The 541,794-nt window shown below is 49.3% G+C and overlaps 42 protein-coding genes, 7 long non-coding RNA genes, 10 other non-coding genes and 8 pseudogenes across 222 annotated transcripts in view; 41 read left to right on the forward strand and 26 right to left on the reverse strand.

Moving 5' to 3' along the window:
• Positions 1-10,331: 10,331 nt before the first annotated feature.
• On the forward strand, positions 10,332-12,640 carry Zbtb12 (zinc finger and BTB domain containing 12). Of its 2 annotated transcripts, none has more exons than NM_198886.3 (2): positions 10,332-10,542; positions 10,994-12,617. In NM_198886.3, the coding sequence occupies exon 2, from the start codon at positions 11,014-11,016 to the stop codon at positions 12,391-12,393; it is 1,380 nt and encodes a 459-aa protein (NP_942589.3). In that variant the 5' UTR covers positions 10,332-10,542; positions 10,994-11,013; the 3' UTR covers positions 12,394-12,617. The 2 variants fall into 2 exon arrangements, with proteins under 2 accessions (NP_942589.3, XP_006523953.1); XM_006523890.4 differs by lacking the exon at positions 10,332-10,542 and adding an exon at positions 10,611-10,697 and having other exon boundaries at positions 10,994-12,640.
• Positions 12,641-14,235: 1,595 nt separating this feature from the next.
• On the forward strand, positions 14,236-29,846 carry Ehmt2 (euchromatic histone lysine N-methyltransferase 2). 11 transcript variants are annotated; one of them, XM_006523482.4, is made up of 28 exons: positions 14,236-14,313; positions 14,960-15,026; positions 15,133-15,339; positions 15,433-15,689; positions 18,787-18,868; positions 18,955-18,992; positions 19,096-19,251; positions 20,902-21,039; positions 21,115-21,229; positions 21,383-21,484; positions 21,683-21,831; positions 21,924-22,067; positions 22,150-22,385; positions 22,468-22,650; positions 22,726-22,838; positions 23,104-23,210; positions 23,295-23,417; positions 23,516-23,617; positions 23,947-24,051; positions 24,177-24,331; positions 24,411-24,578; positions 26,464-26,608; positions 26,751-26,828; positions 27,136-27,251; positions 27,352-27,438; positions 28,162-28,240; positions 28,407-28,582; positions 29,413-29,824. In XM_006523482.4, exons 1-28 carry the CDS (start codon positions 14,272-14,274, stop codon positions 29,591-29,593), a joined length of 3,651 nt encoding a protein of 1,216 aa, XP_006523545.1. In that variant the 5' UTR covers positions 14,236-14,271; the 3' UTR covers positions 29,594-29,824. The 11 variants fall into 11 exon arrangements, 8 of the variants coding, with proteins under 8 accessions (XP_006523545.1, XP_030105308.1, NP_001273504.1 ...); NM_001286575.2 differs by having other exon boundaries at positions 14,247-14,313; positions 22,756-22,838; positions 29,413-29,846; XM_030249448.1 differs by lacking the exon at positions 21,383-21,484.
• Positions 29,847-29,996: 150 nt separating this feature from the next.
• Positions 29,997-46,209, forward strand: Slc44a4 (solute carrier family 44, member 4). Of its 2 annotated transcripts, none has more exons than XM_006524885.2 (21): positions 29,997-30,072; positions 32,420-32,468; positions 33,091-33,164; positions 33,290-33,368; positions 34,012-34,111; positions 34,193-34,315; positions 34,618-34,678; positions 36,838-36,928; positions 37,005-37,088; positions 37,301-37,536; positions 37,635-37,734; positions 39,201-39,293; positions 39,521-39,623; positions 43,447-43,697; positions 43,791-43,885; positions 43,979-44,082; positions 44,193-44,266; positions 44,408-44,478; positions 44,581-44,675; positions 44,752-44,836; positions 45,888-46,132. In XM_006524885.2, exons 1-21 carry the CDS (start codon positions 30,012-30,014, stop codon positions 46,007-46,009), a joined length of 2,151 nt encoding a protein of 716 aa, XP_006524948.1. In that variant the 5' UTR covers positions 29,997-30,011; the 3' UTR covers positions 46,010-46,132. The 2 variants fall into 2 exon arrangements, with proteins under 2 accessions (XP_006524948.1, NP_076046.1); NM_023557.3 differs by lacking the exon at positions 29,997-30,072 and adding an exon at positions 30,239-30,293 and having other exon boundaries at positions 45,888-46,209.
• Positions 46,210-47,025: 816 nt separating this feature from the next.
• On the forward strand, positions 47,026-53,070 carry Neu1 (neuraminidase 1). The gene is made up of 6 exons (NM_010893.3): positions 47,026-47,320; positions 47,689-47,881; positions 48,339-48,601; positions 49,776-49,958; positions 50,056-50,278; positions 50,378-53,070. Exons 1-6 carry the CDS (start codon positions 47,180-47,182, stop codon positions 50,602-50,604), a joined length of 1,230 nt encoding a protein of 409 aa, NP_035023.3. The 5' UTR covers positions 47,026-47,179; the 3' UTR covers positions 50,605-53,070.
• A 12,937-nt stretch (positions 53,071-66,007) lies between these two features.
• 1110038B12Rik (RIKEN cDNA 1110038B12 gene) lies at positions 66,008-68,244 on the reverse strand. 2 transcript variants are annotated; one of them, NR_027943.1, is made up of 5 exons: positions 68,125-68,241; positions 67,909-67,946; positions 67,658-67,698; positions 66,471-66,620; positions 66,008-66,248 (listed from the first exon to the last, which is right to left on the reverse strand). It is a non-coding gene; the product is annotated as an RIKEN cDNA 1110038B12 gene (long non-coding RNA). The 2 variants fall into 2 exon arrangements; NR_015536.1 differs by lacking the exon at positions 66,471-66,620 and having other exon boundaries at positions 68,125-68,244.
• Snord52 (small nucleolar RNA, C/D box 52) lies at positions 66,723-66,781 on the reverse strand. The gene has a single exon (NR_028527.1). It is a non-coding gene; the product is annotated as a small nucleolar RNA, C/D box 52 (small nucleolar RNA).
• Positions 67,786-67,848, reverse strand: LOC115488834. Its single transcript, XR_003952429.1, has one exon. It is a non-coding gene; the product is annotated as a small nucleolar RNA SNORD48 (small nucleolar RNA).
• Gm8696 (predicted gene 8696) lies at positions 69,986-70,545 on the reverse strand (annotated as a pseudogene).
• Hspa1b (heat shock protein 1B) lies at positions 72,202-75,011 on the reverse strand. Its single transcript, NM_010478.2, has one exon. The coding sequence runs from the start codon at positions 74,778-74,780 to the stop codon at positions 72,852-72,854; it is 1,929 nt and encodes a 642-aa protein (NP_034608.2). The 5' UTR covers positions 74,781-75,011; the 3' UTR covers positions 72,202-72,851.
• Positions 75,012-85,131: 10,120 nt separating this feature from the next.
• Hspa1a (heat shock protein 1A) lies at positions 85,132-87,929 on the reverse strand. Its single transcript, NM_010479.2, has one exon. It carries the CDS (start codon positions 87,696-87,698, stop codon positions 85,773-85,775), a length of 1,926 nt encoding a protein of 641 aa, NP_034609.2. The 5' UTR covers positions 87,699-87,929; the 3' UTR covers positions 85,132-85,772.
• A 546-nt stretch (positions 87,930-88,475) lies between these two features.
• Positions 88,476-95,001, forward strand: Hspa1l (heat shock protein 1-like). The gene is made up of 2 exons (NM_013558.2): positions 88,476-88,635; positions 92,747-95,001. The coding sequence occupies exon 2, from the start codon at positions 92,760-92,762 to the stop codon at positions 94,683-94,685; it is 1,926 nt and encodes a 641-aa protein (NP_038586.2). The 5' UTR covers positions 88,476-88,635; positions 92,747-92,759; the 3' UTR covers positions 94,686-95,001.
• A 2,625-nt stretch (positions 95,002-97,626) lies between these two features.
• Positions 97,627-101,664, forward strand: Lsm2 (LSM2 homolog, U6 small nuclear RNA and mRNA degradation associated). 4 transcript variants are annotated; one of them, NM_001204273.1, is made up of 6 exons: positions 97,903-98,140; positions 98,393-98,460; positions 100,753-100,781; positions 100,882-100,912; positions 101,022-101,081; positions 101,190-101,664. In NM_001204273.1, the coding sequence occupies exons 1-5, from the start codon at positions 98,030-98,032 to the stop codon at positions 101,038-101,040; spliced, it is 258 nt and encodes an 85-aa protein (NP_001191202.1). In that variant the 5' UTR covers positions 97,903-98,029; the 3' UTR covers positions 101,041-101,081; positions 101,190-101,664. The 4 variants fall into 4 exon arrangements, with proteins under 4 accessions (NP_001103571.1, NP_001191203.1, NP_001191202.1 ...); NM_001110101.2 differs by lacking the exons at positions 97,903-98,140; positions 100,753-100,781 and adding an exon at positions 97,627-97,858; NM_001204274.1 differs by lacking the exons at positions 97,903-98,140; positions 100,753-100,781 and adding an exon at positions 97,627-97,858 and having other exon boundaries at positions 101,022-101,078; positions 101,340-101,664.
• Positions 101,665-112,450: 10,786 nt separating this feature from the next.
• Positions 112,451-116,547, reverse strand: D17H6S56E-5 (DNA segment, Chr 17, human D6S56E 5). 3 transcript variants are annotated; one of them, XM_017317209.2, is made up of 2 exons: positions 116,148-116,547; positions 112,451-115,242 (listed from the first exon to the last, which is right to left on the reverse strand). In XM_017317209.2, the coding sequence occupies exon 2, from the start codon at positions 115,211-115,213 to the stop codon at positions 113,459-113,461; it is 1,755 nt and encodes a 584-aa protein (XP_017172698.1). In that variant the 5' UTR covers positions 115,214-115,242; positions 116,148-116,547; the 3' UTR covers positions 112,451-113,458. The 3 variants fall into 3 exon arrangements, with proteins under 3 accessions (XP_017172698.1, XP_017172697.1, NP_149066.2); XM_017317208.1 differs by lacking the exon at positions 116,148-116,547 and adding an exon at positions 115,772-115,933; NM_033075.3 differs by having other exon boundaries at positions 112,497-115,242; positions 115,940-116,519.
• Positions 116,548-116,679: 132 nt separating this feature from the next.
• Positions 116,680-132,102, forward strand: Vars (valyl-tRNA synthetase). Of its 3 annotated transcripts, NM_011690.3 has the most exons (30): positions 116,680-117,005; positions 117,185-117,603; positions 119,978-120,112; positions 120,210-120,348; positions 120,545-120,666; positions 120,750-120,834; positions 121,023-121,123; positions 121,248-121,375; positions 126,279-126,443; positions 126,611-126,692; positions 126,978-127,097; positions 127,180-127,288; positions 127,373-127,467; positions 127,581-127,671; positions 127,862-127,986; positions 128,070-128,173; positions 128,263-128,421; positions 128,503-128,593; positions 128,703-128,808; positions 128,895-128,965; positions 129,038-129,163; positions 129,416-129,520; positions 129,601-129,669; positions 129,799-129,877; positions 130,007-130,134; positions 130,395-130,550; positions 130,710-130,916; positions 131,138-131,249; positions 131,367-131,692; positions 131,960-132,102. In NM_011690.3, exons 2-30 carry the CDS (start codon positions 117,217-117,219, stop codon positions 132,026-132,028), a joined length of 3,792 nt encoding a protein of 1,263 aa, NP_035820.3. In that variant the 5' UTR covers positions 116,680-117,005; positions 117,185-117,216; the 3' UTR covers positions 132,029-132,102. The 3 variants fall into 3 exon arrangements, with proteins under 3 accessions (NP_035820.3, XP_017172884.1, XP_017172885.1); XM_017317395.2 differs by lacking the exon at positions 116,680-117,005 and having other exon boundaries at positions 117,036-117,603; positions 131,960-132,101; XM_017317396.2 differs by lacking the exons at positions 116,680-117,005; positions 117,185-117,603; positions 119,978-120,112; ... (3 more) ...; positions 121,023-121,123; positions 121,248-121,375 and adding an exon at positions 121,935-125,767 and having other exon boundaries at positions 131,960-132,101.
• A 30-nt stretch (positions 132,103-132,132) lies between these two features.
• Vwa7 (von Willebrand factor A domain containing 7) lies at positions 132,133-142,514 on the forward strand. Of its 3 annotated transcripts, none has more exons than XM_017317497.2 (17): positions 132,133-132,540; positions 132,813-133,078; positions 133,466-133,747; positions 134,161-134,257; positions 134,811-134,921; positions 135,435-135,630; positions 135,744-135,913; positions 136,921-137,033; positions 137,284-137,400; positions 138,421-138,606; positions 139,138-139,270; positions 139,385-139,537; positions 139,623-139,715; positions 139,943-140,244; positions 140,316-140,455; positions 140,629-140,803; positions 140,908-142,479. In XM_017317497.2, exons 2-17 carry the CDS (start codon positions 132,845-132,847, stop codon positions 141,079-141,081), a joined length of 2,676 nt encoding a protein of 891 aa, XP_017172986.1. In that variant the 5' UTR covers positions 132,133-132,540; positions 132,813-132,844; the 3' UTR covers positions 141,082-142,479. The 3 variants fall into 3 exon arrangements, with proteins under 3 accessions (XP_017172986.1, NP_613048.1, NP_001334276.1); NM_138582.1 differs by having other exon boundaries at positions 132,352-132,540; positions 132,830-133,078; positions 140,908-142,514; NM_001347347.1 differs by having other exon boundaries at positions 132,352-132,540; positions 132,830-133,078; positions 137,347-137,400; positions 140,908-142,514.
• Positions 141,732-144,330, reverse strand: Sapcd1 (suppressor APC domain containing 1). Of its 3 annotated transcripts, none has more exons than NR_028258.1 (5): positions 143,570-143,789; positions 143,217-143,361; positions 142,467-142,559; positions 142,111-142,230; positions 141,732-141,920 (listed from the first exon to the last, which is right to left on the reverse strand). NR_028258.1 is itself a non-coding variant. In XM_030250145.1 (5 exons), exons 1-4 carry the CDS (start codon positions 143,681-143,683, stop codon positions 142,138-142,140), a joined length of 441 nt encoding a protein of 146 aa, XP_030106005.1. In that variant the 5' UTR covers positions 143,684-144,330; the 3' UTR covers positions 141,732-141,920; positions 142,111-142,137. The 3 variants fall into 3 exon arrangements, 2 of the variants coding, with proteins under 2 accessions (XP_030106005.1, NP_076382.3); XM_030250145.1 differs by having other exon boundaries at positions 143,217-143,357; positions 143,570-144,330; NM_023893.4 differs by having other exon boundaries at positions 141,732-142,230; positions 143,217-143,357.
• Positions 143,321-146,142, forward strand: Gm52318. Of its 2 annotated transcripts, none has more exons than XR_003952415.1 (2): positions 143,321-143,409; positions 145,572-146,142. It is a non-coding gene; the product is annotated as a predicted gene, 52318 (long non-coding RNA). The 2 variants fall into 2 exon arrangements; XR_003952416.1 differs by having other exon boundaries at positions 143,323-143,409; positions 145,666-146,142.
• Msh5 (mutS homolog 5) lies at positions 144,378-162,770 on the reverse strand. Of its 29 annotated transcripts, NM_001146215.2 has the most exons (25): positions 162,473-162,518; positions 162,004-162,160; positions 161,703-161,826; positions 161,067-161,147; positions 160,887-160,949; positions 160,090-160,211; positions 159,798-159,907; positions 159,502-159,537; positions 157,871-157,953; positions 157,243-157,288; positions 154,974-155,112; positions 154,179-154,241; positions 149,363-149,491; positions 148,996-149,068; positions 148,533-148,642; positions 148,114-148,194; positions 147,452-147,539; positions 147,127-147,316; positions 146,921-147,047; positions 146,382-146,531; positions 145,974-146,048; positions 145,651-145,794; positions 145,426-145,563; positions 144,969-145,042; positions 144,378-144,625 (listed from the first exon to the last, which is right to left on the reverse strand). In NM_001146215.2, the coding sequence occupies exons 2-25, from the start codon at positions 162,145-162,147 to the stop codon at positions 144,514-144,516; spliced, it is 2,502 nt and encodes an 833-aa protein (NP_001139687.1). In that variant the 5' UTR covers positions 162,148-162,160; positions 162,473-162,518; the 3' UTR covers positions 144,378-144,513. The 29 variants fall into 29 exon arrangements, 22 of the variants coding, with proteins under 22 accessions (NP_001139687.1, XP_030105392.1, XP_030105391.1 ...); XR_003952095.1 differs by lacking the exon at positions 161,703-161,826 and having other exon boundaries at positions 146,382-146,527; positions 147,452-147,675; positions 148,412-148,642; positions 162,473-162,770; NR_130640.1 differs by lacking the exon at positions 162,473-162,518 and having other exon boundaries at positions 147,452-147,529; positions 162,004-162,395.
• Positions 162,771-164,990: 2,220 nt separating this feature from the next.
• On the forward strand, positions 164,991-165,094 carry Gm23421. Its single transcript, XR_003952471.1, has one exon. It is a non-coding gene; the product is annotated as a U6 spliceosomal RNA (small nuclear RNA).
• Positions 165,095-166,015: 921 nt separating this feature from the next.
• Clic1 (chloride intracellular channel 1) lies at positions 166,016-174,492 on the forward strand. Its single transcript, NM_033444.2, has 6 exons — positions 166,016-166,259; positions 168,208-168,317; positions 168,554-168,679; positions 168,806-168,912; positions 171,000-171,181; positions 174,103-174,492. The coding sequence occupies exons 1-6, from the start codon at positions 166,221-166,223 to the stop codon at positions 174,262-174,264; spliced, it is 726 nt and encodes a 241-aa protein (NP_254279.1). The 5' UTR covers positions 166,016-166,220; the 3' UTR covers positions 174,265-174,492.
• A 315-nt stretch (positions 174,493-174,807) lies between these two features.
• Positions 174,808-177,872, forward strand: Ddah2 (dimethylarginine dimethylaminohydrolase 2). 4 transcript variants are annotated; one of them, NM_001190449.1, is made up of 7 exons: positions 174,808-175,045; positions 175,876-176,234; positions 176,376-176,475; positions 176,606-176,679; positions 176,778-176,897; positions 177,249-177,398; positions 177,564-177,872. In NM_001190449.1, exons 2-7 carry the CDS (start codon positions 175,938-175,940, stop codon positions 177,678-177,680), a joined length of 858 nt encoding a protein of 285 aa, NP_001177378.1. In that variant the 5' UTR covers positions 174,808-175,045; positions 175,876-175,937; the 3' UTR covers positions 177,681-177,872. The 4 variants fall into 4 exon arrangements, with proteins under 4 accessions (NP_001177378.1, NP_058045.1, XP_030105756.1 ...); NM_016765.3 differs by having other exon boundaries at positions 177,249-177,372; XM_030249896.1 differs by lacking the exon at positions 174,808-175,045 and adding an exon at positions 175,075-175,737 and having other exon boundaries at positions 177,249-177,372; positions 177,564-177,868.
• Positions 177,873-178,465: 593 nt separating this feature from the next.
• On the reverse strand, positions 178,466-182,621 carry Mpig6b (megakaryocyte and platelet inhibitory receptor G6b). Of its 7 annotated transcripts, NM_001191012.1 has the most exons (6): positions 181,883-181,957; positions 181,336-181,677; positions 181,092-181,182; positions 180,677-180,729; positions 180,459-180,535; positions 178,466-180,209 (listed from the first exon to the last, which is right to left on the reverse strand). In NM_001191012.1, exons 1-6 carry the CDS (start codon positions 181,941-181,943, stop codon positions 180,105-180,107), a joined length of 729 nt encoding a protein of 242 aa, NP_001177941.1. In that variant the 5' UTR covers positions 181,944-181,957; the 3' UTR covers positions 178,466-180,104. The 7 variants fall into 7 exon arrangements, 5 of the variants coding, with proteins under 5 accessions (NP_001177941.1, NP_001028393.1, XP_006523482.1 ...); XM_006523419.4 differs by having other exon boundaries at positions 178,772-180,209; positions 180,459-180,729; positions 181,883-182,621; XR_876452.3 differs by lacking the exon at positions 180,677-180,729 and having other exon boundaries at positions 180,117-180,209; positions 181,883-182,621.
• Positions 180,210-181,369, forward strand: G6bos (G6b opposite strand). The gene has a single exon (NR_001462.1). It is a non-coding gene; the product is annotated as a G6b opposite strand (long non-coding RNA).
• Positions 182,622-183,097: 476 nt separating the features above from the next.
• Ly6g6c (lymphocyte antigen 6 complex, locus G6C) lies at positions 183,098-185,821 on the forward strand. The gene is made up of 3 exons (NM_023463.3): positions 183,098-183,217; positions 184,640-184,750; positions 185,093-185,821. The coding sequence occupies exons 1-3, from the start codon at positions 183,163-183,165 to the stop codon at positions 185,305-185,307; spliced, it is 381 nt and encodes a 126-aa protein (NP_075952.1). The 5' UTR covers positions 183,098-183,162; the 3' UTR covers positions 185,308-185,821.
• A 1,293-nt stretch (positions 185,822-187,114) lies between these two features.
• Ly6g6d (lymphocyte antigen 6 complex, locus G6D) lies at positions 187,115-197,012 on the reverse strand. 7 transcript variants are annotated; one of them, NR_163840.1, is made up of 5 exons: positions 196,833-197,012; positions 196,620-196,686; positions 196,252-196,479; positions 189,948-190,129; positions 187,115-187,532 (listed from the first exon to the last, which is right to left on the reverse strand). NR_163840.1 is itself a non-coding variant. In NM_001371028.1 (5 exons), exons 3-5 carry the CDS (start codon positions 196,268-196,270, stop codon positions 187,318-187,320), a joined length of 372 nt encoding a protein of 123 aa, NP_001357957.1. In that variant the 5' UTR covers positions 196,271-196,479; positions 196,620-196,686; positions 196,833-197,012; the 3' UTR covers positions 187,115-187,317. The 7 variants fall into 7 exon arrangements, 3 of the variants coding, with proteins under 3 accessions (NP_001357957.1, NP_001357956.1, NP_258439.1); NM_001371028.1 differs by having other exon boundaries at positions 189,948-190,085; NR_163839.1 differs by lacking the exon at positions 196,252-196,479.
• On the forward strand, positions 192,641-194,577 carry Ly6g6e (lymphocyte antigen 6 complex, locus G6E). 5 transcript variants are annotated; one of them, XM_030250044.1, is made up of 4 exons: positions 192,665-192,763; positions 192,908-192,979; positions 193,610-193,735; positions 193,832-194,575. In XM_030250044.1, exons 2-4 carry the CDS (start codon positions 192,928-192,930, stop codon positions 194,056-194,058), a joined length of 405 nt encoding a protein of 134 aa, XP_030105904.1. In that variant the 5' UTR covers positions 192,665-192,763; positions 192,908-192,927; the 3' UTR covers positions 194,059-194,575. The 5 variants fall into 5 exon arrangements, with proteins under 5 accessions (XP_006524950.1, XP_006524949.1, XP_030105904.1 ...); XM_006524887.4 differs by having other exon boundaries at positions 192,641-192,732; positions 193,610-194,575; XM_006524886.4 differs by having other exon boundaries at positions 192,656-192,763; positions 193,610-194,575.
• On the reverse strand, positions 196,311-201,368 carry Ly6g6f (lymphocyte antigen 6 complex, locus G6F). The gene is made up of 6 exons (NM_001163192.1): positions 201,293-201,368; positions 198,948-199,277; positions 198,601-198,864; positions 196,833-196,994; positions 196,620-196,686; positions 196,311-196,479 (listed from the first exon to the last, which is right to left on the reverse strand). The coding sequence occupies exons 1-6, from the start codon at positions 201,345-201,347 to the stop codon at positions 196,455-196,457; spliced, it is 903 nt and encodes a 300-aa protein (NP_001156664.1). The 5' UTR covers positions 201,348-201,368; the 3' UTR covers positions 196,311-196,454.
• Positions 201,369-205,006: 3,638 nt separating this feature from the next.
• Positions 205,007-218,760, forward strand: Abhd16a (abhydrolase domain containing 16A). 4 transcript variants are annotated; one of them, XM_030249600.1, is made up of 21 exons: positions 205,018-205,229; positions 206,142-206,198; positions 206,795-206,861; positions 207,344-207,430; positions 207,592-207,780; positions 210,024-210,109; positions 212,077-212,150; positions 212,255-212,377; positions 214,467-214,581; positions 214,672-214,773; positions 216,108-216,171; positions 216,412-216,461; positions 216,735-216,858; positions 217,015-217,119; positions 217,315-217,378; positions 217,601-217,657; positions 217,743-217,805; positions 217,919-217,995; positions 218,071-218,169; positions 218,248-218,294; positions 218,443-218,760. In XM_030249600.1, the coding sequence occupies exons 5-21, from the start codon at positions 207,756-207,758 to the stop codon at positions 218,524-218,526; spliced, it is 1,359 nt and encodes a 452-aa protein (XP_030105460.1). In that variant the 5' UTR covers positions 205,018-205,229; positions 206,142-206,198; positions 206,795-206,861; positions 207,344-207,430; positions 207,592-207,755; the 3' UTR covers positions 218,527-218,760. The 4 variants fall into 4 exon arrangements, 2 of the variants coding, with proteins under 2 accessions (XP_030105460.1, NP_848707.1); XR_001782059.2 differs by lacking the exon at positions 207,592-207,780 and having other exon boundaries at positions 205,007-205,229; positions 217,552-217,657; XR_385303.4 differs by lacking the exon at positions 207,592-207,780 and having other exon boundaries at positions 205,007-205,229; positions 216,658-216,858; positions 218,443-218,734.
• A 5,306-nt stretch (positions 218,761-224,066) lies between these two features.
• On the forward strand, positions 224,067-227,946 carry Ly6g5c (lymphocyte antigen 6 complex, locus G5C). The gene is made up of 3 exons (NM_148947.2): positions 224,067-224,193; positions 226,440-226,604; positions 227,563-227,946. Exons 1-3 carry the CDS (start codon positions 224,073-224,075, stop codon positions 227,724-227,726), a joined length of 450 nt encoding a protein of 149 aa, NP_683749.1. The 5' UTR covers positions 224,067-224,072; the 3' UTR covers positions 227,727-227,946.
• Positions 227,947-229,716: 1,770 nt separating this feature from the next.
• On the reverse strand, positions 229,717-234,331 carry Ly6g5b (lymphocyte antigen 6 complex, locus G5B). Of its 2 annotated transcripts, NM_148939.3 has the most exons (3): positions 231,116-231,282; positions 230,891-231,019; positions 229,717-230,585 (listed from the first exon to the last, which is right to left on the reverse strand). In NM_148939.3, the coding sequence occupies exons 1-3, from the start codon at positions 231,171-231,173 to the stop codon at positions 230,188-230,190; spliced, it is 585 nt and encodes a 194-aa protein (NP_683741.1). In that variant the 5' UTR covers positions 231,174-231,282; the 3' UTR covers positions 229,717-230,187. The 2 variants fall into 2 exon arrangements, with proteins under 2 accessions (NP_683741.1, NP_001357964.1); NM_001371035.1 differs by having other exon boundaries at positions 230,891-234,331.
• Csnk2b (casein kinase 2, beta polypeptide) lies at positions 231,968-237,826 on the reverse strand. Of its 4 annotated transcripts, none has more exons than NM_001303446.1 (7): positions 237,567-237,826; positions 236,218-236,300; positions 235,527-235,629; positions 234,232-234,347; positions 233,769-233,844; positions 233,469-233,658; positions 231,968-232,198 (listed from the first exon to the last, which is right to left on the reverse strand). In NM_001303446.1, the coding sequence occupies exons 1-7, from the start codon at positions 237,616-237,618 to the stop codon at positions 232,108-232,110; spliced, it is 711 nt and encodes a 236-aa protein (NP_001290375.1). In that variant the 5' UTR covers positions 237,619-237,826; the 3' UTR covers positions 231,968-232,107. The 4 variants fall into 4 exon arrangements, with proteins under 4 accessions (NP_001290375.1, NP_001290374.1, NP_034105.1 ...); NM_001303445.1 differs by lacking the exon at positions 237,567-237,826 and adding an exon at positions 237,084-237,202; NM_009975.3 differs by lacking the exon at positions 237,567-237,826 and adding an exon at positions 236,895-237,065.
• On the forward strand, positions 237,221-240,588 carry Gpank1 (G patch domain and ankyrin repeats 1). 8 transcript variants are annotated; one of them, XM_030250158.1, is made up of 4 exons: positions 237,228-237,323; positions 238,002-238,233; positions 238,826-239,432; positions 239,993-240,588. In XM_030250158.1, exons 3-4 carry the CDS (start codon positions 238,828-238,830, stop codon positions 240,435-240,437), a joined length of 1,050 nt encoding a protein of 349 aa, XP_030106018.1. In that variant the 5' UTR covers positions 237,228-237,323; positions 238,002-238,233; positions 238,826-238,827; the 3' UTR covers positions 240,438-240,588. The 8 variants fall into 8 exon arrangements, with proteins under 8 accessions (XP_006525246.1, XP_030106018.1, XP_006525245.1 ...); XM_006525182.3 differs by having other exon boundaries at positions 237,261-237,571; XM_006525181.3 differs by having other exon boundaries at positions 237,261-237,571; positions 238,002-238,064.
• On the reverse strand, positions 238,508-242,116 carry Gm20522 (predicted gene 20522). 2 transcript variants are annotated; one of them, NR_168268.1, is made up of 3 exons: positions 241,931-242,116; positions 241,006-241,088; positions 238,508-239,011 (listed from the first exon to the last, which is right to left on the reverse strand). It is a non-coding gene; the product is annotated as a predicted gene 20522 (long non-coding RNA). The 2 variants fall into 2 exon arrangements; NR_168267.1 differs by lacking the exon at positions 241,006-241,088.
• A 58-nt stretch (positions 242,117-242,174) lies between these two features.
• On the forward strand, positions 242,175-244,628 carry D17H6S53E (DNA segment, Chr 17, human D6S53E). The gene is made up of 3 exons (NM_033477.2): positions 242,175-242,223; positions 242,416-242,558; positions 242,695-244,628. The coding sequence occupies exon 3, from the start codon at positions 242,888-242,890 to the stop codon at positions 243,767-243,769; it is 882 nt and encodes a 293-aa protein (NP_258438.1). The 5' UTR covers positions 242,175-242,223; positions 242,416-242,558; positions 242,695-242,887; the 3' UTR covers positions 243,770-244,628.
• Positions 244,629-244,769: 141 nt separating this feature from the next.
• Apom (apolipoprotein M) lies at positions 244,770-247,574 on the reverse strand. Its single transcript, NM_018816.2, has 6 exons — positions 247,383-247,574; positions 246,968-247,122; positions 246,612-246,691; positions 246,181-246,279; positions 245,853-245,951; positions 244,770-244,908 (listed from the first exon to the last, which is right to left on the reverse strand). Exons 1-6 carry the CDS (start codon positions 247,494-247,496, stop codon positions 244,883-244,885), a joined length of 573 nt encoding a protein of 190 aa, NP_061286.1. The 5' UTR covers positions 247,497-247,574; the 3' UTR covers positions 244,770-244,882.
• Positions 247,575-250,928: 3,354 nt separating this feature from the next.
• Bag6 (BCL2-associated athanogene 6) lies at positions 250,929-263,094 on the forward strand. 47 transcript variants are annotated; one of them, XM_030249708.1, is made up of 26 exons: positions 250,974-251,244; positions 251,888-252,008; positions 254,145-254,262; positions 254,359-254,555; positions 254,796-254,849; positions 255,008-255,082; positions 256,006-256,262; positions 256,595-256,724; positions 257,199-257,396; positions 257,603-257,855; positions 258,080-258,157; positions 258,271-258,378; positions 258,500-258,612; positions 258,699-258,783; positions 259,106-259,455; positions 259,924-260,215; positions 260,372-260,541; positions 260,719-260,772; positions 260,910-261,012; positions 261,102-261,226; positions 261,379-261,525; positions 261,635-261,694; positions 261,799-261,942; positions 262,019-262,126; positions 262,530-262,676; positions 262,914-263,082. In XM_030249708.1, exons 2-26 carry the CDS (start codon positions 251,901-251,903, stop codon positions 263,007-263,009), a joined length of 3,570 nt encoding a protein of 1,189 aa, XP_030105568.1. In that variant the 5' UTR covers positions 250,974-251,244; positions 251,888-251,900; the 3' UTR covers positions 263,010-263,082. The 47 variants fall into 47 exon arrangements, with proteins under 47 accessions (XP_006524180.1, XP_030105573.1, XP_030105568.1 ...); NM_001372260.1 differs by having other exon boundaries at positions 250,986-251,244; positions 258,696-258,783; positions 262,914-263,094; XM_006524118.4 differs by having other exon boundaries at positions 251,137-251,401; positions 258,696-258,783.
• Positions 263,095-264,848: 1,754 nt separating this feature from the next.
• Positions 264,849-281,094, reverse strand: Prrc2a (proline-rich coiled-coil 2A). 6 transcript variants are annotated; one of them, XM_030249899.1, is made up of 31 exons: positions 280,847-281,094; positions 278,645-278,819; positions 277,975-278,152; positions 277,583-277,682; positions 277,415-277,487; positions 277,107-277,250; positions 276,801-276,952; positions 276,526-276,605; positions 276,225-276,367; positions 275,870-275,960; positions 275,553-275,763; positions 274,709-275,186; positions 274,166-274,356; positions 273,652-273,952; positions 273,121-273,331; positions 271,139-272,980; positions 270,565-270,833; positions 270,239-270,369; positions 269,881-270,010; positions 269,695-269,780; positions 269,280-269,513; positions 268,998-269,138; positions 268,825-268,896; positions 268,391-268,558; positions 266,590-266,675; positions 266,271-266,481; positions 266,001-266,099; positions 265,682-265,894; positions 265,473-265,567; positions 265,283-265,373; positions 264,849-265,174 (listed from the first exon to the last, which is right to left on the reverse strand). In XM_030249899.1, the coding sequence occupies exons 2-31, from the start codon at positions 278,754-278,756 to the stop codon at positions 265,034-265,036; spliced, it is 6,474 nt and encodes a 2,157-aa protein (XP_030105759.1). In that variant the 5' UTR covers positions 278,757-278,819; positions 280,847-281,094; the 3' UTR covers positions 264,849-265,033. The 6 variants fall into 6 exon arrangements, with proteins under 6 accessions (XP_030105759.1, XP_006524683.1, XP_030105760.1 ...); XM_006524620.4 differs by having other exon boundaries at positions 266,590-266,678; XM_030249900.1 differs by having other exon boundaries at positions 266,590-266,678; positions 278,675-278,819; positions 280,847-280,935.
• On the reverse strand, positions 278,336-278,469 carry Gm23442. Its single transcript, XR_003952434.1, has one exon. It is a non-coding gene; the product is annotated as a small nucleolar RNA SNORA38 (small nucleolar RNA).
• A 5,664-nt stretch (positions 281,095-286,758) lies between the features above and the next one.
• On the reverse strand, positions 286,759-291,856 carry Aif1 (allograft inflammatory factor 1). 4 transcript variants are annotated; one of them, NM_019467.3, is made up of 8 exons: positions 291,746-291,825; positions 288,914-289,048; positions 288,288-288,462; positions 288,058-288,119; positions 287,901-287,967; positions 287,536-287,577; positions 287,187-287,349; positions 286,759-286,966 (listed from the first exon to the last, which is right to left on the reverse strand). In NM_019467.3, the coding sequence occupies exons 3-8, from the start codon at positions 288,310-288,312 to the stop codon at positions 286,882-286,884; spliced, it is 444 nt and encodes a 147-aa protein (NP_062340.1). In that variant the 5' UTR covers positions 288,313-288,462; positions 288,914-289,048; positions 291,746-291,825; the 3' UTR covers positions 286,759-286,881. The 4 variants fall into 4 exon arrangements, with proteins under 4 accessions (NP_062340.1, NP_001348430.1, NP_001348431.1 ...); NM_001361501.1 differs by having other exon boundaries at positions 288,288-288,465; XM_006523503.4 differs by having other exon boundaries at positions 286,764-286,966; positions 288,843-289,048; positions 291,746-291,856.
• Ncr3-ps (natural cytotoxicity triggering receptor 3, pseudogene) lies at positions 296,309-300,582 on the forward strand (annotated as a pseudogene).
• Positions 300,868-304,213, reverse strand: Lst1 (leukocyte specific transcript 1). Its single transcript, NM_010734.2, has 4 exons — positions 304,130-304,213; positions 302,719-302,814; positions 302,358-302,377; positions 300,868-301,083 (listed from the first exon to the last, which is right to left on the reverse strand). Exons 1-4 carry the CDS (start codon positions 304,161-304,163, stop codon positions 300,952-300,954), a joined length of 282 nt encoding a protein of 93 aa, NP_034864.2. The 5' UTR covers positions 304,164-304,213; the 3' UTR covers positions 300,868-300,951.
• A 6,066-nt stretch (positions 304,214-310,279) lies between these two features.
• Ltb (lymphotoxin B) lies at positions 310,280-312,078 on the forward strand. Its single transcript, NM_008518.2, has 3 exons — positions 310,280-310,456; positions 310,823-311,138; positions 311,477-312,078. Exons 1-3 carry the CDS (start codon positions 310,295-310,297, stop codon positions 311,917-311,919), a joined length of 921 nt encoding a protein of 306 aa, NP_032544.1. The 5' UTR covers positions 310,280-310,294; the 3' UTR covers positions 311,920-312,078.
• On the forward strand, positions 310,745-310,822 carry Mir6973a (microRNA 6973a). The gene has a single exon (NR_105939.1). It is a non-coding gene; the product is annotated as a microRNA 6973a (primary transcript).
• A 3,061-nt stretch (positions 312,079-315,139) lies between the features above and the next one.
• On the reverse strand, positions 315,140-317,780 carry Tnf (tumor necrosis factor). 2 transcript variants are annotated; one of them, NM_013693.3, is made up of 4 exons: positions 317,428-317,780; positions 316,857-316,911; positions 316,631-316,678; positions 315,140-316,336 (listed from the first exon to the last, which is right to left on the reverse strand). In NM_013693.3, the coding sequence occupies exons 1-4, from the start codon at positions 317,611-317,613 to the stop codon at positions 315,918-315,920; spliced, it is 708 nt and encodes a 235-aa protein (NP_038721.1). In that variant the 5' UTR covers positions 317,614-317,780; the 3' UTR covers positions 315,140-315,917. The 2 variants fall into 2 exon arrangements, with proteins under 2 accessions (NP_038721.1, NP_001265530.1); NM_001278601.1 differs by lacking the exon at positions 316,631-316,678.
• Positions 317,781-318,937: 1,157 nt separating this feature from the next.
• Positions 318,938-321,351, reverse strand: Lta (lymphotoxin A). Of its 2 annotated transcripts, none has more exons than NM_010735.2 (4): positions 320,932-321,124; positions 320,331-320,435; positions 320,148-320,247; positions 318,938-319,922 (listed from the first exon to the last, which is right to left on the reverse strand). In NM_010735.2, the coding sequence occupies exons 2-4, from the start codon at positions 320,424-320,426 to the stop codon at positions 319,510-319,512; spliced, it is 609 nt and encodes a 202-aa protein (NP_034865.1). In that variant the 5' UTR covers positions 320,427-320,435; positions 320,932-321,124; the 3' UTR covers positions 318,938-319,509. The 2 variants fall into 2 exon arrangements, with proteins under 2 accessions (NP_034865.1, XP_006523794.1); XM_006523731.4 differs by having other exon boundaries at positions 319,175-319,922; positions 320,331-320,438; positions 320,932-321,351.
• Positions 320,248-320,330, reverse strand: Mir6974 (microRNA 6974). The gene has a single exon (NR_105940.1). It is a non-coding gene; the product is annotated as a microRNA 6974 (primary transcript).
• A 14,596-nt stretch (positions 321,352-335,947) lies between the features above and the next one.
• On the reverse strand, positions 335,948-352,254 carry Nfkbil1 (nuclear factor of kappa light polypeptide gene enhancer in B cells inhibitor like 1). 2 transcript variants are annotated; one of them, NM_001364909.1, is made up of 4 exons: positions 352,133-352,254; positions 350,725-351,004; positions 336,910-337,131; positions 335,948-336,749 (listed from the first exon to the last, which is right to left on the reverse strand). In NM_001364909.1, the coding sequence occupies exons 2-4, from the start codon at positions 350,987-350,989 to the stop codon at positions 336,163-336,165; spliced, it is 1,074 nt and encodes a 357-aa protein (NP_001351838.1). In that variant the 5' UTR covers positions 350,990-351,004; positions 352,133-352,254; the 3' UTR covers positions 335,948-336,162. The 2 variants fall into 2 exon arrangements, with proteins under 2 accessions (NP_001351838.1, NP_035039.1); NM_010909.5 differs by lacking the exon at positions 352,133-352,254 and adding an exon at positions 351,423-351,559.
• Atp6v1g2 (ATPase, H+ transporting, lysosomal V1 subunit G2) lies at positions 350,704-354,540 on the forward strand. Of its 3 annotated transcripts, NM_001347351.1 has the most exons (4): positions 350,783-351,031; positions 351,261-351,331; positions 352,890-352,990; positions 353,398-354,540. In NM_001347351.1, exons 3-4 carry the CDS (start codon positions 352,931-352,933, stop codon positions 353,569-353,571), a joined length of 234 nt encoding a protein of 77 aa, NP_001334280.1. In that variant the 5' UTR covers positions 350,783-351,031; positions 351,261-351,331; positions 352,890-352,930; the 3' UTR covers positions 353,572-354,540. The 3 variants fall into 3 exon arrangements, with proteins under 3 accessions (XP_006524858.1, NP_001334280.1, NP_075668.1); XM_006524795.3 differs by lacking the exon at positions 351,261-351,331 and having other exon boundaries at positions 350,704-351,031; NM_023179.3 differs by lacking the exons at positions 350,783-351,031; positions 351,261-351,331 and adding an exon at positions 352,369-352,618.
• A 2,978-nt stretch (positions 354,541-357,518) lies between these two features.
• Positions 357,519-369,480, forward strand: Ddx39b (DEAD box helicase 39b). 2 transcript variants are annotated; one of them, NM_019693.3, is made up of 11 exons: positions 357,519-357,625; positions 358,886-359,223; positions 359,909-360,036; positions 360,229-360,321; positions 362,710-362,893; positions 364,724-364,842; positions 367,020-367,151; positions 368,520-368,629; positions 368,737-368,881; positions 368,980-369,127; positions 369,246-369,480. In NM_019693.3, the coding sequence occupies exons 2-11, from the start codon at positions 359,013-359,015 to the stop codon at positions 369,260-369,262; spliced, it is 1,287 nt and encodes a 428-aa protein (NP_062667.1). In that variant the 5' UTR covers positions 357,519-357,625; positions 358,886-359,012; the 3' UTR covers positions 369,263-369,480. The 2 variants fall into 2 exon arrangements, with proteins under 2 accessions (NP_062667.1, NP_001239386.1); NM_001252457.1 differs by lacking the exon at positions 357,519-357,625 and adding an exon at positions 358,590-358,608.
• On the forward strand, positions 358,451-358,527 carry LOC115488830. Its single transcript, XR_003952424.1, has one exon. It is a non-coding gene; the product is annotated as a small nucleolar RNA SNORD83 (small nucleolar RNA).
• Positions 359,848-359,908, forward strand: Mir6975 (microRNA 6975). Its single transcript, NR_105941.1, has one exon. It is a non-coding gene; the product is annotated as a microRNA 6975 (primary transcript).
• Positions 362,948-363,023, forward strand: Gm25128. The gene has a single exon (XR_003952425.1). It is a non-coding gene; the product is annotated as a small nucleolar RNA SNORD83 (small nucleolar RNA).
• On the forward strand, positions 367,062-367,178 carry Mir8094 (microRNA 8094). The gene has a single exon (NR_106169.1). It is a non-coding gene; the product is annotated as a microRNA 8094 (primary transcript).
• A 9,386-nt stretch (positions 369,481-378,866) lies between the features above and the next one.
• On the forward strand, positions 378,867-383,270 carry H2-D1 (histocompatibility 2, D region locus 1). The gene is made up of 8 exons (NM_010380.3): positions 378,867-378,959; positions 379,152-379,421; positions 379,612-379,887; positions 381,557-381,832; positions 381,960-382,076; positions 382,255-382,287; positions 382,461-382,499; positions 382,639-383,270. The coding sequence occupies exons 1-8, from the start codon at positions 378,887-378,889 to the stop codon at positions 382,641-382,643; spliced, it is 1,089 nt and encodes a 362-aa protein (NP_034510.3). The 5' UTR covers positions 378,867-378,886; the 3' UTR covers positions 382,644-383,270.
• Gm18733 (predicted gene, 18733) lies at positions 393,927-395,004 on the reverse strand (annotated as a pseudogene).
• On the reverse strand, positions 419,779-422,091 carry Gm18734 (predicted gene, 18734; annotated as a pseudogene).
• Positions 436,298-443,915, forward strand: H2-Q1 (histocompatibility 2, Q region locus 1). Of its 13 annotated transcripts, NM_010390.4 has the most exons (8): positions 436,320-436,398; positions 436,594-436,863; positions 437,048-437,323; positions 438,837-439,112; positions 439,240-439,374; positions 439,553-439,585; positions 439,774-439,821; positions 439,955-440,872. In NM_010390.4, the coding sequence occupies exons 1-8, from the start codon at positions 436,335-436,337 to the stop codon at positions 439,957-439,959; spliced, it is 1,107 nt and encodes a 368-aa protein (NP_034520.2). In that variant the 5' UTR covers positions 436,320-436,334; the 3' UTR covers positions 439,960-440,872. The 13 variants fall into 13 exon arrangements, with proteins under 13 accessions (XP_006523750.1, XP_011244602.1, XP_006523751.1 ...); XM_006523688.4 differs by lacking the exon at positions 439,553-439,585 and having other exon boundaries at positions 436,299-436,863; positions 439,955-440,874; XM_030249510.1 differs by lacking the exons at positions 439,553-439,585; positions 439,774-439,821; positions 439,955-440,872 and adding an exon at positions 443,420-443,915 and having other exon boundaries at positions 436,300-436,398.
• On the forward strand, positions 451,626-452,826 carry Gm8741 (predicted gene 8741; annotated as a pseudogene).
• On the forward strand, positions 458,080-462,537 carry H2-Q2 (histocompatibility 2, Q region locus 2). Of its 2 annotated transcripts, NM_010392.3 has the most exons (8): positions 458,080-458,169; positions 458,373-458,642; positions 458,886-459,161; positions 460,528-460,803; positions 460,931-461,047; positions 461,227-461,259; positions 461,433-461,481; positions 461,617-462,537. In NM_010392.3, the coding sequence occupies exons 1-7, from the start codon at positions 458,106-458,108 to the stop codon at positions 461,477-461,479; spliced, it is 1,083 nt and encodes a 360-aa protein (NP_034522.2). In that variant the 5' UTR covers positions 458,080-458,105; the 3' UTR covers positions 461,480-461,481; positions 461,617-462,537. The 2 variants fall into 2 exon arrangements, with proteins under 2 accessions (NP_034522.2, NP_001355669.1); NM_001368740.1 differs by lacking the exon at positions 461,433-461,481.
• A 10,067-nt stretch (positions 462,538-472,604) lies between these two features.
• Positions 472,605-473,664, forward strand: Gm52319. Its single transcript, XR_003952417.1, has 3 exons — positions 472,605-472,681; positions 472,773-472,847; positions 473,294-473,664. It is a non-coding gene; the product is annotated as a predicted gene, 52319 (long non-coding RNA).
• Positions 474,742-475,755, forward strand: H2-Q3 (histocompatibility 2, Q region locus 3; annotated as a pseudogene).
• Positions 495,390-500,447, forward strand: H2-Q4 (histocompatibility 2, Q region locus 4). The gene is made up of 6 exons (NM_001143689.1): positions 495,390-495,480; positions 495,593-495,946; positions 496,134-496,409; positions 498,631-498,906; positions 499,034-499,149; positions 499,768-500,447. The coding sequence occupies exons 1-5, from the start codon at positions 495,417-495,419 to the stop codon at positions 499,126-499,128; spliced, it is 1,065 nt and encodes a 354-aa protein (NP_001137161.1). The 5' UTR covers positions 495,390-495,416; the 3' UTR covers positions 499,129-499,149; positions 499,768-500,447.
• Positions 500,448-505,319: 4,872 nt separating this feature from the next.
• On the forward strand, positions 505,320-505,858 carry Gm41576. Its single transcript, XR_876775.1, has 3 exons — positions 505,320-505,467; positions 505,568-505,614; positions 505,765-505,858. It is a non-coding gene; the product is annotated as a predicted gene, 41576 (long non-coding RNA).
• A 4,013-nt stretch (positions 505,859-509,871) lies between these two features.
• H2-Q5 (histocompatibility 2, Q region locus 5) lies at positions 509,872-511,403 on the forward strand (annotated as a pseudogene). The gene is made up of 3 exons (NR_051981.1): positions 509,872-509,962; positions 510,130-510,399; positions 510,584-511,403. The product of NR_051981.1 is annotated as a histocompatibility 2, Q region locus 5 (transcript).
• On the forward strand, positions 516,440-521,294 carry Gm8750 (predicted pseudogene 8750; annotated as a pseudogene).
• Positions 536,088-537,638, forward strand: Gm32252. Its single transcript, XR_385562.3, has 3 exons — positions 536,088-536,293; positions 536,444-536,491; positions 536,949-537,638. It is a non-coding gene; the product is annotated as a predicted gene, 32252 (long non-coding RNA).
• Positions 537,639-540,622: 2,984 nt separating this feature from the next.
• H2-Q6 (histocompatibility 2, Q region locus 6) overlaps positions 540,623-541,794 on the forward strand; it is a 5,206-nt gene continuing 4,034 nt past the window's right edge. For all 3 annotated transcript variants that reach the window (NM_001368741.1, NM_207648.2, NM_001368742.1), the window contains exons 1-3: positions 540,623-540,713; positions 540,881-541,150; positions 541,344-541,619. In NM_001368741.1, the coding sequence (NP_001355670.1) occupies positions 540,650-540,713; positions 540,881-541,150; positions 541,344-541,619 (610 nt within the window). In that variant the 5' untranslated portion in view covers positions 540,623-540,649. The remainder of the gene's footprint in view (positions 540,714-540,880; positions 541,151-541,343; positions 541,620-541,794) is intronic.

The raw sequence follows: 541,794 nt of genomic DNA on the forward strand, positions 1-541,794 counted from the left end.
ACATTCATGCTTGCTTTCTTTTGGGACAGAAATGAGAGATTATACCCCAGCAGATCTTGCCCCACCCCTAGCCCCAGATCCAGTGTGGTGGAAGGAATTCAGTTTTTGGCTTACAATGGCCAGGTGTGGCTCAGACACGTTCAGGCTCAGCTCTGCACTTTAGTTAGCTAGTTCGTCACTGTCACACATGGGCCAGTGAGAAAAAAACCCAAGGCTAAAATATCACCCAAAGTGGGAGGATCAGCCTGCTATGGGGGTACACACCTATAATCCCAGCACTCAGGAAACCGAAGCAAAAGAATTGCAAGTTTGAGGTCAGCTTGAGCTACGTAACCCTCCAGCGCAGAAAGGGAGAAGACCTACGTATCATCCTATGGATACGAAAGGGCAATGCGCGGAGTTTGAGAAGAGCCACTCACGGAGGACCAGCATATGAGCACGGTACACTCAGACAGTGGACTACCACGCGGCTTCTCAATCCTAAGGTTCATCTATATAGAGTAGGACACCTCGAGACTGGAAAATACAGGCTATTGACGACATACACAGTATGTATGGGACGCCGTCTTCTGTGGAGAAAAAAAAAAGCAAACAAAAATGAAAACAAAACTGGCATGGGAGATATAACTGTACCTGCTCTCCCCTTCTCCCACCCCTTTGGTTTGTTGTGGTTTCTTCTGTGTGTGCTAGGCAAGGCCTTATCTCTACCCCCAGCCCCACAACTCTGCATACATACAGAATTTTTCAGAAAACTGACCAGGAGAGTCACCTTGGGGAGAGCTGGGGCCGAAAGATGGGCCCAAGACAGAGCGTTACAGAGCCCAAATCTGTATTTTTGCCTGTGATGCTTGTTTGCTGGAGACAAGGTCTCTCACAGCCCAAATCCTCTCTGTAGCCCTGCATGCTGGGATTATAGACATGTGCCACCACACCTGACATATATAACACTGGGACTTCCTGAATGCTAGGCCAGCACTCTACCCACTGAGCTTCACTCTCAATCTATGGAAACTTTTTGTTGATTTGTTTTTGTTTTTAAGATGAGATTTCACTTATGTAGGGCTAGCTGGCCTGGAATTTGCTGTGTAGACCAAGCTGGCCTCTAACTCACAGAGAGCTGTCTTCTGAATACTAGGATGAAAGGCATTAGCCACTGTGCCCAGCTGGTGTTTTGTCTTGGCTTTGAGATTTACTCTTATTGAGTGGGCCTAGTGGCACACACCTTTGATCCCAGCATCCAGGAGGCAGAAGCAGGTAGATCTCTGAGTTCAATGCCAGCCTGGTCTTCATAGTGCGGTGCAGGCCAGCCAGTCTTACATATGCATAGGGAAACCTTGTCTCAAAAGTAAATAAATAAATAAAATTGGGAATGAATAAATAACTTTGTAAAAAAAAAAAAAAAAACCCCAACTGAGCAAAGGATGAAGTTGTGGGATACACTGAAGCTGTGGGATACGCTGAAGCTGTGGGATACACTGAATCATCCTGAAGTTATATCTGCAGGGACCATAAGCTGTTTCCTGACTTCAGTTACCATGAGTCAGTTCCTTGGAGCCAAATCATATTCTAAATTTCTAAAATTCCAACTGCTGAGATCAAAAAGCTTGGAGTGGTGGCTCATGGCTGTAACTCTAGCACTGAGTCGGGAGGATCAGGAGCGCAAGGTCATCCTTCAGTTCTGAACAAATTCCAGGACAGGCTCAGCTAGCAGAGACCCTGTCTCAACCCCACCCCACCCCACCCCCCAAAAACAGTTGTGTGGAAGAAGGGAGTCAGAGAGGCTGAAGCAATGGCTCAGTGGGAATCAGGAGTTGCTGATAAGCCTGCAGACAAGCCTGCATTCAACTTTCTAGATTCATATAGTGGGAGGAGAGAGCCGACTTCTCAATAGTTATACACACACACACACACACACACACACACACACACACACACACACGCTTGTACATATGCATGCATACACACACATCACATGTGTATCCCACACATACATTCATGTGAATGCACACACATGCATGCACAAGCACACATACATGTATACACACATGTGCACAGGCCTGCACACACATACGCACACCAAATTGGAAACTTCTAGTTCTTTGGAAAGTTAGTTATGTCAAATGGTGTTTTGCTGGGGCACACAGGCGAAAGGATGTCTTGCTTAAGCAAACATGTGAAAGACTGTTTTCCTGAAGCAGACAAAGGTGAAAGGATGTTTTGACATAGCAAACACGTGAAAGAATGCGTGATGAAGTATAAATATGACCCCACAGACATGGGGAGCATGAGAATTGGTTTGGTTTGCTCCACTTTGCTATTCTTTGCTAAAGACACACATGTATTGGTTCACTTTACATGGTGTTGTGAGCTCCACTGTGATAACGCTGCCAGTGAGAGAAACTCACCTAAGATCTGCTCAGGAGGTTCCTGGCAGTTTCATCAGGATTGAACCACAGCTACCCAGTGTCTGCTTGCTGAACGGACTGGACTGTAGCTGCCTTGTGTCTACCTGCCTAGAGGGCTGGTCTGCAGCTGCTAAACTGTATTTGGTGTTTGCTACAGGACTGAACTACTGCCAAAGAAGATCAACTCGCCCGCAAAGAACTATTGCTGAACAGGACCGCTTCCCCCATATCCTAACAACTTTTCTCTTCTACTACCTCTGCTGGGTGGTGGGCTAGAGGAGAGGTTGAGCCCTTATTAAAAGTAGGTCGCAAAAAGTTTATGCTTACACACATACACACACAAGTAATTTTTTAGGGGATGGGTGGGGCCTGGTGACACATAGTTCTAGTCACTGATCGGCAGATCTCCCCGAGTTCAAATTCATAGACAGTAGAAACAAGGAGTTGAAGTGACTTTGAACTTGCTGTCAGGCAGGGGTTGATGTGCATGGTAAAGGGGATGTGTGTGTGTGGGGGGTCTGTGTGTGTGGGTCTATGTGTGTCTGTGTGTGTGTATCTCTGTGGGGGGGGTCTGTGTGTGTCTGTATCTGTGTGTGTGTGTCTGTGTGTGTGTGTGTGTTTGTGTCTGTGTGGGGAGGGAGGTCTGTGTGTATGTGTGTCTGTGTGTGTGTACTGGTTCTCACAGAACCCAGCTGTGGGAACCATGCAGGTTACTTATCAATACTCCCAGTTTCTGCCTCCCAGCCACAGGACAGAACCAAATGTCTGAGTCTTGCTGAAGTTACAGCTGAAAGACCCCCGAAGATGGGAGGCCCTCACTTAATTGTAGGGATGATGCGACCCCCCCCCCCAAGAACTCACGAGAGACTGTCCTTGCTGCAATTGCACAAGGTTTATTGACAGGAACCAGTGCACTGGGGCCGACTCGTATCCCATGCAGGGGTAGAGGAGTTCAACCTCGAGCAGCTGGGAAAGGGGGTATTTAAAGGAAAAACCATAACCCAAGGGGGTAGGGAGGGTGTTATTGGAAAATACTGAAAATACCAGTGAAGAATCACAAGGGGGAACTAAAAATCACAAGGGGAAACTCCCTGCTTCTCAAGATTGTTCTCAAGATTTTAATCTTTGTGGTCGGCCAGGTCCTGGAACAAGGTCACTGAACCGGCTTGTATAATTATATGTTCTGTGGTCAGCCAGTTCTCAGAACAGGCTGCTTCAGAGACCAACTATTTTTCTTTCTTGGCTCTAACTTGGTCTAGGGGGTCAAACTTAATTTTTCTACCTTACACAGCCAAGTGGCATTAGACAATGACTGTGAGCAGGGGTCCTACACATCAGAAGTCCTTAGTTAGCTGACAGAGCCTCAGAATGCACTCAAGAGACAGAAGCAGGAGGATTGCATAAATTCCATGCTTCTCTAACCTACATTTACCAGGCCAGTCAGGGGTACATAGTGAGACTCTGCCTCAGACGAGCGAACAGATGTGGTGAGTTTCCAATGTAATACTGCCAGGGGTCTCTTCTCCTTCCTTCTGAATCACTAAGTCAGGAAACGAACCCAGGGCTTCTTGTGTAATACTTGGCCAGGCACCGCTGAGCCACCCCGGTCAACTACCAATTTGTGTTTGCTTACATACTGCTCAGTTTTGGCTTTTTGAGACAGGGTTTCTATGTATAGTCCTGGCTGTCCTGGAATTTGCTTTGTAGACCAGACTGGCCTTGAACTCGGAGATCTGCCTGTCTCTGCCTCCCGAGTGTTGGGATTAAAAGCCTTTGCCATCAGACCTGGCTGCATATTGGCTGTTTGACACCGGGTCTCAAGAGATCTGGCAGCAGGATAGGAGCCAAAGACAGCCTTGAGGTGAGTCTCCTCATCCCCCTGCCTGAGCCTTGAGGTGAGTCTCCTCATCCCCCTGCCTGAGTCTTGAGGTGAGCCTCCCACATGCTGGGATGGCAGGCATGTCTATTAGGCCAAGTTGTGTAAATTTTTTAATTATTTAATTATTTCTTTTAGTTTTGAGATTATAATTTAATTACATAATTTCTCTCCTTCCCACTTCTCACTCTAACTTCACCGGTCTCTTTCAAGTTCATGGTCTCTTTTTCCATTAGTTGTCATTACATACATCCAACATATATGTGTGTCGTATATATTCATACATACATGCATGTACATATACCATATATGTGTGTATGTATATATATATATATATATATATATACATACATCTATGTATATATACCACATGTATATATGTATATATACACACACACATACATATGGCATATACATACCTAAATACATAAGTATGTGCTCAGTCTGTATAATGTTACTTATATGTATGTTTTCCTGGCTGACAATTTGGTATTGAGTGACCAACTGCTGTGCTCTTCCCTGGGGAAAGCTCCGTCTGCTCTCAGCTTTCCTTAGTTGCCTGCAGTCCTTTGTGTAGGGCTGAGGCGTCATGGGCTTCCCCATCTGCTCTGGCATGTCCATCTGTCCATCCGTGCCATCCTTGTCCAGTTCCTGTTTGGTGGTCATGTTGGTGAGACTTTAATGGACGGAGTTTCTGATGTTCCTAGAAAACACAGTCTCATAAAAAAAACTCACTGATTCTCAGGCTTTGACAGTCTTTCCATCCCTCTTCCTCAATGATCCCTGAGCCTTAGGTCCAAGGGTCATATTGTCATATCCATTGGGAGTGGGCTCCACAAGTCCACATGTTGATGGGTTGTGGCTTTCTGTAACTGTATGTCTGATGCCAAGAGAACTTTCTTTGAAGGGGGAGGGGTGTGGACTACCCTTGTCTGTGGTATAAAGACAATCTTTAGGATATGGTTAGGGGAAACGTTGTAAAGTGCTGGTTGGTTATAGGTTCTCCTCCAAGAGCCATGACTTCAGTAGCTGTGTGTGGTTGGCTAGGCATGATTGCCCTCCTGCTAAGTGAGTACCAGGTCTGATTTTATTTATTTTTATTTATTTTTTATTTTTTATTTTATTTATTTATTTATTGGTTTTTCGACAGGGTTTCTCTGTGTAGCCCTGGCTATCCTGGAACTCACTTTGTAGACCAGGCTGGCCTCAAACTCAGAAATCCGCCTGCCTCTGCCTCCCCAGCGCTGGGATTAAAGGCGTGTGCCATCACGCCCAGCTAGGTCTGATTTTAATATCACCTTTTCCTTACATTTCCTTATTCTATGTTTTTTTGTTTGTTTGTTTTTTTTTTTTTTTTTTTTTTTTTTTTTTTTTTTTTTTTTTTTTTTTTTTATGGGGAGCATTCTCCACGATGCACTGTGGAGGTCGTAGGCCGTAGGACTTACGGGCATCTGTTCTCTCTTTCCCCTGTGTGGACCCCAGGGTTTGAACTCAGGCTGGAGGGAAAGTGCCTTTACCCACTAGCCCTAGTAACTTTAATGATTTTTTAAATGTTAAACTTTTGCTTTACAAACAAATTTAAAAGGACTCTTATCATTTTTATGCTGCGTGTATGAGTGTTTTGCCTGTGAGTAGGTAATGTGCCCCATGTGTATGTCTGGTGCCCTTGGAGGCCAGCAGAAAATGCCAGATTCCCCTGGGACCAGAGTTAGAGACCCTTGTAAGCTGTCACGTGAGTGCTGGGAACAGAACCTGCAACCTTGGCCAGGGAGTACAGCTGGGCATGTTGGTGCACGCCTTTGATCCCGCACAGGGGAGGCAGAGGCAGGCGGATATTCGAGTGGTGGTGACTGTGTTTTAACCCAATCCCAATTGCTCGATATTACAATGAAAACTTGGGCCCAGATGCTGTGCTGAAAGCCTGCTGGCTCAGACAGGCAGAGAAAGCACCCAGGTGACCTTCCTCCTCAGTCAACATCCCAAAAGCAATGTCCCTCTCAAAAAACTTCCTTCTCACTCAATATCCCTCCCTTCTACTTCCTGACGGCCTCTCTAGCCCTCCTCCTTGACTCCTTCTTACTCTCTATGGTTTTTTCTTAATAATCCTATGTTTGATTCCTGAAAACCAGTTGGTTGCTTGTGCCCCGTCCTGACTTCATTTAATGCTGTTTACAGAAAGCTCTTGGATTAAAGGTGTGAGCCGCACGACCACTAAAAACGGTGGCTTTTCCAGCAAATAACACAATCTCAGGGTTCACAGTGTGATCAACTGTCCTGCAACAGTAGTGGGGTCTGTGGGGGTTGTGTCTGGGAGGTATATCTACCCTGGCAGGAGTGTAGAGGTCAACTTTCAGGAGATTGGTTCTCCCCTCCCACCCATGGCTCTTCCACACCAAGCCTTCTCCTAGTACTCCCTTTGAAGCCTTTTGGCACCGGATCCCCCGACTGACAGTGATGATCAATGGTCACTCACCATTGACTCAATGAGGGTATCAGTGAACACAGCTGCGGTGGGAAGGCCCTGAGACCAGCTCCACTGCTCCTGTTACTTAGGCATTCCTCTGTAGCCATGCTGCCTGGTCCAGGCAGAGTAGGCATCAGATCTCTTTAGAAGTCTGAAAAGGTTTCAGCACCTGTCCCTCTGCCTGATAAGGAAGAGAGGGGGGCCTAGGCCATGCAGTGCCTGTGAGCAGGGGGTGACACCCTGGAGCACCAACTGTGAAGAGGTGGAGACAGGATATTTGATCACACTGTGAGCCCTGAGATTATGTTATTTACTGGAAAAAAAAAAAAAAAACATCTGTTTTTACTGGTGGTAGAGCTCACACTTTTAATCCAAGAGTTTTCTGTAAACAGAATCTCTGAGCCTGAACTATATAGCTTGTTCTAGGACATCCAGGATAACATGGAGAAAAACCTGTGTCAAATAAATAAATTAAATAAATAGACAAAACTTTACAAACTCTCAGTTTTAAAAACATTTTATTTTAAATTACCGATATATGTGTTTAAGAGGGGAGGTGATGTACCTGTGAGTGCAGGTACGGGCAGAGGCCAGAAGAGGGCACTGGATCCCCTGGAGCTGAAGTTACAAGCTGTTAGGAGACTCCCCACAAGGGTGCTAAGAAAGGGAGCAGAAGGGGCTGGAGGGATGGCTCAGTGGTTAAGAGCACTGACTGCTCTTCCAAAGGAAGAAAGGAAGGAAGAAAGGAAGAAAGAAAGAAAGGGAGCAGGAGTCCTTCTCACCATGCTCCAAACTCTGTTGGTTTTGAGATAGGGTCTCTATTTAGCCCTGGCTGACCAGAAACTATGTAGGACAGGCTGGCCTCAAACTCACAGAGCTCCATCCACCTGGCTCTGCCTCCTGAGTGCTGGGATTAAAAGCCTGGACCACCCCTCCCAGCTCCAACTCCCCTCCCCCTCTCTCTTTTGATGGGGTGCGATTTTAAGACAGGGTTTCTCTGTGTAACCCTGGCTCTCCTGGAACTCACTCTGGTCTTGAACTCAGAGAATCTGTCTGCCTCTGCCTCCCAAGTGCTGGGATTAAAGGCGTGCACCACCGAAGTCACCTGGCCAAACTCATTCCTTTTAACTTGACAGTTTTTCCTATTTCCCAGTGAAATATGCATTCTTCCTTTTTAATTTCTTAAGGATTTATTTTATGTGTGTATGTATGTTGTGCTGTGTGTGTGCATTCATGTGTCTGTGTGTGTTTAGGATGTGTGTGCCTGGAGCTTGCAGATATCAGGAGAGGGTGTCATATCCTCTGGAGCTGCAGTTATGAGTGGTTGTGGGCCACAGGGTGAATTCTGGGTATTCCACTGGGGTCCTCTACAAAAAGAAGTGCTCTTAACAGCTGGGCCATCTCTCCAGCCCCATAGATAATTCTTTTGAAAAGTTTGGTAGGCGGTGGTGGCACATTCCTTTAATCCCAGCACTGGGGAGGCAGAGGCAGGCGGATTTCTGAGTTCAAGGCCAGCCTGATCTACAAAGTGAGTTCCAGGACAGCCAGGGCTATACAGAGAAACCCTGTCTCAAAAAAAAAACAACAAAAAACAAAAACAAAAAACAAATCAACAACAAAAAAGTTTGGTAAGGAGAAAAAGAAAAAAATGAGATAAGAGAACAGAATTTTTAAAGGAAAATTCTTTTGAAACTGTCATAGTGGTGATGAGGCATGACTATTCCAGGACTTGAGAGAGGCAGTGGGGAAGGCAGGCAGATGTCTGAGTTCAAGGCCAGGCTGGTCTATAGAGTGAATTTCAGTATAGCCAGGGCTAAAAAAAAAAAAAAAAAAAAGGAAAGAAAGGATGAAAGAAAGAAGAAAACAAAGAAACTGCCAGAGTCTATTTCTCATAAAAGCAAAGACACTAAAAATAAATGAATAAATAAATTAAAAACCAGTGTTACCACAGATCCAGTGTGTGTTTGTTTGTTCAGTGTATAAGAGGCTCCCTAGAACCCTCTATCAGCCTGGTAAGCATTCAGAACCTTGAGTTCAAAGATAAAGACATCTTGATTCAGAGAACTGATTTGCCCAAGGCTTCACTCTAGTGCAGTAGGCAGTGAATGTGGCTTTAAACAAGGTGTACCAGACACAATGGCCTACACTCCCCCTAAAATCCACGACCTGACCACAAAGTGAGCTGGGTGAGGGTACAAGTCAGAGAATTCTAAAAGGAACATGAAAGACCACAGCCAAGGTACTGCCTCGCGGCTGTCTGCGCCTTCTCCGGGAACAGCATCTCTTGGGTGTGAGAATTCGGTTCAATCAGGAATGAACTTTGTATGGGCGGATGCAGGTCCAGCTGAAAGCCAATGATGTCAACACCCAGCCATTTATTGTCTGACTTTTATTTGCAAAACACAGCCCATACATAACTTAATTCCTGTATTCAAGATGTCTTGGGGGGGGGGGGGGCATCGGGTTGCAAGCAGTTGAGCATCCTCAGGATTGAGAAGCTTCCTGGAGGGTGTAATAAAAAAAATATAACCTGCAGGCAACAGCGGCCACCCCCTGAGGACTTTATTCTTTAAAGCCAGTGTGGGTATTTGGGGTGCACAGAAGCGCTGGTGGGCTAGCCTTCAAGACAGGTACTCACATTGAAGTTGTGTTGAAGGTAGTTTTGGAGTGGCAAAGAAAGCCAGTCCGGAGTAGAGTGGGTATCTAGGGTCAGGGAGCATCTCCTCTTCTGGGACAGGACAGAGTGGGTGCAGAGAAAATTATAGATGGCACATTAGTACCAATATAAATAATTGCACAATTTGCAAGATTAGTCCCAGGGTTAATTACACAGTGAAGGTGAAACGCACTAATCTTTCACAGTATGAGTGGGGTTCTTGACCTTGGCAAGAAGTCAGAGTGGATAAAATAGAAGGGAGAATGAGTGTGATTGACGTAACCGTGTGCTCTAAGCCGGACAAGCTGAGGGCAAGCGCTGGCTCATCAGGCTTTGTGGAAAGTGAAATTCTCTTTTAGATCAGGACTACAGTGGGCACCAGCTTCAGAAGACTTGGAAAAGTCTGGAAATGTGGCCTGAGGAACTGTGCACACATTCAGCGGAGGATGCACCCGAGGGCAGCAGTGATCCTAAGATTGGTAGGCCACCGGCAGGTCCAAGGCTCTGGGAGGTGGCCTGACTCGCACAGCTGGGCGGGAGTGACGCCTTGCTGGAGAGCAGGTGGCCGCGCAGATTGCGCAGTTCCCGGGGAGCGCGCGCGCTGGGGGGCGCGGGGCAGGCGGGGCTAGCGGGGACGCGCTGGGGCGCGGGAGGGGGGCTCTAGGAGCCGGGGGCGGGGCCGAGTGCGCGGGCCTTGGCACGCACGCGCAGACGGGCCGCGGGCCCCAGAGGCAGAGAGGAGGGGGAGCGTGAAATAGGGGGCGGTGTGGAGCGTATTTCCGCTCTGGCGGACAAATAATCCTGGCCAAAGGGGAGGCCCGACTGTCCAGCCCTTTAACCGCGTGGGGGTGCCGGGGGAGAAAAGGGGGGTCGGGGAGGGGGAATCCTGCTCCTTTAATTCCCTCCCCTCTTCCTCCGCCCCGAGTCCGCGAGGACGCTGCGCTGCGCGGGGCCTTGGAACACTCGGCACGAGCTGCCCCCGCCCCTCCCCCTCCCGCCCACGCGGAGCCGGCCCGCGCGCGCACCCCGTGCACCCCCGCGCCTGCGCGCTGCCCCGGCCCTGCCCGTGTGTGGGGGGCGTCGCTGGCCCCGGGGGGGTGGGGGACCAGGGGGGAAAAATCAGCACGCGGAACCGGGCCAGGTGAGAGGCGCGTGCACCCAGGGTCGTGAGTCTGGGTGGGGGGGCGTGCCACGGAGATCTGCGCGTGGGAGGGGGGCGTGCACGACCTGTCCGGGCGGTGGGAGGACGTGAAAAGGGGGACTCACAGCAGCGCGGCCCAGGCTAGAGCGAGGCGGGTGAGGAGTACCTGCAACCGGGGGCCACCCCAGAGTTGCAATCCTCTGGTTTTTTCCCCCCATCCACCCCTTTATCCATTCTCCCGTGGGCGCGCGGGCTGCGGGACTGGGGGGTGTGGACGCCGCTGCCCCGCCCCCGGGAACCACGCCTCCCTCCTCGGAGGGACCGCGCCTCCTTGGAATTGGGGAAACTGAGGGAGGCGCGCCAAGACTAGGGAGGTAGGGATGAGGGGTCTGGAGCCTTGGCCTCCGACAGCCAGAGACCTTTGTCTCTGACTCGTTTCCTTCCCACCCAGGGCAGTCCACTCCCGCCACAATGGCCTCTGGGGTGGAAGTCCTGCGCTTCCAGCTGCCTGGCCACGAGGCCGCAACGTTGCGGAACATGAACCAGCTCCGTGCAGAGGAGCGGTTCTGTGATGTGACCATCGTGGCCGACAGCCTCAAATTCCGTGGCCACAAGGTCATCCTGGCCGCCTGCTCACCGTTCCTCCGGGACCAGTTCTTGCTGAACCCCAGTTCTGAGCTGCAGGTCTCACTGATGCACAGCGCGCGTATTGTGGCGGACTTGCTCCTCTCTTGCTACACAGGCGCCCTGGAGTTCGCAGTCAGGGACATCGTGAACTACCTGACAGCAGCCTCCTACCTGCAAATGGAGCATGTAGTGGAGAAATGCCGGAACGCCCTTAGCCAGTTCATTGAGCCCAAAATAGGCCTTAAAGAAGATGGGGTCAGCGAGGCTAGCCTCCTAAGCAGTGTCAGTGCCACCAAGTCCCTCCTCCCTCCAGCCAGGACCCCAAAGCCAGCTCCAAAACCCCCACCACCACCTCCTCTACCCCCTCCGCTCCTGCGACCGGTGAAGCTGGAGTTTCCGCTGGATGAGGACCTAGAGCTGAAGGCGGAAGAGGAGGATGAGGATGAAGATGAAGATGTTTCTGACATCTGCATCGTCAAAGTGGAGTCGGCTCTAGAAGTGGCACACCGGCTCAAACCCCCTGGAAGCCTAGCCGGGGGTCTGGGTATCGGGGCCTCTGTGAGCAGCCACCTGGGAGAGCTGGCCCAGAGTAGTGTGGCCCCCAACACTGTTACCCCACCGCAAGGGGTGGTGAAGGCATGCTACAGCCTGTCAGAGGACGCGGAAGGGGAAGGCCTGTTGTTGATCCCAGGAGGCCGGGCCAGTGTGGGGGCCACCTCGGGCCTAGTGGAAGCAGCAGCGGTGGCCATGGCTGCCCGGGGGGCGGGGGGCAGTCTGGGGGCAGGGGGTAGCCGGGGACCTCTGCCTGGGGGCTTCTCAAGTGGAAACCCCTTAAAGAACATCAAATGCACCAAATGCCCTGAAGTGTTCCAGGGTGTGGAGAAGCTGGTCTTCCACATGCGTGCGCAACACTTCATCTTCATGTGCCCACGCTGCGGCAAGCAGTTCAACCACAGCAGCAACCTCAACCGCCACATGAACGTCCACCGTGGTGTCAAGTCCCATTCATGTGGCATCTGCGGCAAGTGCTTTACTCAGAAGTCCACACTGCACGATCACCTCAACCTGCACTCAGGAGCCCGGCCCTACCGGTGCTCCTACTGTGACGTGCGCTTTGCCCACAAGCCCGCCATTAGGCGGCACCTCAAGGAGCAGCATGGCAAAACCACAGCTGAGAACGTGCTGGAAGCTGGTGTGGCTGAGATCAATGTCCTCATCCGCTGAAAGGCCAAGAGGCTGGGGGCGGTCCTGGGCCCGGCAGAATTGGGGAGGGGCGGGGTTTGAGGGCAGGCAAACATTTTGAGGGAGGAAGACTGGAGAGAGAGAGAGACCATGCCTCAAAGAGCAGAAGAAAAAGATGGAGCCGGAGACAGGGTTGATAAGGCTGAGGGAATGTGGGATCCCAAAGAAAGATTTCTTTTTTGAAGAGGTGCATAAACGATGTGGAGGAAGAGAGGGAAAAAAAAAAAAAGGCAAAGTTGAAAGTTTTGGAGAACAGCTCTTTCCTGGCTAAAGCTGGCTGGGGGGGGGGGGGATTCTAGCGTTTCTTGAGATGGGGTGGGGGTGGGAATTGTAGGGGGATTGCCAGGAAGCAGCTTACTTGCCCCTGGTTAGAATAGATGACAGGGAGAAGGGAGCGGAGGGCGACACATGTATGAAGTACCAGAAGGAAGGGAGGAGATTTTTGCATGCTGGGGAAGTGGGAAAGTAGATACAAGGCTCACCGGAAATGAAATGATATGTGCCAGGTAAGAGAACACGGTGGGCAACCTGGGTAGGTAATGAGACATTAGGCTACAGTAGCGAGAACAGTGAGTAGCGGAGGGGTGGGGGGGCAGGGCACTTAGAAAAAAAGGACACAAGGAGGGCTGTTGGGGGGAGGGAGAGGAGTAGAGACATACAGTATTTTTAAAGAAAACTATTTTTTAGGATTTTTTCTGGAGTTTGGGGTTTTAGTTTTTGTTTTCCATAAAAATAAACAAAAAAAACAAACAAAAACATTTTTTCTTTATATTCTGGCAATTGCATGTGTGTGACTACCCACCATAGATTCTCCCAGCGCTAACAATTGTAGTCCCATGCCAAAAGGAGCCTCAAGCAGAGACTCGGAACACGCCCTAAACACTTAGGCAGAAACCTTATCACACAGTGATTGGCAACCCTGGTGCTGGCATAAACCATGCGGGGTTTGGTGGCAGTGCAAGCCATGGGCCACAGGTGACCAGTGAACCCACAGAGATGGCAAAAGGGCATCTGTTGCATATTTTTGCTCAAGTTTTAAGGAAAGTTGAAATACCAGCTAAACTTATAGTTGATTACCTAGAAGACTACAATTCCCAGAAAGCTCTGAAAAGTTTTTAATCCAAAGAGGACTACAGTTCCCATAAGATGCCGAATTGGCCTTGGGCCCAGTAACATAAGTACCTGTCTGTCCAATATTGTGTGAGCAACCATACAGGCATTTTCAAGCTTTGGCTAGGACTTAATGCCTGGAGGGGGATGGTGCCCTCGATAGTGTTCAGGGTTGTATACTTGCTGTGTCTACCATCATACTTAAGCTGTCTGCTGGACCATGACCCCCCCCCTCCATGGAGAAGTATTTGGGCAGAAATAGTTACTGTCAATAGATTGAGGTCTCCGCTGCATTCAGTTGACATATCTAGTGCAACCGAAGACACTTCCCCCAGATTTCCAAAAGCACACTGACCCAGAAGTAAAGGTGTCTTCCGTGAGTCTCTGTCGCCCCTTCTTGTGCACTAAAGTTCAAAACTGATATAGTCCCAGCCTTCTATCTGGCGGCTCAGAACGGGAAAGGCACACGCGGCAGCTGCAAAGGCTCAGGCTACACGTGTTCCCAAAACCGGGCGGGGACAGGGAAGCCACAGCCCAGTCGAGCCTCACCCTTGCTCCCGGCGGAGCCCAGGCTAGGAGCGAACGCCCTCTCCCCTACAGGCCCCAGTTCTGGACCTCCAGGGCCATTCTGGGGGGCAAAAATGGCCAAGAGGCCCGCAGCGGCTCCTTTAAGGCGTCTTCTCGCCCTCCCTCCTTGTCCACGTGACCCGGGGCGGCCGCGCGCCGGCTCGGCCCCCCGCGCAAGCGGCGATGGCGGCGGCGGCGGGAGCTGCTGCGGCGGCGGCCGCCGAGGTGCGGAAGGGGAGGGGGAGAGGCGGGTGCATGCCCGCGCGCGCGCCCGGGGGAAGCGCGCGCTCGTGCAATGCTCCGGGGGTGCAACGGGGCCGGGGGGCCCGAGCCGAACTTACAGCAAACCAGGGGGCCAACACCGGGGGCGGATGAGGGGACCAGGGGGTGGGAGGTGGGGGGAGTGGGCGCCGAGTCGCACGTGCCGCCGCCCGCTGCCCCTGCGTGGGCGGTGGGCACCGCGACCCCGGGAGCCCGCGCGAGGGGCGCGAGGGGCCGTCCGCCGGGCTGGGGCGCAGCGGGCGTTGCAGGGGTTGGTGGCCGGGGTCCCCGCGGCCTGGGGGACAAAGGGGGAGCGGCGCGTGCAGCCGGGAGGAGGGGGCGGGGCCGGGGCGCGGAGGCCCCGCCCCCTCCCCCTCCTCTGCTCCCGGCCCCAGAGATGCGGGGTCTGCCGAGAGGGAGGGGGCTGATGCGGGCCCGGGGGCGGGGGCGTGCGGCCCCCACGGGCGGCCGCGGCCGCGGTCGGGGGGGCGCCCACCGAGGGCGAGGTAGGCCCCGAAGCCTGCTCTCGCTGCCCAGGGCCCAGGCGTCTTGGGCCCCCCAGCTGCCTGCCGGGCTGACCGGCCCCCCGGTTCCTTGTCTCCCCTCCCAGGGGGAGGCCCCCGCTGAGATGGGGGCGCTGCTGCTGGAGAAGGAGCCCCGAGGAGCCGCCGAGAGAGGTGAGTGCAGCAGGAGCAGGCCCGACCGGACCTCCACCCTCCCCACCCCCAACACGGGATCCCGGGAGCTTTCAGCCCTGAACTTTTTCTTTTCCCCTCCCGACAGTTCATAGCTCTTTGGGGGACACCCCTCAGAGTGAGGAGACCCTTCCCAAGGCCAACCCCGACTCCTTGGAGCCTGCCGGCCCCTCCTCTCCGGCCTCTGTCACTGTCACCGTCGGCGATGAGGGGGCTGACACCCCTGTCGGGGCCGCATCACTCATCGGGGACGAACCCGAGAGCCTGGAGGGAGATGGGGGTCGCATCGTGCTGGGTGAGAGACTGGGGAGTGAGGGAGACGGGGCGCAGAGGGGCTTTCTGCATGCCTGCTCACCCTGCACCCCCTTTCTGCCTGCCTCTTTTCTAGGCCATGCCACAAAGTCGTTCCCCTCTTCCCCCAGCAAGGGGGGTGCCTGTCCCAGTCGGGCCAAAATGTCAATGACAGGGGCAGGAAAGTCGCCCCCCTCGGTCCAGAGTTTGGCCATGAGGCTGTTGAGCATGCCCGGGGCCCAGGGAGCTGCAACTGCTGGGCCTGAACCCTCTCCGGCAACAACTGCCGCCCAGGAGGGGCAGCCCAAAGTGCACCGAGCCCGGAAAACCATGTCCAAACCTAGCAACGGACAGGTGAGAGTGTGGAAGTTGGGGTGGAGAGACTTGGGGAGTCTCTGGGTCGGATTTTTTGTTTTGTTTTGTTTTTGTTGGTGGTTTGTTCTTTTGGGTTTTTTTTTTTTTTTTTTTCCTTCTTCCGGGATTTAGCCTTAGACCTCTTGTATTCAGATTTTTTTTTTCGAATTTACCAATAGGCTACCAAGTGTCAGCTGTTGGGCTGGGCCTCTGTGAGCAGAGTAATTGTCGGCTTCCTGGAGTTTGTGTTCTTTGGGGAGGGGTGGTCAGCAGAGGAGACTGACAGATGTAGAATTAATTATATAGTTATTGTCCTAATTACACAAATGACTGGGCAGGATCAGCCTTCCCAAGTTTGTGTTTTTTTTGTTTTGTTTTTTGCCTCTGAACAAATGCTTAGGGAGGTTGGTTTGTTCGTTTGTTTGTTTGTTTGTTTGTTTGTTTTTCAAATCCCTACTTTGAGACCAGTCTCAAACCAGATAAAGTTTTTACTGGGAACTCTTCCCTGGGAAGGCCACATAATGACAGAATGTGGGCGGAGGCGTGTGTGTGTGTGTGTGTGTGTGTGTGTGTGACAAGAACCTGGAAATCAAAATTATGTCAAGGTTTTAAGGGCTCTTGATTCAGCTTAAGTATGGCTTGTGTAGCCTTCCTCTGGGTCTTGTTTCGTTTATTTTGTTGTTTGTTTTGAGCTTTATTTTGTTTTGAGAGAGTAGTTTTTGTTTTTTGTTGTTTTGTGTGTGTGTGTGTGTGTAACAGGGTCTCACTGTGTAGCCCTGGCTGGCTGGCTGTGTAGACCAGGCTGGCCTTTAACTCACAGAGATCTACCTTTTTCTGTCTCCTACATCCTGGGGCTGAAGGTGTACACACATGCCTTTTATTTATAATCTTTTTTTTAAAAAAGATTTATTTATTTATTTTATGTATATGAATATACTGTAACTGTCTTCAGACACACCAGAAGAGGGAATCAGATCCCATTACAGATGGTTGTGAGCCACACCATGTGGTTGCTGGGATTTGAACTCAAGACCTCTGGAAGAGCAGTCAGTGCTCTTAACTGCTGAGCCATATCTCTGGCCCTTGTTTTATTTCCTCTTTTTGAGATGGTCTCATGTAGACTGAACTTGCTATGATCCACCCCACCCAGCTTCTACATTTAATTTTTTTCTTTCTTTTTTTTTTTCTTTACTCTTTCTTTTTTTAAAAACTTTTAAGCTTCTGGGTGTTTTACCTGCACATATGTCTGTGTACCACCTTGTGTGTCTGGTGCCCTTCAAGTCAAGGGGGCAGTAGACCTTGAGTTTGAAGGGGTTGTGAGCATCTTGTCAGTGCTGGGCAATTGGACCTGGGTCTTCCACAAGAGCAGCAACCGGCTCTTAACCACTGCACTACCTCTCCGACAATGCTTGTTTTCTTTTTCTGGGAAAGTGATTACCTCACCATGGTGTGGCTGTTCTTCTCTGGTACAGAAGTTCGTGTTTGCTCGGGCTCCTCATATAAAATTATGAGAGCCAGGTGGATCTCTTAAGGTCTGGGTCAGCTAAGAATCAACATTTGCATATGCCTTACACGTATCTGTCTTCCTTGTAGATACCTTATAGATGATTAGCTAATGCCTGTATTAGTAGTTTAAAGACTCCTATATGGGCACAACTTTTAAAATTTTATCTGTTGCTGGGTGGTGCTGGCTCACGCCTCTAATCCCAGTTCTTGGGAGACTGAGGCAGGCAGATCTCTGAGTTCAAGGCCAGCCTAGTTAGAGTATACACAATTCCTTAGACAGCCAAGTCTATATAGTGAGTTCCAGGGCAGCCAAGGCTACACAGGGAAATCCTGTCTTGAAAGAAAAATATTGATTATAAGTGTGTATGTGTAATGGGGGAGGTTGAGGGGATGGACGCAGTAGAGGACATATCTGTGGAGCCTGGTCTCTTCCACCTTTTCATGCCATCTAGGAGTCAGACTCAAGTTTTAGGGTTTGCGCAGCAAGCACCCCTGCCCACTGAGCCATCTTGCTGGCCACTGTTCTCTTTTTAATTTTTTTTTTTTTTTTTTTTTTGGTTTTTCGAGACAGGGTTTCTCTGTATAGTCCTGGCTGTCCTGGAACTCACTCTGTAGACCAGGCTGGCCTCGAACTCAGAAATCCGCCTATCTCTGCCTCCCAAGTGCTGGGATTAAAGGCGTGCACCACCACGCCCGGCTTTCGGGTAGCATTTTTTTAAAAACTCATTTCTTTTTTTTTTTTTTTTTAAGATTTATGGGAGTTCCCTGTCGCTGTCTTCAGACACACCAGAAGAGGGCATCAGATCTCATTACACATGGTCGTGAGCCACCATGTAGTTGCTGGGATTTGAACTCAGGACCTCTGGAAGAGCAGTCAGTGCTCTTAACCCTGAGCCATCCCTCCAGCCCTTCGGATAGCTTTGTTTGTTTGTTTTTTTTTTGTTTGTTTGTTTTTTAATGTATGTGAATACACTGTACAGATGGTTGTGAGCCTTCATGTGGTTGTTGGGAATCGAACTCTTAGGACCTCTGCTCCCTCTGGTCAACCCTACTCACTTCAGTCAGCCCCACTAGCTCTGGCCCAAAGCTTTACTTACTTTTATATGTAAGTACACTGTAGCTGTCTTCAGACGAACCAGAAGAAGGCATCAGATCCCATTACACATGGTCATGAGCCACCATGTGGTTGCTGGGATTTGAACTCAGGACCTTCAGAAGGGCAGTCAGTGCTCTTAACCACTAAGCCATCTTGCCAGTCCCCCAGATAGCATTTTTGAGGTACAGCCAGCCACAATACTCCCACCTGGGCCCCAGGCTGAGGGAACAGACCCATAACTTTAATTTGGTGGCTCACTTATTTCACTTAGCACAGTGCCTTCAAGTTTCCTCTATGTTGTATATTTCCAGGCTCCCTTTTTGTCCTTGGGTGTTCTGTTTGTTTTTGAGATAGGGTCTCACTCACTCTATAGCCCTAGCTGGCCTGGGTCTCGGATCCGCCTGCCTCCCGGAGTGCTGGAATGAAAGGTGTAGCCCACCACACCTAGCCTGGGTGAGTAACCTTCTGACTGAAACGTGTTCCTTCCTGCTTCAGCCTCCAATCCCTGAGAAGCGGCCCCCTGAAGTCCAGCATTTCCGCATGAGTGATGACATGCATCTGGGGAAGGTGACTTCAGGTCAGTCACCTCTGCTCCTCCCACACACTCCAGGTGGCCTGCGTAGTCTATCCCAGGATTGAGAGTTCACTTTTCTGTCTTTCCAGATGTGGCCAAAAGGAGGAAGCTGAACTCTGGTAGCCTGGTGAGCTGGAGAGGAAGACCTACCTGGTGGGGGTGGGAGCGGAGGGGAGGGGCGGATTGGTGGGCTGGAGCCAGGAACCTCAGACTCTGTCATCTTTTTCTAGTCCGAGGACTTGGGCTCTGCCGGGGGCTCAGGAGATATAATCCTGGAGAAGGGAGAGCCCAGGCCCCTGGAGGAGTGGGAGACGGTGGTGGGCGATGACTTCAGCCTGTACTATGATGCGTACTCTGTGGATGAGCGGGTGGACTCTGACAGCAAGGTGTGCTGGTGTGCTCTTCTCAAGCTTCCCTACCCAGTCTGTTCTTTCCCTTTAATAGCTCTAGTTCACCGCCCTGTGTTGTCTGCAACTGTTTCTTATATCCCTTATCTCATCTCTGGTCCTCTCATTCCAACCCAGCCTCCTCCCTGCCTTGTTTGCTCCCTTTGTGTTGTTTGCTCCGTTGGCTTTTGGCTAGTTTTGTTTGTTTGACAGGGTCTCACTAGTAGACCAAGCTGGCCTCAAATTCCTAGAAATCTGCCTGCCTTTGCCTCTTTAGTGTTGGGTTGAAAGGCACATACTGCCACACTGTGTGTGCGCTCATCCTGGGGTTAGAGGACAGCATCTCGGGCTTGGTTCTCTTTCGATGTAGCTCTGGGGATCTTAATCTCTTACAGTTTGTGGGTTTGAGCTTTCAGAATTTTCCCCCGTGTTTGAGGTTGAGCCTGGCGCTCTGCAAGTGCATTGTAACAGGCCTGTGCTTTATTTTTGCTGATTGAGGGATTAAACTCAAGGCCTCGCAGGGCGAGCAAGCACTGAGCTGCTACTTAAATATTTGATTTCAGGCCTCATTCTCTACCAACTTGCCTGGGAATGGCCCGGCCTTAACCCACTCCTGTAGTCTGTCTGCCTCAGCCTCCCGAGTGGCTGGGGTTAAAGGCATGCTTTTTCTAAATGGGGATGGGGCTTGAGACAGAGTCTCACTTTATTTTTTTAAAGATTTATTTATTTTATGTATATGAGTATACTGTAGCTGTACAGCTGGTTGTGAGCCTTCATGTGGTTGTTAGGAATTGAATTTTAGGACCTCTGCTTGCTCCGGTCAACCCCGCTCACTCAGTCACTGATCATTCTGGCCCAAAGATTTATTTATTATTATACATAAGTACACTGTAGCTAACTTCAGACACACCAGAAGAGGGTGTCAGATCTCATTACATGATGGTTGTGAGCCACCATGTGGTTGCTGGGATTTGAACTTAGGACCTGCAGAAGAGCAGTCAGTACTCTTACCCACTGAGCCATCTCGCCAGCCCCAGCTCCTGAGCTGATCCTCTTGCTTCTGTCTCCACGTTTGGACTACAGGCATGTGCCGCCATGTCTGCTGCTGCTTCTGCTTTTTGTTTTTGATTTTTTGGGGGGAAGAAAATGTGGCAGTGGTTGCAGGTGCCTCCTTCCTATTGCCTGTCTTTGGAAGCTGTGTAGGGTGTTTGGTCAGTTCTTGTGCTGGTCAGTGTTGACATGCTCCAGAGGCAGAGGCGTAGGATCTCTGTGAGTTCCAGGTAGTGGCCAGGACTACCTAGTGAGGCCCTGTCTCCAAACAATCAATCAAAAAGAAAACTTTGACATTGGGCCTGTGGTTTCCGGTGATGGCAGCCTGACCCCTTCGTTAGAGAGCACCTCCTTAGCTTTTCGTGGAGTGTGGTTGGTTTTGTTGCCATGGGTAGTCTTGTCAGAGTGTTTCCTAAGACCGGCCCTTGTCACTGCTGTGTGGCATTCTGTGCCTCTGTCCCTATCCACCCTTTCCTGCCTCCTGCCCACATCCCCCACCGGGAGCTTTCCTTGGGGGGGGGGGGGGTGATGATATGGGGCCTCAGCAGTCACCGAGAGAGCTGCCTTTGCTGGTTTCCCAGCCTGATTTTTCTTTTTCAGTCTGAAGTCGAAGCTCTAGCTGAACAGTTGAGTGAGGAGGAGGAGGAGGAAGAGGAGGAAGAAGAAGAAGAGGAGGAGGAGGAGGAAGAGGAGGAGGAGGAAGAAGAGGACGAGGAGTCGGGCAATCAGTCAGACAGGGTAAGAGCAGAGACCGGCCTACCTGGAGGAGTGGGGGAGCTGGGAGCAGAGCTCTTGAGTCTTCCTCTTCCACAGAGCGGTTCTAGTGGCCGGCGCAAGGCCAAGAAGAAATGGCGGAAAGACAGCCCGTGGGTGAAGCCATCTAGAAAACGGCGGAAACGAGAGCCTCCGAGGGCCAAGGAGCCAAGAGGTAAGACGGCTCCTCTGCTCTCAGGTCCCCTCCTCCGGCCCCAGAGAGCAGCACACACTCGGATGCTCGTGCATGTTCACTGTGTAGACCGCATGTGCGCACGCGCCCAGGACCTGTGAGCCCCCACTCTCACTCTCTCTGTCTCTGTGTCAGGAGTGAATGGTGTGGGTTCCTCAGGGCCCAGTGAGTACATGGAGGTTCCTCTGGGGTCCCTGGAGCTGCCCAGCGAGGGGACCCTCTCCCCCAACCACGCTGGTAATTAATTGCCAACTGCCGGGACAGGGAGCCACCAGGGGGTGCCCATGGGGGTGGAGGGAAACCCTGCCACAGCTGGGGTGTCCATGCCAGGCTTTGGGGTTCTAGAACATGGTGGGGTGGCTGGGCGGAAAGGAGGGGACCCTCCCAGTGGGTGAGGGGCAAGGCCTCCATCATCTCTGTCTCTTCCTGTCTAAGGGGTCTCCAATGACACGTCTTCACTGGAGACAGAACGCGGGTTTGAGGAGCTGCCCCTCTGCAGCTGCCGCATGGAGGCTCCCAAGATTGACCGCATCAGCGAGAGAGCAGGGCACAAGTGCATGGCCACAGAGAGTGTGGATGGAGAGGTGGGTCTGGGTACGGTTGGCTTAGGGGGCCCAGGGTGAGCTAGCCTGGGCCCTGGCCTCACCCACATGCCCCCACCTTCCTTCATCCCTAGCTCCTGGGCTGCAATGCTGCCATCCTTAAGCGGGAGACCATGCGGCCGTCTAGCCGCGTGGCGCTGATGGTGCTCTGTGAGGCCCATCGAGCCCGCATGGTCAAGCACCATTGCTGCCCGGGCTGCGGCTACTTCTGCACAGCGGTGAGTGACCATTGGGGTGGATGGGCGGTCTGGCCAGCACCGGAGAGCTCCGGGGCTGACTGCTGCCTCTTCCCTTCCCCAGGGCACCTTCCTGGAATGCCACCCCGACTTTCGTGTAGCTCACCGCTTCCATAAGGCCTGCGTATCCCAGCTCAATGGGATGGTCTTCTGTCCCCACTGTGGAGAGGATGCCTCAGAGGCCCAGGAGGTGACCATTCCTCGGGGCGATGGGGGAACACCCCCAATTGGCACCGCAGCTCCTGCTCTGCCACCCCTGGCACATGATGCCCCAGGGCGAGCGGATACCTCCCAGCCTAGGTATTGGCCTCTCCACCACCACCACCACCCGGTTATCCATCTTATCTCCCTTGCCCCCAGACCTCAAAACCTTTTTCCACAGCGCCCGAATGCGAGGGCATGGAGAGCCGCGGCGCCCGCCCTGTGATCCCCTGGCTGACACCATCGACAGCTCAGGGCCTTCACTGACTCTGCCTAATGGGGGCTGCCTCTCCGCTGTGGGTCTGCCCCCAGGGCCGGGCAGGGAAGCCCTGGAAAAAGCCTTGGTCATCCAGGAGTCTGAGAGGTGAGTTTGTGCTGTTTTCAGGGTGTGACTGGGCCAGAAACGCAGGTGTTGCTGTCGGTACTTAAATCTGAGCAGCCCACCTTCTCCCCCTCCATCCCCTGACAGGCGGAAGAAGCTGCGATTCCACCCACGGCAGCTGTACCTGTCGGTGAAGCAGGGGGAGCTGCAGAAGGTGATCCTTATGCTGTGTGAGTGTCTGACCCCACCCCGAGGGCTGTGCGTGAAAGGGAAGGACCCTCGGTGGCGGCAGCAGTGGTAACCTGTTGGTAATGGGCACTGATCCAGTGCACAACTTATAAGCTTTCCCGGCCTGGAGGCTGAGTGTTCCTCTAGTGCGGGGCAGTACTGAGGGGCTGGCACGGCTTGCCTAGTGGGGAATCCTGGGAAGTCTCTCTTGGTACAGGGCTGTCCCACCCCCAGCTCTCTTACCTCTTGTCTCATCTCTGCCTGCAGTAGACAACCTGGACCCCAACTTCCAGAGCGACCAGCAGAGCAAGCGCACGCCCCTGCACGCGGCCGCCCAGAAGGGGTCGGTAGAGATCTGTCATGTGCTGCTGCAGGTCAGTCCTCATGACCCTTCCCACTGTCCAACCCCTCCCCAGCATCCCCTCTCCCTGGTGCCAGCCTTCACACTGTCCTCACAGGCAGGAGCCAACATCAATGCCGTAGATAAGCAACAACGCACGCCACTAATGGAGGCCGTGGTGAACAACCACCTGGAGGTGGCACGCTACATGGTGCAGTTAGGTGGCTGTGTCTACAGCAAGGTGCGGGATGGCGCTGGAGAGCTGGGTGGTGGGAGGAAGAAGGGATACCTGGGCACGGGGTGCTAGCTGAAGGGTTCACTGGCTCGTGTTTCCCTCAGGAAGAGGATGGCTCCACCTGTCTACATCATGCAGCCAAAATTGGGAACTTGGAAATGGTCAGCCTGCTACTGAGCACAGGACAGGTGGACGTCAATGCCCAGGTTAGCAACCTGGCTGCCCCTCCTGTACACAGATTCTTTGGCTATCTGTCCCTTGGGCATCAGTCCCGCTTCTTCCTCAGCTGACCTGACCCTCCCCCACTACCTCCCACTGCCCACGTTGATTCCCTCATTTTTTTGGTTCATGGAACTCGACTCCCATCTCTTATCTCTGAGTGCGTCCAGTGAGGTTCCCTGTGAGCATTGGGGGGCGGGGGTGCATCTGTGGATACCCATTCTCTGGCTGTGGTTGTTTCCAGAGGTGCCCCTGAGCTCCTATTTTCTGGCCAGCAAGTCTGGGCCCTCATTCCCTTCCTCCTTCCTTCCCTCAGGACAGTGGGGGCTGGACGCCCATCATCTGGGCAGCCGAGCACAAGCACATCGATGTGATTCGTATGCTGCTGACCCGGGGTGCCGATGTCACCCTGACTGACAATGTGAGGGACACTCAAGGGGGCTCAGAGAACTTGGGGTGGGTAGCAGCGGGACCCCTATGCAGAGTGGGGGCTCAGTTCAAGGATTGTGTCACCTGCAACCAAGTCTCTGCCTCTCACCTCCACAGGAGGAAAACATCTGCCTGCACTGGGCCTCCTTCACGGGTAGTGCCGCCATCGCTGAGGTCCTTCTGAATGCCCAGTGTGATCTCCATGCTGTCAACTACCATGGGGACACGCCCCTGCACATAGCCGCCAGGGAGAGCTACCATGACTGTGTTCTGTAAGCCCTAGCTTCCCCAACCCCTGGCACCCACACCCCACTGTCCAATCTCTGACCTAGGCCTTATGTTCCTCTTCAGGTTGTTCCTGTCTCGTGGAGCCAACCCTGAGCTTCGGAACAAAGAAGGAGACACGGCATGGGATCTGACCCCAGAGCGCTCTGATGTGTGGTTTGCACTGCAGCTCAATCGAAAGCTTAGGCTTGGGGTAGGGAACCGGGCTGTCCGCACCGAGAAGATCATCTGCCGGTGAGTGCAGTCCAGACATCCATGCCCACTGCCACGGCCCACGTTGGCCAGTCCCAGGCCCCTTCCCAGGCACAGGACATCCCGAGAATTGCTAGAATCATCTTGCCACTAGGGGAGGTGGAAATAAGGGACTCAGCCAGTGAGACCCTCAGTGGACAAGGGAGCCTGTGGCCAAGCCTAACAGAGGTCAGTCCCTGGACTCACATGGAGAAAGTCAACTCCTCCAAATTGTCCTCTGGCTTACAAACACACCTCATGACACTCTCACACACAGTTGAAAAAAGCTGAGGGCAGGGTGTGGTGACCCACACCTGTAATCTCAGCATGAAGGAGGCAGACAGCTGATTGTTTTGAACTTGAGGCCAGCCTGCTTTGTATCTATGTAATAAGTTCCAGGCCAACAAGGGCCACATAATGAGACCTTAATCTTTAAACAAAAGAAAGAGGAGACGGGCATTGGTGGTGCACACCTTTAATCCCAGCACTTGGGACGCAGGGGCAGGTGGATTTCTGAGTTTGAGGACCCCTGGTCTACAAAGTGAGTTCCAGGACAGCCAGGGCTGCACAGAGAAACCCTGTCTCAGAAAACAAACAAAAAAGGACAAGAGAACAAAAAGGACATGTTTTCCAAGCCTTCGAGGTGGTGGAGGCTGGAGGATTTCAAGTTTGAGGCAGACACCCAGATAGATAAGAATTTCAGAGAGGAGCTAGGTGTTACTTGTGATCCCTTCTATTCTGAAGGCCAAGGAGGAAGACTACCTCTTGAGCCTGCATATTGGAGGCTCAATGAGACTCAAAACTTAAAAAAGGAAAAACAAACAAAACAAAAACAACCACAAAGCTAGTGTGAGGCGGCCCAACTGCTGAAAGTGCGTGTGGAGTTTAAGCCATGAACCCACCAGAAGGAGAGAGCTGCCTCCCGAGGACTGCCCTCTGAGCTTTCCATCTCATTGTATCCTGTGCACACCACACTCAGACATGAGGCTGCTCGGGCCAGGCGGAGAGTGGTGTAGACCTTTAATCTCGCTCTGGAGGCAGAGGCAGAGGCAGAGGCAGGCTGATTTCTGGGTTCCAGGGCTGTACAGTGAGATGCTGTCTCAAAGAAGGAGGTGGGTTGCCGGGCGTGGTGGTGCACTCCTTTAATCCCAGCACTCAGGAGGCAGATGCAGGGGGATTTCTGAGTTTGAGGCCAGCCTGGTCTACAAAGTGAGTTCCAGGACAGCCAGGGCTATACAGAGAAACCCTGTCTCAAAAAAACCAACCACAAAAACCAACAAAACAAAAAGATATGTAAGTTTGTAATCCAGATGTGTTCTGTGCAAGCTGAGTACTTTGGTGTTTGTCTGTCCTTATAGCATCTGAGGAGGCAGAGGCGGGAAAATCATAACTTCACGTTTAAGGCCAGCTGGGGCATTGTAGCAAGACTCAGTCTCCAGCTAAAATTTAAAAGTCCAGAGTCCATTGGGGTGGTGACATATGCCTCTGACCCTAGCACTCGGGAGCCAGGGCAGGAGAATAGACTGTCGAAGTCATTCTCTGCTATCTTTCAGTCTGGGGCCAGCCGGGGCTATAGGATGCTGTATCTCACCAAGGAATGAGAAAAGGTCGGGGCTGGGAACATCGGTCAGTGGGCGAGCATTTATTGGCCTAGTATGCACCGTGCTGTTGGGCTCAGTCTGCATTCTCACCAAGAAACAGAAATAACCCAGTCACTACTTGGGACATAACTATTTCTTAGCCGAGATTGTTCTCCGTGGTGTCTTTGTTTGTTTTCAAGAACGTCTCCCTGCATGTGCTGAGATAAAAGTGCCAGCACCCTTAGATCAAGGAATCCTCCCCTCAGAACTACTCTGCCCCACTTTGACCTTATCTGCCCCTTCTGTAGGGACGTAGCCCGAGGCTATGAGAATGTACCCATCCCCTGTGTCAATGGTGTGGATGGGGAGCCGTGCCCGGAGGACTACAAGTACATCTCTGAGAACTGCGAGACATCGACCATGAACATCGACCGCAACATCACCCATCTGCAGGTAAGGCACAGCCCCGCTCACCATGCTGTGGGAGCACCTCCACACCAGGATGGGGGGCATGAAGACTCCCCCTCACACTGGGACCACCACCACTCACTGTCCTGGAACATGAACCCCACTCACTCCTACTTTTCTCCCACAGCACTGCACGTGTGTGGATGACTGCTCCAGCTCCAATTGCCTATGTGGTCAGCTCAGTATCCGATGCTGGTATGACAAGGTACGTGACCCTCACCTGGCAGGTCTGCCAAGGAGCCAGGACCCTGCTGTGTTGGGGAAGAGACACAGGGTGTGGCAGGAAGCCCTGCCAGGAATGCAATGGGCCTCTCTGCTGGAGTATATGCAAATGCGCGCTCTAGTGCCTGCGCGCACACTTCCTGGTCTCTGACCTCAGCCTGCAGACTCTGCACCTTGCTCTTCTGCTCTTGGCTGGGGTCAGAGTGGAGTTTCCTGTGGAGTCCTCTGGGTCCAGGGCAGCTGAAATGGGCCCCACAGAGAAACCACTATCCCCTCCCTCCGCACCCCAGGACGGGCGGCTGCTCCAGGAGTTTAACAAGATCGAGCCCCCCCTGATCTTTGAGTGTAACCAGGCATGCTCCTGCTGGAGAAGCTGCAAGAACCGCGTGGTGCAGAGCGGCATCAAGTGAGGCGCGCGCCCCGGCACCCTGCCTCGCCTCCGCCTCCCCTCCCCTGGGGCCCTCCCAGGTGTCCCACACTCAGTGTGACTCCCTCTCCACCTCTAGGGTACGGCTGCAGCTCTACCGGACTGCCAAGATGGGCTGGGGGGTCCGAGCCTTGCAGACCATCCCCCAGGGCACGTTCATCTGCGAGTAAGTTCACTGTGAGGCCGTGGTGCATGAGGGCTCTGCTGACCCTAGAGCTCCATGTCAGGATACATGTCTCTGCTCGCCCACCGAGTGTATTTCCAAACATCATGTCCCCCCTTTACCTGCACGCTGCCTAGATGGAGCATGCCTGTGGCAGACAGATCTGTAAAGTGGAGAATAGCTTTTTCCTGTGCACTTCCTCCCCTCTGCCGTCAGACTCACCTAGGTTCTCTGTGGCCTTTAGAGCAGAGAAGCCCCTTCACCTGCTCCGAGGACCTCCCAGTTTCTCTGTTCCCTCAACTTCTCAGACACCCACTTCTCTTGGGCAATTCCTCTTCCAGCCACATGGGGCGACCTCATGACTGATGTAGCTGCGCAGAGCCTACCACCTGTTTGATAGTTCCTGGTGCACACACCTCCTAATGTCTAAGCCTGGCAACTTTCCACCCAGCCAGCCACCAGGGATGCTAATCCCCAGAACACAGGCTCACACACACACACACACACACACACACACACACACACGTCATCTCCCACCATGCCTGCTCAGGTCTTGCAGGCTCCACCTGTACAGAGCCTCCCACCTGCCTGTCTACAGCTGCACAGCGACCCCTAGTGGCTGGACCATGTCCTGCATCTCTCCCCTGGGCTCTGAGAACTGAGTGGGAAGGTGGGGCCGGGAGCCCTGCTCACTGTTCATGCAGAACTGAAGTTTCCGTCCAACAGGTATGTAGGAGAGCTGATCTCTGATGCCGAGGCTGATGTGAGAGAGGATGATTCTTACCTCTTCGATTTAGATAACAAGGTGGGATGCAGCACCTCTGCCCTCAACTACCAAAGGCTGCTTTGTGCAGCCACCTGTAACATCTGGGACTGGAAGCCTGGGTGGAGGGACTGGGTGTCACTGCAGGAACACTAGCCAGGCAAGTGGATAGAAGTGGATATTAAGAACACTGTGTCTCCACCCCCAGGATGGCGAGGTTTACTGCATTGATGCCCGTTACTATGGCAACATCAGCCGATTCATTAACCACCTGTGTGACCCCAACATCATCCCTGTCCGGGTTTTCATGCTGCACCAAGATCTACGGTTCCCACGCATTGCCTTCTTCAGCTCCAGGGACATCCGGACTGGGGAGGAGCTGGGGTGAGGAGCCAGCCTGAGGGCACTGACCAGCCTTTGGTGTTCTTTTTTTTTTTTTTTTTTTTTTCCCGGTTTTTCGGGACAGGGTTTCTCTGTGTAGTCCTGGCTGTCCTGGAACTCACTCTGTAGACCAGGCTGGCCTCGAACTCAGAAATCTGCCTGCCTCTGCCTCCCAAGTGCTGGGATTAAAGGTGTGTGCTACCATACCCGGCTTCCTTTGGTGTTCTTAGGTGTCCCTTGGAAGGCTTGTTAAAACTGTGTAAGGCAGGAGTAGGAACATACATTCATGATCACAGCACTCAGGAGGCTGAGGCAGGAGGATCACAAAGAGTCTGGGCTACAGAGTGAGACCCTGTGTCAAAACAAAACAAGAGAAGTCCAGGTTGCCCTGGTATCACATGCCTGTCATGCTAGTGTTTGAAAGAGCTTGAAGCAGAAGTACCTACAAATTCAAGGCCAGCCTGGGCTAACTACAGAGTTCAGGACAGCCAGGCCTATGTAGAGAGACCCTATCTTAAGCAAAAAACAAGAAGGGGGATGGGGGCTAGTGTGGGTTGGCTGGATGGTTGAGTATACTAGGCCCTGGGCAGGCTGCATCCCACTTCCCGCAGAGCCTCGGGAGAGTCTGGTCACAAGGCAGGAAGGCTAGAAGCCTGCATTTATGACAGTTCTCTGGGAGTGTGAGTCAACAGAGCCAACAAGGACCTGGAGTCCATCTGCAGGAGTGGTTGGGTGGAAGAAGGTGGATCCCTCAAGAGGGCTCCTGGGCTCTATGAGATGGGTTTGAAGTGTCTAGATCCAAGGGCCAAGAGCTCCTGTGTTTCCTCTGCCAGCTTTGACTACGGTGACCGATTCTGGGACATCAAGAGCAAGTATTTCACCTGCCAGTGTGGCTCTGAGAAGTGCAAGCATTCAGCGGAGGCCATCGCCCTGGAGCAGAGCCGCCTGGCCCGGCTGGACCCCCACCCGGAGCTGCTCCCTGACCTCAGCTCCCTGCCCCCCATCAACACCTGAGGACTCTTAAAATCCAGGCCGGGCACTGCCCTTCAGACATTTCTCCATCAGAGACCCCAGTAAGGCCTGGAAGGTCGATGGCCCCTCTCCCAGAGCTGGTTTCTCACTGGGAGTGCAAGTGACTTCAGGGCTGGCCTTCCCCACTGAGCCTGGCCTCAGTTAGCTGATTGAAGTTGGGCCTCTGCCAGCTGATTTTCTGTGTTCTCAATAAATGTTGGGTTTGGTAATAAACTGTCTGGTGATTGTTTCAGGACGATGAGGACTATGGGGCTGAGGGGACAGTTGGGTAGGAAGCAAGCTGTGGCTGTGGGGTGGAAGAGAACAGCTGTGGGGCACCCACTGGCCACAGGGGTTTAAGGAAAAGCAAATCACAACCTAGAGGTTTGGGTGTGCCACAGTTGAAGTACTCTAAACAATTATGCAGTGTTTCCTTATCAAAGTGCTCCGGTTTCTTCCTGCTGCGGTCCGTAGCAGACCCGGTAAGCAGCTCCTGGGACCCAGTTCTGAGCCCTGGTACCCCTGGGCTGGTCAAGAGTTGAGATCTGAAAAAGGAACTGTAGAGGACCACAGGCAGGGGCGGGGCTGTGACGTCTGGGAGGGAGGGCGGGGCGGGCGGCAGGTGAGCGGCTAGGTCTCCGTGGCTCCAATCACTCCGGAGACTGAGCCATGGGGAGAAAGCAGAATGAGAACGAGGCTCACGGTAAGGCTAGGGGCAGAGGCCCGGGCTCTGGAGAGAGGTGGCCGGGCTCTGCAGCCATGGCAGCTGAGGTTGGATCCTGACAGAGGAACTGGAGTCCTGGGTCTCTGAGGAGCGGCTACAGGAAAACAGGAGTCAAGGAAAAGAGACAGAATCAGGTCCTGGAAGGATGGTCTGAGCCGCCAGAAAGATCTTGCATACTAAATGGAACCTGGATGAGCAGGAGTTGGGGCTGGCGTCCCTGTGTGGCCAGCGGAGTGGGGAGGTCAGGCCTGGGCTGTAGGTCCCTGAGGGCAGAGCCCTAGCAAACAAAGCCTGTGTGGTTAGGAGGCAGGTTAGGGTCCCGATGCTCTGGACTTAGAGTCCAGCAGTGTCCTGCGCTGTGGTTGCTGGGGGGGGGGGTGTCTGTCAACCCACACCCTGTGAAGAGGCAGGAGCTGAGACTCCTGTTGGGATCTGTGTGAAGAGTTGGGGAGATGGGCCTCTGAACTAATAAAGTCCTTTGAGGAGTAGGGGGCTGGAACCCCAAACTTCTGCAGTCAGCCTGCTAGGATTCCTGTGAAATGGAGGGCCTGGGACCCTGAGCTGCTGGGGTCTGCATGCTAGAGTCCCAGAGGGGGGGGGGCAGGTACCGTGGACTAAAGGAATTCTTGTGAGAATTTGGGGTGGGACCCCGAGATGCTAGGGTCTGCCTGCAAGGACCCCTGTGAGGAGTGGGGCCTAAGGTGGAGAGACAACTGACACCTGCCTTCAGGTTTCAGTTGGGAAGAAGTGTGTATGTTGGTGTATCTAGAGCACTTTAAGTAATCGGGGCCAGGGCTGTGTGGAAGGGGAGGTCTGAGGGGAAACAGGGGAGGCCTGTTTCCAGAACTGCTGAAGTAAAGGGCTGGAAATCTTTCCCCCAGATCCTGAGACTGGACGGGGAAGAGAGAGGGCTGAGGGTTGGGCCTCCTCTAGGTGGGGCTGGTGTCCCCTAGAAGACCGAGTAATAGCCAGAGCACAGAAAACTTCCTGGAACAGCCTTGGGTCAATCATTGACCCTGTGTCTGTGAGCCCGGGTGGGACAGAGTCCAAAATGCCCACAAAAGAAGATACCTGCCCCAGGCTAGCCCACCCCTCAGCTGTCCCTCAGTGCCCACCAGGACCCTGGCAGCCTGGCCCCGCCCTGCCCCGCCCCCTCCCCTGTGTACTCAAGGAGGACCAGGAACAGGACGTGGCCACAAGGCCACAACCACAGCAGCCGGCTCAGGTGTCAATCTGGCTGGCCACCCAGAGCCGTGCGGTAGCCGGAGTGGGGTGGTGGTGGTGGGGCGGTCTTCGGAGCTCCCATTGCCCTGCAGGGTTTCATAGCTTTACTATCCTTTCTTTGTCATATCCTTGGGCCAGAGGGCTGAGATAAGTGATGATGGTCCCCTGAGGGGCTCCCAGACTGGATAGTCCAGAGATGACTTGGAACAGGCTGGAGGACAGAGATAGGACTGGGGTCTGCGAGCCACTAAGAGGGAGTCCCAGAACCTGGGTTACACACTACTCAGAAGCCTTGAGTCCCTTTAAGAACCACTTTCAGAAGCTTATTCTAAAAACCAGTCAGGAGGCTGAAGCAAGTTTAAGTCCAGCTTGGAGAACTCAGCAAGATCTTGTCTGAAATACAAAGTAAAATTTAAAACAAATGGCTGCGGCCTGGAGACACATGCCTTTAATCCCAACACCTGGGAGACAGAGCCAGGCAGATCTCTGTGAGTTCAAGGCCAGCCTGGGCTACAGAGATAGTTCCAAGAAGCTAAAACTTTACAAAGAAACCCTGTCTCCAAAAAAAAAAAAAAAAAGTAAATAAATAAATAAAATAGTTGGCTGTGGTTACAGTTTAGTGGCAGAGCACTTGCCTCCCATGTAAGAAACCATAGATTTGATATCTAAGATTGCCAAAAATAAAGGCCCCACCTCCCAGCTGTTGCCCAGTAGCAGTCACAAGCTGGCAACCATGGGGCTGCTCTCTGACCAGGATACTGCTAATCCAGGTCCAGTCCTGTTAGTGAGCTAGACAGGCGCCTGGGACCATTGAGTGTCTGAGAGCGACTGGATGTGGGGGAAGAGACCCTCAATGCCTTATTCTCTACTCCCCCCTCCAGGGAATTCGGCCAAATATGACCCCTCCTTTCGAGGCCCCATCAAAAACAGGTGAGCTACGGGCAGTGGCCCCGAGAGATGTGGGGAGGATTTGGTTTAATGCAAGAACCTGGTCCCCTGAGGCATCTGTGTTGTCTAGAAGGACTTGAGGGGACTCGGGGTACTGGGTCACTCTACTTCTGGACTTGGGTGCTAGCTACTCAGGTGTGTGTATATGTGAGGAAAAGAAGCAACTGCACATGATCTCTCTCTCTCTCTCTCTCTATGTATGTATGTATGTTTGTTATTATCTGTGCAATATTTCAGCAGAAGAATTCTCATCCTAAAAAGAGGTTTCTTAAAGTAGATAAAGAATGTCTATCTTGCCAGACAGTAGTGGTGGGCATCTTCAATCCCAGCACTTTAATTCCAGGCAAAGGCAGATGGATCTGAGTTCAAGGCCAGAGTGAGTTCTGGTCTATAGAGTGAGTTCCAGGACAGCCAGGGTTACACAGAGAAACCTTATCTGGAAAAACAAAAATCTGAACTAAACTAAACAACAACAACAAAAAGAATGCCGATCTTTCTAGCATTCTCCAATCCTCTAAACACTAACCCACCCCTCAAACCACACCTCCCAACTCCCCACTCCATGATTACACATGCCGTAGCTCAGACGTGCGTCTCTCCCCAGGGGCTGCACAGACATCATCTGCTGTGTCCTCTTCCTGATCTTCATTTTGGGTTACATCATAGTGGGGCTTGTGGGTAAGTTTCTAGCTACCCAGAGCTGGGACCGAGGGTGAGGACAGAAACCCAAGGAGGGATTACCCCATAGCTGCCAGCCCCCAAGTCTCTGCCTTCCTGTGATCCTGTTGTGCCCCTGTCTCCAGCCTGGGTGTATGGAGACCCTCGGCAAGTGCTCTACCCCAGAAACTCCACGGGGGCCTACTGCGGCGTGGGCGACAACAAGTGAGTAGCAGATAGCAGGATGGGGGGTGGGACAGCCTCTGTCTCTCTGAACTCAAGCATTTCCGGGTCACACCAAGACCCTTCCTTGTCCAGCCTTCCCAGGACTGGGGACGGTGCGGAGCCAGTTGAAGTGCTTAAGTTTAGAGTTCAGACTTCACTGTGAGTCTCCACCTGAGATAAGTTTGGATTGTGTGACCTTGAGCAACTTACTCAGCCTCTCTGAGCTTAAACTTCCTCAACTGAACATCTGAGTCCTTCCAGAGGCATGCAGGAAATGCGGGGTAAATAATAAGGCGCTAACAGTTACAATGCTCTAGGAAGGCGGGGTGCCTCACACCCAAACTGCTAAGCCTCCTGAGGTAGATACTGTCATTCATAAGAGACAGATGTAAGGCCTTGTTAAAGGCCATAAAGCTACCTTGCTAGAGGGTTGTGTTCCAGAACCAATACTGTCAGCCGCACATTGGCGTTGTATCGTGAGTACCCCAGGGGTTCTGGGTCTTCCTTATCTTCCCGGAGAAGCTGGGCCAGGAACTGGATGTACCTAATCTGGCCCAAGTGCTATCTCTATGCTAAGAGAATGACACCCTGTACCTGCCCCGGCCCTCGGGCCCTCAGGCACACACATCCTCTCTTCCTACAGGGATAAACCCTACGTTCTATACTTCGACATCTTAAGCTGTGCGGCAGCTATCAACATCATCTCCATCGCTGAGAATGGCCTACAGTGCCCCACACCCCAGGTCAGAAGCCAGGACCTGCCTGAGCCCTACCCATCCCCAAGGCCCTGGGTACTAGGCCCTTAGCATGTTCTCTACCCACAGGTGTGCGTCTCTTCCTGCCCACTGGCCCCATGGGCTGTGGAGGTGTTCCAGTTCTCAAAGACAGTCGGTGAAGTTTATGGTGAAAGGAGAAACTTTTGTCTTCCAGCGGTGTCCCCAGATATGGTAAATGCTGGTACCCGTGCCATCACTGTTGCGGGAGAGGACCCATAGTGGTAGGAGAGGTGGAGGTTTGGCTCCAAGGAAGGATGGACCAGTCTGAGCCTTGATGTGGTAGAAGTTGTGGAAGGTGAGGTAGTGGTAGTGATGGTAGTGATGATGGTGGAGGTGATGGTGATGGTGGTGGTAGGAGATAGTGGTAATGATGATGGTGGTGATAATGGTCTTAGTTATGATGCTGGGAGCCACAGCTTCCTCGTTCTGTTCTATATCTGTGCCTCTGTCTGTTCTTCTCTCTCCATCCCCAGATAGTGGAGGAGAGCCTGCAGAAGGGACTCTGTCCCCGTTTCCTTCTTCCTTCTACTCCAGGTAAGGACCATGTACACTCCCCCACCTCGGGCATCAACCCAGCCAATATTTTCATTTCTCAAACAAAGGAAGCAGGCCCAGAAAAAGAGAAGCCACTCAGCATGTCAGTGGGTACTCAGAAGTGAACAGCAGGTCTTCATCCCCCTGCCTCAGGACCCTAGAGTCAGACTCTTGGTGTCCGCTGTGAGGCTGTGCACCAGGTGCTGGGGACAGATGCAGGGACCACTCCCTGCTCCAGCTACACTCTAGGTGTAGAGTTCAGAGATACAAGAGGTTGAATGAGCAGACTAGATGGTGCAGTCCTATAATTCCAGCTGATAGGGCAGCTGAGGCAGGAGGATAGATGTAGAAGGACAGCCTGGGTCACTTATCGAGATCCTATCTCAGTACAATAATAAAACAGGGCTGATGCAGTTGTGTCACGTAAAGGTGTTTACCGCCAAGTCTTACAGCCTGAGTTCGAATCCCAGGTATGGTAGGAGAGACTGCAATCCTAAAACAAGCTCTCTAACGACCACAAGCATTGCACAACCCACACACATTCACACCCCATAAATAGATGTCATAGTGTTTTGTTTCTTAAGGAAGGTGAGTGAGTGGCAGGCATGCAGAGCTTGTGCAATGCTCTGCGTTCCATTGTCAGCAAAGACAGATCATAACAAAAGTAACAGAAAACATCCACGGATATCAGGAAAGTGTGGAGCCGGAGAGGCCCTCCGCAGTCAGGAGTTACTGCTTGCTCTTATATGGATTCCCAGAACCCACAGAGCAGCTCAAAACTACCTGTAAACCATGCAGGCGCTTTGACACGCTCTTCTGGCCTCCACAGGCACAAGTTACGCTGATGCTCATACGCACTGGTGGGCAAAGCATTCACACACATAGAATAAAAGCCTTTAGTTTCAGCTCTCAGGAAGCAGTGTCAGGAGGATGGATCTCTATGAATTCAAGGCCAGCCTGATTCACATAGTGAGTTCCAGGCCAGCCAAGGCTCTACATAGTAAACCCTAAACCCTGCCTCAAAAATAAAACAGAATAGATAAATCTTTTAATTTTTTTAAAACAATATGAATGAATGAATCTGAGGGTAATATAGCAAGCAGAGATATCTTTCCAAATGTGTACGTGGCTGCGTAAGCCAATCACGATCAACCTTTCTGTGGCATACACTTCTTCCCAACTACGGATGTAACCGGTTTGGTTTATTTAAAGATAGAATCTTACTCAGTAGCCCAGCTGGCTCCAGACTAGTGATCTTCCAGCCTCAGCCTGACCCCGTGCTGAAATGACAGATAGAGACCGCCATTCACCTGCCTTTATCTCTCCTATTTTGTTTTTTTGGCAGAAAATATGTTTATATTTTGGCATGAGAAAGGACAAGTTTTCAAGGCAAGTAGGATAGAAAAGGCACCCGGGGGTGGCTCCAAAGCAGACAGATGTGGGTTTAAACTCGAGCACTTTACAGCGGACGGGTCTCAGGCCAGCTACTCGGCCTTTCTGGGTTTGTTTTCTCAACACTGGGATGTCAGTGATAAAAACAAACCAGCCTGGCCGCATGTGGTTCCAAAGCCCCATAACAGGCCCAGCTAGAGATGCAGAGATGTTAAGATGGCTCAGTGGGTAAGAGCACTGACTGCTCTTCCAAAGGTCCTGAGTTCAAATCCCAACAACTGCATGGTGGCTCACAACCATCTGTAATGGGGTCTGACGTCCTCTTCTGGTGTGTCTGAAGACAGCTACAGTGTACTTATTTATAATAATATCTCTTTTTTAAAAATGAGAGAGATGGAGAGATAGATGGGGCAAGGGCTGGGCTGAGGCTGAGAGCAGCCTCTGAAAGAGAGCAAGAGCAGAGGTGTAGAAAGTGCATAGAATCCAGGGCCTGGAAGCATGGCCCAGGGACAGGACAGAGCCGAGGGACTGAGGACGGGAGCAGTGGAATGAGGAGACCATAGCTGTCCTGATCTTAGCGAGGTCAGGGCTGGAGGTATTGCAGGAATCCAGGTAATGAGGTGCGAAGATGTTTGGCCAGTGCTAGGGAGAGAATACAGGCTGAGAAAGAGCAGAGCCCATCCACAGTTACCCCCATACATCCTGGCAGCGTTCTCAGACAGGAGGGTCAGATAGACTCCCACCCAGCAGCCTGTTCTCCCTTCCAGCTCTGGGACGTTGTTTCCCACTCCCCAACATCAACTTCACGTTACCTGAAGACTTACGGATCAATAACACCACCGTCTCTAATGGCATCAGGTAGATGTCACCCTCTGTATCATCCTCGTGTCCCTGTGTCCCTTCTTACCCATCTGACTCCACCCCTCCCCGACAGTGGCCTCCTGGACAGCATCAATGCCCGGGATGTCTCTGTGAAGATCTTTGAAGATTTTGCCCAGTCCTGGTACTGGATTCTCGTGTGAGTCCATGGCTTCCCCAGGATCAGCCACCACCCTCTGTCCTTCCTGATATCTTTCCCCAAGTCTACATGTGAACTGATCAGAGGGCAGGGCTAGCTCAGAGTGGATCCTCAGCCTCTTAGAAGATGAGTCGAATCTACGAATACCTGTGGGTGCAAGGAAAGAAACCTAGGGCACGAGGGGACCCCTCATGTATGTTCCTTACATGCAGAGCGCTGGGTGTGGCCCTGGCACTAAGTCTGCTGTTCATCCTCCTCCTGCGCCTGGTGGCGGCACCCCTGGTGCTGCTGCTGATTGTCGGGGTGCTCGCTGTGCTCGCCTATGGCATCTACCACTGCTGGCAACAGTACCAAGTGTTTCGGGACAAGGGCGCCTCCATCACCCAACTGGGCTTCACTACCAACTTCAGTGCCTACCAGAGTGTGAAGGAGACTTGGCTGGCTGCTTGTGAGTCCCCTGCCCAGCTCCTCTGTCCACTGGTCCCCTAGGGTTGGGTGACCCTGGCCCTTACCCGGGACTGCCTGCCACCTGCTGTCTCCATGCAGTGATTGTCCTGGCTGTCCTGGAGGGCATCTTGTTGCTTATGCTCATTTTCCTGCGCCAGAGGATCCGGATCGCCATCGCTCTGCTGAAGGAAGCCAGCAGGTCAGGGCCTGCCTGTGAGGGGGAGGGGACCTTGGCCAGGGGTGCTGGCCTGGGTGGGGTAATAGGAACCTAAGAGGAGAAAGGTAGAAATGGCCAATGGGTAACACTGCTAAATTCCAGCCTTGTTTATTTGTTTGTTTGTTTGTTTGTTTATGTAGTGTGGGGGAAGTGGGTGTGTTGAGACAGCCTTTGTCTGTGCAGCCCTGGCTGCCCTTGGAACTCATTGTGTAGACCAGACTGGCCTCCAGCTCATAGAAACCCATCTGCCTCTGCCTCCCAAGTGCTAGGATTAAAGGTGCGTGTTACCACTATCAAGAGAGTTCTAGCCTCTTAGGCCCTCAGTTTCCCTGTCTGGTTTGTTTCATTGTCCTTGGGAGGAGGTGAGATTTATTTATTTGTGTTCTATGTATGGGTGTTTGGCCAGAATGCATGTCTGCGCACACGCCTGGTCCCTGTGGAGGTCAGGAGGAGAGGAACTGGAGTTACAGACAGTTGTGTGCCTCCACGTGGATTCTGGGAACTGAGCTCAAGTCCTGTGGGAGAACAGCCAGTGCTCTTCTTAACTGTGGAGCCATCTCTCCAGCCCCAAGGGGTTTTGTTTTGTTTTGTTTTTGAGACAGGAACTTATATAGCCTAAACGAATATCATGGAGCAGCTATGTAACTGAGGCTGACCTCCAACTCTGGGTCTTCCTGCCCCACAAGATGGTGATGATACAGGGTCTCAGGAAGCACAGGCTGACCTCACTGTACAGTTGAAGATGACCTTAAACATATCCTTCTACACCTACCTCCAGAATGCTAGGGATATGGGCATGTACCACCAGGCTTCTTTTATGCTGGGGTGGGGGATCTAGCTCAGGGTCTCCTGTGTTAGGCACACCCTCCTCTGTCATCATACCCAACTCCTGTCACTCTTGCAACATAACCCAGACTGGTCTCAGACTGGTGACAACCCTACTTTCTCAGCCTCTCGGGTACTGGAATTGAAGTATGTTCACCACCCTCAGACTCCCTATCACAGCAGTCTAAACCTTGCAATGGCACGGTGAGGACTGCATGCGTGGGTGTGGACTAAGCACAGGACTCTGGAAGCACTGGGAGCTGAGGTGCTCGCTGGGTCAAGGGGTGGGAATTGAGATAGGAGGAGCAGAGATTTCCAAAGCCACCAGGGGGCACACCTTTCGGGGGTTCTCTTCCCTTACACTCCCTGAGTGTCCCAGGTGTCTTCTGTGACTCCAGTCTCCCCTATGGGTCCCTTGAGCCTTACTCGGTTCACCCAGCAAGAGCCTATAGTGTATCCCTCCTGGAATCAGGCGCTGGGTTTATTGATATGGAAGAGGAAAGCTGTAGTTCTGTTTGTGGTCTGGAAAACAAACAGGCCCGAGGAAGGGTCCAGCCATGGTCAGACCTGGGAGCGGATGCACAGCTCTGGGGTCCCAGATGACTACTCTTGTCTTCATACAGGGCTGTGGGGCAGATGATGTCAACTATGTTCTACCCTCTGGTCACCTTCGTCCTCCTGGTCATTTGCATTGGTTACTGGGCCGTGACAGCTCTGTATCCTTTATACAGCTCCCACTAGAGAGCTCTCAGGGGACAGGGTGTGGGTAGGGACATGGGACAGGCCCCATGAGGGGATGTGACAGAACTGTATTGCAAGAGTGAGTTTGGGTTGAATGCCAACCCTCTGTGGGAGTGAACAATCTGCATGAGTCCCAGGGGCAGCATTTAGGGGTGTCCTGTAGTGGACGGCTGGCATTGTGCTTTTCTTGACTCATCTCTGGATACCTGGCCACATCCGGGCAACCCCAGTACATCTACTGGGCGTCCAACACCAGTACACCGGGCTGTGAGAACGTTCCTGTGAACATGACTTGTGACCCGATGGTGAGAGGGAATAGGGTGGGTGCTGAGGGGGTCTTGGGGGTCAGTTAGCACAGATTTTCGCTAGTGCACAAATACCCGAGAGGGCCAGGACTCTCACATGGGTGAGGCCTCCCTTAGTTCGATAGTCTAGTTACCCAATTTGTGGAAAGTGAGGTGGAGACTGGAAACGCAAAGTAAAGCTGGGGAGGTTGAATATCAAGTAGAACCTCTCTCTGCCTCCAAGGCCATTACTAGCTCCTCCTCCTTGTCCTGTGGCTCCTCCCACTGCTCTATAAATCGGAGCTGATCCTAATCCTGTCTCAGAGGTCCTTTAGGAGTTTTTATGGCATTAGGTACATCTAGCGCTGAGCAGAATGCCCGTCCACTGATAGAGAGCCAAGCTGGCTGGACTTTTCCTTTTCATTCACGTCCTGGGAACGGAGCCCCAGACAGTGGCCCTGGGAAGTCCACAGGAGGGCCTCCTGGAGGAACTGGGAGGCCTGTTGGTACTTCCCAGCACTTGAGAGGTGGAGGATCAGGCTTCAACACCAGTCTCTGTCACGCAGCTAGTTTGAGGCCAGCCTGAGCTACGTGACGCCATCTCTAAGAAGCATAGCCAAAAAAAAAAAAAAAAAAAAAAAAAAAAAAGCCGCTAATTTCAGCATCCTGAAGGTTAAGAGTGGTGATTTTAAATTCAAGGCCACCCTGGGTTACATAAGGAAACTGTACCTCAAAAAACCCTACATACAAAAAAGAGAAGGAACCACTGCCTGGCTTTATTTCAAACATCCTCATACATTCAGAAACCATGAAGCTTTTAAAGTCATATTTTCTGCATTTATTTAGTTTTTAATTGCTCATTTTCTGTGTGTTGTTATGGAGAATTCCAAACATATGCAGAAGTAACGGTAGGTCTTGATTTCCTGAAGCCCTCAGCTTCCTGTAAGAACGTTCCTCCTCCTTTCCCTCTTCCTCTTTGCAAAGTTAGAATTTGAGCCCAAGGCCTCAGGCATGAGCTACATCCCTAACCATCCCCGGGGCTTAAACTTTACCTTCCTGCCTTCATCTGTAACTTTTTTTCTAGAGTTCTGGTGAATCCTAGATAAATTCTCCATTACTGAGCTACATCCCCAGCTTCTAGAAGTTAAAAAGGGTTTTCTTGGGGCTGGAGAGATGGCTCAGCGGTTAAGAGCACTGACTGCTCTTGTGAAGGTTCTGAGTTCAAATCCCAGCAACCACATGGTGGCTCACAGCCATCTGTAATGAGATCTGACGCCCTCTTCAGGTGTGTCTGAAGACAGCTACGGTGTACTTACATATAATAATAAATAAATCTTTAAAAGAAAAAAAAAAGCTTTAAAAAAAAGGTTTTCAGCCGGGCGGATTTCTGAGTTCCAGGACAACCTGGTCTACAGAGTGAGTTCCAGGACAGCCAGGGCGATACAGAGAAACCCTGTCTTGAAAAAGCCAAAGGGAAAAAAAAAGGTTTTTCTTCCCCACCTCTTTTAAAATTTTTATATCTTTTATTATTTCATTATTTCATGCACTTTATTATTATTTTATTTTGTGCATACAGGTGTCTGGCCTACATGTATGTCTATGCTTAGCATTGTATTTGCTATCTAAAGAGGCCAGAAGAGGGCATCATATCTCCTGGAACTAGAGTTATAGATAGTGGTGAGCCATCACGTGGGTGCTGGGAACGGACCTCTGGTTCTCTTACAAGAGCAGCCAGAGGCATGCCATAGCTGGCTTGCTTTTCTTTTTCTTTCTTCCTCTTCTCCTCTTTCTTTCTTTCTTTCTTTCTTTCTTTCTTTCTTTCTTTCCAGGCTGACCTGAAATGTATTCTGTAGCCCATACTGGCTTCAAATTCATGGTGATCTCTCTGCCTCAGTTTCCTTAAGTATCGGGATCACAAGGATGTCTTAGTTAAGGTTTTACTGCTGTGAAGAGACAGCATGACCAAGGCAACTCTTACAAGAACAACATTTAATTGGGGCTGGCTTACAGGTTCAGAGGTTCAGTTCATTATCATCAAGGCAGGAGCATGGCAGCATCCAGGCAGGCATGGTCCAGGAAGAGCTGAGAGTTCTCCATCTTCATCTGAAGGCTGCTAGCAGAATACTGACTCCCAGGCAGCTAGGATGAGAGTCCATACCCACAGTGATACAAGTACTCCAACAAGACCACACCTTCTGATAGTGTCACTCCCTGGGCCAGGCATATTCAGACCATCCTAAGAAGTAAAGTACCACATAGCACATAGGTAGTCTAAATACAAACTGCACCATACCACTTAACATGTAAATAAGGGAGGTCTTTTTGTTTTGTTTTAAAGATTGTATGTGAGTACACTGTTGCTGTCTTCAGACACACCAGAAGAGGGCTTCAGATCCCATTACCGATGGTTGTGAGCCACCACGTAGTTGCTGGGAATTGAACTCAGGACCTCTGGAAGAGCAGTCAGTGCTCTTAACCGCTGAGCCATCTCTTCAGTCTAATAAGGTGGATCTCAGACAGCATTTTCTTGCTTGCTTGTTTGTTTATCTATTCATAGACAGGGTCTGATGTAGCCCAGGCTGGCTTGAAACTTGCTGTGTGGCCAAGAATGATCTTGAACTTCTGATCCTCCTGTCTCTCCCTTCCATGTGCTGTGACGACAGGTGTGCCCCAAAGTGCAGTTTTTCAAAAGTGACCTGTGTACATTGGTGTTGTGACTGTGTGTATGTCAATGTGAGGTTGTCAGATGCCCGGGGATTGGAATTACAGACCTACCATGTGGGTGCTGGGAATTGAACCTGGTTCACTTTGGAAGAATAGCCAGTGCTCTTAACCGCTGAGTCATCTCTCCAGTCCCCACTCAGGGTTTGATGTGGTGGCTTTGTGCATGGTAGGCAAGTACTCTATCAGCTGATATCCTTCCCCAGCCCCTCAACAGATCGCTCAGAAAGCAGGACAGTGATAAAAAGTTGTCTTTTGTTCCTGAAGCCCCGAGTTCTACACTAGAAATGGGGAGGAAAGGCGGCTGCAGGGGTGGAGGTGGGCATAAGGATAATGAAAGCAGGGCATGAGGCTCAATTTTGTGTGTGAGTTTTGTAGGATGTGTGAGATTTGGTGTTCGGTCCCAGCAAAGCAAATGCATACACACACATACCACACACACACATATAACACAAACTCTCACACACAAACACAAATATGTACCACACACTCATACCCACACATACCACACCCACATACATGTACCACACATACATACACACATACAACACACTCACACATGTACCACACATAGATATTCACATACAACACATGCACACATATACCACACACATACATGTACCACACACACATACACACACACACATACATGCACTGCACACACACACACACATTCCACAGACATGTACACACATACAGACAAGCACATACATACAGATACACACATGCATACACTTACACATGCATGCATCACATGCGTGTGCACACACACATCACAGACACATGCACACAGACACACACACATGCATGCTATAACTGTGTCATTGTTAGAGCCCACAAAGTCAGTTTAATATCAATAAATACCCACAGTGTGTTCAGTGCACACAAGGCTTTTCCAGAAGCAGGCTGCTGGGAAAGTAAGAGGGAGAGGGGGTGGAAAACATCCACGCACGCACCTCGCTTGCCTTCTGGATAGCTTGTGCCAGTCTGGAAACCAGGAAGCTGCTTAGTCACACTACAGCAGCACTGAGGTGGTCTGAGTCTGGAGGCCACTAGGAACAGAGAAGGTCAAGGATTTGCCTGCAACTCCGGGCATGAACCTGCTATGTCCTGTCACCCCCAGGCCCCGTTGAATTCCTCGTGCCCAAACCTCAAGTGCGTCTTCAAGGGCTACTCGACCACGGGCCTAGCTCAGCGTTCTCTCTTCAACCTGCAAATCTACGGAGTCCTGGGGCTCTTCTGGACTGTTAACTGGGTACTGGCCCTGGGCCAGTGTGTCCTTGCCGGGGCCTTCGCCTCTTTCTACTGGGCCTTTCACAAGCCTCGAGACATCCCTACCTTCCCTTTGAGCTCAGCCTTCATCCGCACACTCCGGTAAGCCAGGGGCAGCCGCCTAGGGAAGTGTTAGTCCTAGAGATACCAGGGGTCCTGGGGTGCCTCATCTCACCTAACTAACTGCCTCTGCAGTTACCACACTGGCTCACTGGCGTTTGGAGCCCTCATCCTGTCCCTTGTGCAGATAGCCCGGGTTATCCTGGAGTATATCGACCACAAGCTAAGAGGTGAGCAGGTGGTGGGCTGAGCAGCCAGAGCCTTGGAAGGGCAGGCAGACAGGCAGAAGCTGGCGGCTAAGCGTGAGCTTCCTTTGTCCCCAGGATCCCAGAACCCTGTGGCCCGCTGCATCATCTGCTGCTTCAAGTGTTGCCTCTGGTGTCTGGAGAAGTTTATTAAGTTCCTCAACCGCAATGCCTACATCATGGTGAGCAAAACCTCCATCCGTCCCTGGCTCTGTGTCCCTCAGCCCGGGCTCCACCATCACTCGGGCAAGCTCACCAGAGGTGTGGCTCAGACCTTCCCTGCTCCTCACAGATCGCCATCTATGGAAAGAATTTTTGTGTCTCGGCCAAAAATGCCTTCATGCTGCTCATGAGGAATGTTCTCAGGTCAGACCGCCATGCCCCAGTGGGGTCTCCCACCCACTTCTCCCATCCCAAAGCTGGTCTCAGAAATGTCCTGTGCTTGGTCCAGTACCATGCCATCACCTGCCAGCACCCTCACCCCAGTCTGTCCTGACTTCTATGTAGGGTCGTCGTCCTGGATAAAGTCACTGATCTGCTGCTGTTCTTTGGGAAGCTGCTGGTGGTTGGAGGTGTCGGTAAGGGTCAAGACCAGGGTTTACGGGGTCAGGTGCCCCCTGGGGTGCACGAAGGGGGGGTCCTCAGAAGAACAGCACTGACCGCAGGACTCTTTCCCACAGGCGTTCTGTCCTTCTTCTTTTTCTCCGGTCGTATCAAGGGGCTGGGGAAAGACTTTGAGAACCCCAACCTCAACTATTATTGGCTGCCCATCATGGTGAGTGACACCTCTCTCTGCCCCACCCACATCCCCAGAGGAGCCTAGGGCTCCCAATCAGTCTTGTCTCTTGCAGACCTCCATCATGGGAGCCTACGTCATTGCCAGTGGCTTCTTCAGCGTCTTTGGAATGTGTGTAGATACGCTCTTCCTCTGCTTCCGTGAGTGCCCCCCTCCCCCAACCCTCCACCCACCCTCAAGCTCTTAGGCCTCCAGGCTTCTTTTAGAGACTGGTTGCTTGTAGCTTTGTGAGCTAAAGGAGCCAGAGGGAATGTCTTCAGACATTCTAAGGCTAGAGGTTTAGGAAGGAAAGAAGGGAATACACCCTGGGCATTCTCAGACAGGGGAAACTTCTCAGACGGAGGCCTGAGTTTAACACTTCCTAGGAGGTAGTCAGAGTGTGTGGTTTTTACTTAGGTTTTTTTTTTTGGGGGGGGGGGTCATGCATAGGGGTGAGACAGGAACAGACTATAGTACAGACTGACCCGGAACTAAGTCTATAGCTAAGGCTGACTCAAAGTCATGATCTTCCTACCTCAGCCCCCAAGTGCTGGAATTCTTGTGTTTTTTGACCTGGTGACAATGGTGACCATGATATAGAAGCCAGAGCCTTGGGCCTGAGAAGCAGGAATGGCCCTACCTCGGTAGCAGTCCCCCAGCCATGCACTAAGCAGTGGACATGAATATTTTATTGTTTTATGGGTTTTGCTTGTTGCTTCAATTTTATTTATTTACATCAGGCCTCTCTATGTATTCTTGGCTAGCTCCTACTATATAGACTAGGCTAGATCTAACTCAAACCAATCTCCTGGCCTTTGCCTCCCAAGCAATAGAATCATGGATATGCGCAACCATTCTCAAGACAGAGTTGTGCTGTGGAGACCTCAGGGGCCTTTGTAGTCTAAGTCCTCCCATGTCCACATTCTAAATGTCGGGATTACAGAGAAAGCCACCATGATGGTCTGGCATGTGATTTTTTTTTTTTTTTGTCTTGTTATCACCCTATGACATATACAGTTATTTATCCCACTTTGTGTGAGAAAAACAGGTTATACAGCCTGGTCTACAGCCAGCCAGGGAAGTTGTATCAAACTGCCTGAAGTGGCCCGGACAGGAAACCAGGATGTTTGGTTTATACACCCCAGATTATTTTGGGGTACAGTGGGGTGCCATTATCAGGATCCACCCTGACGGATCTACTTTGCCTCTCAGTCGAGGACCTGGAGAGAAATGATGGTTCCCAGGAGCGGCCTTACTACATGCCCAAGGCACTCCTGAAGATTCTGGGCAAGAAGAATGAGGCACCTACAGGGGGAAAGACCAGGAAGAAGTGAGAGACTCATCGTGACCTGGAAATGCAGCCCTCCTGTACAGAAGCCCTGCCGTCAATGCCTTGAGAATCACGATTTTGTAGAAAACAGATTTTATTAAAGACTAATATTTTATATTCTTGATAAGTTTATGGCTTTATTTTCAGTGAAAACTTGCTTCCTTTTTTTTTTTTTTTAATTAAAATCCAAATTGCTATCACACGATTCAATACCCAGTAAGAAAAACTTGTTCGGTGACTGAGGCCAGGAGACTGGGGTGTAACTCAGCTGGTAGAGTTTGCCTAGCATGGAAGGGTCCCCGGATTCTGTCTATAGCATAAGCAGGGCTGGGACACATGCCTGTAATCGGTACTTGGGAGGTACAGGCAGGAGCACTGGAATTTCCAAGTTATCTGTGTCTGTTTAGAGACAGAATTTTTCTGTGTAGCCCTGGCTATCCTAGAACTCACTCTGTAGACCAGGCTGGCTTAGAACTCAGGAAGGAGGGTGGCTCTTTTTTCATTCATTCGTCGCTTTTTTTTTTTTTTTTTTTTTTTAGCTTTTCAAGACAGGGTTTCTCTGTGTAGCCCAGGCTGGCCTCGAACTCAGAAATTTGCCTGCCTCTACCTCTGCCTCCCAAGTGCTGGGATTAAAGGCGTGCGCCACCACGCCCAGCTGCTTATTATTTTTAACCTAGTGATTCTAATCAGTGTTAGTCATGTGCTTAAGGGCATTGGGGTCATCCACTGGGACGTGGGGTACCATGGGCACACTCCTAAAGAAAAGTGCCTTTCTCTCCCCTAGCAGCCATCAACTGCCAAGATCTCCTCAGCTAGGAGTGGGGCTTCCCAACCCTAGGGACTCATACAAACTAGGAAGGTACTCTACCAACTGAGTCATATGCCATCCCTAACCTGTCTCTTCCACAAGGGGTCAGTGCCTTTCATAGCCGCCGGTTGCTTTAAAACACGCCCCGCCCCTTTCGTCACGTTCTGGCGTTAGAGCCAGTCAAAAGGCTCACACAGACTGGGGCCGCCTCTGGGTCACATGCTGATGGACTAATTGGAGTCGCGGCAGCGCGGGCTGCGGCCCCCAAGGGGAGGGGTCGGAGTGACGTGCGCGCTTTTAAAGGGCCGAGGTCAGCTGACGGCTTGCCACCGGTGACCAGTTCCTGGACAGGGATCGCCGGGAGCTATGGTGGGGGCAGACCCGACCAGACCCCGGGGACCGCTGAGCTATTGGGCGGGCCGTCGGGGTCAGGGGCTCGCAGCGATCTTCCTGCTCCTGGTGTCCGCGGCGGAATCCGAGGCCAGGGCAGAGGATGACTTCAGCCTGGTGAGCCTTGCTGCACCTGCAGAGGTGGCCACTGCCCAGCTCGGCCATCCCTCCGCGTGACACTCCTGCCCCTCCATCCCCTCCCAACACCTTTGCTTCCTTGGGCCCCTGGCTCAACTGTTATGGGGTCCTGCCCCTCATCCCTGAAGGTTCCTTCTCCCCTCGCAGCCTCTCCTTGCTCAGGAGCCTCCAGGTTCGGCCCATACTATCCTCTGGGCTCCCACCTCTTGTTCTAGGACACCCTTCACCCCTACTCAGGCTCCCCATTACCCTCTCTCATGGGAACCCTGGCTGGAGCCAGTACCTATCGGTCTTAGGTACCTTAAACCTCGTGAAGCTTGTCTGCATTGAGGTGTCCTTCTGCGCAGGTGCAGCCGCTGGTGACCATGGAGCAGCTGCTGTGGGTGAGCGGGAAGCAGATCGGCTCTGTAGACACTTTCCGCATCCCGCTCATCACAGCCACCCCTCGGGGCACGCTCCTGGCCTTCGCTGAGGCCAGGAAAAAATCTGCATCCGATGAGGGGGCCAAGTTCATCGCCATGAGGAGGTCCACGGACCAGGGTAACAAAGGCTCCCGGGTGGAAAGAGCGGGTGCTGGGTTGTATGGGTGATCGGGGTAGGGAGTTGGGGGTTCCCTTCATCAATGGAGCAGAGCCGAGCAGACCCCGGGGACCACTGAGCTGCTGGGCTGGTTGGGGTCAGGGGCTCACAGCGATCTTCCTGCTCCTGGCATCCGAGGCCAGGGCAGAGGATGACTTCAGCCCAGAGATAGAACTTTGGGGCTTGAGTCCCTAATGAGTTAGGGAAACCAGAGGATGAATTTTGTCCATAGTTTCTGTAACTAAGAACCAAGGTACTGAAAATGAGAATTATGTCTCAGGGGAATTAGCAGGAAATAATGTCAGAGAAAGAAGAAACATGGTTCTGGTGCCACATTGAGGTCCCCGGGGAGAGGCAGGAAGTAAACAACAACCCGTACAATTTTCTCTCTGCTCTTTTTTTTTTCTTCTTCTTCTAGGTAGCACGTGGTCCTCTACAGCCTTCATCGTAGACGATGGGGAGGCCTCCGATGGCCTGAACCTGGGCGCTGTGGTGAACGATGTAGACACAGGGATAGTGTTCCTTATCTATACCCTCTGTGCTCACAAGGTCAACTGCCAGGTGGCCTCTACCATGTTGGTTTGGAGTAAGGACGACGGCATTTCCTGGAGCCCACCCCGGAATCTCTCTGTGGATATTGGCACAGAGATGTTTGCCCCTGGACCTGGCTCAGGCATTCAGGTTTCACCCTGTGGATAGGAGGAGGGCAAGATCCCATGAATCAGATTTTTTTTCCTGAGTGGGGGCACCTTAGAAGGATGGCGTTCTGGAAGTTTCCATCTCGATTGTGGAGATGGAACTACCATTGACGTCTCACATGGAGACTGTCAACAGATCTGTCCTTAGCCTGTGCAGGGAAGAATTGGGTGCCATTGGGCAGACACGTACCTATATCACAATGCCCGGTGCCCAGCAGGGTCCATGAGCTCAGGTTAGAGAGACGTTCCCAAGGCTGGGTGGACACCTGCACTTGTCCAGTGGTGCATTCCACATGCATGTCCTAAGGGACTTCCAGGAAAGGGCAGTGGAGAGGGTGTAAGAACCAAGCATGATCTGTTTATATGTTTGGACATGCCATGGTGAAGCCCATTTCTTTGTATGCTAGCCAAAAATTTATTTGAGAACAAAAAAACTAAGGCAAGAAAATCACTGTGAGTTAAAGGCTAGCCTGGGCTACATTGTAAGTTCAAAGACAGGCTACCTAGAGAGATAATCTCAAAATGGGGAGGAGGACTGAAAAGATAGTATTGAAATTGGGGACATTTGCAGCCCTCAGGAGGCCAGGGCAGGCAGATCTCTGAGTTCAAGGCTAGCCTAGTCTACAGAGAGCATTCAGGCTACTCACAAGTAACCCTGTGTAGCATGCCTACAGTTCCAGCATCAGGCAATAGAATGAGGAGGACTGGGAGCCAAATAGTCAGCCTTGGCTACATAGAGCATTGGAGGCCATTGTTATTCAAATAAATATTTCGAATTTAGAGAGAGATTTTTTTCTTTTCTATTTTTTAAGATTTTTGAGGAGTGTCATTCAATGAGGGCCTTGTGCACAGGCAGCAAGAACTCTACCACCAAGCTGAGCTATACCTCAGCCTTTTTATATACTTTTAATTTTGAGACAGAGTCTCACTATGTCCCCAGGTTAGCCTTGAAGTGACTCTGTAGCCCAGGCAAACCATCTTCTGTGCTCAGCCTCCTGAGTAGCTGGGATTACAGGCCTGCCATGAAAAAGCTTCTTAATTTGGGCAGTGTCTGTGGGAGAACAAAAGGGTTCCAGTGTGTCGCACTGGGAGCTGCCAGCGCTCTGCCTGAGCTCCATGGCAGCACCTTTGCGACACCCACTTCCTCTTCTTAACAGAAACAGCGGGAGCCTGGGAAGGGCCGGCTCATTGTGTGTGGACACGGGACGCTGGAGCGAGATGGGGTCTTCTGTCTCCTCAGTGATGACCACGGTGCCTCCTGGCACTACGGCACTGGAGTGAGCGGCATTCCCTTTGGCCAGCCCAAACACGATCACGATTTCAACCCCGACGAGTGCCAGGTCAGGAGTCCATGGACTGTACCCGCCCACACCACCGCCTTCCCCAGCTCTGGCTTCCTCAGCCTCCCCAGCTTCTCCTGTTCTCTCCCCCACGCAGCCCTACGAGCTTCCAGATGGCTCGGTCATCATCAACGCCCGGAACCAGAATAACTACCATTGCCGCTGCAGGATCGTCCTCCGCAGCTATGACGCCTGTGACACCCTCAGGCCCCGGGATGTGACCTTCGACCCTGAGCTCGTGGACCCTGTGGTAGCTGCAGGAGCACTAGCCACCAGCTCCGGCATTGTCTTCTTCTCCAATCCAGCCCACCCTGAGTTCCGTGAGTGCCTGAGGGTGGAGTGGGGGTTGGGGGGCGCCCCGTCTGAACAAGTCCTGGACAGAGCAGAGACCCTCCTCCCTCTGACTATTGCTCTCCTAGGAGTGAACCTGACCCTGCGCTGGAGTTTCAGCAATGGTACATCCTGGCAGAAGGAGAGGGTCCAGGTGTGGCCGGGACCCAGCGGCTACTCGTCCCTGACAGCCCTGGAAAACAGCACGGATGGAAAGAAGCAGCCCCCGCAGCTGTTCGTTCTGTACGAGAAAGGCCTGAACCGGTACACCGAGAGCATCTCCATGGTCAAAATCAGCGTCTACGGCACGCTCTGAGCCCCGTGCCCAAAGGACACCAAGTCCTGGTCGCTGACTTCACAGCTCTCTGGACCATCTGCAGAGGGTGCCTGAAACACAGCTCTTCCTCTGAACTCTGACCTTTTGCAACTTCTCATCAACAGGGAAGTCTCTTCGTTATGACTTAACACCCAGCTTCCTCTCGGGGCAGGAAGTCCCTCCGTCACCAAGAGCACTTTTTTCCAGTATGCTGGGGATGGCCCCTGTCCATTCTCTTCCAGGACAACGGAGCTGTGCCTTTCTGGGACAGGATGGGGGAGGGGCTCCCCCTGGAGAGATGAACAGATACGAACTCAGGGAACTGAGAAGGCCCGGTGTCCTAGGGTACAAAGGCAGGTACTAGATGTGATTGCTGAAAGTCCCCAGGGCAGAGTGTCCTTTCAGAGCAAGGATAAGCACACCTACGTGTGCACCTTTGATTATTTATGAATCGAAATATTTGTAACTTAAAATTTTTGATGCAGAAAAAGCGTTTGTGGAGTCTGTGGTTCTGTCTGCTCACGCCTTCCCAATTGCCTCCTGGAGAGACAGGAAGGCAGCTGGAAGAGGAGCCGATGTACTTACTGGGAAGCAGAAACCCCTAGATTCCATCCTGGCTGCTGCTGTTTGCAAGTGTCAAAGATGGGGGGGCGTGTTTATATTTTATATTTCTAAGATGGGGTGGCATAGGAAATAGGGAACAGATGTGTAAAACCAGATGGGAAGGACAGTCTGTGAGAAAGGAGCAAGCAGTTGCTGCAGGTGTGGGAGAGCAAAGCCCTTCTCCACGTGGAAAGAGCCCAGATGGACGCTAAGCATGTTGGGCACCTGTAACCCCGCACTCGCTGGACTGACGGTGTAGCTCAGTGGTGGAGCTAGTACTTGGAACGCCTAAGACTCTGGGTTCAGTCCTTGGGGGGGGGGGTATGTGTTTATTGAGAGGAAGGTGTACGTACTGTAGGTCAGAGGACAGCTTACTGGAGTTGTCTCTCTCCTTCACGCTGTGAGTCCTGTGGAATGACCTCAGGTGTCAGAGTTGGGGGCAGGTGCCTTTGCCAGCTGAGCCATCTTGCTGTCTCTGCTTTAATTTAAAAAAAAAAAAAAAAAAGAATATTAAGGTCTGAGGGATTCGGGCTGCGTTCATTTCAATTAGAGGGTCATATTTCTTTTGACATTTCTTCTCTAAGAAATGTTAAGATCATTTGTTCTGTGTGATAGAGGTATAGCTCCATTGTATGTCAGCAGTGAGGGATCCTGTGCATTTTATCCAGAGTTTGTACGGTGTTCTAGGGGCTGCTAGTGCAGCCCAGTGCTAAACACTTCAGCATGCACAAGGCCTCAATCAGTGCATGCATGTGCACACACACACAGACACACACGTACACACTGACACAGGTACACAAATACACACTGGCCCACATGTACACATCGACTCACAGGTACACAGACCCACTTTGACACACATATACACAGACACAAACGCACTGGCACACACATATACACAGGCACACATGGATAGATGGACACACGTGTACACATACACACACACACAGAAATACAAATGTTCAGGTTTTCTAAAAAAAAAAAAATTAGAGACGTGTTGACTTCATTTTTAGCAAAAATCCTGTCATGTATCTTAAAGTGGATTGAACCCACTATGTAGCCCAGGCTGGCCTCCAAATGGGCATCCTTCTGCCTCAGTCTCCCGAGGGCTAGGATAACAGGAGTATGCCATCACACCTGGCTAATAGAAATTTTCAAAATTGTTTGTTTGAAGGTGACTCTTACTATATTGCCTAACTGATCTCCAGTTCGTGAAATCCTCCTGCCTCAGAACCAGGACTGTCAATATAACCCACCAAGACAGGCCAACATTCACAATTGATTGTTAGTTTGTGGTCTGAATCAAGGTCTTATACTGTAGCCCAGGCTAGCCCGGAATACACGATATCTCCAGTGCTTCAGATCCTCAGTTCTAACTAAGCATGGCCACATCCATGTTTAACTGCAAATTTGATGTTACCATGGTTTGGTTTGGTTTGGTTTGGTTTGGTTTGGTTTGGTTTGGTTTTTTGGCCATTTTTTTTTTCTCATGCTGAGGCCTTGTGCTCTCAAGTTGGGGAGACAGCATGGAGGGTAGCTGCAACTGTAACCCCAGTTCCAGGGGACCTGACACCCTCTGGCCTCCACAAGTATTAGGCACATCTGTGGTGCACAGACATACAATCAGGCAAAATATTCATACACATAAAATAAAATAATTTAAAACAAAAGCAAAAATCAGGACCTAAGAAAAAAATCTATTCCTGATTCTTTTATGTTTTGTTTGTATTTTATCAAGACAGGGTTGTTTCTCTGTATAGCCCTGGCTGTCTTGGAATTCACTCTGTAGACCAGGCTGGCCTCAAACTCAGAAATCCTCCTGCCTTTGCCTTCCAAGTGCTGGAATTAAAGGCATGCGCCACCACGCTGGCTTTGATTGCTGATTTTGCCACTCTTTTAATCTGTCGCAGCCTAACCTTTCTGTTTGTTCAGTAGGTTGCTTGATTTTTGTGCCATCCAGACAAAACAGCAGGTTGTCCCGTGGGATGGCCCTTGAAGGAGTCACCTAACATCTCCCTCCACCTCTGAAGGTTTGGCTGCATTCAGACACCTCTTTGGGAGAATAGGGGTGCCTCATGTTTTCCATGTGCTGCCCACTGCTCCCCCACGCTCGCACAGCCTGCCCTCCTTCCGTGTAGAGACTGAGCACAGGGCTGAGGTGGTACAGCAATCTTTGTAAGGTTTGCTGGTAACCCTCCCAAAGCAGCAATCCCATCCTGCATGCGTTGTCTGCTACCATATTTCATGGAGTTGCAAATGAGTGGTTTTTACTTTTATTTCTTCCTGAAATAATTTATAACCTGAAATCCTTCAGTTCAAAGAAACACACACACACACACACACACACACACACACACACACACAGAGAGAGAGAGAGAGAGAGAGATGCAAAGAATCTGGATTTGACTCCTAGCACCCACAACCATGTGTGACTTTAGGACTTCAGTTCCAGAGGATCTGATATCCTCTTCTGACCTCTGTGGGCACCAGGCACATACATATATACATACATACATACACGCAGGTAAAACATTTATACACATAAAACTAAAGTAAATCTAAAGCAAAAATGAAGACTTCAAGAAAAAGAGAGAGAGCCTTCTCTCCTCTGGGCTGTCTGTTAGCTGGTGCACGGTCTGTACAGGAACCACAGCCTGTGTGGGCTCGCTCTCCCTTAATTGAGCAGTTCTGAGTCAGTTGATGTAACTCATTGCCCTAGTCAGTAAACCACAGTGTTGCCCAATGGGATACATAGAAAGGCCCTTCCCTGGCCTGCAGAGGCAGACAGAGGGAGTGAGGGAAGATGCTTGACAGTAAGACACCTAGCAGGCTGATGGGTTAGCTCAGTACAGTGCTTGCTTAGCATGCGTGAGGCTCAGGTACAATGTCCAGTCCCTGGGCTGGTGGTAATTCATGCAGATCACTAAACAGATCACTGAACGAGGAAGAATGGAGGTCATGACCACAGCAATTGGGACACCAGTCCCATGACTATCGCCACCCAAAATTGCATACCTACCTGCCAGTCTTTTGCTTTTTATATGTTGACCCAGGCCTCGTTCCATAGCCTGGGACTCATGCAATCTTCCTGCTCAGCTTCTTGAGCTGAGATCACAGGCCCAGCCCCAATAGTAGAATTGGTGATAGCAAGATTGGCCCAGTGGTTACTTGCTATCAAGGCTGATGACCTGAGTTCAAAGCTCTGAGCCCACAGGGTGGAAGGAGAAAACTGGCTCTAGCAAGGTGTTCTATGACCACCAAACATGCCACAGCATACCTGCACCCACCACCCCTACAAAACAAATAAACAAATAAATGTGAAACTAAACAAAAAGAGGTAGTGGAAGAGAGTGAGACTAGGTTGTGCCTGCCTGAAACCCCAGCTCGCAGAAGATGGCAGAGGCAGGAAGATCATGAAAACTTGAAGCCAGCCTTGTGTCTGTAGCAAGTTCCAGGCTAGTCAGAGCTACACAGCAATACCCTGTTAATAGAAAGACAGACAGTGGGGCTGGAGAGATGGCTTGGAGGTTAAGAGCACTGACTGCTCTTCCAAAGGTCCTGAGTTCAAATCCCAGCAACCACATGGTGGTTCACAACCACCTGTAATGAGATCTGATGTCCTCTTCTGGTGCATCTGAAGACAGCTACAGTGTACTTACATATAATAACTAAATAAATCTTTAAAAAAAAATTAAAAAAAAAAAGAAAGACAGAATGGTCAAAATTAAAACACACACTCACACATGCATGCATGCAAGCATGTACACACTCATATGTGTACTTACATACACTCATGCAGGCTCACTGTACACTCAGGAGGCATGCACACACACACACATAGTGGAGATTGGAAACGATACTCACCGTGCCTGCCTGTGAGCCTAGTGAAGCAGAAGCAGCAGGCAGCCACAGAGAATGACCCATCATCACCTGCCTTCTTCAGGCCAACAACCCTGATTTCCAGTACATGGTGCTTAAAGACCTCCTCCTTCCTGGGACAGGCTCTGGAGCCCATGGTAAACTAGACCCCTTCATCATCACACTAGAAGTTCAGGAGATCTAGCCTTGGGGCCCAGAGTTTGCCTCCTCCCACTCCTCCCACCAGTGCTAGGAATGGAGTCTGGGGTCTCACTCAGGCATGCTGTGCAAGTGCTGAACCACTGAGCCACATACCTATCCCTGGGTGCTTTTATTCTATTTTGGTTAGGGGACAGTGTCACCTACTGGGTTACTGGCTATGCCACATCCAGGGGATAATGTGTATCATGGACAGATGGTTCCGCAGTCCATCTTAAGAGCACTTGTTCTTGCAGAGCACCAGCGAGTGTGGTTCCTGGCATCTTCTTGGTGGTTCACAACTGGCTGTAACTCCAGTTCCAGGAGCTCTAATGCCCTCTTCTGACCCCTTCAGGCACACATGTGTGGCACACATGTCAGCAAGCCAGTCACATGAATGAATAAGTAAATCTAAAAACATTTTGAATACATTTCTGAGCTGAGATGGTGTCTCTGTAAGTAAAGTGCTTATCATACAAGCCTGAAAACCTGAATTCTGCTCCAGCACTCATGTAAAAGCCAGTCATGACGAGCTGGAAAATGGTGGCACACGCCTTTAATCCCAGCACTTGGGAGGTAGCACAAAGCAGATTTCTGAGTTCGAGGCCAGCCTGTTCTACAGAGTGAGTTCCAGGACAGCCAGGGCTGCACAGAGAAACCCTGTGTCTTAGTCAGGGTTTCTATTCCTGCACCAAACATCATGACCAAGATGCAAGTTGGGAGGAAAGGGTTTATTCAGCTTCCACTTCCACATTGCTGTTCATCACCACAAGAAGTCAGGACTGGAACTCAAGCAGGTCAGGAAGCAGGAGCTGATGCAGAGGCCATGGAGGGATGTTTCTTACTGACTTGCTTAGCTTGCTTTCTTATAGAACTCAAGACTACCAGCCCAGAGATGGTACCATCCACAAGGGGCCTCCCCCATTGATCACTAATCGAGAAAATGCCTTACAGCTAGATCTCATGGAGGCATTTCCTCAACTGAAGCTCCTTTCTCTATAACTCCAGCCTGTGTCAGGTTGACACAAAACCAACCAGTATGCCCTGTATAGTCAAAAAACCAAAACCAAACAAAACCAAAACAGAACAAAGACACCAGGCCTGTCATGAGAGCAACACATAGGTACTGGGAACTAAATTCTGGTCCTGTGGAAGAGCAGCCAGTGCCTATAAACCTCCAGCCCCAAGATGGTGTTTTAATGCAATGGTTTCAAAGGGCCTAGAGAGATGACTCAGTGGTTAAGAGCACTTGTTACTGTTGTGATCATAAAAAGAGAAAGCGCTATAAGAATATGTTCTGGCACGGTGTGGGGGAAGGGGATGCGTCTGTGGGCCTATGACAAGGCATCCCTTCCCCCTGAGGGACCAGACACACACCGGTATAGTATAGAATAGAGTTTATTTAGGGCATGGAGAGGGGAGTTAAGAGGGTAGCAGAGAGGAGAAGTAGGGGCCGGCCATGGCCTGGTGGAGAGAAGGAGGAAGGGAATGGGGAGCAAGAGGTAAGAGAGAGAGAGGAGGGGCCAAGCAGCCTCTTTTATAGGGCCATGCCTACCTGGCTGTTGCCAGGTAACTGTGGGGCTGGAATTTAGACAGAATTCCAACAGTTAATTTGCCAGAGGACTTGGGTTTTGGTTTCCAGCACCCACATGATGTCCCTCAACTATCTGCAACTCCAGTTTTAGAGGAACCAACTCCATCTTCTGGTCTCTATGGGCACCAGGCACTCAGGTGGTACATTTAGATACAAGCAGACAAAACATTCATAGACTCAACAGAGTTTAAAAAACAAGAAGTAAAAACAAAACAAACAAACAAAAAAAAACCCAAAACAAACAAACAAACAAAAAAAAAACCCCACAAGCACCTGTGCTGGGTAAACATCTTGTTTTTTTTTTTTTTTTTTTTTATTTCCTTGTCTTTGATTTCCTGGGAAAGGAAGCAGAGGCCACAGGCATGCTAGTTAATTGCTGCACCACTGATCACTGGGTAAGCTGCTCTTTATCTCGGTTCTGGGTGTAACGGAAAAGGCTAACTATCTAAAAATTCACACTTGTATGAGTTGGAGGCTAGAAGTCTCATTTCCTGTGACCCCGAATCTTTAAGCAAAGAGCCTAGCGGTGTGACAGAGCTTCAGACTTAGTTTGAAATCTGTTGGATCAGAGCCCATAAAAGTTACGGAGTAGCAGTATGGCCTCCAGCAAGCCGGCAGGATGATGCTCCCTGGAGAATCTAAGCTGCCCCAGCAATCGGAGGCAGGGTGGAAAGCGCCACAGCGAGCAGCAGGAACTGTCCAAGCATGGGTCTCTGAGGATGTGGTCCCAAGGTTAGCACCGTCCCCCTCCACTGCTGAATCAAGAGCGGGAGGCCAGCACTTCAGCCCACCTGGGTTTCAGCAAGGCATTTGTCCAATAAGATTAGGAGAAATGTCCTGGGCCATGTACTGGGGCGGGGGCGGAGTGGGAGAGCGAGCGAGGGCAGGAGTGGAGGAGGGGGATGGGGGGAGAGGCAGGTCAATGGAGGCTGTGTGAATGGCTCAGTAGTGAGCAGTATAAATGGGAGAGGTTTGGTCTCGAATTCTCCAGAGAGGGAGTAAAATTAAGCAAGTGCTGTCTTCATTTTGATTTGAGATAAGTTGTTTACATTTCCTCATTCTCTCTTTCTTTCTTTCTTTCCTCCTTTCTTCTTGGGAAAGAGTTTAGATAAGCTCTAAACCTAAATATTAACCTCAGGGGCTGGAGAGATGGCTCAGAAGTTAAAAGCACTGGCTGCTCTTCCAGAGGTCCTGAATTCAAATCCCAGCAACCACATGGTGGCTCACAACGATCCGTAATGAGATCTGACACCTTCTTTTGGTGTGTCTGAAGACAGTTACAGTATACTTACATATAAATCATATATTTATCATATATATATATATATATATGTATATATATATATATATATATATATGAAATCATATATATACCATATATGTATCTCAAAACTGAAATTCCCTATATAGCAGAGGCTGGCCTTAAACTCCTGATCTGATCCTTTTTTTTTGGGGGGGGGGGTATTGAGACAGGGTTTCTCTATGTAGCCCTGGCTGTCCTAGAACTCACTTTGTAAACCAAGCTGGCCTCGAACTCAGAAATCCGCCTGCCTCTGCCTCCCGAGTGCTGGGATTAAAGGCGTGCTCCACCACACCCAGCCTGATCTGATCTTCCTACCTACAGGGAATACCCCACCCCCACCCGAACAGTGTTCTGAAGATTAGCTAGGGCCCACACTATATCACTGAGCTATATACCTCAAGTCCCTTTGTATATATTTTTGAGACAGGGTGTAGGTAAGTTTCCCAAGCTTTGACCACACTATGTAGCCCAGGCTAGCCTTTTGTTTGCAATACCCACAGGCCTCTTAGATAGCTGGGCATAGTTCCATGCCTTCAGGCCTGGCTCTTCATACTATTTACTGTTCATCATCATCATCATAAAAAAAAAAAAAAGGCTAGGCAGGGGCATATGGTCAGGTGGCACACCTATGCTCAAGGCCCTGGATTATTCAACCTCAGCACGCAAAAAATGTTTCGAGTCTTCTTTTTATAGTTGTTCAGTCCTCTCAGAAAAAAAAAATCAAGCCAGCTGAGCGAGGGTTCTCTGAGTGGTCCTGATGGAAAATGCCCACCCGACCCAGCATCCACCGTCACAAGGCCCTTTGGAGCTCCCTCACCACTGTGCTTGCCCCTGAAGTTTAACTGGGGAGTGCTGGCAAACATCTCCATCTCAGGCATATTTTTAGATTTTAATGGTTTAATGATGGGCAATAGGCATTCCAGAATAGGCATTTCCACTTGAGGGTCACCTGACCAGGGACAATGACATCTAACATTTTCAGAGTCAGCATGTACTTTGGACTAACTGGCAATAATCTGTTTCCTTGTTCTTTGGGAAATTAACAACAATCAAAAGACAGCCCTGTGGGAGACAGCCGGACACCAGCACCAGCTACCTAAGACCTTTCCTCAAAACGGAAAAGCACAACAATAGTTAAAGATAACTATGGGGGGCTCCAGAGATGGCTCACTGGTTAAGAGCACTGATTGCTCTCCCAGAGGCCCTGAGTCAGTTCCCAACAACCACATGGTGGGTGGCTCACAGCCATCTGTAATAGGATCTGATCCCCTCTTCTGGTGTGTCTGAAGACAGCTACAGTTTGGTCATAGAAATAAATAAATTTAAAGAAAAGATAATTACAGGTCTGGCCTGCTTAGAGACACTGTCCACCTCCTTGGGCAGAGCTAAGGACCCTGCCTGTGCCTGTTGGGGTGGCAGCATTGTGATAAACCTGCATGGCCAGAAAAGCTCCCAACAAACTGTGGCTGGCACAACTGCAGAACTTGACACTTCTCTTAATGTTTTTAAGGATAATTTCCTTTCCAAGTCATTAATGTGGCATTCAGTCAGGCTTCCAGTTAATCTCTTCATTATGCACTTTTTAAATATAATATTTCCATTTATTCTCTGAGAATTCCATACATGCATACAATATAGTTTGATTCTATCTACATCCTGATCCAACTCAGCCCAGATCCCCACATGTGCCTGCCTCCCGCTTCTCCTTTTTTTTTTTTTTTTTTTTTTTTTTTGGTTTTTTGAGACAGGGTTTCTCTGTGTAGCCCTGGCTGTCCTGGAACTCACTCTGTAGACGTCAAATCCTCAAACTCAGAAATCCGCTGCCTCTGCCTCCAGAGTGCTGGGATTAAAGGTGTGTACCACCACTGCCCGGCTTGGGCAGCACCTTTTTAAGAGCAACACCTTTTGGGTAGGTAAAATGGCTCAGCTAGTAAAGGCATTTGCCTCCACACCTGAGACTTTAGTTCAATCCCTAAGACCCTCATGGTGGGAGAAGAGATCTGATTGCTAATTTGTCCTCTGACTTACACAAGTGCCCATATGAACACACACACACATTTGTAGGCTGATTCTCTATACCCTACCAGCCTTCTGTTACCAATAGCTCCTCAGCTAGGTGTGGAGTCTTGTGAGTCACTTCCCTGTGTACTTATTTATATTCTGGAATTTCTAGTCACATTTTTATTCCTCCCAACCCCCACTGCTGGGAATTGAGCCCAAGACCTCCCATATAAGCCACACCCCTGTCTCCTGATAGCAATTTTAAAAGTCATTTTATTTTTTAGATTGTGTGTGTGTGTGGTATGTGCAATGGGTGTGTGCAGGTGAATTCAGGTGTCCATGGTGGCCAGAGACATCAGATCATCCTTTAAGAAAAGGTCTTTTATAACACAGGGTGGCATAGAACTTCCCATATAGCCCAGGCTAGCCTCGAATAAAGACAATCCTCCTGCCTCAGTCTCCCAAGTGCAGGGGTTACAGGTTGGGGGCCACCATACCTGGCTGTAGTGTGAGTTTCTTAACTGTAAAATCATCTTTTATTGTGCCTGCTGGCCAGCACCCCTGAGAAAGGAGTCTCCAGTGTGTTTTACTCTGGCTCGGCTCAAAACAGTTGTCTTCCAAGAGAGCAGCCCTTTGAGAATCACCAGCCAAAGCTATGTTTTTAGGCAGGGCATGGTGGCAAATGCCTGAAGTCCCAGTACTCTGAAAGTAGAGGCAGAAGGATCAGGAGTTTGTGGACACTGTACCTCACATAGTGAGGGGCTGGAGAGCAGTTCAGTGGGCCACAGCTGCTCTTGCAGAGAACCTGGGTTCCCTTCCCACTGCCACATCAATATACCCACAACCACCTGTAAGTCCAGTTCCGGAGGATCCGACTCCCCCTTCTGGCCTCAATGGGCACTATACTTGTGTGGTGACACAATCACACACACACACACACACACACATGTAAAAATAAATGTATAAAGACAAACACAAGTCAGACATACAGAACATAAAGATGTGTGTGAAGCCCACCCACACCCCTCAGTCTGTCATCCCTCCTCCCACCCCCTCATCACATTGCCATCAGTCTATCAGCAGCTCAACTTTGCCTGGAGCACATCACAAGCAGCTTGCTCAAAAATGTCTCCCAAAGAGCAGGAGCAAGAGCTGGAGAGATGACTCAGTGGTTAAGAGCACTGACTGTTCTTCCGGAGGTCCGAAGTTCAATTCCCAGCAACCACATGGTAGCTCACAACCATCTGTAGTGAGATGTGGTGCCCTCTTCTGGTGTGTCTGAAAAACAGCTACAGTGTACTCATATATATGAAATGAATAAATAATTCTTTTTTAAAAATGTCTACCAACAGACTGTGCAGAGCCACAGTCCCACAAACAACCTCCAAGTCAGCTTTATTGTCTTGGCTCCAGGCTTTCTTCACAACCTGAATGAAATGACTCAAAGACCACAGTCATAGGCTCGATGGTGCCCTCAGACCAGGGCATGCTGCCATGTCCTCAGCCCCAAATCATAAACTTTTCTCAACACTGACAGAAAAGCCCTGACTGGCTTCCTGCTCGGTGCCTGGAACAGCCTGGCAGGTAAGAGTCAGGTGAGAAAGCCCGCCCAGCCTTCCTGGCGTCGGAATGAGCCATGGAAGATATATATGCAGTAACACAGAACAATGGTCTAACCAGGAACCGGGGAGGTAGAACCAGCCAAATGGAGATCTGCTAAGAGTGAAAGGTAAACAGGTAATAGCCAGCCAACTGAAGGGAGAGAGCAAAGATGCCCAGAGCCACAGGGAAAGGCAGTGGGTTTACGATGCCTGTCGTGCTCACATAGAGTAATTTGTCCTGCAGTCTGGAAGGGCTGTTAGAAGATCTTGTCATAGAACGTGCCTCCTGACCTGGCTGAAGGACACCAATTACTACATAACCACTGCTATTTATATTTTTCTTTTAGTTGTTCGATTCTTAAAAGGGAGCTTGGGAAGAAAGCAAGCGCCACGTCACCCAGGCTAGCCCTTAAAAATCAGTATGCAGCTGGGCGTGGTGGTGCATGCCTTTAATCCCAGCACTCAGGAGGCAGAGGCAGGTGGATTTCTGAGTTCAAGGCCAGCCTGGTCTACAAAGTGAGTTCCAGGATAGCCAGGGCTACACAGAGAAACCCTGTCTCAAAAAACCAAAAAAACAAAAAAAAACAAAAAAAACAAAAAAAAAAACCAACAGTATGCAGCCAATGATCTTGAACTTCTGGTCCTACAGGTTCCAACTGTGAGTACAAGGGTCACAGGCTTGTGTGACTGCTCCTGGTTTTGTGCAGGGCTGGGGATCAAACCTAGGACTTTGTGCATACTAGACAAGCAGTCTACCAATTGAGCTACATTCCTGTAGTAGTTGGGTTCTCTAGAGGAACAGAACTTATAGAATTATAAAGAGAGCATGTATGTATGTATGTATGTATGTATGTATGTACATATATATTACATGGCTCAGAACTAGCTTATGCCTTGAACCTGGACCAGCACCAGAAAGAAGGTCTGACCACCCCGGGGTGGGGGCAGTTTGGACCATGGAAGCAAGGAATGAAAACAAGACCTTTGGATAAATGAATAGTTGACCATTTACAGGAATGATTGACCGATTAGGAGGAGACGCCGATGGTTAGGGAAGGGCAGATGAGGTACTGAATAGGCTTTGCCACTCATACTAAATACAGTCTACGTGCTCAGCCTTTTGAAGATGTGTGTGTGTGTGTGTGTGTGTGTGTGAATATTACCTATCATATTTTACTCTCTCTGGGAGTAAGAAGTATGCTTATTTGCCTATTCTTGAGGGGAGTGTAACAGAGTGACCAGGTCGGTCAGAGTTAAGTATTCTGTATGCCTTTAGAAACTTTTTCTACTGCTTCAACTTTATTTTATTCATGTAAGTGTTTTGCCTGCATGTGTGTCTGTGCACCACATGTATTTCTGGTGCCACAGAGGCCAGAAGGGGTCGGATCCTCTGCAACTGGAGTTGTCATAGCCAGCAGATGGGAGCTGGGAACCAAATCTTCTGTAAGAGCAGCCAGTGCTCTTAATCACTGAGCCATCTCTCTAGCCCCTCTCCAGAATCTTTTTGTTTTTTTTGTTTTGTTTTGTTTTGTTTTGTTTTGTTTTTCAAGATAGAGTTCCTCTGTGTAGCCCTGGCTGTCCTGGAACTCATTCTGTAGACCAGGCTGGCCTCAAACTCAGAGATCTGCCAGCCTTTTCTTCCTGAGTGTTGGGATTGAAGGCGTGTGCCGCCACCACCTGGCACTTCTAGTCAAGTATTCTAAGTGACTATATACAGTATACACACCCATCAGAGTAAGAAGTTTACATGCGTGCACTGGCTCTTCTTCCAGAAGACCCAGGTTTAATCGGTACTACTACGGATATAAATCCAGTTCCAGGGGACCTGACGCCCTCTTCTGGCCTCTATGGGATTTCCACCCGTGTCCACATTGCAGACAAATCCTCCATAGACATAAAAACATTTTTTTTTCTGTTTTGTTTGTTTTGCTTTTTCCTTATTGTTTTGAGACAGGGTCTCACTATGCCGCTCTGTGTGTGCCTCCTTACCCAGCTAAAACATTCTCTCCCCCCTACCCCCCCACTCCTCACCCCCAGACTGGCTTTCCCTGTGTAGCCCTGACTGCCCCAGAACTCACTCTGTAGACCAGGCTGGCCTGAAAGGAACTGTTTAACAAGACTGGCCTTTCAGAAATTCAGAAATCCGTCTGCCTCTGCCTCCCAAGTGCTGGGATTAAAGGCGTTGCGCCACCACTGCCTGGCTAAAACGTTCTTTTATAGTTGAAAGATTTTAAGTTGTTTGTCCTTAATCACCTGCATCTAAATAATCCAGCCTAAAACTTAACAATTTGTTTATTTTATTCTTATGAGCATTTGAGCATTTTGCCTACATGTGCACCACGTGCATGCCTGGTGCCCAGACAAACATGGCAGCAAAACACCCATACACATAAAATCGAAGCTTATTTAAAATTTTAAAAAAAGACGATGTCAGCGTAGTGTCCCCAGCGACCATGAATTGCCAGCAGTCCTTCAGGGAAGAATAGTCTCCTGAGCGCTCTCACTCCAGGCCAGGACAACTAATTCTTGTGCTACCAACCACAGCATCTGTGAATTCATGTGTGCAGCGGCTCTGTTGTGCCCAGAAAAAATTAAATGTAATTTTTTTTTTTTTTTAGTTAGGCTATCTTGTGTCCCATGCTGGCCTCAAACTGTGTAACTGAGGATAACCCTGATCACCGGATGTCCTTCATAATGCTGAGTTACAGGCATACATTGCCTGTTACCTGGTGCTGGGCACTGAGCCAGACACAAACATATTTTTGAGACAAGAGTTCACAGTTGAGGCTGTCTTCAAACTCATCTCCCTGCTGGAGTGCGGGGAATTACAGGTGTACACCACTAATGTCATTAGCTCTCTGAAATACTTCCTGTATGTTCTTGTAGGCCAGAGACCTACAGCTGGTTACCTTCCTCATCTGCACACCATCTTTTCTCCCCTTGTAGCCCTGGCTGTCTTGAAACTTATTGAGTAGGCTCCTCTCAAACTTAAGAGATCCATCTGCCTGTCTCCCAGGTGCTGGGATTAAAGGTATATGCCACCACAGCTGGGCCTACTGCACACTATCTTTAGAAAAAAGATCAAAACTCTACTCCTCCAAGTCTTTTTTTCACTTTCCTTTGTTTTCTAACTCAATGGTTTTGTGTGGCCATTGAAATAACTACCCGGGCTGGTGAGATGGCTCAGTGGGTAAGAGCACCCGACTGCTCTTCCGAAGGTCCGAAGTTCAAATCCCAGCAACCACATGGTGGCTCACAACCATCCGTAATGAGATCTGACTCCCTCTTCTGGAGGTCTGAAGACAGCTACAGTGTACTTACATGTAATAAATAAATAAATCTTTAAAAAAAAAAAAAAAAAGAAATAACTACCCACTAGAGCTTTTTTTTTTTTTTTTTTTTGGTTTTTCGAGACAGGGTTTCTCTATGTAGCCTTGGCTGTCCTGGGACTCACTTTGTAGACCAGGCTGGCCTGGTCAGAAATCTGCCTGCCTCTGCCTCCCAAGTGCTGGGATTAAAGGCATGCGCCACCACATCCGGCCCACTAGAGCTTTTAAATTTATTTACTGTATGTAAGTACATGGTAACTGCCTTCAGACATCGCAGAAGAGGGCATCGGTGTGGTCACGGGAGATTCAAACTCAGGATCAGTCAGTGTTCTCAACCACTGAGCCCCCTTAAATCTACTTTTCTACCCCCAAGTCAAGTGCTCTTACCCCCAAGTCAAGTGCTCTCACGTGGCTGGGAACCCTCTATGCAGTAGTGATCTCTGATCCTTCTGACTCCACCTCCAAGTGCTAGGTTGCAGGTACACCTAACCCATGAGAGCTTATGGCTTGCTAAGCAGGCACCAGGAGTCTCTGGCCAAGTTCATTCACCAGGCAAGCACACCTGGAGTCTACTGGTGGGGTCTCCAGAAGGCTGGGGTGCTTGATGCTGTCCTTTACCCTCTGCAGTGGGAGCTTAGGGGAGGGGAGGCCGACTTGTTCCTAGCAGGTAGATCTGACCGATTCAGATGCTAATCTGCTAAAACTATGGTCAGCCTTACAGGTCTGTATAGAATTTTCATCTGTACTTCCAGAACAGATGCTGTTAAGGGACCAGGAACCAGACACATGAAATGACTAGCTCCTTCCTGGGCATTTGATGTAGGCAGTCAGGTGGTGACACCTGTGTGGTAAGGTTAAAACCTTATTCCCATATATCTTCTCACACCTCCCCACAAAGTGACACAGAAAAAGTCTATTTAAGTACTTTTAAAAGTATTTTATTGAGATCGTTCAGGAAACTATGCATTTCCAAGCCATTATATAGTCTGGGCAAGATAAGTTCTTATTTCATTTGTCTAATACTCATGTTCAAGGGAGGCCCTGGTTCAGTCTGGGCGCAGGGCTCGCAGATTACACCTTACAGCCTCTCATGTTCAGATAACTGGCAACAAAGCAATAAAAAGCCGTCCAACTTGTCAGTGCGTAGCAGCAAAGCCCTGAAAATTCAGAAGAACATTTTCAGCAGGGGAACAGCAAACACAAAGCTGATTTATGTGTTTCTAAAACCAGGATATTCCAACAAGGTCAGCTTTACAATCTGCACAGCGGGTTCATTGTGCTAACTTTACAGGCCCTAGTGACATCATACAAAGCCTTCAACAACCCCTCCACCCCGCCTTTACTGCTTTATTACCCTGAAAAGTGAGCTAACCACCCACCTTCATGTGGGCAGGACAAAGGGCTGGCTCTCATTAGATGATTAGCTCATTCAGGTCACATCTAGGTCACTTCCACCTTTGTCTGGATTCCAAGGTTAGCCCTCATCTAGGTGAGGGGATGGGGCCCCTGTGAAGTCCTCAGAGCTCACCCTGGAGAGTTAAGATGGGCACAATGAGAAACAGGAGAGCAGGGTATGTTCCTCACCAGAGCCAGTGTTGGCACACTGGGCTCAATCTCAAGAGGTTCCCCAAATGAGTCAGATTTATAGCTGACATCAAGGACAGCGTCAGAGACTCTAGTCTGTGAAATCATCACTCTCAATTGAGGGAGACCAGAACCTAGGGTACCACCCAGGGAATGTCAATCCGATAGACACAGGATGCGGTAGCCAGTGTGTGTAGTTAGGCTTCGGACTGTTGCAGAGCTATATAAAGCCAAAACTCCTGGGGACTGAAATTTAACTGCTAAAACCTTTAACGAAAAAAGGTGGCATGGGCCGGAGAGATGGCTCATAACCATGTGTAATGGGATCTGACGCCCTCTTCTGGTGTGTCTGAAGACAGCAATAGTGTACTCACAAACATCTAAATCTTAAAAAAAAAAAAAAAAAGGTGGTTGGAGCCAGGACTAAGGCCATCCTGAATTGAGAGCCCGTCTAAATACCCAAAAGCATAGTCTAAAACAGTGGCTCTCAACCTGTGTCACCAAGGAACCCTTACATAGGGGTCCCAGACAGGACAGCCTGTGTTATCACAATAGCAAACTTTAGTTATGAAGATACAAGGAAAATAAAACCGATGGTTAGGAACATCACAGCCCGAGGAACTGCATTAAAGGCCCTCAGGAAGGCTGAGACCCACTGCCGTGGACTAGCATACAGAACTTAAAGGCACAAGAAATAATCAAGGCAGCTCCTGGATCCACCATAGATTTAGAGTTAGGGAGATTAGTTAAGATCTAAAAACAAAAAGATGGCTGGGTGGTAGCTTGCTTGGAGACTGGCTAATGCAGGCAGGATATTAAGAACAAAACAAGGGCCAGTCGGTGGTGCTGTATGCATTTAATTCCAGAGAGTAGAGGCAGGCGGATCTGAGATCAGGGCTACATGGAGAAACCCTGTCTCGAATCCACCCCTTCCAAAAAGTCAAGCCAAGAGACAAGCATGCCAGTGAAACCTAAGACTAACCTTTCTTCAGGTGTAGGCAGCTGGCGTGTGTCCTCAAATCCCTACCAGAAAGCAAGACACAGAGGTAAATTACTCAGAACTCTAGGCCACTCAAAACCCACGCCACTGCCGATTTTGGACCCGGGGACGGTCAGCGCGCTGCGGTGATGGCGTCAGCGAGACACTCAGAATCACCAGAAATCATCATTACTGTCCTCTCCCCGAAACCAGCCCCTCCTCACACCGCCTACCTCTCGCCAGCATGCGCTTACCATTGTGCTACTGGGTACGGCTGGCGTGGGCCAGGAACCTGGAAGAGATCATTGAATGAGCACAGGTCGTAGAGACCCCGGCCTGCAGCCCCCACCCCGGCCTGGGTCAGTTACAAGGAGTGGCGTCACGTGGACATCAGAAACTCTAGTCTGTAAATGTGGGTCATCATACCCGGCCCCACACCGCAGAGCCCTCCCCACAGGACCCCAGGATACCTGCGGCACGAGGCGGACCCATGCCTTGCTCTCCGGAGTCCTCAGACCCTGCCCAGACCGGTGGAGAACAAAGAAGGGTGAAAACACGGCAAACCGTGTGGGCGGGTGCACAAAGAGACCCGTGTGCCGCCCGCCTCGGCCATTTATACCCACGCCTGGCCCGGGGGTCCTGACGGACATAGTCGTCTTCTCATATGCCTGACTTGATCGCGCTGACAAATGCGAAGGGAACAAAGAGGAATCATGTTTCTTACTGTCCTAAGTAGAGAATCATGTATATGACGACAATTTGATAAACTACCAATCCAAAGGAAAGAAAAAAAAAAAAGAAAGAAAGAAACAGGCAGCCTAATCGGCCAAGATTGGGTAAAGACCCTGGAGCTCCTACAGGATAGGTCAGCTCTTTGGTCTCCTTTAGGCTTATGGCTTTGCGGATTCTGTACTCATGTTTGGATCCAGTCTACCCAGGAGGACTCATATTGCCTACACCTAGCAGAAAAATCTGAATTTGCACCTCAGCTTCTGCTCTCCGTTAAAAAGAAAAAAAAAAGAAAAAAAAAAGATTACTGAGTGCTCTGCTGCATGTACACGTGCGTGCCAGAAGAGGGCATCAGATTCCCTTATACATGGTCACGAGCATTTGGTTGCTGGGAATTGAACTCAGGACTTCAGGAAAAGCAACCAGTGCTCTTAACTGGTGAGCCATCTCACCAGCCCCAACATTTTTATTTAAAGGGGGATAAAAGCCACACACACACAAACACACATCTGGCTCATAGTCTAAGATGGGTTCCAACCATGCCTACAATTACAGGCGTGACACACTACTATGTTGAGAGAGAGAGAGAGAGAGAGAGAGAGAGAGGGGGGGGGGGTCGGTTTCAAGACCGGGTTTCTCTGTGTAACCCTGACTGTCCTGGAACTTGCTCTGTAGACTAGGCTGGCCTCGAACTCACAGATATCTACTTGCCTCTGCCCTGAGTGCTGGGATTAAAGGCATACAACACCACTGGCCAGCTTTTAAGAAATATTTTTAGATTGATTGTATTTGTGTCTATGTGTGTTAGAGGAAGTTGTAAGCCACCTGGTGATAGGTGCTGGGAACTGAAGCCAGGTCCTTAGAAAGATCAGTAAGTGCTCCTGACCACTGAGCCACTGCTCCAGCCCCTTTGTCTTTTTTTTTTTTTTTGAGACAGCAATTCTGTACCATGACGGTCAACATTCCTACTTCCTTTTCCTAAATGCTGAAATTACATGTGCAAGGCACTATACGCTTCTCTATCTTCATTTTAAAATACATTTTAGCCAGAAGCAGTGGTGCACAACTTTAATCCTAGCACTTGAGAGGCAGGGGCAGGTAGATCTCTTTGAGTTCAAGGCCAGCCTGGGCTACGCAGTGATGAGATAGTGCCTCAGAACATAACTAAAATTTAAAATCTAAGAATCCTATAGTAGCCGGGCAGTGGTGGCACATGCCTTTAATCCCAGTACTTGGGAGGCAGAGGCAGGCAGATTTCTGAGTTCAAGGCCAGCCTGGTCTACAGAGTTAGTTCCAGGACAGCCAGGGCTACACAGAGAAACCCTGTCTCAAAAAACAAAACAAAACAAAAAACAAACAAAAACAAAAACAAATAAAAGAATCCTATAGTAATTATGTGTTCGATAAGTCTCTCAGTTCCTAGGCCCAAGTTCCACCTGGGAGGGTTATAGGAAGAGACTCTTCAGTTCCAAACTGAGTGCACGTTAGCCAGAAATGACCTCTAACAGTGTAAAATGGCTTACGAATTAACTGCTTCTCTAATGAGCATAATTGCCTTGGCCTCTATTAAACTATTACTGAAGACTTCTTTTTTTTTTTTTTAAACGCAGATGTAGTACAATATAATAGTAACTGGTTGAAAGTAGTACATGCTAACAGACAATATGATACACAAACAGGGTGGCAGTAGACAGGAAAGGGCAGAGGCCACGGCCTACACCAAGAGCCTTTCAATAGACTGCTGAATGGACTGGATCTGCTGCTTTAGTTGAGAGCCTTCTTTGATGGTAACAGAACAGGCGATGACTGGCCTGGAGATGCCACACGCCCCGTCCTAAAGCCTGCTTGGAGCGCACAAATACATAGGGGACATTCTTGTCTTCTCACAGCAGAGGGAGGTGCAGGATGATCCCCAAGGGCTCAGCGTCTGCTGCCATCACAGTGAACTCAGAGATGCCTCTGTTGGGGGTTTTGGTGGCTTCATTGGCTCCTTTCCGAAGCTGCTTGTAGTTACATGACTGTTGAACAAGGCCCAGCAGCTTCTTGGTGAGGTGGGCATCTGCGAGGGGATAGGCCTTCGGAGTCACATCAGTCTCTGTCATGGCTGCGGTGTGCCGGCCTCGCCGCGACTCGACGACAGCCCACCTCAAGAGGGACTGAAAAACTACTGAAGACATCTTTACCCTAGGGTGGCCTTAAAGTTTCTGTTTGGACATGTTAGAATTGCATGCAGTTTACACCTTGCCCAGCAAATCGATTGATTCTCCATGGAGCTGGAGATTGAATTGAGTGCCTCATGCATATACTAGGCAAGCAGTCTCCCCTGACCTACCCTCCCCAGCTCTCAAAGGCTGGCATTGCCCCACTAAAACCCTGGAAGAGCCAGGGGTCAAAAGGTTTCTGAGGAAAGCAGCTCTGTGCCCTAGGTTCTGCCTGCTTAAAAAGCCTTGGACAAGGTAAGGGCTCTGCTACGTCACCAGGCCTGGAAAGAGAGATGGGGATGGTGGGGATAAAGTGGATGGGTCAGGTAGCACAGTGCCCATAATCCCACCATTCAAGAGGCAGAGACAGGAGTCGGAGAGCAGCGTGGTCTAGATAATCACTTCCAGCCCAGCTAAGGCTACACTGAAAGACTCCGTCTCTCTGACTCTCTGTCTCTGTCTCTGTCTCTCACACACACACACACACATACGCACACAAACCCTGCCCCTCCCCCCAAAAGAAAAAAGATAGCCAGACATGGTGCCTGGTCACAACTTTATAATTTCAGCTAGCAGGTTCAGGGGTATGGTCTGGAAAGGGCAAGTTCAAAGCCAGGCTGAGCTACAGAGAAAGTGTAAATATAGTTTGGGCAACCCTGTAAGAGGTCTCAAAAAAGTAATAAAGAAGCCAGGTTGGGAAAGGCATATGGGTCAGAGGTTGAGGCCAGCCAGGACTGCATGGGGAGATGCTGTCTCAGAAAATAAAGCTAAAAAGGAGGGCTCAGTGGCTGGGGGATGAAGCTCACTGTCTAGAGCAGTGGTTCTCAAACTTCCTAATGTTGCTATTCTTAAGTTCCACATGTTCTGGTGACACCCAACCATGAGAAATAGTTGGTGTTGATACTTTATAACTATAATTTTAGCCTGGTAGTAGTGGCACAGGCCTTTAATCCCAGCACTTGGGAGCCAGAGGAAGGCAAATTTCTTAGTTTATAGGCCAGCCTGGTCTATAAGGTCGTTCCAAAGCAGCCAGGGCTACAGAGAAATCTGTCTTGAAAAACAAAAAACAAAACAAAAACCAAAAACAAACAACCCCTGTAATTTTCAATGTCTTATGCAACCCTTGTGAAAGAGTCACTTGACTCCAATAGGGGTTCAAACACTGTTTAGGATTCAGGCCCTGGAGGGTAAGGGAGAGCTGAGCTCTCATAGCCCCTTGAGTCCCTCTTCCACTGACCCCAAACAACAGCACCACCCTACTTTTTCCCATGAATGAGCCCGACCCTCAAAGTAAATACCTGTACTCCCTGCATAACTGCACTGAAAATCCACCAAAAAAAAATCCCTTTTCCAGTTATCACAAAACTAAGAAATCCGGGGGCTGGAGAGACAGCTCAGCAGTTAAGAGCACTGACTACTCTTCCGAAGGTCCTGAGTTCAAATCCCAGGAACCACATGGTGGCTCACACCCATCTGTAATGAGATCTGATGCCCTTTTCTGGTGTGTCTGAAGATAGCTACAATGTGTTCACATATAATAATAAATCTTAAAAAAAACTTAAGAAATCCACAGAAGCCCAGAATCCATTAGCCCTTCCAACATACAAACAGACAAAATATACTTGTAACCTTTTATTTTGAATATTTAAGTCATAAAAGTTTTTTTCATTAGTTTGTAGTGATGCAAAGAAAAAAATGTACACAGGGTGGCAGTGTAGACATGTATGCAGGAAGGATACACCATCTTTAACCTACTTAGATTAAATGCAAAGAACATACTGGTTATACCACAAAACCTTAACATGGACAAGCAGATAAAGTTTTAAGTACAAAAGAGTAAAGTTATGTAGTACACAGTGCCAAGACGTTTGTTTAAGACACTTTGTCTTAGAGATGACCATCTCCAGGGAACTGGGCAGCTAGACTATATGTCTTCCCAGGCTACTGGAACACTGATATAAAAATTACAAAAAAATCTTTAGACTTTACACATCATTAGCTATAAAACATAATCCCCTGGTACAGTGCACAGTGCTGCTCCCAACATTACTTTGAATATATTTGAATATATATATATATATATATATATATATATATATATGCATACAAAATTTAACAGTCAACGCAATTACCTTAAGAAAGACTGTAACTTTAAACTGAACCATGAAGAAGACTTTAAATAACCTTGACAGTAATCGGTGCCCAAGCAGCTATCAAGTGCAAAGAGTCTGTTTTCTAGACCACACCGGGAGAGCCAGCAGAGGCCTCTAATCCACCTCCTCGATGGTGGGTCCTGAGCCAGAGGCTCCTTTCGGCGGCGCCTGGGCCCCGAAGCCCCCAGCCCCAGGAGCACCCGCACCCTGGTACAGCCCACTGATGATGGGGCTGCACACCCGCTCCAGCTCCTCCCGCTTGTGCACGAACTCCTCCTTGTCGGCCAGCGTGTTGGAGTCCAGCCAGGAGATGACCTCCTGGCACTTGTCCAGCACCTTCTTCTTGTCAGCCTCGCTGAGCTTGCCCTTGAGACCCTCGTCCTCCACGGCGCTCTTCATGTTGAAGGCATAGGACTCGAGCGCGTTCTTGGCGGCCACCCTGTCGCGCTGCACCTCGTCCTCGGCCTTGTAGCGCTCGGCCTCCTGCACCATGCGCTCGATCTCCTCCTTGCTCAGGCGGCCCTTGTCGTTGGTGATGGTGATCTTGTTGGCCTTGCCGGTGCTCTTGTCGGTGGCCGTGACGTTCAGGATGCCGTTGGCGTCGATGTCGAAGGTCACCTCGATCTGCGGCACGCCCCTGGGCGCCGGCGGGATGCCGCTCAGCTCGAAGCGCCCCAGCAGGTTGTTGTCGCGCGTCATGGCCCTCTCGCCCTCGTACACCTGGATCAGCACCCCGGGCTGGTTGTCCGAGTAGGTGGTGAAGGTCTGCGTCTGCTTGGTGGGGATGGTGGAGTTGCGCTTGATGAGCGCCGTCATCACGCCGCCCGCAGTCTCCAGGCCCAGCGACAGCGGCGCCACGTCCAGCAGCAGCAGGTCCTGCACGTTCTCCGACTTGTCCCCCATCAGGATGGCCGCCTGCACCGCCGCCCCGTAGGCCACCGCCTCGTCCGGGTTGATGCTCTTGTTCAGGTCGCGCCCGTTGAAGAAGTCCTGCAGCAGCTTCTGCACCTTGGGGATGCGCGTCGAGCCGCCCACCAGCACCAGGTCGTGGATCTGCGCCTTGTCCATCTTGGCGTCGCGCAGGGCCTTCTCCACGGGCTCCAGCGTGCCGCGGAACAGGTCCGAGCACAGCTCTTCGAACCGCGCCCGCGTGATGGATGTGTAGAAGTCGATGCCCTCGAACAGAGAGTCGATCTCCAGGCTGGCCTGGGTGCTGGACGACAGCGTCCTCTTGGCCCTCTCACACGCCGTGCGCAGCCGCCGCACCGCGCGCTTGTTCTGGCTGATGTCCTTCTTGTGCTTCCTCTTGAACTCCTCCACGAAGTGGCTCACCAGCCGGTTGTCGAAGTCCTCCCCTCCCAGGTGCGTGTCGCCCGCCGTGGCCTTCACCTCGAAGATGCCGTCGTCGATCGTCAGGATGGACACGTCGAACGTGCCGCCCCCCAGGTCGAAGATGAGCACGTTGCGCTCGCCCTTGCCGGTCCGGTCCAGCCCGTAGGCGATGGCGGCCGCCGTGGGCTCGTTGATGATCCGCAGCACGTTTAGACCGGCGATCACGCCCGCGTCCTTGGTGGCCTGCCGCTGAGAGTCGTTGAAGTAGGCGGGCACCGTGATCACCGCGTTGGTCACCGGGTGGCCCAGGTACGCCTCAGCGATCTCCTTCATCTTCGTCAGCACCATGGACGAGATCTCCTCCGGGAAGAACGACCGGCTCTCGCCCTTGTAGTTCACCTGCACCTTGGGCTTGTCGCCGTCGTTCACCACCTGGAAGGGCCAGTGCTTCATGTCGGACTGCACCACCGCATCGCCGAACTTGCGGCCGATCAGCCGCTTCGCGTCGAACACGGTGTTCTGCGGGTTCAGCGCCACCTGGTTCTTGGCGGCGTCCCCGATGAGGCGCTCGGTGTCGGTGAAGGCCACGTAGCTGGGGGTCGTGCGGTTGCCCTGGTCGTTGGCGATGATCTCCACCTTGCCGTGCTGGAACACGCCCACGCACGAGTAGGTGGTGCCCAGGTCGATGCCGATCGCCGTGTTCTTGGCCATGGCGCCGCGCTCTGCTTCTGGAAGGCTGCGCTCCGCGGCGTGGATGCTCCGGGGAAAGTTGCGCTCCGCGGCAGGGATGCTCCTGGGAAGGTTGCGCTCCGCGGCGTGGATGCTCTGGGGAAGGCTGGTCCTGGCCGAGGATCGGGAACGCGCCGCTCGCTCTGCTTCTCTTGTCTTCGCTTGTCTCTGGATGGAACCAGATTTGATTCTGAGTAGCTGTCAGCGTCTGGTGCCCTGCTCGCCGCCCTGCGCCTTTAAGGAGTCTTCACCGGCCCCGCCCACTCTCCGCTGGGCCAATCAGCGAGCCGGAGGAGGCCTTGGGGCCAGGAATCTTCCAGCAGTTTCGCGTCTGGTGGAGCTTCCCCGCCTCCCTTGAGTAATCGGAGTTGTGGGTTCCGCCCTTGTCCAGAACTCTCCAGAGGTTTCTGGGGTTCGCTAGAGAGTACGGATTCCTGAGGGGGAGGGTGTGGGGAAGTGCTGGTGCTGCTATTGACACTGTTGCGGAGGCGACGCAACTTCGGGGTCCCTGTGGGTGAAGCTGTTAAGGGTCAGCTCCTGAAGGTGCTGGGTGGTGAGAGTGTGGGACTCAGACCAGGGAGGGAGTTTAAAGTGTACAAATCCTTCCTACAGGATGGCGGACGCAGAAAGTTTCTCAAGAGAGGCGGGATAAGGCTTGGCTAAAAAGTCTGTGATTGGGTCCTGGTTTGAGTGACAGCGTTGGGCAGGGGCGCCTGTGGAATGCTTGCTTGTCCATGTCTCCCCCTCCCTCTTCATTTTAGGTTTGAATAGGGAAATAGAAGAGATCTTGCAGTATAGTTCATTTGTTTTGCTGTCTTTACATCACGGTTAAGGTAGGAGTAGGCGGTACATCGCCTATGGAGTTCTCACAATTTTATAAGGAAATCAGCGTGAAAATACTTGATTCTCATGTTAGGAGGACCTGTGACTCAAAAGAGGAAAAAGGAAAGTGTCCCAGGACCCGGAGAGCAGGGCTTAATCGACCGTGCCAGGCTGTAGCCACTCCCTTTGCCTCAGGCTGCAGCCTGACATTAGTAAGAAAAAACTTTCCATAGACGGTGAGGCAGAAGGACTGTAGAGAGTCCAAGACCAGCCTCCGTTATAGAGGAACCCTATCTCAAAAGATTAAATAAAAATTGCTCTTTGCCAAGCACCACTGTAGGGTCTGTGCTCTGCTGTAGTAAGGTCAGGTTAATCAACAGTTCGTTGGTTCTTCTGTCTGTGTCTGCCGTCTCTGTCTGTTCACCTCTTTTAGAAGAGATGGCGTGCCCTATCCTCTGATAGCATCTTGCCTCACAGTGCCCTGCGAACTTTCCGGTGAGATCCTAAGCCTGGGTGTTGGGGCCCGCCTACTAATTCACCCTATTAGCTTTTTGTCCTAAACATCACTTTCTATGCCTGGTCTACCCTCTCCCTTTTAATTATAAGTACATTTAGCTGTCAGTGATGTCCCCTTTTCTCCTTCTCTGCCCCTCCTTTCTCCTCCTGTGTAGGAATTAAAGACCCCCTAGTCAGATGCCTTGAAACCACAGTATGAGGTTACTGGGTATGGTGGCCCACCTCTGTAATCCTCATGCTTTGGAGGGGCGGGCAGGAGGATGAAGAGTTTGAGGCTAGCCTTAGCTACATTAGAGCCTCTCTTTCAGAAAAAAAAAAAAAAAAAAAAAAAACAACGTAGATAACACCCATAGCAGAGAGAGACTGTTAATTGTCACATACACACATCTTTTTCATATTAAACTTTTTTTTCTTTTATTTTGAAATAGGGTCTTACATAGCCCAGGCTGGCCTTGAACTTACTGTGTAGCCAAAGCTGATCTTAAACTCTTGCTCCTCTAGCCTTGACTCCTAAGTGCTGGAATTCCAGACAAGCACTACAAACTACACACACAGGTCTCTGAGTGTGAATTGGAGGAGGCAGTTTCTGGAGGGAGCCCTGCTTTTAAATACAACTCCATTGGCCTGCCTCTCTCTCTCTCTCTCTCTCTCCCTCTCTCTCTCTCTCTCTCTCTCTTTCTCTCTCTCTCTCTCTCTGTGTGTGTGTGTGTGTGTGTGTGTGTGTGTGTGTGTGTGTGTACATAAGTCCATATCAGAATATCTCTTCTGGGAATCCAAGGGCATTTAGTTGTCTGTGCTGTAGTTTGCTGATCTCAGCCAGTGTTTGGAAGATGCTGCTTCATAGATCCTCTGTTTGTGTGGGAAGAATTGGCCAGCAGCAACTTGTTCCATAGTTAGACCTGATGAATTCAGTTCTAATGAGTCACCACCCTGATCTAGTCAAACTGGTTAAACTTCAAAAAATTTTCCATTACTCTGTGCACCTCTGGCTGGGGATTCCTCCAGGAGTCCATGTTAGTTAGCTACCTAGTCACTTCTGGAGACTTGCAGACTCCCTTCCCTTAGAGGCCTCTCACCACCACCTGTGACCACTTGGGTTTACTCTTACCCTGTCAATCAGCAATACATAGAACTCTCTTTTAAAAGAAAATTTGAGTCAGGGTCTCATTCTGTAGCACAGGATATCTGGGACTGTGTGCCTGGAAGCTGGCCTTGAACTCAGCTCCATCCTCTTGTCTCCCCACACAAGTGCTAGGATTAACGGAAACAGCTGCTGTACTCAGCCCATGTCCATTTCTCCACAAGAAGGTATTTGAAATTTTGTCTGTTCTCTTAGCCTGGGTACTTCTGAGGCAGAAGCACAGTGGTAGGTTTTGTTGTTGTTGTTATTATTTTAAGATTTATTTATTATATGTAAGTACACTGTAGCTGACTTCAGACACTCCAGAAAAGGGCATCAGATCTCGTTACGGATGGTTGTGAGCCACCACATGGTTGCTGGGATTTGAACTCATGACCTTCGGAAGGGCAGTCAGTGCTCTTACCCCCTGAGCCATCTCACCAGCCCCCACAGTGGTAGATTTAACTGCTGAAGACTGGAGGGTCTGAAAAATCCCCCAAACTGCCAGGGCTGTTGCTCATTTGTAGAAAACATGCTAAGCATCCAAGAGGCCCTGAATTTAATTCCCAGTACCAGTCCTCTCACTCCCAACACACACACACACACATACACACACACAAAAGAGAAACTTTGTTTCATTCGGGAATTAGGCTTTTATTGAGTTCCATATTTGGAGACAACAGAGTTCAGGGTTCTGAGGCTGGGAGGACTGTGGAGGACTTTTAAGGGGTGGGAAGCATCAGGGGCAGAAGAGGAAGCCAAGAACACTTGAGGAGAGAGAGAGCCTCAGCCAGAAGCTCCAGCATCTCCTCCCCCATCCCGCCCCCACCTTATAATGCTTCTCTAAACAGCCGTTTTCTCCTCAGTCTTCTTGGTTTTTTAAAGATGACATAATTTTAAGCATACCCAGGGGAAACCAAAGGAAATGCGTTGTGACCCCTGGAGGCCAGCTTTCTGGTTGTGTGTGTGTGTGTGTGTGTGTGTGTGTGTGTGTGTGTGTGTGTGTGAGAGAGAGAGAGAGAGAGAGAGAGAGAGAGAGAGAGAGAGAGAGAGAGGGAGAGAGAGAGGGAGAGAGAGAGAGAGAGACTTATAGTTCAAGCTGGCTCTTGGTTCTGCCTCAGCTCCTCAAATGCAGGTTTAACTGGTGTAAGCACCACACCGTGCTGAGACAGGCATTCTTAAGCAAATTTCAAAGGTTTCGGTGACAAGAGAACTCTGGAGATTTCCAGTGATTTGGAAAAACACCCTTGGTTGGGGAAGACCTGTATTTGTGTCTGGAATCTACCCCTTGGTCAAGGATGGGTTGTTTTGGTTTTTACTTTTTAACAATGAAGTACATGTGTGCTCCTAAACTGCCTAAGTTTCTATCTGATCATCTCTAAAATAGAATTAAGGATAACTACTTCAGGCAGGTGTGATGGTGTGCTCTTGTAATTCTAGAATGGGAGAGGGAGAGGTTGAGGCTCGAGGATGCTGTGAGACTTTGAACAACCTGGGCCATAAGAAGAAACCATGCCTCAAATCCACTGGTGTAGCTGAGCTGGTGCCTTGCCTGCCTAGTATGCACAATGCCCAGGGTCAGGTCCCTGGCACCACAGAAACCAGGTCTGGTATCACACACTTGTAATACCATCAATGGGGTAGAGGCAGGGGATCAGAAGTCTAAGGTTTTCCTTGGCTACCCAATGAGCTTGTAGCCAGCCTGGAATGCATAAGATCATGTCTCAGGAAACAAACACCTCCCCAAACTCAGACAAAACAAACCAAAAAACAATTTCATCGCATGGTGGCACAAGTGATTAACTGACTGGCACTTCAGTACCTGTTAGTGTGTGCTCAGGCAGTTTCCTCTCCTCTCATGGCTGTCCCACACACTCAGGTCTGGCTGATGAGGTGCTTACAAGCTGGGAACATTCACAGACCTATGGAATTACTTTGACACTAACACAAAAATGGTGGTAAAGTCAGGGTGCTGGTTTCTATCTGTAACCCCAGCCCTTGAGAGGAAGCAACAGAGGGATTGTCACAAGTTTGAAACAGCCTGGTCTCTACAGCCAGTTTAGGCCAGCCAGAGCTATATTGTAAGACCCTGCTCCAAAACCAAACCAAACCAGCAGACCTTAGCTCTATGTTGTACCAGTCTACCAGGAGAGAGGCTTCAGTATTAGCTTCCTTATACCACAAAACAGTGACAGAAGACAGGTGTCGCTTTTATATGCAAAGCTGGAGAGGTGTGGCTGTCTTCAGACACACCAGAAGAGGGCATCAGATCTCATTTCAGATGGTTGTGAGCCACCATGTGGTTGTTGGGATTTGAACTCAGGACCTTTGGAAGAGCAGTCAGTGCTCTTAACCGCTGAACCATCTCACCGGCCCTGGAGAGTTTTGTGGGTTTTTTTGTTGTTATTTTAAAGATTTATTTTTAATAATGTGTATGTGTACAGAAGTGCAGGTGCCTACAGAGGACAGGAAAGGGCATTGAGTCCACTGGGACTGGAATGACAGATGTTTGTAAGTTCCAAACCATGGCGCCTGGGAACCAAATGCAAATCCTCTAGAAGAGTAGGAGAAAAAAATATATAAACAATACATAAAAATATATAAATTATATATATATATATATACATAAAAGTAGGAGCAGCTCTTCACCATGGACCCATCATCTCTCCAACCCTGAGTTAGAGGTTATTTATTTATTCATTTTGGTTTTTCCAGACAGGGTTTCTCTGTGTACACCTGGCCCGGCTGTTCTGGGAACCATAGACCAGGCTGACCTTGAACTCAGGATCCATCTGCCTCAGCCTCCCGAGTGTGCCAACAGTGCTGGGCTGAGTTGGGGTTTATTAAGACATTTTAAAGCATAGATCTTGAGTACAAGAGTTAAGACAGAGAGGCACCTGAGAGCAGGGGTGTGGGCTTTTGAAAGAAGAACGGCAGACACAAATAGATTTAGTCCATAACACAAACCCGGACAAGCCATGGTCCCTGACCTGCACAACAAAGAGCAGACACATACGGCTTACATTGCACGAGAGCTTCATAGTACTGGGTAAGCCAGCACCAGCCTGTCTGGGACCCACAGAGCTTCCCACTTTTTCTTAGAACCCCATGAAAGATCGGGGTGAGGGAGAAGGCAAGAAGGCAGTAGCTGAAAGGCCAGAGCACAGATCGTCCATCCTCTGCCTTGGAGCCTTTTCAAAGCTTTGCCTTGAGTCTGCCTCTCCTTTCACTGACAGTATAGACTCAGAAGGGCAGCAGAGTGAAGGTCAGGGCTCTGTAAGCTTTAAATCCAGGTGGATTAAGTGACCACCCAGCAATTCCCCTCCTCCTGCCCCTCCCTCTCAAGGCCCTGCCCCTAAGCTCCTGTCCAACCAAGCTTCCAGCTTCTCCTTGTCTGCCAGAAACTGGGAAAGGAAGGCAGGCCCCAAGGCATGGCTGGCACACAGATCATAGGATCTTGGGATGTTAAATTCAGAGCCTGACTAAACTTGCTGTTCAAGAGCAGAGTGGAGGAAAGGGGAGAGAGCCAGGATAATAGTTTGTTTGTTAAGCAGTGTTCCTGAGAATAATGACAGGGCAATTCCTTCCAGGACAAACAATTCCTCCAGGGCAAAGCCAGCAAAAAATGCAAATATGCAGAAGTCTGACAGACTCAGAGAGGCAGGAAAGAGTGGACCACATCCCCAACTCCCAACTCCCCCTGTCCTCCCCCCCTCGTGATTTTTCAAGACAGGGTTTCCTCTGTGTAGCCCTGGCTGTCCTGAGACTTGCTTTGTAAACCAAGCTCCACTCGAACTCAGAGATGCACCTGCCTCTGCCTCCCAAGTGCTGGGATTAAAGGCGTGTGCAACCCCCAGCCCCTGGCCCTTGATGTTTTTTTTTTTTTTTAATTTTCTTTAAAATTTTTGTGTGTTTGAGTGCTTTGCATGTGTGTCTTTGCACAACCTGTGTGCCTGGTACCTGCAGAGGCCAGATGGTAGTGAGCCAGCATTTGGGTGCTGGGAATTGAACTTGAGTCCTCTGGGGAAGCGCCCAGTGCTGAGCCATCTCTTCCTAGACCCTTCCCACGATGTTTAAAGTTGCTTCTGGTTTTGTTTGTTTGCTTGGTAGACACGGTCTTAATCTGCAAACCACACGAGCCTTAAACTCCCAGCAATCCTCCTGCCTTAGCCCTGCAAGAGCTGGGATTACAAGTTTGTGTCACCTCTGTGGTCCCCCTGAAGCTTCCTCTCCTCCTCTCCTTCCTCTTCCTCCTCCTCCCTCCATCATCGAGGAAGGCAGTATATCTATTAGCCCAGACTTCCACTCTAAAAGTGCAAGTTCAGGCGTGTACCACACCCAGCTCTGATTCACCAGATGGAAACAATGGAAATTTTCATGACTCTTACGATACTGAGATAAACAAATTGGACTGCAGGAGGTGGGAAAACAGTCCTCAGAAATGAAAATAGCCAAGCTTCTGGGTAGCTGCCCCTCCCACCTGACCCCAGCTCTGCACCCAGCTCACGTTCTCCATCAGAGAAAATGCAGGCGTGCAGAGATGGTAGCTGTCCTGCTGTAATGTAACTATAATGAAATACCATGATAAAAAAACAGGCCGGTAGTGGTGGCGCACGCTGGTAGGATTTGCTGAAGGAGGCAGAGGCAGGAGGATCACGAGTTCGGGGCCAGCTTGGGCTACACATTTGCCAGGCGTGGTGGCGCACGCCTTTGATCCCAGCTCTAGGGAGGCAGAGGCAGGCAGATTTCTGAGTTCAAGGCCAGCCTGTTCTACAAAGTGAGTTCCAGGACAGCCAGAGCTATACCGAGAAACCCTGTCTCGAAAAACAAAACACACAAACAAACAAAAAACAACAGGTGAGAGGAGAGAATTCATTTGGCTTACACTTCCACATTGTAGTCCATCATCGAAGGAAGTCAGGACAGGAACTCAGGGGAGGAAACCTAGAGGTAGAAGCCAATGCAGAGGCCATGGAAGGATGCTGTTACTGGCTTGCTTGGCCTACTTTCTTATAGAACCCACCACCAGCCCAAGAATAGTCTCATCCACAATGGGCTGGTCCCTTCCCTATCAATCTAATTAAGAAAATGCTTTACAGCAAATCCCATGGAAGAACTCACTCAGTTGAGGTTCCCTCCTTTCAGATCACTCTAGCTTGTGTCAAAGTTGCCATAAAATTATCCGGCTCAAGCCGGACGGTGGTGGTGCACACCTTTAATCCCAGCACTTGGGAGGCAGAGGCAGGCGGATTTTTGAGTTCGAGGCCAGCCTGGTCTACAGAGTGAGTTCCAGGACAGCCAGGGCTATACAGAGAAACCCTGTCTCGAAAAAACCAACAAAACAAAACAAAACAAAAAAAACAAAAAAACCCTATCCAGCTCAGTAAGGATTAATAAAGCAACATACAAGAGGTCCCGAAAAAGTGTCTACTCTGTTACACCACACCGATGTTGAGATCAGAGGAGTGTTCACTGGAATACTTAAAACATGGGCAACAAAAACTGTGAAGTGGCCCAGCAAGATGACTCAGTAGGTACAAGTGTTTGTACACAAACCTGACTTCCTGAGTTCAATACTCCAGAGCCCAGTGAAAGAAAACTGACTCCCCAAGTTATCCTCTAACCTGTACATGTACCAAACCCACCCTCCCCCCCCACTCTCTCTCTCTCTCTCTCTCTCTCTCTCTCTCTCTCTCACACACACACACACACACACACACACACACACACACACACACACACACTGTCTTAGTCTGGGTTTCTATTCCTGAACAAGCATCATGAGGACTGGGACTCAAGCAGGGCAGGAAGCAGGAGCTGATGCAGCGGCCATGGAGGGATGTTACTTGCTGGCTTGCTTCCCCTGCCTTGCTCAACTTGCTCTCTTATAGAACCCAAGACTATCAGCCCAGGGATGGCACCACCCAAAATAGACTCCCCCACCCCCACCCCCTTGATCTAAATGAGAAAATGCCTTACAGCTGGATCTCATGGCGGCATTTCCTCAAGGGGGCTCCTTTCTCTGATAACTCCAGCTTGTGTCAAGTTGACACACAAAACCAGCCAGTACGCATATACACACACAGTTTTAAAAACCAAAAGTATGATTTCTGTTCCAGCCTCATTCCAGAAATAACTGTTAACTGAAGCATTAGCCCAACCGTTGCATTCTTCCCCATCTGGAGCTAAGGACTGAACCCAGAGCTAGTTGGTGACGACATAGCTTTCACCACAGGGCCCGGTTGGTGAGCATGAAGCTCTCACCACAGAGCTATATCTCCTTAAACTTTAAAGGAATTCAGAGGAGGGGCAGTGAGGTGGCCCAGCCTGGGATGTGAAAGAACCCATCTCAAAAAGCTCAGCAAGCCCCCCGGAACCTGGGCTTAGGGTGGACATCAGTAAAACAGTCACCTAGCATCTGCAAGCTCTAAGTCCGATTCCTAGCCAATAAGTGAAGTAAAATAAAATTGCTGGGCTCAGTGGTAGAGCTGGCCTCAAGCTCAACCTCAAACCCTCACAAGTAGATCCTAAGGGCCAGTGGCATGCTTCAGTAGGTAAAGGTGCTTGCTGGCAAGCCTTCAGATTTCAGTGTCTCCCCTGGGACCAACCCAGAGGGTGAGGAGAGAAAACTTACTTTTATAGAGGTCCTCTGACCTCTGAGTGTGTGCTCTGGCATGTACAGGCTCCACGAAATGGTCCTGATCCTGCATGTGTGCCCTGATGTGTGCCTGTTCCACTTCACCAGTGGCTCTTTGTCCCGAGTGTGTGCCCACCCACAATGGTCCTGTCCTCTGAATGTGTGCCCTGAGAAGGGCATGCCCATAAAAGATTCTCTGCCCCCTGTGTGTGCCTTGGAATGTGCACACCCCACACAGTGGTCCCCTGATCCCTGCATGCATGCCCTGGCATGTGCACACCCCACACAATGGCCCCAATCCTGCATGTGTGCCTTGCTATGTGCATGCTCCACACCACCAGTGGTCCTTTGTCCCCTGAGTGTGTGCCTTGGTATGTATGTGCCCCACATAGTGGTCCTCTGACTGCTCTGTGTGTGCCTTGGCATGTAAACACCCCACACAGTGGTCCTGTGATCACTGAATGTGTGTCTTGGCATGTGTGTGCAGCACACCTTTGATTGCTCTGTGTGCCAAGGCATGTAAACACCCCACACAGTGGTCCCCTGATCCCTGCATGTGTGTCCTGGCATGTGCATGCCCCATACATAACTGCAGTAACGATGACAAGTAGGGTGGTACCCTTAATCTGTGTTGTCAGTTCTCACCTTGTAAAGAACATCACCTGCAGCCTCCTTTCTGACTTTATTTCACTGACGCCACCTGGTTTTGCTACAGTAGTGTGTACACTAAGTGAGCTCTCTACCTTTTTGTTTGTTTGTTTGTTTTTTGTTTTTCGAGACAGGGTTTCTCTGTATAGCCCTGGCTGTCCTGGAACTCACTTTGTAGAACAGGCTGACCTTGAACTCAGAAATCTGCCTGCCTCTGCCTCCCGAGTGCTGGGATCAAAGGCATGCGCCACCATGCCTGGCTCCCTACCGCCTTTTCTGAAGTCAGTTTTAAGTCACTTGCATCCCTGCCACCCTGCCAGGGGCCTGATTCTCTGGACCCCCATGCTCAAGCTCTCCCCCACTTCCACGAGAATTTACTCCAGACCCTCTTCACTAAGCTGGACCTCAGCCCCGGGCAGGGTTTTTATTTGCTCTGACTTTAATTTTTCTCACACAAGCAGATCACAATGCAATGTCCCTGTGAGTGCTCCACACCCGTGTCTGTGTCTTCAGATAAAATGTTAGTCAAGCGTAGCCGAAACTGTCATACACAGCAACTCCTGACCTCCAAACACAACAGGCACAAGACCTGGCAAGTGATTTTGAAGTTTATTTTCAAATGACCGGTAAAAATTGACCCGAGTTCAGGATGGTTGTGTAAAAACTGAACACATGCTGGTGCTGTCACTTCACCTCCAAGTTCACCAACCTGGAAACAAGTCCTACAGTGCAACCACCATGCAAGATTATAAACGCAAGGAGAAGCAGCAGAGTCTCCGCTGTCAGTAATCCAGCCCTGGCCTCTGAAGGACCCGACACAAGCATGTATCAACAATGTGGCCCAGGGGAGAGTCCAAACACAAAGAACTCAACAGTCTCCTGATGTTTTCATAACATATCTCTGTCTCTTTGTGTATTCTGATACAGAATATCTCTCTACATAGCTTTGGCTGTCCTGCAAAACAAATCACATCAGCGGGGCAGTGCTGAATTGAAGAATATATATACTTATTTATTTATATTTACAAAGACACACTTGCAGTGTTAATTAACAGGGAAGATAAAGCCCACGTGCAATACACAAAGTAACTGAAAGACAGTTTAGTTTCCCTAAGTCTAGGACTTGATTGCAGGACAAACTAAGGAGTGAAGTACTAAACTTGAAATAATGACAGTCCTCAAGGCCACATATCTGTCTCCTAGCCAGCACCGGGAGAGCCAGCAGAGGCCTCTAATCCACCTCCTCGATGGTGGGTCCTGAGCCAGAGGCTCCCTTGGGCGCCTGGGCCCCGAAGCCCCCAGCCCCAGGAGCACCCGCACCCTGGTACAGCCCACTGATGATGGGGCTGCACACCCGCTCCAGCTCCTCCCGCTTGTGCACGAACTCCTCCTTGTCGGCCAGCGTGTTGGAGTCCAGCCAGGAGATGACCTCCTGGCACTTGTCCAGCACCTTCTTCTTGTCAGCCTCGCTGAGCTTGCCCTTGAGACCCTCGTCCTCCACGGCGCTCTTCATGTTGAAGGCATAGGATTCGAGCGCGTTCTTGGCGGCCACCCTGTCGCGCTGCACCTCGTCCTCGGCCTTGTAGCGCTCGGCCTCCTGCACCATGCGCTCGATCTCCTCCTTGCTCAGGCGGCCCTTGTCGTTGGTGATGGTGATCTTGTTGGCCTTGCCGGTGCTCTTGTCGGTGGCCGTGACGTTCAGGATGCCGTTGGCGTCGATGTCGAAGGTCACCTCGATCTGTGGCACGCCCCTGGGCGCCGGCGGGATGCCGCTCAGTTCGAAGCGCCCCAGCAGGTTGTTGTCGCGCGTCATGGCCCTCTCGCCCTCGTACACCTGGATCAGCACCCCGGGCTGGTTGTCCGAGTAGGTGGTGAAGGTCTGCGTCTGCTTGGTGGGGATGGTGGAGTTGCGCTTGATGAGCGCCGTCATCACGCCGCCCGCAGTCTCCAGGCCCAGCGACAGCGGCGCCACGTCCAGCAGCAGCAGGTCCTGCACGTTCTCCGACTTGTCCCCCATCAGGATGGCCGCCTGCACCGCCGCCCCGTAGGCCACCGCCTCGTCCGGGTTGATGCTCTTGTTCAGGTCGCGCCCGTTGAAGAAGTCCTGCAGCAGCTTCTGCACCTTGGGGATGCGCGTCGAGCCGCCCACCAGCACCAGGTCGTGGATCTGCGCCTTGTCCATCTTGGCGTCGCGCAGGGCCTTCTCCACGGGCTCCAGCGTGCCGCGGAACAGGTCTGAGCACAGCTCTTCGAACCGCGCCCGCGTGATGGATGTGTAGAAGTCGATGCCCTCGAACAGAGAGTCGATCTCCAGGCTGGCCTGGGTGCTGGACGACAGCGTCCTCTTGGCCCTCTCACACGCAGTGCGCAGCCGCCGCACCGCGCGCTTGTTCTGGCTGATGTCCTTCTTGTGCTTCCTCTTGAACTCCTCCACGAAGTGGCTCACCAGCCGGTTGTCGAAGTCCTCCCCTCCCAGGTGCGTGTCGCCCGCCGTGGCCTTCACCTCGAAGATGCCGTCGTCGATCGTCAGGATGGACACGTCGAACGTGCCGCCCCCCAGGTCGAAGATGAGCACGTTGCGCTCGCCCTTGCCGGTCCGGTCCAGCCCGTAGGCGATGGCGGCCGCCGTGGGCTCGTTGATGATCCGCAGCACGTTTAGACCGGCGATCACGCCCGCGTCCTTGGTGGCCTGCCGCTGAGAGTCGTTGAAGTAGGCGGGCACCGTGATCACCGCGTTGGTCACCGGGTGGCCCAGGTACGCCTCAGCGATCTCCTTCATCTTCGTCAGCACCATGGACGAGATCTCCTCCGGGAAGAACGACCGGCTCTCGCCCTTGTAGTTCACCTGCACCTTGGGCTTGTCGCCGTCGTTCACCACCTGGAAGGGCCAGTGCTTCATGTCGGACTGCACCACCGCATCGCCGAACTTGCGGCCGATCAGCCGCTTCGCGTCGAACACGGTGTTCTGCGGGTTCAGCGCCACCTGGTTCTTGGCGGCGTCTCCGATGAGGCGCTCGGTGTCGGTGAAGGCCACGTAGCTGGGGGTCGTGCGGTTGCCCTGGTCGTTGGCGATGATCTCCACCTTGCCGTGCTGGAACACGCCCACGCACGAGTAGGTGGTGCCCAGGTCGATGCCGATCGCCGTGTTCTTGGCCATGGCGCCGCGCTCTGCTTCTGGAAGGCTGCGCTCCGCGGCGTGGATGCTCCGGGGAAAGTTGCGCTCCGCGGCAGGGATGCTCCTGGGAAGGTTGCGCTCCGCGGCAGGGATGCTCTGGGGAAGGCTGGTCCTGGCCGAGGATCGGGAACGCGCCGCTCGCTCTGCTTCTCTTGTCTTCGCTTGTCTCTGGATGGAACCAGATTTGGTTCTGAGTAGCTGTCAGCGTCTGGTGACCTGCTCGCCGCCCTGCGCCTTTAAGGAGTCTTCACCGGCCCCGCCCACTCTCCGCTGGGCCAATCAGCGAGCCGGAGGAGGCCTTGGGGCCAGGAATCTTCCAGCAGTTTCGCGTCTGGTGGAGCTTCCCCGCCTCCCTTGAGTAATCGGAGTTGTGGGTTCCGCCCTTGTCCAGAACTCTCCAGAGGTTTCTGGGGTTCACTGGAGAGTACGGATTCCTGAGGGGGAGGGTGTGGGGAAGTGCTGGTGCTACTAGTGACACTGTTGCTATGGCGACGCATTACTAAGGCCTGTGTGGAATGGACAAGAAAGATCACCTCTAGCTCGGTGTTGTGTACAGTTTGTTGTGATTTGTGGGGTTTCGCCAACTCGCACAGTTCTGAATATGGGGGTTAAAGGCTAAAACTTAAGGGCTAAAACTTCTCCCCGCCAAGTTTAGGAGACCCAGGGAGATGCCTGGGGGCGTGTCCGGTGACGTGATCCTCTCCAATCGCGTTACAATGGCAGTGCTGCCTCTGACCTCATGGACTAATTTAGGAACTAGAGGCTCTGTCCCAGCACAGGCTCAAAGTTGCCGGGAGGGGCGGGGTGGGGGGTGGGGGGGACCCCGGCTGCTCAGTTTGGATGTTCCTGGAGCTCCCTGCTCGTAGGGGCTCAGCGACTTCAAATTTTCCAAACTGGATCGAAGGCGTAGAGATCCCAGGTGAGCTGGGAAGGCTCTGATTGGAGTGGGGCAGAAGCCTCTGTGTCCCAGTTGGTCCTCGTTTGATGGGTTGAGAATTTTCTTAGGTTTGACTGATTTACAGTCATGGTCTATTGGAAGCCACCATCCTTAGGCCTCATCGTCTTTAAGTGTTGGGATTACTATGTGGCTCTTCACACACAGATCCCCAGTTGTATTAATTTTGGGGTTGGTGGTTGGCAATCAAGAAGAAATGGGGCTGGACGCTTGAGGGACACAAGTGGCTGGAATTAGTCTGAGCTCAAATCGGAGGCAGACATCTTAAGACCTTTTTGAATATGGTATTGACCCTGAAGACAGGAGTTACAATCAAGAGAGGGACCGAAGCCTAGGATTCCAGCACTCCGGATTTTCAGACAGGATGGCTGCGGAGATGGGGCTGGTGTGGGAACAGGGTCGAAGATGAGACTTTGAGCCCTACTTCTATGAAAAGCTAGAAAAGTTGCTGGGAGCCGCCTGGAGGCTCAAGCCTTTAATCCCAACTGTTAGGAATGGAGGCAGAGTATTGCCTGAGCTACATAGTTGGACCCTGACTCTTCTTTTCTTTTTTTTTTTTTTTAAGCTTGGAGGGTGCGGGGATCCTAACAGCCATCCTTAGAGTGAGCTAAATTACTCCACCATAGGTTGCTAAGGAAGGCAACCTGATCTGAGGAAAGCCTAGTGCATGTCTTTAATGGTTTGTCTGTCTCTGTGTGTGTGTGTGTGTCTGTGTATCTGTCTGTCTGTCTGTCTGTGTGTGAGAAGAGGCTGTCTCACCCCCTGAATGAGACAGTTATGAGCTGCCCGCTATGTGTGTGTCTGTGTGTGAGAAGAGGCTGTTTTATCCCTGGATGAGACAATTATGAGCTGCCTGCTGTCTCTCTCTCTCTCTCTCTCTCTCTCTCTCTCTCTCTCTCTCTCTCTCTCTGAGAGAGAGAGAGAGAGAGAGAGAAGAGGCTGTGTCACCCCCTGGGGTAGGCCAGTTATGAGCTGCCCGCTGAGGGTTTGGGAACTGGGCTCAGGTTCTCTAGAAGAGCAGGAGGCCCCTGTCACTGCCACCTCTTAGGTGCCCCCAATATGTCTTAAGGAGTTCAGAACACAGTCTTAGGAGGCAGGTAGACAAGTGTGGTCCCACAGTAAAATATATCACTGACATAGGAAGAGTAGAGTTGATTTCGGTCCTGTAGGAAATGGAGGATACAGACCCACCCTTGGGGTAGCTGAGAACACTGTTGTCTACCATCTATGTAAGTCCTTTCCCATGAAAGCCAGGTCTGGATGTGGGTGTGTGAACCTATGCTAACAGCAGCATCATTCACAATAGCCAAGAAGTGGAAGCAACCTGGTGTCTATGGAGAGATGAACATGTAAGGAAAGCAAGGGAGATGTGTACATGAACAGTGTTTAGTTTTGGAATTACCAAAATAGACAAGCTCACGCGTAAGAATTAAGGACCATTATCTTGAGTGAAATAAGGCCAGCCACAAATAGACAAACACAGTATAATTCCAATTGTATGAGTTACTAAGCGTAGACAAATCCAGAGACAAGAATCCAGCAAACAGGCAACTCATGGTGAAGAAGCCCAGCCATGGTTAGCACAGGCTGTACTCCCAGCTACTTGGCAGACTGTGATGAGAGACTGCCAGGGCCCATGGCCTAGAAAATATGATGAGACCCATTTTGAAAAGAATTCCTATTACAATGAGTCTCTTTCAAAATGAATAGAGGTGCCTGGCAGTGATGGTACACACCATTAATTCCAGCACTTGGGAGGCAGAGGCAGGTGAATTTCTGAGTTCGAGGCCAGCCTGGTCTACAGAGTGAGTTCCAGGACAGCCAGGGCTACACAGAGAAACCTTGTCTTGAAACTCTCCCCCACCCCCAAAGAAAAAATGAAAACCACCAAAGGAAAAATAAAACAAAATGAATAGAGGCAAAGTTCATTATTGACTTAAAGATTTTAATCAAGTCTATTGGGATGAGGTTCAGACTAAATAGGAAGTGAGTTTGGCAGTGGAAAGAGGCCTATGGATGCCCCCTATGCCATGTTGATGTTTGACCAGCCTGTCTGTTTTTTGGTTTTTCAAAACAGGGTTTCTCTGTGTGGCCCTGGCTGTCCTGGAACTCACTCTGTAAACCAGGCTGGCCTGTCTTAATGTATGACATCTGGTAGACAAGAAACACTGTAGAAGCCAGAGATGATCCCAAAACAGATACTTGGGAGACTCAGGGGCTGCTGGAGGGTCTGTGCTCTGAGTCAAGAGTCCAGTGAAAGCACAACCATGCTGTGGTAATGTGAGCTCAGTGGTACAGCCCTGGCTTAGAATCCCCAAAGTCCTAGCTTCTGCCCCAGCACACAAAGACACAGATTCCAGAGCCAATCCCAAAGAATAAAGACAGTGAGAGGTGAACAGAGAGGGATTTGGACAAGGTTTGATATTCTTCAGAGACTCCAACTCAAAACGTATACAGTTGTTAGCCCTGGACAACTCAAAACGTATACACTGTTGTTAGCCCTGGACAACTCAAAACCTATACACTGTTGTTAGCCCTGGACACCTCTGGGGTTGAGACTTTGTAGCACTTTTCCCTCGTTGGTTTCATGTTTCTCACAAAAGAAGAGAAAGTGTGGAATTGTAGGGTGTATCAGACAGCTCAGACAGTTGTTAAGAAAAACAGCCTGGCTATATAGAGAAACCCTGTCTTGAAAAAAACAAAAACAAACAAACAAAAAACAAAAACAAAAAGAAAAAAAAAGGAAAAGAAAAAGAAAAAGAAAAAGGAAAAACAGCCTGGTTTGGTGACTCACGCCTGTGACCTTGCCAGACCTTGGGAAGGCTAAGAAAGGAGAATAGCAGCACTTTTGAAGCTAGCCTGGTATACATGGTGAGTTACAGGCCGAGTTGCAGGCCAACCTCCAGGCATACAGAGAGACACTGTCTAAAAAAAAAAAAGCAACCCAAAACAACCTTTGAGAAGCCATGGAGATTGCTCAGTGGGTACAGTGTTTGTTGTGCAAGCATGCAGATCTGAGTTCAGAACAACAATCTGATCATGCTTGCATTCAGCTGTGATCACAGGCCAAGCTGGATGGATCACTGGGTTCACTGGCAAGCCAGTATAACCTACTTGACCAGGGTTTCAGGCCAGTGAGTGGCCCTATTTCAACAAGGTGATTGGCAGGAGAATGAGACCCAGGGTTGACCCCTGAAGGCCACATGTTCATGCACACACACACACACACACACACACACACACACACACACACACTCTGACACACACGAAAACAGCCACAGAGACATTTTCAAGCTCTCTGTGTAGGACTTCCTTCTGTCCAGAAGAAGGTAGAGAGTCTGGGCTGTGTTTATCTTTACATTTGTGGCTTTAAGACTGATGGATGGAACTGGAGAGCTGACTCAGCAATTAAAAGCACTTTCTGGCACCTATATGGTGACTTATGACTGTAACCCCAGTCTCAGGGGGGTCTGACAACCTCCCCTGACCTCCTAGGGCACATATATATATGAAGACAAAATGTTCAGACACAAAATACTTTTTAAAGTTTTTTTTTTTTTTTTTAATAAGAAGGCTAGAGAGGGGCTGGTGAGATGGCTCAGTGGGTAAGAGCACCCGACTGCTCTTCCGAAGGTCCAGAGTTCAAATCCCAGCAACCACATGGTGGCTCACAACCATCCGTAAGAAGATCTGACTCCCTCTTCTGGTGTGTCTGAAGACAGCTACAGTGTACTTACATATAATAAATAAATAAATCTTAAAAAAAAAAAAAAAAAAGAAGGCTAGAGAGGGTTCAGCCATTAAGAACAAAGATAGGAAGCCCGGATTTTGTTCCTGGCCCCGACCCATGTTGTGCGGTTCCCAAGTGTAACTCCAGCTCCAAGGGCATCCCATAACTCTGACCTCCACAGGTACCTGCACTCGTGTGCATATACCCATTCAGACATACATGCATACACACATGAAATATTAAAAATGCATCTTGAAGAGAAAAACTGATCAATAAATAGCTTAAGTTTTATTTAAAAAGAAAACACTAGCCTAAATATGATTTTCAAGTCTCCTTTCTCCATAGGCCTCGGAAAACCATGGCTGCTAATAAAGGAATGGCGATCGGCATCGACTTGGGCACCACCTACTCGTGCGTGGGCGTGTTCCAGCACGGCAAGGTGGAGATCATCGCCAACGACCAGGGCAACCGCACGACCCCTAGCTACGTGGCCTTCACCGACACCGAGCGCCTCATCGGAGACGCTGCCAAGAACCAGGTGGCCATGAATCCCCAGAACACTGTTTTTGATGCCAAACGTCTAATTGGCAGGAAGTTTAATGATCCTGTTGTGCAGTCAGATATGAAGCTTTGGCCATTTCAAGTGATCAATGAAGCCGGCAAACCCAAGGTGATGGTGTCCTATAAAGGAGAGAAGAAAGCCTTCTACCCAGAGGAGATCTCATCCATGGTACTGACGAAGATGAAGGAGACTGCAGAGGCTTTTTTGGGCCACAATGTCACCAACGCTGTGATCACGGTGCCAGCCTATTTCAATGACTCTCAGCGGCAAGCCACCAAGGATGCAGGTGTCATCGCAGGACTCAATGTGCTGAGAATAATCAATGAGCCCACGGCGGCCGCCATCGCCTACGGCTTGGATAAAGGAAGTCACGGAGAGCGGCACGTGCTCATCTTCGACCTGGGGGGTGGCACGTTCGACGTGTCCATCCTGACGATCGACGACGGCATCTTCGAGGTGAAGGCCACGGCGGGCGACACGCACCTGGGAGGGGAGGACTTCGACAACCGGCTGGTGAGCCACTTCGTGGAGGAGTTCAAGAGGAAGCACAAGAAGGACATCAGCCAGAACAAGCGCGCGGTGCGGCGGCTGCGCACTGCGTGTGAGAGGGCCAAGAGGACGCTGTCGTCCAGCACCCAGGCAAACCTGGAGATCGACTCTTTATATGAGGGCATCGACTTCTACACGTCCATCACTAGAGCACGGTTTGAAGAGCTGTGTGCAGACCTATTTAGAGGCACACTTGAGCCCGTGGAAAAGTCTCTTCGGGATGCCAAGATGGATAAGGCTAAAATCCATGACATTGTTCTAGTAGGGGGCTCCACCCGCATCCCAAAGGTGCAAAAACTGCTTCAGGACTACTTTAATGGACGGGATCTCAACAAGAGTATCAATCCCGATGAGGCAGTCGCCTACGGAGCTGCAGTCCAGGCAGCTATTTTAATGGGCGACAAATCTGAAAAAGTACAGGATTTGCTTTTGTTGGACGTAGCTCCCCTGTCTCTAGGATTGGAGACAGCTGGGGGTGTGATGACTGTACTGATCAAGCGCAACTCCACCATCCCCACCAAGCAGACGCAGATCTTCACCACCTACTCGGACAACCAGCCCGGGGTGCTGATCCAGGTGTACGAGGGCGAGAGAGCCATGACGCGCGACAACAACCTGCTGGGGCGCTTTGACTTGACTGGAATACCTCCTGCACCTAGGGGCGTGCCACAGATCGAGGTGACCTTCGACATCGACGCCAACGGTATCCTGAACGTCACGGCCATGGACAAGAGCACCGGCAAGGCCAACAAGATCACCATCACCAACGACAAGGGTCGCCTGAGCAAGGAGGAGATTGAGCGCATGGTGCAGGAGGCCGAGCGCTACAAAGCGGAGGATGAGGGCCAGAGGGAGAAAATCGCTGCCAAAAATGCCTTAGAATCGTACGCCTTTAATATGAAGAGCGCTGTGGGTGATGAGGGTCTGAAGGACAAGATCAGCGAGTCCGATAAAAAGAAAATACTGGATAAATGCAATGAGGTCCTTTCCTGGCTGGAGGCCAACCAGCTGGCTGAGAAAGATGAGTTTGATCATAAAAGAAAAGAACTGGAAAATATGTGTAATCCGATCATCACAAAACTGTACCAGAGCGGATGCACCGGGCCCACCTGTACGCCAGGGTATACTCCCGGCAGGGCTGCCACAGGCCCTACCATCGAGGAAGTAGATTAGCCTTTTCCAGAATTGCAGGGTGCTAGGGTGCCTCTAGGCGAATTTTATTCATCTTCAAACATCAATATGATTCTTGAACTGACTGGACTCAAGCCTACGTCACCATCCTTTGGGATCCCGATGGAGAAGCCTCGAACTCGACCTTTTCACACCCCCACCCTCTCATCTATGATCCTGAACTGGACCTTTAGGAAAACCAGGCCCCTCTTTGAGCCATTTGAAGAATTTGGATGTCTGTTATTTATTATCCACACCCCACCTTTCTCCTTCCTGTGTGGATGGTTATTTGTCTCTCAGTAAATTTGTTCCCAAAGGAAACAACTTCTGTCATCTTTTATTTTTTTTAGTCAGGGCCTTACTGTATATGTCTAGCTGACTTGACACTTACTATGTAGGCCAACTTGGTCCCTAACTTGCAGCAATTCCCCTGTTCTGCACCTGAGTCCCGAGATCACAGGTATGCACCATCATGACCAGCTTTTGATTTTTCAGATGGATGCAGAGTTTCTTTTTCTTTTTTTTTTGGGGGGGGGGGTTCGAGACAGGAGTTCTCTGTGTAGCCCTGGCTGTCCTGGAACTCAGAGATCCCCCTGCCTCTGGCTCCCAAGTGCTGGGATTAAAGGCGTGTGCCACCACTGCCCCACACGGCAGAGTTTCTTGGAGCCCAGGCTAGCCTAAAACATTCTATACACCATTTTATTTCCTGGTATCTGTAAGCTGTCAATGGTCCTTGAAAATTAAGAAAGGAAGATATGCATTTTTCCATTCGTGGGTCCCTTGTGAATGTTTAACTTGATAAGGGCAAAGTACTTGAATTTGTGTAAGTTCATTTCCAACAAAACCATTTTGCTTTTTGTTTTGTTTTGTGGTTTTGAGACAGGGTCTAATATAGCCTAGGTCTGCCTTGAACTCTGATCACGATACCTCCACCTGCCAAGACAAACATTTCCTAATTCTCAGGCACCCTGGGCCCAAAGGACGCAGTTGCTAAATGTACTGACTGCTTCTATCCAGTGACAGCTTGTTTTCGATTCAAATCTTAAGGATTCTGCTGAACTTGGGAACAAATCCTGCTTGGTACCATGCTGGATCCAGCTCTGAACACAGTGATGTGCACCGGTAATGCCAGCACTGGGGGAGTGGGTAGGTAGGGCAGACAGAAGAAGCATCTTAGGGTCTTGCTGGCAAGTCAGTCTAGCTGAATGAACCTGTCAGCTCCAGGATCTATGGTAGATCCTATCTCAGAAAATGAGAGAAATGACTAAGTGGTTAAGAACACGTGTTGCTCTTCCACAGGACCAGGGTTTGATTCCCAGCACCTATGTGGTGGCTAACAACTGTAACTCTAGAGGATCCAACACTCTCTTCTAGTGTCTGGGAGCACTGCCCATGTGTACACAGATGGACATGCAAGGAAAAACGCTCACACATATACAATTTTAAAATATTAAATAAGGTGGAAAGAACAGGCAGTATCTATCTCTGGCCTACACAGTCATGCATGCTCCAGCCCTCACTCCCACCCCCAGGAAACCCTGGCTACAATCTATTTAGATTATTACACTAGAGAATTCCACCCTGCAATCAGCAGGTTTAGACTCTCAGAATTTTCACCTGTGTCCCGTGACTGCCTTGCACCTACAGCCAGCCTCAAGAAGAGAAGACAGAATAGAAAGTGTTTCCCTATTTATCCAGACATGATATCCACAGAAGATACAACCTAGCAACTTCCCACTTAATGTAATTATTTAAAAAAAAAAAAACAATAGGGCTGGAGAGATGGCTCAGCAGTTAAGAGCACTGACTGCTCTTCCAGAGGTCCTAAGTTCAATTTCCAGCAAGCACAGAGTGGCTCACAATCATCTGTAGTGGGATCTGATGCCCTCTTCTGGATGTCTGAAGAAAGCCACAGCATACTTACATAAAACAAGTCAATCGAAATAACAACAAAGCCCTTTCATCTCAGACCATCTCTTTCTTCTCTGGAACTTGCCTACTGAGGCTTTTCTAGTTTTTTGTTTTTTTTTTAAATCAGTCAGCTCTTGTGAACTCCTTCACAACCAGCATGTTACAAGCCTGGTAATGCTGTTCCCAGAACATCCAAAGTAGTATCTGTCGGTGATCTAGTTGAAAATATTTCAGTAATGCAGGGATGGATCAGCAGTTACAAGCATCTGTTGCTCTTCCAGAACACCCAGATTTGATTGCCAGCACCCACAAGGAGGCTCACCATTGTAACTCCAGGCCCAGGGCATTTGAAGCCCTCTCTTCTACCAGGAACTCATGTAGTACAGACATAACATACAGGCAAAAACTGTCAAACACACACAAAAAAAGCTAAGATAAAGTAAAATATTTCTGTCACTGAGTTCCAGTCAGTTTAGTCCTTTACAGACGAGTCCTATGCCAAATTATATATATATATATAACATTAGAGCTGGGATGTTGTTCATTTGCTTTGCTTAGAATGTGTCCGCTCTGGGTCAACTTTGCACCCCAAAAGACTGAAATTGAGAGAAACTTACTTACTGGGAACCTTTGATAAGAATCAGGATTTGTGTTCCGGTTTCTCTCTCACACTCACACACACCATAACCAGTGTGTATTGGTGTATATTTTATTCTCTGACACAGGGTCTTGCTATAATAGCTTTAGTTGACCTCTAAACCAGAATCCTCCCGTCTCAACTCCAGGATTCCAGTTGGGCACGAACGCTGTCCAGCTCTTAGCAACATTTTAAATTTTACTAAAGAATACGCAAGTCATAATTTTCTCAATCTTCCCAATAATTCCCCATAGAAAACGTAGACTACGAGCTAATCACGCGGCAGAGAGAAAAGTCTCAACAACCATCAGAAAAAGAGACGAACTACGTCCAACGCGCAGCTGCCACGGCCCACGCATGCGCTTGTGAGAAAGCGGCTGCTCGGGAGGAAGTGGGGGGGACAGGAAGTTCCGCCCCTCTACCGGTTTGGCGGTCCTCTCGGCTCTGCCCTACCCCGCTCCCTTTGAGCCTGAATTCAGCCGAGGTTTTCGCGGCTCCCCGTGCGCCTGCGTGATCCAGTCTTGCTTCACGCGCGGGCTCGCGCTCCGGCTCCCGCCCTGCCTCCGGCTCGCAGTCCCCGGCGCCTTCCTTCGCGGTCCAGGCCGCCCCGCGTGGCGCCAGCACCATGGTGGGTACCGTGACGTCAAAAGGGAGCGCCGCCGCTCGCGGCGGGCGGTTCGAACCGTGCGGGCGTGGGTGCGGGCACTCGTGTCGGTCGCTTGGGGCGGCAGCCAGGCCCCAGGGTTTTCCGTACAGCCTTACTGCCCACACCCCAGTGTGAGGAGGCTGCTCGGAGCCGATGGTGTTTTGGGGGAAACCTTTAGCAAGTCCAAGAGAAAGCCCACGGGCGCCGGGGGAGAACGGGAAGCGAGCCTTGCACTTCTGTGCTGTTGACGAGGACTTTGTGAGGGTGCGGTTGGGAAGCGGTCTCAGCTGGGAGGTGGTCGACTCAGAGAGTGGGTTCTAGCGTCGAGGGGTGCAACGCAGGTCCTGTCACTCCGTGGCTCCGTGAACTGCAGAGTCCCGTTTAACGGATTGTTGTTGGTTATGAAGTTTTGAGAACTACTAGGAGGGGCTACAAAGACTAGTATTTCAAAATACTGTCACGGGCTCCTCCTCCCCGTCCCTTTTCATGTGATAGTTCCTCCCTCTTTTCCAATAGCTCTTCTACTCCTTTTTCAAGTCTCTTGTGGGCAAGGATGTAGTCGTGGAACTCAAGAATGACCTGAGGTAGGTCCTTATTTTAGCGAGTTGGTGGAAGGTGGGGGTGCCGGGTGTCCTGATCCTTTTTGTCGTTGTTGTTGACAAAGTTACTTCAGAGTAGGTAGGCAAAACACAGAAGAAATACCTTTCGTCTTAAGTGTAAAAGATTAGTTTAAGAGTGAGCCTGGTATTGTGACACATGCTTGTAATCCCAACACTGAACGCAGAGGTGTGAGTTCAAGGACAGCTTGGTCTACATATGTCCAGGGCCATCCGGAGTTACACAGTGAGATACAGTTAAGTAACATGTATGTGTAGTCCTGGCTGTCCTGGAACACACAGATCCACATGCCTCTGTCTCCTGAGTGCTAGGATTTGCCTGGCTGTATCATTTGCTCTTAACGATTCAGGAGTTGGGGTAAATGCTTAAATGCTGTACCACTGGAAATATGTTTATGGGTTCTTGTCACATCCGTTAAGGTCTACTTGGTTCCTAATAGTGCTTCGAAAATTATAGTTTCATTGAAGCCGGGTTTTGTTTGCTTTTGTTTTCTTTCATGTACTGGGCATGCTCAACAAGTGAACTTCATATGCAGCCCTCATGTTTCTCTTTAAAATAACTTTTTTTTTTTTTTCCAGACAGGGTTTTTCTGTATAGCCCTGGCTGTCTTGGAACTCACTCTGTAGACCAGGCTGGCCTCGAACTCAGAAATCCGCCTGCCTCTGTCTCCCGAGTGCTGGGATTAAAGGCGTGTGCCACCACCGCCCAGCAAAATAACTTTATTTGTAGACTCTTGAAACCTTTGAACACACATCAGTGGTTGACCAGCAGGATGGTTCTGACCAGTGTGGCCAAGTTAGAAGCTGGCCCAGACTGAGGTGCAGACTAAGACCTTTCATAGTCTAAAAGTCAAATCACACGAATGGTCTACAGAGCTGTGGGGATTCATAGGATGTAGAGAGTGAGGAAGTAAAACTCAGGATCTGAGGTGGTTAAAGTTGGTTACACAGAGGGTAAATATAATATAAGGTGGGGCATGTAAGGTGGTATGGGAGCACTGGCCTTGATAACCTTGCTTAGGGGCTAGAGGGCTGGAGAACTGAGAAGACTTGACTTGTATCTTCATTATTAAAGATAAGTTGGGGGGGATAACATTTGAAATGTAAATAAAGAAAATATCCAATTTTTTAAAAAAGAAGAAGAAGCCGGGTGTGGTGGCGCAGGCCATTAATCCCAGCACTCGGGCTACACAGAGAAACCCTGTCTCGAAAAAAAACAAAAACAAAAAAAAACCAAACAAACAAACAAAAAACTCATACGAGAAAAAAAAGAGTGTAGCAAAAATAATAAAGAGTAATTCCAGCTACCAGTATGTGTACATAGGTCTGTGACTCCAAAGCAGTAAATGTTTACAAATAACAGTTAGGGAAGCTGCAGAGATTGCTCAGTGCTTTAAAAAGAGCTTGCTGGGGGCTGGAGAAATGGCTCAGAGATTTTAAGAGCACTGACTGCTCTTCCGAAGGTCCTGAGTTCAAATCCCAGCAACCACATGGTAGCTCACAACCATCTGTAAAGAGAGCGGACATCAGACGCCCTCTTCTGTAGTGTCTGAAGACAGCTACAGTGTACTTAGATATAATAATAAATAAATCTTTAAAACAAAACAAAACTTGTTGCTCTCCCTGAAAAATAAGAGTTCAGTTTCCAGCAACTACATTAGGTGATTCACACCTACCTAGAACTCTGGCTGCAAGTGATCTGATGCCCTCTTCTGGTCTCTGTGGGTAACTACATGCACATACACACAAATAATAAAAATCAATATTTTAAAAATAATAGTTGATGCTTCTGGGAGTCATGCAGATCTGGGCTGACCTTCAGTTTATTGGTTGTAAGTTTTGTTACCTTCCATGACCTCTCTCATATCCTGGAGGATGATAATACTTTGAAAGATGATTAGCTAAGTGGTGTTGATAGCAGTGCATCCCTTAAACCTTTAATCCAGCACTCAGGAGGTAGAGGCAGAAACAGGTGTGAGTTTGAGGCCAGCCTTATCTACATAGCTAGTTCTAGGTCCTCACAGAGAAACCCAGTGGGGAATGATCATGAATAGTGGGTCCCAGCTGTAGTTCCACAAGTGGAGGTAGGAGGATTGCCATAGTTTGAGGCCAGCCTGGGCGCAGTGAGATCCTGTCTTTAAAGGGAAATACAAGTAGTAAATGGAATGCAAGCCTGGCCTGCAGTAGTTAAATATTAGCTTCTGATGCATTGGTGTGAGCAAAGACTGAGTCTGGGATGCATTTTCGTTTCTACCTCAGAACTCACAGATGCTGCCTGCAGGCCTCAGGTCCTTAAGTTCCTCCCCGACTTGTCGTTCTAGTTTTGATTTTTCCCTCCACGCTGATTTCAGCATAAACCAATGCTTCTTCCCTCTTTGCCCTTGACAGCATCTGTGGAACCCTCCACTCTGTGGACCAGGTGAGATATACAATAAGGGTCAGTTTGTTCTTGGGGAAGGAAAGCAGCCAGTGAGGGTGGGTTGTTGTATCTTGTCTCTAGGGTTAATGACGATGTTCCTCTTTCTTAGTACCTCAATATCAAACTAACCGACATCAGTGTCACAGACCCTGAGAAATACCCTCACATGGTAAGTTGGGGCTGGGGAGGGGGAGGAGGAGGAAACCTTTAAAGCAAAAGGCCCCTGGGTGGCCGGAGGACACACTTTTAATGGAGGTGCTTTCATATTTGTCTCCAGTTATCAGTCAAGAACTGCTTCATCAGGGGCTCAGTCGTCCGCTATGTGCAGCTGCCAGCAGATGAGGTGGACACACAACTGCTACAGGATGCAGCAAGGAAGGAAGCCCTTCAGCAGAAGCAGTGATGGCACCTCCCCCCTCCCCCTCACTTCCCCATTGGTGACCCAGAACTTGACGTCCTACTGAGGACAAGAACACCCCTGCCCAATACTTAAGGTGTGTTTTGTTTTGTTAATGATTTTTTTTTTTTCTTTTTAACTGAATGGATGAGAGATAATTCCTCTGCTGAGAAGGGAGGGTAAGAGAGCCAGGAACTGCAGAATGGTCCTGGACTGGCTCCCAGTCTGTACCTTTTTCTCATCTTTCCTGGAGATGGGAGCAGCATCCTAAGCCCTTCCGTGGCGACATGTAATACATTTGAGGGATGGAAAGATCTGTCCCGCATCGGGAATAAAACTTATGATGCAAGCTGAATTCCTGGTTTGTCGTCTGCTTTGGGCAGGGAGTTGAGAAAGGATGTTGAATTCACTGACACTCCAGCACCCTACATTCCTCCTCCTCCCATCTCCAACCAAGATTCCAACCTGATTTACCAGCATGATGTACTTCTGCCCTAAAGCTTGTAGTCGGGTAAATTAAGGTGCCAGTGCCAACTCTTAAACATCCAGCCTTTCCTCCAGCCCACCACCCACCAAAGGTAATGGAAGAGAAAGCTCTTAGGATGTGGGGGAAGTAGATTGGTTTAGCAATAGGTGAGCTCAATCTTTATCAGCAGTTCAGTCCTGTAGCAAATACCAAATATGAAACTGCAGCTGCAGATGGTTCTTTCGGACAGGCAGACCCCACACATAAACCAGCAGCTGTAGTCCAGTCCTCTTAGCTAGCATGAACTAGCAGTTGTAGTTCAATCCTGAAGAAGCCACCCGGCTTGCCAGAAGACGTTGAGCCACTGAAGCAGCAAAAAGCTACAGGAACCTCACGAGCAGTTCTTGGGTGAGTTTCTCTCAATGGCAGCATTACTGCAAGTGGAGCTCAACAACGCTATGCAAGGTGAACCAGGTCACAGGTGTCATTAGCAAAGAATAGCAAGGCAGAGCAAACCAAACCAGTTCTCATGCTCCCCGTTTGTAGGGTAATATTTACACTCGTTTATCATGCGCTCTTTTATGTGTCTGCTATAGCAAGACATTCTTTCACCTGTGTGCCCCAGGAAAACATCATTTGACATAATCGACTTTCCAAAGAAACTAGAAGTTTCTACTTCAGCCACTTTAGAAGCAAACTCCCAATTAGAGGTTCTTCAGTGTCCACCATCTTCTTAAACTTTTTTTTTTTTAAGATTATTATATGTGAGTACACTAGCTGTCTTCTTGCTGGAATTTGAACTCAGGACCTTCAGAAGAGCAGTCAGTGCTCTTAACCGCTGAGCCATCTCTCTAGCCCCAACCACCATCTTCTTAGAGGTAGTATTGGGGTGCTGGCAGGAGCTCTGGCATGAAAAGCCTTATGTTATTAAAACATCTTAAGAGCGGGGCGTGGTGGCACACGCCTTTAATCCCAGCACTCAGGAGGCAGAGGCAGGCAGATTTCTGAGTTCGAGGCCAGCCTGGTCTACAAAGTGAGTTCCAGGACAGCCAGGGCTATACAGAAAAACCCTGTCTCGAAACGCCCCCCCCCCCCAAAATCTTAAATACCATAATCTAGATCTCAAGACTATATATAGCATATCTGAATAGGCAAACATTGCTTGTTTCTAGCTATTTACTATCTACTTAACTTTGAAAACATCTACAGAAGGCTAAATAACTCTTATTTCTGTAATTAGCTAAACTAATATCTGCCATGACCACAATTTGATTAATTACTAACTTGCATTTCTTAATTATCCTAAACAGTTTGTAATATAGTATCATTTAAGGATTTTAGAACTTTAGATTTTTAAATGAGTTGCTGTGGTGCAATACTCTAAACTAGTTGAAACATATACAATATGATAAAACAAAAATATAATCTTGAATGCATATCAGTATACAAAAATATACTCATGGGAAAATATTTGGCTTATTGATGTTCATTAATATAAAAGTAGATTTGGGTTGGAGAGATGGCTCAGTGGTTAAGAGCACTGAGTACTCTTCCAGAGGTTCTGAGTTCAAATCCCAGCAACCACATGGTGGCTCACAACCATCTGTAATGAGATCTAATGACCTCTTCTGGTGTGTTTGAAGACAGCTACAGTGTACTTACATATTATAATAAATCTTAAAAAAAAAAAAAAGAGAAGTAGATTCAATAATCTACCCTTTTATCCTATCATCTCTATATTCCCCTTTTTCTTTTCACCACCTCTCCTCTCCCTTCCCACTAATACTAGATAGGAGAGAAAGGAGGAAAGAAAGAGATCCCTGAATCTAATTTTACTGGGTTTCCTGGTTGACTAAGACCATTAACAGCGTGTGACCCATCCCCCTTAAACAATGACAAATATCCATCACCCAGCAAATGAGCAAAACCCACCCATCCCACCTCTTAGGAATGGCGGCATTGTTCTCTTAAAATACTTCCTGAGGGCAACAGCATTTTTTGAGGACCTTAAGAAAATTGAGATATTGGTCAAGTCCTGGGAGAGCTAGCTAGTTGTATCATTTGTGGTCCAGTCCTTGTGATGGGAAAGAGCAAGGCTTAATTGAAGTCCTGGCTGGAACAGCCTGTGGGACTGGAGCATCTTAGCAAGGCATGTTGAAGTTGTCCTGGATACAGATTTTTGAGGAAATAATTCCTGAGGCTGTGAAGCTGGATCACCAGGGCTACTTGTCTGGTCTTTTTGATCTGAAAACACACAAAGTGTGTATAACTACAGAATCAGCCTTTTTAGACTTAAAGCAATCACCTATTGAAATCCCGAATATGTGTCTATGGTCTGGAACATATACTCTAATTTTTTAAACTCTGGAAAAATGAAACATACTCATTTGCCAAATTTCTTTGGGGGGGGGGTTCCCTTTGGAATTTGGAGTTTGGTTTTCCAAGAACAAATGGGACATTGTATCATTTTCTTGGCTTGTTGCCAAGTGATAGAAGCCTCTTTCTTTAAACCTTTGCTGTTAGCATGGAGATTATTTTTGTTTTTTGAGACAGTGTTTCTCTGTATAGCCTTGGCTGTCCTGGAACTCACGTTGTAGACCAGGCTGGCCTTGAACTCAGAAATCCACCTGCCTCTGCCTCCCAAGTGCTCGGATTAAAGGCATGCGCCACCACCTCTCGGCCACAATGGACGATTTCTATTTCTGCTTATTTGTTGTAGTTGAATAAATAGTGACGTTTTAATTCTCAATCATTTGGAATAAGTTGAGCAGTTTCAATATGTAAAACAATTCTTTCTGCATAGAGAAACTATATTAAGAGATGCAGGAATATCGAATATTATACAGGAATGGCATACATCTCTGATTTTTAAATTGAATCATAAGGGCTCTGAGCCACTTTATTTTTCCTGATTTATAACTTGCCCTTCCTGACTTATTTACATAAGTGTAGAATGTGGGGGCTCCAGAAATCGGTTTCCCTTTAACTATATGAGGGAGAATCTGATTAGTACTTTTCAAAAACTGAAGTTGCTTTGGGGATATTTATTGTTAATTTCTCTAGAAAATTACCAGAAACTCTTTGCCAATGTTCATTTTCTGCCCATAATGAGGCAATTTCAGCATTAGTAAAAGGTACCACAATTTCTGCTGGGTCTATTCCTGCTAATTGACAAAATATCAATTTTCCTTTCAAAATCAATCCAGAAACCTTTTCCACATAGGCCTTTTTTTTCAGTTTTTTATCCTAAGAATATCCATCCTAAGATAGTATCTCTCTCTGCCTGAGGGTGCCTGTGGGACAATGAGTAATAGGAAAATAGGAACCAACAGTCCATATGTGCATCCGGTAATTGCTTTGCTTTCCTGGAACTCACTCTGTAGACGAGGCTGGCCTCAAACTCAGAAATCCGCCTGCCTCTGCCTGGCCTGTAACTTCTTTTCTATCAGAGCCAATACCTTTTCAGCTTTAGCTGATTTTTAAATTTTATTTATTATATGTAAGTACACAATAGCTGTCTTCAGACACTCCAGAAGAGGGAGTCAGATCTCATTATGGATGGCTGTGAGCTACTATGTGGTTGCTGGGATTTGAACTCAGGACCTTTGGGAGAGTAGTCAGTGCTCTTAACCACTGAGCCATCTCTCCAGCCCACCTGATAACTTTCATGAACTGTTTAAGTCTTAATCACCTTGTAAGCTTTGAAATAAATTACTTAGCTCTTGAGTAGTTAATTCAACTGTGGAATTTAGCCAATTAATATCTCCCAACAATTTTTGAAATTCCTTAAGTTTATAATTGTCTCCTGATTTGTACTTACTGTGGTTGAATTTTCTATAAGCTATCTTATATCTTAGGTGATTAATACAATCTCCTTTGGATTTTTTCCAGAAGCAAATTGTTATCACCAACAAGGCAAAATTCTCTTTACTGCATCAATTTTTTAAAAAGGATTTATTGGACTGGTGAGATGGCTCAGTGGGTAAGAGCACCCGACTGCTCTTCCGAAGGTCAGGAGTTCAAATCCCAGCAACCACATGGTGGCTCACAACCATCCATAACGAGATCTGACTCCCTCTTCTGGAGTGTCTGAGGACAGCTACAGTGTACTTACATATAATAAATAAATAAATCTTTTTTTTTTTAAAAAGGGATTTATTTATTGGTATGTTGAGTACCCAGTTGCTTCCTTCAGACACACCAGAAGAGGCATTGGATCCCATTACAGAAGGTTGTAAGCCACCATGTGGCTGCTGGGAATTGAACTCAGGACCTCTAGAACAGTCAGTGCTCTTAACCTCTGAGCCATCTCTCCAGCCCCTATTTTGTCAAGTTTTTAAAGGTATCTCCATCCAAATTAGCCAGCCACATATCATCCAGATGATAAATTTTAGATTGAACTGTTATGAATTATTTCCCACAGCTCTTGTACAAAATATTGGCATGAGGTATGACTGTTTAACATTCTTTGTGGTAAGACTTTGCAATTATATCTCTTTATTGGACAACTATTATAAGTAGCAAACCTTTTTCTATCCTGCTCATGCAAAGGGAAGTCTCCACCCAGTTGGTGAAGTCTGGATGCCAGCAGCTGTCACGGCTCCAGCAGATCCAAGGGGGGTGTTAAGTCCTGTTCCTACTTCATAAAGGGATGAATATCTCATCTCTGACTGTAGCAGAGTTTGTAGCACCAGTTTTGTCTTCTCTTCCTCCTAGAGTTAAACTGGGGGAATAGTCACAACCAGGCTACAAAACCCTGGCCTGGGGGGGGGGGGCAGGGGGGGAGCGGGCAGTGTCTATGCAGGGAGTTTTCTTTCCTTTACATCAAAGGAAGAAGGGGGGCAATGTACAAGTCAAGGCAGTAACAGTCTGACATTGGCAGTCTGTTGGGCCCAGGAGAAACGCAGAGGTAGGATAGATATTTGACCAAAAAGGGGAATGAATGTCCAGAAGGTCCGGACAGGTGTCATTTCTTTTGGCTGGTGTTATCACAGAAGTATTTGTGGGCTCTGAAGCAAGGAGGGCGGTAAGTGCTGGAGGTGGAAAAGAAACAGTGGGCAACATTTAGGTATGTGGTGAATGGGAAGGAGCTGGATGTGTTGGGTCCAGGATGCTGTTGATCACATTTGTTCCACTGTTTCATTTTCCTGTAGAACAATGTTATGATGAGTTAACACAGGCTTAACTGTGGTGGGTACAAGGAGATATGCAAGACAGCAGCAGGATACCTAGCAAGGAACTGATAGAACTTGTCCAACACCCCTGTACACCAGCAATCATGCTAGGCGTCTTCATAATGGATTATGGAATACTCCGCATCACTGTCCCGAAGGTAGATGGATTTCCCCTTTTTGCGATTAGTGGGACCTTTAGTAAAGCCCTCTTCTAGCCTGCAGGTGTACAATCAGCACACTCTAAGTATCAGCATCCTTGAGATGTGATGGCTCTGTTTGTCGGAAAGGAAAACACAGTCATTCAGGACATTGCTGCTATACCACAATCTGTGGACTCCTGGCATTCCTGCTAGTGAGTAGTCTACTGTCCTGACAGATTCCTCCTCTGACATAAAACCACCAGACCATACCAGGAAGAGAACAGGGCTAGCCATAGCACTCGTGTTAAGCAGGGTAAAAAGAGCCATCAGAATGAAAGAGAAGGATCCTCTGTGTGGACATGTGTCATTGGCCCTGAGGGCTGCAAGGGAAACCAGAATGGTGGACAGTTTTCCAAGTCTTGTAAAAATTTTGGAATAGATGTCTCCTGAAAGCCGGTCTATTATCAGTTTTGATATGGAGAGGGACCCCCATAGTAGAAAAAGTGAAGAACACGAGACTGGTTAGTTTTTTAAAATGGGAATAGGTATCAATGGTAACAAATACAAATTTTTGCATACCAAATGATGAGATGTGGGTGACATCAGTCTGCTAGAAGGCACTGGCCTTAGGACATCGGGGGTTGGTGCCCAATTGTTGTATAGCAGGGGTGTGAAGTTTATGGAGGCACAAGAGGAGAAGGCACAAGAGGAGGAAGTTTTGAGAATGTGTTTAAGGTGTTCTAAGGGGGTATTGGGAAATTTAAACTGTAGCCCATCAGGTTATTTGCTGATGTTTCTTTTGTGGTGAGGGATGAAACAGTCAAGGGCTCAGTTGTGGCACTCTTACTGGCTAAGGAGTGACCATGAGAGAGCGGGCTGGTCTGGGAAGGATGAATGTAACCGTACTTAGCAGAAGAAGATGGGAAGATGTTTTTGTTTGAAGTATTTTTGGAATTTATTATTAACATCGGAGAAAGAGGGTTACCACCAAGTCTCACATAGGAGCAGGCTAGCTAGGGGAAAGGGGAGAGTAGGGTGACCACAATTACTATCAGGTAGTAAAGAAGGCAATTAAGATTCCAAGCTATAAAGAGCCCATTAGCGGGGGTCGGGGGGGCATGCCTTTAATCCCAGCACTTGGGAGGCAGAGGCAGGCGGATTTCTGAGTTCGAGGCCAGCCTGGTCTACAGAGTGAGTTCCAGGACAGACAGGGCTACACAGACAAACCCTGTCTTGAAGAAGAGAAAAACAACAACAACAACAACAAAAAAGAGCCCATTGGCTGAATCATCTGATTTATCTGTTAATATCCTCCATTTTCCCGATTCCTTTCTTTAAAATAATAAACATAGAGGAACTCCATGGCCTGGTGGATTCTTCATTGTGTTGAGCATTTAGCTGCTTCTGTACCATCTGTTTTAGTACCTGTAGTTTATTCTAATACCACAGGCCTTTGTCCTCCCATATAGGTTTGCCAGCTATTTTAAAGGTAGGGCAGACGGTACCTTTGAAAGGCCAATACCGGGCTGGAGAGATGGCTCAGTGGTTAAGAGCAGCGCCTGCTCTTCAGAAGGTCCTGAATTCAAATCCCAGCAACCACATGGTGGCTCACAACCATCCGTAACGAGATCAGACTCCCTCTTCTGGAGTGTCTGAAGACAGCTACAGTGTACTTACATATAATAATAAATAAATCTTTGAAAAAAAAAAAAGGCCAATACTTGTTGTGTCCAGCCTATGGACAACCTGGACAGTCTGGGACTGTTCTTGATAATACCTTTTTTTTTTTCCAGAAGCCCTCTTCCCTTTTTTAAAGATTTACTTACTTTATGTATGAGCGTACATTATTGCTCTTTTCAGGCACACCAGAAGAGGGCATCAGATCCCATTACAGATGGTTGTGAGCCACCATGTGGTTGCTGGGATTTGAACTCAGGACTCTGGAAGAACAGTCGGTGCTCTTAACCGCTGAGCCATCTCTCCAGCCCTCAGAAGCATCTTTTATTCTATGGACTATTTCTGAGATTGAGAGAATGCTAATCTGTCTTCTATTGCTGCAACATATCATACCCCCATAAATCATGGCTATCTTGGCCACATAGCTTTAATTTTTCTATGTGACCTTCTGATCCTTAAGTAAGCATCTCACACTTTGTTTTTTTCCTAGGATAATGTCCCAACCCCTAGAAACCTCCCAAATAGGCCACAATTCTGGTAAAATCATTGTTACATCTGCTTTTGTGTCTATCAAGCCTTTAATTTCAGTATCATTTACAATAAACCCTTTAATTTTGGCCTCTGATCATCAGCTTGTCAAAATTCCTGGGTTTTTTTTTTTTTTTTTTTTTTTTTTTTTTTGTCTCTTCCAACTACTGAAGCCAGTCTGACGTTGATATCTGGGCTGTTGATGGCTGTCTCCAGAACAGTGCTGTTTATACACTCTACAGATGAGTTTCTCTGGCCTGAAATGGTTGACTTGAATTCAATACAGGGGCCAGCAAAAGGTTCCCTAGGGTCTGTCCCTTGCTGGTGGGCATTCATTAGTCCAATGCCAGCCTTTGCCACATCTTCTGTGTACTCTAGAAGGCTCAGGCCTTCCTTTGGAATTAGCTTGGCTTTGCCTACAATTCCTTTGAAATGACCTTGCTTGTCACAGTGAAGACATTTGAGTTTGGGTTTTGTTTGTTTGTTTGCTTGTTTTTCGAGACAGGGTTTCTCTGTATAGCCCAGGCTGCTGTCCCGGAACTCACTTTGTAGACCAGGCTGGCCTCGAACTCAGAAATCAGCCTGCCTCTGCCTCCTGAGTGCTGGGATTAAAGGCATGCACCACCATGCCCAGTGAGTTTGGGTTTACTTAAAACCTTTGGAGGTTACATCTATTACAGTTACATAATTAGTACGAGATCCAATATCAGCTATATTTTTAATCCATCTATTTATTAGTGCTGATCTTGCCTTTGAGGACTAGTCACCCTTCTGCACATAGAACTAGCTTTTTTTTTTTTTTAAGATTTATTTATTGATTATATATAAGTACAGTGTAGCTGTCTTCAGACACACCAGAAGAGGGTGTCAGATCTCATTGCGGATGGTTGCTGGGAATTGAACTCAGGACCTTTTGAAGAGCAGTCATTTCCCTTACCAGCTGAGCCATCTCACCAGCCCCCTGGAACTAGCTTTTTTTTAAAGTAAAAGATTTGATTAATACTTGCCTAGCTTCTGAATCAGATACTTTAATTTACATTTGAAGTCAATCTTTGTAAAATATCAGTGAATGCTTCCTTTGGACCTTGTATAATTTTAGTAAACACATCAGACCATTTTTTCTGTTTCTTCACCCTTGTTCCAAGCACTTAAAAGCTGTGGTGTTGCCAGATTCAACCTGCATGTGTACCTCAGCATGCTGACCTTCAGCTAGCAGTTCATTTTGGGAACTGCTGATACCTGAGCCCCATTTCTGTCCTATCCTCTTAGCCTCTCCTATCACAATCACCACTGAGACTGAGGGCCTGCCTCTAATACTGCTGTTGTCTTAGTTCCAGTCTTGGAGGATTACTCTATTTTGAACTGCCCAAGAATTTAGTATCTGCTTCACATATGGCAGATACATGCCATATGAAATGATGGCTTCTTTAAATTCTATATCTAGCATTTCTACAGCATGCCATCCAAGTTCTTCATAACCTTGAAGGTACCTATCATCTGCTGCTATTTGTCATATAGTAGCCAGATAAGCTAAGCTTGATTGTCTAACAACTTTTGGCTGACCTTCAGTTTCATTATATGGTGGCAAGTAGGCTCTAGTCTCAATTCCTCTGTCTGTAAATATCTTTCTCACTCTTTCTAGTTTTTTTTTTAAGATTTATTTATTTATTATATGTAAGTACACTGTAGTTGTCTTCAGATACACCAGAAGAGGGCATCAGATCTCATTACGGGTGGTTGTAAGCCACCATGTGGTTGTTGGATTTGAACTTTGGACCTTCGGAAGAGCAGTCGGGTGCTCTTACCCACTGAGCCATCTCACTAGCCCCTCTTTCTAGTTTTTTGTGTAAGGCTTATGTCTTATCAATCTGCTTTTCACAATTTTACTTTTCTCTGTATTTCTAAAGTCTTTCTTTTCGAGGGCACAGAAAGCTACTCTGGCTATTAAGACTCAAATATGAGCCATATTGAGCCAATATCAATAAAATCATCTATTCTTTTTTTCTTTCTCTAAAGCCATCATGATATTTCCCATTCTTATGCAGCTTATTCTTTTTTGGTTTTTTGGTTGGTTGGTTTGGTTTTTCGAGACAGGGTTTCTCTGTGTAGCCCTGGCTGTCCTGGAACTCAGAGATCTGCTTGCCTCTGCCTCCCAAGTGCTGGGATTAAAGGCATGCCCCACCACGCCCGGCTTATTCTTTTTTTAAAGATGTATTTATTTGGGCTAGAAAGATGGCTCATTGGTTAAGAGCACTGACTGCTCTTCTGAAGGTCCTGAGTTCGAATCCCAGCAACCACATGGTGGCTCAAAACCATCCTAATGAGATTTGATACCCTCCTCTGGTGTATCTTTAGACAGCTACAGTGCACTCACATACATAAAAAATATATATAAAAAAAAGATTTATGCACTCTTTCCACCATGAATAGTCTAGACAAGCAAAGGCTGTCTCCTTCCTGAAAGATGGTCATGGGGGAAGTCCTTGGTCACACAGAATTGTACAAGTCTCCCGCAGAAGGCCTTTCCACGCTTCTAGAGCTAAACCAGCCTCCCACCACCCTCCAGGGCTCATCTCAGGCCCTCCACTCCAGTTTTCAACTCTTCGCAGTTCCCAGCAGCATCTGTGCACCCAGGGGTCTGAGAGCCACAGGCTAGGGCCTGTGGGAAGCCGTTGCAGAGTGGCAGTTACAGAGTGACAGTTACAGAGTGGCAGTTGCAGAGTGGCAGTTGGCTATAGCTGGCCACCACACATACATAGCCAGTAAAGGTTCTTTTGCCAAGGTGAGGTTTTGAGAATTGACAAAAGTTAACCAATCAGATGAGAGACAAGTTAACCAATCAGATGAGAGAGAACGCCTGTCCTAGGCCTATAAAAGCAGCACCAGTTCTGGGCTCGAGGTCTTTTCGCCTCTACAATCAAGCTCTCCCAATAAACATGTGCAGAAGGATCCTGTTGCAGCGTCGTTCTTCCTGGCCAGTCGAGCGCGCGCAAGAAGGGCCCATATCTTAGGCTGTGTGGGTGATATGTCAGAGGCATCACATGAACCCGGCATCCCAGTGGGGAGAGAGAGATGCAGCCTGGTGCCCCTGCGTTTCACCTCCCCAAGCAGCAGTCCAACCCCCCAGCAGAGAAACCAAATGCAGAACCACAGGGGTTTCTACCTTGGACCATTTACTTCCCTGATAAAAGAAACAGACAACCTTTTTATTTATAACAAGCCTTAATCAGCACAAGAGCTGGGCAGATATCTATCCTCTACACTAGTATGCCTACTCCCCAGCCAGTAAGCCATCATCTAATTCCTCATGTTTCCATCTGGGCTGCTCTTAACTCCAATTAGCCAACCCACATAGCCATCATTCCACAACTCACCCAATCCACGCCCGCTTCCTCCTCCCTTCACCTTCTCGCCCTCCTGGTGCTTCTCTTACAACCCCAAGCTCAGGAACCCTAAACCCCACCCTGGTCTCTCCTGCCCAGCTATCGACTGCAGGCATCTTTATTCACCAACCAGAAGTAACTTAGGGTCAAGGTCACATAACATCACTTGGGTCTCTGGGGCAACCAGGGCTTGCACTAAGCATTCCAAAGCATAACAGACCAAAGCTCAATATATATCATCTATATAAAATGGCAACCACAAAGAGACGGCAGGCTCTCTTTTCCTTTTAAAGCCAGTTAGATTTCCAACTGTAGTTAGGTAATTTACACCAGGATTGTTTGTGTTCATAGTGAGGGGTGTCTGTACATTTTGGACTGGTCTGTACCTTGAAGGAAAAAGCGCCCTTTCATAGGGGCTTTCTTCAAATTGGCTTTAGCTACCCCACCCCCACCCCCCGTTGTCAGGGTGGCTGTGGATTGGCAGCCCATTCTTTTTTTTTTCCGAGACAGGGTTTCTCTGTGTAGCCTTGGCTGTCCTGGAACTCACTGTAGACCAGGCTGGCCTCGAACTCAGAAATCCGTCTGCCTCTGCCTCCCAAGTGCTGGGATTAAAAGTGTGTGCCACCACGCCTGGCTTGGCTGCCCATTCTTTATGGCTTTTCTGAGACTAAACTTAAGGCCTGACCTAGCAGCCTGTCTTAAAATGGAGTAAGTTAGGATCACTCTCTCTCACCTTAAGAGTCCATCTCAAACCCTTGAGCAGAATCCAAGGGTTAGCATTTTAATACGTGTCGGATGGTGGAGACCTGGTCCTTGATGAATCCATCAGGGGGTTAACAACATAGAGCTTGCATATCACAATGAGTATGACCAGGCCCAAGAATCCAGACAGAGTTGCAATAACTGTAATCCAAACAGGCTGACCCTGTTCCATTTCCCTTTTCCTGTCTTCTAGACGTTTCCTCACCTTAGCCAATAACTCCCTCGCATGCTTTAAGTTATCCACAAAGGTGCAGCACCTTTTCTCCAGAGGTTTACACAGTCCATCCTGTTGCAGAGATTGGAAGTCTTGTTCCCGCTGATTTCGAAGGGTGGCCTCCCTTAGAGAAGTTAATGAGGTTTTGGACTTGGATAAGGATTTCCCTAGTTCCATTAAATCTGCATCTATGGCAGAGCTTAACACTTTATAATTCTCATCTTGGAAGTCGAAGGCTGATGCACCCAGGATCTCGGCAACAGTAGCCCGCTTCGCTCGAGCAGCTGGGAATGGAGATAGTCTGGTCCCCATCTCATCAGAGTAACGAAGAATTCTAGGGGCAAGCTGGACCAGTACACAAAATCCATTTGTGAGGTTAAGAGCCTGGGTGTGGATGCAAGATGTCAGCCCAGTAGTGCATGCCCACCATGTATTGATGGGGGGTATAATGTAAGCATCCCTGTCTGGGGCTTCCTGGATGCTATTACATAAATGTCTATGGGTGTGGGGTATTGTCCCAAAGCAGAGTCCTTTTCCCTGAATTAGCTCTAAGGTTAGTCTCCCTTTACCTGGATACTGCCAACGACAGTCCTTGTTGTCAGTAGAGGTGGTATAATTTCCAGGAACGGCTATTCCTTCATAATAGGGTGGCTGGGCATCCAAGCAGAGCCAACATTTACTTGTAAGCTCTGGTTTAGAATTATTCAATACCAGGTAAGTGGCCTTAAGCAAGTCCCATGGCCCAGACCTGGGTCTAAGTTCCTGAGAAATGGGGACTGTGATTTGTGATTGAGTCACCGTGAGTCCAACAGGGGGCAGGGCTGGATTGGGGCCTAAAGGCATGCCCTGTCGGGCAGAGAGTTGGATCGTAAACATTACTCCATAGTCATATCCAGACACATACAGTCTTAGTCCCCATGTCTTTCCCTTTTCCCATCCTACGCTTTCTTTTCCCTTGGGGGTGAACTGAACTGTAATGGGGTTACAGTTGGAGGAACATGGCCCACCAAGATCATTTGCATCCAGCTTGGGCTGCAATCCATACCCCCATCCTTGGGATTCCGATCCAGGGCTCCTTTGGACCTTGATGAGGTCATCTTTTATCGGTGGCGTCCAGGAGATGGACCCAGTCGACTCACAACCCCAATATGCACAGAAGTATGACTCTGGTCCTCCACAGGTAGCCGTCTGCTGTGGAGACCTCCCCTCTCCAGGGCAGACATAGAAGGGGGTTCTCCGAAGTTCACTGTGTTGAGCTGGATGTTGACACCCCCATACAAGGCCCAGGGGATCCCAGGTCCCATCCGCTAGTGCACACAAATCAAAAACAAGATCAGGAAACCAAGTTCCAATGGGGGCGAGGTGGGAGGTCGAGTTAATTACAGTCCCCGTAGCAGTGTTAGTTATAACCCAAGTAAGGTTATGGGGTTCATGGGGCATAGGACTAGTTTGGACCACACCTATAGAAATCAGCAGAGTCAAGATCTGCAGTGTCTTAGCTTTAGGGAATCTTATGGTTGTCATTGGAGTCTTGATCCCGTCTGGGGCACTTGGCAGCATCTCCCGTCTAGTGATCGAGACTTCATCACCTGGTTGGAAACAATGGTGGTTAGGTGTTGCATAGATCTGCCATGTTTGGCCCAATCCATTTCTGTACCTTGTAAAGGACCTGTAAGCACTCTTGTCTACAGCTGGCATGAAGTTTTTCTGCCTGATTTCTCTCTCCGTGTACTTTTGAATAATACAAAGACAACTTTACACAGTACACAAGAGATTATCCCAACAGGCCTTTCTCCCCCAACCCCCCTTTCTTTTCTTCTTCTTTTTTTCTTGGTTTTTCGAGACAGGGTTTCTCTGTGTAGCTCTGGCTGTCCTCGAACTCAAGAAATCCGCCTGCCTCTGCCTCACACTCATAAGTGCTGGGATTAAAGGCATGCGCCACCACTGCCAGGCTAGCAGTGGCCTCTCAAAAGCACTGCGAACTTATGTTTTCCCTCTAGGTTTGAGCTTTAGTAGACCAGCTGGAGTGCTTCTGCCTTTGGGTCCCCTGCCCTTCCTTCACGTGACTCCATGTCAGGCAGTGAGCGCTCAGCACCTAGAGCCCCTTTCCTGTTTTACCTGGGTTAGATCCGAGGATCTTCCGCGAACTGGCGGTGCACTCCGTTACCAAAAGCCTGACATGGCCTTGAGCACACCCCATCAGTACGCTTTCTAAAAGCATAAGATAAATACAAGCAAGAGACGCGGAACGCACGGTGCATTTACCAACGCCAGGGAATTACCAACCTTTCATTCCCTACAGCAACAGCTCCCAGCAGCCAGGCACTGCTTGTGAAAGACCCCCAAGCTGGGTAGTCAATCACTCTGAGGAGACCCTCCCAAGGATCAGCGAGGCCACGATTCGGATGCAACAGCAAAAGGCTTTATTGGGAACACGGGTACCCGGGCGACTCAGTCTATCGGATGACTGGCGCGCCGAGTGTGGAGTACTTACCCTTCTTATAGGGCTAGGGCTGGGGGGCAAAAAGCGCGGGTACAGAAGCGAGAAGCGAGCTGATTGGTTAGTTTAAATAAGGCTTGGGGTATTTCCCGGTCATTTGGGGAACCTGAAACTGAGGTGGGACTTTCCAGAAACTGTTGCTGGTTTCGCTTTATCTGAGTACCATCTGTTCTTGGCCCTGAGCCGGGGCCCAGGTGCTTGACCACAGATATCCTGTTTGGCCCCTGTCCCGGTATTATTCAGCCTTATTCTTTAACTAAACTTCCTTGTAACTTTTGAGAACTCAGCTCTGGTACTTTATCATGCCTTGCAAAATGGCGTTACTGCAGCTAACTTGCTAAGCCTTATGGTGGGGTCTTTCACTTGGAGCAGCCCGAGATTCTGCAGCTCGCCCTGCAAAAGGCGGAAACCTGGGACCAAGCACGCACTCCAGACACTAGGGCTTTCGTTTTCCCGCGCTCTAGACACGAAGACCCCGGGCTGCCCGCGGCGGCGCCTGACCCGAGGGCCACGGGCTGCCCGCGGCGGCGCCTGACCCAGACCCAGGCTCGTCCCGGCACGCGGGTTCCCGTCTCCGTGCTGCACGAGCCACTCTGGCCCCTGCTTGACCCGTCCGGCAGCGGTGGGCCGCGCACGGACCCTCGGGATCGCGCACGCACAGGCGGGGCCCGGCAGCCCTGCGAGGACCCGAGTCCGGAAACGTGCGCTGTCACAAAGGGGGGGACACGTGGGTGCCGCTGTCCCGGCCGCGTTCTCCCGCAGCGGGAGAGCTGCCTCCGCTGCCCGCCACCTCCACCCCGGCCGCCCTGTGGGGCCGCGGCCGTAGCCGGCCGAGTGTGATCGCCGCCTTCAGTACGTACACGCGGCGCGGCCTCCCCTCTCCAACCCGAGGGGGCGGGCGATCGGGGTCCCGCCTCCTCCTCTAGGCGCTGCTGGCGGCTGCTCGGCCAGGCCTAGGGTCCGGCCGGGCGCCTGCGTACCTTGCAGCACGTGCTCAGGTCCCCTCCTCAATCTGCCGGGTCTCTCCTCAGGTCACTGCACCGCGTTCGGACCCTGCACAGCCATGTCCATCCTCTACGTCTCTCCTCACCCCGACGCCTTCCCCAGCCTCCGAGCCCTCATCGCTGCCCGATACGGGGAAGCTGGTGACGGTCCCGGGTGGGGAGGCCCTCACCCCCGCATCTGCTTGCAGCCTCCCCCGAGCAGCCGGACTCCATTCCCTCCGCCTCGCCTGCCCGCCCTGGAGCAGGGACCTGGCGGCCTGTGGGTGTGGGGGGCCCCGGCTGTAGCTCAGCTGTTGTGGCCTGCAGGCCTGGGGGGACCCGGGGGCAGCCGGGCAGCTGTCCTGGTCCAGCAGTGGGTCAGTTATGCTGACACGGAGCTCATACCCGCTGCCTGCGGGGCGACCCTGCCTGCCCTGGGACTTCGAGGTCCTGGTCAGGATCCCCAGGTGAGAGGGAAGAAAAAGGGAGAAATTCTGACTACACAAACAGGATTGGGAAGAATCCCACGAAAAAAGTCGGTTGTCAGGCGGTCGCATCTCTGCCTGCCACCTGGTGTAGTAACTTTGGGAACACTTTTTCTCGAGCCTTGGTCTTCTATGTCTGAGAATGCAAGATGATGAAATCTCTTCCTTCCTCCGGGGGTGTGATACATGAGCGCCCGGGAGTGGAGCGTGGTTTTGCTGTTTTCACTACGTTTGGAGTGTGTGTGTGTGTGTGTGTGTGTGTGTGTGTGTGTCTTTAAATTAGGTCTCGCTCTAACTGAATGGCTCGGAACGAACGCACTGGTGTGCCAAGCATTCCCAAGTCTGTCTTTGGGTTTCTGTTGCCATGTTTAAAACAACATGACCAAAAGCGCCTTGGGAAAGAAAGGAATTGTTTCAGGTTACAGCTCTCCATCACTGAAGGAAGTCAGACCAGTGACTGGAAGCAGAAACAAAAAGAGGCCGTGCAGGACCGATACTTTCTGGCTCACTTTCCACAGCTTGTTCAGCCTGCTCTTTTATACCGTCCAGGGCTGCTTTGCCAGGGGTGGTATCCCCTACAATGGACTGGCCCTCCACATAATCATTAGTTAAGAAAACGTCCCCACACGCTTACCCACAGGCCAGTCTGGTGGGGACATTTTCCCAATTGAGTTTCCCACTTCGCACGGGCCACTGGCTTAGGTGAGGTTGACAAGGCCCTGGTTGGCAAGTGTGACAGGGATGCAGGATGTGAGCGGTTTTATGTTGAACTGTAGGGAAGACTGGGGAGAGATGACAGTTGCTGGGAGGAGTCAGAGGAGGCTTGAAGTTGAAGGAGAGGCAGGGAGAGGACAGATGACACACCAGATTGTTTCTGTGAGTCCTTCCAGGGTAGACCTGTGTCTGCCTTAACTGAAAGCTCTGCCCCTGCAGGGTAGGGAGTGCATGGTGGCTGCCTAGTGTCACTTCAGTGGGGGAATGAAGGAACAGTGCAGATGGTGACTGGCTTCTTCATATCTGGATGGACTAACAGAGAGCCTCATTCCTGCGGGGTAGTACTTCAGACCTGCGCTCATTTGTGGTTTTCCTGGGTGAAATCTATTGATGCCCAGACCTGGCAGTCTTGTTTCATATAATCCTTTAACTTTAGAGCCTGATATGTTTCCTTGGACTCATAAACTTAAGTGTTTAGTGATAACTTGTTGGATAAATCACACACACAAAATACTTGTGTGTATTCGATTTTTATTTTATGTGTATAAGTGTTTTGCTTGTGTGTGTGTGTGTGTGTGTGTGTGTACACTTGTGTGCCTAGTGGCCAAGGAATCTGGGGACATGTAACGAGGTGTTGTCATAACTTGGTTTACGGACTGTTGTGCACCACCATGTGGGCTCCTGGAACCAAACTCTCTAAGAGCAGCCAGTGTTACAAACGCTGATCTGTGTCATTCACCTCTCCAGTCCTATAATGTATATAATCCAGGGGCCTCCTGCATGCTATGCTAAGTACTCTTCCTTGAACTTTCAGCCAGACTAGAGTTTTGTTGTTGCTTTAAGACAGGGTCTTAACTATGTAGCCTTACCTGAAGTGGGACTGGTTGTGAAGACTAGCAAGCTTTAAAGGCAGATCCCTCTGCCTTGCCTTCGGAGACCTAGGGTTAAGGGCATGGTACCACACCCAGGAGAACTATTTATAGTGACCTTGTGAATGAGGAAGGAAGGAGCCTGAGACCTGGTGGTCAGTGGCTTGAGTCTGGGAAGGTCGTGGACAGGTGGAGTAGTGGCTCTTAACCTTGCCCAGGTCAGGACCCTTCTGAGGGGATGGAAATGACCCTTTCACGGGGGTCACCAAGAAAAACATTGAAAGACAGATATTAAGATTCATTACCATAGCAATGCCACAGTTATGAAGTAGCAACAAACGTAATGGGGGGTCATGACCCTTTCACAGGGGTCGCCTAAGAAAAACATTAAAAGACAGATAATGGGCTGGAGAGATGGCTCAGCAGGTAAGAGCATTGACTGCTCTTCCAGAGGTCCTGAGTTCAATTCCCAGCAACCACATGGTGGCTCACAACCATCTATCTGTAATGAGATCTGACACCCTCTTCTGGTGTGTCTGAAGGCAGCTACAGTGTACTTAAATACAATAAATAAATCTTTTAAAAAAACAGACAGATATTATATTACAACTCATTACCACAGCAATGCTACAGTTATGAAGTAGCAACAAAAGTAATTTTATGGTGTGGGAGGGTCACCACAACATGGGGAGCTGTAGTAAAGGGTCTCCGCATTGGGAAGGACCACTGAGATAAGGGTGTAAGCCTGTCATAACACTATCCTTTCCTGTTAGGCTGCCCTTGGGGCCCTGGGCAAGGCCTTGAACCCCTTGGAGGACTGGCTGCGGCTGCACACCTACCTGGCTGGAGATGCCCCCACTCTGGCTGACTTAGCTGCTGTGACAGCCTTACTGCTGCCTTTCCGATACGTGAGTCACTGAGCTTGGGGAGGGACAAATGCGTGCCCGTTAGACCTCCTTACACGGTGACTACGATAATTTTTTGGTTCGGTTTGGTTTCTCGCAGGTTCTGGACCCTTCTGCCCGCCGGATCTGGGGCAATGTGACTCGCTGGTTTAACACTTGTGTCCGGCAACCGGAATTCCGGGCTGTGCTGGGAGAAGTGGCCCTGTACTCGGGGGCCAGGTCTGTCACTCAACAGCCAGGTGAGGAGGATGGGAGACAGCAGAGGGCACAAGGGCCCCTTTTATCTTGAAATCCTGGGGCCACCATCTGGTGTGGAGGCTTTGTAGGGTGAGGGTCAAAGATGATCATCAAGCCTGAGGCAAGAGCTTTAGACTCAGCACTCTTCACAGAGAGTCCCCAGCAACCTTGAGTCTGAATTTCTGTGCTTCTCTCCAGGCTCTGAGGTCATCGCACCCCAAAAAACACCCGCGCAGCTCAAAAAAGAGGCAAAGAAACGGGAGAAACTAGAGAAATTCCAGCAGAAGCAGAAGACCCAGCAGCAGCCCCCGCACGGAGAGGTGGGGGGGCCAAAGGCTGAGCGGGAGTGGGTGGAGCCTTGTTGGGGAGGCTCATGTTTGGGTCTGTGTCTTCTTCTGAACAGAAGAAACCAAAACCAGAGAAGAAGGAGAAACGGGACCCTGGGGTCATTACCTATGACCTCCCTACCCCACCGGGGGAGAAGAAAGGTACTGGCTGGGGAAGGGCCCAGCTCCGGCCGCTGCTGTCTCGGTTCCTCTGTGCTGTGTGTGTCCTGGCTTCCACCCTGCTTAGTGAGGGATGGCTAGCCTCAGGCTGGCCTGTGGGGAGAATGGCAAACGGCCTGTTGCTTCTGGCCTAACTCAGAGTCTTTACTGAGCCCTCTCCTTCCTCCCAGATGTAAGTGGCGCCATGCCCGACTCCTACAGCCCTCAGTATGTGGAGGCTGCCTGGTATCCATGGTGGGAGCGGCAGGGCTTCTTCAAGCCAGAGTACGGGGTGAGTGGTTACTGCTGCCCGGACCCAGAGGGGGCTGGAGGTGGAGAAGGGTGGGACTTCAGGAGCCGTGCCTGGGAAGGGATGCCATAGGCTTTAGCATCTGCCCCTCCTTCTCCACCACCAGCGTCCTAGTGTGTCAGCACCAAATCCCCGGGGTGTCTTCATGATGTGCATCCCACCCCCCAACGTGACAGGCTCCCTGCACCTGGGCCACGCACTCACCAACGCCATCCAGGACTCCCTGACTCGATGGTGAGCTCCTGTTTGCGCCTCCAGCCGGTGCCTTCTGCCCTGCTTGGCTCCATTCTCTCTGCTGACTAGGCTCCCTCTGCCACGGTGGCCTTGTCTGGCCCTCAGGGGTGACTTTCCTGCTTGCTCCCCTCTGAGCGTTCAGTAGTCTTTCCTGTTCAAGTAATCTGTCAGCGAGGCTGACTTCCACAGGTTCCTTCTCCCTCCCGTCTGTCTCCTGAGAAGGATGTTATAGCCCCACTGTCGAAGCACTGGGGACCGGGCCTGTGGCCTGTAGACACCAAGTGCTCAGTCTACCTTAGACCCGCACCATTGGTCTGCAGCAACGTTCCTTTGGATTTTAACGGCATGAGCAGACTCATGTTGAAACGTACATCTCCTTGACCTTCCTACTCAGACCTCCTCCCTTCCAGAGTGGAGTCCTTGCTTATTAGCAGTCAAAGTACATCTTCCCAGGTCTGTCCTAGCTGTCTCTGTGTATCTACATAGAAGTATCATTCAGTGTTCTTTCCAGGATACACTGGTCCTTAGATGCTGAGGGGGAAGTAGTAGTTTTTCTTTCTTTTTTTTTTTTTTTTTTTTTTTTTTAAAGATTTATTTATTTATTATATGTAAGTACACTGTAGCTGTCTTCAGACACTCCAGAAGAGGGCGTCAGATCTTGTTATAGATGGTTATGAGCCACCATGTGGTTGCTGGGATTTGAACTCCGGACCTTCGGAAGAGCAGTCAGGTGCTCTTACCTGCTGAGCCATCTCACCAGCCCCTTTCTTTCTTTTTTTAAAAAGATTTATTTATTTTGTGTATGTGAGTACACTATAGCTGTACAGATGGTTGTGAGTCTTCATGTGGTTGTTGGAAATTGAATTTTTAGGACCTCTGCTCGCTCCAGTTCAACTCTGCTCACTCAGTCCCTGCTTGCTCCAGCCCATAGATTTATTTATTATTATATCTAAGTACACTGAAGCTGTCTTCAGACACACTAGAAGAGGGCATCATATCTCATTACAGATGGTTGTGGCCAACCTGTGGTTGCTGGGATTTGAACCCAGGACCTTCGGAAGAGCAGTCAGTGCTCTTACCCACTGAGCCATCTCGCCAGCCCTTTTGTTTTTTTCAAGACATGGTCTTACTATGTAGGTTTATCTGTGCTGTCCTGGAAATGACTCTGTAGACCAGGCTGACTTTGAACTCACAGAGATCTGTCTTCCTTGGCTTCTCAGGTCCTGGAGGGAAGGTAGTTGTTATTCTAGACCAATCTTCCCTTCTATTTTACTTTCAAAGTTTGACTTAAGTTATATGTGTTTATGTGGGTCCGTGCACATGAGAGCAGATGCTGGCAGCAGCCAAGGGTGTTGGATGCTCCTGGAGTTAGGGGTGGATGTGAGCCACGATGTGGCGCTGGAAATTGCACTCTGGTCCTTTGGAAGAGCAACACATGTTCTTGATAATCACTGAGCCATCTCCACAACCCCTCTTCCTTCCCTTCCCTTCCCTTCCCTTCCCTTCCCTTCCCTTCCCTTCCCTTCCCTTTCCTTTCCTTTCTTTTAGTAGAAAAGATTTAAATCTAACCAGCAAAAGTTGTAACTCCGAGTTGGAGAAGTGGTTCGGCAGTAGGTTTGGTTCCTAAAACACCAATATGGTGACTTGTCAAGCGTCCTTAACCCCATTTCCGGATCCATGTTTGTGTAGGCAAAACAATCATTTATAAAGTTAAAAAAAGTTTTATAGCCAGGTGTAATGGCAATGCTGGCAGGAGTGTGGCCAGTTCAAGGCTAGCCTGGGCTATGTAGTGAGACTATAGCTCAAAGCAAATATACAGAGAGTTGTTCCTTAGCTTTTTCCCAATGTTCAACGGTTTCTCTTGGGCGTGTTTACTTGTTCTTGTATACAGGCTGACTTTGTTTTTATTCTTTTTTTAATTTAAAAATCATCTTAAAAGAATTAATTGTATGTATGAGTATACTGTTGCTGTCTTCAGATACACCAGAAGAGGGCATCTGATCTCATTACAGATGGTTGTGAGCCACCATGTAAATGCTGGGAGTTGAACTCAGGACCTCTGGAAGAGCAGTCAGTGCTCTTACCCGCTGAGCCATCTCTCCAGCCCCTAATTTAAATTTTTATTAAATGTGTGAATAGTATTTTACTGTATAATGTACCACATGAGTGCTTTGTGCCTGCAGAGGCCAGAAGAGGAAGTTGGATCCCTCGGAACTACAGTTAGAGACATTTGTGAGTCACTATGTGGGTGCTGGGCTTTGAACCTAGGTCCTTTGGACAGGCAGCCAGTGTTCTCTTTACTGTTCCTTGAGTTGAGGTCTCATGTTGGCTAGGCTAGCCTGCAGCTCCTGGTGACCCTCGCTGTTGATCTCAGTAGCTGCGACTACGGGTACATGCTCTGGAGTCCAGCTCCTGATTTATTTATCTGTGCATTCTGTTTTCTGTTCTTTGTGTACTAGTGTTTTGCCTGCGTTTATGTCTGGGTGCCGCTTGTGTACAGTCACAGCAATCCCTTGGGACTGGAGTTAGATAGTCGTGAGCAGCCCTGTGAAGCTGGGAGAGAGCCTGAGTCCTTGAGATCCTCAGCCCATGCTCCTGACCGCTGCAAATGTAAATGAGCAAACCTTCCCCAGGCCACCCTACCCCCATTTTGGTTTTTGTTTTGTTGTGTGGCTTTTAAATTTCCTGTCTTAGAGGTTAGTAGCCCAGAATGGCATCAGGCTAAGTGAGTTAGGTGACCAAGGCAGACCTTGAACTCCCGACAATCCTGCCTTCTAACAAATATAGGGAGTGCACACATGAGCTGTTCTACCCTGATTCTTTGGTTTGGTTTGGTTTTTGGTTTTTCGAGACAGGGTTGCTCTGTGTAGCCCTGGCTGTCCTGGATCTCACTCTGTAAACCAGGCCTTGAACTCAGAAATCTGCCTGCCTCTGCCTCCCGAGTGCGGGGATTAAAGGCATGTGTCCGGTACCCAGAATCATTTTTAACAGTAATGATACCAAAAGGTGCTGTTTTTCTTTTTTTGAGTTGGATCTATTGTAGAACTTGCTTTGTAGACCAGGCTGGCCTCAGACTCGCAGTTTGCCTCTGCCTCCTGGGCAGTGAGATTAAGTATGTGCACCACCACCGCCTCGTTTCTTAAAGCGTATTAAATGCTTTTAATACGTTCCTAGCGTATGTTAATGCTCTCCAAGGCGTTTGTAAAGACGACTTCTTGCCATCTATAAGAGGATGGACTTTCTACAATCTCTTTCCACAGAAAATCTGAGTGTAGTGTGATAAGCAGGCTTGAATATATTACTCACTTTATTATGTATTGGTCATGGTCCACAAACATGCGGGAGGGAGCTGTGAAGATGGCTCAGTGGATAAAGCACTTACTGCAAAAATATGCAAACCTGAGTTTGAATCCACAGGACCTATGCAAAGCTGAGTGAACATCTGTAATCTCAGAAGCCCCAGAGGTCACTGGAAGCCAGCTAAGCTTGTTACAGTGGGGAATCTGACCCCAGCTCACGGTGGAAGACGGGGACCGAGGCCTCGGTTCACCCTCTGGCTTTCACGTGCACTCTTCAGTCCCTTCCTGTCCTTCCCTTAATCATCTCTCACTTTGCTTAGAAGTACTGATTTGGCTTCTTGGTACTTTGTGTCTGCCGTTTTTGGCAAATGGACTCGTTGAGACAGGCTTTCCTGAGTATGTAGTCCTCAGTGGCCTACAGCTTGCTGTTTAGATCAGGCTGGCCTGGAACTCACAGAAATCCACCTGCCTCTGCCTCGGGGGCTGGGATTACGAGGCCACCACCCTGGCACCTAGCACGGTTTCTTTTTTGTTGTTGTTGTTGTTGTTTGTTTTTGTTTTTCAAGACAGGGTTTCTCTGTGTAGCCCTGGCTATCCTGGAACTCACTCTATAGACCAGGCTGGCCTCGAACTCAGAAATCTGCCTGCCTCTGCCTCCCAAGTGCTGGGATTAAAGACATGCGCCACTACTGCCCAGACTCACCTAACACTTTCTTGCCAGCGTATGACATAATCTATCATTTGCCCTCCCTTACCATCTGTGTGCCTCATCCTCCTGCTGATCTCCCGTTTGTTGTTGCGAACCAGTGAACCGAGTGAAGGCTTGCTCATTTACAGGGCCACAGGCATCATGCCGACTCCACTGAGGAACACTTGTCTCTCCTCCCTCTGCAGTCACTGCCTGGGGATCCACAGAGCCATGTACCTCTCCCTGTCCTGTCTTCTCTGTCGGCACTTGGATGTGTGACAGCTCTTAGGACATGGGGGTTAGAGCAAGCCCTCTTGCGTAATCTGCCTGGGTCCCTGTGGATAAAGTTTGCATCTTTCTGTGGCTTTGTTCCTAGGACCACCTTGTGCTTGGCTCTCTGGCTGGGTGAGACCTCCTGTTCCTTTTACAGATTGTTCTGCTGGGCTTCCAACTCCTTTCTCACTACCTGACTTTAGAATGAGAAGGTTTCAACCCATCTCTTTCTTTTTTTTCTTTTTTTTTAAGATTTATTTATTTATTTTATGTATGTGAGTACACTATAGCTGTACAGATAGATGGGTTGTGAGCCTTCATGTGGTTGTTGGGAATTGAATTTTTGGGACCTCTATTCGCTCTGGTAAACCCCTCCCACTCCAGCCCAAAGATTTATTATTATAATCTTCAGACACACCAGAAGAGGGCTCATTATGGGTGGTTATAAGCCACCATGTGGTTGCTGGGATTTGAACCCGGGACCTTCGGAAGAGCAGTGAGTGCTCTTACCCACTGAGCCATCTCACCAGCCCCAACCCATCCCTTTCTTAAGCATCCATGAACCCCTCTGGCAGAAACCTGAGACCGCTGGTGTCAGAATCTGCCAGCCTGGCTTACCCTCTGGTTTTCATGCCTCCCACAGGCACCGCATGCGTGGGGAGACCACCCTATGGAACCCAGGCTGTGACCATGCAGGCATTGCCACCCAGGTGGTGGTGGAAAAGAAGCTCTGGAAAGAGCGGGGTCTGAACCGGCACCAGCTGGGCCGCGAGGCCTTTCTTGAGGAGGTCTGGAAGTGGAAAGCCGAGTGAGTACAGTAACCCCATGGATGCTGCAACCCTGGCCGCAGGCTCAGGCGTCCCACGGGGCTGGCCAAAGGGAGAAACTTGTCACCTTCAGAGGGGCAAGTGGGTCCCTCACTACCCACCAGCCACGGGTGGCAGAAGGCTTATCCTGGACTCTGTCCACTTCCAGGAAGGGTGACAGGATTTACCACCAATTAAAGAAACTTGGCAGCTCCTTGGACTGGGATCGAGCCTGCTTCACCATGGATCCTGTATGCAGGCAGAACCTTGGGGCAGGGCAGGGATGCTCCATGGGTGGGCTCCCCTCTACCAGGAGGTCAGAACATAGCCAAGGACTCAGCCACCAGCACCCAGACCCTAGCTCAAGTTCCCTGCTGACCCAGCATCACCAGGCTCATGGCCTGCCCTGGGCGTTCTGTGCTGGGTGCAGGACTCTAGGATAGGCCTGGTGGACTCCCTTGCCTCCTGCTGCCTTGGGTAAATTCCTTGGCCTCCAGGGATCAAGGTGTCTCTAACTTCCATTATCTTTACCCTAGAAATTGTCAGCAACTGTGACAGAGGCCTTTGTTAGGCTCCACGAAGAAGGGGTCATCTACCGTAGCACCCGCCTGGTCAACTGGTCCTGCACCCTCAACTCAGCCATTTCTGACATTGAGGTGTGTCTCTGCCCACAGCCCGTCTCCCTCTAGTCTTCCCCAGCCCAGGCCTGGCCCACTTCTCTAAACACCCATCTCACAGGTGGATAAGAAGGAGCTGACAGGCCGCACCCTGCTTCCTGTGCCTGGCTACAAGGAGAAGGTGGAGTTTGGGGTCCTTGTGTCCTTTGCCTACAAGGTCCAAGGCTCAGGTGGGAGCTGAGGACACCAGGATGTGGGTTGGGAGAGGTGGGGAGGAGGAGAGAGCTCAGACACAGAGCCTTCTGTCACCTCAGACAGCGACGAGGAGGTGGTGGTGGCAACAACCCGGATTGAGACCATGCTGGGAGACGTGGCTGTAGCTGTGCACCCCAAGGATCCCAGATACCAGGTGGGACGGGGACATTCGTGCCTGTGTCCTGGGATGGCTGCTGGCTCAGGATAGGCTCTCCCCGGGTGAGGGCCCAGCCCTGTGTCAACCCCACTGTTTCCCTCCCTGTTAAGCACTTAAAGGGAAAGTGTGTCGTCCACCCATTCTTGTCCCGGAGCCTTCCCATCGTCTTCGATGACTTTGTAGACATGGAGTTTGGCACAGGTGAGCAACGGCCGTGGCCTGTTGGGAGAAAAGACTGAAAAATTGTCTTCAGTCCCGTAGGCAGGACTGGGGCTGGATATGAGAACTGTTCGGACAGCAGAGTGGTCTGAGAGCTGTGCCCTTCGGCACAAGAGGTGTGGAAGGGAACCCCAGCATGCAGTAGAACCCTGGCACGCCCCGTGTCCTCCAGGTGCCGTGAAGATCACCCCGGCACATGACCAAAATGACTATGAGGTTGGGCAGCGACACAGGCTCGAGGCCATTAGCATCATGGACTCAAAGGGGGCCCTCATCAATGTGCCTCCACCTTTCCTGGTGAGGTGTCGGGACTGTGGGGACCTGCGTGGGAGGTGGAGAGCTAACGTGGGCATTGCCATGATGAAGCCTTTTCCATCCAGGGCCTGCCCAGGTTTGAGGCCAGGAAGGCTGTGCTGGCGGCACTGAAGGAGCGGGGCCTGTTCCGTGGAGTCAAGGACAACCCCATGGTGGTGCCGCTTTGCAAGTGAGACTGGGGCAGGCGCACATGGGGAAGGGTGGGGTTCCTCTGGGTGCTCAGCACATGACCTCTCGATGGCCGTCTTCCTACTACAGCCGCTCCAAGGATGTGGTGGAGCCTCTGTTAAGGCCACAATGGTACGTGCGCTGTGGGGAGATGGCTCAGGCTGCCAGTGCTGCTGTGACCCGGGGTGACCTCCGTATACTGCCTGAGGCCCATCAACGGACGTGGCATTCTTGGATGGACAACATCAGGTGTGTATGGCCCCTGGGTGGGGAGGCTGGCCAGCTGAGGGGCCCAGCCTGAGCCCCCTGACTGACCCTTGCTGTTTGTAGAGACTGGTGCATCTCTCGGCAGCTGTGGTGGGGCCACCGAATCCCTGCCTACTTTATCACCGTCCATGACCCGGCAGTACCCCCTGGGGAGGTGAGAAAGGCTATAGCTAGCTGTTTCCTGGCTGTGGTTTGTTGGGCCCTTGGTTGGCAGAGGGGCTTGGCAAAGTAAAGGAAGCCTTTTTGATAACCCTCTCTGTTAGGACCCTGATGGGCGGTACTGGGTAAGCGGACGCACTGAAGCAGAGGCCCGAGAGAAGGCAGCACGGGAGTTTGGAGTGTCCCCTGACAAGATCAGCCTTCAGCAAGGCAGGGATGGGCACGGAGGATGGGGACAGTCGGGATTCTTCTTTTCTGTTCCTGTCCCTCTAATGTCTGACCCTGGCTTTCCCCAGATGAGGATGTGTTGGACACCTGGTTCTCCTCCGGTCTCTTTCCCTTCTCCATCTTTGGCTGGCCCAATCAGGTATGCTAGAGTGAGGGGAGGGGCACTGAAGGGGAATGCTTGGCTCATCTCCTTGCCCTCGTCCTCCCGCAGTCAGAAGACCTCAGTGTGTTCTACCCTGGGACCCTGTTGGAGACAGGCCATGATATCCTCTTCTTCTGGGTGGCCCGGATGGTCATGCTCGGCCTGAAGCTCACTGGGAAGCTGCCCTTCAGAGAGGTGTGACTATGGCTAAGCCCCGCCCCTGCCCCGTGTCTCCTTACCTGCCTTCTTGGGTGGCTGTTGGCTAAGATTAGCTTGATGGGTCTGCCTCAGGGCTTCCTCTTCCCAGAGGAGGGGGCACTTGTCAGATACACTATGACCAGCCAGTAGGGCCACTAGGAACCTATGATTCCAAGTGGGCAGACTGGGGAGGGCCTTCAAGACTGGGAGGAGCATGGCCTCACAGTTCATCACGCCTCGTGCCCTCAGGTCTATCTCCATGCAATCGTGCGTGATGCTCATGGCAGGAAGATGAGCAAGTCTCTTGGCAATGTCATCGACCCCCTGGATGTCATCCATGGAGTTTCCTTGCAGGTGGGGTACTCAGTGGGTCAGCTAGAAACAACTTTGCAGCTGTGGCTAGAACGATCTGACACCTCCCATCTCCTCCCTAGGGCCTCTATGACCAACTACTGAACAGCAACCTGGATCCCAGTGAGGTGGAGAAAGCCAAAGAAGGACAGGTAAGGGGTGTGCTCCGGGGGTGGGCTGCAGCAGGTGGGCAGGAGTGGGTGTACCCCAGGGGTGGGCTGCAGCAGGTGGGCAACCTGACCACCCTGCTCAACCGCCCTGTTCCTCTGCATCCTCTGTAGAAGGCCGACTTTCCAGCAGGGATTCCCGAGTGTGGCACTGATGCCCTACGCTTTGGACTCTGTGCCTACACATCCCAAGGTATGGTCTCCCGACCTCCCTCAGTTGCCTGTTTTCTTCCCTGCAACCCGTGATCTCCTCTACCTTGGGCCTTCAGAGGACCTCTCTGAGAGGGCAACTGGGGTGGAATCACAGACATCCCTCCTCTAGGTCGAGACATCAACCTGGATGTGAACAGGATCCTGGGGTACCGTCACTTCTGCAACAAACTCTGGAATGCTACCAAGTTTGCCCTGCGCGGCCTTGGGAAGGGCTTTGTGCCCTCAGCAACCTCCAAGGTGAGGATCTTGTCGGTGGCCATCGGTGACAGTGCCTGTGCCCACACAGTCTGTGGCTCCCTCCACTCAAGTGTCAAGACTAAAGCTGCTGTCCCCTGAGATCCTCCTTTTAGTCAGGGACAGACAGGTGGAAGTTGATGATTGATGGGGAAGTCTCTGCAGCTTGGGGCCCATGAGGAATGCAGATTCTCCTGTGTCCCACTCTACTCCCTGCCCTGGTAGTGTGATGGCCTACTGCCTGACGTTTCTCTTCCCCCAAGCCTGAAGGGCACGAGAGCCTGGTGGACCGCTGGATCCGCAGCCGCCTAACTGAGGCCGTGAGGCTCAGCAATGAAGGCTTCCAGGCTTACGATTTCCCGGCCATCACCACCGCCCAGTACAGCTTTTGGCTCTATGAGCTCTGTGATGTCTATTTGGTGAGCAGCTGGGGCGGGGCCTGGGCACGTGTAGCTCTGACCTCAGCTTGGCCCTGAAACTTGAGGTCACCTTTTGGTTTTTCCAGTCCTAATGGGGGCAGCAGGGGAGGGGGCTCCAGGTGGGACCTGGCCCTGAGCCTTCTGCCTCCCCATCTCTAGGAGTGTCTAAAACCTGTGCTGAATGGAGTGGACCAGGTGGCGGCAGAGTGTGCTCGGCAGACCCTCTACACCTGCCTGGATGTTGGCCTGCGGCTGCTCTCGCCCTTCATGCCCTTTGTCACAGAGGAGCTATTCCAGAGACTGCCCCGGCGGACACCAAAAGCGCCTGCTAGCCTCTGTGTCACCCCGTACCCAGAGCCCTCAGAGGTATGAGGTGTGGCCTGGAGGGCATGCTGCTGCCCTCCTGAGCAGTCCTTTTCTCCCACTCTGCCCCACAGTGCTCCCCCTTTCCCCACTCTGCCCCACAGTGCTCCCCTTTTCCCCCCGTCTGACTCACAGTGCTCCCCCTCCCCCCACTCTGCCCTAGTGCTCCCCTTTTCCCCCAGTCTGACTCACAGTGCTCCCCCTTCCCCCACTCTGCCCCACAGTGCTCCTGGAAGGACCCTGAAGCTGAAGCTGCTCTTGAACTAGCTCTGAGCATCACTCGAGCTGTGCGCTCCCTGCGTGCTGACTACAACCTGACCCGCACCAGGCCCGACTGTAAGCCTCAGTCCCTCGCATCCACCTATCCCCTGACCTCCACGGCCCCTTGGGGAGCCCAGGGTCTGGCTGTACCTCGGCTTCCCTTTCCTCTTTTTCCCCCTCTTCGCTCTACAGGTTTCTTGGAAGTAGCCGATGAGGCCACAGGTGCCTTGGCCTCGGCAGTGTCGGGCTACGTGCAGGCTCTGGCCAGTGCGGGCGTGGTGGCTGTCCTCGCCCTGGGTGCTCCTGCACCGCAGGGCTGCGCTGTAGCTGTGGCTTCTGACCGCTGCTCCATCCACCTGCAGCTGCAGGGGCTAGTGGACCCAGCCCGGGAGTTGGGCAAGCTGCAGGCCAAGCGAAGTGAGGCACAGCGGCAGGCTCAGCGGCTGCAGGAGCGCCGTGCTGCCTCCAGCTACTCAGCAAAGGTGCCCCTTGAGGTCCAGGAGGCAGATGAAGCGAAGGTGTGTGGAGGGGATGGGGTATGCCAGTGGGTCGTGTGTGGCCAGGCAGCCTGTGGACTCCTGCACAGGTGGGGTTGTGTGTGCTCTGGGGCCCTTTGTCACTGTACTCTCAAGAAAAGAAGCGCTCTAGAGGAAGAGGGACTTGGAAGCCTGCTGCCCTGACTTCCTGGTCATCCTCACCCATCTCATCACCCTGGGCTCCTCTGCTCTCTGGGTGTTTAGGCTCCTTGGGTATGGGGTCACCACATACCTCTTTTGCACCCCCAGTTGCAACAGACAGAGGCGGAGCTCAGGAAGGTGGATGAGGCCATCGCCCTGTTCCAGAAGATGCTGTGACCCCCCATTCCAACCCTCAGCCCCCAGTGTTCCATCAACAGGGATGGCAGCAATAAAATATTTTCCCAACATTCGCTCTTGTCTGTGTGGTGTGGGCAGGGGGCGTACAGAGGCCTGACCTAGGGCTTCCCAGGAGCAGCAGGAGAACTGCCGGCTCCTGCCTGGCCCTGGTCCTGGTGGGCAGCAGGATGCGTCTGCCTGGGTCTGTCTCTGGCACAGTGCCAGGCCTGAGTCACGGTGCTCTGCTGCCAGCTCCCCGCCTCCCCAGTTCACCTCACTGCACTGCACTGCGCTGTGCCTGCGGAGGCCTGCCCTGGGCCCGCCCCGGCTTTCGCTACATCTTGTGGCTCTGGGTTGGCACGAATGGAAGATGGCCAGGGGCTGCCTGTCCTCAATCCCCTTGCTAAGAGCCTCCCTCTCACTCTACTGAGGCCCAGTTAATTATAACTCTGACCTAAGTGCCCTGTGACGCCACACCCAGGCCAGCGCTGCCCAGGAGACCCAGCTTCCAGGTAGGAGAGGCCTGAGGAGACTTCTATCCGTGGGGCAGGGCCAGGGCTCAGTCTGGTGTAGGAAGAGAATCTTGAGAGGGTCCTCCGGGGCCTCCGATGGCAGCTGTGGGCTCCACTGGCCTGACAGGCCCTTAGTTTGTATGGGTTGCAGGCACAGGGAGGGGAGCCACCCTGGAGTATATGGGGCACCTGAAGCAAAGCAGGAAGTGGGCAATAGGTGCCATGGTGACAGCAGGCCTGCCCTGCAATTGGTGGCTTTTTTTTCCCTTGAGGTGCTTCTGTTCCCTAGGTCCATGCTTCAGCCATGCTCCCTGTGGAGGTACCCCTGTCCCACCTGGGCCCCCCAATACTGCTTCTGCTTCAGCTGCTGTTGCCCCCAACATCTGCCTTCTTTCCCAACATCTGGAGCCTTCTGGCTGCCCCTGGCTCTGTCACTCACCAAGACCTGACTGAGGAGGCTGCACTCAATGTCACCCTTGTGCTCTTTCTGGAGCAGCCACACCCAGGCCGACCACGCCTCCATGTAGAGGACTACAGGGTGAGCACCTTAGATTCACCTGGGGTTTCTCAGAGGATCCTTGTCACAAGGAGGCTCCACCTTTGACTTGCTCACTTCCACACTTGTCCCTCCTCAATTCTGGTCCTGAAATCCTGAGTCGCCAGTCTTGGGAAAGTCTGTACCAAAAGAGATGTGATGGCACACACCTGTAATCCCAGCACTTAAGGAGAATGGAAGTTAAAGGCCAGCATGGGCTGCATAGTGAGCGCCAGGCTAGCCGGGTCAGCCAGTCCAAATCTGCTGCTCCCCTGTGGGTCTCTTGGCCCACCATTCTATTCAGCCTTGAGTGCCAGTTGCTAGGGTACTTCAGGCAGTGGTAGCATCCAAACGACTTCTGGAGTTTCTTTCCCTAACCACTCTTGCTAGGGCCGGACCCTCCTCGCCGATGACATCTTTGCTGCCTACTTTGGACCTGGGTTTTCTTCCCGGCGGTTCAGGGCAGCTTTAGGAGAGGTGTCTCGTGCCAATGCAGCCCAAGACTTCCTGCCAGCTTTCAAGAGCAACCCCGACCTGCACTTCGATGCTGAACGGCTGGTCCAGGGGCGCACTCGCCTGGTGGGGGCCCTTCGGGAAACCCTGGTGGCTGCCAGAGCCCTCGAATATACATTGGCCCGCCAGCGCCTAGGGGCTGCACTTCATGCCCTGCAGGTGACTCTCAGGGCTTTTAACCTGCCTCCTCTTGCTTTGGGAGGAGGGTACACACCCCTCCTGAGCTGGCAGCACTTCCTCTGTCTGGCCAGGAGTAGCTACAAAGAAGGGAAGGAGAGAGGAAGACCTGGAGGTGGGGGTGTTAATTTATCCTAGAAAGCCTGTGGCTTAGACTCCAAGAAGGGCTGGGGTGTGTCCATTTGGGCAAAGCTCTTTCCTGGGCAATGAGAACAGAAGAAACAGGGGTACAGAAACAGGAGCAGCAGGGTGGAATTCTTTGTTTGGTGGGAACACCAAGTCAGGGCATATGGGCTGCACGACTGGGTGTTGGGCTCTGGGTGGCATATCAAGGTGTTGACCCTGACTAGATCAAATCAGTGCCTGTTGCCCCTTCCTTCTCTCCTGGGGACCAGGATTTCTATAGCCACAGCAACTGGGTGGAGCTGGGGGAGCGGCAGCCACACCCTCACCTCCTCTGGCCAAGGCAGGAGCTCTGGAGCCTGGCACAAGGTATGGCCATGATGCAGTTTGGAGGTAGGAAGGGACTCAGGGAGCTTCCTGTCCCCCGTGTCACCTTCTGCAGTCCCAGGATGGGACGATGCTTTATCCCTGCAGGGACTCTGAGGTCCTTGAGTAGCTAATGGCTACAAGAGTTCAGTGGCTTTCTCAGCCTTACACAGGAAAGCATCCAGGATCAGCTCAGACCTCACGCCAGTCTTGCCCGTGGCTTGTTCTATCCACCTGTGACAGCCCTGTGGCCTTCTCTTGAAGCCCCCCTCATGCTCCCAACTCACTGGGAGCTACGTCGTCCCATAGCAACTCACTATGGGATGGTAGCCTGCCTGTGGTTCACAGAGAGCAGAATCCCCAAAGAATTGGTACCCACACTTGTGGGTTGTGCACATCAGACATCCAAATGGTGACCCTGAGGTTTAGTGCAAAAAGCCTGGCCAAGGTGTCTGTGGCCTTTCCTATCTTTCCAGCTGAGAGGAGGATGTTAGGTAACCAGGGGTAAACCCAGCAGGTTGAGGCTTGGATTCCAGCCCCTGCCCTCTGTTCCCAGTGGGCGATCCTACATGCTCTGACTGTGAGGGGCTGAGCTGCCCTGGGAATATGCTGGACTCGACACTGCTCACCTCTGGCTACTTCGGAATGCATCCCCCCAAACCTCCAGGTACCAGATGCGAAGGCTCCCAGAAGGGACAGGAGAAAGTCACTTTCTTTGACTTTTTTTTTTAAGATTTATTTTATTTATATGAGTACACTGTAGCTGTCTTCAGACACACCAGAAGAGGGCATCAGATCCCATTACAGATGGTTGTGAACCACCATATGGTTGCTAGGAATTGAACTCAGGACCTCTGGAAGAGCATCTCTCCAGCCCCACTTTCTTTGACTTTAACACAAGATCCTGGTTGCATCTCCTTAGGAGAGGGTGGTGGGATAGAACCAGAATGGGTGGATGAAGGCTGAGGAGACATTGTCATTCTCTGTTGCCTGGGCAGTGTTGGGGAATGGATACAGAGAAAGACTCTGACCACTCTAGATGCACACAGAATGTCACTAAGTGCTGATGCTATCGTGCTGAGGGGTGGAAAAATCAAACCAGGTCAGAAAGGGTCCCCACAGTCTTTAGTAGGCACCGAGCCTTTGACTCTTACGTGCCAGATCTCTTCCCTTAATCTAGGGAAATGTAGCCATGGGGGCCATTTTGACCAGAGCAGCTCCCAGCCACCCCGGGGAGGCATCAACAAGGACAGCACATCCCCAAGTTTCTCCCCGCACCATAAGCTGCACCTCCAGGCTGCAGAAGTGGCACTCCTGGCCTCCATCGAGGCCTTCAGCCTCCTGCGAAGCCGCCTGGGCGACAAGGCTTTCTCCAGGTGGGTGGCCTCGTGGAGTCAGGTTCCCTGATGGGTCGGTGCTCCTGCCTGCGGGAACTGAGGCATTGGGGACGAATGCGGAAACTTCACTGCTCCTCTGACTTGAACCACAGGCTGCTGGACATCACCCCAGCTTCCAGCCTGAGCTTTGTCCTGGACACCACAGGCAGTATGGGCGAGGAAATCAACGCAGCCAAGATCCAGGCTCGCCGCATTGTGGAGCAGCGTCAAGGCAGCCCCATGGAGCCTGTTTTCTATATCCTAGTGCCCTTCCACGACCCAGGTAGCGGTGGTCTACAGGGATGATGGTGGGAAGGAGGGCCCAGGACAGAGGCTGGAGACCTCCCTCTGGTGAGGAGGTGGGCCTCAGGGCCATTCTACCTGTTGTCCTGAGTGAGCCTCTACTGGGTACCTGTGTCCATGTAGACAATAAGCTGCTTCTGCTATCTCTAAAATGGTAGGGGGCGGTTTCACAAGTCCAGTGCCTGCTTAGGCACCTGCCTCTGGCTTCCTTAGACTTCTGTGCTAATAGAATATGCCTTTTGGGTTCATTTTGTTTTAAACCATGGGTGGCTGTTTCGCTTTCATGTTGGTCTGCGTATGCACACGTATGAAGGACAGGAAAGGGTGTCAGATCCCCAGGAACCGGAGTTGGTGGTCCCGAGTCACCCAATATGGAGTGGAACTCAGGTCCTTGCCCCAGGGCAGCGACACTCTTACCTGCTGAGCCGGCTCCCCAGGCTGCTGCTGAGGTCAGAGATAAGATGAAGGTGTATGGGGAGGTTAGAGAGTACCACTCCTACATCTTCCCACTGAGCCCAAAGTCAGCTTACCTGGCCTGGCTCTACTGGTCTTACTGCACCCTTGGGCTGGCCATCTAATCCTTCTGTGCTATAGCCTCTATAAAACGGCCAGTGCGTGCATGCCTGGTTTAATCCTCCTGGATGGAGAACTCCTGCAGGGGGTAGTGTCTGATATTAAGTAGGGACTTAGTGTGTGCTTGTGGACACATGCGTCAATAACCTCATAGTACCGTGTCCGGGCGTTTACAAATGCAGGGCTCATTCAGTTCTCCCAAGGAGCCTCTCAGGTGAGTTCTATCCTTTTCTCTCATTACATTTTAAAGGTGAGGACTGGAGAAATGGTTCAGCAGCTAAGAGTACTTGCTACTCATGCAGAGGACCTGGGTTTTGGTGTTCCGTATTGGTATCCACCTCGGGGTAGAGGCTCACAGCTCCCTCATGGCCTCTATTCTCCTCATCCACCTGACCTTCCTTTCCTCTTGCCCAGGGTTTGGCCCCGTCTTTACAACCAGCGACCCGGACAGCTTTTGGCAGAAACTCAACGAGATCCATGCCTTGGGGGGTGGAGATGAGCCAGAGATGTGCCTGTCTGCCCTGGAGGTCTTGACTCTCCTTCCCTCTCCCGCCTCTCCCTTTCCCTCTTATCCTGCCCTTCCAGGCCCCGCCACCAGGGGGAGCCAAGAGCTAGCAAGGCTCCCTTCTCTTCCCCCAACCCCCTCACCATCCTCCCATCCTCTATCCTCGGTTCCATCAGCTTCCTTCCAGGGTCATGCTCCCTTGCGCTCTGCCCTCCCTGGCTCTACCCTGCTGCCCACCATTTTAAACATGAGCCTTTTTTTCTCCTGGCCAGCTAGCCCTGTTGCACACCCCTCCCCTCTCTGACATCTTTGTCTTCACTGATGCCTCACCCAAGGATGCTCTTCTTACCAACCGGGTGGAATCCCTGACTCGGGAGAGGCGCTGCAGGGTGAGCGCAGTGCTAGCAACCTGAGTATGGGAAAGAGAGCGGCCTCATGGGAGGTCACCCCCCTCCCCCGCCCCGCATCTTTAACAGAGTGGGAGGCCGTGCCCTTATTAAACGGATCCAATAAGCCATTCAGAGAACCCGTTGTGAGGGTCTCTGCAGTCACCAGGGTAGACAGAAACAAGTGAAGCAAGAAGGTTCAACATCTAGAATCTGACCCTGGGTGGTTTATTTTAGGCATTTTAAATATCCAGTGCAACTCTGGGGAAAGGTTTCCTGGTAACACTTGTCACAGTAAAGCTTTGCAAAGGACATGTGACTTCCTACTTAAGACTGGGAAACAATGCTCAAGATAAGGAAGGCCTAGGGAGGAAGAGTCTGAGATAAACCCCGAAGTCTGGAAGACTCGGTGAGGCCTGGCCCTACAGATAGCACAGAGCACAAGCTCTTAACTCCCACTTCCCCAGAGGATAGACATCTCTTCCGTTGAGGAGACAACCATTCATTCCCGGTATCTGCAGAGCTTATCTGTGAGCACAAGGACCTTTTCCCTCTGCATCAGGCAAACAAGGGCGGGCCTAGCTCTGTGGTGTCTAAATCTGATGCACTGGGTCTAATCCTTAGTACAACACACAAGAAGTAAATGCCAGTATGTATAAAGACAGAATTAAAACAAAGCCAGGAAATGAATCTCTGGGAAACTCCTTCCGAGGTGTGGTTAGAGCTCTCCCAAGGGCTGTTTCACTGGGAGGTCCCACCCACCACATCAGCATCAGCCAGGGGGCAGACAGCTCTAGAAAAAGTGGGGCAGAAGGACCTTCATTAACAATGCAGGCTGATTGGGAGGCAGAGGCAGTCAGATTTCTGAGTTCGAGGCCAGCCTGGTCTACAGAGTGAGTTCCAGGACAACCAGGGCTATACAGAGAAACCCTGTCTCGAAAAATCAAAAAAACAAAAAACAAAAAAACAATGCAGGCTGAGCTTCCTGGATACACCAAGCATTGGGTTGTCATTTGGCCACAGGTGACATTTCTAGTAACTGAAGACCCATCGAGGACTGGGGGTCGACGACGGCGAGAGGCCTTGTCTCCTCTGCGTTTTGAACCATATGAAGCAATAGCCCGGGCATCAGGGGGAGAGGTGATCTTCACCAAAGACCAGTACATCCAGGATGTGGCTGCCATTGTTGGGGAGAGCATGGCTGGTCTGGTGAGTGAGGGGAAGCTAGAGGGGGCCATGCCCTTAGCCAGAGCTGAGGTCTGAGGTGCTGTGTGCTTCTTCTCAAAGGAGGAGTTCTGACAGAAGTCAGGAAGGGACTCTTCTCTTCCCAGACATCCCTGGTTTCTTACCTTCCACCCTCTTTTCATGTCAATAACTGCACCCTGGCCTCTAGGGCTGCCATAGGAAATCAGTTGTTTGTTTGTTTGGTTGGTTTTTTAGTTTTGTTTTTGAGGCAGGGTCTCACTATGTAGTCCTGGCTAGCTTGGAATTCACTGTGTAGACCAGGCTGGCCTTGAACTCACAGAGATCTATCTATTCATCATCTTTGGAGGGGGAACAAGAAATGATGACGTCATTCTAAACCCCTCACCTCCAAGCACAGTCCCTGGTCCATGCAGGGCCCGCTGACATCCATCCTCCCTGTGGGAGGCAGTCTTCCCATGTCCCTCCTCTGCCTTTGCTTCCACCTCCCTCCATGCTTTCCCTCTTTCTCTCCTTTGGACCTGATCGTATCTCCAGGTGACTCTTCCCCTGGATCCCCCTGTCTTCACCCCTGGGGAGCCGTGTGTGTTTTCTGTGGACAGTCTGCTCTGGCAGGTCACAGTCCGGATGCACGGGGACATCAGTAGCTTCTGGATCAAGAGCCCTGCAGGTATTCTAATGTGGGGCTCAAGGCAGACAGAAGATTCAAGAGTGGAGAACAGGAGAAGGACTGTGCAGAGAGAAAAGAATTACTTCATGTGACAGTGTCTTGTTCCCATCCAAGGGGTGTCCCAGGGCCCAGAGGAGGGCATAGGTCCTCTGGGTCACACTCGTCGCTTTGGGCAATTCTGGACGGTGACCATGACTGACCCTCCTCGGACAGGGACTTGGGAGATCCAGGTAGCAGCTGCGGGAACCCCCCGGGTGAGAGTACAAGGTAAGGAGAAGGGTTCCTAGGCACAGCAGTGGTGAGCCGTGGTGGCCGTGGTCCTCACAAAGTCTAAGACTGCTTCCCCTCCCAGCCCAGACCTCTCTGGACTTCCTCTTTCATTTCGGTATCTCTGTGGAGGATGGACCCCACCCTGGCCTCTACCCCCTGACTCAGCCAGTTGCAGGTAGTACTATTCCCTGACCTCTGCCCCCTTGGTCTGCTGCAGTGTAACTGTGTGTAAATGAACACATGTGTGCCTTGTTTGATGAGTAAAGCATGCTAGGGAGAGTCCAGCTTCATGGGCCTCACGTGGTGCACTCCTATGACCCTGCCCAGCTGAGACCAGACATTCCTTTTACCCTGCACCTCCAACAGTTTCATGCAGACCAACTCCTTTCCCTCTCACCTCAGGTCTCCAGACCCAGCTGCTGGTAGAAGTGACAGGGCTCACCTCTAGACAGAAGCTTGTGGGTGGCCAGCCACAGTTTTCCCATGTTGTCCTTCGAAGGGTCCCAGAGGGCACTCAGCTGGGCCGGGTGTCCTTGGAGCCCGTGGGACCCCCCGTTCGAGGCCTCCTTGCTGCCTCTCTACCACCCACACTGCTGTCAGTCTCTTCTCCCTTCTCCCTGGAGCTGGTCGGCCAGGGTGGAGGGGGAGAGAGCCTGCGGAGGACTGCGCCCCAGCCTTGCAGTGTGGCCCCCGTGCTTCTGGAGGTGAGGAGAAGTGTGGCCAGGGCTGGGGAGGTTAGAACCAGCTGTTCTGACCCGCCCTTCCTTCCCTGCAGCTGAGTGGCCCTCCAGATTTCTTGACTCCGGGCAGCAAGGCCCCTCTCAGCCTCCACATCGTCAGCTTCTCTGGCCCCCAGGATCTTGATCTTAGGACATCGGTGAACCCTAGCTTCTCCCTCACCTCCAACCTCTCCAGGTGAGTCTTTTGTGAACCTCTGCTTGGGTTCTGGCTCTACCCAGTCAGTTCTACAGGGGCTGGGGCTCAAGGACTTGACCCTTAGCCCTCAATCCTGTCCTATGATTGGCTTCACCCCTTGGCTGGGACCTACCAGGGACCTTCTGTCTGATCTGAGGTTGTCCACTCTTCAGGGCTCGCCTGGGACTGAATGAGTCTGCCTGGGGACGCCTGTGGCTAGAGGTCCCAGATTCAGCAGCCCCTGACAGTGTGGTGATGGTGACTGTGACTGCAGCAGGTCAGGGAGCCAGCCAGGTGCCCCCAACCCATGCCTTCCTCCGGCTGCTGGTGCTGGCCCAGTCCTCGAAGGTAAGGTGCTTCCTCACCCCCTCGGCAGCGGGGGGGGGGGGGGGGGCGGGGATGTGGGGGGAGTGGAGGCTCAGCACTCTTCACCTTCTCCCTCCTCTCCACAGGACCAGCTGGACGGCCCTGCCCACTCTGCTGCCCCTGTGCTGCCCCCGGTCAGCCCTGCCTTGCTTCCTTCCACTTTGGTGACTCAGGGCAGAGCTGGGGGAGGGATGGCAGGCAAAGCCTGGTGGGGAACAGTTGGAGGGGTGCTGTTCCTGCTAGGCTGCACTTCCTGGTAACACAGGAACAGGACATCAAGCCCCATTTTCAGTCTGCCCTATGGGTGGGATGGTCACGTGGATTCAGGGCCCTGCCCTGCCTACCTGGTTTGGGGATTTTTCTTCCATCACATTTGTCCCTCCTCTTTCTTTCTTTCTTTCTTTCTTTCTTTCTTTCTTTCTTTCTTTCTTTCTTTCTTTCTAGATTTATTTATTTATTATATGTAAGTGCACTGTGGCTGTCTTCAGACACACCAGAAGAGGGGGGCATCAGATCTCATTACAGATGGTTATGAGCAACCATGTGGTTGCTGGGAATTGAACTCATGACCTTTGGAAGAGCAGTCAGGTCCCTTTATCTTTCTTTAGACCAGGCTGGCCTCACAGAGATCTACTTGCCTCTGTGTGTCTTCCTACTGCTGGAATCAAAGGCATGCACCACCGCTGCCCGGCTCCCTTATCTTTCTAAAATGAGTAGATTGGCATAACCAGGTGGTACCTACCTGTCGCCCCTGTAACAGGGAGGACTGCTGCTGTGAGTTCAAGGCCAGCCTGAGCTATGAGACCCTAGCTCAAAATCCACATCAACCAAAACCAGAAGATTGGGATGGAGGGTGATGGGTTTCCCTTGGGGTGCTTTTCCTAACCCCAACAGGAGCCAAACCAAAGGCTTTTTTTTTTTTTTTTTTAATAAGGAAGCTGCTGTTTATTCCAGAAGCAGAGCAGGACACAGGGCACAGAGCAGCACACAGGGCACCAGATGGTGCAGTTTTCACTCTAAGTTCCAGGGCAGCTGCTTTAGCTTAGTTTTGCTTCAGCTGAAGGCGAGTCTCAGTGATCACGCCTTCTCACCGGATACACTGGGGAAAGACGGTTGTTGTGCACGATGAAGGGGAGAGCGAGGGCAAGGGGCATGGAGAAGGAGCTGTGGACACTTTGTACCAAGCTGTCTGAATTTCTCAGCCTGGAGCCCCCTGGCTGCTGAGTTAAGATGAAATCGGGGTGGGGAGGGGCAGGAGTATTCTGACTCCAACCCCACCCCTTACTCACCAGTGCAGGGAGGGGAGGGTCTCCTGTCTACACAAGGGTAGGCCCCTTTGGCCCTGGGGGAGCCTGGCTGACCACCTCTCCCGTGGACTGGGTGACTCCTTTCCGATGCTTTGACAACTCCTAAAAGAGAGAGAATCCGCCCTGCCCTGCACCGTCCCCCACCCTGTGGGTTTGTCAGCCAGGGCTCAACCCCTGTCAGTTCACCCATTGCCACCAGAAGTTCTCTTGCCCTGACATTCCCTCCTGGTCCTGGACTGTGTGGGAGTCAGCCAGTGCATATGGACGAGGCTAAATCAGTACGACTCCAAAAGCCCCGTCCGTCCCCGAAGTCTAGAAATTAAAACTAATAAACTCACCTTGTGAATCAGACTGTGCAGACAAGCATTCACCTTTTGAATCCGGGTTAGCAGAGGGGCATCAGTCTCTGAATGCAAGTCCATCAGAAAGTCCTAGGCAGGGTTGGAGGGTGACCGAGTGCTGGAGACAGGTCCTCCTGCCACTTCCTCACCACGGGCCACTCTTCTCATCAGATTCCCTTCTCCCAGAACCCTTCCAGACAGATGGAAAGGCCAGCCCTCTCTCTCCACCTCCATCTTTTTTTTTTTTTGGTTTTTGGAGACAGGGTTTCTCTGTAGCCCTGGCTGTCCTGGAACTCACTCTGTAGACCAGGCTGGCCTCGAACTCAGAAATCTGCCTGCCTCTGCCTCCCAAGTGCCGGGATTAAAGGCGTGGGCCACCACTCCACCTCCATCTCTTAAAATTGCAGTCAGTTCCTTTCAAACTACCTGGAACCCCACCCCCACCCTGGAACCCCACCCCCACTCCTGTTCCTTATGGGTCTTCTCCCCCCCCCCCCCCCCCCGCCCAGTGAGAGACACCCAGGCCACTCTCTGATTCTCTGTGGGGTGCTCAGATGGAGTCCCTCTGAATGGAATGCAGACCACTTCTTCCAGCACAATGAACACTGGTGGCTGTCCTGTCATTTCCAATGCTATTCCAGTTCATGTGCCCTGCCCGTTAACCCTCCCCTTCCCAGAGCAGCCTTTGAGGTCCACGTGCTCCCTGCTTCTCCCTCCCCAGCCCGTGCACAGATGGCTGCCCCCTACCTCGCCAAGGGCCCCCAGCTGCAGCTGCCGTTGCTGGGTCTCCCTCAGCCGGTCTGCGAACCAGGCCTGGCCATGCTCCAGCAGCTCCAGGCCCTGCCACAGAGCATCTTGTTCCCTCTCCAGAGCCTGCATCATCTGCAGCTGGCTTAGAGGAGACACAGGCCAAAACGACTCACTCCCAGCAGGACCCTAGGTATGGCAATCTCCTCTAAAGGGCTCACTATCTGATCACTAAGGATTTGAATAACAAAGGAATACAGAGGGAAAGTCTGTGGGTCCTCAGTTGAGAGGAAATATATGCAGGGTACATCATGGGAGGGGATGTCCCAAGACTGAGTTGGTCTCGCACTCACCCAGAGGAAGAAGTTCTGGGCTCCTGGGTCTTGGCGGCTTGTCCCCAGTGGTAGCAGCAGAACAGTGTAGGGCGCTTGCACCAGGGGTGGCCCACCAGGACCTGGGCTCTCCATGGCTCTAAAGTAGGAAGGGCGGAGCCGGGGCTGGTCCCTCCCCAACCCATCTTCTACCCATCCTGCCTTGTCTTTCAGCCTGTGAGGCCAGGATAATTCTTAAGGCAACAGATAGCTTCCCTTAAACTGTGTGTCAACCTTCATTTTTGTTTTTGTGGTTTTTGTTTTGTATAGTCTGTTGGAAGTAGCTTGTCCTCATTGAGTCCCAAGGACAGAATCTAAATTTATTTAAAGTTTTATTTAGAGTCAGGGTCTCCCTGTGTAGCCTAGCTAGCCTGGAACTCACTATATAGACCAGGCTGGCCTCAAACTCAGAGCTCCACCTGCCTTTGTCTTCCCAGTGGTAGAATTAAAGGTCTGCACCATCGTACCTGCATTTATTTATTTATACCACCATTCCTGACTAAATGTAATTATCTACTTGTTAGTTTATGTGTATGTGTGTGTCCATGAGCTTATGTGTATTCCATGTGTCCCAGAGCCCCTGAGACTAGAAGAGGGTGTAAGATCCCTTGGAACTGGAGTGACACACAGATGTGACCCACCATGTGGTTCTTGGAACCAAAGCCACTTTCTCTGCAAGAGCAGTCAGTGCCTCTAATCACTGAGCATCTGCCCAGCCCAACTGTCACTATATTTGAGTGACTTCCCCCTGTCCCAGCTGATGTCCTGTTGGGTGACCTAAGGAAACACCTTGATCTAAAATAAGCTTTATTCCTAGCACAAGACACAATGTGCAAACTGAGAACTCTGCAGTAAGGGAAAAAAAAAAACCCGAAAAGGCATGGTAGGCCCCGGGGCTCAGGTAGCTGGGAGGCGAGGGAGGACTCTCAGAGGATGGTGGGAGCAGCGGGCAGCACTTCCTGACTAATGAAAATGTCCAGGTCCAGGGTGGGATCCTCCAAGTCCAGTTTTAGAAACGTATCCACCAGTGCCTGGCAGCTGCAGGAGAGACAGAACAGTGTGGCTGCTGGGTCGCCAACTCCCTATGCAGACAGAGGGGAGGGTCTGTGCGGGAAACTGCAGCCTTGGAGAGCCAAGCGTTTCAAAAGCAGCCATGGATACTGAGTTGGTTTTGTTTGTCGTTTTCTGACAAGGTCTTGCTATGTAGCTCAGGCTGGCCTTGAACACCAGGCTTACAGGCACGTGCCCGTGCCACACCTGACTTGGTGAGGAGAAGGAGGAGGAGGAGGAGGAGGAAGAGAGCACGGGGCTGCAGAAAGATGGCTGGGGCCAGGTGAGGGAGAACACAGGAGCTGTGGGGAGCATGGCAGGCCCCACTCACTTTTCCATTTGGTTCCTCCTCAGAAGCTCATTCGTGGCCTTGATGGGTTTCCCACTGCGGATCAAGTCTGAGACCTAGCACAGAGGCACAGGGAGGATGGGGTGAGGACGTTAGGGAAGAGGGGAAATGAGGGTCAGAAGTCCTGTGGGCCTACAAGTCCAGAGTTTCAAGAGGAACAGGAAAGAGGGTGCAGAGATGCCTCAGCAGCTAAGAGCACTGACTGCTCTCTCAGAGAACCTGGGTTCAATTCCCAGCACCCACTGGCAGCTCACAAACCATCTGTAACTCCAGTGTCCTGAGATTGATGTCATTTTCTGACCTCCACAGACACCAGGCACATGTGGTGTATTTATATAAATTCAAGGAAAACACTCATATGCATAAGATAAGTCAATCTTAAACTTAGCAAGAGGAGCAGTGTACTTGAGGGGGCCCGAGGTGGGGTGGTGCTCATTACCTCTTTGCCACGAGCAATGAGTGGGTCAGGAAGCCCAGCCTGGGCCGCTGTGTGGGAGGCGTGGCTGGCACTGGCGACGCCTTGGCAAAGCTGGTAGAAGAAGACAAGGTCTTCCCCATCCTCACAAGTCTCCATGGTCTGTAAAGAGAACAAACAAGGACCCTGTGCCTTCAGTGCCCTGGGGCTGAGAAGAGGGAAAGGCCATGGGCAGAGTGACTTCCTCACCAAATACTGCACCAGGGGTCCTTGCGGCAGCAGCTGCAGCTGAACAAGGCTCAGGAAGTTGGTGGCTACAAAGACGTGGGGGCAGCTGGGTCCCAGTGCTAGCCAGTGACGGAGCACAGCAGCCAGAAGTGCCAGGCCATCCACCTGTCAAAGGGCAGAGGTGAGAGGGCAGAGCCAGGACAGCTGTGTCCTTCTGTAGCTGTCATGGCTTCTCCTCCCCTCTGTGCACGCATCCCCCTTTCTTCCCTGAGGTCAGTCTCCTGCTCCCGTTTCTCATTTTCCTCCATCCCCCCTCCTTAGCATCTCTTCATTTTCCTCCGCACCGAGTTGGTCCCCTTCCCGAATTCATCGATCAGGACCAGCGAGTGCTCTGTGGCATTGTTCACTGCTTTCGCCACCTGCTGGGCATGAAGGGGACAAGGGAGCTTCCTTAGCGGTCAGGGCTGTGATGTGTCATCATGAATAAACTCCTTACATGTGTCTACCCCTAAACCGCAACCTTTTTAATAGCGATGCTCTTATATGCCCGGCCTTCCCCTGCCAGCTGAGAGGTCACACAAAGGAGCCTCAAGAACTGTGGATGGTGTTGCAGCCTCCAGACTCTGACCTCAGTGCTCCCTGGCCCCCAGTGCAGATGCATGCATTGGAGGAAATGTGTTCCTGCCCAAGACTTCCAGGGGCACAGTTTCTACCCGGTCACCCTTCCCCCAGCCCCTGCTGCTCCCTTTAACCTGGTTGAGATCAATCATGAAGGTGGAGAGGCCGAGGGAGATGGATTCGCAGCTGTGAATTCGAGTGAAGATGGCGTCGATTACCCCAATCTCGGCCTCCTCTGCAGGCACGAAACTGCCCACCAGGGCCATGAAAGTGATCAAGCCTACCTGGGCCAGGGCAGGGGAGACAGAACATGGGCCTGTTGCCGTACTATGGGCAAAGTAAAAATGGGTCTCAACTAAAGACATGAACGACAGATTAAAGAGAGGACACAGTGTAACAGAAGAACAGAGCCCTGGAACACAGTTTCCTGGGTCCTGACTTCACAATTAACTCCAGAGTCAAGGTTGTGGGTAAAGGCATACTAGGGAACGGCATGGATCTATTTGGAGGTTGGTCCAGGGACTTGTGGCCACGGAAAGGTCTATCCTAAAGAACAGACTGTCCCTCAGAGGACAAGGACATGTGCTGTATGTGTGTGTGGGGGGGGGCAGAGGATCTGGCCTGGCGGCCAGAGGAGATGGAGATGTGGGCCCCCAGCTTGGCGGCCCCTCACCTGCTTGAGATATATGCTTTTCCCTGAGGAGTTGGGCCCAGTGATGACTTTGACCCTGCCCTGGTCCCCACCACAGTCCGTGGAGTTGGGCACGAAGGTTCGTGCACACAGTTCCATCAGAGGATGCCTGTGGTGGGTAGAGAGACACTGCATGGTTTGTGGACCCAGGGAGGATCCCCACAGCAGGACATGGGGCCCCTTCTCACCTGCCATTCCTGATTCGTACTCCATGGATACAGGGAGAGTAATGCGGTCTCGAATAGCCGTAGTCCCGGGCAGCACTGGCAAGAGCCAACAGGACGTCCAGGCGGGAGGCAAGGTCCAATACCCGAGTCAAGACCGAAGCCCGTGCCAGCACCTGGCACTGCAGCTGGTACATCAACAGGGTCTCCTGGTCTGGAGAAGGAGAGAGAGAGGTGCCTGGAAAGATCTGGAAGCAGGCATGCAGATGCAGTGTGACCATGCAGAGGGGCCAGCATGAGAGCAGGGTCTGTTAGAGCAGCCTGCCCCCTCCTACCACGGGCTCCTCACCCCGGATCTCGCAGTGCAGGTCTCCCAGCAGCGTGTCCAGCTCCTTGGTCCGGGCGCTACGATAGTGCAGCTTGTCCTCTGAGAGAAACTGGGTGCAAGGAGTCCAAACTCTGGGCTTGTTGTCTCTTGGTTTTTGTTTTGTTTTGTTTTGGGACAGGATTTCATTCTATAGTCCTGGCTGGCTTGCAACTCACAGAGACCCACCTGCCTCTGTCTCCAGAGTGCTGGGATTAAAGCTGTGGTCACAAGCCAGGCAGCAGTAGCGCACACCTTCAATCCCCAGCACTTGGGAGTCACAGGCAGGCGGACTCTGTGAGTCTGAGGCCAGCCTGGTCTACAGAGTGAGTTCCCGCCACCATCATGCCCACACCACCACGCCCACACCACCATGCCCCACACCACCACGCCCACACCACCATGCCCCACACCACCACGCCCACACCATCACACCCAGTGGCTTTTCATCCCTTGGGTCCTCTCTCCTCTCCACCTGCCTGGACCTCCTCCAGCCCCTCACCCCCAACTCCTCTTCTGACTCAGGACTGGAAAAGCTTCTTAAGCTACAAAAATGATCCCACATCGTGTTCAGTGCTGATGGGTTGAGACCCTTCTTCCAGTTTCTTATCACACTCCTCCCACCACCGAGAGGTCAAGACACTTACCATGAAGTCCAGCCCCTCAATCTCAAAGTCACTAGCTTCCACCATGAAAGGCAAGCGGGGAATGGAAAGAAGGAAGCCAATCTGGGGAGAGAACGGAGTCAGAGTGGGCAGGAACCTACTGAACACCCTCTGGTCCAAGAGAGAGCCCAGACACCACTGGGATCCTCCATTCCTCTGTCAGAGACTGAAGTCACCAAAGATATTCATGTCACTGGGTTTAAGGACAGAGGGTGCCTGTCGCCCACTGACTGCCAGGGTTAATTTAGCTCATCTGGCTGGGTGTCACTTCCTCCCTTACCACTCCACATGAGACCTATGGATGCATTCATGAGCAGCTGTCCTGCCCTCCAGCGTTGAAAGGCTTTCATGCATCACCATGAAACTCCTGGGGACTTCACTGCTCCCCTGCACTCGCTCACCAGAGGGATGTAGATGACACTGCATGAGGGGATGCGAGAGTCCAGGTTCTCCAGCTCCTTCTGAGCAACTTCAGTGAGGAAGCTCGGAAGCCCTATCAGCCTTCGCTTCTCTAGGTGTGTAGAGAATTACATGCATATAAAAACGAGGTATGGGAGGATTAAGGGTTCAAGGCCAACTTTGGCCACATGAAACTATTTTTTTTTAAGAATTCCTGATTATCCAGGCGTGGTGGTTGGTGCATGCCTGCAATCCAAGCCCTCCAGAGTGGGAGCAGGAGGATCAGGAGTTTGAGGCTGTCCTTAGTGATATACTGAGTTTGAGGCTAGCCCATGCTACTGGAGACTCTAAAGGAAGAGCTGTCTTCTGGCTGCAGGCTGATTCCCATGTATGTGTCTAGCTGCGCATGGATCGAATGACTGCCCCAGGACCCCCAGGCCTAGGACCCACACGCCCAGCACTCACTGGCATCTATGTCAGGGTCTATGTTAGGGAGGACTGTGAAGCGATTTTCAGCAAGACTTTCCTCAAAGTCCACCTGAGGAGACAGATTAGACGTCCAGTTTCTTAGCACCCAGCACCCTCTCTCTGTTCTGTCCCCCGTTCTCCTTGGGCCCCAGATCCCCCTTTAATCCTCATCTTCAGACACTTCCTCTCAGCATGTTGTTTTGTCACCAGGTGACCCCACATCTCCCATGCGCCCCCACCTCCCACACCACATACTCCAAACCCCAGACCCTTTCTACTCCTCCATCCTGTCCCACTCCTCCTCCTCCTCCTCCTCCTCCTCCTCCTCCTCTTCCTCCTCCTCGGGTGTCTGGCTTCCGCTCACCACCTTCCCGATGAGGCTGGCAATGTGATGCAGGTCGTCAGAGAACTCCTGGGCAATGTCCTGAAAAAGCTGGATGGACTGTGGCAGAGAACGGCAGGCATCCCTCAGGCCGAGAGCACTGTACACAGTCTGTGGGAGAGATGACTGAGAAGGTGACCCCACCCAGGTGACATGGACAGAACGAGAAACACAAGGACCAATGGTGAACACTGAGAGGTTACCAAAGGCAAGAACACACACACACACACAGAGACACAGATAAAAAAACACATAGAGAGTGGGGCATGATGGTGCATGCCTACAATTTCAGCACTTGAGTGGCAGAGGCAGGTGGATCTCTGTGAGTTCCAGGACAGCCTGGTCTACAGAGTGAGTTCCAGGACAGCCAGGGCTACACAGGAGACTCTGTCTCAAAAAACAAGCAAAGAGAAAGAAAGAAAGAGAGAGAGAGAGAGAGAGAGAGAGAGGGAGAGAGAGAGAGAGGGAGAGAGAGAGAGAGAGAGAGAGAGAGAGAGAGAGAGAAAAGAAAGAGGGCTGGAGAGATGGCTCAGTGGTTAAGCCATCCAAAGGTCCTGAGTTCAAATCCCAGCAACCACATGGTGACTCACAACCATCTGCAATGAGAGCTGATGCCCTCTTCTGGTGTGTCTGAGACAGCTACACTGTACTCGTATAAATAAAAATCTTAAAAAAAAAAAAAAAAGGGGGCTGGTGAGATGGCTCAGTGGGTTAGAGCACCCGACTGCTCTTCCGAAGGTCCAGAGTTCAAATCCCAGCAACCACATGGTGGCTCACAACCATCCGTAACGAGATCTGACTCCCTCTTCTGGTGTGTCTGAAGACAGCTACAGTGTACTTACATATAATAAATAAATAAATCTAAAAAAAAAAAAAAAAGGAAGAGAAAGGAAGAAAAGAAAGAAAGGAAAAACTGATGGAGAGAACAGATTATTATTAAATTAAACTTCTGCAAGAGGAGGACAAGAAAACAATCAGGCTGGGCATGGTGGTGCACGCCTTTGATCCCAACACTTGGGAGGCAGAGACAGGTGGATCTCTGTGAGTTCGAGGCCAGCCTGGTCTACAGAGTGAGTTCCAGGACAGCCAGGGATACCCAGAGAAACCCTGTCTCGAAAAAAACAAAACCAAAACAGAAAAAAGGGTTTTAGAAGTCAGGGAGGAAGTATGTTAGAAGAAGCAGAGGGAGGCCAGTGTCCCTGAGAACTAATTCTCCAGGGCAAGGTCAGTGACTGGGAGCTGATGTGACCACAGGTTAAGCTATGGACAGAGCATAGCACCAGAGGGAGTGTCCTTCTGTAGAAGAGCTGCATAAACTGCACAAGTCAAGGGCTGGGACGAGCAGCAGACTCAGTAGCCCCGATAAAGCAGACAGAGTTGAACAACTGACAAAGTCCAAGAATTTCAAACAAGTCTGGCGGGGCCTGAGGCTGTTTGGGAAGCCTTTTCACAGAAAAGGAAAGGAGGTGGGCCTTAAATAAAAACTCCAAAGTCAGCTGAGAACAGAGAGCAAATGAACAGAGGAGGGAGACGCAGTGACCCGCACTGATGTGCCAGACCACGTTCTAGATTTCCTTGTGAGTCAGAGCCCTGTGGGGTGGGCACTACCTCCACCTTCAGCTCACAGATGAGCAGTCTGAAGCACAAGAGGCAATGGCAGCCTCAACTCTCACAGCAAATTAATGAACTGGGGCTTGAATCAAGGGTGTAGCTCCCTTGTTCTCATTGTCACCATGCACCACTGCTAAGCTGCAACCCAACGTTTACTCTGAGATAATATCACACTAAGTTACCCACACAGCTTTCTTTTTTTTTTTTTTTTTTTTTTTTTTTTTTTTAAAGATTTATTTATTTATTATATGTAAGTACACCATAGCTGTCTTCAGACACACCAGAAGAGGGCGTCAGATCTTGTTACAGATGGTTGTGAGCCACCATGTGGTTGCTGGGATTTGAACTCTGGACCTTGGGAAGAGCAGTCGGGTGGGGTGCTCTTACCCACTGAGCCATCTCACCAGCCCCCCCCACACAGCTTTCTAACTCACTCTGTAGCCCAGGATAGCCTTGTGCTTCTTTTGCTTTGGGGGCACAAGGTCTCAATTGGGTGTGATGTCGAAAGTCTGTAATCCCAGCACTCTGGAAACTGAGGCAGATGGATCACAAATTCAAGATCAACTGAGATGTCATAGTGCATTTAAGGCTAGCCTGTGCTATATTTTGAGATCCTGTGTCTAAGCAACCAAACAAGCAAATGTCAGTGCTTATAAGGCAGAGACAAAAGGGCTGCTACAAGTTTGAGGCTAGCCTACTCTACACAGCAAGTTACAGGAAGTACATTGCTACACAGTGAGACCCTGTCTCAAGCTAGACAATAAAAATTTTTGTTGTTGTTGTGGTTTTTGTTTGTTCGAGACTGGGTTTCTCTGTAGCCCTGGCTGTCCTGGAACTCACTCTGTAGACCAGGCTGGCCTCGAACTCAGAAATCTGCCTGCCTCTGCCTCCCAAGTGCTGGGATAAAGGCATGTGCCACCACCGCCCAGCGTCTCTATGAATGTTAAGCCATTAGGGTTTACATAAAGAGTTCTATTCCAGATAGGGCTACATAATGAAACCCTATCTCAAAACAAACAAACAAACAAACAAACAAACACAAAGTTAGTAAATAAATGTGGTGGTTTGAATGAAAATGGTCTCCATAGGCCCACAGGTTGTCGTCTTGTTGGTAGAAGTGTGTCACTGGGGGTGGGCTTTGAGGTTTCAGATACTCAAGCCAGGCCCAGTGTCACTCTCTCTCCCTGTTGTGTTAAGAGCTTTTACTGCCACTTCTAGGAATTTGGCATTTGTCACTGGGCTCAGACAATATAAGAAACAGTGACTGTACTGGCTGGTTTTGTGTGTCAACTTGACACAGGCTGGAGTTATTAGAGAAGGGAGCTTCAGTTAGGGAAATGCCTCCATGAGATCCAGCTGTGGGGCATTTTCTTAGTTGGTGATCAAGGAGGGAGGGCCCACAGTGGGTGGTGCCATCCCTGGGCTAGTAGCCCCGGGTTCTATAAGAAAGCAAGCTGATCAAGCCAGGGGAAGCAAGCCAGTAAGTAACATCCCTCCATGGCCTCTGCATCAGCTCCTGCTTCCTGGCCTGCTTGAGTTCCAGTCCTGACTTCCTTAGGTGATGAACAGCAATGTGGAAGTGTGAGCTGCATAAACCCTTTCCTCCCCAACTTGCTTCTAAGTCACGTTGTTTGTGCAGGAATAGAAACCCTGACTAAGACAGTGACCATGGGGCTTTGTTAACTCCTTTGCTTAATGATCACCTTGTGTGTTTACTACTTCTCTCCATTACTTTGTTTGTGCTCTAAGAACTGCCCATGTGTTTTGGATGTACCTAGAATAATATCAAAGCAGGCCTGAGAGAAATAAACCCGCTTCAGCCTCAGTGCAGGCTGGAGTCTTGTAATTTTGTCCGTTTTTCATTTTTCTTTTTTCAATCCTCACTCCCTCCCTTTTGAGACCTTGTTGACTGACTGAGCTGGCTTGGTCACTGCTGTCTGAGGACTGGGATGTGGAGTTCTAAGTTACATCTCTAGTACCATGTCTGACTGGATGCCGCCATGCTCCCACCACAATAATGGACAGAACCTTTGAACTGTAAGCGAGGCCCATTTAAATGTTTTTCTTTTTTTCTTTTAAAAGTTGCTGTGGTCATGGTGTCTCCTCACAGCAATAGAACATTGTCTAAAACATAAAATGAAAAATTTAACTTTGCTTTATAATTATGTAAAAACATTTGCAGTCATATCAACCCAGACAAGTTAAACATGGACACATTGCACAGACAGAGGCAAACACTCCTATATATCAAATAAAGCTTTACAAATTAAAAAGAAGCCAGGTTGAGCTGGGTGTGGTTGCACATGCCTTTGGTCCCAGCATGTAGGAGGCAGACAGATCTCTGTGAGGTCTGTGAAGTCAAAGACACAGCCTAGTCTACAAAGAGAGAGAGCCAGGAGAGCCAGGGCTACACAGAGAAACATTTTCTCAAAAAACCAGATAGATAGGTGGATGGGTGGGTGGTAGGTGGATAGATAGGTGGGTGGATGGATGGACAGATAGACAGACTGACTGATGGATAGATAGATAGATAGATAGATAAAGTAAATAAGTAAATAAAAATAAATAAAAAGCTAGCCACGGTGGCTCACTCCTTTAATCCCAGTACTCGGGAGGCAGAGGCAGGTGGGTCTCTGAGTTTGAGGCCAACCTGGTCTACAGAGCGGGTTCCAAGATAGCTAGGACTACACAGAGAAACCTTGTCTCTAAAACCCCTAAAATAAATAAATAAAAAGCAAGCAGGCAAGGAAGACAGGTGAGTGGACCAACACGGGGTAGGGGCAGACCTCATGGTTCTGATATTGAGTAGCAACATCAGTACCAATTCTGTGATGGTCACAATGAAGTGTTTATGGCTAGAATAATCTAATGGTTGGAGATGAAGAGATTGTTATGAGTCAAAGGGTTGAAGCTGAATGTGTAGCTAAAAGAGGAGTAATTGCACTATTCACCTGCAAACATTTTTGCTATTTCTGCAACACAGAGTTTAAAGGAACCATCAGTGAGTAAAGTGTGGCATGGTGTCCCAAGAGAAGAAGGTCTAGACACAGGCCACGAAGGCTTGACTTGAACTTCTGATCTAAAACGGGAAGCCTGTAATCCCAGAACTCAGGCACAGGGGCAGGGAGATACTAAGAGTGAGGCTCTCCTAGGCTATACCTTGATGCCAACAAAACAGCGGCCTTACCTTGTAGAGGACCTGCCAGTCACTGACCTTGGTGTGGGACAACTTCATGCGTTTCAGAATCAGCTATAAGCATACAAGAGACAGCTATGGTTTGCCATTTGACATCTGATGCCCCTCAAGGCATTATCCTCCAGGTGGGAGAGATGGTCTTTCAGAGGACCAAGGTTTGGTTCCCAGCACCCACAACAGGAGGTTCACAACCACCCATAACTCTAGCTTTAGATGATTCATCATCCTGTTTTAGACTCTAGTCACCCACACTCACATGGGTGTTCTCCACACAGAGTCACCTAATTTCTGTTTTGTTTTGTTTTGTTTTGTTTGAGAAGGTTCCATTAGGTAGCCCTGACTGAACTGGAACTCACTATATAGACCAGGCTGGCTTCAAACTCACAGGCCTGGCTATAGATGCATATAATTGAAAATAAAATAAATATTGGGCTGGGTGTGGTGGTGCATGCCTTTCATCTCAGCACTCCAGAGGCAGGTGGATCTCTGAGTTCAAGGCCAGCCTGGTCTATATAGCAAGTTCTAGAATAGCCAGGGCTACATAGTGAGACCCTGTCTCAAAACCAAACATCCAGGTGTGGTTGTACACAGCTTTACTCCCAGCACTCAGGAGGCAGAGGCAGGTAGAGCTCTGTGAGTTCTAGGCCATACATGGGTACATAGTGAGACCCTAACCCAAATCAAAAACAAAACCCAACCAAATGAAATTTTAATAAAATAAGCTGTCTAAGTTTTTCTATAAGCCATCACTCTTATTCCCCACCCTGATCTCTGCCCTGGGCTCACAGGCACATTCTTGATGTGGCTCAGGAGTCGGTGCAGCATCTGGGCCATGTCCAGGTTCTGAGGCATCAGGAAGAACTGAATGACATCCAGTCGGGAATTGAGTTCCCTTAGCTCCCGGGTTGGACGTGTAAACCACAGCCTGGAGGGTTGGGATGGGAAGGTTACAAGTCACTTCTTCTCTCATCTTGACTTTGCTTGGGGAGCGTGGTACTGTATACCTGCAGCACACAATGGGAAAGAACTAACTGGCAAGTGCAGGCCCCGTGTATATAGGCTCGTTTATATGTGCATTTTGAAAACTGCCGGAGTAGTCACCATGACTGTGTCTATACTGAGACCATGTGCCGCTCCGTGTGGATATGTGGTGGAGCATGTCAGTGTTTTAGAGAGGAACAGTGTGTTGTGGTATTTGTGTGCCAACACTGCAGCTCTCTGCAGCTGAGTGGGAGATGGTGAGTCAATATGAGTTTGCTATCTGTGTGTAGCCGCCACAGTATCTCAGGGAAACAGCATAGACAAAATATCATCTTTCCCTGCTCTTTCTGCATAAATGCCTGTAACTAATTTTCATCCTCACCCCCACCCTCCAGACTCCTTCCATCCTTCCTTCTTTGGCAAAGTTTAGGGCTGTGTCAAGGCTTACTCACTACCTAAATAACAAACTACTGAGACACACCCCCAGCCTGCAATTTTTTTTTTTTTTTGAGACAGGGTTTCACATCATTCAGACTGTTCTCAAAGTTGCTATCAAGGCTGACCTAGAACTCCTGCTCCTCTAGCTTCTATTTCCTAGAATTTGCTGGAATTACAGGTGTTTGCCACAGGCCTCTTTCCAGCCTGCTGTTCTTTGTGTGTTGTATGTATTGTACATATGTGAACACAGATGTCATGGCACTGGTGGAGATAACTCTGTGGAGTTGGTTCTGTCCTGCCTTTATGTGTGCTCAGGTTGCTAGGCCTGTGCAGGAAGCACCTTTACCTGTGGAGTTGGTCCATCAGCCCCTAGCCTACAATTCCTTCTTTTTCTTTTCTTATTTCCTTAATTCTCTCTTGCTTTTTGTAAAGGTGTGTGTGTTTGTGTGTGTGCGTGTATGCATGTGCCATATGCATAAGATGGAGGACAACTTGTATGACTTGGTTTTCTGCTTCTTCCATCATGAGTTCTGGGACTCAAACTCAGGTCATCAGGTTTAGTGGCATGTGCCTCTATTCACTGAGCTATCTCACTACACGCCAATCTACTCAGCTTACAATTCTATTTTGTTTTGGTTTTGGTTGTTTTGAGACAAGGTCTCATTATGTAGCCTTGGCTGACCTGGAACTCATAGAGATCTGCCTGCCTCTGACTCGGATGGGATTAAACACATGGTGGCCATGCCCAATTCATCTTACAACACTTTTTAAAAAAATAATTATTTATTTTATGTATATAAGTACATCTTAGTTGTCTTCAGACACACCAGAAGAGGGCATCAGATTCCATTACAGATGGTTGTGAGCCACCATGTGGTTGCTGGGAATTGAACTCAGGACCTCTGGAAGAGCAGTCAGTGTTCCTAACAGCTGAGGCATCTCTCTTACAACTCTTTTTGTTGTTGTTGTTTTGTTTTGTTTTTCAAGACAGGGTTTCTTTGTGTAGCCCTGGCTGTCCTAGAACTCACTCTGTAGACCAGGCTGGCCTCAAACTCAGAAATCCGCCTGCCTCTGCCTCCCAAGTGCTGGGATTAAAGGCATGCCCCACCAATCCAGGCTTCTCTTACAACTCTTAATAATGGTCATCCCTTAGTAGAGAAAGCTGATTTGACCCTCAACTATGAGAGTAAATGTTGACAGGGTGATGAGAACACAGGGTCTATCTAGTAGAAAGGACTTACAAGGAGTTTGAGGACGAGATCCTGAAAATTAAAATCCAGGTAAACAGAGGTGCCATGATCAGTTTAATTGTCAACTAGACACAGTCTAGAACTACTCTGAGGGATTATCTTAATCACATTCTTTGATGTGAGAGAACCCACCCACTATAAGCAACATCATTCCCTGAGCTTGAGAACCTAGACTGAATAAAAAGGAGAAAGCTCGTTATCCACAGGGATGTTTGCAGCTGTGCTGACAACATAAAATGAAGACTATCCTAGCTACTCCACTAGGTTCTAGATGGGCAGTTGGTATTTCTAGTACTGCTAATTGAAAGAGTGTTTTGTAGACTGCTATAATAGGCCTCAGTACTCAGTGTGTATTTGTTTATAAACCCATGTCTGAGGCCACTCACCTGAGCAGCTTCTGTCCCCACTTACAGCGGCATCTGTTGAGGATTCCTGTGGGGTATGCATAGGGAGTGAACTGGTTACAAGGTAGGCTGGTCTGGAGGCCCAGATACAGAACACAAAAGCAGCCAAATTAGTGCCTAGCTACAAATTGGATTATCATGTGAGGGTAGGAAAAGGGATGGACACCCAGTCAGGAAAATATATAAACGGGCATAGCCACAACTCACAAAAGCCCATCACAATATCTAAAACTAAAGCATAACCCAGTGAGAAGCTAGACACTTGGAGTCGCATCCCTAATAGACTCCAAAGCCAGAAGAACCAGATAAAAACTATATGAAGCAGTTCTAAAACTCCTCAGTGGACACACCCATACAAAGCCAGAGACTGAACACAGTATTGTTAAGGTCACAGCTGACAAGCAAATTACACTATATGGCTAGAGTCTATGAAGGAGCTTGAGTCAGGTGGGCACAGAGACTGAGATACCTGGGCTGGTGTGGAAAGGCCATCTGGCAATGTCAGTAAGCCAGAAGAGAGAGAGAGAGAGCGCGCCTGCGCATGGCTATAGAGTCAATTGCTTTTCTAGCATGTTTTCAGAGTGTGGGGTGAGCAACAGGCCACACCTACCAAAAAGGCTGAGCCCCTCCTTCAGCCCACTGGCTACTTTGTACACCGAGGGGTGAGACTCACTCTTGAAAATCTGTAGAACGCTGTCACAGAGAAATGGAGGAGTCTGAATTTCTATGCATCCCACATGTGGTATATGCATGCATGTACATATTTGGTTTTGAGACAGGGTCTCTCTATGTAGCCCTGGCTATCCTGGAACTCACTATGTAGACGAGGCTGGTCTCAAACGTATAGAAATCCCACTGCCTCTGCCTCTCAGTGCTGGGATTAAAGGTGAGCCACCACACTTGCCTGTGTGCACATATTTGTATGCAGGTGAACATGCTCCTGCACATATATGCAGAGGCTTTGTTCTCTCCATCTCGTTCTCTTTTAAGACAAGGTCTCTCATTGAACCCGGAATTCCCCATTTTCTTTGGCTAAGCTGGCAGCCAGTAAAACCCAGCAGTCCTGTCTCCACCCACGCCAGCACCAAGACTGCAGGCACACAAACCTCAGTGAGTGGCTTTTTATGCAAATGCTTAGAATCCAAACTCAGATCCTCAAACTTGTGTAGCAAAAGCTTTTACTCACTAAACTATGTTCCTATACATACTGTAATGGATTTTTTTTTTTATAATAAAGGGAGTTGAGAATTAAGAATAGAAATGTGATTTAAGTTAATAATAAGCTTCTTATTTCATGTCTAGCAACAGTAATCTCGATGTGTGGTTTATTACTCACTTCTTTTTTTTTTTTTTTTTAAAGATTTATTTATTATTATATGTAAGTACACTGTAGCTGACTTCAGACACACCAGAAGAGGGCATCAGATCTCATTACGGGTGGTTGTGAGCCACCATGTGGTTACTGGGATTTGAACTCAGGACCTCTGGAAGAGCAGTCAGTGCTCTTAACCCCTGAGCCATCTCTCCAGTCCCCTATTACTCACTTCTGTTTGACTTAGCTTCTCCCCTTAGGAAAGGAAAGAAAAGCCAGGTATGGTGTCTCATACCAGTAACCCAAGCACTCAGAACGCAGAGGCAGGCAGGGAGTTTGAGGCCAGTTGGTCTAGATAGTGGGTTCCAGAACAGCCAGGGTTACATGGAGAGACCCTGTCTCAAAAAAGAAAGGAGGAAAAAAGAAAAAGTAAACAAAAGGAAGGAAGGAAGGAAGGAAGGAAGGAAGGAAAGAAAAGGGTGGGTTGAAGTTGTCACTCAAGAGCAGGGTACTTGGGCTGGAGCGATGGCTCAGTGGTTAAGAACACTGATTGATCTTCCAGAGGTCCTGAAGTTCAATTCCCAGCAACCACATGGTGGCTCACAACCATCTGTAATGAGATCTGACGTCCTCTTCTGGTGTGTCTGAAGACAGTGATGGTATACTCACATACATGAAATAAATAAATCTTTAAAAAAAATAGGGGGGGTTTCTTGTCTAGCAAGCACCAGTCCCTCAGTTAATTCAAAGTTGCAAAGAGGAAGGACGGTGATTCCTCTGTGCCCCTTCCTTTCCTTTACCCTCATCCACACAATCACCCTTTTCTTTCCTTCAAGCCCCAGGATTAAAGAAGCCAGAGCCTCAGTAGGATTATCAGAGCCTTAAACTCGTCCTTTGTTTCTGCAGGCAGCAGCTTGTCTCCACCTCACCTGTAAGTGTCTTGATCTATGCTCACCAGATGGGTCCTAAGAACAGAAAAAGCCGCAAGAACGGTGTCTGAGGCATGAGGAGTCACTACTAAACTACTCCTCTCTCCCAATACCTCTCCAAGCAATCCAATCTTTCTGGTTCTCCTGTGCCAGAGCACACTTCAGCCACTGCCCTTCATCTGTACACATACAGACACACACACACACTCACACAGAGAAATACACATGCACACACCCTTTCTTCTTAGACCTCCCAGTCCTCTTTACTTTGGTTGAGGTTTGGATGAGTCACCTACAATACAAACTTCTTGAATCCCAGGATAGGGACGCCAACATCATAGTCTTCCAGTTCAACCCCAATTCTTCTTCGACTCAGGAACTTGAGCAGTCCTCCAAGTGCCCGGACCTGGGAGGGGATCAGCAGTGAAGTTGGATGAAGCCTAGTGTTCCAGAAGCTAGACGACACTACTATCAGGAAAACCGTGATTTTTACAGGGCTGGGCAGTCCAGTCACAATTCTGCCCTGTGGCTGGGAGCTCATGCCTTTCCCCAGCTGCATCCTAGCCCTCACCCCATGACCCAGCTCACCGTGAGGACACAGTCAAAGGGAATAATGGAGGAGAGGAAAAGGATTTTCTCAGTAGCAGTCATGGAGTCTGAGATGAAGGAGTAGTTTCCGGAAAGGAGACGCTGTTTGCTTATCTCTGGACCTATTTGGGGAGGATGGGGAGTGAAAGGTCTCATAGGTCCATTCTCTTGCCCCAGTTTAACAATAAGAACAAATCTGACCATATGGCTTGTCCAAGGCCATAGAGGTGGTTAAGGAAAGCTAAAGAAAGAATCAAAACATACAGATGTAGTCTCATTCTTTCGGTTCTTTATGTAATGTAGATGTCTGGCTATAAGCACAACCTGAGAGAGACAAGTGACTCAGGAGGCAAAAGGTCAAGATGGCAGGGATTGTGGATATATATGGAACTAATACTAATACTGCCCATTTCCTGTATTTCCTGTCCTTTTTGCAAACCTGGAAGTTTGCAAAGTAGGGAGTGCCTTATGGACCATGGTTCCCAGAAACAGTGCCGTTTCCTTTTTAATGCAACAAAGGACTTTGGCTCCAACGTTCAAAACTGTTTTTAAGAGTATCATCTCTCCATTTTCTTCCACTCCCCCATTCCTCACATACCTAACCCCATAGTTTCTCAGTAAGTTGTACTAAAGATAGTAAAGGTGCAGGAGAGATCTCGGGGAGACTCATGATGGGGTGTGGGAAGCAGCTTCCAGATAAGAGTACATGAGGCAAGGTTTCTGATAATAGGAGCTCCTTTCAGAGAAAGGACAGAGGCCCTGGGATGGGGGCTGGTAACATAAAAGGAAGGAGCTACCAAAATCCACGCTTGGCAGAAGTATGATTTCAGGTCCCTTTGGCTCTCTGTGCTCCTCGGAGGCTGTGGAGGCAAGAGGCCACAGTCTTGTACAGTTCAGGCCTGTCATTGTCCCATGCTCCCTCCCAGCCAAAGATTTAGTAGTCTATTTCCATTTCCCCTTCTCTATGCAATCCTTACCAAGCTTCCCTAGAAATCGAGTCATAGCCTCATCCTGTTTGGCACTTGTGACAACAGACTGGGGGTTGATTTCATCCAGAACTTGAAGAGAGAAGGAAGGTGCCTGATGAGTCGAAGGATATCTCCACTGTGACTAAGAGGAAAGTGGTGGCTCTCTTCCTGCCACTGTCTGTTCTCCTCAAGAATTTATCATCTTAGCCAGGCATGGTGACACATGCCTTTGACCCCAGCCCTTGGGAGGCAGGGGAATCTCCATGAAATCAAAATCTGCCTGATCTACACAATAGGTTTCAGGATAAACCAGAGCCACATAGTACATAGTGAGACCCTGTCTCAAAAAAAAACCAAAACCAAACTAAAGTTATTTTATGTCTGTAAGGGATGGTCTGCACACTGGGAGCGCAGTGGAGGAGACTTAGTAAAGGCACGGTGGGAAGGAACAAGAGTGTCCTGGAAACTATCACTAAAATCATGGTTTGCCAGGGACAAAATCTGTAGCATTTCACATACAGTAGGTACCTAATAAAGTTGTGTTGAATAAGTAATTCCTAAATCAGGTGACTATAAACTACATGAGGATGTATGAGTGAACACACGTCCCACCCCAGAGGAGAGGAATGCAGGGCTCTGTCGCACCTCTCTGGAGAAGCTTTAGGCTCTCGTGGTCTGGGGCATCTGGCATGAAGTGGATAGTGGAGTCACTAGTGTCATAGTAAGCAATGCCCAGGTATCCCGAGCTCCACAGCACGCACAGATGGATCTGTCCCGCGAGGAAGGAAAGGGGATCGATATCTGAATCCCTCGGAAGGGCATGGATTGGTCATCCCTTATTATTAATCATTTAACCAAATCTCGGAGATAGGCACTCATGGGGAGTTTAGTCAACGTGAAACGGGGTCGGCTCAGCCTCTCCCAGCCCTCCCAACTCCGCGGACACCTCGGCGGGCTCCTCCTCGTCCTCTTCCTCGATACCTCCAGGCCCCGCCATTGGGGGCTGAGGGCTGGGGAAGCTGGCTGAGGGGATTCCGGATCTGGGTCCGGGTCCCGGCGGCGTCCGGCCTGGGGTCGCTCTGAAAGCCATGGGCTCGGCGACTCTGAGGACATGGGAGGGGAAGGAGGTCCAAAAGCAGCATTCAGCAGGCGGCTGGTGCGCGGGCTTTCAGGGGACAGGCGCGGGGGCTGCCCCTTTAGGTTGGGAGCAGCTCCGAGCTACTGTCCCACCCTCATTCCTGTCACTCGAAGCCGTGCTTTGGAAGCTCTGACGGAGCGCGCTGTCACGTCAAGTCTCTCCCGCCACCCACGCCCTTACAGCCGCAGCGCGCTCTCCTGACCCACCCCCACCCCCTCCCCCACCCCCACCCCACTGGAGCCGCCAATTCGCAGCACTTTCCCGCCTTTTCCGTCACCTCAGCCGCGACGATCCACCTCCCTGACCAACCGCCGCAAGCCTGCAGCCTGTAGGCGTGGGCCGCGCGCGCTCGCCCCGCCCCCTTAGTGGCTGAAAGGGTCTGCTTAGCCATCCAACGGGAAGGCGGTGAGGACGCTAGATGTCGATTGGTCCGTTTGCATTGGGGGCGGTGCTAGAGTGTTCAAAATTCCCGCCCTCTGCCGTTGCTAAGCAGCCGTGTCGCAGAGCTTTGATTGATGTTGGGCGGAGCCCGCCCTAAACTAAGGTCCCCGCCTGGAAAAAGGGTCTGGGCCACGGTGGAGAAGGCCAGAGCCCGGAGGCCGACCTTAAAGGGCCAGAGGCAGTCTTCCTCCTTCCTGAAGAGTGGAGAGAAGCAACATTAATTCAACCTGTGCCAACAGCAACAACTCCGTTAATATTTGTACCCACTAAGTTAATATTTATAAAAAACTCAGAACAGTGCCCAGCAAACAAAGTAAGCGCTACATGAGTGTTTTAAATAAATAAGTGGAAGTAAGAACTAACTCCTGTTTCAGACCTACTTTGCCTGTTTCCTGATTGCAGGAGATGATCACCAACCACAGGAGCAACACGGGGCTTGATTATTTTGGAACCCCTGAAGAGGAAGTATAAGTATCTGAAAGACACTAAATTCTGAAAGTAGACCTAATTAGAACACATACAACCATACTACAGTCCTCTCACCCCTAAGGACACAGGGTATCTCTGACTGATGATCCATCTGGATGGGAAAGAAGGAGAAGGAAGGAGTTTCTGAGGGAAAGAAAAAAAACCATACTTTACAAAACAATAAACAAACAAACAAAAACTTCAGTGCTGGCTTAGCAGGTAAAAGTACCTTCAATTTTGTACCCAGATTGTCCTCTGTCCTCCATACCTGTGCTGCTTGTACACACACACTCACACTCACACTCACACACCACATAATTTTTTAAAAACTGTCCTAGCTACACTAAACTAAGATCCTGCCTGAGGTTCAGAAATGGCATGAGGTGACCTGGCTCTGCTGATCAGCGACTGGAAAAATCATCTCCAAAGGGGAGCAGGTCTAAGGGCTGGGTTAATGGTTACTCTTGGCAAATTATTGAGCAATGGAGTTATGGAAACCTGGAAGAGGTTATTGGTGACAGCTCTGGGGAGTGGCAGAGAGGGACACACCTTCCATTCTGGGGTATGAAGAGATTAGGGACTGGTTTACCAAGAAGAGGAAGGGATCAGACCCAGGAAGAGAAGGCAGCAGAAGAAAAGAAGAGCTGGAGAAAGAAGAAGTGGGAGCTCAGAGATAAGATGGCAGTCTACATTTTTTTTTTTTTTAATGCAGTCCTGGCTTCAAATCCAGGAGCACTGCTGGGTGATCCCAGGACAGAGCAGCCTGGAAAATAAAGGCAAGATAACGCATTTGTGTGTGCGTAGCAATTCAGGCAGCCACAGTCAATAGTGATGATCAGAGCAGCTGCGGCCATAAAGACAGCCAAGAGAGGCAGCCAAACCTGTTTGAATCTAAAGTTTCTCCCAGCGATCTAACTGTGAGCAGATTGCCCGCTGGCCACTTGCTGACCAGAGGGAAAAAAGGAGGTGTCTGGGAAATAAGGCTTCATGGAAGCCATCTCTCTTATCAGTGGGAAGAGGCTCTGGTGCAGATCTCAAGGGTCAGCATAGAGGGAACATTCTTAGGACTCAGCTGGGGCTCACGCATGAGTCAGTCTACAACTGTCTGCAACGCTGTAGTTCAAAAGCCCAAACACCAAGTATATTCTGCCTTCCTGGGGAGGAGAGAGATAAGCCAGCCCCCCCCCCCGCCCCCCGCGCCCCAGGGAGGAGAAAGCTCTCAGAAGAGGAAGCACAAGAGGAAACCACTAACTAACTGCTGTTCCAGCAAACATGCATCAATTCACCTCAGCCCTCCCTGCCTCTTTCAGTTTCCAGCCCAGTCTTTCCTCTCTGTCTTTCCAAGTCCAGAATATTTTCTTCAAATATGTCTGTATATGTGTGTGTGTGTGTGTGTTAGACTGAGAAGAAAAGAAAGCTAGTCGATAGTAGAGAAATTTAGAGTGTGGAGGTTAGATATTGGCAGACATATTTTAGGTTTTTTTGTTTTTTGTTTTGTTTTTGTTTTTTGTTTTTTCGAGACAGGGTTTCTCTGTATAGCCCTGGCTGTCCTGGAACTTACTTTGTAGACCAGGCTGGCCTCGAACTCAGAAATCTGCCTGCCTCTGCCTCCTGAGTGCTGGGATTAAAGGTGTGCACCACTATGCCTGGTTTTGTTTTTGTTTTTAAAAAAGGTAGAAGTAGTAGGCAGGGCAGTGGTGGCGCATGCCTGTAATCCCAGCACCTGGGAGGCAGAGGTAGTCGGATTTCTGAATTTGAGGCCAGCCTGGTCTACAGAGTGAGTTCCAGGACAGCCTCAACCACACAGAGAAACCCTGTCACTAAAAACCAAAATACACAAACACACACACACACACACACACACACACACACACACACGAGTAGTAGAGCTCTCTTCAGTAGCACTCACACTAAAATTGGAAAGATACAGAGATTAGCATGGCCCCTGCGGAAGGATGTCACGCAAATTTGTAAGGCATTCCATATTTTTATTTGCCTGTGCTTTATCTAAAATCATTTGTATAGGTGGGTAATTAAAAGATACTGAAGTGAAAAAAAATAGGTAGTAAAGTTCTATCTTTATACTAAAGTTAGACCCTCCAGAATCAGGCCTCCCAGGGAAAGTGACACCCCCCCCCCCGTCTTATTTACTTAGATGTCCCCCAAGACTCTGCTCACACTGACCTGTCTGACCTTTCCTTTTTTTCTTCCCGTGATAGAACCAGTCGCTACCCCACCCACCCCAGGATGAGCCCAGTGCTATCCTAGAACCAGGATAAGTCTCCAAGGCAACATTCACCATTGAGAGGAGGGTAAGGGGCCCGGGTTGGGGAAAGTCTAAGCTTGGCCAGGCTTCCAGAGGACCGCCCCCTGCCGTGAAGCCTGGGCTCAGCTTCCTGTTTCCCCTGCATCAGGCCTCCTGGCCTCTGGCGGCCTGTGTCTTGGAGTGCCCTTTGCCAATCTGTAGTCCTCAGCTCACTATCTCCTTCCCGATCCCCCTCCACACACGCAGAGCACAGTCCCAGCAAACCAGAAGACTGACTGGATAACTGAAAACAAAACAAAACAAAACAAAACGCAGAACCCTTGCATCCTCAAACTCCCTTTCTGCACCTCCGTGGTCACTTCGCTAGTGTCAAGCTTCCCTGTTTGATAGTGGCCACCCTTCTCATTAACGAAGCGAGGAAACTGAGGCACGAAAATGCTGCTGTGTTTAGGAGAGGTCAGGGAATCGAGGAAGCCCCCGGACTTCCCTTCTAACACCTTATCCCTGGGATCCCGAGACCTCTGACTTCAGTCCCGGACCCACTCCCACGATCCCCGTGTCCCCTCCCCTCATGTCCCCTCCCCAGGTCCAGGGCGGGGCCGGCCGGTGAGTCAGCTGCTCCCTGAGCTAAACAGGAGGGACCGAGGTGGAGCAGCTGGGTGTGGGGTGCACTGGGCCTGTGGGGAAGCCGTGTTGGAGCGAACTAAAGGGTCTGATCGGACTTGGGTTGCGCCGAAGGGACAGCCCTGAGTCTGGAGGAGAGAATCCCGGACCGTGAGACCCGCCTTCCCTTGCCCCGGCCCCTCCCAGTTCCCCCAGCGACGGCTGCTTCCTGGTCCCCGACGCAACCATGGCTGAAGAACAACCTCAGGTCGAACTGTTCGTGAAGGTAAGAACACTTTCTCTTTCTTTGGCCACTCTCAGGATTTCTGCAAGTCAGTCCTCCCCTCTCCTGGGCTCCAGCTCAAACTCCCCAACCCCTTCCTAGTTGACCCCACTCCCAGCCCCGGTGCTGTTTTGCTGGGGGCAGGGTGGGCGGGCAGACACGACTTGTGAGACGGTAATGGGAGTGCTAGACTCGCCCTGGGAAGTTTATAGAAGAGGTTTCCAGCAGCCTAAAGGGGAGAAAGGTAAAGTTTCAGGAATGAGAGAGTGAATGGGGTTCGGTGCGGGATCCAGGGGGATCCAGACAAGAGAAGGACCGAGAAAGGGACAGTGGTGGGGTTCGAGAAGGTCAGGAGAGTTGGCTACGACGTGTGGCCCTATGAAAGAAAGAGAAAAATGAAAGATGGGGCAGAGAGAACGTGGGGAGAGAGCGAGAAAGAGGGAGGGAGAGAGGGAGAAAAAGAGGAGAGGAGAGGAGAGGAGAGGAGAGGAGAGGAGAGGAGAGGAGAGGAGAGGAGAGGAGAGGAGAGGAGAGGAGAGGAGAGGAGAGGAGAGGAGAGAGAGAGAGAGAGAGAGAGAGAGAGAGAGAGAGAGAGAGAATGAATAAGAATCTGGTAGGGTTGAAGGATGAGTGTGTCGCATGGTGGAAGGAAAGAGCCTTCACGAAGAAGCAGCACAATCAGTGGCTGAGATGACTATCCCCCAGCTGAGGCAGGAAGGAGATTAAAGTTTAGCAGTAGTTACTTATGAAGAGAGGAGAGGAGAGCTCCAAAGGGGACAGGAGACTCCTTGGGTTAGATGTAAATGCCGGGCTGATACCGGGCTGGAAGAAAAAGCCCCCTCCCCCTGAGCCCTCCCCCTTTACACTATCCTCTCTGTGGGTGTGGTCAAGGCAAGCTGGTGCTAGGCTTTTGGCTTTTGGGTTCGGAAACCGCTGGCTGCCGCGCTCCTCCTCTGCCCAGGCCTGTCCCCTCCGGCACCACCCTTCCCCATACCCCCGTGCACGTCCCTTCCTCTCCGGGCAGGTCCTCTCCCAGTGAGCACATTCGCACTCGTTTTTTGCTTCTCGGCCTCTCTTGGCATTCCTTTCGTTCTTCCCGTCTGTGTGTCGGTGTTCTGTTTTTCTCTATCTTTTTTTTCTGGGTTTTCTCTGGCTGCCTTTCCCAGTTTCTTGGCCCAGGGAAGTGAACTGGAGCCTGGGTCCGCCCCTTAGGTGTGGTCCCCACCTCACACTCGCCTCCAGGGGCTATTTTTACCCTGGGCGAGGAGATGCTGTAGAGATCCTGGCCCTTTGTCCTGTGACGAGGATCTTAGAGGACCAGAGGACATGAGTGAGGGTTTGGGGAACTGTAGGAGTGGCGGCAGCTGCCTAGGCCTCTGTGTGTATAGGTCCCTGCCCCCACTTCCTTGCCAGGAAGGAAGCTGCTGAGGCCTGAAGACACAGAAATGAATCACCCTCAGTCTAGGGGGAGGTGTCCCTTGGGGGATGAGGTCACCTGCATCCAATTAGAGAGTTGCCCCCTTTGTTAGGTCCTCCATATCTCTAAGTTGAGATTAGGTCCTCTGCCTGCCAGGCCCAGCTTCCAGAAACAGCTTAGATAGAGGCTTAGTGAATGGGGACCCTAGTTTCCAAACCCTGCCCTACCTCTCTGCTCCGCTGAAGATCTAGTATTCAATTCCAACCCCACCAAGTCCCCTATTCTTTGCCTTTTGAATCCTGATTCTCAAAGCTAGCCAAGACTTAACTGTTCCTCTGCCTCCTCCCAACTGTCAATCACTGGGATGCCACCAGCCTACCTTTGCTGATCCAGAACCAAAGGAGAAAATAATCCTGCTCTCGGGGTAGCTTAGAGATTGTGGCAGTGTATGTCAGAATTAGCAAGAGGTTCAGAGAGCAGCCTGGTAAGGATGGGGTGCGCCAAGCCTAATGCTGAGTGTGTTATTTTTTTCAGGCTGGCAGTGATGGTGCCAAGATTGGGAACTGCCCCTTCTCCCAGAGACTGTTCATGGTGCTCTGGCTCAAGGGAGTCACCTTCAACGTTACCACTGTGGACACCAAGAGGTGGGCCCACTTCTGACCCTCTAAACATCCTTTGTGTGGATGCACGTGCACTGCATGCGCATGCGCACTCTCGTGAACCCGTCTTCCTTAAACCGGTTCTCTCTCTCGTCTGGGACAAATCTCTCCATTCTATGTCCCTGTTTCTGACACACACACACACACACACACACACACACACACACTCACACACACACACACATCCCTTTTCCTTTCTTGACGTGTGACCTCTTCTCCAGACGGACAGAGACTGTACAGAAGCTCTGCCCCGGTGGGCAGCTGCCGTTCTTGCTCTATGGCACCGAAGTGCACACAGACACCAACAAGATCGAGGAATTCCTGGAGGCCATGCTGTGCCCTCCCAGGTACAGGGACACTTGGAAAGAAAAGGGGAGCTGGGAGGCTTTGCAGAACAAAGGTCGAAGAGGGGAGACAGGGAGGCAGGGGGAAGTACCCCAGAAAGGACTTCACTTTATCCCTCTGCCTTCCAGGTACCCAAAGCTGGCTGCCCTGAACCCTGAGTCCAACACCTCGGGACTGGACATATTTGCAAAGTTTTCTGCCTACATCAAGAACTCAAACCCAGCCCTCAATGACAGTGAGTCTTATGGGTCAGGGGCTTAGGTCCTACAGGGTTGGGGCATCTGTGAGCTCGGCTGTCAGGGAGATGGAGAGGATGTTTTCAGACCCCCGCTGAGCCTCCATTAACCTCCTGGCTGGCTGGCTGTCTCATTGCTAAGACTTTTGGAGTTTAGGGTTTGTTTTGGTTTTTTGTTTGTTTGTTTTTTGGTTTTTTTGAGATTTTATTTATTTCTTATATACATGAGAAGTATTTGTCTGTATATCTCTGCATCAAGAGCATGAAGTGCCTGAAGGCCAAGAGAGAGTATTAGAGTCCCTGGGATTGGAGTTACAGATATTGGCTGGGAATCAAACTTCAGGTCCTCTGCAAGAACAGCCAATGTTCTCAACCACTGAATGGTCTCTGCAGTCCCAAGACCAGCTTTTTAATTGGGTACTGGCATTTGAAGCTGAGTTCTTATGTTTATACATCACATGTTGTACCCACAAATCATCTCTCAACCGTCTAGAGTTCACTCTTTTGTTTTGTTTTGGTTGGTTTTTTTGTTTGGTTGGTTGTTTTTTTTTTTTTTTTTTTTTTTCTTTTGGCTTTTTGAGACAGGGTTTCTCTGTGTAGTCCAGGCTGTCCTGGAACTCACTCTGTAGACCAGGCTGACCTTGAACTCAGAAACCCGCCTGCCTCTGCCTCCCAAGTGCTGGGATTAAAGGCGTGCGCCACCACATCCGGCTCCTACAATTCATTCTTAAAGTGCATCCTCATGTGTGCAGCCCACACCACCACGTGTACTGCAGCATTGCCAGGCTCACAGACATGAGAGCTCTTTTACTATTTTGCATACATACTTTGCTCTTTGGTAGAACTGGGGAATGACCGATTCTGGGAAGGTCTCGGCATCTCTCTAAATCTGCTTCCAGATCTATAGAGTGGGGATAACTTCCATTTTCTCGATTTGCGTGAGAAGTGAATGGCTGAGACTTGTTTCTAGACTGACTGGGAGGCTGAGGGAGAGGATGTGACTCAGTGTACAGAGCTTGACTTGTGTGCGAAATCCTAGGCTCCATTTCTAGCGCTTGTGGGGATAAATTGCAAGCCGGCGGCTGGGGAGATGGATGTCACCTGTGTGCTTGCTACTAAAGTCTGAGTACCGAGTACTTGCGTTTGGATGCTCAGTGGTCAAAATCTTTGAATGATGGGCACCTCTGTAATCCCAGTGCTGGGGAAGCAGAGGTAGGAGGGCCCTGGGCTCAGGCGATCAGCTAATAGAGTCTGATTGATAAGCTCTAGGTTCAGGGAGAGAGACCTTGCCTCAAAAATACAGTGGGGACTGGAAAGATGGTTCACTGGTTAAAAGCTCCTGCCGAGGACTGGGTTTTGGTTTCCAGCATCCACCTGACAGCTCACACTACCTGTAACTCCAGTTTCTGGGGGTCTGAACCTGTTTCTGACCGCCACCACCACCACCACCACGCCTGCTAGGATCCTACATGTACAAGATGTGTGTATACTTCTATGGCCTCGCACACATACACATAAATAAAAATATATAAATAAACCTTAGAGAGAGAGAGAGAGAGAGAGAGGCTGGAGAGATGGCTCAGCAGTTAAGAGCACTGACTGTTCTTCCAGAGGTCCTGAGTTCAATTCCCAGCAACTACATGGTGGCTCACAACCATCTGTAATGGGATCCGATGCCCTCTTCTGGTGTGTCTGAAGACGGCGACAGTGTAATCATATACATAAAATAAATAAATAAATCTTAAAAAAAGGAAAAAAAAAAGAAAGGAAGGAAGGAAGGAAGGAAGGAAGGAAGGAAGGAAGGAAGGAAGGAAGATGGAGAACCATTGAGGAAGACAATGGATATTGACCTCTGACCCACACACACACACACACACACACACACATGTAAACACCTGCACACATATGTCACACAAACATTTAATAATAGCATTCACAATGAAGTTGTTTTGTTTGTTTTTCTTAATCAAATCCAGGGTCTCACACATGCTAAGCAGGCTCTTTCTCTCTGAGCTATGCCCTCACCCCTCCACAGCTCTTCTTGGGCAGGTTATTTAAGGTTCTGATCAGCTTCCTCTCTTGCACAGACCTAGAGAAGGGACTCCTGAAAGCCCTGAAGGTTCTAGACAATTACCTGACATCCCCCCTCCCAGAAGAAGTGGATGAAACCAGCGCCGAAGATGAGGGCATCTCTCAGAGGAAGTTTCTGGACGGCAATGAGCTCACCCTGGCTGACTGCAACCTGCTGCCAAAGCTTCACATAGTACAGGTTGGTGGTCACCGTGGGGGGAAACGGGATCAATCTCTAAAGTGATTTTTTTTTTTTTTTTGAGACAGGGCTTCTCTGTGTAGTCCTAGCTGTCCTGGAACTCACTCTGTAGACCAGGCTGGCCTCGAACTCAGAAATCCGCCTGCCTCTGCCTCCCGAGTGCTGGGATTAAAGGTGTGAGCCACCACGCCCGGCGGTGATTTTTTTTTTAATCACCTTTTATTTATTACAAAGGGCAAAACACAAACGGGGTTTGGAAATCAGGAGAAAACTGGGGGGAGTCAGTTTTCTCCCCTCCACCACGTGGATCCCAAAGATTGAGCCTTGGTCACCTGACTTGGCTGCAGATGTCTTTACTCTGCTGAGCAGTCTTACCAGTCCAGTGTTGCTGTCCATCATGCCTAGGCTTTTACGTGGATGCTGAGCATCCGAACTCAGGCACGCATACTTGCACAGCAAGCATCCACTTTCTCCGAATGGTTTCCATAGATTGCTACCAGTGATGGGCCCCTGCCCAGGGACCACACCCTTAGCAATTGTTGCCCAAGTAAGAGAATTACATCCCATGACACAAGCCATGCTTATACAGCATCCATTAAAGAGTGGCATTCAGTTTTACTGTATGTCTGTGTTTTATCTGTGTACATGTGTGTCTGTATGTGCCTGTGTATCTGTGTGCATATGTTTGCCTGTGTGTATGGGTGTCTGTATCTGTGTGTGCCTGTGTGTATGTGTGTGCCTGGGATGTGGGGGAGGGTGCGCCTGTGTGTATGTGTGTGGCTATGTGTCTGTGTGTATGTGTGTGCCTGCCTGTTTGTATCCAGGGTTGCTTCCAAGAAGGCTTTTCCTGCAACTGTATCACTGCCAAATGTACAAATCAAACAAAGGATTCTCCCAGGTCTATGATGTAACTCTTCACATAGTCCAGGCTTCCCAGGTTCTCTCAAGGACTCTTCCTGAGTTGCTGTTTCCTTTCTGTCCTGGCCTTAAAGTTACAGTGTAATTTAGTAAAACACAGAGCCACTATCACTCCACCATCAACTGAGAGGCACCAGACAGTAAGAAAGCTGGGCAGAGCGTCTCCTCTCCTGCCTGTAATCCTCAGCGTGCTGCAGGCTGAAGTAGTAAGTTCAGTGCGAGTTGGAGGCCAGCCTTAGCTACAGAATAAGAGCCTGGTTCAAACACCACCACTACCACCACTACCCCACACACACAAAGAAAAAGAAAAAAGAGAAAGCAGCCAGGCAGTGGTGGCGCACGCCTTTAATCCCAGCACTCAGGAGGCAGAGGCAGGTGGATTTCTGAGTTTGAGGCCAGCCTGATCTACAAAGTGAGTTACAGGACAGCCAGGGCTACACAGAGAAACCCTGTCTTGGAAAACCAAAAAAAAAAAAAAAAAAAAAAAAAAAAAAAAAAAAAAAAGAAAAGAAAAGAAAAGAAAGCAACGAGAAAAGAAGCAAATGATGTTCATTTAGTTCTTGCCCACAAACAGTTGAAATTGAATTGAAGAGAAAGCATTCACATCAAGGGATGTGATGGCTTGCAGAGATGGCTCAGTGGTTAAAAGCACCGGCTGCTCTTCCAGAGGATCTGGGTTCAATTCCCAGCACCCACATGGCAGCTCCCAACTGTCTATAACTCCAGTTCTAGAGAATCTGACATCCTCACTCAGGCATACATGCAGTCAAACACCAATGCACAAAATATAAAACAAACAAACAATTAAAAAAACCCATCCACATCAAGGTACTAAAAGATGACCTGAAAGAAGTCAAGTGAAAAGGAGACAAAGTTCTCTACAAAAATGTTTACTCTTTGCCAACTCTCTCTCTCTCTCTCTCTCTCTCTCTCTCTCTGTGTGTGTGTGTGTGTGTGTGTGTGTGTGTGTGTGTGTGTTTACTGATAATGGAGCCCAGGACTAACCACAACCCTAGCCTGTGTTTGTCTCTGCCTCTGTATATATTCAGTTTTAATCACACGTGAGTGCAGGTGCCTTTGGAGTGCAGAAGGCGGTGGTAGATCCCCTGGAACTGGAGCTGCCCACTGAGGGCGCTGGAAACCAAACATCTACAGCAGGTGTTCACCACTGAGCCATTTCTTAGCCTGTCTCTCTCTTTATCTGTTTCTTGAGACAGGGTCTTTCTATTTAGTTTTAGTGACCATGGAACTTGCTAGTGAGTTCTAGGACTGCCAGGTTTACACAGAGAAACCCCATCTTGTGATGTGTGTGTGGGGGGGGAGGGGGTAGTGAGGATGGGGATGGAAGGGAAAGAATCGGTGAGAAGTCTCTAGAGGGGCTGGCTCAGGGGTTAAGAGCACTGACTGCTCTTCTTGAGGACCATGTTCAGTTGCCAGCACCCACATGGCACCTAACAGCATCTGTAACTCAGACCAGAGGATCTGATGCACAGTCATACAAATAAACAAACGCCCATCCTCATAAAATAAAAATAAGTCTAGCCAGCATGGTGGTGCACGCCTTTAATCCCAGCCCTTAGGAGGTAGAGATGGGTGCATTCCAGAGTTTGAGACCAGCCTGGTCTACAGAGCAAGTTCCAGGACAGCCAGGGCTACACAGAGAAACCCTGTCTTGAAAAGCCTAAATAAATAACATCTAAAAGTACAATTTTTAAAGACTCTAGGCACAGGGTACATGTCTGTAATACCATTCCAGAGATCATCCAGCCTGCGTGACACAGAGAGACCCTATCTCAAAAGAACGGCAGCAAAAAAGCTTGTAAGAATCGAAGTTCATTGGTCTGGCATCCTGGACAGGGCTCGGTTTTTTGTTTGTTTTGTTTTGTTTTTTGTTTTTGTTTTTTACCTGGCAGACCCTAAAGGAAGAGAAAGTTCAACAGCTTCAAAGCAAAGCAAGCATGCCTTCCCTGGGGCTAACACACTGACCTCTCTCTAACCTTTAGGTGGTGTGCAAAAAGTACAGAGGCTTCACCATCCCAGAGGCATTCCGTGGAGTGCATCGGTACTTGAGCAACGCTTATGCCCGGGAAGAATTTGCCTCCACCTGTCCAGATGATGAAGAGATAGAGCTAGCCTATGAGCAAGTGGCCAGGGCTCTCAAATGAGCACTTTTTAAAGGGTCCTTCACCCACTCTGTGCTCTCCACAGAGGCTTCGGGGGGCTTCCACGTTGCTGCATAATGGACACACTCCGAAATTGCCAGTGGGCAGGAAATCCGGGGCACTTGTGGGGTGGGGCTGTGGGATAAGGCAAAGGATAGTGGACAAGGGTAAGATTTTTATTTTGGGATGGGGTGGGTAGGACAACGCATTTCAGTAATAAAATACAGAATGGAAAAAAATCTAGTGTTGTTTTTACACAAAGACGGCTTAAAGTGTAGTGGGCTCCAAATGAAGAGAAGGGTCAGTGATCTTTTAAGCTCAGTGTAACTGCTGGGAATTTGGGAGGGGAGTGTTTGTACAGGGGCTGCCATGTTTTGTATCTGTCCATAAGAGGGCTGTTTCGTGGTCCACATCGCGATTGTAACCCCACAGCCAGGGCTAGCAGGATCAGGGTGGGCCTGGACACTGCTCTGGGGGCGGTGCCTGAGTTCAGGGAAGGGGGGCACTCAGCCCTGGAGGAATGGGCGCGGCCTAGCAGGGCGGAATGGGCGTGGTCTTAGAAGGTCCCGCCCCGTCCCGCTTAGACAATGCCCCGGAGCCGCCAGACCATCGCGCCCCCGCCCCATCGTCGTACGTGAGCTCGCCTACCCTGGGAACCCCTCAAAAGCCCGAGCTATCCGTCTCTCCAGCTTGAGGACTCAGACTCCCATCTTCATTAACTCTCTCCTCTGGGGGTGGGGCCAAGGCTGAAATCACAAGGCTGCAGGAGTGGAGGTGGCCGCTGGTGAGTCTGAAGAGGGGGCTGTCTCCGAAACGGTATGGGGAGACTGGAGTTTGGGGGTGCTGCATACGTCCCTGCACCGGACGGAGTGTGCGAATAACCTGCACTTGGGCGAAGAGCTGGGCGGGGTAGACTTTAGAAGATGGACAGGGGTACGGAGTTCTGAAGCCTGGAGTGGCTCCACGCCGCGCCCCTCCCCCGTTTCTCCGCCCTCCAGATTTCGTTTAAGACCTCTCCCAGTCCTCCGGGACTAAGTCTGGTTTGTACTGGGTCGCTCGAAGGGCAGCGTGACGACCCGGGGTGGAGAGAGAGGATGCTTAACTCCTTAGATTCTAGTTCCTCGGGTTTGCGCCCGTTTCCCTTTCTCCTTCGAGCATACGGGACTTCACACCCCAGGTCCTGATTCACCACCCAGTTTTCTTTTCCAGTCCTATAACCTCTGCGGGTCCCTGGCAGGACTTTGGGTCCCTCCTGCTGCGAGCAGCTGAGGGTTAAGGGGGCGGGGCCGCCGCATTTTTGGGGAGTGAGCGCATCCTAGCGGCTGCCAGGAGGGGCGCGGGGCAGGGACCTAGCGGAGCCCCGAGCAGGGGCAACAGGTGTTTGGGAGATTAAGGATCCAAGTCTTGTTCCCTTGGGCGCCTCTTAAAGCAGATCCCCGGTGAAAGGAGGCTGAGCGGGGTCCACAGAGCCAGAAGGTTTGGAGGGGGTGGGGCAGAGTGGGAGGGGCGCCTGGAGATGGCAGGAGGAAGACCTAGGAGCTTTTAACACTCACCCCTTCTCTTCTTTGCATGTCTTTCTCTTCTACCCCCACCCCTTTCTGTTTCTTCTCTTAGACCAGTGAAGTCAAGAGAAAAAACAAAACAGCTTGGCTGGAAGGGGCTTCGGTGTGGATGTGATGGGGACGCCGGGGGAGGGGCTGGGTCGTTGTTCCCATGCCCTGATCCGGGGTGTCCCCGAGAGCTTGGCATCCGGGGAAGGTGCTGGCGCTGGTCTTCCGGCTCTGGACCTGGCTAAAGCTCAAAGGGAGCATGGAGTACTAGGAGGTAAACTGAGGCAACGACTAGGGCTGCAGCTGCTTGAACTGCCTCCTGAGGAGTCACTGCCGCTGGGACCACTGCTTGGTGACACGGCTGTGATCCAAGGAGACACGGCCCTAATCACAAGGCCCTGGAGCCCAGCACGTAGGCCTGAGGTGAGGACCCGGGTGCGGGTGTGTTGGAGAACAGGATTGCGCGGGGTGGGGTGGAAGAAGGTCGAGGGGAGGAGGCTGGATGTCTGGGATTGGCAGAAAATAGGGAGTGAGGATGTCTCTGCCTGCTCTCTCTTCTCCAAGGTTGATGGAGTGCGTAAAGCCCTCCAGGACTTGGGACTCCGAATTGTGGAGATGGGGGATGAGAATGCGACGCTGGACGGCACCGACGTCCTCTTCACCGGTGAGGCAACGGATGGTCAGCACCTATGTGGGCTTGGCAAGGGAAGCAGAGTTTGGGAGACTAGGAGATCTCAGGTCTTGACTCCAAACTCACTCTGGCCTTCAAACCTTCGCATCCTCCCGGGATTCAGGCCGGGAGTTTTTCGTAGGCCTCTCCAAGTGGACCAATCATCGAGGAGCTGAGATCGTGGCAGACACGTTCCGGGTGAGGAACCAGAGAAGTTTGGAGAATGAGTGCGGCCAATATGCCAGAGGGCTTGACCTGTGCTCCTTACGCACCCCTAAATCCTCCTGCTCTTCTAGGACTTCGCTGTCTCAACGGTACCGGTCTCAGGCTCCTCGCACCTGCGCGGCCTCTGTGGCATGGGGGGACCTCGCACCGTGGTGGCTGGAAGCAGCGAGGCTGCCCAAAAAGCAGTCAGGGTGAGGCGGGGCAGGGCTATGGTGAAGGCGTGGTCAACAAAGTGGGCGTGGTTTAGGGCACAGAAGTTGCCTAGCTCTGGGAATTGCCCACAACCCTTGTCTTCACTAAGATGTTCAGCTAATACAAAGGGACACCCTAGTAATGATGGGGTACAGAAGAAACAAGAGTAGGGGAGGGGTTGCAAAAGGCAGCGGTAGCTAAAGTGCCTGAGACGACTGTGTCTGTCACAGCAGGCATTATATACTTGCTGTCATTATCTCACAAAAGTAACCCTTACCCCAAGATCTTACTTTGTGGTAGGTCAGGCATACTCAGCTGTGGAGACCTCAATGCCCTCTTCCTCTCTCCAGGCAATGGCAGCGCTGACTGATCACCCCTACGCCTCTCTGACCCTCCCAGATGATGCAGCTAGTGACTGTCTCTTTCTGCGTCCTGGGTTGCCTGGTGCCACACCTTTCCTCCTGCACCGCGGAGGTGGGGACCTGCCCAACAGCCAGGAGGTGAGGGAGGGAAAAACCGCCCCACCAACCAGAGAAAGCAGTCTGTCTTTCCCAGTGGGAGAAAGGAGGGGCCCATCCTCAGAAGCCTGGGTGGGACCCACTGGGAACTGGCTAGAGGGGGGTTGTGGCTCTGTTATCAAAACATCCTTGGGGTCCTCCCTGCAGGCTCTGCAGAAGCTCTCTGATGTCACCCTGGTACCTGTGTCCTGCTCAGAACTGGAGAAGGCTGGAGCTGGCCTCAGCTCCCTCTGCCTGGTGCTCAGCACACGCCCCCACTGCTGAGGGCCTGGATTTGGGGATCCCACTGGTTAGGAATAGAGCTGTATAGTGGGTAGAATCAGCTAATAGAGGCTGGGTAGTTGTGGGGAGATGCCCCAGGATAGGGAAGGACTTAGTGTGGAAAAGAATAGAAGCCATTGGGTGAGTCCTCTCTGTCAAAACCAATAAAATAAAATTGACCTTTTAGATAAGGGCTGTGACTGGTTTCTCGATGGGACAAAGGGATAGGATGGGGCTGAAATCCAAAACTGGGGTCGGTGCTAGAGAGACAGATTCTTTAGCTTTTTTTTTTTTTTTTTTTTTTTTTTTTGGTTTTTTGAGACAGGGTTTCTCTGTGTAGCCCTGGCTGTCCTGGAACTCAGTTTGTAGACCAGGCTGGCCTCAAACTCAGAAATCCGCCTACCTTTGCCTCCCAAGTGCTGGGATTAAAGGCGTGCGCCACCACACCCGGCTGATTCTTTAACTTTTGTTAAAGACAATGTTTGTGTAGCTGTCCTGGAGCTCACTCTGTATACCAGGCTCTCCTCAAACTCAAATTCACCTGTCTCTGTCTTCTGAGTGCTAGGATTAAAAGCTTGAGCCACCACCGCCCAGCTGGACTCTTTCATTTTAAAAACCCTCTTTATGGGCTTCCTGACTCACCCCTACCGTGCCACAGGACTCAGGTACAAAGAGAGACAGGAGACCGTGTCTGTTGTGGGGAATGCAGGCAGGGTGGAAAGGGAATTATGCTGTGTGCATGGGTGGATCACTTTCTGAATTTACCTAAATGTCAGGTGACTCAGGCTCAGGATTCAAAGTCTGCCTTTATTTGATAAAGAAGAAAGGGATGTTTTCCAGGACGCTCATTCCTGGTCCAAGGCTGAACTCATACTTCCTGATATTTTCTTATAAACTGACAGACGTGTTGTAATGGGGTGATTTATTTGCTGGAGTCTGGTTCTATAAGGAAAAACCAGGGGGTTTCTAGAGCATCAAATTTTGTGCAGAAGTAGGCAAGCATTTGGGATGAGGCTATCTCAGAAAAAGCTACATTTGAATGAAATCCTGGGGGGCAATTATCCAGGTGGGAAGGGAGGAAGAGGAAAAAGGAATCCAGAAAACAGAATTTATTTCAAAGAGCCAACGAGTATTGTAGGGAGAACATTGTGGAGAAACTCTCTGAGGGCGTGTGCACACAGAAAATGATGGATAGGCCTAAAAAGGGGCCCAGTGCTGGAGCCTGAACACAGAGCCCACGCTCACAGCCCCAGAGCTGAAACCTTGGGAAAGAACCAGTGGTTGATCCTGGGAATCTTGCTGGCTTTGAGTAGGAAGAGCAGGGCACGAGGATCAGAGGGGTCTGTGGGTCATCATGAAGCAAATGATGACAGTACATTCTGGTGGCAGCATTGGACATGGAGAAAGGTACAGAGGACAGTGACCTGCTACAGACAAGGCCTTGTGTGGTTGGTGGTGCATGCTTGCAATCACTTTTATCCAAACACTGAAGGTAGACATAAGGAGAGGGAGATTTCAAAGTCAGCCTCAGCCATAAGAGAGCCTGTCTTTAAAAGGAGTGGAAGCGGCGGGTTAGGGTCCTGATAAGTCCTTGTGTGGGAGAGGAGATGGTGTACTCTGACCCCAGTTTCTGGCTTGGACAACTTGGGTTCTTCAAGAGCTTTCAGAGGAGGACCCAGGGGATGGCTTAAGAAATGACTGAGTCAGGTTTGACAAGCCTTGGGCAAAATGCCTGAGGCCATCTGGACAGAGTGAACTAGGTCTGAGATCTGGCTTGGAAGGACTACTGTGTATCATTTGGGGGCTGAAGATTGATTGGCCAGCTTCCTAGAAGAGTACGGAGGAGAAACAAAGAGATGAGCAGAACAGTGCTACTACAAAGACAATAGCAACAAAGTAAACCCTGGTTTAAACAGGGGTGAATGTTATCTGGTGGTAGGACATCACTGGCAACCTTTCAGTGGATGAGCAGCAGCAGCAGCCAATGAGCAGGGGGAGTGCAGTCAGACCGGTAACGAGGCAGGTCTATGTCTAAAGTTTGAAATGCTTCATTGGGCCAGGCAGTGCCTTTAAACTCAGAAGTTGGGAGGCAGAAGCAGATGAATTCTCTGAGTTCAAGGCCAGCTTGGTCTATGGTCTACGGAGTTCCAAGACAGCCAAGGCTATACAGAGAAATCCCAGTCTTGGGGGGGGGCGCGAAGAAAAAGCTTAACAGGCAGCTTGATCATCTTTAGAGAGGGCAGCAGTGGAGAAGGAAAGATGTTACAGAAGATGGAAGTGACAGAAAAAAAGTTGACCATTGGCAGAACGCAAACCAGGTAGTCAGTCGCCTCTATCAGTGCCTCTGTCCATGGTGCCTGCCCCTTCTAGCTGAGGTTATACAGGGGAGCCCCAGATAGAAAGGGTTGGCAGAACAAGGGCTTCCCTTTATACTACAACCGCATAGACAGTGGAGGCATCACCAGAAACCACTGTGGACATCCGGCGGTGCCTCCCGAGGACAGAGTGGTCCAGATCAGCGTAGTGCAGGCTCTGGAGGAGGTAGAGAGAGGACGGTAGTATGGTCTCATCAATCTGACCCCTTAGCTTGGAATCAAAGCTTTTTTTCTTTTCCCCACTGTGGGTAAAGGCGACTATGTAGCAAAGCCTGGCTTTCATCTTCCTGCTTAAACCTCCAGAGTGCTGGGATTACACTGCTGCTCCACAGCAACCTAGCTAGGCTGCTTTCTTGGCCCTCTTTCCTCCGGGATTCTGGCCTTTTTCCCATCCCCAGGCCCTTACCGGCTCCTGGTCCAGGTGGCCTGAGATCTTGGACTCCTGTTCTAAAGGCCTCTGTGGCTCAGCATTTATGACTGGAGCTATGTGGGAGGGAGGGACAGAACTGAAGGGTGAAGAGAAAATGACCAACTTTGTCTGCTCCTCGCAAGGACTCAGACTCAAGAACTCAGGGTTAGGGATTGTGCGGGTAGGATAGGGAAATTGAGTGCAGTTAATCTCACCAAATGTGGGTAGTGGTCCAGGCGGGGGCGGGGGTGGGGGCGGAGGCGAGAGTCTGTAAGGAAGTCCTTGAAGAGTCACCAATCTCGTCTTACTGGTTCCTCGGCCGCAGGCGGCGCCAATAAGAACTGTGCAAACTGCAGTCTCCGACCAGCAAAACAACTTAGGCTCCTCTGGAACCAGGTCCCGCCCACTCTCTGGGCTTTCTGACCTTTCAGTTTGGTTTCTGCAGCCTCGGTTCCCTACTCCAGCCTGTAGCCTAGCACCCAAGGGCTGACCTCTCACATTCTTTTAACAAACGCCAGGCCTCCAGACACTTCTTTTTCTTTGTAAAGGTTAGGGCTCTGCCCCACCTCTTTCCCCACGCCCTGACTGGTCACACCCTGTTTCAAGCCAGGCTCCGCCTCCAGTGCTCACCTGCGCCGCCGCCAGACCACGCCCGCGACTCCCAGTCCCAGCACAAGCCCAACGCCCAGGAGCGGAATCAGGACCTTGGGATACTCGTACCCTAGGGAGACCGCGAGGCAGGGAGAGATGCCGTGGTCAGGGGTACAGACAATAGGGTTCTACTAACTTTACCGCTCTGTAAGATTCCGCCCCGCTTTTTGTCCCGCGTGTGTGTCCAAATTAAGTGCCCCTGTGCATCTGGGCCTCGACCTACCGTGGGTAGATCCTGCAGGCCGGCAACCTGCCTTGTCCCCTAACACTTGAAGCACTGTGCGACTCTCATTCTCGTGGCGTCCTTTGCAGAAAAAGGTTCCAGAATCCCCGGCGCTCAGCAGCAGCTCTAGCCGCTTGATACCATTGTCCAGGGAACGCAGGCGGCCAGAGAAATGCTGGAGCACAGTTGGGGTCCCTCTCGTCGAGGCCCACAAGATCGGACGGCGCCCTTTAGACAAGCCCTTGCATGCTGGGAAACTAGGCGCCCAAGCCCAGCGGGTGGGGTCGGAGACCCCTATGCAGGAGAGATTCACCCGGTCCCCAGGGCTGCCCTCCAAAGAAACTAGGAAAGGTGGGGGAGGGAGATAGTTAGGGCTAGTTTATCAGGCGCTCTCTCTGTCTCTCTGTCTCTGTCTCTCTCCCACCCCCCCGCCCCGCCGCGTGCGCGCGCGCGCGCGCACACACACACACACACACACACACACACAAGGTGATCCTAGTTGTCTCAGTCTTTCTTTGCCCATCACAACTTCCCAGGGATGGCCTACCCTCGGGATTCCCCTGGACCTTTGAGAGCAACAAAGGCAGCAGCGGCAGGACCAAGGCCATGGTTGGGATGTGGTGGTCAGAGGCGGGAGTGAATCAGCAGGGAGACCGGAGGGAAGCAGAGGGGCAGGGATGGGGATCCTGCCGGACTGGGGGCTCAGATAAGAGCGAGTGTGAGGCCACCAATTTCTGGATCCCTCTAGGAATCCTCAAGCCAACATGCAGTCTTCGAACTTTGAAATGATTTTAAATTTTGTGCTTGAAACCTTTTGCAAAGGCGCTATGCTTTTTTGCGAACAACTACCATGGCCCCAAAGTACCACAAATACTGAAGCTCAGCTTCCTGAGTTCGAATCCTGAGTTCATCCAGCCACACAGTAGCTGGGTGATGTGAGCAAGCCACTTAATCCCTGCCTGTTCCCTCATCAGGAAAATGGAGCTAAAAGCATGTGAGAACCAAATCAATACATTGAGAGAGTCTAAAGCAATAGATGACATATGGGAGTACTCAGTGTATGACATGGTCATTATTATCTCTATCTTAGTTCCTATCTCACCTCTGTGTGCCCATGATGTTCCTCCCTACCCAATGGGCTCCTCCCTACCCAATGGGCTCCTCCCTACCCAAGGGACTCCTCCCAAACCCAAGTCCAAGTGGGGTGAGGGCTTCCTTGGCATGTTATACAGCCTCAGCCCCGCCTCTCTGACATCACAGAAACCCTCCATGATGCCATAAGCCCTTCTTTATCTTGTGGCTGAGCATCAGTTGGAAGACTGGCTGGGGAATGGATCTACATTAATTCACCTGTTTCGTCAATTTCTGCTGGAATGTCTGATCAATGTCCTCCCATCCCTAGGCACCCAAAGTTGCTGAAACAACTCAGTTACTGTCTGTTTCCTGGGAACTAGCAGAAACTAGTGTTGTGGCTGTCTAAGTCACAGAGGCTTTTCTGATGCTCTCTCCAGGGCAGGGGGCCCTCAGCTGGGGGTCCTGAATCCAAGATCCAAAATGGAGTTGCCCACTAGTGACACTTTCCCCCTCCTATCTCCCTCTCCTGTCTCCCCTTCCTACCCAGGCCCTCTTGGACCCTTTCCACCTCTAGTCTTTCTCTTTAGTCAGCTGGGAATAAATTGGGAGGGAGGTGCCCACAGAGGGCACAGGCCCGGAAGGGAGGAGCCATTGGGATTATAAATTCTGAAAAGACCGCTCAACTCTCAGAGCTGGAGACCTGGGAATCTGCTGTCAACTGCTGGGGCTGTGGACATTCTCAGGACCCTCACCATGAAACACCTCCTGTTGCTCACCCTGTCTGCCCTACTCTACTGCTGGGTCTCAGGTGAGTGCTGAGGGGCCCCAGGCCCCATCCCAATCCAATACTTCATATTTCCCTCTACTCAGGATCCCAAGAAGTCCCAACCCTACATGGCTTAGTCTCGCCAATGCCTCCAGGATCAGATATCTCTGAGCATGATGGGCTCTAGTTTTCTTACTCCTCTCCTTCTTTTCCTTCCTCCTTCCATTTCTTGTATTCTTTTTTGGGGGGGGGTGGGTCAGAGTCTCCTGCTTTGAACTCCTGATCCTCCTGCCTCTACCTTCTAATGCTGGGATTACACATGTGTATCACACCTAGGCTCTTTGGTCCATTATCAAGGACCCAGGTCTCCATTGTCATTTTCTCCTAGCCCTGTATTGGCCTAGCCTACTCTTCTTACCTGGCATTATGGCACTAGGTCTCTATACACCTTTCCTGCACTCTATAACACCCAGATGTCTGTCTAGCCAGTTCCAAATGCACTTCTCCAAGATTAGCATACCTGCCTTCACTCACCTACTGCCCTGAGCTGAGGGTCCTCATAGAAAGGATTCCATGCCACTCCTCTCAGAGCCTCAGCGATGGCCCTTCCTGGCTCGTTCCCTGCTCCTTCCTGAGTTACACACCTATATCCCTACCGGGGATGCAAAGCCTTCTGGGTGGACCCAGCGACTGCTACAGCCTTCCCAAGAATCAGAAACTTTCCCTGAGCCTTCTACAGAGAAGATGCTGCAGCACTTACCCTAAAGTGAGATGCGTTTCCGGGAGGCTCTCTAGGCTCCTCTACCCCTGGGCTGACCATTCCTGCGCCGCACTTTGTGTGCTTACATCTGGAGTTAGCCAACCCGGGAATCCTGGCGTGTCATCCGCTGCACCCACCCTCTCCATTTCTGTTAGATGCCAGTGATACGTCTACCAGGTGTTAGTTTTCCTTTTTTCCATAGAGCAAACGCCAGAAGAGTAGAGATGATTCATTCAGTAATCTCCCCAATCTGTTGGCAGAGGTCCAGTCCACTTCTAAAGCTAGTCACCGGTGACTTTCTTGCAGCCGTGGTTTCATGCCATCTCTGAAGGCTCTGTGGACTCCTTTAACTTCTTTCTCCCTATTTCAAGTCTCACCCTGGACCCCAACCTCTGCTCCATCCCTCTTTCCACACATCTCAGCCATCCTCAGCTCCGGGTTTTTGTTAGTACAATTCTTGACTCATCTCAGGCAGGCTTGGGTGGAGGAAGGTATTTAGGTTTCCACATAGAACAAACACCTCCGCCCAGTGCCCACACCACTTTGCACTTTCGCCGGATTGCTCACCTGTTCTGTCTCTGAACAGAGCAGGTGTGAGGCACTGACTGCGCAATGCGGCAGTTCTCCATCCTAACCCCTAACTCAACTCATCCTCGGGTGACTCAGATGTCCCATTACCTCAACCCAACTTGTTGCCTCCCCAGCTGATACTCGATGTCACTCCTGCTACAAAGTCCCTGTGCTGGGCTGTGTGGATCGCCAGTCCTGCCGCCTGGAGCCGGGCCACAAATGCCTGACAACAAACGTGTACCTTGGTAACACCCCCTCTTCTCTGGGAAGGGAAGGCCGGGTGGGAGATGATCTCTTTGTCTGAAGCCCATCCAGGGATAGTTCAGAGAGTTACAACAGTGATGTCGGATGGCCAAAGATGATTATGTGCCAGGCGCTGACCTGTGTCTCTACTGTGTTAGTGGATGCTTGTGTTGACCCCAGGAATTGGTCTTAGGAGAAGGGGCATGGCTCATGCTCGGGAAGGATGATGAGACTTTGAGGAGAGAAGGGAGAAACCAAGCAGTTTGGGGAAGGGAGAGTAGCCAATGGACACAGGCAAGCCAGTGCCCACTGCTGATCCTTTCTCCATTGGCTCCTGCCTCTAGGGAAGATGTGGGTTTTCTCTAACCTGCGCTGCGGCACACCAGAAGAGCCTTGTCGGGAGGTCTTCAACGAAACCAACCATAAGCTGGGCCTGAACTACAACACCACCTGCTGTGACAAGGATAACTGTAACAGCCCGGCTCCACGGCCCACACCCGCACTGGCCCTCATCTCCCTCACCTCCTTGGCTGGCCTCGGCCTCTGGTTATTGCATTGAGACTAGCTCCATGGCTACAATCTTACCACCTGCTATAGCCTGAGCCTTTCTCCCTGTGTCCTCAGAGCTCCAGCTTTCCAGAATCTTCTCTCCTCCCACCCCCTTCTTCTGAAGATCATGTCCCTAGTCCTATACCATTTATTTCATGGGACTGTACCTGGAGTGGCCTTTCTAGCCACCGCTCCTCTCCCTCACTTGTCACCTTCCACTCCATTCCACCCACACACAGACACACAGACACACAGACACAAAGACACACACACACACACACACACACACACACACCCAGTCCTTTCCCATTTCCTTCTAGAACACTCTACCTCCTCCACTGGCCACTGAAAGGCTCCCCTCCTTGGACGCACACTGCTGTGCCTCTGGGATCTAAGTCTGGAAGAACTCCTGTCTTGTCTCCAGGGAGTGATTCCAAAAGGCGCTGGCCTCATTGCATGGGCCTGGCTTACCAGACCCTCTGCTTGTCCCCTTCTATCTTGAGAAATAAACATCAGTGTCTAATAAGCGTTGTGTTTATTGTTAGAAGATATAAGTGCTAATCTGGGTACGGTGGCTTTCCTCTGTAATCTCAACAACTGGGGGGCAGAGGCAGTAATAGTTCAAGACCATCCTTGACTCCATAGCAAATTCAAGGTCAGCATGAACCACAATAAGATCCTGTCTCAGAAAGAAAGAGGCTGGTATGGCCAGGCAGCGCAAGTCTTTAATCCCAGCACCTGGGGAGGCAAAGGCAGACAGATCTCTGAGTTCTAGGCCATCCTGGTCTACAGAGAGAGTTTCAGGACAGCCAAGCTATATAGAGAAACTTTGTTTCAACAAAACAAAACAAAACAAAACAAAACAAAACAAAACAAAACAAAACAAAAGAAACAAGAAAAGAAAAGGAAAGAAAGAAAGAGAAGGGAGGAAGAATGGAAGGAAAGAAGGAAGAGGTGGGCATGGCTCTATGCCCTTTTAATCCTAGCACTTGGGAGACAGATAGGTGGTAGGGGAGGAGGATGGGGAGGGGAGGAGCAGGAGGTGGGGGAGGGACTCTCTCCATGGAAATCTCACTCCCTGCACCTCACCCTTATGCTTGCCTAAGAGGCCTCCTGGGGGGGGGGAGTTTCACTGACCAAATGGAAGAGCAGGTTTTGCAAGCCTTTCTCCCTTCCCACACCTGAGGGTGGCACACTGGCACCAGTGTTTGGAGAAACAGCCCTTATCCTAAATTTAGACGACACCCGCCAAGAAGCAGGTGCAGCCTAGCTAGAGGGTGCCCCAGAAAGGAAATGTGTGTACAGACAGAGCTGGCTCTTGTCTCCACCTCTGAGGTGCCTTTCTAACTGGGTTATTCAAGCAACTTTCCTTTCTCAGTTCGAAATACTCCTTCCTATTGAGAGCCAAGTTATGAAATACAGAAGGGAAACCATGGACTCTGGATAACCCTCCACCCAGCCTTCCCTCCAGGGACCCTCACTGTGAAGGAGTCTGCCTAGCAGCAGGTCCCGGGAGCCACTGAGGACAGAGTCACCATTGTTTTGAGGAGTGTCGTTGGATCAGGTCCACTGATGGACTGTTGTTAACTGAACTAGAAGCCAGATAAGTGCGTTATCCCTTCAGTCTTCTCAACAGAAGGCACTCAGAAGCTAGGAGCAATGACACATGCCTTTTGGAGCTGGAGACAGAGGCAGGTGGATCTTTGAGTTCAAGGCCAGCCTGGTCTACAGAGTGACTTCCAGGATGGCCAGGGCTACCTAGAGAAAACTTGTCTCAAAAAAAAAAAAAAAAAAAAAAAAAAAAACCCAAACGAACATTTCGGTAGTGGTGGCTCACACCTTTAATCCCAGCACCTTGCCTCAAAGAATGAAAAACAAATATTTTTACAGTCCTCTCTAGAATAGTTCATCAATTTTAACGGCACACAAGGGAGTGTTTGTCTTCTTACCTTAGATGTCCAGCTCCCTCACTCCCTTGGTCCTTCAGTCCTTACCCTGCCCTCGGTCCCACCCTCCAGCTCTACAGTCCTGGCAAGAGCCAGGCCAGGGTGGTAACAGCTGCAGCCAAGATGCACAAGGGGGTCACGGAGCTTGCCACGGCGCTGTTGCACAGATCTCCAAAACAGCAGTTTTTCTGGGTTGTGAAAGTCACGTCTCCCACTGACTCTATGGCCACTTGATTGCAATGATGCGTGGCCACGCAGGCTGGGTAGTGATGGCTCAAGGTCGCGGAGGCTGGGAGAAAGAAGGCACTGGGGTGTTAAACTCCTGACTGCAGGACTTGCCTTCCCTGAGAGAGAGCAGTTACAAAGTCTAGGGGCTCAGAAAGGATACTCTGTCCTCTCAAAACAAACAAACAAAACCCACCTCTCTGAAACCAAGGGACCAGGGCCAACAGGCGGACCTAAACAGGGATGCTAGGATGTTCCAGGAGCCCTGGACCATTCATGTCTCAGCCTCAACACGGGGAAATCACAGCTAAATACAAAAGGGACAGTTTGTAAGATAGCCCAGCACTGTTACCTAAATGAAACCAAAGATGGGCATACTGGTGCATGCCAGTAACAGCTATTCAGGAGGCTGTAACAGCAATCATCAGGATTGCCAGGAGTTCAAGGTCAGTCTGACCAACCCATTGAGTTAAAGGCGACCCTGGGCTATAAAACGACACCCTGTCTCAATGCAACAGTGGATAGAGCTGGGAGTGAAACTCACTTAGTAAAATGCTTGCCTAGTGTGCACAAGTCCTGGATTCAACCCACACCACCAAAACACACCAAAATAAACAGGACATGGGGAGCTAGAGAGATGGCTCAGTGGTTAAGAGCATTGACTGCTCTTCCAGAGGTCATGGGTTCAATTCCCAGTCACCATATGGTGGCTCACAACCATCTGCAATGGGGACCCGAAGCCCTCTTCTGGTGTGTTTGAAGACAGCCACAGTGTTCACATACATGAAATAAATAAATAAAACCGGGCTGGAGAGATGGCTCAGTGGTTAAGAGCTCCAACTACTCTTCAGAAGGTCGTGAGTTCAAATCCCAGCAACCACATGATGGCTCACATTATTAATGAGATCTGACGCTCTATTCTGGGGTGTCTGAAGACAGCTACAGTGTACTTACATTAAATAAACAAACAAACAGGACGTGGTAACACACGCCATGGGAGAAAAGGAGAATCCCAAGGTTTAGGTCATCCTTGGATTTCTAGCAAGTTGGAGGTCAGCCTGGGAGATGTGAGATGTGAGACCATGTCTTAAAAATAAGTAAACAATATAGAGCTGAAGAGAAGCTCAGTGGTTAAGAGTGCTTGCTGCTCTTCCAGGGACCTGAGTTCTCACAGCAGGTTCACCCGTCTAACTCAAGCTCCAGAGGATCTGATACACTCATGCATGTAGCATACACTCAGACAGACATACACTCAGACATACACTCAGACATACATACGTACATACTCATATGTAAAAATAAATCTTTCAAAAATAATAGTAAATTGGGGCTGGGGAGACAGCTCAGTGGTACAGAGCACCCAATGCTCTCCCAGAGGACGTGGTTCAGCTCCCAGCATCCTTAATCGCCCATAATTCCAGTTCTGAGGGCTTTGATCCTCTCTCCTGACCTCCACAGGCAGCAGGTAGGCCTGTGGTACACAAATCTACACACAGGAGAATGTTCATGCACATAAAATAAATTTTAAAATGTAATAAGATTATTTTAAGCATGGTGGCTCATATCTGCCTTTAATCTTAGCATTCAGAAAGTAGAAGTGAGCAGATCTTTGTGAGTTCAAGTCCAGCCTGGTCTATGTAGTGAGTTCCAGGCCAGCCAAGAATATAATAAGCCAGGCAGTAGTGGCGCACGCCTTTAATCCCAGCACTTGGGAGGCAGAGGCAGGCAGATTTCTGAGTTTGAGGCCAGCCTGGACTACAGAGTGAGTTCCAGGACAGCCAGGGCTACACAGAGAAACCCTATATCAGAAAAAAAAAAAAGTATAACGATGTCCTGTTTCCAACCAACCAACCAACCAACCAAATCAACCAAAAATACAAGCCAAATAAACAAAATAATTACTACAAATAAATACATAGTCAGTGGGGTGTCTGCTTTGAGCCTAGGCCAGAAAAAAAAGATGTGTGTTCCACAGAATCTAAGTCGAGGTTAATTAGTATGGAACTTTCATTTTCTGATCTTGGTAATGACATGGGAATGTTACAACCTTGAAGCTGGGCACAAATGGGAACTCTGTACATTCCTTTTGTAATTTTCCTGTCAAACCAAATCATTTCAAATAAAAATATTACACACACACACACACACACACACACACACACACACACACACACAGAGCATACCCTTTCCAGAACTTAGTCAGTCCCTGACAGTTGAAGTTTGGAGTTTGGCTTAACATTTTATTTTGCCTCTGATCTTAGGAGACAGCTTCTTCCTTAGTGAGGGTCTGTGTGGAGAGCAAAGACAGGGATGCGAGAGCCTGAGGAGCCTTGGGCTTCTCAAGGTACAGCACCAGGAGCCAGTGCCCTGCTTCAACAGTGGTGCCATCTGCCTAGAGCCAGATTGAACTGGGAAGAGGGGAAACCCGCAGGCTGGTTGGAAGCAGTGGGAAGGGGCAGGTGGGCGACCAAGGACTCACGTTGCTTGGCTTGCTCCGAGCTGGGTTGAGGTTTGCGGTCCAGGAAGCCGCAGCGCTCGCCCTCACCACAAGTGATCACTGTCTGCTTGCAGGAGTTGCTGGGGCCTCCACCGCAGTCATAGCACCGCGTGCGGTGTCCTGGCAGGAAAGAAGAGGTACTGGATCCGGCCCTTGGAGGAGTCCTGGCAGAGGGAAGGACAGGCCTGTGCCAGAGGCAATCTAGCTTCCTCCTTACCCAGGGCAACCCCTAGCAGGGCGCTGAGCAGGATCCCGACCAACTGGGAGTTCATCACGTTCGTTTATGCCTGTAGTGCCTCTCCCTCCCGCCCACCCCCCTCTCAGGCTCTACTCCACCAGCCTTATATCTCCCTTGCCTTGAGCTTTATGGGGCAATAAAAAGCGAGGAAAGAGTCTCCCCCAACAAGCACCAGGGCCCCAATGGGGATAGGGAGGGGGCCCCCATGGGTGGCTCTGAGCATCCTCTGAAGCCCTAAGCCCCAAACTCCCCCTTCGCAGCAGTAGTTCCAGAATAGTGGCCCAAGACCCCCCCCCCAGGGGGCCCTAAAGCCCTCCAGAAATCCAAAGGGTCTTCCTTTTTCAGTTCTCCATCTGAGGGTTGTTCTTGTTCATCCACATTCCAGATGCAATGCAGAAGTAGGTTATGAAAACCCAGCCACCTTTGATTATAACCAACATTAAACGGATTCTCAGAAATGTAAAACAATGCCATTCTCCCGTCTGGGTCATTGAGGGTAATTATTATTTTTCACTAAGCTATGTCTTCCTAACATAAATATTATTTTTATTTGTTAAATGAATGTAACCATACTTAATTATTTATTTAGCTAGCTGAGTGTTGCTGGTTTTGAGATGAGGCTGGCTTTGAACTCCTGATCTGCCTGCCTCAGAGTCTCAAGTGATGGGATTACATGCATGAATCACCACCACGCCTGGCTTCGATACCAAGTTTAAATGTCCTGTTTATTTTATTTTATTGTGTGTGTGTGTGTGTATACACATATATATATACACACACATATAGTGTGTGTGTGTGTATGTGTGTGTGTTTGCTTGTTGAGGCATAGCCTAGGCTAGCCTGCTGCTTAGCATGTAGTTCAGGCTAGCCTCAAATTTCTGACAATCCTCCTGTCTCAGTCTCCTATGTGCTGGGATTATAGGGCACATGCCATCACACCTGGCTTCTTATTTTAATTTTTTTCTTAAAATGATTTATTGTATGTGAATGAACATTTTGCCTATATGTAATGTGCCTCACGTGTGTTGCTGGTGCCAGTGGAAGCCAGAAGCAGCAGCACCCAATGCCCACCCAATGCCCTGGGACTGGAGTTAACAGTTGGTTGTAAACCAACATGTGGGTGCTGGGAATCAAACTAAGGTCCTATGCAAGAACAACAAGTGCTCTAAACTGTTGAGCCATCTTTCCATCCCCCTTACTCTCTTTTACAGTAGAATTTATTTAGGGCTAAAAAGATAGATATCTCAGTAGATAAGAATACTTGCTGCTTTTTTGGAAGAACAGCTTCCCTTCCTAATATCCATGTTGAACAGTAGTTACCATGGCTCCAGAGGATCCAATCTCTCTCTCTCTTTCTTTCTCTCTCTCTCTCTCTCCCTCTCTCTCTCACTCTCTCTCTCTCTCTCTCACACACACACACACACACACACATTAGAGAGAGAGAACTAAAAATAAAAAGTCTTTTAAAATAGCCCTGTCCAGAGGCAGGTGGATCTTTGTGAATTCAAGGCCAACCTGGTTTACATAGTGAGTTCCCGGCCAGTCAAGAAGGCCCAAAAAATAAGTTGATAAAAATGTATTATTTGTTTCCTTGCGAGTGCAGGTAAATGCATGCATGCTGTCGCGCACTTGTGGGGACCAGAGGATGGCTCTGTGCAGCTGGCTCTCTCTTCCACCTTTATGTGGGTCCCAGGGCTCAAACTCGGGCCCTCAGCTTATACCACAGGCACCTTTACCTACTGTACTATCTCAGGAGCTCGCTTTAATTGCTGATATGGTAAATATTGATAGAATTCATACAAAGGAAAGCTCTGTGGGGCCTCCAGTCATTTTCAGGGTACAGGTGCTCAGATGCCCACTACCCTCTTCCTTGCTGTGACCCTCTCGGTGAAATGTTTCTTTTGTTGGTACTGGGACTGGAACCCAGGGCTACCCAGGAGTTCGATAAACCCTCTAAGACTCCCTGTCCCCACCCAGTCTCTTAATCCCTAACCTCCTTTACAGCCACAGTTCCATCCTGGAAACCAATTCCTTCTTAGAGGAAGGACATACATCCTTCCAGCCCAGCCCCTGATTAATTCTTTCCTGCAAGGTAGTAAAGCCAGGAGGGATAATTATGGGGTAGCACTGTTGAAGCTTGGGGTTAGGGGAGTGAATCAAAGGCATGTGAGCCAGGCGGGGTAGGGCCCCCAGCAGCTGGGCTTGGTGGGTGGGGTGGGGTGTGGGAATGGGTGGGTGGGCTTTGTTGATACCACACTCAAACAGGACTCTGACCTCTAGGGCAGGGGAGGGTTCAGAGTGTGACCTTGAGAGGCTCTGACGGGAAACAGACAAAACAAAAAGCAAAACAAAACAAAACAAGAAAAGAAGAAGAAGAAAAAAAACAAAAAACAAAAACCCCAACTAGAACCGGGAACAGCTTGAGCGGGAGGGAGGGAGGAGGCAGGAGGGAAGGCGGCAGACACAACTCTAGAGAGACAGACAGCTGGGCTGAGTTAACAAACAGGGAGAAAACAGAAGACCCTCAAGGCAAGCATGGGCAGGAGTGAGAGCGCCTCAGGTGTGGGAACATAGGGCTGTTGCATGAGGCAGGCCAATCTCTCGCTTCTCCACACCCCAGATTCTCTCCCTCTGTCTGTTTGCTGGTTCCTCCCTGTCTTGGGCAGGTGTGTCTGACTCGGGGTACTGGTTTGTGCTCTCCCAGACTGCTGAGCTGTACCTGCCATGGGCCCGTCCAGCGCCTTCCTTGGCGTCCTGTTCCTCTCGGGGACACTGGGTAAGGGTAGACTGGGGAATCCACAGGGAGTGGGGGTGGGGAGGCGGGAAGGGCTGGGACGGGTGGGGTGGGGGGTGGGGGCTTGTGCAAGGGCTGAGAATGGAAAGGAAGCTGACAGAGGTGAAGAGAAATGGGGAGATTTGAGGACATTGGGAGTCTGAGGCAGGAGGATCTGGACTCCCAGGCTAGTCTGGGCTATGTAGAGCTATGTCTCAGAAGGCCAGAGGGAGGGGGAGCATTTGAGAAGAGCTCTCTGTTCCCACCACTTGTCTCTCACATCCAGCTCTGTGCTCAGTGCCTCAGTCAACGCCAACCCCTGTTTCCTCCTGTCTTTGGCACCATCTACTTCACTTTTGGGTCTCCCTGTCCTGCTCATGTGGCTTTTTGCTGACTTGTTTCTCTTGGCACTTTCTGCTCCTGTCTGTCTGTCCTGGTCACTGTGTCCCTCTTGTTTCTGCCTGATTCTCTGCATCGTCTTTCCTTTCGTGGCTATTTTATATTCCTGTCTGCTCCTTCTGTTTTATGGCTCTCTCCCTCCTTTGTGTGTCAGCCCTCAGTGAGTCCCAGAGGTCTGGGCTTTGCCTCTTTACCTTCTTTTCCTTCCTGCCTTGATCTCTGCTGACCCAACAGGTCTCACCACTTCCCCAGCCAGAGGACGGCTCCGCTGTTACACCTGCAGCTTTGCCAAGCCCTGCGACCCTGTTCCCAGGGAGTGTCGAGAGGACGAGGTGTGTGGTGTCAGTGTTGGCACCTCAGGTAGGACTCTGGTGCGATGGCCCTTCTCGAGGTGGCTCCTCTCTTTCCTGCCCATGGCTGCCGCCGCAACCTCAGCATTCCTCTTTTGTCCCACAGAGCAAAAGGAGGAGGAAGTCATTGAGCGGAAAGGCTGCCTCCCCAGAGCCCAGTGCCCTCTGCTGGGCCATGCGACCTACTGGTCACGGTCCTACTCTCTCCGGCACCAGTGCTGTGAGCAGGACCTATGCAATGCTGCCGCCTCACAGCCACCCCCCAACCTTCCCCTCATGACTCTGCTACCCCTTGCAGCCATGATCGGCTGGGGAGTACATGACTTCCTCTAGCCCATGCGTCCACGGCTGTCAACCCAGGATTCCAGTGTCACCGTGGACATGAAAACACCTGCACAGATGCTGTGGAGACACGCTCAGGAGCGTGACTTTGTATAAAAACCTCAGTCACCGATCCCAGTACCTCTACAGACCCGGTTCCTACAGCCAGAGTTCTGTTCCCTGCATGCAAGTGGCCGCAACCTCACCTCATAAGAGACCCCCATATTTAAACCTAGATGTCCCAGGTCAGCTACCCTGCATGAGCTGTGGGGTCCCAGGCAAAGGGACAGAAGTGTCACTGGGGCTGGTGAGAAATAGAGTTCTGCTAGGGGGCATGTAGCTTGGTACCCGAGGGTCTCAAGAACAGAGGGCTACCTTGGGGAACCATAAAGAGTGTATTTAATAAAAGGGCTATTGGGTAGAGATATAGCTCAATGATAGAGTGCTTACCTACCATACATAAGGCCCTGGGTTCAATCCCCTACACCATAAATAAATAAATAAATAAATAAATAAATAAGCTGTAAAAGTAGTTAAGAGAGCTGTCTGTGAGCCTGGTAACAGTGCACGTGGTGGTGGTGGTGAAACACACAAGGGTGCACTTTGAGAATGAACTACGGTGGGCGGGCAGAACAGGTGTCTCCCCGAGCCCCAGTATGTGCTGTCTACGCACAAGAGCCTTGTTTCGGATGTAGGCACCCATTTTAAGAGCTCGGTGATTAAGAGCACTGGTTGTTCCTGCAGAGACCCTGAGGTTCAGTTCTCAGCACCCACATGATTCACACAGATCTGTAATTCCAGTCCCAGAAAATCCCAGGCCCTTTCTGGCCTCCTCAGGCACTGAACACAGTGTAGTCCACAGATGTACATGGGGGCAAAACACCAGTACACATAAAAATTTTAAAAAATAAAATTAAAAAGCCAGGTATAGCCACACACCAGTGCTTGTAACTCTAGGGCCAAATGAGGGGCAGAGACCATGGATCTGTGGGGATTGCTGGCCACCAGGGTAGTTCCATATTTAGTGACCCTGTCTCAAAGGAATAAGGACATCAGATATCTTCTCTATGTGCACTGGTATGTACATGTGTGCACTTGTATGTATACAACACACACACACATATGCACACATACACACATGTACACACGCACACACACACACACACACACACACACACACACACACACACACACACACACACGAATGGACTATAGCTGCTTGGCTGGTTGCGCTGCTGCCACACTTGACCCTCATGGTGCTCCCCAACCCCGGTTTCCACCTGTGTGGCTGTCATCCTCTTCCCTGCCAACACCTGGGCTTCAACTGCTGCAGGTTGAAGGCTGCAGGCAAGATCCAAGAAGCCTGCTCTCTCCTTTGAGAGCCAAGCTTGAAGGAAGAGTCAAAAGGGGCACCTGGCCAAGCGGCTTGTGACGGGTGTGCGTGCGTGTGTGTGTGTGTGTGTGTGTGTGTGTGTGTGTGTGTGTGTGTGTGTGTGGTGAGGGGGTGTGGTCTGGATCCCAGCTGGGTTTCTTTCTGGAGGCTAGAGATTGGTTTTGTTGGGAGCATCGACACCCTCTTTCACTTCCTCTGTTCGGACAGCCTGGAGGTACTCACTCCACTTGGGATGTATCTGCCAACCCTTGGGTATGCTTCCGCTACCCAGGGAGATAGCAAGAGACTGGTTGGTTCGAGGGTCAGAGCTCACAGTGAGTCAGAAATGATAAGCCGCTCGCTCGTGCTGATAGAGAACCACAGAGGATCATGTCAGAGGAGCGTGTGTGCTGGATAAGGACAGCGCCCCAGTGGGGCTGAGGACAGGCATTCCCATTTGGGCTTGGTTTCTGCCTTTCCATAAGAGGAAGAAGACTGGGGCCTGACTAAAGAGGTCTTGTTCCCTCTCAGCTTCTCTTTGTGCGAAGAACACGGGGAGGGGACGTCAGATTTACTCGGAAGCCTGTTAAGTCTTCTGTTTTCTCTGTCTCCCACATCTGCCATTTACGGCTGCTTTTTTCCAGACTCTGCATCTGGGTCTGTCGACATCTCTCTCCCTCATTCCACCCCACACACAGATGACAGATGCCCCACCACTTCTCATGTCTCTGGGCTCGCCTGTCCCTCCTGCCAACAGATCCAGACCCCATAATCCTCCCTCCTCACTCGGAGTCACACTGATGTGCTGGCTGCTTTGAGACAGGAGACCACACCTTTTTTTGTAGGTGACATCACAGAACGATGTTACTGCTTCCTTATGTTGTCCCTGGCCCCTCCAGCTTGGTGGCTCTTGGAAGCCCAGTACGAGTCACACCCTCAGCCACCCCTTGGCCAAAGTTCCAGGGAATCCTTCAGGTGCCAGTGGCTAGAGACACAGGACTGTGGGTCAGGCTTTTCCACGCAGATATCTCCAGGATCACCTGGTCTTGTGGTTAGGTGGGCTATAGAGTTTGCAAAAGCAAAAGGCTGTGTTAAAGCTCCTGGACTTTCTCAGGAACCAGGATCCCCATCTGCAATCCAACCCCAGGTTCCAGGCAACAATCTCCCATGCTCAGCCCCTCTGGGATTTAAGGCTACTTACCTAAGGCGGGCCAAGTGGATGTTCTCATAGACCTGGACTTCAGGCTTGAAATGAGGAACTGAGGGTTCTGGGGAAAGGGAGCCATGTGATGTGAAGTCACCAGATAATTCAGGGGTCTATTCCCTGCCTCCCCTCCCCTAGAGCAGACAGGGTCTAGATGTGAGCCTAACCCTTTACTTCACACCCAAGTTACCTCTCTGGGAAAAGACTCACCTCTGTCCCGAGACCCCTGGGCCCTCCGCCGCCTCCAGAGCACTATGCTGAGGGCTATGATGGTGACCCCTTGGCCTGCTGTGAACAACAGCACCAGTATCCAGGGCACGTCCCAGCTCGGGAGAGTGGCACAAACAGTAGGGGAGGGTTCCGCGGAAGCTGCTGTAACAGCAGAAGAATGACAGGCAGTGCCCCCACACATGCAAATATGCATGCACACATGCAAATCACACACATGGAAAATGAGTTTGCATTTCTCCAGTTCCTTATGCATTCCTCATCCCCTAGGCCTTGCGGAGAACAATGGCCGTTTGCTCCTCTCTCTGACTGATAAATGGGTTATTCTCCATCTGGTAGCGTTCATTCTCAATATAATGGCCTTTTATTTTGTCTAACAATTATAAGCTTTCTGCTTCAACCTTCCCTATCAATAGGCCATTATACCGCAGTATATGTGACCCCTTCTTTGGAAGTCAGCACCCCAGAAATCCCTATGTATTTCCTCTCTGCCATAGAAAAATCCACATAGAATAGATCTGTCTGTGTCTTTCCTCCATTTGTTCTTGAGACAGGGTCTCCTGGAGTCCAGACTGGCCTTGAACTTCTGTGTCAGCCTTCCAAGTTCTGGGACTGAAGGTGTGTACCACTATGCTTGGCTCGTATTCTGGTCTATTTCTTGTCTTTTTTTGGTGGAGGTAGGGAGAGTGAGGGGACTAGACCTCTCTCTATATCCCTGGTTGGCCTAAAATTGGCTATGTAGACCAGGCTGGCCTTGAACTCACACTATTGACTGCCTCTGTCTCCTGAGAGCTAGGATTATAGGCACAGGCCTATTTCTTTTCTTTTGGTGATTTTACTTATTTTTAGAGAAGCAGGGTCACATGTAATGCAGGCTGGCTTTGAACGCACTATATAGCCAAGGCTGTCCTCAAACTTTTTATCCTCCTTCTAATTCCCATGTGCTAACAGGGATGTGCCACCGTGCCCAGCCTATTTCTTTCTTGTGTGTGTGCGAGCATGTGCCTGTGTGTGTGTGTGTGTGTGTATGTGTGTGTGTGTGTTCACGTGAGCGTGGTGGCTAGCAGACAACTGCCAGTGTTTTTCCTCAGGAGATATCCACCTTATTTTTGGAGGTAGATACTGGCCTGGAGTTCATAAAGCAGGCCAGGCTGGCTGGCTCGAGAGCCCTGGGGCCCGTCCGCCTCGACTCTCTAGTGTTGGGACTATAAGTCTGCATCATCATGATTGGCGCTTTGTGTGTGTGTGTGTGTGTGTGTGTGTGTGTGTGTGTGTGTGTCGTGTCTCCTGAGTTCAAACTCGGATTCTCATGTTTGTATTACAAGCATTTTTACTTGGCTGAGCTCTCTCTTCACCCCTAGATTAACCTCTTTCTTTTTTCTTTCCTTCCTTTTTTTTTTTTTTTTTTTTTTTTTTTGGTTTTTTGAAACAGGGTTTCTCTGTATAGTCCTGGCTGTCCAGGAACTCACTCTGTAGACCAGGCTGGCCTCGAACTCAGAAATCCACCTACCTCTGCCTCCCAAGTGCTGGGATTAAAGGCATGTGCCACCACACCTTTCTGGTTTGGAAAACTAGGAAGTTGGTTTAAGCGACTATTCTTTGTGATAGATGTGGTCAATGAGGGAGATGGGGAAGCCTTCCCCTCTAGGAAAGTTACCCCCTAGTTACTGGTGTGATTATTTGTCCTCTTTCCCAACTTTGAGAGAGGGGTTGGAGAGAATTCCTTTCCCCATTCCCTCCCTGATTTTACCTGCCAGGCTAAAGCTGAATCTTTTGTTCTGAGGCAAAAGGCAGCGGATATTCCTTGGCCTACGGGCCCTGGTCTCAGGAAGCCCCTCTGTGGGACACACCAAGAGCAGGGCAGCCCCTTCTCCCCAGAAGTACTGAGCATGTCCTCTCACGGTATTCCTTCCCTCTAGCCAGGTCACAGAGTCCAGACGCCTGGCAGGGACCACAGAGCACAGGAGGGCAGCGCAAGAGGGGCCATCTGGAGACTTCACAGAGAACTGGGATCCTGGCAGGAGAGAGAGGCTCCTCAGTCTCTTGTGTGTTTTTCCTGATCTCCAGTATCCAGAGAGGTCTTCAGACCCACCTCACCTTTAAGCACAGAGACGTCATACACCCTCCAGTTCTGGTACTTGTGGTTCTGATCCATCACAGTACACCAGTACCGTCCAGCGTCTTCATCTCTGGACCCCTCCAGCCATAAGGAATAATTTCCGAAGAGTTTGTACCTGGAATCGGGTTCGGGTTTCCGAAGGTCTGAGACTGGCTTGTCTACTTGGACCTGAGCCACCAAGATGGTGGAGGAGCCTGCTACAGGGCTGCGGAACCAGGTTAAAAGCTGGCCCCCAAGTAGGGAGGGAGGTGAGGGACACGGCATCTCCACTGACTCCCCGGAGGCTACGTAGATGGTCTGGATGCTGTCTGTGGGGAAAGAGCAGTGTCAGAGCAGAGCTGTCCAGGCCTTCAGCAAGCCCCTACATTAGCTCCAACTCCTGTCTTCCTTTCCTTCTGGGGTCTTTGTTTGTTTGTTTTTTGTTTTTGAGATAGGGTTTCTCTGTGTAGCCCTGGCTGTCCTGGAACTCACTCTGTAGACCAGGCTGGCCTCGAACTCCCTTCTGGGGTCTTCAAGCACTGGTGAGCACACATTTCTCAAGTGACTGTTATGAAGAAAGGGAGGTGGGCTGAGAATGTAGTTCAGTCGGTAAAGTGCTTGCCCGAGGCTTTGGGTAGGTGGCAGAGCGCTTGCCTTTTGGGCGTGACTTGGGTCCCCAGCGTGGCTTAAACCCATAAACTGAATGTGGGGGTGCAGACCTGTGATCCTAGCACCCAGAGACTGGAAGATCAGAAGTTTGGCGTCATCCCTCGGCTGCTCAAGGAGACCCTGGGATACACAACTACCAGAAAGAGTTGGGGAGGGGAGGCCAAGAGTGGAAAGGCTTTCTGTCTTTCCTTGCCAGTGAGAAGCTCTGTCTTGGTCAGGCTGCAATCGTTGGTGACATCCCTTATCTCATCCCACATTTCCTCATCTGTTTTTATTTCCTAAGGGGAACAAAGCCAGGTAGCACACAAGTGATATGAGCACTTGGGAAGCTGAGGAGGAGGGGTTGCATCATATAATAAACATATTTCATATCTCTATAATAAAATATATAACAGCCAAGGCTGCTATAAAGCAATACCCTGTCTCAAAACAAACAAATAAAAAAAAAAAAAAAAAAAAAAAAGGGAAGCTGGAAGCTGGGTGTGGTTGCACACCTGCAGTCACAGAGTTCAAAGACAGATGGAGGAAGGAATACTTGACCTGAGAGTTCAAGACCAGCTGGGCTACTGTGACTTTTCTCATTGATTTGACAAAAATGCCAGGCTAAAGCAACTTAAGAGAGTTAGATGAATATCATCTCTATCACCACCACCACCATCATCACCACCATCACCATCACCATCAACATCACCACCATCACCACCATCACCACCACCACCATCATCACCACCATCACCATCATCACCACCATCACCATCATCACCACCATCACCATCACCATCATCGCCATCACCATCATCGCCATCACCATCACCATCATCTCTCTGTGCAGCACTGGCCATCCTGGAACTCACTCCTTATGTAGACCAGGCTGTCCTTGAACTAAAAGATCCACCTGCCTCTGCCTCCTAAATGCTGGGATCAAAGGTCTGCATCACCACTGCCCTACTGGAAGTAAGATCTCTTTTGGCTCATGGTTTAAGGCCATCATAGCAGGAAATTTACGGTGGTTGAAACAGGCTTGCATTTGGATGGACTTCCGAGCAGAGAAGGGGAAATGCCTATACCTGACTGACTTTGCCTTTTCCCCGTTTGTATTTAACTTATCACCCCAGCCCCCTGGGTGGTGCCACCCACATTCAAGGTTGCTTTTCCCTCCTCAGTGAAAACTCTGGAGATGCCCTCACAGACATGCCTAAAGCTATGTGCACTAGAAGCTATGCGGATGACACCCCCATAGCCTCATAGCAGGACCCTCATCTTGTGTCCTCAAATTGACCACGTAGTTGAGGATCACCTGGACCGCCTGCCTGATCCTGGGGCTATCTCCTCCGAGGTGCTGGGGTTACAGGCATAGCACGCTGTGGTCACAAGGATCAAACTCTTGCCTGGAGATGAGCTGAGAACTCTACACGTGCTGGGCAAGCACTCTGAGCTAGATCCCAGACTCGATGTTTATCTCTTTTAAAAGAGATAAACAGGATTATATACAGGAAACTGTATATAATCTAGGCCCTTGGTACCTCTGGGTCTCCCTAGGACTAAACGCAGAGAGGGTTCAAGCAAGGTCAGTCTGTCTTCTTGAGTCACGTGCATTTTGAGAAGCACTCAGAGAAGCAGCATTGGTTCCTCCCAGCCTAAGTAGCTGCAGAATCCCCCACCTCCTGCCCCTTACCTGCAACAGCCTGGGAGTGCCCACATAAGAACAGGAGGAATACTACAACTGCCATGGAAGAGCCTGCCAAGTTCCCCTGCTCCAAAGATCTGGTGTTTCCAGAGAGGAGGAAGAACACAGATAAAGGCCCACAGTTCCTGGGCTGAACCACTTGGCCTCTGGAAGCATGAGACTGCAGAGAGATAAAACTCAGTTGCATGTCATCTGGAGGAAGGGGAGCTTCCATCTTTGTGTTCTTGGAGTCAGGTCCCAGCGCAGGCTGCTCTCGTGTGCAAGGAATCCCAGATGCCTTCCTCTTCTTCACGGAGAAGCCTCTTGTAGCTTCTCATCTATCCCTGAGACATCAGCCAAGAGCCAAATGACTCTGCCTGATCTTTGGCACCTGGCACAAAACTGTACATCCAGGCCATAAGTGATCTCAAACAACTGTTGCTGTGGTTACCTGACATATCAGAGGCTGTTCCAGAGCCCCCAGGAGCATCCTTAGCTGTCACTCAAGGAGAAGCACAGAGGGGACCTCGATTATTCATGGGTGCCTGGGCTCAGAAGCAAATTTTTATACACTCCTTCTGATTGTTTATAATGTGTGTTATTTAGGTAGTTAGTAGCTTTTTGGCTTTTTTTTTTTTTTGAGACAGGTTTTCTTTCTTTTTTTTTTTTAATAGTTAAATGCCTCTTTTTTTTTTAAAGATTTATTTATTTTTATTATATATAAGTACACTGTAGCTGTCTTCAGACACTCCAGAAGAGGGAGTCAGATCTCATTCCGAATGGTTGTGAGCCACCATGTGGTTGCTGGGATTTGAACTTCGGACCTTCGGAAGAGCAGTCGGGTGCTCTTACCCACTGAGCCATCTCACCAGCCAGAGACAGGTTTTCAAGTTGAGGTTTCAAATTGTCCAGGTCGGCTTCAAACCCACCGTGTAGTTAGAGATGACCTTGAATTCTTGATCATCTGCCTCTCAAGGTATGAGATGATGGGTGTGCATCATTATGAACAGATAGCTACTTATTTTAAACATAAAGCAAGTTATTGGCCGCGGAGGGAGTTATATTCCCAGCCATTAAACTATTTTCTTTTGGGCTGGTGAGATGGCTCCAAGGGTTTTTGCCTTTGCCAACAAGCTTAGCAACCAGAGCTCAATCCTCAGAATCCACGTGGCGGGAAGAAAGAACTGGCTCCCCAAACTGTCCTCTGACCTCCACATATGATGCGCTGGCTAGTTTTCAATGTTAACTTTACACAGAAAGACACCGAGGGAAGAGCAAATCTTAATCCAGAAAATGCCTCCGTAGGATCAGCCTGTGGCAAGTCTGCAGGGAATTTTCTTGGTTGGTGATGCAGGAGGGTTCGGCTCACTGTGGATGGTGGCACCCCTGGGCACATCGTCCTGAATGGTATAAGAAAGCACAGAGTGCTTACTCAAGCCCCTGAGCAGCACTCCTCCATGGTCTCTGCATCAGCTCCTGCCTCCAGGATCCTGCCTTACCTGCGCTCCTGCCTTGACTCCCTTCAGTGACAGACTGTGATGTGGCGGTGGAAGATGGAGTTAAGCTTTTCCTCGAGTTGCTTCACGTCATGGTGTTTCATCACGGCAATAGAAACCCTCACTAAGGCAGGTGAGGTGCATGCACCTTTAATCCCAGCCCTCGAGAGGCACAGGCAGGCGGACCTCTATGAGTTTGAGGCCAGCCTGGTGGCACCCCTGGGCACATCTATGTATAGTGAGTTCCAGGACAGCCGGGGCTACAAAGTGAGATTCCATCTTGGAAAACAAACAAACAAAAACCAAGAGTCCTAATAAAGTGTCTAAGTTCGGGTTAATATTGCTTTGATGAAACACCATGACCAAAGCAACTTGGGGAGGAAATAGTTTATTGGGCTTACACTTTCATATCATGGATCACCAGTAAACACAAGATGGGAGCTCACACAGATCAGGAACCTGGAGGCAGAAGCTGCTACAGAGGCCATGGAAGGGTGCTGCTTAATGGCTTGCCCCTTTTCATTGTAGGTCTGCATTAAGAGTGACCACTGACGGGCTGGAGAGATGGCTCAGCGGTTAAGAGCACTGACTGCTCTTCCGAAGGTCCTGAGTTCAAATCCCAGCAACCACATGGTGGCTCACAACCATCCGTAATGAGATCTGGCGCCCTCCTCTGGTGTGTCTGAAGACAGCTACAGTGTACTTACATGTAATAAATAAATAAATAATTAATTAAAAAAAAAAGAGTGACCACTGACAAGCACATGACAGAATCAATACGAGGCTGCCTTAAAATCTCCTCTGCCAATGGCATTAATCCAAAACTCTCAGACATGCAGGCTGTGTACATATATGGATACACACACAAATGTAACTTTACAAAAGGGGAAGGGATTCGGTGTGGTAGTGATGCATGCCTTTACTCCTAGCACTTTAAGATTTATTTCTACATATATAAGTACTCCATCTGCTTGTATATCTGCATGCCAGAAGAGGGGATCAGATCGTAAGCCACCATGTGGTTGCTGAGAATTGTATGTAGGACATCTCGAAAAGCAGCCAGAGCCCTTTACCACCAATCCTAGCACTTTGAACAAGGTTTCTCTATATAGCCCTGAGTGGCCTGGAACTCACTACATACGTAGACTAGGGTGGCCTGGAACTCAAGAGGCCAATCTGTCAACACACCCATCTCTCTCTGTCTCTCAAGTGCTGGGATTAAAAGCATGTGGCACTACATCGGGCAGATTACTTCTTTCAAAAACTTAAAAAAAAAAAAAAAAGATTCTTGGGTTAGAGAGATGGCTCAGTGGTTAAGAGCACTGACTGCTCTTCCAGAGATCCTAAGTTCAAGTCCCAGCAGCAACCACATGGTGGCTCACAACCATCTGTAATGAGATCAGACGCCCTCTTCTGGTGTGTCTGAAAACAGCTACAGTGTATTCATATACATAAAATAAAAAAAAATTTAAATAGAATTCTTCAGAAGAATCCTGCTATTTCTTCTAATGGATACATCCCTAGATCTGTGTGTGTGTGTGTGTGTGTGTGTGTGTGTGTAACCCAGGGCTTTCAGCATGTTAAGCAAAGTTTTCTATACTTGAGCTACAAATCCAGACACTAGCCTCTTTTCTTGAAGTTCTTGTCAAATGCTCCTACTCTCACCCAGTGATCGTTCCAGAACATGCTGACATTAAGGGATAGGGTTTAAAAAAAAAAAAAAAGTGAAGCCAGGCGTGGTAGTGCACGCCTTTAATCCCAGCACTGGGGAGGCAGAGGCAGGTAGATTTCTGAGTTCGAGGCCAGCCTGGTCTACAGAGTGAGTTCCAGGACAGCCAGGGCTACACAGAGAAACCCTGTCTCGAAAAACCAAAAAAAAAATGTGGGGGCTGGAGAAATGCTCAGCGGTTAAGAGCATTGACTGCGCTTCCGAAGATCATGAGTTCAAATCCCAGCAACCACATGGTGGTTCACAACCATCTGTAATGAGATCTGATGCCCTCTTCTGGTGTGTCTCTAGACAGTAACAGTGTACTCACATAATAAATAAAGAAATCTTTAAAAAAAAAAAAGTAACCACCTGGGGCATTCATTTTCTTAAGTTTCTCTATTCAGAACAGCTCTAACTAACTGTAGACCGTCGCCCACTGCGCTGAACACTCCTCTCGTGGCGAGAACGTCAGGCTGGACCCTGCCACGGGGCGAGCGGATACGTGCTGACGTCACGCACGCACACAGGCACGCACGCAGCGCCCAGGAGACTACGGGCGGGGCCGGCGGGGACCTGAGGCCGAGGGACAGCGGCCCGAGCCGGGGCTATGGCGAAGCTCCTGAGCTGCGTCCTCGGCCCCCGGCTCTACAAGATCTACCGGGAGAGGGACACGGACCGGGCCGCGTCCAGCGTCCCCGAGACTCCCACTGCCGTCCCCGCCGCCTCGTCCAGCTCCTGGGTGAGTCGGGTTCCCCCCGGCGGAGAGCATGGTATGGTCCAGACCGCGCTGCGCTGCGCTCGCCCGGCGCGCCCACTGTGGGAAACGGGGGAGCCCGCTTGTCAAGTGGCGGTCGCGCACGCAGTCCGCCTGCGGGCGCTTCCCGGCCCCCTCCCAGTCACGCAGGGCCCAGCCGCCGCCTCTCTTTACGGCTTTGGAGGAACTCTTCCTCACACCCACCACCACGCTTGCTTTTTTTTTTCCCCCTCCGCGTCCCCCGAATGGCTGGTCCCAGTTGAGTTTGGAGTCCCCTGCGCGCACTGGCTTTTGCCCACCTACTCCCAATTTCTCCCAGGATCTGTTGACTTTCTCTTTAACCTGACTTTTCAGTTTCAAAAATGACTTCATGTCATGTATTTACTTGTGCGCCTTGTGCCCCCAAACCTAGCCTGAAAACCAGGGTCTTGCATTCAGGGTGGTAGTTTGCTCTCCAAAATGTTTTTGTTTTTATTGGTTGCAAATTATGTTTAGGAGGCTTTCCGAAGTGCCCACACTTAGCGACATTTTTCCCGGAATCGACTTACATCAAATGCTATTCCTTCCCTCTTAGAATTGTCATGGAGTCTCTCATTTTCAATTTTACTCCTCTCCCCATAGTGACACAATCATATCTGTATGGAGTTTCAGGGGAAAAAAAGGACCGGTTTTCCAAATGCTGCTTTCACTTTTGCTTCCAAGCCTAGCACCCCGTGATTGCTTTCAGGGTGAGGGGTGAAATGTCAGGGGGGGGGAGTTGAAGCTTCAGCAGAAACAGGAGTATCCCAGGAGAAATGGCCACAGAGGCTAGAACCAGGTGACACAGGTTAGGGCTTCTGGAAGGGAGGAAGGGCCTGTCAGCTGGCAAGGTCCTTAACAGGCCATCTGTTTTGGCAGGATACGTATTATCAGCCTCGGGCCCTGGAGAAACATGCAGACAGCATCCTGGCACTGGTAAGTCAGTCCCAGCATCTGCCAGTCAAACCCAGCCCTGGAGAAGGCAACACCCCAGGAGGTGAGGGGTGCTCTGGGCCCTGTACAGCAGAGCTTGCACAGAGGACCAGCGTATCCCAAGTGCCTACCGTTGGCATTCTCCCTTAGGAAGTCCCCTTTGTGTACCATAAGCTTTTTCCAGAGCAGTTTGAGCCCTAAGGATAACAAATTTACCTTTGGGATCGGCTGCAGGTCTCTGAGTCTTGCAGTCCCTAGTGACCTATCCTCCCTGGCAACTAACTTCTGTGGCTGCAGAGACAGCTGTTCTCCCTGGCAGAGTTCCTATGGTGATGTTCTCACATCTCTTGGGGACAAAACCTGGGACTCTCTTGAGTGGGGCCAACTGGGAAGGCTTGATTAACTTGAGTAGACAGAGAGGCTGGTGTTTTCAACGCCATGAATCTGTGTCAGTCTCCGTTACTGTACTCTGACACACTATGAGGCAACAAATATTTGGGTCCCTACTGTGTGCACGGTGTCAGAGCCAGGCCCGGAGAGGGCAGAACAGCGTGTGTGTGCACAGGCGTATTGATCGCCTGTCTGTGTCTCTGCTGCAGGCTTCAGTCTTCTGGTCCATCTCTTATTACTCCTCTCCCTTCGCCTTCTTCTACTTATACAGGAAAGGTCAGTGTGGTTCCAAAGGTGGTGGTGGGGCGTGTGTGGGTGGGGACAAACCGGGCAGGTCATTGGCCAGTGAATCTACTCCCCGAAGAGAAAGGGGGTGATCCTGTGAGAACGGCATATTTGACTTCCCTCTTCTACCAGGAGTCTTGCCCTATAAGCTGGTGGTTCTCAACCTTCCCAGTGCTGCGACCCTTTAACACAGTTCCACATGTCGTGGTGACACCCCCCCCCCCCCCGCAAAACCATAACATCATGTCGTTGCTACTGGATAACTGTGATTTTGCTACTGTTATGGTTCATGATATAAATATTTTTTGGAGATACAGGTTTGCCAAAGGGTTCCCAATGCACAGGTTGAGAATTGCTGGTCTGATAGAATGGCTAACCCAAAGACAGAGTGTGGGTAGAGGTTGTGGGCAAGCTGGGAGAACCACTCAGAGGTCCTGTGAGAGCGTCTCATAACTGTCCCTCTTCCCTCCCAGGTTACTTGAGTTTGTCCAAAGTGGTGCCATTTTCTCACTATGCCGGGACATTGCTGCTGCTACTTGCAGGGGTGGCCTGCCTCCGAGGTAGGTAGAGAGGAGCCTGGTTTGTATCTGTGACTGGATAAGCGTTAAGCACTTTTTGCAGACGTAGTTTGGGGCTGGGCCCTGTAGGGAGTAACTGAGGACAGTCCAAGGTGTAGCTCTTCCTCAAGTGTCTTACATCCTACATTGCATGTGTTCATCAGCAGTGTACAGGAACAAGAAGAATACAGCACACACCGCCTGAGTCTCAGCTGGAGACAGCAGCAGACTTTAACATGCACAGAGACCTCACACAGTGTAACCACACTGTGGGCCCTGCACCGGAGTACAGATCAGAGGTGCACTGTTAGTGGAAGACATTCGAGCAATGTGTCCTCTATCCCAGCGCTTGGGTAAGAGGGAGGTAGAAAGTCTCACGTTCCAGGCCAACCTGGGCCACATAGTGGGACTCTGTCTCAATCAGTGAATAAGTGTGTAAGTGAAGGTCAAAACAGAGGGGTGTGTGCGTGTGCGTGTGCGTGTGCGTGTGTGTGTGTGTGTGGTGTGCGCGTGTGTGTGTGGTGTGTGTGTGTGGTGTGTGTGTGGTGTGTGTGTGTGGTGTGTGTGTGTGTGTGTGTGTGTGTGTGTGTGTGTGTGTGGTGTGTGGTGTGTGTGTGTGTGCGTGGTGAGACCCAGGACACAGAGGGGTGTGGTTCGTGACCGCACTTTCCCTCCCTCTTCTCCTCCCAGTATTTTCCTCTCCCCTCCCCATCCCCATCCACTCCTCCTCCGTTTCCCATGGATATCAACCAGCCTTGGCATATCAAGTTGCAGTAAGACTAGGCGCATCCTCTCCTTCTGAGGCTAGACAGGGCAGCCCAGTTAGGGGAGAGAGATCCCAAGGGGGACAGTGTAGTCAGAGACAGCCCCTGCTCACACTTTAGGAGTCTCACATGAAGACCAAGCTGCACAACTGTAACATATGTGCAGAGGGGCCAGGCCCACCCCGGGGGCGGTCCCTGAATTTGCTTATGTGTATCACATGTGCAGATTGCCTCAGAGGCCGGTGGACATCATAGCCTGGAAGCTGAGTTGTCAGGCAACAGGTGTAGACACTAGGAACTGAACCTGTGTCCTCCGCAAGAGCCATCTGCCCAGCTCCTTGTTTGTGTTTCTAACTGTATGTCATCTGTGGACACCAAGACTGTAGGTGTACCCACCACACCCTGCTGCATTACATTGTGCCATAGATGTGAGCACCCATGTGAAACACTCTCGTCCCGCTCGCTTCCTTCTCTCAGTATGCTCTGGACGTTCCGATTGTTTCCCTGGCAGCCCTTACCTTCATCTGGTGTTTGCTGGTTTGTGAGGGGAGTGACGAGAAGAGAGGCGTCAGTCCTGATGCCAGAGTTGGCACCAGAGCCAGAGGTTAGGAGCCTGCAGAAAGCCAGCTTGGGAACGCCTGAGGCAGACAGGAAGGAAGGCCACTGTTAGCAGGCGGGTGGTAAGGTTGCAGACTGTTTTAACATGGGTGAAGATGATCTGCAAGATAAGAGACTTGCTAGTTCACAAAGAAAGAAACTGCCAGGCCACCCAGCCCTTGGGAGGCTGAAGCCGGGAGAATTGTCGAGACTTCTGGGCCATCCTAGCCTGTATAATAAACTGCAGGCCAGCCTGGGGCACAGAGTAAAACCCCGTTTCAAAGACTAAACAAACACCAGGCAGTGGTGGTGCATGCCTATAATCCCAGCACTCGGGAGGCAGAGGCAGGCGGATTTCTGAGTTTGAAGCCAGCCTGGTCTACAGAGTGAGTTCCAGGACAGCCAGGGTTACACAGAGAAACCCTGTCTTGGAAAACAAAACAAAACAAAAAAAAAACAAAGACTAAACAAATAACTGAAGCGGTGTTGGGTGTGGTGTGGTAGTGCATGCCTGGAATCTATGATGTGGGAGATTAAAGCAGGTGACTCTGGGACCAGACTTACGACTTAATGAGCTCCAGGCCAGCCTGAGTTCCATAGCGAGACCAAGTTTCAGACAAAAGCAGCAGCAGCACAGCAAACCCAAGCAAACGGAAAGGGCTGGTGACATGGCTGAGCAGGTGAACGCGCTTGTTGCACAAACCCGGTGACTGAGTTCCGTCCCTCCAAGATCCCACAGGCAGAATAGAGAGCTGACTCTTGAAGTTGTCCCCGATCTCCGCTGTGGCACTTGTCTGCCCCCACTCACACACACACATACACAATGTAATAACAACAACAATAATGGTAGTTAAAACAATAAAGCCGGGTAGTGGTAGCGCACGCCTTTAATCCCACCCAGCACTTGGGAGGCAGAGACAGGCAGATTTCTGAGTTCGAGGCCAGCCTGGTCTACAGAGTGAGTTCCAGAACAGCCAGGGCTACATAGAGAAACCCTGTCTCAAAAAAACAAAAATAAATAAAAATAAAAACAATAAACCTGAGACTCAGAAGAAGACTCAGCAGCCAGTTGCTCTGTGCAGGAAAGAAAAGTTCTGTTTCCCACCTAAGAGGCCCTGCTGCTGCCGCCGCCGCCTCCTCCTCCTCCTCCTCTTCCTCCTCCCAGGGCCTCCTACTCTCCTCTTACTTCCTAGGCATCTGGCTCCCCAGCTTACCTGATAGTTTTCTCTCCCCAGGCATTGGCCGCTGGACCAACCCCCAGTACCGACAGTTCATCACCATCTTGGAAGCCACACATAGGAACCAGTCTGCAGAAAACAAGGTGAGAGGTTCTAGAGAGGGCGGGCACCTGTGCGAGCCCTGCTGCCCAGAGCTCCAGGTACCGGCTTCTGTGTGTGTGTGTGTGTGTGTGTGTGTGTGTGTGTGTGTGTGTGCTGTGCACTGCCATGGCCTCTCGAAGTGAACTGTCCTTCCTACTTCTAGTGGATACTTGGCAGGACATTGCTCTCCTTCCCCACTGCCATGCTCAAGAGTTACACAGGCACAGAAGCATCTGCAGCCTTGAGAAGTGTCTGTCCTCGCTTCTTTGCACGCCTCCAACACCACACTGGCTTTGTTTGGGGATGGAACAAAACGGGCAGGTGTAGCCCCTTCCGTGCCCGGCAGCAGAGGGTGCCAGCAGGGCACAGTGTCCTTTAAGCTGAGCCAGGGCTGCTGTTACTGGAGAGTGGTTATCTCTGAAATGGGGCCGTGAGGGGATCAAACAGACCTGGTCACCATGGCCGCACTGTGCTCATGCTGCACAGCCGACCATTTACAGCTTTGTTATCACATCTGTGGAGCACCTTGTAGGCTGCACACCCTCTCCAGCCCCTCACCACCACATGAGGTGGCACAGTGACCACCAATTTTACATCTGTGGAAAGAGGAAGCTAAGTGGCCTGCCTCAGAGTGAGGAAGTGACCAAGGACAGACCTGGACCTAGGCTCGAGGCGAGCCTGGCTTTCGTTTTATCATTTACATTTCTAGGGTTTTTGTTTTTTTTTTCTGTTGCTCTTTCTTAGGCAAGTTATTTTTGAAAATGTCAAAAGCATTTCTCTGGCAAAAAATAAAAAATAATCCTCAAAATAGAGATCTTGGAGCTCTGGGTGTGGGGGAGGACAGTGGATTATGAAGACGCAGCCCTACTGCCTGCAGCATGTGCCCAGTGCGGTGTGGAGTCGGATGGTTTACAGGGTAGCCCTGGGCCTGGGTGTCATGATGAGGGGAGGGAGGTGGCTATGCACACAGGGCTGTAAGAGAGGAAAAGAACCTACTGTGGGCATGAACGCCTGCCTCTTGGTTATGGGACCGTCATTTGGTTTGCTGGGGGGGGGAGGGATCTCTCTCATTAATTTTTTTCCCCGAAGACATGGTATAGCCCTGTCTGTCCTGAAACTCTCTCTGTAGACCAGGTGTGGAGGATAATATAACCAGCCAGCAGCCCACCCTCTGCCCCCATCTTTACACAGAAGCACCGCCCGTGGGGTGGGTCAGCCTTAGATGTTTCTGTGTTTTGGGATTTTGGGGTTTTTCCTTTTGTTTTCTTTGTTGTTTTCCAAGACAGGGTCATGCTGTGCAGCCCAAGCTTGCCTGGTATTTCTGGTGATCTGCTTGCCTCCTGGGTGAGGTCACAGTATTTGCTACCACGACCTGTCCTGGAAATAGGATCTCACTCCACGTCCCAGGCCAGCCTTAAATTTCACTGTGTATCCCAGGCTGGCCCTCACTTGTAGTCCTGCCTCTGCTGCTGAGTGGTGGGATTGGTAGGCGTGTGCTGCTAGGCCCAACTTTTTTTTTTTTGTTTTTTTGAGACAGGGTTTCTCTGTGTAGCCCTGGCTGTCCTGGAACTCACTTTGTAGACCAGGCTGGCCTCGAACTCAGAAATCTGCCTGCCTCTACCTCCCGAGTGCTGGGATTAAAGGCAGGTGCCACCACTCCCAGCTAGGCCCAACTTTTTAACACTTTCTTGGTGGCATTGGGAATTGAAGCCGGGGCACTGTGCGTACAGGACAAGCAGGACGGCAGGGTTAAGAGTTCTGGACGTGGGTCAATGAGCTAGTGGTGGAGGCGGCTGCCTTGTCCCAAGTCGTGGTCATAGTAGACCTTTCCATTCAGAGGAGAGGGCGCTGACCTCCCTTTGGTCTCCCTGTGACGAGGGGCCATCCTGTACAGTGAAGGTGTTGAGGGTGGATGGCTAGGACTTCCCTCAGCTCTCTGTCCTCCCTTCCTTTGTTTCCCTGTCCACAGAGGCAGCTGGCCAACTATAACTTCGACTTCAGGAGCTGGCCAGTCGACTTCCACTGGGAGGAGCCCAGCAGCCGGTGAGGCCCCAGCTGCTTAGCTCTTCCCCTTCCTTGCCATCGCTTTACCCCTCCGAGTGGAGTCCCAGGCCTACTGCTCCTGACTCTGTTTCCCTTCCCCTCAGGAAGGGGTCCCGAGGTGGCCCTTCCCGCAGGGGTGTGGCCCTGCTTCGTCCAGAGCCTCTGCACCGGGGAACAGCAGACACGTTTCTCAACAGGGTCAAGAAGCTGCCCTGTCAGATCACCAGGTAGGAAACGGGGGGTGTGGGAGGCCAGCTGGGGTGAGGGGACACAGACCAGGGCCTCTGGACTGTCAACTTGGATGCAGAGTAGCTGTCGCTTGTAGGGCCTAGTGCTGTTTGTGCCCTGTGTTGCCTGTGGGGACGGCTTTGCGAGGCCCAGGCCTCAGGAGTGCTTGGAGAGGCAGACCGCCAGTGGGCCTGCTGCTGCCAACCTCTCAGCATCTTCTGCTCGGCCTCTAACGGGAGCAGAGGTGCCGCAGCAGGGAGAAGGCCGTGGCTGTCACTGTGCAGGTTCTAGTCCTGTGCTCACGGCTGTGTGGAATTGTCCTGGTCCCTCTGCTCCCTGATATCCCCCTCGGCCCCCACCGTGCCTCAGTTCCTCCCTCTGCTTAGCCTGCCTCACTGGGATTGTTGAGATGAGCTGGCAGCACCGGGGACGGCTGTGTTGTAGGGTTTCATTTCTGGGAAGAGACGCCGTGACTGCAGCAGCAGCTCGGACCCAGGACAACAGGCTCAGAGGCTCTCAGGTTCAGAGCTTCAGTCCAATGGCGGGAAGCATGGCAGCAGCATGCAGGCAGGCATGGGGCTGGAGAAGGAGCCGAGAGCTCTGCATCTCAATCCACAGGCAGCAGGAGGTGACCGAGAGCCACACTGGGCACAGCTTGAGCATAGGAGACCTAAAGCCACCCCCACAGTGATACACTTCCTCCTACAAGGCCACACTTTCTAATAGTGCCATTCCCTGAGTGGCTCATTCCTACTCAAGCAACCACAGCTGCCGTTTACCAGCCTGCCAGCAAACTCAGTCGTGGGTGCTGATGGTGTCAGGCCGGCCTTAGACTCACAGACACCACCCACCCTGCTGAGCGCTCACCCATGCGTCACAGCCCATGCTGTGGCCGAGCACCAGGGAAGGGGTCTGACTTAGCTTTGGCTGCTGATGTCCTGAATCGGTCCAGGGGAAAGCAGACCAGGTTTTTGTGGCCGTGCTGGCAGGCGGTGCAGGGCGGTGCAGGAACACAGCCTAGTGGCCAAGCTGTTGTCCATAGCAGTGCCTACCTCACCTAACCTATCTGTGTGAGTTACACTTAGTATCTGTTGAGCTCCTTGGATAGCTCTTATGTGGTAGGCATTATCACCGTGAACATAACAGCCAGGTCTCTGCCCTGACAAGAGTGTGACCCAGTTTGGTATCTTTCAGACTACAGATCTTTAGAGAAGTATTTTTGTGGGTGGGTTTTTGTTTTTGCCCCACTCTTCCTGTATTGGTCCTGAATAGAAGACACAGAAATCTAGCATTTTTATATCGACTGGGCAGGTTCTGAGCTATTATAACCTGGCTAGGCTATTAATGACCACATAAATGCCCCATTCCTTGCCAAGTGAGTCTCGCCCGCTTGTTCTGTTCCGTATGTGTCCTGAGGACCAGCTTCTCTTGGCCATGTGCTCATAGCCCAACCTGCCTGGAAGCAAATGCCCTTACCCAACAAGTCATCTTGTTGACCCTTGAAAACTTTTTATAAGTTGTATTTTTATGCATTAACTGAATGATATTTAACAGCTGTATTTATTTATTGTACCTAGAAATTATCTCATAAAACTCTCAGAATTATATCCAAGCAGTCCCAAATTTGCTACAGCTCATTTTGGATTGTTTGCCTAGCCTAGCGAGGGCCAGCGTGCTCCATGGTGCCAGGCAGGGGTTGTGAACCCCGGCCCCCACCAGCAGGAGGGCTCGTCCCTTAGGTTATGGGGTCAAGTGCACTTGCAGCCTGTCATTTCCACCTTCTGATGTTATTTTGGGACATGACCCTTTGTAAGTCCAGGAGGATCTGTGTAATTGTATTGCACAGGAGAAAATGGTTTGAGTTGGTTTTTCCAGTGCTGGGCTCAAAACGAGGGGCTCACACATGCCAGGTAAACACGCTGCCACTCAGCTGTGACCCCATCGCTAAGTGGACATTTTCCAGTCATAGTTATGGAAAAGCTTAGGAGATGCCAGGCTCGCCTTGCTCACTGAGCTCTGAATGCAAGGGCCAAGATGAATCCCTGGGCCCTGCTGAGGTTGGGGTTCACCAACCCATGTTCCCCACAGCTATCTGGTGGCACACACCTTGGGGCGCCGGATGCTGTACCCAGGCTCCGTGTACCTGCTCCAGAAGGCCCTCATGCCTGTGCTGCTGCAGGGCCAGGCCCGACTGGTGGAAGAGGTGAGGCCCCCTACCTGCTGCTGGCCCTGTCTTCTGAGGGGTGTGGCCCCCTGCCCCTTGTGACCAGGTCTTTGCATCTCTCTTGCTTAGTGTAATGGGCGCCGTGCAAAACTGCTCGCCTGTGATGGTAATGAGATAGACACCATGTTTGTGGACCGACGGGGGACAGCTGAGCCCCAGGGGCAGAAGCTGGTGAGAGGGGCCAGGGAGCCGAAGGGGGTGGTAGGTGGCAGTAGAGACTCTGGGGTCCCCAGTGCTACAGAACCTTTCCTGTGGAACCACAGTTAAAAATGTTATTTTCCAGCTTCACCCAAGGACCTCTTCATCAGAAAGCTCTGAGAGGGAAGTAGGTAGGGGGATGTAGCTCAGGTCGTGCACGAAGCCCTGGGTTCATCCCCTGTCCCATATACACTGAGAATTGGATTGTGTACCTATAATCCCAGCACCCAGGAGTGGAGAGAAGAGGATCAGAAGGTCAAGGCCAGGGCCAGGGAGATGGTTCAGCGGGTGCAGTATTGGCCATGCAAGCGAGAGGACCTGAGTTCTGATCTTGAGAACCTGTATAGAGCCTGGCATGGTGACCATGAGAGCTGTAGTCCTAGCTCTCCTGTGGGAGGGAGGCGGGAGACGCCTTGGGCACCCCCTGCCAGCTGGCGTATACAGCACTGCCACAGGCAACAAAGACCCCGCCTTGAAGTCGGAGGCAAGGGGACACAGGGGAGGAGTCCTTCTCACCGCCACACACGTGCTGTGGATCACGTTTAAGGTCTTGGCTACATGGTGAGTTTGCAGTTTAAAGATGAGAATATCATAGCCGACTGGGGATGTCACTGTAGCTAGCGTATGCAGCCTGATGGCAGTTCATCACCAAAGTGAAGTCAGGTATAGAGAGTTGCCTAGTGTTCGGGAAGCTCACCTAAAGCCAGGCATGGTGCACTCTGTCATCCCTGGGCTGAGTTCAAGGCCTGACCAGGATAAACAGGACCCTGTCCTACAGTAACAAAGAGTAGATGGGATGGTGATGAAGGAGGCCCAGGCAAGATTCTGAGTTCCAGTCCACCCTGAACTACCTAGTGAGACCCTGCCTCAAGGAAACAGAAATAGCATTGACACATGCAGGACCAGCCTGTGGGTTATCTCAGGTGCTCTCACAGCTGTGAGGAGCAGCGCTGCAGCCTGAGCTGAGGAGCCCAGCTCTTAAGGCAGCACTGGCCTGGGAAAGCACTGCACAGGCGGCCAGGGGGCTGGGTTCTGCCGCCCGCCTGCCTGCCCGCCCGCCCACTTGCCACCATCCCCATGCTTTGGCTTGAACACCATGGAGGGCGGTGAGGAGAAAAATGTTTGCACACCTAGGAGAGTCCCAGACACATCCTATCAGAGCTCTCCTGGTGGCATCTCAGGGGAAGTGGCCTCCGTGCTGGTGACTTAGACTCAGCCTCCATAGTCTCCTGAGGCCCTGTGCATAGCACCTGCAGTCCCTTTGTCCCGCCCAGCACTCTCCCACCCCTCCTCTCTCTGCTCCCCAGGTCATCTGCTGTGAGGGGAATGCAGGATTCTATGAGGTGGGCTGTGTCTCCACACCCCTAGAAGGTAGGCTCGTGGTTCACACCTCTTATCTCTATCCTTTGGACCGGAATGTGTCTCCTCCCATGCTGACCTCCCTCCCGTTCATCAGGGTGAGGTCCAGGTCTCTCCCTTGTGAGGGAAGGTCCACTCCCGCCCTGTTAACCTTGCATTCATTCCTGGGCTGCTTGTCCTCCTGCCCCGCTGCACGGTCGCATGATTCCCCCCCACTCCTCCCTGACTCCCTCCCTCCTCCATGTGTTACAGCTGGCTATTCTGTCCTGGGCTGGAATCATCCAGGCTTTGCAGGAAGCACGGTGAGACCCTCTCTGAAGACCTGTCCTTTTCCAGAATCCTGTGCATCTTCCTCTGCTCAGCCATGGGAAGAAGGAACCTGGTGCCCATTTCTGCAGGGCCTTCCACATGCCTGTGACCTGGGTGCTGGGGAGCTGCAGCCCCTCCTCCCATGGCAGTCAGGGACACAATGGGTCACATGATCTCTGTGTGTTACAGGGTGGCTGCAAGAAGGGTCCACACTAGGTGAGCTGTCTTCTGGCTGACCCCTCCTGCTTCTGCCCGTCTCCCTGCAGGGGGTACCATTCCCACAGAACGAGGCCAATGCCATGGATGTGGTGGTTCAGTTTGCCATCCACCGCCTGGGCTTCCAGCCCCAGGACATTGTCATCTACGCCTGGTCCATTGGAGGCTTCACTGGTATCTGCCTCCCCTACTCGTCCCTGCGCAGTAGAGATGGGCACAGGCACGGGTGGCTCCCAAGGAGGGGGTGGATGGAGGCTTTTAGAGAGAGAGGTTGGAAGTTGATAAGACCTACATGAAGGGACCCAATCCTATTTCTTGTTCTGCTTCTAGCCACGTGGGCAGCCATGTCCTACCCAGACATCAGTGCTGTTATCCTGGACGCCTCCTTCGATGACTTGGTGCCCCTGGCCTTGAAGGTCATGCCGGACAGCTGGCGTGAGTGCAGCTCCCTTGCCGGTCCTTCCCGTCAGGGTGGCAGCACAGGCCTCTTCTGACTGGGTGCTGTCACTGTGTGGGTGGAGATAGGCCACCCCGTTGCCGAGAAACAGGGCTTCCCTGCCCAGTGGACAGTGGGACCTTTAGGTTAGGCAAGCTCTTCATCTCTGCGTCCTTCACGGTGTCCCACTCTAGGAGCCCTGGTCACCAGGACGGTGAGGCAGCATCTCAACCTCAACAACTCGGAGCAGCTGTGCAGGTGAGGGTGGCCACCGTGCCCGTCAGCAAGCGGCCACTACCCGAGCTGGCCCAACCCTTCCCGGGGCTAGGAGACCCTGAATTGGCTCACTCATGATGTGGCAGTGAAGGGTTAAGCCTGGCTCCCAGGGCCAGACTGAGCCCGTGCCCTTAAATCTGTTACTCCTGCCTCAGCTGTGGCCTGGCTCTCTGAGCTCTCCCTCCCTGCTGCTCTGTTCTGAAGGTTCCAGGGCCCCGTGCTGCTGGTCCGGAGAACCAAGGACGAGATCATCACCACCACGTGAGTACCCGGGCTCTGCCTTCTCTCCCACCTTTGTCACCATGGACACAGCTTCCCAACCAGGGTTAACTCTTGTCGCCCCCAGGGTCCCTGAGGACATCATGTCCAACAGAGGCAATGACCTCCTGCTGAAGCTCCTGCAGTTCCGGTGAGCTCTGTGGGAATACACACCTCAGTGCTCACACCAGTGAGGCGGAAGGATGAGGTGGGGGCTGAGGCGTGAACTGGTTCCATTCTGTCCCACCCTGTGCTCCTCCCAAGGTACCCTCGAGTGATGGTGGAGGAGGGGCTCAGAGCTGTGAGGCAGTGGCTGGAGGCCTCTTCCCAGCTAGAGGAAGGTGAGGTATCTAGAGGCTGGTGGGCAGGGGCCTGGCAAGGAGAGCTTGCTGAGGACACTCCTCTGTTCCCATCAGCCTCCATTTACAGTCGCTGGGAGGTGGAGGAGGACTGGTGTGTGTCTGTGCTTCGCTCCTACCAGGCAGAGCATGGGCCTGATTTCCCCTGGAGTGTGGGTAAGGATGGTGTGGAGGGCTGGGAGGAGAGGAAGGACGTCCCAGGCAGGGATTTGAGGGCCTCTTCTCCCTGTGCAGGGGAGGACATGAGTGCAGATGGACGGAGGCAGCTGGCGCTGTTCCTGGTGAGCTCAGGAGCTGGGTGAGGGGCAGGGCAGGGGCAGGGCCTGCACAGCGGGGCTCATACAGAGCTCATGCAGGGATCCTAGAGTGGGTGGATGCGTGGCTTCTGAGGGGAAGCTGCCCTGTTCTGACCTGACCTGCCTTTCTCAGGCCCGGAAGCATCTACACAACTTTGAGGCCACACACTGCACTCCACTCCCGGCCCAGCACTTCCAGATGCCCTGGCACCTCTAGAACCACGTGTAGACTCTTCTGGAAGGACAAGATAGGAGGAGACACGAGGGGATACTTTTGTGACTCTCTTCATGTTGCTGTTTATAGTCTGGCCCGTGGGGACATCCCCTCTGGCCAACAGTCCTCCTGCACGTTTCCCTCATCTATGTGGAAGCACTTAGCTCCCCTCATACACACCTGCATTAAATGAATGATTTATTCCTAATAATTAATAAAAAGGTATTTTTTCTACAATCTGGCTGCTTATGAGATGTTCCAGATGTCCAGACAGCTAGTGGCTTGGGCGGGGAGAGCAGAAGCCCTGGAGGGTGAGCTTGGGAGACCCTGCTCAGGCCAGCTTAACTTCCCTGCCTCAGCTATCGTGCACTTTGGGCCCACAGTCCAGACCCTTCGTGTGCTGTGCCCAGTGTTCACACAGCCACCATGGCTCTCACTGCCCACCCGGGCCTTCCTGCGGGCGGCTGCCTGGGTGGTGGTCAGAATGCCCCTCCTTTATAACTGTACTTTGTGGTGTACGGTTCTGCCTCCTCAGCTTCTCTCCTGAAGGTGCTTCCCCATCCCCACCCCCATTTTCCTTGCTTAGCTCTGCTTATCTCCACAGCAAACCGACCCCATGCCTGTCCTTGGCATGACACCAAGTCTGTCCATATACCATGTTTGCAAGTCAGCACACAGCCAGTGGGGACCAAGGGCCAGGCCCCAAGCACTCCTGTCCTCCCAGCGCAGAGCCTGAGGAAATGGGATCCTCACAACTCTTACTCTGATCTTTGGACCCGTGGGATGGAATGACAGGCTGGCCTCCTTCCCTTGGAAACTTGTGTCAGGTGAAATCACCCCAGCTCCGCCTCCTGGGCCACTGCCCCGACCATGGTGCTGAACAAAGACATCAGTGCTTTCTGCTGGCTACAGCCCCTGGTTTCTGTGTGCCCTCTGACCCCCATATGTGACCCTCTAACCGTGGGGCTGTGTGTCTGTCAGCTCAGCAGCTTGGTGACAGTGTGCTGAATCTTAAAGAGGAGGAGGGCCGAGACAGACAGGTGATATGACTAAGGTCTGGGGTTAGAAGAGGGGAGACAGCCATAGTTTCTGAATGTTCTGCCTTTGGCAAACAGCAGGCAGAGAGCTAGCCACCCAGGAGGCAGACAGGCTGGGATGTGTATAGGAAGAACCTACTCTGGGTAGAGCATGGTAGCAGCATACAGTCAGGCAGAGGCAGTTCTGAGTTCAAAGCCAGTCTGTTCTACATAGCAAGTTCCAGGTCAGACAGGGCTACATAGTGAGTGAGACCCTGCCCCCAAAGCCAACGTGAGCATGCTCACGGACCTTACCCTTCCATCCCAGGACAGATTCCTGGAACTATGTCTGTTCAGCCCAGGGACCCTCTAATCTTATCTCCCATACCTTGGAACACAAGATCGCCCCCTTCTTGGACAGCCATCAGGGAATGTCACCTAGCCACCTTCTAAGAGAGATCAGATGGAGACCTTAGGTATCTTAAGCGGAAGTGAGAGGTAGTTGCTCACCATGTGCCTTGTGGACTCCCTCACCGGGGCTGTAGTCTACTACAGATCGCTCTCCGTATCCCGTAACCTCAGGGTGGGGACTGGCTGTCTGCCCCTTTCTCCCTAAGGCTCAGCAAGCTGAGGCAAAGTCAGCTGACGTGCCCCTACCTCAGCTACTAGGGCTCTGGGCCCTGCTGCTCTAGACACCAGGTTGGGCCTCCCTGATACCCAGGCACCTGGGAAGCTAGGCCAATGGAGGGGAGGTCTCTAGAAAGATAGCTGTTTAAAAAAAAAAATCTTAATAAAAGGGGTGGTCTCTAAACCCTGGACAAGAACACGCCTTATCTTACTGTTGCTGACCAGCATCTAGGCCTGCACTGTTCCCGGGGTAGGTTGAAGATTTACTCCAAGCCCCATGAAGAGAAAATGTTTCCTCTAAAGCTGTCAAAACTGAGCAAGGACCCTGAGGGAGGGGGCCCAGCTATTTCAGAAAGCCGGGTCTCCACTTGTCTGACTATCCATCCATGCATGCATGCATCCATCCATCCATCCACCCTACCTCCTTATTACCATCGTCATTAACATTCAGCTAAAGGCTCTGTTTCTCTGAGTGACTTCTCTCACAGAAGCTGGCTCTCCAAGGCCGTCACCACAGCCTGCCCCTCGTGTGTGTATCTCTTGTTATCTGTGATGGCGCACATTCTGCCCTCAGATCCTGCCTACTTCATCGCTTGGCTGTTCACCTTCTGATATGCCTTGTCACAAGGCTGGGCACTCAGCATGGATGTGGTCATCTGCTACTGTCCTGTGATGACTGTTGCAGCAAAGCTGTTGTCCTAGAAACAATGGGTCTGGGCCCTGGGTCCTCACTAGCCGTCTCCAACAGCTGACAGAAAAGAAACAAGGGGCTGGGGTGGTCAGGAGATGACTCGGTGCCTCTAGCCCACCTGGAGTTGGAGTCTCAGCACTCTCATGGTGGCTCACAACTGTCTGTAACCCCACACCATCTTCTGTCTTTTTTTTTCTTCTTCTTCTTCCCTGAGACAGGGTTTTTCTGTATAGCCCTGGCTGTCCTGGAACTCACTTTGTAGACCAGGCTGGCCTCGAACTCAGAAATCTGCCTGCCCCTGCCTCCCGAGTGCTGGGATTAAAGGCGTGCTCCACCACGCCCGGCTCCATCTTCTGTCTTTTACAGGCTCTGTGTACACTGTGTACAGACACATCCATGTGTGTAAACTTTTTAAAAACATTAATAGAAAAAGAAACGAGGGCTCTAGGCACACTACAAAGAAAGGCCCACTGTCCCCTGAAACACTTCAGGGCTGTGGCCATCCCTGGCTCGTCTCATGGCCCTGAGCTCCAGAGTGACTCCTTTTCTCCCTTTGCAACAGGGACTGAACCTTTGCAGCTTCAGAGTGTGTCCTGTGCTGATCTCTGGCACTAAGTGCTCATTCACTCAACAGACATTTGCATCTTGTATCAGAGGGTGCCAGATATCTCCCCAGTCCTCCAACATTTTAGGTTTCATTCCGGCCGGGCAGTGGTGGCTGCACACCTTTAAACCCTGTCTCAAAAAACCAAAAAAGTTTCATTCTGGTTCTCAGAAACATAAACCCCAGCTCCTCCCCTTCCCACTGCTCCCCCACTCCCCACCCATCTTTCAGGGCTTCGGTTTGTCCTCCATTGGTTTCCCCCTTAGTCCTGAGATGTGATGATTCCTGGAAAGTTCTTACAGTATGGGGGTGGGGTGGGGGCACTAGAGCAGGAAGTGTCTCCTGTAATGCAATGTGGCTTAAAGAAAAAACAAACAAGTCTCAAGCCTACAACCTACCTGGGGAGAAGGAAAGAAGCAAGCAAGCCATCTAGCCGGGGCCTAGAGAAGGACATGTTTGCAGCGCCACCTTCTGTGGACGCAGCATTAATCGCTGAGCACCCACTGGTGCACTGGCTCCAAAAAAAAAACGGGTGTCCATGCCTGCCAATCACCTACGGGGCTGCGTTTGTAGGGGGGCCAGCCAGAGCAGATGCTCTGTGAGCCGTGGAGTGGGGACTCTGAGCACTGAGTCTGTGGGCGTGGAGACTGGATGTCTGACCTGCAGCCCAGCTTCGCTGCACACAAAGAAAGGTCCTGGTCACTTCTTTGTGCAAGTCTGCTCCGCCTCTTTCATCCCAACTTCTGGTTCTGCCTGACACCAAACCTGTCCATCAGTTTTAACCCTGAATCTACCGTAAAGCTCAGGGTTATGGTTCCTGTCATCCCAGTTTAGGGAGACTATGGCAGGAGGGTCAGTCCAAGGGGAGCCTGGGTTACTCAGGCCAGATCTGTTACAGAGTCAGATCTTGTCTACAAGTTTTAAAAAACAAAACAAATAAACAAAAAACCACAATATTTACTTCTATCCATTCATAACAACTCCGACATCACCTCGCTTCCAAAAACCTATGTCACCATCTTATGACTAAACTTGGGAATTGCACTCTGGTCTGGTTTCACACCCTATACTATGGATTTAACCTAGGTCTGTGATGTATGCTAGGCTAAGCAAGCAACACAACTAACCAGGCTGGCCTCAGATTCACAGTGATGACAGAATTAAAGGTGTGTCCCCACACACCCAGCTTATTTTACTTTTATTTTGAGACAAGTTTACACGAAATTATCCAGGCTCCTTTTGGACTTGTAGCTCAGTCAAGTCCTTTTTTTTTTTTTTTTTTTCTTTTTTCGAGACAGGGTTTCTCTGTGTAGCCCTGGTTGTCCTGGAACTCACTCTGGAGACCAGGCTGGCCTCGAGCTCAAAAGTCTGCCTGCCTCTGCCTCCCAAGTGCTGGGATTAAAGGCGTGCACCACCATCAGTCAAGTCTTAAAACCTGCAGTCCTCCTGAGCATCCGAGTAGCTGGAAAGACAGGCCAGTGCCAGTAGGCAGACTGGCTTCTGCTCTTAACCCCTTTATTATCCAGGATGCAACAAAGGCAGAACTTTACAAAACATCTGGCCACATTACCTCTCTGTCTTAACCTTATGGGATTCATAGCCGCTATGTCTCAAGATCTCCATGCCAGGATCCAGGTCAGAAACTTGTCTCTCCCAGCCTCCAGATTAGGATCACACGTGATCCTTCCAATTCTGGATTGTAGTTCATTCCAGATATAGTCAAGTTGACAACCAGGAATAGCTACTACAACATGTATGTGCATACATACAGACAGACACACAAACACACCAACTGAAGGGGGTCAGAGAGAGTGAGACCCAGCATGACCACTCACTGTCCTTGACTCTGGTTGCCATATGGCCGGTTCTCAAAAGTGTCTGTGGCTGTGACTTCCCTAACAGGATGGACTGTGACCTGGAATAACAAGCTAAAATAAAATAGCCCCCTTTGCCGATCATGGTGGCACACGCCTTTAATCCCAGTACTCAGGAAACAGAGGCAGGTGGATCTCTGAGTTTGAGGCCAGCCTGGCCCATGGAGTAAGTTCTAGGACAGCCAGGGCTACACAGAGAAACCTTGTCTCAAAAAGTAATAATAATAATAATAAACTGGGCATGGTGGTGAACACCTTTAATCCCAGCACTTGGGAGGCAGAAGCAGGCAGATTTCTGAGTTCGAGGCCAGCCTGGTCTCCAGAGTGAGTTCCAAGACAGCCAAGGCTACACAGAGAAACCCTGTCTCGAAAAACCAATAAATAAATAAATAAATAGATAGATAGATAGATAGATAAATAGATAAATAAATAAATAATAAATGATGATGACAATGATATTAACATCAAAACATATAAATAAAAATAAACACTCCCCCCCCCCCCGGTTGCTTTTGTCAGAGCATTTTACGGAGCACCAGGAAGGGAAACAGACAGGACAAGTCCTTCTGAGTTCCTGCCTCCAGCCAGGATATTAGGCCCAAGGAGCTGTGGGTTGAGGACACTCTGCACGCCCTGTTCTGGTGCCGTTCTCCACCTCAGACTGGTGCCCCACTCCCTCCTCTTGGCCAGCCTCTCTCCAACCAATATAAGCCCAGGCTGGAGGCTGGAGAGAAGCCATGCTTTTTATGGCAGGCCCTGCAGCCAGCTGGTCCCTGAGGCCCCTGGGACTCCATGGCGTCCCCCAAGCCTTGTGTGCTGTCCTCTTAACAGTGCTGGTCATGAAGACCTTGGTTCTCGGTAAGTGGCTCCGGAGCAGTGGTTCCACCTTCTTTTTTTCTTTTCTTTTGTTTTTTCGAGACAGTGTTTTTTCTGTGTAGCCTTGGCTGTCCTGGAACTCACTCTGTAGACCAATCCTAGAGGCTTCGAACTCAGAAATCCACCTGCCTCTGCCTCCCGAGTGCTGGGATTAAAGGCGTGCGCCACCACGCCTGGCGGGGTTCTACCTTCTTGATGATGCAACCCTTTAATACAGTTTCCTCATGTTGCAGTGACCCCCCAACCATAACATAACACTTTTTTTTTTTGCTACTTCATAACTGTAATTTTGCTACTGTTATGAATTGTAAGGTAAATATCTGATATGGGGCCCTTGTGAAAACGTCATCTGACCTCCAAAGGGGTCGTGTCCCACAGGTTGAGAGACACTGCTCCAAAGAGTCAGAAGGGTCACCAGGCCAGCTAGGTGGAAAAACTCTGGTTTCTCCAAGGGTCTCGACACTTCTGTCCATGATGTACAGGTGAAACCAGCGGTAGGCATGATACCATGGGCAGATGTGTGGGGATGTCCAGGAACTGTGATGGCCTGATAGTCAGTCACTGCAAAGGAGAGTTCTCGGGACGGCCTTGTTGCTGTAGCAACAACAGTGTTCTGGAGATACTAAAGGGATCGTTTCCAGCTCTAAGGGCAACACAGAATAGGGAGGACTGGGGTTGTGTCAGATTCTCCTCAACCAGAATTCACAAGGCAGAAGCCTTTGCACTACACTAAGCTATCCGTTAGTCCTGGGCTCTTAACATGTGGACTGGACCAAGGGCCAGGGAAGAGGGGGCTGCATATGCAGGCAGTTCATCGGGAGACAGAACAGGGCCTTTGGTAGCTAACCTCCAACATGAGCCTGTCCAGGGACCAGACAGCAGAATAAGGCAGGTAGCATGGGGCTATTGAGGTCTCCTGTCTACAGGACACAGACTCTCTCTGTCTTCTCACGGACCTTGTTCTCACCTCTGAAGACCACATTGTAAAAAAAGCATGTTGGAACTAGACAGGGGTGGCAAGTGCCCAGGAGGTAGAGGCAGGAGGATCTCTTAGTTTAGCGCTATCCTGGTGTATAGAGTGAATTCCAGGACAGCCAGCGCTACACAGATAAACTCTTGAAAAACTAAATTAAAAAGGAAAAAGAAGAAAAGAAAGAGTGCCCACTGGTGGCAATTCTAGTACTCAGGCAAGAAGGTTGAAAGCCAGGTGTGTGTGTGTGTGTGTGTGTGTGTGTGTGTGTGTGTGTGTGTGTGTGTGTGTGTGATGTTTAAAAGAGAATACAGAGGGCTGAGGACCTGAGTTCAATTCCCACCAACCACAACCACATGGTGGCTCCCAACCATCTATAAAGGGATCTGTTCTCTCTTCTGGCATGTAGGTATACATGCAGATAGAGCACTCAGACACACACACACACACACACACACACACACACACACACATACACAGAGAGAGAGAGAGAGAGAGAGAGAGAGAGAGAGAGAGAGAGAGAGAGAGAGAGAATGAACTACTACATTTCTTCAATTCTAACCCATGACTTCAATCCTAGCATAGCACTTAGATCAGATGAGATACCAAATGACTAGGTCGTAGAGGAAAGGCTGTTCTAACAGGGCTGGATGACAGCTTCAGCTTCTTCCCCTGTAAATGTAAATTAGGCTTATGGAATGCTGGGTATAGGTTAGCCCTTCAAATATATGCCAAATGGATACATTTCTTTGGGGGTATAACATAGAATGGAGGTTTGGTTTTTTGTTGTTGTTGTTGTTGTTGTTTTGATAGCTTTTTTTGAGACAGATCGACAGATCTCACACTATGGAGCCCTGGCTGTGGCCTCCTACTTTGTAAACCAGGGTGGCCTCCAACTCATAGATCTGCCCAACCCTGCCCTTGAGTATGGGGTTTAAAGAGGAGGAAGCACCCGCCAAACAGGCAAGGGTGGTGACTTTTTTTTTTTTTTTTTTTTTTTTTTTGAGACAGGGTTTCTCTGTGTAGCTCTGGCTGCCCTGGAACTCACTCTGTAGACCAGGCTGGCCTCAAGCTCAGAAATCAGCCTGCCTCTGCCTCCCAAGTGCTTGGATTAAAGCCCAGGCAGCGTGGTGACATCTAACAAGAGGTCTGTTAAGGCAGACGGCTTTCAAGAAGCAGAGATCTTATAGTTGCAGAGCCACAGTTCCGTTGGAATGGGGCAGGGACATCTGAGCCATGGAATTCCTCTTCGTTCTAGGTGATACCAAGCTCGAGGACCTTCACCCTCAGTCCCTCCCACTAAACAAGTACCTGAATTGCTACCGATGTCTGCTGGAGACCGAAGAGCTGGGGTGCCTCCTGGGGTCTGACACCTGCCTGACACCTCTGGGCAGCAGCTGTGTCACCCTGCACATAAAGAACAGTAAGGGGACCCCTCCTCCCACCTTGGGCCAGCTCCCCACCAGGCCTCCTCCCAGTGTCCTTTGCGATACACCAAGTCTTGTTTCCACCGCCCTTAGATGTTCCAGCACTTTCAGTCAGATCCACACCAGTCTTTACTCCTGTTTCCTCCTCAGCTCAGAGCCACGGCCTCCCACTTTCCTACGGTGTCCAGCCTTGAAGGGCCCTCGCTCTCCAGAGGCACTGGGCTGTCCCGAGTGGTCAGCATCCCCTGCTGTCAGAGACTCTTCTCCTGGCCTTGCAGACGCTTTGGGGCTCATGCTCAGGCGGCTTGGTCCTTTGTTCTGACATACACATCACAGAGGCCCCTGGCCTTAACTAGCAGCCTCAGACTTCTTCCTAGCTTAGAAGGCTTCTTCTCGTCCCCTGATCCCCATTCGGGTGTCCCCATCATTTCCTGCTTGGAGGACTGATCGCATCCTCCCCCCACCCCCGTTCTCTTCTTCTACCCACCCCCTACCTTTACTAAATTAATAGCTGCTCAGTGTGGACAACGTGGAGGCGCACCTGAGCTCTGTAAGAGCATTAAGCACTCTTGACCACTGAGCCATTTCCCCAGTCTCTTTCGCCTGTGATGCTAGAACTCAGACTCAGGACTTGTGCCTGCGTTCTACCGCTGAGCTGCACGGCCCCGTTCTATCCTCTTCTGCTGTAGAAAACCACACCCTGTCTGCAGCCCACCCTTCAGTATACCTCCATGTCTTCCTCCTCATGGTCCATGACGCTTGGTCTCCTTGCATGGTCACAACTTCAAATCCCCCAAGCTTCCCACGCAAAGCTTCCGTTGCCCAGGCTCACCGGCCGTCCCGTCCGGTTCTCTATGGCTTTCTCTCGGTTCAGGGAAGGGTGTAAGGGTGGTAGTGGTATCCGTGTGGACTGAGGGTGAGTTTGGGGGCTCTGTGCCTGTGCTCCCTCCCTAGGCAGCGGTTTTAATGTCATGGTGAGCGACTGCTACAGCAAGGAGCAGATGGTCCATTGTTCATATACCCGTGCTTCCCCGGTGTTTGGCTTTTGGATATTCTATCAGTGTTGCTTCCTGGATTTCTGCAACAATCCGGACAACAGAAAGAATAGCATGCACTAGAACAGCAGGAACCCGCCACGTCCTGCCAGCTAACCTCCAGACTGGATTTCCATCTGAGTCCATCAGGACAACTCCAAAGCCCTCACTCACTACAGCCTACATCGTTGACCCCACGTTGGCCTCCCCTCTCCATCCATACCCACAATGCTCTCCTACCTCTATTTTGTTCAGCCCCCTCTTTGGTCCAAAGTTCCCCCCAAATAAAATAGTATGCAAAGTGTTTGTCGTCTCCTCTGATGGAGGTGAAGCTAGCCTGTCATAGGGCTCCTCTACTGCCCAGCCCTAGACATATAAAATTGAAGAGGGACTGGATGCCCTTCTATGGTGAAGGTTGGGTTGGTTAGATTAATAGGTATCCTGAGAGGTACTGTCAGACCAGAGCTGCGTGGGGGAGAACTGAGAGGGCTCGGGGGCTATATTGGCAAGATACAGAATATGAGCAATAAGGATATATAAGCAATATAAGCAATCCCAGGGAGGAGGGATGCTCGAGGAGGACACTGGGGAGGGGACAGTAGGCTCAAGAAAACCAAGGAACTCTCTGACTTCCAAGTTTAGTGTCCCTTCCTAAACCTGGCTCCCAGTTTGACCAATTAAATCTGACCAGGGTCCATCTGGGGAGGGAGTGTGGATTTTACTGTAGACCCCTTACTGGCCTCCAACTCCAGATTGTCCCTCCTCAATTTCCCGAGTGTTAACATTACAGCCTGTACCACACAAGCTGCTGTGAGCAGCGTCTACCTGAGTTAGGAGTGCTCAGGAAGGGCATGAGGGCACACTGGGTGCTGGCCAAGGCGTCTGCTGACTGAATAGCTTCCTCTGGTGTGTTTGTGACAAGCTTGTGCTCTGCTGGGAACGTTTACAAAACAGGCTGCTGTTCCTGGAGGCTCGTGCACCTGATCTATTCAGAAGGCTGAGGCAGGATGGCCTGGAGATCAAGGCCAGCTTGCATCAGCGTGAGACCAAATCGCAAAAGGCCAAAACAAGCCCCAAAGCTCTATGTATGTATGTGTCCCTAAGCACACATACCTGCGCATGCATGATCTGGACATCCGTGACCTCCAGCGCAGGTGACCACTTCAAACTACAGGGCTGACTTACTCAGGCATTGGAGCAAAGGGGAGTGGACCTCTTGCTGCAGAGTGACTCTAGCACTGGGCTGAGAGGGGGTGAGCTTGATCACACTCACCTGGAAGTGCTGGTGACCCCTGGATGACATTAGTGTCCTCTGTTGAATAATAGAGTAATGCAAAGCATCCATGAGTGCTTTCTCCGTGCTTGAAAATTTTCAATTTATTATTTGAGATGAATTTGTAATTGACTGTCCTGGAATTCACTATATAGACCAGGCTAGCCTCAAACTCAAGAGATCCACTTGTTTTGTTTCCCAAGCACAGGGATCAAAGGCGTACACCACCATGCCTGATCAGGAACTTCCAGTATTTAGGGTCTGGTAGCATACACCTGTAATTCTAGCTCTTGAGGGGTAGGGGCAGGAGGATCAAGAGTTCAAGGCCAGCTGAGGATACTTGAGACCTTGTCTCAAAAAAAATCCCCTAAATACTAAAACAAAGATTCAACAGCTATCACCTCTAGCATTCGAGATATAATGCAAGGTGCCAGGACCCTTGAAGTGATCCAGGTTGCTCACTACACAAGGACATGGACTTGAGTTTCTTCTTAGGTGAAAACCTGGCACAGGACGTGAGTTTAATATTCCAGGCTTTGGAGGTTATAGTTGAAGTAGGGCATCTATCTTCAAACTTTGGTCTTTAGCTAAGCAGAGGGGAAGGATGTGGCCTTTTTGGGTAATTTGAGAGGAAGCCATAAAATCGAGTGGGTGGGGTTTGGTAATCCCGTTTGAATCCCACACTTAACTCTTTGACCTGGCTACACCTGCCTACATCTGAACCTGACAGACAGACATACACACACACACACACACACACACACACACACACACACACCCTGCCGAAAAATGTGACACAGATTTTGCCAAGTTTTGATTTATTACGGAGGAGACATGGGAGCCCCTACAACCCCTCACAAGGCAGGCAGTCAGGTGAAATGATGAGACCAAGGACAGCGGACCAGGATGGTGGAGATAGTGAGATAGGTCGCTGTGCCAGATGTAAAGGTATGCAAGTCCACCCTTGGGCCTGGCTGCTGAGGCTCGGATATGGCATATGACCAGACTGAGGGTACACGGAGACAGTGACACTCAAAATGGGATTCATTGTCAAGTCAGCCTTGGTGAGAACCGTCCTTAAGTTTCCTGAAAAGGAGGAGGACAAACCAGCCCCAGATCCAGGGGCCATACAGAATTTGGCCATGTAGAGCAGAAAGCTTAAGAGATCAGAGGGCTCAGAGGATCTGAGTGTTCACAGACCGCAGAGCAGGATGCTGGGCCCCTCAAAGGAAGAGTCTCTCAGACAGAGCAGAATCTAGGAAGGGGAACACATCAGGGTCTATCCCAGGGAAGGACCAGAAGTCCTGAACTGTTGAGGAACAAGTATATTTGGCGAAGGTCGGCAATGGACAAGCCCAGCTCCGGGGGCAGAATGAGAGACTCCAGGCCCTCAGACACCTTATGAGCATGGAAGCCAGGCTGAGGCAGAGAGAGGTTCAGGGCCTGGTAAAACTGTTTTATCTGAGACGCTGACAGGGGCATGCCCAGATGGCTTCCTGGGGACCCACGCAGGGTGCTCTGGTGCTGAGCACTGGACCAGGAGTTGCAGTAATCGTACTGGCAGCAATCAGCCTTATACAAGTAGTCTGATTGGTAGATCACATGCCTTTCTTGACATCGGTAGGAATGATGCTGTCCACAGCCCCGTACGTGGAAGCGAACAGTAGTATCTAGAGGAGAGGGGACAGTTATAACCCTGGTTAATAGCTTCCCACTGTTCCCGAACCTCTATCTTCCTGGCATTCACGCAGACCTGACTTTAGTCCATGAATTCTCAAAGACAAATTAAAAAAACAAAAACAAAAACACAAAGGGGGGGGCAGAAAAAAAATAAATCAATTCATTTGTCTGCATACCCCGCCTCCCCTTCAGAGATGCCACTCTCTTCCTCGTGTGGCCCAAACAACCCTCATGCTAAAGAGACCAAGCTACACTGCTCTACCACCCATCAGTCCTTGCCTAGAACTTGGCTCACTTTTATAGATGGTGATCACCATACACGGCGATGGAAGGCTGATGGTGCACTTTTCTGAGCCAGAAATGCAGCCTAGCGAAGGGTCTTCTAAGAGGCACAGGTGGCAGGTACGGACTCTGGCAACTGGAGCTTGGCACAGAGGATAAAGGAGATGGAGCCAGGAGCTCTTTCAAGCACACCCAGGACCAGCTGTCCCCACTCCTCCCAGACCCTGGTCTTACTTACCCTTCCCCATCGCAAAGCCCACCATGGTCAGCATACCTACAAGCACGCGGGCCCTCATTATGGAATTTGGGGGAGAGGAGCAACTCCCACAAAGTACCCCCAAGCCCCACCTTTCTTGATCTTCAGAGGCAGAATGGGTTTGACAGGCAGTCTGAGCAGAAACTGATGTGGGTGCAGAGGTGCACTCCTGCCTGAGGCAAGATCCTGACCAGAGGAGGAAGTCATCTATTGGCAGGAAGAAGGCCTGTCCTCACCCACATTGTCTGGTTCCTGTGTAGGCCACAGAAGAGCACCAGCTGGCTCTTTATCAGGTGTCTTCATCCTAGACATGCCTTGAAAGGCCTGTACCCCCACTTCAGGGACCTGTCTCTGCCACTACCTGCTGTCCACCCACACAGTAGGCTTGGCCCCCATTATGCTGGGAGAGGTTGGCCAGAGACAAGCCTTCCAACCTTTTCCAGACGGCTCTCAGGTCTCCCAGCAGGGGGCACACAGACACCACTGAGCAACAGTTGGGGCTCTCTGCCTCCTCTCCAGTTTTATTTATTGTAGGGTTACATTCCCTTTAACAGCAAGACTGAGGGGACTTCCCATGAAGTCCCTACAGCAGCCACAGCCACAGCCCCAAGAGAGCAGGTGTTCTCCAACCTCTGAAACCTTTCCCTTCAATCCTGCACTTGCGCTCACCCAACCTAGAGTGCTGCTCTGACACACTATCTGTACATGGTACAGATTCATGAAGCCGCAATCTGGGCTGCTTCCAACCTAGGGAAGATGGGCTAGAGCAAGAGGGTCCCTGGAGTGCAGTAGCCCACCCCTTCCCGACCCCAGCAACACACAGTAGGAGACAGCTCATGGCCTTTTCTTCCTTTATTTCATATTCCCACCACAGTAACAATTCCTTTAATTTAAACTAAAAACCATAGACTTCCTGAAAGGGTGGCAGCAGAGGAATGGTGGTGTCACAGACAGAGGGAGAGGTGGGTGGGCAATCAGCGAATAGTCTTGACTGGGCTCTTGAAGTTGCTGGCGGCTTGGAGCTGCAGCTGGTAAGCCATTGGATGGATCTTGAAACCATAGAGCCTGGGTGAAGGAGGTCAGAGAGGCAGCACGGTAAGCTCTCTGCTAGCTCTGCCAGTGGCGGCCATCCCAGCCTCCTCACATCGACTCCACAGGACCCCAATCTCCTTGCACATGAATACATGAAACATGTCTCTCTCTTTCTCTTATTTGGGGAAGGGCTAGTTTTTCAAGACAGGGCTTCTGTGTCTAACAGGGCCTTGGCCTCAAAATAAAGAGATCTGCTTACCTCTGCCTCCCCTTGTGTAACCATCCCCAGCTTAAAAAAATGTACCATAAACATCCACTAAAATTAAAATTCCAGGCCAGGTAATGGCCTGCCTCATTTATAGTCTTATTTATAGCTTGAGATCAACTTAGCCAACAACGACCCTGTCAAACATTCCCTGTGGGGGCTGGTGAGATGGCTCAGCGGGTAAGAGCACCCGACTGCTCTTCCAAAGGTCGGAAGTTCAAATCCCAGCAACCACATGGTGGCTCACAACCATCCGTAACAAGATCTGACTCCCTCTTCTGGAGTGTCTGAGGACAGCTACAGTGTACTTACATATAATAAATAAATAAATAAATAAATCTTAAAAAAAAAAAAAACATTCCCTGTGCCTCTCACAACACCTGTGCCAAACCAACCAACCAACCAAAAACTCACAGTGAAAGTATAGCTCAGAGAGAGAGGATGGTTCGGCAGGCATGAGGCCAGGGGAAACTTCCAACCCACACAGGAAATTTCAATTTTATTAAGATTTAGTACTGCCGGGCATGGTGGCACATGCCTTTAATCCCAGCACTTGGGAGGCAGAGGCAGGCGGATTTCTGAGTTCGAGGCCAGCCTGATCTACAAAGTGAGTTCCAGGACAGCCAGAGCTACACAGAGAAACCCTGTCTCGGAAAAAAAAAAAAAAAAAAAAAAAAAAAAGAAGATTTAGTACCTGTTCAAAATAGAATCTTTCTCCCCTGGTATACAGTAAAAAAAAAGATACCAGGATGATAAGTCTCACTAAATCACAAAGCTAAGCATCCAAAATGGGAACAGCAACAGTCACTGTTTAAATAGTCAAGTGCCATACATTTAAAACTGTTGCTAGGCAGGTACTGTTGGCATCCCTGCTTCATAGATAAGAAAATGGACTCACAAGCAAGTAACTTCCCCAGCCACTCAGCAGGAAAAAGCCCTGACTTTGGGATAGGCAAGCCTCAAGAAAGGGCTATGCTTGTCCTCAATTCTCTCTAGACCTTGGCTCTTTGATCCTTTGTGACTGTCTTTGCTCCCTACCTGGGTACAAACTGGTTGGCAGGTCGCTTGGGCCGGTACTCTGGATGCACCATGAAGAGCATGTGAGGGAAACCAGTGCCGAAGTATGCGCCGTCCGTGTGGTGGTGTCTGGAGGACTTGGGTGTGTACACGTCCATGCACTTGGGGCAGTAGAGTTTCACCATGGCCTCGCCTGGGATGTCTGAAAGGCCTGGGAGATAGACAGCCAGACTGCAGACCAGGTATCCCTAGCGCTCCCCAACCTCCCAAAGGACTCGGGCACTGAGTACAGGAAGGCAGCTTCTGGCTTTCAACACTCACCGATAGGAAGCATTGGCTGGTTCTCACAGTATACACGAGGACAGTAGCCAAAGTCTCCCTGCTGGTACTTTTCCAACTAAGGTGTGTAAAACAGAAGGGACTGGTGGGTGAGCATGAAGAGGCAATCTCAACTCATTTCATGGTCCCCCCCCCCCATGTCTCCCACTTCTGACTAGAAGCCCCCTCTCTGTCGAGATAGGTCCTCAAACTCAAGTGCCTTTCCTTTGTGGGGCAGTCTGCAGAGCCCAGGGGCCATTTGCTATTTGTTCCCTGCAAACTCCTTCGTTTTCCGGTTTCATCTCCCTTCCTTAAAACACCTTCAATGGGACCCTGAGTGAGGATTCACTCCTCAGCCCAGCTCTGGGTCTCTCCCTCTCTCCTCTGCCACGCTCCTTGCCAGGTAGGAACCAGGCCTCGGACCCATGCACCTGTTTCCCTTCCTGCAGAAGGAGCAGAGCCTCACCATTTGTGCGATGCCTCGGTTGGTGAGGATGTAGCGGGCGTGGATCAACCCATAAAGCATCTCAGCTGCCTGTTCGATCAAGTCGCTCTGGTTGGGGTTGTCTTCCAGCTCTTCATCTGAAACGTGGGTGGGGTGGCCGCTTGTTTAGTTTTCCAGGGTAACCCCACCTTACCTGCAAGGTGGCGCCTCCAGTTTCTCTAGTACCTGTTTCTGAGCCTTGCCCTACCCATCATCTATACATCTGACCCAGAAACCTGGGCTTTTGATTCTTCTACAAAGCAAGACTGCTCGGCAGGGCCTTCTCTGTGTTCCTCTTTAGTCTCTGCCTGCCTCTCTTTTCACAGTAAGTAAATGTAAACACACAAACGCAGAGGAGGCCCTCTAGAGCAGCAGAGGGGAAGAGGCAGCAGCACACCAAACCCGAGAGGAAACTATCGTTACGAACCAGAACTGAGCTACTTTCAGAGAGCTTGGAGACAAAGCAAGAGTCATAAGGAATCAAAACAGTGAAGAAGCCAAGCACTGCTGTGTGTGCCACGACTCAGCCATCGAAAGCAGGGCAGAAAGACCAAGGGGTAAAGTCCAGTTTGGGTTATGAATGCTTGGGCCTTGAGGTGGGGGAGAAAAGACAGGAGCAAGGGATCTGGGGATAGGAGAGAGAGCTGGATTATTAAAAGGAAATTTAGAAATTCAAGAAGCAAGCCAGTCTGTGATCCAGTACTCAGGAGGCAGAGACAAGCAGATCTCTGTGAGTTCAAGGACAGGCTGGTCTACAGAATGAGTTCTAGAACAGACAAGGCTACCCAAGAAAACCTGTCTCGGGCCAGAGAGATGGCTCAGCGGTTAAGAGCACTGACTGCTCTTCCTAAGGTCCTGAGTTCAAATCCCAGCAACCACATGGTGGCTCACAACCATCTGTAATGGGATCTGATGCCCTCTTCTGGTGTGTCTGAAAACAGTTACAGTGTATTTATTTATAATAATAAATAAATCTTTGGGCCAGAGTGAGCAGGGACTGAGTGAGCGGGTTTGACTCGAGAGCAGAGTTCCTAAATTCAATTCCCAGCAACCACATGAAGGCTCACAACCACCTGTACAGCTTTAGTGTGCTTATATACATAAAATATATATATATGAAAAAGAAAAAAGAAAACCCAGTTTCCACCTCCCACAACAACCACCTCAAGAGGCCAGTGAGCAGAGACTAGAAGAAAATGAAAACAAAGCACCTATGGAGGGGAGTGCACACTTTATCACCAACCCCACAGTCAGCAACAACCCTAAGGGCACATTACCAGGTTCCAGGTCTAAGATCATGTCCAGAGCTTGTCGATAGTGAGGCACCTGCTCATTGAGTCCAGTAAGATTAAATTTGTCCTGGATGTAGTCTTCATCCACCTACGGGCACAGGGAAGCCAAGGGGTTGAAAATAATATAGGAAGGCCCATCTTCCACCTGGGCCCAAGAGATGTCTTATCCTCAGCCAAGTCACCTCTCGTGTCCTATTCCCAATTCTGCAGAGGTACTGAAGTCTCATAAAAACTGCAGGCCCTTTCTTTAAGGCTAACCATCTCCAGCAAAGACATAGACATTATTCAGCTTCGACACAAGCTTATTTTAGAAACCGCACTTGCCATCTTCTTGGGGATAGCAAACTCTCTGAGTTGAAGACTTGGGAATCATGAAGGCTAAACAGTTTAGTTTCTGAAAGGCATTTGTAATTTTCTACTGAAGCCACCGGGCTTTGCACATTACCCAACTTTAACATGAAATATTTTAATTATCCTAGTGGTCACCCAGAGGTACCTCTGTTAGCCATGCATATTGACAAAACCTTGAAATCCTAGCACTCAGGAGACTGAGGAAGTAGGACTGCCAGGAGTTCAAGGCCAGTCTAGGCTGCATAGTGAGTTCCGTCGAAATCTGCTCTCAAACAACATAAAATAAAACATCGAGGGCATGTGGAGTTGGCCGACCTAAACTCACCTCACAGAAGAATTCATTACCACGGAGCCCACAGAACCAGGAAATCCAGGACACCTCCTCAGAGCTACTCATCTTTATGTCCGCTGTGAAAGAAGAGCGTTAAGTAAGTGGAGACCAAGCTGTTTCTTGTCTCTTCCCTCCTCCCACACATTCTCCACAACAACGGAAGAATCTGAGTCCAGCCAGGCTTGAAGGATCCCGGCCTCTGAAGCATCTCCAAGCTTCTCTCCTTCACCTCAGCCCCCTTGCAGTGTGCTGGCAATAAGTTTCGCTACTTTCCAGAAAATGACAGGTCCTGATCTGTTAGTGTGACCCTCGTCCCTGGCGCTCCTCAAAGCCAGGCCCCTCTCCCCTCCATGTCAGCCGCGACAGGGCCCTCGGCTCCGGCTCCCCACCACCGCAGGTGCCTGCATGTTCCTGGCGCCTGTCCCAAGGCTTCCGAAGTTCATTTTCCCCAACAGAGCCGGCCTCTCCTGCACTCGCAGGGTTGGCGAAGGCACCACACTTCTGTGGGTCTCACGAGCGTCCCCAAAAGCCGCCTCCTCTCGCCCAGGGCCCCCGACCTCCTTCGGCTACCGACCCGGTCACTTCCTTCGTCGCCCCCACATCGAGGAGCTCCAACCAGAGTGCCGCGCCCAGGGACGGGCGACTCGACGCGGGGACAACCCCACACTCACCGGCCGGACGGGGACTGGGACTGGGGCGGGGAAGGGGAGCTGTGCTTCCAAGGAACCGCAGAGACCACTACAGCGCAAAAAGCCGACCCGGCCGCAGCAGACGAAGTAGGGAGGGGGGGGGCCACTGGAAACTGGTGAGGATTTGGGTGAGAAAAGGGCAACGCGCAGGCGCTAAGAACCGCCCCCTACCTCCGTGGACGCCGGGAGATGTAGTCCCGTCGGCAGAGAGAAACTGACGAAATGAGGGGAAGACAAACTACCAATCCCAAGAGGACCCGCGCATGACTCTCTAAGGGCCGCGAGGCCCTAGAGGAAGCCGCCTGGGGGCGGGGCGAACCGAGGCGCCACCGGAAGCGGAAGCGGAGCAGGGGGTCTTCCCGACCAGGAAGCCTGGGAAATATAGTCTTGTTAGGCTCGCTAAGCTGCCGGGTAGGTCCTCGGGCTGATTGTCATCCCTGCGGTGCTCCCTCAGCGTTCCGCTTTGCTTTTTTTTCTCCCTCTTCCCTGTGCCAGGCCAACCCACGGGATCCTGGTTCTCTCGCCAGGCCCGCGACAGAGTGCGCTCGGGCTCCGGCATGCGCAGAGTTGTGGTGAGGGACTTAGGTCGGGTGTGCTTGGGATGCGCTGAGCTGTGCACGCTGCGTGAGAACCTGGACCGCCCTGCGAGCTAACCTGAGGTGGGGCCAGCCATTCTGCCGCCGCTTGTCCCTTTGTACTTCTCCATCTCCTCAGAGCTGGGGTAGAGAGTTGTGCTGATGACCCTGACTGTTCTTCAAACCCTGCTCAGAGCAGTGGTGAGGGGTAACCGTGATGTTACTTCATCTCACAGCTCCTCGGCATCCCACAGGTCTCCCCACTGTGTCCTCAGAGTCTTTCTGAACGCGGAGGGTGGCGAAGGGCATTGTGGGGGCGTTATGTAAAAGCAGGACCCCAACCGACAGGCTCCCCCTTGGGTCCTCGCGCTACTGGGCACGCGATGCTTTACTACGAGGATGCTAGAAAAGGTTCTAGCGCGGGAAACTTGAACCTTATGGATGTTTTGTTGTTGTTGCTCCTGCGCATGCCTCGTTCTGCCCTGTGGCTATTTGATTGTATCCAATCTTACAGATTACAAGAGCGACATTTTGCGGTACAGAAGTGACAATGCAGCTTCCCCAGAAACCTCCCGGAGTAATGTCATGCCTGTTTTTAATCTGGGAAAAGGGGACCCCTAGATAAGATCGAGCAAGATTTAAAAGGTCGACCTGTGCGGGCCAGTGGTGGCGCACGCCTTTAATCCCAGCACTTGGGAGGCAGAAGCTGGCAGATTTCTGAGATCGAGGCCAGTCTGGTCTACAGAGTGAGTTCCAGGACAGCCAGGGCTATACAGAGAAACCCTGTCTCGAAAAAAAAAGGGGGGGGGGTGTCGACCTTATATTTCCTGTATGTGTTAGCGGAATGTTTTCAGAGAGAGCCTGGCATTTTTGTTTGTAGGAAGATGGGAGTTGAATACAGAACCCATTAACAACTGTCTTGTAGAATATTTTTTTCCTGTTACCCTTTTTCTTTTCTGTGTTATTGATAGAATCTAGAATTCTCAAATTTGAAACAAGCATTCTACACAGATTCATATCTACTATGCCCTCATGAAATTTTATTAACATCATGACAGGATCTGTTGTTCCTGGGGTCTGTTTTACCCATCCCATCGTGACAGGATCTGTTGTTATTCCTGGGGTCCCTTTTACCCATGAGGCCCGGGCTCCACAGAATCCTAACTATGAAGTCAGTTTTGGGATGGGAGGCCCATTTTAGTTCTAGGCTGCTTTCCCATCTCAGCGGGCCCCCAGAGGTGGTGCTGGTCATCTTCACAATAGCTACCTGAATGGTTGGATCGCTTGCTTGTCACATCCTTGCCTTGCCCAGTCTTCATTTTCTTGTTTCTCTCACAGGCATGTCTAGGCCATCCTTCATCGAATTTACCCCAGCGGCTGACTCCAGTGACCTCTGGAAGGATGGGCAGCAGCAACCACAGCAGGAGAAAGCAGAGCCTGTCCTGGACGGGGCTGCTGCCCGGGCTTTCTATGAGGCTCTAATCGCAGATGACAGTAGTTCCTCTAAGCCCCAGAGAGCTGAACCTATGAGGGAGAGGAAGAAGAAGAGAAGAAGAGTGACTAGGGAGCCTGCAGCAGCAGGAGTCCCCAGACAAGGAAGAGCACTTGAGGATGAAGACAGGATGGCCCAGTGGATCCTGCTGGCAGCCCAGAATGGGGATCTGACAGAACTCCGGAGGCTGCTAGAACCCCAAGAGGCAGGGGGAGCTGGAGGGAATATCAATGCTCGTGATGCCTTCTGGTGGACTCCCTTGATGTGTGCTGCCCGAGCAGGCCAGGGCGCCGCTGTGCGCTATCTCCTGGGCCGAGGAGCTGCCTGGGTTGGAGTCTGTGACCTGGGAGGCAGAGATGCTGCCCAGCTGGCTGAAGAAGCAGGCTTCCCTGAGGTAGCCCGTATGGTCAGAGAGAGTCATGGAGAGACAAGGAGCCCTGAGAACCAGAACCGGTGAGGAGGGAGCCTTCACTTACACCCATCTTTATTGTGTTCTTCCTTTCCTGGGCACCTCATACTAAGGGCCCACAGCAGCTAAAGGGGGCTATTCATCCTCTGGCATATTCAGTCATAGAGTAACAATGGGCGTGGTCTTTGTGCATTTGAATCTTGGTTCCATTTATTTGCAGTGCCAGCCTAAAGTCTGCAAATCTCAGTCCTTGTCTGAGAATTGGGGCTAAGACTTTTTCCTCAAAGGGGTGTTAAGATACAGTAGGTTAATGTGGAAAGAGATGGGGTAGGATGGGATGGTGCTTGTCACACAGTTTGCACTTTATAAATGCCAGCACTACTCATTATTCCTGAGAGCTTGAGGCCTACCTGACAGTATTCCAAATATTCCCTACTGGGAAGACCCTGGGGCCCCTTTCCAAGACAAGATACAACCAAAAGATGCTGCTGACATTGGGAGAAAGGCAAAAAGTACTTTGCTCTGCTCTGCCTGGTGCCTGAACAACTTGAGGCTCTGTTCATCTTTTTTTTTCCTCCCCTATAACATATTTCTTTCTCTGCAGATCTACCCCCTCCTCGTCCCAGTTCTGTGAGGACTGTGGTGCCCACTTTGAAGACTCCAACCACCACACATCTACTGCTCACCTGCTGTCACTGTCCAGGAGACCCCAGCCCTCCAACCTTCCCCTTGGGGTGCCCACTTCCAGTCCTGGCTTCAGGCTACTGCTGAGAGGTGGCTGGGAACCAGGAATGGGGCTAGGACCCCGGGGTGAAGGCCGTGCCAACCCTATCCCCACTATCCTCAAGAGGGACCAGGAAGGATTGGGTTATAGATCCCCACCCCAACCCCGAGTCACACACTTTGCAGCGCGGGATACCCGGGCTGTGTCTGGGAGAGAGAGAGTCCCTCGAGTTGCCACACTGAGTCAGAGGGAGAACAGAAGGCAAGAAGAAAAGGGCAGAGCCTGGGAGCGAGATCTAAGACTGTACATGAACCTCGAGTTCTGACTGATATGGACTGGCCCTGGTCTGTCACTCGCTGGACTTGGGCCTCTGACTTGGACACTTGGACTTCCGAACCCTTAGGCCTTAGCTGTTGGGCTCTGATTTTAGAGAGAAGGGCGGAGAGTTGGGAGATAAATAAACTTCCTTCCTTGTGGTTTGTTTACTTTCTTGAATGATATAGTAGGGAATTGGAACAAATCTGAGAGTCACATAGAAGTCTCACCTGAGCCAAAAGGACAAGCTCTCCGGGTGACAAAAGAGAGTCCCCAGTCCTGCTGGCTGCATTCTACCTGCTCCTTGAATCCCCGCCCCCACACACACATTAGGAATTGCCCCACTTTGTAAAACACCCCTCTGAGTATGTGTCTAGGCCAGTCAAGTCAGTGACAAGTATCACAAACCAAGTGTGCTATGTGTTGGAGAGGGGCGGGCATAGCTTGGTTAGAGCACCTGCCTAACACTGGGAAGACCCTGGGTGGGGCCCCTCTCCAAGACAAGATGCATCCAAAAGATGCTGCTGACATTGGGAGAAAAGCCAAAGATACTTTGCTCTGCTCTGCCTGATACAAACCTTGAACTTGAGGAAGCCAGCTGTGATGAAGTGTAATACCTTGTGGTAGGGAAGTTAAAAGTCCCCAGAGAGGAAGTAGAGTCCTGCAGGATTGGCCAATACAACTAATGTCATCCAACCTGTGTGACATTCTAGCTGTGACCAGAGCTCTGACCTCCCAGATAAAAAGTTCAAGATGAACTTTTTTTCTTTTTGTTTTTTGAGACACAGTCTCTCACTATGTGTAGACCAGGCTGGCATCAAACTCAGCTAAAACTGGTTCTGGAGTGCTACATGGGGCTTAACCTAGGGCTTCATACCTGCTTACTGAGTTAGGATTCCAAGGCTTAAGGCAGTCCTAAGAGATCATTTCACTCCCTGAAAACCAGGCAATATGCTTTTCTACACTTCTCTTACGTACTTGGCACCCCCAATCCCTTGAGATGCTTATACAGAGTGCTAGGAACATGAAAGCTTTCAAATCCCAGTCTGGAAGGCCAAAGGGCGGCTGCTTAAATCACGTGGCTCCTGTTATTTACCTTTCTGGACCAGCATTACAAGATATCTCAGGTGAGAAATGGAGGAATGGCGGGGGTTGTGAGAAAGAACCACAGAGAGGCTGGAATCGTCACACAGGGAAGCAGTGGCAAGAGGATCGACTCAAAGGCAGTCTGGGCAACATATGTCCAAGCCTTTCCTGAGCTATATATATCCTGAGCTATATATATATATATATATATATATATGGATCTAAGCTACATATATAGGGGACCTGTCCTTAAAAACAAAGCTGGGCAGTGGTGCAGCGTGCCTTTAATCAAGGAGACAAGAGGCGGGCAGATCTCTTTTGAGTTCAAGGCCAGTCTGGTCTACCGAGCTAATTCAAGATAGCTAAAGTTACATTGAAAAACAAAACAAAAAAATCCCAAACTAAGGGCTAGAATACCTAACCAGTGTCAGCGGCGGGAAGGTCTGGGAGGTGAGCAGCCGAACCCGGGTTCGTGCTCAGGGTCTGGTCTTAGGTGGTCCTCTCTCTACGCCTGCGCTAGTGAATCGCGGGGGCTTCGGAGGAGGTCGCTCTGTCGAGTCCGCCTCACGGGTTGCGGAGCTCCGCCCCCGCTGGTCCCTCCCGACCCGGTACAGCTGCTTCCGGGCTCGCACGGCTCCCGGAGGCCGCTCCCCGGACGCTGGGCCCCACAGCTACTCGCTGCGCGAGCACCCAGACGCCTGGGTCCCCAGGTAGGCCTGTACTGTGTCTTGCGTCTGCGATCTCCAAGGACATCTCTGTTCTGACCTTGCGGAGGCCGCGTCTCAGCTGCGCCCTCGCGGGACAGTAGGGCCACTTTTTGGAATGATAGCTTCCTAAGTTAAGGGATGCACTTAACTGACTGGAGTTCGCTAGACACTTCCATCCCGTCTTCCTCTCAACAGAGACTTCCTGTTCCTTGAGCTCCCTTGGGCAGCGATTTGAAGGTTCCTCAGTTTCAGGACCGAAGGACCCTGGGCCACCACCTTCTTTCCTTCAATGGAACACCACCTCTCCCCTTTCTGGGGCACCTTGGGATGTGGTCTTGGTGAGTGAAACTTGGGGTGCTGACTGCTGGGAAGGAAATCTGAAAGCACAGAACATTGTGGGGGTGACCCTGGCCTTATCGGGCTCTAGAAGTCTTGTTAGTGTGTGGGGTGGCAAATGGATTTCTTTTCCCTTAGACTGACACGGAAGCAGGCCATTTACCACACTTGGGGCTGTGTGAGTCCTTTCTGAATTCAGAGTAGGACAATATCACCAAGCAGACACCTCTTCTGAACCGGAACTGATTCTGGCTTCGGAGGAGATCCTGAGAATCTTACGCAGAGTCAGGAAGTGGTCACAGATTTGGGAAGCGCATTGCACAGCTCAGTCATGTTCCTTCGACGGCTTGGTGGCTGGCTACCTCGACCTTGGGGTCGAAAGAAATCAACAAAGGCTGATTTGCCTGCCCCAGAACCCAGATGGGTGGACAGCTCCCCGGAGAATTCGGGGAGTGACTGGGACAGTGCTCCAGAGACCATGGGAGATGTGGGGCCCCTTAAGACCAAGGATTCAGGAACACGGAGACCCCCCGGGGCTGCTCCAGAGTCTAGCAGGGACCTCAAAGTGGATCAACTGGGGAGCAAAAGAATGGATTCCCTCAAGCGGGACAAGACTGCCTCTACCATTCAAGAGCCTGCAAGACTGGAGTCTGGAGGGGCCATTCCCAAACTAGACTGGGATCCTGTGGATTCAGGTGGCGTGAAGAACCTTGGAGTGTCCGCTCAAGGGAGACTAGGCACCATTGGGCCAGAAGCCCTGTTGGAGAAACCTGGTCGCCGTCAGAAGCTGCTGCGTTGGTTACGGGGGGAACCAGGGGCTCCTTCACATTACCTGCAGGACCCAGAGGAGTACCTGCAGATCTCTACCAACTTGACCCTGCACCTGCTGGAGCTGCTTGCCACAGCCCTGCTGGCTCTGTGCTCCAGGCCACTCCGAGCCATCTTGGATGCTTTGGGCCTTCGAGGACCTGTGGGCCTCTGGCTTCATGGGCTGCTATGTTTCCTGGCCGCCCTACATGGGCTCCACGCTGTGCTGAGCTTACTTACTGCCCACCCCCTGCATTTTGCCTGCCTCTTTGGCTTGTTGCAGGCCCTGGTGCTGGCTGTCAGCCTCCGGGAACCTGTTGAAGATGAGGAGACCGCTGATTGGGAGAGTGAGGGGCAGGAGAGGGAGGCCAAGGAGCAGAGGGAAGGTCCCGGAAGGATGTTGTGACTGGGAGAGGGTGGGAGCAAAGGGTAAAGATAGTGGGGTGGCCTTTAGGAGGAAGGTGGGGAAACCCAGATTGTAAGCACAGAGACCTCAGGGATGGGGAGGAAACTCAGGCACAGGAGCTCCTGTCACACTTGACAGACAGGGCTGGCTAGGATGGCCAGTAATGGACAATGGGACATCACCATTGAAGTCACCAGCTTTTTTTTTTTTTTTTTTTTTTTTTTTTTTTGGTTTTTTTGAGACAGGGTTTCTCTGTATAGCCCTAGCTGTCCTGGAACTCACTCTGTAGACCAGGCTGGCCTCGAACTCAGAAATCCGCCTGCCTCTGCCTCCCGAGTGCTGGGATTAAAGGCATGTGCCACCATGCCCAGCAAAGTCACCAGCTTTTGTTATTTCTTGCTTTTACATTTACTCACTTTTTTTTTTTTTTAAATTTCCACCTCCACTTTTTAAAAGCAAAATAGAATAAAAGCAACCGTGGAGAACGGACACCACAGGGCCCTTTCCAAGCGCAGGGGTGGATGGGGCCAGAGGCAGGACAGAGATCTCTGCATTAAGAGTTGATGGGGAGACCCGTAGTGTCCCTTGGATCCTAGGACTAGAACCGTTTAGAGGAGAGTGAGGCTTTGAGGGAGAAGGGGCTTCAGGTGCCGCAGTACCTGCAGTGAGGGTCTGCAGGTCGGTGGGAGCCAGAAGAAACAGAGCTGCTGTGGGCTGGATTGGCATGAGGACCAGTACAGAAGAGCTGGCAGCTCTGAAGGGCAGTGGGGGAAGCACCGTGACTGCCTCTCCACTCAGGCATTGCTCACTCAGCAATAAATGTGCCACACTACATCCTAAATACACCAGTCTAATGTGAGAGGTTCCACTCAGTGTCCTTCCTGATGCCTGACAGCCGGGGGTGTGAGGTGGTGGAGGTGTCCGTCAGGGGGTGGGGTGGGAGGGGAGGGTCAAAGTGGAGAAATGATATCTTTGATGTCTGCAGACAAAACCCAGGAGATGAGGACTGACAAATCATCTTTATTATCCACGAGAGGGGGCAGGAGTCGCTGGCTTCTCCACTCGAAGCTGGGCTCCTATCTTGTCTGTCTAGGACACGGGTGAAGTCACTGGTCACTTGCTGGACAGCGGGCAGGCCTCTGTGGGGGGAGGAGGGAGAGAGTAAGAGGGTGGTCGTCCAGGGGAGGAGTGCCGTTGGCACTGGAGTAAGGTAGGAGACTCTACATCTGGCCCTCTCCTCCCTTTATCTAAAGCGGTGGTTCTCCAGCTGTGGGTCATGACCCCTTGGGGGGGGACGACAAACCACCCTTTCACAGGGGTTTCGTACAGATACCCTGCATGTGAGATACTTAAATGATTCATAAAAGTAGCAAAAGAGCAACAAAATAGTTTTACGGTTGGGGGGTGGGGTGGGGTGTCACCACAACATGAAGAACCGTGTTAAAGGGCGTTTGGAAGGTTGAAGACCACTGCTCTAAATTCTAAGAAACCTATCTTTCACCTCTTTTTTTAAATTTTTTTTAAGATTTATTTATTATATGTAAGTACACTTCAGACATTTTTTTCTTCTCTCTCTGGCCCCGCCTGTCTGGCCCCGCTCTCTCCTGCCCAAAGATTTCTTTATTTATGTAAGTACACTAGCTGTCTTCAGACACCCCAGAAGAGGGCATCAGATCTCATTACAGATGGTTGAGCCACCATGTGGTGGCTGGGATTTGAACTCAGGACTGTTGGAAGAGCAGTCAGTGCTCTTAACTGCTGAGCTATCTCTCCAGCCCCTCGTTTTTATTTTTGAAAGACAGCCTCACTATATATATAGTCCTGGCTGTCCTGAAACTCACTTGTATACCAGACTGGCTTTAAATCTGTGGCAATTCTTCTGCCTCTGCCAGCTGTGTGGCAGAGGTTACAGTGTGTGTCACTATTCCTAACTGCACATGAGTCCTTCTGGTACCATTCTAGCCCATAAGAATTAGAGGGGTCAGTGTACCCATTCTGATAATGTCTGCCTTTGGCCACGGCCCCTGCTGACATTGCACAGAGCTCTTTACCCACAGGAGACTTGGTGACTTCAACCCCTCACCTTGATTCCTGGGAGTCACTAAGAAGGCTTTGAAGTCCAAGCAAGAGGTCAGAGACTGGAATTCCTCCACACACTTCTCTGGAGGGTGTGGTGACCGATCTGGAAGGACGGGGAAAATTCAGGCCAGTCAGTGTTCCTGCTTCTCAGCCCTGGCTTCCCAGCTCCCTAAAGGCCTGCTGAAGTGCCCACCTGTTCTGAAAGAATGTTAAAGGGCCCCAACTAGGGAGCCTTTTTGGCCCCAGCTAGGTGGGCTTTTTAGCCCCAACTAGGGGGGCTCTTTAGCCTTCCAGTTTCCCTCGGACATTTGCTGCCTTGTATCCCCACTCACTGTAGAGGAGAAAGCGCTGGTAGCCCTGGCCCGTCTCTTTCAGCATGATTCCTCCTGGGCACGAGCTGGAGAACAGGTCTGTTTTCATGTCTGGGCGCCCTGTTGGGATCAGGAGAGAAAAGGAGGACAGATGCAGACTCACTGAACCAGGCCTACTAGTGAGGACCATGATCCCAGCTGCCCAGGAAACTGAGACAGGAGGGTTTCACATTCAAGGCCTATCCATGTTCAACACCCTGTGCTACAGGGTGAGCTCAACAACCATCAGGGCAACTTAGTGAAACCGCCTCAAACTAGAAAGGGTCTAGGGCTACGGCCCAGTGATAGCATGCCTGCCTCCTAAGAATGCAGGAGGTCCTAGGTCCAAGCCTCAATCCCGAGGGGAAACGGCTAAGGGAGACGAGACAAGGGGAGGGCTGGTGGGAACCAACCTTCAGTTCTGAGTTCCATGTTTCCTTTCCCTTCAGTCAATCGGTATGTCCACTTCCGGGGCACACAGACCCCACTTTTCCTGCAGAGGTGGCAGTGTTAAGATAGGAAGATGGAGTGTCATTCCCACCACACAGTAACATCCTTTATTCCACCGTTCTCTTCCCCACACCCTAGCTCTTTGGGTTTTGAGCCACTAAGAGATAGTGAGGCCCCATTCTGTCTCCAGAAAGTGACTTGTAATGCTGTGGAATTGAGTGGGCAGAAAGTGGGAGCCTGATGCTGGGTGTGGTGACTGTTCACAGTTGGGGCAGAGAACACACCCAGTGGTGTCTCTGCCTCCTTGCTCGACACTCACGTGCGGATGGTAGCACGAAGCTGGAGCTGCCTTGGGGCAGAGCCGGCAGCCATGTTGAAGACAATATTGTCCACCGGATCAAAAGTTGCCAACTCTTCCGTGGTGGAGGCTGCTCCCGCAATAAAGTACCACAGGCCCAGGTGGGGCTCTGGGGTCTGGAGAGGCAATGAAGGGAGCAAAAGGATGAGTTGCTGGGTGCATCACAAAAATCCATCCAACATCCCCATCTGTCAGCAGAGCAAGACTTGGGGCTTGCGATTCTGGTGGCCTTCAATGTTTGCAACAAGGAGCCACCAGTGCCTCCCACACACCCTCTTCCTCCCTTCCTTTTTCAACATGCTTTCTGGCCATCTTGAGCGACCCACCTACTCAAGACTTTCAGCTTCTACTATATAGGCGTTCCCTCAGTACATACCTCTGTGTCGTCCATTCCCAGCGCAGTTAGTTGACTGTGCTCAGGGCACTGATTCATGGAGTTAAAGAGAAGGCCATAGAGAGAGAGCAGAGCTGCCCAAACTTGGTGGAACATCTCGGGATGAGAGTTGGTGCTCTGCAGTTGAGGGGACCTCCGCCTTAACTGTTCTCTGATGGCCGCTCGGTCTACTCTGCCTCCAGCCCCCTCGCCTCGACCCTTGACCCTTTAACCTGCTAATAAGTAACTTCAACCTTGTTTTCCAACCCAAGCCTAGATTGACTATGGCATCGGGGCCTTCCTCCCCCTCTTCCGGATGCAACCACTCTACAATATACCCGGGCATGACCCAGTGACTCTGAGGCCTTAGGAGGAAAGCTGAGCCCTACAGTAGAAACCCAGTCTTCCATGCTGCATTTGATGGGAGCCCTGCTGCGATGAGAAGTGGCTGGATTAGGTCTTTCATTCATTCATTCACTGGGCAAGTCTGGAATTTCAGTTGTTTGCCAGGAACTAGCTAATCCTGGAGGACTTTTTTTTTTTTTTTTTTTTTTTTTTTAAAGCGGAAAACAGCTTTGCTTTGCAAACAATCCATTGCAATGTAAACTGATAAATGTTAAAACAGGCACCAGCCAGTCGCTAGGGCATGGTGGATTCTCCCCCCACCCCTTCTTTCTCTCTCTCTCTCTCTCTGATAGGGTTTCACTATGTCACTTTGGTTGTCCAGGGATTCACTACATAAGCCAGCTGGACTCATAGAGATCATCTGCCTGCCTTTGTCTCCCAAGTGATTAAAGGCTTGTGCCACTTTGCCCAGCTTGCATTTCTCCTGTGAGAGTATAGTAGGGGAACTGGTAAGAACACATGAAGGAAAAGCTCACTGACAAATGGGCTCACGTTTATTCAGATTTTGGTGGTAGTGAAGACATTCTATTAGACGCAAGTGTAACACTAGTATTAAGAGTGGGTCTGCTGCCGGGCGAGGTGGCGCACGCCTTTAATCCCAGCACTCGGGAGGCAGAGGCAGGCGGATTTCTGAGTTCGAGGCCAGCCTGGTCTACAGAGTGAGTTCCAGGACAGCCAAGGCAACACAGAGAAACCCTGTCTCGAAAAAACCAAAAAAAAAAAAAAAAAAAAAAAAAGAGTGGGTCTGCTGGGTGTGATGGCACATGCCTTTAATCCCAGCACTTGGGAGGCAGAGACAGGCCTGAGTTCGAGGCCAGCCTGGTCTACAAAGTGAGTTCCAGGACAGCCAGAGAGCTATACAGAGAAACCCTGTCTCCAAAAACCAAAAAAAAAAAAAAAAAAAAAAACAACCAAACACAAGAGTGGGTCTAACCCCTGACTTGACTGTTAGATGTGGGGACTCATGCATACCAAGCAGACTCAGAGGTAACAACGATCCAGCCTCCTGGGGCAACTGTACTAATTTCTATCTCTGTTTTCCCCATCTCTGGAATGGGCAACCCATTAGTCTCAGGATTAAATGGGACCATGCATACATCAAGTCTGAAGGAAATACCCATTATCATCAGTAACTGCAAAGCACCCACTGCAATTGCTGGTAGTGATTTTTAAAGATTTATTAATTTATTTTATTCATATGAGTACACTGTAGCTGTCTTCAGACACACCAGAAGAGGGCATCGGATCCAATTACAGATGGTTGTGAGCCACTATATGGCTGCCAGGAATTGAACTCAGGACTTCTCTCTAGCCCATGAAATTTTTATTTATTTGTTTGTTTGTTTGTTTTTGAGACAGGGTTTCTCTGTGTAGCCCTGGCTGTCCTGGAACTCACTCTGTAGACCAGGCTGGCCTCGAACTCAGAAATCCGCCTGCCTCTGCCTCCCAAGTGCTGGGATTAAAGGTGTGCACCACCACGCCCGGCTTTATTTTTGTTTTTTTGAGACAGAGTTTCTCTGTGTAGCCCTGGCTGTCCTAGCACTCACTCTGTAGACCAGGCTGGCCTTGAACTCAGAAATCCGCCTGCCTCTGCCTCCCACATGCTGGGATTAAAGGCATGCGCCACCACCGCCCGGCAGAAATTTTTATAATAAAATACTAAATGTGGGACTGGGGAAGTGGCTCAGCAGTGAGGGTACTTGGCAGATGGCAACCCAAGCTGAAGATCCCCTGGTCCCCACACAGTGAGAGGACACCACATTTCCCTCGGATCTCCACATTTGCACTGTGCTGTTGCAGACGCAGGCCATACACCCCTCCTCCATCCCCGAAAAGTATTTTTAAAAATATTTAACTTCTATTATCCCAGCATCTGGGATGCAGAGGCAGGTGGGTTTCTGTGAGTTACAGGACATCCAGACTTACATAGTGAAATCCTATCTTGGAAAAAAAAAATTCAAAACGTAAATATAGTCTATTAGAGTGACACACAACCCTGCACTGGGTGGTGGTGGGGGGAACATTGTCCTTATGAGTTCCAGGCAATTCAGGGTAACAGTGAGACAGCATGTAAAAGTCTCATCATACAATGCTTACTGGAAGTCTCATCAGTACTGGCATCTAAGAATAAGTGGGGAAGAATGCAGAGAGAGAAAAACTTAACCGTTCAACTCCCTTGGCGGTGGGCCTTTCAATCCCCTTTCTTTTTCTTCCTTCTTTTCTTTTCTATTTTATTTTATTTTATTTTATTTATTTTATTTTATTTGTTTGTTTTTGAGACAGGGTTTCTCTGTGTAGCCCTGGCTGTCCTTGAACTCACTTTGTAGACCAGGCTGGCCTCGAACTCAGAAATCCGCCTGCCTCTGCCTCCCAAGTGCTGGGATTAAAGGTGTGCACCACCACGCCCGGCTTTTCTTTTCCTTTTTTAAAGATTTATTTATTTTATGTATGTGAGTACACTGTCGCTGTCTTCAGACACACCAGAAGAGGGTGTCAGATCTCATTACGGATGGTTGTGAGCCACCATGTAGTTGCTGGGAATTGAACTCAGGACCTCTGGAAGAGCAGACAGTGCTCTTCATCTCTTGAGCCATCTCTCCATTCCCTTGGTCCCTTCTTAAAGTCTTGTCCTTTAATCTGATCCGCAAGGCACCCGTTCTCTTTTCTTTCTTTTTTTCTACAAAGCTCTTAAAAAGCAGCAGAAATGTCTCAAAACCAAAAAATGCAATAGAATTTTTTTTTATCCTTAAACATGGCACTCCCTCGGAGATCTCAATAAACAGGATGCTCAAAGTCTGCAAAGAGCCCAACCGGCCTAATCCCGCCAGGAACTAGAGTCGGGCACAAGCAAACACAGCCCGCGGAACGCCACCAGCCGTCCACGAAAAAGAGTGGCTTCCGGAAGAACAGAAATGATGGGAGGACCAGAGGTCTTGCAGAGTTTTAGGTAGTTAGAATTGTGCCTGTAAACGTCTCTGACCATCAAGATGGGACGTTGATTAACGAGGTGCACTCCACACAAGTCTCACAATTTTTCTCGAGGAAATTACAGCATCTCACTCAGTCATTTTTCTTTAGGCGTTTCCAGTAGCCACCCCGGTCCGGTTGCACTCTGGCGCGCGCAGGGAAGAAACGCACATAGCCGGAGGGGGGCGGGGAAGTACTTAGAGTGTGCGCACGCGTGGCGCCGCTCACGCAGGCGCAGTGCGGTCCCCCGGGCGACGACGGCGGCGGCGGCGGCTCCTCCGGGTGGTCGGCTCCCTCCCATCTCGGCCGGCCCGGGCCCGTCTCGCCCCCCAGAAACTCACTGTTCGGGGCTGTGGACTTTCTCATCGTGCCCCACGAAAGTAAATCGGGGGAGACTGGGGGAGCCGGAAGTACCGCCTCGAGATCCCCCCAAATACGATCGGGGAAACGGAAGTGGCCCTTGGTGCCAGGTTGGGGGAGACCGGAAGTGACGGTACCGTGGGGACGTCGGGGGCGGAGCCACAGGGTGGTGGGCTGTGTATGTGTGTTTGTATGTGTTTGGTCGCGTGTTGGTTAAGTCGTGTTGCTGGAATACCGAGGAGAGGCGGAGGCGGAAGGCGGGGGCGGTCAGCGAGCCCGTCCAGCCTCCCGTGAGTGTCCGCGGTCTTGGGTCGGTGGTGATTTAGGCGGGTTCGATTGTGGTGCTGCGCGTGCGCGAAGCCACTTTTCTCTGCCGAGTCTAGCGCGACCCTCCCCCCACCCCTCGCGTTGTCCTAGGATTTCCCGATCTCTCGGGCGCTTGCTCGGTCGCGACCGGTGATGACACTGGCCTCTGGTCGGTCTCGTGCTTGCTTCCCTGATTCCTAGCCCAACTGGCTCTCCCTATTGTGATTGGCATGGTGGAGCCCCTCCCACCTCTCGTCCTTCATCTCCCTATGCCGTCGATCTCCTACCCTTTGTGTTTCTGTTCCTGTGCCCCCGAATCAAAAAGGGGGGATGAGAAGGAGGATGAATATATCTGCTTGTGTATGAGAAACTTTGAAGGGATTGGGGCGGAGATTGGGTCCAGAGAGGCTTCCGGGTGTATAAAATACAGTGCGACCGACAGCGAACCCCCCCCCCTCGTTCTTCTTTAGAGAGCTGTCGGCCATGGAGCCGAGTGATAGTGCCAGTACCGCTATGGAGGAGCCTGACAGCCTGGAGGTACTGGTGAAGACCCTGGACTCTCAGACTCGGACTTTTATTGTGGGGGCCCAGGTGAGACACCAGTACTTTGTAGAAGGATGCGCCTGATTTTCTTGTCATTGACTCTTTTGTCCCTTACTGGATAGGACATCTGATGTACCTATTGAGTGAGGGGATGTGGTTACTGTTGAGTGAGGCCGATTTGGAGTCTGTCTTCACTTTGACAGAACTCAGTGAAGAGGAAAGTAGAGAGGAGGGATCTATACCTGTTCTGTGCAGACCCCAGCCCAAAGAGACAGACATGACTCTGGCCTTTGGGACCAGACACAACACAGGGGGCACCTTGGACAAGAATGGTGTGTCACAGGGACCTCAGACAAGTTTGGTGTGGGTTTTTTTTTTTTTTTTTTAAACAGAGTGTTCACAGCTTGGTACTATTTTTATAAGATTAAGGAAACCTGCTTTCATCCACTGTGAAGTAGACTTGTCAATAGCTGAGGCATGGTTTGAGCCTCCTGACCTTAGTGCACTGTGGCCACTGCATAATTCTTTGAGACAACCACCATGAGGAGGTCATTTTTGTGGTTTTTAAAGCAGATATTTAAAAAGCCACATAGACTTTTGTCTGTAGGTACATGTGATAGTTAATTTGGCCCTACCAAGAATTACTTAATGTCTTTCCGGGAGGTGGGCACAGGATCTCCTATAGCCCAGGCTAACTTTGGCCTCTGACCACTGTGCCTTCGTCGTCTATGTGGTCGTCTATGTGCTAGGATTATATGCACTATAACAGAGGACCACATCTGACTTGGCTTGGTCCTTTTTTTCTTACATAGTGAAATGTCTTAGAACTGATGGTCTTGTACTCATGATCCTCCTGTCTCTGCTTTCCAAGCTTGGAATTTCAGTTGTATGCTATTGCTATTTTTGGTTTGTTTGTTCTTTTTTTCCACCTTCCCTTATTTTTATTTATTTATTTATTGCATGTATGTGGTTCTGATGGGTACTGAACCTTGGACCTAGCACAGAGCACTTACTACTGAACCGTATATTGTGTGTTCCTTTCTGACCTTTGTTAGTTATCTTTCCAGACCCTGCCTCCCAACCCCATGGTGGTAATGGTTGTTTTGGGTTGTGTGTATTTTTGGTTTCTTTTAGAAGATTGTATTTGTTTTTATTTTATATGTGAGTGCTTTCTCTGGAAATACACATGTGCACCTTGTGTGCACTTGGTGCCTGAGAAGGTCAGACTCTGCAACCTGTGGCCTTTTCTTCATGTGGAAGTTAGGAAACTATAGCCCCAAACTATAGCCCCTACTTTGTTACAGATGGTTGTAACAACCTCGAACTCAGAAATCCGCCTGCCTCTGCCTCCGGAGTGCTGGGATTAAAGGCGTGCGCCACCACGCCCTGCTTGCTTCATTTTGTGTTTTAAGTCAGGGTTTCACTTTGCAGTCATGGCTGTCCTGGTAGTCAGATCCACCTAGCTCTGTATCCTTGAGATTAGTGGCTGTGCCAGTGCCTGTCTATCTGCATTCAGCTTTGAGATTATGGCCTTGAACACCTGCTATTGTTTTAGTTTAGAAAAGGATCACTGGTATCTCTAGATACTGGATAGCAGAGAGGGAGAAAGGGAGAGCTATTCGGCTTCTTTCGTATAGGTTTTAGTTATTTACTGTTGTTGTGATTTGGATTTTTTTTTAAATTAATTTAATCTCTGTACATTGGTCTGACTATTTTAGAACTCACTACGTAAAGCAGGCAGGCCTCAAACTCACAAGAGATCCACCTGCTTCTGCCTCTCAAATGCTGGAGGCATACACACCACGTCCCACTTATTTTTAATTATGTATTGGTATGTGTCTCTGCCTCTGGGTACAAACGCTCATAGAAGCCAGAGACACTGAGTCTCCTAAAGCTGTGTTTACCAGTAGTTGTGAGCTGCTGCCCAACGTGGATGTTGGAAATTGAACTGGAGTCCTCTGCAAGACCAGTATGAGCTCTTAATCACCGAGCCATTTCTCTAGCCACACTCTTTTATTTATTTATTTATTTATTTATTTATTTATGGACATAATAAATATCGGCCTGTTGATATAGTTGGCTAGTGAGACTGTCTGATTTTGATGTTGGCATCTGAAGTCAGGTGTTCCTCCCTCTTCATTCTTTCTCTCACTTTCTGATATCAGTGCATGGCTCTCCTTTCAGATGAATGTAAAGGAGTTTAAGGAACACATAGCTGCCTCTGTCAGCATCCCTTCCGAGAAACAGCGGCTCATCTACCAGGGCCGGGTCCTACAAGACGACAAGAAGCTCCAGGAGTACAGTAAGGGGCTGGGGCTGCTGAGCTTAAGGCTGCTGTCTGGAGGGAGGCATCCATTTATGTACTTAAGAGGTTTGCTGTGTATCTTTTTTTCTGCAGACGTTGGGGGAAAGGTTATTCACCTGGTGGAACGGGCTCCTCCTCAGACTCAGCTTCCTTCTGGAGCATCTTCTGGGACAGGCTCTGCCTCAGCAACTCATGGTGGGGCACCCCTGCCTGGCACTCGGGGCCCTGGGGCTTCTGTTCATGACCGGAATGCCAACAGCTATGTCATGGTTGGAACCTTCAATCTTCCTGTGAGCCTTTGTTTCTTACGTGGGAGGGTTTTGTTGGGAAGAGTAGCTTTGGTTATGGCAGCTGCAGGGAGCTTGGAAGATAAGTGTCTTGAAAGATTGCATTTGGTTTGGAAAGCACTCTGATTGGTACTGGCCTCAGTTTTTGAAGAAAGGAGGGTAGGGGCTCTAGGAAGGAATTGGTAGCGTGAAGGTTTTAGTATGTGGCTTCTCCCAGAGCAACTTCCCTTGCCCTTTCCCCAGAGTGACGGCTCTGCTGTGGATGTTCACATCAACATGGAACAGGCCCCAATTCAGGTATTGAGGGGCCTGGGAGGGTCAGGGAAGGGGATCTGGGAGAAGGAGGCCATGAGATGGGGGAGGACCTGGCTGAGGAGATGCCTGGGAACTGGTTTAGTATGTTGTGGAGCTCATGAATTTCTCTCAGACCTGCCGTGAACATCCTTGTCTTATAGAGTGAGCCCCGGGTCCGGCTGGTGATGGCTCAGCACATGATTAGGGATATACAGACCTTACTGTCCCGGATGGAGGTGAGTGGGCAAGTCTGGTAGGCTGGAGTTGATTTTGTGTTCCTCTCGTGGTCTTGCAATAAGAACATTCCTGGCAAGGTCTACATGGGCTGCGGGAGGCTGGCTCCCTAGTCTGGGGTTTCCTCTGTAGTTCTCTTAGGCAGAGATAGATAGTGTCCTTGTGAGGCTGTGTCACTGCTGCCAGACTGCATGCCTCAGCTTCTCAGGTGAGACTCACAGGCCTGTGCCACTGCTGTGTGTGGCTGCCAAGCCTTCTGACCCCTGCTGTGTGAAGACTTCATGTCAGACTTGCCAGATGATACCATAGACATCCTTCCCTTAAAGAAGTAGCCATTACCACCCCACTTCTTTTACTCACACTGTCTTGGGCTGCCCTTGAACTCAGAGTACCTTCTAGCTCCTCTTCTCAAAGTGCTCTGAGTATAGGTTTGAGAGACCATGCATGGCTGCATGCTGAAGTTTTTAAATTTCCTTCCTTTTTTCGCTTTTTGTTTGTTTGGTTGTTGGCTGTCCGGGAACTCACTCTGTAGATGAGGCTGCCCTTGACCACACAAAGATCTGCTTGCCTCTGCCTCCTGAGTGCTGGGAATAAAGTTGTGTGCCACCGCCACCAGGCACTTTTTAACTATCTTAACTGTCTTGTTCAGTTTAAGGGTACCCTAACTGTCTTGTTCAGTTTAGGGGTATCCTACCTTTGTCAGTGTGTTATAGTTGCAGCCTGGGATCATTTCCTCTCTTTGTGGAAATGAGGAGAGCATTTCCTCTCTGTAAACACTGTAGATACTGTGATCCAGTTTCTGCCGGTCACAGGAATGCATAGCCCTGCTTTTGGGGAGCCATTTCCACTCTTGTTTGATCTGCATAAAGCTCAACAGCAGTAATATTTTGTGCCTTTGGTGTCCTGTCTCTTCTTCCACCCTCAGTGTCGAGGGGGAACCCAAGCTCAGGCCAGTCAGCCACCCCCGCAGACACCGCAGACTGTGGCCTCAGAGACGGTAGCCTTGAACTCACAAACATCAGAACCAGTCGAAAGTGAAGCTCCTCCTCGAGAGCCCATGGAGTCAGAAGAAATGGAGGAACGTCCCCCAACCCAGACTCCAGAGCTTGCGCCCTCAGGCCCAGCTCCCGCAGGCCCAGCTCCCGCAGGCCCAGCTCCCGCGCCAGAGACAAATGCACCCAAGTGAGTGATGCAGGAAGCCTTTGGGGACTTGGACTGGGAAGGCTGTGAGGAGAGGAAAGTGGTTGCCAGGGGTGGATCTTTCAGTCGTAGTATAGCGGGGTCAGAGGTCAGCTCATGTAGATAAAGGTGGGTAGGCCTGGCAGCCTTGCAGAAGGCAGGGTGATCTCGGATGCCCCTGGAGCCGTGGAGCAGAGGCCTTGTCTAGGTTTGTGCTCCTTTGCACAGCACTGCTGGGGGATGGGAGCACTTTGCCTTCTCCTCTTGGCTGAGAGAGTCCCTGGGGATGGTAGGACTCTGAGGACAGCGTCACTCACTGGCCTCTGTGTCCGCAGCCACCCTTCCCCCGCAGAGCACGTGGAGGTGCTCCAGGAGCTTCAGCGCTTGCAGCGCCGTCTTCAGCCTTTCCTACAGCGCTACTGCGAGGTCCTGGGCGCTGCTGCCACCACAGACTACAACAACAACGTGAGCCCTTCAGTGCCTCCCTTCCTAGTACCTCAGAGCCGCAGACTGAGGCACACATAGTCCTTCACTGTCCTCAGGATTAGCACAGAATCCTCAGTAGGAGAGCATCCTGTGATGGGGGTGGTGACAGTCAGCATGTCCTTCATTGTTCAGGGAACGTACAGAATAAAAAGAATTTCAGGTGGTTGCTTAATATATGCCATGTTTTGTAGAAAATTCCATATGTGTATTGAATAGAATTTATTTGAGATTTTTTTTTTGTTGTTGGGGGGGGGGGAACGCTTTGGTTTATGCAGAAGCTTCCAGAGACAGAGGGCATGGCATAGTTTCAGAGGCAGTCATCCCTGTTCTTGCTCTTTTTTTCTTTGCTTTCTTTTATTTATTTTTAATTCATTTTTAACACTCCATATTCCATTCCCCTCTCCCCATCCCTGTTCTTAATATCATGCTTTTCTGGGTTTGACCTGGGTACAGCATGAGGGCCGTGAGGAGGACCAGAGGTTGATCAACTTGGTTGGGGAGAGCCTGCGGCTACTGGGCAACACTTTCGTGGCATTGTCTGATCTGCGCTGCAATCTAGCCTGTGCACCCCCACGGCACCTGCACGTGGTTCGGCCTATGTCTCACTACACGACTCCCATGGTGCTCCAGCAGGCAGCCATTCCCATTCAGGTGAGTGCGAGGAGCCTGGCTGGCAGGAGAGCAGGGAGCATGGTCCAGGAGGACGACTCCTGGCTTCTGGGAGGCTGGAAAGCAAGAAGCCTGGGGAGGCTGTGCTGGTGAAGCTATGGAGTCTTTAGAGGTGACTCTCCTGGCACTCTGGATTAGGCTCTTGTGTTTCTCATACCTATCTGTCTGCATGTCCATCTCTCTTCCAGATCAATGTGGGGACTACTGTGACCATGACAGGCAATGGGGCTCGGCCTCCACCAGCTCCTGGTGCGGAGGCAGCAACCCCAGGTTCTGCCCAGGCCACATCCCTGCCTCCCTCTTCCACCACTGTTGATTCATCAACTGAAGGAGCTCCCCCACCAGGGCCAGCACCGCCACCAGCCTCCAGCCACCCACGGGTCATCCGGATTTCCCACCAGAGTGTGGAGCCCGTGGTCATGATGCACATGAACATTCAAGGTGAGTTAGGACAGTTACTGGCAGAAGAGAGCCGTGGGAGCAGGGAGGGAAGGCCAGTGCTATGTGGGAAGGGCTCAAGGGAGGTGCTTTGGCCTTGGATTTGTGTGAAGGGAACCCAGCCTTCCTGTTGCCATGGGGACAGGGCAGGGTTTTGGAGGCATGACGGGTGGATGGCCTTGGCCCCACATTCTGACAGTTTTCTGTCTGTCTGTCTGCTTGCTCAGATTCTGGAGCACAGCCTGGTGGTGTGCCAAGTGCTCCCACTGGTCCACTGGGACCTCCTGGTCATGGACAGACCCTGGGTAAGAACAAGATGATGAGTGTAGGCTGAGAGCTCTGGGTAGAAAAAGGGGTAGGGCTGAGTGGGTGGGCTGAAGGGGTCCAGGTTCAAGGTTACATCAGACCCACCCCCCAGGCTCCACCCTCATCCAGCTGCCCTCCCTGCCCCCTGAGTTCATGCACGCCGTCGCCCACCAGATCACTCATCAGGCCATGGTGGCAGCTGTTGCCTCCGCGGCCGCAGGTAATGACCTGGAAGGGGAGGACTGGGCGGTGGGGCGTAGTTCATGGTGGTGGGCATTGTTTGCTGGCAGGCAAGGACTGAACCCTCAGCTTTCTTTGATGTCTCTTTTTGCTACACACAGGACAGCAGGTGCCCGGCTTCCCAACAGCACCAACTCGGGTGGTGATTGCCCGGCCAACTCCTCCACAGGCTCGGCCTTCCCATCCTGGGGGACCTCCAGTCTCTGGAGCTCTGGTGAGCAAGGGTTGGGGGAAGTACCAGTGGGGAAATCCTGGTGGATTGTTGGAAGGACAAGACTGAATCCTCCTGTTCCCCAGCAGGGCGCTGGGCTGGGTACAAACACTTCATTGGCCCAGATGGTGAGCGGCCTTGTGGGGCAACTTCTTATGCAGCCTGTTCTTGTGGGTGAGTCCTGTTCTTTCCTAGCTCAAACTTTAGACATTTCCAGCTGCCACTGGGTATGACAGTGCCTGGGAGGCTGGGACTGGAGGATAACAGTTCAAGGACATCGTGGACTCTAGACTTGTAAGTTAGCCTGAGCTAATAAGGCCAATGAGCATCCATGCAGCAGTGCCTGATGACCCTCCCTGTCCTGCTCACTGGTCACACCTAGTCCCTGTGGAGTGGACACACTTAGTTTTTGTTTTCCTGCTGGAAAGATGAGATGGGAATGAGGCAGCTAGAATATGGCTCTTGTTCACATTGTACTCTCCTTGGTTCCTGACAGCTCAGGGGACTCCAGGAATGGCTCAGGCTCAGGCCCAGGCCCAGGCTCAGGCCCAGGCCCAGGCCCAGGCTCCAGCTCCGGCTCCGGCTCCAGCTCCAGCTCCTGCCACTGCTTCAGCTAGTGCTGGTACTACCAACACAGCTACCACAGCTGGCCCTGCTCCTGGGGGTCCTGCCCAGCCTCCACCTCCTCAGCCCTCTGCAGCTGATCTTCAGTTCTCTCAGCTCCTGGGAAATCTGCTGGGGCCTGCAGGGCCAGGGGCTGGGGGGCCAGGCATGGCTTCTCCCACCATCACTGTGGCAATGCCTGGTGTCCCTGCTTTTCTCCAGGGCATGACTGATTTTTTGCAGGTGAGTGGCCGGCTGTACTGCCCTTTTTACCCCCAGGCTCATAGAGCAATGGTATTCTGTTGTGGTTCTCTAGCTGCTGAGTGACAGCTCTGGAGTGGCTTATCCATTCAGTGTCCTAAGACGCTGAGATCAGAGCTGGTTCTTGTTGTTCTTGCAGAGGACCTGGGATTGATTCTTAGCACCCACAAGGTGGTTCACAGCCATCTGGAACTCCAGTTCCAGGGAATTCAGCACCCTCTTCTGGTCTCTATGGGAAATAGATACACACATTTCTCAGACATATAGGAAAGCAGAATGCCCATACACAATAAATACAGTGATAAAATAGGTTTGTTTGTTTTGTTTTTTAAAGTCAAGATCAGAATCTAGCTCTCTCACCTCTTACAGGCCTGTTGTTTGTGTCCGCAGTGCAATTTTATATTCTTGATCTTGTGGTCTTTATCTTCTATTCTTAATTCCTTCTTCTAGGCATCACAGACTGCCCCTCCACCCCCTCCACCTCCTCCACCCCCACCCCCTGCCCCAGAGCAGCAGAGCACACCCCCACCAGGGTCTCCTTCTGGTGGAACAGCAAGCCCTGGAGGCTTAGGTCCTGAGAGCCTGCCACCAGAGTTTTTCACCTCAGTGGTGCAGGGCGTGTTGAGCTCCCTCCTGGGCTCCTTGGGGGCTCGAGCTGGCAGCAGTGAGAGTATCGCTGCCTTCATCCAACGCCTCAGTGGATCCAGCAACATCTTTGAGCCTGGGGCTGATGGCGCCCTTGGTAAGCAAGATGTGGGTGTTACAGTTTGGGGAAATAGCAGCCAGGGGAGGTAGTGGCCCTCCTTTACTAGTAAGATGGGATTAGCTGATGGTCTATGGGGCTAGGCAAGCAAGTGAAGGTAGTCGCTCACTTCTGTCCCTCCCTCCCTTTCCCTAGGATTCTTCGGAGCTCTGCTCTCTCTCCTGTGCCAGAATTTCTCCATGGTGGATGTGGTGATGCTTCTCCATGGCCATTTCCAGCCACTGCAGCGGCTCCAGCCACAGCTGCGATCTTTCTTCCACCAGCACTACCTGGGTGGCCAGGAGCCCACGCCTAGCAACATCCGGGTAAGTGAGAGCCCAGATCGCAGAGGTTTTCTTCTTCCCGGCCCTCTTTTTTAATCCTGCCTGCCTGCCTGTTAGACAGTGAAAGTTGTGCTTCAGCCCAAGCCCTGGGGTTGTAGGGGGTAGGAGAAAGGCTTTTGAAGGCTGTGGGCAAAACCTGACCTGTGGTGTTTCCTACAGATGGCGACCCACACACTGATCACTGGGCTGGAAGAGTATGTAAGGGAGAGTTTTGTAAGTGTCCTTTGTCTGTTTCCTTCCAGTCAGGGTTTGGGTTGGGTGTGTGTGTGTGTGTCTGTCTGTCTGTCTGCCTGCTTCCTCTTCTAGATCTTAAAGTACTGAAACGGAGTTCTTGGTGTGTCTTGTCTCAGTCTTTGGTACAGGTTCAGCCAGGTGTGGATATCATCCGGACAAATTTAGAATTTCTCCAAGAGCAGTTTAACAGCATTGCTGCTCATGTGCTGCACTGTACAGGTCAGGCTGGGGGCCAGCCAATCACAGGTAGTGTGTCCTGTCCACGCACGACTGCCAGAATCATGTGCTCTCTCACATCCTCCCCGCAGACAGTGGATTTGGAGCCCGGTTGCTGGAGCTGTGTAACCAGGGCCTGTTTGAATGCTTGGCCCTGAACCTCCACTGCTTGGGGGGACAGCAAATGGAGCTTGCTGCTGTCATCAATGGTCGAATTGTAAGTACCACCCAATTCTAGGTCTCTGGCTTTTTTGTTATGTCCTGTGAGTTTTAATTTTCTTCTCCAAATACTCTACCTGTTGCCCTGGATGTAATAGATTGCAAAAGTAGCTTGAGAGTTATATGGTCAATCTGTTTTCTGGCCCTCAGCGCCGCATGTCTCGCGGGGTGAATCCATCCTTGGTGAGCTGGCTGACAACCATGATGGGACTGAGGCTTCAGGTGGTCTTGGAGCACATGCCTGTGGGTCCCGACGCCATCCTCAGATATGTTCGTAGGGTTGGTGATCCTCCTCAGGTAAGGGATCCAATAGGGGGTGGTGTCAGGATGTAAAGAAACTGAAGAGATGGCCTGGAGCAGCCCCTCCCACCACATCCCCTTTATATTTCTTTGACCAATTTCACAGACACTTCCTGAAGAGCCGATGGAAGTTCAGGGAGCAGAAAGAACTTCCCCTGAACCTCAGGTACTGTTTGAGAAGCCGAATAATATGGAGTAGATGGCTGTGAGAAAAGGGGCTTGGGAGCAAAGAATTCTGAAGTCTGGACCTTCCTGTTAAATGCTTTCTAGAGAGAGAATGCTTCCCCAGCCCCTGGAACAACAGCAGAAGAAGCCATGTCCCGAGGCCCGCCCCCTGCTCCTGAAGGAGGTTCCCGAGATGAACAGGATGGAGCTTCAGCTGATGCAGAACCCTGGGCAGCTGCAGTCCCCCCTGTAAGTGGCAGGAGGTGACCCAGTGGGTTAAAGAGCTGTAAGTTGTGGGAATTATGGCAAATCCTTTCCTCCCCAGGAATGGGTCCCTATTATCCAGCAGGACATTCAGAGCCAGCGGAAGGTGAAACCTCAGCCGCCCCTGAGTGATGCCTACCTCAGTGGCATGCCTGCCAAGAGACGAAAGGTTGGTCTCTTTGCTGCGGCTGTGTCTCTGTCCAGTACCCTTGTTGAGCTAGAGGCTTTTGCTTGCTAGTTCAGTCTCTTCATCTAGTTAGGAAGCCTGTTTGTGAGTCAGACTTGTTCATGATTGGTACATTGGTATACGGGCCTTCAACCTTACTGTTTTCTGGCAGTTCTGGTTCCTCAGCTGTGTCACCTCCCAAGTGATTAGGTGTGTAATGAAGAATAGCTAGCTCCGAATCCTAGGTGATTTGACCTGCTGGTGCCTTCTTTGCTGTCAGAACCATGTGCAGGGTGTTCCCTGCCCTATACTAGTATAGACACTGGTTATCTAATGGAAAGGGTGAACTGGGTGGTGGCACTGGGTCTGATATTGATCCCCTTTTCCCTCTCAACCTGTCCCCCAGACAATGCAGGGTGAGGGCCCCCAGCTGCTACTCTCAGAGGCAGTGAGCCGGGCAGCTAAGGCAGCCGGAGCTCGGCCCCTGACAAGCCCCGAGAGCCTGAGCCGGGACCTGGAGGCACCAGAGGTTCAGGAGAGCTACAGGCAGCAGGTGCCCCCACTTTGCAGCAGAATAGGGATGGTCTGTTGGGAGGGGTTGGGCCAGGATCCTGCTTCCCTTGATGGTCAGGGTTTTCCTTGTGGCATTTGGGAAGGCTTAGCAATCTCATATTGGGCTTGCCAGCATGGCTGGTGGGGAACGTATTTCCTAAGGGTTGGTCTTTGTGCTTTCTGGGATCATAGGTCTGAAACCAGGGCTGCTCCTGACCTGCTTGTGTTTTCTTTCTAGCTCCGGTCTGATATCCAAAAACGACTGCAGGAAGATCCCAACTACAGCCCCCAGCGCTTCCCTAATGCCCATCGGGCATTTGCTGATGACCCCTAGCTTTCTCACCAGGGGACCACTTCCCCCCTTCCTTCACAGTATTTAAGAAATAAAAGTCGGATTTTCCTGGCTCCTTTGCCTAGTAGTTTCGAGTACCTTTTCTTTACAGGTTTCTTCAAATGTTCCATAGAAACCTAGCTACACACACACACATCACATCATATTCTCCTTATGGGGTGTCATCAGTTGAGGCTTAAATAGCGTTCTGTGAAACCCATGCTCCTCTACCAGCCCTAAGAGCCCTCGCTTTAACCTCTGGAACATGAAAGGCCGGGTGGAAACCTGGAACCTGGGAGGCAGAATGGTTCTGCAGGTGGCAGTAATAGGTGTGGCCTTTAAAGTTTTACTGGGGCTTTGAGGTTGCAGAAGCTCAAGTCTTTGTTGCCTGCTGATCCACATGTACAAAGCTTGGAGTACCATGCTGATAAAGGGCTAAGCCTCTCAACTTGTAAGCTAACCCTAATTAAATGTTTTTATGAGTAGCTGCCCTCTTCACAGCAATAGAAACCCTAACTAGGTCAGAAGTACAGACCAGTTTCCCCAAGATAGACCTGATTGGTTTTGGAAAAGCAACTGAATGCATTGTGGTTTAATGGGCCATGCTAGGAGCATGTTAGACAGTGGTTCTGAGGGTCATTTAAACTATGTGTGGGGGGTCTGGTTTTATGTGATAATGTGGCTTTCTGCCCTTGTTCAAAAGCCAAAAAAAAAAAAAAAAAATTCTTGAGACTAAACTGAAGACTCACCTTACCTTTGAAAGGCAATTTTCAGACAGCCTAGTATTGACTGTTGCTTGGTTATTAGTGCCCACACTTAACGCAGATATGAGAATAAGCAAGCTGAGAAAGGAAAATACAAACTACTATTTAGGACCTGAAAGTGTTGAGAATGATAGTTTGATGCCAAGTGGAAATAAAGGGAGTGGTGGCCTTTGAGCAAGACCCCTCCCAGCTAAGCTCCCCAAAAGGCAGGCAGTTTTCAAGGACAGCCAAGCTTAGGCAGCAAGGGAAACCAAAACCACAGAACGTTGGTTCTGTGATTTAGAAAGGTGTCCTAGCCCCAACAAACAGCAGAGCTTGGCAGCTTTGGTTCTGGTTTATTATCTCCTCCTGGGGATTGGGAGGGAGTGTGTGCATGGAGGCCTAGAGAAGCCTTGTGAAGCTGTGGAAATAGATTGCCTTGGGGAATGCCAAGATCTTGGTGATGCCAGAGTGGAGGGATGAAGAAAGCTACTAAGAGGGAGTAGAACCAGCCAGAGGAGTGTGTTGCTGCCAGTAAGTTAAATGGAGTTGGGACGATCTGAAAGGCTTTGACATCAGACATGGGAGACAGATTTTGGAGTTTGACTAGCTGATTTTTGTTCTAACGTTGGCCCAATATTCCCTCGCTATGCACTCTTTCAGAATGGTAATTATATTCTATGCCACTGTATGTTGAAAACATGATCTGCCTTTTTACAGGGGTTACAGCAAGGAGATTGCAAGGAATGTCAGAATTGACTTTGGACTTGTAAACACAGTTCAGACTGATGACTACAGGCCTCTCAAAGTTGGACCGAGTGTGTTTTTCATATGGTTACAAGCTAGTGGTGGCCAGGGAGTGGAATGTGATGGTTTGAATGAAAATGGTGCCCATACGCTCATATGTTGGAGGAAGTGTCACTGGAGTGTGATTTGTTAGAGTTGATTGGTCATAGCAAAAGAAACCCTAAGACAGGCACCCACTGACCTCACCCAAACTCTTAACTCTGGAACCCTGAAGTAATTAACAGGTAACTTATTGAACCCACTACTTAGTGTAAAACATTACAGTTAATCCCCCACCCATGACTTTCCCCCCTTTTTTTTTTTTAAAATTCTTTTATTATTCTTTTTTAACAAACGGCCCCAGGGATAGGGGACTAGGGGAGGAGAAGAGGGGAAGTGAGACTCCAGACCCACAACCCCTCCCCACCCACCCCTTTCCCCCTTATATATTTATAATCTATATACAAGCCCCGGGGATGGGGGTCAAGGGGAACTCCCTCAGCGGGGTGGGGGCAATCCAGGCTCCTTCTCCCCCCGGGACCCAGGCTCCTCTGCTCTTCGGGGAGGCCCTTCTCGAGAAGGTGGCCCTGCCCGTTCCCAAGGCTTCGGCATCCAGCGCAGGGCATCTGGTGGGGAAGCCTGAGGATAGGTATATATGGAAGAGTAAGTCAGCGATCCTTCAGGAGCTCAGAAGGGGATCCGAACTTAGGCTGGGGGGAGAGGGGTGTTACTGGTCCTCTCCTTCACCTGCTGGTAGAGGTCAATGCGCTGAGTTCGGAATACTCCACTGTAGGTGGAAGGTGGGGCCTTGAGACGGGAATTGAGACCAGAGAAGGGCCTAAGGGAGGAAAGGTGACGGTCAGGGTAAACCCAAGGCCTGCCCATGTTTCAAAAAAAGTCCCTGGGGATGCAGAGCCGATATCCCACTCCTGTTTACCTTCCAGATGGGGGAGTCCGTGACGACCCAGGACCCCCAAGGTTGCTGCTCAGCTTTCGGTAATCCTGGAAAGGCTTTAGTTCTACTGGGTGCAGCTGGAAAGAGAAACAATTTACCCTATGAACTTGCTGTCTGAACCATTTACCCTTTTTCCCTTTGGATACCTTGCCATCCTTCAAAAACTTGAAATACTGATCTTTACACCTTACCTCTGCTCGCCCCAAGCTAGGGGCGAAGGGTCTAGCGGGTGAAGGTAAGACCCGAGCAGCAGGAGCAGGTGGGGGCCGCACAGCTAGGTTGGGGGGCTGGAGAGCAGGACCCACAGGTAACAGAGAAAGGGGGGGTGGAGCAGGGGGTGGCGCTGGTGGCAGGGAGCCAAAGTTCACCACTGGCAGCTGTGAGTCTACCACAGGTAGAAGCATCTGCAAGAAATCCCCAGTGAGCCCATTAGAACAGGAAGGCCATGTAGGAAAAATCCAAACTAAGCCAGGGGCAGAAAACGAAGGGAAGTAGGAAGATCAAAGATACCTGCTGAGCAGGGGCTCCCGAAGGAAGGAAGCCACTCTGGCCACCAGGCTGCAGAGGAGTAGAGTAAAAATCTGAAGGGGATGGCAGATCCTGGCGTACCTGTTGGGAAATGAGGAAAAGGCCAATTCTCAGGTGGGTGTGATGGCTCAAGATTTATAATCTGAACTACATAATGTTTTCCAGGCTCTCCTGGGAAACAAGAGAAACCAGAACAGGTCGAGTCCCCCAAAAACATCCTCTCTGCTGCCCTAGCAGCTGCCCACCTCATACCTGAAGCAAGGGTGGGTCAGGCAAAGGGCTGGGGCAGAAAGCTGCAGAGTAGAGGAAGGATGGCGGAGGGTAGAGAACTCCCCCAGCAGGCAACTTCCCCAGCTCTGTGGCTTGCAGTGCTGAGAAATCCAGAAACTGGCCCTTGAGAGCTACCCCAGAAAGCAGTGCCGAGGGAGGGGCTGGACCTGGGGGCAGATACAGAGGCTGTGACCTGAAAAGAATTGGGGGAGGAGAGGTGTTACTCTTAATCCACTGTTCTTTGGTATTCTCTCCCCTGCAATCTATCTCCATTCCAAGTCTGTAGATAATCTAGTTTTACCTGTACTGGTGCAATGAGGGTGTCCCAGGACGGAAGCCTCCACTGTTGGGATGTAACTGAGAGTCGATGGGTGCACCCCCAGAGACCTGCTGGAGAAAAGCGAGATAAGAGCAGTTCCAGTGTCTTTGTTAAGAAAAGATAACTTGGGGGGCTGGTGAGATGGCTCAGTGGGTAAGAGCACCCGACTGCTCTTCCGAAGGTCCGGAGTTCAAATCCCAGCAACCACATGGTGGCTCACAACCATCTGTAACAAGATCTGACGCCCTCTTCTGGAGTGTCTGAAGACAGCTACAGTGTACTTACATATAATAAATAAATAAATCTTTAAAAAAAAAAAAAAAAAAAAAAAAAAAAAGAAAAGATAACTTGGGCTGGATATATACAGCACAGTGGTAGAGGGCTTCACTGACATGTGAGTCCCAAGTCTGGTCTCTAATGCAGTGTGATGGGTAATCAACTGGATTGAGAAATACATAGGTGACAATAGAGCACCCAGGACAGCCAGGGCTACACAGAGAAACCATGCCTCAAAAAACCAAAACAAATAAGAAAAAGAGAGAGAGAGAGAGAGAGAGAGAGAGTTAACCAAAGGAAGAACACCCACCCCAAAGTGGGCAGCACCATCCCACTGGCCAAAGGCCTAGACACAAGTGAAAAAGGAACCTGGTGGAACCTCAGTTCCTAGGAAGACAGATGTCAAAGGCGGCAACCATCAAGTTCAAGGCCAATCTATACTACAGAGTAAGCTCAATGCCAATTTGATTAACTTGGCAAAACCATGTCTCAAAATAAAATATAAGAACAGGGCATGAATGGGCTGGAGGGACAGCTCCAGCTAAGGACAGGCATACTCTCTCTAGGCCTACAGCCATCTATAACTCTAGCTCCAGGGAGACTAGACACCTCTGGCCTCCATAAGCATCTGCAATCACTGAATATGCATAATTAAAAATAAATCTACAAGGGCTGGTGAGATGGCTCAGCAGGTAAGAGCACCCGACTGCTCTTCCGAAGGTCCTGAGTTCAAATCCCAGCAACCAACCACATGGTGGCTCACAACCATCCGTAACGAGATCCAACTCCCTCTTCTGGTGTGTCTGAAGACAGCTACAGTGTACTTACATATAATAAATAAATAAATCTTTTTAAAAAAATCTACAAAAATATAAATAGAGAAATCTCCCGGTGGTTAATTAGGTATACTGGTTGTTCTCCCAGAAGACCCCATCTATCTTTACCATCCACACGGTGGCTAATGGCCTATAACCACCTCTAACTCTAGTTCCAAGGGCACTGTACACATATGGTGCAGACAACACACCCATGCACATGAAATAAAAACTTGGGGGTGGGGGGAAGGAATAAACCACCCATCCTACTCATTGGAGGAAAAGAAAAAATGGAACACAATGGAATGTTTTATAAGTTAACCAACTTCGGGGCAGGTGAGAGATCACGGGGCAAAGGCACTGCTACTGCCACCTGGTAACCTGTAACCCATCCATGTAGGGGTGGAGTGGACTGCAGAGTTGTCCTCTGAACTCTGCTCTCAGTGTAACACATGCACCGGGGCACGCAACAAAAACATTTAAAAAATTAATAAAACAACAACAACAAAAAGAAACCACTATCCAGCTGAGCAAGTTGGTGGGGTACATCTTTAATCCCAGCACCTGGAAGGAAGAGGCAGGTGAATCTGAGTTTGAAGCCAGCTTGTTCTACATACTAAGTTCCAGGCCCTGTCTCAAAAACAAACAAAAGGCAGAAAAGGAGGGGACTTATGATTAATAATGGAGCTTACCTGGGAATTAGGAGGTCCAGGGCTGCCATAGAAGACCTCAGGGTACGGACGCTGACCTGAAGGGCTGGGCTCTGGAACACACTGCCCAGAACCCAGGCTCTTGGGCTGTGGCTCAGCTGAAGTAGAAGCACTAGGGAGCAGCTCCCAGTCTCTGGATATGGGAACGGCCTGAGCGAAAAAAAAAAGCCTTGTCAAAGTGGAAGGCCTACAGTCTGCCCTAGCGGTTCTCCATGCATGAGCCAACCCTTTCACAGGGGTCCCAATCAGATATCTAAACTATATTTCATAAGAGCAGCAGAATGAGTTATCACGCAATTAGATAACTTCAGTGCTGGGTTAGCCAGCACGAGGAGCTGTACTAATATGGCAGCTGCGAAGGTGAGGAGGCCCTGCCTCATTACTCTTACTGGCATCAAAGCTCCCTTCCCACCTACCTCTGTGGCTGATGCCACCAACTCCTTTTCTCCTTTTAAAGTGTCTCCGACCACTAGGCACAAGTCTGAGTCCTGTAATGTGTGGGAAGATTGTAGTTGAATTCAGACTCCCATCCCACTTGTCATCACCTCATACCCAAACGAGGACATGTCCAAGTGAAGCCCATTCAGACCTTGTTGGTAGTGCCAAACTCAACTTGAGAGCCCGGTCGGTGGGCTGGTCGGAGAGGGCCTGGCTCTGGGCCTCGATCTGTGCGCTGTGATCGTTCTGTGCCTATGGGACCAGGGGGCAGAGGCTGCTCCCGGGGCAGCTCCTAGATTGGGAAACAAAGTGTATTTGGGTGACAGAGAAACAAACCAAGAAAAAGCAAAGCACATTGGCTAAAAAAAGGACAGTCAAACTCAGGAGGGAGGAAGGGCCCTGCTGACATTCTTCATCCATCCATCGACTTTACCTTTCTTTCCCCTTCATGGGAAGCAGGTGGCCGTCTCCTAGGAGGTTCAGAGGGTTCAGAGCCAGATGCACTCTCACCAGGAACAGCATTCAGGGGTGAGGGTCCTCCAGGCCGCTTGGGGGGTCCCTCTGCTGACCCCTTAAGTCCTCCATCAGGGGAACTTCGCTGACTGCAGGGACCTGATGACACCTGAGAATCTCCACTCAGGTCCACTCCACTGTCAGACTGACTCATCTGCGAGGTGGAGAAGGAGCTAGGTAAAACACCGGACACCTGAGAAGTGTCACATACCAACAGAGGAAAGGAGACAATTCCAAGAGAACGGCCTCAAGGGCTATGTCTATTCAGAACAGGTGAAGAAACATGACCAACACTCAGTAACCTCCCTGCCACTCCGGTCCCAGCGTCTCCTTACCTCTGTGCCTGCCACATCCTCAAAGGGACTCAGGGGCTCCATCCAGGGCTCGATGGAGCCAGGCTGGTAACTCTTTCGGCTTGTGGCTAGAGAACACCAACCATGAGGCAGGCAGTGAGAAACTAAGACCCACCTCACATCACCACGCCCCACTCCAATCTTTACCCCCCCACCAGCTTCACTCACCAGTATGTAAACGATTCCAGATGTGGGGAGTTAGGGCCTCTGTGCCTGAATCTCTGGATTCTTCCTGAGGGCCTGGGACCTCAGGCTTAGAGCCCAAGAATCCAGAGCTATGAGAAGCTGGCACAGTTTCCTAAAGAAAACCAAGAAGGGCAAAATACAAATAAGCTGGGGCAGAATGAGAAGCAGCAGCAGCAGCAACAGCAGGGAGACAGAGACATGGGAGACAAGTGGTGATCGCTAATGAAGAGTCTGGGGTGAGAGTGAGCAGAACAGAATGTAAAAAGCATACAGAAAGCATAACCAAGAACCTTCAAAGGTGGGAGTGCAATGAGGCCCAGTCTCCAGCCCCATCCCTCACCTCCTGCAGCAGCTCCGGTTTTCGGGGAGGCCGCTCCCGCCGTTTCGGGGGGAAGGGATTAACCCCGGCAGAGTCCCGGGGAGTCCCGCCCACCCCCCTCACCATCGGCCCTGGCTCCTCGAAGTGGGGGTCTGGGGAAAAGGGGAAAACTGTCAGCATCTACCTCATTCTACCACTGACCCTAGCCTGCTCTCCCGACTCCACCTCCCAGTCCTTCCAGCTCTGCAGATCCCAATAGCAGGGGCCCCATGACAAACTCCTGCTCCCCACTCCAGCACTTGACCTTTGGGGATGGAGTCATTCCCACCCGCTTGCCTCCAGCTTACCAGAACTGATAGCGCTGCTGGCCCTTGGGGGGTCATAACGGGTTGGGGGCCGAGGGGAGGAGCCCTGAGGGGCTTGGGGAGGCCCAGGCTTAGGCCTTGGGTGCCCCCCTGGTGCAGTTACATTTCCTTGGCGGCTGCTAAGTTGGGCCAGAGCCTGTTGGATTCCAGCAGGGTTGCTATGGATAACTTGGTCCAGGCGGAAGACAGCAGAACTGCTGGGGGGTGGCGGAGGCAGAGGAAGTCCCGGAGGTCGCTCCTCAGGAGGACGGCTGGAGAAAGCAGAGCATCAGTTCCAGGGCTCACTAAATTCTGTAAGTCAAGCATCTACTGTCGCTTCACTACTAGCATCCTATCTTCTCCTGATAAAACCCTTTCCAAGCTTCCTGTTCACAACAGTGTGTTGAGAAAACCAGAACAAAACACGCATGGGGACTGCTAACTCTTTAGCTGACTGCCAAGATGGAAGATATATAGTGCCTTTCTGATGCCTGACTTACTAAAAAAACTCTAACTCCCTGGCACCCACCCTCAACCCAGCAACCACACTACTACTTAGCCATCTACTCTTACCCACCTTCGGTTCTTGGGAGAGGGCCAGCTCCTCTTATCCCCTCGTCCTGGGCCGGTCCGTCCCCCAGGGCCTGCACCACCACCTCCGCTACTGCCACCACCACTGCCAGTCTTGCCCCCAGTGCCTGGGCGCCGGTTTTGACGATCCATGCCTGGCCGCTGACTTGAGAAGCTCCGCTTGCTCAAATCCTTGGCTCGTTGGCTCAGGTCTCCACGAGACATGGCTGAAATGCCTGGTCCAGCCCCACCTGCATTGGCCCCAGGAGTCCCCACAGCTTTAGAGGTCATAAGTGCTGCTGGGGGAGTCTCCTTGTCACCCCGGCGCTCACTGGCAAAGTCGCTGCTCTCTGATGCAGTCTCCCATTCCTCATTGGCTTGGTCTGAGTTCTGGTTTGACAGATCAGGAGACTTAGCAGCTGTGCGGCGAGGGGGTGGGGGAACTGTGGCTGCTGTTAGTGTCTCCTCAGGTCCAGGGGTAGAGGCTGCAAGGGTTAGGGAAGGGGGCTTGCCATCAGCTCCTCTGGCAGCGTTTTCACGTTCTTGTTTCAGCCTTCGGAAACGAGGTGGTTTGTCCTGCTGTTGAGCCCTGCCATGTCGCCTCCGTCGGGGTCGCTCCCCATCTTCCATGCCTACACCCATGTTGCCAGCTCGAGACATGGGGGACAGAGGCCCTGAGATCAGCTTCTCTTTCAAAGGTTCTTTACTTGGAGGCAAAGGACCTGTTGGAGGTTTCTTTGGAACCAGAGACTTGGCAGGAGGGCTCCAGCCTGAGCAAACAGGAGGGGGCCGCCCCCCACCTCGGCCACGGCGTGATGGTACTCCTCTTGGAGTGAAGACACGACCACCTCGGGCAGTGGAGAATCGGGCTGGGGCTGGTGATGGAGGAGCTCCTGGTTGTGGGGGGGCAAGAGGGACCTGACCAAGCACTCCCTCTTTGGGCGGAGGGGCTTCCTTGTCAGAGGGGGCCAGGTCACTCTCATGAGTCTCACTGCCTGTTTCAGAGCCACGCTGGCGGCGTCTCTTGGGGATTTCTTCATATTCTGAACCCTCACTTCGTGTCTCACTGGCAGTGCGGCCTCGGGGAGCAGAAGGATGGTTTGTTCCGCCTGAACCACCCCCACGCCCATCGTCTCCTCGGAACTCTCGGTAACTTCGGAATTCACGGCTCCGGGCTCCCCGACCCCGGCCCCCATAGGTCCCCCGAAAACCCCTTCCTCTGGCAAAATACTCGCCTCTGCCCCGACCACGGCAAGATGTAGGACCTACTCTTTCATAGGAATAGTCCCGCCGAAGCCTAGGTGCAGGAGACAGGTTTCCACCTGGTGGGGTTTCTTTGGGGCCCACCTTGCCCTTAGCTGTCTTGAGTGCATCTGGCTTTGGGACCTTGGGGGTCTCATCCCCCTGTTCTAGGGACTTAGGAGGCAGCTCCTCTACTTTCACAGGTGGTGGTGGCTTCTTTATAGGCCCAGCTCTTCGAGGAGGGACACCTGGCTCCTCTGGAGGGATTCCACGGCGACAACTGCCTGGTCGGGGGCCCCAGCGAGTCTCAGTACGATTCTCTCTCCGTGGTGGTGGTGGGCCTTGGCCTCCACGGGCAGGCTTTCTGCCTGCTTCTGGCCCGGACAGCTGTGGCGGTTCCTCCTTCGAGGGTTCCTTCTTGGGCGGTGGAGCCTGCATCTTGGCAGCTTCATCATTGCCTGGAGGCCAGGGTAGTGGGCGGGGTCCCGGGGGAGCAGATTCCTCCAGAGGGAATCTCGAGATTGGGGGCCCAGGAGTTCCATTCTCTGGAAAACCTGGATAATTAGCCAGATAAGGTGGGGGCGGGGGTACCGGAGGAGTCTCGCTCCTGAAGAGAAACAGAAGAGAAGTTTGTTATGAGAAGGATGAGGACACGCAGAGAAGAACTAGGATCTAGACACTCCTTCCACGGGCACCCTATCACTTCAGACAGCCCACACTACTCACAGGCCCTCCCTAGCAACTCACCTCATACTCTTCTCCTCCTCATCTGCTGCCTGGCGCAGTGGTGAGGTAAGAGGACGAGGATCAGTGGGTGTGGTGGTAAAGACATCTCCAACCCAGGCCAACTTGGGGTCCACTGGTGGGGTGCCCCTTTCCCGCAACAGAGGGGGTGCATGGCGTTCAAATGGCTCTGAGCTTGAGCCCCCACTGTCTGAGCGTTCCCGGGGAACCAGGCCTAAGAAAACAAAGAAAGCACCTTGCATAGGCCTTAGATGCTAAAAGCACCTCTGTGTGAGAACCTGTGTGCAGCACCTGCAGCTCCTGTTCTGTGAGGGTTTGCCTTTCTCATGAAAACAAGTCAATCACTCAGCTGTGAAGTAATCAAGCCCCACAAATAAACTGTGCCCAATGAAGGATCACTACCTCTTCCCCAAGCCTATTCTCACAAGCCCCCTAGAAGTGCTAGGCAGATAGAACACCATGCTCCCTGGCTGTCCCACAGACAGTATTCCCTCCTGGGACTAAGGAGATCACCGGCACTCTCATGACCCGTACCAGAGGGATGCACACCAGGAGGGTAGAAGTCCAGAGGGGGCCGGCCCTGGAGAAGCCGAGGGTCCACGTAAGGAGGAATCATCATCCAGCGGGGGTCAAAGTTCATTGGAGGCATTGGTGGGGGCCGGCCCAGAGCACCTGGGTACAGGGCTTTGGGAGGTGGGGGCGGTGCTTGTGGGGCAGGTACAGCTCCCAGGGTCACAGGTTGTGGTGGTGATGGGGGCACTGGGGCAGGAGGGGCAGTGCCTTGTTGCTGCTGCTGCCACTGCTGTTGCTGCTGCTGCTGCTTCAGGAGCTGCTCCTGCAAGTAATGAGACAAGATGAAAAGGTTACCATAGCCTACATACACTCAAGACCATCAGTACAGAGAAAGTTAAGGCAGTGGCATGACAAAGATAGGGCGCAAGGGAACTGTGCTACAACAGAAAGACGAACCCAGGCCTGAAGGCAACACATGGAAGGATGCTGAAGAGACAAAAACAGCCCCAAAGTGAAAGAAAAAACTTGGCATCACCTGTTGCTGCCGCTGGAAGCGAGGAGGCAATGACTTCTGGTATTTGGGGTAGCCCAAGCCCTGACTGGGGGGCTGGCGAGTAGAACCAACCCCATCACCTTTGGGTTCCATCTTTGGGGCTGGGGGTGTGGTAGGTGGAGGAACCTCTTCTGGTGGTTCAGGACCCTCTTTTGAAGGCAGTTGGGGTTCCACTGCATTGAAGAACAGGGTGACTTGGTCCATTACAACAGTCAAACATCCCAGAAATTCCACCCCCAGTTAAGTATTTAACAAAATACGAACTGAATAAGTGGCCATCCTGTTTAAGAACCATAGAAATACTTTAAAGTGTCAAGTATTCCTGTGACACCACCAGAAAACACAAAACAGGAACCAGAAGTTCTGTTCTACAAGATGCTTAGATTCTCCTCCCACATACCCCGCCACTCACAGTTCAATAGCGTAACCTAGCACTCTCTCCCACTGACACCCATCTTTACTACCCACTATCCCCTTAAGCCTAGCAGACTTGACACCCAGTAAGCCCCATCCCTTTCTTCATACCTGGGCTGGCTTCGAAGCTGCCACTGCTGTTGCTGTTGGCAGTGCAACCACCCCCACTCACCAGAGTGGGAACTGGAGCCACCCCTGGACTGGGGGCGGCCTGCACAGGAGGGGCTTGTGCCGGCTCTTCAGGTTCTTTCTCTGGTGTTGGGGTAGGTGTTGGTGGCAGAGCTGGAGCTGCAGGAATTTCTTTGGGGACTACAGGTGGTAGAGCTGGGGCAGCAGGGGTAACAGGTGGGGCTGCAGGCTCTGCCTTGAGCCGCTTGTCAGGTGCCCCAAACTTTTCATCAAGACGCTTAAGTTTCTCAGCACAGGCTGCCCGGCGCTCCTCCTGCATGCGTCGCTCTTCCTCTTCTCTGCGCCTTCGAGCTCGTTCCACTGCCAGGGAGATCTCTGAAGAAGATTGCTTCCGACGCTGCCGCCATGCCTCATCCTCATCCTCAGGTGCTGGGGGTTTGCAGGGAGGACCCCCTCGATCCTGGCAATGGGCAGACCCAGCAGGCCAGGCATGTCAGTCACTCTACCTTCTACCACCTCTTTCAAAGATCAAACAACTGTCTACAGCTACAGGATAAAAGAACCAGGCCTGGGAATTAATGGTCTCTGTCTGGGTGGAGACAAATTCCTCACCCTTACCTCTGTTCCTTTTTTACTTTGGAGGACCAATCACGCAGGCCTTCCCTTCCCAGCATCCCAGCTCATTTCAACTCCCCGAGAACCAAAGGCTCCCCAAACTTTTCTCAGATACAACCCTAGTCCTGCCCTAGCTTCTTGTCATTACTGTCAATTATTCAGCTGATACCCCCACAACTGACCCTCTCGGCCCGAAATTGTAGATACTCACTGGGTAGTCCCCAGGGGGCCCCCAGTTCCCGACTGGCCCCCGGTGAGGTGGAGGTGGGGGAGGCTTTGGGGTAGGAGGAGCTGGCTCTGTCTCTGAAGGCCGAGCATTCTCTGTCCAGGCTGTCTTGGGAGGGGGCAATTCGCTGCCAGGGGAGGTGCCCTTTTTGCCATCTGTCTCAGGTTCCTCAGCAGCAGCTGACTGGGAATCCTTGCTGTGGGCAGATCACAGTGTAACTAAGCTCTGCTATAAGCAACCCTTCTATGAGGCTAGCGCACCACAAGAAAAACAGTGCCTCCCTCCCCTGGGCCCTAACTCACTGGCCCTCAGCTCCCTCCTCGTCGGAGTCTCGTCCATCTTCCTCATCGCTGAATTTGAGCTTTTCAGTATAGTCAACCTCTTCATGGGCCCCTGAGGTAAAAAAATGAACATTTAAGTAAACTAAGTAATGTGCTCTCTCAGATAGCTTCACAGAACGCAGCAAATAGTCTGGAACTACAACAGCAGATAGAGTCAATGCTAACCGTCCCCACCACATGTCCTGACGTCCTCACTCCTCAGTACTTGGCAGTACTAAGCTTTCTATCATTCCCTCTTACCCTTTCACATCTGCCTTCCTCTCACACGACCCACCATTTCTTCTTCACATTTGAGAACCCAAATAGTCATAGTCACCTGCCCAACCATCATCATTTTCCTGGTCCAGTTGGTCAAACTCTTTAAGATTATCCTCTTTAAGAATAGAAGGCCGACCCACAGGCTCTACAAGGCGCATTGGTGGCCCTGAGCCCCGGGGGCCCGCCACACGGGGAAAACGGCTGCATATTGGAAAAAAAAATTTGGAGGGGGGGATGTTAAATATAGCATGTAGCAGAATCACATATAAAACTGAACCCCTAGTTAGAAAAACCATCTCTCCAAGTAGCCTTACCCTGTTCCCCTCCCCCAACAACAAACCCAGAATCTGATTACTTACCTGGGCCCATCAGGAGTCGGGTATCTATAAGGCCCCTGGGGTCCATAGGGCGGAGGGAATGGGAGATATGGGGGATACATCTGCAAAACGGCCCAACAATAGCTGCTTAGAGGGGGGACATATAGTCTACCAGCCCTTTAAACGTATCCTTCTACCCCCTCATCCTCCCACCCCCATCTCATTGGGGTCTACTTTCTGTGTCTTCCAAAGACTAAGTCCTAACCCTTAACACCTGGCTCTCAGTGCACCACTTCAAGCAACACAGGCACACTCACAAAGGGCGGCATCATCCCGCGGTAGGGAGGGAACTGGGGTGGGCCTGAAGGCTGCAGCCCACCCCGGGGATCATGGCCATGATGAAGTTTGGAGTCCGGGCCCTCCAGGTCATCAGGGCCACGCCCACCTCCGTCCCTCCAAGTTGTAGAATCTGTAGTTTAGAAACGCAAAGAGGGAGGAAAAGATAAGTTACCACTGGTCTAGGCCAAGGGGATGCATCAGAAAGACGGGGAAGGAAGTGAGTAACCCAGCACGCAGCCTTTCCACAGAGCAGGCGCGACCCTGGTCTGAGGGCAGCTACTCACTTTGGGGGCGGAGGCTTGGTCCGGGCCCAGACGACTGTTCGGCAGACTCCCTTTCCTTGGCAGCCTTGTCCTGGTCTCCAGCCGCCTGCAGGGTCGGAAATTCCTCTCGAGAGAATCGCGACAGTAGGTTTGATGCCCTTCCACCTGTTGAAATGAGGGTATACACCAGATGGGGTCACTTCCTGAGCATGTACATAAAAGCGGGAGGCTCTAGATCCTGGGTGATTTGGACACAAGACGAAGGATCTCTCCTCAAAAATGCATGGCCCCTGCCTCCCTCCCATATGCTCCAACCCTCTTACACTCACCATCTCCATGGGCTCCATGGGTGACACTGGCTTGTGCCCAGGACTTTACCCCGCTTGGAACCGAAGGAGTGTTCTGGGGGAGCAAAGGGACAAATGGTCACAGGGAGGGCAGAGTAAGTATCGTAAGGGTCATTCTTCCTCATCCAACCCCTCGAGTTCTCCAGGTACCTCGGGGGCTGTTGGGGGTCGTTTCGGCTGGTTGGAGGCAGGCGTCTGTGAAGCCGGCAGTGGCTGCGATTCCGGCGGCTGAGCGGTTGAGGCATCGGAACTGGGAGAGCAGGATGGAAAGGTCGTGCAGAGTGAGATGCCACTTCCTTAGTTCTCTAAGTGGTACAAAGCTGGGGCTGACCCAAGCCTAGCTACTATCTACAAACACTAGGACAAAGCAACTGGTACACAGGCCTCGCCTGTTTCTTCCTGTTTTCTCTCCATCAAAGTTTAAGGTTTCAATTCTTAGTCATCTAACAAACTAGGTGCAGAAGGTGCTTCTCTCAGTCTCATGCCTTAACACACTCCCCAGCTCAAAGCTACGAGCCTCAGGAAGTCCCACAGCTATCTACCTCTTGGGGTCGGACTGCTCCTGTTTGCTTGCCCATCCTGTTCCGTCTTTCGGCACTAGTGAGACATTGGGGTCATTGCCTTTGTTCTCGGCTTTCAGGCTTGGAAGGTTGGCTGGGGGTGGCATGCGCCGGGCAATGGCAACTTTTCCGAGACTCTGCAGGCCATGTCGAGGGGCAACTGAAGAAACGGTGGAGAGAAAAAGGATCAAAAAGACCTCACACGGGAGACCTAACAGCGTCCCGTCAACAAATCCCGTTTAGACAACCCTACCATCTTTTCACTATAGGCTTCTCTCAGAAACCATTCCATTACTCAATAATCTCTTAAGCTCTCCTGGGAAAGGTGAGATACAGCATAATCATCTGTGGGATGGTTGATCCTGAGCCTGCGGGGGGCAAGCTGGTCCAAGACCTTTTCAAATCCACCACATTACTTTGCCTCCGATTCTTACGTGTCCAAGGACAGGGAACCAAAAACACGCCTTTGTAGGAGGATAAGCTGTGTTTCACCCAAAGCCCAGCACCCCCTTCAGCACTGAAGATGAAACTGAGAGGTCTCCAGTATTCATCTGGTCTGTTAGTTGCCTTTGTTGGAGAGCTCTAAAGCCTATATCCCACACATGCTCAGCCTGCAAATATCAGGAACGTCTTTACAGGACAGGACCCTCACCAGCGGGTTTCTGGATCTCTAAGGACTTGCCCTTATACGTATCAAACAGGTTGAGCGAGGAATACTTCTTTCCATCCTTCCCCTTGGCAGTCGGCCCCGAGCGATCGGACATTGCGCTGGAAGCTCATTGAGTACGTTGGGTCCTGCAGGCACCTCCCCCAAAACGAGCCGGTGCCTGTGGGCCAGACAGTAGGCAGTTCAGGTTCTGCCCCTTTCAGACAAAAGCTTAGAAGCTCTCTGCATTCTCTTTAGGGCCCAAATACTTGGTTCTCTGGCTTGTGTAAAACACTACAGTCTCTTAAGCAACCACCATCCACTTGGCTTCCACAGCCCCCTTCCCCCTGACATATCCCAACAAAGAAAACCAAGTAGCAACCTAGTATCTTACCCATCTATCCTTTGTGCCATTTAGAAATGGCAACTAATCTTACACTCCTCCAAAATAATTTCAGAGACATACGATTAAATTGAACAACCAAGTCAAAGCCCCAGAGAAAACCAGAATGAGGTACACAACTCTATCGAGCAAGTACAAGAACTTCAGATTGTCAACCTATTAGACACCAGCTCCCTAATCACGCCCCAGGGCCCTGTGTCCCAGGTTTCATTCCCAGCAGCCTTAAGTCCCATCTGGGAGGTTTGAAGGAAGGTATGCTGGGAGCTTAAGGATTTTTATGAGCTTGCTCTCAGACCAGGAGCTGGTGCCAGACTAAGCCTTACTAAACAACAGGGGCTCCACAGAACCCCTGGATGCAAAATATTCCATCTATTCCTTACATAGCCCCCACACAGGCTCTTGGAAACAATTCTGCTGGCAGAAAAAAACAAAAAAACAAAAAACTAGTGGACCCCATGTAAAACTGAGGAAAACCACAGCATGACGGAGCTACCTCGACAACACCCTGTAACCATGGGCCAGGCAGCAGAGGCCAAACCCAGAACCAACTACCATTTTTATCCTCATCCAGTCTCTTCATAAGCAGTCATTTGTTCCCCTAACAGCCCTTACTCCTCAGGCAGGAAAAACTCTACATCTGAATCCATCCTCGAGTGACCGGGCATTCATTTGTGGGTGGGAACAGTGTGAAAAAGAGATGGAAGATAGCAAGAAAGCATGCAGGCCTAGGATGAAAGCCAAAATCGGGGAGAGAACTAACTTTACCACAAGCCAGAGAAAAGAAGACAGGGGTTGCTCTCTAGGCACTTAAGGAAGGCAATCTGAAATCTACCATGAAAGGGGGAGAAAGCAGAAAAACCGTAGAGCAGACAGATTTCAACTGCTAAAGAGAGAATCAAGCAGAAAGCAGGGAGGGAAGCAGGAACGGCTGAGGAAGGCTGACAAGGGGCAGTGTCAGGGGAGCTCAGAAGAAAAGAGGGAAGAGGAGGAGATAGGGCCATGGGGGGAAAAGGGAACGCAGAGGCTTGGGGGACGCAGAAAGGCGAAGATGCTGGCCGAAAGCGGGGCTCCAGAACCAGAGTGACTCGACGCAAAGACCAAGAAAGACCGGGAGCCATAGCGCCGGGTGGCAGCAAGGGCTCCAGAAACACCAAGAGCCCCTCAAAGGGTAGGTCTACAGGCGGCGGAGGGGCCCCGGGCCGGCCGAGGGGCCGAGGGCGCGACGCGAGCAGGAACCGCGGCCTGGAGCGCGGTCGTGCCCTGAGGAGCAGGCTGCTGGGCCGCGGCCGCCCCCAGCCCTCCACAGCGGCCTGGGAGCGGCCGGCGCAGGCCGAGGGGGAGGGGCAGGCCGGCGGCAGGAGGACAAGATGGCGGCGGCTGATGGCAGCTTCTCCCCCGGCCCGCCGCCGCCGCTGCCGCCGCCCCGCGCCGGAAAGGGCGTCAGCGCCCAGCTCGCCCAGACTCACCTAGCCGGGTGCGTGGGGGTCCGGGACCCGGGCTCAAAGGCTTCCCGGGGCGGATGGCGGCGGGGCGGGGGCGGATGGCGGCGGATGGCGCCGCGCTCGGCTCCTCCCGTCTCCCTCGCTCACTCCGCGGCTGGGCTCCGACTAACGGCCCATCCGGGCAACCGCCGCCCCCGGGAACACCCCCCACCTCCCGCCTCCCTCCGCGGCTGGGCACGCCCCCTTATTTGCATAGGGGGCGGAGCCCTTACTCTCCGACCCCTCCGCTCTTCAGGGCTGTCCCTACTTTAAAAAAATAAAGGCAGTGTGTGGAGGATATTTGCATAAAGGGGAGGGACTTACAGACGCTAGGACGCCGGTTGGCTAGGGAGACGTCTTGGCGTCGGCAGTTGAGACGCGTAGACCGGGCGGAATGCGAGGCCGTTGGGGCGCAGAATTTACACGACGGATGGTGGGAGAAAAAGGATGCGCATGCGTAGTTGGTCCGCGGACGGCTGGGAGCCGAGAGACACGCAGGGAAGGGATGCTAGGCCCCGGTCACTCTCAGCGGAGAAGACGGAAAGAACTGCGACGAATGGAAGGGATTAGTTAGTCGAGGGCGGAGTTACATAGACCCTGGAAGAATTTCAGGTCTGGTGTCCATTCGTGAGAGGTAAACGCGTCAGGGAGGCGGGGCTTTCCAGTTATCAAATCACGTCATGCAAATGAAGTGGATAGGCAAGCCAATCAAAGGGTCCAGAGGAGTGTATCATTGACTTTCTTCGAGTAGGCGTTCTTCGAATGGTTCTGGGTATTTGCATAATATATGCAAACAATTTGAACAAAGGCAAGGAATGACCTACTCTTCCAAATTTTAGCAGCGACTAACTACGGCGGATATTTGACATTTAATTTTTATGCTCAATAGTTTTAAAAACTGTTTTTATAATTAATGTTCCTTCAACAATGAGTTTCAGCTTTAAAGGTCGTACTACTTCCCCTCTTTGTTTCTTAGTACTTGACTGTAGAAATCTTTGCCTCTCACCACACTTACACTTACTCAACATTTTCCTGTGAATTTTTATGTATATTGGTGGGTGCTCACTGGCCTTTACAAACCAGAGGTTGACGTCCAGAGGGCTCGCGCAAACACTTTATTTTTTGAGACATTCTTTTCATCTTTCAGTGAATCTTGATACTTGGATGGCTGAGCTCAGATTCCATATGGACTGGCCAAAGAGCTTGAGATCTTTCTATCTCTGCATCCCGGTGCTGAAGTTACAGACAGGAGTGATCTGCCCAGCCTGGACATGAGTACAGGAGGTCCAAACTTAGGTCCTCATGCTTGTTAGCAAGCATTTCATCCGCTGAGCCATTTTCCTAACTCTAGAAACATTTATTTGTTTTTATTTTATTTGTATGCATATCTACATATATGCATATGTACCAAGTGGGTTCCTGGTGCCACCTGGGTTCTTGGTTCCTGTACCAAGAGGAGTTCAGATCTCTTTGAACTGGAATTACTGGTGATTGTGAGTTCCCAGATGTAGGTGTTGGGGATCGAATCCAGGTCCTCTGAAAGAACAGCAAGTGCTGAGCCATCTCTCCAGTGGTCATCAGTAACAGTTTGAAGTACCAGAGACATGCATGGGATATTGTAGAGGCAGAGGAATAACCTGACTGTCCTGGTGGGAGCAGGTTAAAAGATATATGGGGAGAGAGAGTAGGGGGGGAGGGAGAAAGAAGCACTTGGCGTCCGCCGTAGTTCCAGTGCTGTAGAGGCGAGAGACGGATGGATCCCCTAGGACTCACTGGCCTGCCGCCACACTCTCATAGGTAGGTCAAGGCCATGAGAGAAGAGAGAACTCATCTCAAAACCACACACACAAAACCAAGGTGGGCATGATCTGGGAAATGGCAGCCAAGGTTGCTCTCTGGCCTCCATATGTACCACCCCCCCACACACACACACAGAGCAATATTAGTCCATTTTGAGACACATTGAAACTGAAATGCTGATGGGTGTCAAGGTCTGAAGGATGCTAGGCACACCTGGAAGCTGCAATTCCAGTTGCTGCCAAGGGTTGAAGTATCCCTATCCTATCCCTACCTACACAAGAGTTACATGAGAGTTTTACACCAGAGGGCGCCATTGCTGCAAGATATAGCTCAGGTACTGGAGAGTAGAGGCAAACGTTTGCAGGTCTGTGCCTAGCTGATGTAGGTAAATCAAAGAATCACTTATCCAATAGGGGCAATGAAGATGAAAAGTGAACAGGACACAGTTAAGAGTTAGCATGTGGGGGCTCAGAGGTTAAGAGCACTGTCTGCTCTCCCAGAGGTCCTGAGTTCAATTCCCAACAACCACATGGTGGCTCACACCTACCTGTAATGGGATCCAATACCCTCTTCTGGCCTGTAGACATACATGCAGGCAGAACACTGTATACATAATTGAATAAATCTTTTAAAAATTATTAAAAGAATTTGCATGTGCTTATAAATATTGAAACACCCCACTTGGGGCACTGGGTACTCAGCACTGTTAAAATCTCTCCAAATTGTTATTAAGTAATAAGTTCTTTAAGGTAAGTACTCTTCTGATCACTTTCCTGTGAGCCGAAGACACTGGAACATGCGACAGTTTGACTCAGTCATTAGTGCCTTGTTGTTGGACTCTCCCTACCTACCTACACTGGCTTAAGAGGAAGGGCAGTCAGTCAAAAGCTAGCCAGACTATACTCTTTACCAATATAACCCTCGCCCCTTTTTTTAGTGTTTTGGTTTTGAGACAGGGTTTCTCTGTGTAGCCCTGGCTGTCCTGGAACTCACTCTGTAGACCAGGCTGGCCTTGAACTCAGAGATCCACCTGCCTCTGCCTCCCAAGTGCTGGGATCTAGGATTAAAGGTGTGCATCACTGCCGACCAGCTCAATATACACTCTTTAGAACACTCTACAATATTGGAGAAACAATTTTAGCTCATTGTCCTCAGCCAGGGCTACTCAGTTTGTACTCATCCTTTTTGCTATCACAGACATCCATGTGTGACTTTCACCACTCTGTGTGACCTTCTGCCATTCCCACATGGTGGGCTAGTAGCGATGCTGCTGTCACTGGTGCTGAAGGGACAATTGTATGAGTTTTACAATTCAGAGCATTTGCAGGAGAGATTTGCTGTGACTGGCGCTACCCCTTGTGGGGTATATAAGCAAAGATGTCTGGCTCACTTGGAAGTTGCCCGGACAGCACTCCTATGCTGGCTCCCTTGGACCCAATTAAACACTCCTTTTTGATGATCCTCTCTTGCCTGCTTTTAGTAGTGTGGGCTGAGCTGGCAGTGGAGAAAGTGGCAGAGCATGGCGGAGGCAGACTGCCTGACAGCTGAAGAGGCGGCAGCCCATCGGTTTGAGAGCATGCAGACAGGAACAAGGTGAAAAACAGGGGTAGAAAAGGTGGAGAACCGAGGCTGAAGAGTAGGAAACTTTAATAAACCAGAGAGGACTGGTAGTGCACCCATGAGTCCCAACAGTCAGGAAGCAGAGGCAGGCAGATCTTTGTGAGTTCCTGTCAAGCCTGGTCTACATAGTGAGACAATGCCTGGGGGGGTGGGGGGATAACTGGTGGGATAGGTCAGAAGTTAAGACACTCGCCACACACATAGCTGACCAGGGTTCAATTTCCAGCACTCACATGATGGCTCATAACAGTGTGTAATTCTAGTCCCAGGGATCTGATGGCCTCTTTTGGCCTACACAGGCACCAGACACACATCACATGCGGTCCATAGACTTACAGGAAGACAAAACATTCATATCTGTAAAGTAATAATTAAAAATAAAGATCCAGAGAGAAGAAACTGCAGCCTCAGTCATTGTTAGGAGATATAGAGAGCTGTCAAGTTTTCTGGACAGGTTCTGGATACCCCTGGCCAACATCTGTAATGCTACCAGGTGTCAAGGGCTGAAGGATGCTAGGCTCACCTGCCAGGAAGCTGCCATTCCAGTTGCTGCCAAGGACTGAAGCATCCTGATTCCTCTCCCTACCTACACAAGAGCTACATGAGGGGCTAGAGAGATGGCTCGGCAGTTAAAAGCACTGACTGCTCTTCCAGAGGTCCTGAGTTCAATTCCCAGCAATCACATGGTGGCTCACAACCATCTGTAATGGGATCCGATGCCCTTTTCTGGTGTGTCTGAAGACAGCTACGGTGTACTTATATACATGAAATTAAAAAAAAAAAAAAAAAAGCTACATGAGAGTTTTACACTAGAGGGCGCTAGTGCTGCAGCACCAACCAAGACCTTTACTTAAAGAGCTTGGTTGCTGGTTAGAACACAAAAGACTAAAGCAGGATTGTGAGTTTGAGGCCAGTTTATGCTATGTAACAAGTGAACCTTGGAGAGGGAGAGAGAAGAGAGAGATGAAAAGGAGAGAGGAGGGGGAAGAAAGGAAAGAGAAGAGAGGAGGGAGGGATGGAACATTGAAGGCAACCTCTTGATTAATAGTGGGTATGACTGATTTTGCAGAGGACCAGAGTTTAGTTGCCAACGTTCATATCAGGTGGCTCCTGTAACTCCAGCTCCAGGGGAATTCTGTGCCTCTGGGGTCCTAGGGCACCTGTGCTCATGTGCAACATGCTCACATACGTACACACAATCAAAAATAGGTTTTAAAAATCTGCAGCCAAGGGGCTGGTGAGATGGCTCAGTGGGTAAGAGCACCCGACTGCTCTTCCGAAGGTCTGGAGTTCAAATCCCAGCAACCACATGGTGGCTCACAACCATCTGTAACAAGATCTGACGCCCTCTTCTGGAGTGTCTGAAGACAGCTACAGTGTACTTACATATAATAAATAAATAAATCTTTAAAAAAAAAAAAAGAATAAAAAAAAAAATCTGCAGCCAAACTGGGTGGTGGTGGCGCACGCCTTTAATCCCAGCACTCAAGAGGCAGAGGCAGGCCGATTTCTGAGTTCGAGGCCAGCCTGGTCTACAAAGTGAGTTCCAGAACAGCCAGGGCTATACAGAGAAACCCTGTCTCGAAAACAAACAAACAAACAAACAAACAAAAACAAAAAAAAGGAAAAAAGAAAGCTGGATGGGGGGGGCTGTATTTTCCGTGAGTGCCTGCTCAGTACATGGGAAGCCATGGGTTCGGCTGAGCAGTGGAGGAAGGAAAGGACAGTGAGTGGATCTGAATTCTGTGGCCAGAGACAACTCACCTGGATCCCTCGGAGAGAGAAAGGCCTGGCCTTGGGTCCTTAGGTCCCTTGCTTTTCCTGGTTTGTGGGCTGTTCCACAGTTTCTATCATTTAGAGATGCTGAATTCACCATCTTTGCCTCTGGTAGCTTCCTGATATACCCCCTCTTCCCTTCATTAGTAGCCGGGGCGGGACAGGGGGCGTGGGGGGCTTTTGGCAGTCCTGGGAATCGAACCTAGGGCTAGGCAAGCATTCTACCACTGAGCGTTAGCTCTGGCTCCAGACTGGACTTGATGGTTTCTCTGCATGAGAAGCCCAACGTCTTGTTTAACTTTATAGTATCATGAGGCCTTCACCCCATCTGTTCACTCAGGTTTCAAACATTGCTGAGAACTTCTGATAGGCCAAGTACAAAAGCTTCGCTCCTAGCTGGGCAGTGGTGGCGCACACCTTTAGTCTCAGTACTCGGGACACAGGTGGATGGCTGAATTTGAGGCCAACATGGTCTACAGTATGAGTTCCAGGGCAGCCGGGGTTACACAGAGAAACGTCTCAAAACAAACAAACAAACAAACAAACAGCTTAGCTGTCATTCCTATTTCCAAAGTAAAGCTAGAGAGACTGTGCGCTGGTCAGAGTTACAGGCAGGGAGATGAAGACTCTGTCAAGGTCACCCTTCACCGCTATGAAGCTCCTGTGAGCCTGGACAGATAAAAGATATCACACCTATATTCTCTCTTGGTTTGGTTTGGTTTTTCAAGACAAGAGTTTCTCTTTATAGCCCTGGTTGTCCTCACTTTGTAGACCAGGCTGGCCATGAACTCAGACTTGCAGAGTTCTATCCCTCCCTCCAAGTGCTGGGATTAAGGGGTGCACCACTACCACCAGGCACACACCTATAATCTTTGAGGTCAATGCTGTCTTGAAACTCTGGAATCTCCCCTCAGAACAAAGAGCTATCAGCCATAGCAACCCCATCCAATAGTAAGGCTGGAAAATCCTGACTACCCTTCCCTCAAAGATGCTTCCTTCTCCCCCAGGTCCAGGACACGTGTCCCCAGTAACTGCAGAGCTGATGTGACCCACTAGGAGCGTCATTTATTTAGTCTGACTCTGGCTCACGACTGTTTCTTTTTTCCATGCTGCTGTCATCAGAAGCTCCTCACTCAGCCCCACCGTGTGACATCCACCTCCAATCAGGGCAGCTCGGAGATAGCTTTCTTGGCTGGGGGACCAGTTGGCCTCTTGTGTTCTTTGTTTTTCTCCTCATACATCAGAATCCTGGAAGAGACACAGGCATCAGGGACAAGTCTCTCAAGGGAGTAGTAAATCTCAGGTTGCTCTAAGAGTGCAGAAGTGGGGACGAGGAAGGGCCAGAGCTGTGGATGGGTGTGTGAAGGGTCTCGGAAGAGCTCCTCTGAGGAGAAAGGGTGGCTGATGGGACAAGGCTGGGGCTATGGAGAAGATGGGCCAGTCCTGGGAGGTTGGAACTAGATCTCACATTCTCAAGATGGCAGATCTCTTGCCCAGCATCATTCTGAGAAAGTCAGAGTAGCTGAACGTCTCCTCGGAGCCACTGGACACCTCTCTAATTAATCTCTTCAGCTCTAGGTGGGTCTTGGGAACCCCAAGTTTCTCCAGCATTCGCTTCAAGGACATAATATCTGAAGGTGGAAAAGGAGGGTCCTCTCTCTCTGCCATCTTGAACCTCCACGTACTCCCCCCCACCCCCGCCGCCCATGTATTATTGGTTGTGGCTAGACCTTTTGCTGTCTACAGGGGACATAATTAGGGGACAAGGCCTCTATTTCCCTAGGTCTGCACACTAACCCAAATCACCCTTTTCTCACCGATATCTCCATTTCCATTCAGATCAAACTCCATGTACTTCACTGGACGAGAAAGAGAGCAGAGAGAGTAATTGCTGTTGTGGGGGTTTGAGGAGTTGGTGGCTGAGCAATGCCAGGGTAGAAGGTATGGAAGGAGGGTGTAGGGATAGGGGCTCCTGAGGGAGCCTGTGGGGGGCGCTACGATGGGGAGAACAGGGAAAAGGAGCCCAAATGGGAAGGAGGAGCTTGAAGGCAGCCTCCCTCCTCCACAACAGTCAGCTGGCCTTGATCTCTCAGCCCCAACTGCCCTCCTCACCCCCAGCCCCTAGCCCCATCCCTAGCCCCTAGCCCCACCCCCAGGCCTCCCCACCCCCAGCCCCTCTCACCCTTGAAGGCTTCAAGTTTGGACGGCAGATCCTCATCATTGCTGTATTTGGGATCATCGAGGAATTGCTGTTGAGGGGCAGATGGAAGCTGGGGTGTCATCCTGGTCAGCCCGAGGAGCTCCAGACCCCCCACGCTCCCCTTGGCTCCAGCTTTTACCTTGTTGATCCCCTCCAGCCTCTCTTCCTGCTGGGCCTTCAGCAGTCCAAAAGCTTTTCCTCCTGAGGGGTACAGAGGTTAACCACCCCTCCTTTCCTCTCCTCTTCCCCGTGCCCAGCCCAGGTGTTACCCAAGTGCTGCCCTCTGAGATCCTCCAGCTGCCCCCCTGGCTCCCCAAGCCAGGCCTGACTCACGCTGGCTCATGACACTATGGGGTCCACCTTCCCTACCCTGCAAATCCCTGCTTTGGCTCATGGCTCCTCAGACGCTGGTTGTCTTAGGCTGGCAGTCTGTCCGCTGGGTCCTCTCTCCACCAGCTCCCCAGTCTCTTCTGGGACCGTTCTCACACTTCCCCTTTCCACTCATTCCCTTGCTAACTCCCAGGCATCACTTCCACATCAGCTTCTGCTGACACCAGCACCCCAGGAGAAGGCAGAACGGGTTGAGAGAGGAGATGAAGAAGTAATGTGCTGAAAAATTACTTTGGGGGTGGGGTGGGGGCAGGGTCTCCTATCCAGGCTCTTGAGAATTGAAGTAGCCATCCTGCCTCAGCCTCCCAGATGGCTGGAGCTACAGCCCTGTAACACACCTAGCTCCACACAGCTCCTCCAAAGAAGCAGACTGTACGTGGGAGAAAGACTTAGATCAGCTCCCGGAGGTGTGGAAAGGCACCAGGATCTGAGGGACCGAGCGTGATACCCTAGGCCTGCAATCTAGCACCTAAGAGAGGCTGAGGCTAGAGGATCCTGGGAGTTGGAACCCAGCCAGGCCAACACAGTAAGAACCTGTCTCAAACCAAGGATGCGGTAGACAGTGGCTTTCCCCAGATCCTGAGGTGGGGCTTGGGAGGGTTTACTTGAAATCTCCTCAGGCTTCATGATGCAGGTTAAGACAGGCAGCTGAGGAGGACTGGCTGACTTTCCCCGGGATGGAAGAGAGAGGATGAAGTCTGCAGGCTGCTCCAGGAATGGGGTGAGCTGAGCCTAGCGCCCTGGAAAGGAAAGAAACCTCTCTCAGGGGCTACAGAGGAGCACTGGGGACACATGGAGACATGTCCCAGAAGGACTTGGGTTTGTGTTCGTCAGGCTCTTGAGTGCCAGCCTCCTGCCTCACCTGCTTTGAGATCTTAGGCTGAATCTACAAAGTCATTTGAGAGTTTGAAGAGACACTTTGGAGGAACAGAAAGTGAGACTGAAAGAGACAGTAGACAGAGCTACTTCCTGTCCCCACCATGGGCTGTCAGGGGTCTAACTCATGCAAATGCCCTCCCCTCATACCAGGGATAGCCTTGGTCCCCTCAGTCACTGGGTCACCAGGGGAGGGAGGGCTGTGACTCCAATGCACTCAGGCCCCTTCCCTTGTGCCCCCCGCCCCAGGCTATGTCCCCTTGTATGGCAGGCAGTATCTGTCCACTCTGCAGAAGACTGCAGCCTCTCGCCTGCCTTTGAGGCAGCCACCCTCTGGCCCTGTGAGAGGCTCTCAGTGTCTGGTGGGGACAGTTCTCTAGCCACATTCATGTGATAAATGATGAGCGAAGGTTTCCTGTTTGCAGGGTACACTGCTAGGCCCAGGGAGCCAACAGATGAAAAGTCTGCTCCCGTGGTCTCCATTCAGAGCTCTGTACTTAGAGGGCAGGTTTGAATAGCATGATTATGGAAGATGGCCAAGAAATTGCTCTCAGGGATGCAGGAGATATGTGGGTAGAAAGGAGAAAGTATGCTGTTTTTGTTTTAATTTTCATTTCATTTCTACTGTTTTATTTGTACTGTGTGTGCAGGTGTTCACAGCTTGGCATGTGTATGGAAATTAAAGGAGAGCTTGTAGGAGCTGGATCCAACCAGTTCCCCAGTTAACAGCTCTTCATGGGAGATTTCCTCCAGCAGCAACCTCAGTTCCTGGTGGAAACGAGGTTTTCACGATGCATCCTATAGTAGAATTCAGCTCTGACACTGAAGATGGCCAATCCTTTGTGTGGAGGGGCTCTGTCCTTACAAGATGGCTCTAGGTTAAGATCTGGTCTCAAGTCCAGACCTCTTGTACTTCTGGACAGCCAGCCCTATAAGTCAAGAATGCTACAAGCCCCTCTTCAGAGCTGGTAATTTGCCAGGCTGGTTCACAGGACTCAAGCCAAGCACCTTGCCCACATCTGTGCTTCATTATAACGCATCCAACACAGTGGCAGCCAGATGCAACAGTGAGACGAGGTACCAAGGAGAGGGGGTCTGGAGCCTCCGTGCCCTCCTGTACTAACAGTCCCTGGCAGCCCTCTGACACGCATCTTCTCAGATGTTTAAGGAAGTACCACCAGGCTGGGATCTGGGATAGTCCGTTAAATCATTAGCTATTTAAATAATCAGCTATTGGCTACTGACCAGTTGAGTTGAAAGTTATAGCTCTCTTCCTCATTCCTGCCCTTGGCAACAAGATTCCTATCTTTAGGGACTTTCCAAAAGTCACCCTATTAACATAAACCCGGTTAAAAGAGTCTTGCTCAGCCAGGGCTATACAGAGAAACCCTGTCTCAAAAAGAGTTTTGCTATAATAGAAGATTCTGTATTAAACCTTTATCAGTTAGCAAACTGCAAGAGTGTGACGAGCTTTGCTCAGGAAGTGAGTGAGGTTGTATATCTTTTTTTTTTTTTTTTTTTTTTTTTTTTGGTTTTTTGAGACAGGGTTTCTTCTGTAGCCCTGGCTGTCCTGGAACTCACTCTGTATGTAGACCAGGCTGGCTTTGAACTCAGAAATCTACCTGCCTCTGCCTCCTAAGTGCTGGGATTAAAGGCGTGCGCCACCACTGCCGGGCTAGAGATTGTATATCTTAGTGTGAAGGTGTGTGTGTGTGTGTGTGTGTGTGTGTGTGTGTGTGTGTGTAAGAGCAACAGTCGCCCAAAAGCCAAAAGCCCGGGGGGGGGGGGGCACCTTTAATCCCAGCACTCGGGAGGCAGAGGCAGGCAGATTTCTGAGTTCGAGGCCAGCCTGGTCTACAAAGTGAGTTCCAGACAGCCAGGGCTATACAGAGAAACCCTGTCTCGAAAAAAACAAAAAAAACAAAAAACAAAAAATGGAATTTTAAAAAGTCAGCCAGGGAGATGCAAGACTGTTTCCCAGCACTGTGGAGGCTGAGTCAGGACTGCCAAAGGTTTGAGGCAAGCAGTCTTGTGGAGTTCTAGGTGAGCCTGAGACAGGTCTGAAAAGAAAAGCCAGGGCTGGGGTTAGGGTGGGGCTCTGTGAGTGAGGTGCTGCCACCATGAAGACCTGAGTGGGAACCGAGAACCCCCGTGGTAGACAGGCAGGAAAGAACAGATTTCCACAAGCCGACCTCTAACCAGTCCAGTCATGCCCTTGCACACAGACAGACAGAGAATAAAAATAAATTTAAGAGAAAAACCAAAACCCCCAAACAAAATGTAGCAGAAGAGGCCTGGGGATGGAGTCAGGGAAGGTGCTGTCAGAACACTGAGATTAGAGGCGGCCTGCTTCGAGCCTCTGCCGTGGTTCAGTGCTCTTCACGGGGGTGACTAGAGGACTAAGGCCTGTGAACTGACTGTGCTGCCTGGAAAAGGATGCACTGTCCAGAAAGTGAGGGAGAGAGAGCGAGAGTGTGTGTGTGTACACACGTGTGTGTGCCCTGAGAGCCTTCTATTTACCCTCCATTCTTCCAGCCCTGCTCTTTGCCCAGGAGACTGACCTGTGCAGACCACATCAGAGGGTTCGTCTGGCTCCAGTTAGTTTGGGCCTTGGAGGAGCCTGACAGGGAAACAATAGGATGGAGGAACTGGGTGCCTATCACCACGGCTACCTTTCTGTGAGGTCACAGTGGCCCAGCCTTTCCTGAGGCCAGCAGTCCTCTTGAGGTACCTGTACTGCCAAGATTTCTTTCAAGTGTCAGTAGCCCACAGGCTACTTGTTTTCTCTTTTCTTTTTCTTTTTTAAAAAGATTTATTTATTATTATATATAAGTACACTGTAGCTGTCCTCAGGCACACACCAGAAGAGGGTGTCAGATCTCATTATAGATGGTTGTGAGCCACCATGTGGTTTCTGGGATTTGAACTCAGGACCTTTAGAAGAACAGTCAGTGCTCTTAACCACTGAGCCATCTCTCCAGCCCATGATCTCTTGTTTTCATCTTGTTGAAACAGAATCTCATATAGCCCAGGCTGCCCTGGGACTCAGTACATAGCTGAAGATGAACAACTGACTTCAGCCTTCCAACTGCTGTGATTTGAAGTCAGTGACACTTTTAATAAAGACATACAGGACAAAATACCATTGCTTGGTTTGAATAATAACTTTAAAAAAAATGTGTGTTGTGGGCACGGGGGTCTTTTGCCTACATGTTTGTCTGTGTACCAGTTCTATTCCAGAGGCCAATTGAGGGTGTTGGATACTCTGAAGCAGGAGTTATGAGAGAATGCGAGCTGCCACAGACTCCCAGGTCCATTGGAAGAGCAGCCAGAACACTATTTGGCTGAGCTATTTATTTAACCCTAAGAACTAATTTTTTTAAAAAGATTTATTTATTATTGTACACTGTAGCTGTCTTTAGATGCACCAGAAGAGGGCATCAAATCTCATTATGGGTAGTTGAGCCATCATGTGGTTGCTGGGAATTGAACTCAAGACCTTTGGAAGAGCAGTCAGTGCTCTTACCCTCTGAGCCATCTCGCCAGCCCAAGAACTAATTTTTTAATTCAAGGAGTTACTGAATATTTAAGGCTAACCTGATCTACATACTCAACGTTCAAGTATCCTGGGTTACAGAGTAGGATGTGTCTTAAGTTAATTAAAATATAATTTGATAGCCGGGCAGTGGTGGTGCACGCCTTTAATCCCAGCACTCGGGAGGCAGAGGCAAGCGGATTTCTGAATTTGAGGCCAGCCTGGTCTACAAAGTGAGTTCCAGGACAGCCAGGGCTATACAGAGAAACCCTGTCTCGAAAAGCCAAAAATAAATTTTTAAAAAGTATATATATGTGTGTGTGTGTGTGTGTGTGTGTGTGCGCACACACACACACACACATATATATTTTTGAAGGCTGGGTGTGTTGGTGCACACCTTTAATCCTAGTACACAAGCGGCAGAAGCAGGTGAATCTCTTGAGTTCAGGGCCAGCCTGGTCTACACATAGTTCCAAGGCCAGCCAAGAACTACATAATTGAGATCCTGTCAAAAACAACAACAACAACAAAAAAAAAACGAAACAAAACAAAACAAAATAACAAAACTATTAACTTCCCTAGAAAGTCTGAGATAATGAAAATTGTTCTTGAATACACATACGCCATGACTTACTCTAGATGGACTGCCCTGGAGAGTTTTGTCAACTTGCTACAAGCAGAATCATCTGAAAGAGGGATCATCAACTGAGAAAATGCCCGCAATCAGTATGATTGGAGGAGGGCCCAGCCCACCGTGGGTGGGGCCATCCTGGGCTGGTGATCCTGGGTTCTGTAGAAAGCAGGCTGAGCAGCCATGAGGAGCAAGCCAGTATGAAGCATACCTCCATGGCCTCTTTATCAGCTCCTGCCTCCAGGTTCCTGCCTGTTTGAGGTCCTGCTTTGGCTTCCCTCAGTGGACAGTGTAACTCAGGACCTGTAAGCCCAAAAAGTCCTTCCGAAGTTTCTTTTGGTCATGATATTTCATCACAGTAATAGTAACCTGACTAAGACATGGACTGATCTCAAAAGCATTCATGCAGTGTCTTAGAATCCATAGCTATGGTAAGATGGTTGGAAGTCTTTCTTACCTGGGAGAAAGGTAAGAGGAGCAGAGTCCTCTTAAGTTTAGGCCCGGTGATCTCCTGGATCACCCCAACCCAAGGGTAGGAGGAGAGCCTTATATACACTAAGTAGCTAGGGCGGGAAGTCTGGACAGTCATGGTTGCAGTTCTCGATTTACAGATGTGCACACAGGTAGTGAACACGGAGTCTAGTTCAGAACGATGCCATGCAAACCATTAAGTCCTGGGCTACAGAATACTGCCCTGTGTCAGAGTGTGCATCGTGAAAACATAGGTTGGGGGCTTGAGAGACAGCTCAGCATACCTAAGAATGCCTGCTGCTCTTCCAGAGGACCCAGGTTTGATTCCCAGCACCCCTATGGCAACTCACAACTGCCTCTAATTCCAGTCCCAAGACAGCCTATGCACTATTGTCTCTGTAGACACCAGGCACACAGGTGACCTGACATACATTTAGACAAAACACCCATACACATAAAACAAAAGAAAAGACAAGAAAATACAATATTCGTCTCAAACCAGAAGGCCATTGTACCTCCCTTCCCAAACCATGGGCTTATAGTGAAGAAACGTGTTTTCCTCACCTACTCTGCATGGGAACTAAGATCTTGGGAAGGGGAATTGAGGCCCTATGGAGAAGCCAAAATGCTTCAGGTCCCCAGCAGGGGGCAGCACGTACCTGCCCATGGCACCCGGGACCCACACCCTCCACTTAGCTACCTTAAGGAGAAGGCCTCACCACAGCTCACTGGTGGCCAGATGACCCAATGAGGCCTTCCCAAGTGGTGTGGTTATCCTGGTGGCTGAGAGAGTAGCTTGGGAGGGAGCAAGCGCTGGAAGTGCTCCAAGCCAGCCTTCTTAACAATGAGACATTGCTTCTCCAACAGTCATGTGTCACTTCACAGTGAGAAGCAACTAGACAGTACATCAACCTGTTACAGAACAGAGCCCCTCACAGACACAAGGAGGGAAAAAATGCATTAGTTTCAAAGATGGGGTCAAGGGCTAGAAAAGATGGCCCAGCGGTTAAGAGCAGGTGTTGCTCTCACAGAGGACGGCTTCCATTTCCAGCACCTACAGTGTGGTTCACAGCCGTCTGGAACTCAAGTTCCGGAGAAGGATCTGATGCCCTTTTGTGACTTCCATGGGCACCAGGCATACACAGGGTGCACATGTAAACAGGCAGGCAAAACATTTCTTATTTAAAAAATAAAAAAGAAAAAAAAAAAACAAAACCAACCCTAAACCTAAGAAAGATTGTGGTAGCGAGATTGCTCAGTGGATAAAGGCCTTTGCCACCAAAACCGATTGATGACCTGGCTTCTGTTCTTGGGACCCATATGGTGGAAAGAGGGCCCACTCCCACAGGTTCTCTTCTGACCTCCACATATATGCTCTGGCATGCATGCCTGGGTAGACATTTGTACAAATAAGCATACAAAAATTGGGAGAGAATAAAAGGACCGGGAGGATGGATGGTGAGGCTGAGCCCACGTCACGCGTGGCATGCTACAATTTAGGCCTCTCTTCCAGGTGCTTTTTCATCTCCTGTGGGTCTGTAAAGTACAAACTCTGGCATAAAGGCACCCATGTGACCCGCTGTTACAGGTAACACCACTTGTGCCCGTGAACAACATCTCCTGTGACTCACACTTTGTAGATTCTCAATAAATGTGTTAAGTAGGCTGATTGTGGTGGCACACACCTTTGATCCCAGCATTCAGGAGGCAGAGACAGATGGATCTCTTTGAGTTCGAGGCCAGCCTGGTCTACAGAGTGAGTTCCGGGACAACTGGAGCTACAAAGAGAGACCCAGTCTCGAAAAACAAAACAAACAAACAAACAAACAAAAAGGCAGCTAAACAGCAGCTAAAATTACAAACGAATGGATTGCTCATGAATAAGACTGTGAAGAAGGCACGGTAAAGCAGGTTCCTGCTGGGAATGCTCTTTTCCAGGAGATAGGAAAATGAAAACTCAGACATATCTATTGATAGCTCTAACTCCTCTGTCAACACTGCTGGGGGAAGAGGTCCAACCCCTACAGATGAAGCGACCAGACACTGTCCTTGGTAACATCATTACCACCAGCAGCAGCTTGCTGCCCAGAGGGAAAGGCAGACTGGGGAGGCATGGAGGCAATGGAGCCCCGCATAGTTGGACAAAGGAGAGGTGAGGAGCCTAGTCTCTCAGCTGGAGGGTGTCAGAAGGTCTGGTCTTAAACCTCAGAAGTGAGAGAACCACATCCTGGTCTCACCTACCCAATCTTATAAAATCAAACATGAGGACATCCTGTCCTTCTATGCCACCTGTCCACTAGCTGCCTCCAGAGAGCCCCAGGCATGTCCATCGGTGCCATCTTTTCTCCTTAGCAGGACATGCCTATGATGCCCAAAGTCCCACACAGCAGAGGTTCTTGGCAAGTCACGTGTGAGTCCTACTTGCCGGTAGTCGTTCCTCTACTTAGACCTCACTGCTGAGGTCTGTCCGCCTCACCAACAGGAGACATGGCCAAGGTGCTCCTGGTCATCTTCATCATGGTTTATCCAGGTGACTGGGGGTTTGCTCGGGAACCAGGGCGTGGGGACAGGAGAAGGAGGAAAGGAAGATGTGGAATTTAGATGCTCCAGTGGGTGTCTGGTGGGAGCCCTGAGGGGTGCAGAAAAGCACTTCACAACACTGTCTCCTGTGGTCTCTTCCAGAAGCCAGTGCTACTAGGTTGCCTGCAGCCCAGAAGGGCATTTTTTAAAAGATTTATTTATTTATTTTAAGTATATGAGTACACTGTAGCCGTGCAGATGGTTGTGAGCCTTCATGTAGTTGTTGGGAGTTGAATTTCGGACCTCTGCTTGCTCTGGTCGACCCAGATCACTCCAACCCAAAGATTTATTTATTATTAGACACACCAGAAGAGGGCATTAGATCTCATTATGGGTGGTTGTGAGCCACCATGTAGTTGCTGGGATTTGAACTCAGGACCTTCGGAAGAGCAGTCGGTGCTCTTACCCGCTGAGCCATCTCACCAGCCCTATTGGTGTTATTTTTGCTTGCTTGGTTTTGTTTTTTTGTTTTTTGTTTTTTGTTTGGTTTTTCAAGACAGGAGTTCTCTGTGTAGCCCTGGATGTCTTGGAACTCACTCTGTAGACCAGGTTGGCCTCGAACTTGGAAATCCCCCTGACTCTGCCTCCCAAGTGCTGGGATTAAAAGCATGTGCTACCACTGCCTGGCTGCTTGTTTGTTTTTGAGACAGGGTCTCAGTATCTTAGGCTGATCTTAAACTCATATATAGGCAAGGATGACCTTGAACTGGTTCTCCCAAGCTCACCTTTCAAGAGCTAGGATACAGGGCTGGTGAGATGGCTCAGCGGTTAAGAGAGCTGACTGCTCTTCCAAAGGTCCTGAGTTCAAATCCCAGCAACCACATGGTGGCTCACAACCATCTGTAATGAGATCTGACGCCCTCAGTTTCTGAAGACAGCTACAGTGTACTTACATATACTAATAAATAGATAGATAAATAAATAAATAAATAAATAAATAAATAAATAAATAAAATTTAAAAAACCAGCTAGGATACAGTGGCGCACCACTTTGCATGGTGCTGGGGATCAAAGCCAGGGCTTCCTGAAAGTTACCAGGTGAGTTATATCCCCTAGCCCTGGCTGTGTAGCCCAGCTTGGCCCAGAACGTTCAATCCTCTTCCCCTAGCCTCCAGAGTGCTGAGAGATCAGGCTTGGACTAATACACTCAGCTGATTTTCTTTCTTTAACATTTTTAATTTTGGCCGGGCAGTGGTGGCACATGCCTTTAGTCCCGGCACTTGGGAGGCAGAGGCAAGCAGATTTCTGAGTTCAAGGCCAGCCTGGTCTACAGAGTGAGTTCCAGGACAGCCAGGGCTACACAGAGAAACCCTGTCTCATAAAAACAAAAACAGGGCTGGTGAGATGGCTCAGTGGGTAAGAGCACCGACTGCTCTTCCGAAGGTCCTGAGTTCAAATCCCAGCAACCACATGGTGGCTCACAACCACCCATAATGGGATCTGATGCTTTCTTCTGGTGCGTCTGAAGACAACTACAGTGTACTTATGTATAATACTAAATAAATCTTTAAGAAAAAAGAGGGTTTAAGTCACTGTGTAAGAGGTCTGTTAGATTATTGAGTTTATTATGAGTTATTATTATGAGGATACAGATATATAATTATGAGTTGAGAGAAAAGTCTAAGGTTAACATTCCTTTTTACTGAAACTGATACTACTTAATCAATATAACGTTAAAAGCTATGCTTGTTGAATATATACAGTGCTTTTCAAACTGTAGATTGCAGACCCAAGATCATCAGAACACTGGGCAAATCCTTGTGTTTTTCTGAAGATCTCTAGTGAGCCAGCCCGTGGTAATGTTCTACTGATCGACGATTGATTGGTTGGGCTTTTCTTTTTTGAACTAGGGTCTTACTATGCTGCCCTGCATGCCCTACAACTCTCTGTAGTTGAGGCTGACCTTTGGACTTTTGGAGATGCTCCTGACGTGGGCTCCAGAGTGCCGGAATTACATGCCTATCATCATAGTCAGCTTCCAACTGTTTTTTTTTTTTTTTAATTAAATGTTTATTTGATTATAATGAGTCCCAGGCCTACATGGTGAGACCCTGTCTCACACAAACGGCTTTTCAGATCATTTCAATACACTTTCAAGTTTGAGAACCACTGCCTTTGAATGACCAGTAAATGTACCTACTTTTTTTTTTTTAATGAATTGCAGACTCTAACAATTGGTTTACTTCATCAGCATGGACGTATTAGAGCTCTCAGACAACTACAGCCGTGTCTTCCCTCGGAAATTTATGCTGTTAAGGCTCTAATGAGAACCAGTATTGATACAAGAAGTTTCTGGCCAGCCTGTGCTACATAGTGAAGGTCAGGGTTAAAAAAAGACTGGGCTGATGGGTGTGGCACAGTGGTAGGGTGTTTGCCCATCATGTAGAAAGCCCTGGGCTGGACCCCAGGCATTGCATCAGCCGGCCATGGTAACACATCCTGTAGCAGGGTACACAGAAGACTCAGAAATTCAAGGTAATCCTCAGCTGTGTGATGATTTCAAGGCCAACCTTGGGCATACAAAACTCTATTTAAAAAAAAAAAAAAGGAGGGGGAGTGCAGAGATGGCTCAGAAGTTAGGGACGCATGCTGCTCTCCTAGAGTGCCCAGGTTCAATCCCCAACACCCACATGGTGGCTCACAGCCATCTGAACCCATTCCAGTTCCAGGGGACCCAGTACCCTCTGTAAATACAAACATGCATGCAGCCAAAGCACCCATACACATGTAATAAAATACTTTAAAAAAATTATCTATTTATTTCATGTATGTGAGTACACTGTGCTGTCTTAAGACACACACTAGAAGAGGGCATTGGATGCCCATCATAGATGGTTGTGAGCCACCATGTGGTTGCTGGGAATTGAACTCAGGACCTCTGGAAGAGCAGTAGGTGCTATTAACTGCTGAGCCATCTCTCCAGGCCATAAAATACTTTCTTAACTGTGGGAAAGGCAACCAAAGTGTCTTTAGTAATTTATAGAATGTAGCCAAGATTTGAGCTTCAGGGATGTGGTTCATTGGTAGAGTTAGTTGCTAGCATTCATCAGGTCTGGATTAAAGCCCTAATACAGCCAAGGCCAAAATCAAAACAAAACAAAACAAAACAACGCCCACCATAGTAATAATACCCAGAGCTGCGCGACCGGGAAGTTAACTCATGGAGGCAGCTATACTCATTCATGAGCACTAAGTGTATTACAGGGATCGAGTTGGCCAAAATGGGTCTGTAGAAAAGGTGGCTGTGTATGCGAGGGAGTCAGTGTGTAATTTAAAAACTAAACAATTAGATTGGTGAAAAGCAAAGGTTGTTTAAACTCCTGGTTGTTGGTCCTGACAGCGCTTCCCCCATACCATGGGGAAGGAGAGCTATGGAGACCACTTTTCTTTTTGGAATAACCGAGTAAGTGTTCTCTGGATATTTGCTTTCTTCCCAGGATCCTGTGCTCTCTGAGTGTCTCAGCCCCCTGAGATTCGTGTGCAGGAGGGGACTACTGCCTCCCTGCCCTGCTCCTTCAATGCCATCCGAGGAAAACCGGCCACTGGCTCTGTCACATGATACCAAGACAAAGTGACCCTGGGGATGGAGTTGAGCAAAGTGACTCCAGGGTTCAGAGGCCGCTTGGTCTCCTTTTCTGTTTCTCAGTTCATTAGGGACCACAAGGCAGGGCTGCTCATACAGGACACCCAAAGCTATGATGCTGGAATCTATGTGTGCAGGGTGGAGGTGCTAGGCCTGGGCGTCAGAATGGGAGACAGGACTCGGCTGCTGGTGGAGAAAGGTGAGGTGGTGGGAGATCCCCCAAGATGCAGTGTTACTGGGAGTTAGGGATGGTCCCCTGCTCTGAGCTCCCAAATTCCTTCCTCTCCACCGTCTCCACGTCCTGCTGTAGGGCCTCCTCAGCAAGCCTCCAACACAGAGCAAGAGGCTCACACAAGTCTCCTCCTCCGGGCTGGATTCTACGCCCTCAGCTTTCTCTCTGTGGCCACGGGCAGTACCATCTATTACCAGGGCAAATGTGAGTTGCTGAGCAGGGGCAAGGGAGCAGAAATGGGAGGGGACAGATTGCAAGAGGAGAGGAAAGCTTCAGGCCTGTAACTCTGAGCAGCCCCTGCTATTTCTCCTAGGTCCCTGTCACATGGAAATCATGGACACTCCTCCCGCAGCCTCTGAGAAGTGATTCTAAGTCTCAATGATCTAGCACTCTCAGGAGGCCAACAATAAGTCCTTACCCGCTCCTCTCTCCTACTTAGGACTCTCATATTTTCTTCATTCTCCAGTCTCTCTCTCTCTCTCTCTCTCTCTCTCTCTCTCTCTCTCTCTCACACACACACACACACACACACACACACACACATCCCTCCACCCTTAGCTCTCCCTTCCTACCCGGGGACCACAAGCTGTTTACTGGCTTTCTGCAGGTGGGAGGGTGAGCCATGGGCTGGACACATATAGAGAAGCCTGATGCAGAAGTGGGGAACCAGACTTTACTAGATGACCATAGTGTGACTGAGCACGCACCCAGGGCGAGGAGAGCTTTTGGGGGCACTCAAGTGGGTGTGCTCCTGGCGATGCAGGCATAGTCAGTGCTGAGGTCTTCTTTCATGTCTGTGATATCACTACTGGACACTGGCAGCTGCTGGAGAGATGCATAGTGGGGCTCCTGCCCTGAGACCTGGGCCTGGCAGTGCAGAGGATGATGTGAGGACCAGGGGTACTGTCACACATCCTTCCCCAGCCTGGCCGCAGCTCCCACCTGTCTTTCTCCCTGTGTCTCCACTCTTTTTTTTCTCAGTCTCTCCTCTTTATATCTCTTGAACCTGTTTTCGCTTACTTTCCCTCTTTCTTTGTTTCTATATAAGTGTGTCTGCCTGTGTTGTATAGGCCCTTAAGTGGATGTTTGGACATCAACTTTCCAACTGTTTCTACACATTATTTCTATCTATCCATCTATCTATTTTGAGACAAGGTCTCTCACTAAAACTGGAGTTTGCCATTTCCACTAGGCTGGTTGGCCAGGGAGCCCCTAGGGCTTGCCTGTCTGTACCCCACAGTACTGGGGTTCCAGGCACAAGCTACCATGCCTGACTACAGCAAATACTTTCTCAGAACCTCCTCTCTCCCCCACCTCCTTTACTTACTTTATTTATATGAGTACACTGTAGTTGTGGTCAGACACACCAGAAGAGGGTATCAGATTCCGTTACAGATGGCTGTGAGCCACCATGTGGTTACTGGGAATTGAACTCAGGGCCTCTGCAAGCACAGCCAGTGCTCTTAACTGCTGAGCCATCTCTCCAAGCTCCAAACTTCCTCTTCTATTGAGACAGGGTCTCATGTAGCTCAGGCTGACCTTCAACTTAATATGTAGTGAAGGACAGACTCCCTGCCTCTATGTGGGATTTCAGTCACATGCCAGCGCTCTGGTTTTATGCTGCGCTGGGAATCAAACACAGTTCTACACCCGCTGGATAAGGACTGTTAACTAAACCACACTGCTAGCCACGCCCACGCCCCACCCACTTTGCTTTTGTTGTTCTTTTGAGACAGGGCGGCTCCTGTAGTCCTGATGGAACTCTTCTCTCTCGTTTTGTTTGTTTGTTTGTTTTTTAATTTCCTCTCTCACTCACTTCCTCCTCTCTACGTCCTTCTGGAGTGTTTTATATTCTTATAAACACACAATTCCCTCCCTCTCTTCTGGTTGCCTCTTTTTCTGCCTCTTTCATTTTCTCGTTCCTGCTACTTCCTCTTCCCTTTTCTCTCGGCTCCACCCCTTCATCCCAGCCCCACTCCCTACGTGGGTTTCCCTCGTCCCCTCACCCCCTGCCCGCACACCCTCCCACCTCCAGCCCCCCTCCCTCGCCCCCTTGCCCCCAGCCGCCACTTCCTTCCCCGCCCCTTCATCTGCTCCACCCCTCACCCTTCCCCCTTGTCTCCTCGTCCCCCCAGACTCACATTCCTTTCCAGTCTCTTCACTAGAAGAAAAAAAAAATGGTTCAGTAAGACCCCTTCCCTGACCCCCCCCCCCGCCAGAATGGCACCCCACATTGGCTCATCCATCCTAGGACAGCACCTCTCATTGAATCTGCTACCTCAGAATAGCACCCCACCCCAGGCCCCCAACGCCAGAGCAGCAGGTCTCCACCCCAGAACTGCCTTCCACAACACACCTACTGGAGCCCCACCCCTCCAACCTCGCTGGTTGCCATAGGAACCACAGCCAAAACCTGGGTCTTTTGGACAACTCTGGCCTTTTCTAGCAGTAGGAAGGGTGTGGAGGGCAAGCTGTGGGTGACCGAGATGCTCTAGGGCTTACCTCTCTGACTGAACCGGCACAAGCAGATGAACAGGATGATGACAAGCAGGAGGAGGAGCCCTCCCAGTCCCAGGCTCCCATTTAGCAGGAAATCATCTGGAAGGAGTATCTCTGAGAGGGTTTTTTTTTTCCCCACCAATTTCCCAACCTCCTGGTTAAATGTAAGTTTCCTAGCTTCCTATATTTTTCCTGGGTCCCCCTTCCCCAATTTTTTATTTTATCCTATCTTCCTCTCCCCGATCAATCCTGTTTTCTATTTTTTGACAATTTCATACATATATAAAAAGTCTCAGCCGGGCGTGGTGGCGCACACCTTTAATCCCAGCACTTGGGAGGCAGAGGCAGGCGGATTTCTGAGTTCGAGGCCAGCCTGGTCTACAAAGTGAGTTCCAGGACAGCCAGGGCTATACAGAGAAACCCTGTCTCGAAAAACAAAACAAAACAAAACAACAAAAAAAAAGTCTCTTGGTCATTTCCAAAGCCCTTTCTCCCTCTCCCCCCTCCCAACCCATGTCTCTCCCACCTTTCTGTCACTTTATGTTGAGAGTCTCATGTATCCTGGGAGGCCTTAGATTCTCCTAGTAGCCGAGTATGCTTGACTTTCTGATCCTCACACCCCTGTGTCGTGTCTTAAGTGCTAGCTTGGCAAGAGTGTACTACCATGGCTGTTTTATGTGGCTCTGGGGTCAAAGCCAGGACCCTGCTATCCTCTCACAGTTTAAAATACAGGAAAATATACTCTAGGAGATTTTGAGGGGGGGGCGGTGTTGTATTTTTGTATTAGTTTTTGTTTGCTTGTTTTGTTTTGTTTTTAAAGACAGGGTTTCTCTGTGGAGCTCTGGCTGTCCTGGAACTCTAGACCAGGCTGGTCTTGATCTCACACACAGAGATCCTCCTGCCTCTGTCCGCCATCCCAACCCCTCCGGCCCTCTTGCCCCCTCACTCCCACCTCCCCCCACTCTGGGATTAAAGGTGTGCACCACCACTGCCTGGCTTTTTTTTTTTTTCTTTCTTTCTGCAGTATCTTCTATAGTTTAGGCTGCTTCCAAATTTCCTGAAGCCTCATGCAGAGACAAGTCATGTCCTTGATTTCTAGTCCTTCGGACCACCCCACCTCTCTGGTGCTGGGATTACAGGAGACACTATAACCCAGGGCTTCGTGCCTACACATTCATTACCCAGACATATTTGTTACCCAGACTTCAACTTCTCACTTCCTCTAGAGATTCACCTACCGGGTTACCTCTCCTGACTATGCTCACTCCCTACTGTTTCCGGGTCTCAGGAGGCCCCTCTTCCACCTGTACTGCCTCATTCTGACCACTTCTCCTAATCCTGAACCCTGCTTTTCTTCCCTCACTCTCCAGCCCTCACATCCCTCCCCTTTCCGAACGGAGGGGTCCCTACTTACTGGTTGTGCAATTGTTACCAGATCCCATTGTCATCAGACATAGTCCAGGGACTGAGAACAGGCCTGAAGGTCAAGACTAAACTAATCCCTCTTCTGCTGGGCTTAATAGCTTGGGTTAGTCACGTGCCCCCAAGTTCCCCATCTCTGAGGCAAGGGGCCCCTTTACAGTCCTCATCCTCACTGGGCTGGGGATTTTATGTTTGTCTTTTTCTCTTTTTTGTTTTTTTGGCTTTTTTTGGAGACAGAGTTTCTCTGTGTAGCCCTGGCTGTCCTGGAACTCACTCTGTAGACCAGGCTGGTCTCAAACTCAGAAATCCACCTGCCTCTGCCTCCCAAGTGCTGGGATTAAAGGCGTGTGCTACCACTGCCTGGCTTATGTTTGTCTTAACATATTGTGGTACCCATTTTCCAGGCCAGGAGCCCGAGATTTTAACAAGGAAAGCCCAACGCAGCCCTATTGGTAGAGATGGATCTCTGTGAGTTCAAGCACAGCCAGAGCTACACAGTGAGACCCTGTCTCAAGAAGCGAACAAAAGCCGGGGCGTGGTGGCGCACGCCTTTAATCCCAGCACTTGGGAGGCAGAGGCAGGCGGATTTCTGAGTTCAAGGCCAGCCTGGTCTACATAGTGAGTTCCAGGACAGCCAGGGCTATACAGAGAAACCCTGTCTCAAAAAAACAAACAAACAAACAAACAAAAAAAAACCCAAAAAAATAAAGAAGCAAAAGCCAAGGGAGACTCAGAAGTAGCAGAGAAAGTGTTTAGCTGTATTGCCCCCTCCCATTTACTCTGCCCCAGGCTGATGGGGGTGGGAAAGGCAGCGGGGGGGGGGGGCACTTGGAGGAAGCTGGAAACACTGCTCAATCCTGAATGCTGGTGAGAGGGCTGGTGAAGGCAAGGGAGCCAGGGTCTGGAGTAGTTGTGGGAACCACTGGGAAACCAGAGAGAAGGGTGCCCTTTCCCAGGAGGGAGGACCTTATTTGGCTGGTGTGGAGTAGTGGCTACCAAGAATGCTTTAACTTCCCCTTGGGTACTTCCTGCCCTTTAACTGCTGGTTCCTGTTTGAGGGTAGATAGAGGCCCCTCACTTGAGGGACAACAGCGTGAAACTCAGAACCTCCCAGTTATAAGGGGCATGCTGTAGGTTTGAGGGACCCCTGAGGAGCTGTGATGAATCAGGGACAGAACAGATTATTATTAGTAGTTATTATTATTAGCAGAATTTTGCTATGTAGCCCAGGCTGACCTGAGGCTCACCATCTTCCTGCCTCAGCCTGCAGAGTATACGGCGGGCCACCACTTTCAGCTGCAGCTTCTTTTCTTTGGAAAATGAAGGCACAAGAGCTCAGAGGGTAGGGTGTGAATGCAGATTCCTTCGGGTTCAGGGAACTCCAAATCCATAGTCTGGCCTCCATTTATCCCAGCAGGTTTCCCGTCTCATCCCGGATCTCCACCCACTCCCCGCTGACCCAGACTCTTGGTTTACAGTGGGGACACATTCAACTGTTCAGAGTGGAAAGAAGCTCCCCACCGCAGGCATTCTGCCCCTCCCGCAGTTTTAGCCTCTTTCCACTGCCTCTGTGCCTCCTTGCATCTAGGAGAGGAAGAATAGCCATTGGGAGATGGTGTTACATCTTTCCTTTGAGATTCCTAGATATCATTAGGGTGGTTACTCCCTCAGCCCCAGCCTCCCGGTTCACCCTGTACTGGTAAAGGAATGTCCACCTCCTCCAGGGGCCCCCTCTGCGGTGCCGCCTTAAGGTTCATCATCTTGTGGTTTGTGCATAGGCATGGGCTCCCAGCACCTCGAGTGCCAGATAACTCTGGGGTGTCTCAGGGCACCTCTCTTGGTGTCTGGCAGCTATATGCAGCAGGATATCGATGTGCTACCAAAGGAGTAGGGAAGTCAGAGGTAGTCAGACTAAATCTGCTAACAGATGCTGACAGGAAGTGGGTGAGAGAAGCTGATGTTAGCAAAGCCTTGGGGCATCAAGGAGAACTTCCCACAGAAGGCAGCATTCTGGCATTGGCAGGAGGGCAGGAGGGACTGAGGTGAAGGTCTCTCAGTGCCACTGTGACCAAGAGAGAAAGGGGTGTAGAAGACTACACCCCAATCTTTGAACAGAGAGGAAGCTGGTAGCTAGGATGGAGACAGAGGTGGGTGAGTCTGGTGCCTGGGTCCCTATGCATGTTTTGTTAACCAAATTCAGGGACTTTGTGGTACTCCCCCCCCAGTGTTTCCCCCAGAACAAATGGGGATCACAATCTAAGTGGGTTTCTTCTTTTTTATAGTTTATAATTACATTTTTTTTAAAATTTTTAAACATTGGGTGAGGAGAGAGCTCTGTTGGTAAAAGCACTGGCCGCACAAGCATGAAGAACTGAGTTCGAGTCCCCAGGGCCCACATAAAGATGGGTGTGGCAACCACTTGTGAAAGTCCATGTTCCTAGTATGAGATGGGAGATGTGGAAAACTGAGAATTCAAGGAAGATCGCAGGGGATGGGGTGTCCGGCCTAGAATGTTCAGAGAAGATCGAAATTAGACCCTGTCTCAGATAAGGTGGTGGGCTGGCCGGGGTTAGCATTTGACGTGACTGTGAACTCATACTGAAAAACACACATGCGTGCACACTCACACACACACACACACACACACACACACACACACATACACACACACACACACACACATACACACGCGCGCACAAAGGTCAAACATCTAGAAAAACTGAACCTTACAACAAATTCATATACATATATATCATATATATATTTGACCAAGCCAGCTCAGTCAATCAACAGGGTCTCAAGGGAGGGAGTGAAGATTGAAAAGAAAAAGGCAAAGCCAGGCATGGTGGCACACACCTTTAATCCCAGCACTCAGGAGGCAGAGGCAGGTGGATTTCTGAGTTTGAGACCAGCCTGGTCTACAAAGTGAGTTCCAGAACAGCCAGGGCTACACAGAGAAACCCTGTCTTGAAAAAAAAAAAAACAAAACAACAACAACAACAACAACCCCCCCCCAAAAGGTAATTAGACAAAACTATAACAAGACTCCAGCCTGCACTGAGGCTGAAGCGGGTTTATTTCTCTCCAGCCTGCTTTGATATCATTTTAGGTACATAAAAACAAAAAACCAAAAAACAAACAAAAAAACCCCCCAAAAAACCATGGGCAGTTCTTAGAGCAAAGACAAAGTAATCAAATGAAGTAGTAAACAAGGAGATCACACAAGGTAATAATTAAGTAAAAAACTAAAAACAAAGCCCCATGACCCCTGTTTCTAATATTCTTATCTGAGCCTACTTCCTTGTCCAAGCCCAGTGACAAGCCAAATTCCTAGAATCGGCACCAAAAGCTCTCAGAGCTCTCAATATGTGTGTGTGTGGTGTGTATTATATAATTTGTTTTTATTTTAAATTATATTTGTGTCCATGTATGCATACAAACTTGAATGCAAATACCATCAGAAACCAGAAGAGGGCGTTGGATCCCCTCAAGCTGGAGCTATAGGTTACCTGACTAGGGTGCTGGAACCTGAACTCAGGCCCTCTGCACGAGCTGCAAGTGCTCTTAACTGCTGCACCATTTCTTCAGGTCCCATAAGCATAGTCTTAGCACCTAGATCATTGGTTCTCAACCCATGGGTCCCAACCCCACCACACCTCAGACATCCTGCATTTGAGACATTGACACTATGATTTGTAACAGTTGCAAAACCACAGTTATGAAGTAGCAACAAGGTAACTTTATGGCTGGGGGGGTCAGCACAACATGAGGGACTCTATTTTTTTTTTTTTTTTTTTAAAGATTTATTTATTTATTTATTTATTTATTATATGGAAGTACATTGTAGCTGTCTTCAGACACTCCAGAAGAGGGAGTCAGATCTCGTTACGGATGGTTGTGAGCCACCATGTGGTTTGCTGGGATTTGAACTCTGGACCTTCGGAAGAGCAGTCGGGTGCTCTTACCCACTGAGCCATCTCACCAGCCCCGAGGGACTCTATTAAAGCGTTGCAGCATCAGGAAGTTTGAGAACCACTGACCTAGATCTATAAGCAACACTTTGCTGAGTCACATGCCTCCCTCTCCTTTGTTTGTTCAGTTTTGTTTAAGATTTATTTATTATTATATCTAAGTACACTGAAGCTGTCTTCAGACACACTAGAAGAGGGTGTCAGATCTCATTACAAATGGTTGTGAGCCACCATGTGGTTGCTGGGATTTGAACTCAGGACCTTCAGAAGAGCAGTCAGTGCTCTTAACAGCTGAGCCATCTCTCCAGCCCCTTTGTTTGTTTGTTTGGGTTTTTGTTTTTGTTTTTTTTTTGAGACAGGGTTTCTCTGTATAGCCCTAGCTGTCCTGGAACTCACTCTAGACCAGGCTGGCCTTGAACTCAGAAATCCACCTGCCTCTGCCTCCCAAGTGCTGGGATTAAAGGCGTGCGCCACCACTGCCCTTTGTTTGTTTTCAAGACCAGGTTTTTTCTCCCTGTGTAGCCCTGGCTGTCCTGGAATGTGCTCTGTAGACCAAGCTGGCCTTGAACTCTGATCAGTCTGCCTTTGCCTCCTAAGTGAATGCATGTTGGTTCCTTCTTTCCTTCTTGAGACAGGTTCTTATGCATCCCAACCTGGCCTCACGCTTGCCAACTAGTGAAGGATGACCATGGGTTTCTGACGGTTCTGCTGGGATTACAGGCCCGCAGCACCAAGCCTGCTTGATTTCGTGCTGGGGACAAAGCCAGGGCCCTGGGCATGCAAGGCCAGTGCTCTCCCATGAACCACAGCCCTGAGCTACTTCTCATATCTTTCCAGGTTGTGACTATTACCTCATGTTACCGCTGAATTGTTCAAGTTAGTCTTTGTTTCCTCTTTTTTTTTCCTTGCCTCAGGAAGACAAAATTTACATCTAGTAAAATGTATGAAGCTGGAATTAGTTCTGTTTTGCCTGTTACAGAATCAAACCTACTAGCCAAGTGCCCTGTCAGGAAACTCTACTGCTATCCCAACACTGCCTTTTCGTCTCTCTGGGCCTCAGCATCTTCTTAGGGCTTTCCCATGGAGACGAAGTGGCTAGTGTAATAAAGACTGTAGTTCAGTGGCTAGCACATTCTTGGTGCCTTTGGTCAGTCAGCTGTATTCTACTAATATTGGTGTTGGTAATATTTTCCAAACGAGTTGTCTGGTCTGGGACATAGAGACTGCAAGGTCACCAGGAAGGGGACATGGCCTGAAACCTCTGTCCACCTTCCTCCGACCTGCTCTTCCCTAAACTCCAATCAGCTGCCCCTCGGGTGCCATTAATTCGGTTCCTGATGTTCATTGAAGTCAACAAATTTCTCATTCATTCATTCATTCATTCATACATTCATTTGCCCTGTCCCTCATTTATAAGTAGTTGATGCTTCCCAATGGAGGAGGCTCATTCTAGACAGACTCCCTTAAGGTGGAGTGTGCCTCTGTATTGCTTTATCAGGACAGAGAGAGAGAGAGAGAGAGAGAGAGAGAGAGGCTGAGCCCCCTTCATAAAGCCATAACCACTGCGGACCCACTTAATTCTGCCTTTCCCATCTGGTTTTAGAGACTGAAACAGGAAGAAGTCAGCCAGTGTGGGGAGAGGGTCGTATCAGGGACGCAGACACACAGCCGACCCTTGTTGGCCTCCCACTCCATCTCCTCACCCCCCCTCCCGTGTGTGTGTGTGTGTGTGTGTGTGTGTGTGTGTGCGCGCGCGCGTGCGTGCGTGCATGCATGTGTGCAGGTGCGTGTGTCTTTGCAGCCCTCCCTTCAGCACTGTAAGGTCCAGAAGCATGAAGAACACACGAGATACTTGGAGTCCTACCTGGCCATGACAACCTTGTTTGTTGCCTGGCCTTCTGCAAGCTCCCTTCCTTCCCTGGGCTTCATCTTCCCTCCCTGCCAAGCCCCTCTTCATCTTTACCTTGAAAACCTCTCTCTACCCCATCTCCTTCCCCAGTTCAGAGAACCCAGGCATCCAGCCACCCAACCCCGGCCCCAGCGCTGGGTAAACAGGAAGCTGGGTGAGGGGAGGAAGGGTGTTCGGAAAGTCCCCGGGCAGGGGGCAGGTGTGTGGGTCTGCGGGGGTGGGGGGGTCTACCCCTGAGGTATGAAAGCCCCTGCCCCGGTCCTAGTTCTGAGTCTGGATGGGGACACGGGGACTGCAGGGCCTGGGTGGGAGACCCCAGGGGAGGGGCTGCCTCTTGCTGGCTGTGGCAGGAGCTACTTCCCTGGTGACCCTGTTGTTGGCAGTGCCTATCACTGTCCTGGCTGTGCTGGCCTTGGTGCCGCAGGATCAGGGACGTCGGGTGAGTGGCTGCAACGGGCTCCAGAGGGCTGCCTCTTGTGACTGTTTATTTACTTATGGCTGTGCTTCTGCCCACCGCGCTCAGCTGGCCGCTCTCCCCAGAGGGAATGTCTGGTCTGTCTTTGCCTCTCCAGGCAATCCTAGCCTGAATTTTCAAGCCCCTTCCTGGTTGGCTTCTTTTCCAGATAACACTGCACTTGCGTCTCTCTGCCTGCATACATCGTCTTTGTTTGTTCTTCTAGCAAGATGCAGTCTAGGGAGGACACAGCAGGCCCAGGCCTTGGGGCTGGGCTCTACGGTGGGAGGGGTGGAGTTGCCATTAGCCAAATCTGACCTCTGGGCACTCTAACCCTACCTACCCATCCAGGTTGAGAAGATCATTGGCTCAGGAGCACAGGCTCAGAAAAGACTGGATGACAGCAAACCGTCGTGCATCTTGCCCTCACCCTCTAGCCTCTCAGAGACTCCTGACCCCCGTCTGCATCCTCAGAGATCCAATGCTTCCAGGAATCTAGCCTCCACATCCCAGGGCCCTGTTGCGCAGTCCTCTCGGGAGGCATCTGCATGGATGACCATCCTGTCTCCAGCTGCGGATTCTACACCAGATCCAGGGGTTCAACAGCTGCCAAAGGGGGAACCAGAAACTGACCTCAACCCTGAGCTCCCTGCTGCCCACCTCATAGGTAAGCATCTGGTAGACCGAAGAGTGCTGGCTATGTACCCCCACAGTAAGCGAGAGTCCTTTGGCTCTGCTATGACACTACTGGTACTTTCCCAACTCCTCCACCACCAACTTCTCCCTCGGTATGACTGACTGCTCAGGAAACAGGTAAAAACCGGCAGGGATCTCGCCACTTTAGTCCCTTCGGGTGATAGATAGCACCGTTATTCCTGCCCCTCCCCGCTAAGTACCACAGAAGGAGGAAGACCCCGCTCCTCCGCTCCAGGTCCCTGCTCATCCTGCCCGGGTCTCCGACCTAGAGATCACGGCCCGAGCGCTCACGCGTGTCCCTTTCTGCAGGCGCTTGGATGAGTGGGCAAGGGCTCAGCTGGGAGGCGAGCCAAGAAGAAGCGTTTCTGAGGAGCGGCGCGCAGTTCTCCCCCACCCACGGGCTGGCGCTGCCACAGGACGGCGTCTATTACCTCTACTGCCACGTCGGGTACAGGGGCAGGACGCCCCCTGCCGGCCGAAGCCGTGCTCGCTCGCTCACGCTGCGCAGCGCCCTGTACCGCGCGGGGGGCGCCTACGGGCGAGGTTCCCCCGAGTTGCTGCTGGAGGGCGCGGAGACAGTCACACCTGTTGTGGACCCCATCGGGTACGGGTCGTTATGGTACACGAGCGTGGGGTTCGGCGGCCTGGCGCAGCTCCGGAGCGGCGAGAGGGTCTACGTTAACATCAGTCACCCCGACATGGTGGACTACAGGAGAGGGAAGACCTTCTTCGGGGCGGTGATGGTGGGGTGACAGCCATCTGTATTCATTCCTGGAGGATCGACTGACGGTGCGAATGTGTGAATCGTGATGTCCGGGACCCCGACAGTCCCGAGCGGCCGGGGGCGTGGCGGGGGGGGGGGAGAACGGAATGTAGGACACGAATTTTGAAAATAAAGAATGTAAACTATGCCGGCCCTTGCCAGTGTCTTCACGGAAATGCAGACGTGGTTTTTGATTCTGGGACACGTGCAGGTGTGGCTGACCCAGCTTTGAACTGTGGACACCTGTTGCACCCACGTCCTGGCTCTAAGGCCAGGGCTCCAAGAGGGCGGAAGAAGGGACAATTAAACCCTGAGACTTCTGCCAGCACCCTGATTGCCAGGATGCTGAAAGGTTAGGGAGGTTGGTTGAGGTTTGTTAGCAGCTGCGGGTCGGTCAAAGAAGAAACGAAAGGAAAGATATTAGACTCACGGATTTTCCTAATCCTTATTTCTATCCTATCTAGTGTTAGGGGGTGAAACCAGGGCGAGAAAGGGTGGGAGAAAGAATCCACAAAGTAGCAAAGACCTGGTCCCCACAAGACCCCCTCACATACACCCTTGCTCCTGGCTTCTGCCTCTGTGAGGAGGAGCCAACAGGAGAAGGTAGGCAGGATTCGTTCCCAGAGAGAAAAACTACAAAGACTGTGGAACAAAGCTCCGTGGGTTGGGCCCATCAGTTCAGTTGGGCCTGATAGGTTATATGTATGTAGTATGTATGTAATGTATGTATGGATGGATGTATGCTCTATCTATCTATCTATCTATCTATCTATCTATCTATCTATCTATCTATCTATCTATCTATCTATCTATCTATAGTCCGGGTCTCATATATAGTCCTGGGTCACCTGGAACTCTCCAGGGCTGGGGCTAAAGGCATGGACCACCACGGGTTCTGACAGCCCTTCTTTAAGGGGCAGCAGGTCAGTCGCAGGCACGTTAAGGGGCAGACTAATGAAGAAAGCAAAGGAGCTGAAAATGGCAGGGGTGGGGTGGGGGAGGGGATTGTGTCCGAGGAGGAGGAGTTCCAGGAGGAAGCCGATGCCCTGGGGTCCTTTCTAGAAATGGAATGTCTTCACCTTTGGTTCACACAAAGTTGGGCAAGTGGGAGGCCCCTACGATGAGTAACAGCAGCCCCCCCCCCCCCACGCCATGGCTGGAGGAGGCAGAGGGGGACCCAGGCACTATCTAGGTCACCCCAGTGGGTCACCCCTACCCCCCACCCCACCCCAGCATACCACGTGGTTGGTTTTTCCCTCTCTACACGGGTGCAGGAAGGCCCAACCAACAAAGAGCCCACTGGGGTTTCATTTTCTCTTCTCTTCTCTTCTCTTCTCTTCTCTTCTCTTCTCTTCTCTTCTCTTCTCTTCTCTTCTCTTCTCTTCTCTTTTTTAAAAGATTTATTTATTTATTATATGCAAGTACACTGTAGCTGTCTTCAGACACTCCAGAAGAGGGAGTCAGAAGACTTGTTACGGATAGTTGTGAGCCACAATGTGGTTCCTGGGATTTGAACTCAGGACCTTTGGAAGAGCAGTTGGTGCTCTTAACCACTGAGCCATCTCTCCAGCCTCTTCTCTTCTCTTCTCTTCTCTTCTCTTCTCTTCTCTTCTCTTCTCTTCTCTTCTCTTCTCTTCTCTTCTCTTCTCTTCTCTTCTCTTCTCTCCTCTCCTCTCCTCTCCTCTCCTCTCCTCTCCTCTCCTTTCCCTTCCCTTCCCTTCCTTTCCTCTTCTTTTCTCTGTTCTTTCTTCCTTCTTTCCCTTTTTCTCCTCCTCCTCCCCCTCCTCCCCCTCCTCTTCCTCCTCTTCTTCCTTCTCTTCCTCTCTCTCCTCTTCCTTCTCCCACTGACCTTGAAGCCCTCAACAATTTACCTGCCCCTACCTCCGAAGTGTTGGGATTAAAAGCATGGCTACACACCCACTCCTTATGTGCTTTGGACCTTCTGCACAGAGCCTTCCAGTGGGGTGAGAGGGTGACCAATTTTGGCTAAAGTCTAGTCAGGCTTCAGAATCTTCTATACCTAGTCATTGCCTTCCTTGTAAAACCTAGTTTTCGTGAAAAGCCCCATTCAGTCGGTTTAGCAAGCTCCCTCTCCTAGACTGGATCACCCTCAGTCATCCCGTGCAGCCCCTGAGGTGATGTCTGCTCACCTGGCCTGTCTCAACAGGCGTCTTGTCTGATCTGTTTAGACAAAGTCCCCCTACCCCGGATTTTTCTTTCCTCTTAGTCATTTGCCATCCCCCTAACGCCCACCCTGCTGGGGCTCTTAAGACCCACTTGCTCTCATTGAACACTCTACAACAAGTCTCTGCACCAATAACTAATTCTGAATAAAGTCGGCCTTGCCTGCTTCAGCAAGTACTATTGAATAACAACAACAATAAATTATTATTATTATTATTATTATTATTATTATTATTGGTGTTGGGATCAAATCCAAGCCTGCATATGTGATTAAGTAATTTAAAAACCAACAACAACAACAAAGCATTTAAACAAGGTGTTTTTCTCTTTCCAATCCACCCACCTCAATACATTCATCATTTGTCTGAAACACTGGAAAACCAAAGCCAGCAATGGCTCCTTCTTTGTTGTGTTGCTTTGGGTTTTGAATTCAGGGTATCCCATACACTGAGCATCCACCCTCACCCCAACATGCTCCACAGAGTCACATTTTCAGCCCTGTGTCTTTTTAAAAACTATTTCACTCATCTTCAGAGGTTTGGAAAAATAAAGGGGCTGGTGACCGAAAGGCAGAGCTGGCTGAGCCCAGCCCAGCATGGAGCAGGGATAGAGCTTAGGTCTCCTCTCCGTGGACCATGCCCGCTCTGTCTGTTCAGAGGCAGGTTGAATGGTGCAGGGTGCGCAGTTAGACACCTGAAGCTCTGCGGCTCTTCCTTGGCTGTGATTCAGGTGCCTGAGAATGTGGCTCCTCCCCAGCTCCATGGGAGCCACAACAGCCGGAAAGAACTGCAGTACTTTCCCAGCAGGTATTGGAATTCCCAGAGTGGGAAATTCCCATGCCCCAGGGCAAAGGTAATTAGGGTTAGGCTCCTGTTTCCGGGGGAGAGGTAGGGATGTTGGCTGCCTTTTGTTCCACGGGGGTCTTGGGGGTCTTAATGGCCCAGGGGTATAAAGACTGAGATCTGGACCCAGAGACTTTAGGCCTCCGCAAAGAGATGGATGCAGACTTCATCCCAAGACAGAAATCACATTTCTTTTCCAAGCGATCTTTATTTCTCTCAATGACCCGTAGGGCGATTACAGTCACGGCTCCCGTGGGGAGCAGAGGTTCAGTGATGTAGCGACAGCCTGGTCACCAAATCAGCGTTATTAAGACAATTGGGTTAGATAAATATTTTGTTTTAAACATAAGCAAAAGAGGAGGCAACAAGGTAGAGAGGCCAGGTGGGGACAGCTCAGCTCCGTTTTCACAGAAAACATGTCTGTCTGAAGACAGCTTCCCACACTGGGTCCTCCAGGACACCCCGGCCTTCCAAATAAATACATTCATAAGCAAATAAATAAATAATAAATAAATAATAAATAATAAGTGCAAATATAAATAGAGGGGGGCTGGCTCTGTGAGGAAGGCTGTGCATTGCACCTCAGGGAAGAATCTGGAAAGGTCTGAAGGTAGGAAGGCCTGAGATCTTATCCAGCCTCATTCTGAGACAGAGGCAACCTGACCACTCTCCCTTTGCAGAACTCAGGAATGGACATTCGAGGCTCCAGTGAATTCGGAAAGCCCATTTGAGTCCTTGATGGTGGTGCATGAGAGGCCCACAGTCCAGGTCACTGTCCCAGCATCTTGTGTTTCTGAGTAGTTGTTGAAAGCTCTGAGCACAGAGTTGGACCCTGAGCCATAATCCCCTTTCTAAGTTAGAAGGATACAGACTGGGGGCTCTGAGGAGTAGACAATAAAGGGGTCAGAGTAAAGGGGTCAGAGTGGGGGCTGGGTAGAGAATGGATGAACACCCATTCCCTTCACAGAGCAATGACTCCAAAGTAGACCTGCCCGGACTCCGCAAAGTCTAAGTACTTGGGCAGATTGACCTCAGCGCTGAGTTGGTCCCCCTTCTCCAGCTGGAAGACTCCTCCCAGGTATATGGGCTCATACCAGGGTTTGAGCTCAGCCCCCTCAGGGGTGTCCTTGGGGCAGGGGCTCTTGACGGCAGAGAGGAGGTTGACTTTCTCCTGGTATGAGATAGCAAATCGGCTGACGGTGTGGGTGAGGAGCACGTAGTCGGGGCAGCCTTGTCCCTTGAAGAGAACCTGGGAGTAGACAAGGTACAACCCATCGGCTGGCACCACTAGTTGGTTGTCTTTGAGATCCATGCCGTTGGCCAGGAGGGCGTTGGCGCGCTGGCTCAGCCACTCCAGCTGCTCCTCCACTTGGTGGTTTGCTGAGGGGGGGGGGGAGGATTGAGTCAGTGTCACCCTCTTAGTTCACACTCCACATCCTGAGCCTCAGCAGCTACCCACACTTCACTTCCGGTTCCTGCACCCTCTGTCTTTCCACATCCCATTGGCTATGAGGTCCCGGGTGGCCCCCTGATGCCTTGCTTTTGAGTCACTGCTCTGACTCTCACGTGCTGTCTCTAAGAGCTCTGTCTTTTCTCAGCCTGGCTCGACACCCCTCAACCCGCCCCCCAAAATCATGCCCCTTCATTCTCAAGGCACATGTAAAGAAATCTTACCTACGACGTGGGCTACAGGCTTGTCACTCGAATTTTGAGAAGATGATCCTGGAGGGGAAGAGACAAAGGCAAGGATGAGCCTTTTAGGCTTCCCAGCAAGCATCTATGCACTTAGACCCCTTTCCTCCCAAACCAAAGCTTTAAGTTCTCCCCCCACCCCATCTCATCCCATGCCTAACTGCCCTTCCTCCATCTTAAATTAAGAGAGAGGTGTGGGAACACTTACTGAGTGTGAGGGTCTGGGCCATAGAACTGATGAGAGGGAGGCCATTTGGGAACTTCTGTGTAGGAAAAGGAGGTTAGTTAAGACAGACTCACCCCAAAGGAGAAGCCTCCCGGCTGATTGCCCCGCTTACAGTTCCTCTTTGCCCCACCCCACCCCCCAGCTTTGTGTTTTTCTTCTTCATTCATTCATCTGTCCAACCCACGGCTTCTTTCTGCGGTGCCCTCTGTGCTTGATCTCCCGTTATCTCCCCTTCATCTTCCTCCTTATCTCTCATGCCTCTCTCATTTCTGTCTCTGAGTTTTATCTCTTGCTTATCCCCTCTTCCCCTGGCCACATCTTTCCAGATCTCTCCACGTGTGAACACACTTGTTCGTTCATTCATCTCTCTGTGCATCCGACGAAGGATGTTTAGTCAGCTGGACGCATGGGTCCGAGGTCCTGACTCTGTCCCCTCCACACTCTCCTCCACCTTGCCCTGCCCATTAGCCCACTTCTTTCCCTCACACTGTCCTTCTTGCCCTCCTAACCCGTTTTGCTTGTGAGCGAGAATAAGGGTTGCCCAGACACTCACCTCATCCCTTTGGGGACCGATCACCCCGAAGTTCAGTAGACAGAAGAGCGTGGTGGCCCCTGCCACAAGCAGGAATGAGAAGAGGCTGAGACATAGGCACCGCCTGGAGTTCTGGAAGCCCCCCATCTTTTGGGGGAGTGCCTCTTCTGCCAGTTCCACGTCGCGGATCATGCTTTCTGTGCTCATGGTGTCTTTTCTGGAGGGAGATGTGGCGCCTTGGGCCAGTGAGTGAAAGGGACAGAACCTGCCTGGTTGGCTGCTTGCTTTTCTGGGAGCTATTTCCAAGATGTTCTGGAGTTTCTGTTCTCCCTCCTGGCTAGTCCCTTGCTGTCCTCGCTGAGGGAGCTTCTGCTGGCTGGCTGTGCAGACGGCCGCCTTTATAGCCCTTGGGGAAGAGGGCGGGGAAAAGCTCTCATTCAACCCTCGGAAAACTTCCTTGGTGGAGAAAACCATGATCTCATGTGGAGGAAGCGGTAGTGGCCCTACACCTCTGTCTCGGTTTCTTCTCCATCGCGGGGGCAGAGGGTTTGGAAAGTTGGGGACACCCAGGCATCAAGGAATCTCCTCCCCGTCGTCCCCACCAGGATTCTGTGGCAATCTGGGGCCAATCAGGAGGGTGTGTGTGTGTGTGTGTGTGTGTGTGTGTGTGTGTGTGTGTTGTATAGGACCCTGAGAACTGAAACCCATTTCTTCTCTGTCCTCCAGAGCTAATCATTGTCTGTTTCTTTGTAGAAAGACCATGCCTGTGTCTATTTCCTTTTGATTTCTAAATGGGACATCCATGGGGGAGAACTTAGCATGGGGGGGTGCTTCTGAAAGCTGGGTGCATAAGGGGGGAGACATGATATTGAGGAGGGAAAGCCCCCTGTTTGAGTTCTTGGAGGAAGTGGCTGAAGGCAGAGCAGCTTGAGAGTTGGGAAGTGTGCATGGGCTTTGGGAGGGCTGGTGGGGGGGGTAATGGGATGAGTATGGGGCAGCCCCAGAGGGAATGAACTCAGCCCTGGGAATTCACGGACCTCACAAGCCTTCTCCTTTCACTCTGATCATGAGCTCAGGCTGCTGCTTTGGGTCCCTGCTCCCAAGTGAGTTTTCCACGGAGCCTCTGCCATATCTTGACTGCGGTACATCAACTCAGACATTTAGGTCCCACAGCCCTGCTTCCAGGATTTCTCCCAATCCGTATGACTCCCCGGTCTTCCAAGGATTCCCCTCCCCCACCCTCCCACTCCTAAACACTCTCCCACCCTCCAGTGGAGTCACTTCTCCCCAGAACCCTCATCTCTCTCCACCCTTGGATGGATCTCCCTAGCTCATCCTTTGGGTCTCCTCCGGCAGTTAAGCTGCCTCACTCCCGTGAATCCACCATGTCTCTGGGAGCTGCCTGCTCCTCATGTCTCTTTGCTCTGCCCGGATCCCATGGACCAACTGAGGCCTCTGTCCCCTGCTCCACTCCTTAAAGAGACCAGGAAGTTTCTCCCCCAACGCAAGACAGACACAAGCAGACAGAATCTCAGAGAAAAGAGGTTTATTGGGTTTCACAGATGGTGCAGGGGGTCCCTGTGGATGTCTAGCCAAGCAGTGGCTGGCTTTTAGAGCTTCGTGCTTTCTTCTAGAACCCCTTGGTCACCCACATCTAATTCTCTCGCCATCTCTCTCTTAGATGGGTCCTGTCTGAGGTGAGACACCTTTGTGTCTGGGACCTAGTTGTCATCTGACGGCTTTCTATTTTTCCCCTCTTTCTATTCTCTATAAATAAATAACTTAACTTTTCTCTCCATAAATAGTCAACCTTCCCCTGTTCCCAGCCACCTCTCCCATGTCTGTCCCTCCTTCATGTCCAGGTCTCTGTCCGACCTAGACCCACAAAAACCCTGCTCTGTGCAGGAACTTCTAGGTAGGCTTGAGTCGTCCCCTGAGCATCTGGAGTGGCCCTGGGGAAGATGTAGTCCCCTGAAGTGTCTCAGACTCCCGTGAGAGCTCCAGGTTATTTTAGTGGGGAAGGCTGGAGACTGTGGGGATGTGACCCTTGAAACAACGGTCAGGATGGAGGCCTGGAATCCAATTCTTGGGTTTCTTTAGAATCTACAGTGCAAAGGCTCCAAAGAATACACTGCTGGGGCTGAAGTGTAGATGGGAGATGCCGTCGGTGTGGGTGGACAGCTGGTCTCCCTTACTGAGCAGGAACACAGCCCCCTGGTACATTGAGCGCACCCACGGTCCTTGAAGTCCCGGATACACAGACTTCTGCGCACTGAGGAGAGGCACATGGAAGGGGTATTGGGAGGAAAAGAGCTGGACCTCGTGTGCCAGGTAGATGGGAGTGGGAATGGCCCTGGGGGAGCAGCTTTCTCCAGAGAAAACCACCTGGGAGTAGACAAAGTAGAGGCCACTGGTGGGGATCAGGAGGGAGTTGTTGCTCAAAGAGAAGCCATGTCGGAGAAAGGCACGATCCGTGCTTGCTCTCCAGAGCAGTGAGTTCTGCTTGCTGGGGTACCCTGGGAAGAGGCACAAGACATTGGGGGGCTATCAAGATCAGAGGTCCCCATCCCTGAGGGAGCAGGCACTGGACAAGTGGGATGGTTGGTAGGGAGATGGGAGTGGGGTGCCTGCCCTTAGGGGTAAGAAAAGTTGGTGTGGGGAGATGGGAAGATCGCCTGAGCCCCTGGGCAAGTAGGACAAAAGGCAGGGACTGGACCTCTCCTCTGGAGGCAGAAGTTTACCAACAAGGTGAGCAGCAGGTTTCAGGATGCCATGGGTCAAGTGCTTCTGAGGGAGTGGATGGGCTGTCCTGGCAGCGGAGAAGCGGACACCAGAGAGTCCCTGGGACAGAAGAGAGTGGAGAGGACTCTAGGACTCTGAGTTAGCTAGGCCACCCCAGCACCCCCAATCTCTTGCTGCCTCACCTGGGCCCCTAGAGGCAGGGCCAGCAGCAGCCCCAGGAGGAAGACAGGAGGGGTGCCAAGCACCCTCAAGAGGTGGAGACGGCCGAGCAGTGTCATGTGGAGAACCTGCTGAGAGAGAGAGAGAGAGTGTGTGTGTGTAGCGGAGGCGGGGCACACAGCGGAAGACAGACCTTACCTCCCAGCTGAGACAGCCACCCTGAGAGACAGGGCGACAGACAGAAAAGGGGACAGGCAGGGGAACCCTGAAGTGAGCAGGGATAAGGAGAGACAGAGGGGAAGAGGAAAGCTCCACCATAGAATCAGACAATGGCTAACAGAGGCAGAGAGAGAGAAAGAGAGAGAGAGAGAGAGAGAGAGAGGGAGAGAGAGAGAGAGAGAGAGAGAGAGAGAGAGAGAGAGAGAGAGAGAGAGAGAGAGAGACTGATAAGGCCGCCACAGGAACAGACCAAAAATCAAAGCCACGACAGGAGGACCAGACCCATTAAGGCTGGGGATCCAGGCAGGTTGTATAGAAAAGGCTGTGGCTCAAGAAAGGAGGTAGGATCCTGAGGGATGCCTGATACCAGGGTAAGCCCAAGGAGACAGGGTAGGAGAGGCTCACCTGCTGTGCGGGGTCCTGGGCGCTGGCGCTCGGGTCCCTTTATAGAGGAAGCGGCAGTGTGGCAGGCAGCGGGCGGGTTCTAGGTCGGGGCTGGGGCTTGGGGAAGCCCCCAGGGCTTAGAAGATGCTGCTGTTTCAGTCGAAGGCAGGAAAGGCTGGGGCCTAGGAGAGAACCGCAGGCTAAGGGCTTAGACTACTGCGTTCTGGGAAAGGGAGTCGGGTCCGGGGAACTGTGGGCCGCAGGGACTAGCAGGGAGCTGGGTCAGGCCCAGGAGTTCCAGTGAACGGCCGAGCAATTCGTGGAGAGGGTGCAGCTGGGCTGTGACTGGAAGCCTGGTTCCCTGAAGAGTGATGGTTTATATCACTTCTGCACCCTTGACTGCTCACAGGCTTCTCTGCACATTTCCCTCTCTGTCGATCATGGTCATGTCTGGAGGGCTCCGAAGCCACATGTGGTTAGCGGCACCTTTGTTTTTTCAGGTTCGAACCCAGGGCTCTGGATGCTTGACATGCCTGCCGCCCCTTCAGGCCTATTTCCTCTCTTGTCTTTGGGGGTTCAAGTCACAGTTATTCCAATATATCTGTATTTTCTGGTCATCTGCCAGTTTTTTTTTTTTTTTTTTTTTTTTTTTGCTTTTTTCGAGACAGGGTTTCTCTGTGTAGCCCTGGCTGTCCTGAAACTCACTCTGTAGACCAGGCTGGCCTAGAACTCAGAAATCCGCCTGCCTCTGCCTCCCAAGTGCTGGGATTAAAGGTGTGTGCCACCACTGCCCAGCTTTTTTTTTTTTTTCTGCCAGTTTCATCTGCCAGTTTCATGTCAAGAAGTTCCATTACAGTGCCCTCTCCCCAAATCTGGGGCATCCTGGTGTGTAACAATCTTAACTGTGTCCCCTTACTCTCTGGAGCGGCAGTTCTCAACCTGTGGGCAAGGTCCCTTTGGCAAACCTCTATTTAAAACAAATATTTACATTATGATTCATAATAGCAGCGAAATTACAGTTATGAAATAGCAACGAAAATAATTGTATGGTTGGGGTCACCACAACATGAGGAACTGTATTAAAGGGTCATGGAGTTAGGAAGGTTGAGAACCCTGTCCTAGAATGTTCCAGGTCTGGAAGATGATTTGGGGGTATTCTCTTAGAACCCCAAGATCATGTAACCCCAAATGTACACCCCAGGCTTCCAATGCTCTGTACAGAGGGAGCTTCAGAATTCTACACAGGTGAAGGCAGTTTTTTGTTTGTTTGTTTGTTTGTTTTTCGAGACAGGGTTTCTCTGTATAGCCCTGGCTGTCCTGGAACTCACTTTGTAGACCAGGCTGGCCCCAAACTCAGAAATCCGTCTGCCTCTGCCTCCCAAGTGCTGGGATTAAAGGTGTGTGCTACCACTGCCCAACAAAGGACATCTGAGCAGTGCTTCTCTATTGGAAGGCCTGGGACACAGCTCAGGTAGCTGCTTGCAGGCATGTGTGAGCCCCTGAGTCCATCCCCACATTCCCAGCAGTCACATTGATGATTTCTGTCTTAAGACAAAATTTTAAAATATTGTTTTGAGGATTGGAGAAATGGCTTAGGGTTCTGAGCACTAGATGTTCTTCCAGAGGACCAGTGTTAATTCCCAGCATCTGCATGTTGGCTTATTACATCTGTCCTTGCAGTTTGTGGGGATGTGACATCCTCTTCTGGCCTTTGCAGGCACTATACTCAAATGGTGCTGAGACATACATGCAGGCAAAAATCCTATACACACAGCAGAACATTTAAAAACATATCTATTTATGTGAGTACATACAAGTGCCACAGGCCACATGTGGAGGTCAGAGTACAGCTCTTTTTTTTCTTAATATATAATTCATTTTTATTTCATGTAAATTGGTGTTTTGCCTGCTTGTATGCCTGTATGAGGATGTCAGCTCTCCTGGAACAGGAGTTATAGACAGTTGTAAGCTGCTGTATGGGTTCTGGGAACTGAACTCAGGCCATTAGGTAAAGCCAGTAAGCACCTTTGCCCACTGAGCCATCTTGCTGGCCCAACTTCCTTCTCTTTCTTTCTTTCTTTCTTTCTTTCTTTCTTTCTTTCTTTCTTTCTTTCTTTCCTTCCTTCCTTCCTTCCTTCCTTCCTTCCTTCCTTCCTTCCCCCCCCCCTCTCTTTCTTTTTGTTTTTCAAGACAGGGTTTCTCTGTGTAGCCCTGGTTGTCCTGGAACTCACTTTTTAGACCAGGCTGGCCTTGAAACTCAGAAATCCGCCTGCCTCTGCCTCCCAAGTGCTGGGATTAAAGGCATACACCACCATTGCCTGGCTCTTTTTCTTCTTATTATTATTATTATCAAAGTGTTTGATTTTTTTTCAAAATTTACTCTTTAAAGTTATTTTATTATTATATTTTATATATTACTTATACACACATATATACATATACATGTATACATACATATACATAGAGACAGGCTCTCACTATGTAGCCCTAGCTGCCCTGGAACTCAATATGTGCATCAGGATGGCCTTGAACTCACAGAAATCACCTACTTCAACCTTCCAAGTGCTGGGATTAATGGTGTGTGCACCGAATGTCATCCATCTATCAAGCTTTCTTATACAACCCAGGATCCCCTGTGCAGAGGACGGTGCCACTCATGGTGGTCTTGGGCCTCCTACATCAATTAACACCCCCCCTCCCCGCCTCCCAAACACATACAGCCTGGGCAATCCCTCAGCTGAGACTCCTTTTCAGGTGACTCTAGACTGTCTTAAGTGGATAGCCAAAGTCACAAGGATACTCCTGATGGCTGTTAGGTTGGTCTAGTTTCTGTCTGAGAAACACTGAGTAGGAAACTCCTGTTCGGAACCAGTTTTCTCTCAGCTTGTAAGTTACAGCTCTCAAAAAGCAAAGTTTTTGAAGATGATTTATTATTTATTTTTTGCTCGTTTTTTTTTTTAAGATGGAGATAGATGACAACAGCTGGCCACCTCAGATGTCACCGCTGTTGCCACATGGCATCAGTCAGACTATTGTAGCAGGCTGCAGCTGGTGATGGTGGCAGTCAGGCTGGCCACTGGGCACACTGCTGTTCTCAGGCCCAAACAATTGAGAGGGAAGAGAAGCAGGTCCTGTCTGCTCAGCTCTCATGACGCTCTGATTGGCAGTCCTTCCTCCTCCTTGGGATGGGGCAGGACCCTACAGGATGAGGCCTCTGACTTAGGACTAGAAATTTTTGTTAGGAGAAGTTCTTACACCAAAGGTGGGGGAAGGGCAATACTATTAGGTCATGGAAAAAAAGGAGGATTCTAGTCTCCAGGACCCTGGTTGGAAAAGAGGAATTCCAGTTTCGATGGCTTGCCTTGGGGGAAGATGTGGGTAGGACCGAAGGCTGGAAAGGCACAGAAGTGCTTCTTCTCACGTCTTAGGCTGTCACTCATTCTGAAGTGTCCAGCTACTCAGGCCCCATCCTTCAGGGATGTGAGCTGTGAACTCGGTAGTTCTCATCCAGTCTCTTCCTCTGCATCCCACAAACACTTGTGCACCTGGAACAAGGAATCAGGGAGACAGCTCCAAGAGATAAATCCTTGACTTTGGGGATCTCAAGTTTAGTGGAGTGTGATCGAGTTTCATGACCTTGGCAAGGCAGTCCTCAGGAAATCCGTGGAACCTGGGGGCATTTATAGTGGAGATAAGAAATGTAGAGAGCTGGACATTGGTGGCGCATGCCTTTAATCCCAGCACTTGGGAGGCAGAGGCAGGCGGATTTCTGAGTTCGAGGCCAGCTGGTCTACAGAGTGAGTTCCAGGACAGCCAGAGCTATACAGAGAAACCCTGTCTCAAAAAACCAAAACCAAAAACAACAACAAAAAAAAAAAAAAAGAGAGAAAGAAAGAAAGAAAGAAAGAAAGGAAGGAAGGAAGAAAGGAAGAGAGGTAGGGAAGAACAATATGTACTGTCTGCCTGAGAGAGAGCCCTCCTGGTCTGAGGTGTGCATCTGGGTACATATAGAATAAGCAGAAGAAAGACTGTGGTAAGCAGAGAACACACCCCGCAGGGTTTTGTTGTTGTTGTTTGCTTTCTTTTTAAGACAGGATTTCTTTGTGTAACAGCTCTGTCTGTCCTAGAACTCTCTTTGTGGACTAGGCTGGCCTCGAACTCACCTGCAGGATTTAAATCTCATACTAATAAAGATAGAGAGCCACCAACAAAGTTTACATAAAAGAAAGACCCACTTACACGTTAATGTTATAAAATGGAGTCTTTAAGCAAGATGAAGAATCAGAGGAAGGTTCTGAGGTCACCATGGAGACCAGTGAAGAGCATTTTACAATGACCCAGAAAGAGCCCATGACAAGAGCCTGCATCCTGGGGAGAATGGGAAGGAGAAAGTGCTTCAAGGCAGAACCTACAGCATTGGTGGCTGCCCAGATGTAATGGAGGAAGGAAACGCATAAACACCTCTTTCAGGGCTAGAGGATGCAGTTCAATTGGCACATGCCTGCCTAGCATGCAGAAAGTCTTGAGTTCTATCCCTGGCACCAGGTAAACTAGGTGTGGATGCATGCTATAACCCTAACATTGGGGAAATAAAGTCAGAAAGATCAGGAGGTGTTCAAGGTCCTATTTAGCTACAGGGATTACACGGAACACTTTGTCAAAACAAACAAACAACGAAGTCCTGTAATTTCTCGTCTATATCATGCCATAGTTCTTTTGGCCTTTGGCAGAACTGGCCATGGGACCCACAGCCTGAGCAGGCTAAGCAGGCTCTCTTCACTGAGTTCTCTCAGACAGAATTTAATTCTGTCATTGTGTCATCTTTGGCTCCTTTTCTTTGTTCCTCTTTCTCTGGGAGTCTTTATGCTTCCTGTTGCTTTTGTCTCTTAACTGATGGTAGCCGAGACGCTGGCTAAGCTGTATTAAAATGAAAATTGGCAGAGAGAGAGGCAGAGAGAGACAGAGAGACGGAGACAGAGAAAGACAGAGACAGAGACAGAGAGAGACAGAAAGAGAGACAGAGAGAGGATTAGATTTGAGTCAGAGCAGAAGGCTGGGACCTGGAGGGGCAGAGGAAAGGAGAGGGTGCATAAGGGGATGATGGAGACAGACGAAGGAAGGGTAAGCCTTGGCTAAGCTGTGTCACGGGAGCTGGCAGCACGCTGGCGGATATGCCTTGCCATGGGCCAATTTTGGTTTCAATCTCAGTTTTAGAGGTTGTGTGAAATTCAGTTTCTCTCTTGGGGAGGCCAACAGCTGTCTGGGACTTTCCCCGGGGGGGAGGGCTGATGACTAGGAGTCTTGTGCATCGTCTATAACCACTCTCAGGAAGGGCCACAGAAAGCTCCGGAGCCTGCAAACCAGGCTGAACTGACAGTAGTCAAAGACTACTGTGAGTCTCTGTTTTTTTAGCCTCAGATTTTACCCAAGTTTAACCTTCACCCAAATCACAATTCAAACGTAACCTCAAATCTAAGCACATACCCCTCAAAGGACTCTCAAATAAACTCCTTCCTGTGAAACAGCTTACCCTGTCTCTGGTGTTATCCAGCTACTGACCCCAAACAAAGCATGATACTAGATGGAACTTCTACCTGAGCCAGAAATTAGAGCTGGACATTGTCCTACCTCACCGCACCCTCCAACAGCTTTTAATACATGTTTACTGAGTACCAACCAGGAAGTTTGTTCAAGGCAGGAAGTATACTGTGGCACAAAGTTGAGCCAAAGAATCCTAAGAGTAAATCCTTTACTCTTAGGGATCATGTTCCAGCCAGGCCAGATGGAAAAGACACATCAAAGAGCAGGGATGTGTCTTAGAGATAGAGCACTTGCCTAGCGTGAGTGAGACCCAGGGACCATCCCCAGCATCGCCATAAAATAAAATGAATCTGTAAAACAGTCCTACAGGGATAACAAGGCAGGGTGGCGTGGGGAGTGGAAGAGAATACTCTTGGATACAGCACTCAGTAATGTGACTCTCAGCAAGGGTAGCACTGAAGAAAAGGCCCAGGTGACAGATAGGTAGGGAGGAGGGAGGAAGCCAGGGATGCTGATGGACAGCAAGAAACTGAACTTGACCACATCAGAGACACTTGAAGAGGTCAGATGCAGTGGGAGAGGAAGGCAGGGCCAGACCATGTGAGAAGACACAAAGTATCTCCATTTTATTCAACTGTGATCTTTTGGAAGACACAAAGTATCGACATTTTATTCAACTGTGATCTTTCCGGTTCAAGTGGGACCTTTTGGAAGGTGTGAGTGTGTGTGATAGAACAGGGTGGAGGAGGGATGGTGGTGATTGGGAGGCAGGTGGATCTTTGTGAGTCTGAAGCCAGCCTGGTCTACAAGGTGGCTCCCTGGTCTATGCTGCCTTGCAGAAGAACAAGAGGAGAAACAGGGGTCTGGGTGATGGAGCTGGATGGGAGCTAAGGTAGGGTCCTTAGGTAGGTGGGCAGGAAAAGCCAAATGTGCTGCTTTGGGTACATGAGATCTAAATCCACTCTCAAGAGTTGTTAAGTCTGGGGCTGGAGAGATGGCTCAGCAGGAAAGAGCACTGACTGCTCTTCCGAAGGTCCAGAGTTCAAATCCCAGCACCCACATGGTGGCTCACAACCATTCGTAATGAGATCTGACGCCCTCTTCTGGTGTGTCTAAAGACAGCTACACTGTACTTACATATAATATTAAATAAATCTTGGGGCCAGAGCAAGCGGGCCTGAGTGAGTGGGGCCAAAGTGAGCAGAAGTCCTGAGTTCAATTCCCAGCAACCACATGATGGCTCACAACCATCTGTACAGCTACAGTGTACTCATATACATAAAATAAATAAATAAATCTTATTAAGAGAGAGAGAGAGAGAGAGAGAGAGAGAGAGAGAGAGAGAGAGAGAGAGAGTTGTTAAGTCTGAAGCCATTCAGGTTCACAGGCAAGATGGGGTTAGAGGGAAACAAGGAGCTGCCAGCATAATGGTGGCCTGGGATGTAAAAGCCCTGGACCACGGGGCCTGTTAGTGTCCCACGCCTCCCCACAATAAATGCCAGGTGTTGATAGAATGCATAGTTTGTCATGGATTCCAAAAGCGAGCCTGTTTGTTATGGATTCCAAAAGCGAGCCTGTCAGGATGTCCTTCTCCTTGGTCCCCTCTGTGGTTCACTACCCAGCAAGGACTCTTCTGTGAATCTGGTTCACAGTGTCCTCTTGCTGTGGAATATCTACGCACATCCCCTGTTTCATCTTTGAAGATGTTTTCTTTAGACACCAGACAACGCCTGTGCCCTCTCTGGAGAAGGTAGCTCTTCCTTTGACACCAGCATTAGGGAGAAGTGACGGAGGAGTGTGGCCATGCTACCAACAGGATTCTCTTCTTTAGAGGCTCCTGACTCTGCACGAACCGTACTCGTCCTGTCTTCACAGTTGTATCTCCATCAACATCTGTACTGTATGCCTAACAATTTGGACATCTGGTTCAGTTTCTCTTCATCTTTCATCACCTGGCACCATCTTCAAACCCACACAGAGTGCACATGTCTGTCCTCGGCTCTGGGCTCAGCTCTCCAGCCTTAAGGTGGCCAGCTTCAGCTTCTCTCTGGGAAAGGCCACACTTCCCACCTCAGCTTCCCCTGGAAGCAAGGCTGCCTTTCAAGAGCTTCAACCCTGGGAGCTGGAGAGACTGCTCACTGGTTAGGAGCATGTACTGCCTCTGCAGAGGACAGGAGGAATTCAGTTTCCAATACTCATGTCAGGTGCCGCACAACTCCAGCCCCAAGGGCTCTGATCCTTTTTTTTTGGTCTCTGTGGGGACAACCACACAACACACAACTCACACACACACACACAGATTAATGATAAAATGATTCTTTTTTTTTTTTAAGACTTTGATCTCTGAATTTTCCCTAGGAATAATAACCTGTTTCTTCTATCCTCTCTTCTCCACTGAGTTAATCCTTCACTTTGACTCAGATCTCTAGCCTCTCTTTCATTAAAAAAAATTACATTTTAAAAATTATTTTGTGTATGCAGGGGTGAATACGTGCCCCGGTTCATGTGTGCAGGTTAGAGAACAACTTACGGGAATCAGTTCAGTTTCTCTTTCTACCTTGTGGGGTTCAAAGGTCAGTTTCACATCACTGGTGCCAGGTGTGGTGGTGTACGCCATTAATCCCAGACCTGGGGAGGCAGAGACAGGTGGATCTCTATGAGTTTGAGAGAAACCTGGCCTACATAGGAAGCTCAGACTAGACATAGACAAGGCTACAGAGTAAGACCTATCTCAATGTTTTTTTCTATTCAAGATAGGGTGTCTCCGTGTTGCCCTGGCTGTTCTAAGATTCACTCTGTAGACCAGGCTGGCCTCGAACTTAGAGATCCACCTGCCTCTGCCTCCCATGTGCTGGGATTAAGCACATGTTCCACTGCATTCTGGCTGAAAAAAAATTTTTTTTCCTAAATTCAGGCAAGCACTTTTACCTTAATTTTTCTTTCCTTTTTGTCTTTCTTTTTTCCTTCCTTCCTTCCTTCCTTCCTTCCTTCCTTCCTTCCTTCCTCCCTCCCTCCCTCCCTCCCTCCCTCCCTCCCTCCCTTCCTTTCTTTCTTTCTTTCTTTCTTTGGTTTTATTTTACTTTTTATGTATATGAGTGTTCTACCTGTAGGTATGCCTACATGCCAGAAGAGAGCATCAGATCCCATTACAGATAGTTGTCAACCACCATGTGGTTGCTGGGAATTGAACTCAGGACCTCTGGAAGAGCATCAGTGCTCTTAACCTCTGAGCCAGCTCTCCAGCTCCCTCCCTCTTCCTTCCTTCCTTCCTTCCTTCCTTCCTTCCTTCCTTTAAATATTTATTTATTTTACATATATGACTACACTGTCACTGTCTTCAGACACACCAGAAGATGGTTGTGAGCCACCATGTGGTTGCTGGGATTTGAACTTAGAATCCTTGGAAGAAGAGTCAGCACTCTTAATGACTGAGCCATCTTTCCAACCCCCTGAATTCTTTCTTGGTGTTTATTTTTGGGGATGTGGGACTTGAGACTGTCCAATAGCATAGGTTGGTCTTGGTTTTGATATATAGCTGAAGTTGACTTTGAACCCCCGGTGCTTTTGCCTTCACGTCTAAAGGCTGGACTGCAGGCATAATCCACCACACCGGGCTACTTCTGATTTTAAAAATTCTTGTGTGCGCTTTCACACGTGTGTCTGGAGGTCAGTGGGCAGCCTCGGGAGGCTTGTGTTACCTTCTCCCTTGTTTGAGGCAGGTTCAGGTTTTGTGGCTGCACAGCCCAGGCTAGCCCACAAGTGCCTGGGGATTCTCCTTCCCTCCTCATGTTCTATCTCAAGGTAGGATTGCTGGGCTTGCTGCCCAAGTGCCCATGCTTATGTGGAAAATGCACCATCCCCATCCCAGCCATCTCAGCCCCTCCCCAGCTCCCTCATCCCAGCCTCAGCCCCAGTCCCATCCCCCAGCCCAGCCATTTCTCAGCCCAGCCAGCCCCCAGCAATTCTTGCTGGTTTTTGTTTACCACAAACAAACAGGCTCAACAATTTCAGTTACACTCTCAGTTTTGAAAAATGTTCCCACCCGATGTTTAACCAAGAAGACCTTGAAGATCTCGGTTTGAGGAAATGAAAGGCATTTCCTGGGTTTTCCTCCTGAGCTGCAGAATCGGTCACGAGGGGCTGCTGGTGGGCCCCCAGGCTGCTCGCCCGGGTTTCAGTCTCCGAGGGATTCTCCAATGTTCTCCACAACCCTCGACCTCCCCCACCCTCCACTGAGCTTAAGGCCCCTGAAGATGGCTTCCCTCCCTGCCTCCGTCTTTGCCCTTCTGTTAACTAAAGCTTCCCCTTTACAGCTTTCTTGGAAAAACCTTTTCTTTTCAAAATTGATCCTTCAATCTATAATCCTTCCCCCTCCGCCCCATCCCCGTCCTTAGTGTCTTTTCCATCGTATGTTGTTTAACGCACGGACGTATTTGGTGTCATTTCTTGAAGATAAGTTTTAAATTCCCTCCCTGGAATCTGTCTCCCTCTCGCCTTCCCTCTGTGCGGTGTTTCACAGTACAAGGCCCCTTGACTAACAGGAACTGGTAAGATTTTCCCCATCATCAAGACTCGTGGGTAGAGATGATGCCTGTCTTGTCTCCACCATCCTTTGTACCCACCGCCCCTCACTCAGCTCACCGCCCACTCACTCCTCAGTGTGAAAAGCAACTCTCCCTTCTAATAAAACGAAATTGTCTCTCTTAAAATTCGTAATCGTCTAGTTTGTGAACCTACGAGGTCCTTTCAATTCTCGCCCAGCAGATCTCTTTGAGGCCTAAGTCGTAGCTGCCCCATCACGATTTGACTTGAGGCTCCTTCTCTGGCTGACCTCACCCCCACCCCAGGCCTCTGCATTCTCCTACTTCTCTGGCTGCTTTACCTCTGAGGAGAAGGAGATGCCCAAGCACTTAGGTTCCACACCCGATTGCAGGACGTTTCCCCTGAGGATCATGGCTGCTCTGAGCCGAGCACTGTAGTACCTTGGGCAGGCTGCTTCCGAGTTCTCTGTAGATTCAGCTTGGATTTTTTTTTTTTTTTTGCCTCTTTCTTAGGGTTCTGACAGTGACCTCATGTTTACTCACTGTGCAGCAGTGTCTTTTCTGAATTCATGAAACTCTCTGAAATGGAACCCCTGTCTTTCTCCTCAGCCATGAACCTTCCTGCTCTAGGCCACATCCAACCCTTTAGGCAGCTGAAACGGGTGCTGATCCAAGAACTTCCCCAGTTCTACCAATAACCATGTGGCACATCTTCATGTCCCTTTGTACGAAGTTTATAGGATATTGTAGTTGTCATCTTGGTAGGTGTGTATATGCGGGTGTGTATATGCAGGTGTGTAAATGTATGTATGTTCATCTGTGCAGGCGTACACCTGTCCGTGTGCATGTGTGTGTAGAAGCTAGAATCCAATCTTGGTTCTTTCTCAGGAACCATCCACTATTCCTCCAACTCCCCACCCATGAGACAGGGTTTCTCTGTGTAGCCCTGGCTGTCCTGGAACTCGATCTGTAGACCAGGCTGGCCTCAAACTCAGAGATCCGCCTGCCTTTGCTTCAGAGTGCTGGGATTAAAGGTGTGTGCCACCACTTTCTGGCTAAAAAAGTTTAATTACACTTTTATTTGTGGTGTGCATGAGTGCCACAGGGCACTATGGAGGTCAGAGGACAGTTTGTAGGAATCAGTTCCCTTCCCCCACTATGTGGGTAGAACTCAGGTTTTCAGGCTTGGTGGCCAACAACACAGCTTCTCCCCGCCCAGTCCTTCCTTCCTTCCTTCCTTCCTTCCTTCCTTCCTTCCTTCCTTCCTTCCTTCCTCCCTCCCTCCCTCCCTCCCTCCCTCCCTCCCTTCCTTCCTTTTATGGGGGAATAGGGTCTCTCACTGGGCACTGGGACCTGGGGCTTCTTGACTATGTTAAGTTGGCTGGCCTGTGAACTCCCGTCTCCCCCACTTCCCCAGTGCCAGGACTACAAACATGCACCCCCGGGCTGACTTTTTATGTGGGTGTTGAGGATCCAACTCCAGGCTTCGTGTTTGCAAGGCCAGTATTTTATGGACTGAGCTATGTCCCCATACCCGTTCCCCTCCCTGAATGAACAACACAGTTGCCACCGCAGTTGTGGGACTTAAGTAGGAAGTCCTGGAATGTTAGAGTACAAGGAGCTTAATGTTCCTTTCTCTACCTTTGAGTTGCGTGGCTACTCAGGCTACAGTTTTATAAAGCGGGGTGGGTGGTGGTCCACACCCACGTTCTGGAGAGATGTTGACAGTGTAGGGGCTGAAGGACAGGACTTCTCTTACCCCTCATAAGATGTGTAGCTCAGTCGGGCAGTGGTGGCATACACCTTTAATCCCAGCACTTGGGAGGCAAAGGCAGGTGGATTTCTCTGAGTTCGAGGCCAGCCTGGTCTACAGAGTGAGTTCCAGGACAGCCAGGGCTACACAGAGAAACCCTGTCTCGAAAAAAAACAAAAAAACAAACAAAAAAACACCCCCCCCAAAAAAAGATGTGTAGCTCATACTGTTACGAAGACAAGTTAGTGGGCTGGAAAGATGGCTTAGTGGTTAAGAGCACTATGCTCTGTCAGAGGTCCTGAGTTCAAATCTCAGCAACCACATGATGGCTCACAACCATCTGTAATGGGATCTGATGTACTCTTCTGTTGTGTCTGAAGACAACAACAGTGTGCTCATATAAATAAAAAATAAATCTTAAAAAAGAAAAAAAGACAAGTTAACAAAACAAAAGCATACGGAAACCATTTTTTTTTTTTTTTTTTTGCAACAGGAGTCTTTGTGTCAAACCCGGCTGGGCGTCAGGTTTTAGGTTTAGATTTGACGCCCCCGGAACAGCTGTGAAGAAAAGTGACTGGACAGAGGTTGTCCCCTAATAGATACAGAGTCAGGGAACTCAGCTAGGCCCATCCATTGGCAAGACCTTTCTCCCGAGGCCTCTGTGGAGTTTATGACCTAGCGCCAGACAACAGGATTGAAGGAATTCATCTAAGGACTAAGGGCAGTTTTTACATGGAGAGACGGGATGGAGACGGTTTATTAAGTTTTCTGGTTGGTTTTGCGAAGAGGGCTCCCAGCTTCTATGACCCAGATAGGCAAGCATTGTAGCCTGTGAGCGGCTCTGGGGCAGGGAGAAGAGCCGAGGTAAAGCCTGGGAGAATGGCAGGAGCAGCTCCTGGGTCTCTTAAGTTAGTTGCAAGCCCTTGGCCGGCCACTGTGTCCTGTCTCGGAACCCCCAGCAAGATCACAGTGACTGAAAAGGCTGAGCTCATGTTGTAGAGCCAGGCTGGGCCCCACAGGACACTCCCATTCTTGATCCTCACAGGTGCCCCAGGTCGCCATTACAGTAAAACTCCCAATTCTCCGATCCCAGCCTTGCTTGCACAGGCTCTCACACACCTGTGCTTCTCTGCCTGGAGATGCTCAGTTGTGTACTAGCACATTCCAGCTCACGCTATGTTTTGTGACTTCTCAGCCTCGGCCCAAGCTCTTTGGTCAGCCTTAGGGATTTTCACTGTCCCTGGCCTCCTGGGAGCCTCCTGCCTGGTTCCCATGGGCCCTACTGTGAAGGCAGCAATTCATGCCTTCAGTCACTGGGCTATAGGTATGTTCCCCAAAGCAGAGTTTGAATCCCTTGGTTCCGTGATGCTCAGCTGACCTGTGCCAAACAGAAGCCCAGATCCCTTTCCTGATTTAACCTGAATCCACCCCCACTTCAGTCCCCAGGCAGACGTCTAATCTCTAGTTTATTTCCTAACTCGGTTTCTCAAATTGAGCCCCAAATCACCCCACCCTAGAGATCCAACTCTTGGGCCCAGCTTGAGGGAAGGGACACATTTCCACAGCAACTGTTCCACAGTCGGGTCGCCATTGAGTCAACTCTTGGGGATCCCGGATTTTCCTCCCTACCCCCACCATGGTGGACAGGATGCCTGCTGCCTGGCACCAGGGGGTCAGAGGAAGCCGGGGCCTCTGGGACTCAGTATTTTTATCGGCCTAGGAAATGAGAGATGCAGAAGCGGAAACCATGTGGTCAGAGAAAGTGAACAGCCTTTATCTCAGGGGAACCCCCACCAGGCCTGGGGGACACACACCAGAGAAGGCTAGGGAGGGAGGCTAGGGTGGGGTAGGCAGGGTATCCTAGCGTATCTTACCTCGGTTTCATGTAATTCATGTAGAAGAGGAAACTAAGTGCTCCAGAATGAAAGATCTGGGAGCACGGCCACCCCCTTGACCCCCGCTCACGGGTCCCCCACCTCACCCCTGCTCACGGGTCCCTGACTCCAGTACGGGCTCTTTGCATGCCGCTTCCGAGATCCCCAGCCTGTGAGAGGAACCGGATGCCTGGGTTGCTTACAGTTCCAGGTCTCTTCTCCGAATCTGAATCTCGGCAGCTTCCTCTCACAGAGCTGCCCCCTTCCCCTGCTCAGCATCTGCCTAGTCTTGGGGTCAGGGGGCTTGGGCCTCTTCCTAGCCTCCAGATGATCCCTGAGGGTCTCTGGTACCACACCTCATCCTGTGCAATTCGGGGACCTCTAGGGTAGGCCTGAGCTGTAGCCTGACCATTACCTTTTGGACCACACACAGCGCACACCCGCGCAATTCTTTCCTGTCTTGCCTCAATTATTGAAAAAACAAACTGAGGACCGGGTTGTGTCTCAGGTGTTGGCAGGGGGATTTGCGTAGTTTCTCCATTTCTAGAGAGCACCTGAATTTGAAAAGTGGTGTGGATGCTCTTCTCCATCTTCCACGCCTCAGAGCTTCTCTCTCCCATCCCTAAGACCTCGACTACAGGTTCTTGGGAAAATAGATGTTTATGTATTAGGCCAAGCCTGGATTGCCCAGAGCTGAAGTCCAGATTTTGGGTGTGGTAGGCAAACAGCAGGTATCAGGACTGGAGACCCAGAGAAGATGAGACAAGGCTTAGAAGCCCGCATAGGCTCGGGTGTGGATCTCTAGTTGCCCAAGAACAGACAACCCAGGTTACATAATCTGGCCCTTTCCAGCCTCCTTCCTGCTTCTAATTTTAGAAATTGAAATTCCCTCCCCCACAGGGCTCTTCCTCCATCCCCTCTGGTTCTATCCTCTATCCTCCCAGGTCCTCGTGGTCCCCTAGCCCTGCTGCCCCCAACCCAGCTCATTCAGTGACTCAGCAGAGGGAAAGCCCTGAGCTGAGCAGGGGTGAGGATGTGGTTGGAGATGGAGGGAGGGGTTGTTCCTTTTTCTGTCTCTTGTTCACATTTTTCTTCAACTGCAACCTTGTCAGGACCCCGGCGGGGGTGGGGTGGGGAGCTGAGAGGGTCTGGAGGATGAACCAGGCCTTCTGAAGGAGGGCGGGCAGGGGCTTCTGGTCTCCATTGAGAGCGCACTGTGACTGTACCGCAGGTGTGTGGGAGCTGTGGGTTTCAACAATTGGGCGGGAAAGGAGATGTCGTGGGTGATGAAAACCATAGCAATGGAAAAAACAGAGGAGACTCTGGAGTGAGGTGTGGAACCAAGTCTTATTAGGAAATGGCAGTCCAGAGCAGTGGTTAGAGCCTCCCCCACCCCACCCCCACAACCATTACGTTAGCCGTCCCATATCCTCTCCTCTCTGTGCCGCAGCTGCCCCTTCTTGTCCATCCCCATCCACGACCTTGCTTCCTTCCGTCTATTCTTGAGGCTACATCCCCACAGGTTCTTGCTTATTCCCTAGGGTCACTTGAGGGCTTCTGCGTGGCGGTTCAGGGCCTGAGAAAGGGCTGTCACAGCTCCCATCACTCGGCCCAGCTCCCAGGTCTCAATCTGGCTTCGGAATCGCTGCAGGAAGCGGTCAGGATGCCACCGGACCTGTTGGACTCTCAAGTACCTCTTCAGAGCCCCCTGTTCCTCCAGAGGGGGGCCCCTGGCCACCAAGGCTGCAGCCATGGCCTCTGGGTCCCCTCCACCAGGGCAGGGCCAGGGCACATCGCCAAAGCGCCAGAGGCTGCCCCTCTCTGCCCCTCGTGGGTGTTCTGCCCTGGGCCCAGCCCTGGGAGGCTCTGGCCCTTTGTCCCGTTGAGCCTCTTGAGCCCTCCTGGCTCGGCTCTCACACAGTTCCTTCTCCTTGGCCCGGGCTCGCTCTCGGAAAAGCCGCTGTTCCTCCTCGTGCTGTCGCCAGCTGTGACTGGAGCCCTCAGCCCTTGGAGGTCGGCAGGATCCCTCTGCCTCCAGCTGCTGCCGCTGCTTCTGGGCATGCTCCCGAGCCAGGCGCTCTGACCAGGCTGAGAAGGACTCGGGCTCCTGCGTGTCCCGGGAGGCATCATCTGTTCAGGAGGTAGGATGAGGTTGTCGGAGAGAGGCTATGATTAGCGGACTTACAAGACAAAGAGTAAAATCAAGAGGCCACATGCATTGGGCCTGGAGTAGAGGACACAGGGCAGGGGCAGGAGGGAGGGCGGCTGGGGGTGGCAATGGGCTCCTCACCTTCAAACCTCCCGATGACCTCCTGCCACTCATCCTCCAGCTCGCCTTGTAGCTTCTGCCGCCATTCCCGCTCCTTGGAAACTTCCTCATCTTCTTCCTCTTCGGCAGAATCCCAGGGGGGTCCCCAGCCCAGAATCTGCCCAGGAGTCTCCCCATCCTTATTTTTTATCCCCATGGCAGATGGGCAACGACTCAGCAGCGGCAGGAAGAAGTCCGTGTAAGCTAGGGGCAGAGACAGTGAGCAGTCAGCTGGGGCTCCGCGAGGCTGCCATCTTGGATTTTCTTAACTCGACAGCCACTAACAATCACATAAGGCACGAGTGTGGAGTTTTGAACGCTCTGACTTGCTCCCCACAGACAATCTCAGTTTGCTCTAAGTGTTACAACCGCGTTTTCTTGCCCTTGGCACCTAGGACGACTTCAAATTCCTTTGACTATTTTAAAAAAAGATTTTATTTATTTTATGTATGTGAGTACACTGTCGCTGTCTTCATGCACACCAGAAGAGGGCATCAGATCCTGTTACTGATGGTTGTGAGCAACCATGTGGTTGGTGAGAATTGAACTCAGAACCTCAGGAAGGGCAATCTGTGCTCTTAACCACTGAGCCATCTCTTCAGCCCTCTTTTGATTATTTTTATTTTGAAGCTATTATCACTATATACATATTACAAACTATTGTTCTCATCTAAAATTACATATTAAGATTATCACATTAGGCATGGTGGCACTTTAATTCCAGTGCTCAGGAGGTAGAGAGTTCAAGGCCAGCCTGGTCTACAGAGTGAGTTGCAGGTCAGCCAGGGCTACAGGATTAATCCTGTCTCAAAAAGTCCAAATACGGTAAATTAATAATAATAAAGAATATCAAAACACTGTGTTCTGCACCACTACACACAAACATAGTAGTACATTTACTGTTTCTACCCAATAAATCTGAGTAAAATAAAAGTTTTCAGGAGAATGTTCCAGCCTTCCCCAGGGGAGGGAAGGGTGGCAGTGACGTACAGGTGCTGCCAGCGCAGAGTGAGTCCCTCCTAAATGATGGTGGCCAAGGGCAGGGAAGGACCGAGCACCTTGGGTGCCTGCTCCTGAGCCTGAGCACCAGGTAAACTGAGGGGAGCCAGATGCCATCGCTTCACCCTACCGAGGGAAGCCCAGCAGCTGGGACCACCACCTGCCTCCATCAGGAGCCAGAAGGAGGCGAGCAGCTGGGGCAGCATTCGGGCCGGGGCCCTACTTCCTCTCCTAGAGTAGAAGGAAATGGGACACAGGCCTTGCTGGTTCCAGGAAGTTAGCTCACTTACCAGGAGGCTGGCACAGAGGCAGGGCTGACCTGTAACTGCCAGCAGGATGGAAGGGCCTACACAGCAGGCCAAGGTGCCAATCCACTCTGAAACCACATCAGGGAGCAGGGCAAGGCAGGCTTCCTGCTGTGATCTGCCACAAACCCTCCCGAGCTGTCCCACTTAGCAGACCTGCTTCTGGCTTCCGTCCTTCAACTTCTTCCCACTAGGGCTCACTGCAGGGTGTGACTGTGTATGGAGCGTGTGAGAGCACAGTGTGTGTTTATGTGAGTGTGAGCATGCACAGTGTTTATGTGTGTATGTGAGTGTGCAGTGTTTATGTGTGTATAAGCATGCAGTATGTTTATGTTAACAAGTGTATGTGTTTATGTGAGTGCAGAGTGTTTGTGTGTGCAGTGTGTGACAGTGCATAGTGTGTTTATACGAGTGCAGTGTTTATGTGTGTGCACAGTGTATGTTTATGTGAGTGTGATAGTGCAGAGTTTGTGTGTGAGAGTGCATAATGTATGTTTATGCAAGTGCAATAGTGCAGTGTGTGTTTATGAGTGTGTCAATACATAGTGTGTATTTATGGGAGTGTGAGGCAGTGAGTTTATGTGTGAGAATGCAGTGTATTTATGTGAGAGTACAGAGTGTGTTTGAGTGTGTGAGTGCATAGTGTGTGCTTATGTGTGTGTTTATATGTTCTGAGTAGGCCCAGGCTCATATGGAAGATTTAACTCTGTCTTTTTATTTTGTGTGTGTATGTGTGTATACCAACATATCCAGCTTAACATCATAACTGCGAACAGTCTGCTGCAACCTCGAGTCCTACCTTGCTCCATACAATTGTGCACACGGCAAGTTATTGGAGCTGTGGCCACACTATGCCCATTTACTCAGAGGTATTTGCCTATCTTGGCAACTGGCTTCATTTTGTTTTTGTTTTCTTTTGAAATACCCGATTTATTTTATTGGCTATGGTATGTGTATGTGTGTGTGTGTGTGTGTGTGAGTGTGTGTGTGTTGTGAGAGGGTCTCACAGCCCAGGGTGTCCTAGAGCTCATTTTGTAACTGCAGACTAGGTCTCAACCTCGTGACTCTCCTACCTTGTTATGGGTCACCACATCCAACTGAAACTAACAGAATCCTTGGGGCATACACATCCCACACAGGCTGACAGCAGCAGCTAGCTGTTCATCTTGGTGTTTTTATGAGACAGGTTTCACTGTGGAGTCAGGCTGGGGTGAACTAACAGCTCTCCCTCCTCATGGCTTTTTATCTTTTATTTTCCCCCAGGAACCTGCCGTTTGTTTCACTCTTTGATGACTGTAATGAGTGTTCCACTGTGAGCTGAGACACAGACCTCTCTTCACCTTGTCTGTCAGACTGTGTCTCCAAAGCCTTTAGCCTTAAACTTGCACGAGTGTGGACATGGACACATATCTGCCGAGGGTGGGTGTTCTAAGTCAGAACATGTGCAAGCCTGCTGGGCTTTACTGTGCATGCATGCATGACAACCCTTCATGGAGAGATGGCTCAGTGGTTAAGAGCACTGACTGCTCTTCCAGAGATCTTGAGTTCAAATCCCAGCAACCACCTGGTGGCTCACAACCATCTGTAATGAGATCTGACGCCCTCTTCTGGGGTGTCTGAAAACAGCTATAGTGTACTTGAATATAACAATAAATAAATCTTTGGGCCAGAGTGAACAGAGGTCCTGAGTTCAATTCCCAGCAATCACATGATGGCTTACAACCATCTGTACAGCTACTGTGTACTCATATACATAAAATAAATGATACATAAATAAATATATCTTTAAAAAATGGTTTTATTAGGGCGGACATAGTGGCACAGGCCTTTAATTCCAGTAATTGGTAGGAAGAGGCAGAGAGGCAGAGGCAGGCGGATCTCTCTAAGTTTCAGGACAGTCTGATCTACAGAGAGTTCCAGTCCCATCTCCCTGTCCCAGCCAGACTTTTCTGAACAGAGAGATGTGTGGGTAATAGAGCCGCTTTGGGAGTTTCATTTCCTCGCCTGGCCTCTGCCAGCACCTACCTTCCTAAAGCTGGAATGAAGTTATGAAATAAATTTTAAAGTACCCCCCCCCCAAAGATGTATTTATTTACTTTATGTATGAGGGCACACTGTCACTCTCTTCAGACACACCAGAAGAGGGCATCAGATCTCATTACAGATGGTTGTGAGCCACCATGTGGTTGCTGGAAATTGAACTCAGGACCTCTGGAAGAGCAGTCAAGTGCTCATAACTGTTGAGCCCTCTCTCCTGCCCTAAGGATTAAATACTTTTTAAAAAGTATTTTCATATATGTACAAATATGAAAAAATTTCCAAAGGAAATAAATGAAGACATGAACAGGTTACTCACAAAATAATACAACCATCTGTAATGAGATCTGACGCCCTCTTCTGGGGTGTCTGAAAACAGCTATAGTGTACTTGAATATAACAAGTACCAGAAAAATATAACTAGTAGCCAGAAAAATACAAGGGTCTCTACATACCCGTCTGTCCTGGTACTCTCTCACGGGGAGCAGGTACAGGCTGTTGCGAACTGCCCAACCTGGGTGCTGGGAACTGAACCTGGGTCCTCTGCAGGAGCATTGTGGTCTCTTGACCCCTGAGCTGCCTCTCCAGCCCCTAAATCAATGCGTTTAATGTTCACTAACATCTTCTCTTCCTGCCCACCTTCCTGCGAGGTTTGTGCCATCATGTTTGCCGGAGCACCCTTTCACACAGGGAAGCGAATATGCAAAGTTCTGTGGAAGAAATACTCTTTCCTTGATGACAAAAGTGTAAGTCTCTCCTCACCTTTAACAGCACAGCACTTCCACTCAGAGGGAGGAGGGACCACACGGAAAAAGGGACAGGTTTGGGGGCTGGAACCTCAGCACCATAGACAACCATATAAGAAACTCTGCTCATCTCCCTCCTCCCAGCCAGACTTTCTGAATAAAGAGACCCGTGGGTAGCCCAAATTTCACTCTCTCAGGGGCAGTGAACCCCCTTTTCTGGCCAGCTATTTGTGTGTCTCTCTTTGAGGTCAGTCTGGCCTGACCAACTGGATTTCACCCCACGGACCAGGAGGTCTCTGTTCTCAGAGGATGCCCTGGTTCTGGGCACCTCAGTCAAGTCAGTACTGGAAAGTACTGGAAAGAGGCCTGCTGCCCTCCGAGGCCTTCTGGATGAGCGCGCATCTCTGGTATGATGGGTTTCATGACCTCTGACTCACATTCTTTAAACTCTATGTTCAACCTCTCAAAAGACACAGCCAACAAAACCTTATTTTCCTTTGTAATGAAATCTGGCCAGACTAGGCTGGCCACAGCACAACACACCATTTCACTCCTGTCCTACACTTGGATCTCTTTGGCGTTATTTTAAGGAAAAAAAAAATCCCTCCTTTATGGCCTCAGCACGGGACAAGAACAGGTGCCTCTCATACCGGCCTCCCTTGAACTCAGCCTTAGGCGACAGACTTGATGGCCACGCCAGGTCCCACTCAACCACCAGCTTCTCCAAGACCAGCACCTATCCCTCCACCTGGCGACTGCACCCCACCTTCCCCTCTGACTCTTCCCTCCAACTGCACTCCCTCTCATCCACACACATTCAAAGACTTCAGGTAGGACATCCAGAGAACAACTATCACACCCCGACATCTGTGCCCTGGACAAGGCAGCTGACACAGGCGGAAACACTATCTGGGTCTATGTCTCCTCCCGCTGATGGACCTGCCCCAAACACAACTGCTCTAGATGGAATCTGCCATCACTGGACCCAACAGAATCTCCAGCCCCCACTGAACAGCCTTCACCCCACCCCTTCTGCTCCATCCCGCTCTCTTTTTCTCCTCTCCCCCTGGTCCTCCAAGGAAACCCAACAACTTCCTATTTCTTTCGGGGGGGGGGGGGGGAGGTGAGGGGATGAGGGGCAGGAACAACTTGCATCTAGAATCTAAAACTTGCAACTACAAGGTTAACACACAACATTGTTGCAACACCGTGGGCCATGTCTCCAGTCTGGGGCTTAAACTGAGACAATTACCGCCCAAGGTCAATTGTTATCCTTGTCAGCTTCTACAGGAATGGAATACTCTGTAATTCTCTATCTCAACATTTTTTTAAGCATAAAAAGAACTTTTTAAAAAAATCCAAGCAGTTATAAAGACTCTGGACAGACAAGCGCCCCCTAGTCAGCTATCATGTCTGCAGTGATGCCAGGAGACCTTTTGTCCCGGATGCAGCTGAACAGACAAGGCTCTGGTCAGGAAGTAAAGAGTAAAAAGAGACAGTGTATAGGAGACGCAGAGGCATGGAGTGTGGAGAGGCGCTCTTGGTGAGGAAGGTGGAAAGGAAAAGGGTATTTTTAGTTAAGAAGAAGGTCTGCATGTGTAAATTAAGATTCTCCTAAGGTGAAATGACTGGACTTTTCCAAAACGGAAAAGCTAAGACGAGAGTAAAACTGACACGTGTGAGCGTCAGCCACAAGGTCTGCAGCTTGGAGGTGAGGGTGAGCTGGTTGGGGCACCGAAACCCGGTGAAACCCGGTGCAGTGCAGCACGCGCACCCACGCTGAAGGCCAACCTCTGCCTCACACTAGCGTCTGGGAGATGCTGCCTGAAGCGTTGACCAAAAGCTCCTTCAAGTGACAGAGATTTTGTCTTGGCCATGAAGATTGTTTTCTGCCAAGTTTGTCAGGCTTTTGGTTACTTTGAAACTGAGTTTTAACAAAACTAGGATTTTGCTCATTTGTTTTCAAGTCATGTGTGGGAGCACAAATCTTTAATCCCAGCATTGGAGAGGCAGAGGTGAGAGGATCTGTTTATTCCAGGATAGTCTGGACTGCATAATGAGTTCCAGAACAGCCGAGACTATGTAGAGACCTTGTCTCAGAAGACAGCAACAAAAATAAGAGATGATGATGATGAAGGAGAAGAAGATGATGATGATAAACATTAGCATAAAACAAAATCAGCCACCTCCTCCCGGGAAGTCCCATCTTCCTCTTCTCAGGGAAGCCAGTGCTCCCAGAGCCCCCAGGGCCACCATTCAGATGTCTGGCTGCAGCCATATCACGTATTAAGTACCAACAACTGTTGCCTTCAAGAAATGACTAAATGGGTTTGTTTACCTCTCCAAGACAAACTTTTTCGGAGCATGCTTAAGGAGAGATGCAAGGCAGCTGCCTTCGAACACCAGTTAATGTCTGACCTTTTTCTTCAGAAGAGATCCCAGATGCTGGCATGAGGCAGTGAAATCCTGGGCCCAGGACGCTCCTGGTTTTGGAGAGGTCCAAGAGGAGTGGTCTCTATAAGGCTCACCCTCACCCTCACCCTGGCCCAGGACAAACCTTCCCAAAGCTGCCATAAAAATGTCCCCAAGACGCTGTCTCAGCATAGCTGGGCTGCCATACTCATCCTTGGGCTCAGCCCGCTCAGCCTGCACCGCCTGCTCTGTGCCCTGCCTTTGATACACATCCCTTGATTCCTTCCTCCTGGGTCTCAGGGCCCCTCCCTTCTAGAGTCTGCAGCGTAGAACCACGACAGGGAGAACTAAGAAGCAGATGTTAACGCACACGCACCCTGCTCACCAAGTCTAGGAGATCCTGGGTGGTAAAAACAAACAACATCCCAGGGTTCCACTGTCTCGGGATACGAGCCCTGGATCTGACTCCCTGCTCCCTTCAGTCTGTCAGGGACCCGGTCCTCATTCCCAGTGTCACTCAGAACAAGCAAGGCCTTCAGGATCCAGTGCCACCTCCTTGCTGCTGTGCCCTCCATCTTCTAGAAAGGGGGTGGGGACAAATCTAACAAGGAAGGGACCTCACCAGGCTGCACTCCAAACTCGGCCCTTCCAAGCCCTTCATGGTTGTGCTGTCCCTGTGCGCTATGCCACTGGGTGCCAGGGTGAGTACGGCTCCGAGTCTGACTGGGAGCACTTCACATTCACACAACCTGGGAACTGGATTTACCATAAAAATCCTTCCTCCTGCCTTTAATCCCAGCACTCAGGAGGCAGAGGCAGGCAGATCTTTGAGTTCAAGGCCAGCCTGGTCTACAGAGTGAGTTCCAGGACAGCTATGGCTACACAGAGAGACCCTGTCTCAAAAACCAACCGAACAGCCAAATAAACAAACAACCTGAAACCAACCCTCTCTCAGGACAAAAGCCTTCAGAGTTAAGTGGACGGGCAGGCCTGTCAGCTCCTTTCTTCTCAGACTGCAGCCATGCTGTAAGGCTTCTGTTCTGTGTCTGGAGGTAGGGTTGTTCTAGTCAAAGCCTAGGCAGCCTACTCCTGCACACTGCTTGGAGAGCCCTCTCTTCTTTTGGGGAGCACCAGGTGAAAGCCATCCTTAAACACATCCAGATCCTAGTGAGCAGCTGAGGTAATTTCTCTTCCTTTCTGAGCTCTAATGATAGGATTTTTGAAACTCATTTTTTAAAAAAAATGTGTTTTTAGATTTTATGTGTCTGAGCATTTTCCTAACGTTTATGTATACACACTACGTGGGTACCTGATGCTTACAGAGGTCAGGAGAGGGGCCAGATCCCTTGGGTGCTGGGAACTGAACCTGGGTCTTCTGCCAGAGCGACGGTGCTGCACTGGGAAGCCCGCTGTCCAATTCAAGCTCTGTCTTCCTACCCCCTCCAGGCACCGAGGGGCTCATTTCAAGGGATTCTTTCTGGCTTTCCCTAAGGAGACCTCTTAAACTATCTGGGTAGTCCCACCTTTACCCCAACATTTCAGGCTCCCTAGACAGAGAGAGGGTTCTTTTCCATCCCAATGGCTGGTGCGGCACGCACACGAACACACACACACACACACACACACACAGACACACCCTAATGCCCTCCATTTCCCCACAGGCCCAGTGTGATGCTGGCCTTGGACGAGGGGACACTCACCATTATTTTGCTTGTATTCTATTGTCTTAAGGTTGGGTCTGAGACTCTCAGAGCCTCCCGAGAAGGCCACATGGCTATGACACACAAGGTGACACACGGTCCTGTCCAGGGACAGCTCTTCCATGTTCACAGCTTTCCTGTTCTAACTTACAAATATTTGCAAGTCTCAGAACTGCATGATCGTAGTCTGTGCTGCCTCCCTGGTGTTCAGATGTTTCTCATCTCTTTATTCCAGCGAGAAACAAAGCAGCTGTTGCTTTGTCTAACTCGGGGGTTTCACCAGCCTCCGTGGGGCAGCTCCTAGCAGCTCTTTTAGGCGTCTGGACTCCCTCAGCTCTCAGGAACCTCTGTTTTAAGTCTGCTGTGTGTCTTTGGCCCTTGCTTACTCAACCTTATGGTAAATCAATGTCTCCCTGATTTCAGGTCTCTCAGTTCCAGATGGTGCTGCCTCAGGAACAGCAGCCACTACGTAAACACTGATGCTGCCTCCCACCGCCCAGGAGCCCCTGCTCTGGTGTCACAGCCTGACCTCTGGTCCCCTTCAACAGTAACTCCACCTCCTCTTTCCAACAAAGTTGATGTCCTGTGGTCTCATGACTCTGACATATCAGCACTGTGGGCAAGGGCCGCACTCAGCCCTGATGCAACTCCAGATGATGGCCTCCATCTTCTGTGAGCCTCATGCGTAGGGGTGTGCGGGTGATGTTCTGTGATGGCTGGTTGCCCAGGGCTGGGATCAAGCAAGACTGCTACTGTCTTTGAGCAAGACCAGAAAGAGTTAATTTTGGGTCTGGAAGAACACAATATTGGTAAAGCGCTTGCCACGGAAATTTGAGGACTCAGGTTCGCATCCCCAGCAATCACACCTGAAATCCCACATACCAGCCCACATCTGCAATCCCAGCCACAGCAGCCCACATCTGCAATCCCAGCCACAGCAGCACACATCTGTAATCCCAGCCACAGCAGCCCACATCTGCAATCCCAATACTCCCACTGCAAGATAAGCGGTGGAGTTGGGAGTCCATAGAGACTCATGGGCCAGCTAGCCTGGAGGACATGGTTGGAAAACAAACAAGATGGGCTGGAGAGATGGCTCAGCGGGTAAGAGCACTGACTGCTCTTCCAGAGGTCCTGAGTTCAAATCCCAGCAACCACATGGTGGCTCACAACCATCTGTAATGAGATCTGATGCCCTCTTCTGGTGTGTCTAAAGACAGCAACAGTGTACTTACATAAATAAAATAAATAAATCTTAAAAAACATTCTGTCTCAAGCACAATGAGAGTTGAGGACCAACAACTGTATCCTCTGACCTCTACACACAGATAGAAAAACAAAACTAAATTTTAAGATTAGAAGAACAAAGCTCAATGAGCCAGGCTGCAGTCGATCTCACAACAGCACTACAGAGAATTCTCTCTAACAAGCAGGCTCAGCCCATCAGGGTCTGACCCCTGGTAACTCATGACAACTTTGGACTCTAAGAAATAACTTACACTGTGACAAGTATCCCACAGTAGAGGAATATCCAGCTGAGCATCTGACATGAGCCCACACAAGTGTCCCTCCCTCGAGACCTAAACGACCAGGGTACCATGGTGTGAAAACACTTCCTGATGCCAAGTGCAGACAGCTCCTCTCTACTGTCTGCCTTCTATTTATTTCTGGCACCCCAAACCCCGGCAGGGTTTCTTGTAGCTCAGGATGGCCTTGTAGCCAAGGCTGGCCTTGAACTTGTAATCCTCGTCACTGCCTCCTGGGTGCTGGGATTGCAGGCCTATGCCACCATGTCTGGCTCTGGTAAACTCTTTCACAACCCACTTCCTGACGGGGTAAGGCTTGTGAAACCTGTGCTAGGGTCACTGAAGACAACTGCGGCCGAGGTGACAGGTCTGTGGGTGTGCAGAATGCGAGGCTGGAAGGATAGGTGGAACATCAACTGTGCCCAGTCATTCTGAAACAAGGCCGTCTCTGGCTCCACTGCGCAGATCAGGGAGGCAGTGGATGCTGTCTATGCCGTGCTGACGGATCAGCACACAGTGAGTGTCACATAACCACAAAACAAGCCTGGAGGTGCAGGCCTGCGTCTTGGTCAGGAATATCAGTCAAGAGCTGCCAGGGCTACATGGTGGTGTCTCCACTAAAGAGAGAAAAACGAAGGCTGGGGATGAGGCTTGGTGCGGGCTCACACCTGCAACCCTGGACTTAGGCTCAGGGACCGGATCAGTCTCTGAGTTTGTGGATAACCTGATCTACATACTGAGTTCCAGAAGAGACAAGCCTACAGAAAGAATCTATGTAAAAACAAACAAACAAACAAACAAAAACAAAACAAACAACCTGCCCCCCCCCAAAAAACAAAAAACCAAGCAAACCAGCAAGCCAAACCCTAAAGAAGACCAAAGCAAACCTTAAACCCCAGACCCTAACATCAGAATGATAGCTTGTTTTTCCCTCCCCCCAAAAACGGAGAGAACTATATTGCCTGCCAGTGTCCACTCATGCTTGCTCTTTGCAGAGTGGCCACTGTTTGACGCATGCTTTACTGATGGGTCCCTCTGACAGCTGAAACTGATCTTCCATGACATTCACACACACACACACACACACACACACACACACACACAAAGCCTAAAATGTGAGCCTCTTCTGGCCCCCTACTGTGTGTGGTACCCCCCGCTCCCCAGTCATTTCAGTGTCCTAGGGCAGCCCTCTGACCTAACAGGAGAGTGGAGGGGAGACTCCTGCAGGTTCAATCGCTCAATCTGCTCAATGGATCAATCTCATTCAACTATCTTCAAAGCAGCGGGCAGCCGCTGAATGAGATGAAGTTGGGATTAGAGCGCCACCTCGTGGCAGAACTGGCAGGTGCCGGGAAAACGGTCTGAAAGACCAGGGGTTGGGAGAAGTGTGGAGGGATGGTTTCCTCTTTGGACCATTGCAACCTCTCAACTGTGACATGCAGACAAGTTCCCGAAACTCCCCAGGGAGGCCTCACTTTCGCCACGGTGTGTTAAATGTTTCACATGTTTCTCAGAATTCTATACGACAGTGGCGGTGCCTATTCCACCATTAGGAGATCCTCAGCCAAGTTAACTGAACCGCGGAACTTATCATTACGTAGCAAAGCTGCAGCCAGTCCGTGGCTCATGTGTTATTACAACCTCCGTTTCGGAGGCGAACAAGCTCCCGAGGTAAGGGTGCAGGCCTCAGGATCCGTAAGCGGCAACCCTAGGCACCACACTGCTACCACCCAGGAGCTGCCTCTTAAACTGTAGCCGGCTGCTGAACTCTATCTAGGTACACATCTCCTGAAAGCATACCTAAGAATACTTTAAGTGCTATAACAACCTTGGGTGAACTGAACGGCTATAAGCTCTTAGAGTAAACTGGTCTCTGGTCCAGCCATAAATTCCTGTACAGTGTGACTCTGAGCTGAAGGTTAACTGCCTGACCATCTAACCGCTACCTCTCTGCTTCTGTAAGCAAAGCTTGCTTGCTGCAGCTGTCCAGAGCTGCCTTTCTGTATACGCCACAATTGCATTTTTTTTGCTCTTAAAACCTCAAACTGGAAGTGAGGCTGCTTCCGGCTTGCTACTCTGCTTGGAACAGCCCTACTGGTGGTATATAAAGATTCCACAGGACGTATTCAGGAGTCTGGGGACTTCTTCTCTTCAGGTATCCCATAATAAACTCAGCCAGGCAGCTGCAGCCTTCCTCTCTTTAAGCTTAAAGAAAATCAACTACGCAGGCCCATCTTATTTGTGTTAGAGGATTTTGGGTTTGGTTTTGGTTTTGATCAAGGAGAGGCCAAGCTGGAGATGAGTGAGTGAGCAGGGTTGTTGATCTGTGGGCAGAAGGCCGTCCGTCTCTTAACAGACGGGCCTCTCCTCCAGTTCTAGTCTGGAAGCTGCTCTCCAGGGAATTGCTTCTGCTGTCACTGCAAAGGCAACACCTACGCTGTTTCCAGAACTGTGGGATTTGGCAAAACTGATCTAGAAGTATGCCATCTGGGGCTAGGTCAAGAGGCTGGGGGAGCAGGGGCAGGAGAGTGCAGGGTTCTGGTAGGAAACCCCTGAGTGTTAACCTCAGCGGGATAAAACTAGTCACACCATAGCCGCCATGTAGGTTAGGTGAGATCTGCTTGATGGCTTTTTTTTCCTTCACTTTTTGAGACTCTTAGGCCCTGCCCAGACTGGCCTTGAGGTGTTCCCGAGGGCTGGGATTACAGGAGTGTGTTGTGAACTTCCTGTCTTTCTAGGCGGGGAGGCTGTTTCTGGGCTGGCTATCTGCCAGTAAGTAACACAAATGAACTAGAAAGAGGCTGTCTGCACTGTGGAGCCACTACCGATGCTGACTGGAGATGTTTTGTTGACGTCTCTCTACCGTGGCTCCGGCTAGCTTGGATGTAGAGCAGACTGGCCTTGAGTTTGCAGAGCCCGGACTGCCTCCGCCTCCAGACCGCACCACCAGCTTAAGTAGGATTTTTGTTACAGAATTTTGGTGAGAATGAAGAAAACTGGTCTGGCGCCTGGTATGTGTCAAGGGACATGAGTCCATCCCTAACACACAGCAGCAGATCTCCGGCATAACACCAAGTAAAAGTTTCAAGTCCTCTGGCCGGCCCAGCTGATCATGTGACAAAGCATGGATACTTTGTAAGGTGTTTGTGGCATTATTACAAGGTTGCCATTGTTTTGATTATGCAAGGAGAGAAGCAAAATTAAGGGGGTGGGGGTGGGGTGAGTGGAGCTGGGATCTGACCTGAGCAGTCAACTGCAAGGTAAAAAACCATCAAAGAAACAAAGTAGTCACTGAGCTGAAAGCTAGGAAATGTAAAGAAAGAGTTGCGAGCTATGCGGCTGGGTGTGGGAGACACATGCCTACAACCTCAGCACTTGGGATGCAGAGGCCAGCCTGAGAGACTCGGTAAGACCCTGACTCAAAAACAAAAACAATCGGGCTGGTGAGATGGCTCAGTGGGTAAGAGCACTGACTGCCCTTCTGAAGGTCCTGAGTTCAAATCCCAGCAACCACATGGTGGCTCACAACCATCTGTCGTGAGATCTGACGCCCACTTCTGGCACGTCTGAAGTCAGCTACAGTGTACTTATTTATAATAATAAATATGGGCAGGAGAGAGTGCGGTTGCCCTAAAATTCAATTCCGAACAACCAGATGAAGACTCACAACTATCCGTACTGCTACAGTGTGTACTCATATACATAAAATAAATAAATCTTCAAACAAACAAACAATCACACCATGCTAGCACACACCCCTTAGTTGATTGGGCGATGTTAGGATAAGCTTTTCTGTTACTAGAGAGATATGGCCACATCCCAACCAGGGATCTTCAACAGTTCCCAAGGACCAAAGAACTAACTTATTTCCCAACTATTTTGTTGTATGATACAGGGTCTCTCTGTAGTCTTGGAGCTCACTGTGTAGGCTACATACTTAGAGAGATTCTCCTGCCTCTGCTTGCCCAGAGTCAAAAGACCTGCGCCACCACACCAGGCCTTTATTTCCCACGCATTCTTTCAGTTCAGATCTGGCCAGCTTCTCAAGACCAGTTCCCACGGACCCACTCACCATCAGGGCCCTGGCGGGCAGCAGCGTGCAGCGCCGTGTCGCCATGGCGGTCCTGGTGGGCAGGGTCAGCGCCGAGACGCAGCAGCAGGCACAGGGCAGGGGCATCGTGGCGGGCGCAGGCCCTGTGGAGAGGCGGGGGCTGCCCAGCGTCCACATCAAGCCCGGGATGTCGCTGGAGGAGAGCCTGGGCTCGCACCAGCCGTCCTGCAGACAAGTACCGCCGGAAGCGTCGCTCTCGGCGGTGCCGGCGGGAAGCGGAGGCCATGGAACAACTCTGGGGCTGAGGAAGAAGTGGGAAATGGCAGCGGTGAGGTCCCAGCTCCGCTCTTCCCCGTTTCTCCCTTTACCTCCTATTTCCTCCCCCTTGCATCTCCAGCAAGAGATAAGGCCTATTCTAAACTCTCATCCCTTAGCAGATGGCAAGTTTGGGGCGGAGGGTGGGGATGGGGTTGGAGTTGGGGGCTGGTGGGGAGGGGGGAATCACAGAGTTAATTTTTGATGTAATTTTTGAGAAAATGATACATAGTTGTTTTAAGGTTCCAGAGCCCAAGAAAAAAGTTAATTCTGAACTTTGGAGGGAAACAACAACAACAACAACAAAAATCAAGTAAGGCCAGATGGGGGCAATTTTCATTAGCCACAAATCTGGAGAAAAGTCACAAATTCAAAGAGCGATCTAGAAATGGAATATAATGTACCCGACAGACAGACGTAGAGGCTTCTTCCTCTGGGGCCTGGGGGGAGGGGTTACTCATCAGACCTGCTCCCCGCCCCCCCAAGGACCCTCAGAGACGGAGGCCGGAGGCCTGGGCTTAAGACGCTCGGAGAAGGGAGGTGGGGAGGGAGGAGGCGCGCCAGGATGCAGGAAATGGCGCAAGCACACGCGCAAGTTTCGGGCGGAAATGAACTGTGTGTTCCATCCCGGAAATCGTACCGAACGCTCGGACTGGGTGACTTGTGATTAGGTCTCCGGAGGGGAAATAAGACAATTTGCGACATAGGGTCCTCCTGCAAGCGGAAGATGAGAGGCGAGCTTTCGAAGGGAGGCAGAGGCAGAGGCAGGCCTGGTCTATAGGGCGAGCTGCAGCGACAGCCAGGACTACAGAGAGAATCCCTGTCTCGAAACACACACACACAATCTCACACACACACACATAATCACACACACACCACACAACCACAATGAGGCCAAGTATATGGGTAGATCAAAAAAGAAAAACACATGGTTAGACACTAACAAGGCAAACGTAGGACAGAGCAGGGAGATGTGTGCAGACGTTCAGATTTGGGGGGAAAGTCTGAAGAGAAGATGGAGGCTGAAAAGAGGGGGTAAGGGCGGAGGGAGGCGTGGAGACACAGTTGGGAGTGTAAGTGAAACCCAGCGTACTGTGTCCAAGCGCATCCTTACCTTCCCACACCATTCTCATCGCCTTTGTGTCTCCTTCGAGACCACCAACCAAGATCTCCTCACACCCAAACACTCTGCCCTCCGCTTCCCCCAGACCCATCTCTGTGGACCCTGGTGACACGGAGAGGCCCTGCACCTGCTGCAGTAGTCAGCACAGGGCTGGTCTCTGCTGCCCTCGGGCGGCCGTTTCGGGTACTACCTCAGTGAGGTTCGAGAGGAGGACCAGTCATCAGTGTGAGGATGACAGACACCCACCCGGTGCAGGAGACTGAGTGAAAACGGGAGCGCTAAGACCCAGTGGGAGTGGAGGACCGCATCAAGGGCCCGGAGGAGTAGGCGCTGGAGGGTGGGAGCCGTCTGGTACCTCGGTCGCCTTCGGAACAGCATCCTCTCTAGTGATAAAAATGGCCAGTCAGACCCAGGGTATCCAGCAGCTCCTCCAGGCTGAGAAGCGGGCAGCGGAGAAGGTGGCCGATGCCAGGAAGAGTGAGCCCCCCTTTCCTCTCTTAGGAATATGGAAGGAGAATTTAGGAATAGGGGATAGCGGGCATTTGAGTCCTTAGGAAAAAAAAGCCCAAGGACAATGAGGACAGATGGGGGACTGAGGCTATTAGGGTAGAAGAAACGGGTGGGTTTTACAGTCTAGCATTTGGTTGGTTGACAGGAAACTGGATAACTTTCTAGAGGGCACTGATCCCACTAACGCACCTGGTTGTGTGTGTGTGTGTGTGTACACTCACTGTCCTTCTGCCTCTAGGGAAGGCCCGGCGACTGAAGCAGGCGAAGGAGGAGGCTCAAATGGAGGTGGAGCAATACCGCAGGGAGCGGGAACAGGAGTTTCAGAGCAAGCAGCAGGCGGTGAGTTGAGGGGGACAGGGATGGCCCCACCCAGGTGCAAATCGGTGGGTGCCTCTTGCCAGGTGTATACAGGTGACTAAGAAATTAGGGTGTCTGAGAGCTGAAGAGGCCCTGACAAGGACCACACATTGGTAAAGCTTTGACGGGATCTGTAAGGTCTGAGGGTTTTAAAGGGTACATGAGACTTGTGGGGCAGCCTTCACAGTCTGTATGGTGGGGACAGTTTTATGGTCAGTCTCAGAAGTAAGGATTGTGCCCACCTGCTTGGTATCTACATGTTTTTGTGGGGTGGGAATAGTTTCGAAAAGGCTTCCCAGGCCTTCCTCTGAACCTTTCCTCCTACATGCTGGGACCCTCCTTTCTCTGTGTCTGCTTTTTTCTTTCTCTCCTCCGCCCCCATCCCCCAGGCCATGGGCTCTCAGGGGAACCTGTCTGCTGAAGTGGAGCAGGCCACAAGACGGCAGGTTCAGGGCATGCAGAGTTCCCAGCAGAGGAATCGGGAGCGCGTCCTGGCTCAGCTTCTCGGCATGGTCTGTGAAGTCAGGCCCCAGGTCCACCCCAACTATCGGGTTACTGTCTAGAACCATCGCTCAGGGACACATCCCTAGAGTGACTCCTTCTGTCAGCTCCGTCCACAGAGAAATATCCCAACTCAAAACCACTTGTGTCGCATGCGCAGAGCCTTGGGTTCAATCCATAATATCATCCCCCCCACCCACCAAATCGCTTCACATAATAACCTGTTGCTGGAGGGGAGGCTTCTATGTGACAGGATCCAATATTCCCCCCTGAGACTTACAAGTAGCCTGTTCAAACCCGACAAACCCGAATCTCTCTGTTCCATGACACCCACTGGAAGTTTACTAATGAATGCCCACGTCATCCCCACCGGACCCCTCTGTGAAATATATGTCCTGGTGACAGTTATGAAAGCACCCTGACTTCAGAGCAGGGGAACCTCTGTTCCTCTCCCACCCCTGGTCCTTGCTGGTTACACAACTGGGACAACTATTTAACCTGGAAGCCTCAGTGTCCTCATCTTTGTGACTGGAATGACAGCAACAACGCTCACTTTGTAAGGTGGCTGCTGTGAATTATCTGTGAGAATTCAGCATAGTTCCAGATGACGGAGTGCCTGTATCATGACCGCACTCTGCGTGCCTGCCAGAATTCTAACCCCCTCTCCTGACTTTTTTATTCCTTGTGTTCCAGCTTTGTTCAGCCACTGTGACACTAGTAACCCTCTAAAGAATTTGTTTCTCTGGCTCTCCCTTGGCACATCATGCCCCCGAACAGTTAAATGATAATGTTATTTAGCCCCTCTGTCCGAGTCCCAAATATATATCAAATCTCTTAGCACCTCTCTGTTTCTCCTGAGCTGGTCTTTCTCATGGTTGGCCCCCCTCTTTCTCTGTTTTCCCAAATCTTGCTGCTTCCGGGAGCTGAAGATATCTATGACATTCACATGCATGCATTCCTTTGTGTGCCCTCAGCACCTTGCCTCCTTGTGTAACAGCGGAGTGTCAATAAAATACTGGTGGATGAGTCAATTGTTGGTGAAAGCAGCCTCCTTTTTGCCTTGCCGTTGCTCACTTTGGTTCGCTGTCCTCAGAGTTATGCATTTATATAGTTTCCAAAACACTGCAAAGGGCTGTCCTGGAAGCTTTATGGAGAAACAAAAGGACACAGTACTGTGTCCCCTCTTGAACAGAGAGTTGCATAGATAGTTGTAAGGGAAATGTTGGCAGAGCAGCACTCTGTCTCTTTCCTGGTTTTACACTGCTCATCAGCACCAGAGACAGAGACAGACAGACAGGCAGGCAGGCAGACAGACAGACAGACAGACAGACAGACACACACACACACACACACACACACACACACACACACACGAGAGAGAGAGAGAGAGAGAGAGAGAGAGAGAGAGACAGAGAGACAGAGACTTACTATCTTACTAAGTATCTCTGACTACCCTGGAATTTGCTAGGCCAGGCTAGCTTTGAACTCACAAGAGATCCACATGCCTCTGCCTCTTGAGTACTGGAATTAAAGACGTGCACCACCACGCCTGGCTTGACATTATGTTTGGGTATTGGCTCTCATTATGTATCTGATGATAAAGGTCGTTGTATCCCCAGAGCCTAGATAGCACTTGGCACACACTTGGCAGTTGAGGAATACTTTGGAATAAAAAGATGCTGGGGTGGGGAAGGAGGAAGTTGGGGTGGTGGTGGTAGGGGGTGAGGGGGTGGGACACTGCTGGTCTCTGACCCCCATTCCTTTATCAGTTCTCTTCACTGCTCATTTCACCCTGAACTTGAATCAATGAGGTAATTCATAGTCTTATATGACTTTTCTGTAGAGAGACATTAAAAAAAAAACTATAAGCCAGGTGTGGTGGCGCATGCCTTTAATCCCAGCACTTGGGAGGCAGAGGCAGGTGGATTTCTGAGTTCAAGGCCAGCCTGGTCTACAGAGTGAATTCCAGGACAGCCAGGGCTACACAGAGAAGCCCTGTCTCAGGAAAAAAAAAAAAAAATCTATGCCAAATAAGGCAGTCATGAAACACCAAAGATATCTCACCACCCAAGTCTCACTTGGCAGACCAAAGAGCTCGCTGGAGTTATTGGCAGTATGGTGGGTGATAGGTTACTTATAGGAGTGAGACTGGAGTAGCTTCCCATCAGAAAGTCGCCCACCAGCGTGACTTGTATGCAGACCAAAGAGTCCTGCCACCAGGAGCTGTTTATTGGTGACACAATCTGGGAGAAGTGTTCCGTGTCTTGCAACTTTTTTTCTGAATTTCCTGAGCCTTCTCCACTCTCATCAGGAGGAAATGTTTCGGGGGAAATAGCTATACAAAAGCAAGGAGATTTTTGAAGAGGAGGGACACATGTGATAGGAAATTGGGGTGCTTACACCCTGGTGTTTCCCTGCTAGCTGTATTGCCTTGGCCACCTTGTTTTATTTCTCTATTTTCATATGTTTACAGGAAGAGTGGAGCGGGGCATGGGTCTGCATTCAAATCCTCCAGCAGGAGAATTGAGAGCTTGAGGCCAGTCTATATAACTGCTCAAACTCAGTAACAGAGAAAGGAAGAAAAAAATGGCAAGACAGATGAGGGGCACTCACCTTGCTGTGGCCCCAGTGGCCCAGGTTTTAAGCATTGTTAAAATCACAGCCAGCTGTTAAGACAATCCCTTCCTGCCCTGGCTACCTTAACGAGGACTGTCAGCATGGCCATTTTGAATCTTCTATAAAGTCTTTGAGGAAACCACACAGCTAATGGCTCAGCCAGGATTGTTTCTGTCCTCTCTCTCCTCCCCCAGTGGAGGGTGGAACTTCCCATAGTCCAGTAGCAGGAAGATGTGTTATCACTGATGCCAAAGGGACAATATTATGATTGGTGCAAACACAAGTCTTCATTTGCACGAGTTTGCTGTTTGCTGTGTTTGGTGCAAACACCCTTTGCTGGCTGTAAAGCAGAAAGTTTGGCTCACTTGGGTCAGCTGGGACAAACCTTACTATGCTACCCTCCACAATGTCACATTAGGTCCAGTAACAGGAAGACAGTGGCTAAGAGCCCGCCAACTAGGTCACTAGGAGAGTTCCTGGAAACGCTTCAAAGCTAAAGGCCCAGGTACCGCACTTTCTGGAGCTACAGTTCGTAATAAGTTACCAGGGCCGAGGAATTCCCACTCCTCTCTGATTTATACAAAACCCGCCGGCCTGCTGCTTAGGGCTGCCAAATGCGGAGGGATCAAAAGCTACCAAGCCCCAGCCCAGAGAGCTTATGCGTTGAGCAGGACACAGCCAGCTGGTTGGCAACACTGATACTTAGTGTTACTTTGTATTAATATTAAGTGTCCTTAATAGGGAAAGCCCGAGCTTGTGTTTATGTAGCAAGGCAACAGGACAACACTTCTGCTATATGTAACATCTCAAAGGGAATACCACATGGGGGGAGGGGGATGTCCAGGCTGAATAATGGAACTGAGATTATTCTGCTGCTCTAGTTAGCAAGAATTATGGAAAGGTGCATAACCTCAAACCCCACCATTTATTTAGCACCTAGACAGAATGTAAGCCTCCATCTTTCGATATAATTTTGGGTAAATCCTGCCTATTCTCTGCACGACTGTAATGGGCGTGGTCACGTGTCCCCCTCCCCTCCAGCAGAGGCCCGAGTTAGCCGCTCTCGGGTCACCTTGACTACGAGGCTAAGGACCCCGTGAGAAACGCTTCTCATTCGATCGCGGAGTCCTCCATGCCCACAGAGAGGTGCCCAGGGAGAAGCCTGGCGTGGCAAACAAAACTAAAGTAGAGCCGACCGTCGGAGGGTGTTGCATAAGCGTAGAAGAACAAAATGGAGAGCTCTGCGGGGGAAGACGTGAGTTTCCTGTCGCGCTCTTGCTACTGGCGACCGGAGGAGGCGTCGTCTGAAGCTTCATTTCAAGTGGGCGTTCTGCAAAGCCAGCCGCGGAGCGCGCGCGGCGAAAGCCTGCTTCCGGCTCCTTGCGCGTGCGCCCTGGCGGCCGGGAAGGCGGGAGGCCGGGGCGAGCCTGGAACCGGAAGTGAAGGCAGCTTCCCGCCTCCGTCCCCGTTGCTGCCGCCATACACGCTCGCAGTGCTTAGGTAAGCTTTGGCCCTGTGCACCATCCACCGCCATCTGCTTCTCCCGCGGCTCGCCCCGCCGCGCGGGTCCCTGATACCCGGTGCCGGGCCGGCGCCGTGGCCGCCGGCGCGCAGGCGGGCGTCCAGTTCTGTTGTCTTCACCCCTTTCTGAGAGCAGATCTTGGCGGGGAGCTGGGAGACAAGGGGGGAACGATCCAAAATGGTGGCCTCGGCCGCCATTGTGTCTCCGCGCTTCCTGGGTGTTCCAGTGGGTCCTCTGCCCACCCGGGGCCGCGGCGGCCGGAGGCGGCGCCAGGAGGAGGGCGGGGCCCCTCGCATCTCCCCTCCGGGCCTTTTCTTGCTCGCCCAGGGATGGGAAGATCTCGCTCCGGGGCCCGTCCAGCCCTTTGACCCCGCTTTCGCTGCCTTATTTGGAGCTCTCTGTGAATGGCTGCCTCTGTGCGTGGCCGATGGTGTCGCGCACTTCTGGGGAAGCTTTTCCGAGAGCACTGCAAGGCGTTCCTTTCTAAGGCCACCCGGCTCACACTCTTAATCCTGCATCGTTCTCAGCTGTGACCTTAATTCCTTAGTGCGACTTTTAAAATTAACTTTGGCAGCGCTGAGCCGAACCTTGCGGCCTCTCGCGTTACTAAGCAAGCACTGCCATTGAACTGCACACACCCATCTTTTTCAAAACAAAAAAATTTTTTTTTTCTTGAAATGGAGCCATTCATACACTTCCCACCCTCCGCCCCGCACCACCCTCCTTCCTGCTTCTGTTCCCCGGTCCAGGTGTGCGCCGCTGGGACGGCCACTCGGGGGTTTCTGAGCAAGAGAATAGCGGCAGCCACATGATGTTTGCATTTGGGAAGTGAGCGCTCTGCGCAGTGCTGACCCTTATCTATCACCCTTGACTGATGGCTGACGTTGGGGATCACCACCGTGAGGTGGCAGGAGAAAGCGCAGTCTCTGTCTTCCCTTGTCCTTTGTGTCTCAACCCTCGTGTGAGTCGTTAGTCACGCTCATTTTACTGCGGTCTCCCAGTTGGCTCCTGCCTGTCGAAGTGTGTGTTACAAAGTCTGGTTAGCGGTGGAGCCCACTCTGTCTCTCCCGTCTGGTGTTCCCGTTTCTTATGTCATGAGTCTCTTTGTTAACTCTTCTTTCGGGACAAAGGTTTCACAGTTTAGGGAAGAATAGGACGGGTGTAGGGATCGACGAGAAGTGACGAGTCCATTCGTGACTGATGAGTTTTTCCGGTTTTTTTGTTGTCCCCTCTCCCAGCTCTTCTGTCGGAAACTGGTGTCTTTCCCCTTGCTGTTCTTCAACCCCTCTCTTTGGCCCTTGCTTCCTCACCTGCTCTGGGACACCTAACTCAAGAGACCTCCCTTCTCCCCCTGCCGGCCCAATTATGGCAGAGAACGATGTGGACAATGAGCTCTTGGACTACGAAGACGACGAGGTGGAGACAGCCGCTGGGGCAGATGGGACCGAGGCTCCCGCCAAGAAAGACGTCAAGGGCTCCTACGTCTCCATCCACAGCTCCGGCTTCCGAGATTTTCTACTCAAGCCAGAGCTGCTCCGGGCCATCGTTGACTGTGGCTTTGAGCATCCATCAGAGGGTACATTTTATTGTTGGGTGTAGAGACCTTATTTAGCACCTCTGGTGCAAGAAAAGGGAGGTTCAAGTCTAGGGTCATAGGATTTGAATTTATTTGGGATAGGCCAAGCTCTGAGAATGTACCCAAGACGGCAGCTGTAGAAGAGGCTTTTGTTCTCCGTTAAACAGAGGGCTGCCATTTGTTCTGTGCCTGGCTTTTTTGCTTGGTTTTTGTCTTTCTGACTGTTCGGACTCCCAGAGAGGGCCTGGTTGGACCTTTAGTTCCCTTCTTTTGGGCCAGGCCAAGTGTCGTTTCCGGAAACCTTAACGATCAGGATGCTGGCTTCTGTGGCTTCTGGGTCAGGTACCAAGTCCTTCATTTTGTTCAAGGTTGCAGGGTTACATGACCCAAAAGCACAGCAACCTATGTAGGAGAAATGGCCTGTGGCAGTCGAATTCATAGATTGTTGCGGTGTAAGAAAAGTAAGTTTAGCCAGGAACGTGGAAGGTGAGCTGTTGGTAGCTTCACGAGGGTTCTTTCTTAGCGGAACTGGGGAGCTGGGGTAGGAGGGTTTGACTTGAGTGTAAGAGTGATGAGGGTCAGGGAAAGGATGGGGTCTGAAAGGTGACAAGGTGACATATGATGAGTCGGCTGGGGAGAAAGGGGTTTGGCACGGTGCAAAAATGTCTCTCCTTTCTCCTCCTAGTCCAGCATGAGTGCATCCCGCAGGCCATTCTGGGGATGGATGTCCTGTGCCAGGCCAAGTCAGGCATGGGAAAAACAGCAGTGTTTGTCCTGGCCACACTGCAGCAGCTGGAGCCCGTTACTGGGCAGGTATGTTGGGGGCAGTGCTGGAGAGGGTGTGGAGATTGAATCACCAGGAGGCCGTTTCTGGCTCCATGTGTTCTCAGCTGGTGTCCTCTGCAGTTCAAGGGGAATGTTCGCCAACATCACTGACAAGTTGCTGGATGCTCTTGTGACGAGGGGCTGACTTTACTGTGTCTGTCTCCATTTGCTCCCTCAAAGGTGTCTGTGCTGGTGATGTGTCACACTAGGGAGCTGGCTTTTCAGATCAGCAAGGAATATGAGCGCTTCTCTAAGTACATGCCGAATGTCAAGGTAAGGGGGGAAAGAAACCTGGGACAGGAGGCTGTGGGGAGACAGGCACTGGGAGGGAGGTTGGCTGTCCTCGGGCATCCCTGTGCTGTCAGTGGTGTGGTCACATGAGAGACTTCAGTTAGTGCCACACCCTTCTGTGGCTGCCCTTCCAGGTTCCATACTGTGAATACACCTGTGTGTTCCTGAGAGTTCGTAGCTTTAGGTGATACCACCGCAACACTTTGTGGTTAGTTGGTTTTGGTATTGCAGATTCCATTCCAGAGCCTTGAGCTACTATGTGTGGGACTGAGCCACCCCTGGGTCCTTTGTTTTTATGTTCACGACTGTCTCTTAACCACCACGTTGTCCTGGTAGGCCTTGAACTCACCTTAGTCTAGAGATAGGAGGCCTTGAACCTGAGGCTCCTGCCACAGGTTCCTGAGTAGTTGGGGCAGGCCTTTGCCACCTGGCTTGGCCAGAGCCTCTGTTCTGTTCTCCTGAATTGCTTGGTAGATTGTTTGAGAGTTGGGTTGTATGTGGCAAGAGGAAGCTAGATGCTCTTAAAACAGCCCTGGTGTGGACTTTAACTCTAGAGTGGTTAAAGCTTTCCGGGGGTCATAACAAGTGGCCTGTGTCCTCTGTGAAGGAACGTGGTGTGGCCTCACAGTTGGCATCCTTTGGAACTTTTGAGATTATATATTTCCATGCTTGGGTGAGTGGCCTGCTGGGTTTGAAAGGCCTTGTAAGCTGGCCCTGTGAGTAGAGAGATGTGTGCAGACTTCCTATTCTGGTTAGGGTGGGGAAAGAGCAGCTTGGATCAGTCTGGGCTGACCTTTGAGTCAAATCCACCTTCCTCTGCCTCTACTGGGATTAAAGGCGAGCATCTCCACAACCGCCCAGCATGACAGATTTAAAAGGGGGAATTCTAGAAGAAGAAAAGGAAAGGCAGTATGTGCAAAATGCTAAAGGAGGCCAGAGATCTTGTGATCTCTGAGGTTTCCATTGCTCGGCATAACCAAGCATTAGACATTGTTTTCCTAACCTGTCTGTGTGCAAGCTTACTGGCCTCTGAAACATTTTAGCGTATTTATATATCTTTTTCCTAGGATTTTGAAAATAGTTTGTAATCTGGAGGCATTGTCTATGTCTGTGTGCCTGTGCCTCTGGCTGTATGTCATTATACCTTGCCAAAAAACTAATAGACTTTCAGTTCCTTGGCTGACCGGTCCCTTGTGGTGGATTTAATAGTTGGGAACTGAAGCTGGATCAGTGGCTCATTCCTGTATTCCCATGGCCTGGGAGGTTGAGGTGGGCGTTTGCTGGAGTTGAAGGCTGCCCGGGGCTAAGGTCTCAAAACAAAGAGGGAGGGTGGCAAAGCTGCAGTCCTTCTCTGCAGGACCCACAGCACCCTTGTGCTACTCAAAATGCTCTGAGAGTTGGGATCAAGTCTGAGGTTGGGTTTGGTGTAGGAGCCTGCAGATTAGCTGGTTAGGTCCCCCCCCCCATCATAAAATCAGAATCATCTGTACTTCTCCTTGGCTGTGCAGCACAGTGTCCTCTAGGGGGCTGTCTAGTCCCTCCCTTAGTTTTAGCTCGCTTTTCCCTCAGTATTTGTAACTATGTCTGAAAGCTTAACTGATACCAGTAAACCATCGTGAACAGGAGTGGAGTGCTCCTGTGTGCATGTGTTAGCCATTGTGGTTCAGGATTGAGAAGAGGAAGAGGTTTACTGTAGAGTAAGCGTCCTGGTTATTTCTTTCCCCTTGAAATTGGACAAGTCCACGTGTCACAGCTCACACATCCAGCACTCACCTGGTGTCACAGCTCACACACTCACCTAGTGGGTTGCACATGGTGTGACTTTTATCTCAGGCACCGAGGAAGCAAAGGCTCCAGGCCAGGGAGACTGTCTGACAGTTCAGTTAGGAAAGCTTGCTTGTGGTTTGATCGTTGGGTGGCGCCTCACACTTGCTGGTGGCTTCTTGCTTTCTTCATCTGTGTAAGGAAGCTGTGACTTTGGAGTCACACGTGCCTCGTTGTGTAGATCAGCTAGGGCTGTGCAGAGCGATCCTGTCGTGGAGTTTGAGTGGAGGCGGAGAAGCTGAGTGTTCATCCCTTCCTCCATCCCCCTTGGCCCCCTGGTGCTGAGGGGGTCGCTTTGTTTCTTATGGGAGGCACAGGAGCCACTGCAGGCCTGAAAGCTAAGAGTTGGTTTACAGTCAACCACAGAATGGACACACTGGTATTGGCAAGATGGCCCACTGCCTTTAATCTGTACTTGGTGCCAGACAGGCTGATCTACAAAGTGAGTTCTAGGCCAACCAGGGCTATACAGTGAGGCCTCTCAAACCAAAGGGATGGGGGAGAATTCTGGGAGACTGGAACATTGTCCTTTCTCGTGGTTGACAGGTGGCAGTGTTTTTTGGCGGTCTGTCTATCAAGAAGGACGAAGAGGTGCTGAAGAAGAACTGCCCACACATCGTCGTGGGGACTCCTGGCCGAATTCTAGCCCTGGCTCGAAATAAGAGCCTGAACCTCAAACACATTAAACACTTTATTTTGGACGAGTGTGACAAGATGCTTGAACAGCTCGGTGAGTGGCGGTGCCCAGGCCGCAGCTCAGGTGGTTTGGGGAGCAGCCCTTTGAGCCAAATGATGTATGTTTGACATAGGAGCACTTGTGTGCAAGGACGACCCTTATCTATCACCCATGACTGATGGCTCTGGGCCTCCTTCTCTTCCCCTGGTGCTGTACAGTGATGCGGTGTGCTCAGCCCTGCGCTCCTTCCTGTAGCAGGGAACTGAATGTGCTGACGCTACAAGTCCTCACCACCACCCTCTCCTTAGGGATGGACCATGTACTGGGTGTTACACAAGAGCAGCAGGTGCCTGCCCTTGTATCCCAGTATAGCATGCGTGATAAGGATGAAATTTCATTAAGAGTTTCTTTGGGGAGTGCTAGAGAAATGGCTCGTTAGTTAAGAGCACTTGGCTGCTCTTGCAGAAGACCTCGTTTCATTCCCAGCATCCATATGAAAGCATATAACCACTATACATAGCTCCGGTTTCCAGGGGTGCCTGAAACCCTCCTTTGGCTTTTTTGAGCACTAGGTGCATTCGTGTTGCTTAGATGTACATGGAATGAATATAAATAATAACATAACGGAGCTCCGGGTGCTAGTTTTGGCACATGCCTTTAATCCAAGCACTTCAAGAGTCTAAGGCAGGCGAGTCTCTGAGTTGGAGGCCCATCTGGTCTAGAGTCAGTTCAAGGATATCCAGGACTACACAGAGAAATTCTTGAAAAAAAGGCTTAACCTGCCTTTAATCCCAAGGGCTACATATCGAGCTCTTATCTTTAAAAGAGGTGGGGGAGAGAATTGATTCTGTTGAGTTGGGAGAGTAGAAAAGAGTGTAGCTCTAGAGAAAAGTCTTTACAAATGGCCTTTGACTGTCTCAAGATGGCACTCTGGTGGCATTAGATCGGCTGTATATGTCTCATGGAACAGGGTATGTGAGGCGAGAGGTGAAGGTGGAAGGCACAGTGGACTGGTGTAGAGATTAAGTTCTGAGATGGGCGTAGGGAGAGCAGCAGGAAAGGGCCTTCAGCGGTATTTTCTTGGAGACTGTATGTATGTATGTATGTATAGGTCTTCTTGTGTAGAACTAGTTGGACTGGAAATTATGTTAGAAACCAGGCTGGCCTCAAACTCAGATTTGCTTACCTCTACCTCCTGAGTTCTGGGATTACAAATGTAAGTTGTTTTTTTTTTTTTTTTTTGAGTCAGGGTTTCTCTGTATAGCCCTGACTGTCCTGGAACTCACTTTGTAGACCAGGCTGGCCTCGAACTCAGAAATCCGCCTGCCCCTGCCTCCCGAGTGCTGGGATCAAAGGCGTGCACCACCATGCCCGGCAAGTTTATTATTTTTAAGTGTGTATGTGTGCATGCATGCTTGTGCCCATAGAGGACAGAGGAGTGAACCGCCCTGGAGCTAAGTTACAGGCAATCGTGGGAACTGGGAAGCTAATGTGGATCTCTGTAAGAGCAGCAAGTGCCCGTGGCTGCTGGACCGTTGTCCAGCCTCATACTCCATATTTAAGGGCTTCTGTCCCCTGAGCCTCTCGTGAACTTTTTCCCCACTTTGTAGATTCGGTCATATTTCTTGTCAAAACAAGAGTGGAACTTGACCCCAAGTCTTTTTCTAAGCACATTCTTTATTCCATGCTGTTACTAGTATACACAGCTCCTGGGCCTCCTAAGTGCTGGGATTACAGGCATGTGCCACGAAGCCTGACTCGTTCCTGAGATCATGGAACCGCCACATCTCTGCAGTGGCTCCCCTCAGAGTTTCATTGGCCTCACCAGACTTATGTCACAGACTCACTTCTTCTGTGTGTGTGTGGTTTTTTTCTCCCCTGCAGACATGCGTCGGGATGTCCAGGAAATTTTTCGCATGACCCCCCATGAGAAGCAGGTCATGATGTTCAGTGCTACCTTGAGCAAAGAGATCCGCCCAGTCTGCCGCAAGTTCATGCAAGATGTAAATACCCTTCTACCTTCTCTCCCTCCACTCCCCGCCCGCTGCCTTCTCCCCCTCCTCGCCCTCTTCCTCCAGACTCCCTTGTCCTTCAAGCACCAAGAAGGGAGCTTGTGCCCGTCTGGGAGCAACAACTCCTTGAAGAAAAACACAGAGGCAGAGACAGTTAGCGATAGGGTCTGCGCGTGCCAGGGAAACTCCGGAAGACTTGGTCGGGTTAACGTGAGAGCGGGTAGTGTTTGACATTTTTTAATCACGACATTTTGAACCTCTTCTCCCTTTGGGGGTAGGGCAAAATTTTGTGCCCTACCACCCTCCCATCGTCTCCTACACACCCCCTTCAGCCACGCAGCCTCCGGGTGGCACGGAGCTTTCAGCTGGAGCCTCTGCTCACCGAAACTCTACATGTCAGTGGCAGGAGAGCGAGAGAGGGACAGTCAGGTGCAGGGCCTGTCCAGAAGAAGAACAAACAAACAGCACCATGAATCGGCCCTTCCCAACCTCCAGGAGCGGGGGCCTTTGGCACCTCAGCCCCCAGTCCCCTCCTCCTCCCCACCCATACCTCCTTGCGCCCATCGGAGCCTTGGTTGATGTGAGCTGGCAGCAGAGAAGCACTGAGGCACGACGGCAGAAGGCAGACCTGCGAGCAGCGGATGGCAGCCGCGGAGGCCACGGGAGCCTGACCAGATGCTGAGGACCAATCCAGCCTCTTTTTCTGTTCCCGGTTTTTTCCTGAAACTAATGTGCTGTACCCCATTTTCCCCATACTTGTTGGGGGAGGAAGTGTCCTGAGTGGGGTGGTGGATTTTTTTTTCTCTCATTTTTTTTAAGTTGAGGGTTATGGGAACTGTCGAATGGGAAGCTGTACTGACAAGCGACCACGTGGGTGTCAGAGCTGAGACTGAGCAGTGGGTCCTTCCACCCCTCCTGGGCCCTTCCCTTGAGAAGATGATGGCTTTCTCTTGGGCTGGGCTTGGGGCAGAATTAGGCAGCTGTGGGACTTATTTGAGGAGCCTGTCTTCCGGAAGAGGTTTCTGTGACCCTGCCTTGGTCCCTGGCTCTGTGTGGAGAGTGGGAAGTCCAGCCTGGGGTTAACTGTCGCAGTGTTTGCTCCTTCCTTCCCTTCAAGGGTTAGGGGTGGGGACGCTTATTTTTTATGAAATGTAAGGTGATTTCCTTTCCATTGCCTTTCCACTTTTGATGCTAAAAGATTGATTTATTAGAACTGAAGAGAAAAACAGTGCAGCCAAGCAATAAATCTCACGGCTGCTGCCAGGAAGGAGATGGAGAAAGGAAGAGAAGCCATGCCCTTTAGTTAGGAGTTAGTTAGAAAGCAGGCAGGCTCAGTGATGGAGGTGTGAGGGCATCTGAGGGGTTGGGGACTCAGGGTCAGGTCAGGAGGAGCTGCTTAGGGTATTGCCTGATACCAGGAGAGCTGAGAAGAGGGCAGGCTGTGCTGAGTTAGGGCTCAGAGAGGTGACCTGGCCTGACCTGGCCTGGCCTGCCTGGCCATGGCAGCTGTGGGTGAGGGAGGCTGCATTCTTGTTGTCTGGGACCATTGTCCCCGACCCCACAAATGTAGATGGTTTTGACTGAATTCAGAGGCCATTCTCTTCTAAAGCTGATCTGGTGGCTCAGAGCAGGGTGTCTCTCACCTTGAGCCGTGTTTGCTCCTCTTTGATGGCATTTTAGAGAATGTACTACCTCAGCCACCTGGGAGCTGGGGTCAGTGAGCTGCTGATGACTGTCTGTTATAGTGTCCATTGCAACCTTCTGGTCTTGAGGACATTTGCTAAAGGACAGCTAAGTAGGGCGGTTGTCCCTGTCCTGTTCTGGTGACATTACTGCCTCTCCTGGGTGTTCTGGCATGCTCTCCCCTTGAGCACCATGCCCTGTTATCTTTCCTCCATTTCCACCTGGCAACTGGCACCTTGCTCTGTACAGAGCTCCCATCTCTAATCATTGTCAATTGGGCTTAAAAGTCAATTGATGTGGATGCTAACCAGATCTAGCTGGAAAGAGACCTCAGCAGAGTCTTCTTTGTGGTGGGGAGGGGTTTTCAGTCTTCTCTCTCCTCCCCATCCTTCCATGGGGTGTATTGGAGATCAGCGTCCTCCACCCCCCCAGGTTTAACCCCCCCACTCTGCCCTCCTCCTGCCCCCACCCCTCCTCCCCCTCAGCCTATGGAGATCTTCGTGGATGACGAGACCAAGTTGACGCTGCACGGGTTGCAGCAGTACTACGTGAAACTGAAGGACAACGAGAAGAACCGGAAGCTCTTTGATCTTCTCGATGTCCTCGAGTTCAACCAGGTCAGTATCGAGGGTCTGTGTAGGCGAGAGCACTGCAGCTGTGGCAGAAGCCTGTGTAGAAGTAGCCTGTGATTGACAGGCCGTGTAGGTGAGGAGGTGAATCGGTGGATGGAGCAAGTCCCAAGTGGAAGTTGGGTAAGAGCTGAGGTAGAGTACTTGATGACGTCAGTAAGTGGAGCAGAGCTCTGCAGGCACCTGGCACTTGCCTAAGAGCTGTGGGGCTCTTGGTATTGGAAGAGGATCCTTTGGTTCTCTAGACTGTAGTTCTCATTCTTTTTTTTTTTTTTTTTTTTTTAAAGATTTATTTATTTATTATATGTCAGTACACTGTAGCTGTCTTCAGGCACTCCAGAAGAGGGCATCAGATCTTGTTACAGATGGTTGTGAGCCACCATGTGATTGCTGGGATTTGAACTCTGGACCTTTGGAAGAGCAGTCGGGTGCTCTTACCCACTGAGCCATCTCACCAGCCCTGTAGTTCTCATTCTTAACATGTTGAGAGGTGGCCTCACCCTTGTGTGCTGGTCTTGTGGGTTTGAGGTCTTGTGTCCATGCAGCTCAGAGGCCAGGATGTTCAGAAATTAAGGCCTAGATGTACATGCAGTCAGGTTGAAGGGCAGAAAAAAAAACATTGTGAAAGGATATTTGGGTTGGAGTAAGGGACGGAGGAATTCCTTTAGAAATTTTGCCAGGTCTGGGAGGTGGTAGCACATGCCTTTAAACCCAGCATTCAGGAGGCAGAGGCTGGCAGCTCTTAAGTCTACAAAGTGCAATGCAGGACGCCAGGACTACACAGAGAGGGGCTGCCTTGAAAAGCAAAAAGCCAAAGTTCTGCCAGGTGTGTTAGCAGACATCTTTAATCCCAAGCAGTGGGCAGAGACTGGTCGATCTCTGTGAGTACAAGTGGGGCCAGCCTGGTCTCGTGTTTCAGGACGACTAGGGCAAATAGAGAAACCCTGTGTCAAGCTTTCTGCTCTCCAGAGAATGCACATTTGAGTTCATAGCCCTGTCCATGTAACTGGCCCCAGGGCATCAACAAACACTCCTGAAAGTGCACTTGCCAGACACCCACAAAACCACACACACAGAAATCTTCAAAACTCCAAAAATCAGATTTCTGGGGCTGGGGAAGTGGCTCAGAGGTTAAGAGCACTTTTGTTCTTCCAGGAGTTCCCAAGTTCATTTCTCTATGTCAGCTCCCAGTCATGTAGTTACAGTGGCGGAAGAAGATGGTCCAATGTCCTCTGCTGGCCCTCCAGGCACCAGGCACACATGCACAAGTGTGTGCAGGCAAACCCCACACACTTGAACTTAAAAAAACAAGACTGATAAGCTGGTGCATACATCATCATGCCCGTGCTCCCTCAGGTGGTGATCTTTGTGAAGTCCGTGCAGCGCTGCATCGCCCTGGCCCAGCTTCTAGTGGAACAGAACTTCCCAGCCATTGCTATCCATCGTGGAATGCCCCAGGAGGAGAGGTGGGTTGGAGGCGCGTGTGTGCCTGCCCGTCCATCTGGGTCCTGTCCTGTGGAGGAGGCAGTGTGGAGAGAAGAGAGTCTCAACCCTCTCATTTACTCTCACAAAGGCTCTCTCGGTATCAGCAGTTCAAGGATTTTCAGCGGAGGATTCTTGTGGCTACCAACCTGTTTGGCCGAGGCATGGATATTGAGCGTGTGAACATTGCTTTCAACTATGACATGCCAGAGGACTCGGACACCTACCTGCACAGGGTAAGCTGCCCGCCCACCCCACTTCCCGTGTGTGCTGAGCACCCCCCCTCTCCTTTGTCTTCCCTGGGAGGCTTGCAGTCTAACCCTTCTCCTTCCAGGTGGCCAGAGCGGGCCGGTTTGGCACCAAGGGCTTGGCCATCACATTTGTGTCAGATGAGAATGATGCCAAGATCCTGAATGACGTTCAGGACCGTTTCGAGGTCAACATCAGCGAGCTGCCCGATGAGATTGACATTTCCTCCTACAGTGAGTACCACCTATGTGTGTGTGTGTGTGTGTGTGTGTGTGTGTGTGTGTGTGTGTGTGTGTGCCTGCCTGTGTGCGCGTTTCCCATTTTGTATCTTACTGTGACTTTTTTCTCCAGTTGAGCAGACACGGTAGAGGACTCGCGTGGTCAGTCTGCTGTAGAAGAGGACACGGGTCAGGAGGAGACACTGCCGCCCCACCCGACACCGACGCCTCTGCCCACCCTATCTATGCTTCTCTCTGCGTCACCACCACTCCTAAACCTAGTCCTGATTTATCAGAGTTGTTTGTTTGTTTGTTTTTGTTTTTTAACAAAACTAAGAATGAAACAACCGTGTCTGTGGTGTCTGTAAGTGCTCTGTTCATGGCTTGAACCAGGGTCATTCTGAGGGCCGTGAGCCGGGTTGTGGGGCAGCGTCATTGTCTTCTTTCTAAGGTGGCTGTGGACAGGGAGGCTGGGACACTGCTGGGGCCCGGAGGTAAAGAGAGCAAGCCCCACGTCCTGGTACCTCAGCTCCTTCAGCTGAGTTTCTTGTATCTCCCAGGTATCTAAGCGGGGCCTGGTAGGCCATGCCTGAGCGTGTGTGCACAGGCATGTGTGCACAGGCGTGTGCGTGCATGCGCATTCACGCGCGCGCGCACACACACACACACACACACACACACACACACACACACACACACGCATACTGGCAGCTTAGCTGTGTAAAGAGCCTGGAGTCCCTAGCTGGACTAAGTGTCAACCAGGGCAGGGGCTGGAAGCCTTGGGAAGCTGTGGAGAGGTCTGGCCTGCCTTCCCTTTCTGTTTTTGGTCTGAGGCTCAGAAGGTCATAGGTGAAGCCCAGGCAGCTTCTTACCTCAGCCGTGCATCTGAGGTAGAGCGGGCCTGTTGCAGGATTATCTTGGGGTTCTTGGCAGTGGGGGGGCCGGAGGTGGGAGGTGAAAGTAACAGACCTGAGCTGCTGCTCCCTGGAACCGGAACCGCCTCTCTGTAGACCTTGATTGCACTTCAGGGCCAGGCATTGCTAAGGCACCGGCCCATGGGCCCCCTGCCCGCTCTGACCTGACAGGCTGGAACTTGTGTTGCTGGCTTGAGATCTCAGATCCATACAACTGCAGTTGCACCCTTAGCCTCAGCACAATTGGGTGTTGTGATGGATGCCATGTGGGTGGGCGTGCCTCAGAAGGGGTGGATGGTATTACTCCAGGTCACTTGGGGGAGACACCCATTTCTTCAGACATGCCCCAGAGCACAGGCCTCTGCTCTAAGGTTTGAGCAAAAGTCTCATTCATACCTTCTGTGCCCCTGCCTGTACCTCTCTATGCCTCCCTGGGATAGCAAAGAGGAGGTTGGTCTCTGCGCCGAAGAGCTTCCCCACAGTCAGGGTCTCATCAGGCGGAACTATACATACAGCCAAATGCTTCAGTCTCCGTTTCATTCTTTGTTTTTATTTTCAAAATAGTTTATTAAGTTTTGACAGCATCTATCTAAATGCACTAAGTGTGCATTGCCTATGGTGGCCAGCAGAGGGTGCTGGGTCCCGAGGAGCAGGTTACCAGGAGCTGTGAGCCACCTGACTTGAGAGCAAGTGCTCCTGCCCCTTAGCCCTCTGCTCCTGAGATCCTCATTTCTGAAGAGATCTGGCCACCACATCCTGGTGGGAAGGGATGGATGTTCACAGAGAAAGCCAGAAGACTTGCTAGGTTTCCCCACTCAAGACAATTACCATTAGGGTTCCCTTTGCCCAGTCACGTGTGCTGGATAGTTTTATATGTCAACTTGACACAAGCTATGTCCATCACAGGAGGGAACCTTAATTAAGACAATTCCTCCATAGGACTGGGCTGCAGGCAAGCCTGTAAGGCATTTTCTTAATTAGTGATTGTTGGAGAAGGGCTGGTGGTCCTGGGTTCTATAAGAAAGCGGGACTGGGCACATTCTTGGAAAGGGGAGGGAGGATGGGGAAGGAATGTGTGAGGAGGGGACTAGGAGGAGATGGGGTGCTGCAAAGTGAATACATAATGGAAAAAATGAAAGGGCATGATGGTGCACGCCTTTAATCCCAGCACTTGGGAGGCAGAGGCAGGCAGATCTCTATGAGTTCAAAGCCAGCCTGGTCTTCCAGAGCTGTCAGAGAAACTCAATCACAGCGGTGGGGGTTGGGGGAGCAGGCTGAACAAGCCAGTAAGCAGCCTTCCATGGCCTTCACATCAGCTCCTGCCGCTAGGTTCCTTCTGTGTTTTGACTTCCTTCAATGATGGACAGTGATGTGGAAGTATAAGCCAAATAAATTCTCTCATCCCCAAGATTCCTTGGTCATGGTGTTTACCACAGCAATAGAAACCCTGTGACATGTCACTGTGAGGTTGGTCCTCACACAGTACAGTCTCCATAAAAGCCCTAGCAAGCAAGAGGCCAATGTCTAACAGGAGAGTCCAAGATTCAAATCCTATAATCGGTGCAACCCCTTAACTCTTCCAAAACACCAAAACAGCTGCTGCCCTCTTCCAACTATCTCTAGAAATGTTCTTGCAGGTGGCAGCTGCAGTAGGAGCTAATGAGCCCCCAGATCTATGTAAAAACGAATCAGATGGTGAGGCTGGAGAGGTCACTCAGTGGTTAAGAGCACTGGCAGCTCTCGCAGAGGACATGAGTTTGGTTCATAGCACACACGTGGTAGCTCACAATCATCTGTAATTCCAGTTCCAGGGGAGGGATCTGTCACCTTGTTATGGCCTCCATGGGCACTCCACACACATGGTGCACAGACATATATACAGACAAAATGCTCATACATAAGGTGAGATTTAAAGTCTCAAAAAAAAAGATTCAGTGTTTTCTGTGGGTAATGTTGCTCCGTGGATACAGCATGCATATGATGCACAGATGTGCATGCAAGCAAAACACATACGTAGAAATAAATCAGAAGTTAGAGATGGTTCAGTAGTTAAGAGCATTGGCTGATCTTCTAGAGGAGCCGGGTTCAATCCCCAGCACACACAGCGCAGCTTACAACTGTTTGCAACTCCAGTTCCAGAGACTCCCACATCCTCACACAGACATACATGTAGGTAAAACACCAATGCACATGAAATAAAAATAATTAAAAAACATACTTATTGAGTACCTCGTAGTAGATTGAGGCATCTAAGAGGCTGCACGTCTCCCTGGAAGCAAGAGCTAACAGTGCCGATGGGCTTTTATTCTTTTCATTTACACTCTTTCATTACACACTGGAAGGTGGGACAGACCTGCTCACTTCAGCACCCTGCCAGTTAAACAGAACCCCCTTCTGGCAGAAGCCTGGTCCAAGTCTGGTGAACGTTTACAAGGAAAGCAGGCAGTCAGCAACTGAGCTTTATCCACAAGCACTGACTCTCAGATATAAACTGACAGTCGCTTTATCCTGGGAGCCTCCCTGGGAGCATCCAGTGACGTGTGTGTGTGTGTGTGTGTGTGCGTGTGCGTGTGCGTGTGTGTATAAGAGAGAGAGGGGGGGGGGCCGGGTGTGGTGGCGCACGCCTTTAATCCCAGCACTTGGTAGGCAGAGGCAGGCGGATTTCTTGAGTTCGAGGCCAGCCTGGTCTACAAAGTGAGTGCCAGGACAGCCAGGGCCACAGAGAAACCCTGTCTCGAAAAACAAAAACAAAAAGAGAGAGAGAGAGAGGGAGAGAGAGAGAGAGAGAGAGTGTGTGTGTGTGTGTGTGTGATTGAGTGTGAGTGTGTGTGAGAGAGAAAAAGTGTGTGTGAGAGAGAGAGAAAATGTGTGTGTGTAAGAGAGAGTGTGTGTGAGAGAGAAAAAGTGTGTGTATGAGAGAGAGAGTGTGTGAGAGTGTGTGTGTGATTGAGTGTGAGTGTGTATGAGAGAGAAAGAGTGTGTGTGAGTGTGTGTACGTGCACACCAGCTCTTGTCTCTGCTCTTTGGAACAGTCCTGAGCTGTCTTGTGTTCACAATGACCCAGGAAACGTGCTCAGAACCCCGGGCCACTGAGAAGAACCTAAGCCATGTTATTTGACAGCAACTGAGATGCAAGCAAGCTTTGCAGTAGTTTGTTAGCATGGCAGCTGGGTTTTCAATGCTCTGCCACATTAATTAATTAATTAACACATCAGCTCCTGCCACTAGGTTCCTTCCATGTTTTGACTTCCTGTCTTGACTTCCTTCAGTGATGAACAGTGATGTGGAAGTATAAGCCAAATAAACTCTCTCGTCCCCAAGATTGCTTGGTCATGTTGTTTACCACAGCAATAGAAACCCTGTGACATGTCACTTGATTTGAGTTCAAGTCTCAGCAACCACATGGTGGCTCACAACCATCTATAATGGAATTTGATGTCCTCTTCTGGTGTGTCTGAAGATAGCTACAGTGTATTCATATGCATAAAATAAGTAAATAAATTTAAAAAGATGTAGAACTCTCTTTCTGCTCCTCCTCCAGTGCCACGCCTGCCTGGATACTGCCTTGATGATAATGGACTGAACCTCTGAACCTGAAAGCCAGCCCCAATTAAATTTGTTCTTTTAAGAGTTTCCTTGGTTATAGTGTCTGTTCACAGCTGTAAAAGTAACTAAGACAGTTACTTACGGGAGTAGGGGCTGACTCAAAGGCAGCTGGAAAGCCAGCCCACGCAACCCACGTGAAGACTCATGACAGCTGGGACCCGGGAACTCTGAGAAACTCAGAGTTGGCCCGCTGGGCTGCTCAGAATCCTCCAGAGGTAACTGGGAGCCAACGCTTGTGGACCAGGCTAGTTTCACTTTCTCAGAAACCTGCTTGTTTACATCCTGAGTCCAACCTTCTCCCTCACCTCCTGGGGGAGGTCTCAATTCTCTGATGTCCAAAAAGCTGCAAGCTCTGGGAAGATGGTGCTTTAGCGGCAAGCTGGCTGCGCTTCCGAGCTTCAGGGCCATTGTTACCCTCAAAGCTTCTGGTCGGCTGCAATACCGATTAGGATTTGTGCCTGCAGTTCCACAGATAGCCTGCAGGCGGCTCTCCTGGTCTATGAAACTATGAGTACACCCACGTGATTTGAACATGACAAGGAAAACAGGAAACCACACTGTTGTCAAAAAGTGTGCCTCTTACCCGGGCGGTGGTGGCGCACGCCTTTAATCCCAGCACTTGGGAGGCAGAGGCAGGCGGATTTCTGAGTCCGAGGCCAGCCTGGTCTACAAAGTGAGTTCCAGGACAGCCAGGGCTATACAGAGAAACCCTGTCTCGAAAAAAAAAAAAAAAAAAAAAAAAGTGTGTCTCTTTCACAACACTTCCAAAATTGTTACAAGCCATTTGGGAAATTCTAGGTCAGCGATGACAACCTTTAAAGAATTTTTAAAAAAAGATTTATGTATTTATTATACACTGTAGCTGTCTTCAGACACACCAGAAGAGGGCATCAGATCTCATTACAGATGGTTGTGAGCCACCATGTGGTTGCTGGGATTTGAACTCAGGACCTCTGGAAAAGCAGTCAGTCCTCTTAACCGCTGAGCCATTTCTCTAGCCCAGAATTTATTATTATAGCCTGTCGAGATGTTATTAAAACCTTGGCATGGTGTCCATGTCTTTAATCCCAGCACTAGGGTGGGGTGGGGACCGAGGCAGGCAGATCTTTGGAGTTCTAGGCCACCTGGGTCTACATAAGAGTTCCAGAACAACTGGAGCTACACAAAACCTTGAAAATAAATAAACATGTGTGTGTGTGTGTGTGTGTGTGTGTGTGTATAAAACCATATCCAAAAATTTATCAGTATGTGTGTTTGCTTAACTCAGATCCTCTGGAAGAGCAGTCAGTGCCCTTAAACGCTTAGCCATCTCGCCAGCCCCCGAGTTCTACATCTTCATTTGAAGGCCGCTAGGGGAAGACCTAGTGTGGTTAGGAGGCTCTCATTGCCCATCCCCACCGTGACACACTTCCTCTAAAAAAGCCATGCCCACTCCAGCAAAGCCACACTTCCTCATAGTGCCACACCCTGGGCCGGCTGTATTCAAACTATCTCAGTTCTCATTACTTGTACTTCTGGTAACCCAGCAAAATCTCACTGGCTCACCAAGGTGGACTTTGGTGCCACTGTTACTTTTGTCTGCCATGGGTTCACATTTTGAGGCGAGAAGAGGGGTGTCAAGTCTACCAGGACAATCCTGTCACACAACATGGGTGTACATTCGAATTTAGCAAGCTGTAAGCAGGGAAAACGGCAGGAGGGGCTGGTGGGTCACAAGGGAGCTGTTCAGATCAGCTCTACCTTTGCTGATAGTTACTCTGATATGGAAACACTCTAAAGGAGGTGCAGGATGCTCAGGGACCCTTACCGTACCACACCAGTGCCAATAAGACTCACCCTGCATCTGTAGATGCACACAGAAATGCCCCTCCACTTACAAGGATTCAGAGAACACCCCAGAAACAGTAGCTGTACTACTTTAAATTAAGCCTGGCTTTCCTGGCTTAGTGCAGCCTGGCTTGTTGCCTGCAGACTGTGCCGATTGGACAGACGAGGATGAGTAAAGATGTCGGCCAGCAAGAGGCAGACCCTCTGCATCCATTCATGAATATGCACTATTGGCTTAGACCTTGGCTCCTTATATCAACCAGGCAATCACAGCCTCTGTTTGATTTACTTAAAGGTGGAAAGGATTCCTTCTCTCTTCTCTCCCAACAGCCAGAGAGATCATTTGTTCTATTAAACACCATGTTACATACACCTGCCTCGCTATGATCCACAACACCCAATCCGGGTCTTCATATTCAAATCTTGCCCTAACGGGGACCCTAGAATGGCTCCATACGCCAACAGGGAGAGCCCCTCAACTACTAACAGAGGTTGACACTTTATCCACTATAATTAGGACAGGAAGAGAGAGCACCTTAAAAGCTATAGGTAAAGAACCTGGTGTAGCCGGGCGTGGTGGCGCAAGCCTTTGATCACAGCACTCGGGAGGCAGAGGCAGGCGGATTTCTGAGTTCGAGGCCAGCCTGGGCTACAAAGTGAGTTCCAGGATAGCCAGGGCTACACAGAGAAAACCTGTCTCGACCCCCCCCCCCCAAAAAAAAAGAACCTGGTGAAACTGTTTTGCCCTTCCCTCTCCCAGACATCCAGTGTCTCCTGGGAAACCACACCCCTTTTGCTAATAGCCTCATCGGCTTCCTGGGACAGACAGACAACCATTATCCCAAAGATAACTTCCTGCAGCCACACCAGTCTTTAGGTGTCTTCCCCCCGCACTACTGTGCTTTTGGTCTGATATCCCATGGCCCACAGAGTTTTCATGGATGGAGAGCGACAGGGTGCTGTCTACATAGTATACCAAAGAGACACACCAGCTCTGAGTCACATTTCCCCCTTTCACAGATAAATCTCCCCAATTAAAAGAACTGTATTCCATCTGGTCTTAACATACCTGAAAGAACCAGCTCATCTTTATCCAGACACCGCTTATACAGTCAGCTTACTCCCATGGCTAGCCTGCTGCTAGGTCAGGCTTGGTAGTGACCCTTTTCCCCAACGAATACGATTTCAAAAATACTTTAACCTAGAACATATCCCATTTGTGATCAGCCATGTGTAGTCACACTCAGCACAGCTCATCAGACCCCTCTCTGGTAGCAACACAGCAGCCGGTAAGATTGCCACAAGTGGGGCCTTTACTCTGTTACCCTCACTGCAAAAGAACTCCCCTCAGCTCACCCATATTAACCTGAAAGGGCTACAGCTCAAATTCCCCAATACCCCCACTAAATACCTCAGGCACATCCTCAGAACTTTCTCCTCCAGTGCCTCCCTAATTTGCACCCCTGATACACAACAATTGGGCACCAAGGCCAGAGGCCCTAAGGCTAACACCCTCTTGCAAGAGTGATGCCACCCACATCCCACATTCGGTACACAGAAATTTGTAATCGTTACCATTGATACCTATTCCTATAAAAAAAAAACCCTAATTAATCACATGTTCTCCACTTTTGCTTTTACAAGGGTCCTTCTCCATATCAAAGATGATACTGGACCACCATTCAACAGCCATCAATTCTAAAATAATTGTCCACCGTACTGGTATCCCTCACAACACTCAGGGCCAAGCTGTTATTGAAAGAACAAATCAAATACTTAAAAAATTTAATTAAATACAAGGCTTTCTACCACCAACACTGAATTAAACCTGGCATTATTTACACTGAATGTGTTCAACATCTATGCCACCCAAGACAAACCTCCCATTGTCTGTCACTGGACTCAACCACCACCTATGCCACCCATCCTGGTCAGATGGAAGGACCCACTTGACGGGTGCTGGAGTGGACGGATTATTCCCTATTAAGAGTAGGAAGGGGATTTGTTGATCCTGTCTGGGTATGACCGACGACACCCTCCAGTCAGAAAGATGGCATGCCTGGGGATCACAGAGAAAACAAAGAGGAGACCGTGCAGGCCCCCGAGGTCACACAAGCAGGTCACCTGGGCGGACATTCAGTTCCTCATTGACATGGCTCCCTGTTGCTGTTCTCCCCACCCCCAGCCCCTCAAGGCTCCTTCTCTGTCATTCCCATGGCTGTTTTTACCCTGCCTGACGCCATGCTTCGGCTAGCCCCACTCCTCCTAACACCATGCTCTGCCTGTTTAACGTCAGGGAAACATCTGGGAAGAACCAGGCATCGGGACTGGAGACTGCACACTAGCGGGACGTCAGAAACCCGTTACGATTCCTATACAGCCAATCGCCTCTTCCAGTGCTCATTCCCTTGCTTGCTCTCCTTGGCAATCAGACCCATCATGCATTAAGGACACTAATACCTGTGGAGGATGTCCCTATTGGTCCTGTAAGTTAAAAATGGGGGTGCGTGGGACACCCCACACTACAGATATACACCATGTTTGGATAAAATTGGAGAACCTTTGAACGAAACATGGAGAATGGGGTGATTAATAAAATTTATGTTCCTTTGATACCAAGCCCTCTTCCCAGTGGACAACGGGGTCTACAGTGCTGAGACAATGACCTAGGTCCACCCGGACAATCTCAGGACTGAGAATGACAATTCTTCTACATAAAACACACCCATCTGGAGCTACAGAGGCTTCATATGGGAAGAAACAGGAGGAGTCTGAGACTAAGCCCGAGGCTGAGAAGACAGATCCTGAGGAAATAGGCAAAGTCTCCCCTTTACAGATGAGAGTCCTGCACTCAGGCTTGGCAGTGTGAGCCGCCCATTGCAGGTGAACAGAGCCTGGTCTCTGTGGGATCCCTGTGGGGCTTGCAGGCCAGCGCCTCTGCTTTAAAGAGAAGCCTCTCTCCACTGCATCCCTAAGCGCTTGTGTCGCCATTGTATTCCCGGAAGTGACCTTTCTTCTAGAAGACTCTAGGGTGTGACTTCTGAAGAGAAGAAGGAAGAGGAAGGGTGGAGGTTAGGAAACAGTGAGTCGGGCTTGTGGGTCTCTCCTGGTGATCTGACAGCTTCTGGGTCAGAACTCGGAGTCACCACGACAAACTGCTCTCTGTCCGCAGTACAGGGTTCAGGCAAAGTCTTGGTTGCCAGGCGGTGAGGTCAGGGGTGGGGAAGCCCAGGGCTGGGGATTCCCCATCTCCTCAGTTTCACTTCTGCACCTAACCTGGGTCAGGTCCTTCTGCCGGGACACTGATGACGCGCTGGCAGGTCTCACTATCATTGGGTGGCGAGATTCCAGGAGCCAATCAGCGTCGCCGCGGACGCTGGTTATAAAGTCCACGCAACCCGCGGGACTCAGACACCCGGGATCCCAGATGGGGGCGATGGCTCCGCGCACGCTGCTCCTGCTGCTGGCGGCCGCCCTGGCCCCGACTCAGACCCGCGCGGGTGAGTGCGGGGTCGGGAGGGAAACGGCCTCTGCGGGGAGAGGGGCGGCACGGGGGAAGCCGCGTCCCCGCGTCGCCCACCGGACCCTCCGCCCCTTCTCCACCTGAGCCCCGCGCCCAGATCCCCTCCCGGCCTGCGCAGCCGCCCGGGGTTTGGTGAGGAGGTCGGGGTCTCACCGCGCGCCGTCCCCAGGCCCACACTCGATGCGGTATTTCGAGACCGCCGTGTCCCGGCCCGGCCTCGAGGAGCCCCGGTACATCTCTGTCGGCTATGTGGACAACAAGGAGTTCGTGCGCTTCGACAGCGACGCGGAGAATCCGAGATATGAGCCGCGGGCGCCGTGGATGGAGCAGGAGGGGCCGGAGTATTGGGAGCGGGAAACACAGAAAGCCAAGGGCCAAGAGCAGTGGTTCCGAGTGAGCCTGAGGAACCTGCTCGGCTACTACAACCAGAGCGCGGGCGGTGAGTGACCCCGCGTCGGAGGTCAGGCCCCTCCACTTCCCGACACAGGGACGCTGACGTCCCGGGTCCCAAGTCCGAGGTTTGGGAACAGAACGGACCCGGAACCGGTTTCCCTTTCAGTTTGGAGGAGTCCGCGGCCGGGCGGGCGGGGCCGGGGCGGGTGAGCGGGGCTGACCGCAGGGTCCCGCAGGCTCTCACACACTCCAGCAGATGTCTGGCTGTGACTTGGGGTCGGACTGGCGCCTCCTCCGCGGGTACCTGCAGTTCGCCTATGAAGGCCGCGATTACATCGCCCTGAACGAAGACCTGAAAACGTGGACGGCGGCGGACATGGCGGCGCAGATCACCCGACGCAAGTGGGAGCAGAGTGGTGCTGCAGAGCATTACAAGGCCTACCTGGAGGGCGAGTGCGTGGAGTGGCTCCACAGATACCTGAAGAACGGGAACGCGACGCTGCTGCGCACAGGTGCAGGGGCCGCGGGCAGCTCCTCCCTCTGCCCTCGGGCTGGGGCTCAGTCCTGGGGAAGAAGAAACCCTCAGCTGGGGTCATGCCCCTGTCTCAGAGGGGAGAGAGTGTCCCTGGGTCTCCTGATGCCTCAGCACAGTGACTGCACTGACTCTCCCAGGGCTCAGCCTTCTCCCTGGACAGTGCCCAGCCTGTCTCAGGAGGGAAGGAGAGAATTTCCCTGAGGTAACAACAGCTGCTCCCTTCAGTTCCCCTGTAGCCTCTGTCAGCCATGGCCTCTCCCAGGCCGGGTTCTCTGCCCACGCCCACTGTCGGTGGACACTGACTCCTGTCCTGCTGAGTGTGTCAACCCTTACACCTCAGGACCGGAAGTCGCCTTACCTGATTGGAAACATGGACTCCTATACACTAGCCTGGTTGCCCCAGCTTCTAGAATTTTCCAGAGAATACATTCTCCCAGATCCCTCCCTGTCTGTGGGGTTTGCACCCCTTCGACAACCTAATTCTCTCTATTCCTACAGTGGTGAATGGTCACATGAGCTCTTATGGGGTACCCTGGAGGAATATAAATCGAGAATTTTCTTTTTTGTTTTCTCTCTCTCTCTCTCTCTCTCTTTTCCGATTTTTTTGAGACAGGGTTTCTCTGTATAGCCCTGGCTGTCCTGGAACTCACTTTGTAGCCCAGGTTGTCCTCAAATTCACATGCCTCTGCCTCCTGAGTGCTGGGATTATGGACTGCCTGGCCTTTCTTTTTTCTTTACTTTTTTTTTTTTTTTTTGAGGCCTTATTTTTTTTCTAGTCAGTTTTTGTCTGCACTGGAGTGATCCTGTTTCTCCATGCCCTTGTATTATCATTTGTATCAGTCCCCATAGGTGCCAGAGGAGACTGCTAACCTGGATAATTATGCAAGTTAAATCAGGGTTCTCATTAAAGGAGAGATTCTTGTGAACTTAGAGTGTTTCCTGTCAGAACTAAACATCCAGAAGCCTCCTGCTCTTCCTCTGCCCCCACAAGTTACAGTGCCCCCCCCCCAGTGAATCAGGACTTGGACTCTGAGAGACAGGGTCTTCTGCAATCCAGGGCTGGATTGAGAGGGAAGACCACACACCCTGTGAGCTCACTGTGTTCCAGTGAGTGCTGCACTGGGGTCCACAGCTCACTCCAGGGATCCTGTGTGACATACCTGTACCTTGTCCTCCAGAGTCAGGGGCTGGGAGTCATTTTCTCTGGCTACAGACTTTGTGATGGCTGTTCACTCGGACTGACAGTTAACGTTGGTCAGCAAGATGACCACAGTGGTTGAGTCTCAGTGGTGGGACCCTTCCAGTAGCATATGCCCCTAATTTTGATATGAACTCAAACAGATATTAAATTACTTATTTTCCATTCCCTATTCCATTCTGTGACTATCTCTCTCATGCTATTGAACATCACATAAGGATGGCCATGTTCACCCACTGGCTCATGTGGATTCCCTCTTAGCTTCTTTGTCCCAAAAGAAAATGTGCAGTCCTGTGCTGAGGGGACCAGCTCTGCTTTTGGTCACTAGTGCAATGACAGTGTAGTGTCAAATAGACACATAGTTCACTCTCATCATTGATTTAACTGAGTCTTGTGTAGATTTCAGTTTGTCTTGTTAATTGTGGAATTTCTTAAATCTTCCACACAGATTCCCCAAAGGCACATGTGACCCATCACCCCAGATCTAAAGGTGAAGTCACCCTGAGGTGCTGGGCCCTGGGCTTCTACCCTGCTGACATCACCCTGACCTGGCAGTTGAATGGGGAGGAGCTGACCCAGGACATGGAGCTTGTGGAGACCAGGCCTGCAGGGGATGGAACCTTCCAGAAGTGGGCATCTGTGGTGGTGCCTCTTGGGAAGGAGCAGAATTACACATGCCGTGTGTACCATGAGGGGCTGCCTGAGCCCCTCACCCTGAGATGGGGTAAGGAGGGTGTGGGTGCAGAGCTGGGGTCAGGGAAAGCTGGAGCCTTCTGCAGACCCTGAGCTGGTCAGGGATGAGAGCTGGGGTCATAACCCTCACCTTCATTTCCTGTACCTGTCCTTCCCAGAGCCTCCTCCGTCCACTGACTCTTACATGGTGATCGTTGCTGTTCTGGGTGTCCTTGGAGCTATGGCCATCATTGGAGCTGTGGTGGCTTTTGTGATGAAGAGAAGGAGAAACACAGGTAAGAAAGGGCAGGGTCTGAGTTTTCTCTCAGCCTCCTTTAGAAGTGTGCTCTGCTCATTAATGGGGAACACAGCCACACCCCACATTGCTACTGTCTCTAACTGGGTCTGCTGTCAGTTCTGGGAATTTCCAGTGTCAAGATCTTCCTTGAACTCTCACAGCTTTTCTTTTCACAGGTGGAAAAGGAGGGGACTATGCTCTGGCTCCAGGTTAGTGTGGGGACAGGATTGTTCTGGGGGACATTGGAGTGAAGTTGGAGATGATGGGAGCTCTGGGAATCCATAATAGCTCCTCCAGAGAAATCTTCTAGGGGCCTGAGTTGTGCCATGAAGTGAATACATTCATGTACATATGCATATACATTTGTTTTGTTTTACCCTAGGCTCCCAGAGCTCTGAAATGTCTCTCCGAGATTGTAAAGGTGACACTCTAGGGTCTGATTGGGGAGGGGCAATGTGGACATGATTGGGTTTCAGGGACTCCCAGAATCTCCTGAGAGTGAGTGGTGGGTTGCTGGAATGTTGTCTTCACAGTGATGGTTCATGACTCTCATTCTCTAGCGTGAAGACAGCTGCCTGGACTGTACTGAGTGACAGACGATGTGTTCAGGTCTCTCCTGTGACATCCAGAGCCCTCAGTTCTCTTTACACAACATTGTCTGATGTTCCCTGTGAGCTTGGGTTCAGTGTGAAGAACTGTGGAGCCCAGCCTGCCCTGCACACCAGGACCCTATCCCTGCACTGCCCTGTGTTCCCTTCCATAGCCAACCTTGCTGCTCCAGCCAAACACTGGGGGACATCTGCATCCTGTAAGCTCCATGCTACCCTGAGCTGCAGCTCCTCACTTCCACACTGAGAATAATAATTTGAATGTGGGTGGCTGGAGAGATGGCTCAGCGCTGACTGCTCTTCCAAAGGTCCTGAGTTCAAATCCCAGCAACCACATGGTGGCTCACAACCATCTGTAATGGGATCTAACACCCTCTTCTGCAGTGTCTGAAGACAGCTACAGTGTACTTACATATAATAATAAATAAGTCTTTAAAAAATAATTTGAAAGTGACCTTGATTGTTAACATCTTGATCTAGGGCTGATTTCTTGTTAATTTCATGGATTGAGAATGCTTAGAGGTTTTTTTGTTTGTTTGATTGATTTTTTTGAAGAAATAAATGGCAGATGAAGGAACTTCCAGAATCTGGGTCACTATGCTGTGTGTATCTGTTGGGACAGGATGAGGCTGTGGCAGCTGAGTGTGAACAGGGCTGTGCCCAGGTGGGCTCAGTCCATTTTGATCTGTGATGGGGCCACACCTCGGCTGTGTCACCTCTGGGCTCTGTTCTCTCCATCACTCTGAGGCACATCCTGAGAGTTTGTGATCACAAAGACACAGGGAGGGCCTGAGCCTTGCCCTGTCCCCAGGATTATGAGCCCCTAGGGCTAAAGATCAGAGACTCAACTAGGGATCCTTTAATGTGCTGGGTGTACAAGACAATTCACCCATTTCCTCTCACCCATCCCTTTTAGCTACTAATGATGCTGTGTTGAAGCTGCCCTGGGCTCTCCCTGTCCCATGCTACTGTGGTGATTTCTCCTTCTTCTCTTCAGTATCTCTTCCAGGGTTCTCAGGTGTAGGATGTGATTTTTTTGTTAAACTCCCAGGTGCACATCCTCAGGTGAGATAATTGGCTTAGATTTTTCTAAACTCATTTTTAATAAGGGTTCTTAAATGCTTAACCTCATTTATAGCCCACCACCCACCAGAAGTAGAGAAAAAAAAAGGATATCGGATTAGTTCATCTGTTTAGAAATGGTTCTTTGAAGCAAATCCAATCTGCATTGTCAGGATATCAGTTCACAAGAATCAGCAATAGCAGCTCAAAGCAGAAGCGGCCAAGAGGCTCAGCTCTTTGCTGTTTAGAAGTAGTTTCTTGGGGCAATTTCAATCTCCAATTGTCAGGATACCACCAGTCCAGGTCTGCAGTGTCAGGATAGCAAACCCAAACCATTGACTGTGGCATGACCCAGCAGAAACTGCCAGGCCTCCATGAAATCGGCCTGAGTCAGCAGGAATGACCAGGAGAGGTTCTCTGCCCTGACTCTCCACAAAGTGAAGGTCAATGAAGATGAAGACTTGAGACCAACGTAGCATTGCAAAGCAAGCTATGCAAACCCTCCATCACTTTCCATTGTGTTCCATTATACTCCCTCCAAACATCAACGTGTCCTCACAGGAGTCTTGCTTTCCACGAGACTTGCCTCAGGAAAACACCACGTAAGTCTGTCTTAGCAAAACTCCACTTGAGTCTGTATCAGCTCACATATCCAGAGACTTTCACTTGACTCTGTCAATCATCCTGCTGCAGAAGCAGCAAGAATCCACCAGAGCATCACCAGAAGGTTTTTGGTGCATTTCTCTCTATGGAGTCACAAGCAACGATGACCAATAAGTAATGGTAAAGCTTACCAATACCATGTAGCCTCGTCTACTGTCTGTTGGGACTTATTTATATTTCTTCTAAATATCATGTGTCCTTTCTCATATCTACTTTAGCAAACACCCTTTCACCTGTGTCTGCTGCAGCAAAACATCATTTGACAGAACTGACTTTCCACAGAAACCAGAAGTTCCCACTTCAAGAACAGCGATGTTTCTCTCCTATGTAACTTGGGTACCGGCCCCTGAAACTTTTTTTTCAAAAAAAGATTTATTTATTATTTTATGTGTGTACATTGCTGTCTTTAGACACACCAGAAGGGGGCATCAGATCCTATTATAGATGATTATGTGCCACCATGTGGTTGCTGAGAATTGAACTCAGGACCTCTGGAAGAGCAGTCAGTGCTCTTAATCACTGAGCCATCTCTCCAGCTCCCCCCACCTCTGAAACATTTATACTCCTCCATTATCTTCTCTTTTAACAGCTTGTGTTCTGGAGTTAACTCCCTGAACTCTCTTCATCTCTATTCCCAGATCGGGTGAACCTGTTTCTTGCAGCCCTGACTTGGGCATGCTGGATGCATATTCACCATAGTCTGTCTTAAAGCCCTGTCCATAGGCCTGATGTTGCTCTGCATTGTGGATGGCTCTGTATTACAGGAGACCAAAGTCCTGCTCATAAGCCTGTAACCATTTAAATTATGCAATGTTTATACCAATAAGGACACAGGAGGCATAAACTGAGGTATAAACCTGCCAGCTCAGCGAGGAAACTTTATTTTCCTAACTATATGGGATATACCTATTACAAGCCTGATTGTACACCTAAACTGCCAGCTCTTAAGAAATCTCGTTCTATCTGTGTCAATCTTATTAGGCTAGTTAGTCTACCATCCCCTTGAGCTCCTCCAAACCCAAGAGGGATCTTTAGCTCTGCTTCCTAGATTTCTGTTTTACCTGTGTCCTGCCAGATGCTTCTCTGTTGTTCCTGCAAATCCAAAGAGGAAATGCCCATTACTTACCCGGAGCTCCTCCCATATTGGCTCTTCCAAGCTGAGAGAGAGAGAGAGAGAGAGAGAGAGAGAGAGAGAGAGCTCTGTCAAAGGTCCAACTGCTTATAAAAGAAGTCTAGCTCCTCCCCTACACCCTTGGCAGGCTGAGCCTTGTCACTGTCATGGGATTTTTCTGCTCAGTGATTGCTAGCTTTTTTTTTTTTTTTCGTCCCCTTTTTCCTTGACATTGGGCCCATAGGTTAGAATGGAAAGTCCTTCCCAGATTTAGCTGGCTTTTGCTGAGATGCCATTTCTGTGGAGCTGCTGGGGACAGGAGGGGACTGGAGAGTTGTTGCCATGGTGGACAGCTCCTACTGTGTTCACCAAGGCTGTAGGCTGAAGCTGGAAAGAAGGTGTTGCCACCATGGACAGCGCCTGTGAGGCCTGCAGGCTGAGGAGATGTAGTGGAGTTGCACTTTTAACAGGAGCCCCCATTTGGACAGCTCCTGTGGGACTTTTTACTGAGGTGGCCCCTAGGCTGAGCAGGAAAGAAGGGCCTGCCATCACTTTGATGGATTTAGTGTTAGGGACTACAATAAGCCAGGATAAGCCCCTTGTCCCTAAGCTGTTTCTTGTCAAATATTAAGCACAGTGATGGAAAAGGGAGCTGCATTGGTTACTTTCCTGTTGCTGTGATGAAGCATCATGTCCAAGGAAACTTCTAGAAGGTTTATCTGCGGATTAGGGTCCCAAAGAGTTATGAGGGCATCAATATCACAACAGCAAACACCAGGCATGGCATCAGGAACAGCTGAGAGCTCACACCTCCAACCATGGTCCCCAGTGACATACTTCCTCCAGCAAGGCCACACCTCCTAAGCTTCCCCAAACAGCCCCAACTGGGGACTAAGTATTCAAATGACCAAGAATATGGGGTCATTTTATTCAAAGGACCACAGTAACTAATACAGACCATGATACCCAAGCTCTCAGGGCAAATACGGGATCTTCCAGTTGTAGTGTCAGAAATGTCATTGATCCCCCAAAACCAGACAGCAACCGATCTGATGTAATCACAGGAGGGCCTTTTTTATTTGAGTTAGCTCAGGCCAGTGTACCTCGTCATGCATTCATGCATGAAAATTTTATGATGAGGCGTCCCAAATATCTCTTAGGGTGCTTTATAGTAAGCAGCAAGTGGGGCTGGGTGAGTGTGCAAGCATCTCATTGGAGAGCTACTGTGGAATTTAACATAATTGGTTGGTGCTGGGAGTCATATCATAAACTTAATTTCTGCTTCCCAGTGTATTGGTGGTCGTTAGACTGAGGATGGGCTTGTAACCTGGAGATGCAGGTCTTTTGGGGGTGTAACCTGGAGTCACAGCTTTTCTTTGGGGTTAGCCTAGAGGCTGGAGCTAGGCTTGGGTTTTGTTGGGAGGTAAGTTGGAAACTAATTCTAGGTACCAGGCTGTTAGTTTGCCTGACTTCAAATTCTCTGAAATGGAATCTGAATTTAAAAGATTTGGCCTCTCACAGGTGGCAGCTGGCTGACACTGACACAGGTGGGACCTGGGCAAGAAGGCTTGGTTCTCCAGAGTTGCCCAAGGCAATGCTGGAATCTATTTGGCCAGGAAATGCTTTTTCTAATGTCATGGTGGGCATCTCTTGTATGTGCCAAGTCCAGGAATGAAGGAACTTTCCAAAGGAAATGTTCAAACCCAATGGTCTCCAAGGGGACCATCAAGATGGCTCAGAGTGTAAAGGTTCTTGCCACCAAGCTTGGCTCCCTGAGTTTGATCCATGGAAGCCACATGGTGGATGGAGACACCTGACTCCTGTAAGTTAGCCTCTGAGCTTCACACAGGCATCATGACATGCACATCCCTACATATAATTATTAAATCAGTGCAATAATAAAGGAACCATGATGGTTTCTGTTGTATACCGGCCCATGGCCTACTTGAACCGGGTATACCTGGGAGGCAGGCTGGGGCTGAAAAAGACTTAGACAGCGAGAGAGATAATGGAGGCAAGACAAAGGTCCTGATCAAGGCCCGAGACTTTACTCAGAAACTGTGCTTATAAAGGGGGAAGGCCCATCACCCCCCCCCCCCCAGTCCACTCTTGGTGCCTGGAGCCATTCTGTCAGCAATTGTCGCCAGGCTTCTTGATGTATTGTTGCCATGTTGTTAGCACTAGTCTGCCAGTTCCAGTTCCACAGGTAGTCAGCTATCTCAGGAACACCAGGAAGACAGGTTCAGCCTCTCAGCAGGTAGCATAAGAGCAGGGCAGTTGTCACTTCAAAAAGAAGCCCAACAAGTCGGAAAGCTGCACTGCAGGTCTATACCAGCCTGCTTCAGGCTGGGGGAGCATACAGTTTCATATTGAAGGAAATGGAAACACATATGTATGAGGACAACTATGTATAAGGACATGTATGTAAAAATTGTGTCCAGTTTTCCTGCAGACTTACCTGTGTCCAAAACCCACATTGTGATGAGAAGCAGCCAGGAAGATTGAAGGGCATCCCATGCAAGGATAATCACAGAGATTTTAAACTCTTTTATGTGTTATGTATTTATACTATTGCTTTATGTGTACCATGTGTGAATGAGGGCCCTCCCTAGTGTGGTGTGTGTTGTGGGCAGGGGGAGTCAGAAGACAACCTTGGGTACCCAGTTCTGTCTTTCCACGTGAGTTCTGGGATACTGAACTCAGGTGGTCAGACTGGGTGGCAAGCACTTCTACCTGAGCCAATTCACCATCCCAGATGGGTGCCACCGCCCTGTTTTTGGAGGTGTTGAGATATCAAACCCGGAACCTGCAGTATACAAGGTGGGCACTCAAGTCACTGAGCCACATTCTCTATGTCTGAAAACCAGTCAGCAGGAAACAGCTGTTATTGCAAAGGCCCGTTCTAAAGCTTTGGCATAAAGATGGAATTAGAGACTATCTGTTGAAAAATAGAGATGGGTGGTGTACAAGAAGCACTTTTGGAACACAGCCCTCTCGTCTGAGGACCTAAATCTAAGAGAACCAGGCCTGAAGTGGAAATTTCTGGTTTCTTTGGGACTCAGTTGTGTCGTGTGATGTTTTTCTGGAAACTATCTTATGACAGGATGTTTTTGCTGAAGCAGACATGTGGTGATTTTCTGGAAGCTACCTGGAAAAGGGGCATGCGATGTTTGCTAGAGCTTGAGAGATGCCCTCTTGAAAGAACACATGATGTTAGGAACGGGTATGAATATAAGCCAACAGACCACAGATGACACTATGTGGCATTGGTTCACCTTGCCACTCTTTGCTGCTTGGTCTTCATTGGGGTTTGCTGATGCTGTGGCATTGGCTAGCCTTGCCTTCTTTGCTTATTATCATTTGTCATACTTTGTAGAGAGAAATGAACCAAATAATTTCTGATGCTGTTCTGGCATCTTCTTCCTGCTTCTGCAGACTCAGGCCGATTGGTGCAACCTCAAAGTTTCTTCTGGATTAAGCTGCCATTGTTGACTGGTGTGAACTCAATTGCTGATATCCTGACACTGCAGACTGGACTCTCCCCGAAGAACAATTTCTAAACAGGTCCACACCCTCCTTTGCCCTATTAATCTTTCCTTTCTATTTTCTTCGGTTGGCAGTGAGCTAGAAGAGAGGTTAAAACATTTAAGTAACATTATTAAAGTAGGTTTTGGAAAATATAAACCTACACAGGGCATCTGGAATGTTCCATGTGTGGGTTATGTTAGCAATGCTGCATTGGTGCTGGAGGACATCAGACGTTTTTGTAGACTGAGCACTGTGGGGACGGATTGGGAAGCTCCTTCTCTGGGACTCTGTGACCCTGAGGAATCCATGGCTTCATCTCTTCAGACCTTCTTGGCAGTGTAGTTAGGCGGTTCAGGCCTATATGTGGCCCTGTGGCTGCAGGGAAAAAAAATCAGAGAATCAAAGCATAAAAACAAAAATGATGTCACTTCCGAGTAAAATTATGGAGCTGCAGAGACTGTTTCGAGGTGAAGAATGTTTACTGCTGTTCCAGAGGACCTGGGTTCAGTTCCCAGCTGTCACCCACTTGTAACTCCAGCCTTAGATGGGTAGGGTGCCCTCTTCTGGCTGCCTGAGGCACTCTATGAACGTGGCGCACAGACATACATGGAGGCAAAACACCCACATATACATAAAAATATTTTTTAAAAGAATGAAAAAGAAATGAAGGGAAATAAGATTTCTGTAAAGAGACCCTGCACAGTATTTGGGGGTCACTACAGCATGTAGGAACACCTCTAAAACCTAGCATAGGACCGTAGGGTCCCCTGCACTAGATGTACACACTGATCTTAGGGATTCAGCAAGGGAAGGGAGAAATCGACACAACTCCCCCTACAGAGTGGCCCCTGATGCTACTGGTCTACGGACCCTGTGTGTTCGTTCATTTAGGCTGTTTGTGTTGTATGCCTTGTTGTAGTTCAGGTTGACCTTGAATCCTTTATTTTATTTTATTTTTTTTAAAAAACATTTATTATTGGCTGGAGAGATAGCTCAGTGGTTAAGAGCACTGACTGCTCTTCTGAATGTCCTGAGTTCAATTCCCAGCAACCACATGGTGGCTCACGACCATCTGTAATGAGATCTGATGCCCTCTTCTGGAGTGTCTGAAGACAGCAACAATGAACTTGCATATAATAAATAAATCCTTTTTTAAAATTTTAAAGATTTATTATGTACACAGTGTTCTGCCTGCATATGTGCCTGTCCACCAGAAGACGGTGCCAGATCTCATTATAGATTGTTGAGCCACCACATGAGTTCTGAGAAATCAGCTCAGGACCTAGGAAGACCAGTTAATGCTCTCAACCTCTGAATCTTCTCTCCAGTCCTGATCCTCCTGCCTCACCTCAGCATGTCGTGGTGTGTGTGTGTGTGTGTGTGTGTGTGTGTGTGCGTGTGTGTGTGTGTGTGTGTCTGTGTCTCTGTCACTGTGACTGCAGAGTGTGGCATTGAGTAACAATTGATTGAGGAGCTCGAGGTGTAATCTCACTCAGAAGTTGTGTTTCAGCCTGAAGATCATAAGGACCCGTGGCTGAAAGGAAAATCCCTGGCTGCTTCGGTATGAAGAGGGCATAGGCGACCACAACTCCCTGCCTTCCCCAGCATTCAAAGCTCACAGCCACTTAGGGGATCAGGAATTGGAGCCGCTCCTACTCCTGTGTCCTGCTGCCCCCTGGCGGCCTTGAGCCGCATCGCAGCTCCCAAGAGTTGGGGATGGAATGGGCTCTATGTGGGCTCTATGTCAAATGTCCCTCCAGACTGCAAAGTCCAGGAACTGGTGGCCAGCTTCATAAGCCCACGAAGCTGTCCGAGTCACCCTGAAGAAGGGCCACACTAAGAAACGGGTATCCCCTGCACAGTCCGCCACAGCAGAGCATTAGTTGTTTTTCCTTTTGTGGTTGCTGTTGCCCAGAATTTACCCCAGGGCTTCCTGCCTGTTGACCGTGTCCTCAATGAACTACACACCGGCTGAGTTTGATGTGACCACCCTAAGAAAGGGTCCTGGGTTTCTCTGGGAATGCCTTCAATCCCAGCCCTCGGGAGGGCGGATCTCTGCATTCTTTAACCACATAGCAAGTTCCAGAACACCCGGGGCTATAAGGTAAAACCAGAAGACTGGGATCCCCAGGTCTGACACCTGGAAGCGGGTGGTGGAGTAGGTGGGAAAGTTGTAACAAGTGAGAAAGGAGCATGGATGCCCGGGGCGGGATCTGGGTGGACTTAGGCTCTCCAGCCAAGGCCCTGGGAAGTGAAAGTGGTAAAGGAAATAACCTCAAATTACTCTTTTTTCCCTTGATAGTGTCTTTCACCTGGAATTTCCCGCACGCTGTAGATGGGACCTAGGGACGACTTCCTGCCACTGAGCTGTGTCCCAGCCTTTACTTTTAAGATGTGGTCCAGGCTGGCCTTGAACTTGCTCTGTAACTGAGCAGGCTTTCCATCCAGTGCCTCGGGCCCCTATTTAGCCAGGATTACAGGTCTGCAAACCAGCCTAGCTTTTGTTTAAGACTTGGTCGAGGTTGCCAGGCTGTGAGAGCACACACCTTTAGTCCCAGCAATTGGGAGGCAGAGGCAGAGGCAGGTGGGTCTCTAAGTTTGAGACCAGCCTGGTAAACAGAGTCAGTTGCAGGACAACCAGGGGTACACAGAGAAGCCCTGCCTCAAAAATCAAACAACTTGTTCCTTCTTTCTAGAACCTGTGGGTCATGACCCCTTTGGGGGTCAAACAACCCTTTCACAGGGGTTGCTTAAGCCCATCAGAAAACACAGGTATTACTATTCCTAACAGTAGCAAAATTAGAGTTATGAAGTAATGAAAATAACTTTATGGTTGGGGTCACTACGAGGAACTGTATTAACGGGTCACAGTATTAGGAAGGTTGAGAACCACTGCTCTGGAGTCTGCAAACCCCGTACAGAGGTGGGGCAGAGGGCAGCGGGAAGGGACTGGGTCACATGAAAATGACAGGGTGTGTTTTGGAGCCAGGTCCACCCCTGCCTCAATGCATGTCTGCAGGTGTTACAGGCCCTCCACCCTCAAAGGAGCTGTGACAGCCACTTAGAGGCTGACACAGACAACCTCAGAGGCTGTGTGGATTTTTCCCATGATAGCCCTCAGGACAACACCCAAAGCTACCACGTTCCCAGGCTTTGCAGCAGATGTCACCCTCCTGGAGAGCTACTGTCCCCTCCTGAGCAACTATGCCACCCCCGGGCCAGAAAGAGCAACAGAACTCTATGGGGAGCGGGTGCGGCCGGCCGCAGACCCTGTGAAACCCACTCATTTACTGCCTTGCCCGAGCATGCGCAGTGAGGCTGCATGCGTGGGCTGCCTGACAGGCTGGACAGTTCCTCCTGATCCAGACCCGTCAGCCTATCTGTGAATGACCTAAGCTCCTGCCTGGAGCAGGTGTGAATTCTGACTGGATGAGGTGGGGTGGAGCTAGAAGGGGAGGAGTCGCGAGTAGTGAGGTGAGTTGTTTTTTATCCCTTGCCCTAGGTAGAAGCCAGTAGTAGAGTAGTGAGGAGTTTTAGCCCTTGCCGTGAGTAGAAGTAGAGTAAGAGAAGTAGAATAGGAGTAGTTTAGCCCCTGCCCTAAGAAGAAGCTGCTGGGGAAGGGAGCTGTAAAAGAAAAACCCCGAAGTAAAGTTGCTGCATGAACCCAACTTGGTGTCTGTGTTGTTCCTGTCTCGCCACCGGCTCGGAGGACCGGGACAAATGGTGGCCCATACGCCGTGAAAACAGCAGTAGGGAAATTTTGGCAAACAGAGGTAAGGAAACCTTAGTAAACAGCGGTAAGAAATTTTAGTAAACAGCTGTAAGGAAATTTTGGTAAGCAATGGTATTTAAAGAAAGCACAGGCCTGTAAGGTTGCCTGGAAAAAAGGGACTAAGCATTAAAGTTCTCAGTTAGAGACTATTAGGTTCCCGGTAAGTGGGAAGATTCAAGTTCTCGGTTAGAGACCATTAGACCATTAGGTTTCTGGATTAGGGACTATTAAGGTTCTCAGGTATAGAGACGAAGGTAAGGTTCCCGAGAAAAAAGGGACGAAGCATTAAGATTCTCAGGAATAGAGACGAAGGGAATTTCAGCAACATGGGTTCAATTGCGACTAAAATGACAATGAAAATGTTAGTCATCTGGATCTTGGTCAGGGCGTGCTTGAGGGACACCAATGGAAAGTACAATAAGGAGATTGCTTTTCAGGCTAGCCGCCGAAAGTCTAAACAGCTTAGACAACAAACCAAAGATAAGAAAGAGAAGAAGGAATCTAGCTCTGAAGGGTCTATTAGTGACAGCAACAAGACTGATAGTGAAAGCTGTCGTCGGATGTTCTGCTGGAGGTTGAGGCGCGGTAGGCCGCCCAAACCATCAGCCACTCTGTTGCCTTCTCCTCCCCTCCATAAAGATGAGGGAGACAAAAAGGGAAAGCATAGTATGGGTGATATTTTTTATTTGTGGATCCTCTAATGTGGAAGTGGAAGAGGTATTTGGGACCCTAACTAAATGCCTCTTGGAGAAGTGGAATTTGGTGATAGCCCCAGAAAAAGTTCAGAAGACAGACATACAACACTATTTAGGTACTAAAGTGAGAGATGCTGTTGTCGAGCCACTAAAGCTGGAACTAAGGATGGATAAAATGCATACCTTGAATGATTTTAAGAAATTGTTAGGAGATATCATTTGGATTCCGCCCTATTGTAATCTTCCCAATGCAGAGTTATGCCCATTATTTGATATTTTAAAAGGAGATTCCAATTTACAATCTCCTCACCAATTAACACCCTTAGCCAGAGCTTGACTCATATGTCAGGAATGTGTATAACCTCTGTTCAGTTGTTTTCGTAACATAAAAAGCTGACCACATCCGGACACCAAGGACCAGAGCTCAGTGACCTGTCCAGGTCAGGGACGTCCCTCTTCGCTGCAATGTTGCGGAACCGGAGAACAATGTGGATACAGAGAAAAACAGCAATGGCGTCGTAGCAGTCAGCCAGGTAGGACTCCAGGTGTTTCTGTGGCAGACAAATGAATGTTAGCTTGTTGTTTGAGTGGCTGTAGGCAGACAGATGTAATGTCTTTGGGGACAAGGCACTGGGCAGGGAGACCAGCTTCTTCCCTGTCCACAGGCACCTCAAGTGGCCTGACCTGCTCACTAGCCACACTTATGTAAGTTCCCCACAGCAGAAGCTGGGGCTGAGCTTGGGATGGGAGCTCCAGGGCCAAGGCTTAGAGAACACTCATTCCTCAGGAGTTGCTGTCTGCCTGTGCAAAGGCACAGAATTCGGAAGCTCACCTGTGTCATGGAGAACATCATGACACCGTGGAACAGGTTGTGTGCAGCCGGGCCAGACATCACGAAAAATTTACAGATAAAAAGATATTCAGGCAAGATTTGTCGAGGAGGGCATAATGCTGGCTGCAGAAGAGCGCTTCAAACGGATACTACCAAGACAGAGAAAGACACGGATGGGTCTCACACTGACCCCGTGGATGTGGAGACTCAGCACAGCTTAGTAATCAGAGCTCACAAGACCACACACCCAACCTCCAGGCAGGGAGGAGCACCCTGAACAGGCACTGAAGATGGGGCACAGGTCACAAGAGAAGCCCTCCACACTGATTGCCGCCCCCACATACATTTCAACTGTCTTCTCCTGACAGTCACACCCCAGCCAGTCTCCCTCTGTCTGCCTCTAAGTCCATGGCTCCTAACCTTCCACATCACAGCAGGCCAGGGACACCCACCCCTCACACATATCAAACTAACTAACACTCAGGAACTGATCCCTGGCCATGGAGGGGTTGCCTCACCATACCCTCTGCTCTCCACGCTGGGCAGTATGGGACACCAGGATCGGGGCATCCAGCTCGGCCGGTGAGATGACAGCACCACGGTTGCCCAGGGTAAAGATGGTGTTCCTGCTTCAGAGGGACGGCTTAGGGTAGAAGTGTGAACAGCACTGGAGTGGGGGAAACCAATGAGACCGACCACACCAGGCCCAACAAGCCAAGGGCTGTGGATCCCAGGAAGCTAAACATGGCCCGGACAGCCCGTTCAGAACCTGAGCCTTGCTTGGCCTGACACCCTTAATGGCCTTCAAGGTTTTACAAACCCTTTGAAACAAATGTGAAAAACCGTCAGAGTGGCTTGTGCTTCTTGGTGAGGAAGCTCTCGCTTTCACGTTCTCAAAGGTTGAGAACCACAGAATGGGTAAGAAACACAGCCCTGGGCTTGAAAGATGGCTCAGCGTTTAAAAGCACTGACTGCTCTTCCAGAGGTCCTGAGTTCAAGTCCCAGGAACCACATGGTGGCTCAACCCATGTGTAATGGAATCTGATGCCCTCTTCTGGTGTGTCTGAAGACTGCAACAGTGTACTCATATAAATAAAATATTTTTTAAAAAATATTTTTGAAAAATCTGAATGTGAACTTCATTTTCCCATCCTGACCTGAGGGTTGATTGACAGGTAAATTAAAGGACTGAGAGTACTTAGACTTTGTGGAGGACATAACTGGCAGATGGAGAACCTTCCAGAATCTGTGTCACTGTACTGTGTGTATCTGGTGGGACAGGATGAGGCTGTGGGAGCTGAATGTGAACAGGGTTGTGCCCAGGTGAGCTCAGTCAGTTATTATCTTTGATATGGTCACCCTCAGCTCTGTCACCTCCAGGCTCTGCTCTCATCACTGTGAAGCACATGCCGAGAGTCTGTGATGAAAGGGACATCACAGGAAGCTGATGGCCAGAGCCTTGTCATGTCCACAGGATTATGAGCAGCCCAGGCTTCCGTCTTGACTGTGGCTCTTTACTTTGTCTTCTGTGTTTATTTCTTGCATCTTTAGTTCATATGGAGGACTGAGACTATTCTTTTCCTGTGAGTGCTTCCTGTCTGGTTCTCCTCATGAATGCCCATGAGTTACAGCAGTAGGAGGTGTTTTCCCATTCTTGTCCCCACCAGACACAACAAGGGCCCTGCTCTCAGGACACTGTGGTCTGCACAGGTGAACTAAACTCTCCTGAGCTCCTGCCTCCTTCCAGTTGTCTCTGTGGAGTTCTCTGTAGCCTCCCTCAGCCCTGAAGCAGACTGATCCAGACTTTAACCTTGCTACCACTGTGAAGGAAATTACCTAAGGTGGAGCCTTCCGACCTAGATGGCTCTTTTGTTTTGCCACCTGCCACTGCTCTCTCCAAGACACTGCTACCAGCTGAGAAATACCTGAGACATTCCAGAGGAACATCCTATTCTGCAGGTCCCCTACAGGCTGGCTCCAAGACACCAAGAATGGACTGGCGGGGGATGGGCCTTCCCCTTTTATAAGTAGACTCTCTTAGTAAACGGAGGGTCTTGAGCAGAATCATGTCTTGGCTCCATTAATCTCTTGCTGTCTAAGTCTTTTTCAGCCCCAGCCTGCCTCCCTGGTGTACCCGGTTCAAGTAGGCCTCAGGCCGGCATACAACAGTTCTCCCCATCTTTCCCATCTTTCCCCAGCTAACCCTGAATTGCAGGATCCGCACAGAGGAGGGATCCACAGGCTCTCATCTCAGATCTGGTCCTGTTGGGTCTCTGCTGTGCCCATGGCCCCTGTCCTTCCCTGACTCTGAGGATCCTGGTGCTGCCTCCAGAGAAGATTCAAGGGTTGATGGAATGAGTCTACGTTAGATTTATGTTTATTGTAAAAGCTGGTCCAGGGGCTGGAGAGATGACCCAGGACAGAGACAAACTGAGCTGCCCTGTGACTTTTACCAGGAGGTTTCTCATTCCACAGTTTCAGTGACTTTGGCTAACTGTGATTTGACAGTCACAAGGCAAACATGGTAGAAATAAATGACACATATGCTGTACATGTTTTCTCCTTCTTTCCATGGGATGAAGATTCTGTCTCACCTGGTGTGAGACCTTTGCCTCCTCTGTCCAGTGTCTACAGTGTTCATGATGCACAGGGCTGGGGTGCTCAGGGGCAGACTCAGCTGTCAGATGCACAGATTCACTGTCCTAATGCCTCCATCTCTCATCCCCTCAGCTCAGCTCCTCTGTCATCTCTCACCAACACAGGGGTGAGCACAGGGCAGTGCAGAGGGAGAGGAACTAAATCACGTCTATTACATTTCCCGTTCTCAGAATTCTGCATGATAACTGTTATTTATTGCGTCCCACTCGACCGGCAAGAAAGACGCAACAAACCGGAATCTTCTGCGGCAAAAGCTTTATTGCTTACTTCTTCAGGAAGACCCCGAACCGGGAAAATGGCGCCGCTTATATAGCCCGCAGCATGACGTTTCAGCACCTGATATGGCGTGACAGCTCCTGATTCGTTGCTCGCCCATCACCCCACTATTACGCCCCAAGAATGGGAGTGACTAGGAGTGAGTTCACTCTCACACCTGCGTACAAGGCTTGTTTACTAGTTAGGCACAGCGGAGGCCAGCACCATCTTATAATGGCGATTGCTCGCGGCACGGCTCTCCACAGTTATTCATCTCTTACTACAGTTGATGTAGGAACCTTTTCATAAGAGTGTGTACACAGTAACACACAGAGTGCAGACAGGGTTACAACTGTGGAGGGTTCAGACACAGGCTCCCAGAGGATTCTTTTTTCCAGCAGAGAAGGGGACAACTGTATAGAAGCAGTGCATGGAAGCACACATTTGTTCATATGTGGACTCAAGATTTAAATATGTTAGATTGGAAGAGCTAGGGGACTGAAAGATCCCCGTGGGGAGTCCCTCCTCGGGGAGGTGCGCACCCAGTAGGGCACTGAGACCAAACTCGCTGTAACTACATGAGGATTTAATGGCACACAAACACACAAACAACAAAGGAGAGCTCAAGCCAGCATGCTGGGGTCAAAACTCATGCACCACGCAGGGGGCAGGGGAGTTCGACCCCGGCCCAACTTTTTACAGGCTTATAAAGGTAAAAACCACAAACCAAAAAAGGGGGGAGCCGAAAGAATTTGCGCGGTCACACATGATTGGCTTATTTAAATGTCGGCGGGGTGATTACAAATGAACAGGGTAATACGTGCCGGCTAAGGTGTAGGGAGGCACAAGGGCTTGGGACTTCTCGAGGTCAGCAGGACACCTGGTCAATGTATGATTTATGGGGGGCTATAGGGAGGCGCCGCCCGGGAGGTGCCATCCTGCCAGATGGCCATTTGGTCCGTCCTGATAGCCCTGGCTAGTTCCTGCATTCTCTTTTTTATCTTTTATGGCCGGACATTCTTAGCTACAGGGTGGGTTTAGCTGTGCCTGGCCCTGCCTGGGTCTATTCTTCAGCCCTGAATTTCTTGAACTTAGATATCACAATGCTATAAGACCCAAAATTATAAGTTTTTGCTCTTCAGGACCACTTGGGAAGGGGCAGCAGGAGAGGCAGGACAGGGAGATTAGAGAAGGTGAAATGACCAGAGGGCCATGATTTACATGTGTGTATGCGCCACCATCTAGCTGAGCATAGAGGTGTGTCCCTCTGACCCCAGAACTGCATAGGGGGATCCAGAATGTTAAGAGTTCAAACACAGCCTCAGCTACATAGTGAGTCTGAAGGCTGCCTGAGGTCATGAGACCCCATCCCAAACAAAGGGGCTACAGAGGATGCCTGAACCTAGAGCTGTGGGAGTTGGCATCCTTTGTCATGCTCTCTGTGTGGTTGGGAAGATGCCAGAGCACATGAAGACAGTGTGGGCAGAGAAAGAGCACCGAGCTGCTGATGCACACATCACCATCATGGCCTTAAGGTGCCACACACCTGCTTGTGTCCTTGGCCTTGATGCTGATCTCCCTGCTGCTGCTGCTGATAGGTGCTGGACACTTTGTTTGACTTCAATGATGATCTACATTCAGCTTTCCACAGGAACTGTTGGGAGACACAGCATCCCAGGAAGGAATTGATGGGCCTTCAGGGTCTCAAACTGGGGAGCATCCTGTGGTCTCCACACAGAATAGCATCCCATCACTTGCCAAGGACACCTGCTGAGCAGGAAACAGGATTAGAACATTAAGAACCTGTCCTGAATGACTTGGCTCTGAAACATCCCAAGTCCCTGATACATTTTTATAATTAGATTTAGAATCAAATATTCACACAAAGGCCACATACACCTAATTGGAATTAAAGTTAAAGTACACCAGTACACAATTCATCTGAAATATTTCTGTTGTTTAGTTTTAGAAGCAGACTTCTGTAAGTCTGTAAATTTCTCAGACAAGAACAAAGTGTTATTAGTCATAGAATATAGCCTCCCCTTGACATTGTGATTTGTCAGGAATCAGATTGCTCCCCATTCCTGTCAACCAGGTGACACTCCTGTTATTGCCCCAGCTCATTACATGTGAATTTATACGTCAGGGTCTCATTAGCTCAACAGATGTGCCAACTGTTCACTGTCAGTGATGAGGTTTTTCTGCCATTAACAAAGTATCTTCAAGGGACTTGAAATATGCCCCCCAGGTAAGAACATGTGCTGTTCCTCCAGAGAGTGATGGTTGTGACCCAGCACCCGGACTCCTTGTGGATGGGAGAGGGAGATCCACAACAGCCTGTAACTCCAATGTACCCCTGACATCATCTCCTGGTTTCCTTGGACACTGGACACTCACAGGGCTGTCTGTCTAGGCCCAGCAGTGTGGCTGAAGGCACAAGAAACCACCACACCAAACCCTAAGGGATAATGAAAGAAATCAAAGCTGGTGTCATCTGTTACACATGGAGAAGGAAGATCTGGGGCACTTTCTAGAATTTCCAACCCCACAAAGCCTATTTAAAAGCACACACAATCCAGTTATTATAATTATTCGTTATATGCCTAGATTGGGCAGATTTAACACAATATTAACCTTTTCCTCAGCTATAAGACCCCTTGTTACCTGCAGTTTCTCCTGGCCTCGTGGTTCTAGTCCATCATGGCTTTCTCCTCCCCTCCCTCCTCCTCCTCTTCAGTCCTCTCTCCTGCCCCTCTCATCCTCTTCTGCCTCCCTACCTGACCCCACTCTCAAACCTCCAGCCCCTCCTTTCCCTTCCACTGCCCAACCACAGGCTCCAGCCTTTACTGACCAGTTAAAATGGGGAGCAGGATCACGTGACATCACCTGAGTACAGGATGGTCAGCATCAGGACAGCCCACAGCAGGACACTAAGCTTGTTTCCTGCAGCCCCTGTGTGGTCCGTCTGCTCATCTCTCAGAGCACATCCACAGCTGTGATAAACCTAACAGAGATGCTTCTCTCTCCTGTCACTCGGGTACCGATTCCTGAACTTGGACAGTCTTATGTTTTACATCTTGTGTTCTGGAGTTAACTCCCTGAAGTTTCTTAGTCTCCGTTTCCAGCTCTGTGAACCTTAAGCTTGCAACCCAAAGTCCTGCTAATTGTTGCTCTGCATTCAGGTGTCTTCGTATTGCAGGAGACTAAAGTCCCCCTCAGAGGCCTGTAACCATTTAAATTATATCATATTTATACCAACAAGGACATAGGAAGCATCAACTGATGTAAAATCCTGCCATCTCAGCGAAATAACTTCATTATTTATTTATTTATTAATTATTATTATATCTAAGTACACTGTAGCTGTCTTTAGACCCTCCAGAAGAGGGCGTCAGATCTCATTACGGATGGTTGTGAGCCACCATGTGGTTGCTGGGATTTGAACTCAGGACCTTTGGAAGAGCAGTCGGTGCTCTTAACCACTGAGCCATCTCTCCAGCCCCCTAACTTCATTTTTTGTTTGTTTGTTTTTTGTTTTTGTCTTTTTTTTTTTTTTTTTTTTTTTTTTTTGTTGTTTTTTCAAGACAGGGTTTCTCTGTATAGACCTGGCTGTCCTGGAACTCACTTTGTAGACCAGGCTGCCCTAGTACTCTGAAATCCACCTGCCTCTGCCTCCCGAGTGCTGGGATTAAAAGCGTGCACCACCACACCCAGCCATTTTTTTTTAACTATATAGAAGATATCTATTTACAAGCCTGATTTTACTAGACAGGTGCTTTAACCAGCTAAGCCACGGAGCCAACACCAAGCCTGATTTTACAACTAAACTGCCAGCTCTTTAGAAATCTCTATCTGTGTCAATCTTATGAGGCTACTCTACCTCTTTCTTGAGCTTCTCCAAACCCAAGAGCGCTCCTTAGCTCTCCTTCCTAGATTTCTGTTTTACCTGTGTCCTGCCAGATGCTTCTCTGTTGTCCTCCAAGTCCTAAAAGAAAATCCCTTTTCCATAAAGGATCTTCAATGCTGAGAGAAAAAGAGAAAGATGAAGTGAGACAGATCAGCAAGGGGTGGGGAGGAGAGAGAGAGATTAAGAGTTCTGTCAAAGTCCAACTGCTTATGAAAGAAGTCTCTAGCTCCTCCCCTCCTCCCTTGGCAGGCTGAGCTATGTCACTGTAATTTGGGAATCAAGGAGGCTCCAAGGCAAGGCTATAGAGGCCCAGCCCTTTCACCTCTCAGTGATGTAGACCTAGACCCCCTGCTGACTTTGCCTCAGGTCATAGAGCAATGACCACAAGACCTCTCCCCTTCACCTTACCTTAAAATAGGCAGGGTCTTTCCATTCCTTGGCGGTCTTATTATCTATGGAGAACTTGGAGGCACCCAAACTACATCTCTTCAGCACACATATAACTGCATCTGCCAAACCCAATATCTATTTGGGATTTTACATATTACTAACACTTAGGTTTTCTACGTACAATAATAAACTCTTCTGTGACATAGGCCTGTCAGTGGTTAGGAACTGAACATTTCTTGTCCAGGCTTTTCTGGCTGGCAGTGGAAGGCAGTGGCTGGTCAGGCTCTTCTGTGCTCTTTCTGGGCCAGTGGCCAAGTTTTCGGAAGACCTCCCCTGCTCAACTCTGAGTTTTATTAGTTTTGTTACTATCCACACCTTTCGTGTCCTGTGGAAATATAAACAAACCAGCATCCCCAACACCATATGTTCTCTGGCTTCCATTCTTATGTTAACACACCCTTATAGTATATCTGTTGATTTAATTCCACAGCGTTTTCCTTGATGCAGTGTCTCTCAGCTGCTGTTGTTCCTTTCTTGTTAATGCTCAGAGAATGATCTATTCAACCCTGGGGTCTTTATTCTTTCTTTTTGTTTTTTAGTGTGTTCCTTAAGGTATGATTAGGTCTTTTCCACCACTGCTTGTCCTGCAGAATCGTGTGGTACAGCTGTAATGTGCAAAGAATTCCTGCATCTTACTGGAGACCCGTGCAGGGGCATTGTCAGTCCTGGTTTGTACAGGTATTTCCATAGGAGCCACTACTTCTAGTAAATGTGTAATTGCAGAATTGGTATTTTCAGAACTCAAAGCAGTTGCACAATGGAAGTCTGAGTATCAGTGCTATGGTGTATAAACTTTAGTTTTCCATATTCTGCAAACTGAAACATATCCACCTGCCAGATTTCATTATTTATTTATTTATTTATTTATTTATTTAGTGTTTGTACCGGCTGATTTTGTGTCAACTTGACACAAACTGGGGTTATCACAGAGAAAGGAGTTTCAGGTGAGGAAATGCCTCCATGAGATCCAGCTGTAAGGCATTTTCTCAATTAGTGATCAAGGGGAGAGGGTCCACTGTGGGTGGTGCCATCCCTGGGATGGTAGTTTTGGGTTCTATAAGACAGCAAGCTGAGCAAGCTAGGGGAAGCAAGCCAGTAAGTAACATCCTTCCATGGCCTCTGCATCAGCTCCTGCTTCCTGACCTGCTTGAGTTCCAGTCCTGACTTCCTTTGGTAATGAACAGCAGTGTGCAAGTGTAACCTGAATAAAATCTTTCCTCCCCAACTTGCTTCTTGGTCATAATGTTTGTGCAGGAACACAAACCCTGACTAAGACAGTGCCCTCAGAGTTACTTCCAGTGTGCAATGGAGTTTGGTTGTAATAATAACAAGTTGAACATTTCTTTATAAATTTCTTGTCTTGTTGCCTAGTGATAGAAATTGTTTTCTTTAAACCTTACCTGTTAACGTAGTATTTTTCACAAATATCTGAGACTTCTAGCACATTTCCTATGAATAATTGGTCAATTTCTACATTTCCTTGTGCTAATGGGCCAATAAAGCCTGTGAGCGACTGAATATGGGTGACAGATGATGGACAGTTTCTGTTTCTTATTGCCTGTTGCAGTTGCAAAATAACAACATGAATTCTGAATTATCCAGAATAAATGCAGCAGTTGCTGTGTGCAAAAGAACTCTTTCCGCATATTGAGACTCAGTAGCTATACTAAGAGATTCAGGAAAAGCTGATACTACCATAAGGACTGCACACAGCGCTGATTGTTTAACGGAAGCATATGGGATTTGAATTACGTTGCTGTTTCTCTCTCTCTCTCTCTCTCTCCTCTCTCTCTCTCTCTCTTTCTCTCTCTCTCTCTCTCTCTCTCTCTCCCCTGACTTATAAGCAGCCATTGCCCAGTTTTTTGCATTCAGCAATTGGCGTTCCTTTTACAATACATGGGACAATCCAGTTAGTCCTGCTAAACACCAAATCTTGAAAGGTATTTGTGAGTGGATCAAGCTGCCACTACTGATTTGTGTGAACTGAACAACGAAGATTGGATTTCTTCCAAAGAATTATTTCTAAACAGGTCTATTTCCCCCATATCCTGAGAACTTTTCTTTTCCACTTCCTATGGTGGGTGGGTGGCTAGAAGGGAGGTTACAGCATTTAAGAACCCTTATTGAAAGTAGGTTTAGAAAAATCAAAACCGAGGCCCATTGGTCGTGCAAACTTTATATGCCTCAGTACAGGGGAATGACAGGGCAAAGAAGTGGGAGTGGGTGGGTGGAGGAGTGGGTGGGGGAGCGTGTAAAGGACTTTTGGGATAGCATTGGAAATGTAAATGAAATAAATAGCCAATAAAAAAAATTATCGTGAAAAAAAAAACCCTACAACTTCTGGTCAGTGTAAAGGCTTCCCCAACTCTGAGGAAGTGACCGTTGAGTATCCAGCACCCCTCTGGTACTCTTTGAGGTGGAGGTACCTCCAGCTAGTCTTTAAGGCTAGAGTTGGCCCTCATCACCTGCCCCCATTCTCCCACCATTGGAGCTTCTATTCTGCAGTTCCCTTAGGTCTTCTGGGCCATGGCGCCTCTACCTGCCCTTGCTCACCTTCCCCTTAGAGCTGCCTATCCCATGGCTCCTCTAGTCCCTGGTGGTTTTAGGTGCAGTCTCCTTAGTCCCTGCTGGGCTCCTGTGACTTTTCTGGTCCTGACTCCATCCCTCCACCCTCAGAGCTGCAACCCTGCAGCTTCCTGAGACCCTGCTGGGCTCCTGTGACCTTTCCTGCCCTATCTACCACTCTTGGAGCTGCCTGTAAATTCCACAATGTCCCTAGACCCTTGTGACTTTTGAGACTGCATTCCCAACCCTTTCCTCTAGACAAGACCCTCTAGGAGAGCTTGGTTCTCATTCTACTTCTGGCTTCTGCGAAAGTCCTGGTACCAGGCACCGAGACTCCTTAGCTTACCCAGGCTAAGCTGGTGGCTGCTGAGTTGTGGTGATGACCCACTGAACAGCTTGGTTCTCATTGTGTTCTCCCTGAGTCTGGGGGCACCCATGACAACAGGCTGCAGGGACATTATGCTCCCCCTTTTTCACGCTGGGGATCAGTGTCTTTCCTACCCTCTTAGTCTCTTGGGTGCCTCTTAGAAACCTCCAACCTGTACATCTGAAACCAAACCTGAAGAGCACTACATTTATTCCCCTGTCCCATCAAAATTGGCCTCAATATCCCTTAGATAAACAGAATGAATGGCCACTCAGTGGCACCCTTGATCCCAATATTATTCAGGATCTTTACAAATAACTACGAGCAATCAGGGAAATGGGAAGTTTCCCTACTCCCAATTTCTCTTTCCTCCAAACCCCGTTGTCTCTCCCTCATCCTCACACAGTGGAAACTTCTTGTCCTCTAAGTTACCATCCATGGCTCTGTAAGTTTGTTGCAGTTTGGGAGCCAGAAGCCAACCCAGCAGCAGGAGTGGGAGAGAACAAAGCAGGAGGCCAGTTGTGTGACAGAGAAAGAAGAGGAAACATAAAGGGACAGACTATTCACAGTGGGGACTATGGCTGCTCATCTCGACTCTTTAGGTTTTGGGTTAATTCTCTAAATTTCATGAGGAGTATGATCCCAGTAAAACTTCTAACGAAGAGGTTAACTTAAAATTTGTGACATCAGCATAAATAGTTAAAGTCTACACATAGAATTCTTAAAGGAAACACATGCTTGTTGCCATCTCAACCACTGTCCCCTCATCAGGACAGGAGCATCTTTGCTGACAGCCATCTTTGATAGGGTTTGAAAGGACGGTGTTTGCCATGTGACCTCTCTCCCATCTTTATTAAAAAGTGATCACATGGCAGAAACCAATCAAGGAGAAAAGAGCTCCTCCTAGCTGTGAGGCCCAAGCCAGACAATTCTTCCACCGTTTTCAATCACGATAAGGACAACAACCCAGAGAACCTCTTCTTCCTCTTCAGCCTCTCTGCTTTCTCTTTGTCCACAGCAACAGGCTGCCCATGCAGATAGGGCTGAGGCAGGACCCTAATGCAATCACAATACCACAGGGGGCATCCTAGGAAGGAATCAATTCATAACTTGCCTCCTGACCGGTCTCCATAAAGCTCCCCTTAAGGCTGTAAATTATGAAAACTCCCAAGAGGTCATCCAGGAGAACTATGAAAATCCACCTCAATGCCTAACCTGCCGTTACAAAGGCCCTCCTACAATACACTAACCTGGATCCTGAGACCCCAGTGGAAACCAATTGCATATGAGCTACAGTTTCAAGAGTCTCCCTGATATCAGGACAAAATTTAAACATGTATAGAAAGGACTCCTGACTCCTCAGCAGGAAAACTAAGTCATACCCTTCAAGATGGATCATGGGAGACATAAAAAAGCCCCCAAACCAAAATACTTTATAATGGCTAAGGCCTCTCAGCTGGACAAGGAAAAATCCCAGGAGCTCCCTGACTCCCAATGCCTGAGAACACCCACATCCTGTTTCAGATGGGCTCAGGGGGGTCATTAGTCTCAGGTCTATGAAACTCTCATAAACCACCCAAACCAAGTCCAAGGTTCCATCAAAAGGACATTGGAGTATTAACTGTCCCCATCCCCCGAGGCATGGGAACATCATCCCTGACCATCCTTCAGCCAATATCTGTGGTCTGACCATGGACGACTTAGGGAGCCCAGACTCCTTTAGCCTGACCGCCGCCATCTCTGACACAGAGTAATTATCATGGTATTAGCGCATTCAATCTCCTTCCTTCTGGACACTGGGGCCACATTCTAAGTCCTGAATAAAGTCTGGGGACCCACCTCTCCTTTCCATTCCTCTCTTGTCAGAGTAGGGGGCCAGGCTTACCAGGCTCACCACACCCCACCACTTGGCTGTAGATTTAGAGATGTCCCTCTTATGCATTCCTTCCTAGTGATACCAGCCTAATAGTACCAGCCTGTCCCATCTCCTTGCTGGGAAGTGACTTTCTAGCCAAAATGGGAGCTTCTATTTCTTTTGTTCCCCACATCAGTGTGACCCCAGGGTCTCCGGTCATTTGATGATGAATGGAAGGGCTCCACCCACTGTGGGTGGATGGTATAAGAAACCAGGCAGAGCAAGACTTAAGCAACAAGTCAGTAAGTAGTGTTCCTCATGGTCTCTGCTTCAATTTGAGGCTCTAAAATTATGCCTCAAGTTCCCTTAAGGGACATTCTTTAGTATCTCAAATTTAAACATGATAACCACTGATAATTCTCTTAATTGAAGCTACATCGTATGATAAAGAAACAGAAAAGAAAATGTAATATCTGTACAAATACATGTTTAACCAAATACAACAGAAATGCACATGCCACTTATAATCCTCATTTCAGCAATGGTCGCATGGCTTTGGCTGGTATTTAAAACTGTTATATGTTTTCCACCCAGTCTGTTTATTTCAAGAAATAGGATTCTGAGATGTATCTAATTTGCTACAGCCTTGGTCAAATAGCTTTAGCTGGTTCCCTGGGTAGCTCATGATACATATTCCCATTTATTTGACACTATTTTCTGCCATGTGGTTAGTAACTGCTCCTCTGCTCCATGTGTCTGTGTTCTTCAGTGTCTTTGGGTGAATCTTTTGCTCTCCTGACTGATATTTATAACCATCTTTCTCTACTATCCATTCTGCATTTCCTCCTTTTTGGCCAACAACTCAGCAGGTCTTACCTCCTTTCTTGGAGGAGTGATCACCATTCCTGAAGGGTCTGTGCCCTTTGTCATCCTGCCTGGATTAGGCTGGTGTAGTTTCCCATTGACTTTAACCACAGGACATGGTAGTACTAAGAGAAGCCCTAAAGGATCTCCTGCACTCCAGACATGATCCTTCTTACCCCCATTGTGGAGAGACAATCTAATTGGCCCTCGGTGATCTGCATCATTACCCCCTCCTAACACTGTTACCCTTGCTTCACCTGATGGCAATGTCTAGACAGGAGAGTAAGGGTGGGACTTGAGGGCTGAGAGAGGGCCTCTGGGGAAAGGATTAGAGGCAGGAGGATTCACCATCATTATACGAGGAAGGACAGCTGTCCCAGGGCTGTGAGAGAGAGGTAAAGAACAGGCCACTTGGGAGACATAGGCCACAATTTGTCACCTAAGAATAACATAAATTCTGCTTAGCTAAGCGTTTAAGCATCTAATAATAACAATAATGATGATGATGATGATGGTGATGATGTCTCTGTGTCTTTATTCATCCACTGGCAGGACCAAGAAAGTCCCACTATTCATGACTCAGCCCTGCAGGCCTCTGTCACCTAATGTGCACTGTAACTGTGTCTTCAGTCACCCCATCTTTCTGTCAACCCAGCTGCCTCAGGTTGGTGGGGAACATGGTAAGACTAGAGGACTCCATGACCATGGGCCACTGTCACACTTCTCTGCTGTGAAGTGAGTTCCTTGGTCAGAATACCACGTGATCTCTGTGTGGAATAGCAGGACGGTGGATCAGGCATTCTGTAAGTTCACTGCTGGTGGCTTCAGCAGAAGCATCCCATGTAGGAAAGGCAAATCCATGGTCAGAGTGAGCGTCTGCTCCAGCAAGGATCAAGTGTTGTCCTTCCCATGACAGACCTGGTTCATGGGGTCAGCCTGCCACCAGGTAGCTGGCTGGTCACCTTGAGGAATGGTGCCACATCTGGGGCTCAGTGTTGGTCTTTGCTGTTGGGAGGTCTTGCATTCAGCAACAGCTGTAGCCAGGTCAGCCATAGTGAGTGGACATCCATATTGTCCAGACCATGCATAACCCCCATCTCTGGCACAAAGAGAGAGAAGTGTGTTGCAGTCAACAAAGATGAAGGAGGTGGAGCTCTGAAGAGTGCTTTGACATCAGACATGGAGATGCAGTGTTTGCCCAGCTGCTCTCTGGTCTTGCTCTGGTTCAGCATCTCCTCACGATGCTCCCTCTCTTGCATTTTGGAATGGTGATGCACATCCTGTGCCATAGCGTGGGGGAAGAATGTGATCTATAAGATTTCTTATTTTTATTTTATAGGAGGTTACAGCTTATGGATTCCATGACTCTCTGAGAGATTCAGAACCTTGAAGTTTATAATGTGCTAAGGTTGTGATAGACTTTTAGACTATGGGGGCTTTTAAAGTTGGGCTGAATGCATTTTGGCTGAATGATATTGCTACAAGCCTATGGGGACCTAGAAGTGGAAAGTTGTGGTTTGAATACAAATAGCCACCATAGGCTCATATATTTAAATCTCCATCAATGAATAACACTACTTGAAAAGGCTGTAGGAGGTGTGGCAATGTTAGGGTTGAAGCAGGAGAAGAGATGAAAAGAAAAAATGGTTATGTAGGCATACATTTTTTTCAAACTTACTTTAATAAATATTTAGAATCTTCTTTTGCCCACCACCCAGAAGAGGTAGTGGAAGAGAAATGTTATTAGGATATTGGGGAAGTGGACCTGTTTGACAATAGCTCTTTTGGGGCAAGCTCAATCTTTGTCAGCAGTTCAGTTCCGTGGCAAACACCAAATACGAATCAACAGCTGCAGTCCAGTCCAGTCCAGTCTCAGCAGGCAGACACCATGCCTGAACCAGCAACTGTGGATCAATCCTGAAGAAACCACAAGGCTCACCAACCAAGGAGCTGCAGAAACCTCAAGAGCAGTTCTTTGGAGAGTTTCTCTCAATAGTGGCATTACCACAAGTGGATCTCAACAACTATGTAAGGCAAACAAATACATGCCAGCTGTTAGTGGAGAATAGCAAGGCAGAACAAAACAAACCACATGCTCACTGCTCATTCCCGACTGTGTGGGGTCACAGTTATACTCCTTCATCACAGGTCCTTTCATGTGTCTGCTTCAGCAAAACATTCTTTCACCTGTGTGCTCCAGCAAACCATCATTTGACATAACTGACTTTCCAAAGAAACTACAAGTTCCATGTAAGGACTATAAAGGAACAATAGGATAGGAGGGGAGGTTGTTGAATCTGCTTTCAGAGTAAAGAGCATCAGCTACTGGTCTCAAATATTTTATACTGGTTTGTATTTTTGTATATTGAGAGAAATTTAAGCTTACATTTGCTACAACATAACATACACATGTTTCAACTCTTGTTTAAGATATTGCACCTCTGCAACTCAATTTAAAATGTAATGTTAAGTTCCAGTCCTTGAAAGAAACTATTGCAAAGAGTTAGGAAATGCAAGTGGGTAGTCAATCAATCAAAGTTTTGGACATGTTAGGAACTAGTGATGTTAATTACAGAAATAAGCTTTCTTTAGCCCCTTGTAGATATTTCCTAAGTTGAAGAGATAGTGGATAGCTAGAAACAAGCAACACTTGCCTATTCTGATACACTGTAGATACATAAGTGGACTTCGAAAATCTCAGACATCTACAGGATGTGGCATTCAAAAATGTTTTATTAACAGGCAGCTTTCCATAACACTGAGACGTGACTGAGCCTGGCAGTGCCCTCATTCTACTTCAAGGAGGATGGTGGGCATCAAAGAACCTCCATATGGAGTTTGCTTCAATGTGGCAAAGTCAGGCTCCAGCCAAAAACCTGCCCTTGCTTCAACTGCGGACAGCATGCAGTCCTAACCGGCGACAAGCATAACAGGGAAGTCCCTCAATATTCCTGCTTCACAAAAAAGTCCATCATATACTGGGCCAGTAGGCAAAGATGGATGCCCCAGGACTGCAGGAGAACCTTGGGTGACTGTCCAGGCAGCCAGCGATCTCTGCCATTTCCGTAACTTTGGAAGGAAGATGCTTGCTCTGCACGTCCTGTTTTCTCAGGGAATATTTACCCTTCTCAGGTCACTGATGGGGGGAAGATTACATAGTTACAGCCTCACAGGAAGCTTAGGTTGTTTAGGACTCAAGAAAACGATTTAGGTCTAGGAAGATATTTATAGGTGGATACTTTCAAGTTATGATAGAAAGGGAATTAGGCAAAAACTGGATCCATAGGATAGATAATAATTTCTCAGTGATTGGCAAATACAAATGAATGAGACATTATGAATGTAATTCTTATATTTTTAATATTAATAATTAAATTCTTAATCTAAAGTTTATTTCCTTAATTATTTAATTAATCGAATTAATTAATTAAAGACTTAATAATAATTCATACTAAAGAATTAAGTGTTTGTAATTAAATTCTTAACTTTGTATACTTATGTTTTTATACTTGTTCTTATTGTTTTTATACAGTTGATGATGTCAGAGAAAGAGCCTTTCATAGGATTAAGTGGGGGGTCAATGTTGAAGTAATGTTGTACACTGTGAAGATTAGTCTCTGTCCTACCTTGCCTACCTAAAGTACCTTCTGAGTGGTAAAATAAAAACCCTATGTCCTTAGAAAAGGAGAGTAGAAGGCAGGATTATGGGCAGAGAGAGGAACTCAGGAAAAAGAGAAGCATGGGGGATTCGCCACCCAGACTCAGAGGAAGTGGGATGTGCGAAACTGAGGAGAGGTGACCAGCCACATTGCAGAACTTAGAATAGTATGAATGGGATAACTGAATTATGAGAATGCTGGGAAAAGGCCTAGCATAAAGCGTAGGCATTCATAAATAAATGTAAGTCTGCCGTCATTATTCAGAGCAAGGGAGGACAAGCAGGAATCTCAGACAGATAACAGGAGCAGGAGCAAGCAGACACAGAGCAAGCCTTTCCTTCTTCCATGTCTTCATGTAGGCTTCCAGCAGAAGGCGTGGCCCACATCAGAAAGGGGGAGGGGCTCCTACACAAATATTCTGGATTACAGGTGTGTCTTCCTATCTCAAAGAAAAGGATCAGAAATTGATCTTCCCACTTCAAATTAAGCAAAAAGCCTCACAGATGGTGTGCTCCATTTTGAGGTTTTAGTTAACGCCACATGTAGCTCGCATCAAAGAACCAACACCATGGTCCCTGTCCGAGTTCTGGAACTGCTCTCTTTGGGGCTTTGCAGCTCCTTTTAGCACTCATGGCTCTGCCTCCTACCTCCCCTCTTACAGGGAGTTTTCTTCCCACGGGTGGAAAAGCACATAAAGTTCTTCTGGATGTAGTTTGATGAGAGCAGGGCGGTCTGAGACCTGAGAGCCCTGGAGCAGTGCAGACAGGAAGGAGGTCCTGGGGCAGCTCAGCTGCCTGCATCCCCTTTACCCTCAACTCTGTGGGCTCAGACGCTGTCATCTTTGTTTCTTCCACCAGGCGGCGCTGTTGCCCAAGAATGTGATGCTTCTCTTTCATCTTCAACAGGTGAGACCCTGGAGGGTCTGCAGTGGGAGGGAAGATGGGAAAGAGGACACCTTTCTCTGCAGGAATGCTCTAGATGTTGGGATGTCATGGTCCATTAAAAATGAGTATTCAAACATCTGAGTAAAATGTATCTTGTTCATGGGGAATCAAAACCTAACATCGGCTCAAGTGCAAAGCTGAGCACACATTGTGACTTCTTCCTGGGATGAGGCTGTGATCAGTATTTTGTATTTTTAATTCTATGACTCTTTTGCAAATAGTCTTCAGTACTGTGTATTTCAATCATACATTTCTGTCCTGTTCCAGAGCTGGCTTCACTGACTGGTGATACAGATTTGTCTAAAGAGCCTGCTATCCTCAGCCCCTTGTCTCACACTCTAGATGTGTAGGAGAAAGAGGATTTTTGAAATCATATATTTAATTTTTTTATTAGAATCATTTGTTTTTTGTCCATGAGTATGTAGGTTCACTAGCATTGGATCCCTGGGAACTAAAGTTGCAGATGGTTGACAGCCGCCATGTGCTGATGGAACTCACCCTGGATCCTCTGCAACAGCAACACGTGCTCTCAGTCCTGAGCTATCTCTCCAGCCACCATTGGAATGTTCACATCAGGACACCACACAGCTTATCACAGCCTGCTGCTGAGCACATGAGAGAAACTAGAGGCCCAGGAAGAGACAGTGTCAGTGCAGAGCTCAGGAGGGAGGGGAGCTGGGCATTGATGGGGAGAGATCTGAGGGACAGAGACAGAGGACAGGGCTGAGCAGGAGGAGACAGAGGCAAAGGGGGAGACCAACTCAGCAGAGTCCCCTGTTGGAGGGTATCTCTGTCAGATTGCACTGGACACATCTGCAGAACCCTGCTGGCCTCTTCCATTTCATAGTGAACGCTGTGCTGGTTTGAATGAGAACAGCCACACAGGCTCATAGGAATGAATCCTTCAAATCCAGCTCATGGAGCTGTTCAGAAGGACTGGGAGGTGTGGCCTTGTTGGAGGATGTGTGCCACTGGGTTGGGCACTGAGGTTTTAAAAGACTTTCTCTATTCCCAGTGTCTCAGTCTTTTGCTTGCAAATCAAGTCCTGAGCTCTCAGCTATTCCTCCACCACACCTTTCCAATGCCATCATGGACTCAAACCCTCTGAAACTAGAGAACAAATTAAACACGTTCTTTTATGTGTTGCCTTGGTTATACTGTTATATCACAGCAATAAAAAACTAGATAAAGCTGGTGTGGTGCACAGGCCTTCAATCTCAGTGTGGTGGGTTGAATAGGATGCAAAGGCAGATGTAAGTTCAAGGGCAACCTGATCTATATAATGAATTCCAGAATAGCCAAGTCTGTGCAGATAGACCTTGTCTAAACAAACAAACAAACAAACAAACAAACAAAAAACGTAGTAAAATAAGAAAGTGATGGAGTCAGATCCTCTCTGTGAAGCTGCCTGACCCCAACAGCATCCCTAGGTTGGTCAGGAAGAAACCTAAGAGCACCAAGACCCAAGAAAAATGCTCCTAGCATCTAATAAGAGGGGTTCAGGGAGACAGGGTCTGCTGAATCCTGGTGACACTGGAGGGCTGCTGTGGAGATCTGCATGGGGAGGTGACTGTAGTTCACACCTGTGGTCACAGACGTTTGTTGCTCTGTGTGATGAGTGACTCTCTTCAGGAGTCCCCACCCATCTCTGCTCTTCTTTCCACAGAATCATGAAATGGGTAATTTTTTTTTGTTTGTTTGTTTTCAGAGACAGGGTTTCTCTGTGTAGCCCTGGCTGTCCTGGAACTCAGTCTGTAGACCAGGCTGGCCTTGAACACAGAAATCTGCCTGCCTCTGTCTCCTGAGTGCTGGGATTAAAGGGGTGTGCCATCACGCCCGGCTTTTTTTAAAATCTTTTTTTTGGGGTGGGGGGATGGGTAAATTTAATCTTCTCCCACACTACTGATCAGGGATGAAACCCTGTGTGCTCTCTGGCATGAGAATCATCTTTCTTCCAGTGTCCACACTGCACAGGCCTGAGGAACTCTGGGGCCAACTCTGTTATCAGAAACAGTGTCCCCCACTCCTGTGACATTCATGTCCCTCACCTCATCAGCTCAAAAGTGTGAGTGAAGGTCAGGGAGGAAGGGAGAGGGTCAGAGATTACATAACTTCTACCACACTATCATCCTTATTCTGTGTTATAGTTGGTGACAGTTCCTCTCCTTCTGTGATTGAGTCACTAAAGCAACTGCACCATGGAAGTGCAGACACAGAGAAGTCCAGTGGAGACAGGGATCAGTGCCCTGCTGTCTGTGGTCTGCACAGGGGTCTCTCTTCAGTGGACAAGGGGGTCTCCTGTGCTGAGACAATGTCCCAGGTCCACAGAGACAAACTCAGGACTCAGAATGAAGATCCTTGTTTTAAATACACACACACACATATATATACATATATATATGTATATATGTATATATACCTACCCACCTGAAGCCACGGACTTCTAGGAATTAACACAAGGAATCTGTGTCTCAGCACAGGGCTGAGAAGACAGATCCTGAGGGGAGAGGCAAAGTCTATACTTAACAGATGAGAGTCCTGCACTCAGGCTTGGCAGTGTGAGCCGCCCATTGCAGGTGAACAGAGCCTGGTCTCTGTGGGGTCCATGTGGGGCTTGCAGGCCAGCGCCTCTGCTTTAAGTAGAAGCCTCTCTCCACTGCATCCCCAAGCACTTGTGTAGCCATTGTATTCCCGGAAGTGGCTTTTCTTCTAGAAGACTCCAGGGTCTGACTTCTGAAGAGAAGAAAGGAAGAGGAAGGGTGGCTCAGAGAATAAAGGTTCTTGCTACCAAGCTTGGCTCTCTGAGTTTGATCCATGGAAGCCACAAGGAGAGTGGAGACACCTGAGTCCTGTAAGTTATCCTCTCAGCATCACATAGCCATCACGACATGCACATCCCTACACATAATTATTAAATCAATGTAATAAAATAAAAAAGGAATCATGATGATTTCATATTGAAGGTCATAAGGACAGTTATGTATAAGGACAAGTATGTAAAAGATATGTCCAGTTTTCCTCCAGACTTACCTGTGTCCAAAACCCACATTGTGATGAGAAGCAGCCAGGAGGACTGAAGGGCATCCCATGCAAGGATAATCACAGAGATTTTAAACTCTTTTATGTGTTATGTATTTATACTATTGCTTTATGTGTACCGTGTGTGAATGAGGCCATTCTCCATCTGTGGTATGTGTTGGGGGCAGAGGGAGTCATAAGACAACCTTGGGGATCCAGTTCTCTCTTTCCACGTGGGTTCTGGGGGACTGAACTTAGGTGGTCAGACTCAGTGGCAAGCACCTCTACCAGAGTCACCTCACCATCCCGAATTGGTGCCACAACCCTGTTTTTTGGAAGTGTTGAGAAATGGAATCTGGGACCTATATTATACACGGTAGGCACTCAAGTCACTGAGACACATTCCCAATGTGTGAAAACCAGTCAGCTGACAACAGCTCTTTGTTATTGCAAAGGTCCTTACTAAAGCTTTAGGATAAAGATGGAATTAGAGACTATCTGTTAAAAAACAGATATGTGTGGTGTACAAGAAGCACTTTGGCAATGCAACCCCCTGATCTGAGGACCTAAATCTAGGAGAACCAGGTCTCAAGAGGAAATTTCTGGTTTCTCTGGAGACTCAGTTGTGTTGTGTGATTTTTTTTTTTTGAAATTCTCTTTTGGGAGGATTTATTTGCTGAAGAAAAACTCATGGTGCTTTTCTGGAAACTGCCTGGAAAAGGGGCAGGCGATGTTTTGCCAGAGCTTCAGAGATGCCCTCTTGAGAGAACACATGATGTTTGGATAGGGTATAAATATCACCCAATAGACCACAGACGACACTGTGCGGCATTGGTTCACCTTGCCACGCTTTGCTGGTCTTCGTTCTTCCCAGACAACGCTGTGGCATTGGTTAGCCTTGCCTTCTTTGCTGATCGTTTCTCAGGACTTTGTAGAGAGAAACTAACCAAAGAACTTCTGGTGATGTTCTGGCATCTTCTTCCTGCTTCTGCAGACTCAGGCTGATCGGTGCAATCTCAAAGTTTCTTCTGGATTGAACTGGTATCGCTGATTCATGTGCACTCACCTGCTGATATCCTGACAATGCAGACTGGACTCTCCATAAGAACTCTTTCTAAACAGGTCCACACGCTCCTTTGCCCTTTCTATTTCCTCTGGTGGGTGGTGAGCTAGAAGAGAGGTTAAAACACTTAAGTAAGCTTATTAAAGTAGGTTTGGGAAAATATAAACCTACACAGGGCATCTGGAATGTTCCATGCCTGGGTTATGTTAGCAATGCTGCTTTGGTGCTGGAGGACATCAGACGTTTTTGTAGACTGAGCACTGTGGGGACGGATTGGGAAGCTCCTTCTCTGGGACTCTGTGCCCCTGAGGAAGCCAGGGCTTCTCCTGTTCACACCTTCTCTGCAGGGGAGTTAGGAGGCTCAGGCCTGACTGAGGCCCTGTGCTGCAGAGAAAAGAATCTCAGAGAGCCAAGGCATAAAAATAAAAATGGTGTCACTTCCGAATAAAATTATGGAGCTGCAGAGATTGTTCCGAGGTGAAGAATGCTCACTGCTGTTCCAGAGGACCTGGGTTCAGTTCCAGTTCTCATCCACTTGTAACTCAGCCTTAGATGGGTAGGGTGCCCTCTTCTGGCGGCCTGGGGAACTCCATGCTTGTGGGGCACAGACATACATGTGTGGGAAGCCACATGTGCCGTTGCTGAGTGGCACTGACTACTGCTGGCCACCACGCATAAAATTGGACAAACAACCAATGTGTACATATGCAGTAAAGTTTTTTGCAAAGACACTGCCTGGCCCAGGCATGATAATGAGGTTCTGTAAGGTACTGAGAGTATAACCAATTAGATGTGAGACATGCAAATGAGGTATGATAATGAGGTTCTGTAAGGTACTGAGAGAGAGTAACCAATCAGATGTGAGACATGCAAATGAGTTATGATAATGAGGCTCTGTGAGGTACTGAGAGAGAGTAGCCAATCAGATGAGGAACATGCAAATGAGGCATAGTGCATAACCAATCCGGGTGTGAGACACGCCTCTCCTAGGCCTATAAAAGCAGCACCAGTTCTGGGCTCGAGGTCTTTTCGCCTCTACAATCAAGCTCTCCCAATAAACGTGTGCAGAAGGATCCTGTTGCAGCGTCGTTCTTCCTGGCCAGTTGAGCGCGCGCAAGATACATGGAGGCAAAACACCCATATAAATAAAAATATTTTTTAAAAGAATGAAAAATAAATGAAGGGAAATAAGATTTCTGTAAAGAAAGAGATACCTGAACAGTATTGGGGGTCACTACAGCGCATAGGAACACCTCCAAACCTAGATCAGCACTCTAGGGACCCTTGCAGTAGGCGTGTACATCTAATGATGTGTACACAATGATCTTAGGGAATCAGCCAGGGAAGGGTGATTCCTTCTACAGAGTGGCCCCTGATGCTACTGGTCTATGGAGCCTGTGTGTTCGTTCATTTATGCTGTTTGTGCTGTATGCCTTGTTGTAGCTCAGGTGGACCTTGAATTCTTTATTTTATTTTAAAAATTTATTATGTACACAGTGTTCTGCCTGCATATGTCTATAGCCACCAAAAGAGGGCGCCAGATCTCATTATAGATGGTTGTGAGCCACCACGTGATTTCTGAGAAATCAACTCAGGGCCTTTGGAAGAGCAGTTAATGCTCTCAACCTCTGAGTCATCTCTCCAGTCCTGACCTTTCCCACCTACAACTTGATCCTCATGCCTCACCTCAGCATGCCATGGTGTGTGTGTGTCTATGTCACTGTGACTGGAGAGTTGGTGCTGAGTCACAATCTAGAGAGGAGCCGAGGTGTAATCTCGCTCAGAAGTTGTGTTTCAGTCCGAAGATCATAAGGACCCGTGAAAACCACAAACCAGAGGATTTGGGGCTGAAAGGAAAATCCCTGGCTGCTTCGGTATGAAGAGGGCATAGGCGACCACAACTCCCTACCTTTCCCAGCATTCAAAGCTCACAGCCACTTAGGTGATCAGGAACTGGAGCCGCTCCTATTCCTGTGTCCTGCTGCCCCCTGGCGGCCGTGCTCCGCATCGCAGCTCCCAAGAATCTTGGAGATGGACTGGGCTCTATGTCAAATGTCCCTCCAGACTGCAGACTGCAGAGTTCAGGAACTGCTGGCCAGCTTCACAAGCCCGCGAAGCTGTCCAGCTCACACTGAGGAAGGGCCACACTAAGAAACCGGGTATCCCCTGCACAGCCCGCCACAGCAGAGCATTAGTTGTTTTTCCTTTTGTGGTTGCTGTTGCCCAGGATTTACCCCAGGGCTTCCTGCCTGTTGACCGTGTCCTCACTGAACTACACACCGGCTGAGCTTGATGTGACCACACAAAGAAAGGGTCCTGGGTTTCTCTGGGAATGCCTTCAATCCCAAAACTCAGGAGAGCAGATCTCTGCATTCTTCAACCACATAGCAAGTTCCAGAACACCCGGGGCTATAAGGTAAAACCAGAAGCCTGGGATCCCCAGGTCTGACACCTAGAAGGGGGTGGTGGAGTAGGTGGGAAAGTTGTAACAAGTGAGAAAGGAGCATGGATGCCTGGGACGGGGTCTGGGTGGACTTAGGCCCCCAGCCAAGGCCCTGGGAAGTGAATGGGGTAAAGGAAATAACCTCAAATTACTCTTTTTTTCCCTTGACAGCATCTTTCACCTGGAATTTCCCCCACGCTGTAGATGGGACCTAGGGACGGCTTCCTGCCACCGAGCTGTGTCCCAGCCTTTACTTTTAAGACGTGGTCCAGGCTGGCCTTGAACTTACTCTGTAACTGAAGCAGGTTTTCCATCCAGTGCTTCTGGTCCCTAATTAGCCAGGGTTACAGGTCTGCAAACCAGCCTAGCTTTTGTTCAAGACTTGGTCAAGGTTGCCAGGCTGTGGAGACACACACCTTCAGTCCCAGCACTTAGGAGGTAGAGGCAGGTGGGTCTCTAAGTTCGAGTCCAGCCTGGTCTACAGAGTTCCAAGACAACAAAGGCTGCACAGAGAAACCCTGTCTCAAAAACCAAACAACTTGGTCAAGCATGTACCTTCACTCTAGGACTTGTGGGTCATGACCCCTTTGGGGGTCAAACAACTCTTTCACAGGGGTTGCTTAAGGCCATCAGAAAACAGTAGCAAAATTACAGTTATGAAGTAACACTGAAAATAACTTTAAGGTTGGGGTTAGTACCAGGAATTAAAGGGTCGCAGTATTAGGAATATTGAGAAACACTGCTCTGGTCTGCAAACTCCTTACAGAGGTGGGGCAGAGGGCAGCAGGAAGTGTCTGGGTCACATGAAAATGACAGGATCTGTTTTGAAGCCAGGTCCACCCCTGCCTCGATCATGGCTGCAGGTGTTACAGGCCCTCCATCCTCAAAGGAGCTGTGACAGCCACTTAGAGGCTGACACAGACAACCTCAGAGTCTGTGTTGATTATTCCCATGGTAGCCCTCAGGACAGCACCCAAAGCTACCACATTCCCAGGCCTTGCAGCAAGTGTAACCCTCCTGGAGAGCTACAAACAGTCCCCTCCTGAGAAACTATGCCACCCATCAGCCAGAAGCAGCAACAGAAATCGGGGTACTATCCCATCATCTTCCTGACGCCCACCAGGAACTGACTAGGTCTACAAGAAAGACATGCTGGAGAACTCAAAGGCCCAGGGACAAAGGAGAGGACAGTCCCAGCACTGTAAGTACTTATTATTGACACAGAGTGAGCCCTGCCACTAGGTGATGTCACTGTTCCAGCAGAGCCCAGAGATCAGCTACAGGGTGGCCTGAACTGCTGAGCCCTAAGAGCTGAGGGTCAGTCAGAGCCTGGGGCGGTGGAAGCTCACAGGCTGTGAGTGAACAGCAGAGGAGCTGACTGGACTGGAAATGAAGGTCACCTGACTCAGAAGCCCAGGGAGTGGCCTTGGGTGCACTCTGTTGAGGCAGAGTCCTGGCAATGGAGGCTGAGTGCGGTGTGTGGAAGCCGTGGAGACAAAAGGGATGGGAAGAGGTCCCAGGTGACAGTGTGTGACCCACTGAGAGTCCACGGGAGCTTAGGGTCCCGGCAGGTCCGAAACAGAAGTTTAGCTTGTGTTTCTTCAGCTCCACCATGAGGTGATGGATGTTGATGAGCTCGGCCCTGGCCAGGAGTACTCGGAGCTGGGGCTGAGACAGCACCCGGTGGAAGCCATGGTTGAGCTGGATCAGTTGGGTCAGCGCCCCCTGCACAGAGGAGTCAGGGTCAGACTCATGGTGACCTGAGCTGTCAGAGCTTCACCAGGATCTCAGGCACAGATGCTTGTTGGCCTTCAGGGCAATCGTGTGATGCAGAGCCCAGGGGAAAGAGCGAGGAAACAGACAACCATGGTACACAGGCAAAGGGTGGGAGTGGCCAGACACCTGGATGATGCTGGTTCCATTTCAGAAGATGGTAAAACTCCACGTTACATCCTGACTCAAGGACTCTACAGAAGCCTTACAGGAACTACCAAAGCCACGGATCAGCTGAGTGACTCGGGCTGACTGCCAGAAGAAAAGGTGTGTCAGAGAGCAACCAGGGCTGAACCAGCAAGGCCTGCCCAGGGCTGACGACGAGAATGATCTCAGAGCAAAAAGGAAAGGCCTACACCTGCCTGCCTGGCAGACACAACCTCAGCTGTCCCTGAAACGCCTGGCCCCAGGCAAAACAGGAGTTGTCTGCCTAAGTTGACTGCTTTGGCAGTACCCAACCCACCACTCAGTGTGACCACAAGACCCTCTTGTTACCCTCGCCCGCCCTTATATAGTGGGGCTGAGTGTCCAGTCCCCCAAGGCGCTGGGGGTCAGTGCTGCGGACACTCTGGACATTCATCTCCAGGATCAGCTCAAACCGAGGCCACAGCAAGGCAAGCACCTGCTCCCAGTACCTGCAGGCTTAATCAGAGTCAAAGGTCAGCTGGCAGGGGTGCAGTCTGCCCAGGGGAGCACAGCACCCTTCAGGGTGACAGTGAGTGGTTGTGCCCCACACCAATGCTGCCCCTGGGACACACAAATGGGAAAAAGGGTGAAGGGCATCAGGTGAGGAAGAGCCCAGAGTCAGGACGGAGTTGTTTGAATAAGATAAAAAGCTGACCGCCTCCAGGCACCAAGGACCAGAGCTCAGTGACCTGTCCAGGGCAGGGACGTCCCTCTTCGCTGCAATGTTGCAGAACCGGAGAACAATGTGGATACACAGAAAAACAGCAATGTCAGTAGGCTAGAGGACTCCAGGTGTTTCTGTGTCAGACAAATGAATGTTACCTTGTTTTTCAAGTAGCTGTAGGCAAAGAGATGTACATTTCATTGGGGACAATGCACTGGCCAGGGAGACCAGCTTCTTCTCTCTCCACAGGTTCCATAAGCGGCCTGACCTGCTCACTAGCCACACTTATGTAAGTTCCCCACAGCAGAAGCTGGGGCTGAGCTTGGGATGGGAGCTCCAGGGCCAAGGCTTAGAGAACACTCATTCTCCAGGAGTTGCTGTCTGCCTGTGCAAACACACAGAATTCGGAAGCTCACCAGCGTCTTGGAGATCACGAGGCCCATGACAGCATGGAACAAGTCATGTGAAGCCCAGCCAGACACGATGAAAAATTTATAGACAAAAAGATATTCACAGCAAGAATTGTCGAGGAGGGCATAGTGCTGGCTGCAGAAGAGCGCTTCGAATGGATACTACCGAGACAGACACGGATGGGTCTCACACTGACTCTGTGGATGTGGAGACTCAGCACAGCTTAGTAATCATAGCTTACAAGACCATACACCCAACCTCCAGGCAGGGAGGAGCACCCTGAACAGGCACTAAAGATGGGGCACAGGTCACAAGAAAAGCCCTCCCTACTGACTTCTGCCCCCACATCCACTGCAACTGTTGCCTCCTGACAATCAATCCGCAGCCAGTCTCCCCCTGCCCGCCTCTAAGTCCATAGCTCCTAACCTTCCACATCACAGCAGTCCAGGGACATCCACCCCTGCACACACACCAAACTAACATTCAGTAAACTGATCCCTGGCCACAGAGGGGTTGCCTCACCATACCCTCTGCTCTCCACGCTGGGCAGTATGGGGCACCAGGATGGGGGCCTCGAGCTCGGCCGGTGAGAAGACAGCACCATGGGTGCCCAGGGTAAAGATGGTGTTCCTGCTTCAGAGGGATGGCTTTGAGAAGAAGTGTGAACAACATCAGAGGCAGGGGAAACAATGAGACCGACCGCACCAGGCCCAACAAGCCAAGGCCTGAGGATTCCAGGAAGCTAAACATGGCCGGGACAGCCCTTTCCAGAGCCAGAGCCGTGCTTGGCCTGACACCCATAACAGCCATCAAGGTTTTACAAACCGTCTGAAATAAATGTGTTAAACTGTCAGTGTGGCGTGTGCTTCTTGGAGAGGAAGCTCTCACTTTCATGTCCTCAAAGGTTGAGAACCACAGAATGGGTAAGAAACACAGCCCTGGGCTGGAGAGATGGCTCAGAGGTTAAGAGCACTGACTGCTCTTCCAGAGGTCCTGAGTTCAATTCCCAGGAACCACATGGTGGCTCATAAACATCTGTGATGGGATCTGATGTCCTCTTCTGGTGTGTCTGAAGACAGCTACAGTGTACTCATATAAATAAAATGTTTTTTAAAAAATACTTAAAAAAATAATCTGAATGTGAACTTCATTTTCCCATCCTTGACCTGTGGGTTGATTGACAGGTAAATTAAAGGATTGAGAATTCTTAGACTTTGTGCAGGGCATAACTGGCAGATGGAGAAACTTCCAGAATCTGTGTCACTGTACTGTGTGTATCTGGTGGGACAGGATGAGGCTGTGGGAGCTGAGTGTGAACAGGGTTGTGCGCAGGTGAGCTCAACCAGTTATCTTTGATATGGTCACCCTCAGCTCTGTCACCTCCAGGCTCTGCTCTCATCACTGTGAGGCACATGCTGAGAGTCTGTGATGACAGGGACACAGGATGGCCAGAGCCTTGTCCTGTCCTCAGGATTATGAGCAGCCCAGGCTGCTGTCTTGACTGTGGCTCTTTACTTTGTCTTCCGTGTTTATTCTTTGTATCTTTAGTTCATATGGAGGACTGAGTCTATTCTTTTCCTGCAAGTGCTTCCTGTCTGGTTCTCCTCAGGATGCCCAAGTGTGACAGCAGTAGGAGGTGTTTTCCCATTCTTGTCCCCACCAGACACAACAAGGTCCTTGCTCTCAGGACACTGTGGTCTGCACAGGTGAACTAAACTCTCCTGAGCTCCTGCCTCCTTCCAGGGGCCTCCATGGAGTTCTCCCCATCTTTCCCATCTTTCCCCATCTAACCCTGGATTATAGGATCCACACAGAGGAGGGATCCACAGGCTCTCATCTCAGATCTGGTCCTGTTGGGTCTGTGCTGTGCCCATGGCCCCTCTCCTTCCCTGACTCTGGGAATCCTGGTTCTGCCTCCAGAGAAGATTCAAGGGTTGATGGGATGAGTCTACTTTAGACTTATGTTTATTGTAAAAGCTGGTCCAGGGAGTGGAGAGATGGCCCAGGACAGAGACAAACTGTATTGCCTTGTAACTCTTACCAGGAGGTTTCTCTTTCCACAGTGTTAGTGACTTTGTTTACCTGTGATCTGACAATCACAAGGCAAACATGGTAGAAATAAATGACACATATGCTCTACATGTTTTCTCCTTCTTTCCACGGGATGAAGATCCTGTCTCACCTGGTGTGAGACCTTTGCTTCCTCTGTCCAGTGTCCACACTGTTCACGATGCACAGGGCTGGGATACTCAGGGGCAGACTCAGCTGTCAGATACACAGATTCACTGTCCTAATGCCTCCATCTCTCATCCCCTCAGCTCAGCTCCTCTGTCATCTCTCACCAATACAGGGGTGAACGCAGGGTAGTGGGGACGGGGAGAAACTGAATCAGGTCTATTACATTACCCTGTTTTCAGCATTCTCCATGTAACTGTTATTCATCTCTTACTGCAGTTGATGGAGCAACCTTTTTATAGGAGCGCGTACACAGTGACACACAGAGTGCAGACAGGGTTGACTGCTGTGCAGAGTTCAGACTCAGGCTTCCAGAGGATTCTTTTCCCAGCAGAGAAGGGGACAACTGTCTAGAAGCAGTGTGTGGAAGCACACGTGTTTGTTCATACATGGACTCAAGATTTAAATATGTTAGATTGGAAGAACTAGGGGACCACTTGGGAAGGGGCAGCAGGAGAGGCAGGACAGGGAGATTAGAGAAGGTGAAATGAGCAGAGGGCCATGATTTACATGTGTGTATGCGCCACAATCTAGCTGAGCATATCAGTGTGCCTCTGAGCACAGAACTCCATAGGGGGATCCAGAATGTAAGGAGTTCAAACACAGCCTCAGCTACATAGTGAGCTTGAAGTCTGCCTGAGGTCATGAGACCCCATCCCAATCAAAGGGACTACAGAGGATGCCTGAACCTGGAGCTGTGGGAGCTGGCATCCTTTGTCATGCTCTCTGTGTGGTTGGAAGATGCTGGAGCACATGAAGACAGTGTGGGCAGAGAAAGAGCACCGTGCTGCTGATGCACAGATCACCATCATGGCCTTAAGGTGCCACACACCTGCTTGTGTCCTTGGCCTTGATGCTGATCTCCCTGCTGCTGCTGCTGCTGATAGGTGCTGGGCATTTTGTGTGACTTCAGTGATGATCTACATTCAGCTTTCCACAGGAACTGTTGGGAGACACAGCATCCCAGGAAGGAGATCACGAGCCTCCAGGGTCTCAAACAGTGGAGCATTCTGTGGTCTTTACACAGAATAGCATCCCATCACCTGCCAAGGACACCTGGTGAGAAAGGACACTGAAGCCAGACAGAGCATCCTATCAGGAAACAGGATTAGGCCATTAAGGTCCTGTCTTTAATGACTTGACTCTGAAACATCCCAAGTCCCTGATGAATATTTATAATTAGATTTAGAATCAAATATTCACACAAAGGCCATATACACATAAATGGAATTAAAGTTAAAGTGGACCATTACACAATTTATCTGAAATATTTGTGTTATTTGATCTGAGCCCCACAATTCTGTAAGTTTGTCAATTTCTCAGACATGAATAAAGTTTTATTAGTCATAAAATATAGCCTCTCCTTGACATTGTGATTCGTCAGGAATTGGATTGCACCCCATTCCTGTCAACCAGGTGACACTCCTGTCATTTCCCCTGCTCATTTATATGTGAATTTGCATGTCAGGGTCTCATTAGCTCAACAAATGTTCACTGTCAGTGATGAGGTTTATCTGGCCTCTACAAAGTATCTTCAAGGGGCTGGAAATATATACACCAGGTAAGAACATTGGCTGTTCCTCCAGAGAGTGATGGTTGTGACCCAGCACCCAGACTCCTTGTGGATGGGAGAGGGAGATCCACAACAGCCTGTAACTCCAACTCTACCTCTGACATCCTCTCCTGGTTTCCTAGGACACTGGACACACATGGGGCTTCCTGTCAAAGCCAAGCACTGTGGCTGAAGACATAAGAAACCATCAAGCCAACCCCTAAGGGTTGCTGAAAGAAATCAGAGCTGGTGAAACAAATCAAAAATCTGTGGCACTTGGCTGAAATTTTCAATACTAGGAAGCCCATTTAAAAACAGAAACAATCCAGTTATTATAATTATTAGTTATATGTATAGATTGGGCAGATTTAACACTATATTAACTTATTCCCCAGCTATAAGACCACTTGTTACTTGCAGTTTCTCCTGGCCTCATGGTTCTCATCCATCATGGCTTCTTCCTCCTCCTCCTCCTCCTCCTCCTCCTCCTTCTCCTCCTCCTCCTCCTCCTCCTTCTCCTGCTCCTCCTCCTCCTCCTCCTCCTCCTTCTCCTGCTCCTCCTCCTTCTCTTCCTCCTCCTCCTCCTCCTGCTCCTCCTCCTCCTCCTCCTCCTCCTCCTGCTCCTCCTCCTCCTCCTCCTCCTCCTCCTGCTCCTCCTCCTCCTCCTCCTCCTCCTCCTCCTCCTTCTCCTGCTCCTTCTCCTGCTCCTCCTCCTCCTCCTCCTCCTCCTCCTCCTCCTCCTCCTCCTCCTCCTTCTCCTGCTCCTCCTCCTCTTCAGTCCTCTCTCCTGCATCTTTCATCCTCTGCTGCCTCTGGGAGGTAGGATGCTCCCTACCTGCCCCCATTTCAAACCTCCAGTCCCACCTTTCCCTTCCACTGCCCAACCACAGGCTCCAGCCTTTACTGGGCAGTTAAAATGGGGAGCAGGATCACATGAGATCACCTGAGTACAGGATGGACTGCTCACTGGCTGTAAACCCTCTTGAGGAAGCAGAATTATCATCAGAATAAAAACAGCAGCAGGACAGCCCACAGCAGAACACTAAGTTGTTTTCTGCACAGTCTCTCTGCTGTTATACAGAGGAGCTGGTGAGCACTCCTTCAGGAGAGGCTGCATCCCCACACTCCTGTGACACCTAGGGCCCTGCCTGGGGAAAAGCAGGCACAGAGGACCACCATGTGAGAAGTGTTGGGAAGAAGAGGACTGGCACCTGAGCTCACACTCACAGCTTACCCAGCACATTCCACAGGAGCTGTGCACATGCACAAGGCTACAGGACAAAGATCTTATGGATAAATGTTTGCCTGCTCCACCAGGGACCCATGCATCCAGGGATTTAGATACCTTAGGGTCTCATATTCTGCTTCCAGGTCACCCTGTGTCCACTTCTGCCAAAGAGAAGGCTAGAAAATGGCTCAGGCTTTATCAGAGGATTTCTGACACCTGCTGCCATCACTGCCCTCCCAGGAGGATCTGAGGTCACTGAGCAAGAAGAGCACTTCCTTCTGTGTACCACATGATGGGGAGTACCAAAGGAGAGAGACATGGGGTCCCCTCCACACTCTTCCACCTCAGTCTGGACTGATGGTGGCAGATGCCACTGTTTGATTCTTGACATTCTGAGGTCTTTGAATAAGAATGGCCCCTGTAGGCTCACATATTTGAAGACAGTGACCAGGGAATGGGGTACTTTGAAAGGTTTAGGAGAATTGGGGTGCGGCCTTGATACAGGAAGTGTTTCACAGGGAACAGTCTTTGAGGTTTCAAAAGGCCATGCCAGCCCAGTCTTGGTCTGTCTGCTGCTTATAGATCAGGATGAGCTCTCAGCTCCTGCTCTAGCCCCATGCCTGCCTGCCTGCTTGCTGTCCTGCTCCCCACCATTATGAGAATGGACTAAGCCACTGAAACTTTAGTAAGCCCCAATTACAGGCTTTGTATTTCAGAACTGTCTTGGTCATGGTGGCCCTGCACAGCAATAGAACAGTATCTAAGACTCGTCTTTTCATTTCATAGTCTCTGTCATCTATGTCCCCATCCATCCAGCAGTCACCTCACCTAGAAGCAAGATGGACCCTAATGCTCATTAAGACCAGACCCGAGACACAATTCCTGTCCCTCTGCTGATGTCACTCTCCAGCTCAGCTCTGACTTCTCAGAGCAGACCAGCCCTGTGGTAAAGCTAGACCCACCCACATTCCAGAACCAGTAGCTTGCACAGCCTGCCCTCAGACACTCAGCACCAACAGCTAAGTCTTCACCAGCCAAAAATTGGACATGATACTACTGCCATCAGGACCCACTTTCTCTTCCATTTTTGCTCAGAGGCAGCCTTTTTAATATGACTCTCCATGTACAGTAAAATTTTCCTGAGGTTGTAGTGGGGTGTGATCTTTGAGGCAACCCTTGGCTCTCTGATTGCCACAAAAAAACCCAAAACCTAACACTGGAGCCGTGGTTTGGTAGCTGTCCTCAGGCCTGTGCACCCTTATGAGGACCAAGCTACATGTGACTCTATCCCTTATCTCCAGTCCACCCACAACAGACTCATCCACCTTCTGGCCCTCCATCATTACCAGCACCTGGTGAGTGATCCCTCTCAGTTGGCCCCAGTGCTTCCCTGAGTCTTGGTACTCTAGGAGGTGGAGGTATCCATCCCTACTCTGGACCTTTTCCCCTGGGTTAGGTTTTATTTTAAGCTATATTTTTTCTGCTCCCTGCTGTCTCTCTTTATTCTCCCTGAGCCTGTACATTGCGAGTTTCCATGGGGAATGTGAATGGTTCTAGGATTACCAACAAGGGTGGTCTGCTTTGAAGAGTCAGAGCAGAGGTAAAAAGAGACATCTTAGACCTATAGAAATTCCCTCTACACGAAATTGGTTTTACAAACCATTCTCTCTACCTCTGTGGAACCAGGTTTTATTATCACATCTTGACCTCAGTGCAAATGAATGGGCAAAAGTGTGTTGCAATTGATTTCCAATGTTTCCCAAATAGCACCTGCCACTACACATAGAAGTGATCCCCAAATATCTTACGTCTAACCTTTCTCCACTCTGTACTTTCTCTACTTTCCACTCCTAAAAATATTTTATCTCTACAATTTCTCTGTATTCTGTTCTGAAAAGAAAAATCTCTTTAAGACTATGGTTTAAACTATATGTGAATTTGTAAAAATCATTGGGTATAGTTTAAAACTGATAAATTATATAACAAAATTTGGCCTTAAACTTAAAACTGAAGGGTTATAATTAATATTCATAACAGGTAATCTTAATTTGCTGCAATGCAGTGTATTTGATTCACCTCTATGTGTTGAATCAAATAACTTGGACTCAACTTTTCTATTGTCAAAAAACCTAGGAGAGATATAAATGGCCAAAACAGGGAGCCCTGAGAGTTAGGGTTTGGGCAGGTGTTGCTTCTCCCCTTCCAGGTGAATAAAAGCATCCAACTAAGGAATCTGGAGACCACTGGGCAAATGAAACAGCTGAAGAAAAAGATGGTTCATCAAGAGAAAATGTCCCAAGAAGAGGAGTCAACTGGCCAAGTGGTATCGCCCACCTCCATCTTGTCTCTTCTGCCCTCTACAGACAAAAGTGGCAAATGGTCTTTATATGATCTCAATTAAACATTTAACTTGATTTTATCATTAGAGCTTGGGTCTCTCCTTGTATAAAGCTACACATGATTGTTAAAGGAAAATCCAATATCTCCGTCTCATATCAGAAGAACCACTTGGTATGGGACAGAGTAAAACAGAAAATAAGGGACTGTTCTATTGCCACCAATCTCATAATCTTTTGGTTTTCAGTTACTCTCTAACACTTTTCTTAGGGTATGAATATTACGTCAAGGTCTATAAAAATATTGTATATACACAAACTCTCTGTCAACATACCAGTAGTCATACAGGATAGAAACTAATTTTAAAAAGGACTTTCATTTTGCTTTCTGTGTGTGTTTCCAGGTTTCAGTCTCAAGCAAGTAACTAGAAACAAGGTTTGTGTACCACGAATATACTTAAGCGATTGTGGTTCTAAAACCTTTCTGAGATGTGCTGACTATAGCATTTAAAATGAATAGAGTTTTAGAATTCCTAAAATTAATCTTTTAGGTTTCCACGAAGAAGGATGACACAGCCCACTAACTGCAAATTCACCTGGATTGTGTTAACACTAACTACTGGGATAAACTGCCCCATGCCTCTTCTGCTGCCAGGTCCTGTGCAAACAGTGGACACCTTTGGGTTGACTGCTATGTTCTACATAGACAGGATTGCTTCTAAAGTGGCAAACACCACCCAATGATCAGCTTCAGACTACAAACTCTCAAGGATATTCAAATTCCTCAGTTCATAGGAAACTGACATGGACATTGTATAGATCTCTGAACTCAAAAATACTGAATCCTGAGACTGCAAATTCAACCAAGCTGGACATTGTGGGAAGCTTGGCAGAAATAGCGTCATTTTTGAAAACAGTTTTACTGTGTTACACTTAAAATCTTTTGTAATATATAGACAAGAAAAGGGAGATATTGGAATAATATATGGATAATAGGAAACAGAGGTAAATTATTCAATCTGTTCTTATATACAACTTCATATATTGGTACACAATTATTGTATATTGTTACAAAATTATATTAGCTTACAATGGCTTACATCTTTCCATATTGGAACAAAATTGAGGTTGCATTTGATTGCATTAGCATAGATCTTTGTATATTAATTCAAAACTAGGTTCATTCGATTACATTGGGATAGATCTTTGTATATTGATACAAAATTAATGGTGTATTTGCTTACATTGGAATAGATCTTGTATATTGCTACAAAGTAAGGTTACATTTTGGTTACATCATACTATGGATCAGCTACATAGTATTAAGGTACCTATGTAACTCTTATACTGCATGGGAAATACTCGTCCTTTTGAAAGCTCCCATTTTGAACTGTTTTTTAAAATTTAAAAATGCAAGTTAACATTCAGTTAATCAAACCTTGTTTGTTTGGTTTTGTAAGGTACTAGTCTTCAAAAACCTCAGATATCTACAAAATATAGCAATTAAAGATGTTTTATTTATTTAAGGCTTTCTTTATCTTTTTCTCTCTTTCTCTCTTTCTCTCTTTCTCTCTTTCTTTCTTTCTTTCTTTCTTTCTTTCTTTCTTTCTTTCTTTCTTTTTTTTTTTTTTTTTTACAATGAGATGAGTCAGCTCCTGGCAGCACACCCATACTACTTCAAAGAAGTTGATGAAAATTGAAGAACTTCCTTATGGAGTTTGCTTCAAATATGGCAAGCTGCCACTGGGCAAGAAACTGCCCTTGCTTCAACTGCAGACAGAACACTGTCCAAACTGGACAAAGAAAAAACAGGAAGTCAAGTGCTGAACTCTGCCAGGACTACATAGAGATGAAGACCCTCATGATTCCTGCTTTGAAGAACAATCTGTCAGGTGTTCTGGGCCAGTAGCCTGGAAACATGGACGCCCCAAACTTCCAGATGAAGCCTGGTGACAGTCTGGGCAGCCAGCAGTCTCTGTCGTTTTTACAGTTTTAGAAGTTGCTTGTTCTGCACTTTCTGTCTATGTTGATAACATTCATTCTCCTCAGGTCTCTGATGGGGTTAACTCTCAAAGTTAAGCCTAAATTGCTGAGGATTTAAGAAAACGTTTTAAGGTTTAAAAAGAGGTTTTTAGGTTGCTGAATATAAGTTATGACAGAAAGTGTTTTGAATTGCACTCAACAAGATTAGATAGATAGTGGAATACTTTCTCCAAACTTGCCAAATACAAGAGGACTGGACATTGTGAATGTAATTCTTAGCAGATAGCAGTATGTAGTTTATTGATATTAGAAAAATAGTTATTATTCAGACAAAAGGGAAAAAAGTGGCAGGATATTTAATTGCGTTGTGTAGCCAAGATTCTGAACTTGGAACAAGAAAATCTGTTTCTGCTTGTGGACTTGCACAGCCCTAACAGACACCTTTAAGCCAAGAGTTTTCTGTAAACAATATTAATTAAACTCAACCATAGGTCAAGAGGCACAGCATGCCACCAGTTTGACAGGGGTGAACATAGGAAACACAGGAAATAGAAAGGAGGGAGATTGAGTTGGAGGGAATTGAAGACAGTTTGGAAGAGGAGGAGGAGGAGAAAGAGGAGGAGGAGGAGGAGGAGGAGGAGGAGGAGGAGGAGGAGGAGGAGGAGCCTTCTGAGACCTTGGTGGAGTAGACAGGACTTTTCTCTGCCTCACTGAGCCAGCAGGTTTTCACCCCAGCATGTGGCCCCTTCGTCTTCATTGGTAAAATTGAGTGACTGGGATTTTGTTTTTAAAACAACACACCATGAAACAGATGTTTCAAGACAGCGACTATGTGTCTCTCCTTCATGTGGGCTGATGACATCATCATTATGTAAGTTGCCATATGATTGGCAGCCATCCTTACTAAGGTTAAAGAGTAGACGCCATGTGAGTTCACCAACATCATCACTTCACCACATGTCATGAAATAATAACCGTAAAACGTTTTTGTCCTCATGAGATTTCTGTATGTCATTCTATCTCTTTGAAGACTAAAGTATCCACAATTCTCAAGTATTTCTGATTGGCATAGCTTTTTGTATGAAAATAAATATTTAACGTTACATTTGTTACAACATACTGCATATGTGATTCAACACTGGTTTAGAATATACTGTATGTGATAATAAAAATTTAATTTTATAAGGATCTACTTGAATTAGCAAACGCTGCTATAAGATGTATGTCTATCCTCCTATGACTTTGCTAACTGCTCAGCACCCAGGTGCTATAAAATGTAGATAAGCACAACACATGTTTGATGAATAAGGATTGCATTTTATTCTAACATCTTATGTTATGAGCACATGAGCATTATATGCATTCATGTCTTTGTGATTGTGTCAGATCCCTGGAACTATTGTCACGGACGATTGTGACCTGCAGTGTGGTTGCTGGAATTTGAACCTGGATCCTCTGGAAGAGCAGGCAGTGCTCTTCACTTTTGAGCCATCTCTTCATCCAGCCAGTTATATTTGAATAAGGAATACTGATTATTAAGTTCTATATTTCTAAGACATACTCAACTTCACAGCAATAATTGTCTAGCTTTTTGTCCTTGTTCATCTTGTTAAGGTTTATTTATTTTGAGAAACTGAGTCATACAAAAACTGTGTTATTCTGTAATGGCAAACGATAAAAGAAACCAGTCTCTTATGGCTAAAGTTTAAGGCATTTATGTTTAATTTAGATGATAAAGATATTCAACTGAAATTACTAAGGCTCAAACTTAACAGAGATAAAGTTATAAAATCTTGGGGCTGGAGAGATGGCTCACTGGTTAAGAGCACTGATTGATCTTTCAGAGGTCCTGAGTTCAATTCTCAGCAACCACATGGTGGCTCACAACCATCAGTAATGGGATCTAATGCCCTCTTCTGGTGTGTTTGGACAGCTGAAGTTATTTATATGAATAAAATAAATAAATCCTTTTTTAAAATCTTAATCTTATATAAGTTACTGACTTACTGTAAACTGTGGAGGACAATTAACACAGGCAAGTTAAGAACAGGAACAAGGTTTAATTAGCCTCCGGTATGTTTGCTAAATTAAGCCTAAAACAAGTTACTAGAAACAAGGAAAGTTTGTTCAGTGTAGCTATACTAAGTAGCTAACAGTCATCAAAATTTTTCATAGATCTGCTGAATATGGCATTTAAAATGATGGAAATAGCTTACTATGACCGAGACCTCCAGCTACTAGAAGTGACCCCCAGGTCTTCTCAGATGATGATGGGGTAGAGAAGAACTCCACTTGGAGCTTGCTTTAAAGGTGACAAAGCCAGAACTACTGGGTGAAAATCTGCCTTTCATCTTGTCTGTCAACAGGACCCTGTCCAAACTGTGGACAAGCAGGACACTGCGGAGTTGATGGCCCTGCTTTGGATCTTCTGGACTGGGCAGGGAAGACTGAGGTTGCCCTGGGTCCTCCGTCCCCAATGAAATTAAGACTACTTCAGTGGTTGTCTAGGTAACGGATAAGTCTGCCATTTTTAATAGGTTTGGAAACTGCTTAGTCTGTACTTCCTGTTTTCTCAGGAGAAATTCATCCTTCCCAGATCTCTGATGGTGTGGACTAGGGAGAGCTTTGTCAGTTTAACAGCGAGCAACAGCACAGGCTTCAGGTGCTTCTCAGTTCTCTTCATGTGCAAAAATCATGGACACTTTCCTAGAGTTGCTACTGGGTCTCCACACTGACCACATTGTGACCAGGTTCTAAGAAGAGAAAAATTCACACAACAGATTTCAATGTAACATTTTACTATTCCTTTATGTAAAGGAAGTTTTTTTTACCAGTATGTTTGCTCTCAGTAACCAACCACCTGTTTCTTGTGGTGAATAATTGGATAGAAAAAATGTAAAGTTTATGTAACTTCTAAGGATACGAAATGTTAAGTACGTTACAATGATCTTAAAAGTGTGCTTTCAGATCTCTGAACTGGACTTATAAAAGTCAAAAGTGTTTTAAATTCAATTTATAAAGGTCTAAGGAGGTGATTTAAGATGTATAAATGCAGTTTGTAGAGGTATAAGAAAGTGATTTAAGGTGTATGTAAAAATGAAAAATGTTTCAGATCTTTCCTCTCTATGCTATTGTTACATTAAGATCTAAAAGTTTCAGAGTTTTAACATTCATCAATGGAGTTCTGATGAGTTATTGATCTATCTATGATAATCAATAATTGCTATTATAGTTACAAGCTCAAGATTATGAATTTCCTATGGTTGTCTTCTAAGAATAGACTTAAAAGTGCTTCTCACTGAGCTAAAAACATCTGTCCAATCTCTATGCACCCTGTGTTCTGGATAGAGGTAGGAATCTTCGTGGTTTTACCTCCAAATCCACTTTTGGAGTCCACAAGCTTTTACTAAGACTCAAAGGCATGAGTCTGCTGCCGTTTTTACAATGTGAAGTTCAGCACAGAATCCACAGTGGTATGTTTACATGTCTAAAATTTATCTCATTTTGTAAACTTTTAAAATTCTTTGAAGCTTCAAAGAATCTACTTGAATCCACTTCCCACAGGTCAAATGGACTCCAGATAAGAACTGTCAATCAACAGCCTGTTTCATCTCCTGCCTGTTCAGCTTAGTCCTAAGGGTGGGGTTATCCTCTCCTTTTCTGTGGTCTTGGGATGCCCCACCCCCAACTAATAAGCCTATGGGTTTAAAACATTAATCCTAAAGAAAAAAATTATTCTAGCCTCCTTAACATTACCTTCTGATCTTTATATATACAGATAGGTTTCAGTAAAATGCTAGCTCCAGGTGTTTCCTCAACCTCTGCATGCCAGACACAGCTTCAAAGCACCTGCCCCATGATGGTTCAACTGAAAGATGCATCTGCATTCCCCAGCTGCAGGTGGTCCTGCAGAGCCTGGACAGTGAGGGAACAGCATGCTTTTTTTGAACCTACCCAGCATCCCAGCTTTCTTGGGTCCCCAAAGATAGTGACACCTCCCCCAAGACAACAGGAGGATTCTAAAGAGCTCAGTAACCCCATTTCTGCTTCACCAGACACCCCTTCCTATTTTCTCACCATATATAGTAAATAAGAAGAAGGGATGTCTGTCAACCAATGACCACCCACATTCCAGAACCAGCCTGCTTTCAGCCTCTCAGTTCCAGAAGCCACATCATCACCAGCCACCAAATGTGACACATTTCTACTGTAGCCACAAGTTGTGTATCCTTATCCAGCTCAGGTCTCCACAGCCCCCTCTTTTTCTCTTCCATACTCACTACCCACCCACAATAAATCTCTCACATGAAGTCTGTTGTGTTGTGTGACCTTTGCAAAACCTCATGGTTCTCTGATCCATGCAAGAACTCTAACAAGCCCACAGGGTCAGCCCTGAATGTTTCCCCAGCTGGGCAGGTGTCTGTTGGAGCAGGACCTAAAACTGCAAGAAGTCTGAGCACGAAGGGAAATTGTCAATGTCCAAAGTGTGGAAGAGCACTTCTCATTCCTTTTTAATTCTGTGTCTATATGAATGTCTATATATCTATCTGTAAACTACCTACCTACCTCTCCTCAGTCTCCCCCAAATCAGATTACCCTGTTCTGAGGTAATAAACTGTCCCTATTTCTCTCCCCATCTCCTCCCTTGCACTGACTTTATCAGTCCCTCCCGAGGTTATATCAATATTGTCAAACACAGGCAGGGAGAGAAATGTCCTCAGACTGAGGGGCAGGAATGGAGTTGGACCCCACTGTGCTCCCATTCCTTGCATTCCAACTGTTTTTCCATGGGGCCTCCATCCACAGGGCAGGTCCCTGGCTCAGCTCAGAGGGAGGAACTCACACATCCTCCTCCCTCAGCTCTCACTGAGTGACCCTGCACCAGGAGGCTGTGCTGTTTGCATTTTGTCAACTCCACACCAACTGAGACATATATAAGAAGAGGATCCTGAATTGAGAAATTGCATCCATCCAGGACGCTTTTGGGAAAGTCTATAAGGCATTTTTAAAATTATTATTAATGATCAGTATGGAAGGGCTCAGCCCACTGCAGGTGGTCTTGGCTGGTGATCAGGGATTGTATAAGAAAGCAGGCTGAGCAAGCCATGAGCTACAAAGCTATTAGCACTGGTCCCCATTCTCTCTGCTTCAGTTCCCACTTAGAATCCTCTCTCAAGTTCCTGCCCTGAATCTCTTCAATGATAGACTGAGATGTGGAAGTGTAAACTGAAATAAACCCTTTCTTCCTCAAGTTGCTTTTGGTCATGGGGTCTTATCACAGCAATAGAAACCCTCACTAAGACACAGCTGCACAAGGGCCTCACTCTGTTCCCTGCAGACACCACCCTCTCCTGCAGCTCAGCTCCTGCCCCTCCCTTGCCCTGGAGCAGCACCACTTTATAGCTCCTGGGGATCTGATGCCCTCTCTGACCTCCTGAGGTAGCAGGAATTATCTGGCAGGTCCATTGGGTGGCAGGATCCTGGGGAACCAACCAGCTACTCTGTGGGCGCTGGTTATAAAGTCCACGCAGCTCGAGGGCCTCAGATGCCCTGTATTCCAGATGGGGCAATGGCACTGGGAAGGCTGCTCCTGCTGCTGGCAGCCGCCCTGACCCTGACCAAAACCGGAGCGGGTGAGTGCGGGGTCCGAAGAGAAACGGGCTCTGAGAAGAGGGTCGCGGCCGGCACCTGGGATGCTGCGTCCCCGCGTCGCCCACCAGACCCTCCGCCCCTTCTCCACCCACGTCCCGCGCCCTGCTCCCCTCTCGGACCACGGACCGCCGGGAGTCTCGGGAGGAGGTCCGAGTTTCACCGCGCGCCGCCCCCAGGCTCACACTCGCTGCGGTATTTCGAGACCTCGGTGTCCCGGCCCGGCTTCGGGAAGCCCCGGTTCATCTCTGTCGGCTACGTGGACGACACGCAGTTTGTGCGCTTCGACAGCGACGCGAAGAATCCGAGATATGAGCCGCGGGCGCCGTGGATGGAGCAGGAGGGGCCGGAGTATTGGGAACGGAACACACGGAGAGTCAAGGGCAGTGAGAAGAGATTCCAAGAGAGCCTGAGCACCCTGCTCAGCTACTACAACCAGAGCAAGGGCGGTGAGTGACCCCTGGTCGGAGGTCACGACCCCTCGACGTCCCTACACAGGGGCCAGAGACCTCCTGCTTCTCAAGTCCCAGGTTCAGGAGCAGAACTGACCCGGGACCGGATTCCCTTTCAGTTCTGTGGAGTCGCGCGTGGGCGGGGCCGGGGGAGCGAGGCGCTGACCCAGGGTTCCTGCAGGCATTCACACCTTCCAGAAGTTGTCTGGCTGTGATCTGGGGTCAGATGGGCGCCTTCAAAGCGGGTACCTGCAGTTCGCCTATGATGGCCTTGATTACATCGCCCTGAATGAAGACCTGGAAACCTGGACAGCAGCAGATGTGGCAGCTCAGGAAACCCGACGCAAGTGGGAGCAGGCTGGTGCTGCTGAGAAACACAGGACCTACCTGGAGGGCAAGTGCCTGATGTGGCTCCACAGATACCTGGAGCTCGGGAAGGAGATGCTGCTGCGCACAGGTCTCTGGCTGGGGCTCAGTCCTGGGGAAGAAGAAACCCTCAGCTGGGGTGATGCCCCTGTCTCAGAGGGGAGACAGTGTCCCTGGGTCTCCTGATCCCTCATCACAGTGACTGCACTGACTCTCCCAGGGCTCAGGCTTCTCCCTGGACAGTGCCCAGGCTGTCTCAGGAGGGAAGGAGAGAATTTCCCTGAGGTAACAACAGCTGCTCCCTTCAGTTCCCCTGTAGCCTCTGTCAGCCATGGCCTCTCCCAGGCTGGGTTCTCTGCCCACACCCACTGTGTGTGGACACTGACTCCTGTCCTGCTGAGTGTGTCAGTCCTTACACCTCAGGACCGGAAGTCTCCTTTCCCTGACATGGACTCCCCTACACTAGGCTGGTTGCCCCAGTTTCTAGAATTTTCTAAAGAATACATTCTCCCAGATCCCTCCCTGTCTGTGGGGTTTGCACCCCTTCGACAACCCAATTCTCTTTATTCCTACACTGGTGAATGGTCACATGAGGCCTTATTGGGAACCCTGGAGGAATATAAATCATGGAATTTCTTTTTCTTTTTTTCTCTCTTTTCTTTTTCTTCTTTCTTTCTTTTTTCCTTACTTTTTTTTTTTTGTGGAAGGCATTATTTTGCTTGTAGTCATCTTTTGTCTGCACTGGAATGATCCTGTTTCTCCCTGCCCTTGTATTATCATGTGTATCAGTCTACACAGGTGCCAGGGAAGGCTGCTAACCTGGATAATTTGACAAGTTAAATCAGGGTTCTCATTAAAGGAGAGATTCCTGTGAACTTAGAGTGTTTCCTGTCAGAACTAAACACCCAGAAGCCTCCTGCTCTTCCTCTGCCCCCCACAAGTTACAGTGCCCCCCCCCCCCAGTGAATCAGGACTTGGACTCTGAGAGACAGGGTCTACTGCAATCCAGGGCTGGAGTGAGAGGGAAGACCACACACCCCGTGAGCCCACTGTGTTCCAGTGAGTGCTGCACTGGGGTCCACAGCTCACTCCAGGGATCCTGTGTGACACACCTGTACCTTGTCCCCCAGAGTCAGGGGCTGGGAGTCATTTTCTCTGGCTCATCACTTAGTGATGGCTGTTCACTTGAACTGACAGTTAATGTTGGTCGACGAGATGACAACAGTTGTAGTCTCAGTTTTAGCACCCTTTCAGTAGCATATGTGCCTAATATCTGATTTTGATATGAACTCAAACACATAATAAATTACTTATTTTCCATTCCCTCTTCCATTCTTTGACTACGTCTCTCATGCTATCTAACATTACATAAGGATGACCATGGTGATCCACTGGCTCATGTGGATTCCATCATAGCTTCTGAGTCCCAAAAGAAAATGTGCAGTTGTGTGCTCAGGGACCAGCTCTGCCTACTGGTCACTAGTGTGATGACAGTTGAAGTGTCAAACGGACACGTAGTTCAGTGTCATCATTGTTTTACCTGAGTCTTGTGTAGATTTCAATTTGTCTTGTTAACCCTGTGATTTCTTAAATCTTTCACACAGACCCCCCAAAGGCACATGTGACTCATCACCCCAGATCTCAAGGTGATGTCACCCTGAGGTGCTGGGCCCTGGGCTTCTACCCTGCTGACATCACCCTGACCTGGCAGTTGAATGGGGAGGAGCTGACCCAGGACATGGAGCTTGTGGAGACCAGGCCTGCAGGGGATGGAACCTTCCAGAAGTGGGCATCTGTGGTGGTGCCTCTTGGGAAGGAGCAGAATTACACATGCCATGTGTACCATGAGGGGCTGCCTGAGCCCCTCACCCTGAGATGGGGTAAGAAGGGTGTGGGTGCAGAGCCGGGGTCAGGGAAAGCTGTAGCCTTTTGCAGACCCTGAGCTGCTCAGGGCTGAGAGCTGGGGTCATAACCCTCACCTTTATTTCCTGTACCTGTCCTTCCCAGAGCCTCCTCCATACACTGTTTCCAACATGGTAATCATAGCTGTTCTGGTTGTCCTTGGAGCTGTGATAGTCATTGGAGCTGTGGTCATCATTGGAGTTATGGTGTCTTTTGTGATGAAGAGGAGGAGAAACAAAGGTAGGAAAGGCCAGGGTCTGAGTTTTCTCATAGCCTTCTTTAGAGTGTCCTCTGCTCATTAAATGGAAACACAGCCACACCCCTCATTGCTACTGTCTCTAACTGGGTCAGCTGTCAGTTCCGGGAACTTCCTAGAGTCAAGATCTTCCTTGAACTCTCACAGCTTTTCTTCTCACAGGTGGACAAGGAGAGGACTGTGCTCTGGCTCCAAGTTAGTGTGTGGGGCAGGATTGTCCTGAGGCCATTAGAGTGAAGCTGGAGATGTTAGGAGCTCTGGGAATCCATAATAGCTCCTCCAGAGAAATCTTCTCCAGAAAAATCTTCTGGCAGCCTGAGTTGTACTGCGATATTAATACATACATATACATGTGCATATACATTTGTTTTATTTTACCCTAGGCAGGGACAGCGCCCAGAGCTCTGATATCTCTCTCCTAGATTGTAAAGGTGACACTCTGGTGCCTGATTGGGGAGGGGCAATGTGCATATGATTGGGTTTCAGGGACTCCCAGAATCCTGTGAGTGGTGGGTTGTTGGGATGTTGTCTTCACAGTGATGGTTCATGACTCTCTTTCTCTAGCATGAAGACAGCTGCCTGGAGTAGACTGAGTGATAGCCAGTGTGTTCAGGTCTCTCCTGTGACATCAAGAGTCTTTAGACATCAGCTTTCTTTAGAAAATGGTGTCTCATGTTCTCTGCCACACCAACCCCAGTAGCAGCCATGTGACAAGTTGCACAGACTGAGGTATACTTCAAAAGAAGGAGGCCTCCTGGAACCAGTTGTGGAACTCTTGGCCAGAGTATTATATTGAGTCTTAGTTCTCATGGCAATTGATTTATTTTGTTTTCTCTTATTCCTTTTCTTATTTACATGTTCCTCGTAACCTAGGCTAAGATCTCATGTGAAAGTAATGGGTTAGAAACCATCCCTAGAATTGGGGTCACTAACATGACCTTATCTGGGGAAACCAACGCTTTACTTTAGAAATTATTTACAAAATTATATAATAGTATTACACAGATAAAAACTTTTCCAACAATAAAATTTCATGTGGCTACATGTGTGTTATCGGAGGTGGGCTTTGGCATGTGGTAAAGAAAGTCTTAAATAAAAAGAATTAACATAGTTTAAATTTAAGCACTGAAAAAAATCAGGCATTAGATGTTAAATAATAATTGACCATAAAGATTTATTAACATGTCTTGAACATATGCCAGTAGCCTTGGATGACTGCCCCACAACTTATATTCTTTTAGAGTTGTTATACTTCAATCATTTCTACTCTTCATGATGTCACCTGTTCTGTTTGTGATTCACTGAACACATCTTTACAGAGTTGTAATGTTTGCCTGATTTTTGTGCTTTCCTGTGCCAAATGATAATGATGGTATTTGTGATTGCTTCACTGGACACATCTTCAAAGTGTTGTAATATTTGCTCTTTTAATGTTTAAAAACCCCTGCTTGAGAGCTGCAAAATACACTCGGATTCATACTGCCTCTGTGTTTGTTTCTGTTTGTAACTGCAAGATCCTTACCCACCTAGCTTTGAGGACCCTTATTCTAGGGACCGCCATACATCACTCAGGAGGTCTGTGGCAGTTCCCTGTGATCCTATGGTCTCAGTGTGAAGAATTTTGGAGCCCAGTCTGCCCCTGCACAACAGGACCCTGTCCCTGCCCTGCCCTGTGTTCCCTTCCACAGCCAACCTTGCTGGTCCAGTCAAACACTAGGGGGCATCTGCATCCTGCCAGCTCCATGCTACCCTGAGCTGCAGCTCCTCACTTCCACACTGAGAGTAAGAATCTGAATGGGACCTTGATTCTTAACATCCTGACCTGAGGGTTTATTGCTTGTTACATTAATGGATTGAGAATACTTGGAGGTTTGTTTTTTATGTTTGTTTGGTTTTTGAAGAACTAAATGGCAGATGGAGAACCTTCCAGAATCTGTGTCACTATGCTGTGTGTATCTGTTGGGACAGGATGAGGCTGTGGCAGCTGAGTGTGAACATGGTTGTGCCCAGGTGTGCTCATTGTGTTGTGATCTTTGATGGGGTCACTCGTTGATTGTGTCACCTTTGGCTTCTGCTCTCTCCCCCACTATGAAGCACATGCTGAGAGTCTGTGGTCACAAGGCCACAGGGAAGACCAGAGCCTTGACCTGTCCCCAGGATTATGAGCCCTCAGGGCTGGAGACTCAACTGGGGAAACTTTAAAGTGCCCAGTGCACAAAATAAGTCACACTACATTTCTTCCCACCCATTTGGTTTAGCTTCTAATGATGCAGTCATGAAGGTGCCGTTGGCACTCCCTGTAGCCATGCTCCTGTTGTGATTTCTGCTTCTTTCTTTCCAGTGTCTGTCCCAGGGTTCTCAGGTGTCTGGTGTGGTCTGACTGTTCATCTCTCAGGAGCACATCCACAGCTGAGATAAGAACATAGCAATGTTGCTTCTCTCTCCTGTAAATGGGTACAGATTCCTGAATCTGGACTATCTTATCTAAGCACCTTGTGTTCTAGAGTTAACTCCCTGAAGTCTCTTAATCTCACCCCCAGCTTGGTGGACCTGGGACTTTCATCCCTGACTTGGGCATGCAGGGTGCAGTATTCAGCATAGTCTATCTTAAAGTCTGCTCATAGGCCTGCTGCTGCTCTGCATTGTGCATAGCTCTGTGTTGCAGGAGGGGAAAGTCCTGTTCATAGGCCTGTAACCATTTAAATCCTCTAATATTTATAGCACTAAAGACACAGGAGGCAAGGGCTGGAGAGATGGCTGAGCCCTTAAGAGCATGGACTGCTCTTCTAGAGGTCCTGAGTTCAATTCCCAGCAACCACAGGGTGGCTCACAACCATCTGTAATGGTTATCTACCCTCTACTGGTGTGCCTAAAGGCAGCTACAGTGTACTTATATACATAAATAAACAATTCTTACCAAAAAAAAAAAAAAAAAAAAAAAAAAAAAAAAAGACAAGGGAGGCATTTGCTTAGGTAAAACTTGCCAGCTCAGAAAGGAAAGTTTATTTTCAAACTATTTATGATACACATATTTATAAGCCTAAATCTACAACTAAAATGTCAGCTCTTTAGAAATCTCTTTCTATCTGTGTCATTCTGAGCTAGTCTACCTTTCTCTTGAGCTCCTCCAATACCAAGAGGGCTCCTTAGCTCTCATTCCTAGATTTCTGTTTTACCTGTGTCCTGCCAGATGCTTCTCTGTTATTCCTGCAAGCCAAGAGTTGGGGGAGGGGCTCTATCAAAGGTCCAATTACTTATAAAAGAATTCTAGCTCCTCTCATCCACCCTTGGCAGGCTGAGCCATGTCACTGTCATGGGATTTCTCTGATTAGGGATTGCTAGCTTTTTTTTTTCCTTTTCCTTGATATCACGCCCATGGGTTAGAGTGGGAAGTCCTTCTCAGATGCAGCTGGCTTTGGGAAGCTGCTGACCCCACATGTTGGGGGGTGGACAAGGGGTAGCCCCCGCTACCAGGTTCTCAGTCTCTGGCATCCCAAGCTGCATTATGGCAGAGGAGCTGAGAACAGAATAGGGGCCCCGGGGTGGCACTAGGCCCCAGAGATAAGGGAATAGAGGGCAGGGGGAAAGAGGGGCACTGGGTGGTTCCCACGGAGGCGGGAGTCCTTCCGAGACAGTCTATGATTTTAGAGCTTTATTGTAGAAAGGCGGGGGGGGGGGGAAGGAAAAAGGTAGAAAGAGAGACCGGCCATGGCCAAGTAGAGAGAGTGTAGGAGGGAAAAAGAGAAAGAGAGTTAGAGAGTAAGAAAGGTGAAGGCTTAGAGAGAGAGAGGTAAAAGCTTAGAGAGCTAGGAGGGGTCAAACAGCCCCTCTTATACTGGACCTGTTATCTTGCTGTTGCTAGGTAACTGTGGAGGAGTCTAGCCAGAATGCCAGAAGCTTGGGTCTCATTGCCTCAACAGATGTACCAGTTGTTGGCTATCAGTGCATGAGGTTTTTAAGGCCTTTACACAATATCTTTAAGGTACTGGAAAGATGGCCCCCAGGTAAGAACATTTGCTCTTCCTCCAGAGAGTGATGGTTGTGATCCCAGCACCCTGTCTCCTTGAGGATGGGAGAGGAGATCCACAACAGCCTGTAACTCCAACTCTACCTTTGACATCCTCTCCTGGTTTCCTTGGACACTGGACACTCAAGGGGCTGCCTATCCAGGCCCAGCAGTGTGGCTGAAGGCACAAGAAACCACCACACTAACCCCTAAGGGATAATGAAAGAAATCAAAGCTGGTGTCATCTGTCATGTGTGGAGAAGGAAGATCTGGGACACTTTCTGTAATCTCCATCCAACCGCAAAAAGCCCATTTAAAAAACACACAATCCAGGGGCTGGAGAGATGGCTCAGTGATTAAGAGCACTAACTGGTCTTCTGAATGCCCTCAGTTCAAATCTCAGCAATGACACAGTGGTTCACAACCACTCGAAGTGAAATCTGATGCCCTCTTTTGGTGTGTCTGAAAACAGCTACAGTGTACTTAAGATATAATAATAAATAAATCTTTAAACAAAAACCCAAACAATCTGGTTATTATAATTATTAGCTGTATGCCTAGATTGGGCAGATTTAACACTATATTAACTTATTCCCCAGCTATAAGACCCCTTGTTACTTGCAGTTTCTCCTGGTTCTTGTCCCTCATGGCTTCTTCCTCCTCCTCCTCTTCCTCCTCTTCTTCCTTCTCCCCTTCCTCCTCTTCTTCAGTCCTCTCTCCTACCCCTCTCATCCTCTTCTGCCTTCCTACCTGACCCTACTCTCAGACTTCCAGCCCCTCCTTTCCCTTCCACTGCCCAACCACATACTCCAGCCTTTACTGAGCAGTTAAAATGGGGAGCAGGATCACATGAGATCACCTGAGTACAGGAGGGACTGCTCACTGGCCACAAACCCTCTTGAGGAAGCAGAATTAACATCAGAATACAAACAGCATCAAGACAGCCCACAGCAGGACACTAAGCTTGTTTTCTGCACAGTCCCTCTGCTCTTACACAGAGGAGCTGGTGAGCACTCACTCCTTCAGGAGAGGCTGCATCCCACACTCCTAGGACACCTAGGGCCCTGCCTGGGGAAATGCAGGCACAGAGGACCACCATGTGAGAGGTGTTGGGAAGAAGAGGACTGGCTCCTGAGCTCACACTCACAGCTTACCCAGCACATTCCACAGGAGCTGTGCAAATACACAAGGCTACAGGGCAAAGATCTTATGGATAAATGTTTGCCTGCTCCAACAGGGACCCATGCATGCAGGGATTGAGATACCTTAGGGTCTCATATTCTGCTTCCAGGGCACCCTGTGTCCACTCCTGCCAAAGAGACGGATAGAAAATGGCTCAGGCTTTGTCAGAGTAGTCCTGATACCTGTTTGCCATCCCTGCCTTCCCAGGAGGATCTGAGGTCACTGAACATAAAATGCACCTCCTTCTGTGTACCACAAGATGGGGAGTCCCAAATGAGAGAGAGAAATGGGGTCCCCTCCACAGTCTTACCCCTCAGTCTGGACTGATGGTGGCAGATGCTGCTGCTTAATTCTTGACATTCTGAGGTCTTTGAATAAAAATGGCACCTGTAGGCTCACATATTTGAAGACAGTGACCAGGGAATGGGGTACTTTGAAAGGTTTAGGAGAACTGGGGTGTGGCCTTGATATAGGAAGTATTTCACAGGGAACAGTCTTTGAGGTTTTAAAAGGTCATGCCAGCCCAGTCTTGGTCTGTCTGCTGCCCATAGATCAGGATGAGCTCTCAGCTCCTGCTCCAGCCCCATGCCTGCCTGCCTGCTTGCTGCCATGCTCCCCACCATGATGAGAATGGACTAAGCCACTGAAACTTTAAGTAAGCCCCAATTAAAGGCTGGCCTTGAACTCATAAATCCACCTGCCTCTGCCTCCTGAGTGCTGTGATTAAAGGCATGAGCCACCACGCCCAGCTCATAACAGGTAATCTTAATTTGCTGCAATGTAGTGTATTTGATTCAACTCTATTTGTAGTTATATGTAACTTGGATTCAACTTTTTCTATTGCCAAAATACCTAGGAGAGGTATAAATGGCCAAAATGGGGAACCCCAAGAATTAGGGTTTGGGCAGGATGTTGCTTCTCCCCTTCCAGGTGAATAAACGCATCGAACAAAGGAATCTGGAGACCACTGGGCAAATGAAACAGCTGAAGAAAAAGATGGTTCATCAAGAGAAAATGTCCCAAGAAAAGGAGTCAACTGGCCAAGTGGTATCATCCACCTCCCTCTTGTCTCTTCTGCCCTCTACAGACAGAAGTGGCAAATGGTCTTTATTTGATCTCAGTTAAATATTAATTAACCTGCAATTTGGCCTTAGAGCATGGATCTCTCCTATAAACCCAAACATGATTATTAAAGGAAAATCCAATATCTCCGTCTCATATCAGAAGAACCACTTGGTATGGGACAGAGAAAAACAGAAAGTAAGGGACTGTTCTATTGCCACCCATCTCATGATCTTTTGGTTTTCAGTTACTCTCTAACACTTTTCTTAGGATATGAATATTACAACAACTTCTATAGGAATATTGTGCATACATAAATTCTCTATCATCATACCAGCAGTCATACAGGGTAGAAACTAATTCTAGAAATCATCTTAATCTTGCTTCCTGTGTGTGTTTACAGTTTTCAGTCTCAAGCAAGTAACTAGAAACAAGGTTTATGTATCTTGAATATACTTAAGAGATAGTGGTTCCGAAACCTTTCTAAGATGTGCTGACTATAGCAATTAAAATGAATAGGTTTTTTAGAATTCCTAACAGTAACCTTTTAGGTTTCCAAGAAGAAGGATGACACAGCCCACTGACTGCAAATTCACCTGGATTGTGTTAACACTAACTACTGGCATAAACTGCCCCATGCCTCTTCTGCTGCCAGGTCCTGAGCAAACAGCGGACACCTTTGGGTTGACTGCTATGTTCTACATAGACAGGATTGATGCTAAAGTGGCAAACTCCACCCAATGATCAGCTTCAGAATACAAACTCTCAAGGATATTCAAATTCCGGAGTTCATAGGAAACTGACATGGACATTGTGTAGATCTCTGAACTCAAAAATACTGAGTCCAGAGACTGCAAATTCAACCAAGGTGGACATTGTCGGAAGCTTGGCAGAAATACCTTCATTATTGAAAACAGTTTTACTGTGTTACACTTAAAATCTTTTTTAATATATAGACAAGAAAAGGGAGATATTGGAATAATATATGGATAATAGGAAACAGGGGTAAATTATTCAATCTGTTCTTATATACAACTTTGTATATTGATACACAATTATTGTATATTGTTACAAAATTATATTAACTTACAATGGCTTAGATCTTTTTATGTTGAGACAAAATTGAGGTTGTATTTGCTTACATTAGTATAGACCTTTGTATATTAATGCAAAACTGAGGTTTATTGATTACACTGGGATAGATCTTTGTATATTGATACAAAATTAATGTTGTATTTGCTTACATCCATATAGACCCTGTATATTGATACAAAGTAAGGCTATATTTTGGTTACAACATACCATGTATCAACTATATAGTATTAAGTTACCTTTGTAATTCTTATACTGCAGGGGGAAGTACTCATCACATTTCAAACTGTTTAAGAAAACTTTAAAATGCAAGTTAACACTCAATAAAATTTTATTATTTGGGTTTTGTAAGGTACTAGTCTTCAAAAATCTCAGAGATCTACAAAATATAGCAATTAAAGATGTTTTAATTATTTAAGGCTTTTTTTTTTTAGAATGAGATGTGTCAGCTCCTGGCAGCACACCCATACTACTTCAAAGAAGTTGATGAGAATTGAAGAATTTACTTATGGACTTTGCTTCAAATATGGCAAGCTGCCACTGGGCAAGAAACTGCCCTTGCTTCAACCGCAGACAGAACACTGTGCAAACTGGACAAAGAAAGAACAGGAAGTCAAGTGCTGAACTCTGCCAGGACTACATAGAGATGAAGACCCTCATGCTTCCTGCTTTGAAGAACAATCTGTCAGATGTTCTGGGCCAGCAGCCTGGAAACATGGACGCCCCAAACTTCCAGATGAAGCCTGGTGACCGTGCAGCAGCCGCAGTCTCTGTGTTTTACAGTCTTACAAGTTGCTTGTTCTGCACTTCCTGTCTGTGTTGATAACATTCGTTCCCCTCAGGTCTCTGATGGGGTTAACTCTCACAGTTAAGCCTAAATTGCTGACGATTTAAGAAAATGTTTTAAGGTTTGAAAAGAGGTTTTTAGTGGAACAACAATATGAACTAACCAGTACGCCAGGAACTCATGTCTCTAGCTGCATATGCAGCAGAAGATGGCCTCGTTGGCAATTATTGGGAAGAGAGACCCCTTGGTCTAGCAATCTTTATATGCCCCAGTACAGGGGAACGCCAGGGCCAAGAAGTGGGAGTGAGTGGGTAGGGGAGCAGGGTGGGGGGAGGGTATAGGGGACTTTTGGGGTAGCATTTGAAATGTAAATGAAGAAAATATCTAATAAAAATGAAGATTAAAAAACATTAAAAAAAGAGGTTTTTAGGTTGCTAAATACAAGTTATGACAGGAAGTATTTTGAGTTGCACTCAACAAGATTAGATAGATAGTGGAATACTTTCTCCAAACTTGCCAAATACAAGAGGACTTGACATTGTGAATGTAATTCTTAGCAGATAGCAGTATTTAGTTTATTGATATTAGAGAAATAGTTATTATTCAGACAAAAGGGGAAAATATGGCAGGATATTTAATTACATTGTGTAGCCCAAGATTCTGAACTTGGAACAAGAAAATCTGTTTCTGCTTGTGGACTTGCACAGCCCTAACAGACACCTTTAAGCCAAGAGTTTTCTGTAAACAATATTAATTAAACTCAACCATAGGTCAAGAGGCACAGCATGCAACCAGTTGACAGGGGAGAACATAGGAAACACAGGAAATAGAAGGGAGGGAGATTGAGTTGGAGGGAGTTGAAGACAGTATGGAGGAGAAATGCATCAAGGGAAGGAGATAACTTAGTGTCTCACATACTCCTACCATGCCATCCCCTGTGTCCACTCTTGCCAAAGAGAAGGCTGGAAAATGGCTCAGGCTTTGTCAGAGGAGTCCTGACACAAGCTGCCATCACTGCCTTTCTAGGGAGATCTGAGGTCACTGAGCAAGAAGAGCACTTCCTTCTGTGTACCACAAGATGGGGAGTCCCAAAGGAGAGAGACATGGGGTCCCCTCCACACTCTTATCCCTCAGTCTGGACTGATGGTGGCAGATGCTGCTGCTTGATTCTTGACATTCTGAGGTCTTTGAATAAAAATGGCACCTGTAGGCTCACATATTTGAAGACAGTGACCAAGGAATGGGGCATTTTGAAAGGATTAGAAAAATTGGGGTGTGGCCTTGATACAAAAAGTATAAGCCTGGGAATAGTCTTTGAGGTTTCAAAAGCCCATGCAAAACCCAATGTTGGTCTGTCTGCTGCCCATAGATCAGGATGAGCTCTCAGCTCCTGCTCCAGCCCCATGCCTGCCTGCCTGCCTGCTTGCTGCCCTGCTCCCCACCATGATGAGAATGGACTAAGCCACTGAAAATGTAAATAAGCTCCAATTAAAGGCTTTCTATTTCAGAACTGCCTTGATCATGGTGGCCCTGCACAGCAACATAACAGTGTCTAAGACTCATGCTATCATTTCCAAGTCTCTGCCATCTATGTCCCCATCCATCCAGCAGTAACCTCACCTAGAAGCAAAATGGACCCTAATGCTCATTAAGACCAGACCAAAGGCACCATCCCTGTCCCTCTGCTGATGTCACTCTCCAGCTCAGCTCTGACTCCTCAGAGCAGACCAGCCTTGTGATAAACCTAAAACCACCCACATTCCAGAAACAGGGGACTCCTAGCCTGCACTCAGACACTCAGCACCAACAGCTTAGTTTTCAACAGCCAAAAATGGGACATATTATCACTGTTGCCTGCACCCACTTTCTCTTCCATTCTTGCTCAGAGGCAGCCTTTTTTATAGGAATCTCCATACATAAATCTTACTCCTGACGTCTGTTGGGAGGTGTTACCTTTGAGGCATCCCTTGGTTCTCTGATTGACACAAAAACCCCAAAGCCTAACACTGGAGCTGTGGTTTGGTAGACTGGCCTTGGGCTTGTGCACACTTTTGAGGCCCAAGCTACATGGGAACCTATCCCTTATCTCCAGTCCACCCACAGCAGACCCACCTTCTGGCCCTCCATCCATCACCAGCACCTGGTGAGTGGTCCCTCTCAGTTGTCCCCAGTGCTTCCCTGAGTCTTGGTACTCTATATGGTGGAGGTACCCATCCCTGCTTTGGACCTTTGCCCCTGGGTTGGGTTTTATTTTGAGCTATATTTTTTTCTGCTACCTGCTGTCTCTCTTTGTTCTCCCTGAGCCTGTACATTGTGAGTTTCTTTGCCTCTCACCCATAGAGTGGAATGTGGGTGGTTCTAGGATTACCAACAAGGCTGGTCTGCTCTGAGGAGTCAGAACATACTGGAGAGTGACATCATAGAAGTATAGAAATTCCCTCTACTGGAATTTGGTTTTACAACCCTGTCTCTCTATACCTCCAAGAAATCAGGTTTTATTACAACGTCTTGGCCTCAGTACAAATCAATAGTCAAAAGTTGGGTACAATTGATTTCCAACTTTTCCCAAATCATAACAGCTCTCTCTGCACAGGCAAGTGATCCCCAAATATCTTATGTCTAAGCTTGCTCCTTTCTGTATTTTCACTATTTTCCACTCCTAAAAATCTTTTATCTCTATGAGTTCTCTGTTCTCTGCTCTTAAAAATATCTTTAAGACTATGGTGTAAAGTATGTGTGTGTTTCTAAAATCATTGGGCATAGTTTAAAAATGATAAAGTATATAACAAAATCTGGCTTTAAACTTAAAAGTAACAGGTTAGAATTAATATTCATAGCAGGTAATCTTAATTTGCTGCAATGTAGTATATTTGATTCAACTCTATGTGTAGTTATATGTAACTGGGATTTCAACTTTTTCTATTGCCAAAAAACCTAGGAAAGATATAAATGGCCAAAATGGGGAGCCCTGAGAGTTAGGGCTTGGGCAGGTGTTGCTTCTCCCCTTCCAGGTGAATAAAAGCATCCAACTAAGGAATCTGGAGACCACTGGGCAAATGAAACAACTGAAGAAAAAGATGGTTCATCAAGAGAAAATGTCCCAAGAAAAGGAGTCAACTGGCCAAGTGGTATCGCCCACCTCCATCTTGTCTCTTCTGCCCTATACAGACATAAGTGGCAAATGGTCTTTATATGATCTCAATTAAACATTAAAGCTGAATTTAGGGGTTAGAGCATGGCTCTCTCCATCTCTAAACTCACATATGCTTGTTAAAGGACATTCCAAAATCTCTGTCTCATATCAGAAAAACCACTTCTGTATGGGACAGAGAAAAACAAAAACTAAGCAATTGTTCTATTGCCACCAATCTCATAAGCTTTTGATTTTCATTTACTTTTCTTAAATATAGGTATTACCACAAGTTCTATGAAAACACTGTGGATACAGAAATTCTCTGTCATCATACCAGTAGTCATACAAGGTAGGAACTGATTCTAGTAATGCCCTTCATCTTGTTTCCTGTGTGTGTTCTCAGATTTCAGTCTAAAGCAAGTAACTAGAAACAAAGTTTGTGTACCTCGACTGTACTTAAGAGATTGTGGCTCTCAAACTTTCTGAGATGTGCTGACTACGGCATTTAAAATGTTTAATTTTTCTAGCAAACAGTGGACACCTTTGGGTTGACTGCTATATTCCACATTGACAGGACTGCCATTAAGCTGGCAAACACTACCCAAAGATCAGACTCTAAACTGCTCAGGACATTCAAATTCCTGAATTTATAGGAAACTGACATGAACATTGTATAGAACTCTGAACTCAAAAATACTGAATCCTAAGACTGTCAAATACAACCAAGCTGGACATAGTGGACAGCTTGGCAGAAAGAGCTTCATTATTGAAAACAGTTTTACTGTATTACACTTAAAATCTTTATTTTTTATATAGACAAGAAAAGGAATATTATAGGAATAATAGGAAATGGGTAAATTATTCAACCTGTTCTTATATACAACTTTGTATATTGATACAAAATTATTGTATATTGTTACAACATTACATTAGCTTACATTGGCTTAGATCTTTGTATATTGAAACATAGTAGAGTCCCTCTTGAGTTGGGCTGTCGTCGAGTCGCGGCGAGACCGGCGCACCGCAGCCATGACAGAGGCTGATGTGAATCCGAAGGCCTATCCCCTCGCAGATGCCCACCTCACCAAGAAGCTGCTGGACCTTGTTCAACAGTCATGTAACTACAAGCAGCTTCGGAAAGGAGTCAATGAAGCCACCAAAACCCCCAACAGAGGCATCTCTGAGTTCATTGTGATGGCAGCAGACGCTGAGCCCTTGGAGATCATCCTGCACCTCCCTCTGCTGTGCGAAGACAAGAATGTCCCCTACGTATTTGTGCGCTCCAAGCAGGCTTTAGGACGGGCGTGTGGCGTCTCCAGGCCAGTCATCGCCTGTTCTGTTACCATCAAAGAAGGCTCTCAACTAAAGCAGCAGATCCAGTCCATTCAGCAGTCTATTGAAAGGCTCTTGGTGTAGGCCGTGGCCTCTGCCCTTTCCTGTCTACTGCCACCCTGTTTGTGTATCATATTGTCTGTTAGCATGTACTATTTTCAACCAGTTACTATTATATTGTACTACATCTGCGTTTTATATTTTTATTTTTGTCTTAATAAGGTTATTTTTCACCATCTCTTCATTCTCTTCTACCATAAAAAATGAAATGATAGCTAGGACAGGTGAAAGGCAGAATGTCACCATTTAACAACAGGAAGAACCAGGAGAAACTTAAGCCAGGGACAGTGTATACTTTCATCTGCAAACTTATTCCACTGGGCAGGGTAGGATGACAGTGACCCTGGTCCCTTGTGCCTTTGCTATAAGAGCTCCATAAATGTTACTGACACTGAGGAACTTCCTTTGGGTAGCAGTCTCTCCCTCCCCTTATCATTTGAAGAAATTTGATGTTGGGCCTATGTCCGGGAGCCATTTATTAATGTCCTGTGTGTTTTTGATGTATGTAGTCTGATACTCTCCCATATCTGGGGCAGTATCAGTTCAAAGGGATTCTGTGGAGATCGTGGCAATTTGCTGGAACTTACAGCAGAGACAGTGCTAGCAGGAAACATCCTCTCCTTGGTAAATGGGGATGTCTTGTGGAACCATTTGATGGCCGTGTTGGGAGCCCTTATCCTGTTCTTCCCACAGCATGGGTCAGGTGTATTCTCCCTCACATGAAGAAAGTGATAACATGTTCATTATTGAGCATCCTAATAAATATGTTCATATTTCGTTTTAAATGAAAAAAAAAAAAGAAACATAGTAAAGGCTGTATTTCATTACATTGGTATAGATCTGTGTATATTGATACAGATTAAGGTTATATTTCCTTAGGTTGGTATACCTCTTTGTGTACTGATACAAAATTAAGGTTATATTTGCTCTAATGGGTATAGAATTTTGTATACTGATAGAATATTAAGAGTATATTTGCTTACATTTATAGATCCTTGTATATTGATAGAAAATTGACATTCATTTGATTGCATTAATATAGATCTTTGTATATTGATTCAAATTAAGGTTATAATTGGTTGCATAGGTATAGATCCCTGTATATTGATACAAAGTAAGGTTATATTTTGGTTACAACATACTATGTATCAACCTCAGAATATTAAGATACCCATGTAATTTTTAAAAATGCAATAGGAAATTCCAGTCCTTTTGAAATCTCCTATTACAAACTGTTTAAGAAAAAAATTTTTAATGTAAGTTAATAGTTAATTAAACTTTTGTTTGGTTGGTTTGTTAGGTACTAGTTCTCAAAAATCTCAGACATCTGCAGAATATGGCATTTAAAGATTTTTTATTAATTCAACTTTTTTACAGTGAGATATGTCAGCTCCTGGCAGCATCCCCATACTACTTCAAGGAAGATGTTGAGCACTGGAGAACCTCCTTATGGAGTTTGCTTCAAATGTGGCAAGCTGCCACTGGGCAAGAAACTGCCCTTGCTTCAACTGCAGACAGAACACTGTCCAAACTGGGCAAAGAAAGAACAGGAAGTCAAGTGCTTAACTCTGCCAGGACTACATAGAGATGAAGTCCCTCATGATTCCTGTTTTGAAGAACAATCTGTCAGATGTTCTGGGCCAGCAGCTTGAAGACATGGGTGTTGCAAAGTTGCAGAGGGACCCTTGGTTCAGCGAGCCAGCAGTCTCTGTCATTTCTATAGTTCTAGTAGCTGCTTGTTCTGCATTTCCTGTCTATGTTGATAAGATCCATTCTACTCAGGTCTCTGATGGGGTTCATAACTAGATATACTCTCACAGTTAAGACTAAGGATTTAAGAAATTGTTTTAAGGTTTAAAAAGAGATTTTGTGTTGATAAATATGATAGAAAGTGATTTAAGTACAGACCGTTGGACTCACCAAGATTAGATAGATAATGGAATACTTTCTCCAAGGTTGTGGACTGGACATTGTGAATGTAATTCTTAACAGATAATAGCATATAGTTTACTGATGTTAGAGAGACAGTTGTGATTCAGACAAAAGGGGGAAATGTGGCAAGATATTAGATCTTATTGTGTAGACCAAGATTCTGAAATTGGAACAGGAAAATCTGTTTCTGCTTGTGGAGTTGCACAGCCCTAACAGATACCTTGAAGCCAAGAGCTTTCTGTTAAGTGTAAACAGGTTGTTGTGGTGTGGCTCAGCCCTTACACATAGCCTTTTCCCCAAAAGCTTTCTGTAAACAATATTATTTAGACCCAACCATAGGTCAAGAGGCAGAACATGCAACCAGTTGACAGGGGTGATCATAGGAAAACACAGGAAGTAGAAAGGAGAGAGATTGATTTAGAGGGAATTGAAGACAGTGTGGAGAAGGAGGAGGAGCCTTCTGAGACCTTGGTGGAGTAGACAGGTCTTTTCTCTGCCTCACTGAGCCAGCAGGTTTTCACCCCAGCATGTGGCCCATTCATCTTCATTGGTAAAATTGAATGACAGGGATTTTGTTTCTAAAAACAACAGACTATGAAAACAGATGTTTTAAGATATGAACCATATGGTTCTCCTCCATTTTGGCTGATGACCTCATCAAAATCTAAGATGCCATATGCCTGGCAGCCATCTTTACTAAGCTTAAAGACTACATCCCATGTTAGTTTACCACCACCTTCAGGTGACCATTTGCTACAGAACAATGACCTTAAAACTTTTTTTGTCCTAATGAGTTTTCTATATATCATAGTATCTCTTTGTAGATTAAGAAATATTTCTGATCAGCATAATTTTTTGTATGAAGATAAAAATCTAAGGATATAGTTGTTACAACATACTAAATATGTGATTGTACTTAGGTTTAGAATATAGTATATGTGATGATAAAAATTTAAGGTTATAAAGATCTACTTATATTAGCAGTAGCTGCTATAAGATGTATGTCTATCCTCCTATGTCTTTGCTAACTGCTCAGCACACAGTTGTTACAAAATGTAGATAAGTACAACACACGTTTGAGGAATAAGGTATGAATTCTATTCTAAAATCTTATGTTACGAGCATGTGAGCATTATATACATTCATATACAGGTTATTGTGTCAGATCCCTGGAACTAAAATTACAGACATTGTGAGCTGCAGTGCGGTTGCTGGGATTTGAACCTGGATCCTCTGGAAGAGCTGCTGGTGCTCTTCACTTCTGAGCCATCTCTTCAGCAAGTATATTTTATAAGTAAGATATACTGATTAATAAGTTATATATTTCTAAGGCCTACTCAGCTTCACAGTGATGTTCTTGTAGCTTTGTTGTCTTAGCTCACCTTGCTAAGCTTTAGCTATTTAGAGAAACTGAGTCATACAAAATCTGTAAACTATAAAAACTACCAGTCTCCTATGGACTAAAGTTTAAGGCATTTATGGTTAATTTAGACGATAAAGGATCTTCAACTCAACTTACTAAGGCTCAAACCTAACAGAGATAAATTTACAAAATTTAAACTGTGGAGGACAATTAACACAGGCAAGTTAAGAACAGGAACAAGGTTTAATTAGCCTCCTGTGTGTTTCCTAAGTTAAGCCTAAAACAAGTTACTAGAAACAAGGAAAGTTTGTTCAGTGTAGCTATACTTAGTAGCTAACAGTCCTCAAAACTTTTCAGATATCTGCTGAATATGGCATTTAAAAGGATGGAAAACCTTACTATGACAGACAGAGACCCTCAGCTACTAGAGGCAACCCCAGGTCTTCACAGATGATGATGGGCTAGAGAAGAATTCCATCTTGATTTTGCTTTAAATGTGACAAAGCCAGACCTACTGGGTGAAAAATCTGCCTTTCACCAGGATCCTGTATAAACTGTGGACAACTGGGGAGTTGATTGTCTTGCTTTGCTTAGACAAATTAGGCTGATTCCCCCAGGGTCCTCCTCCACTGGAGAGTCTTTGGACCTTCTGGACCAGGCAGGGAAGACTGATACTACCCTGGGTCCTCTGTCCCCAATTAAATCCAGACTACCACAGTGGAACCTTCAGTGGTTGACACATCTGTCTTTTTTGTTTGTTTGTTTTTTGTTTTTTGTTTGTTTGTTTGTTTGTTTTACAAGACAGCGTTTCTCTGTGTAGCCCTGGCTGTCCTGGAACTCACTCTGTAGACCAGGCTGGCCTCGAACTCAGAGATCTGCCTGCTTCTGCCTCCCAAGTGCTGGGATTAAAGGCGTGTGCCACCACTGCCTGGCCACATCTGTCACTTTTAATAGATTTGGAAACTGCTTGGTCTGTACTTGCTGCTTACTCAGGAGAAATTCATCCTTCTCAGATCTCTGATGGTGTGGACTAGGGAGAGCTTTGTCAGTTTAACAGCAAGCAACAGCACAGGCTTCAGGTGCTTCTCAGTTCTCTTCATGCTTAAAAATCATGGACACTCTCCAGAGTTGCTACTGGGTCTCCACTGATCACATTGTTACCAGATTCTCAGAAGAGATAAACTCCCACCAAAGATTTCAATGTAACGTTTTACTATTCTTTTATGTAAAGGAAGTTGTTTTACAGTGACTGCTGTCAGTAACCAACCACCTGTGTCTTGTGTCTAATTCGATGGAAAAAAACTGTAAAGTGTATGTAACTTCTAAGGATATGAGAGGTTAAGTAATTGCAACGATCTTAAAAGTGTGCTTTGAGATCTGTGAATGTCACTTATAAAGGCCATAAAAAGTGCTTTAAATGCAGTTTATAAAGGTCTAAGGAGCCTCTTTCCTTTCTGCCATTGCCATGCCATCCAGACTGAGGAAGACCTGGAAACTCCGGGGCCACCTGAGCCGAGGCCATGGTTGCATCAGGAAAACACTGCGAGCACCCAGGAGGCCACAGGAATGCTAGAGGCATCACCTCAGGATGAACTTCACAAGTGTCACCCAGGTCACTCAGGGAAAGTTGGTGTGAGGCATGACCACCTGAAGAGGAACCAGAGCTTCTGCCCAACTGTCAACCTGGATAAATTGTGGATGTTGGTCAGCGAGCAGACATGGTTCAATGCAGCTAAAACCAAGCCTGGAGCTGCTCCCATCACTGATGTTGTGTGATCAGGCTACCACACAGTTCTGGGGAAGGGAAAGCTCCTGAAGCAACCCTTCTCCTCCCATGCCCTGACTTTATCAGTCCCTCCCATGGTTATGTCAACAGCATCAACCAACAGGCAAGGGAGAGACAGGTCCTCAGGACTGAGGGGCAGGAATGGAGTTGGAACCCACTGTGTTCCCATTCCTTGCATTCCAACTGTTTTTCCATGGGGCCTCCATCCACAGGACAGGTCCCTGGCTCAGCTCAGGGAGAGGAACTCACATATCCTCCTCCCTCAGCTCTCACTGAGTGACCCTGCACCAGGAGCCTGTGCTGTTTGTATTTTGTTAATTCCACACCAACTGAGACATATATAAGAAGAGGATCCTGAATTGAGAAATTGCATCCATCCAGGACGCTTTTGGGGAAGTGTATAAGGCAATTTAAAAATTATTATTAATGATCAGTATGGAAGGGCTCAGCTCACTGCAGGTTGTCTTAGCAGGTCATCAGGGATTGTATAAGAAAGCAGGCTGAGCAAGCCATGAGCTACAAAGCTATTAGCACTGGTCCTCATCCTCTTCTTCAGTTCCTCCTTTAGAATCCTCTCAAGGTCCTGCCCTGAATCTCTTCAATGATAGACTGTGATGTGGAAGTGTAAACTGAAAGAAACCCTTTCTTTTTCAAGTTGCTTTTGGTCATGGGGTCTTATCACAGCAATGGAAACCCTCACTAAGACACAGGTGCACAAGGGCCTCACTCTGCTCCCTGCAGACTCCACCCTCTCCTGCAGCTCAGCTCCTGCCCCTCCCTTGCCCTGTAGCAGCACCACTTTATAGCTCCTGGGGATCTGATGCCCTCTCTGAACCCTGAGGTAGCAGGAATTATCTGGCAGGTCTCATTTCCATTGGGTGGCAGGATCCTGGGAAACCAACCAGCTCCTCAGCAGCGGGCGCAGGTTATAAAGTCCATGCAGCCAAGGGCCTCAGATGCCCTGTATCCCAGATGGGGCAATGGCGCTGCGAAGGCTGCTCCTGCTGTTGGTGGCCGCCCTGAAACTGACTGAGACACGCGCGGGTGAGTGCGGGGTCGGGAGGGAAACAGCGTCTGCGGAGAGGGGCTGGGGCGGCAACGGGGAAGCCGCGTCCCCACGTCGCCCACCATACCTTCCGCCCCTTCTCCACCTACATCTCGAGCACCGCACCCTGCTGGCCTCCCCGCCCGCGAACCCGGCCGGGGCTCCGGGAGGAGGTCGGAGTCTCACCGCGCGCCGTCCACAGGCTCACACTCGCTGCGGTATTTCACCACCGCCGTGTCCCGGCCTGGCCTCGGGGAGCCCCGGTTCATTATCGTCGGCTACGTGGACGACACGCAGTTCGTGCGCTTCGACAGCGACGCGGAGAATCCGAGGATGGAGCCGCGGGCGCCGTGGATGGAGCAGGAGGGGCCGGAGTATTGGGAGCGGAACACACAGGTCTCCAAGGAAAATGAGCAGAGTTTCCGAGTGAGCCTGGGGACCGCACTGAGCTACTACAACCAGAGCAAGGGAGGTGAGTGACCCCGGGTCGGAGGTCACGACCCCTCCACGTCCCCACACAGGAGCCCAGAGACCTCCCGCATCCCAAGTCCAAGGTTCGGGAGCAGAACCCACCTGGAATCGGTTTCCCTTTCAGTTTGGTTGAGCCCACAGGTGGGCGGGGCCGGACAGGTAGTCTGGGGGCGGGAGCGGGGCGGGTGGTGGCGGCCTGGGCCGGGTGGGGAGGGGGTGGGGAGCTGACCACGGGATCCCGTAGGCTCTCACACTCTCCAGTGGTTGGTTGGCTGTGACCTGGGGCCAGACGGAAGCCTACTCCGAGGGTATGAGCAGTCTGCCTACGATGGCCGCGATTACCTCGCCCTGAATGAGGATCTGATAACGTGGACAGCGGCGGACCTGGCAGCACTGAAGACCCGAAGCAAGTTGGAGCAGGCTGGTCTTGCAGAGAAGCGCAGGGCCTACCTGGAGGTCGATTGCTTGACGTGGCTCCGCAGATACCTGGAGCTCGGGAAGGAGACGCTGCTGCACACAGGTGCAGGGGCCCTCGGGCAGCTCCTCCCTCTGCCCTCGGGCTGGGGCTCAGTCCTGGGGAAGAAGAAACCCTCAGCTGGGGTGATGCCCCTGTCTCAGAGGGGAGAGAGTGACCCTGGGTCTCCTGATCCCTCATCACAGTGACTGCACTGACTCTCCCAGGGCTCAGCCTTCTCCCTGGACAGTGCCCAGGCTGTCTCAGGAGGGAAGGAGAGAATTTCCCTGAGGTAACAACAGCTGCTCCCTTCAGTTCCCCTGTAGCCTTTGTCAGCCATGGCCTCTCCCAGGCCGGGTTCTCTGCCCACACCTACTGTGTGTGGACACTGACTCCTGTCCTGCTGAGTGTGTCAGCCCTTGCACCTCAGGACCTGAAGTCGCCTTTACCTGATGGGAGATATGGACTCCCCTACACTAGGCTAATTTGCCCAGTATCTAGAATTTTCATAGAGTACATTTTCATAGATCCCTCCCAGTCTGTTGGGTTTGCATCCCTTCCACAACCCAATTCTCTCTATTCCTACAGTGGTGAATGGTCATGTGAGCCCTTATGGGTACCCTGGAGGAATATAAATCGAGAAATTTCTTTTACTTATTTATCTGTTTTCTTATTCTTCTTTCTTTTCTCTTTACTTTTTCTTTATTTTTGAAGGTGTTATTTTGTTTCTAGTCAGTTTTTGTCTGCACTGGAGTGATCCTGTTTCTCCCTGCCCTTGTATTATCATTTGTATCAGTCTCCACAGGTGCCAGGGGAGACTGCTAACTTGGATAATTAGACGGGTTAAAACAAGGTTCTCATTAAATAACAGATTCTTGTGAACTTAGAGTGTTTCCTGTCAGAACTAAACATCCAGAAGCCTCCTGCTCTCCCTCTGCCCCACAAGTTACAGTGCCCCCCCCCCCAGTGAATCAGGACTTGGACTCTGAGAGACAGGGTCTTCTGCAATCCAGGGCTGAGTGAGAGGGAAGACCACACACCCTGTGAGCCCACTGTGTTCCAGTGAGGTCCACAGATCACTTCAAGTGTCCTGCTTAAAACACCTGTACCTTGTCCCCCAGAGTCAGGGGCTGGGAGTCATTTTCTCACTACACACTTTGTGATGGCTGTTCTCTTGGACTGACAGTTAATGTTGGTCAGCAAGATGACCACAGTGGTTGAGTCTCAGTGGATTCCCTCTTTGCTTCTAAGTCCCAAAAGAAAATGTGTAGTTCTGTGCTGAGGGGACCAGCTCTGCTTTTGGTCACTGTGCAACGACAGTTGTAGTGTCAAACAGACAAATAATTCACTGTCATCATTGATTTAACTGAGTCTTGAGTAGATTTTAGTTTGTCTTGTTAAAATCCTGTGATTTCTTAAATCTTCCACACAGATCCCCCAAAGGCGCATGTGACCCATCACCCCAGTTCTCAAGGTGATGTCACCCTGAGGTGCTGGGCCCTGGGCTTCTACCCTGCTGACATCACCCTGACCTGGCAGTTGAATGGGGAGGACCTGACCCAGGACATGGAGCTTGTGGAGACCAGGCCTTCAGGGGATGGAACCTTCCAGAAGTGGGCATCTGTGATGGTGCCTTTTGGGGAGGAGCCTAGATACACATGCCATGTGGAACATGAGGGGCTGCCTGAGCCCCTCACCCTGAGATGGGGTAAGGAGGGTGTGGGTGCAGAGCTGGGGTCAGGGAAAGCTGGAGCCTTTTGCAGACCCTGAGCTGCTCAGGGCTGAGAGCTGGGGTCATGACCCTCACCTTCTTTTCCTGTACCTGTCCTTCCCAGAGCCTCCTCCATCCACTGACTCTTACATGGTGATCATTGCTGTTCTGGTTGTCCTTGGAGCTGTGATCATCATTGGAGCTGTGGTGGCTTTTGTGATGAAAAGAGGGAGAAACACAGGTAGGAAAGGTCAGGGTCTGAGTTCCCTCTCAGCCTCCTTTAGAGAGTTCTCTGCTCATTAATGGGAAACACAGCCACACCCCTCATTGCTACTGTCTTTAACTGGGTCTGCTGTCAGTTCTGAGAACTTCCTAGAGTCAAGATCCTCCTTGATCTCTCACAGCTTTTCATCTCAACAGGTGGAAAAGTAAGAGACTACGCTCAAGATCCAGGTTAGTGTGGGGGACAGGATTGTCCTGAGGCCATTAGAGTGAAGCTGGAGATGTTAGGAGCTCTGGGAATCCATAATAACTCCTCCAGAGAAATCTTCTGGGAGCCTGAGTTGTACTGTGATATGAATACATACATTTTCATGTACATATACATTTGTTTTGTTTTACCCTAGGCAGGGACAGCCCCCAGAGCTCTGATATCTCTCTCCTAGAATTGTAAAGGTGACACTCTGGTGCCTGATTGGGGAGGGGCAATGTGGACATGATTGGGTTTCAGGGACTCCCAGAATCCCCTGTGAGTGGTGGGTTGTTGGGATGTTGTCTTCACAGTGATGGTTCATGACTCTCTTTCTCTAGCATGAAGACAGCTGCCTGGAGTAGACTGAGTGACAGCCAGTGTGTTCAGGTCTCTCCTGTGACATCAAGAGTCTTTAGACATCAGCTTTCTTTAGAAAATGGTGTCTCATGTTCTCTGCCACACCAACCCCAGTAGCAGCCATGTGACAAGTTGCACAGACTGAGGTATACTTCAAAAGAAGGAGGCCTCCTGGAACCAGTTGTGGAACTCTTGGCCAGAGTATTATATTGAGTCATAGTTCTCATGGCAATTGATTTATTTTGTTTTCGCTTATTCCTTTTCTTATTTACATGTTCCTGGTAGCCTAGGCTAAGATTTTAAGTGAAAGTAATGGGTTAGAAACCATCCCTAGAGATGGGGTCACTAACATGACCTTATCTGGGGAAACCAACTCTTTACTTTTGAAATTATTTACAAAATTATATAATAGTATTATGACAGATAAAAACTTTTCCAACAATAAAATTTCATGTGGCTACATGTGTGTTATTGGAGGTGGGCTTTGGCATATGGTAAAGAAAATCTTAAATAAAAAGAATTAACCTAGTTTAAATTTAAGCACTGAAAAAAATCAGGCATTAGATGTTAAATAATAATTGACCATAAAGATTTATTAACATATCTTGAACATATGCCAGTTGCCTTGGATGACTGCCGCACTGCTTAGATTCTTTTAGAGTTGTTATACTTCAATCATTTCTACTCCTCATGATGTCACCTGTTCTGTTTGTGATTCACTGAACCCATCTTTACAGAGTTGTAATGTTTTCTTGGTTTTTGTGCTTTACTGTGCATAATGGTAATGATGGTATTTGTGATTGCTTCACTGGACACATCTTCAAAGTGTTGTAATATTTGCTCTTTTAATGTTTAAAAACCCCTGCTTGAGAGCTGCAAAATACAATCAGATTCATACTGCCTCTGTGTTTGTTTCTGTTTGCAACTGCCGGATCCTTACCCACCTAGCTTTGAGGACCCTCATTCTAGGAACCTCCATACACAACTCAGGAGGTCTGTGGCAGTTCCCTGTGATCCTATGGTCTCAGTGTGAAGAATTGTGGAGCCCAGTCTGTCCCTGCACACCAGGACCCTGTCCCTGCCCTTCCCTGTCTTCCCTTCCACAGCCAACCTTGCTGGTCCAGCCAAACACTGGGGACATCTGCATCCTGTCAGCTCCAAGCTACCCTGAGCTGCAGCTCCTCACTTCCACACTGAGAATAAGAATCTGAATGGGACCTTGATTCTTAACATCCTGACCTGAGGGTTTATTGCTTGTTACGTTGATGGATTGAGAATACTTGGAGTTTTTTTGTTTGTTTGTTTGTCTTTTGAAGAACTAAATGGCAGATGGAGAACCTTCCAGAATCTGTGTCACTATGCTGTGTGTATCTGTTGGGACAGGATGAGGCTGTAGGAGTATATGATATTTTGTGGGGTGACTCGTTGATTGTGTCACCTTTGGCTTCTGCTCTCTCCCTCACTATGAGGCACATGCTGAGAGTCTGTGGTCACAAGGACACAGGGAAGACCTGAGCCTTGACCTGTCCCCAGGATTATGAGCCCTCAGGGCTGGAGACTCAGCTGGGGAAACTTTAACATGCCCAGTGCACAAGCAAGTCACAATACATTTCTTCCCACCCATTTGGTTTAGCTTCTAATGATGCAGCCATGAAGGTGAGGTGGCACTCCCTGTAGCCATGCTCCTGTTGTGATTTCTGCTTCTTTCTTTCCAGTGTCTGTTCCTGGGTTCTCAGGTGTCTGGTGTGGTCTGACTGTTCATCTTTCAGGAGCACATCCACAGCTGAGATAAGAACATAGCAATGTTGCTTCTCTCTCCTGTCAATGGGTACAGATTCCTGAACCTGGACTATCTTATCTAAGTACCTAAGTGTTCTAGAGTTAACTCCCTGAAGTCTCTTAATCTCACCCCCAGCTTGGTGGACCTGGGACTTTCATCCCTGACTTGGGCATGCAGGGTGCAGTATTCAGCATAGTCTATCTTAAAGTCTGCTCATAGGCCTGTTGTTGCTCTGCATTGTGCATAGCTCTGTATTGCAGGAGGGGAAAGTCCTGTTCATAGGCCTGTAACCATTTAAATCCTCTAATATTTATAGTACTAAAGACACAGGAGGCAAGGGCTGGAGAGATGGCTGAGCCCTTAAGAGCATGGACTGCTCTTCTAGAGGTCCTGAGTTCAATTCCCAGCAACCACAGGGTGGCTCACAACCATCTGTAATGGTTTTCTACCCTCTACTGGTGTGCCTAAAGGCAGCTACAGTGTACTTATATACATAAATAAACAATTTTTACAAAAAAAATGACAAGGTAGGTATTTGCTTAGGTAAAACTTGCCAGCTCAGAAAGGAGAGTTTATTTTCTAACTATTTATGATACACATATTTATAAGCCTAAATCTACAACTAAAATGTCAGCTCTTTAGAAATCTCTTTTTATCTGTGTCATTCTGAGCTAGTCTACCTTTCTCTTGAGCTCCTCCAATACCAAGAGGGCTACTTAGCTCTGACTCCTAGATTTCTGTTTTTCCTGTGTCCTGCCAGATGCTTCTCTGTTGTTCCTACAAGCCAAGGGGGTGGAGCTCTATCAAAGGTCCAATTACTTATTAAAGAAGTCTAGCTCCTCTCATCCACCCTTGGCAGGCTGAGCCATGTCACTGTCATGGGATTTCTCTGATTAGGGATTGCTAGCTTTTTTTTTTCACCCCCTTTTCCTTGATATCACGCCCATGGGTTAGAGTGGGAAGTCCTTCTCAGATGCAGCTGGCTTTGGGAAGCTGCTGACCCCACATGTTGGGGGGTGGACAAGGGGTAGCCCCCGGTACCAGGTTCTTAGTCTCTGGCATCCCAAGCTGCATTATGGCGGAGGAGCTGAGAACAGAATAGGGGCCCCGGGGTGGCACCAGGCCCCAGAGATAAGGGAAGAGAGGGCAGGGGGAAATAGGGGCACTGGGTGGTTCCCTTCAGAGACAGTCTATGATTTTAGAGCTTTATTGTAGAAAGGCAGGGGGAAAGAGAAAAGGTAGAAAGAGAGACCGGCCATGGCAACGTAGAGTGTGGGAGGGAAAGAGAGAAAGAGAGTTAGAGAGTAAGAAAGGTGAAGGCTTAGAGAGAGAGAGGTAAAAGCTTAGAGAGCTAGGAGGGGCCAAACAGCCCCTCTTATACTGGACTTGTTATCTTGCTGTTGCTAGGTAACTGTGGAGGAGTCTAGCCAGAATGCCAGAAGCTTGGGTCTTATTACCTCAACAGATGTACCCGTTGTTGGCTATCAGTGCATGAGGTTTTTAAGGCCTTTACAAAATATCTTTAAGGTACTGGAAAGCCGGCCCCCAGGTAAGAACATTTGCTCTTCCTGTAGATTGTGATGGTTGTGATCCCAGCACCCTGTCTCCTTGTGGATGGGAGAGGAAATCCACAAGAGCCTGTAACTCCAACTCTACCTTTGACATCCTCTCCTGGTTTCCTTGGACACTGGACACTCAAGGGGCTGCCTATCCAGGCCCAGCAGTGTGGCTGAAGGCACAAGAAACCACCACACCAAACCCTAAGGGATAATGAAAGAAATCAAAGCTGGTGTCATCTGTCATGTGTGGAGAAGGAAGATCTGGGACACTTTCTGGAATTTCCAACCGCAAAAAGCCCATTTTAAAACCACACAATCCAGGGGCTGGAGAGATGGCTCAGTGATTAAGAGCACTGACTGGTCTTCTGAATGCCCTCAGTTCAAATCCCAGCAACGACATGGTGGCTCATATCCACGCAAAGTGAAATCTGATGCCCTCTTTTGGTGTGTCTGAAAACAGCTACAGTGTACTTAAGATATAATAATAAATAAATCTTTAAACAAAAACCCAAACAATCCACTTATTATAATTATTAGCTGTATGCCTAGATTGGGCAGATTTAACACTATATTAACTTATTCCCTAGCTATAAGACCCCTTGTTACTTGCAGTTTCTCCTGGCCACACGGTTCTTGAACCTCATGGCTTCCTCCTCCTCCTCCTCTTCCTCCTTCTCCTCTTCCTTCTTCTCCTCTTCTTCCTCCTTCTCTTCCTCTTCCTCCTTCTCCTCAGTCCCCTCTCCTACCCCTCTCATCCTCTTCTGCCTTCCTACCTGACCCTACTCTCAAACTTCCAGCCCCACCTTTCCCTTCCACTGCCCAACCACAGGCTCCAGCCTTTACTGAGCAGTTAAAATGGGGAGCAGGATCACATGAGATCACCTGAGTACAGGATGGACTGCTCACTGGCTGCAAACCCTCTTGAGGAAGCAGAATTAACATCAGAATACAAACAGCATCAAGACAGCCCACAGCAGGACACTAAGCTTGTTTTCTGCACAGTCCCTCTGCTGTTAGACAGAGGAGCTGGTGAGCACTCCTTCAGGACAGGCTGCATCCCCACACTCCTGTGACACCTAGGGCCCTGCCTGGGGAAAAGCAGGCACAGAGGACCACCATGTGAGAAGTGCTGGGAAGAAGAGGACTGGCTCCTGAGCTCACACTCACAGCTTATCCAGCACATTCCACAGGAGCTGTGCACATGCACAAGGCTACAGGGCAAAGATCTTATGGATAAATGTTTGCCTGCTCCACCAGGGATCCATGCATCCAGGGGTTGAGATACCTTAGGTTCTCATATTCTGCTTCCAGGGCACCCTGGGTCCACTCCTGCCATAGAGAAGGCTGAAAATAGCTCAGGCTTGTCAGAGGATTCCTGACACCAGCTGCCATCAGTGCCTTCCCAGGAGGATCTGAGGTCACTGAGCAAGAAGAGCACTTCCTTCTGTGTACCACAAGATGGGGAGTCCCACAGGACAGAGACATGGGGTCCCCTCCACAATTTTTCACCTCAGTCTTGACTGATGGTGGCAGATGCTGCTGCTTAATTCTTGAACATTCTAAGGTCTTTGAATAAGAATGGCCCCTGTAGGCTCACATATTTGAAGACAGTGACCAGGGAATGGGGCACATTGAAAGGATTAGAATTGGGGGTGTGGCCTTGCTACAGGGGGGGATTTCACAGGGAATTGTCTTTGAGGTTTCCAAAGCCCATGCCAGCCCAGTTTGGTCTGTCTGCTGCTTATCAATCGCGATGATCTCTAAGCTACTGCTCCAGTACCATGCCTGCCTGCCTGCTTGTTGCCATGCTCCCTCCATGAGAATGGACTAAGCCACTGAAACTGTAAGTTTCAATTAAAGGCTTTGTATTTAAGAACTGCCTTGGTCATGGTGACCCTGCACAGCAACAGAACATTGTCTATGACTCATCATTTCTAATCTCTGTCATCTATGTCCCCATGCATCCAGCAGTCACCTAACCTAGAAGCAAAATGTACCCTAATGCTCATTAAGACCAGACCCAAGGCACCATCCCTGTCCCTCTGCTGATGTCACTCTCCAGCTCAGCTCTGACTCCTCAGAGCAGACCAACCCTGTGGTAAACCCAGAACCACCCACATTCCAGAACCAGGGGACTCCCAGCCTGCCCTCAAACACTCAGCAACATCAGCTTAGTCTTCACCAGCCACAAATGGGACCCATTACAACTGTCGCCTGCACCCACTTTCTCTTCCATTCTTGCTTAGAGGCAGCCTTTTTTATAGGAACGTCCATACATAGTAAATCTATCTCCTGAGGGATGTTGGGGGTGTGATCTTTAAGGCATCCCTTGGTTCTCTGATTGACACAAAAACCCCAAAGCCTAACACTGGAGCTGTGGTTCGGTAGCTGGCCTTGGGCTTGTGCACACTTTTGAGGCCCAAGCTACATGGGAACCTATCCCTTATCTCCAGTCCTCCCACAGCAGACCCACCTTCTGGCCCACCATCATCACCAGCACCTGGTGAGTGGTCCCTCTCAGTTGGCCCCAGTGCTTTCCTGAGTCTTGGTACTCTAGGAGGTGGAGGTACCCATCCCTGCTCTGGACCTTTGCCCCTGGGTTGGGTTTTATTTTGAACTATATTTTTTCTGCTACCTGCTGTCTCTCTTTGTTCTCCCTGAGCCTGTACATTGTGAGTTTCCATGGGGAATGTGAATGTTTCTAGGGTTACCAACAAGGCTGGTTTGCTCTGAAGAGTCAGAGCAGAGCTAAAGAGAGACATCTTAGAACAATAGAAATTCCCTCTACACGAAATTGGTTTTACAATCTTCTCTCTCCACCTCTGTGGAACCAGGTTTTATTACAACGTCTTGTCCTCAGTGCAGATGAATGGGCAAAAAATTGGTGCAATTGATTTCCAGCATTTCCCAAATAATAGCCCCTGCCACTAAGCATAGAAGTGATCCCCAAATATCTTATGTCTAAACTATCTCCACTCTGTACTTTCTCTATTTTCCACTCATAAAAATATTTTTTTTCTCTACAATTTCTCTGTATTCTGTTCTCAAAAAAATCTCTTTAAGACTATGGTGTAAACTATATGTGAATTTGGAAAATCACTGGGTATAGTTTAAAACTGATAAATTGTATAACAAAATTTGTCCTTAAACTTAAAACTAAAGGGTTATAATTAATATGCATAACAGGTAATCTTAATTTGCTGCAATGCAGTGTATTTGACTCAACTCTATGTGTAGTTATATGTAACTTGGATTCAACTTTTTCTATTGCCAAAAACCTAGGAAAGATATAAATGGCCAAAATGAGGATCCCTGAGAGTTAGGGCTTGGGCAGGTGCTTCTCCCCTTCCAGGTGAATAAAAGCATCCAACTAAGGAATCTGGAGACCACTAGGCAGATGAAACAGCTGAAGAAAAAGATGGTTCATCAAGAGAAAATGTCCCAAGAAAAGGAGTCAACTGGCCAAGTGGTATCGCCCACCTCCATCTTGTCTCTTCTGCCTCTACAGACAGAAGTGGCAAATGCTCTTTATTTGATCTCAGTTAAACATTAAAGCTGGATTTGGGGGCTAGAGCTTGGGTCTCTCCTTCTCTAAACCCACACATGATTGTTAAAGGAAAATACAACATCTCCGTCTCATATCAGAAGAACCACTTTGTATAGGACAGAGAAAAACAGAAAGTAAGGGACCAATCTCAAAATTTTTTGGTTTTCAGTTACTCTCTAATACTTTTCCGAGGATATGAATATTATGTCAAAGTCTATAAGAATATTGTGCATACACAAACTCTCTGTCATCATGCCAGTAGTCATACAGGGCAGGAACAAATTCTAGAAATGACTTTCATCTTGCTTCCCTGTTATGTGTGTCAACACACCCATACTACTTCAAGGAAGTTGATGAAAATTGAAGAAATTCCTTATGGAGTTTGCTTCAAATATTGCAAGCTGCCACTGGGCAAGGAACTGCTCTTGCCTCACCTGCAGACAGAACACTGTCCAAACTGGACAAAGAAAGAACAGGAAGTCAAGTGCTGAACTCTGCCAGGACTACATAGAGATGAAGACCCTCATGCTTCCTGCTTTGAAGAACAATCTGTGAGATGTTCTGGGCCAGCAGCCTGGAAACATGGACGCCCCAAACTTCCAGATGAAGCCTGGTGACCGTGCAGCAGCCGCAGTCTCTGTGTTTTACAGTCTTACAAGTTGCTTGTTCTGCACTTCCTGTCTGTGTTGATAACACTCATTCTTCTCAGGTCTCTGATGGGGTTAACGCTCACAGTTAAGCCTAAATTGCTGACGATTTAAGAAAACGTTTTAAGGTTTAAAAAGAGGTTTTTAGGTTGCTAAATATAAGTTATGACAGGAAGTGTTTTGAGTTGCTCTCAACAAGATTAGATAGATAGTGGAGTACTTTCTCCAAACTTGCCAAATACAAGAGGACTGGACATTGTGAATGTAATTCTTAGCAGATAGCAGTATTTAGTTTATTGATATTAGAGAAATAGTTATTATTCAGACAAAAGGGGAAAATGTGGCAGGATATTTAATTACATTGTGTAGCCCAAGATTCTGAACTTGGAACAGGAAAATCTGATTCTGCTTGTGGAGTTGCACAGCCCTAACAGACACCTTGAAGCCAAGAGTTTTCTGTAAACAATATTAATTAAACTCAACCATAGGTCAAGAGGCACAGCATGCAGCCAGTTGACAGGGGTGAACATAGGAAACACAGGAAATAGAAGGGAGGGAGATTGAGTTGGCAGGAATTGAAGACAGTGTGGAGGAGAAAAAGGAAGAGGAGGAGGAAGAGAAAGAGGAGGAGGGAGAGGAAGAGGAGGAGGAGGAGGAGGAAGAGGAGGAGGAGGAGGAGGAAGAGGAGGAGGAGGAGCCTTCTGAGACTTTGGTGGAGTAGAAAGGACTTTTCTCTGCCTCACTTAGCCAGCAGGTTTTCACCCCAGCACATGGCCCCTTTGTCTTCATTGGTAAAACTGAGTGACTGGGATTTTGTTTTTAAAACAACAGATTTTGTTTTTAAAACAGATGTTTCAAGACAGCGACTATGTGTCTCTCCTTCATCTGGGCTGATGACATCATCAGTATGTAAGTTGCCATATGACTGGCAGCCATCCTTACTAAGGTTAAAGAGTAGATGCCGTGTGAGTTCACCAACATCATCACTTCACCACATGTCACAAAATAATAACTGCAAAACTTTTTTGTCCTCATGAGATTTCTGTATGTCATTCTTTCTCTTTGAAGACTAAAGTATCCACAACTCTCAAATATTTCTGATTGGCATAGCTTTTTGTATGAAAATAAATATTTAAGGTTACATTTGTTACAACATACTGCATATGTGATTCAACACTGGTTTAGAATATACTGTATGTGATAATAAAAATTTAATTTTATAAGGATCTACTTGAATTAGCAAACGCTGCTATAAGATGTATGTCTATCCTCCTATGTCTTTGCTAACTGCTCAGCACCGAGGTGCTATAAAATGTAGATAAGCACAACACATGTTTGATGAATAAGGATTGCATTTTATTCTAACATCTTATGTTATGAGCATCTGAGCATTGTATACATTCATGTCTTTGTGATTGCGTCAGATCCCTGGAACTATTGTCATAGACCATTGCAAGCTGCAGTGTGGTTGCTGGGAATTGAACCTGGATCCTCTGGAAGAGCAGGCAGTGCTCTTCACTTTTGAGCCATCTTTCTAGCCAGTTATATTTGAATAAGGAATACTAATTATTAAGTTCTATATTTCTAAGACATACTCAACTTCACAGCAATAATTGTCTAGCTTTTTGTCCTTGCTCATCTTGTTAAGGTTTATCTATTTTGAAAAACTGAGTCATACAAAAACTGTGTTATTCTGTAATAGTAAGCTATAAAAGACAACAGTCCCTTATGGCTAAAGTTCAAGATATTTATGTTTAATTTAGATGATAAGGATATTCAACTGAAATTACTAAAGCTCAAACTTAACAGAGATAAAGTTATAAAATCTTGGGGCTGGAGAGATGGCTCACTGGTTAAGAGCACTGATTGGTCTTTCAGAGGTCCTGAGTTCAATTCTCAGCAACCACATGGTGGCTCACAACCATCAGTAATGGGCGCTGATGCCCTCTTCTGGTGTGTCTGGACAGCTGCAGTGTATTCTTATGAATAAAATAAATAAATCTTTTTTAAAAATCTTAATCTTATATAAGTTACTGACTTACTGTACACTGTGGAGGACAATTAACACAGGCAAGTTAAGAACAGGAACAAGGTTTGTTTAACCTCCTGTGTGTGTTTCCTAAGTTAAGCCTAAAACAAGTTACTAGAATCAAGGAAAGTTTGTTCAGTGTAGCTATACTAAGTAGCTAACAGTCATCAAAATTTTTCATAGATCTGCTGAATATGGCATTTAAAATGATGGAAATAGTTTACTATGACCGAGACCCCCAGCTACTAGAAGTGACCCCCAGGTCTTCTCAGATGATGGTGGGGTAGAGAAGAACTCCACTTGGAGCTTGCTTTAAAGGTGACAAAGTCAGAACTACTGGGTGAAAATCTGCCTTGTCTGTCAACAGGACCCTGTCCAAATTGTGGACAAGCAGGACACTGCAGAGTTGATGGCCTTACTTTAGATCTTCTGGACTGGGCAGGGAAGACTGAGGTTGCCCTGGGTCCTCCATCCCCAAAGAAATTAAGACTACTTCAGTGGTTGTCTAGGTTGTCTAGGATAAGTCTGTCATTTTTAATAGATTTGGAAGTTGCTTGGTCTGTGCTTCCTGCTTACTCAGGAGAGACTCATCCTTCCCAGATCTCTGATGGTGTGGACTAGGGAGAGCTTTGTCAGTTTCTCAGCAAGCAACAGCACAGGCTTCCGGTGCTTCTCAGTTCTCTTCATGTGTAAAACTCATGGACACTTTCCTAGAGTTGCTACTGGGTCTCCACACTGATCACATTGTTACCAGGTTCTAAGGAGAAGAAAATTCACACAACAGATTTCAATGTAACAGTTACTATACCTTTATGTAAAGGAAGTTTGTTTTTTTTTTTAACCAGGATGTTTGCTCTCAGTAACCAACCACCTGTTTCTTGTGGTGAATAATTGGATAGAAAAAATGTAAAGTTTATGTAACTTCTAAGGATATGAAATGTTAAGTACATTACAATGATCTTAAAAGTGTGCTTTCAGAACTCTGAACAGGACTTATAAAAGTCAAAAGTGTTTTAAATTCAATTTATAAAAGTCTAAGGAGGTGATTTAAGATGTATAAATGCAGTTTGTAGAGGTATCAGAAAGTGATTTAAAGTGTATGTAAAAATGAAAAATGTTTCAGATCTTCCCTCTCTATGCTATTGTTACATTAAGATCTAAAAGTTTCAGAGTTTTAACATTCATCAATGGAGTTCTGATGAGTTATTGATCTAGCTATGATAATCAGTAATTGCTATTACAGTTACAAGCTCAAGATTATGAATTTCCTATGGTTGTCTTCTAAGCATAGACTTAAAAGTGCTTCTCACTGAGCTAAAAACATCTCTCCAATGTGTATGCACCCTGTGTTCTGGATAGAGGTCGGAATGTTCATGCTTTTACCTCCAAACCCACTTTCAGAGTCCACAAACTTTTACTAAGATTCAAAGGCTTGAGTCTGCTGCCGTTTTTACAATGTGAAGTTCAGCACAGAACCCACAGTGGTATGTTTACATGTCTAAAATTTATCTCATTTTGTAAACTTTTAAAATTCTTTTAAGCTTCAAAGAATCTACTTGAATCCACCTCTCACAGGTCAAATGGACTCCAGATAAGAACTGTCAATCAACAGCCTGTTTCATCTCCTGCCTGTTCAGCATAGTCCTAAAGGTGGGGTTATCCTCTCCTTTTCTGTGGTCTTGAGATGCCCCACCCCCATCTAATAAGCCTAAGCGTTTAAAACCCTAATCTTAAAGAAAAAAATTATTCTAGCCTCCTTAGCATTACCTTCTGATCTTTATATGTACAGATGGGTTTCAGTAAAATGCTAGCTCCAGGTGTTTCCTCAAACTCTGCATGCCAGACAGCTTCAAAGCACCTGCCCCATGATGGTTCAATTGAAAGATGCATCTCCATTCCCCAGCTGCAGATGGTCCTGCAGAGCCTGGACAGTGAGGGAACAGCATGCTTTTTTTTTGAACCTACCCAGCATCCCAGCTTTCTTGGGTCCCCAAAGATGGTGACCCCTTCCCCAGACAACAGGAAGATTCTAAAGAGCTCAGTAACCCCATTTCTGCTTCACCAGACACCCCTTCCTATTTTCTCACCATATATAGTAAATAAGAAGAAGGGATGTCTGTCAACCAATGACCACCCACATTCCAGAACCAGCCTGCTTTCAGCCTATCAGTTCCAGAAGCCACATCATCACCAGCCACCAGATGTGACACATTTCTACTGTGGCCACAAGTTGTGTACCCTTATCCAGCTCAGGTCTCCACAACCGCCTCTTTCTCTTCCATACTCACTACCCACCCCCATCAATCTCTCACATGAAGTCTGTTGTGTTGTGTGACCTTTGCAAAACCCCATGGTTCTCTGATCCATGCAAGAACTCTAACAACCCCACAGGGTCAGCCCTGAATGTTTCCCCAGCTGGGCAGGTGTCTGTTGGAGCAGGACCTAAAACTGCAAGAAGTCTGAGCAAGAAGGGAAATTGTCAATGTCCAAAGAGTGGAAGAGCACTTATCATTCCTTTTTAATTCTCTGTCTGTCTGAATGTCTATCTGCAAACTACCTACCTACCTCTCCTCAGTCTCCCCAAATCAGATTGCCCTGTTCTGAGGTAAGAAACTGTCCCTATTTCTCTCCCCATCTCCTCCCTTGCCCTGACTTTATCAGTCCCTCTCGAGGTTATATCAGTATTGTCAAACACAGGCAGGAAGAGACAGGTCCTCAGGAATGAGGGGCAGGAATGCAGTTGGACCCCACTGTGCTCCCATTCCTTGCATTCCAACTGTTTTTCCATGGGGCCTCCATCCACAGGGCAGGTCCCTGGCTCAGCTCAGGGGGAGGAACTCACACATCCTCCTTCCTCATCTCTCACTGAGTGACCCTGCACCAGGAGGCTGTGCTGTTTGCATTTTGTCAACTCCACACCAACTGAGACATATATAAGAAGAGGGTCCTGAATTGAGAAAATGCCTCCATCCAGGACGCTTTTGGGAAAGTCTATAAGGCATTTTTAAAATTATTATTAATGATCATTATGGAAAGGCTCAGCCCACTGCAGGTGGTCTTGGCTGGTGGTCACAGATTGTATAAGAAAGCAGGCTGAGCAAGCCATGAGCTACAAAGCTATTAGCACTGGTCCTCATGGACTCTGCTTCAGTTCCTACTTGAGAATCCTCTCTCAAGGTCCTGCCCTGAATCTCTTCAATGATAGACTGAGATGTGGAAGTGTAAACTGAAAGAAACCCTTTCTTCCTCAAGTTGCTTTTGGTCATGGGGTCTCATCACAGCAATGGAAACCCTCACTAAGACACAGCTGCACAAGGGCCTCACTCTGCTCCCTGCAGACACCACCCTGTCCTGCAGCTCAGCTCCTGCCCCTCCCTTGCCCTGTAGCAGCACCACTTTATAGCTCCTGGGGATCTGATGCCCTCTTTGAACCCTGAGGTAGCAGGAATTGTCTGCCAGGTCTCATCTCCATTGGGTGGCAGGATCCTGGGGAACCAACCAGCACTTCGGGCACTGGTTATAAAGTCCATGCAGCCCGAAGGCCTCAGATGCCTTGTATCCCAGATGGGACAATGGAGCTGGGAAGGCTGCTCCTGCTGCTGGCAGTAGCCCTGACCCTAACCAAGACCCAAGCAGGTGAGTGCGGGGTCCAGAGGGAAAAGGGCTCTGAGAAGAGGGGCGCGGCTGGCAACCTGGGACGCTGCGTCCCGCATCGCCCACCAGACCCTCTGCCCTTTCTCCACCCACGTCTCCCGCCCTGCTCCCCTCCCGGACCGCCGGCCGCCAGGCGTCCCGGGAGGAGGTCCGGGTCTCACCGTGCGCCGCCCCCAGGCCCACACTCGATGAGGTATTTCGAGACCGTGGTGTCCTGGTCAGGCCTCAGGGAGCCCGGGTTCATCTCTGTTGGTTACGTGGACAACACGGAGTTCATGCGCTTCGACAGCGCCGCGGAGAATGCGAGATATGAGCCGCGGGCTCCATGGATGGAGCAGGAGGGGCCGAAGTATTGGGAGCAGACCACGCAGATCAACAAGCGCAGTGAGCAGATATTCCGAGGGAGCCTGAGGAAACTGCTGGGCTACTACAACCAGAGCGCGGGCGGTGAGTGACCCCGAGTCGGAGGTCACGACCCCTTGACGTCCCCACACAGGGGCCAGAGACGTCTAGGGTCCCAAGTCCCAGATTCAGAAGCAGAACAGACCCCGGATGGGTTTTCCTTTCAGTTCGGAGGAGTCGCGCGTGGGCGGGGCCGGGGGGCGGGGCTGACCCAGGGCTCCCTTAGGCCATCACACCTTCCAGAAGTTGTCTGGCTGTGACCTTGGGTCAGATGGGTGCTTTCACCTCAGGTACCTGCAGTTCGCCTATGATGGCCTTGATTACATTGCCCTGAACGAAGACCTGAAAACCTGGACTGCTGTGGACATGGCGGCGCAGAAAACCTGGCGCAAGTGGGAGCAGCTTGGTGCTGCTGAGCAACACAGGGCCTACCTGGAGGAAGCATGCCTGCAGTCACTCCACAGATACCTGGAGCTCGGGAAGGAGACGCTGCTGTGCACAGGTGCTGGGGCCGTGGGCAGCTCCTCCCTCTGCCCTCGGGCTGGGGCTCAGTCTTGGGGAAGAAGAAACCCTCAGCTGGGGTGATGCCCCTGTCTCAGAGGGGAGAGAGTGTCTCTGGGTCTCCTGGTCCCTCATCACAGTGACTGCACTGACTCTCCCAGGGCTCAGCCTTCTCCCTGGACAGTGCCCAGGCTGTCTCAGGAGGGACCCTGGAGAAATATAAATCATGGAATTTCTTTTTCTTTTTTTCTCTCTTTTCTTTTTCTCCTTCCTTCCTTCCTTCCTTCCTTCCTTCCTTTCTTTCTTTCTTTCTTTCTTTCTTTCTTTTCCTTCTTTTTAATTAGGTATTTTTTTTCTCATTTATATTTTCAATGCTATCCCAAAAGTCCCCCATACTCTCCCCCCCACCCCCCTACCCACCCACTCCCACTTTTTGGCCCTGGCGTTCCCCTGTACTGGGGCATATAAAGTTTGCAAGTCCAATGGGCCTCTCTTTCCAGTGATGGCCGACTAGGCCATCTTTTGATACATATGCAGCTAGAGTCAAGAGCTCCGGGGTACTGGTTAGTTCATAATGTTGTTGCACCTATAGAGTTGCAGATCCCTTTAGCTCCTTGGGTATTTTCTCTAGCTCCTCCTTTGGGGGCCCTGTGATCCATCCAATAGCTGACTGTGAGCATCCACTTATGTGTTTGCTAGGCCCCGGCGTACTCTCACTAGAGACAGCTATATCAGGGTCCTATCAGCACAATCTTGCTAGTGTATGCAATGGTGTCAGCGTTTGGAGGCTGATTATGGGATGGATCCCTGGATATGGCAGTCTCTAGATGGTCCATCCTTTTGTCTCAGCTCCAAACTTTGTCTCTGTAACTCCTTCCATGGGTGTTTTTTTCCCCAATTCTAAGAAGGGGCAAAGTGTCCACACTTTGGTCTTCGTTCTTCTTGAGTTTCATGTATTTTTGCAAATTGTAACTTATATCTTGGGTATTCTAAGTTTCTGGGCTAATATCCACTTATCAGTGAGTACATATCATGTGAGTTCTTTTGTGATTGGGTTACCTCACTCAGGATAATGCCCTCCAGGTCCAACTATTTGCCTAGGAATTTCATAAATTCATTCTTTTTAATAGCTGAGTAGTACTCCATTGTGTAAATGTACCAGATTTTTTGTATCCATTCCTCTGTTGAGGGGCATCTGGGTTCTTTCCAGCTTCTGGCTATTATAAATAAGGCTGCTATGAACATAGTGGAGCATGTGTCCTTCTTACCAGTTGGAACATCTTCAGGATATACGCTCAGGAGAGGTATTGCGGGATCCTCCAGTAGTACCATGTCCAATTTTCTGAGAAACCGCCAGACTGATTTCCAGAGGGGTTGTACAAGCTTGCAATCCCACCAACAGTGGAGGAGTGTTCCTCTTTCTCCACATCCTCGCCAGCATCTGCTGTCACCTGAATTTTTGATATTAGCCATTCTGACAGGTGTGAGATGGAATCTCAGGATTGTTTTGATTTGCATTTCCCTGATGATTACGGATGCTGAACATTTTTTCAGGTGTTTCTCAGCCATTTGGTATTCTTCAGGTGAGACTTCTTTGTTTAGCTCTGAGCCCCATTTTTAATGGGGTTATTTGATTTTCTGGAGTCCACCTTCTTGAGTTCTTTATGTCTATTGGATATTAGTCCTCTATCTGATTTAGGATAGGTAAAGATCCTTTCCCAATCTGTTGGTGGTCTTTTTGTCTTATTGACGGTGTCTTTTGCCTTACAGAAGCTTTGCAGTTTCATGAGGTCCCATTTGTCAATTCTCGATCTTACAGCCCAAGCCATTGCTGTTCTATTCAGGAATTTTTCCCCTGTGCCCATATCTTCAAGGCTTTTCCCCACTTTCTCCTCTATAAGTTTCAGTGTCTCTGGTTTTATGTGGAGCTCCTTGATCCACTTAGATTTGAACTTAGTACAAGGAGATAGGAATGGACCAATTCGCATTCTTCTACATGATAACCACCAGTTGTGCCAGCACCATTTGTTGAAAATGCTGTCTTTCTTCCACTGGATGGTTTTAGCTCCCTTGTTGAAGATCAAGTGACCATAGGTGTGTGGGTTCATTTCTGGGTCTTCAATTCTATTCCATTGGTCTACTTTTCTGTCGTTATACCAGTACCATGCCGTTTTTATCACAATTGCTCTGTAGTAAAGCTTTAGGTCAGGCATGGTGATTCCACCAGAGGTTCTTTTATCCTTGAGAAGAGTTTTTGCTATCCTAGGTTTTTTGTTATTCCAGATGAATTTGCAGATTGTTCTTTCTAATTCGTTGAAGAATTGAGTTGGAATTTTGATGGGGATTGCATTGAATCTGTAGATTGCTTTTGGCAAGATAGCCATTTTTACAATGTTGATCCTGCCAATCCATGAGCATGGGAGATTTTTCCATCTTCTGAGATCTTCTTTAATTTCTTTCTTCAGAGACTTGAAGTTCTTATCTTACAGATCTTTCACTTTAAGGAAGTGTTAGAGTCACGCCAAGGTATTTTATAATATTTGTGACTATTGAGAAGGGTGTTGTTTCCCTAATCTCTTTCTCAGCCTGTTTATTCCATTGACTTGTTTGAGTTAATTTTATATCCAGCTACTTCACCGAAGCTGTTTATCAGGTTTAGGAGTTCTCTGGTGGAATTTTTAGGGTCACTTATATGTACTATCATATCATCTGCAAAAAGTGATATTTTGACCTCTTCTTTCCCAATTTGTATCCCCTTGATCTCCTTTTGTTGTCGAATTGTTCTGGCTATTCGACAACAAAAGGCCTGAGGGACAGAGACAGAGATTGCTGGCCTCTTACATTTCATAGTGAACGCTGTGCTGGTTTGAATGAGAACAGCCACACAGGTTTATAGGAATGAATCCTTCAAATCCGGCTGATGGAACTGTTCAGAAAGGATTGGGAGAGGTGGCCTTGTTGGAGGATGTGTGTCACTGGGTTGGGCACTGAGGTTTTAACAGACTTTCACTATTCCCAGTTGTTGCCTCCGATTCCGACCAGCAGAAAGAACTACGACACAGCGTTCTTCTCAAAGCAGTTTATTCAGGAACCTTTCAACATGCATGCAGGAATCTCTCTCCAGAAATCAGTCTCTCTAGGAATCTCCTTACTCCGCCCCCAATCACAATCCCTTATATAACCCCTCAACCATGCCCCATCAGCCCAGTCCATGTAACAGCAGTCCATTGGCCAGAATCATCACTTGTCATATGGTCCGATCCTGCATCATGTTGTACCTGCACAGTTCTCACAATGGTCGTGGCTTATTTTCAGGTGTATAGGGAAGTCAGGTGCAAGTCATAAGACTTGGCTGCAGTCCCAGGCGCCATCTTGGGACTGCTGCCACACCCGCTCCTCACATCTCCCCCTTCTTTACCTATTGGCAGAGAGAATGTCTGTCTTAGGTTGCCCCCTGTGGCAATGTCCCTTACCCGTCCTCTGGAGACAACCACATTGGTTTGATCCCTGTCTTAGGTTGGTGACACGCCCAGGGAGTCTTACCCATCATTGACTACTTCTCTAGCATGCCATGCCACACTTGAGGAGATTGTCTTGTTTCCACTGCCGCAAAAGCCTGTATCATCGAGGCTTGGGCTCTGCGCTGACGACTCTGCATGCGGCAGGTGCACCAGAAGGCCAGGACGCTGATTAGTATCAGACACAGGGCAAGTCCACCACTTCCAGCCCACTCTTTCAAGCGGGAGACAGCTATCAGCAATCCAAAGCTTCTGCAACACCTGTGGATAAATTATTCACAGCCGCAGCAGTTTGTAAAGGATATGGCCGCAGCTGTGGCTGTGGTGGAAGTGATAATGGCTGTAGTAATTCCAAAAATCCCTCTTAGGTCTAAACAAAGTCATAGCAGAAGGAGCTTGAACAGGCCAAGGTAGAAAGCGAGGCATCCTAGTCACAACAGCTAAATGATATTCAGATGCATTCCAGCACATACTATAATAACAAATATCACTACTATAATTAACAACATTATTCTCATAACTACCATTATAAACAATAAACACAAAAGGTGGTTACATACAAACAGGCGTAGCCTGAAAAGAAACATCCCTCCCTCCAGCAAATTGAAATACAGAAGTTTCAAACACACTAGAACCATTCCAATAAAAACTTGCATTGCCCCAGGCCCCTCCCACCACCATGCTTAAGGGGGAAAGATCAGTGCAACTACCATTCACCCCACATAACAACCATACATTAAAAGGATTACCAGCTCCTACTTGAGCTGGATTTTGATATGTCCAATTATACCCTGAAAAAGAACTATTATGGACCTATATAAGGGGAAAAGGAAAAATAATTCTTCACTACCCAAGCTACTTTTCTAGATTGACAGCCGGTCCAAGGTGGAAGGGAATCACGAACACTCCTACAAAAAGGGGCCCATCTAGATTGGGAGGGTATAGTGCCATTGCCCTTGGATATACTGGCAGGCCACAACCCTCGAATCCAGGTAGCATTAGCTTTAGTAGATACAGCTGAACACAATCACTCATCTGTGAAATATTTTGAATCATCTGAAAACACAATAATCACTTTAGCTGAAGCAGCATAGATTCCTGCACTGGAGATATCTCTCCATCCCATGGTAAAAAAGGCAATTGTAGCGAAGCATTAGATGTAAAGAATTGAGGAAACACTTGTGCAGAATACATCAACGACATGGGTTTCGGGAATACAGACATAATTCCCCAACATAGCTCTTCAGTTCTCACTAGCGGGAGCATTCCCAGCCACAGGAACATCCACGTCCTCATAGTTCTGCTTGTTTTGAATTGCTCTGGTCAGCCATTCTGGGACCCACAGCAGTTGTCGATAATCCTGGGGAAACACACAAACAGACCCTCTCTCCCAAACCAACACTGGGTCAGGGCCCTTCCAACAACCAGTCAAGACATCCTTCCACATGACCGTGCCTTTTGGAGAAATATCAGGATTAACGTGTCGCTCAGCTGCAACATAACCTTGTTTATCTTCATTCAAAAAATTCAAAGTAAATAAGGCAATGGCTAATCTCTCTCTTGGTGTGGACACAGCAGGGGCAATTCCCCCCTTTGGTTTAATTAAACATTTTTTTAAAGTATGATGGGCTCGTTCAATAATGCCTTGGCCCTGAGGGTTGTATGGCAACTCATGCACCAGATGCCCATTATCTTGTAAAAGGAAACAAAAGAGGCTGAAATATAGGCTGGTACATTATCAGTCTTTAGTTCTTTAGGCTGTCCCCAGGCACCCCAAGCCTCAAAACAATGTGCAATGGCCTGACGTGCCTTCTCGCCTGTCTGTAAGGAGTCAAAAATAATGCCAGAGGCTGTATCTATGGAAACATGAATATATTTTAACTTTCCAAACTCAAGAAAATGGGTAACATCCATTTGCCACAAATGTAGAGGGCGCAATCCCCGGGGGTTAACCCCCACACTGACTTGAGGCAATAAAGGGGCACAGGTTTTGCATGCCTTCACAATCTCTCTCGCCTCTGCTCGAGAAATTTTAAATTGTGATGACAAAGTCTTTGAGTTAACATGAAATTGTGCATGAAAGTCACATGCCAAAATCATAATAGATGAGGCCATTAAAAAGGCCATGCATTTTCTGGAAGCTTTATCAACTATATCATTCCCTTCTGCAAGGGGTCCTGGCAATCCAGTATGAGCACGAATATGTTGAATAAAAAGGCGTGAATGCTGATTCAAAATAATTCTTTGCAACTTAATAACTAATTCTCCAATGGTAGATCTCAAATTTATTTTGGCTACTATCTCCAAACACTGCAGCATATTTACAACATACTGGCTATCAGAAATCAAATTAAAGGGACCTGCAATTAATTCAAATACTTTAATCACAATTTGCAATTCAATGACTTGTGGAGATGCAGGGGGAAACTGAATGGTAACTGGGGATGAGCCTGTTATTAAATAGGCTCCTTGTCCTGTTTTAGAACCATCTGTAAAACAAGAGGAGCATCTGGCAATGGATCCCTAGCAGTAATACGAGGATAGATTACTGGATGTACTTTAACCAACTGTAATATTGGATCCTTGGGGTAATGATTCTCTATAAGGCCTTGAAAACTACACCTCAAAATAGCCCAATTATCCTCCATGGCTGTTAACACTTCAATTTGCTTAGCATTATACGGTACTATTAGACTTTCAGGTGCATTTTCAAAAAACTGCATGCTTTGCTGTATACCAATCAGAGCCAGCTGAGCCACTGAGGCAGGATAATAAACAAGTGTCTTGGCTGGGGATATTTTTGGGTGTATCCACAACAGGGGAGCTACCTGCCATAAAACCCCAGTGGGCTGCGACTCTGTTTGCAGTACGCACAAGATAAACTGTTTGGACTCATCTCAGCGTTTCAAGGCAGCACTCTGAATACTCTGTTCTACTAACAACAAAGCCTTCCTGGCAGCATCAGTAAGATATCTGGGAGAATTTAAATCTGTATTGCCTGGTAAGATATCATATAATGACTGTAATTGTTTATTGGTCAAAGAGAGATAGGGTCGGACCCATTGAATATCTCCCAATAATTTTTGAAAACCATTCAGGATGCATAATCCATCTGTGCGAAACTGAATCTTTTGAGGGGACACATATTTTGCCATAATTTTTGTTCCTAAATAATTCACTACAACATCCTTTTGCACCTTTTCTGGGGCCACTACTAAATTCTGTTCCTTCAACTGTGTTACCACAAAGCTATAAGCTTCATCAAGCAAGGCATCCCTGGGAGCGGCAAGAAGTGTATCATCCGTATAGTGATAACACTTCACGTTTGGAAATCGCTCTCGAACTCCTTCAAGCTGCATCAACATAGAGTTGACACATAGTGGGACTGTTAGGCCATCCCTTGTGGCAGAACTGTCCACTCAAACCTTTTATCAGGTTCAGCATGATTTTGGGAGGGGACAGTAAAGGCAAATCTTACCATATCATTTGGATGCAACGGGATAGAGAAAAAACAATCTTTAATATCTAAAACTATAATGGGCCAATTTTGGGACAAGGCAGAAGGCAATGGCAGTCCCCTCTGTACCAGCCCCATCAAGATCATTTGCTTTTTTATTTCTCTCAAATCATGCAAAAGCCTCCATTTTCCTGATTTTTTTCTTTATAACAAATATTGGAGTATTCCAGGGAGATTTAGAAGGTCGAATATGTCCCAACTCCAATTGTTCTTGTACCAGCTCTTTCACGGCTTTTAATTTTTCTGAGGGGAGTGGCCACTGAGGAACCCATACTGGATCCTCAGTCTTCCATGTAATAGGTAATGCTCCCTCAGTGGCCCCTAGGAAAAACCTGTTGGGAGCCGCGCCCACATTCGCCGTTACAAGATGGCGCTGACAGCTGTGTTCTAAGTGGTAAACAAATAATCTGCGCATGTGCCGAGGGTGGTTCTTCACTCCATGTGCTCTGCCTTCCCCGTGACGTCAACTCGGCCGATGGGCTGCAGCCAATCAGGGAGTGACACGTCCTAGGCGAGGGATAACTCTCCTAAAATAGGGACGGGGTTTCGTTTTCTCTCTCTCTTGCTTCTTGCACTCTGGCTCCTGAAGATGTAAGCAATAAAGCTTTGCCGCAGAAGATTCTGGTCTGTGGTGTTCTTCCTGGCCGGGCGTGAGAACGCGTCTAATAACAATTGGTGCCGAATTCCGGGACGAGAAAAAACTCGGGACTGGCGCAAGGAAGATCCCTCATTCCAGAACCAGAACTGCGGGTCGCGGTAATAAAGGTTCCCGTAAAGCAGACTGTTAAGAAGGATTCAACTGTATGAATTCAGAACTTTTCAGCTGGGGAACGAGAGTACCAGTGAGTACAGCTTTACGAGGTAAGTCTGATCTTGAACTTTCTAAGGAAATTCAAGACAGTCTATCAGAAGTAAAGTGGAATATGTTTGGCCTTGAATTTTTTCTGGTGTTAGGAGCCCTTTTGTTCCTTTTCACATGTTATCAAGTGATTAAGATAGGGCTGAAAATTCTAGAGGAAATTCAGGACAAGCTATCAGAAGTAAAGTGGGGAGAGAGAGTAGGAACAAAGAGGAAATATGGTACACAAAATAAGTATACAGGCCTTTCCAAGGGTCTTGAACCCGAGGAAAAGTTAAGGTTAGGTAGGAATACCTGGAGAGAGATTAGAAGAAAAAGAGGAAAAAGGGAAAAGAAGAAAGATCAATTAGCGGAGGTCTCTAGGAAAAGGAGCCTGTGCTCATCGCTGGATGGGCTCGGGGAGCCAGCTCTTAGTAGCTCTGAAGCAGATGAAGAATTCTCCTCTGAAGAAACAGACTGGGAGGAAGAAGCAGCTCATTATGAGAAAAAAGGGTACCAGCCAGGTAAAGTGCTAGCTAATCAGTTAAGGAAGCCAAAAGCGGCTGGCGAAGGCCAGTTTGCTGATTGGCCTCAGGGCAGTCGGCTTCAAGGTCCGCCCTATGCGGAGTCCCCGCCCTGCGTAGTGCGTCAGCAGTGCGCAGAGAGACAATGCGCAGAGAGGCAGTGCGCAGACTCATTCATTCCCAGAGAGGAACAAAGGAAAATACAACAGGCATTTCCAGTCTTTGAAGGAGCCGAGGGTGGGCGTGTCCACGCTCCGGTAGAATACTTACAAATTAAAGAGCTTGCCGAGTCGGTCCGTAAATATGGAACCAATGCTAATTTTACCTTGGTGCAGTTAGACAGGCTCGCCGGCATGGCACTAACTCCTGCCGACTGGCAAACGGTTGTAAAAGCCGCTCTCCCTAGTATGGGCAAATATATGGAATGGAGAGCTCTTTGGCATGAAACTGCACAAGCGCAGGCCCGAGCAAACGCAGCTGCTTTGACTCCAGAGCAGAGAGATTGGACTTTTGACTTGTTAACGGGTCAGGGAGCTTATTCTGCTGATCAGACAAACTACCATTGGGGAGCTTATGCCCAGATTTCTTCCACGGCTATTAGGGCCTGGAAGGCGCTCTCTCGAGCAGGTGAAACCACTGGTCAGTTAACAAAGATAATCCAGGGACCTCAGGAATCCTTCTCAGATTTTGTGGCCAGAATGACAGAGGCAGCAGAGCGTATTTTTGGAGAGTCAGAGCAAGCTGCGCCTCTGATAGAACAGCTAATCTATGAGCAAGCCACAAAGGAGTGCCGAGCGGCCATAGTCCCAAGAAAGAACAAAGGCTTACAAGACTGGCTCAGGGTCTGTCGAGAGCTTGGGGGACCTCTCACCAATGCAGGCTTAGCGGCCGCCATCCTCCAATCTCAGAACCGCTCCATGGGCAGAAATAATCAGAGGACATGTTTTAACTGTGGAAAGCCTGGGCATTTTAAGAAAGATTGCAGAGCTCCAGATAAACAGGGAGGGACTCTCACTCTTTGCTCTAAGTGTGGCAAGGGTTATCATAGAGCTGACCAGTGTCGCTCTGTGAGGGATATAAAGGGCAGAATTCTTCCCCCACCTGATAGTCAATCAACTGATGTGCCAAAAAACGGGTCATCGGGCCCTCGGTCCCAGGGCCCTCAAAGATATGGGAACCGGTTTGTCAGGACCCAGGAAGCAGTCAGAGAGGCGACCCAGGAAGACCCACAAGGGTGGACCTGCGTGCCGCCTCCGACTTCCTATTAATGCCTCAAATGAGTATTCAGCCGGTGCCAGTGGAGCCTATACCATCCTTGCCCCCGGGAACCATGGGCCTTATTCTCGGCCGGGGTTCACTCACCTTACAGGGCTTAGTAGTCCACCCTGGAGTTATGGATTGTCAACATTCCCCTGAAATACAGGTCCTGTGCTCAAGCCCTAAAGGCGTTTTTTCTATTAGTAAAGGAGATAGGATAGCTCAGCTGCTGCTCCTCCCTGATAATACCAGGGAAAAATCTGCAGGACCTGAGATAAAGAAAATGGGCTCCTCAGGAAATGATTCTGCCTATTTGGTTGTATCTTTAAATGATAGACCTAAGCTCCGCCTTAAGATCAACGGAAAAGAGTTTGAAGGCATCCTTGATACCGGAGCAGATAAAAGTATAATTTCTACACATTGGTGGCCCAAAGCATGGCCCACCACAGAGTCATCTCATTCATTACAGGGCCTAGGATATCAATCATGTCCCACTATAAGCTCCATTGCCTTGACGTGGGAATCCTCTGAAGGGCAGCAAGGGAAATTCATACCTTATGTGCTCCCACTCCCGGTTAACCTCTGGGGAAGGGATATTATGCAGCATTTGGGCCTTATTTTGTCCAATGAAAACGCCCCATCGGGAGGGTATTCAACTAAAGCAAAAAATATCATGGCAAAGATGGGTTATAAAGAAGGAAAAGGGTTAGGACATCAAGAACAGGGAAGGATAGAGCCCATCTCACCTAATGGAAACCAAGACAGACAGGGTCTGGGTTTTTCCTTAGCGGCCATTGGGGCAGCACGGCCCATACCATGGAAAACAGGGGACCCAGTGTGGGTTCCTCAATGGCACCTATCCTCTGAAAAACTAGAAGCTGTGATTCAACTGGTAGAGGAACAATTAAAACTAGGCCATATTGAACCCTCTACCTCACCTTGGAATACTCCAATTTTTGTAATTAAGAAAAAGTCAGGAAAGTGGAGACTGCTCCATGACCTCAGAGCCATTAATGAGCAAATGAACTTATTTGGCCCAGTACAGAGGGGTCTCCCTGTACTTTCCGCCTTACCACGTGGCTGGAATTTAATTATTATAGATATTAAAGATTGTTTCTTTTCTATACCTTTGTGTCCAAGGGATAGGCCCAGATTTGCCTTTACCATCCCCTCTATTAATCACATGGAACCTGATAAGAGGTATCAATGGAAGGTCTTACCACAGGGAATGTCCAATAGTCCTACTATGTGTCAACTTTATGTACAAGAAGCTCTTTTGCCAGTGAGGGAACAATTCCCCTCTTTAATTTTGCTCCTTTACATGGATGACATCCTCCTGTGCCATAAAGACCTTACCATGCTACAAAAGGCATATCCTTTTCTACTTAAAACTTTAAGTCAGTGGGGTTTACAGATAGCCACAGAAAAGGTCCAAATTTCTGATACAGGACAATTCTTGGGCTCTGTGGTGTCCCCAGATAAGATTGTGCCCCAAAAGGTAGAGATAAGAAGAGATCACCTCCATACCTTAAATGATTTTCAAAAGCTGTTGGGAGATATTAATTGGCTCAGACCTTTTTTAAAGATTCCTTCCGCTGAGTTAAGGCCTTTGTTTAGTATTTTAGAAGGAGATCCTCATATCTCCTCCCCTAGGACTCTTACTCTAGCTGCTAACCAGGCCTTACAAAAAGTGGAAAAGGCCTTACAGAATGCACAATTACAACGTATTGAGGATTCGCAACCTTTCAGTTTGTGTGTCTTTAAGACAGCACAATTGCCAACTGCAGTTTTGTGGCAGAATGGGCCATTGTTGTGGATCCATCCAAACGTATCCCCAGCTAAAATAATAGATTGGTATCCTGATGCAATTGCACAGCTTGCCCTTAAAGGCCTAAAAGCAGCAATCACCCACTTTGGGCAAAGTCCATATCTTTTAATTGTACCTTATACCGCTGCACAGGTTCAAACCTTGGCAGCCGCATCTAATGATTGGGCAGTTTTAGTTACCTCCTTTTCAGGAAAAATAGATAACCATTATCCAAAACATCCAATCTTACAGTTTGCCCAAAATCAATCTGTTGTTTTTCCACAAATAACAGTAAGAAACCCACTTAAAAATGGGATTGTGGTATATACTGATGGATCAAAAACTGGCATAGGTGCCTATGTGGCTAATGGTAAAGTGGTATCCAAACAATATAATGAAAATTCACCTCAAGTGGTAGAATGTTTAGTGGTCTTAGAAGTTTTAAAAACCTTTTTAGAACCCCTTAATATTGTGTCAGATTCCTGTTATGTGGTTAATGCAGTAAATCTTTTAGAAGTGGCTGGAGTGATTAAGCCTTCCAGTAGAGTTGCCAATATTTTTCAGCAGATACAATTAGTTTTGTTATCTAGAAGATTTCCTGTTTATATTACTCATGTTAGAGCCCATTCAGGCCTACCTGGCCCCATGGCTCTGGGAAATGATTTGGCAGATAAGGCCACTAAAGTGGTGGCTGCTGCCCTATCATCCCCGGTAGAGGCTGCAAGAAATTTTCATAACAATTTTCATGTGACGGCTGAAACATTACGCAGTCGTTTCTCCCTGACAAGAAAAGAAGCCCGTGACATTGTTACTCAATGTCAAAGCTGCTGTGAGTTCTTGCCAGTTCCTCATGTGGGAATTAACCCACGCGGTATTCGACCTCTACAGGTCTGGCAAATGGATGTTACACATGTTTCTTCCTTTGGAAAACTTCAATATCTCCATGTGTCCATTGACACATGTTCTGGCATCATGTTTGCTTCTCCGTTAACCGGAGAAAAAGCCTCACATGTGATTCAACATTGCCTTGAGGCATGGAGTGCTTGGGGGAAACCCAGACTCCTTAAGACTGATAATGGACCAGCTTATACGTCTCAAAAATTCCAGCAGTTCTGCCGTCAGATGGACGTAACCCACCTGACTGGACTTCCATACAACCCTCAAGGACAGGGTATTGTTGAGCGTGCGCATCGCACCCTCAAAGCCTATCTTATAAAACAGAAGAGGGGAACTTTTGAGGAGACTGTACCCCAAGCACCAAGAGTGTCTGTGTCTTTGGCACTCTTTACACTCAATTTTTTAAATATTGATGCTCATGGCCATACTGCGGCTGAACGTCATTGTTCAGAGCCAGATAGGCCCAATGAGATGGTTAAATGGAAAAATGTCCTTGATAATAAATGGTATGGCCCGGATCCTATTTTGATAAGATCCAGGGGAGCTATCTGTGTTTTCCCACAGAATGAAGACAACCCATTTTGGATACCAGAAAGACTCACCCGAAAAATCCAGACTGACCAAGGGAATACTGATGTCCCTCGTCTTGGTGATGTCCAGGGCGTCAATAATAAAAAGAGAGCAGCGTTGGGGGATAATGTCGACATTTCCACTCCCAATGATGGTGATGTATAATGCTCAAGTATTCTCCTGCTTTTTTACCACTAACTAGGAACTGGGTTTGGCCTTAATTCAGACAGCCTTGGCTCTGTCTGGACAGGTCCAGACAACTGACACCATTAACACTTTGTCAGCCTCAGTGACTACAGTCATAGATGAACAGGCCTCAGCTAATGTCAAGATACAGAGAGGTCTCATGCTGGTTAATCAACTCATAGATCTTGTCCAGATACAACTAGATGTATTATGACAAATAACTCAGCAGGGATGTGAACAAAAGTTTCCGGGATTGTGTGTTATTTCCATTCAGTATGTTAAATTTACTAGGGCAGCTAATTTGTCAAAAAGTCTTTTTCAGTATATGTTACAGAATTGGACGGCTGAATTTGAACAGATCCTTCGGGAATTGAGACTTCAGGTCAACTCCACGCGCTTGGACCTGTCCCTGACCAAAGGATTACCCAATTGGATCTCCTCAGCATTTTCTTTCTTTAAAAAATGGGTGGGATTAATATTATTTGGAGATACACTTTGCTGTGGATTAGTGTTGCTTCTTTGATTGGTCTGTAAGCTTAAGGCCCAAACTAGGAGAGACAAGGTGGTTATTGCCCAGGCGCTTGCAGGACTAGAACATGGAGCTCCCCCTGATATATGGTTATCTATGCTTAGGCAATAGGTCGCTGGCCACTCAGCTCTTATATCCCATGAGGCTAGTCTCATTGCACGGGATAGAGTGAGTGTGCTTCAGCAGCCCGAGAGAGTTGCACGGCTAAGCACTGCAATGGAAAGGCTCTGCGGCATATATGAGCCTATTCTAGGGAGACATGTCATCTTTCATGAAGGTTCAGTGTCCTAGTTCCCTTCCCCCAGGCAAAACGACACGGGAGCAGGTCAGGGTTGCTCTGGGTAAAAGCCTGTGAGCCTAAGAGCTAATCCTGTACATGGCTCCTTTACCTACACACTGGGGATTTGACCTCTATCTCCACTCTCATTAATATGGGTGGCCTATTTGCTCTTATTAAAAGGAAAGGGGGAGATGTTGGGAGCCGCGCCCACATTCGCCGTTACAAGATGGCGCTGACAGCTGTGTTCTAAGTGGTAAACAAATAATCTGCGCATGTGCCGAGGGTGGTTCTTCACTCCATGTGCTCTGCCTTCCCCGTGACGTCAACTCGGCCGATGGGCTGCAGCCAATCAGGGAGTGACACGTCCTAGGCGAGGGATAACTCTCCTAAAATAGGGACGGGGTTTCGTTTTCTCTCTCTCTTGCTTCTTGCACTCTGGCTCCTGAAGATGTAAGCAATAAAGCTTTGCCGCAGAAGATTCTGGTCTGTGGTGTTCTTCCTGGCCGGGCGTGAGAACGCGTCTAATAACAAAAACCCAGTCTGGCCCGATCATTCTTTTTGCGAACCGGCATTGGAGAGGTTCTACCTTGCAGAAATTGCCCTAACCCTTTTCCAGGAATATATCCCATGTCCAGCATCATGTCATGAGCCTTGCTGCCATAGCCTCCTTCATTAGTCAGAACAAAGCCCATCTGAGTCATCAAATCATGGCCCCATAGAGAGACCGGAACAGCCAACACATATGGCTGAAACTGTCCAGAATGTCCTTCCTCGTCCTTCCAATATAGGAAGCGGGAACTCATTTTGGGCATCTGAGCGTAGCCGAGTCCTCTCAGAGTTTGTTCTGTCTGTTGCTTAGGCTAACCAGAGGGCCAATCTCTGGTACTGATGATACTATGATCAGCACCAGTATCTAGGAGACCAGATATAGCTTTTCCTTCAATCCTGAGCTTCAGTAGGGGTCAGGTATCAAGATTTAGAGAGCAAAATATATTGGAGGTCCCAGTAGAGCCAAATCCCTTGTCTCCCCATTCTGAATCTTTGGCTGGAAATTGAGAGTAACAGCTGGGCAAAAGGAGCAATTGAGCTATCCTATCGCCAGGGGAAATGGCAATGATGCCTCTAGGGGAAGATACCATAATCTTAACCCTTCCTGTAAAATCTGAATCAATTACTCCTGGATGAACTATTAATCCTTGCATGGTAACAGAGCTCCTTCCCAAAATCAGTCCCACCGTATCAGCTGGCTGTGGGCCTTTAATGTCTGTGTCCACCAGCTTGACTCCCATGCGGAGTGTTAATACGAGTCGGGTGGTGGAACAGAGGTCTAGTCCTGCACTCCCTGTTGTTGCTCTCCGGGGTGACTCCATTGCATCGGTGGCCTCAAACTGGACCATCCCTCGACTACTGCCCCATATATTTGAGGGCCCTGGGGTCGGGGGCCCCTTTTCAAGTTTTTTGGCCAGGAACCACCATATCCGGGAGCAAGAGGCTGTCCGTAAATATCTTTAACTGACCTACACTCACTGACCCAATGATTTCCTTTTTTGCATCTAGAACATAACCCGGGCACTTTTGGTCACTGGTTTCTAGCACCACTAAATTGTGGGCATTGGCATTTCATGTGGCCTGGCTGTCCACATTTAAAACAGTTATTTATTCTTCTGGCCACCTTTTCCTTGTGATATCTGTATGACAGCGGCAGCCAGGCCAGAATTAGAAAGAGGACTCCTATTTCTCTGCATATTTTCATCCAGACCTCTAATCCTTTTTGCTTATATGGATTAATTGCTTGCCTGCATTCGTTGGTGCACTGTTCAAAAATCAGCTGCTTCAGTAGAAGCATGGCAGCATCAGGGTCTCCAAAAACACGGTCTCCTGCCTCTACAAGATGAGCCACAAAATCTGCAAATGGCTCCATGGGGCCTTGGATGATCTTGGTTAAATTCCCACTCACTTCCCCTCTATTAGGAAGGGATTTCCATGCTTTTGTTCCTATCTAATAAGATCTGTTCTTCTATCAAAAGATCTGTTCATAAACCTGGATGGGATAATTTATTTGAGCCGCTACAAATCTTCCTTGCCCTAACAACATGTCCTGATCCCAGGCGGGCTGGCCTGTACCCGCATTTATTGCTGCTTGCTCTGCTGCAAACTCAATGAAAAATGCCTTCCAGTCTAAATATTGGCCTGGTGACAAGCAGGCGCTAGACAGATTCTGCCAATTGCTTGGAGTCATGCAGTAGCAGTGCAGGTTCTCTAATTGCGCTCTTACAAAAGCAGCGCTGACACCGTAAGTACGAACCCCTTCCGCTAATCTTTGAACAATCTTCCAATCAAGCGGCTCGTGATAATGACCTCCCTGTGCATCCTGAAATACAGGAAAGCACTGGGCTCGCAGTTCCCTCCAGGTTTCTGAATGCAGACTATGCCCCGATGCTCCGTCAGGGGCATACGGAGGCGGCCACGGTGGCCCTGGCGCCGAAGGTTCTACCTTCATTTTCACTTTCTCTAGACTGTCGGCTATGCTTTCCAGATCATCCTCAGACATATCCCCATCACTAGAACTTCCTTCTGCCTCTGACTTTTGGGATAGCTCCTCTCTCACCTGATTCAGTGCCTCATTGCCCTTTTGGAGTTCCGCTCCACAATTTCCTTATCCTCAATACAATTCCGTACTAGCTTCCACACTGGCAGCACCCCTTTAGTGAGAACTCCCTGTTCTTCTGCAAACTTCAAGTCCTTCCCTAACTTCTCCCAACTGAGCCCCGTAATATGTCCTGATATGGGAAACCAAGGAGTGACCTGATCCACAACTTTTAAAAAGTTCTCCAGGGTCTCCTTTTTCAGCCCGATTCCTTTCACTTTCAGCAAGTCCTTAAGGGCTTGGTGCACTGTTTGACCTGAGGTTGAATTTCCCATTGGGCTTGGTGCAACTTGTCCCCAAACCAGGAAACTTATCGTCTCAATCTGAGAACTTAAATTGTCCCATTTACATGGGAACCTTACCAGCTAGCTGCCCTGACTACGATGAGTTCTGAACATCCCCGCACGGGCCACCATTTGTTGCCTCCGATTCCGACCAGCAGAAAGGAACTACGACACATAGCGTTCTTCTCAAAGCAGTTTATTCAGGAACCTTTCAACATGCATGCAGGAATCTCTCTCCAGAAATCAATCTCTCTAGGAATCTCCTTACTCCACCCCCAATCGCAATCCCTTATATAACCCCTCAACCACGCCCCATCAGCCCAGTCCATGTAACAGCAGTCCATTGGCCAGAATCATCACTCATCATATGGTCCGATCCTGCATCATGGTGCACCTGCTCAGTTCTCACAATGGTCGTGACTTTTTTTAAGGTGTATGAGGAAGTCAGGTACAAGTCATAAGACTTGGCTGCAGTCCCGGGCGCCATCTTGGGACTGTTGCCACACCGGCTCCTCACACCCAGTGTCTCAGCCTTTGCTTGCAAATCAAGTCCTGAGTTCTCAGCTGTTCCTCCACCACCTTCACTCTGTCATCATGGACTCAAAACCTCTGAATCTAGAGAAGAGATTAAACACATTCTTTTATATGTTGCCTTGGTTACAGTGTCTTATCACAGTAATAAAAAACTAACTGAAGCTGGTGTGGTGACACAGGCCTTCAATCCCAGTGTGGTGGATTGAATAGGTGGCCCCATAGACTCATGTGTTTGAAAGCTTGGCCCACAAGGAGTGGCACTATTAGGAGGTGTGACCTTGTTGGAGGAAGTGTGTCACTGTGAGGTTGGGCTTTGAGGTCTCCCATGCTCATGCTCTGCCCAGTGTGGAAGGAAAGCCTCTCCCTGGCTGTCTTTGGATCAAGGTGTAGAAGTCTCATCTCCTCCAGCACCATGTGTACCTGCACACTGGCATGCTTCCTGTTATAATGGACTAAATCCCTGAAACTGTAAGCCAGCCTCTACTAAATGTTTCTCTTAGGAAGGAATGCCTTGGTCATGGTGTTTCATCACCACAACAAAACCAAAACTAAGACACCCAGCACTTAGGATGCAAAGGCAAGGGCAACATGATCTACATAATGAATTCCCGAATAGCCAGGGCTGTGCAGATAGACCTTGTCAAAAAAAAAAAAAACAAAAAACAAAAAAAAAAAAAAAAAAAAAAAAAAACAACACATAGTAAAATAAGAAGAAATGTAATGGAGACAGATCCTCTCTGTGAAGCACTGCCTAACCCCAACAGCATCTCTAGGTTGGTCAGGAAGAAACCTAAGAGCATCAAATCCCCACGGAAAATGCTCACAGCATCCAATAACAGTGGTTCAGGGAGACAGGGTCTGCTGAATCCCGGTGAATCTGGGGGGCTGCTGTGGAGATCTGCATGGGGAGGTGACTGGAGTTCACACCGGTGGTCACACACATTTGTTGCTCTGTGTGATGAGTGACTCTCTTCAGGAGTCCCCACCCAACTCTGCTCTTCTTTCCACTTCACTTCTGTGGCTATGGTTTGAAAAGATCCACAGAATCATGAAATGGGTAAAATTAATCTTCCCCCACACTACTGATCAGGGATGAAACCTCACATCACCAGTGTGTGCTCTCTGGCATGAGAATCATCTTTCTTCCAGTGTCCACACTGCACAGGCCTGAGAAACTCTGGGGCCAACTCGGTTATCAGAACCAGTGTCCCACACAGCTGTGACATTCATGTCCCTCACCTCATCAGTTCAAAAGTGTGAGTGAAGGTCAGGGAGGGAGGGAGAGGGTCAGAAATTACATAGCTTCTACCGTACTATCATCATTATTCTGTGTTATAGTTGGTGACAGTTCCTCTCCTACTGTTATTGAGTCACTAAAGCAACTGCACCATGGAAGTACAGTCACAGAGAAGTGAAGTGGAGACAGGGATCAGTGCCCTGCTGTCTGTGGTCTGCACAGGGGTCTCTCTTCAGTGGACAAGGGGGTCTCCTGTGCTGAGACAATGTCCCAGGTCCACAGAGACAAACTCAGAAGGAAGATCTTTGTTTTTAAAAAAACAAAAAAGAAACAAACAAAAAACCTGCAGCCACAGACTTCATCTAGGAAGTGACACAAGGAATCTGTGTCCCAGCACAGGGCTGAGAAGACAGATCCTGAGGGAAAAGACGAAGTATCCTCTTTATAGAAGAGAGTCCTGCACTCAGGCTTGGCAGTGTGAGCCGCCCACTGCAGGTGAACAGAGCCTGGTCTCTGTGGTGTTCTAATGGGGCTTGCAGGCCAGCGCCTCTGCTTTAAGGAGAAGCCTCTCTCCACTGCATCCCCAAGCGCTTGTGTTGCCATTGTATTCCTGGAAGTGGCTTTTCTTCTGGAAGGCTCCAGGGTCTGACTTCTGAAGAGAAGAAGGAAGAGGAAGGGTGGAGGGAAGATACAGAGAGTCTGGCCTGCAGGTCTCTTCTCTCCTGGTGTCCTGACAGCTTCTGGGTCAGAACTCGGAGACACCAAGACAAACAGCTCTCTGTCCACAGCACAGGGTTCAGGCAAAGTCTTAGTCTCCAGGCAGTGAGATCAGGGGTGGGGATTTCCCATCTCCCCAGTTTCACTTCTGCTCCTAACTTGGGTCAGGTCCTTCTGCCCGGACACTGATGACTTACTGGCAGTTCTCACCCCCATTGGGTGACGTGATCACCGGGAACCAATCATCGTCGCCGCGGGAGCAGGTTATAAAGTCCACACAGCCCGCCAGAGTCAGATGCCCAGAATCCCAGAGGGGAGCAATGGCGTCAACAATGCTGCTTCTGCTGGTGGCAGTCGCCCAGACCCTGATCGAGATCCGCGCGGGTGAGTACCGGGTCCGGAGGGAAATGGCCTCTGAGGAAAGGGGAGGGGGCGGCACGGGGGAAGCCGCGTCCCGGCGTCGCCCACCTGACCCTCCGCCCCTTCTCCACCCTAGCCCCGCGCCCTGCTCCCCTCCCGGCCCGCTCACCCGCCGGGGGTCCCGGAAGGAGTTCGGGGTCTCACCGCGCCCTGCCTCCAGGCCCACACTTGCTGAGTTATTTCTACACCTCCGTGTCCCGGCCGGGCCTTGGGGAGCCCCGGTTCATCTCTGTCGGTTACGTGGACAACACGGAGTTCGTGCGCTTCGACAGCGACGCGGAGAATCCGAGATATGAGCCGCGGGCACCGTGGATGGAGCAGGAGGGGCCGGAGTATTGGGAGCGGGAAACACAGAAAGCCAAGGGCAATGAGCAGATTTTCCGAGTGAACCTGAGGACCCTGCTCAGCTACTACAACCAGAGCGCGGGCGGTGAGTGACCCCGGATCGGAGGTCACGACCCCTCCACGTCCCAAAACAGGGGCCCGAGACGTCCCGGGCCCCAAGTTCGAGGTTCTGAGCAGAACGGACGCGGGACTGGTTTCCCTTTCAGTTTGGAGGAGTCCGCGGGTGGGCGGGGCCGGGGCGTGTGGGCGGGGCTGACCGCGGGGTCCCGCAGGCTCTCACACTATTCAGGTGATCTCTGGCTGTGAAGTGGGGTCCGACGGGCGCCTCCTCCGCGGGTACCAGCAGTTCGCCTACGACGGCCGCGATTACATCGCCCTGAACGAAGACCTGAAAACGTGGACGGCGGCGGACATGGCGGCACAGATCACCCGACGCAAGTGGGAGCAGGCTGGTGCTACAGAGAAAAGCAAGGCCTACCTGGAGGGCGCGTGCGTGCAGTCCCTCCGCAGATACCTGGAGCTCGGGAAGGAGACGCTGCTGCGCACAGGTGCAGGGGCCGCGGGCAGCTCCTCCCTCTGCCCTCGGGCTGGGGCTCAGTCCTGGGGAAGAAGAAACCCTCAGCTGGGGTGATGCCCCTGTCTCAGAGGGGAGAGAGTGACCCTGGGTCTCCTGATCCCTCATCACAGTGACTGCACTGACTCTCCCAGGGCTCAGCCTTCTCCCTGGACAGTGCCCAGGCTGTCTCAGGAGGGAAGGAGAGAATTTCCCTGAGGTAACAACAGCTGCTCCCTTCAGTTCCCCTGTAGCCTCTGTCAGCCATGGCCTCTCCCAGGCCGGGTTCTCAGCCCACTGTCTGTAGACACTGACTCCTGTCCTGCTGAGTGTGTCAGCCCTTACACCTCAGGACCAGAAGTCGCCTTTAACTGATGGGAGACATGGACTACCCTACACTAGGCTGATTGCCTCAGTTTCCTGAATTTTCAAAAGAATACATTCTCCCAGATCCCTCCCTGTCTGTGGGGTTTCCACCCCTTCGACAACCTAATTCTCTCTATTCCTATAGTGGTGGTCACATCAGCCCTTATGGGGTACCCTGGAGGAATATCAATAGTGGAATTTCTTCTTCTTCTTCTTCTTCTTCTTCTTCTTCTTCTTCTTCTTCTTCTTCTTCTTCTTCTTCTTCTTCTTCTTCTTCTTCTTCTTCTTCCTTCTCTCTCTCTCTCTCTCTCTCTCTCTCTCTCTCTCTCTCTCTCTCTCTCTCTCTCTCTCTCTCTCTCTTCGATTTTTTGAGATAGGGTTTCTCTGTATAGCCCTGGCTGTCCTGGAACTCACTTTGTAGACCAGGATGGCCTCGACCTCAGAAATCCGCCTGCCTCTGCCTCCCCAGTGCTGGGATTAAAGGCGTGTGCCACCTTGCCCAGCCTTTCTTATTTCTTTACTTTTTTTTTTTTTTTTGGAGGGGGTAATTTTGTTTCTAGTCATCTTTTGTCTTTTGTCTGCACTGGAGTGATCCTGTTTCTCCCTGCCCTTATATTATCATGTGTATCAGTCTCCACAGGTGCCAGGGAAGTTAAGACAAGTTAAATCAGGGTTCTCTTTAAAGGAGAGATTCCTGTGAACTTAGACTGTTTCCTGTCAGAACTAAACATCCAGAAGCCTCCTGCTCTTCCTCTGTCCCACAAGTTACAGTGCTCCCCCCCCCCCCCCAGTGAATCTGGACTTGGACTCTGAGAGACAGGGTCTTCTGCAATCCAGGGCTGGAGTGAGAGGGAAGACCACACACCCTGTGAGCCCACTGTGTTGCAGTGAGTGCTGCACTGGGGTCCACAGCATACTCCAGGGATCCTGTGTGACACACCTGTACCTTGTCCCCCAGAGTCAGGGGCTGGAAGTCATTTTCTCTGGCTGAGTGTCAGAGGTTGACACCATTTCTGCTACACACTCTGTGATGGCTGCTCACTTGGACTGGCGGTTATGCTAGTTAGCAAGATGAACACAGTGGTTTAGTCTCAGTTGTCACACCCTTCCAGTGGCATATGGCTCTAATTTCTACTTTTGATACGAACTCAAACACTTATTAAATTAGTTAGTTTCCATTCCATCTTCCATTCTAGTCCATTCATGCTAAAGAACATCACATAAGGACTGCCAGGATGACCCACTGGCTCATGTGGATTCCCTCTTAGCTTCTGAGTCCCCCAGAAAAATGTGCAGCTGAGGAAACCAGCTCTGCCTGCAGGTCACCAGTGCCATGACAGTTGAAGTGTCAAACAGACACATTGTTCAGTGTCATCAGTGATTTAACTGTGCCTTGTGTAGATTTCAGAGGGTCTTGTTAATTGTGGTACTTTTTTTTGTTTTTTGTTTTTTTTTTTTTTTGTTTTGTTTTCAAGACAGGATTTTTCTGTATAGCCCTGGCTGTCCTGGAACTCACATTGTGGACCAGGCTGACCACGAACTCAGAAATCTGCCTGCCTCTGCCTCCCGAGTGCTGGGATTAAAGGCGTGTGCCACCACCAACCAGCTAATCGTGAGATTTCTTTCTTTTTTCTTTTCTTTTCTTCTTTTTTTTTTTTTTTTTGTTGTTGTTGTTTTGTTTTTTGAGACAGGGTTCTCTGTGTATCCCTGGCTGTCCTTGAACTCACTTTGTAGACCAGGCTGGCCTTGAACTTAGAAATTTGCCTGCCTCTGCCTCCGGAGTGCTGGGATTAAAGGCATGTGCCACTACCAACCAGCTAATTGTGGGATTTCTTAAATCTTCCACACAGATCCTCCAAAGGCACATGTGACATGTCACCACAGATCTGACGGTGATGTCACCCTGAGGTGCTGGGCCCTGGGCTTCTACCCTGCTAACATCATCCTGACCTGGCAGTTGAATGGGGAGGAGCTGACCCAGGACATGGAGCTTGTGGAGACCAGGCCTTCAGGGGATGGAACCTTCCAGAAGTGGGCATCTGTGGTGGTGCCTCTTGGGAAGGAGCAGAATTACACATGCCATGTGCACCATGAGGGGCTGCCTGAGCCCCTCACCCTGAGATGGGGTAAGGAGGGTGTGGGTGCAGAGCTGGGGTCAGGGAAAGCTGGAGCCTTTTGCAGACCCTGAGCTGCTCAGGGCTGAGAGCTGGGGTCATGACCCTCACCTTCATTTCCTGTACCTGTCCTTCCCAGAGCCTCCTCCATCCACTGTCTCCAACATGGCGAACGTAGCTGTTCTGGTTGTCCTTGGAGCTTGGCCATCATTGCAGCTGTGGTGGCTTTTGTGATGAAGAGAAGGAGACACACAGGTAGGAAAGGGCAGAGTCTGAGTTTTCTCTCAGCCTCCTTTAGAGTGTGCTCTGCTCATCAATGGGGAACACAGGCACACCCCACATTGCTACTGTCTGTAACTGTGTCTGCTCTCAGTTCTGGGAACTTCCTAGTGTCAAGCTCTTCCTTGAACTCTCACAGCTTTCCTTCTCACAGGTGGACAAGGAGGGGACTATGCTCTGGCTCCAGGTTAGTGTGGGGGACAGAGTTGTCCTGAGGTCATTGGAGTGAAGCTGGAGTTGTTGGGTGCTCTGGGAACCCATAATAGCTTCTCTGTTGTAATCCTCTGGTGGCCTGTGTCAGATCTTGCTATAGATATATCTTTGTATATATTTTTCCCTAGGCAGGGACAGCTCCCAGAGCTCTGATATGTTTCTCTCAAGATTGTAAAGGTGACATTCTATGGCCTGATTGCAGAGGGGCACTGTGGACATGGTTGTGTTTCAGGGACTCCCACAATCCCCTGTGAGTGGTGGGTTGTTGGGATATTGTCTTCATTGTGGTGGTTCCTGACCCTCATTCTCTATCATGAAGACAGCTGCCTGGAGTGGACTTAGTGACAGCCAGTGTGACCTTGGGTCTTCATTTTTCTTTAGAGAACAGCGCCTGATGTTCCCTGTGAGCCTATGGGCTCAATGTGAAGAATTGTGGAGCCCAGCCTTCGCCTACACACCAGGACCCTGTCTCTGCATTGCCCTGTGTTCCCTTCCACCGCCAACCTTCCGGGTCTGCAGTGGAAACTAAGGGTTCTTTGGAAAGTCGGTTGGATGGTGTTGTGCTGGGGCAAACACATGAAGGAGTGTTTCCTTAAAGTGGATACAGGTGTGAAAGGCTAAGGCCGACTCCTGAAGGAACATTTCACTGAAGCAGACACAGGAGAGAGGATGTTCTGTAAAACAAGCATGTGAAAGGATGCGATGCGTGATGAAGGATTCTTTGCTAAAGACACAATTATGGATCTGCAACCCTATAGGTGGAACAACATTATGAACTAACCAGTACCCCGGAGCTCTTGACTCTAGCTGCATATGTATCAAAAGATGGCCTAGTCGGCCATCACTGGAAAGAGAGGCCCATTGGACAAGCAAACTTTATATGCCCCAGTACAGGGGAACGCCAGGGCCAAAAAGGGGGAGTGGGTGGGTAGGGGAGTGGGGGTGGGTGGGTATGGGGGACTTTTGATATAGCATTGGAAATGTAAATGAGCTAAATACCTAATAAAAAATGGAAAAAAAAAAAGAAAACTGACATATTAAAAAAAAAAAAAGACACACTTATATTGGTCTGCCTTACATTGTATAGTTGAGCTGCATTGGTCGGGGCGCCATAGAGAGAAACGCACCAAAAAATTCTGATAGTATACTGCAGTTTGTTGATGCTTCCAAGGACATGAGCTTATTGGATGCCTGTGCTGAGGCAAGACGCTTGGAGGACACATGATGACTGGAGAATATAAATAGGACTCCATGGAGTGACTGAGACAGAGTTTGCCTTGCTGGTACAGTGTGTGTCTTGTGTCTTCACTGGTCTTCACTTCCATAAGAGAGGTACAGCAAAGAACTCCTGGTATTCCTGCTGGTCCTTCCTGCTGGCCCTAGCTGAGGCCTGGCTGTCTCTGCTAGGTCCTATCACTTCTGTTGCTAACCTGACTCTACTGAACTGAACAACTGATATATCCCTGAGGTGTTTTCAAGTGAATGGAGCTGCCACTGCTGACCTGTGAATTGAACTGCCAATGTCCAGACAACTCACATGAGAGTTGCTCCCAAGAACCTTTCTAAACAGGAACACTTCCCTCTCCCCTGATATCCTTTCTTTTCCCCTACGTCTGCTGGGTGGTAGGTTACAAGGAAAGCTAAAGTGTTTAAGAACCATCATTAAAAATAAAATTTGAAAAAAATTAAATTTACACTGGAATGATAAGGGGCCGGTGGAGAATCTAATTTTAGACTAAAGAGTGTAATCTCAAATATCTTACTTTGGCTTAGATTTTTGTATATTGACAGAACTGTAATCTTATATATTGCTACAACATACTGTATACATGCTTTGACTCTTGTTTAAGACACTGTACCTATGCCACTCATTTTAAAATGTAATGTAAAGTTCTAATCCATGAAAGACACTATTGAAAACAGTTCAAGAGAATTAAGAAATGCAAGTGGGTAGTTGGTCAATCAAACTTATGGACATGTTAGGCACTAGTTGTGTTAATTACAAAAGTAAACTTTCTTTAGCCTCTTGCAGATCTTTCCAAAGTTCACCAGATAATAGATAGCTAGAAACAAGCAACACTTACCTATGCTGATGTACTGTACATAGATAGGTGGTCTATGAAAATCTCAGAGATCTACAGGATATGGCGTTCTAAAGTGTTCTATTAACACGAGGCTTTCCATGACAGTGAGACAGGACTGCGCCTGGCATCACCCCTGTGTTGGTTTCCATATGCTCACCCAGGGAGTGGCACTATTAGAAGATGCGGCCCAGCTGGGTGGTGGTGGCCCATGCCTTTAATCCCAGCACTTGGGAGGTAGAGACAGGCAGATTTCTGAGTTCGAGGCCAGCCTGTTCTACAGAGTGAGTTCCAGGACAGCCAGGGCTACACAGAGAAACCGTGTCTCAAAAAACCAAAAAGAAGAAGAAGAAGAAGAAGAAGAAGAAGAAGAAGAAGAAGAAGAAGAAGAAGAAGAAGAAGAAGAAGAAGAAGAAGAAGAAGAAGAAGAAGAAGAAGAAGAAGAAGAAGCAGCAGCAGCCCTGTTGGAGTAGGTATGTCTCTGTGAGTAAGGCCTATAAGACACTCATCCTAGCTGCCTGGAAGCCACTATTCTGCTAGGAACCTTCAGGTGAAATGTAGAACTCTCAGCTCTGTGTGCACCATGCCTGCCTGGATGCTACCATGTTCCCACCTTGATGATAATGGACTTAACCTCTGATCCTGTAAGCCAGCCCCAATTAAATGTTGTCATCCATAAGACTTGCCTTGGTCATGGCGTCGGCTCACAGCAGTAAAACCCTACTAAGACAGAAGTAGACTGGGGTATTGCTGTGATAAGCCTGACCATGCTTTTGTTGGAAGAATCTGGATTTGGGGACTTTGGATTTGGAAAACAGTGGAATGCTTTAACTAGGGCTTTATGGGTTGTCCTAGTAGGAATATGGAAGACTTTCTTATTGAAAGTGATTTGAACTGGGGGGACTTGGCCCAAGAGGTGTCAGTGGACAATTTCAATATGTGGCCTAGAGAATGTTTTTGTGGTATTTTGGTGAAGAGTGTTGCTAGTTTTTGCCTTTGTTAAAAGTGTCTGCCTGAGACTAAGGTGACAAGACTCAGATTAATTGCAGTGACAAAATGAGTCTCACAAAAGCCCATCATAGACTTAGTTCTGTGATTAAGTCTCACAAAGAGCATTTTAAACAAGCATAACAAGCCAAGAAAGGAAAAATATAAAATATATGGTATTAAAGTATTAAAGGGGACCCAGGAAGTAAAATGGAGCTGAATCTTGTGTTCAAAAATATTAAATTGAATTAAGGGATTAGTGACCTTGTGTCAAGATTCCACCCAGCTAAATTTAGATCCAGGCACAGTACTACAAGCCTTTAATCCCAGGAGGCAAAGAAGAGCAGGTCTCTGAGGCCAAGGCCAACCTAAAACAGAGCAATTCTAGGTAAAGAAAAACTTAAATCTAAGATTGGTTGCCCACACCTTTAATTCCAGGAGACAGGTATGCAGATCTCTGAGTTCAAAGTCAGTCTACAGAGCAAGTTCTGGGACAGCCAAGCTTAAAGCAAGCCAAGCAAGCAGCAGAACTTGGCAGCTTTGGCCATGTGGCTGCAGGCTACGATTGGTAAGGTGTAAGAGTCACCCAGGCAGTACTGGTTTTGAAGGCGTGAGGGCATATGAACAGCTGAGGTTTGGCACTGTGAGAGGCCATTGGTGAAGTGCAGACCCAATTGCAGTTGACAGCCCAGAACTGAAGAGGCCATGCTAAGGATTTGAGGCTTGGCACCATGGAGAGAGCCTATGAGAGGGTCTTGGTGAACCCTAGTCGCAACAGTAGACTCCAGCATATTGGAGATGCCAGGACCATGGGACGATTACCAAGAACAGCATTAGCAATGGATTAACCTGTGCTACAGAGGGTAGGGTTGGAGAAGTGATGCCAGCCCTTTTTGGAGGAGTCCAAAAGACCATGCATAAATCCCAGACCTTGAAACCAGAAGATGTAACACTGAAGTTGTCTTGGAGACCCCAAGATACTTGCGATGCTAGTGCTGTGGTCTATCTCCTGAGAAAAGCTGCTAACAGGGAGTGGAGACAGGTCCAGGTGAAAAAAGTTTGTTCCACTCAACAAAGATGAAAAAAAAGAAGTTGGAGATCTAAAGTCTGCTTTCACATCAGACATAGAGATGCAGAGTTTGGAGTTTGCCCAGCTGGTTTCCGGCCTTGCTTTGGGAATTCCACTTAAGTGACTGGATGAACCTCAGAAGAGACCTTGAACTTTGGACTTTTAACACTGTTGAGACTGCCATAGACTATGGGGACTATTGAATTAAATATATTTTACATTATGCTATGTTTAGGTATGTCCCCTTAAACTCATGTTTGAACAAGCCTATGGTGGCCAGGGAGTGGAATGTGATGGTTTGCTTGGCCCAGGGAGTGGCACTATTAGAAGATGTGGCCCTGTTGCAGTAGGTGTGTCACTATGGGTGTAGACTATAAGATCCTCATCCTCGCTGCCTGGAAGTCAGTATTCTGCTAGCAGCCTTCAGATGAAGATGTAGAACTCTCAGCTCTGCCTGCTCCATGCCTGCCTGGATGCTGCCATGTTTCCTGCCTTGATGATAATGGATTGAACCTCTGAATCTATAATCCAACCCCAATTAAACATTGTCATTTATAAGACTTGCCTTGGTCATGTTGTCTGTTCACAGCAGTAAATCCCTAACTAAGACAACCCCATTCTAACTCAGAGAGGATGATGGGCATCGAAGAACCTCCAAAATGGAGTTTGCTTCAATGCAGCAAAGCCAGGCACTAGCCAAAAGCTTGCCCTTGCTTCAACTTCAGACTGCATGCTGTCCTAACAGGGGACAAGCAGAACACAGAGCAAGCTGTACCAAGACAAGTTGGGAGAGTCCTTCAATAATCCTGCTTCATAAAAAAACATCTGTCATATACTGGGCCAGTACCTTGAAGATGGATGCCCCAGCACTGCAGAAGAACCTTGGGTGACTGTCCAGTCAGCCAGCGATCTCTGCCAGTCCCATAGCTTTGAAGCTGATTGCTCTGCACGTCCTGTTTTCTCAGGGAATATTTATCCTTCTCAGGTCACTGATGGGGGGAAGACTACATAGTTACAGTCTCACAGGAAGCTTAGGTTGTTTAGGATTTAAGAAATCTATTAACTAGGTCTAGGAAGATATTTCAGGTGGATAATTTCCTGTTATGATAAAAAGGAATTAGACATAGAATGTTTTACAAATAGGATACATAGAACTTTGGATTCATAAGATAGATAATAGAGTAATCTCTCAATGGTTGGCAAATACAAATGAACCAGATGTAATGAATTTAATTCTTATATTAAGAATTAATTAAAATTCTTAATTTTTAAAATTAATCCTTAATTATTAAATAAAGAATTAATACTACTTCTTAATAAAGAATTAATAATTCTTAATTAAATTCTTAACTTTTCAAAGTTATGTTCTTATACTTGTTATTGTGTATAGTTTAGGATGTCAGAGAAAGAACCTTTTATAAGACTAAGTGGGGGTAATGTTGAAATAATGTTGTTGTACCCTGTGTAAAAATGAGTCTCTGTCCTATTCTGCCTACCTATATCACCTTCTGAGTAGTAAAATAAAAACCCTATGTGCTGTAGCAAGGAGAGTAGAAGGCAGGATTCTTGGCAGAGAGAGGATCTCTGGGAAGAGAGAATCATGGGGGATTCTCCACCCAGACTCGGAGGAAGCAGGATGTGTGAAACTGAGGAGAGGTGACCAGCCATGTGGCAGAATTAGAATAGTATGAATGGGATAACTGAATTATGAGATAGCTGGAAAAGGCCTAGCATAAAGCATAAGCATTCATAAGTAAATATGAGTCTGCTCTTATTTTTCAGAGCAAGGGAGGACAAGCAGGAATCTCCGACAGATAACAGGAGCAGGAGCAAGCAGACACAGCAAGCCTTTCCTTCTTCCATGTCTTCATGTAGGCTTCCAGCAGAAGGCGTGGCCCAGATCACAAGTGGGAGGGGCTCCCGCTCAAATATTCTGGATTACAGGTGTGTCTTCCTACCTCAAAGAGTTCTGGAACTGCTCTCTTTGGGGCTTTGCAGCTCCTTTTAGCACTCATGGCTCTGCCTCCTGCCTTCCCTCTTACAGGGAGTTTTCTTCCCACGGGTGGAAAAGCACGTAAAGTTCTTCTGGATGTAAGTTTGATGAGAGCAGGGCGGCCTGAGACCTGAGAGCCCTGGAGCAGTGCAGACAGGAAGGAGGTCCTGGGGCAGCTCAGCAGCCTGCATCCCCTTTACCCTCAGCTCTGTGGGTTCAGACGCTGTCCTCTTTGTTTCTTCCACCAGGCGGCGCTGTTGCCCAGGAATGTGATGCTTCTCTTTCATCTTCAACAGGTGAGACCCTGGAGGGTCTGCAGTGGGAGGGAAGATGGGAAAGAGGGCACCTTTCTCTGCAGGAACGCTCTAGATGTTGGGATGTCATGGGCTGTTACAAATTAGCATTCAAGCATTTGAGTGGAATTTATCTTGTTCATTGGGAATCAAAAACTAACATCGGCTCAAGTGCAAAGATGAGCACACACTGTGTCTTCTTCCTGGGATGAGGCTGTGACTCACTGGGCATGGTACGTCCATAAAATGAAATATCATCTGTATTTTTAATTTTATGCTTTTGACAAATTGTCATTTCAATACACTCTATTTCAACCATCATTTCCTGTCCTGTTACAAAGCTCTCTTGGCTGGTGGGACAGTGATGTCCAAACATTCCTGTGCCCTCCACTCCTGTCCTCACACTCTGGATGTGTAGGAGAAAGAGAAGGAGTATTTTTCAAATCATATTTTTAAAATTTTATTGTCATGAGATGTAATCATTTTTGTATGTGAATATGTATGTGCACTAGCACTAGCATTCGATCCCTGGGAACTGAAGTTGCAGATGGTTGACAGCTGCCACGTGCTGATGGAACTCACCCTGGATCCTCTGCAACAGCAACACGTGCTCTCAGCCCTGAGCCATCTCTCCAGCCACCATTGGAATGTTCACATCAGGAAACCACACAGCTGATCACAGCCTGCTGCTGAGCACATGAGAGAAACTAGAGGCGCAGGAAGAAACACTGTCAGTGCAGAGCTCAGGAGAGAGGGGAGCTGGGCACTGATGGGGAGAGGCCTGAGGGACAGAGACAGAGGACAGGGCTGAGAAGGAGGAAACAGAGGCAAAGGGGGAGACCTAACTCAGCAGAGTCCCCTGTTGGAGGGTATCTCTGTCAGATTGCACTGGACACATCTGCAGAACCTTGCTGGCCTCTTCCATTTCATAGTGAACGCTGTGCTGGTTTGAATGAGAACAGCCACACAGGCTCATAGGAATGAATCCTTCAAATCCAGCTCATGGAACTGTTCAGAAAGGACTGGGAGGTGTGGCCTTGTTGGAGGATGTGTGCCACTGGGTTGGGCACTGAGGTTTTAAAAGACTTTCTCTATTCCCAGTGTCTCAGCCTTTGCTTGCAAATCAAGTCCTGAGTTCTCAGCTGTTCCTCCACCACACCTTCCCTCTGCCATCATGGACTCAAATCCTCTGAAACTAGAGAAGAGATTAAACATTGTTATGTGTTGCCTTGGTTACAGTGTCTTATCACAGTAATAAAAAACTAACTGAAGCTGGTGTAGTGACACATGCCTTCAGTCCCAATGTGGTGGATTGAATAGGTGGTCCCATAGACTCATGTGTTTGAAAGCTTGGCCCACAAGGAGTGGCAATGTTAGGAGTGTGGCCTTGTTAGAGGAAGTGTGTCACTGTGGGCATGGGCTTTGAGGTCACCTGTGTTCATGCTCTGCCCAGTGTGGAATGACAGCCTCTCCCTGGCTGCCTTTGGATCAAGGTGTAGAAGTCTCCCCTCCTCCAGCCCCATGTCTACCTGCACACTGGCATGCTTCCTGTCATGATGGACTAAATCCCTGAAACTGTAAGCCAGCCTCTACTAAATGCTCCTCTTTAGAAGGGTTGCCTTGGCCAGGCAGTGGTGACGCACGCCTTTAATCCCAGTACTTGGAAGGCAGAGGCAGGTGGATTTCTGAGTTCAAGGTCAGCCTAGTCTACTGAGTGAGTTCCAGGACAGGCAGGGCTACACAGAGACACCCTCTCTTGGGGGGGGGGGGAAGTCATGTTGCTTTGGGGTTTTTTTTGTTTTGTTTTTCGAGACAGGGTTTCTCTGTGTAGCTCTGGCTGTCCTGGAACTCACTTTGTAGACCAGGTTGGCCTTGAACTTAGAAATCTGCCTGCCTGCCTCTGCCTCCCGAGTGCGGGATTAAAGGCGTGCGCCACCACGCCTGGCTGGTCATGGTGTTTTTTTGTTTGTTTTTGTTTTAAATATGTATGTATGTATGTATGTATGTATGTATGTATGTATTTATTTATTTATTATATGTAAGTACACTGTAGCTGTCTTCAGACACACCAGAAAAGGTTGTCAGATCTCATTACAGATGGTTGTGTGCCACCATGTGGTTGCTGGGAATTGAACTCAGGACCTCCGGAAGAGCAGTCAGTGCTCTTCTTAACCGCTGAGCCATCTCACCAGCCCCGGTCATGGTGTTTCTTAACAGCAACAAAACCTAAACTAAGACACCCAACACAAAGGCAGATGTATCTCTGTGAGTTCAAGGACAGCAATGCCAGGGCTGTGCAGATAGACCTTGTCTAAACAAACAAACAAAACCCATAGTAAAATAAGAAGAAAAGCAATGGAGTTAGATCCTCTCTGTGAAGCTGCCTAACCCCAACAGCATCCCTAGGTTGGTCAGGAGGAAACCTAAGAGCATCAAGTCCCCATGGAAAATGCTCACAGCATCCAATAAGTGGGGTTCAGGGAGACAGGGTCTGCTGAATCCTGGTGAGGCTGGGGGGCTGCTGTGGAGACGTTCATGGGGAGGTGACTGGAGTTCACACCTGTGGTCACACACATTCGTTGCTCTGTGTGATGAGTGACTCACTTTGGGAGTCCCCACCCATCTCTGCTCTTCTTTCCACTTCACTTCTGTGGCTGCTATTTGAAAAGATCCACAGAATCATGAAATGGGTAAATTTAATCTTTCCTCCACACTACTGATCAGGGATGAAACCTCACATCACCAGTGTGTGCTCTCTGGCATGAGAATCATCTTTCTTCCAGTGTCCACACTGCACAGGCCTGGGGAACTCTGGGGTCAACTCAATTATCAGAACCCGTGTCCCACACAGCTGTGACATTCATGTGCCTCACCTCATCAGCTCAAAAGTGTGAGTGAAGGTCAGGGGGGGAGGGAGAGGGTCAGAGATTACATAACTTCTACCGTACTATCATCATTATTCTGTGTTATAGTTGGTGACAGTTCCTCTCCTACTGTGATTGAGTCACTAAAGCAACTGCACCTTGGAAGTGCAGACATAGAGAAGTGCAGTGGAGACAGCGATCAGTGCCCTGCTGTCTGTGGTCTGCACAGGGGTCTCTCTTCAGTGGACAAGGGGTCTCCTGTGCTGAGTCCCAGGTCTACACAGACAAACTCAGAAGGAAGATCTTTGTTTTAAAAAACAAAAACAAAACAAAGATTCCGGGCGGGGTGACACATGCCTTTAATCCCAGCACTTGGGAGGCAGAGGCAGGTGGATTTCTGAGTTCGAGGCCAGCCTGGAGTACAAAGTGAGTTCCAGGACAGCCAGTGCTATACAGAAAAACCCTATCTCTCAAAAAAAAAAAAAAAAACCCAAAGAAGAAACAAACAAACAAACAAACAAACAAACAAAAACCCTGCAGCCACAGCTCTTCAACTAGGAGGTAACACAAGGAATCTGTGAAAAGACAGATCCTGAGGAGAGAGGCGAAGTCTACACTTAACTGATGAGAGTCCTGCACTCAGGCTTGGCAGTGTGAGCTGCCCATTGCAGGTGAACAGAGCCTGGTCTCTGTGGAGTCCATGTGGGGCTTTGCAGACCAGCGCCTCTGCTTTAAGGAGAAGCCTATCTTCACTGCATCCCCAAGTGCTTGTGTCTCCATTGTATTCCCAGAAGTGGCATTTCTTCTAGAAGACTCCAAGGTCTGACTTCTGAAGAGAAGAAGGAAGAGGAAGAGTGGAGGATAGGGCACAGAGAGTATGGCCTGCGGGTCTCTCCTGGTGTCCTGACAGCTTCTGGATCAGAACTCGGAGACACCATGACAAACAGCTCTCTGTCCCCGGCACAGGGTTCAGGCAAAGTCTTAATCTCCAGGCTGTGAGGTCAAGGGTGGGGAAGCCCATGGCTGGGGATTCCCCATCTCCCCAGTTTCACTTCTGCTCCTAACCTGGGTCAGTTCATTCTGCCAGGACACTGATGACCTGTAACAGTTCTCACCCCTATTGGGTGAGGTGATTACCCGGAACCAATCAGCGTCGGCGCGGGAGCGGGTTGTAAAGTCCACGCTGCCCACAGGAGTCAGTCGACCGGAATCCCCGAGAGGAGCAATGGCTCTAACAATGCTGCTCTTGCTGGTGGCGGCCGCCCTGACCCTGATCGAGACCCGCGCGGGTGAGTGCGGGGTCGGGAGGGAAACAGCCCCTGTGCCGCGTCCCCGCGTCGCCCACCGGACCTCCGCCCCTTCTCCACCCGAGCCCCGAGCCCTGCTCCACTCCCGGCCCGCGTACCCGACCGGGGTCCCGGGAGGAGGTCGGGGTCTCACCGCGCGCCGCCCCCAGGCCCACACTCGCTGCGGTATTTCCACACCGCTGTGTCCCGGCCCGGACTCGGGGAGCCCCGGTTCATCATCGTCGGCTACGTGGACGACACGCAGTTCGTGCGCTTCGACAGCGACGCGGAAAATCCGAGGATGGAGCCGCGGGCGCGGTGGATGGAGCAGGAGGGGCCGGAGTATTGGGAGCGGGAGACACAGGTCGCCAAGGGCCATGAGCAGAGTTTCCAAGGGAGCCTGAGGACTGCACAGAGCTACTACAACCAGAGCAAGGGCGGTGAGTGACCCCGGGTCGGAGGTCACGACCCCTCCACGTCCCGAAACAGAGGCCGGTGAGGTCCCGGGTCCAAAGTCCGAGGTTCAGGAGCAGAACTGACCCAGGACTGGATTCCCTTTCAGTTTGGAGGAGTCCGCGGTGGGGGGGGGGGGGGGGAGGAGGGACTGACCACTGGGTCCCGCAGGCTCTCACACACTCCAGTGGATGTATGGCTGTGACATGGGGTCCGACGGGCGCCTCCTCCGCGGGTACCTGCAGTTCGCCTATGAAGGCCGCGATTACATCGCCCTGAACGAAGACCTGAAAACGTGGACGGCGGCGGACATGGAGGCACAGATCACCCGACGCAAGTGGGAGCAGGCTGGTATTGCAGAGAGAGACCGGGCCTACCTGGAGGTCGCATGAGGCTCCGCAAATACCTGCAGCTCGGGAAGGAGACGCTGCTGCGCACAGGTGCAGGGGCCGCGGCTGGGGCTCAGTCCTGGGGAAGAAGAAACCCTCAGCTGGGGTGGTGCCCCTGGCTCAGAGGGGAGAGAGTGACCCTGGGTCTCCTGATCCCTCATCACAGTGACTGCACTGACTCTCCCAGGGCTCAGCCTTCTCCCTGGACAGTGCCCAGGCTGTCTCAGGAGGGAAGGAGAGAATTTCCCTGAGGTAACAACAGCTGCTCCCTTCAGTTCCCCTGTAGCCTCTGTCAGCCATGGCCTCTCCCAGGCCGGGTTCTCAGCCTACACCCACTGTCTGTAGACACTGACTCCTGTCCTGCTGAGTGTGTCAGCCCTTACACCTCAGGACCTGAAGTCTCCTTTACCCGATGGGAGACATGGACATCTACACTAGGCTGGTTCCCCCAGTTTCTAGAACTTTCCAAAGAATACAGTCTACCAGATCCTTCCCTGTCTGTGGGGTTTGCATCCTTTGACACCCAATTCTATCTATTCCTGCAATGGTGAATAGTCACATGAGCCATTATGGGTTACCCTAAACAAATACTTTTCTTGTGTTTTTCCCCTCTCGTTTTCTTTTTATCTTTACTTTTTTTTTTAAGGGTATTATGTTGCTTATAATCGGTTTTTCTTCGGCACTGGAATGATATTGCTCTCTCTCCCCACCATACCCCCACCCCCGCCTATATCATTTGTATCAGTAGCCCTGGCTGTCGTGGAACTCACTCTGTAGACCAGGCTGGCCTTGAACTCAGAAATCAGCCTGCCTCTGTCTCTGCCTCTGCCTCCCAAGTGCTGGGATTAAAGGCTTGGGCCACCACCACTGGGCAGAAGAAAGGTTCCTGTGAGCTTAAAATGTTTTCTGGCAGAATTAACCATCCAGATCACTCCTGATATCCCTGTGCCCCACCAAGTTACAGTGCTCCTCCTGGTGAATCAGAACTTGGACTCTGAGAGACAGGGTCTTCTGCAATCCAGGGCTGAGTGAGAGGGAAGACCACACACCCTGTGAGCCCACTGTGTTCCAGTGAGTGCTGCACTGGGGTCCACAGCACATTCCAGGGATCCTGTGTGACACATCTGTACCTTGTCCCCCAGAGTCAGGGGCTGGGAGTCATTTTCTCTGGCTGAGTGTCAGAGGTTCACCACATTTCTGCTACACACTCCCTGATGGCTGTTTACTTGGACTGACAGTTAATGTTGGTCAGCAAGATGACCACAGTGGTTTAGTCTCAATGGTGTCACTCTTCCAGTAGCATATGGTCCTGATTTCTAATTTAGATACGAACTCAAACACATATGAAATTTCTTATTTTCCATTCCATCTTCCATTATATAGCTACCTATCTCGTGCTATTGAACATCACATAAGGATGACCATGTTGACCCACTGGCTCATGTGGATTCCCTCTTAGCTTCTGAGTCCCCTCAGGAAAATGTGCAGTCCTGTGCTGAGGGGGCCAGCTCTGCCTGCAGGTCACTAGTGCCATGACAGTTAAAGTGTTCATACAGACACATAGTTCATTGTAATTACTGATTTAACGTTGTCTTGGCAGTTTTCAGTTTGCATTTATTTATTTATTTATTTATTTATTTATTTAATGCATGGAAGTACACTGTTGCTGTACTGATGGTTGTTTGCCTTTGTGTGGTTGTTGGGAATTGAATTTTTTTTTTTAGGACCTCTCTTTGCTCTGGTCGACCCTGCTCACTCCGGTCAACTCCTATGGGTCAACTCTGCTCATTCAGTCCCTGCTTGTTCTGGCCCAAAGATTTATTTATTATTTATTATACATAAATACACTGTAGCTGACTTCAGATGCACCAGAAGAGGGCGTCAGATCTCATTACAGATGGTTGTGAGCCACCATGTGGTTGCTGGGGTTTGAACTCAGGACCTTCAAAAGAGCAGTCAGTGCTCTTACCCTCTGAGCCATCTCCCCAGTCCTCAGTTTGTCTTCTTAATTGTGCGATTTCTTGAATCTTCCAAACAGATCCCCCAAAGACACATGTGACCCATCACCCCATATCTTATGATGCTGTCACCCTGAGGTGCTGGGCCCTGGGCTTCTACCCTGTTGACATCACCCTGACTTGGCAGTTGAATGGGGAGGAGCTGACCCAGGACACGGAGCTTGTGGAGACCAGGCCTGCAGGGGATGGAACCTTCCAGAAGTGGGCAGCTGTGATGGTGCCTTTTGGGGAGGAGCAGAATTACACATGCCATGTGCACCATGAGGGGCTGCCTGAGCCCCTCACCCTGAGATGGGGGAGATGGGGTAAGGAGGGTGTGGGTGCAGAGCTGTGGTCAGGGAAAGCTGGAGCATTCTGCAGACTCTGAGCTGGTCAGGGCTGAGAGCTGGGATCATGACCCTCACCTTCATTTCCTGTACCTGTCCTTCCCAGAGCCTCCTCCATACACTGTCTCCAACATGGCGACCATTGCTGTTGTGGTTGACCTTGGAGCTGTGGCCATCATTGGAGCTGTGGTGGCTTTTGTGATGAATAGGAGGTGAAACACAGGTAGGAAAGGGCAGGGTCTGAGTTCTCTCTCAGTCTCCTTTAGAAGTGTGCTCTAATCATTAATGGGAAACCCATCTACACCCCACATTGCTACCTTCTCCAACTGGGTCCTCTGTCAGTTCTGGGAACTTCCAAGATCTTCCTTGAACTCTCACAGCTTTCCTTCTCACAGGTGGACAAGGAGGGGACTGTGCTCCAGCTCCAGGTTAGTGTGGGGACAGGATTGTCCTGTGGACATTGCAGTGAAGCTGGAGATGTTGGGGAGCTCTGGGAACCCATAGTAACTCTTCCAGAGAAATCTTCCAGGGCCGCAGTTGTACCAATATGAATACATATATGTACATATGCATATACATTTTTTACCCTTGGCAGGGACAGCTCCTAGAGCTCTGATAGATCTCTCCCAGATGGTAAAGGTGACACTCTGGGACCTGATTGGGGAGGGGCAATGCGGATATGATTGGGTTTCAGGGACTCCACGAATCCCCTCTGAGTGAGTGGTGGGTTGTTGGAATGTTGTCTTCACAGTGATGGGTCGTGTCCCTCATTCTCTAGCATGAAGACAGCTGCCTGGACTGCACTGAGTGACAGACGATGTGTTCATGTCTCTCCTGTGACATCCAGAGCCCTCAGTTCTCTTTAGACAACAGTGTCTCATGTTCCCTGTGAGCCTATGGACTCAATGTGAGGAACTGTGGAGCCCAGCCTGCCCTGCACACCTGGACCCTGTCCCTGCACTGCCCTGTGTTCCCTTCCACAGCCAACCTTCCTGTTCCAGCCAAACACTGGGTACATCTACATCCTGTCAGCTCCATGCTGCCCCGAGCTCCAGCTCCATACTTCCACACGAAGAGTATGTGACCTTGATTGTTATCATCTTGAGCTGAGGGTTGATTGCTTGTTAATTTAATGGTTGAGAATACTTAGCATTTTTCTCTTTTTAAAAAAAAAATAAATGGCAGATGGAAAACCTTTCAGGATCTGTGTCACTGAGCTATGTGTATCTGTTGGGAGAGCTTGAGGCTATGAGAGCTGAGTGTGAACAGGACTGTGCACAGGTGGTCTCAGTCATTTATTTTCTTTAATGGGTTCACTGTGTAACATCCGGGCTCTACTCTCTCCATCACTATGAAGCACATACCGAGAGTCTGTGATCTCAAGGACACAGTGAAGGCCTGAGCCTTGTCCTGTCCCCAGGATTATGAGCCCCCAAGGGCTAAAGATCAGAACTCATCTGGGGATCCTTTAAAGTGCTGTGTGCACAAGATAGGTCATGTCACATTTCCTTCCATCCACTTGATTGTAGCTTCTAATGATGCAGTCGTGAAGCTGCCCTGGGCGCTCCCTGTAGCCCTGCTACTGTGATGGTTTCTGCTTCTCCTTCTTTCCAGTGTCTTTTACAGGAATCTCAGGGGTCCTTTGTGATTTCCTGTTGATCTTTCAGGAGCGCATCCACAGCTGAGATAAGAACCTGTTGGCTTAGATTTTTCAAAACAGATTTTTCATAAGGGTTCTTACATGCTTTGTTTGTTTGTTTGTTTGTTTTTTGAGCCAGGGTTTCTCTGTGTAGTCCTGGCTGTCCTGGAACTCACTCTGTAGACCAGGCTGGTCTTGAACTCAGAAATTTGCCTGCCTCTGCCTCCCAAGTGCCGGGATTAAAGGTGTGTGCCACCACTGCCCGGCTGTTCTTACATGCTTTATCCTCCCTTCTCACCCACTAACCATCAGAGGTAATGCAAGAGAAAGGACATTGGGATGGGGGGAAGTTGATCTGTGTAGAAACAATTTGTTGGAGCAAATCTAATTTGTGTTGTCAGGATATCAGCAGTTTAGTTCACAAAAATCAGCAAAGTCGGGTCAATTAAGAAGAAGCTGGGAGGCTCAGCTGTTTGCTGTTTAGAAGCAGTTCATTGGGGTGATTTCAATCTCCCATTGTCAGGATACCAGCAGTCCAGTTCAATAGTGTCAGGATTGCAAACATGAATCAGGAGGGGTGGCATGACACAGCAGAAACAGTCAGGTCTCCACCGATTCAACAAGAGTCAGCAGGAGGGACCAGGGCCAGCAGGGATGCCAGAACTTCTCTGTCCTGCCTCTCTCAACAAAGTGAAGATCAGCCTAAAGAAGACACAAGACCAATGAAGCATTGTAAAGCTGGCTATGCAAGCCCACCATCACTGTCCCTTGAGTCCTATTATACTCCCTACAAACATCGTGTGTCCTCCCACGGGTCTAGCCTCCCATGGGTGTTGCCTCAGCAAAATTCCCCATGAGTCTGTATCAGCTGATGTATCCATAAACTCCCACTTCACTCTGCCAGTCAGCCCAAGTCTGCAGAAGCAGCAAGAAGCCGCCAGAACATCACCAGAAGTTTTTTGGTGCATTTATCTCTATGGAATCACCAATAAACAATGGTAAGTGTTACATTATTATTTTTTTAATCCTATTTTAAATGATGGGTTTTAAATGCTTTAACCTCTCTTTTAACCCAACACCCAGAGTTAGTACAAAAGAATGGATGAGAGGAGGGGGAAGTGGACCTGTTTAGAAAGGTTCTTTGAGGAACTCCTGTCAGTGTTGGCTGGAAACAGTCAGTTCAGTTCACAGGGTAAGAGCAGCTGCTCCATTCACTCAAGGTTCACGGATACATCAGCAGTCCAGTGTGGTAGAGTCAAACGGGAATCGGCTGGGGTGGCCCTACCTGGTGAGACTGCCAGGCTTCAGCTTTGGGCCTAGTTAGCAGGAGGACCTGGAGGAATGTCAGGAGAAGTTTTCAGAGCATCATACAGATAGCTGTACCAGCAAGGCAAGCTCAGCCCAAGTCACTGTCCGTTGAGTCCTAGTTATGTTCTCCAATCATCATGTGTCCTCCATGTGTCTTGCCTCAGCACTTGCACCTGTCTCAGCTGGCATCACTCTGCCAACCACCCTGAGTCTGCTAAAGCAACAAGAAACTAACACACCACCCAAAATTTTTTGGTGTCTTGCTCTCTATAGAGTCCTAACACATGCAGCTCAACTACGCAGTATAAGAGAGACCATTACATGTCTGTTGTTAGAGAAAAATCCTTCAAGAGGCCAAGCGGCAGAGGCTCCTGTCAGGGGCGGCAGGTCCGGAGCGGCCAGAGATCCACCTCTCTGGGCAGCAGCCCGAGTCCCTGCAGAGTCAGAGCGGCATGGCGCACCCCACCTGAGGCCTCACCATGGTGCTGTTGGCAGCAGCAGTCTGCACGAATGCGAGAAAGGCTATTGTTTCTCGACAGTTCGTGGAGATGACCCGAACTCGGATTGAAGGCTTATTAGCAGCTTTCCCAAAACTCATGAACACTGGAAAACAGCATACTTTTGTTGAAACAGAGAGTGTAAGATATGTGTACCAACCTATGGAGAAACTGTACATGGTATTGATCACTACAAAGAACAGCAATATCTTAGAAGCTTTGGAGACTTTAAGGCTCTTCTCAAGGGTGATCCCTGAATATTGCCGAGCCTCAGAGGAAAATGAAATATCTGAGCACTGTTTTGATTTGATTTTTGCTTTTGATGAAATTGTTGCCATGGGATGCCGGGAGAATGTTAACCTGGCACAGATCAGAACCTTCACAGAAATGGACTCTCACGAGGAGAAAGTATTCTGAGCAGTCAGAGAGACTCAAGAACGTGGAGCTAAGGCTGAGACGCGGCGTAAAGCAAAGGAATTACAACAGGCCCGAAGAGATGCAGAGAGACAGGGGAAAAAAACACCAGAATTTGGCGGATTTGGTAGTTCTGCAGTGTCTGGAGGCAGCACAGCAGCCATGATCACAGAGACTATCATTGAAACTGATAAACCAAAAGTGGCGCCTGCACCAGCCAGACCTTCAGGCCCCAGCAAGGCTTTGAAACTTGGAGCTAAAGGGAAGGAAGTAGATAACTTTGTGGACAAATTGAAATCTGAAGGTGAAACTATTATGTCTTCTAATATGGGAAAACGTACCTCAGAAGCAACCAGAGTGCATGTTCCACCTATTAATATGTAAAGTATGCACATGAAGATTGAAGAGAAGATCACACTAACCTGTGGGAGAGATGGAGGATTACAGAATATGGAGTTGCATGGCATGATCATGCTTAGGATCTCAGGTGACAAATTTGGCCGGATTTGTCTTCATGTAGAAAAAGAAGATAAGGGCTGGAGAGCTGCCTCAGAGGTTAAGAGCACTGTCTGCTCTTCCCGAGGTCATGAGTTCAATTCCCAGCAACCACATGGTGGCTCACAACCATCTGTAATGAGGACTAGTGCCCTCTCCTGGCTTGCAGGCATAAATGCAGGCAATACCGTGTACTTAATAAATAAATAAATCTTTAAAAACAAAACAACTTATCATAAAAAAAAAAGAAAGAAAATGAAGATAAGAAAGGGGTGCAGCCATCTCCACGTTTCTGTATAAAATGTGCCTTATGAAAACACATAGAGATTTGCATGTGCACACATACATACACACATACATTCCTGAACAGACTAACTTGGATCTTAAGTCTTAAATATATATAATATATTATATAGTAACATGTATTTAATATATTAATTATTAATATCATTATATGTTATTGACTGCATTATATAATTGTTAATATATTATACAATATTGTGTATATTTAATGATATGTAATACAGAGGAGATATATATATATATATATATATATATATATATATATATATATATATATATGTAGTGAATAAATCCTAAACCAAGAGGAGCAGTGTGAGAAAGTTAATCTGGAATATTTAAATGTGAGTAAATTTTAATAAATCATCTCATTAAAGTGGGCCATATGAGCTGGAGTAGAAAAAGCAAACAGGCTTCTAGGAAGCAATAATTTACACAAAACGATATTCCAATGTCATGGGCAATTTAACCAGAGAGGTTTTTTTTCTAAGAAACCTTCCCTCTAGAGCATGAAGGAAAAAAAAACCCCATCAGATCATCACAGTGGCTGCTGATTTTCAACACGCATTGGAATGTTCAGAATTAAAAAGGAAAACTCACGAAATCCACTGTAGACATTGAATACTGAATGATCTAGTGGCAATAAAACTACTAAATCTATGTCTCTCTCTCTCTGCCTCTCTCTCTCCCTCCTTCCCTCCCTCCCCCCTCTTTCTTTCTTTCTTTCTCTCTTTCTTTTTCTTTCTTTCCTTCTTTCTTACTTTGTTCCAAAACTGTGCACATATTATCAAGATATTCCAAGTAGCTCCAGCTTGGGGATTGTCTGTATGAGATCTGTGCAAAAACAGGTTCACATCACTTCAAGGCTCAGTGTTTTACCTTGTTCTTCTGGGGTAGCTGAGCTGGATGTGGCCACACATGCTTGTAGAGGATATGCTGTTGCTGTACTGAGCTCTGCCTGGCCTCAAATGTTCCCATAATGAGCAGAAAACAACCAGAGTAATTACTCGTCATAAAACTCTGTCAATAGAGATGAAAGAAAGAAAGAAAGAAAGAAAGAAAGAAAGAAAGAAAGAAAGGAAGGAAGGAAGGAAGGAAGGAAGGAAGGAAGGAAGGAAGGAAGGAAGGAAGGAAGGGGTGCTGCTACAGACGCATCCAAATGTGGATAAAAAAAACGTTTTACTGCAGAGTCTCTCATTGGCTTGAAAAACCCAGAGAAGTCATTTCCAGTGAACAGTGATGTAGGGGTACTAAAGTGGAGACTACAAACAACAGAGGAATCTTTTATTCCTTTGACAATTAATTGCTGGCCTTTGGAAAGTGGAAACAGCTGTGATGTCAACAAAGAGTTCGGACTACAGGAAGATAATTTAGAGCTCAATGATGTGGTCATCACTATCCACTCCCATCGGGTGTTGGTGTGCCTGTGATTGGTGAGATCGATGGGGAATATCGACATGATAGTCGGAGAAATATGTTGGAGTGGTGCCTGCCAGTGATTGATGCCAAAAATAAGAGTGGCAGCCTGGAGTTCAGCATTCCTGGGCAGCCTAATGACTTCTTCCCTGTTCAAGTTTCTTTCATCTCCAAACAGAATTACTGCAACACACAGGTTACCAAAGTGACCCAGGTAGATGGAAACCGTCCCGTCAGGTTTTCCACGGAGACCACTTTCTTAGTGACAAATACGAAATCCTGTAATACCAAGAAGGGAAAGCTGAAAAGGAAGGATTTCAGATTAATAAAGAAGAAGCCAAAAGTGGCTGAAGAGTTTTTCCAAATTTACAAGCCATTGGAGGTCCCCCCAAACCCCTTTTCTGATACAGTACACGTTCTCTGTGCGCAAGGACCCTCAACTCACACCCAGTGTTGCGGTGTCACAGAGACATTTTTGACAAATGACACTGACATAAAGGGAAAGGCTGCTGATTTCTTTGGCCAGCAGGAAGCCAGCTCTCCAGGGAATGGAATGCCCCAGTAAGTAGCTCTTCTGCCTTCACCTAAGTCTCCCTTTATTTTAAGCCCTAAATATAGGTATATTTCATACTTTGTTTTAAAAAGTTTTCTCTATAGATTTGAGTCTTTCACACCCCTTTGCTTTCTGTTTTCTTTCAGTACACTTAGTCACACAGTGGGGTCATCTGTCTGTAGTATTGTGTTCAGCACTCTGAGAACAAGGTTATCTAACCCATTCTTGACATTAGACAGTACCAGTGAACTGCTTAAGGGATGTAGAGTCTAAAAGTTGAAATACAAGGTTGTCTTGTTTTCTCTCCTGTATCCATCCATTGCTCCATCTCTTTATGAAGTTGTCCTTGTGAGCCCTGCCCTTCCAGTTGCAGGCAGTGTTGTGAATTCCATTTGTGTCAATATTAAAGGTAGCCAGCTGGGAAGCAGCTTTTATGTGTACACACCTTTTCAAGATGCCGAATAAGATGGCTACATCCATTTCCACAGGAAATCATGTCTGCTGCTAATGCTACCCCAACTTACAGTTCCCTACATGACGTATGGTTCCCTATGTAACTTACAGTTCTCTCCGTGCTGTGGGGCGATTGAGTTGAAGCACTGTAGTCCACTCAGATCCCGAGTGTCCACCTCCTCCCCTTCCCAGATGCTCTTCCCTTCATCAGCCTTCTTTCCAGCAGAAATGAGTCTAGTGAGTCTGTGCCATTTCTCCTTAGCCCTAAACCATTGGAGAGACCCCATCTTCACCATTTGAGTGGTAGCATTTTGAGAGGCAGGTGTATAGTGAGGGGTTACTCAAATATATCCCATCTAACCTGACATTTACCACCTCCCTCTCTGTCCTTGTTTCTGAAAACCTTTTTTCTCCTCCTCTGGCTTTTTGGTGTCATCATGTAATAATTGTAGGAGTTTCTCAGCTCATTTTGATCTATTACCTTTTCAATAGAGGCTGAATCAGCCAATCCCACCCGCCAAGCACTGAACTGGGTGGGGCAGAAGATCAGTTGCTGAAGGCTGCAAGCAGTAGCAATGGGAAGCAGTAGATGACCTCCATTCTCTCAGGTGGCTGCAGAGCAGAGCAGAGCAGAGATCTCCCTCTGAACACCTGCCTTCCCTGGCAAGAGTATACTATCCGTGAAGCAGGGCAGTCCCACAGAAGACTGTGGCTGGGATGGCTTGCCAAAGAAATTTCTAGCCTTTCCTTTTTCCCTACACTGCATCAGGGAAGAATCCTTATCTCTAGCTTCGTTTTCACATGAGGTTTTCTGAGGAAGGGGACTGGGATAGGAAGTCTGTCATGTAGTAAAGTAGACAAGAAATCTTATTAATCCAGTTGTATTTCAGAGTTGTTCGTCCCTATGATTTTTAAAGTCAAGTTTAATTTTACAAGACTTTTTTCTGAAATTACTTTTGGGGTAATATTTAAAATGAGAGACATTTTGTAACCCTATAAAATACATATGGAATATAACATTCCAATGTACACAATGAAGGCAAATTCTTAATCAAATAAAAGAGTATTATAAAATGAAAAAAAAAAAGAAAGAAAAATTCTTCATCATGTGTCCTTTCACATGCTTGCTTTAGCTGAACATCCTCTCTCCTGTGTCTGCTTCAGGGAATTGTTCTTTTACGAGTCTGCCTGAGCCTTTCACACCATGTGCACCTTAATGAAACGTTCCTTCATCTGTTTGCCCCAGCAAACACCTTTCAACACGACTGACTTTCCAAAGAACTCTTAGTTTCCACTTCACAGGAACTAAATTGGAATCATTCCGGAAGTGACCCCGTTTTCAAACTTGGAAACTAAATCCCTGCTGTGTCTTGTTTGTTAACAACCTGCACAGTCCGTGCTTGTTCTGGGTGACTTTTCTCAGCAGTTTCCCAAGAAGCATCTTCCATTTGACCCCCTTTCAGGGACTGTCCCTCATACTGAGGAAATATTAGTCTGTTCTCCACAGCTGTGGTAAATCTCATCTCCGTGAATCGATGGCTCCGTCAGCCACATGTGGCCTTAACCTTCCTATTTGACCTTCTGGTTCCACACTTTAACCTGTCACACACTTTATTTTACCCGAGATAACTTTTCAATTCTTAGAAACTGGGTATAAACCTTTTGAAGTAAACATTCCAAAATCAAAGATGTTTGTAAAATGATAGCTACATCAGCTCCTGTATCCTTCTATTGCAATGCCACTCACTGGTAACATTAATTTTGGCCTATAATTATTAAAAACTGTTTGCCAGAATGCACATTTTCCAGTAAATCCAAGCCCTCCTAATCTTTCTAATGGAGCAGCTTAGCCTTTGATTTAGCGAAACAGTAACTGGTCAGCAATTCCATCACCTGTGTTAATTTGCATCTCTCTTTTTACATAAGCCATTACTTAAATTATAGTTGGAATCTTCAACTATAAATTGTGAGTGAACAGTCAGTTCCTAGAAAGTCAAACTGTTTCCTCCCAAGACCATTCCTCCTGTCCCTGAGGGCAAAAGACCATATCTCCTATAGATATTTTATAACATTGAATATTGGGGATAAAATAGATGTTTATGGCCAAGTCTAGCAGCACTGCCTACAATAGCTTGCATTAGATCTGCAATACTTAGTTGAGGTTTTTCTACCTGGCTGACAAAAGGCAAACATCTCGTACTTTTTGCTGCAGGGCCTTGTTCTAGGCCCCAATTTTGTTTACTGATGGCAAGAAAGTGCCTTGGATATCTATCGCTCTTGGACCTACACTCATGGGGCCAGTGGCAATCCTTGTCACATTGCCTGTGCACTCCTGGAAGCCTAGGCCTTCTTTCTGCTTTATATTCAGAATATCCATAGCCCTTAGAGATACCGTGATAACAGTTTTGTTTCAGATGACCGTGTTCCCCACAGTCAAAGCACCAGGCATTTTTAGACCTAAGGCCTTGACAAGCTTGGTCAAAGTCTTTTTACCATATCTACCACAGTTAAAGCACCATGGAATTTGAGATCTAAAACCTTTAGATATGGCTTGCCCAATTATCGTGGCCATATAGAGACTAGAACCAATATTGGCCTCCTTTCTGATCCACTGTTCTATAGGTGCTGTCCTTGACTTTAATGCCCTGACAACATTTTTGCATTCCGTATTTGCATTTTCAAATACCAAGGTCTCAATTCCCACTTGTCTCACATCAGGGTCTGACTTGGCTTTGATCACAGCTGAAACTAATCTTTGCAAAAAATAAATAAATAAATAAAAAATAAAGTCAGTGTAGGTTTTCCCTGAGTCTTGCATAATTTTTCTAAGTGGTGTGGACTTCTCTGTCTCCTCAGCTTTGTCCCAAGCTCTAAAAGCTGCTAAACAACATTGCTCTTGGTTTGTTTCTTCATATTGAACCTATTCTGCTATAGCAGCGCATAGAAAGTATCAACTGGACCTGTGCTAGGTTAATTCCCCTCGCTCCTTTGTGCTGCTCCAAGTTCGTGGTTTGCTCGGCCTTGGCAATCATTGCAATTGAGGACCATCCTCTTGTACAGCTGTTACCAATCCTCCTCAATTCTGGGAAATAATTCTATTTTGAGTAGTCCAATTATTTAGAATTTGTTTCACATAGGACAAGTGCATCTCATAAGATATCACTGCCTCCTGAAAAAGCTTTAGGTCTGTCACTTACACTGGATGCCATCCTATCTTGTCATAAACTTTGTGATTATCTTCATTACCAAGCAATACTGTATAACTACTTACTGTTATAACACATGCTGTTGGTGATTCTGTGACCCAGGAGACTGTCCTCAAAAGAGGCTGTGGCTTTAACCCTGTCTTCTGAACATGGCAGTCTCATCTGACCATCCTCCTGCTTTTCCATTTTTTGACTTGACTGCCCTCTTACACAGTTCCTTCCCCTCTTTCTACTTAGAGGAAACTCCCTCTTGCTGGCTCAGTCACTGGAAATGAGCCTATTTGTTCTCCCTTTCCTGTGTTTGACTTATTTCAAACTTGTCTACCTCTACACTAATTTCTCTAGCTGCACAGCCAACTCTGCTACGTCTTCAGAAAGAAGAGAGAGGAAGGAACCCTCTTCTTTTCCTTTTTTCTCCATGTTTTGACTCACAGGCTTCTCCATTTCTTCATGTAATTTTTTCAGTTGCTCAGTCAAGTCTTTTGCCCTTTTTATAAACAAAGTAGCCCAAATGAGGGAAAGTGGAAAAGAAAACCACTGCTGAAACCCATGTGGGGCGTGTCCCAAGGAAAGTCTCAGCAAATACTTGGTTTACTTTTTGAAACAAACTATCAAAAAAGTATTCTCTAAATTTGATGAAATATATGAATAAAACCCAGTAAAATCTCTAAGGAAGAGGTGAGCTCAAAAGTTGTAACACTGGGGTAGGTAGTTAAAATCTATACAAGGAAATCTTTCAACACGTGGCTTGTGTCCGTCTCACCCACTGTCCCCTTATCAGGATGGAGGCATCTTTGCTGACAGCCATCTTTGCTTGGGTTTAAAAGGATGGTATTTGCCATGTAGCCTCACACCTATCTTGATTAAAAAGTGATCACATGACAGAAACCAATCAAGGAAACATGAGCTGCTCCTAGCTGTAAGGCCCAAACCAGATAATTCTTCCACTGTTTTCAATCACACTAAGAACAACAACCCAGAGAACCTCTCTTCCTCCTCAGCCTCTCTTCTTTCTCTTTGTCCTCAGCAACAGGCTGCCCATGTAGATAGGGCTGAGACAGTCCCAGACCAGGACCCTAAATGGAATCACAATACCCTAGGGGGCATCCTAGCAAAGAATCCGTTTACATCTTGCCTCCTAGCCAGTCTCCACAAAACTCTTCTTAATATGTAAATTATGAAAAATTCCAAAAGGGCACACAGGATAACTATGAAAATCCATCACAATTCCTAAAGTGCCTTCCAAAGGCCCTCCTGCAATACACTAACCTGGATCCTGAGACCCCGGGTGAAAAACAACCCCTTATGAGCTACCTTTCCCAGAGTTCCTCAGAGCATGGGAACATCAATCCCTGATCACCTTTGGGCTAATATCCTTGGTCTGGTCGTGGAGAACTGAGGGGGCCCAGGCTTCCTTGGCCTGACCACTGCCATCTCTGATGCAGAGTCATTGTCATGGTATTAAAGCATTCAATCTCCTTCCTTCTGGACACTGGTGCTACTTTCTCAGTCCTGACAAAATTCTGGGGACCCACCTCTCCTTTCCACTCCTCTCTTGTCAGAGTAAGGGAACAGCCCTACCTGGCTAGACTGTCCCCACCACTTAGCTGTATATTTAGGGGTATCCCCTTACCCATTCCTTCCTAGTGATACCAACCTAATAGCACCAGCCTGTTCCATCTTCTTGCTGGGAAGAGACTTTCTAGTCAAAAGAAGAGATCCTATTTCTCTTGCTACACACAGCTGCTCAACCCCAGGCTCACTGCTCATTCCTCTCTTCCAAACTACACACTCTGACACAACTTTTACCTTGCTAGCTTTCACAAGGTTCCTCAGGTACAAATATCCTTCCTCCACTAATCATTCAATAATAGAACCCCAGCCAATCTATAAAACACGTTCAATACTCACTTCCCCTCCAAAGTGGCAGGGACCTGAGCCTCTTATTCTTGGCCGGGCCTGGTGGGAAATAATCTTCTGATCCCACTTCATCCCCCTTTAGTGATCCCAGGCTTGCTAGGCGTGGTGGCACACGCCTTTAGTCCCAGCACTCGGGAGGCAGAGGCAGGCAGATTTCTGAGTTCGAGGCCAGCCTGATCTACAAAGTGAGTTCCAGGTCAACCAGGGCTATACAGAGAAACCCTGTCTTGAAAAAAAAAAAAATCCCATGCTTGCAGTTAAAAACCCCGTGGAATGGATTGCTTTGTTCAGGATCTCCGACGTCTCCACTCAGCAGTAGTTCCCCTCCACCCCTTAGTATCTAACAATTATACTCTCCTCTCATCACCCCTCAGAGACCTCCCATCTCTCTGTCCAAGACCTCAAGGATAACCTTTCTATTCCTCTTGACTTCCAGTCAGAAAATGCCTTTGCCTTTGCCTTTACCTGGACTGACCCCAACTTGCACACTTCTACCCAACTCACTTGGACTGTCTTACACCGGGGGTTCCAGGAAAGCCCACATTTATTTGATCAGATTCTGACCTCTGGCCTTCTTTCTTCATCACTTCCTAAACCAATACATAAATGACCTTCTCCGTCATAATCCATCTCTGCAAATTAGCCAGGCAGACACGTCTGCCCACCCAGGGCTATAGGGTCTCAGGTTCTTAGGTCCAGTTCTCCACCCCTCAGGTTACTTATCTGGAAGTAGATAAAACTCTGACAAGATCATTACTCTAGATAGGAAACACCTAACCCAGTCACTCATAGCCCCCACAACCAAGGACAAAATCATATCATTCCTAAGAATGGTTGTTTCCTGTGCTCTTGGATTCCCTGTTTCTCTCTTCTTGCTCACCCCTTATATGAGGCGACCCATGTTTCCTCTCATGAGCCAGGCCTTGAGCCCATTACCAAGCCCCTCTGTACCCTTTAACAGGCCCTGCTGCAGGCTCCAGCCCTATACCTTTCAGATTTCACTCTCTCTATGCCACTGAATTAGAGGGACATGCTCTCAGAGTCTGGGGTTACCAGCTGGAACCTTCCTTTGTGGCCCCCAAAATTAGATCATAGTATACAAGGATAGACTCCTTGTCTGCACACTCTGGCTGCAGCTGTACTTCTTAAATGCAAATCAAGGGGGTTAACCTTCAAGTAACCTACTGTGGTTTTCTCCTTTATCACCTGTACCATCTCCTGACACACAAGGGTCTCCACAATTACCCCTGCCAGAGTTTGCTCCCGTCAGATGGCATTAGGAAAGGGTGCTGCACTTGGCCTTCGCCGTGTCCAGGTTCCAACATTACAAACTTTGTCAAACTACTGAGAGATCGTGTGTTTTTGCTGTCTCCTGCCGCCTACAATACTTGATTTCTAATTCTAGAATCTGCCTATAGAAACTCTCTCTGGTAGAGTTCATTTTGTGACATTTTTTTCTTCCTCCACAGACTCAGATTGTATTGAAACCTCACTCTGTGAGTACAGTCAGTTTGGCCTCAGTACAGTTCAAAGGTCTGAAATAGACACACTTGATTTTCAATAATGGCAATTTCTGTCACTGCACAAACAAATGACCCCCAAAATCTTTTATATTTTAATTAAGGACTCATGTCACCAAGATGGGAGATGGGGTCACTTGTAACCTTGAGTACAGCATTTTCCATAGAAGCCCATCAGGTACAATAAAAGTGCAGAGGGCACACATTCTACTCTTTGAATCCTAGGTTATAGATATGGAAAAAGATGTGGTCCACAGCTCCTCAAAGATCCTCAGATCCCTAATATCACTACCTTGGAAGATACTGATCCGCCCTAGTGACATGCTCCGACAGGGGATTTCAAAAATGGCAGCTCCTGTCAAAATGGCAGCACCAGGCCATCTCAGCCTGCAGCCATCACAGCAGCTGTCCACAGAGGAGTATCCCTTTCCAGCCTCCGCAGGAGCAGCCACTCAAGAGCTGTCTACAGAGGCAGTGACAATACCTTTCTGCCAGCACCTCAGCCAGTCTTAGCTCCTTTCCTGGAGGAGTGACCATACCACCATCCCTGAAGGGTCTGTGGCCTTTGTCATCCTGCCTGGATTAGGCTGGTGTGGTTTCCCATTGACTTTAACCACAGGACATGGTAGTACTAAGAGAAGCCCTAAAGGATCTCCTGCACTCCAGACATGATCCTTCTTACCCCCATTGTGGAGAGGCAATCTAATTTCCCCTTGGTGGTCTGCATCATTCACCCCTCCTAACACTGTTATCCCTTTCTTAGAATGGCCAGCAATATCTAGACAGTAAAGGTGGGACTTCAGGGCTGAGAGAGGGCCTCTGGGAAAAGATCAGAGGCAGGAGGATTCGCTAACATGGCATGGGGAAGGTTGATGTACCAGGGCTGTGAGAGAGAGGTAAAGAACAGGTCACGTGGTGGGACATAGGCCAGTATTTGTCACCTTAGAATAACATAAAGTCTGCCAAGCTCAGCATCTAAGCATCTAATAATAACAATAATAATAATAACAACAATAATGATGATGATGATGTCTGTGTCTTTATTCATCCACTGGCAGGACCAAGAAAGTCCCACTATTCATGTCTCAGCCCTGCAGGCCTCTGTCACCTAATGCACACTGTAACTGTGTCTTCAGACAGTCACCCCATCTTTCTGTCAAGCCAGCTACCTCAGGTTGGTGGGGGACAGGGTAAGACTAGAGGACTCCATGACCGTGGGCCACTGTCACACTTCTCCTGCTGTGAAGTGAGTTCCTTGGTCAGAATACCTCGTGGATCTCAGTGTGGAATAGCAGGATGGTGGATCAGGCGTTCTGTAAGTTCACTGCTGGTGGCTTCAGCAGAAGCATCCCATGCAGGAAAGGCAAATCCATGGTCAGAGTGAGCATCTGCTCCAGCAAGGACCAAGTGTTGTCCTTCCCATTTTGTACCTGGTTCACGGGATCAGCCTGCCACCAGGTAGCTGGCTGGTCACCTTGAGGAATGGTGCCACCTCTGGGGCTCAGTGTTGGTCACCACTGTTGGCAAATCTGGCTTTCAGCAGCAGCTGTAGTCAGGTCAGCCGTAGTGAGTGGAAGTCCATATTGTCCAGCCCATCTCTGCCACCATGGTGTCTTTGATCATAGGCCCATTGAGTAATGGCAGAGGTGGCTGGGTATAGAGACTGACTCCACAGAATGGGTCACCTACCTAATTGATTAGAGAACGTCTTCCCACCTGATGTCACCTTTTGATGAGCATGTCACAAGTGTCTTCACACCCTTCCCCCATTTGGAGAGATTTATGCACATGCTTCCTCCCCAGATGACTCCAATCATGTTCTTTCCAAGTCCCTGTCCATCAGCCAATCCATTGGCTACAGAACATGAATTAGACAACCATCACACACCTGGCTATTTCACCTTCCAAATAAAATGTATTAACATGTCTGTGGCCTGAACGTACACACAGTGTGAAGAGTTCCTTTCACAATCTCTTTCAGGGTTGTTCAAGAAAGGGGTTGTAATGCTGCAGCTGTCCACTTCTGGTGGTGCATGCACAACATGCAGAGCCACAAGCAAGGCAGACCGTGGTCTCTTCTTCCTTAGTCTTCCACTAATAAGGCCCCTCATGAGGCTGTAGGTGTGTGCTTGGCAGCCAATGACATTGCAACAGGAGTAGAGGCCATAGGCATGTGGGCAAAGTCTTCATGTAATTTCCTTGTGCCTATAGAACCTGTCCAGGCACATTTCTATCACTTTATTTTTACATTTATATCACTTCTATTTGATCATAGATTACTGCTGTGTGTGTCCTATTTTATGACTTTGCAGATCAGATAACATCCAACTCATTATAGGCAGCAGAGGTCACACAGTAATTTTGTCGCCCATTGTTAAATGTTCAGTTTCCACCAAGGCTAAGAGCTCTCAAAGGGGGAATAGTTGTCTTCTGAGGATGGTGGAGCCTTGCTCCAAAACCCCAGAGGTCTCTTCTGTGATTCATTCACAGGTGTCTGCCAAAGGCTCCAAACAGTGTCCCTCTCTGTCACTGACACCTCAAGTACCATCAGGTCTGCTGTATCCTGGTCCAAGATTTGGGACATCCTGCACAGCAGCCTGGACTGGTTTAAGAGCCTTTGCCTGCTCCTGGACACACACAGAGCTAGCAGCTTTCTGATTCAGGAGGCACATGGGCCAGAGTAACAGACCCAAGTGAGGGATGTGCTGCCTGCAGAATCCAGAGAGACAAACTAAGCACTGTGCTCCTTTCTTGGTAGTAGGAGGGGCCAGGTCAGTAGCTTTTCCTTCATCTTGGATGGATATCTCTGCATGCCCCAGAGCACTGGATTCCTAAAAACTTTACTGAAGTAGAAGGCTCTCAAAGACTTGGTTGGAATCATTTCCTGCCTGCTGATGCACATACGTGTTACCAGAGTCCAGTGTGGTTGCCATCACATCTCCCTTTAACTGTCCTATCTGGCCAGTAAAGAGCAAGACATTGACCATGGAGACTGACAGTTGACATTGATGGTGACACTAATTTCTGAAATTCCTACGAGGATGTGATACTGTCTTTGACTCACTATTTTCCTTGGCAGAGGGAACTCTAACCTTTAGCCTTTCCAACTAGAATACTCCTACTCCACAGGTCAGGGAACCAATGTGAGAATTCTGCCAAACTCTAAGTCTATCTATCCCAGTTGTACATTCTGGCTCTGGAAAAACAACCACAGGATGAATACAGGAACCTACTGGACCGAGTGAGAATCAGACTTCTACCAATTTTTCATTAATCACCAGACCTATATAAGACCCTACTTTAACTGCAGGGCCATATATTTCTTAGGATCTCAAGCAATCAGCATTAATTTGGACCGGTATCCAATGGACAAGGGAAAGTCTGATTATTTCTCTCCCCCTACCCTGTGTATGGTTACCCTGGTGAAAGCCTGTAGGTCCCACCAGAAAAGGATTGGAGAAAGGCCAGCAGAAAACATTTTAGGTATTTTTTAGATACTTACTGAGTCAAACCTGACCATCGTTCATTCAAGGGGTTCTGGGTCTGCAAACTGACTCAAGTCTAGAAACTGATTCACGGGCAGAGCTGTTCCTTTGCCAGTATTATGTAGCCTTTCTCTCATTTTAGACAATTTTCCCACTTACATGATCAAGCAAAAATTCAGTAGGCATCTGTGTTGCTTTGATTAAGAATATTTGCCTGGCTGTGTTTGTGCAAACCCAGAGGCAGACAGATCTCTGAGTTTGAGACCAGCCTAGTGTACAGAGTACGTTCCAGGACAGCCATGGAAAAACCTGTAGCTAGTCTTTGCTACTGTGTTGGTTTTTTCTTACCCTATATCCTCATGGTTTCACCCACTATGACTATATAGGAAAGAAGAAAGGAAAGAGGGAGAGAGAGAGAGAGAAAAACAGAGAGACAGAGAGAGAGAGAGAGAGAGACAGAGAGAGAGAGGGAGAGCAGGACAGAGGGAGGGAGGGAGAGAGAGAGAGAGAGGGAGAGCAGGACAGAGGGAGGGAGAGAGAGAGAGAGAGAGAGAGAGAGAGAGAGAGAGACCTGAATCTAATTTCTTTCCCAATCATTTCTCCCAGTTTCCAGCCCAGCTCCTTCAAATGTTTCTCCCAGCCTTTCCTCCCTCAGTTTCCCAACAGTCTGCTTAAACACTCCCTCCTCCCAGTTTTCCCAATGCCAGCGGTTCCAAACTGTAACAACTGTTCTAGCCTCTCTGCTCAGTCAGCTCCTCCTGGCTCTACTGTCTCCCAACAATATCTTCTGCACCAACTGCTTCTCCTCTCACTCTGCTCACCCAATCCCCTTTCTCAGCCTCGGCGTTTTAAAATAACCTATCCTGTTCCTAGAAATCCAAGGGGCAACAACCCATAAGGTTATAGTTTCAGGCAGTTCTAACAGCTAAGAATTCTAAAGGGCCGGTTGCCTAGCAACTGGGTACCTTTTAAAGGGCCAGGTACACAAGATAAAGCACACTACAGACACACAGTTTAAAAACAAAAACAAAAAGGAACAGAAAATATATTCAATATTCAGCCCCATAAGCTCATAAATTTGAATTCTTGGTCTTCAGGGAGTGGAAGTACTTGTGGCAATTAGAGGATGTGGTTTTGGTAGAGGAAGCTTGTCAATGGGGTGGGAACTGGGGCTACAAAGCCAAGATAGTTGCAGAGGCGCTCTCTCTCTCTCTCTCTCTCTCTCTCGCTCTCGCTCTCACTCTCTCTCTCTTTCTCCTCTCTCCTCTCTCCTCTCTCTCTCTCTTCACTCTCTCCCCCCCCTCTCTCTCTCTCTTCCTCTTCCTTCTGGCTGTGCATCCAGTGTAGAGCTCTCACCTACTTCTCCAGCACCACGTGTGCCTGCGTGCCTCCATGCTGCCCGCCATTACAGTAATGTAACAAACCTCTCAAGCTATAAGCACACCCCCAATTAAATGCTTCATTTCATAAGTGTGGCCATGACCATGATTTGTCTCACAGCAATGGGACACTGACTCAGAGTTTGCTACCAAGGAGCATGGCACTGCTGTCACAGGCCTGACAGTGCTGCTTGCAGGTGCAATGAGGATTGGATTTGGAAAGTAACCAAGTGCTTTAAGTAGGGCTTCTTGGGACACTCGTAAGAGCATGCGAGACAGTGCTGAGGGCGATTAGAACTGGTGGGAAGGCAGGCTGAAGTGGTGTCAGAGGTGATGAATATTAGTAGCACACAGACAATTCTGTGATATTTTGACCAAAAAAAAAAAAAATGTGACTGCATTTGTCCTTGTCCAAAAAATCAGCCAGAGGCTAATACACTGAAGAGTCTTGCGTTCTTGGCATTGGCAGAGGACATTTGAAGACAGTCTAGTACTGAGTCTGCCCTGTGGTTATTAGTGCTTACTCTTAGGCAGATCTATAATGAAAAACAACAGCCAATCAAGGGAAAACACACCATGCACAGCTTGAGGGGAGAGAAAGCACTGTGATGTGTACTGGAGCTAAGTCCAGTGCTCAAGGAGATAAAATTTAATAAAAATCCCGGGTGATAAACAGAACAAAGGGAGTGCATACTACAGAACAAGACCACAGCCAGCAGGGGCTGGTGAGATGGCTCAGGGGGTAAGAGCACCCGACTGCTCTTCCAAAGGTCCAAAGTTCAAATCCCAGCAACCACATGGTGGCTCACAACCACCTGTAACAGAGATCTGATGCCCTCTTCTGGTGTGTCTGAAGACAGCTACAGTGTACTTACATATAATAAATAAATAAATCTTTAAAAAAAAAAAAAAGACCACAGCCATCTTAGCTTCCAACTTGTGTAAAGGAATTAAAGTTTAAGCAGTGAAAAAACTATCAAAAACACAGGCTGTTGAAAACTTATTTGAAAGAAGGGCAAAGTGCCAGCTCCAGCAAGCAGCAGAACTTGGCAGCTTCAGCCACATGGTTCTGTGATGTCTTCAGAGTCAAAAACACAAGGAAGAGATGATGGAATCTCCCTGTGCAGCTAAGAATTGCCACTGAGGTCAGGCATAAGGCAGGGGTGTCCATGCATCTACCACTCCTTGTCAGGAGACCATCTTTTGACAAATGCTTCAGACAAAGATTCAAACAACTTTTTCCACCTTTTTAAAAGGTTAAAGCTTCCATATTAAAGTTCAATCTCCAGTCAGTGTTCCCATATTCAGAATCTCAGCCTGACCCAGTTTTATGTTCCTTCCACCATTATCCCACACCCTCAAAATCCATTCCCACACATATTCCCCAGACTTCTGGATTAGTAAACTTTTTAATGAATTAACAAACACGTCAAGCTCCTTACATGTGTGCACAGAAGTGCAGGGCTACTCCTCATGGACTACACATTTACCTTCCCTCCTGAAATCTACCATGTCTGAAGTCTGCTTATAGGTCTAGAGACAGGTAACACAGCCTTTGAACAACACTGGAGTTGAGAAAGGACTGCTGGATTAGGTCAGCGTACATATGTGAGAACCTCAAAATGGAAGGAAGGAAATGCGTTGAGTTTAGGGAGTTTGTATCAACAAGAGAACGAAAGCTATGAATTCCTTCAAAAGTAATAAAGATGACATTTGACCAGGGGAGACCTCCTGAAAATATTGGCTGCAAAAACAAAGGAAGAAAACGAGTAGAACAACATCAAAACAAAACAAAACATGGATTCTCATCTCTCTACATGGAAACAACTCTGAGCTGGCTGAGAAACGAATGTCTCCATGTCTGTTCATAGCTAATAAATCTTGTTGGCTACAAAGTCCACATGACATTTCAAGTCATTCTTTCAAATGGCATGGGTGGATATTTATATTGCAGCTTGTGCATAGAGCACAAGCAGAGTGATGGGGTTTGATGCCTTTCCTTCCCACACATAGAAGAGTCATCTTGAACTGATCTGTGCACAGGGCTCATTCCATCCTTGTTCAGATGATTCAGTAAAACTTCAACATGGCTAATCTCACAGCCTCACAGACTGCTCCATCCTGGACTTCAGTTAAACCCTGCACTTTCCTATGATATAGAGACTGGACAGCAAATGCTACATCTAGCTTTCTTAGGACTTGACCATTATCCTAATTGCCTTAGGGCCCCTGAAAGTTATCATCATTCCCAGAAAGACGGGCGAACTTTTAAGGACAGCATGCCCTTGTTCCCAAAAGTAGGGCGGTAGCTATTTAGTTGTTGAGTGGATGTAGACTGTTTGTTTTGTAGGGGTGGCCACAAGTTGTTAAAGGTCCTCATCAGGGAAGAAACAAAGAAAGGGAGATTAGATTCAGGAATTTCTTTCTCTTTTCCTTTCTTCTGTTTTTCTTTCTCTGCTATCTAATGTTAGTGGAAGAAGGGGGAGAAGAGATTAAACAACAACAACAACAAGAAAAAAGAGGGTATGTAGGCATATTTTTTCCAACCAACTTTAATAAATGTTCAGCCTCTCCTTTTGCCACCCACGCAGAAGAGGTAATGAAAGTAAAAAATTATTAGGATATGGGGGAAGTGGACCTGTTTGAAAACAGCTCCTTGGGGGCAAGCTCATTCTTCTCTGTCAGCAGTTCAGTCCCATAGCAAACACCAAATAGGAATCAATAGCTGCAGTCCAGTCCTCTCAGCAGGCAGACACCATGCCTGAACCAGCAACTGTAGATCAATCCTGAAGAAACCATAAGGCTCACCAACCAAGACGTCACAGGAAGGTCCAAAGCAGTTCTTTGGAGAGTTTCTCTCAATAGGGGCGGTCCCACAAGTGTATCTCAACAACTATGTAGGGCAAACCAACCTTGTATAATTATGTTTTCATACTTGCTCTTATTGTATGTAGTTTATAATGTCAGAGATAGTGTGGGGAATTGCAGGCTGGTCTCCAGTCGAGCTGGGATCTGAATCCCGATGGTCGTAATTCACCTACATGACATGGTAGGCGTTCCCTCATGCTCCTGGAACTCTGGCGCCTGCCTAAGGTACCACCTCCCACAGCCTCCACAAGAGAAGCATGGTCATTAGTCACATAAGCAAAGGCCCAAGCTTCTAACCTTCAGGCTAAACTCCTCCCCAGTTACCTAGCAACAGTGAAGACCATAAAAAGGGGTGCCCCCACATTGCTCTCTTACTCCTTTGTCCTCTCACATCACATCTCTCTTCTCTCACTTCTCTCCTCTTCCCTTTCTTTGTCTTTTCCTCTCTCTCTCTCTCTCTCTGTCTCTGTCTCTCTCTCTCCCTTCTTCCTACCCTCTCTCTTTCCCCTGCATTTCTATAATAAAGCTCTAAAACCATAGAGAGTCTCTGCTCTGCTCCTTCAAGTTCCACTGCGCACTCTGGTCAGTGTTGGGAACTTCTTCCCTCTTCCCTCTCTCCCAAAACCCTGGTGGCTTTAGCAAAGTAGCTCCGGGCGGGGGCGGGGGATCCCCAGGCAGGGCTACCCCTTGACCACCGCTGAAGAGTGGGATAGAGGAATGCCCATCCAGGGATGAGTGGATAGGGTAGAATACAACCCTCCCATGCCTGACTGACCAGAGAATAGGGAAACTCTGACAGAGTGTGGGCATCTTTTTCCTATCTCATTTCTCCTCGGGCCCCATTCCAGGGCCTCTCCATTTTTTGTTACCCACAGGATAGAGCCGTTTATAGGACTAAAGGGGCGGGGCAATAATGAAGTAATGTTTTTGTACACTGTGAAGATGAGTCTCTGTCCTACCTTGCCTACCTAAAGCACCTTCTGAGTGGTAAAATAAAAACCCTATGTCCTGTAGCAAAGGAGAGTAGAAGGCAGGATTCTGGGCAGAGAGAGGAACTCTGGGAAGAGAGAAGCATGGGGGATTTGCCACCCAGACGTGGAGGAAGCAGGATGTGTGAAACTGAGGAGAGGTGACCAGCCACGTGGCAGAACTTAGAATAGTATGACTGGGATAACTGAATTATGAGATAGCTGGGAACAGGCCTAGCATAAAGCCTAAGCATTCATAAATAAATGTAAGTCTGCCATCATTATTCAGAGCAAGGGAGGACAAGCAGGAATCTTCGACAGATAACAGGAACAGGAGCAAGCAGACACAGAGCAAGCCTTTCCTTCTTCCAGGTCTTCATGTAGGCTTCCAGCAGAAGGCGTGGCCCAGATCAGAAAGTGGGAGGGGCTCCTGCTCAAATATTCTGTACTACAGGTGTGTCTTCCTACCTCAAAGAAAAGGATCAGAAATTGATCTTCAAATTAAGCAAAAACGTCTCACAGGTGGTGTCTTCCATTTTGGGGTTTTAGTTAACCCCACACGTAGCTGACATCAAAGAACCAACACCATGGTTTCTGTCCGAGTTCTGGAACTGCTTTGTTTGGGGCTTTGCAGCTCCTTTTAGCACCCATGGCTCTGCCTCCTGCCTCCCCTCTTACAGGGAGTTTTCTTCCCACGGGTGGAGAAGCACGTGAAGATCTTCTGGATGTAAGTTTGATGAGAGCAGGGCGGTCTGAGACCTGAGAGCCCTGGAGAAGTGCAGACAGGAAGGAGGCCCTGGGGCAGCTCAGCAGCCTGGATCCCCTTTACCCTCAGCTCTGTGGGCTCAGACGCTGTCGTTTTTGTTTCTTCCACCAGGCGGCGCCGTTGCCCAAGAATGTGATGCTTCTCTTTCATCTTCAACAGGTGAGACCCTGGAGGGTCTGCAGTTGGAGGGAAGATGGGAAAGGGCACACCTTTCTCTGCAGGAATGCTCTGGATATTGGGGTTCATGGTCTGTTACAAATCATCATTCAAACGTCTGAGTACAGTTTATCTTGTTCATAGGGAATTAAAAACTAACATCGGCTTAAGTGCAAAGATGAGCACACACTGTGTCTTTTTCCTGAGATGAGGCTATGATCAGTATGTTGTATTTTTAATTCTATGACTCTTTTGCAAACTGTCTTCAGTACGGTGTATTTCAATCATACATTCCTGTCCTGTCCCAGAGCTGGCTTCACTGGCTGGTGATACAGATTTGTCTAAAGAGCCCACGACCCTCAGCCTCTGCTCTAGATGTGTAGGAGAAAGAGAGGATTTTTGAAATCATGTATTTAAATTTTTTATTAGAATTATTTGGTTATTGTCCATGAGTATGTAGGTGCACAACCATTCGATCCCTGGGAACTGAAGTTGCAGATGGTTGACAGCCGCCACGTGCTGATGGAACTCACCCTGGATCCTCTGCAACAGGAATACGTGCTCTCAGCTCTGAGCCATCTCTCCAGTCACTATTGGAAGGTTCACATCAGGAAACCACACAGCTGATCACAGCCTGCTGCTGAGCACATGAGAGAAACTAGAGGCGCGGGAAGAGACACTGTCAGTGCAGAGCTCAGGAGGGAGGGGAGCTGGGCACTGATGGGGAGAGGCCTGAGGGACAGACACAGAGAGGGGCTGAGCAAGAGGAGACAGAGGCAAAGGGGGAGACCTAACTCCGCAGAGTCCCCTGTTGGAGGGTATCTCTGTCAGACTGCACTGGACACACCTGCAGAACCCTGCTGGCCTCTTCCATTTCATAGTGAACGCTGTGCTGGTTTGAATGAAAACAGCCACACAGGCTCATAGGAATGAATCCTTCAAATCCAGCTCATGGAGCTGTTCAGGAAGGACTGGGAGGTGTGGCCTTGTTGCCACTGGGTTGGGCACTGAGGTTTTAACAGACTTTCTCTATTCCCAGTGTCTCAGCCTTTGCTTGCAAATCAAGTCCTGAGCTCTCAGCTGTTCCTCCACCACACCTTCCCTCTGCCATCATGCACTCAAACCCTCTGAACCTAGAGAAGAGATTAAACACATTCTTTTATATGTTGCTTTGGTCACAGTGTCTTATTACAGTAATAAAAAACTAACTAAAGCTGGTGTGGTGACACATGCCTTCAATCCCAGTGTGGTGGATTGAATAGGTGGCCCCATAGACTCATGTGTTTGAAAGCTTGGCCCACAAGGAGTGGCAATGTTAGGAGTGTGGCCGTGTTAGAGGAAGTGTGTCACTGTGAGGTTGGGCTTTAAGGTCTCCTATGCTCATGCTCTGCCCAGTGTGGAATGACAGCCTCTCCCTGGATGCCTCTGGATCAAGGTGTAGAAGTCTCTGCTCCTCCAGCACCATGTCTACCTGCACACTAGCATGCTTCCTGTCATGATGGACTAAATCCCTGAAACTGTAAGCCAGCCTCTACTAAATGCTCCTCTTTAGAAGGGATGCCTTGGCCAGGCAGTGGTGATACACGCCTTTAATCCCAGTACTTGGAAGGCAGAGGCAGGTGGATTTCTGAGTTCGAGGTCAGCCTGGTCTACAGAGTGAGTTCCAGGACAGGCAGGGCTACACAGAGACACCCTCTCTTGGGGGGGAAAAAAAGTCATGGTGCTTTGGGGTTTTTTTTGTTTTGTTTTTCGAGACAGAGTTTCTCTGTGTAGCTCTGGCTGTCCTGGAACTCACTTTGTAGACCAGGTTGGCCTTGAACTTAGAAATCTGCCTGCCTGCCTCCCGAGTGCGGGATTAAAGGCGTGCGGCAATGCCTGGCTGGTCATGGTGTTTTTTTGTTTGGTTTTGTTTTAAATATTTATTTATTTATTTATTTATTTATTTATTTAGTTATTATATGTAAGTACACTGTAGCTGGTCATGGTGTTTTTTTGTTTGTTTTTGTTTTAAATATTTATTTATTTATTTATTATATGTAAGTACACTGTAGCTGGTCATGGTGTTTTTTGTTTGTTTGGTTTTGTTTTAAATATTTGTTTGTTTATTATATGTAAGTACACTGTAGCTGTCTTCAGACACACCAGAAAAGGTTGTCAGATCTCATTACAGATGGTTGTGAGCCACCATGTGGTTGCTGGGAATTGAACTCAGGACCTCCAGAAGAGCAGTCAGTGCTCTTCTTAACCGCTGAGCCATCTCACCAGCCCCGGTCATGGTGTTTCTTAACAGCAACAAAACCTAAACTAAGACACCCAACACAAAGGCAGTTGTATCTCTGTGAGTTCAAGGACAGCAATGCCAGGGCTGTGCAGATAGACCTTGTCTAAACAAACAAACAAAACCCATAGTAAAATAAGAAGAAAAGCAATGGAGTCAGATCCTGTCTGTGAAGCTGCCTAACCCCAGCAGCATCCCTAGGTTGGTCAGGAGGAAACCTAAGAGCATCAAGTCCCCATGGAAAATGCTCACAGCATCTAATAAGAGGGGTTCAGGGAGACAGGGTCTGCTGAATCCTGGTGAGGCTGGGGGGGGCAGCTGTGGAGACGTTCATGGGGAGGTGACTGGAGTTCACACCTGTGGTCACACACATTCGTTGCTCTGTGTGATGAGTGACTCACTTTGGGAGTACCCACCCATCTCTGCTCTTCTTTCCACTTCACTTCTGTGGCTGCTATTTGAAAAGATCTACAGAATCATGAAATGGGTAAATTTAATCTTTCCTCCACACTACTGATCAGGGATGAAACCTCACATCACCAGTGTGTGCTCTCTGGCATGAGAATCATCTTTCTTCCAGTGTCCACACTGCACAGGCCTGGGGAACTCTGGGGCCAACTCAATTATCAGAACCCATGTCCCACACAGCTGTGACATTCATGTCCCTCACCTCATCAGCTCATACGTGTGAGTGAAGGTCAGGGAGGGAGGGAGAGGGTCAGAAATTACATAGCTTCTACCATACTATCATATTTATTCTGTGTTATAGTTGGTGACAGTTCCTCTCCTACTGTGATTGAGTCACTAAAGCAACTGCACCTTGGAAGTGCAGAAATAGAGAAGTGCAGTGGAGACAGCGATCAGTGCCCTGCTGTCTGTGGTCTGCACAGGGGTCTCTCTTCAGTGGACAAGGGGATCTCCTGTGCTGAGTCCCAGGTCTACACAGACAAACTCAGAAGGAAGATCTTTGTTTTAAAAAACAAAAACAAAACAAAGATTCCGGGCGTGGTGGCACATGCCTTTAATCCCAGCACTTGGGAGGCAGAGGCAGGTGGATTTCTGAGTTCGAGGCCAGCCTGGAGTACAAAGTGAGTTCCAGGACAGCCAGTGCTATACAGAAAAACCCTATCTCTAAAAAAAAAAAAAAAAAAACCAAAGAAGAAACAAACAAACAAACAAACAAACAAAAACCCTGCAGCCACAGCTCTTCAACTAGGAGGTAACACAAGGAATCTGTGAGAAGACAGATCCTGAGGAGAGAGGCGAAGTCTACACTTAACTGATGAGAGTCCTGCACTCAGGCTTGGAAGTGTGAGCCGCCCATTGCAGGTGAACAGAGCCTGGTCTCTATGGAGTCCATGTGGGGCTTTGCAGACCAGCGCCTCTGCTTTAAGGAGAAGCCTATCTTCACTGCATCCCCAAGTGCTTGTGTCTCCATTGTATTCCCAGAAGTGGCATTTCTTCTAGAAGACTCCAAGGTCTGACTTCTGAAGAGAAGAAGGAAGAGGAAGAGTGGAGGATAGGGCACAGAGAGTATGGCCTGCGGGTCTCTCCTGGTGTCCTGACAGCTTCTGGATCAGAACTCGGAGACACCATGACAAACAGCTCTCTGTCCCCGGCACAGGGTTCAGGCAAAGTCTTAATCTCCAGGCTGTGAGGTCAAGGGTGGGGAAGCCCATGGCTGGGGATTCCCCATCTCCCCAGTTTCACTTCTGCTCCTAACCTGGGTCAGTTCATTCTGCCAGGACACTGATGACCTGTAACAGTTCTCACCCCTATTGGGTGAGGTGATCACCGGGAACCAATCAGCGTCGGCGCGGGAGCGGGTTGTAAAGTCCACGCTGCCCACAGGAGTCAGTCGACCTGAATCCCCGAGAGGAGCAATGGCTCTAACAACGCTGCTCTTGCTGGTGGCGGCCGCCCTGACCCTGATCGAGACCCGCGCGGGTGAGTGCGGGGTCGGGAGGGAAACAGCCCCTGTGCCGCGTCCCCGCGTCGCCCACCGGACCTCCGCCCCTTCTCCACCCGAGCCCCGAGCCCTGCTCCACTCCCGGCCCGCGTACCCGACCGGGGTCCCGGGAGGAGGTCGGGGTCTCACCGCGCGCCGCCCCCAGGCCCACACTCGCTGCGGTATTTCCACACTGCTGTGTCCTGGCCCGGCCTCGTGGAGCCCCGGTTCATTATCGTCGGCTACGTGGACAACAAGCAGTTCGTGCGCTTCGACAGCGACGCGGAAAATCCGAGGATGGAGCCGCGGGCGCGGTGGATGGAGCAGGAGGGGCCGGAGTATTGGGAGCGGGAGACACAGAAAGCCAAGGGCCATGAGGAGAGTTTCCGAGTGAGCCTGAGGACCGCACAGAGATACTACAACCAGAGCAAGGGCGGTGAGTGACCCCGGGTCGGAGGTCACGACCCCTCCACGTCCCGAAACAGAGGCCGGTGAGGTCCCGGGTCCAAAGTCCGAGTTTCAGGAGCAGAACTGACCCAGGACCGGATTCCCTTTCAGTTTGGAGGAGTCCGCGGTGGGGGGTGGGGGGGGGGGTGGGCGGAGGAGGGACTGACCACTGGGTCCCGCAGGCTCTCACACACTCCAGTGGATGTATGGCTGTGACGTGGGGTCCGACGAGCGCCTCCTCCGCGGGTACCTGCAGTTCGCCTATGAAGGCCGCGATTACATCGCCCTGAACGAAGACCTGAAAACCTGGACGGCGGCGGACATGGCTGCACAGATCACCCTACACAAGTGGGAGCAGGCTGGTATTGCAGAGAGAGACCGGGCCTACCTGGAGGGCGCTTGCGTGCAGTCGCTCCGCAGATACCTGCAGCTCCGGAAGGAGACGCTGCTGTGCACAGGTGCAGGGGCCGCGGGCAGCTCCTCCCTCTGCCCTCGGGCTGGGGCTCAGTCCTGGGGAAGAAGAAACCCTCAGCTGGGTGATGCCCCTGTCTCACAGGGGAGAGAGTGACCCTGGGTCTCCTGATCCCTCATCACAGTGACTGCACTGACTCTCCCAGGGCTCAGCCTTCTCCC

Source organism: Mus musculus, chromosome 17 (genome assembly GCF_000001635.26).
Source record: "Mus musculus strain C57BL/6J chromosome 17, GRCm38.p6 C57BL/6J".
Classification (NCBI taxonomy): Eukaryota; Metazoa; Chordata; class Mammalia; order Rodentia; family Muridae; genus Mus; species Mus musculus.

What these genes read in the sequence shown, in the direction of transcription:
- Zbtb12 (NM_198886.3), top strand. Translation starts at nt 11,014, where the DNA reads ATGGCCTCTGGGGTGGAAGTCCTGCGCTTCCAGCTGCCTGGCCACGAG.
- Ehmt2 (XM_011246248.1), top strand. Translation starts at nt 14,747, where the DNA reads ATGCGGGGTCTGCCGAGAGGGAGGGGGCTGATGCGGGCCCGGGGGCGG. An exon ending in GGGTGGACTCTGACAGCAAG is followed by an intron (nt 19,252 to 20,901) that starts GTGTGCTGGTGT and finishes TTTCTTTTTCAG; the next exon opens with TCTGAAGTCGAAGCTCTAGC. An exon ending in TCCGATGCTGGTATGACAAG is followed by an intron (nt 26,829 to 27,135) that starts GTACGTGACCCT and finishes TCCGCACCCCAG; the next exon opens with GACGGGCGGCTGCTCCAGGA.
- Slc44a4 (XM_006524885.2), top strand. Translation starts at nt 30,012, where the DNA reads ATGCAGTGTTTCCTTATCAAAGTGCTCCGGTTTCTTCCTGCTGCGGTC. An exon ending in TGCGGTCCGTAGCAGACCCG is followed by an intron (nt 30,073 to 32,419) that starts GTAAGCAGCTCC and finishes TCCCCCCTCCAG; the next exon opens with GGAATTCGGCCAAATATGAC. An exon ending in CTGCTGAAGGAAGCCAGCAG is followed by an intron (nt 37,735 to 39,200) that starts GTCAGGGCCTGC and finishes GTCTTCATACAG; the next exon opens with GGCTGTGGGGCAGATGATGT.
- Neu1 (NM_010893.3), top strand. Translation starts at nt 47,180, where the DNA reads ATGGTGGGGGCAGACCCGACCAGACCCCGGGGACCGCTGAGCTATTGG. An exon ending in CAGAGGATGACTTCAGCCTG is followed by an intron (nt 47,321 to 47,688) that starts GTGAGCCTTGCT and finishes CCTTCTGCGCAG; the next exon opens with GTGCAGCCGCTGGTGACCAT. An exon ending in TCCAGCCCACCCTGAGTTCC is followed by an intron (nt 50,279 to 50,377) that starts GTGAGTGCCTGA and finishes TTGCTCTCCTAG; the next exon opens with GAGTGAACCTGACCCTGCGC.
- Hspa1b (NM_010478.2), bottom strand. Translation starts at nt 74,780, where the DNA reads ATGGCCAAGAACACGGCGATCGGCATCGACCTGGGCACCACCTACTCG.
- Hspa1a (NM_010479.2), bottom strand. Translation starts at nt 87,698, where the DNA reads ATGGCCAAGAACACGGCGATCGGCATCGACCTGGGCACCACCTACTCG.
- Hspa1l (NM_013558.2), top strand. Translation starts at nt 92,760, where the DNA reads ATGGCTGCTAATAAAGGAATGGCGATCGGCATCGACTTGGGCACCACC.
- Lsm2 (NM_030597.3), top strand. Translation starts at nt 98,030, where the DNA reads ATGGTGTTTTGGGGGAAACCTTTAGCAAGTCCAAGAGAAAGCCCACGG. An exon ending in TTGACGAGGACTTTGTGAGG is followed by an intron (nt 98,141 to 98,392) that starts GTGCGGTTGGGA and finishes CTTTTCCAATAG; the next exon opens with CTCTTCTACTCCTTTTTCAA. An exon ending in GAACTCAAGAATGACCTGAG is followed by an intron (nt 98,461 to 100,881) that starts GTAGGTCCTTAT and finishes TGCCCTTGACAG; the next exon opens with CATCTGTGGAACCCTCCACT.
- D17H6S56E-5 (XM_017317208.1), bottom strand. Translation starts at nt 115,874, where the DNA reads ATGCTTTTAGAAAGCGTACTGATGGGGTGTGCTCAAGGCCATGTCAGG. An exon ending in GATCCTCGGATCTAACCCAG is followed by an intron (nt 115,243 to 115,771) that starts GTAAAACAGGAA and finishes GTTTCCAACCAG; the next exon opens with GTGATGAAGTCTCGATCACT.
- Vars (NM_011690.3), top strand. Translation starts at nt 117,217, where the DNA reads ATGTCCATCCTCTACGTCTCTCCTCACCCCGACGCCTTCCCCAGCCTC. An exon ending in AGAAAGCCAAAGAAGGACAG is followed by an intron (nt 129,670 to 129,798) that starts GTAAGGGGTGTG and finishes CATCCTCTGTAG; the next exon opens with AAGGCCGACTTTCCAGCAGG. An exon ending in AGCTCTGTGATGTCTATTTG is followed by an intron (nt 130,551 to 130,709) that starts GTGAGCAGCTGG and finishes CCCCATCTCTAG; the next exon opens with GAGTGTCTAAAACCTGTGCT.
- Vwa7 (XM_017317497.2), top strand. Translation starts at nt 132,845, where the DNA reads ATGCTCCCTGTGGAGGTACCCCTGTCCCACCTGGGCCCCCCAATACTG. An exon ending in CTGGATCAAGAGCCCTGCAG is followed by an intron (nt 139,271 to 139,384) that starts GTATTCTAATGT and finishes TTCCCATCCAAG; the next exon opens with GGGTGTCCCAGGGCCCAGAG. An exon ending in TGCTGGCCCAGTCCTCGAAG is followed by an intron (nt 140,804 to 140,907) that starts GTAAGGTGCTTC and finishes TCCTCTCCACAG; the next exon opens with GACCAGCTGGACGGCCCTGC.
- Sapcd1 (XM_030250145.1), bottom strand. Translation starts at nt 143,683, where the DNA reads ATGGAGAGCCCAGGTCCTGGTGGGCCACCCCTGGTGCAAGCGCCCTAC. An exon ending in AGCTGGGGGCCCTTGGCGAG is followed by an intron (nt 142,560 to 143,216) that starts GTAGGGGGCAGC and finishes AACCCTGCCTAG; the next exon opens with GACTTTCTGATGGACTTGCA. An exon ending in TGCACAGTCTGATTCACAAG is followed by an intron (nt 142,231 to 142,466) that starts GTGAGTTTATTA and finishes TCTCTCTTTTAG; the next exon opens with GAGTTGTCAAAGCATCGGAA.
- Msh5 (XM_030249530.1), bottom strand. Translation starts at nt 162,586, where the DNA reads ATGGCTAAGCAGACCCTTTCAGCCACTAAGGGGGCGGGGCGAGCGCGC. An exon ending in CCTTTGACTGTGTCCTCACG is followed by an intron (nt 159,908 to 160,089) that starts GTGAGCTGGGTC and finishes ATCCCCTCCCAG; the next exon opens with GTCCGGGCACTTGGAGGACT. An exon ending in GTACGAATCAGGAATGGCAG is followed by an intron (nt 147,048 to 147,126) that starts GTGAGAAGGGGC and finishes TACCCACCACAG; the next exon opens with GCATCCTCTGATGGAACTGT.
- Clic1 (NM_033444.2), top strand. Translation starts at nt 166,221, where the DNA reads ATGGCTGAAGAACAACCTCAGGTCGAACTGTTCGTGAAG. An exon ending in AGGTCGAACTGTTCGTGAAG is followed by an intron (nt 166,260 to 168,207) that starts GTAAGAACACTT and finishes TATTTTTTTCAG; the next exon opens with GCTGGCAGTGATGGTGCCAA. An exon ending in ACCACTGTGGACACCAAGAG is followed by an intron (nt 168,318 to 168,553) that starts GTGGGCCCACTT and finishes CCTCTTCTCCAG; the next exon opens with ACGGACAGAGACTGTACAGA.
- Ddah2 (NM_001190449.1), top strand. Translation starts at nt 175,938, where the DNA reads ATGGGGACGCCGGGGGAGGGGCTGGGTCGTTGTTCCCATGCCCTGATC. An exon ending in GCCCAGCACGTAGGCCTGAG is followed by an intron (nt 176,235 to 176,375) that starts GTGAGGACCCGG and finishes CTCTTCTCCAAG; the next exon opens with GTTGATGGAGTGCGTAAAGC. An exon ending in TCGTGGCAGACACGTTCCGG is followed by an intron (nt 176,680 to 176,777) that starts GTGAGGAACCAG and finishes CTGCTCTTCTAG; the next exon opens with GACTTCGCTGTCTCAACGGT.
- Mpig6b (XM_006523419.4), bottom strand. Translation starts at nt 181,943, where the DNA reads ATGGCCTTGGTCCTGCCGCTGCTGCCTTTGTTGCTCTCAAAGGTCCAG. An exon ending in GGTCCAGGGGAATCCCGAGG is followed by an intron (nt 181,678 to 181,882) that starts GTAGGCCATCCC and finishes CACCTTTCCTAG; the next exon opens with TTTCTTTGGAGGGCAGCCCT. An exon ending in GTGGTCTGGCGGCGGCGCAG is followed by an intron (nt 180,730 to 181,091) that starts GTGAGCACTGGA and finishes ACTTCCTTACAG; the next exon opens with ACTCTCGCCTCCGCCCCCAC.
- Ly6g6c (NM_023463.3), top strand. Translation starts at nt 183,163, where the DNA reads ATGAAACACCTCCTGTTGCTCACCCTGTCTGCCCTACTCTACTGCTGG. An exon ending in ACTCTACTGCTGGGTCTCAG is followed by an intron (nt 183,218 to 184,639) that starts GTGAGTGCTGAG and finishes TTGCCTCCCCAG; the next exon opens with CTGATACTCGATGTCACTCC. An exon ending in GACAACAAACGTGTACCTTG is followed by an intron (nt 184,751 to 185,092) that starts GTAACACCCCCT and finishes TCCTGCCTCTAG; the next exon opens with GGAAGATGTGGGTTTTCTCT.
- Ly6g6d (NM_033478.3), bottom strand. Translation starts at nt 190,237, where the DNA reads ATGAACTCCCAGTTGGTCGGGATCCTGCTCAGCGCCCTGCTAGGGGTT. An exon ending in CCTGCTAGGGGTTGCCCTGG is followed by an intron (nt 190,086 to 190,182) that starts GTAAGGAGGAAG and finishes CTTTCCTGCCAG; the next exon opens with GACACCGCACGCGGTGCTAT. An exon ending in CTCGGAGCAAGCCAAGCAAC is followed by an intron (nt 187,533 to 189,947) that starts GTGAGTCCTTGG and finishes TCTTTCTCCCAG; the next exon opens with CCTCCGCGACCTTGAGCCAT.
- Ly6g6e (XM_006524887.4), top strand. Translation starts at nt 192,928, where the DNA reads ATGGGCCCGTCCAGCGCCTTCCTTGGCGTCCTGTTCCTCTCGGGGACA. An exon ending in GTTCCTCTCGGGGACACTGG is followed by an intron (nt 192,980 to 193,609) that starts GTAAGGGTAGAC and finishes CTGACCCAACAG; the next exon opens with GTCTCACCACTTCCCCAGCC.
- Ly6g6f (NM_001163192.1), bottom strand. Translation starts at nt 201,347, where the DNA reads ATGGCAGTTGTAGTATTCCTCCTGTTCTTATGTGGGCACTCCCAGGCT. An exon ending in GCACTCCCAGGCTGTTGCAG is followed by an intron (nt 199,278 to 201,292) that starts GTAAGGGGCAGG and finishes CTTTCCCCACAG; the next exon opens with ACAGCATCCAGACCATCTAC. An exon ending in CCAGGGGTCTCGGGACAGAG is followed by an intron (nt 196,687 to 196,832) that starts GTGAGTCTTTTC and finishes CCCTTTCCCCAG; the next exon opens with AACCCTCAGTTCCTCATTTC.
- Abhd16a (NM_178592.3), top strand. Translation starts at nt 205,098, where the DNA reads ATGGCGAAGCTCCTGAGCTGCGTCCTCGGCCCCCGGCTCTACAAGATC. An exon ending in TGGGAGGAGCCCAGCAGCCG is followed by an intron (nt 212,151 to 212,254) that starts GTGAGGCCCCAG and finishes CCTTCCCCTCAG; the next exon opens with GAAGGGGTCCCGAGGTGGCC. An exon ending in TGATTTCCCCTGGAGTGTGG is followed by an intron (nt 218,170 to 218,247) that starts GTAAGGATGGTG and finishes CTCCCTGTGCAG; the next exon opens with GGGAGGACATGAGTGCAGAT.
- Ly6g5c (NM_148947.2), top strand. Translation starts at nt 224,073, where the DNA reads ATGCTTTTTATGGCAGGCCCTGCAGCCAGCTGGTCCCTGAGGCCCCTG. An exon ending in CATGAAGACCTTGGTTCTCG is followed by an intron (nt 224,194 to 226,439) that starts GTAAGTGGCTCC and finishes TCTTCGTTCTAG; the next exon opens with GTGATACCAAGCTCGAGGAC. An exon ending in CACCCTGCACATAAAGAACA is followed by an intron (nt 226,605 to 227,562) that starts GTAAGGGGACCC and finishes CTCCCTCCCTAG; the next exon opens with GCAGCGGTTTTAATGTCATG.
- Ly6g5b (NM_148939.3), bottom strand. Translation starts at nt 231,173, where the DNA reads ATGAGGGCCCGCGTGCTTGTAGGTATGCTGACCATGGTGGGCTTTGCG. An exon ending in GGGCTTTGCGATGGGGAAGG is followed by an intron (nt 231,020 to 231,115) that starts GTAAGTAAGACC and finishes CTCTGTGCCAAG; the next exon opens with CTCCAGTTGCCAGAGTCCGT. An exon ending in GGTGATCACCATCTATAAAA is followed by an intron (nt 230,586 to 230,890) that starts GTGAGCCAAGTT and finishes CCTCTCCTCTAG; the next exon opens with ATACTACTGTTCGCTTCCAC.
- Csnk2b (NM_001303476.1), bottom strand. Translation starts at nt 236,289, where the DNA reads ATGAGTAGCTCTGAGGAGGTGTCCTGGATTTCCTGGTTCTGTGGGCTC. An exon ending in ACCGAGGCATCGCACAAATG is followed by an intron (nt 233,845 to 234,231) that starts GTGAGGCTCTGC and finishes TACACACCTTAG; the next exon opens with TTGGAAAAGTACCAGCAGGG. An exon ending in CCAGCCAATGCTTCCTATCG is followed by an intron (nt 233,696 to 233,768) that starts GTGAGTGTTGAA and finishes GGGGAGCGCTAG; the next exon opens with GGATACCTGGTCTGCAGTCT.
- Gpank1 (XM_030250157.1), top strand. Translation starts at nt 238,759, where the DNA reads ATGGTTGGATCGCTTGCTTGTCACATCCTTGCCTTGCCCAGTCTTCAT. An exon ending in AGCCCTGAGAACCAGAACCG is followed by an intron (nt 239,433 to 239,992) that starts GTGAGGAGGGAG and finishes CTTTCTCTGCAG; the next exon opens with ATCTACCCCCTCCTCGTCCC.
- D17H6S53E (NM_033477.2), top strand. Translation starts at nt 242,888, where the DNA reads ATGTTCCTTCGACGGCTTGGTGGCTGGCTACCTCGACCTTGGGGTCGA.
- Apom (NM_018816.2), bottom strand. Translation starts at nt 247,496, where the DNA reads ATGTTCCACCAAGTTTGGGCAGCTCTGCTCTCTCTCTATGGCCTTCTC. An exon ending in CATGGAACTCAGAACTGAAG is followed by an intron (nt 246,280 to 246,611) that starts GTTGGTTCCCAC and finishes TGATCCCAACAG; the next exon opens with GGCGCCCAGACATGAAAACA. An exon ending in AGTGACTCCCAGGAATCAAG is followed by an intron (nt 244,909 to 245,852) that starts GTGAGGGGTTGA and finishes CTCCCCCCACAG; the next exon opens with AGGCCTGCCCGCTGTCCAGC.
- Bag6 (XM_006524118.4), top strand. Translation starts at nt 251,292, where the DNA reads ATGTGTGTTTGTATGTGTTTGGTCGCGTGTTGGTTAAGTCGTGTTGCT. An exon ending in TCATGTGCTGCACTGTACAG is followed by an intron (nt 261,013 to 261,101) that starts GTCAGGCTGGGG and finishes TCCTCCCCGCAG; the next exon opens with ACAGTGGATTTGGAGCCCGG. An exon ending in TGCCTGCCAAGAGACGAAAG is followed by an intron (nt 262,127 to 262,529) that starts GTTGGTCTCTTT and finishes CCTGTCCCCCAG; the next exon opens with ACAATGCAGGGTGAGGGCCC.
- Prrc2a (XM_006524620.4), bottom strand. Translation starts at nt 278,756, where the DNA reads ATGTCCGATCGCTCGGGGCCGACTGCCAAGGGGAAGGATGGAAAGAAG. An exon ending in AGAGATCCAGAAACCCGCTG is followed by an intron (nt 278,153 to 278,644) that starts GTGAGGGTCCTG and finishes CCGTTTCTTCAG; the next exon opens with TTGCCCCTCGACATGGCCTG. An exon ending in GCGGGATGATGCCGCCCTTT is followed by an intron (nt 276,606 to 276,800) that starts GTGAGTGTGCCT and finishes GCCGTTTTGCAG; the next exon opens with ATGTATCCCCCATATCTCCC.
- Aif1 (NM_019467.3), bottom strand. Translation starts at nt 288,312, where the DNA reads ATGAGCCAAAGCAGGGATTTGCAGG. An exon ending in CCAAAGCAGGGATTTGCAGG is followed by an intron (nt 288,120 to 288,287) that starts GTAGGGAAGGTG and finishes TGTACCCCTCAG; the next exon opens with GAGGAAAAGCTTTTGGACTG. An exon ending in GAATGGAAATGGAGATATCG is followed by an intron (nt 287,350 to 287,535) that starts GTGAGAAAAGGG and finishes TTCCACCTTCAG; the next exon opens with ATATTATGTCCTTGAAGCGA.
- Lst1 (NM_010734.2), bottom strand. Translation starts at nt 304,163, where the DNA reads ATGACAATGGGATCTGGTAACAATTGCACAACCA. An exon ending in GTGCCGGTTCAGTCAGAGAG is followed by an intron (nt 302,378 to 302,718) that starts GTAAGCCCTAGA and finishes TTTTTCTTCTAG; the next exon opens with TGAAGAGACTGGAAAGGAAT. An exon ending in TGAAGAGACTGGAAAGGAAT is followed by an intron (nt 301,084 to 302,357) that starts GTGAGTCTGGGG and finishes CTGCACTGCCAG; the next exon opens with GCCCAGGTCTCAGGGCAGGA.
- Ltb (NM_008518.2), top strand. Translation starts at nt 310,295, where the DNA reads ATGGGGACACGGGGACTGCAGGGCCTGGGTGGGAGACCCCAGGGGAGG. An exon ending in CGCAGGATCAGGGACGTCGG is followed by an intron (nt 310,457 to 310,822) that starts GTGAGTGGCTGC and finishes CTACCCATCCAG; the next exon opens with GTTGAGAAGATCATTGGCTC. An exon ending in CCCTGCTGCCCACCTCATAG is followed by an intron (nt 311,139 to 311,476) that starts GTAAGCATCTGG and finishes CCCTTTCTGCAG; the next exon opens with GCGCTTGGATGAGTGGGCAA.
- Tnf (NM_013693.3), bottom strand. Translation starts at nt 317,613, where the DNA reads ATGAGCACAGAAAGCATGATCCGCGACGTGGAACTGGCAGAAGAGGCA. An exon ending in TCGGTCCCCAAAGGGATGAG is followed by an intron (nt 316,912 to 317,427) that starts GTGAGTGTCTGG and finishes TTTCCTACACAG; the next exon opens with AAGTTCCCAAATGGCCTCCC. An exon ending in GCCTGTAGCCCACGTCGTAG is followed by an intron (nt 316,337 to 316,630) that starts GTAAGATTTCTT and finishes CCCCCCCCTCAG; the next exon opens with CAAACCACCAAGTGGAGGAG.
- Lta (NM_010735.2), bottom strand. Translation starts at nt 320,426, where the DNA reads ATGACACTGCTCGGCCGTCTCCACCTCTTGAGGGTGCTTGGCACCCCT. An exon ending in CCCTGCCTCTAGGGGCCCAG is followed by an intron (nt 320,248 to 320,330) that starts GTGAGGCAGCAA and finishes CTTCTGTCCCAG; the next exon opens with GGACTCTCTGGTGTCCGCTT. An exon ending in ACCTGCTGCTCACCTTGTTG is followed by an intron (nt 319,923 to 320,147) that starts GTAAACTTCTGC and finishes GCCTCTTCCCAG; the next exon opens with GGTACCCCAGCAAGCAGAAC.
- Nfkbil1 (NM_010909.5), bottom strand. Translation starts at nt 351,479, where the DNA reads ATGAGTAACCCCTCCCCCCAGGCCCCAGAGGAAGAAGCCTCTACGTCT. An exon ending in TGCCCGCCAGGGCCCTGATG is followed by an intron (nt 337,132 to 350,724) that starts GTGAGTGGGTCC and finishes CTCTGCCCCTAG; the next exon opens with CTTACACGGACTTCTTCCTG. An exon ending in GGTCATCGGGAGGTTTGAAG is followed by an intron (nt 336,750 to 336,909) that starts GTGAGGAGCCCA and finishes CCTCCTGAACAG; the next exon opens with ATGATGCCTCCCGGGACACG.
- Atp6v1g2 (NM_023179.3), top strand. Translation starts at nt 352,537, where the DNA reads ATGGCCAGTCAGACCCAGGGTATCCAGCAGCTCCTCCAGGCTGAGAAG. An exon ending in GGTGGCCGATGCCAGGAAGA is followed by an intron (nt 352,619 to 352,889) that starts GTGAGCCCCCCT and finishes TTCTGCCTCTAG; the next exon opens with GGAAGGCCCGGCGACTGAAG. An exon ending in TTCAGAGCAAGCAGCAGGCG is followed by an intron (nt 352,991 to 353,397) that starts GTGAGTTGAGGG and finishes CCCATCCCCCAG; the next exon opens with GCCATGGGCTCTCAGGGGAA.
- Ddx39b (NM_019693.3), top strand. Translation starts at nt 359,013, where the DNA reads ATGGCAGAGAACGATGTGGACAATGAGCTCTTGGACTACGAAGACGAC. An exon ending in CTTTGAGCATCCATCAGAGG is followed by an intron (nt 359,224 to 359,908) that starts GTACATTTTATT and finishes TTCTCCTCCTAG; the next exon opens with TCCAGCATGAGTGCATCCCG. An exon ending in GCCGCAAGTTCATGCAAGAT is followed by an intron (nt 364,843 to 367,019) that starts GTAAATACCCTT and finishes CCTCCCCCTCAG; the next exon opens with CCTATGGAGATCTTCGTGGA.
- H2-D1 (NM_010380.3), top strand. Translation starts at nt 378,887, where the DNA reads ATGGGGGCGATGGCTCCGCGCACGCTGCTCCTGCTGCTGGCGGCCGCC. An exon ending in GCCCCTCACCCTGAGATGGG is followed by an intron (nt 381,833 to 381,959) that starts GTAAGGAGGGTG and finishes TGTCCTTCCCAG; the next exon opens with AGCCTCCTCCGTCCACTGAC. An exon ending in GGACTATGCTCTGGCTCCAG is followed by an intron (nt 382,288 to 382,460) that starts GTTAGTGTGGGG and finishes GTTTTACCCTAG; the next exon opens with GCTCCCAGAGCTCTGAAATG.
- H2-Q1 (XM_011246300.3), top strand. Translation starts at nt 436,311, where the DNA reads ATGCCCTGTATTCCAGATGGGGCAATGGCACTGGGAAGGCTGCTCCTG. An exon ending in GGAGATGCTGCTGCGCACAG is followed by an intron (nt 437,324 to 438,836) that starts GTCTCTGGCTGG and finishes TCTTTCACACAG; the next exon opens with ACCCCCCAAAGGCACATGTG. An exon ending in GAAGAGGAGGAGAAACAAAG is followed by an intron (nt 439,375 to 439,773) that starts GTAGGAAAGGCC and finishes ATTTTACCCTAG; the next exon opens with GCAGGGACAGCGCCCAGAGC.
- H2-Q2 (NM_010392.3), top strand. Translation starts at nt 458,106, where the DNA reads ATGGCGCTGCGAAGGCTGCTCCTGCTGTTGGTGGCCGCCCTGAAACTG. An exon ending in CTACAACCAGAGCAAGGGAG is followed by an intron (nt 458,643 to 458,885) that starts GTGAGTGACCCC and finishes GGGATCCCGTAG; the next exon opens with GCTCTCACACTCTCCAGTGG. An exon ending in GCCCCTCACCCTGAGATGGG is followed by an intron (nt 460,804 to 460,930) that starts GTAAGGAGGGTG and finishes TGTCCTTCCCAG; the next exon opens with AGCCTCCTCCATCCACTGAC.
- H2-Q4 (NM_001143689.1), top strand. Translation starts at nt 495,417, where the DNA reads ATGGCGTCAACAATGCTGCTTCTGCTGGTGGCAGTCGCCCAGACCCTG. An exon ending in GGAGACGCTGCTGCGCACAG is followed by an intron (nt 496,410 to 498,630) that starts GTGCAGGGGCCG and finishes TCTTCCACACAG; the next exon opens with ATCCTCCAAAGGCACATGTG. An exon ending in GCCCCTCACCCTGAGATGGG is followed by an intron (nt 498,907 to 499,033) that starts GTAAGGAGGGTG and finishes TGTCCTTCCCAG; the next exon opens with AGCCTCCTCCATCCACTGTC.